The sequence below is a fragment of the Nomascus leucogenys genome, chromosome 5 (assembly GCF_006542625.1).
Source record: "Nomascus leucogenys isolate Asia chromosome 5, Asia_NLE_v1, whole genome shotgun sequence".
Taxonomy (NCBI): domain Eukaryota; kingdom Metazoa; phylum Chordata; class Mammalia; order Primates; family Hylobatidae; genus Nomascus; species Nomascus leucogenys.
This window is the reverse complement of record NC_044385.1, coordinates 102,608,731-103,185,446: the sequence shown is the minus strand read 5'-3', so window position 1 is coordinate 103,185,446 and position 576,716 is coordinate 102,608,731. Positions and strand designations below refer to the sequence as shown.

Sequence of the window (576,716 nt, the reverse complement as noted above, 5' to 3'; positions counted from 1 at the left end):
TACTCTGTGGGCACGAGCGAGCCATATGTACGATGTTAGCAGGGTAATTATACCTTTTACAGACAATAGTGGCTCCGAGCCAAGCACAAGCTCACGTGGGTGATCATCTAATGTGCCTCACATGGCCTGGTTACATAACATGTGGGGGTCCTGCATCTGCGCTCCAAACACGCGGAGTCATGCTGCACCAGAAGGCCACCTCAGCCTACTCATGACTAAAGCGCAGCCATTTCCCTTACACTATGTTGGCCAGGCTGGTCTCAAACTCCTGACCTCAAGTGATCTGCCTGCCTTGGCCTCCCAAAGTGCTGGGATTACAGGTGTGAGCCACCACACCCAGCTAGAATGGTTTTTATTAGAATGAATAACATGTTCTGTGTAAGATTAGTTGTGTTTAGTATGGGCGTTTTGCCTTCAATTCTACTTTGGTACTCCTTAAGACTTTGGATGAAAAACTTTCATTGTATTTTTATTAGAACTTGACTTTTTTATAAACCCCCTCAGCCCCCAAAAAAGAAAGAGAATATCTCTATTATTAGGAAATGCACATAAAATATTTTAGGGTAAAGTGATACTGGGGTAAAAAGCCATGATTTGTACAATTTATATTGGTAATATAATGGTAAATTGTGAAGAGTCAAGACAGCAAATTACAAACAAATGACGTAAAATGATGACAATAGAGGAACCTGAGTAAAGGGTATAAGAGATGTTCTTAGTGTTATTCTCATTCTTGCAACATCGAAATTTCTAAGCATGCAGTTATTTCCAAATAAAAACTTCAAATTAAAAATCAGGCTGGGTGCAGTAGCTCATGCCTGTAATCCCAGCACTTTTGGAGCCTGAGGCAGGTGGATCACTTGAGCCCAGGAGTTTCAGACCAGCCTGGGCAACAGGGTGAGACCCTGTCTCTACAAAAAATAATTTTTTAAAAACAGCTGGGCATTAGGATGCATGCTTGTGGTCCCTGCTACTCAGGAGGCTGAAGTAGGAGGATCACTTGAGCCTGGGAGATCGAGGCTGCAGTAAGCCAACATTATGCCACTGCACTCCAGCCAGGGCAACAGAGTGAGACCTTGTCTCAAAAGAAAAAAAAAGAAAAAAAATAATAATTCTAATGAAGTATGCAGTAACACCAAATATTCTTCCATGGATTCCTCATCTCTCCTGTAACCTGGACAACTCCTCCTGTTTGTCCTTTAAAATAATCTGCCAAGGCATTATTTCCTCTGTGAATACCTTTGTCAACACTTTTCTCTAAAAAGAAACCATTAATATACCTTTCGTGTCATCTGAAGTTGCATTATACTTTAGCAACAGAGTGAAAGTAGCAGTGACTTAAACAAGACAGAAATGCACTTCTACCCCCAACTTGAGGGAGAGTCAGTGCAGAGTTCTGCTCGGTAATCAGTGTCCAGGGTCCTTCTATCTTTGTTCCCTGCCATCCTTTGTACATGACTTCCATGCTCAAAATCACATCATGCTTCAGGGTGGCTGCTAGAGCTACAGCCAACACATCCACATTCCACATCCACATCACGTCCGCATTCCAGCTAGCAAGCCCCAGTCATTTCTCCCCAAGCTAAGGGAACTTTTCCCCAAATTCAACCCAAAAACTTTCATTTGCATATTATTAGCCAGAACTTAGTCCATGGTCACATGTAGCTGCGAGACAGGATAGAAAATTGGGCCTTCAGCTGGATATTTTGCCACTTGGTATAGAATCAGTTTTCTATTATAAGAAAGAGAAGAAGAATTAATACTGGGTGGGAAATTATCAGTCTCCGAACACCTCCCATTGTGATATTCATTATTATTTTATACATCTTCCATTATGTCACATTTTGTTTGTTTTCATGTCAATATGGCAAACTACAGGATAAATTTTTAGATATGAAATATCTATATTCATGTCTAGTCCCCTGATGCTAGCTCAGGCCAGTCACATGGTAATTGCTCATGTAAGGTTGAAGAAATTAAGTGAACTCATAGGCAGCCATGAGTACAATTTACATTCCACACAACTATCATTCAATTATGGAAGACTTTGAGAACTGACTTCTCAAAGTTTAATTTGGTTATAAAATCTGAGTTAATTTTGGTGGTGACAAAATTCCCTGATGATTATAGGTCATAGAATATAGAAGATACTATACAACAGAAGGTTTTAACAGCAAATATAATTATTTTTCCTTAGCCTCAATGACTCTTCCCTCTTTTGTCTCTGAATGCTGAGAGTTCCTTCATTTCAATATTAAAACATTTAATGTTAGGTGATTTCTAACCTCATGTAACCAATCTATAAGGAAGAGGGTTCAGAAACAATTTAAATGGCATTCTCAACAATGAGCAGCATAATAGGAAACAGGAAGCAAAGATGTCAGATTTCTAAGTGATGTTTCATCTTCTCAAGCATACGATTCTTGGCAGAACCCAACCGATCTTCAGAAAGGAGCAAAAGGTCAATCTTTCTACATGAAAACACTTAACTGGAAAAGAATTTTCATCCACAGGAAGAAAAAAACCTTCTGTAGTTATGCTTTTACTATGTGTCAGGCAATTTGCCAGATACTAGAGGCAGAATGGTATAAAAGAAAGAAAAGACCCTTAATTTTATGGAGTCTTTAGCCTCATAGAGTTCTTCCAGCTAGTAAGTAGTAGAGTATGTTTTCAAAGATTGTCTACCTTTAAAACCTATGCACTTCACTTGATCTTAGCCAAAAGGCCAAGAAGCAATAACTCACTCACTTGACCGCTGTATTTTTGAATTAAGAATTAGTCCTTCTTATACATTTCTATCTTAAATTTTGAGTCTACAACCACATGAGAGCTAACAATCCTAAACTGTTGCATTCAGTACTTGTGATTTCCATTGAAAAATGAAATTGGTGGTAATAGTGATTGAACTGGAGTAACTTTTTTAAGTAAAACAGAATGTTCATTGATATTTTATCTCGTTTTAAAGGCTCACTTCACTGAGTTCTATATAAATAAGTTACCAAAATTTTGGAGTTCTCAGATTGCTCTATGATCATCTCAACATAGCAAGCAACACTCTGAACTGCAAAGCAATCATTTGGATATTCTTTTTCTACTTGATGGCAAAAATTCATATTCAATTTTTTTCCCTAAGTTACCCAGATAATTTGGCACTGTGGGCAGCCTCAGCACAGTTGCCAGACATACTAGGAAAAAAAAATTACCCGAAAGAAAAGGTGGGGCCTCAGAATAAGTAAAACAAAAGCCATGCCAAGAAAGATAAACACACACCCTCCTTTGAAGCTTATTGCCAAGTGTCTTTAAAATCATGCCAAAGAAAGCATCCCATCCAGGTTTACTTCATCTCAATCTCTCCCATTCTAACTCTAAATAAGCAGGCTGTCACTTGCAGCTCAACAATTCTACCCCGAGCTTTAAAAAGGTATTAAAGAACTATTGCCTGAAATCAGAGCACTGTTTTACTGTGTTGCCTGATTCTTATCTGATGAAGAACAGTCAAGAATGGAATACAAGGCGTCTGGTCACATATTTGAGACCACAAAAGATCAGGGTGGGACAACCTCACAGCACATCACGTGTTCTCCAGATGGTCCATTGAGTACCTTCTTCTTTGAGAAAAAAACAAAAGCATCCCTTACTGGTTGTCACACCTACGTTCTCTGATTAATAGGTCTTTCACTATGGGAAGTTGTCCAGCCTGAATGTGAGATCATCAAACCCTAGAAAAGCCATAAAAATATCATTTCGTTATGTATACCCAGCATTTTGCCAAAAGAAATTTTAAGTGCCTCTGAATCACTGCTCCAGAGCACCAGCCCACAGTGACCACAAAGCATATGCAGTCTCACCTAGAATGATCAGCAAGATAATAATTCTCCCTGGTAGTAACTCTTGCTGTGGTAGCAAGCCCTGATCATTGTTCTTTTTTAAAACTAGGGGAGAGACAAATGCTCACGAGTAACTGTAAATGTGACAAAGGATGATGTCTCCAGGTCAAAAATGGACTACGTGACATCTGAAATCCATTTGGATTTCAGATGTCACGTAGTCCATTTTTTATGCATTTCCCCCTTCTTAAAAATTACTATGGGTTATTGTATAACAAAGTAAATTAAGTGATTATATTAAGTCATTTTAGTTAAAAATTGTTCCAACTTGAGCCTAATGCCTGCCTATGATTATAGTTTGTAGCCCTATTAAATTCAAGACCACCCCCCGCCAAGCCAAAAATAAAAATAAAAAAAAAAATAAGAACTAGGCAGAAGACACGGAAACAAACACAATCATCTGCTTGGTTCTGAAGTCTGAGTATGACCAAGAAGAGGCGTTTAGTGGTATTGGTGGGATAGGGAAGTACAGGGGATTCAGGACTTCATGTCCTAAAAAGGAGCAGTAGTACCCAAGTTCTAAAAGGGACAATAAGAATGAATCTAATCAATTTCTTTTTAATGAATAAATTAATTGAATTGGACATCTCCATATAAAATACCCATGCACTTTTCACTTTGGGGCACTAGAGGGAAACAAAGTAAAAAAATAATGAAGCCTCGTGTATTAAGCTGCTAAAAGAATACTTTTTTTTTCCATGTTAATGAATTCTTCTGTTACTTTTGGTGGGAAACGGTATTCACATGGTAACCTAGTTTCAAAAAATACCGGTTTAGATTTGATTTCACAATATTCAAGCCCACTTACCAGGAACAAACCTACAGCCAGAACCTCAGAAGGTCCATTATCTTTGGTTAAGTCAGAAAAAAAAAAAAAAAAGTGAAGCAGTAAGTCAGGTCTGAGAAGGATGCAGGTGACAGAAGCCTATTATTTAAGGCTTAATTAAATTCTTTTTAGGAAATTACTTTCACAATTACATGTAAGAACACATTTTTCAATGTTGTGAGGGGGGGAAGAGGGAGAGGTTCAGAAAACAAACAAAAAGCAGTTGGGTACTACGCTTAGTACCGTGTGACAAAATAATCTGTACACCAAACCCTCAAGTAATGAGTTTACACATATAACAGACCTGCACATGTACCCCGGAACCTAAAAGTTAAAATATAAAAAAAAGAGCAGGAGGCAGCAATCCACTTCTGACTTTAGCTTCCTTTTTAAAGTGCACCAATAGGAATGTCACTGCTTTCAGAAATGAAAGAAAAAGAAGCACTATAATTTAGTACACACATTTCATTGCCATCTTCTCATAAAGAAAAAGTGTTCTGAGATTTCTTTTTTTTTTTTTTTTTTTTTGAGATGGAGTCTTGCTCTGTTGCCCAGGCTGGAGTGCAGTGGCGCCATCTCTGCTCACTGCAAGCTCCGCTTCCGGGTTCACGCCATTCTCCTGCCTCAGCCTCCCGAGTAGCTGGGACTACAGGCGCCCGCCACCAAGCCCAGCTAATGTTTTGTATTTTTAGTAGATACGGGGTTTCACCGTGTTAGCCAGGATGGTCTCAATCTCCTGACCTTGTGATCCACCTGCCTCGGCCTCCCAAAGCGCTAGGATTACAGGCGTGAGCCACCGCTCCCGGCCGTGTCCTGGGATTTCTGTTGCTGATGATAATAAATATCAGGGAGCTCTTCGGGGAGTTTCTAGTCTTCAACCCTCCCTACTGTGGTCCACTTCCCTCTTCAAATGGACAAAATTTCAGATGAAGGAAGCCTTATTTTCTAACTACTATACCAGTGATTATTTTTAATCATATTTTATATATGGAATATTTTTATGGTTAGTTTATTATTGAGGTGATGATAATGTTTGAATTTGAGCTTGTCATACCCCTCAATCCAATCAATTTTCTCTTTTCTTTTTTTTTTTTTTTTGAGACGGAGTCTCACTCTGTCACCCAGGCTGGAGTGCAGTGGCGCGATCTCGGCTCACTGCAAGCTCCACCTCCCGGGTTCACGCCATTCTCCCGCCTCAGCCTCTCCGAGTAGCTGGGACTACAGGTGCCTGCCACCACGCCCGGCTAATTTTTTTGTATTTTTAGTAGAGACGGGGTTTCACCGTGGTCTCGATCTCCTGACCTCATGATCCACCCGCCTCGGCCTCCCAAAGTGCTGGGATTACAAGCTTGAGCCACCGCGCTCAGCCTCAATTTTCAAATCCAGGGATTAGTCTTACTGAAAGGAAAAAAACCCCACTGGGTTCCTATAAATTTATTCAAAGCATTGTTGAAGTAATACTTGATTTTAAAATGTATATATTCAATGTGTACCTGTATGTGTACATTATAGAATTGTTTAGAGCCAGACATTGTTAGGAGAGAAAAACAAAGGGGTAAATTTTTTTCTTATGTGCACTGTCATTATAAAATGAAAATATATTTATTTTGAGTAACTCTGTAAATTTGGTATTTATTTGCAAGGCTGAATGAGTATAAACTTAGTCCTTAGTCCTTTCTGGGTCTTCAAAATCTGGGGGTTTACAAATGCAGTGGTGTTTGGTGCCTCTAAATTTTCTTTTTTTTTTTTCTTTTTTTTTTTGAGACCGAATCTCACTCTGTCACCAGGCTGGAATACAGCGGCATGATCTTGGCTCACTGCAACCTCTGCCTTCCAGGTTCAAGCGATTCTCCTGCCTCAGCCTCCCAAGTAGTTGGGACTACAGGTGCGCACCACCACACCCAGCTAATTTTTGTGTTTTTTAGTAGAGATGGGGTTTCACCATGTTGGCCAGGATGGATCTCTTGACCTCATGATCCACCCCCCTCAGCCTCCCAAAGTGCTGGAATTACAGGCGTGAGCCACTGCGCCCGGCCGGTGCCTCAAAATTTTCTATATAGCAATAGACTCTGAAAAAGTAACACTGAGTAATAGTAATGACTCTGAAAAAGTAACATTGTGCTTGCCTTTTATCTATTCGCGTGTTTCAAACTTAATAGCTCTTATAAATTCTATGGGTTATTAGAATTAAAATAACAACAGCAACAATAATAATGGCAGCATTTTATCTTTTCATCTTTAGGTTTTGTGTTTGAAATACTCAACTAATAGTTACAGAAACACAGCAGGTCATGGCCTATAGAAATTTGTCTTAAACAGAGAAAAAGATGTTGTAACAACATATTGTAAACACACTTAACAGTGCATATAGGTATTACTAGAATGTAAGCTCCACGAGCGAGCATACCAGCTTTTATTGCATTACTACGTGCTGTCTCCCTATCACAAGGATAGTGCTGAGCACAAGGGGGGCACTCAATTTTGGTTGAATAAATGTCAGGAAGGTTTGACCAATGGAAAATGGAAGACTTTTCCTCACTTTGAAACAGAAATCATCCCTAACAACTAAATAAAATCAACAGAAAAGTTTAAATTGCATAAATTCTGGATGACTCCCTTATGGGCTAGTCTGAACTAGCCAGTCAGGGTACGCTGGAAAATGGACCGATGACTGAAAGCCTCATACCTGACCCTATGGGAGAGGACATGGGAGACATTGAAAAATTCAGTGGGAAAGATCATTAATATGATCTTTAATCATATTAAAGGTTTAATATGATTAAATCCCATTTTGGATATAAACTGAATTTACTCTAATTTTGTAGATAAGAAAATTGATTTGCTCTAATTTGCACACTGGCAGTGATGGGACTAGATCTCCATCTCTCTGAACCCAAAACTTGTGGGCTTAACTGCCCTTCTAGATCAAGAACATTTAAGCCAAGGTTAGGAGCAATATATGGGATGCAGTAACTTAAACAGTGATGGCCTGTTTTACTTTCTCACTAAAGCCTAGAACAAACACCAAAACTAATGAAATAGTAAAGACAGAATTAGGAAACAAGCGACTTTAGCAAGTTGGTTGGAACAGATAGTGAGATCATTACACTGACATAGCTACATCTAAAATGCAAATGAAATACATGATGTCAAATATGTGTTACCTCAATGCTTTTCTGAGGATCTTGTCATAAAGCAGATTCTAATTCAGCTAAAATTGGCAGGGGTAGCAGGGGCAAAGGACAAGATTCTGCATTTCTTACAGGCTCCTGGATGGTGCCAATCAACTGCTCCACAGACCAATCTGTGACAAAGCCTTACCTGATTCTTGTTTGAAATATCAGGTAAGAACTACATCCCTCTCCTTTGCCAGAGGAAGCTTTGGGACCTGAAGCTTTTCAGGTTTTACCAGCTTGAAGCAGGTAGGGCAATAGCCAGTTGTCCCTGAAATCAGATTAATCACAACAGGCCTAAAGTGAAATTTTGGAGATTAGAATTGGCATTTACGTGGAGTGATAATTATGCAAATATTCCAGCATACTTCTCTTTTGGTTCCCCTTTTTTAACCTGGCTTATTCCCTCAAATTCTCACCATTCACAAAACTAGAATATAAACACCACAGTAATGGAATTTATTACAACATAATGATAGAATGTGTTAAGAATCATGATTTTTCCATTTCATTTTGGGTTCCACTATGAAGGAACCCACTATGTTTTTTATTTGATCTGTGATTCCCCATCTGCCTCCTTTTAAAGACAGCAATTCAGTTGTAGTTACATTAGTATTTTTCTTATTCTTTAAGCAGCATTTATTAAGGGCAAACAGTGTATCAAGCTGTATACTGTTTAAATAAGTTGTTTTTTATTTTCCTCACAATAACCCTAGGCGATAACTAATACTATTTTTCCCATTTTAAAGATGAGAAAGCTGGCCAGGCACGGTGGCTCATGGCTATAATCGCAGCACTTTGGGAAGCTGAGGCAGGCGGATCACGAGGTCAGGAGTTTGAGACCAGCCTAGCCAACATGGTGAAACCCCATTTCTACTAAAAATATAAAAATCAGCTGGGCATGGTGGCACATGCCTATAATCCCAGCTACTTGGGAGGCTGAGGCAGGAGAATCACTTGAATCTGGGAGGCGGAAGTTGCAGTGAGCAAAGATAATGCCACTGCACTCCAGCCTGGGTGACAGAGTGAGACTCTGTCTCAAAAATAATAATAATAACAATAATTAATTAAAAAAAATAGAGATGAGAAAACAGAAGCTTAAGGAGACACAGCAGCTTTTCCAAGGTAACTTAACTGATAAGTCAGTGTTCCCTGAATGCAAAGCCTGAGTTCTTAGCCATTGTGCCCTGGTAGTTCCTTTTCTGAAAGAAAAGAGTACAAATATTCAAATTTTCAAATTTTCTTTTGAATGTTTGCAAAAAGCAAGTTTGTGGGTCTGTTTTACGAGATATTTCCAAGCCTAGAAGGCATTTCTGGCTTACTGTGGGAAGTGATGCTACCCATCATGGACTTTATCACCAATAATCCTAAGTGTTCCTGACTTTAATTTACATGATGATTAATTCTGACCATGTGCATTTGTGTTCCTGCAGGAAATCCCTTTTCTCTGTGCTTCTATCAGCTCCAAATTTAATCTGTAGCTGCAGCTGCCATGATGAGTGCCCCTGCCGCCAACTATTCCATCCTGGACTGTGTCTCTAGAATGACTAGTTTCTTTTGGTTGTTATTTATACCATGCAAATAGGACTTAGAATGAATCACAGAACCTATTACTTTTCTCCTGGACCATTAGGCATTGTGAAGACATAGCTGTATCATTTGAAGCTTTCTGAAATGGGCTGAAATAGAGAAGTGGAAACCCAGAAGATAAAGAAACCCCAGTGGGACAAGCAATTCAGAAAGCTCCAAGCAATGCCCAGTAGCCCAGAACAGTATAATGGTTCAGCAGGGGGTAGCAAATGGATGTCTTAGCATCAGAGACAGTATCGGGACAATCAGGTGGATGTAAAACTAGATGTGGTTGGCATCAGAGACAGATGATTACAGGACCTGAGAGAAAGTGTGAGGGCACATGTACGCCATAGAAATGATGAGAACTTTGGTACTGAATAACCTATTTAGTGAAGCTCATGGTTTTTTGCTTTTTTTAAAAAAGGTCAAAGTTTAACATCAAGTAAAGGATCTGAGATGGAAAACCATTAAGTGACCTGATTCTGAGCCTCCAAACACTAGATCTAAATTTACTTGCTTAAATGTCTTCCAGCTCAGAATGGAGTTAATCCTCCAGTCAGGCCTGCATCTGGGGAATGCACTATGAGAATTTAACAAATAGAAGCTTAGGAAGTCGAGCAGATCACTAAAATTACATCTTCTTTATTTGAACTTCTAATTCACTGATTGAAGTAAATAAGCCCCTTTTGTAATCATTAATACTGTGTTTGAAGAAACTGAGCAATTAGAGACGGCTGTGAAATTCTTAGATGAACATTCAAGTGCATGTTGCATTGTATCTGTCTTGCAGGTTGACTTATAGTCACCCTAGTCCCAAGCTAGCAAAGGCTTCTATTTGTCCCCAGATGTCTCGTCTGCCTCCTTTTTGGCCACATGGTTGTACAGATTGAAGAGAGTACGGTTCTCAGTTTCCTTTACCGATAGGCATTGCCCTGTGACTAAGTTCTGGCCAGTGCGATGTGAGTAGTGTTGGGTTGAAGAACCAAAAAGTGTCCTTCAATGCTGGGAGCATGCATCCCTTTCCTTGTCTCCCTTTCCTTATTCCCAGTGTCTGGAATGAGAATATGACGGCTTGACTTAAAGAATGGAGACCACAGGCCGGGTGCAGTGGCTCATGCCTGTAATCCCAGCACTTTGGGAGCCTGAGGCGGGCAGATCACGAGGTCAGGAGATCAAAACCATCCTGGCCAACATGGTGAAACCCCGTCTCTACTAAAAATACAAAAATTAGCTGGGCATGGTGGTGCATGCCTTTAAGCCCAGCTACTTGGGAGGCTGAGGCAGGAGAATCGCTTGAACCAGGGAGTTGGAGGTTGCAGTGAGCTGAGATCCCGCCACTGCACTCCAGCCTGGTGACAGAGCGAGACTCAGTCTCAAAAAAAAAAAAAAGAATGGAGACCACAGATAGATAAACGGCAAGAAAGACAGAAGCCTGGATGCTTGCCTGAGTGCTTGAGCACATCAAGAAACAGAACTGCCTGCCATTAAAGGCATGGAATGCCTATATCCAGGCATTAATGGGAGAGAGAAATTAACTTCTTTCTTGATTAAACTGCTGTCATTTGAGTTTTATTGATAGTTGCAACTAAACCCCATTCTAAGTAATTCACTGAACCATCATCTTCACAGACATCATAATCAATTAAAAAATAACATATTGGTTGCTTCATTGACTAATGCTAAGTGGTCACAGTGGGTGTTCATGTACAAAGTGATAGAAATGAGGCTGAATCTGTGGAAAATCAGGTTTTAGCTAATCAGTTTCAGCCATTTAACATTCTGTTTAATGCAACACACAAGTTAAGCAGCAACATTAACATTCTCAAAATAAAGCATATTCACTTTCACCATTGTTTCTTTATTTTTCAAAGTCACCAAATTGTCTTATCTAGACATAACACAGACATTGAACAATCTTGATACTCCTTGCTTAGTACAAAGAGTTGTGATAAATGAGTGGAACTGAAGGGGAAAAATAAGTAGGTAGGGAGCCAGGAAACTCCTGCCGAAAAAGAAAAGTGTTTGTGGACCGTATAATGAGAAAGGTTACATTAATCTTTTTCTGGCAGCCACAGTGAGAGAGTAATGATGCTTTAATCAGTGGTTAGATGATTCTCTGCAAAAATGTGAAAAAAGTAAATTAACAATTGATACCCACCACCCTTCTGGGTAGCCTGTTTGTATTATTTTCTAGCACACTCAACAGTTCTTAGCTCTAATGTCTTTATGATGTCCCCTTGGCTGCCCCCGCCCCACACACACATACACACGATATGATTCCATTCTCCAGATCTTTCACCTCATCTCATTAACATAATAGGAGCTGACACAGTCTTTATCTATTAGCTCCTTCGACCCTATGAAATACATGACTTGAGGTGCCTTTATTATCCCCACTTCAAAGATAAGAATGTGAGCCAAAGAACTAGTAAATTGTGGAGCTAGAGTTCAAATGCAGGCAGTTTGGCTCAAAGTGAGCCTGTTCTACAGATATATCTCATTCCCTTAGGAATATTTGCAACATAAAAATGGCAGATCTCAGTTATCAGATAATATCTGCCAAGAAACACAACTCCTAAGCCTAGCTAAAATTTGTCTTTTCAAGGAGAATCAATAATACAGCACTGAGCAGGCTAATGGAGGAATTTGAGGGGAAGAGGACGTTCTATATCCCTCAAAAAATCTCACTCTTTAGGTAGTCAACCAAGTAGTACAAACTGACCTTCAATTAGAATCCTATGTGTAACTATCCTTGAGCTATTAATATACAATATGGACGTCAGAAAATAAGTTAATTTTAACATCTTTAAAAATTGAGATTATTAAGAATAAGTTCTGCCCTGCCCGAGCCTAATATATTCAAACTTTAAAATGGATTTCATTTGCCCTTTTATGAAGCCCAAGTCCCTGATTTTAAGAAATTGCTGGAATTTTATTATTTCCAGCTTAGTACTGAACTGCTGTTCTTAACACCATTTATATTTCACTGTCATTTTCACTCTACCATTGATTATTTTTTCTCTGTATACAGAGAAAGCCTTTTGAATCTGGCAAATACAAACATTAAAAAGGCTTTTTAAGCTGGCCAAGTGCCACATGCCTGTAGTCTCCAAGAGCTCAATATCACTCTAGGCAACACAGACGGACCCCATCTCCAAAAAAGAAAAAACAAGGCTTTTTATCTATTATAATCATGACATACTCCGTTTCTGATTTCTCATGCTGACACAGTAAAGATACTGTCCAGGGAAGCTACTCCTTGTAAAGTAATGTATTTATAACAAGAACTAATATTTTATAATCTATGAGATGGATTTTCTTTCTCTGTTTGCAGATGGGGAAAGTGATGCGCAGTGAGTTTTCATATATCACCCAGGATTAACCAGTGGGTGACAGCAGGAATTAGAACTCACCCAAGTCACCGAACTGCAACTTTGTGCTCTTTCCATAATGCTGCAGAGCCATGTCTTTGCTAGATTTAATAGCACAATGATAGTCAGAGTAAGAAGAGATCCATGAATCATATCTTTGAGATTTTAAAGTCAATGAAAATTGCAATTCCATGTATGAAAACTCACTTTTAAAAAAATCAATGTTTCTTAAACACATTATATTCTCTGACATCTTTGGCCAATACATGTTTTTTTGGCACCAACTGCCCATCCCTGCATCTGTAGGAAACTAGGAAACTGCCTGACCACACCTGATGAGAGACAGCAGCCACATGGTGATTTCACCTCCCACCCCTGACAAGCAGGACTGTACCAAAGGAAGGCACTTCCCTAAAGGGCAACCAATCCATTGGCCTTCCAGAAACCAACACCCACGTGACCCAGCTTAAAAAGATGAACTGTGCCAAAGAAATTCCTCTCCTAAGAATGTGAAACTGAGTAGCAGCAGGATCGGCGCCATCTTGTAGAAAGTATCAGGAGAACCTGATTCTGTAGAAAGAATCAGGTCCACAGGGAAGCTGAAGTTATGAGGAAATAAAAATCAAACATGTAAGTAATAAGAGCTACCATTTATATGGTACTTACTATGTGCTTCACATTCTTAATTTATTGACCCTGTGAAGAAATTACTGTTATTAACAGGTCCCCACCTACCACCATTTTACTGATGAGAACACAGAGGCACAAAGGAATTAAGAAACTCATCCAAGGTCACACAGCTTGGGAGCACAAGATCAAAAGCCAGGCCCTGTGGCTTCACTGCCAAATTTAATTCCTATAAAGACAGCCTAGTATACAGACATAGAGAAGATAATAAATGGCACAAGCAAAGAGAAACAGAAAGTCTCAAGAGAGAAAGATGCAGAGAGAGTGACACAGAGAGAGAGAGCGCACAATACCCCAAGAGGCCTCCAGTTCTCAGCTACACTTTAGCTCCCCTCAGATTCCCATGAAATCCCTGATTACATCCTCACATAGGACAGCTTAAGTGCCTCTGTTCCTTGTAGATAACAGATTCCTAAATAAAATAATATGATTTATTTTGATATTTTATAAATATAATACCCAAAGGTACTAAAGTTCTAGCACTGTTTACTTCTTATCTGAGGTAATGATTGAATATCTTCTAGATTTATGATCCAATAGGACAGATAAGATAGACAAATATGGACACAAGAGAAATATTTATAATCTCAAGAGTGCAGTGAGATTACGATGTAGATAGGAGTTAAAGAAACTGAATAAACTCAAAACTGTTGAGCATAAATCATGAAAACCTCCTGAAGAAATAAAGCATGAGCTGGGAATATAACAGAAGATAGGACTATGTTTGCTTAATATACAACTTGAATCACGGTGAGAGGAATACTTTTTGCCTCAACAGAGAGGAGGAAAATGCATTGAGGGGATTGGATGAGAAAGTGCGTGTGTGTGTGTGTGAGAGAGAGAGAGAGAGAGAAAGTGCACACACCAGCTACTAGAATGTACAGGATAAAAAGAGAGAGCAGAAAATTAAAAAAAAAAAAAGCAGGTATTGTACCACTGCACCCAGCCCATTTTGTGACTTTTAATGAAATAATCAATCATATGAGAAGGACCCAGACCAGGATGATGAATTCCTATGGTCTTCTAAAAATCTGATATATTTTTGGCTGATGCTTTAGTAATAGTATTTAAAACAAAATATAACATTTTATGTTTATGAAACCACCACTAAATTCCCATTTTGTGACTTTTTTTTTTTTAAGATGGAGCTTTGCTCACGTCACCCACGCTGGAGGGCAGTGGCACAATCTTAGCTCACTGCAACCTCCACCTCCTAGGTTCAAATGATTCTCCTGCCTCAGCCTCCTGCATAGCTGGAATTACAGGTGCGCAACACCAGGCCTGGCTAATTTTTGTATTTTTAGTAGAGATGGGGCTTCACCATGTTGGCCAGGCTGGTCTCAAATTCCTGACCTCAAGTGATCCACCTGCCTTGGCCTCCCAAAGTGCTGGGATTACAGGTATGAGCCACTGCACCCAGCCCATTTTGTGACTTTTAATGAAATAATCAAGCAGACTGAAGTCAAATGCCTTTTTACTTGGTGTCTTCTAACCACAGTGTGCCTTCCTTGCTGTCACATATGCTAACACACACTAGGCATTCAATAATAAATGCATGTGGACTGAATAAATAAACATTAGCATTATCTCCTCATTCAAATATTAGATCATATCTATAAAATTTCAAATCCCATACACAATTTTTTAATCAATTGTCTAGTGTCATGTCTTAAGAAGTCATAAAATTCTTTGCTCATGTCAACCTGCTGTCTGCCTTCCCACCAGACTATCTATTCACATTGAATCATGAGCTTTTTATGATCACAAAAGAGATGTTACAATATACATTTTTAGTTACTTAGGCAGATTAGGTTTTCCCTAAATAAAGTGTCGGCAATGCTATTTTTGCACAGAGATTCTAAATAACAGCTCTGTCCTATCTAACCTATAAATTCCAAATGTGCTGGATTTGAAAAACTATGATACCAAATATACAAACTAAAAACACTAGTAATGTAAAAAAAAAAAGTAATCATTTATAACTACCCACTCTAAAAGCAATTGCCATAAAATAAAATTTAGAGTCCTGTTGAGTGTGTCAAGGACCTGTATAGCAAACCTACAGAAAAAAGCCTCTTTTTTTTGTCCAGTGGATTTATACTCTCTTCATGTCTGCTAATTTACTCCAACCGCAAAATAAAACATTCAGGATGAAAAACTATAGGAATAAATAAAGATTTACACATTTACAAATGAGCATTAGCACATGCAATTTTTACAAAGCTTAAGTGAACCAGTAAATACTTCTGGGAAGCTTTGTTATTATTTCAGGACAGATGAGCAGGCCAAAGAAAAAATAAAAACAAAGATCAATGTCATAAGATATTTCAATATATTATAAAGCTATAGTACGTAAGATAATCATATTTGCTGAAAAATATAAATATATATAAACAAAACCTTGACCATATCATAGATTTAAATCTTCAAAGTTAAAAGATTTAAATTTTAAGTCCAAGGGTTTTTTTTTGAAAAGGGAAGAAATCTGAAGTATTGGAAAACCTGATATGAAATCTTTTGAACACTATGTCAAACAATTAAATGAGAAACTTGAAAAAACATTTGCAGCAAATTCAAAAAAGAATTAATTATTTTAAAACAGATACAGATAGAGCTGCACAACAATGTGAAGATACTTAATGCCCAGAACTGTACACTTGAAAATGTTTAAAATGGCAAATTTTATGGTTTATATTTTATCACAATAAAAAATATATACATGTGTAAATTCACTAGGAAAAAAACTAAGGACCTAATATATTCATGGGAAAGAGATGGCTAGTTACTTTAAAAAATTAAACATCACTTGTCAAACATTTGGGAAAGTGGTCAACCTCATGGATAATCAATGTCAAAAGCAACATGGTCCTATGATGATCTATCAAAAATGTATCTCCTGCAAAGGTTTTTAAGGAACTAAATCCAACTATAGGTTGTAGTCTTGTGAAATGGGTACATTCCAATATCAGATCCCTTCCTGATGGGACCACAACCCGTCATAACATCTTTAGAAGCAATTGACATACTTTAGAGGGTATTGCCATGGGTGTGTTGGATTGTTACTCAACAGCCATTTCTCTTATTCTAAAATAATTAGACTAAAATATCTTCCTAACTTGCTAAACTGCAAAAGCCGGAAAGCTGAAACTCCATTTTCCAGACTCCCTCGTCGCTGCAATTCTGACATGGTTTGAGTTGGTACAAGTCAATGCCTCTTGGAGAGATTTGAGAAGGAGACATGAAACAGAGGCTTTTTGGCTGCTTGGCACTTATTTTGGCATGCACAGATGTAGAGGCATTTGGGTTTATGATGACAGAGTTAAGAGAACTACAGTGTCCCTTCACTGTCTTTACACAGGTCAAATCTGAGGCATCCATTTGCTGGCATGAGTTTCAGCCAGCATGGTGTGGTTCAGGATCCTGCAGTGTTGGTGGTCACTCTTCAATTCAGCAGGTGGCTTCCTGACCATTCATAAAAGAGGCATCAGTACCCTTGCTGGCCCAATTCAGAGGAAAGTATAGAGAATTATTCCTGGAAGTTCAATCTAGACTTTCTCCCTGGATTCTATAAGGCTTTTAATACCTTATAATAAATATATTTCTATTATTCTCCATGGCTTTGTTCTCTGACTGAACCCCAGTTGATATATGCATCAAAAACATTTTAAATGTTTATATTTGTGGCCTAATCGTCCCACTTCTGGAATTTTAGCCTATGAAAATAATACTTCAGATGGATAAGGTTTGTGAGCAAAAATATGTACTATAACATTATTATTTCAACAATGGGGACTAATTAAGTAAAGCACTGTTTTCCTGCTTTTATTCCAAAAGACAATGAAAATTACTGTCAGGTTTGAACAGGGGAGTGATATTTTCTGACATGCTTTTAAAAATCATCACCCTTGTGCCAAGAACAGAATGATTATTATTTTTGAAGCTAGGTGGTAGATTTAGAGGAGTTTACTCCAGTCTTCTGTCTACTTTTGTGTACGCTTGAAATTTTCCATAATAAAAATAAAAGAACAAATGTCATGCAACTATGTAATGTAATACCAACTACGTTAAGAACACTCTGTGTAGGAGAAAATATAGGAAAAAAAACCTTAAAATTTTGAGGTTGTTGTTATTATACCTCACTTGAGTATCTTTCCTGTGATTGACAGAATTCTAAGCACCCACAACTATATATCATTCCCTCCTCCCCGAGTGTCGGCTGGTCCTGTGAATATGATAGAATATCGTTCCTGTGATAATGTTTTGTTACATGGCAAAAGTGAAGGGATTTCACAGAGGTAATCAAAGTCCCTACAATTGACTTTGAGTTAACCAATAAGATTACCCAGAGTGGGTCTGACCTACACATGTGTGTCCTTTGACAGGGGCCTGGACCTTCCCTGAAAGGAGAGACTTCTGTGACCTTGCAGAAACAAGCCACCATGAGTTCTACAGCTGCAGAAAATGAATTCTGTCACCACAACCTTAGCTTGGAATGGGACCCCAAGCCTCCGATGAGACCATAGCCCTGGCCAACACCTTGAGGACAGCCTTGTGAAACTCTGAGCGGGGGACCCAACTAAGCCATGACAAGATTCCTGACCCACAGAAGCTGTGAGATAATAAATGTATATTGTTTTAAGCTACTAAGTATGTGGTAATTGGTCATGCATCAATAGAAAACTAACACATTTACTTTTCACTTTTCTGAATTTTCTAGATTATCTATAATAAATATGTTTATTTTATAATAGAGGAAAAAACTTTTTACAACAAAAATAAAAGAGAATTAATGTGGATAATTCAGGCTATATATTCCAGAAAAGAGAACTGACATCATTTTTCTTAATGTTATTAACAAAGAACTGCATTAAATAGGAGGAAATTTTCTCTTTGTACTTTAATGCTCTGGATCAAATCCAAAGATACCCAGCTCAAGGCCAAAAGTGAACACACTCCGTATAATTGAACTAGTGGTTTCTGAAACAAATGTACTGAAAGATAAGCCTTTGCACCAATCTTCTCTTGCTGTACTATGATTCACTGAAACCATCCTGAATAAACAGATTTTAATTTTGGTTTAGATTCCAACACCCAGCAGGCTACCCAATGATTAATGATGATAAAACTAAGCAGAAGGGAAGCCATTCATGAAACAAACAATATAACCATCAATCAAGCTCACAGCTGATAATATTTAGACACTGAATAGTACTTGACTCTCTAGCACCACTCCATGGAGACCTGCTGAGCAGCTAAGTGCTTTAAAATTAATATCAAGATCAGCAGTGCAAAGGTTGACAGTTGTCAGTGGGGATGAAGACTCAAGGATATAATGCAGTATTTACCGATCATCCATGATGAGCTAGTTTCTCTACAATGCATGCTTAGTTTAAATCCTGTATTAGGATTTAAGCTTCTATATAAGTACAAATACTTCTTTCTCTGACACGCGTCTGCCTCCTGCATCTGTCATATGGGCAAGTTAAATGGAGACCCTTGCATCTTTTGTTTTTCTTTTTGTTTTTTTGTTTCTTGAGATGGAGTCTCGCTCTGTCGCTCAGACAGGAGTGCAGTGGTGCGATCTCAGCTCACTGCAAGCTCTGCCTCCCGTGTTCACGCCATTCTCCTGCCTAACCTCCTGAGTAGCTGGGACTACATGCACCCGCCACCACGCCCGGCTAATTTTTTGTATTTTTAGTAGATACAGGGTTTCACCGTGTTAGCCAGGATGGTCTCAATCTCCTGACCTCGTGATCCACCTGCCTCCACCTCCCAAACTGCTGGGATTACAGGTGTGAGCCACCACGCCCGGCCAACCCTTGCATCTTTTTAGTCCCTACTGGTAAATTTTTGGTTCCTTCAGCCAAGTAAAATTGTTTTCCATTTACTACTTTATGTATTTGGTGTTGTGTATTACTACATTATTTATTCAATCTATGTTTACACTGGTCACCACAAGAATCTCAGCCCTATTTCCCTCTATTCTAATCCCAACTGGCTCCATGAGAAATGAAGAATTCCTCACTCCTCACCCCAGCCCTAATTTATTTTTGCCAGGACATTAAATCACTCCCTGACACACCATATACTTCACGTGTTAATTTTTCTTCCTCTAAAATTTTCACTCCACTAAGGCAGAAAATTTTGGTTGGTTGGTTCACTAAATATTATCAGTCCTCAGTGTCTGACACGTAGTAGGCAATCAATAAAAATTGTTCAAATGAATGAATAGATGAATGAATGGTACTCCCAGGAACTAGCTTAATTCTAGTTTAACTCTGAGCAACTGTTGTATTACCCTGAAAGGTCTAGACATTTCTCTTTCCCAATGCACAGTCATCCCGATAGCTGAAGGTCCCTTTGCAGAAGGCTGGGAAGAAATATGCTTATGTGATATGAACACAGAGTTCTTTTTCAAGAGTACCTAGCCTTCCTTTTAGTATCTGAAAATTTAAGTTTGGAAATTGGTAAAAGGCCAACACTTTCTTATGTGGTTTGAATTTAGGTCCCTGATGGCCATACCTAGTCTTTGAGTTTTGGTTGGTGTTAGTATTATTTTAGAAATCAAATATGCTCTTGATGGGTTGTACATATGATTTATTTCTAGGACACCTATGACTGATTAGCAAATGTCAACGATTTCTAGGGTTAGACCATTTTGATGACATACTGACCCCCTCCACCTTCCCCACATCTGCCCAAGACCCATTTGCGTCCAATGTTTAAGTGCTGCTATGGGTCTTCTGCCACTCTGGGATCCTAGTATCCCAGTAAAATCAGAGAATTCATTTCAGCTGTGTCTCCTCGCACTGCATTCTAGATCCACAAAGAACATCCTCCATAGGGATTTTTTAATGCTGGGATTCTCTTCACCAGTGAATTTCTCAATGCATGCATCAACAAGGCCTTGGAGCCAGAGTTAAGAATTAAGAAACTGATGGCACACAAAAAAATTCCCTCCCACTTTCCTACATCTGTTTCATTTCTTCCTTTATGGTATAACACAAATATCTAGGCCACCGCTGAGTCCAGGTTTCATCAGTCGACTACAATAAGTAACTACAATCAACCCCAGTTGAATATTGTATTCAACCTAGTTACAATCTAGGTACCTGCACCTAGACTGTATATAGGTGAGGTGCAGGTACGTATAGTGACACATCGTACTTGATCTCAATCACAGTCCTCCCACTTTAGTCAACATCCTCAGGATTTATTGCTGCCTGCATCAGCCAGATTTTTGCAAATATAACAACAAAATTTTGTAAATTTGGGGAGTCTGATTTTAAAATAGGCTCTGGGACATGCCTACCTTGGTTGCAGGGAAGGGCAGTGCACTGGCATGGGAAGATTTACACACTGAGCAACCCAACTTTTCTCACATGTCTCCACCCTGTGTTGGCACCTACTTAATATCCTATGTCAGAACCCCAACTTTGACCCAAGAGGCTAGGAAAGGTTATACATTGATGCAGAGAAGCAACTTGGAGGATAAATCTTTGAGTGTGGGTTCCAATTCAGCACTATCTTAGAAAGTGACTAGTTTTCAGTGGGTGGCTTGAGCTGAGAGTTGAAGACTTTCAGTTTGTCATTTTCTACCATTAAAGTGTCCATTGCTTAACTCTACAATCCTTGAATTCCTCCACACCCTTCAATCACTCTCTTGCAGCATACATTTTTCCTCCCAAACCTAGCATTCAAGCGGGCTATCACCCGAGTGGACACAAGTGATCATTTGATTAACTGTTTTGTTTTGTTTTTTCTTCACAAATTTTGATGGATGCTTAGGTTCAGTTTCTTAATATCAACCTGATTTCCAATTCCCCTTAAACCCTACCAAGACAGAGAATAAAGTACAGTTTCCATCCTGTTTTCCTGGATATCTATTGCCTATAACTTCTGGCACAATTTTCAGTCACAGTCAGGGCTTTTAGATGCAAATAACAGAAACTGACCCTGGTTAATTAAAGCAGAAACAGAAACTATTTAAAAGATGCTGGATAGCCCATATATTCTCTGGGAGGGCTGGAGAAGCAAACTTATGGATTTTACAGCTGGAAACAATCCCCACAGTCAAACCACAAGAGTTATCAGGTAAAGACATTGGAGCTCCTGCTGGACCCAGACAGCACAGTACCTTCCAGCAGCCAGTGACCAGACCCTGGGTGCTGCTGCAGGAACTCTGCTGCCACTGCTGCCTTTGGGAACCAAATATGGTTGCCGCCTCCACCCCCAAATGTTGTCCAAATATATTCTGGGTGGTGTGTGCTTCCTTGTGTCCCAGTTTCTCATAGTCTCGAGAAAAGATGGACCTGATTGGCAGAACCCAGCCCCATGCCTTAACAGCAAGAACCCTGGAGAGGTGAGTAGCTGGATGGCATCAGAGGGAGAGCATTTCCCAAACACATAGAGTGGGTTCTGATACCTGGATGGCAAAAAAGAAATTGGTAAATCTCCATCATACTGGCTTTATGAGAAATGATAAGGTCTGTGAATATAGACAGCCCCAGTTTCAATTTGTGCACTTTCTTCACTTTCTATTTGACATTGGGCAAGTTCTCTCTGAGCTTTGTTTTTTCTCATAAGTAAAAAGGATATGAACCCTCTCTTGCAGAAATTAAAAAGTAAGTTATGTGGACAAGATAATTCAAAAAGTGAAACCTATTACTTGAAAAGATAATTGAGATATATAATATTTTCTGAGGTCTCATCTTGGAAAATATTCAACTTTTCATATATTTATGCCTATTCTCCCTAACCAGGGGATCATGTTTTATGCTAGTTTGTATGTTTTATACTAGTTTGTATTTCCGCAGAACAGTACACACACAGATACATACACGTGCACTTAATAAATGAACTAATATCCCAGATTATAAAATAAAAAGAGAGACAGCAAACATTGATGCAAAAAACTGAAGAGGATACAGAAAAATGGAAAGCTATTCCATATTCATGGATTGGAAGAATTAATATTGTTAAAATGTTTATACCACCCAAAGCAATCTACAGATTGAATGTCATCTCCATCAGAATATTGATGACATTCTTCACAGAAACAGAAAAAAATAATCCTAACCATTTATACAGAACCACAAAAGACCCAGAATAACCAAAGCTATCCTGAGCAAAAAGAGCAAAATGAAAGGAATCACATTACCTGACTTCACAAATTACACTACAGAGCTATAGTAACCAATACATCATGATACTGGCATAAAAACAGACACATAGACTAATGAAACAGAATAGAGAATCCAGAAATAAATCCATACATCTACAGTGGACTAGTTTTTGACAGAGGTGCCAAGAATGTATACATTGGGGAAAGGACAGTCTCTTCAATAAGTGGTACTTGGAAAACTGGATATCCATATGCAGAAGAATGAAACTAGACCCATATGTCTCGCCATATACAAAAATAAAATCAAAACGGATTGAAGACTTAAATCTAAGACTTCAAACTATGAAACTACTAAAAGAAAACTATTGAGAAACTCTCCAGGACATTGGTCTGGGCAAAGATTTCTTGAGTAATATCCCACAGGCACAAGCAACCAAAGCAAAAATGGACAAATGAAATCACATCAAGTTTAAAAACCTCTGCACTGCAAAGAAAACAGTCAACAAAGTGAAGAGACAACCCACAGAATGGGAGAAAATATTTGCAAACTATCCATTAATCTCTTGGCAATACTTTACAAGAACCCCATTCTGTGGGGTTCTGTGGGGTATTGTTGACTACAGTCAACAATAATTTATTGTACATTTAAAAATAACAAAGTATAATGGATTGCTTGTAGCACAAAGAAATGATAAATTCTTGAGGTGATGGATACCCCATTTACTCTGATGTGATTATTATGCATTTTATGTCTCTGTATCAAAATATTTCATGCACCCCATAAATATATATACCTACTATGTACCCACAAAAATTTAAAAAAAAACATTTTAATGAGCGACAGCAATGCTTCATTCTATAGCAGTGAATCAAAGAATGTATAGATATAGGGTATGTTCCACTGCAAGACTGAAGTGGATTTCTAGGGGGCCTCCACTGACAACTCCTGTTATGAACTGATGCTTGTGTGTCCCCAAACTTTATATGTTGAAACCTAATCTTCAGTGTGATGGTATTTGGAGATGGGGCCTTTAGAGGGTGATTAGGTCATGAGAGATAGTCTTCATAAATGATATTAGTGCCATTAAAGGGTACTGAGGTATAGTGCTGAACACTAGGTATTCTGCAGAGGCACAGTAAAATTTTAAAGAGTTTATTTGAGCAAACTGATTTGTGAATCAGGAGCTCCAAACCACGAGTGGTTTTGGGGATCCTTTGGAGAAGCATTAAAGACAGGCTTTTAGAGAGTGAATACAGATGTAAAACAATTTGGTTATAGTTATACGTTGCCTTACTATTTTGTCTATTTTGTTGGAAAGTCCCTAGTTATACAGTTATATAACTATAATTTAGTCGGCAGCTTCTGATTGGTTAGCCTTAAGTTTCATTTCTCTTTAATATAGGCATTTATAAGAAATAGCTCAAGTTAACTTTTGCTTATATTTGCAAATCAAGCGAGGTTAAGTCAGTTACGAAGGCTAACTGGCTTTGTCTGCTCAGGGATTCTGCAGGCCTGGCTTTCCATTTTAATTTATTTTAACAGTGCCCTTATTAATGGGACCCAGAGAGACCCCTTACCCTTTTCACCATGTGAATACAGCACGAAGACAGCCATCTACGAACTAGGAAGCAGACCCTCACTAGACACTAAATCTGCCAGTGCCTTGACCTTGGACTTCCCAGCCTCCAGAACTGTGAGAAGTACATTTCTGTTGTTTATGAGCCACCCAGTCTAACGCAGTTTGTATAGCAACCTAAAAGAACTAAGACAACTACAAAATGACAGATGTCTTATTCTGCATCACACTGGGCTCTAAAAGACCACCAAGTGTGAATAACCCCAACTGTACATCACTATTATAAACAACTCAATAAAAAGTTTCAACTACATGAACTAAGTCAACCCAAGGAAAAACAGATGGAAGTATCTGGAAATAATAAAATAGTAACAAGAGTAATATGTTTCTTGTACACATAAAAAAATCATGCCACTTTATAGCAGCATGATTTATAGTCCTTTGGGTATATACCCAGTAATGGGATGGCTGGGTCAAATGGTATTTCTAGTTCGAGATCCCTGAGGAATCGCCACACTGACTTCCACAATGGTTGAACTAGTTTACAGTCCCACCAACAGTGTAAAAGTGTTCCTATTTCTCCACATCCTCTCCAGCACCTGTTGTTTCCTGATTTTTTAATGATGGCCATTCTAACTGGTGTGAGATGGTATCTCACTGTGGTTTTGATTTGCATTTCTCTGAAATCATGCTACTATAAAGACACATGCACACGTATGTTTATTGCAGCACTATTCACAATAGCAAAGACTTGGAACCAACCCAAATGTCCAACAATGATAGACTGGATTAAGAAAATGTGGCACATATACACCATGGAATACTATGCAGCCATAAAAAATGATGAGTTCATGTCCTTTGTAGGGACATGGATGAAACTGGAAAACATCATTCTCAGTAAACTATCGCAAGGACAAAAAACCAAACACCGCATGTTCTCTCTCATAGGTGGGAATTGAACAATGAGAACTCATGGACACAGGAAGGGGAACATCACACTCCAGGGACTGTTGTGGGGTGGGGGGAGGGGGGAGGGACAGCATTAGGAGATACACCTAATGCTAAATGACGAGTTAATGGGTGCAGGAAATCAACATGGCACATGGATACATATGTAACAAACCTGCACATTGTGCACATGTACCCTAAAACCCTAAAGTATAATAAAACAAAAATAAATAAATAAATAAATAAAAATCATGCCACTAAGACTAGCTCTGCGTTAACAGTAATGCAGTAAGAAATATTTTAAAGTATACATAATTTTCTCTTTACTCATTCACAATAATGAAGAATACATCCACTAGATGATTAACTTCCTAAAGTATAAATCTGATCATTTCCCCGTCTTCTTCAAATTCTCCACTGATTCTCAAAATAGACCTCTAAATCTATGAGAATGGAGATTATACATGAAACACAGGTAAATGAAACCTGATTTAAATATTTTTAAATTTACTTTACACTTAATCAGTGACTGAAAATAGTGTTTTTTTCTGACTGTCACTAACAAATATTAAAGATTCTATCCTCAATGGAAAAAAACGAAAAATGGCCTCCTAGTTCTCCTCCCACAGTATGACCTTGGCCAGTCACTTGACATCTCCAAGTTCAGTTCCTACATTGCAAAATGAAGAAATTGGACAACATCCTTTCCAGCTCTGAAAGGTTATCATCTCTACTTTGCCAATGTCCACTGGCTGCATGCTCCACCCCCACCTAAAGTGGGCTCCATTTCCATTTGCCTTGATCAATCAAGGTAATCAGCCACAGGAGATAAAACATAAATTGTAAAGTTGCCAATTCTGAGTCATATAAGCAAAAATAATCTAGTTACTCAGCATTTCCATCATTCTTTATTATATTTTTCAAACAATGTTTGGCCATCAATCAACACAAACCATAGTTATAAACCATAAAAGAAGACACAGAGACCAATGAAATTAATGTTGACAAAACTCACCCAACAGGTCAAAAGCAGAGAAAATTACATGTTAACGTTATGAGTGAATGATCATACTGTGCGAGCCACACGCATTTTTGGTACAGAATTGTATAACACTCAGGTAACAGAAGGACATCACAATCTGGATTGGACCTTACTTGTGGGGTCCTCTTCTCCTCTCTACCCCACTCACACTGGCTTACTTGGAGCTGGGAGGATGACTGTCACTTCTCTACCTGACAGACACGAACCACTACTCTGACCCTCCCATTTATCCCTCTTTTTTACAATTAAATAGTTCATTCAACCTCCCCTGAGCATTTGTTATGCATGCCAATGTTTCATATCACCTCAAATAAATCAATAATTGAATGCCCCCCTCCCCCGCCCCAGCCATCTCCTCTACTGCTATTGCCTATGTGGCCTCAGCTCTTCTTTGTTCTGCTCCAGGCACACAACCTCTCTTCCCCATCATACATGGTGGATGCCTCAGAGCATCCTCCCTACCTCCTCTGCTCCTCCTTAGACTCTGCCACCCATTGTGTATCTGCCAGCTCCATCTCTGTCACTACTCGCTCCTCCAGCCCTAGTGGCCCCCATCATGGCTCAGCCTTCCCCAAACCTGGTGCTTTATCTTACTATGTGGGACTCCCTCGGGACCTCATAGCAGCAACCCAGTGGCTTTGGCTTGGCATCCCCCAGACCCTCTTCCCTCTTTTTATTAAAATCTCAACCAGGAGGAGCAGAGCAAGATGGCAGAATAGAAGCCTTCACCAATTGTCCCACCTCCCCAAGGAAGGACACCAACTTATCATCTACACACACAAAAAAGTACCTTCATAAGAACCAAACCTCAGATGAGCACTTATAGTACCTAGTTTTAACACCATATCACTGAAAGAGGCACTGAAGAGAAAGGATAAACAGCCTTGAATTACCAACACCACCCCTCCACCATCCTCCAGCAGCTGCAAATCAAAACTACAGTAAGATACCATCTCGCCCCAGTTAAAATGGCTTTTATCCAAGAGACAGGCAATAACAAATACTGGTGAGGATGAAGAGAAAAGAGCATCCTCATACACTGTTGGTGGGAATTTAAATTAGCACAACCACTCTGGAAAACAATTTGGAGGTTTCTAAAAACCTAAAACTAGAACTACAATATGATCCAGCAATCCCACTGCTGGGGATATACCCAAAAGAAAGAAAATTAGCATATCAAAGAGATCTCTGCACTGCCATATTTGTTGCAGCACTGTTTACAATAGCTAAGATTTGGAAGCAACCTAAGTGTTCATCAACAGATGAATGGATAAAGAAAATGTGGTACTTATATACAATGGAGTACTACTCAGCTATTAAAAAATGAGATGCTGTCATTTGCAACAACATGGATGGAACTGGAGATCATCACATTAAGCAAAAGAAGCCAGACACAGAAAGACAAACATCGCATCTTCTCACTTCTTTGTGGGATCTAAAAATCAAAACAATTGAACTTATGGAGACAGAGAGTAGAGGGATGGTAACCAAAGCCTGGGAAGGGTAAGTGGCGAAGGGGGGGGATGGGAATGGTTAATGGGTATAAAAAAAATAGTTTAAAAAAAGGAATAAGACCCAGTATTTGATAGCACAACAGGGTGACTATAGTCAGTAATAATTTAATTGTACATTTTAAAATAACTAAAAGTATAATTGATCGTTGTAACACAAAGGATAAATGCTTGAGGAGATGGATATCCCCTTTTCCGTGATGTGATTATTACACATTGCATGCCTGTATCAAAACACCTCATGTACCCTGTAAATATATACAACTACTATGTACCCACAAAAATTAAAATTAAAAATTAAAAAAAATTGAACCAGATTAAAAGTGACACTATTGGGCAGTGACCAAACCTTAATTTGGGGTAAGGAAATAACCTGTAGAATTTTAAAATAAAACTTTTTCTCTTAAATAATAGTAACCTACTAGGGATGACACCTCTGAAAATTAATAATTAAGTTTTTCAATGAAAATATAATGAAATCATGCTTTATTCAACAGATATTGAGTGCCTCATACGTCCTGGACATGAAAAGATGAAAAAGACATATTCTTAAACTCAAAAAGTATATAGCCTGCTAAGAGAGGTAGATGTGCAAGCAACTAAACAATGATGACATAGTTGCTGAAGTAGAGGCATGATTTAGGTGGAAGAAAATACAAAACAAGGTGCTGCTCTGGCATAGCTCCACCATACATGGTATTTACTGCAAGATATTAAAATTATGGTGTCTCTGTTTCTCCCTTTAGATTATAGGCTTTTGAGGAATCAAACCACGTCTGTGACATTTTTTATATCTCCAGCATCTAGAAAATACTATGCCTTGCATATAGTATTCACTCAATAAGTGTTGACCTGAATAGAGAATGAACTACATTGTTACTTCTGCCTAAGATACAGGGAAGATTCATGGATGGATTTGCAGAGGAGATAACATCTGAGCTAGATTTTAAAAGATGAATTGGGTAGTACTGGAAATCCTAACCCGAGCAACCAGGCAAGAGAAAGAAATAAAAGGTATTCATGTAGGAAGAGAGGAAGTCAAACTCTCTCTCTTTGCAGACTATATGATTTTATACCTAGAAAACCCCATAGTCTCTGCCCAAAAGCTCCTAGATCATCTGATGAACATCTTCAGCAAGGTTTCAGCATACAGAATTGATGTACAAAAATCAGTAGCATTTCTATACACAAACAACATCCAAGCTGAAAGCCAAATCAAGAATGTAATCTCATTCACAATAGCCACAAAAAATAAATAAATAAAATAAAATACTTAGGAATACAGTTAATCAGGAAGGTGAAAGATCTCTACAACAAGAATTACAAAACACTGCTCAAAGAAAACAGAGATGACACAAACAAAAAAAAATTCCATGCTTATGGATAGGAAGAATTAACATTGTGAAAATGGCCATACTGTTCAAAGCAATTTACAGATTCAATGCGATTCCTACCAAACTACCAATCACATTGTTCACAGAATTGGAAAAAAACTATTGTAAAATATATGTAGCATCAAAAAAGAGCCCAAATAGCCTAAGCAATCCTAATAAAAAGAACAAAGCTGGAGGGATCCCATTACCTGACTTAAAACTATGCTACAAGGCTACAGTAACCAAACAGCATGGTACTGTTACAAAAGCAGACACAAGGACCAATGAAACAGAATAGAGAGCCCAGAAATAAAGCCACATACCTATGACTATCTGATCTTCAACAAATTCGACAAAAACAAGCAATGGGGAAAGGACACCCTGTTCAATAAATGGTTTGGGCATAACTGGCTAGCCATATGCAGAAGATTGAAACTGGACCCCTTCCTTACACCATATACAAAAATCAGCTCAAGATGGATTAAAAACTTAAATGGAAAACCTAAAACTATAAAATCCCTGGAAGAAAACCTAGGAAATACCATTCTGAACATAGGCCCTGCAAAGATTTCATGACAAAGATGCCAAAAGCAATTGCAACAAAAACAAAAATTGACACATAGGACCTAACTAAACTAAAATTGGCAAATGGAACCTAATGGCAGAGCAAAAGAAGCTATCAACAGAGTAAACAGACAACCTACAGAATGGGAGAAATTATTTGCAAACTATGTATCTGACAAAGGTCTAATATCCAGAATTTATAAGGAACTTAAACAAATTAACAAGCAAAAAACAAATGACCCCATTAAAAAGTGGGCAAAGGACATGAACAGACACTTTTCAAAAGAAGACATACATGTGGCCAACAAGCATATGAAAAAATGCTCAACATCACTCATCATTAGAGAAATGCAAATAAAAACCACAGTGAGATACCATCTCATACCAGTCAGAATGGCTATTATTAAAAATTTGAAAAATAGCAGATGCTGGTGAAGTTGTGGAGAAAAGGGCACAGATATACACTGCTGATGGAAATGTAAATTATTTCAGCCATTGTGGAAAGCAGTTAGGTGATTTCTCAAAGAACTTGAAACAGACCTATCATTTGACCCAGCAATCCAATTACTGGGTATATACCCAAAGGAATATAAATCATTCTACCATGAAGACACATGCAGAGGTGTTCATTGCAGTACTGTTCACAATAGCAAACATATGGAATCAACCTAAATGCCCACCAACAATAGAATAAGGAAAATATGGTACATATACACCATGGAATACTACATAACCATAAAAAAGAATGAAACCATGTCATTTGCAGCAACATGGATGGAGCTAGAGGCCATTATCCGTGGCTCATGCCTGTAATACCAGCACTTCAGGAGGCCGAGACAGGTGGATCACGCAGTCAGGAGATCAAGACCATCCTAGCCAACATGGTGAAACCCCATCTCTACTAAAAAAAAAATACAAAAAAATTAGCCAGGCGTGGTGGCCAGCACCTGTAGTCCCAGCTACTCGGGAGGCTGAGGCAGGAGAATGGCATGAACCCAGGAGGCAGAGTTTGCAGTGAGCCAAGATCACACCACTGCACTCCAGCCTGGGCAGCAGAGTGAGACTCCATCTCAAAAAAAAAAAAAAAAAAAAAAAAAAAGAAAAAGAAAAGAAAAAAAGAAAACTAACAGAAGAACAGAAAACCAAATACCGCATGTTCTTACTTATAAATGGGAGCTAAACATTCAACACACATGGGCACAAAAAAAAGAACTGTAGACACTGGGGCCTACTTGAGGGTGGAAAGTAGTAGAAGGGTAAGGATAAGAAAATCACCTATCAGGCACTATGCTTATTACCTGGATGAGGAAATAATCTGTACACTAAGCCCCCGTGACATGCAATTTGCCTATAGAACAAATATGCACACATAACCCTGAACCTAAAATGAAAGTTAAAAAATTAATGTAATTTAAAAATAAAAGACGAATTGAAATATTTAATGAAGATAAAGGACTAGAATATGATTTGCAAAACATTGAGAGACATAAATTAATAACTGCAATAATAACAGCTAACATCTAATATGTCAGGAATTATGTTCAGCACTTACATGCATTTTCCTTTAATTCTTACACCAACCATATGTTGTAATGACAGTTTTCACTGATGAAGAAACTGGAGCATGTAGTGGTTAAGAACTAAAGTCACAGGACTGGGGAGTGATGAAGCTGGTATTTGAATCACAGGGACACCCATGATTCTCTGACTCAAGAGCCTGTGAACTAGGTAATACTACATTCTCCTCCAAAATTGTGCCAACTTCAGTGTCACAAGCAACCCAGCACCTATGGTCACCCACTGTCTCACCATTCCTCAGAGTGGATATCCATCTGTCCTTTCTACTCACATGACTCTACCATTTTCATGACATGACTTCCCTATCTCCCAGCTGCTCTTTTAATCTATCTCATCTTTGCTTCTCTCCGCTATTGCGTCTCTGTTCCTCCTGCTTTCTACTCCTCTCTCTCTGTGTCTCACATTCATGCCCTCCAACAGAGCGCCTCGCGGTATTAGAGTAACCATCTGTAGCCACCATTCATTGGTTTGGGCTGTCTAGCACCCAACTCCTGTTGACATTCCAACTTCCTTTTGGAGGAATCTCCAACTACGTAGATGTAGAAATGGAATCCACATTCCACACAGTAGCCAATGAGCCAACGATCTCTCCTCCTGCCCAGCCCAGCTATGGAACACACATCTCACTTGGCCTCTTCCTATCAGACAAGTGTAGAGACAGTTCTGGGCCACCCCATTGAAGAAGCAGCAGCAGAGGCATCAAGCTGAGCCTGCTGCTCCTCAAATGTAACTTCTGCTGTGCTCCCATGCACAACCCCAGAGCACTTCGGTTTCTGTCTCTTTTCTAAGCAAGGTCCTCCAAGCTCCTGTAGATATGTGAGACAGAGATATCCTTCCAGGGCATCCCCTGTTGAGGTTAAATTCACCAGAATTATTTTCTATTGCTTGCAAACAGGAACCCAAACAGAACTCAGGCATTAATGTAGTTTTGGCTCTCATATCTGAGCTGCTTCGGCTGCCACCCTTATCCATAATCCAATCCAATGAGGCCAGGGTAGCAGGACCACATGACCAAAATCATCACAGCTTCTGTTCAAGGGGCCACTTGTGGCCTCTGTATTCTGGAGGGAACTGGGGGCTGTTATTTGGACTCTCAGAACTTAAATCAATACCCTGGGAGAGACTGAGTCATGTTTATATGTCGAGGGAATTAAGCTAGTGACCAATGGGAAGTGAAAGATACATGAGAGAGAAGAGACAAGGATGCAGCAAGGGCTCCGAGGAAAGGGGAGCGAGGTGGAGAGACTGGTCTCAGAAAATAAGAGAAAAAAATAAAAGAGGAGTCTTTTTGCCCTACCCCACTCACTCCTGAGAAAGGAGGTAAGGGCAAGATTGCAAAGGTAAGTATTCTTACCGAATAGAAGGAACTTGAAGGAGTTATTGTAAATAGATCCTGCTTCCTCCATGAGGTAAGAGACAAGGGCATCTGCTGACAGCGAATGTAGGGAGTCAGGAGCAGGGGAGGGGGAGGACTTGCAGAGATGGATGAAAACTTGGAAAAGCCACAATTAGAAACAGGGGAGGGAACCTACTGGGAACTGGCAATCAAGCTGCACTGAGGCAACTGTCTTTTATTTGCATTTGCTAATAGCAATTAACCACTTTTTGAACAAAGACCCAGACAAACAGGGACACAAACCTTCCCTGAAATTGTTCAATGAAAAAATCAGGGCCTTGCAAACTCTAGCAAATTTCACAGAAGAACCTTTAACCAAACTTTTCAATTTTGCAAGTTTACAGCTCTGGAACTTTTCAGAGGGATTTCCTTCGCTGGTCCAGAAGGAAAACATTATTGAACTAAAAAAAGTTTGAGACAATAGAAATTTGTTAAGAAATCTGGATTTTGTCTGATTCAGCTCTTTTTCACATTAAGAGGTTGATCCACTTTGTATAGAAAAGTATTAAAGAAAACTTATACAAAAGGCAATTAGGATCCTTACAGAAGTATTAAGTAGTGATACTCACATGAAAACATTTATTTACAGTGGGCTTTATTTTCATTGGTTAAAAAAAAAGGAACCACCAAAACTGTTCTTGCTAGAATTCAAAAAGACAATGAAAAGCTCATCTCCATAGTCTCTGAGGAATAACACAGCTTGGGTGTGGTTGTGTTTGGTGATTTAGCATGCTGAATTAATTATTTTTCGTTTCTTTTCTTGAGACAGGGTCTCTCTCTGTTGCCCAGGCTGGAGTGCAGTGGCACCATCACAGCTCACTGTAACCGTGAACTCCTGGGCTCAAATGATCCACCCATCTCAGCCTCCCGAGTAGCTGGGACTACAGGCACAGGCACTACCATGTCTGACTTTTTTTTTTTTTTTTTTTTTTTTTTTTGAGATGAGTGTCTTACTAGGTTTCCCAGGCTAGTCTGGAACTCCTGGGCTCAAGCGATTTCCTGCCTTGGCTTCCCAAAGCACTGGGATTACAGGTGTGAGCTACTGCGCCCGGCCACCAAATTAATTCTTAAAAAAATGTCCTCCCTCTGGTTTTGGCAAGCAACTGAACTGAACTGAGACATAAATCTGTAGTCTTCGTTTTAGATTGCAGTTGAATTCATGAAGTAAAAATGTGCTTCTGACATGGTATTTTAAAAAAACGAACAACTGCTCTGTCTCAGCTGGCATGTCCTAAAAGAAGACAGCATCTGGATAAAATTCAACATAGAATTTTAGCTTTTGTGGCATTTTGAATAAAAACAGTTGGCCAAACAACCACCTATTTAAATCATTGAAAACTGATGATTACAAATAATACTTCTGGCTGATAATTAGAGTGGAAGTAGAAATCATTCAGAATACTATGAGGTTGGACAGGATTCCAGAATTAGTTTTCCCTTAAATACAGTGTTGCAGACAAAAGCAGTTTGGTCTTCAAAGACCGAGTATTCTTAAACTATTGCATTCACCAATGGGGGCTATGAAGATGTGGGTTAATTTACTTAACACTTCAGAGGTTTGGAGTTTTCAGACAGCAGCAAAGATGAGGCCAAATCGAGATTAAAATTCCTCATTCTTCTCTTGTTCTTTTCAAACACAATAGCATCACGTTCTTAAAAGATGACTTGCGATACAGAGGTTTTTATTTGAGACCCAACACGGTAAAGAAACAAAAAGATAAAATTCTATTTGTAAAACAAAATGTAATTGAAAACAGCCACTAGAGGGCAGTGGAAATACTGGGAATGTTGCACTGCAAGTCCTTTGATCAGAACCTTAAAATGAAAGCTGTTTTGCGGGATTTTGAAAGCATTTAATTGTTTAGCGAATGAGAGACCTGAGGGGTGGGGGTGGGGGTAGAAGCAAGAGAAGAAAGTATCTTCTTGATCACATTAATGTAACATTAATGGGAGACAGCACTACCACGTCTGGCCTGAGCCTTCAGGACGACAGTTGTAGGACAGTGATTCAGCACAGATGATGTAATGAGGTCAGTCCCCCAATTCACTCTGTAATTTAACCCTGCCTACAATAGATCAAGGAGGCTGGGCAACCGTAACACAACAAAACACAAATCATTGGCATTCGACCTTACAGAACATTCAAAAGCAGCGGTATTGGTAGGTTGTTTGCTGAGTGTGTGTGTGTGTGTGTGTGTGTGTGTGTGTGTGTGTGTGTGTTTAATGCAAGCAATGTCTTTTTAAAAGATTGTGAAGTCAGAATTATTACTTTTTTTAAAAAAATTCCCACAGCTCCATTTAACCCACGCTATTTGTGGGAGGTGAGAAAGAAATGACTCACATGATCGCTAAAATGCTTGTGAAAATGCAGATAAAATGGTGACAGACACTGAAACAGTCAGCTCTGATTCTTTAAAAATCCTTCCAAAAAGAGAATTGGGCTGGAGGTAGGGAGGGTACAATCAAGAATTAATTCTAAGCACTCTACAGAATCTTAGACCTTAAAGCTAGAAAGTATTTTAAGGTCCTCTGCATCATACAATATTTTCCATATTTCCAGCCTAAAATTTTGCTCTTAGCCATTTCAAAGTAGAAAAATCTCTACACTGTGCTAGTACATCAAGAAGTGGTTCTCAAATCAGCTACCACTGAATTAACTATGGAAATGTGGCTGTAGATACAACTTCCAAGTGTCAAAAGCAACCAAAGAATCTTTAGGGACTCTAGGCATAGGTGTAATGAACAAGCACAGAAGTCATAGCCAACCCACTTTTATTTTCTAAAGCATCGTTCACTCAAGCTTGAACGATGATGAGAAATAACCATATCCTTATTCTTCAGAGTAAAATGATTCATCTTAACTTGTTGACAGTAAAGAGAAAAACTGTGATTCTTAGGTCCATGACAGTTTCTCCAATCATCTATCTAAAACATAGCTGCGATTGATTTACTGAACATATTTACTCATATATTTTTGTCAATAAGTACACATTTTTCATATAAGCACACAGAAAAACAAATCATGTGATCTACTACAAGAATCCGATGAGGATTTTTGTGACCACATTTTATTCTAACCTCTTTTCTAATAATCTGTGTGACCCTGGATTTGCCTTTTTCCCCACTTCCACACAAGATTTGCATGGAAGCAGTAGAATCAGACAAGCCTAAAATATTTGGCCACTTGGATTCACTGGGGTCATTCTACTTACTGTAAGAGACAAGAGAACCCGAATTAGCAATTCTAATATTCCTGAAGAAGTCTTCATAAGCTATAATGGTTCTGAGTACCAAAGAGGTTTTGTCTACCTGGTCCAGTTACTGCAGGGAAAGAACCCAGACTATACTATTTTACTTCCAGGACACATTGTAAAATAAATCAGTCATATGCTAGGGTAAAAGTTCTGATCCTAAAGTGCCTGCAAGTTTGGGATGCTTTGGGGCCCTGTCAAAATGTGCAGTGGAAAAGATTCTAAGAGTTTTTCTCTGAAGCTTCCTTACTCTTTCCAGAAGAGAGATGTGTACCCTCATGGTTTCTAACTACCTTACAGATGGCCCTGACAATTTCATATTATAACTATTGTACATTCCTAAAGAGTGTGGTCATGTTACATAGGTAGCTAGTCAGGCATGAGCAGAGCAGGAGAGGGCTCCCCACCTACCACCAGGAATGTCAGGTGATCATTAGGTGATGGTCAGGTGGTTGTTAACTGTCTCTCTAAAATAATAATTGGTTGCAGCCAGTGCCAGGCAAAGGCAGTCTTGCACTATAAAGAAAAAACCTGGAACTGGTGATCAGTAGCTTCTCAATAACATCTCAGGGGTTGGGCAAGTGGGTTCAAGCGTGTGCATTAAGAAGCAAAATGGTGGGGTTTAACTGGTATATGACCCTCTAGGGTTCTAGGGGCAATCAGCTGCTAAGGGAAGAATGCCTCTAGTAAGCATGCATATTAACTCCAGTAAACACACCGCGCATGCTCACCTCCCAAGCGCTAGCAGGCCACTGCGCATGCCAACAGCCTTCCCTAAGGGAAGAATCATGTGAGAAGGGACACAAGACGCTGGAAGTGTGCCAACATATAAAACCCTAAGTCAAAAGTCAACCACACGCTTGATCTCTCATGTTGCCCACTTGGCTCTCTTCCGAGTGTACTTTGCTTTCTTTTGTTTCTCCTCTAAAGCTTTTTAATAAACTTTCACTCCTGCTCTAAAACTTACCTCAGGCCGGGCGCGGTGGCTCATGCCTGTAATCCCACTGAGAGGTGACAGCATGCTGGCGGCCCTCACGCCCTGGCTCGCTCTTGGCACCTCCTGGGCCTTGGCGCCCACTCTGGCCGCGGTTGAGAAGCCCTTCAACCCGCTGCTGCACTGTGGGAGCCACTTTCTGGGCTGGCCAAGGCCGGACCGGCTCCCTCAGCCTGGGGGGAAGCGTGGAGGGAGAGGCGGGGGCGGGAACCGGGGCTGCACGCGGTGATTGCGGGCCAGCGCGAGTTCCGGGTGGGCGTGGACTCAGCGGGCCCCGCACTGGGAGCCGCCGGCCGGCCCTGCTAGCCGGGGCAGTGAGGGGCTTAGCACCTGCGCCAGCAGCTGCTGTGCTCAATTTCTCGCCGGGCCTTAGCTGCCTTCCTGCGGGGCAGGGCTCGGGACCTGCAGCCCGCCTTGCCTGAGCCTCCCCACCACTCCGTGGGCTCCTGCGCCGCCCGAGCCTCCCCGACGAGCGCCGCCCCCTGTTACACGGCGCCCAATCCCATCGACCACCCAAGGGCTGAGGAGTGCGGGCGCACGGCGCAGGACCGGCAGGCAGCTCCACCTGCGACCCCTGTGCGGGATCCACTGGGTGAAGCCAGCTGGGCTCCTGAGTCTGCTGGGGACTTGGAGAACCTTTATACCTAGCTAAGGGATTGTAAATAACACCAATCAGCACCCTGTGTCTAGCTCAGGGTCTGTGAATGCACCAATCGACACTCTGTATCTAGCTACTCTGGTGGGGACTTGGAGAACCTTTATGTCTAGCTAAGGGATTGTAAATACACCAATTGGCACTCTGTATCTAGCTCAAGGTTTGTAAACACACCAATCAGCACCCTGTGTCTAGCTCAGGGTTTGTGAATGCACAATCCACACTCTGTATGTAGCTACTCTGGTGGGGACTTGGAGAACCTTTGTGTGGGCACTCTGTATCTAGCTAATCTAGTGGGGAGGTGGAGAACTTTTGTGTCTAGCTCAGGGACTGCAAACGCACCAATCAGCCCCCTGTCAAAACGGACCAATCAGCTCTCTGTAAAATGGACCAATCAGCAGGATGTGGGTGGGGCCAGATAAGAGTATAAAAGCAGGCTGCCCTAGCCACCAGTGGCAACCTGCTGCGGTCCCCTTCCACAGTGTGGAAGCTTTGTTTTTTCACACTTTGCAATAAATCTTGCTGCTGCTCACTCTTTTGAGTCCACATTGCCTTTATGAGCTGTAACACTCACCGCAAAGGTCTGCAGCTTAACTCCTGAAGCCAGCGAGACCACAAACCCACCAGAAGGAAAAAACTCCAAACACATCTGAACATCAGAAGGAACAAACTCCAGACACGCTACCTTTAAGAAGTGTTAACACTCACTGCGAGGGTCTACGGCTTCATTCTTGAAGTTAGTGAGATCAAGAACCCACCAATTCCGGACACACCAGCACTTTGTGAGGCCGAGGCGGGTGGATCTCGAGAGCAGGAGTTCGAGACCATCCTGGCTAATAGGGTGAAACTCCAACTCTACTAAAAACACAAAAAATTAACCGGGTGTGGTGGCACACGCTTGTAGTCCCAGCTACTCGGGAGACTGAGGCAAGGGAATCGCTTGAACCCGGGAGGCGAAAGTTGCAGTGAGCTGAGATCACGCCGCTGCACTCCAGCCTGGGCGATAGAGTGAGACTCCGTCACACACACACAAAGAAAAAACTTACCTCAGTTGCTCCTTTTGCCTTGTGACCCTCATTGGAATTCTTTCTTCTAAGGAGGCAAGAATTGAAGTTGTTACCGACCCATATGGATTCACTGCGGGTCATAGTCATGCCTCACACATTTTTGAATTGGCCAGGACTATCTTGCTCAACAGTAACTGAATAAAAGTGGACTGAATGAATGAGATTGCAGTGCGGAAGGTAAGCAACAGATGGGGGGTCACCCTGCACTCTTACCTGAGCACCTTGCTTATAATGCACTCCAATCCATGATCCAGAGGCAAAACCCAGGGCTTCCACTCATTCACAGTGTCTGTGCTGACACAACCTACCCTTGCCTGATGTGCCAGCTGTTCAGCCTCTTTGACAGTGACAGTCAGCCTTGAGGTTCTTGAACACTACTGGACAATGTTAACTGATATTCCTCAGCGAGGCATCTCTCACATTGAAGATGCTATATACAAAAGGAAGGAAGTGGGGGAAGGAAGGACGGACGGACGAGCAGACGGACTAGATGGAAAAACATTAAGCTTAGCTTCTTGAATATAGGCAGACTGCTAATGCAGGCCATTTGTCGTTCCGTTCTGAGCCCTTTTTGTCTCTTCCATCTTCACCCTCAATAATGCCATTTGAATTGTCCGTGCAGCTCCCATGATGATAATTTTGTAAAGTTGGATGTTTTAAGAAGTTAATTTCTTTGATCTCTCGTCTGGTTTGTAGCTATGTTCCTACTTATTCTCTCCAGGCTCTGCCATTCTTCGGAAACTCCTCCATGTTACAGTGTTTGTGAAACTGCTTGCACTTTGATTGTTTTTAATGTGCATTTCGCCAGAAACCCATAGTACTCCTATACTGGGAGTGAATCCTGCCTGCAGTGAGTGCTGATGAATGGAGGGATGAGCTAATATAACTAAAAGAAAAGGAAAACAATTAAACTCAGTGCCAAAACAAACAATGAAATGCAATTCTGCTTGTTTATTTCTTCACAGTTGGGGCAAAAAAAAAAAAACCCTCAGAATTTAATGCAATCAGTTACTACAAAATAACACTAAAATGGTTACAAAAATAAGTATGGGGGTGCTGTCTTTAGTGTGTTTTTTCCTTTCTTCTTTTCTTCTTTCCTTCTTTTCCTCCTTCCTTTATTGTTCCCTCCTTTCTCCTTCATTTCTGCATTTGTTTTTTTCATGATTATATATGTAAGCATATAAAATAAGGAAGCTTTTCTTCTTTTGAAAGATGAAAAGAGAAATAGGGGTCAAACATTCTGCAAAAATGGCAAAAATGTAACTGAACTGTCTTCAATATATGCTGTAATACCATAAATTCCTTTGTCATGGAAAACATTTAACATATTGGCAGACATAATTCTGGTATATCAACCATGTATATTTTAAGCTTTAATATACTTTTATATATTCAACTTCATTTCTGTAACTCAATATCTCAAAATGTAATGGTTTCCCAACTGTAAGAATCGTTGAGGACTTTTTATATACTCTTTAAGGCTACCATGTTTTTTCTTAACATTTTAGCAATCATTTGATTACTAAAAACAGATATTCACCCATGACATCTGTGCCAGCAACCAGTTAGTGGTTCACCAAACCACTTTGCCCTTCTTCCAAGTATACAGGTGGACAATATATCATAGTTGTCTTTCCAGTTGGATGTGGCCTGTGACTGGGTATTGGTCAATGGAACCTAAATAGAAGTGATGGGTCCAACCTCCAGGCCTGGTCTATGACATCCTCCTGCCCACAATTCTTTCTCTCTTATTTCACTTTGCACCCAATGAATGGAGAAGTCTAAGGATCTAGAGGCTAAATTGCTGCCTGGAGGAAAGCTGTCCGCTGGTCAGCCAACAAGGCTAGGGCTGCAAAACACGTGACAAATTAACTTTTATTTTGGATTTTTAATTCCAATTTTAAACGTTGAAATTTTGAAATTCTGTGTGATAGTAGTTGGTCTGTCCCAGCTAATACAGCAGTGTGAGAAAACCAATGTTATTCTGAAGCTCTTCATGATTCAAGCTGGAAGGGAAAAACCAAGTGGCTGAGAATTTGTGTGAATGTAGAAACCTGCTGGTTTCTTCTCATCACTCGTCCACGAAATGCCAGACTAAAGAGAGATAGCTGTGGCAGAGATACTGTGAATATTCAATTTTAAACACATTCAGTGAGCACAAACTCTGTGCCAGAAACCAACATGGAGAGTGTTCCTCTAGTCAGTCGCTACTGAGGATGATCAACTGCTCTTAACAAACGAGTAGAGACCCAGAAAAAAACGCTTAATAAGACAAGTAACTAAAGGGCTGAGTAGGAGGAAACAACCCAGGTATAAAGAAATGGGGGAGAAAGAGGCAGGGACGTGAGAAGAAGGAGGTATAGAATGCAGGTAGGTAGCAAGGCTTGGAGAGATTCTTTAAGGCCATCTGGGGGTTTTGCAAGGGACCTTCAGGTCCTGCCCAGGAACGAAGAGGAAATAGTAGAAAGCACCAATCTTGGATCCAGCAGCATTTAATCATTAATTATCTAATCATTTAAGTATTTCATTCCCTCAGCCTCAGCTCTCTCTTAAAAGAGCTAGGTTATTTCCTGGTTTTGCATAGACAATTTGCATTATAGTCTCCTAAACTGGAAACAAGCTAAAAGACTGGTCAGGGAAGTAGTTTCCCATTCTTTCCCAGGCCATGCTCCATAGTTACACCCCAAGTTACAACCTGGGTGTCTGATCAAAGTCTTCAGGGGTTTGTCACCGTTATAACTAAGCAATAGCAACTTCTGAGTCCCCCTTTTTTTTCTTTTTTGTCATAGTTAAGCACAGACCATCATGCAGTACCTTGGATTTCTATACAGCACTCTTGGTATGATATGAAAAAAAAAAAAATTCTGCCCTAAATTTTGTTATTCTCTGGATTTGGCTGCCACTGAGCCAGGTTGAGCAATCTATTTCTCTGAAGGAAACACCCATTATTCTGGGAAAATTTAGGCACATTCCTTCCTAGAAGAGAAAGGAAAGACTAAGTGGCCTTTGGCAGAATTTTGAGACCTAATTGTCTAAGAAAATGACATTTCACAATGATGAAATGCTGTGGCAGTGAAAATTTTGATTTAACATCGCTCACGGTCTCCAAAAGGTTCACAGTCTCCTTCCACATAGGTTGGGTCCAATACTGTAGCCAATGAAGTGACTGGAGTCCATCAAGGGTCACCCAACCCTGAGACTTCAGTTTGCTTTTTTTTTTTTTTTTTTTTTGAGACGGAGTCTCGCTCTGTCACCCAGGCTAGAGTGCAGTGGCGCAATCTCGGCTCACTGCAAGCTCCGCCTTCCGGGTTCACGCCATTCTCCTGCCTCAGCCTCTCCGAGTAGCTGGGACTACAGGCGCCCGGCTAATTTTTTGTATTTTTAGTAGAGACGGGGTTTCACCGTGGTCTCGATCTCCTGACCTCGTGATCCGCCCGCCTCGGCCTCCCAAAGTGCTGGGATTACAAGCGTGAGCCACCGTGCCCGGCAGAGACCTCAGTTTGCTAATAGTCTCACTTACAGAGCCAGGGAAATTGCTTTGTCCGAAGCATCCTAGAGAATACTGCAGGCCTAGAACTGATGCTTTTTTCAAGGGATAAGTAGACTAGAATCCTACTTTTCTCTTTTTTGAGTCACAGGGCCTTGAGCAGGTAAGGGGACTGTGCCCTCTGGATCTCTATCTATAACATTGGAGTAGGGTAGCTAGACAAGTCTCCCTTCTCCTTCACCCTTTTGACTAATTTCATCCTATCCAGTAGGTGAAGACAGATTGTCTTTGTTTGTATCCTCATCCTCAACTGAGGGAGTCTTTTAGCATAATATTGAGATCTTTCCTGATCAAAGGTGTTTGGGAATTCAGGAGCATTCTGACTTTTAGAATGATATGGTGGAAAATCACATGGGATGGCATACAGGGCCTGGGTAGCACCTATAATCAAACACTAATATTAATATTTTCAGTTAAATCTACAAATAGTCCCACATCAGGTTGGGTCCAATACTGTCGCCAATGAAGTTAAAAAAACAAAGTCTTTGAGTTTTCAGAGGAGTTTGGATTTGGGAATTGCCCGCAAAGAATTGAGGAGCTCTTCACCCCTCCTCCCCCTGCTCCCTAGTGGCCAGCTTTCCTCAGAGGTGGCTATAGAAGAGCTCACTTTCACCATGTGAAAAAGCACCTGGCATTCACTCAGGCTGACCCAAAGGGAAGTCAAACCACTCTCAAGGAAACAACTGACCCTTGATGGACTCCAGTCACATGACCGTTCCGCCATGAAATTCATTCTCACCAAAATAACCACCTCCTGCGAACTCTCCATTTTGCAACAGATCTGGGAATAAAATAAAATTAAGGCATCTTGCCCAAAGCCAAGGTCACTACTGCCCAAGGTATATTTAACAATAAAAGTTCAGCCTTTCCAATCCCTGCCCCTGCCCCAACTCATGACTTACAGGACTTCTCTGCTTATAACTTTCCTGAAACTTCCATATGAGTGTGTGCTTATGTTGTATGTGCCTTCTCCTTTAACCTCAACACAATGTTAAAAATACTTATTAAAAATTACTTACTATTCTTTGTAAGAATTATTTTAATCATTTTATGTATGAAAAATTAAGCATTTATGAAAATTTATCTCAAAACTTAAGTAACAACAGATTAATCATAAAAAGGGGATCAAGGTCGGGCGCAGTAGCTCACACCTGTAATCCCAGCACTTTGGGAGGCTGAGGCAGGCGGATCACAAGGTTAGGAGGCAGGCGGATCACATGGTTAGGAGATCAAGACCATCCTGGCTAACACGGTGAAACCCTGTCTCTACTAAAAATATAAAAAATTAGCCAGGCGTGGTGGTGCATGCCTTTAGTCCCAGCTACTCAGAAAGCTGAGGCAGAAGAATCCCTTGAACCCGGGAGGCGGAGGGTGCAGTGAGCTGAGTTAGCGCTGCTGTACTCCAGCCTGGGTGACAGAGTGAGACTCTATCTCAAAAAAAAAAAAAAAAAAAAAAAAAAAAAAAAAAGGTGAGAGGATCAATAAGGGAAAAACATTAAGGTGCTCTATAGTCTATCAAAGTATGTCTAGGTGCATCAAGCTGTGTCTTTTACCATCTTCTCTTTCTTTTCTCTCCTACCTTTTACTATCATCCTGGGAAGAAAAAAAAACTGTTTTAAAATAAATCTCATGCAAATTTTTGAATGAGAATCTGAATTTTAAAAAACTTGACAGATGATTGTGACTTTTCTTTTAAAAAGTAGAAAAATTATTCTCACTTCAGTAGTATTGGCTTGAAATTTTGACACATAAAGGTATTCGTGATCATTTTATAACAGAAAATGGAAAAATAAAAAAAACTTTTGAGACACTATCAATCTATTTTATGCACCATAAAAAGCAAAAAAAGAGTAAGGTTTCATTAAATATTTATAAATGGACAAGCAGTATATTATAAATCAATGGGATTCGCTTTAGCAAATAAGAAAATATTTTATAAGTATCTTAAAGTTAATGCCCAAATGTATGTTTTAAAATATATTTAGTAATAAAAAGCCATGCTAATATTGCACCTTTAATGTAAACCACCATGTAGTCAATCTTCCAAATGGCAGTTTTCAAAGATTGGAACATAATTTTTCTTCATCTACCTTCTATATTTGTAATTGTAAAACAAATCCAAGATGTAATTAGCTATAACTCTATTTTATCTGAATTCAAAGACACAAGATGTTTCTCAAAGCCAGTGGCCTACCAAGAGCGAGATCTTAATAGAAGCAAAAAGGAGTTGGTGACATTTTCTTCCACATTAAAATACCAGAAACACAGAACTCTGGGGAACTGAAATGATTTCCCTCTTAAATTAGGAAAAGGAATAAATATGAAGATGTAGTTGAAGTCATTTTAAACTCTTTCTGTTCTTTTTAAATTTAGTATTATGCTTGTGGTAAAATATGTGTAACATATAATTTGCCATTTTAACCATTTGTAAGTGTGTGGTTTTGTGGCTTTTAGTACATTCATCACCACTATCTACCATCCCAGAACTTTGGGAAGAACTTTTTCATCTTTCCAAACTGCAACTCTGTAGCCTTTAAACAATAACTCCCCATTCCCCACTCCCCAAACCCATGGCCACCTCCATTCTACTTTCTGTCTCTACGAATTTCACTATTCTAGGTACCTCAAATCAATGAAATTATATAGTATTTGTACTTTTGTGACTGGTTTCACCTTGCATGTCTTCAAGTTTCGTTCATGTTGTAGCATTTCAACATGTGTCAGAATTTCCTTCCTTTTAAGGCTGAAAAATGTTTCATCTTATGGATATAACAAATTTTGTTTATTCATTGATTTGCCTGTGGACACTTGGGTTGCTTCCGCTTTTTGGCTATTGTGAATCATACTGCTTAAACTTTCTTTAATAAAACCATTTCTTATATACCATTGGCCAGAAAAATTTCTCAGCAAGATTATAACTGACACCCTTTGCCTTGAAATCTATACAGCCTGGGATGAAACTCCACATAGCTAGGTAATACAAGTACCTTCTCAGAAGTTAAATGTTGTTTCATTAGTTGAAAAGTATACTTCTCTCAATCACCTTCCCTCCCAATCACTAAACTTAATTTTAGAATTTGTGTAACATAGAAATTGTAATGCGCCATCCCCTGTTGTTACAAAGTCTGTGTCTCTGAAAGGTAACAACCATTAGTGGAACTCACCAAGTTAGGAATAAGAAGAGAGAACAAATCTTTGTCTCCTAATTTTCCAAGGAATTAAGTTGACATCAACTCTATGGATACATGTAAGCTTCAGAATCACGACAGTTCAAATACCCAGTGGATTCTAGGACGAATCTAGGTCTCTGTGAGCCCCACATAAGGAGGCTTATTATTAAGAGTTCATCTTAATATGACCCCTTGTAATGAAGTTCTGAAGGACAGACTTTCAAAAATTGTATCATAGAAGATGTTATATAGAAGACGTCTTAGAGCTCATCTTGGGCAATTTCTCATTTTATATCAGACCAGGAAGCAGTACTTTTCCATCGTAGCAAATGGCCACCCTCTTTAAATCATTTTTAAGAATAGTGAGGGAGATTAATCAATTAATAACATCCCATCTCTTACTAAAAGGAAGATTCTAGCATAATGTAATGGTTTTCATGGCAGTTCACTAGCATGTTATTTCATATTTTCAAGCTGCAGTGATTGGGTGCCATAAATCCAAATATTTAATCTCGGGAACTGCTATTAAAGTGGATGTGTTTATCAAAGGCCAGATCTTCTTGATAGCTTGCCTGATTGAATACCTCCTGGAAGTGAACAATTCATGTGAGAGAGTCATCACATTATTCAGTAATACGATTACCATTTTGCAAGTCTAGGGCTGTTTCATTTCATGAAAATTAGGCTACCCTTCTCACACTCGCCTTTCCTCCCAATCACCATCTTAAATATTGCCACTCAATGTCATTTCCTCATGAAGGCACGGAGAATAACTTTTGGATTTCATACTGTAAAGAAATTGTCATAAAACGCCCTACTGTTGCTACTAAATTTGTGCCACTCAAAGGTGACAACCCTGTCATCTGTTTCAAAATACTGTGCTCAGTCTCTCAAACAATGTCACATAAAAAGTAAGCCAAAGGAAAAGAAGAAAAGATAATTCATTCATCTTGTTTGTCTGGTAAAGGATTCAATCATTGCAAGGAATGCTGAACAAACAGGTTTTTCTTGGGGGAGGGGGGATTCTTCACAATTCCAAATTTACAAAATCAATAAATTAGAAAAAGTGTTATTTATCTGTCAAAGGAATAATTTAACATGTGGATTCTCTTAGCCTTTATTCTGCCTTTGGAATATTGCATGATTGCATTTCATTGACAGAACATAAATTATACCCAATACACCAAAATCAAAGTGCTTCCAGCCCTGTGATACTTGGGAGAGTATATAAAAGTGTGAAACTAGGCTAGGTACGGTGGCTCATGCCTATGATCCCAGCACTTTGAGAGGTCAAGGCAGAAGGATTGCTGGAGGCCAGGAGTTCCAGACCAGCCTGGGAAACATAGAGAGACCCCCCACCATCTCCACACTCAAAAAAAATTAAAATTAGTTGGACCTAGTATCATGCGCCTATAGTCCTAGCTACTCAAGAGGCTAAGGCAGGAGGATCGTTTGAGCCCAGGAGTTCAAATTCGAGGCTTCAGTGAGCCATGATTACATCACTGCATTCCATCCTGGGTGACGGAGAAAGACACTGTCTCTATTTTAAAAATAAAATAAAATAAAAATAAAAAAGCATGTGAAAATAAATACCAGTGGTGTGTGTGTGTATATATGTAAGTTATATATACATATGTTTAATATATTCATGTGAAATACACACACACACACACGCACACACCTCTAATAAGTTGGGCAGAAAGTTTTCCTTTGCTGCTTTTCAAGTGTTCTAGCCTGAGGCCACATCATTCATACAGAGTGCTCCTTGCATGGAATCATCTGTAGCCTCTCCCATAGAAATCATTATAGCACTGCTTTGTGAAAGATCAACTCTGGCTTTACTCATGAACCCTCTTTTTAATGTTGTCACAGTTATTCAGCAATACATAGTTCAAACAAACAAAAGAAGATAAAAATAAGCCAGCTAAGCCTGGAAATTCAATTTCCCATTTATGAATTAGATGAAGAAGGCTTTTTCCTCAGACTTTTTCTAGGGCAGCCAGCTGGCTTGTGTTTCATAAGCCAGTTCCAGCATGCACTCTTGTGTTTGCATCTGAGTAGTTTGTGATTTAACAGTATTTCTTGAATATTCACCCTAAAGAGAAAAAAAGAGAAACCACCATTATGTCTCTGGATGAACACACATCCTAATTAGTTTTCCTGAGCACTTATTAAGCAGCAGAAACTTTACATACATTTATGTACATCAGTAAAATAAATATACACGGTGAAATTATTATCCTTGTTTTACCAAAAGGATTTAAGGAAAAATTAAATATCTTGCAAAACTCAAGCTCCAATATAACAACTATTGATGTAGAAACACATTACAAGGGCCAGGCGTGGTGGCTCACACCTGTAATCCCTGCACTTTGGGAGGCCAAGGTGGGCAGATCACCTGAGGTCAAGAGTTTGAGACCCCATCTCTATTAAAAATACAAAAATTAGCTGGGCGTGGTGGCGAATGCCTGTAATCCCAGCCACTTTCGAGGCTGAAACAGGAGAATCACTTGAACCTGGGAGGCAGAAGTTGCAATGAGCCAAGATCGCACAACTGCACCCCAGCCTGGGCAACAAGAGTGAAACTCTGTCTCAGAAAAAAAAAAAAATGACAAACAGATCCACAAGTTCACTTGAGTACGTAAGTGCTGAAAGGATGGAAAGGGAGAGTTGGGTAAAGGAAGGTATTCATAAAACCGAAAGTTGCTGAAGCAGATAAGTTGCCCAGGTTCTTTTTAAAAAGCAAAAGCAAACATTTCTATAAAATTCTTACACTAATGCTTTGCTACACTTCAAACATAGGTCTAAATTATCATCCATTTGTGCTTTCTGACATGCCAATTTTTCTTTAATGATAGACCATATTATACACTAAGTTTTTGATACCATACGCATCAAAGCTCCAAGTGAATTAAGAACCTGTGACTATATAATCACTTTTGAGGAAACTTTGATGTCAAAAAGTGGCTCTATGTTAACAAGGAATTAATGTGTTATGACTAGAGTTTATAGGGCTCAGCCACTGCAAAACATGAAGCTCACTTTGCATAGTATAGGTACTAACACTCCCAGGTTCTTGCCATTCACGGAATTTATAGACTGGCCACAACAAATCGCTGACCAAATTTTCAGTCACTATAGTTCTGCCATACTGAGAGTGGATCCAGGCAATGCAAGTAGGAAATTGAACAATAACCTGGTAAATGGGACAACTAATTTGGAAAATTTAAGCCAAAACTACTTGTTCACAAGCAGGAATTTTGTGAGGCCTCAATTGCTTTCTTCATGTCAATTATACGCACCCAGCTTTAGTGTCTTTCGATGCGTTCAATTTTTTGAAGGCATGTTCAATGTTAAATGCAGGTCCTTGCCTTGAAAATAAGTTTCTGATATGAAAAAAATCAGCTTAATAAACAATTGAAGCTATTTTTAAAGGTAAAAATTGTTTCTTGCTTGAAAGGACAGCAACCCCCCAAAATGTGTTTAAGGGTAAAACTTTTGGAATCTTTGACTCAGCTTGTCCAAGCGCTAGTCTATTACCCAAATTTCAAAAGACTTAGTTAATCTTTCTTCATAGGGAATAGTATTTGATATTACTGGGTTCATGTCATTCAGACATTTATGTCCTAAGCAAATCAAAGACCTAGTTACGCAGATTCATCATTACCTGCTTCTGTGTGTCATCACCAGGTTTCAGCAGGACTCAGCCACAGGACAGTATTCCATTGTCTCTCTAGTTCATCTCTATAGTTTTCATTTCTAAAATAAAAAGGTTGATCTAAGTTTTGTTTTAGATTCTTTTCAGCACTTACTGTTGGCTAATTTGCAGCATGAGTTTGACTACAAAGACTTTAAAGCCACAATAATAAATCCTAAGCAAAACAGATCTAAGCAAGTTATTTTGGTGTTATATAGGTACGATTTTTGTAGAAACAGGGTCTCACTATGCTGTGGTAAGTGATAATTGCACTACTGCACTCCAGCCTGAGTGACAAAGCAAGACTGTGTATGATTTTAAAGGCTGGGTAGCCGTCACTTATTAGACTGGAATTTCTGTCATTGAATTTTATTGCCCACCGGAAACCACCAACCTTGCTTCCAAGTGGAATAAAATGTGGTTTAGGTGAAGGTGGTAATGAATGCAAATCTCATGACCCAAGGTAATAGTTCTTAAATATCTCCATTCCTGCTTTGGATCCAGTAATTGTAACCACATTGAATATGGCCCCAACTTAACTTTGGCCACATCCACATGGAGAGCTTTTTTTTCTTTTGAGACAAAGTCTTGCTTTGTCACTCAGGCTGGAGTGCAATAGTGCAATTATCATTCACCACAGCATAGTGAGATTCTGTTTCTACAAAAAAAAAAAAATTAATTAACCAAGCATGGTGGTGCACACCTGTGGTCCTGGCTACTCAGGAGGCTGAGACAAGAGGATCACTTGAGCCCAGGAGGTCAAGGCTGGCGGTGAGCTGTGGCTGTGCCGCTGCACTGCAGCCTGGGCGACAGAGCAAGACCCTATCTCTAAAAACAAAACGAAAGAGCAAGAACTATCCTGTTCTTTCTTTCCCCACAGACCTATGTCCTCACACTCACTGGGCATGTTCACTCAATGGTCTTATATGAACAAAGTTCCCAACACTGAAAACACATTTTAATTGCTTTTACTTCTTTTCTAATCTCTGAAGTAGCCATTTAAATGTTCTGTACATTATTTCCTATTCACTAATGCCACTACATCTCTAAATATGACCTCATGAAGAAATATGTAAGTAAATTTAAAGATTTTCCACATTATAAATTTCATTTCAACATGTATTATAATTGTGAACTTCCTTTGTTCCAAATATGAACTTAAGCAAGTGACGTTCACCTCCAGTTTTCAAAGAAATATCTTTGCTTGAATGTTTAAAGTCTGAATGTCATCTACCAATAAGATTTGAATCCCCATTATTTAATTTTCTCGCATGATTCTTGCTCTCACCGGCTGCTAATTATCTCTTCTGTGTATGCCTTTTTCTCTAAGTAAGCTGTGGATTCCTCAAGGGCAGGAGCACATTTTATTCCTATAGACTCACAGTGACTGGCATACTAAATGTTTATTGATGATTTTCTATATCTTATAAACTATCCTGGTCTAAAATTCACTTCAAAAGAATAGTGGTAATTACATCAGCTCAGTGATTGCAACCCACATCTTCTATTCCAGATAGAATGTTGTAAAGCTTTCCTCTAGTTTCTCTGGAAAAAGTTAAAAGTACAAAAAGATAAGGAAAAAAGTTAGAAAATATTAGTGTACTATATAACATTCATACACCATTACTAAAATCACCCAGTATGACACTACTAGTAAAAGTGCCAAAATATAAGGTGACATTTTGCAAAACCAAGTTCATGTTTAGCTCACTAACATGTATATGACCTGCCCAAATACACACATAAAGAATTCATTCTGATATACCATGTGATGTACTCTTCCCCAAAAGTATTGTGTCAGGTACCATTCTACTGGAATTAGGGCAGGAAAGATCAGCTCAGTATTTGGGCCAAGATTTGGAGAGTCAGAATCCATTTCAACAGGAAAGAAATAAAGAACTTATTTTTTAAGAGCCCAGGTAGGTCTATGATAAACAGAATAATAGCCCCCGCCCCTCGCCCAAAATGCTCGATAATAACATCATGATAATCACACTGGAAGAATTGCCACACAATTCATATTTAGAGGATAGTCAATGTAAAAGGAAAGAAGAAGTGGGGGAGGGAAGGAAGGCAGCTGTGGGTGAATCTAATTCAGCAAGTTCACACAAACATTGGTGTTTCTCAAAATTCAAGGTTTGTAAAGATTTTGTAGAAATAGACTATTGTGAGGAGAAATGCTATGAAGACTATTCAAATTTTTAAAAATAAAGAAAAAACTTGTTTTCAATTCTACCAGGAATGAGCTGAAAAAAGTCTACAGACAAATAGCCTCAATCTATAGATCAAAGCATTGCAAATAGCAGACTGAAATTTCTTTGGGGGCATGTATCAAATTTTATTCATTTTTTTCTATACTCATGACCCAGGAGAATACCTAGCATAAAGTAGGCATTTAATAAGTATTCAACGCATAAATAAATATAGGCTCTAGAGAAGTAGGCTCTAAAGTACTACAAAATAAAAGATGATTCGTTCATTCTTTCAGCAAATATATATTGAGTGCTGATTTTGTGCCAGGTGATGGAGTAATAAGAAAAATATTGTTCCTGCAGTAATGAAGCATCAAAAATTCCTCAGCTCTCAAGTACCCTCCAATCATTAAGCGTCTCTGAACATCACTATTCCAGAGAGGTACAGCTTTAATTTCATAAATTACCATTTCATTGTGTCAAGTTTGTACATTCTCAAAACTGAATTATTTGAAGCCAGGATTTTCTTATTTCTCACCCATGCCAATGAAACTATTTTCAATGACATTTTTCAGACTCAATTAAAAATAAATAAATAGGTCGGGCACGGTGGCTCATGTCTGTAATCCCAGCACTTTGGGAGGCCAAGGCATGCGGATTACCTGAGGTCAGGAGTTCGAGACCAGCCTGGCCAACATGGCAAAACCCCGTCTCTACTAAAAGTACAAAAATTAGCTGAGCGTGGTGGTGGGCACCTGTAATCCCAGCTACTCAGGAGGCTGAGGCAGTAGAATTGCTTGAACCCAGGAGGTGGAGGTTGCAGTGAGCCGAGATTGCGCCACTATACTCCAGCCTGGGTGACAAGTGTGAGACTCTGAAAAAATAAATAAATAAATAAATAAATAAATAAAAGCTCTAGTCCAAAAGCAGTTTATCTTCTAAGGGAATCCCCTGCCTCTAGATCCAGAGCTTCCATCACTCCCAATTAGCTGAGACAATTTGAGAAAATCCAAGTAATACAGTGAGAGTGGGTGTCCCAAGTACAAAGAGAAAATGGGAAGGACTTCAATTTCAAGAAAGAAGTGGGATTGAATTTTATTAAACATCATGGGTGGGAATAACTGAGCTAGAGGACATATCCTCTTAGGCCCCCCAATAGGCCAGGGATCTTGTGACATTCGCAGGGTACAGTGAGCAGTGCTGAATAAAGTACACGCTCAATAAATGAATGAATGCCTGATGATCAGAGCCTGAGCCAAATTTTTCTTCCCAGAAACAAACTGTTTCCTGATTTAATAAATAGCATACCCAGTGTGAGCCCTAGAGACACACAGGGCTCTCATCTTCTTCTGGTTCTAATGATGGAGGAGGCAAGCAGAGATTAGGACTTTGTTAATAGTTTGTTTAGTCATCATTTCTTTAGTTTATCAACTTTGCCCTGGCAGCACTCACGGGCCAGTACACATCACTGGGAGTTCTGATCTTCCCTGCCTGTGGCAAATGTAAGCAAGGAGCCAGGCAGAGTGTTGCAACCCTGTACTGATTTAGAAGGAAGGCAAAAGGGGAATTGTTCCTTTCAGTGCCTAGTGGCTTTGGCTAGACCAAATTTAAGATCCCCCTTTTTTTTTAATTAGAAAAATTCTTGAGCGTCAACCTCAGGAAAATGTATGAAGTGGACAAAATATTTTTGATCCTCCCAGGATCTCTTCTTTGCTTCCTCCCTTGCCCTGGTCCCTTTCCCAGCTCAGAGGTTGTCCCTGCATCACGCTTCCTGTGTCAAATCTTGCTGCTAAGGGCCTCCCCTCATTGGAAGTACAGGCTCCATTAATCCCCAGCTGACTAGAAAACATTCTGATCAGCAATTGTGCCATAATTGTTAGCAGCCTGAAGTGTTCCTCCTAAGGAATCCTGTCTTTTAACATTGAGTGAATGGAGACCTTTCCTTAGCCTCAAGAAATACAACTGAGCACCTATGATTCTCACCAAAAAGGCTTCTCAACCAGCAGGAGTCTTATTGTAAGTTTGGTAATGGCCACCCCTCTGGAAATCCTGTCCATGCCAACATAATATTCCCAGGAGTCAGACAAACAGCATCATAGCATGTAGAGATCAATCATGTACTAGGAGGTTCTCTCTATTGACTTGCAAATGAGCAAGGTGTCAGAGGAAGGATGAAACTATATCATGCAATGTGCTGATCTGGAGGGTTTTTTTTTCTGCAAATCCGGCTCAATTTTGGAAGACCAACAAACATCCCAAAGGTGTTTTATGCTCCTGTACAGTTAATATTTCCCTGCTTGCAGAGATGTTCTTCTTTTGCCCTTGGAAAGCACTCTAGTAGAGTTTCACTGTATTGTGAACAGCTCTGCCAAGAGTATATTTTTAGTCTCCTTTAGTGATTTCCGTATATCTCTATACCAGTATATCTCTAAACTGAATGTAATCTGTTAAATAACCACCAAATTATTTAACAGATAACATGCAGTTTTTTTAAACAAGTGATGCTAACTAGTTTTTTTTAATGCAAACTGTAAATGCTGTTGCTACACATACTATTATGCTGATCCAAGACATACCAGTTAATAGTAAATTTAATTTGGGAAATAATTGCTATGATATAAACAGTATCATCTTCCTTATAGTCTTTAGTGTAGCAATGGCTTATGTGACCTGAGGTTGACTGTCCAAGCCCTGTGAAGAAGTTCATTAATGGGATAGGGTTATTTAGGTGGATGGTTTGTCAATATGTCTAAAGTGTCATATATGGCAATCATTTTTATGACTACAAACACTAGAGAGGCTATTTTAAAATCACAACTAGGGAAAGATAAAAACATGGACTGCAATCATTGTAGCTCTTGCCTGTCCTTTTAGGTCTATTCTTTTGTTGGTTGCTACTAGCAACAAGAAAATTCAGCTAAAGAAATTTTAATCAAATAGATTCTGCTCTCTACCTCACTGATCATATATTCTGTTGCATTGAAAAGCAGAAGAATTCACTTGAAATCAATAATCTGAAATACAAATTCTTTTGGAAGGAACTATTAAACATCTTAAAGCAGCAATCATCAATCATGAAGATTAGGTTGCTGGAGCCATGAAAAATCACCTCCATGGAGCTGATGACCATCTTTCTGCTCTGCAGCATGTGGAACTGTGAGATTTGCTTTTCTGCTCCTTCATAAACAGGGGCAGGAATGAAATGAAATACCCAGTACTCATCTCAGAAATTAATCTGAGCCTTTGCATTGCTAATTGTAATCTGGGAGGCTTTGATCATTTGAACATAAGGGAAATAAAAAGAACTTTGAAAAAAATCTTAATAAATAAATCTTAATCCCACAATAATAAAATACTGTAACTGAGGCTGCTCTTAACTGAGCATTTACTATGCCAAGCATTGTGCTAGATGTTTATGTATCTTAACTCACTAAATCCTCATGTGTCTGCAGATAGAAGAGCTTTTCTTTATGTCTTCATGAGGAAACAGAAACTCGAAGAGGTTAAGTAACATGCCTAAAGTCAGACCACCAAAAAATGGCAAAGGAGAGTGAGACGTGATTTTACACAACTTCAAAGACCTTGCTATTAATTTTAATGGCAAAACCAGCAATTACTTTTGCACCAACCTATTATTTTTCACTCTGCCACACTGATTCCCTGAAAACACAGAAAGCTATCAATCATTCACAGTATCTTGTATGATAGGGTCAAGGAGGGCCTCCTATTTTCTAGGCACTTTACATATATTATCTCCTCAAAAGCATACTGTGAATTTTGAAGGAGGTATTTAGAATATTAACATCCAAACCCATTAAGGGACTTTACGAAGATTATAGAAATACGAGGTGGCAGAGTTGGTATTTGAAACCAGATATGTCTGACTCAAACACATGTCCTTTCTGCTCTCTTATCCCATCTCGCACAAAGTAGAGCCTTTAGATAATGCTGATATTGGTGGATTGAACAAAGATTGTCTTAGATAAGGCTTTTTTGTTGAATGTGGCTAGGTTTCAGAGGATAATATTTGACCTATGGCAGAGGTAAATCCCCATACATCACAAATTACTGTATAACAAAGTTGTCCTATCTCTTCTAGTTTTTATTGGGGACCACAAATCTCCATTAATTTTTTAAAATTGTATTTGGCATTTTTTTTAAAAAAGATAAAACATAATGGACCAAAAGAATACTATGGTCAAATGGCTTAAGAATAAAATGCTATTGTTCATTTGTACCCTATCTAAACTTTTACTGAGTCTCTTTGAATGTCACTTAAAAGGAAAAAACTAAACTAAAAATTCAAATTTAAATGGAAACTGACAACAAACAATTCATTGATCAAATTGCCATTTTCTATAGACCAAATTGTAACTTTCTTTCTAGCTTTATTAAGGTATAATTTACAAATAAAAATTGTAACTAAGGTAAACAATGTGAAGTTTTGATGTGTATATATATATATATATAAAATTGTGAAATGATTGCCACAATTAAGCTAACTAACATATCCCTCACCTCACATAGTTACCTTTGTGTGTGTGTGTGATGAGAACATTTAAGATTTACTCTCTTAGCAAATTTTAAGTATATAATACAGTATTACTAGTCACCATGATATTTGTTAGATATCCACAATTTATTCATTGTGCATAACTGAAACTTTTTACCCTTTGACCAACATCTCTTTCCTTCAACAAATTCATGGCATTTTCAAATTTCAAAATTATGTTAAACTGACACAAAAACAAGTAAACCTCTCATCTAGACAGTATTCACCCTGAGACCCTGTATTAAGACCAAATGCAGACCTAAAACCAATGCATCTTGAACAGAGTCTACATGGATTAGTATATTGCTGGGATCCAAAGAAGGCAATGGCAGTGAGAAATCAAGTAGAGGTTCTTGTCAACAATGAATGGCAAAGAGAGACTGGAAGCATAGAAAGGTGGCGAGAGGACACGCATGGTGGCTAACAGCTATAATCCCAACACTTTGGGAGGCTGAGGTGGGAGAATCGCTTGAGGCCAGGAGTTTGAGAACAGCCTGAGCAACATAACAAGACCCATCTCTACAAAAAAGAATTTTTAAATCAGCCAGGCAAGGGGGCATACATCTATAGTCCCAGCTACTTGGGAGGCTGAGACAGGAGGATTGCTTGAGCCTGAGAGTTTGAGGCTGCAGTGAGCTATGATTGTGCCGCCCCCTGGGCAATAGAGCAAGACCCTGTCTAAAAAAAATACAAAGAGGAAGGAGGGAAGGAAGCAAGGAAGGAAGCAAAGAAGGAAGGAAGGAAGGAAGGAAGGAAGGAAGGAAGGAAGGATAGAACTTCCGTATTTTGAGCAAATAAGATTATGCAAATATTTTCAATTTTGCAACACCATTTGTACATAGACAGAAAGCCAGTGTGAACAAGGCCCCTCACATGCCCCAGCGTTTTCTACAAAGACATGACGACATTGTCCAGTGTTCTTTTCCCTCGGACCAGTGGCCCTCACAGTTCACAACCCCAATCCACTCAGCTTCTTTCCCGACCTTTGGCTTTATTAAATTTCCCTATTGTTTTTCTTTAATTTTGTTGATTTCTGCTCTTGGCTTTATTTTCTTCTGTCCTTGTATTTTCACTTCACTTTTCATTTTCTATCTTTTGAAAATGGAATCTTAAATCATCGACTGTAGACCTTACTTTTTGCCTCATATAAGCATTTAAAGATTTCAGTTTCCCTGTTAAGTACTGCCCTTTACTGGCCGGGCGTGGTGGCTCACGCTTGTAATCCCAGCACTTTGGGAGGCCGAGGCGGGCAGATCACGAGGTCAGGAGATCGAGACCACGGTGAAACCCCGTCTCTACTAAAAATACAAAAAAATTAGCCGGGCGTGGTGGCAGGCGCCTGTAGTCCCAGCTACTCGGAGAGGCTGAGGCAGGAGAATGGCGTGAACCCGGGAGGCGGAGCTTGCAGTGAGCCGAGATTGCGCCACTGCACTCCAGCCTGGGCGACAGGGCGAGACTCCGTCTCAAAAAAAAAAAAAAAAAAAAAAGAAGTACTGCCCTTTACTGCATCCCACAAATTTTGATATGTTATTATTCTATTATCATTCAATTTGAAATATTTTCTAATTTGCCTGTTACTCTTTTGATCCACGGATGATTTAGAATTCTGTTGTTTAATTTCTAAAATTAGAAGTCTCCCTAGATATGTCATTGTTACTGATTCCTAATTTAATTCTGTTACGGTTGGAAAAGACACTCTGTATGGTCTTAATTATTTCAAATCTACTGAAGCTCATATTATAGCCTAGCATAATAAAACTACTGCGTACATTTTTAAAGCATATATATTTTGCAGTTTTTGGGTACAGGGTTCTATAAGTACCAGTTATGCTATGACGGTTGATAGTGTTGCTCACATGATGTAAGTCCTTACTGATTTCTTTATCTAGTTGTTCTATGGATTAGTGAGACAGTGGCATCAGAATCTCCAAATATGATTGTGGAATCGTTTGTGTTTCCCTTTAATTCTCTCATTTTTGCTTCATGTACTTGGAAGCTCTGATATTAGATGTATGAACGTTTATAATTATTGCGATTTCCTACTGAATTGATTCTTTTATCATTATGAAATATTCCTATTTATCTCCAATTATACTCTTTGTCTTGAAGTCTGTTTTATCTGACATTAATATAGTCATTCCAGCATTCTTATGCTGTTTGTATGGTACATCTTTCTAGCTCTTTATAGTTAAAGAGTATCTCTTGTAGACAATACATAATTGGGTCTTGCTTTTTAAAATCTGTTTTGACATTTTGTTTCTAACATTGTCTAGTACAACTTTCTGTGATAAAATGTTCTATATCTGCAATACCCAATACTATACCACTATCCACATGTGGCTGTTGAGTACTTAAAATGTGTTTAGTGTAACTTTAAAAATGCTTTTTTAGTTACTATATTTATATTTAATTAATTTAAATTCAAATCACCACATGTGGCAGTGGCAGACTACATTTTTTAACATTTAACGTAATTGTTGATATGGTTGGATATAGGTGTGGTATAATAAAATTATATATATATATATATTTGGTCTTTTGCTCTGGTTCCTGGCATAAAGGTCCTAAAACTCTTGGAACTTTCTGAGTGACAGTGTTTTTTGTATGCTAATGAGATGACTGAAGGAGAAAGGGGGCTTGTCGCTTAGAAAAAAAAAAAAAAACCTACTTGGTTGGAAGGCCAAAAATTTCAACCTCGAGGGAGTGGAGAGGGGCTGGAGAGGGAGTTTGACCACGAATACCAATGATATAATCAATCGTGCCTGCATGATGAAACTGATAAAAATCCCTAAACAACAGAACTCACAGAGCTTCCAGTTGGTGAACACATCAGTGTTCTGGGAGAGAAGTTTTGTGTCACCATCACCACGCACCTGCCATACCTTGTCCTAGGCACCTTTTCCATTTGGATCGTCCTGAGCTGTATCCTTTATAATAAACCAGTAATCATCAGGAGTTCTGTTTCCTGAGTTCTGTGAGTCATTCTAGCAAACTATCAAACCTGAAGAAGAGGTTGTGGAAATGCTTAAATTTGTAGATGGCCAAGAAGAAGTGTGGGTAGCCTAGGGACCCCATTTACAGCTGGTAACTGAAATGAGGGCATTCTTGTGGGACCGAGCCCTTTAAGTTATGGGATCTGATGTTAATTCCGGATAGTGTCAGAATTGAATTATGTCTGATTGGCATGGGAGACTTAGAGAATTGGTTGGTGTAGGAAAAGATCATACAATAGGTCTACTATTTTGATTATTTTCTGTTGTGTGTCCCTCTTGAATAATTGCTATTATCTATCTCCAGGTTGTCTGACACTTTCTTTTTATATAAGCTCTAACTCCACTGTATACTCCATTTCTCTACTCCATTATTTGGAGTCATATTACTCACTGTTCAGTACTCAGTTTAGTGATTTTTGCTCTTCAAAGAACTTCCTGAATTCCCACAAATGGATCTGACCAGTTCCTTCTTTGCTTCCCTACTAGATCCTCTACAGTGATTTTTCCTGGTATCTCTAACTTTATTGTTAGGGGTCTTCCTCCTAATTGTTTATGTCATGTTCGTCTTTGATCTGTCCTCCTAAGACTGTCATCGATTCTTCTAATATTATGATTGATTTCTTTTCTTAGAATCTTTTTTTTTAAATCTCATTAGATCCACTAGAAGAAGACCATTTCCTAGAATAGAACTTTTTCCCTGTATGGACTGGACTGATGTTAATAATTCTATTCTCCAAATTCACCTAACTGAAAAGTTATGAAAGTAGCCCCTCTCAGAAAAAACCCCAACAACAGCACATCCTTTGTTAAGACAGTGCCTTGTTGCTATTAGATTGAATTCAAAACCACATCAATGGAAATAACTTAATCAACAAAAGGGATCCTGAATTCCAGCAAAGAAGAGTTTGTAGAATTCCCTCAGAAGTTGTGAAATAGGCAGCAAAATATTTGCTATTCACGAGAAAGACAAAAGAACCTGTTGGTGTTTACTACACTTATTCCTAGGACAAATTTCCTGGCCCATCTGGGTATAGCAGGGTGTAGTAGAAAAAACAAAGGCTCCAGAGTAAAGCAAATCTGGTTTTGAATCCCAGGTCTGATTCCTAGTGGTGCGACCTCCAAGATTTTCCTTACTCTCTCGTCTCTGCTTTCTCTATAAAATGTGAATAATGATACTTAATATGTGCCATTGTTATAAGTATTTTAAAGTGTATATTTAAAGCACCCAGCAAGTTGTCTGCATTGAATGAATAGAAACAATGAATATTTTTATTTCTGTAATCATCATCATTATTATTTATAGTACACATCTAGCTAAGTGATAAGCTCCTTGGAAACAAGTTAGGGTATGTTAAGGCTGATTTTGGAGATGTCCCTGGCAATATATTCCATTTTGCCCAAATGCAAGTCCCCAAAGTTTTATTCATTACAGCTATTCCTGGGGAATAAATAAACCTGTGAGAAGGGAATTTCAGACCAAAAAAAAAAAAAATTCTGTAGGACCACATCTTAACAAAAGAAATTTGCTGGGCACTGGTGCTAATTGTTTTTTATGCATTATCTAACTTAATCTTTATAACTTTATAAGCTTTAAGACAGCGACTATTGCAAATGAAGAAAACAAAGCCTTTCAGAGGTTAAACAACTTGCCCACACTCATACAGTAAAATGCAAAGCTTGGATTCAAAGTCTCATCTCTGAAACCCTCACCCATTAATTTCCACTCAGTCCTGTTGTCCAGATGATCCAAACCCCCTGTGTTTCAGTCATCCTGGCAGCTCACTTGGCCAATTCAATGTTTGCACCTGCTTAACCACGAAGCCAACATGAACCAGAAAATAAAGTGCCATGACATTAGGAAATCATGTCTTTTAAAGGTGCTACAAATGAAAATGTCTAATAAGACAGGGAGCAACCAATATTGGTGGGCATTTGCAGTTCTGAATAGGACTCACTTTTCTTCCTAACACTTTGCTGTTTTTTCACTAACACTCACAAGGGTTGGCCTGTTGGCATTTCCCCTGCTCCCACCCGTGTTTAGCAATGGAGAAAGCAGAGCTGGCTTCTATCTGCAGACCTCACCCACACAACAGAGTCAGTCATCCTCAGAGCCAGCAAAGGGACAGGTTCTCTGCTTTGTCATCAGAATTCTTTCCATTTTGTTGCTCCAGGTTAATGAGTGAGAAACTTCAGGCCTAGAGGGAAGAACAACAGATATTGAGATTCATTGCAGAGATCATATTTTTAAATGCATTTGAGGACAAGAAGCCAATGTTCTAATCTGAGGATTTGTGAACTGAATTGAAACATTCTCTTTCACTAAAAATGACTAAAATTTTTTTGAAAACGGTTTTGTGGTCCTTATTAAAAATAAATGAAAATATCGCTCTATCACTCCTAAAAGGCATGCTGTAGCAGAGCTCTGATCTAGGCAAAAAGGTTTCTAATTGAGCTTTTGTTTTAAGAAAGGTACGCTGATTTAATTCCTAAATTTTTGGAGTGTGTGTGTGTCTAAGTGACATATAATGGAGATTTAAGATTTAAGTTTAATAAACTCTTCCTGGGAAATTATTATGATGATAATCATTTGCAATTAGTCAAAGCTATTCAGAGAGTCACTAAGTCCAACAGAATTCCTTCATCTCTTGATATGAATCAGGTTGCCCCTAAATTCCCACTTAGCACAGAAAAGCAACCTATGTATGTATGCATATGTGTGTGTTTGTATGTGTATGTGTGTATGTTTGTGTTTGTGTGTGTGTGTATGTGCTTGTGTGCGTTCACGTGTATACATTCCTGCAAGTATCTGAAAGAGAAAGGCAATTCACATTTTTTAGACTTTGAGTTTAGCTAATTTTTTTTCTTTTTTTTTTAAGAAGGAATCTTGCTCTTGTCACCCAGGATGGAGTGCAATGGTGCGATTTCGGCTCACTGCAACCTCCGCCGCCTGGTTTTTCTAGTGACACACCTTACACAAACTGAGAAGTATGACACAAGAAAGCCAGTAGACAAATTTATAGAATGTTCCAAAAACTAAAATGTACAGGTTCAGGGCTCAATTTTTTTTTTGGTTTCCAAAATTTAAAAAGATCCTATAAAATTTATTTATAGCTTACCATATAAAGAAGAAAGGAACTAATCTATCTAACATACTCTCCTTGAAAAATAAAGACTGACATGGATGTTGAATACGGTATAAATCAATAGAATGCAAACATTTTATATCTTTTTAAGCTGGGCAGAACTGGTACTGTCTTGATTAAGAAGACAAGAGGACATTTGCCGTCACCCTACAAAAAAAAAAAAAATCAAAGAGAAGATGAGGTAAACCAGATTACCATATACAGTTGTATATTTGTGCACTGCTTAAACTTGCCTGACCAAAAGGCCAAATGAGGTTGGAAATGTAAGTTCTAGTTGCCTACCTGGACTCTATGGGTCTCTAGTGTGGATAAGCCAAATCAGAGAGAGTATACCTGACCAGTGTGTGTCTTCTCCTAATTTATCTACATAGGGAGAGCACTTTTTCTAAGGCCTTGTAGAGGCTGGCTGTGGCCTGATGAAAAGATCACATTCTTCATGACATGCATTTTCTTTGTTTAAATGTAAAATTCCTTAGGCTTAATTTCCTTTTTTTTTTTTTTTTTTTTTTTTTGAGATGGAGTCTCGCTCTGTCGCCCAGGCTGGAGTGCAGTGGCGCGATCTCAGCTCACTGCAAGCTCCCCATCCCAGGTTCACGCCATTCTCCTGCCTCAGCCTCCCGAGTAGCTGGGACTACAGGCGCCCGCCACCGCACCTGGCTAATTTTTTTTGTATTTTTAGTAAAGACGGGGGTTTCACCGGGTTAGCCAGGATGGTCTTGATCTGCTGACCTCGTGATCCGCCCACCTCGGCCTCCCAGTCTTAGGCTTAATTTCTTACATGCTTCATTCATTCAGCAATTATTTATTGAGTCCTTTGGCTATGCCAAACACTGATGCAATCAGAAACAAAACATAGTGCCTGACCACAAAGAGATTTTAGTCTAAGGACCAGGGAGCCTATCACCAGATGCAATTATCTTTCACTCTTCATGGGGCTCTGTTCCTAAAATTATTGGGACTATCAAAATTACTGGGACTATCAAAACTAAAGCTGGAAAAATTAAGATCTGGTAGAAAATAAGGGGTTTGGAGAGATATCGTTTCCACAACAGAGTAGATTCTCCCATGTTAAAAACCTGCTCCAACAGTGAACATTTCTCTTGATGAATTTTATTTAATTATTTAGAAAACATTGTTGCATCCCTGGGATCTGGGAAATTATAGAATTTGCTACCAGTTCCACAATTTGTGGACTCTAGAATTAGTTTCCCTAAGTCTAATACAAACTCTACCTTTTATTAATATATGACCTAGGGCAGGTTCTGTGCCTCAGTTTCTCATCTGTTAGATATAGATTATAATAATGTAATGCATTTACCATATGAAATTCTTATGATTAAATGAAATAAATCACAAAAAGTGACATACATGAATACATATTCTCTATTTTCTGCATTTTTTTTTAAGTTGCAAATCTCATGTTGCTGGTAAGTTTGAATGTAATGGCTTTGGGTCGTCTGGGGTTTGTCACTGTTTTATTTTTGCACTTAGACTCTCCCTCGGTTTATTTTCACATTGTCAAAGTTCTCAAAAAATTTGTCTTTGTCTCCTGAGTCTCTCACAGCCTCTCAGGTATCCTTAAGTTGAGGGCTGATTTTCTGAATCTGAAAAGTACAGAATAATATTTTACAAACATTGGTTCTGAAGTCAGACAGTCCTGAGTTTAAACTCGCCTCTGCTGCTCCTCAATTCTAATGCCTCTGATGTCAGAGTCAGTCTTACAATGTGCATATATAAAGTCATGTTTCCTTCTCTCCCTGTAAAGCTACTGTTAAACCTATAATGTTTTGGTCGTCGTTTTGAATTTTTGGTAGGTTTTTGTCTTGTTTTGTTTTATTTTCATGATCTTCATATCTAGGAAATAAATTATTTCTGTTTAAATAAACAATTTATTTAAACTCCGTAAGTCACTGTTTCTTCATTTACAAACCTATGTTACACATAAACTTATTTCTTAAAGTTGATATAAAGAATAAGTGAAATAATGCATATACAATGCTTGGCATAGTACCAGGCGTGTAGTAAATGATTTATACATGTTAGCCATTAATAATTTGTATCTGCATTCTGCATTTAGATGTTGAAATACAGCTAGATCCCCTTTCTCTACAATAAACCACAAACTGGCCCCCATAAGGGTCTCTGGTTGGAGGAGTCATTATCACTACTCTTTTTAAAGGGAAATGCGTTAGAATATTACAGATCTTAAATGTTGGGTGTTGATATATAAGTGGGGGATGGCCATAGTATGGTGGCTATTTTGACAGGCTGAGTGTAGAGACCAAAGAAAATTCACAGATTAGCCCTCTGGAGATTATCTGTGAAAGCATCCTTGGGGAAGTCTCTTAGTCTATTTGTGTTGCTATAAAGGAATACAGAAGGCTGGGTAATTTGTAAAGAAAATAGGTTTAGTTGGCTCCCCATTCTGCAGGCTAGAAGAGTGGGCATCTGGTGAAAGCCTCAGGCTGTGTCCTCTCGTGACAGGAGGTGAAGGGGAGCTGGTGTGTGCAGAGATCACATGGTGAAAGAGGAAGCAAGAGGGCGAGTGGGGAGGGGCCAGGCTCTTCTCAACAATCAGCTCCCACTGGAACTAACAGAACAAGAACTCATTCATTATCACGAGAATGTCACCAAGTCAAAAGGAATCCATCCTCATGACCAAAACACATTAGGCCCCACCTCCAACATCAGGGATCAAACTTCAACCTGAGGTTTGGTGGTACAAACATCCAAATTCTAGCAAGAAGTGACTCTAGACTGAAACCTGGAGGATATGCAGGAGCTAGCCAGGTAAGCAAAGAGGAAGGAAATCTACAAGCAAGAGAACAAGATGCACCAAGTCCTCAAATTGAGAAAGAGCTTGGTGTGTTAGAGAGACCAGTCGGTGCGATTAAATTATGATTTGCCATATTTACAGAATATTGCATATTTGACCATAAGTAATGAATAAAAATATTTCAAGCTTACAGGAATTTTCCTAAAACACAGGGCTGTAGATTCTTAAGTAACTCAGAAATCAATTTAAACCCTTTCTTTTTTGAGATAAGGAAACCAAAGCCCAGAAGTGAATGAAAGGGAAGGGGGGAGATAGAGAGACGATAGCTAACATACTGGGCATCTATTATGGTCAGGCAAGAGACATCTTACACTGTTGAGGCTCAGAAAATGATATCCCAAAGTGAAGGCCTGAGAAGCAGCTCACTCTGATTTTCTCCTACCGTCCTGTTACTGGCCCCTCATTCTTCCCTGAGGCAAGCCATAGAAGCTAGAATCCCTCTTCCCCAAGACAGATCATAAAAATCAGAACCTGTTTCCCCCGAACAGTCATGAAATCTAAAAATCTTACTCTACATTTCCCTCTACCTTTCTGTGTAAAAATTGGTTATAAAAGAATTATCTGACCTACCTGGTTTGATTGTAGGTCATAAAACTTCCACTCCAGAGAGGGTCCTGCCTCATATCCAGAGGGAAGGAATGCTGCACAGGGACGCCAAAAAGAATCTGAACAGACAGGTCTTCCTGAGTTACCCCACTCAGTCCATTAGCAGGAGAACATATCCTTTTTGTCCAATCCTATTTCTATTTGTCTGTCCATAATATGTTGAACCTAAGCATAAAAATGGACAGTTTCCCCTGTATCTCTGGGTCTTCATTCTGAAGGCTCCTGTATCATATCCCAACTCTGATCAAATAAATTTGTATGCTTTTTCTCTCATTAATCTGTCTTTTGTCAGTGATTTGCAGTGAACCTCCAGAGGGTAAAAGGGAAGTTTTCCCTTTGCCCCTACAGCATACCTAATAGAAGAGGAGACTGTGAGATAGACATGTTCAATAACTCACTCAAAGCCATAGCTTTAGTAAGAGTAGACCGAGAATTCAAATCCAGATTTGCAGTTCTCAGAGTCTAAGATTGTTTTTGTTAGACCCCTGTGGAACTTGCCTGAGTTCATCCACATGTAAACTTATCTCCACAATGGTGTTGAAATGGTTCATGTGTTCATTTCTGTACTCGTCTGTGAGCTTCTTGGCAGTCTCTTTTTATTTGCAAGCACAGCTCCCGGAAGATGGATAAATTCAACAAGATAATGGATGGCTGGATGGATGGAAGGATGGATGGATGGATGGATAGATGAATGGATGGATGGGTATTTGAGACAATAGTTGAATGGATTTTTCTGAAGTTCTATTCAATTACCTTTCAAAGGTATTGCGATACTCTTAAGCGTATTTTTAAATCAATTAGTCACCTGCGTTTCAAAAATTAATAAGAAATCTTTCACAATTTTAAAAACAAAAAATATAAAACTGAATGGTTCTAAATCCAGGAGTAGAAGCCCTTTCTACATAGTGAGTTCCTTGCAGACACAGCATGTGACCAGTTTGTTCTTTTGTCCCTTATATCTGGCCTTTGAGCATATTTGTCTGCATATAACAAAAGTCTAATCAGTCGACAGTTCTGATTAGAGTCATTTATGACTGGCCCTTTAAATGATAGAAATTAAATCCACTTCTGAAAATAATATTTTTCTAGTGGACACATAATTCTAGCCTCATCCTAAGAGGGGGCTAGAGCTAATATTTCACCACAAAAAGAATCTTCATTTATTGGAGAAGTATCTAACCACTGATATACACAGGCATCAGCTAGTCAGAACAAATGCCATGGCTCACCAAAAAAATGCCTCAATACATAGGAACAGATATCCGTATAAATAACCAGCCCAATCCACTCCGTATGGCATAAATATCAGCCCTGCTCACAGGTCCTTGGAAATGAGGAGCAGAGACGTGGTTCATGTGGAGCAGAGAAAAATAGATCAAAGGAAAGAGGATCATATAACTAGGCTACAATGTGAGGACTTAGTTCTAGGAACAGAATAAAGTACAGTTTCTAGAATTTAACCACAAAATCCATATCAGTCTTCTAGCAAGGCACAAGGGTTACTAAGAATATGGAGCATGGATCAGTTTGCATATTTGGCACTGAATAATCTGAGTATTGACTTAGAGGTCCTGACAAATGATGGAACTGGTCCAGTGGCTTTCAGAACAAAATAGAACCTCTAGGTGGAGGTTCTAGCTGATTCAGCTGTGGAAAAACAAGAAAACCGCTTCTGACCTTGAAAAGAATATCATGTGTTAGCAGGGCCATCTCTCTTTCTTTTTTCCCTCTGTTTCTTTCTTTTCTGTCTGAATTAGCTAGAGTCGGTTTCTGTTGCTTGCAACCAGAGAATAACTAATATATCAAATACTTTGCCTTGTTCTTGACACATTTCTATTAATCCAATCTAATCTCATTAGCTCTTTGAACAACCCACTGCTTATTCATTAGTTACTTCTGCAGATGTTCATGTAATTTTGAGATCTTGTTCTAAAATAATTTAATGCAAGATTAATGGAGAAAACATAGCAAGATTTGACTATATAAGTAATGGACTTTTCCCCCATGGATTTATAGTGAAAAGGCTATTGTTGGTTATTGATCACTGCTAAGTTCCAAGGCTCTGTCTCCCACACAGCCTCGTCCTTTAGTTCATGCTGCTTTTTCTCCCTGAAATGCCCTTTCTAATACCTCCACCTGTAGAAAGCATACTTATCCTTAAAAGACTGATTTAAATATCAGCTCTGCAAAGTCTTCCCTATTTCTCAAGATAGAACTAATCACTCCACATTTGTGATTCCTGGCAACACCACTGCTGTTGGAACAGTGCCTTGGACTGCAGGTAACTGAACTTCTCAAAGGATTCATCTTGGGTTACCCAGAGCTACAGAAAATATTAAAAGTTGCATTTTATGACTCATTGGTATAAGGATGAATATGTTAATATTATGTATCAAAACATTTACTCCTACCTAAAAGTTCACTTTTTTCTTCCAATTTCAAAAGAAATTAAAACATTTTTATGGACATTTAAAGGTATAGTGGACCCTTGGCCCTGTGCCTGCTACATCTAGCGGGTAAGTTATCCCTGCCTGCATGTGCCCTGACTTAGACATTTTTCTCACTTATCAGTCCACAGCTTAAAGGGGCTACTCTGCAGGGGGACAAAATTGGTTCTCATTTGGTGATGAGACAAACTTAGCATAAGGATCAAGTGATTCAGCTTCCAGGCGATTCTCTTAAAGGAGGTTTGAGTTTATCCCCACTAAAGAGCATGTTGAAATTTGATCCCCATTGTGGCGATATTGGGTGGTGGGGCCTAGTGGGAGCTGTCTGGGTCAGTAGGGGAGATCCCTCATGAATGACTTGGTGTCATTTTCGAGGTAGTGAGTGAGTTCTTGCACAGGCAAGATTGGATTAGTTCTCAAGGAAATGGATTCGTTCTTATGAGAGTGCATTTTTATAAAGCGAGGATGCCCCTCAGGTTTTGTTTCTTCATACATGTCCACCTCCCCTTTGACCTTTTCTACCATGTTATGACACAGCACAAATGCCCTCACCAGAAGCCAGGACCATATCCTTAAGCTTCTCAGCCTGCAGAACTGTGAGCTAAATAAACCTCTTTCCCTTATAAATTATCCAGTCTCAAGTATTCTGTTAAAGCAACACAAAATGGATGAAGACAGAGGCTTATATTTTTTCCTAATTGAATTATTTCAAGTATATTATGATCCTTTTTTTAAATAAAAATTCTAAACCCATTGAAAGTTTGCTAATTCAAACTTTAAAAAAGAAATTTCTAGATAAAATCAGGGCTACTATGGGCATTAGCAGTCATTTGTTTTATTTAGGGAAACATCAATTTAGAACAAAATTTTAGTTAATCCAAAATAAAATAACTATCCTTCGCATGATGCTTTACAATTTAGTAAGCACTTTCACATATATTATTTATATGATCTGCACACCAAATCTGAAATATTGCTGTCATTTATTTCTCATTTGACAGACAAGGTAAACAAGCCTCAGACAGATTAAACTTGCCCAAGGTCATACAACAGGTAGTACAGTCTGGGAGTCATGCCCAGTTCTTCTAATTCCAGAACCTCATATTCTTTTCGCTATATCATGCTGCCTGTAGAAAAAAAGCATCTATGTAAACACATGCATAAAAATGATGAGCTCATAATCTAAGTAGGTTGATGCTCTGTTAGAAAACCTAGTGGCATTTTGTGGAGATATAATTGTGCTGTGTGTTTAGTTCTAAAACATTTTAATAAGAGGATGGCTGACAAAATTTACTTTTAATGAGAGTCAAAACTAACCAAATGATATTTTTTATTTATGCAAAATTCTATAGATCATGACCTTTCGTTGAAATTATGACAAACATATCAGAAATACATAGATAGGTGTATATCTTTTTCATTTCAAGTTCCAAGTCTTTGCTCTTTAGGTTGTTACTGTCCCTCTTCTTTCTTTCTCTTCCTGGCCTCTCAAGCCCACCCTTTTCAGGTATACAGGCTACAGCAAACTTGACTTTGAGAGTGTTTTCTTTCATCAACTCTTGTGCTCCTGAAAAGGGTTATTTCTCCACAAAAGAAAGAAATGAAAAGGAGGAAATGGCATTGAACAAATCTGATCATGAAAAAGGCAAAATTATTTACAGCATGAAGACTATATCATACTTTTTTTTAATGAAAGCTTATTAAAATTAGCCAGCATGGATCTTTACTCTTCACAGGAAAGTTGGGCAAACTAAAGAATGAGGCTTCAGAGATTTCAAAAAGATGTGTGACTCAACATCCTACAATAGACAAATTGACTATGTCAAGTATAAATGTGACTGTAGGTTTCACTGTTCTAGGAGCTAGTCTGAACAGAAATTATATTAAGCTAAGTCTGCAAGGTCAGAATGTCAATAATGGAATAATTTAATGTACACATTTCACCTCAGTTCAATTTCATTTCGATTACCCACAGGAAGGTTGGTGAGTAGTTATAAGATTTTTCTGGAATGTATTTCCAGTTTAAAAATATGTATTATTTGGGGGTCCGTCCCAAGATGGCCAAATAGTAACAGCTCCGGTCTGCAGCTTCCAGGATGATCAATGCAGAAGATGGGTGATTTCTGCATTTCCAGCTGAGCTCAGAAGAGAGCAGTGGTTCTCCTAGCATGGTGTTTGAGCTCTGAGAATGGACAGACTGCCTCCTCAAGTGGGTTCCTGAGCCCTGTGTAGCCTAACTCAGAGACACCTCCCAGTAGGGGCCAACTGACACCTCATACAGCCGGGTGCCCCTCTGAGGACGAAGCTTCCAGAGGAAGGATCAGGCAGCAATATTTGCTGTTCTGCAATATTTGCTGTTCTGCAGCCTCCACTGGTAATACCCAGGCAAACAGGGTCTGGAGTGGATCTCCAGCAAAATCCAACAGACCTGCAGCTGAGGGACCTGACTATTAGAAGGAAAAGTAACAAACAGAAAAGAATAGCATCAACATCAAAAAAAAGGACATCCACACCAAAACCCCATCTGTAGGTCACCATCATCAAAGACCCAAGGTAAATAAAACCACAAAGATGGGGAGAAACCAGAGAAGAAAAGCTTAAAATTCTAAAAACCAGAGTGCCCCTTCTCCTCCAAAGGATCACAGCTCCTCACCAGTAACAGAACAAAGCAGGACAGAGAATGACTTTGACGAGTTGACAGAAGTAGCCTTCAGAAAGTCGGTAATAACAAACTTCTTCAAGCTAAAGGATGATGTTCGAACTCATCGCGAGGAAGCTAAAAACCTTGAAAAAAGATCAGACGAATGGCTAACTAGAATGAACAGTGTAGAGAAGACCTTAAATGACCTGATGGAGCTGAAAACCATGGTATGAGAACTACATGGCGCATGCACAAGCTTCAATAGCTGATTCGATCAAGTGGAAGAAAGGGTATCAGTGATTGAAGATCAAATTAATGAAATGAAGCAAGAAGAGAAGTTTAGAGAAAAAAGAGTAAAAAGAAAAGAACAAAGCCTCCAAGAAATATGGGACTATGTGAAAAGACCAAATCTATGTTTGATTGGTGTACCTGAAAGCGATGGGGAGAATGGACCCAAGCTGGAAAACATTCTTCAGTATATTATCCAGGAGAACTTCCCCAACCTAGCAAGGCAGCCCAACATTCAAATTCATGAAACACAGAGAACACCACAAAGATACTCCTCTAGAAGAGCAACCTCAAGACACATAATTGTCAGATTCACCAAGGTTGAAATGAAGGAAAAAATGCTAAGTGCAGCCAGAGAGAAAGGTCGGGTTACCTATAAAGGGAAGCCCATCAGACTAACAGCAGATCTCTCAGCAGAAAGCCGACAAGCCAGAAGAGACTGGGGGCCAATATTCAACATTCTTAAAGGAAAGAATTTTCAACCCAGAATTTCATATCCAGCCAAACTAAGCTTCATAAGTGAAGGAGAAATAAAATCCTTTCAGACAAGCAAATGCTGACAGATTTTGTCACCACCAGGCCCGCCTTACAAGAGCTCCTGAAGGAAGCACTAAACATGAAAAGGAACAACCAGTACCAGCCACTGCAAAAACATGCCAAATTGCAGAGACCATCAATGCTAGGAAGAAACTGCATCTGGGAGGCCGAGGCGGGCGGATCACGAGGTCAGGAGATGGAGACCACAGTGAAACCCCGTCTCTACTAAAAATACACACAAAAAAATTAGCCGGGTGTGATGGCGGGCACCTGTAGTCCCAGCTACTCAGAGAGGCTGAGGCAGGAGAATGGCGTGAACCTGGGAGGCGGAGCTTGCAGTGAGCCGAGATTGCGCCACTGCACTCCAGCCTGGGCGACAGAGCGAGACTCCGTCTCAACAAAAAAAAAAAAAAAAAAAAAAAAAAACTGCATCAACTAACGGACAAAATAACCAGCTAACATCATAAGGACAGGATCAAATTCACACATAACAATATTAACCTTAATGTAAATGGGTTAAATGCCCCAGTTAAAAGACACAGACTGGCAAATTGGATAAAGAGTCAAGACGTATCACTGTGCTGTATTCAAGAGATCCATCTCATGTGCAGAGACACATATAGGCTCAAAATAAAGGGATGGAGGAAGATCTACCAAGTAAATGGAAAACAAATAAAAAGCAGGGGTTGCAATCCTAGTCTCTCATAAAATAGACTTTAAACCAACAAAGACCAAAAGAGACAAAGAAGGCCATTGCATAATGGTAAAAGGATCAATTCAACAAGAAGAGCTAACTCTCCTAAATATATATGCACCCAATACAGGAGCACCCAGATTCATAAAGCAAGTCTGGAGAGACGTAAAAAGAGACTTAGATTCTGACACAATAACAATGGGAGACTTTAACACCCCACTGTCAATATTAGACAGATGAACGAGACAGAAAGTTAACAAGGATATTCAGGACTTGAACTCAGCTCTGCACCAAGCAGACCTAATAGACATCTACAGAACTCTCCACTCCAAATCAACAGAATATACATTCTTCTTAGCACCACATCATATTTTTTCCAAAATTGACCACATAGTTGAAAGTAAAGCGCTCCTCAGCAAATGTAAAAGAATAGAAATCACAACAAACTGTCTCTCAGACCTCAGTGCAATCAAATTAGAACTCAGGATTAAGAAACTCACTCAAAACCACACAACTACATAGAAACTGAACAACCAGCTCCTGAATGACTACTGGGTAAATAACAAAATGAAGGCAGAAATAAAGATGTTCTTTGAAGCCAATGAGAACAAAGACACAACGTACCAGAATCTTTGGGACACATTTAAAGCAGTGTGTAGAGGGAAATTTATAGCACTAAATGCCCACAAGAGAAAGCAGGAAAGATCTAAAATCGACACCCTAACATCACAATTGAAAGAACTAGAGAAGCAAAAGCAAACACATTCGAAAGCTAGCAGAAACAAAAAATAACTAAGATCAGAGCAGAACTGAAAGAGATAGAGACACAAAAAAAAAACCTTCAAAAAATCAATGAATCCAGGAGCTGGTTTTTTGGAAAGACCAACAAAATTGATAGACTGCTAGCAAGACTAATAAAGAAGAAACGAGAGAAGAATCAAATAGACACAATAAAAAAATGATAAAGGGGATATCACCATTGATCCCGCAGAAATACAAACTACCATCAGAGAATACTATAAACACCTCTAGGCAAATAAACTAGAAAATCTAGAAGAAATGGATAAATTCCTGGACACATACACCCTCCCAAGACTAAACCAGGAAGAATCTGAATCCCTGAATAGACCAATAACAGGCTCTGAAATTGAGGCAATAATTAATAGCTTACCAACGAAAAAAGTCCAGGACTAGATGGATTCACAGCTGAATTCTGCCAGAGGTACAAAGAGGAGTTGGTATCATTCCTTCTGAAACTATTCCAATCAATAGAAAAAGAGGGAATCCTCCCTAACTCATTTTATGAGTCTAGCATATCCTGATACCAAAGCCTGGCAGAGACACAACAAAAAAAGAGAATGTTAGACCAATATCCCTGATGAACATCGATGCAAAAATCCTCAGTAAAATACTGGCAAACCAAATCCAGCAGCACATCAAAAAGGTTATCCACCAAGATCAAGTTGGCTTCATTCCCGGGATGCAAGGCTGGTTTGACATATGCAAATCAGTAAACATAATCCATCACATAAACAGAACCGAAGACAAAAACCATGTGATTATCTCAATAGATGCAGAAAAGGCCTTTGACAAAATTCAACAGCACTTCATGCTAAAAACTCTCAATAAATTAGGTACTGATGGGACGTATCTCAAAATAATAAGAGCTATTTATGACAAACCGACAGCAAATATCATACTGAATGGGCAAAAACTGGAAGCATTCCCTTTGAAAACTGGCACAAGACAGGGATGCCCTCTCTCACCACTCCTATTCAACATAGTGTTGGAAGTTCTGGCCAGGGCAATCAGGCAAGAGAAAGAAATAAAGGGTATTCAATTAGGAAAAGAGAAGTCAAATTGTCCCTGTTTGCAGACTACATGATCATATATTTGGAAAACCCCATCATCTCCCCCCAAAATCTTCTTAAGCTGATAAGCAACTTCAGCAAAGTCTAAGGATATAAAATCAATGTGCAAAAATCATAAGCATTCTTATACACCAATAACAGACAAACAGAGAGTCAAATCATGAGTGAGCTCACATTCACAACTGCTACAAAGAGAATAAAATACCTAGGAATCCAACTTACAAGGGATGTGAAGGACCTCTTCAAGGAGAACTACAAACCACTGCTCAATGAAATAAAAGAGGACACAAACAAATGGAGGAACATTCCATGCTCATGGACAGGAAGAATCAATATAGTGAAAATGGCCATACTGCCTAAGGTAATTCATAAATTCAATGCCATTCAGATCAAGCTACCAATGACTTTATTCACAGAATTGGAAACAAACACTTTAAAGTTCGTATGGAACCAAAAAAGAGCCCGCATTGCCAAGACAATTCTAAGCAAAAAGAACAAAGCTGGAGGCCTCACACTACCTGACTTCAAACTATACTACAAGGCTACAGTAACCAAAACAGCATGATACTGGTAACAAACAGATATATAAACCAATGGAACAGAACAGAGGCCTCAGAAATAACACCACACATCTACAACCATCTGATCTTTGACAAACCTGACAAAAACAAGCAATGGGGAAAGGAGTCCCTATTTAATAAATGGTTCTGGGAAAACTGGCTAGCCATATGTAGAAAGCTGAAACTGGACCACTTTCTTACACCTTACACAAAAATTAATTCAAGATGGATTAAAGACTTAAATGTTAGACCTAAAACCATAAAAACCCTAGAAGAAAACCTAGGCAATACCATTTAGGACATAGGCATGGGCAAGGACTTAATGACTAAAGCACCAAAAGCAATGGCAATAAAAGCCAAAATAGACAAATGGGATCTAATTAAACTAAAGAGCTTCTGCACAGCAAAAGAAACTACCATCAGAGTGAACAGGCAACCTACAGAATGGGAGAAAATTTTTGCAATCTACCCATCTGACAAAGGGCTAATATCCAGAATCTACAAAGAACTTAAACAAATTTACAAGAAAAAATCAAACGACCCCATCAAAAAGTGGGCAAAGGATATGAACAGATGTTTTTCAAAAGAAGACATTTATGCAGCCAACAGATACATGAAAAAATGCTCATCATCACTGGTCATCAGAGAAATGCAAATCAAAACCACAATGAGATACCATCTCACACCAGTTAGAATGGCAATCGTTAAAAAGTCAGGAAACAACAGGTGCTGGAAAGGATGTGGAGAAATAGGAACACTTTTGCACTATTGATGGGACTGTAAACTAGTTCAACCATTGTGGAAGACAGTGTGGCGATTCCTCAAGGATCTAGGACTAGAAATACAATTTGACCCAGCCATCCCATTACTGGGTATACACCCAAAGGATTATAAATCATGCTACTATAAAGACACATGCACACGTATGTTTATTGTGGCACTATTCACAGTAGCAAAGACTTGGAACCAACCCAAATGTCCATCCGTGATAGACTGGATTAAGAAAATGTGGCACATATACACTATGGAATACTATGCAGCCATAAAAAAGGACGAGTTCATGTCCTTTGTAGCAACATAGATGAAGCTGGAAACCATCATTCTGAGCAAACTATCCCAAGGACAGAAAACCAAACACTGCATGTTCTCACTCATGGGTAGGAATTGAACAATGAGAACACTTGGACACAGGGGGAAGATCACACACCAGGGCCTATCGTGGGGTGGGAGGATGGGGGAGGGATAGCACTAGGAGAAATACCTAATGTAAATGACGAGTTAATGGGTACAGCAAACCAACATGGCACATGTATACATATGTAACAAACCTGCACGTTGTGCACATGTACCCTAGAACTTAAAGTATAATATATATATATTATTTTACTTATAAAAATTAAATTACTTTTACAAGTGCCTTGATTTTACATATCTCATATTTTATTCACTTGTTATATTAATACAAATAATTACACTGTATATTTTTAAAATAGACAACCTAATTTTGTTATGCATTCTATATGCTTCAACTTTTTAGTCTCTGGGTCACAAAATAAAAGGCATATTTCAGGTGCTGTCCCATGAGGTTACCACTGCCACAGATGGCTTTTTGTCTATAGCAGACATCCTAACCAGAAAGTCCACAAGTCAACCAAATGCTGCATTACAACCTGGCTCAACACAGCAGTGAGGCACTTGAAGCCATGTTTGCACAGTATGTGTTCCTTGTAGTCAGGCAGTTTGTTGCCGTAGTAGTAAATTTCATCCGACAATCTAAGAACAATATTTGCTCCCCTGTATTTTGCTGATTGGCACATGGAATAGCCCCCAAAAATTGGATAAACATTGTAAGAGCTAAGAGGAAACAGTCAGTACCAATGGAATGTTTCACAGGGCAGATGGGCTTTTGAGGATTTATATATATATATATATATATATAAAAAATATATATATATATATATATACATTAAGTTCTGGGATACATGTGCAGAACGTGCAGGCTTGTTACATAGGTATACACATGCCATGGTGGTTTGCTGCACCCATCAACCTGTCATCTACATTAGGTATTTCTCCTAATGCTATCCCTTCCCCAGCCCCCACCCCCTGAAAAGCCCCAGTGTGTGATGTTCCCCTCCCTGTGTCCAAGTGTTCTCATTGTTCAACTCCCACTTATCTGTGAGAAAATGTGCTGTTTGGTTTTCTGTTTCTGTGTTAGTTTGCTGAGAATGATGGTTTCCAGCTTCATTCATGTCCCTGCAAAGGACATGAACTCATCCTTTTTTATGGCTGCATAGTATTCCATGGTGTATATGTGACACATTTTCTTTATCCAGTCCATCACTGATGAGCATTTGGGTTGGTTCCAAGTCTTTGCTATTGTGAATAGCACTGCAATAAACATATGTGTGCATGTGTCTTTATGGTAGAATGATTTATATTTCTTTGGGTATATGCCCAGTAATTGGATGGCTGGGTCAAATTGTATTTCTAGTTCTAGATCCTTGAGGAATCACCACACGGTCTTCCACAATGGTTGAATTAATTTACACTCCCACCAACAGTGTAAAAGCGTTCCTATTTCTACACATCCTCTCCAGCATCTGTTGTTTCCTGACTTTTTAATGATCACCATTCTAACTGGCATGAGATGGTATATCATCGTGGTTTTGATTTGCATTTCTCTAATGACCAGTGCTGATGAGCTTTTTTTCATATGTTTTTTGGCTGCATAAATGTCTTCTTTTGAGAAGTGTCTGTTCATATCCTTTGCCCACTTTTTGATGGTGTTGTTTGTTTGTTTCTTGTAAATTCCTTTAAATTCTTTGTAGATTCTGGATATTAGCCCTTTGTCAGATGGGTACATTGCAAAAATTTTCTCCCATGCTGTAGGTTGCCTGTTCACTTTGATGATAGTTTCTTTTGCTGTGCAGAAGCTCCTTAGTTTAATTAGATCTCATTTGTCAATTTTGCCATTGCTTTTGGTGTTTTACACATGAAGCCTTTGCCAATACCCATGTCCTGAATGGTACTGTCCAGGTTTTCTTCTAGGATTTTTATGGTACTAGGTCTTACGTTTAAGTCTTTGATCCATCTTGAGTTGATTTTTGTATAAGGTGTGAGGAAGGGGTTGTCCTGTTTCAGTTTTCTGCATATGGCTAGCCAGTTTTCCCAACACCATTTATTAAATAGGGACTCCTTTCCCCATTGCTTGTTTTTGTCAGGTTTGTCAAAGATCTGATGGTTGTAGATGTGTGGTGTTACTTCTGAGGCCTCTGTTCTGTTCCATTGGTCTATATATCTGTTTTGGTACCAGTACCATGCTGTTTTGGTTACTGTAGGCTTGTAGTATAGTTTGAAGTCAGGTAGCGTGATGCCTCCAGCTTTGTTCTTTTTGCTTAGGATTGTCTAGGCTATACTTTTAATAATGATTTATGGAAGCTGTATCATGGGTCAGGTGTGTGTTCAGCTCTAGGGAATACTAGGAGGAAGAAGACATACCCCTAACTTCAAAGAGCTCAGCAGGATTATCATTTTCTTACCTCCAAAATCTAGCACTCTGATTGGCAAATAATAGGTGCTCAATAAATCTTTGCTGAATCAATGAAAGGTCTGCTTACTATTACAAAAACATCACTACAAACATAGTCATAAATACACAGGAGCTCCAAGCTGGAGAGGCAGAGTAAATAAAAGGATCAGGCATGAATGAAATGAGGGGGGATAATAATAAGTGTTGTTGGGATTAGACAATATGGAAGAGAAATGTGGTGTAAAAAAAATCTTAAAATGGAAGATGTAGGCTGGGCTCCACACGCATGTAATCCAAGCACTTTGGGAGGCTAATGCAGATGGATAACCTGAGGTCAGGAGTTCAAGACCAGCCTGGTCAGCATGGCGAAACCCCATGTCTACTAAAAATACAAAAATTAGCTGGACATGATGGTGCATGCCTGTAATCCCAGCTACTCAGGAGGCTGAAGCAGGAAAACTGTTTTACCCCGGGAGGCAGAGGTTGCAGTAAGCTGAGATTGTGCCACTGCACTCTAGCCTGGGCAACAGAGTGAAACACTGTCCCATAAATAAATAAATAAATAAATGGAAGATGTAAATTAATTTTATAAGAAAGGAAAAAAGAAGTTAATGAAGACACAAAAACTAAAAATTTTCCAATATTTACTTGGAAATTGAAAACTTTGACATCATTGATAAATATGCAATATTGTATTAATTTAAACAGAAGATAAATTTTAAAACACATTTTGGAGACTTTAATTATGACTTGCCATGAATAAAATCAGGAATGTTTTAAAACTTCCATTTTTTTCAACCACTTAAGTTTCTATGCTAAATAATTATAGATTGTTAAGCATTGTTTTCCCATAGTAATCCTTAAATAGTTTTTGAAATTAGTCTTTTAACTTAAGGAAAGAATGTTGTGTCATAGATATGGTGATGGGAATTGTCAAAAATAAAATTAATAAAGAGTACACTTTAAGAAAAACTAGCATTCACATAATTTGTAACTATCCCAGAAAGTTCTTAATGTTTTTCAATTTTACTTTGAATAAAAGTACACAGAGCAATAACTATTAATAATTTGCATAAGTCTACTGAGAATACTTTTTGATTCTTCAAAAAGAATCCTTTTGAATTAATAGAACAGGAATCAGAAATACAAGCAAGTCATCAATTTGACTTTGCTGGTGAAGTCTGCCGAGGTCCAGAGAGCAACTGGAAATCTGACAAAGCAGAGAGTGCAAAAATCTAACATTTCAGATCTCAGTTGCATTTTGGCTATGGGAGTTTTTTTTTAATTGAAAAGCATGACAAATCTTAAAAGGATAATTTCTTAAAAGGACAATCTTATAATATCTATGTGAGATATAGGCATTGTTAACAAATATATTAATATATGATTCTCACCAAGATTTCTTCATTCTTATAGCTAAAATGTAGCCTACTATCTAAGAGCTTCCTGTTGCTAAGACAGCTCTTAACCTTTGTCACTGCCAATAGAGAATTTTCTATTCTAAAAACCTGACAATGTTTAAAGCCCTCTCAGAGAAGTCCTGACTTCCCAATAAGATATATTTATGGCCACCAAGGTAGCTTGCACCCATAGTCCCAGCTCCTGGGGAGGCTAAGGCAAGAGGATTTCTTGAGGCCAGGAGTTTGGGATTGTAATACACTATTATCACACCTGTGAATAGCCACAGCACTCCAGCCTGGGCAACATAGATAGACCCCATCTCTTAAAAGAAAAAGATGTATTTATGCCTTCTTTACACATCAGAGTAATAGAAGCATAATACATTTTTTGAAAGACATACAATAATAAATGCATTTATGTAATTTTCAACTTTTTTCATTAACAGAAACATTCTGAATTACAAAAGACAAATTTAACCTGCTTGTTGATATTGTTTAGAGGTGAATGTTTACATTTTATTTGATAACATATAATTTGGTGCTCTAATTGCTTAGGTGTTTAGACATGAGTTAGGTAAGTTTTACAGTGTCTCAAGCAACTCGCAGAATAATATATTAATTTTTAAGATTATTTCAATGAAATATAGACTTATTTAAATATTTGGAACTTACCTACTCTATTCATGCTAAAGCTTGGGACAAACCAAAATAAATATGCCAGTAGATATTGCTGCCAGATTGTTAAGAAAATCTGGCCAAATTTGATTGTATTCAAGACCAAATTTTTATTTTTAAAATATATAATGGGAATTCTCAAAATGACTAAAACTTTCTATACACACAGGCCCCTTATAGCCTATGGTTCCAAGAGTACCCAAGTTTTACTCTATTTAAAACTGATTTGGACCTATCAGTTTATTTTGGAAATAAAGGGATTAATTTCCTTAGAACCAATAAGAGTAGAACCTACAACAACTCTCCCATTGGAAGCAATGCAACTATTTTCCAAAATACTGGAAAGAGACTACTAGAAGATGACAATGTTCTGAAGATGTAAAGCAAAGATGTCTTGAAGAAGAAAGACAAGATGTTGTGATCCCAGAAAGTAGTTAGGTTCAAATAATTTAAAAAGCGATAATAAGAGTAGGGCATAGGCAGATTTGGCTCAGAGGAGTTGAGGGAGAAGACAGACTGATAATTATTAAAACTGTGGCAAGTAATTAGAAAAGGTCCAAGTAAAATTCTCTCTGTCTAACGTTGATACTGAACAGAGCACTTATGCTTTGCCTGAGCCTACTGTGGAAATCAACTGAACTTAGCAGTTGCTAGGGGGAAAATTCTGGGCAGAAGCCAAACAAGTCAGTATAGTCTCAGTAAATTGTACCCAAAAAAAAGGAATGTGCTCCTACACAGGTAGCCAACAATTATTCTTATCTCTAGATGTGCATGCCAATCTTCTCTTCCAGAAGGAGAATCTATTTCCCCTCTTCTCAGCTCTGATCTGGACTTATGATTTATTTTGGCCAAGAGGATGCAGCAGAAGTGATACACACTGTGCCTGTTCTGAGCTGAGACTTTAAGAACCCTGGTAGCATCAATTTTCTCTCTCTTTTGGAAACCAGTTGTCATGTTTGAAGTAAGCCGGCTTAGACTGCTCAAGGAAGAGATCTACCTGGAAGAGGACCGAGGTGCTCCAGCCATTCAAACCACCCCAGCTGAGCCACCAGATGTGTAAGGGGTGTCTTTTTCAATCTTCCAGACCCAGCCCAGCCACCAACTAATTATATTTGTGTGACCCCAGTTGATACAGCACGGAGCAGAAGAGCTGCCAGTCAACCCATAAGAGAAACAGCAAATCATAAGCCACTAATTTTCAAGGTACTTATACAGCAATAGATAATTAGAATTTACAGCAAATCCGAAGGAAATGTAACAAGAGCAGAGACTAGCAGCTGGAGAATAACAGATGAATTTTAAAGGAACTATTTTTTTTAAAGTAACATGAAGTGACAAATGCTAGGGTAGACAACAGAAGAATGGCAATAGAAAATGGCCAAGAAAGCCAATTAATGAGTCTGGGAGGCTGATGACTGAACGTCTAGAATCATTAAACCAAAAACTATCTTTTTGGTTTAATTTGGAACATAGGAGAAAAATTAATTGTTGTGATAAAAGAAAATTGGTCATTTTCCATAATAGTAAAAGAGCTTACTGCATTCCAATTTGAATATGACTAGGGCAGCTGAACAAAAGTTAAAAATCTCTTTGGAGAAATCAGGAAGCTACCAAAGCAGTCAATACTTCAGGAGCCGTGATCCCAGAGAGAAAAGAAGCTTGTTGGCATGACCTCAACAATCTGCGGAAGTCTGATGCATTTGATGATTTCTAAGCTACAGCTACATAGGATTGAGACATTAAGAAACCAAGAAGAAGGTAATGTCCAAAGGCTGGAATCCTAAACAGTGTTCAACAATCTTACTACTGAAAAATTAGAGTTCAGGGCCCTCCCAGAAGGAAGACTGCTAGTAAATTTCTTATACTTCCAGTCAGGACTTCAGAAAGACTATATTCTAAGAATAAATGTGAACTACAATTAGACTTAATTTTGCCAAGTACTGAAACCATCTATGAGTCAACTCAACCTCAGGTAGAACTGTGGTGAACTTCTCTTAATCTAATTGCTAATTAGAAAGGGGGGAAAATCCTCCCTGGAAGAAGGTAACATCTATGAAAGCCTCAAATTATTTATATAATTTTTCAAACACAATGTCCGGCATTCAATTTAAAAACTACAAGGTATGCCTGGAAAAGACAAAATATCTGACATATAATAGAGAAAACAGACAATGGAAGCAGTCCTATAGGTGATCCAGATATTACAGTAATTACTTGTGGTCTTGGAAATTATTGTAAATATATCTAAGAAAATAAATGACAAGATGGAAAATTTCACTAAAGAACTAGCATCTACAAAAAAAATTACATCTAAGTAAAAAGTCTGTAAATAGGCACTACAATAACAAAAAAATTAAAACCCAATAGATAGGGTTAACTCAAATTTAGACATAGCAAAACAAAAATTAGAAAACAGAAGGAAGTTTCGTAGAATATATCCACTAAAGCATGGGGAGAAAAAAAAATGAAAAAAGCCACAGTAAAAAGTGTAAACATATAGGCTAGAATGAAAAGATCTAACATACTCATACATAGCCTATAAAAAGTTTGAAAACCAAGAATAGAAGGCATCATAGATTATACCTTACCAAAGATGGTCATATAGTCTTTAGTATGGTACTTCTCCCACTGAGAGGTGAAATCTAATTCCTCTCTCTTTGGATTTGGGCTGGTCTTGGTGACTTTCCTGAGCAGTAGAAAATGGTAGAAGTGACATCCTAGGACTTCTAATCTTGGTCATAAGAAGTCTTGAAGCTTCCACTCAAGCTTCTTCAAACACTATGTTTGCTAGTCTTGGGCTATAATGTAAAAATTCAACTAACCTGAGATCACCATACTGGAGAGGCCATATGTAGCCACCATGGTGAATAGCCCTAGCTGAGCCAGGCTTCTAGTGATCCCTGCCAAGGGGACATGTAAGAGAAGCCATCCACCAGCTGAATACCTCAAAGTGACCTATCTTCATACCATATGAAACCCCAAAATTTCCCAGGGTTATGTTCATTATTAATGTAGCAGTTGATGAAGAGTCAAGTACATCTTGTACTTAAATGGCATGGGGTGACAAATGTTACCAATCATTTTCAGATTAGTGAAAGAGGATCTGACATATCAAAAACTGCTGAAATTACACAGAGCATCTCCTATCTAGTTAGTTCACTAGAACAGGGGTCAGCAAACATTTCCTGCAAAGTCTCAGATAGAATATACTTTAGGCTTTATAGGCCAAGCCTATATCTACTATATATATATATAGTAGGTACTTACATAACAGAGAAAATAAACTGCCATTAAAATTTTATTGAAAATATTTTGTAACACAGGTCTACTAATGAGAAGAATGAAATTCTTTTGGGGATGATAGCACTTAGTTTAATTGGGGTTCCAAATTAGTTTGCCCTATCATCAAATAAATTGGACATGTTCAGCTGTAAAAACCATTCTTAGCTCATAGGCCATACAAAAATATGCATCTGACCAGATTTGGCCCACAGGCTGCGGTTTGCTAACCCCTGTACTATAATCTAAAAAAAGTAAATTGAGTAGCTTTCCTTGAAGCTCCTCTGCAATTAGGTAAACACACAAGGTTAGTGTTGTTTTTGTTTTATAAGCTCTTCTGTTGGCTTTGCACAGAGCAGGGAAGATCCACAAACATTTGCTGGGTGCCTTTATGTGATTACTGAGACATATGAGTAATGATGTGGTTTGGCTATGCCACCACCCAAATCTCATTTTGAACTGTAGCTCCCACAATTCCATGTTGTGGGAGGGACCCAGTGGGAGGTAATTGAATCATGGGGGCAGGTCTTTCCCATGCTATTCTCGTGATAGTGACTAAGTCTCATGAGATATGATGGTTTTATAAAGGGCAGTTTCCCTGCCCAAGCTCTCTTTTCTTGTCTACTGCCATGTGAGACATGCCTTTCACCTTCTGCCATGATTGTGAGGCCTTCCCAGCCACATGGAACTGTGAGTCCATTAAACCTGTTTCTTTCGTACATTGCCCAGTCTCGGGTATGTCTTTATCAGCAACATGAAGAAGGACTAATACAACTAAAGTGATAAAAAACTGTCCTTCAGGTTTCTCTTCCCTTTTTTCTACATCTCTTGACTTCACTTAAGACCCCTTTTAGAAAGCCTCCCCATCTCTCTGGCACAGAATCACAGAATTGGCTCTATCTGCTAAATATATCTGGGCCTTGAGACTCTGGGTTACTCATCCTTTCTCTGTAAAATTTCCCCTATTTAAGTTTAAGCATCTTCATTGTCAAGAACATTTTTTCCAACCTCAATCATTCAAGTTGTGATATAAATTGCTTTCAATTTAACTAAAGTAGAAGTTAGTTACTGGTCTGCAAGTATCCCCTCTGTACCTCATGGATAGTCCTATACAGCATTTTTCATCTCTTCCTCTAAGTGTGTGACAATGTCTCCTTGAATACAGGCAGTGTTTGCTAAGAAACACATTGTTGTGCTAGATCTAAGACAAAAACCAACACCATCAATGAAAATAGTTACATGGTATCATTATTTTCACCTGTGATTAGCTATAGGGTTTTTGTTAAAAATCCAACAGACTGTATCTGAAAAACAATGTGATCTGAGGTGAATCGACGTTCCTAGAAAAATTCCAGTAACTCCTACTAAAAATTGCATACTACCATTAAATAAATTCACATGTTGCTAACAAAAACACACAGTTTAGATAATTGAATTCAATTACTCTACAATGGAAACAGTACTATTTTGGAAAAGACAGAATTTTAACTGTCATTACTAGGCATCCTCCCATTCTCCCATTTTATTTCTTTGTTTGAAAACATTTATTTTGAAATTGTCTAGAGGCACAATTTGTCAGAAATGATAATAATGAGAAATGCATAAGATGCATAATTAACAGATACTTGCACAAAAAAAATGAATAACCTAAAACTGGAATTTCTTCATTATTTTTTCTGTGCCTAGAAAATCAAAGAAGATCTATTCATCTTTTCTTCAAACTCTCTTGCATGGTGTTTTGTTACTTTTATATTTTCTTATAATGAGTGAGTTATCTCATCTTGCTCAGTCTTTTGTCCACATATTTCCATCTACAGCATTAGAGCACTAGAATTTGGCCCAATGTGGGGCCCAACTATGTTGATTAAATTACTAACTCCTATGAGTTCCCACCAACTTGAGCATTTTCATTTTTGTTCATAAGGACATGAAAGGATTGCTGTGAACGTTGTCTGCTTTCCTAACAGAATTACATTTTGACTTCTGATAATTGAATCTAAACTTTAGGGTGGGCCTTTCCTCTGGAATATGTTAATTAGGACCCCAAGGAGCTTAGCATATTTTGCTTATCTAACATATCCAATATCTCATTCTCTTTCCCCCTGGAACAGATTCTCTTATAGAAACAATAAATTTTTTCTTTTTGTCTCAACAAAGATGCATTAAGCCTAGACATGCCAGTTCCTAAAAGCATAGTAAATGTCATTGTGCAAACTTAGTTACTTCAAAAGGGCAGAATCATCAGAAGACTCATAGCTGTTGGCTTTGTTTGTCACCTGAGAATGGAATTGAACAACTGCACCAAAGAATTTCTGTACTTGGTTCTAAGTGCTTTTCATGAAGACATAAATGTGTTCCATCATTTTATTTACTGTTTCTATATGTCTTCATCAAGATTCCTCCATTTTGTCACCGTGCATTCTGGGAAGGATAGCTCATTCTTGGATTATCAGTAACCACACAAGGCAAGGATGTCATTGTTAATCAATTGATTTGTGAGTGAATTCTAATATTAGCAATATCTAGAGTATCTCACTCTTCTCTGAATTTTCCCAAAGCATACCCTTAGTATGTGTTATGGACTGAACTGTGTTCTCCCCCAATTTTTATATTGAAATTTCAACCCCCTTACCTTGGAATGTGATTGTATTTGGAGATGTGGTCCTCACGGAGGTAATTAAGTTTGAATGAGGTCATGAGGGTGGGTTGTAACCCAATATGGCTGGTATCCTTATAAGAAGAGGATAATAGGGCCAGGCACAGTGGCTCATGCCTGTAGTCCCAGCACTTTGGGAGGCCAAGGTGGGTGGATCACCTGAGGTCAGGAGTTCAAGACCAGCCTGGCCAACATGGTGAAACCCCATCTCTACTAAAAACACAAAAATTAGCTGGGCATGGTGGCGTATGCCTGTAATCCCAGCTACTTGGGAGGCTGAGGCAGAAGAATCACTTAAACCCAGGAGGTGAAGGTTGCAGTGAGCTGAGATTGTGCCATCACACTCCAGCCTGGGGGACAAGAGCGAGACTTCATCTCAAAAAATATATATATATATATATAGGACACAGGCACAAAGGGAAGACCACATAAAAACAAAGGAGGAAACACATTATAAGCAAAGGAGAGAGAGAGCTTAGAAGAAATCAATCCTATGAACCCAAAATATCTGAGACAGGTCTCAACCAATTTATAAAGTATATTTTGCCACGGTTAAGGACACGCACGTGACACAACCTCAGGAGGTCCTGATGATGTGCTAAGGTGGTCAGGGTACAGCCTGCTTTTACACATTTTAGAGAGATATGAGACATCAATCAATATGTGTAAGATATAAATTGGTTCGGTCCCATAAGGTGCGACAACTTCAAGGTCATGGGTAGATAAGAGAGAAAAAGTTGCGTTCTTTTGAGTCCGTGGTCAGCCTTCCACTGAATACACAATTTAGTCTGGCTCAGTGATTCTGCATTTTTACATAAACAATAGGGTAGAGGAAGCAATCAGATAGATGTGCATTTGTTTCAGGTAAGCAGAGGGATGACTTTATGTCCTGCACCAGTGGAGATAAGCTATCTGTTTACATTGCCAGGGTGAAATTCAGCAGAACTGCGTTAGGGCAAAGATCTTGAGCCCCACAAAGAATTTCCTTATGGGAAAATTGTGAGGGAAGTATGGAGCTTTTACCTTTTTAGCTATCTTATCTAGGAATAAAATGGGAGGCAGGTTTGCCTGACGTAGTTCCCAGCTTGACTTTTTCCTTGGCTTGGTGATTTTGAGGGTCCTAAGATTTATTTTCCTTTCACAACACCTTGATCTTGGACTTCTAGCTTCCAGAATTGTGAGAAAACAAATTTCTGTTGTCCGAGCCCCCCAGTCTGTGGTACTTTATTATGCAGCCGTAGCCAGCTAATACAGTATGCCAACCTGGGCAACAGTTATTTATGCCATATTTTAGCTTCTAGAGGTCAACCTTATGAGATCCTTGGAATTAAAGTCCATGTCCTAAACATTTATGTGTCCTCTGCAACATTCTCTTTTGCACATAATAGATGTTTAATGACTATAAACTGAGCAAATTAATTTTAAAATACAGAAATAGTACAAGATTTGTCTACAAGAATATTTTAAAGCAAGCTTTGAAATACATTTTTTAAAAATACATTTAGTTTTTAAACACAATATTAAGGAAAAGGACTTGTAAGTATTATGGTGTTTTACTATGAATAATACCTAACGTGGTATTATGATCTTGAGAGAGCTTTTATATATATATGGTAATTGGATTAGTTCCCTACTGCTGCTATAACAAGTTACCATAGAGTAACTTGAAACAACACAAATTACTCTCCTACAGTTGTGGAGGTCAGAAGTCCAAAATACAGGTCTTGTCGGGACTGCTGCCTCCCAGAGGCTCCGGGAAGAATCTGTTTCCTTCCCTTTTCCAGTTGGTAGAAGCTGCCTGCATTCTGTAGCTCCTGGCCCCTTTCCCCATCTTCAAAGGACATCCCTCCTCCAACCTCTTTTTTTGTCATCACGTCTTCTTTTTTTGACTTTGATCCTCCTGCCTTCCGCTTATAAAGAATCTTGTGATGACGTTAAGCCCATCTGGATAATCCCCTCATCTCTAAATCCTTAACTTAATCATATCTGCTAATCCCTTTTACCATAAAAAGTAATATACTCAGAGATCCCAGTATTAGGACCGTGGACATCTTTGGAGGACCATTCATCAGCCTATCACATACTTGGGCAAGCTCTGGGCTAGTCATGCTGTAATAGAAGCAAGTGAAGAGGCTAAAGCAGCCCTGGAGACTGCCCAGAAAAAGAAGTAGAGAAGAGAAACTGCTCCAAGGTGAGTATAAGTAAAGGCAGATAGGCAGGCAGAGGGTCAGTGTTTAAAAGGCATATCAAGCTCAGGAGTGGTCCCAGAAAATGAAAATAAAACTTGTTCCCTGTTCCTGTCAAGCCCACCATCCTGGTAAACTAACTTTTAATTTATTTAGTAGGATGGAGAAATGGAAAGTATATGCCTGCTAAATTTGAAAATTAATTCCATTCAGATGATGAATTCTGGCAATCATTCCAGGTCCTTGTCCTAAAAAGTACTTAACCTTTACAGAGATATCATATTAAAACATAATTTAATGGCCAACAGGTATATGAAAAATACTCAACACCACTAAGGAAATGTAAATCAAACAACAGTGAGATATCATTAAATATTAGTAAATTAGTATAGCCATTATAGAAAACAGTATGGAGATTTCTCAAAAAAACAAAAAACAGAACTATTATATAATCCAGCAACCCCACCATTGGATAGTTATCCAAAGGAAAAGAAATCAGTATACCAAAGGGATACCTCCACTCACATGTTTATCACAGCTCTATTTACAATAGCAAAGATATGGAATCAACCTAAGTATCCATCAATGGACAAATGGATATGGGAAATATGGTATATATACACAGTGGAATACTATTCAGCCATGAGAAGAATGAAATCATGTCACTTGCAGCAACATGGGTGGAGCTAGAGGTCATTATGTTAAGTGAAATGAGCCAGGCACAGAAAGACACATATCACATGTTCTCATACACATGTGGGAGCTAAAAAAGTTGATTACATAGAGATAGAGAGTAGAATGATGGTTACCAGGGGCTGGGAAGAATGTGTCTGTGGTGGGAAGGGGGTAACAAAGACAGGTTGGTTAATGAGTACAAACATACAGCTAGATAGAATAAGTTCTAATGTTCAACAGCAGAGTAGTGTGACTATAGTTAACAATGTATTGTATATTTCACAATAACTAGAAGAGAGCACTTAAAATGTTCCTAGCACTTGGAAATGATAAACATTGGAGGTGACAAGCACCCCAGAAACACTGACTTGATCATTACACAGTCTATGCACATAACAAAATATCACATCTACCCCCATAAATATGTACAATGCGTATTAATTTTAAAATGTCAAAAAAAAAAAAGGCTGAGCATGATGGCTCACATCTGCAATCTCAGCACTTTGGGAGGCCAAGGTGGGAGGTTTATGTGAGCCCAGGAGCTCAAGACCAGCTTGGGCAACATAGTGAGAGTCCATAATCTCTACAAAATCTTTATTTTTAATTTCAAAATAATTTGATATATAATAGCTTAATCACTTTAATAGCACTGCTGAGAAAGTGACACCATTAAATTTCAGATATATATATATAATGATTATATCTCAGTAGGAAGTACAGACTATAAAGTTTAATAACTTATTCTGAGATTATGATCAACTAGGTATTCTGGGTAGGAATTTTACAGAAGTAACAAACCTGCACATTGTGCACATGTACCCTAAAACCTAAAGTATAATAATAAAATAAAAATAAAAATAAAAAAAAGAATCATCCCAAACAGAAAAAAAAAAAAACAAATAAGCAAAAACCAAAGCAATTTTGGTTTGGAAAATAAATGATGAATTTGATTGTTTTGTTTTGTTTTGATTTTTTGCCAGAATTTTTCAGGTGTATTATCTACTTTGTCTAATTAGTCCAACCCTATAGCTGCATGAAGTGGACATACTTTATGACTCTCTTTAATCTCTCTACCAGTATCTATTGTTAAAGCAAACTAAATATAGCCTGAGAAGGACTCCATACTTCTATATTTGAGTCCTTGTAGATTAACTATAATGTAGCTTAATAGTCAGACAAGATTGAAAACCTAATTTAGGAGTATGCACCTGTAATAATAGCTGTGGCCAATCCCAGCAGCCATACTTCAAACACTCATAGGCTGCTAAGTGTTCAACCTGTGTTCAAATAAGGCAAATGCCAACCTGTAACCAACCCAGCCGTTGCTGTACCTCGTTGCTGATTTTTGTATGTCATTTCCCTCTTTTTGTTCTATAAATCTTCTTCCACCACATGGCTATACTGGAGTCTCTGTGAATCTGCTGCGATTCTGGGGGATGCCTGATTGGTGAATCGTTCATTGTTCAAGCAAACTTCTTTAAATTTAATTTGGCTGAAATTTTTTCTTTTATCACTATTTACCAACTAACTATAGAGTTTTAAGATTTTTCCTAAATATAAAACTAAATTATTTTTATGACAGCAAAAGTTAAAACTACTAAAATTATGAAAGTTTCACACACACACGAACGTGTGTCATACCATGAAAATATTCAAAACATACAAAAGCATTTGAATAATTTTGAAACCTCTAAAACATAACATGTTACAGGGACCTAGGGAAAACTTCCCTTTAGCTTTCCAAAGGTTCACTTAAAATCAACTGACAAAAGGCAGATTAATAGGAGGAAGGCATACAAATTTATTTGATCATAGTTTTATATGTGACACAGGATCCTTCAGGATGAAGACCCAAAGATATAGAGCAAACTGTCCATGTTCATGCTTTGGCTCAGCAAAGTATGGTCAGGCTGGTAGAAACATGAGTGGACAAAGAAGGCATGGTCTAACACAAACAGACTGAGTGGGGAAGCCCAGCAAGGCCTGTCTGTCTGGATTCTTGGCCTCTGTGCAGCATTCCTTCCTTCTGGGTATGGGACAGGACCCTCTCTAGAATGGGGTCTCTTCCAATCTACAGTCAAACAAGGTAGGTCAGATAATTTCTTTATGACCAGTTTTTACACAGAAATGTGGAGGTAAAGTTAAAGTAATATTTTTAGGTTTTTATGGCTGGCTTTGGGAAAAAGCGTTCTGGTTTTCTACGACCCACCTTGGAGGAGGGATTCTAGTTTCTACGGCTAGCCTCAAGGGAGTATGAGGGGGCCAGAGACAGGAGGACCAGAGAAAGTCAGAGAAAAACTTTTGCTTCCGTGCTGCTCTGAGACCTTCATTTTGGTGTATTATATTCTGACCCCCAACAATGTACATCACACATCACCACAACTGTTTTTAGTCACTATAGTTCATATGTCTGAGTAAATAGATGCATTCAGTATTCTATGTCACTGGGTAGAGTAGCAAATAGGAGTTCATCTAACAGTTTAAACTTTTTACTAGCTCTGTAACTATAGGCAAATCACATAACTTCGCTGAGCCTCAGTTTCCTTCTCTGAAAAATGAAGGAACTAAATTAGAGGATTGCATAAGTTGCTTCTTACTCTCAGATTCTACAATTTTTAAGTCTGTGGGTCCACTTTACCCACACGGTAAAACCCCACTATGGTGAATTTCAGATCAGTTTTGTAATTTTTAGTCAAATAAAATGTTAGGAAGTCACATATTATTAAAATTAAGAACCTAGAAATAAAACAGCTGAGAGAGAGAGAGAGAGAGAGATTAAGTGTAAAAAAGCCCTGGTGCATGTAAATTTCTTGCACATTTTTTTATTTCAATAGGTTTTTGGGGAACAGGTGGTGTTTGGTTACATGAATAAGTTCTTTAGTGGTGATTTCTGTGATTTGGGTGCACCCATCACCCCAGCAGTGTACACTATACCCAATGTACAGTATAGTCTTTTATCCCTCAGCACCTCCCATCCTTTCCCCCAAGTCCTCAAAGTCTATTGTACCATTCTTATGCCTTTGCATCCTCATAGCTTAGCTCCAACTTATAAGTGAAAACATATGATGCTTGGTTTTCCATTCCTGAGTTACTTCACTTAGAATAATAATCTCCAATCCCATCCAGGTTGCTGCAAATGCCATTATTTTATTCCTCCTTATAGCTGAGCAGTATTCCATAGTGTATATATACCACAATTTCTTTATCCACTTATTGATTGATGGGCATTTTGGCTGATTCCATACTTTTGCAAATGAGAATTGTGCTGCTATAAACATAGGTGTGCAAGTATCTTTTTCGTATAATGACTTATTGTCCTCTGGGTAGATACCCAGTAGTGGGATTGCTGAATCAAATAATTTTTTTTAAAAAAAGGAACATCCATACATCAATGTAATAAAAGCCATCTATGACAAACCCACAGCCAACATAATACTGAAAGCAGAAAAGTTGAAAGCATTCCCCCGATAACTGGAACAAGACAGGAATGCCCACTCTCATTACTTCTATTCTACATAGTACTAGAAGTCCTAACCAGAGCAATCAGACAAGAGAAAGAAAGAAAGGGCATCCAAATCAGTAAAGAGGAAGATAAACTGTCACTGTTTGCTGATGATACAATTGTACACCTAGAAAACCCTAAAGACTCCTCCAAAAAGCTCCTAGAACTGATAAATGAATTCAGCAAAGTTTCAGGATACAAAATTAATGTACACAAATCAGTAGCTCTGCTATACTCCAGTAGCAACCAAGCTGAGAATCAAATCAAGAACTTAACCCCTTTTACAATAGTTTCAAAAATAAAATAAAATAAAATACTTAGAAATATACCTAACCAAGAAGGTGAAAGACCTCTCTACAATGAAAACTACAAAACACTGCTGAAAGAAATCATAGATGACACAAAGGAATGGAAACACATCTCATGCTCATAAATGAGTAGAATCAATAGTGTGAAGATGACCATGCCACCAAAAGTAATCTACAAATTTAATGCAATTCCCATCAAAATACCACCATCATTTGTCACAGAACTAGAAAAAAAAATCTTAAAATTAATATGGAACCAAAAAAAGAGCCCGCATAGCCAAAGCAAGGCTAAGCAAAAAGAACAAATCTGGAGGCATCACATTACCTGATTTCAAACTATACTCTAAGTTCATAGTCACCAAAACAGCATGGTACTGGTATAAAAATAGGCACATAGACTTGTGGAACAGAATAGAGAGCCCAGAAAGAAACCTAAATGCTTACAGCCAACTTATTTTTGACAAAGCAAACAAAAACATAAGACACCCTATTCAACAAATGGTGCTAGGATAATTGGCAAGCCATATGTAGGAGAATGAAACTAGATCCTCACCTCTCATCTTATACAAAAATCAACTCAAGATGGATCAAGGACTTAAATCTAAGATCTGAAACTATAAAAATTCTAGAAGACACCATTGGAAAAAACCCTTCTAGGCATTGGCTTAGGCAAGGATTTCATGACCAAGAACCCAAAAGCAAATGCAATAAAAACAAAGATAAATGGGTGGGACTCAATTAAACTAAAGAGCTTCTGCAAAGCAAAAGGAACAGTCAGCAGAGTAAACAGACAACCCATAGGGTGAGAGAAAATCTTCACAGTCTATACATCTGACAAGGGACTAATATCCAGAATCTACAATGAACACAAACAAATGAGCAAGAAAAAAAAATCCCATCAAAAAGTGGGTTAAGAATATGAATAGACAATTCTCAAAAGAAGATATCCAATGGCCAACAAACATATGAAAAGATGCTCAACAGCACTAATGATCAGGGAAATGCAAATCAAAACCACAATATGATACCACCTTACCCCTGCAAGAATGGCCATAGTCAAAAAACAACAACAAACAAAAAATAGATGTCGGTGGAGATGTGGTGAAAAGGGAACACTTCTACACTTCTGGTGGGAATGTAAATAGTACAACCACTCTGGAAAACAGTATGTAGACTCCTTAAAGAACTAAAAGTAGAACTACCATTTGATCCAGCAATCCCACTACTGGCTACCTACCCAGAGGAAAAGAAGTCTTTATATGAAAAAGATACTTGCACACGCATGTTTATAGCAGCATAATTTGCAATTGAAAAAATGTGGAACCAACCCAAATGTCCACCAATCAACAAGTGGATAAAGAAACGGTGGTATATAGATATACATATATATATATACGTATATCTATATATATACATACAATGGAATATAGCTCAGCCATAGAAAGGAATGAATTAATGGCATTTACAGCAACCTGGCTGGGATTGAAGACTACTATTCTAAGTGAAGTAACTCAGGAATGGAAAACCAAACATTGAATGCTCTCACTCATAAATGGGAGCTAAGCTATAAGGATGCAAATGCATAAGAACGACAAAATGGACTTTGGGGACACAGGGGTAAAGGGTGGGAGGGGGTGAGGAATAAAGACTACAAATTGGGTTCAGTGTACACTGCTTGGGTGACCAGTGCACCAAAGTCTCACAAATCATGGCTAAAGAACTTACTCATGTAACCAAATATGACCTGTTCCCCCAAAACCTATGGAAATAAAATATTTAAAAACAGTAGTATTCATAATAATTTTACCCTTAAAAATAAAATAAATAAAAAAGAAACATCAATATCCTTCTCTCAACCCATTCTTCCACAAGCTCCTAGATGCTTCCCGGGTGATCCTGTTGTGGAGGTTGCAAATTCAAGTGTATTTTCCAGGAGTTGTTGAAATATAAATTAAGCAAGAAAACAAACAAACAAAAACACCAGAAGCTAATTGTTGTCCTTGGCAAAAGAATTATAGAACTGCCTACAGGCAGAGGGGAGGAGCCAAGATGGCCGAATAGGAACAGCTCCGGTCTCCAGCTCCCAGCCCCAGCGACACAGAAGACGGGTGATTTCTGCATTTCTGCTTGAGGTACTGGTTTCATCTCACTAGGGAGTGCCTAACAGTGGGTGCAGGACAGTCGGTGAAGCGCACTGTGCGCGAGCCGAAGCAGGGCGAGGCATTGACTCACTCGGGAAGCGCAAGGGGTCAGGGAGTTCCCTTTCCTAGTCAAAGAAAGGGGAAGCAGACGGCACCTGGAATATCGGGTCAGTCCCACCCTAACTGCGCTTTTCCAACGGGCCTGGAAAACGGCACACTAGGAGATTGTGTCCCGCACCTGGCTCGGAGGGTCCTATGCCCACGGAGTCTCGCTAATTGCTAGCACAGCAGTCTGAGATCAAGCTGCGAGGCGGCAGCGAGGCTGGGGGAGGGGCGCCCGCCATTGCCCAGGCTTGCTTAGGTAAACAAAGCAGCCAGGAAGCTCGAACTGGGTGGAGCCCACCACAGCTCAAGGAGGCCTCCCTGCCTCTGTAGGCTCCACCTCTGGGGGCAGGGCACAGACAAACAAAAACTCTGCAAGAACTTCCACAGACTTAAATGTCCCTGTCTGACTGACAGCTTTGAAGAGAGTAGTGGTTCTCCCAGCACGCAGCTGGAGATCTGAGAACAGTCAGACTGCCTCCTAAAGTGGGTCCCTCACCCCTGAGCAGCCTAACTGGGAGGCACCCCCCCAGTAGGGACAGACTGACACCTCATTCAACCCGGTACTTCTCTGAGACAAAACTTTCAGAGGAACTATCAGACAGCTGAATTTGTGGTCTCACGAAAATCTGCTGTTCTGCAGCCACCGCTGCTGACACCCAGCCAAACAGGGTCTGGAGTGCACCTCTAGTAAACTCCAACAGACCTGCAGCTGAGGGTCCTGTCTGGTAGAAGAAAAACTAACAAACAGAAAGGACATCCACACCAAAAACCCATCTGTACATCACCATCATCAAAGACAAAAAGTAGATAAAACCACAAAGATGGGGAAAAAACAGACCAAAAAAACTGGAAACTCTAAAAAACAGAGCACCTCTCCTCCTCCAAAGGAACGCAGTTCCTCACCAGCAACGGAACAAAGCTCGATGGAGGATGACTTTGATGAGTTGAGAGAAGAAGGCTTCAGACAATCAAACTACTCTGAGCTACGAGAGGAAATTCAAAACAACAGCAAAGAAGTTAAAAACTTTGAAAAAAAATTAGAAGAATGGATAACTAGAATAACCAATGGAGAGAAGGGCTTCAAGGAGCCGATGGAGCTGAAAGCCAAGTTTCGAGAACTACGCGAAGATTGCAGAAGCCTCAGTAGCAGATGCGATCAACTGGAAGAAAGGGTATCGCTGATGGAAGATGAAATGAATGAAATGAAAAAAGAAGGGAAGTTTAGAGAAAAAAGGATAAAAAGAAATGAACAAAGCCTCCAAGAAATTTGGGACTATGTGAAAAGACCAAACCTACGTCTGATTGGTGTACCTGAAAATGATGGGGAGAATGGAACCAAGTTGGAAAACACTCTGCAAGATATTATCCAGGAGAACTTCCCCAATCTAGCAAGGCAGGCCAGCATTCAGATTCAGGAAATACAGAGAACGCCACAAAGATACTCCTCGAGAAGGGCAACTCCAAGACACATTATTGTCAGATTCACCAAAGTTGAAATGAAAGAAAAAATGTTAAGGGCAGCCAGAGAGAAAGGTCGGGTTACCCACAAAGGGAAGCCCATCAGACTAACAGCTGATCTCTCAGCAGAAACTCTACAAGCCAGAAGAGAGTGGGGGCCGATATTCAACATTCTTAAAGAAAAGAATTTTCAACCCAGAATCTCCTATCCCGCCAAACTAAGCTTCATAAGTGAAGGAGAAATAAAACACTTTACAGACAAGCAAACGCTGAGTGATTTTGTCACCACCAGGCCTGCCCTAAAAGAGCTCCTGAAGGAAGCACTAAACATGGAAAGGAACAACCGGTACCAGCCACTGCAAAAACATGCCAAATTGTAAAGACCATCGAGACTAGGAAGAAACTATAGCAACTAACGAGCAAAATAACCAACTAACATCATAATGACAGGATCAGATTCACACATAACAATATTAACGTTAAATGTAAATGGGCTAAATGCTCCATTCAAAAGACACAGACTGGCAAACTGGATAAGGAGTCAGGACCCATCAGTGTGCTGTATTCAGGAAACCCATCTCACATGCAGAGACACACATAGACTCAAAATAAAGGGATGGAGGAAGATCTATCAAGCAACTGGAAAACAAAAAAAGGCAGGGGTTGCAATCCTAGTCTCTGATAAAATAGACTTTAAACCAACAAAGATCAAAAGAGACAAAGAAGGCCATTACATAATGGTAAAGGGATCAATTCAACAAGAAGAGCTAACTATCCTAAATATATATGCACCCAACACAGGAGCACCCAGATTCATAAAGCAAGTCCTGAGTGACCTACAAAGGGACTTAAACTCCCACACAATAATAATGGGAGATTTTAACACCCCACTGTCAGCGTTAGACAGATCAACGAGACAGAAAGTTAACAAGGATATCTGGGAATTGAACTCAGCTCTACATAAAGTGGACCTAATAGACATCTACAGAACTCTCCACCCCAAGTCAACAGAATATACATTTTTTTCAGCACCACACCACACCTATTCCAAAATTGACCACATAGTTGGAAGTAAAGCTCTCCTCAGCAAATGTAAAAGAACAGAAATTATAACAAACTGTCTCTCAGACCACAGTGCAATCAAACTAGAACTCAGGATTAAGAAACTCACTCAAAACCGCTCAACTACATGGAAACTGAACAACCTGCTCCTGAATGACTATTGGGTACATAATGAAATGAAGGCAGAAATAAAGATGTTCTTTGAAACCAACGAGAACAAAGACACAACATACCAGAATCTCTGGGACACATTCAAAGCAGTGTGTAGAGGGAAATTTATAGCACTAAATGCCCACAAGAGAAAGCAGGAAAGATCCAAAATTGACTCCCTAACATCACAATTAAAAGAACTAGAAAAGCAAGAGCAAACACATTCAAAAGCTAGCAGAAGGCTAGAAATAACTAAAATCAGAGCAGAACTGAAGGAAATAGAGACACAAAAAACCCTTCAAAAAATTAATGAATCCAGGAGCTGGTTTTTTGAAAAGATCAACAAAATTGATGGACCGCTAGCAAGACTAATAAAGAAGAAAAGAGAGAAGAATCAAATAGATGCAATAAAAAACGAAAAAGGGGATATCACCACCAATCCCACAGAAATACAATCTACCATCAGAGAATACTACAAACACCTCTATGCAAATAAACTAGAAAATCTAGAAGAAATGGATAAATTCCTCGACAAATACACCCTCCCAAGACTAAACCAGGAAGAAATTGAATCTCTGAATAGACCAATAACAGGTTCTGAAATTGTGGCAATAATCAATAGCTTACCAACCAAAAAGAGTCCAGGACCTGATGGATTCACAGCCGAATTCTACCAGAGGTACAAGGAGGAACTGGTACCATTCCTTCTGAAATTATTCCAATCGATAGAAAAAGAGGGAATCCTCCCTAACACATTTTATGAAGCCAGCATCGTCCTGATACCAAAACCTGGCAGAGACATAACCAAAAAAGAGAATTTCAGACCAATATCCTTGATGAACATTGATGCAAAAATCCTCAATAAAATACTGGCAAACCGAATCCAGCAGCACATCAAAAAGCTTATCCACCATGATCAAGTGGGCTTCATCCCTGGGATGCAAGGCTGGTTCAACATACGCAAATCAATAAATGTAATCCAACATATAAACAGAACCAAAGACAAAAACCACATGATTATCTCAATAGATGCAGAAAAGGCCTTTGACAAAATTCAACAACCCTTCATGCTAAAAACTCTCAATAAATTAGGTATTGATGGGACGTATCTCAAAATAATAAGAGCTATCTACGACAAACCCACAGCCAATATCATACTGAATGGGCAAAAACTGGAAGCATTCCCTCTGAAAACTGGCACAAGACAGGGATGCCCTCTCTCACCGCTCCTATTCAACATAGTGCTGGAAGTTCTGGCCAGAGCAATCAGGCAGGAGAAGGAAATAAAAGGTATTCAATTAGGAAAAGAGGAAGTCAAATTGTCCCTGTTTGCAGATGACATGATTGTATATCTAGAAAACCCCACTGTCTCAGCCCAAAATCTCCTTAAGCTGATTAGCAACTTCAGCGAAGTCTCAGGATACAAAATTAATGTACAAAAATCACAAGCATTCTTGTACACCAATCACAGACAAACAGAGAGCCAAATCATGAGTGAACTCCCATTCACAATTGCTTCAAAGAGAATAAAATACCTAGGAATCCAACTTACAAGGGATGTGAAGGACCTCTTCAAGGAGAACTACAAACCACTGCTCAATGAAATAAAAGAGGATACAAACAAATGGAAGAACATTCCATGCTCATGGGTTGGAAGAATCAATATCGTGAAAATGGCCATACTGCCCAAGGTAATTTATAGATTCAATGCCATCCCCATCAAGCTACCAATGACTTTCTTCACAGAATTGGAAAAAACTACTTTAAAGTTCATATGGAACCAAAAAAGAGCCCGCATCGCCAAGTCAATCCTAAGCCAAAAGAACAAAGCTGGAGGCATCACGCTACCTGACTTTAAACTATACTACAAGGCTACAGTAACCAAAACAGCATGGTACTGGTACCACAACAGAGACATAGATCAATGGAACAGAACAGAGCCCTCAGAAATGATGCCGCATAGCTACAACTATCTGATCTTTGACAAACCTGACAAAAACAAGAAATGGGGAAAGGATTCCCTATTTAATAAATGGTGCTGGGAAAACTGGCTAGCCATATGTAGAAAGCTGCAACTGGATCCCTTCCTTACACCTTATACAAAAATTAATTCAAGATGGATTAAAGACTTATATGTTAGACCTAAAACCATTAAAATCCTACAAGAAAACCTAGGCAATACCATTCAGGACATAGGCGTGGGCAAGGACTTCATGTCTAAAACACCAAAAGCAATGGCAACAAAAGCCAAAATCGACAAATGGGATCTCATTAAACTAAAGAGCTTCTGCACAGCAAAAGAAACTATCATCAGAATGAACAGGCAACCTACAGAATGGGAGAAAATTTTTGCAACCTACTCATCTGACAAAGGGCTAATATCCAGAATCTATAATGAACTCAAACAAATTTACAAGAAAAAAACAAACAACCCCATCAAAAAGTGGGCAGAGGACGTGAACAGACACTTCTCAAAAGAAGACATTTATGCAGCCAGAAAACACATGAAGAAATGCTCATCATCACTGGCCATCAGAGAAATGCAAATCAAAACCACAGTGAGATACCATCTCACACCAGTTAGAATGGCCATCATTAAAAAATCAGGAAACAACAGGTGCTGGAGAGGATGTGGAGAAATAGGAACACTTTTACACTGTTGGTGGGACTGTAAACTAGTTCAACCATTGTGGAAGTCAGTGTGGCGATTCCTCAGGGATCTCGAACTAGAAATACCATTTGACCCAGCCATCCCATTACTGGGTATATACCCAAAGGACTATAAATCATGCTGCTATAAAGACACATGCACACGTATGTTTATTGCGGCACTATTCACAATAGCAAAGAGTTGGAACCAACCCAAATGTCCAACAACGATAGACTGGATTAAGAAAATGTGGCACATATACACCATGGAATACTATGCAGCCATAAAAAATGATGAGTTCGTGTCCTTTGTAGGGACATGGATGAAACTGGAAAACATCATTCTCAGTAAACTATCGCAAGGACAAAAAACCAAACACCGCATGTTCTCACTCATAGGTGGGAATTGAACAATGAGAACTCATGGACACAGGAAGGGGAACATCACACTCCGGGGACTGTTGTGGGGTGGGGGAGGGGGAGGGACAGCATTAGGAGATACACCTAATGCTAAATGACGAGTTAATGGGTGCAGGAAATCAACATGGCACATGGATACATATGTAACAAACCTGCACATTGTGCACATGTACCCTAAAACCTAAAGTATAATAAAAAAAAAAAAAAAAAAAAAAAAAAAAAAAAAAGAACTGCCTACAGGTGTGATCTCAGAGCTGCAATGCAAACAGCACATAAACAAGCTATTTGACAATGTCTAGCAAAGACCAAAAAGAGCATTTCTATAAGAAGATTCAGAGTATAGAGCCAGCAGAGGGCTGTGGGCCAATAAGAAAACCATTACAAAGAAGAGTTTGCTGTAACAAAGTTATTTCTCTGCAGAGAAATAACTAATGGGCCACAGCAAGGGCAGAGAAGTACCTTTGTTACAGTAAACTCTTCTTTTTTAATGGTTTTCTTATACTTGCACATTTAACCATGAATGTCCCCTTACCTGACCGAGGCTTACCTGGCCTGTCCACCTGCAGTGGTCACCCCCACCACCCACTGGCTCTGTGTGGAAAAGGCCAACGCATTTTTGTAGAGAAGAACAGATGGGTGCATATGGCCGTAGGCAGTTCCGTCTTCCCAGAAGAACCAGCTTGTTCTGGCAGAATGGTTTGGAAAATGAACTGAAGGAACCACTCTGTTCAGACAAAGCAAAAACATCACCATTTCTCCTTTTGTATGCATAATTGGAAGCTACATGTGTTAATCCTGTTGATTAAAAAAAGCTGGTAAACAGAGTGTGCTTTTTCTGGGACCAGCTGAGAATAATTTCATTAGATCTCATAGTTAATAAACTGGGTTGTAGGGGATTGAGGTGTGAGGAGGTAATCTTGTTTCACTAAAGAATATTTTAAGTGAAGCAAATTTGGTCAGAGATGCTATTAAAACTGTTTCAAAAACAAAATATCCCCTGCCCACTAGCCCAGTTTGACCCATGAGAAAGACAACAGTTTTAGAGACAAAACAAAACCAAAATGTATGCAATTACCTTATTATTATTATTATTTTTTTTTGAGACGGAGTCTCGCTCTGTCGCCCAGGCTGGAGTGCAGTGGCGCAATCTCGGCTCACTGCAAGCTCTGCCTCCCGGGTTCACGCCATTCTCCTGCCTCAGCCTCTCCGAGTAGCTGGGACTACAGGCACCCGCCACCACGCCCGGCTAATTTTTTGTATTTTTAGTAGAGACGGGGTTTCACCGTGGTCTTGATCTCCTGACCTCGTGATCCGCCCACCTCGGCCTACCAAAGTGCTGGGATTACAAGCGTGAGCCACCGCACCCGGCCTACCTTATTATTTTTATCAAATCTAAGCTGCTTAGACCACCATGGTTTGCTTTTTTCCTCTCCATATCAGGTACATATTGTGGGAAATCTGGGTAGTTTCCCAAAAGGCATAGTAGGAAGTATGCAGTTGTTCAGGAAAAATCACATTCTCTAGTGAGCTCCAAATAAGCAAGTGTCCTTCCTAACTCCTTTACTTATTTGCTTTTCCAGTTCGTTACTCAGCACTTCATCGCTGACCTCAGGGATGAGGTTGGCTTGTTTGCAAATGGGCAGATGTCCCTCATTTGACCTGGTATGCCTGTTAAAAGAAAGGCTAGAGAATATGAGACCAAAAGAACATAGGGGATCAATCTTGAGTGCAGCTCCTCAGAATCTGCTTAAGGCAAGCTAGTGGACAGCCGTAAGTCCAAGTTGACAAACACTTTGAGTTCTGCTGTACCCTAGAATGATGGGTCTGGGAGGGCAGCCGATGTAATAACACCCAAATGTGAAGCAGAAAGCAAATGTATATAATGTGGGGTACAGTTCTTTCACCGTCTGGCTTGCCCCAATGGTAAAGCTATAGCATACATACCTATGAATATTAGATATTCATATATGTTAATATTATTCCTTTAGGCCAGGTTTTAAATATTGAATAGTCAAATGTATTCATTTTGTTCTTCTAAATGGAGTTTTTGAAAATGATTAAGTAGTAGGGTCTTCAGGGTTAAAATTTTGGGTAAGAAATCCGATGTGGCTAGTCTGTGGGTCTAACTAGTGGTAGATCAATAGGCTTTCAAATCCACTGAAACTAATGATTATTTTCTAAGAGTGTTGAAGAGCTAAACTAGGACTCCTGGTTACCAGGCATCTGCATGAAGGGAGCAATAAAGCATTGTCATTGTGAAGTCAGATCTCAAGCTACCAGCTAGGCATCACAATCTTGGCACAGCATATTACTTAAACAGAAAAGACAGAGTCCTAGTAATACTATATTTTTATGTTTCTCTAAAGTAGATTAAACAATACTACACTTTTTATTTTTCTCTAAAGTAGATTAAAATGTCTCTGCTATGTTATTTCATTCTGATTGTGTGTGTGTGTGTGTGTGTGCACGCATGCATGTGCGTGAGAGAGAAAGGGAGAGAGAAATGGAGCAAATTGAGCCCAGCAAAAGCAAGTGTTTTGATCAGCAAAGTAACAGATTGAATTAAATATACTGGAGTTTCTTCATTCTAAAATTTCTCTACAAGATGCCTAAGCAACTAGACAAATCAGTTAAAATCCGTGATTGATATCAAGGAGGGCAAACCACAAACAGATTGAATTTTCACTTTCCACCAGACACATGCTTCTGCTTAAAAAAGCTACCAGTAAATCATATCAATTATCGCATGTGAAAAATGGTACTCATGTTGCAATTTCGAAATTTCTTCTAAAGATAAGCCATTCAGCAACAAGATCTGCAAATTATCTGATACTAAAAGGTGGGAAAAATTATATTTTCTTCCATCCGACACAAGACAGGAATCACTTAAACTCAAAAAAGACAGGTCTGTGATGTAATCAGATTATCTTAATTGTATAAGCCAAATGTTTTTCTGTTGCATTATAGAAGCAAAACAGCAGAACTATTGCTTTTGCATGTTCATAGGTCAATATCAGCTCCTTAGGGATGCTGATGTGAGCATGTAATAGCTTTAAAATCAGAAAAGTTGTTCAATCTTCTACCGAAGAGAAATGACATTTTGAACATATCTTCTCTACCATACCAGGTCAGCCCTCAGATATATTTTGAATTTTATTTAAAATTGTTTTCCACAAAATCTTTATATGGAGCATTCTATATGATAGATTCATACAATTTTAAAAAGTCAAGGTAATAGCATACTAATGTGCTTTAAAGCTTCAAACAAAGGTATTTCCTATTCAATGCAGGAAAGCTTTGGTTGACATTGTACTTGCTCTCATGAAATGTTATAACACTGAATTCATTTTGTCAACATACAATTTACCTCTACTTTGATAAACATGAGCTTTCTCAGCTGCGCTGCTAGACCAAAAGGTCCAATTTTCAAAAAGATTTCACAGTATTTAAGCAGATGTTTTAACAATTGTTTCTGTGTAAACAAATAAAAAGTCAGCATGCCCCAGAGAGAGGTATCCCACATGAAATTAATACCCTTTGTGTGACACTGCCTACCCTATGTTGAGCTGTTGGTTATGCACATTAGCTGATGTGCCCAGGGACCTGGAAGGAGCTCAAGGGTGAGACATGGCTTGGCCATAAACAAAAACTTTCCCAATAACTGTTTATAGCAATGATGAAGCTGGCTTCAGAGCAGACTCTGTGTGGGTTGCCTCGTGCTTATGAGCAGATCTTAGTAAACAGGAACCAAAAGGTTTGAGCATGGGTTGTGCGGACTACGTACTACAGTCAGGCTTCAAGTGGAGTGCAGGAAGGAACTCTGGGTTCCCATGGAGTCAGTCAGAGAGATGCTTGCTTTTCCCTGAGAAGGCTGATGCAATGGTGCTATAAGCTTCAGGTCACCATGTAACACGGAACAGCCCAAAGGACCCTTGGAAAAGATGATGTTACTTTTACCTGGTCTCATGTGGCAACATTTAAGTGGGAAATGAGAACTGAAATTGTTGCCTACACAGGAACTAGGTAACATAGGTTTTGTTATCTGCTTCGAGTGTGCTCTGTGTGCATCCATGCCCAAGTCCCAGGCCCCAAGAGTCTGTGTGGAGCTGTGTGATGGGCTGATGGTACCTCTTACATGAGGCCTTTTGGGAGATACTGAGAAAGCACTGGACTAGGAGTTGAGGCTCCAACCGCAGATTAGTCATCATCTGTGTGTCGGAGCTTGTCTCTCCTCTTAAGTTTCACTTTCCAGAGTCTCACCTCAGTCCCCCAATTCACAATCCCTTCGTCTCTGCCCTGGGTCCGCCCCTCACGGCCCTCCCCAGGGTCTTTTAAAGTCTCCTAAATTGTTTTCCTGTCTCCAGTCACTCATCTTTTTAATCCATCCTTCAAGAATTATCTTTTCAAGGTTACATTTGTTTTTTGAATACAGAAGAAATGTGTGTCTATAATGAAAAAATGATGTTAAATATACAAAACCAAAAAAGCCAAAATCACTCATAATCTCACTTTTTTTTTATATGAAATGAAAAGGGAAACTCCTCCTTCCTTTCTCTCCTGACAGTTCAGCCCCCATCCCTGTAGCCACCATCAAGAGATTGTTTTATATTTTTCCAGACTTTATTCTGTGTTTATAGGAACACATATTTTTGTTGTTATTCTTTTCCAAAATGAAAATAGAATCAGGCTATGAATATGGTTTTGCAGTGTGCTTTTTCTTTTACTTACAATGAAGTTTTCCAAGTCAGTACATGTGAATCTGCTTCTTTCTTTTTAACTTCTACCTGAATTTCCTTTGATGAATATTCTGTAATTGATTCAAACATTTTCCCAAAGATTGAGAGTTTTTCTCCAATTTTTGACTAGTTAACAACACTGCAATTAGCATCTTGTGACTTTTTTTTATATAATTAAGCTAACATTTCTGTCGGATAGAACTCTAGAAGTAGGATTCCTTGTGAAACTGCTGGGTCAAAGGTCACATATATTTTTTATTTTGATAGATGATGTTGATTTACAGATATAGTTTTTAGTATGTAAAAGCTATACCTGTATTTACTGTCATCAGTACAACATGAGAATGTCCATTTTTCCTCACCAAGTGTGGATGTTATTAATCAATTGAAATGTTGCCAGTCGGGTGGGGAATACAGTATCTTGTTACTGTTTAATTCTCCCTTTATAAATGAATCTTTTTTTTTTTTTTTTTTTCAGAGTACTGCTCTGTCACCCAGGCTAGAGTGCAGTGGTGCAATCTCTGCCAACTGCAACCTCCACCTCCCAGGTTCAAGCAATTCTCCTGCCTCAACCTCCCGAGTAGCCAAGATTACAGACGTGTGCCACTACCCCCACTAATTTTTTTTTTTTTTTGTATTTTTAGTAGAGACAGAGTTTCACCATGTTGGCCAGGCTCGAATCAAACTTCTGACCTCAAGTGATCCACCCACCTCAGCCTCCCAAAGTGCCGGGATTACAGGTGTAAGCCACTGCACTCAGCCGATGAATCCTTTTTTAAGCTTATTGGAGATTTATATCTGCTCTTCCATACATTTCTTGTTTATATTCTTTGTCATTTCTTTAATGTGGCTAATTGTCTTTTTTATTCTTCTTAGTTGATTCTTAGTAAAATATTCTAAACATTAATCTTTGCCTTTAAATATGTTGCATGTATTTTTTCCCAACCTCTCACTTATCTTTTAACTTTATATTATCTTTTCAAATAAAAGATAATATAAAGTTATAATATATTGATATTTTCTTCTATGATCTCTAGGTTTTCTATCATGCTGAGAAAGTCCTTCGTCATCCCAAATTATTAAAATACATTTCATTCCTTTTCTTCTAGCACTTTTGTAGTTTGGGATTTTTTTTTTGTTTTTAATGTCCAGGTCTTAAATCAATTTGCAGTGTGTGTTTGTGAAAGATGCAGCATAGAGATCTAATTAGATAGCCAATAATCTTAACATCATTTAGAATAATCCTTTTGTCTATTACTTCTTAAATTCCACAATTGTCATATACTAAATACCCTAATTTGTTAATGGGTGTTTTTAATACAGACATGTGTGTATGTGTGCATATGTGTATGTGCATGTATGAGTGTGTGTGTGTGTGTATTTGTTACATACATACATATGTTTTAATACCTGGCAGGCAAGTTTTCTATACCACAGATTTCATCCTAAAGGCAGCAATTATGTCTATGATCTATAGGACATAAAAACATAAATGAGATTATGTTCAAAAAACCGATTTACTTATTTAAAATGGTGTTATTTATTTTTAAGCACATACAGAAAATACATTTTAATTAGTTCTTTTAAAATATTGCAAAAAATGTATTGTAAATTAATGTGTAAAATAGTGTCGCAGAAAAGTTTTACTTTTTTTAACATTATCTCACATTATAGTTGAAAAAGAAATGCTTTCTGTGAAAGCATATGATTTTCTGTCATTTCTTTAAGCTGAGAGTAAGTTATTGCTACCACATTTTACAGTTCATGTCATGACATAGCTCCAATTAGGAAACAATTTACTCTGTCCAGTGAGACAGAATAAATGGCTCACAGTAGCAGTCCATTTTGCAATTGCCAACACTCTAGTCCAACAGGAATATAATTTTTTAACAGATGGGCAGTTCTCGAGAGATCTAATGTCTGGAATCTTCTTCCCTCACAAAATCTGCATTTAAAAAATTCTTTGTTCCAACCCAGAAGAAACAGTTTTACACCAAACCTTATTCTGAATAACACCAAAAGTATAGAAAAGAAACTTTTTAAAAAAAGATTCCTGAATAACCCAGACAGAGTTAGCATGAAGGATATCACCAGTGAGGAGCACAGGTGCTAGTAAACCGCCACCCCACCTTCAGCCAGGTATTCGCTCCACTGTCGCTGCAGCCACCAACACTCTGGAAGGAAAGGACACTCTGGAAGGGGGCAGGGTGTCAAAGGGACATAAAAACATGACCCCACTCCAGGACCCTGCTCTTTCCAACCCTCCAGCCCTCCACCATTTTTATGCAGTGTAAACATCTTCACAAAGGGAATGGATGGAAATGCACACACCACTGATTACTAACGTTCTTCACGTTGTGAAGCTAAGTGATGAAATGCTCCCCAAATTAGCTTGACATGAAGATGTGGATTTTGTCATCCACTAGGCTGTCTTTGTAGCTGCTGAAGAATGTTCAGACACAGGTTATATGTAGCTGAATACAGTTTGAGAAAAGGCCTGCCACATTGTTCTTAATGAAAGTAATGTCAATTGAAATCAGTGGGCATCCCCCACCTCCGTAAGAAGGCACAGATTAAGTGCCCCCAAGGGAATCTCCGCATCTGTCTATACACCTGAGCATCTGCTCCTTCAAATTGATGGAGATAATTAAGCCAGGCATAATTTGCATCATGGCCAAGAGCTAAGATCATGCCAATATTAATCAAACTACTTTGTTGTCCTTTAAAGATTGTATTGCCTACCATGCCCTATATCTATGTATAATGTCTTAATCCCTCCATATTAGAGGGCAAGGACCATGCTTTACTCATTTTTATATGCTTTACAGCATAGAGCATACAGTTCCTTGCAGTTAGTAGGTACTCAGTAAAAACAGTAGGTGAATTATATGAAGCATCAAATATTTTCTAAAATAGCGTCATTTAGATGGATATCTAGTCCCATATTACTATATAAAAACTCAGCACTCATTTGAAAATGCAATTTTAACTTTAAAGTTAAAGGTTTAAAGATATAGTCATTAGAAATTTTAAAGCTACTGTACAGCTATAAATTGTAAAACAGTTAAGTCTCACATTCTTTTGGATAAATAATAATTGTTATGTTACATGCCAAAAGAAGGCAATGCACACCTAACTTCCTAAACATTTACCTTGCTTGTTCCTCTACATATTAAGAATTAAATAAGTAGTTGATAAACTAAATGTGTTCTTATGCATATTTCCTTATACAACCTTCAGGATTGAGCAGTAAGCAACACTTCAAACACTGCAAAGAGAGGTGACAAACCCTGGGTCAATTACTCTGATAAGGATACTCAGGCGGCCCTCCTAAGAACCAGAGCCATGTTAATTTTGTGGTTCTGAGCTGTCCTTTTGCTCTTAAGAGGGTTCTAGGGAGAATTCACATGAAAGGTGTTGACAAGATGTGGGAAGAGTACAAGGTCTAACCGAAAGGGCTGGGGTTAGAAGCATAACATTCATCCTGAAGGTAAAACTAGAGTACAGAAAAGGAAATCATGCACAAAACGCTGTCATAAGACTTGGGCAAACATGATATGGGAGAATTGGGAAGATGCTTAGAGATACTCAATGTGAACTTATTCCAGACCATCACTAGCTACATCTGAGCCCACTGACAGACTGTTGCCTTGGGCGGCATGAGTTTAGAGTTGGGCAGGAGAGAAGCCTGCTGCAGGGAAGAGCTTCTGTGTCTGCAGCTGAGTGGGGCCAAGTGAGGTGGAAACTGACCAATGACATTCATTAATGGGCCTCTCCCACTATCTCACTCATATCTAGTCACCATCTATCAGAATAATTGAGTATTTTATGAACACAGCTCAAGTATGCTACTTTATAAAGATATTTATTTTGTCTTTTGCAGATAGTAGGATTTGCGAAGGACAAACAAGGAGAGTAGGTGGAATAGGAAAAGCGTTTTAAAACATTTGTAAAACAGACTTGGGGGTTTAATTGCTACCACGATACAATATACATCAAATTTATAAACCAGTGTATGAAATGGCCATCAGTATAGCATTGTCCTTGGGGACTATGCACGAAATTGTCTTCCCAAGAGCTAATTTATTTAAACACATATAAACAACTTTTTGTACTTCATCCAATAAATTTTCAGAGATAAAACAAAGAAGACTCCATTCTATGCCGAATTTCTCTATATTTAAGGATCCCAAATGAGTACTATAGATTGAGATCTAAGGAAGACCTTGGAATTGAGAATCAAAAATTAGTATCATGGTATATAGTGCCCTAGGCCAAGGCCAATAACCTGAATTAAGGCATCCATCAAAGTGAAGAGAGTAATAAATAGCATGGAAAATAGCCGGAGTGGCAAAGCCAGATTCAAAGTTCTAGATCAAAATCCCAGGACAACATAAGAAAGCCAATGTGATGTGAAGAGGGTCTTTTGGCTCTCATTCATTACAGAGGATTCTAAGTACCTCTTAAAATGGGATTCATGGGTGAGTGAGAAGTGAGAGGCAGGTATAACACAACAGATTACTATCCCCTTATCACACACAGCCTAGCTTTTCAGCCCAAGAAAGCTTACATCGTGAGATGGTTCGGCTCTGTGTCCCCTCCAAATCTCATGTTGAAATGTGATTGCCAGTGTTGGAGGTAGGGACTAGTGGGAGGTGTTTGGGTCATGTGGACAGATTGATCATGAATGTCTTGGTGCCCTCCTCACAGTAATGGGTGAGCTCACACTCTAAGTTCATAAAAGGTCTGGTTGTTAAAAAGTATCTGGGACCTTCCTTCTCTCTCTCTTGCTCTGCTTACTGTTCACCTTTCACAATGAGGAAAAGCTTCCTGAGGTCCTGACTAGAAGCAGATGCTGGCACCATTCTTCTTGTACAGCCTGCAGAACCATGAGCCAAATAAACCTCTTTTTTTTGTAATTATCAAGTCTCAGGTATTCCGTTATAGCAACACGAAACAGACTAACACAGAGTTGAACCTGAAACTTAAAAAAAAAATAGTTTTATGAAGCATTTTATGAATGCATATTAGAAATGCTTTCTATCAGATCTCATCTCTACTTGTCATTTAATATAGTTTGGATATTTGCCTCTTCCAAATCTCATGTTAAAATTTCATCCGCAGTATTGGAGATGGGGCCTACTAGGAGGTGTTTGGGTCATGGGGGTGGATCCTTCATGAATGCCTTGGTGTCACTCTCCCAGGATTGAGCGCATTCTTACCCTATTAGTTCATGGGAACACTGGTTGGTTAAAAGCCTGGAACCCCCTCCCCCAGCTTTACTCCTCTCCAACCATGTGACACTGACTCCCCTTTGCCTTTTGCCGTAAGTGGAAGCTTCCTGAGGCCCTCACCAGTGAAGCAAATGCTGGTGCCATGTACAGTGGGCTGAACTATGGGCCACGTATTAATAAACCTCTTTTCTTTATCAATTACTCAGCCTCAGGTATTCCTTTGTAGCAATGCAAAGTGGACTAAGACACCATTCTGGTGTTATCTACCACCACTCTGCAACTTGAACCCACTAAACAGGTTCATGCATGTCTCCCAAATATGCCTTGTGCCTTCCTATCTATATACCTTTTGTTAGCTATTCCCCCTATCAAATAATGCCCTCTATCATACCATTTACTCAAGCATTCCCCATCCAATAAGACTTATTCAAATTCCACACCTCCCATGCTCTGAACTCTCAGGTCACTCATTAGACCTTCATATATATTATCCTGCATTATTAATTTTATTTTCCTGTCCTTGTAATTAACTGTATTCCTAGCTCTTTGAGGATGCACTGATTGTATATCATCACCTATGGATATCTGTTGTATATTAAAATACTCAGTAGAGATTTAGTGGACTGAATTTAAGGTCAGAGGCCCTGTCTTGGAGTATCTATCTCTGTATCTCCCCAGCTCCAGCACTTGCTAAATAAAGCTAAGCAACTAAAAATGGTACCCAGTACTGGCTCAGATTGGTTGAAATACGAATGCTTGTCTTCCTTTTTTTTTTTTTTTGCCAGTATATATCTTCTTTTCTAAAGCAACATTATATTGCTAGAATTTGAAATTTTTCTACCAAATAGAATTAGAACAAAACTACAAACTACAGAGGAAAAAGTACAAACCACATTGTAGTGATATTATTTCTCTGTTTCTCAAATCATGCACAATCATTATAGGCAAATTTGAAAGTAGAGAAACACGCAAAATACATATTTTCAAAAAAAATCATTTACAGCAGCTACCCAAATAATGTCGTTTAGTTATAATATTGATGAGAAAAGGAATCAGACGTTGGGACCTCTGTTTGCATGCTCTCCCCATGCCTGTGTGGGTTTCCTCCAGGTCCTCTGATTTCCTCCCACATCCCAAAGATGTGTACATTAGGTGTGTCTTAATTGTCCTCATATGAGTGTGTGTGTGTGTGTGTTTATGTGTCAGTGCGCCCTGTAATGGGATGGTATCCTGTCCAGCATAGGTTCGTGCCCTGCACCCTGAGCTGCCAACGTAGGCTCCAGTCACCAGCAATTCTGAACTGGAATAAGCAGGTTGGGAAATGAATGAATGGATACAAATTGTTGTAAGATAAAAATCAGTCAAGTTTATGATAACCGTACAAATGCAGGACAATAAATGAGGCAGTAGGAAAGCATTCATCAAACCACCATATTTGTGATTGTTTTGAACCTCATGGTGGGAAGAGGTGCTCCTTACAATTTTTGCTCCATACAATTTTCACTCCTTACAAATTTCACTTACAATTACAATTAAGCATTTATTCCTTAATTTAAGCCAACACCACGACAATTGTCATCACTCATTCACCAAAAATTGGGTAAATCATTATTGTGTTTTTATTAATTTTTCTTAAATACATATATAGCTCACATTTATTTCAGTACTTAATAGTAGAAGTGTTTCGGGTGTTTATTTAGAAGTTTGGTGATGTTTCATGACCAGTGATATGCCATAGGGACTGAATTTTTGTTTATATCAATTAGTCTATGGTAAAAGTGGTTTTGTTATATCTTGTTGTATTTAAGTCATGGTTTCCAAGAACCTACCCACATTGTTAAGTGAGGACTTGCTGTATGATTCTACCACCTGGAGATAGCCACTATTAATTTCCGGTGCATAATCCTTCTCATTAGGCTTACTTTATACTGCCTACCTGCTTAGATCTTTTCTAAATGAAATTACCCTACCCATAGCTTCTACGATGTGAAACTTACACCTTCTCCCATCACTCCAGCTGTAGGCAGGCATCTCCCTAGAAAACTAATCAACTGATTGTCCAGCAACTAACTCAGATCAATAAGATTCCAAGTAACAATTTCTATCTTGAGAATTTAAATTAAAAAACAGCAATAGGTTCTGAAACCAAAAGGTTATGAATTAAAGAAACCATACTGTGCTACAGGCAAGTTAAATTTACAAGGAGCAGGCATTATGCACATGCCAGTCGAAAGTGGAACAGAAAGAAGCTGGGAGTCACAGTCACTGTGTGACTGAGTCACATTAAATGGGAGTATTAGGGAGAAGGCTCCAAATTCTGATCCCCTGGAGCCTCCTTAAATCCAGAACTCCCTCTAGCTCCAGACTTCATGACGTCAGCTGTATAATGGCTTCAACTCCTGGATTCCCAGGAGATTTCTCTGACAATTTCTTACATTGCCCGTCAATGAGATATCTTTACTCAAGCAAGCTTGAATATTTTAAGAACAAAACTAAGGACTGTCCCAGACTTTTTCCACATACCTATGGAAAAAAATATATATATATTTTAAATACTTTATATATATATATATACACACACACACACATATATACACATATATACAGTTATATATATACATATATATGCACTTATGTATATACACTTATATATATATACACTTCAAAACATAGTACATATGCTGCCTAGAAGCCTGCTTTTTGACACAGTGATATGCTAAAACATTAAATATTAATGTGCATCTCCAATTCAAAAGGCTTCATGACATTTTGTTATAGCATAATCTGTTTATCCTACACTACTGACATTTAAATAGTTTCCAGTTCTACCTTACTATAAACTATTCTTCATTTGACACTCTTGGCATATACTGTATTTTCCAGTTGTTTCCTCAGGATAAGAATACACTCTTCATACAATATTATTAACATATTTATCAAAATTCTATCTTTTAAGTTCTAAGCTGCCAAATATTAATTAAAATAAGTAGGGTTTGGAAACAAAAATGTGATTGCAATTACATTCTATAAGCACTATTCTAAGACACACAGAATAAGGATTTGTAAGGCCGAAATTCAGGGATGGGCATCAGGGATTTCATGGATCCCCTAATATTATACGCAAACATTTATGTTCATGCACATATTTGCATCTTTCCTTAAGCAGGTCTATAGCTTTAAACAAATTCTCAAGGAGTCCATATCTATATGAGGTCAAAATATCTCTGATATGGAGACTCAATAAACTTCATATATATATATAATATATACAAAACAATGATTATATGATCCCAAATTATAATAACAAAATGCATTGAATCTACTTAGCATTATGCCTGAGACATATTTAAATAAATTTTAATTAATAAATTTTAATTAATATAATTAATAATAATCGTATATACCAAGTTTTCTATTGCATTTTACAGTCTTTTAGATGACAGATGATATCTCTCATTAAAAATACATCCACAGAAATGATGGATATAAATGGATGTGAAAGATATCCACTGAAATGATGATATCCATATGCCCACAAATTAAACATAACCTTGCTAATCTATGTCCAGACTCCTACCATGCAGCTGTAGCATTTTTATTAATTGTGGACAGAGAGCAATTTATTTTCTGCTTGATAAGGTAGGTGATAGTAGTATGACGAACCAAATTATGTGAATAATTCTCATTTTTGCACCTATTTTAGTATTATCAAATAAAGTTGTCAGTCTATTATTTTATCTTGAACAACTCACTGCAGCTATACTTCGTCCTTACTGGTTTTCTTATGGCCTTTTACTCCTTCTTGAGAGAGAAGATATTCTGTCAAGATGAAATAATCACCTACAAAAATCTTGATTTTTTTTTCATACAGTCTGAGTTTAAATCACCTGAAAAAATTTCACTGACGCACTTACATAGATCCAGGCACTATTTTTAATGATGATACTGATAGTGACTTTTCCTGAAATTGAGTTACAGCTTCTTATGTGATGAACACATTATTTGATTACTTTCACTTGAAATGTTCTTGTATACTTTTAGTGATGTGTGGCCCACAGTGTCATTCTAAATTATTGTTATAGTGTAAATGTAGAACCAGTTCACACAGAATTCCTTTCTTGGAGCCGTTAGAACAACCTCATTTACCTAAGTCAAGGGCTCCCTACTAAGAAATGCTGTGACTGTTTGATAATTAATGTCTATATACTGATCATGGTAGGGACACATAATAATCACATTTGCTTCCCAAAATATAAAGAACTCAAGACTAACCTCAGCTTCCCCGTCTGTAAAATGGAATTAGTACCCACTTTATAGCTTTGTTTAAGGATTAAACAAGATATATATGTGAAATCATTTGGTTAGCCTCATATGTGGCACATAATAGGTATTCATAAGTGTTTGTTGTATTTGAATCTGAATTAGCCACCATTAGGAAACCTAGCACTGTTTTTGGTTGGAAGCTTGAAGCCCATGAAATATCCTAAGGATTTGCGACAGATTATACAGAGGTAGTTCTATATAATCCTCAAAAAATCTGGAAAAATTATATCAAATTCTCAGAAAAAGTCAAATGTTTTCTACTCACACTCACTCATACTACTGAAGACAATCAATAGAGAATGCCCAAAATTATCTATCTTCTGTTATTTCTAACATAATCTAAGTTGGACACAGTAGATCATATTTATTTATGTTAACCAGATTGTGTTGAGGAATAAATAGGTTATAAAATATTGTATTAGCCTTAATGAAGAGAAAGGAGCTTTAAATGAGTTAGTAGAGCAAAAAGAACATCGCTACATAAGGGACTTGGTTTTGAAGAATGAGGCCAATGGAGCTCCATTAACCAAACAGGAGGAGTAATTGAAAGGCAATAAATAGCCTTAACTCATCAATTCCTACTTATTTTATTAAATTATAGTATTGTCTATTCTCCTTAGATTATTTATGTCTATTATATGTATATGGCAGAAATACTACATAATGGTGTACTACTGTGACTCTCTCCCTGACTCCAAGTTCAGTGATGTTTTATTGGTGGCTTGGAATCAGCTGTGATGAAGTATTTACACTATAGAAATCAGCCAATGTTGCAAATCAGAGCTTTTTTTCTTTTCTGTTTTACAGAGAACCAGTTGCTAACATTTGTCAGCACACCATTGAGTATTGGTCTTATATTTGCTTTCAGAAAGACATAAATTCTGACCAACTGACTTTGGAAAGGAGATAGGTCTTTTTAACCTTGTTCGGAGACAATTCCCTATGAGTCTCTCCTATTTCCACTTGTCTCGCAAAACAAGGCACTTAACAGCATTTATATTGAACCATGTTTTCAATGATTTTTGTAAAGTTATACAAAACTTGAAAGTTATAATGTCTCTATCCAGGGCAAAAGCAGGCACGCATGTTATCTGTTATAAAAGATTCCAGTTCCTGGTCACATGTGGTGGCTCACATCTATAATCCCAGCACTTTGGGAGACGGAGGCAGGCAGATCATTTGAGGTCAGGAGTTCAAGTTCAGCCTGGTCAACGTGGCGAAACCCATCTCTACTAAAAGAAATAAAAGTGCAAAAGTTAGCCAGGCATGGTGGCAGGTACCTGTAATCCCAGCTACTTGGGAGGCTGAGGCAAGAGAATCACTTGAACCCAGGAGGCAGAGGTCGTAGTGAGCCAAGACCGCACCACTGCACTCCAGCCTGGGTGACAGCATAAGACCCTGTCTCAAAAAAAAAAAAAAAAAGATTCGAGTTCCCTAAGCTCAGCATTCCTCTCCTATAACTCAAACCACTGCCTGTGAAGGAATCTACCTGGGCCCATCTGTCACCTCTGTGGAACTTGGGGGCAAAGGGAACAAACCCAAGTCTGCTGATGACTCACACAGCTTGCTGTGCTGTGAGTATTTGTGTCACCCTATGCCCCAGAATTCCAATGTCTTCTGCCAGCCTCCATCAAACTGTAGCAGGCTCACTTGTTAGCTTGCAATTAGGGTGAAATCTTAGACACATCATAATTCTTAATAATCCTTTCCTGAGAAGAACAGTAGTCTCATAGTTTGGTATAACCTACAATAAGGCAAGGAGGGGCTAAAAGGGTGTTGTTGCTGTTGTTGTTTATATTTCAACATGTTGATTTTCCTAAATGTAGTTTCTAGGAAAATCAACATGTTGAAATATAAACAACAAACAAACAAGTTGCTAAATCCTAAATACTTTCCTAGGTCCTTTTCTACCTGCCAGAATCTTCATATGCTCTCTATTCCAGACTGGGCCTCTTCTGCCTCTCTTCCACAGTATAAGCAAAAAAGTGTATTGTCAAGAGTAGGAGAGATAAGAAGACGGGGGAAAAATGTAATAGCTTAGAAGGAAAGATAATATCTTTCATTTTCAACAGTGAAAATTAAGTTTAAGATGCCAGTGAAAAAGTTTAAAAATCCAAAGACTGTTAGAAAAATAATGAAAATAAAAAATAAACCTGTTTTGAGGAAATGGCCGTTAATATCAGAGTAATCAATGAAGTCCCCTGGGGAAAACAGTGCCCAAAGTTTCTAAGAAGACATTACTTTAATGCTTTTATTATTATTATTCTCATATGATACTATATCCATTTGATAAATATTCATGTTTTCTAACAACACAAAATCTTATCTTTTAGGGGGGTCATGATACCTGGAGGTTGTGTCCTCCTTAGCCAACCCTGAGGCTCTATGCAGCCATCTTCCCCTTTAGTTACTCTGACAGGCTGTAGGCACTAAAGGCCACTATGAGAGTCACCAGAATGAAGATTTGTGAAGCCAACTTCTGTACTTATCATGAAAGCAATGCTTGATCCAGGTGGCACATGTTTGGAGCATCGCCATCAATGCTTATGATAATTAAATTGCACCCATTCACAAATAAGTGGGTAGTAGCATTTACAGCCTATCACCCCTTGATAGTATACTCTGACATAAAATCTCTTTAGTTTAACATTTTCATGTCAGTGACTCTGTTTTATTTCTCAAAAACAAATGAGGAAAGCATAGCAATAGAAAGATAATCCGTTATACACCAACGTGAACTTAAAGGTAGACAATTTTTTTTAAATCTGGTCCTCTGCATTCTTTACTATTTACAGACCTGTAAGAGCTTTGGAATTAATTTGCAGTTAGAAGTCAAAGCAAAGTTTTCATCATCTGAAAACAGTTAAGCAGCAAGGAAACAATTTTTGTGCAAAACAAGAGGCTTTTTAAAAATAAAGACATGTGGATGAGCAGTTGATTTTACCATCTTTTTTTCTTTCTCATACCTCATTAAATTGAATTTAAAAGATAATATTTCAAATTAACCTAATCAGAATATGTTGCCCATATTTAACCATATAATACCCACCTAGAGAATAGAATTAAGGCACATTTATAGTAACAATTCATATTTCTTCTGACTTTGTCCTCTCAGTCACAACTTTGGGATCCCCAGATTCTCTTGAAATCCCTCTGCTTCTACCTGGGAGTCCTCAGGAGCAAATCTATTCTGCTTCCACTACCTGCAAAGAAGCAGCCACAGAGACCTTACATCTGCAGTAGCTATGCCTCATGATGCTGAGTTGTCACGATGCTAAATGTGAGAAATCTCTGGAAGCTACATTGTGCCAAAGCCATGGTGTACTTCCTCCTGAAAGAGGAGGATGCATCTCTTCCTTTTTGGCTTTGTGCCTAGAAACCAAAGTCGAGATGCTTAACATCCTCATGTATTAAGTATACCTATTCTCAATGTCTATTCCCTGCAAGTCCTGTGTGGCACTGGACCAAGGACAGCACTAAGAAGCTCAAAGGTGCTAAACCACCAGAAACACAATTTAAAAATCTTTAAAAATCGATAAATTGGTGCTGTGATCTAAATGTGTGTGTCCTCCCAAAATTCATATATTGGGATTTTAACCTCCAAGGTAATGATATTAGGAAATACAGCCTTTGAGGGGTGATTAGATCATAATGGCAGAGCCCTCATGACTGGGATCAGTGCCCTTATGAAAGAGGCCCTAGACATCTAGCTTGCTCCTTCTACCGTGTGAGAATGCAGCAAGACAGCACCATCTATGAACCTGAAGATAGTCTCTCACCAGACATCCAATCTTCTGGTGCCTTGTTCTTGGACTTTCCAGCCTCCAAAACTGTGACAAATACAGTCATGTTGTTTATAAGCTACCCAACTTATGGTATTTTGTTATAGCAGCCCCAATAGACTAAGATAATTGGCTTTGTCAAATTTTAAAACTTGTGTTATTAAAAATCCACTGCCAAGAGGGAAAAAAAGGAATGCCACATACTTAGAGAAAATATAAAGAATATATTTTTTAAACCCTCAAAGCTTGACAGGAAATAAAACCCAAGCCATATAATTACTTTAAAACAGAATATTTGAACAGACATTTCAGCAAAGAAGGTGGATGAATGGCAGATAAGCATATGAAAAGATGTTCAACATCTTTAGTCATTAGGGAAATGCAAATTAAAACCACAGTAAGTTACCACTACACAACTCCTAGAATGGCTAAAACCAAAAATACTGACCACACCAAATGTTGGCAAAGATAATGGAGCAATTGCAACTCTCCTCCACTACTAGTAAGAATGTAAAATGGTACAATCCCTTTGGAAAACAAGTTGGCAGCTTTTGAAAAATTAAACATAAAACAGAGGACCTCACCATTCTATATCTAAATATTTACCCTAGAGAAATGAAAATACATGCCCACACAAGGATTTATCTAAGAACGTTAATAGCAGCTTTATTATAATAGCCCAAGCTGAAAACAACCCAAAAAAGACAACAAAACGTAGTGTGTCCATATCATGGAGTACAATTCCATATCATGGAGTATGACTCATTGAGACACAAAACATAGGTGAATCCAAAATAACTATGTTGCCTGAAAGAAGCCAGACAAAAATAGTGCATACTAGCTAAATCCCTGTATCTTAAATCTGAAGACATACCAACTAATACACAGTCACAGAAAACAGATCAGTGATTTCTCAGGGATATGGGAAAGAGGGAAGAGAGGAGGAATTACAAAGTGGCATAAGGAAATTTTGGAGTGTCACAGGTATATTCGCTATTATGATTGTGGTAATGGTTTCATAGGTATATAAATAAGCTAAAACATCACATTGCACACTTAGTATATGAAGTTTCTTGTATGTCAATTATATCTCAGTAATGCTATTAAAAGTAAATGAAACATACACAAAAAAAGTTTTTCCAAACTACAAACAGCAAATATCACTTGAAGTTTTAACTTTATTTAGCATTAATATTAAGAATTATTAACATTCATATCAACTTCCTAACTTCTAAACAATCTGCAAACCCTAAAGTAAATGGAGATTTGGAATGACACTCTCTTTGTAGAATCTAAGAAGTGACATTTCCGAGGCTATTGAGCCCTTACAGGAACATACAAATATCCAGCCCTAAAAACTAGAAAGAAGCTATCTCTGAAAACGCCTTGTTATGTGCTGTTTTATATCAAGTCACTAACAGTCTTCTTTTGCACTTTAGTGAAAGAGTAGAATGTTAAATTACCACAGTTTTTTGTTTTGCTTTGTTTTGTTTTGTTTGAGACAGAGTCTCGCTCTGTTGCCCAGGCTGGAGTGCAGTTCCCCAGTCCTGCTCACTGCAACCTCTATCTCTTGGATTCAAGCAATCCTCAGCCTCCTAAGTAGCTGGGACTACAGGCACGTGCCACCACGCTCCACTAATTTTTGTGTTTTTAGTAGAGACAGGGTTTCGCCATGTTGGCCAAGCTGGTCTTGAACTCCTGGCCTCAAGTGATCTACCCACCTCTGCCTCCCAAAGTGCTTGGATTACAGGCATGAGCCACCATGCCAGGCCATTACCACAGTTTTTGAAGCGGTTAAATGATAAATTGCTGTTCTTTAACAAGAGAGTCCGGAACCAATTTGAGAAGGACTTGATACAGGGATCCTGGATGAGGAGTCCACTCTTCTGAAGTTTTAGCTTAAAAGTGATGCAGGACAGGTAAGCCTCAAAATTGAGGCTCAGCCCAGGAAGGTCCTTAGCTCGGGAGAGTCCTTGGCTTTGCCCTTGGAAAGAATTCAAGGGCAAGCCCTTGGTGTTAAACAGCAACTTTTATTGAAGCAACAGTGTACAGCAGCCCCAGAGGTACTGCTCCTTGTGGATCAAGGCTACCCTATGGGCAGTGTGCCCAGAGTAGCAGCTCAGACACAGTCTGCACTCACATTCATACCCACTTTTAATTGTATGCAAATTAATGGGCAGTTTATGGTCCTGGTGGGCATGTCTTATGGGGTGGTGCTTCTGCCCTGGACTCTTTTTAGCTAGTCCTCAATTTGTTCCACTGTCCAAGCCCCACCTCCAGAGTTGAGTTTTGCCTCCTACTTCAATGCTGTTGTATCATGAATATAATTTAGTAGACACACTGCTAAAGAAAAAGATGTAACTCTATAATTGTAGAAATATTTGCTTTGAAATCTGTAGGGAACATGGCTTTATGCCCAGAGAGAAAAAGGTTTACTGGGTGGAACTATGGTTTTGATTTGTGAACATCCTGTGACTCAGACATTCTGACATAGAAGAGATTATGCACAGTGCTTAGACGGTACAGGGAAAGAGGGAAAACCTGACACTGTGTAGCAAATTATCTGTTCACTAAGTTGCCTTTCACTTGAATTTATTTTTGCCAAATATGAAGATTGCTGTTTCATATAAAAGACTTTCTTTTGACATCTGCAGAATGTTTCCAAGTTGATTCATTTACCTTGGTGATACACTTCAAATCCTATTTCCAGGCTTTCTTCACAAATTCCAGGACCAAGATCAACTGCTTGCTGTGTTCATTTCTCAAATAAGAAAGTGCCTTGCATAATTCGAATAGACATGTCCTAGATTATGGTCAGCAAGTTTAAATAAACAAATGCATCTTCTGATGGGTGTAATGCCCGTATAATGAGTGCGCTTAGGCAGGCAGTTCCCTATAATTAGTTTGTGACCTTTCAGAATAACCCTCACTCCTATTAAAAAATCATTATAGGTTTTGCATTTAACCCTGCCTTGGAAACTTGGTTTAAATTCTAAATGCTTTGGTCATGTCAATGCAGCACAAAGCAAAATAAAGGTCTTAAGAAGTTAACTTGGATACAGTAAATCTGAGTAATTCAAATGTATGTTGCTGACCTATGAAAACTAAATAATTATTCAGTCCTAAATTTGTCTCTCTTACTAAGTAAAAAATTTGATTCAGCTAACACAAACTAGAAGTAATTACGCATTGTACCCCTGGTTGCAGTGCCCAAGCTTAATTAAAAGGGCTTTGATGAATTTCTGAGGTGTTTCAGCTCTCTCTATAGCTTAAAATTTTCCACCAAATAATATAAGAAGAGAGTCAATAGAAAAATTGACTGTGTTTAGTAATAAAAGATAACCTGTTATTTTGTAGACCAGAATTGGCTGGACAAGTAACTCGATTACTATAATAATAGAAAGCTCCTAAGAGTTTGTCTAACTTCTCTCCTTCTTAGTCAACATCAATCACAGAAAGCATTGTGTTACTGTACAAACTTATTTCTACCAGCAAGAGCCAAAATTAAATTAATACAGATTGATTTAGCTTACTGGAGTACATTTTTAGTGTAAACAGCTATCAACTTGGCTACGGTTTTCTTAATCGTATACTATTTCCAACTTGCTAATGCATTCAATGCACCTTACTATACAAATGTCTGTAGTATCATCATAATATTATAATGAAGCAAATTTCATAATATTGAAGTGAATAAATGTGAATCACTGAAATATGAGCCTCCTTTGGGAATTTCTAGAATGCACATTCTAATACCAGCAGGAGAAATGAAAACAAAGCCTAGCTTTAATGATTCTGTTCTTTTTCTAGACATTCCTTCACTAAGAATATATCTATCAATGTTAGTTTTTATCTATGTTCAGAATAAAGATGAAATTTTCTAACAAGGAACCAACCTGTGCAGGATTGTGTAGAGAATTACAAACAGTACATTTATGCCTCCTGCAGTGTTTTCTGCCTTCTCAATTACATCCTTCAATTGCATTAACATTTCTTCTCTTGGGAATTTCCCATTAACTGATCAATACGTCCATTAGGATATTTTCTCTGATATCATATTGAGCTTCTGCTCTCATTTTCTGTTTTCCCCCCATTAGTGCTAATTAGGTCTCCTTGGATCGAGAAGAATAATGCTGTTCCATCTTGGCATTCCCTCTCAAATGCTGTAAACAATGATGCACAGCTTTATTTATTATGCATGGAATACATTTAAATTATCCTCAGTAATTCTGGGTAGATTGTAATTATGTCAATTCGCACTTCTTCAAAAGTTCTTAAACTATCTGATCTTTTCAAAGATAAAATATTTAAAATGTATTATAATACATTAGAAAAAATGCTGAATTCCACACCAATGACTTCTAACTGTAGTTAAAATTTAACAAAAAAAGAAGACAGAGAGTCAGGAAGGAAGGCAGGAAGGCAGGAAGGAAGGAAGGAGGGAAGGAAGGAAGGGGAGAAGAGAGAGACAAAAAGAAAGGGAGAAGGAAAGAAGAAAGAGAAAGAGAGGAAGGAAGGAACAGGGAGATAGGTAGGGAAGGGAGGGAGGAACGGAGGGAAAGAAAGAAAGAGAAGAAGGAAAGAAGGGAGGAAGGAAGGAAAGAAGGGAGGGAGGGAAAAAGGAAGGAAGGAAGGAAGGAAGGAAGGAAAGAAGGAAGAAAGGAAGGAAGGGAGGGAGGAAGCAAAGAAGAGAGGAAGGTGATTTACAGAAAAATTAGATGTGGAATTCCACACAAAAATACATTTATAACCGTTTTCACTACGAAATTGATAAGCCGAATTTTTAATTTAGAGTAAAATAGTATAATTTTAAAATTAGTCCAGTTCATACACTTAATGAGCCCAAAAGTTTGGTGACTCTATTTTCTTTTGTATTTTTTCCTCTCCTCTGCTAATATTCCCTTAAAATGTCTCTTGTTCAAACCATCTTCGGCACTCAAAAAATGCTGGTGAATTGACAAGCACCGTATTGATGAATGATGGGGGAAATAAATACTTACAAGTAGGATTAGAATGCCTTTGTTGCATAAGATTTAATGTGCAACATGAGTTGCCATATAATTTATCTATAGGAATCTATGTTTGAATTACCTATTTTCATAATCAATAACTTACAAATAAGTCAATGGTATAAAAAAATGTGAAGGGAACTGTTCTAGACTAAAAGAGACAAAAGAGATCTAACAACTAAGCATCATGTGAGAATTTTATTTGAATTTTGCTTTAAACAAAGTACCTATAAACAGATATTTTTTAGCCAACTGGGGCAATTTGATTATGGACAGAGTATTACATGATACCAAAAAATATTGTCAATTCATAAGGTATGATGATGGTCCTGTGGTTATGTAATAAAAGTTCTGTAACACTTATGGAGGCATACTGAGTTAGGAGTAAAATGATATGCCGTCTGGGATTTGCTTGAAAGCATTTTAGGAGCAGTAAAGCATTGAAAGAAAGGTAGGTAGGTTATATGTGAAGTAAGTGAGTTAAAACTGATGAGTTTTGCATGCACTAGATGGTGCATATATGGATATTCATTACACTATTTCCTTCTTTGTGTATGTTTAAAACTTGTACAATAAAATATTTTTAAATAATACAAAAGTAATATGTTCTCAGTATACCAAAGTACAAATAATACAAGGCAAGTATAAGTTAAAATACAAAATTCTCCCTCCTACCACCCACAAACCCTACTCTTAGGAGGAAATCACTATTAACAATTCCGTGTGTATATCAATAAGGACATTTCTATCTCTATATATACCGATTACACAGTTTTTTTACTAATATGTTTTTTAACCTTTCTTTTAATTTTTTGAGACAGGGTCAAACCCAGCCTGGGGTTTAGTGACATGAACATGGGCCACTGCAGCCCCGACCTCTTGGATTCAGGTAATCCTCCCAGCTCAGCTTCCCAAGTAGCTGGGATGCAGGCATGTGCTATCCCACCCAGCTAATTTTTGTATTATTCTGTAGAGACGACGTCTCATCATGTTGCCCAGGCTGGCCTCCGACACCTGGGCTCAAGCGATCTGTCCGCCTCCGCCTCCCAAAGTGCTAAGATTACAGGTGTGAGCCACCATCCCTCACCTTAATCTTTTTAAAATTAAAGCTATATCTTGAAGATTTTTCCATGTTAGTGAATTTAGATCTACCTTATTCTTAGTAACTGATACAGAGTATTCCACTGTTTGGATATTTTACGTGGAAGCTTTCATTTTTACATTTCCATATGAATGCATATTGAGTCTGTTCCCAGCTTTCAACTATTGCAGGCAGTATTACGGGGAACCTTTCCGTACATGCCTTTTTGTACATGTGTCTGACTATATCTGTAGGATGAAGCTGAAGAAATAGAATTGAGAGGCTAAGTTAGTGGACAAGGGTGTGGACACTCCATTCAGGCTCCCTGGGTCCTAATTTCAGTGCAGTTACTGACAATCTGAGTGATCTTGGGCACATTGTTTAACTGTCTCAACATCAGTTTTTTCTTCTGAAAATGAGATTAATAGCAATCTCATTTACTTTGTGATGTTATGAGAATAAATGATACATACAAAGAGTTCAGAACAGCTCATGACACACAGTGAGTGCTCAGTAAATGTCAGTGATCATTATTGTTAATATAGCTTGGGTAAATTTATATTCCCACCAATAGGAAAATCGATCCTTTTAACCTAATTTGATGGAGGAAAATCATCTCCTTGCTTCAAGTTCAATTTTCTTACCATTTATTAAGGTTGAACATTTGTCTATGGATTTCCTGGCCACCTGCATATTATTACTGTGGAATATTAATTAGTGTCCTTTGCCCATTTTCCCACTGAAATATAAACTTAGTGATGGCAGATTCCAGAGGGGTGAACAGCCACCCACAAGTCCTGATCAGACCTAAATTTCTAGATAGAGAATCTGCATACTTTAGTTTTAATCTGTCCTAAGGAAATTCCAGAGGACATCCATCTACAGGTTATGTATCAGGCAGACACTCTCACCAAGATGTTGGATAAAATTCTATTTTAAAACATTGGTTATTCGAACCCACTGGGAGGCAACTCAGGTAGTAAATACTTAAAGGGCCAAGATCACAGGGGGAAGAAAAGTACATAAATGCAAATTCAACATTCTCCTCCACATTGCCCCTTGATAAATTTGCCAATTCTTAAGCACCACAGGGCCTAGTGGCCAAGCAGAGCTTTCAAGTTTAAAGCTCAGAGCTTTCAGCAAGTTCACAAGGATGAGAAAATAAAAACTGATGTTTAAGAACCATCAAGGTAAATGCCTCGGCTTAAAATTAGACCCCAGAAAGGGTATGTCCTAGGATTAAGAACAAACCAAAATATGCCAGACCTTACATGGACCTAAATTCCATCACACATCATCTTAATCATTGATTAAATCAAGGTGATCTACACTTACACTAACTGCTTACCAACAGAAAAGAAAATCCTCTCTAGAAGGAATATAACATCATCCAAATGTCAACAATTTTATATACCTAATATCCAGCATTCAATCAAAAATTACTAACCATGCCATGGGACAGGACCAAATTACTGAAAACCAAAAACCAATACAATGACAATAAAAAGAAGACAATGGAAATGGATTCACAGCCAGGTACAGTGACCATGCTTGTTGTCCCAGCTACTCAGGAGGCTGATGTGGGAAGATTGCTTGAGTCCAGGAATTCTAGGCTACGGTGAGCTATGATGGTACCACTTCACTCCACCCTGAGTGACAGAAGAAGTCTCCAAATCTTAACAAAGAAAAAAAACAAAGGAAGGAAAGGAAAGGAAAGGAAGGAAAGGAAGAAAAAAAAAGAAAAAAGAAAAGGATTCACAGACAATCACATAATGGAGTTATCATTTATGGCCAAGAAACATGAAACATTTCCTCCAAATAACAATCGTACTGACAACTAACTTCTCACCATCAATTATGAAAGAAAATAACTTTCAAGCTATATTTCTATGCCCAGAAAAAATAATCACCAAAGTAAAGGAGAAGTTTTGCAAGATGAAAACATTCTGGAGATTGGTTGTACAATGACGTAACTATATTTAGCACTTCTGAATTACACACTTAAAAATGGTTACAACGGTAAATTTTATGTTGTGTATTTTACCACAATTTTTTTAAAGTGAAGGAAACAGGAAAAAATAAAGTGAAGGAGAAAGTGGCTTTTGTGGTATGAAAATTGTAAAGTTCTTTTTAAAAAAGTAAAGAAGAAACAAAAAGATTTTTAAACAAACAAAAACTAAGAGAATTCATCATTGGCAAACCAGCATTAAAAGAAATAGTTATTCAGAGGTAAAGAAAATAATCCCAGGTAGAAATAGAGAAACACAAGACAGAATGAAAAACAACGTAAAGGATAACTATAAACAATTATAACTGTAGAAAACAATAATATTCTTAAGGGAGAAGGACTAAAATACACACACACATACATGAAATATACAAATATATATAAAAATAAAGAAAAATGCAGAAGTATAGTATATAAAGTCAAAGTGTTCTGATGTCCTGACATTGTTCAGGAAGTGGTAAAAGTATTGTTTTGTAGATTCTATCAAGTCAAGAATTCCTGTTGTAATGCTGATGACAACCACTAGAAAATATTGTAAAATAATACATAAATAATTACTAATAGAGGAGAAAATAGACATAAAAATAATTCCAAAGAGGTAAGAAAGAGGGGAAAATTTAAAAAACAAAGAACAAACAGAAAATAGACAAGATGATAGATTTAAACTCAAATATATTAGCAATTTAGATGCAATTTTCCAATTGAAGAAAACCATCACACTGGATTAAAAAATAAAACCCAGTATTGTTTATAAGAAACACACCTTAAACATAAGGACACAGAAGAATTAAAAATAAAATATTGGAGAGGCATATTCAATGCAAAAACAAGAGAAAGTTGCTATTACTATACTAACATCAGAAAAAAAGAAATATTACTGAAGGTGGTAAATATTTTATAATGATAAAAGTGCCAATCTACTAAATTGATTTAATGATCATAAATTTGCATACATCTAATAAATAATAGTAATAGCCTCAAAGTACTTGAAGCAAAAAATGACAGAATCAAAGGATAAATGGGTCATCACAATTAGATTTGAATGTATCTCAGTAAAGAAGAGAAGCAGAAAAAAAAATACACATTTTCTTAAGCGCATATTAAACATTTGCCAAAGTTGACAAAGTGGTGGGCCATAAATCAAGTCTCAACAAATTTCAAAGAATTAAAATCATTAATCTTATGGTATTTGGCTAGAAATCAATAATAAAAATAACTCGAAAAGGGCTAGATGTTTGGGTAAAAAGCAGCACACTTTTAAATAACCCATTGGTCAAAGAATTACTCGCAAGAAAAATTTTGAGCTCAATTATAACAGAAAATATGGTGTATCAAAAAGTATGAGATGCAACCGAAACTGTGCTCTGAGTGAAATTTGGAACCTGAAATGCTGATATTAGGGAAACAAAAGGCTACGATTCAATGATCTAAGTGTCCATCTCAGTAAGTAAACATGTGCTTTTGATTTTTAGTATGTGGGTTCTACTTCAATTTTTTAAAGCTTAATTTTTAAAAAGTTTTTAAGAAAAAGAAACTCCACAAAGTCCAGTCTCGAATTCTATACTAATTGAAAGAATCTCAAAGTCTCTTAATGTGCTTAATAAACCACAGTCAGCTCTTGCTCCTCCTTAACATGTATTTAAAATCCTGTGCACGCCCTAATCTCCCAAGGGTTTTTATTTGCTTGCTTGTTTTTTCAATTTTGTGTATATTCTGAAGTTAGATTAGCTGTTTCAGAACCACTCTGCAGCAGGAAAGAATAGAAAAGCACTCAGTGCTTCAGACTCGCCCTTCCAGAACAGGCAGATACAAGCCCCTGAGCCAACAGAAAAAACCAGTTACTCTCCAGGCATTCATCTCACCACACCCAGATAGCAAGAAATATCTATTTAGCATATATATTATCACACTAGCCTCATAGCAAGCTTTGCTAAGTATGAAATTATATAGGCAATACCTGACCTCCTTTCCTAACACAGTAAAATGGAAAGTTAAAAGTCCTTAGTTGCATGTTTTAGATTATCTGAGCAGCAGGTGTTTCATTACTGCAATGTACTACAATTGACATACTACTGTACCTTATTCATAAAACTAAATACTGTTTTGAGAAAGCAATAAATTCAGTACTTTAGTTCTAGAATTTAACAACTAATGTATCTGAAAGAGAATTTTCATAATGTACATGTGACTTTTCACTTGAAAAAGTATTTTGGACATGGGTGTATTAGTAGAAGGTACTCAAACTTATTCCCCATATAAATGGAATTAGATTATCTGTGAGCACCAATTAGAAAGGCTTAATTGAAAACATCAGATTAACAGAATATCAATGTGATATATCCCAGCCACACTAAATATTCTAGAGCTTTACAATTTTCTTGCTTTCTTTTATAGCACTAGTATGACACTAGTACATTTATATAGTTTTGTTAAACAAAAATGTAGGAAACTGCTTCTTCAGTGAAACGGCTAATTTCATTTCTCATATTTTCCTATTTATAGAAATATTATTGGAAATAATACTCTTGAGAAATCAAAAGTCTACTGCTTCCCACTGTGTGCAAGCAATGCATCGCCTTAAGCATGGAGGGACAAAGAACCTTCACCCTACCCTACACCTAGATTTCTGTGGCAGCAGGTCACCTCTATGGCCCTTATAATCAGTTTTCTTTCTCTAGTCAGGACATGAAACTCAGATAAAAATAAATTTCTCTGCTGTAGCCATTTCTTCTTGAATTTTCCCAAGTCCCAAGTCAATGTCTCACTGCTCCCTGAGTTATTTTGAGAGGAGGACATTCCTTCTTCCTGCGAAACACACCCAGGGACTCCTTCTGGAAGTTTGCAACAGCCTTGCAAGTGGGGAGGGAGGGAGGATGACTGAAAAGAAGGAGCTTGGAGCAGGTATTTAATCCCAGACCTTGATCATTGTTGAAAGGAAGATTTATGCCCTTTCTGTAATACATGTGCAACAGGCACCACCCTTTGTTGAAAGATAATAAGCGTCTTGCAAATCCCTCCCCATTTCCTTCTATTTCTTCACTTCTCATCTCCCTTGCACATTTAAACTATTAGAACAGACGCTGTACTCCTGTTGCTCACTCCTTCTGCTTCCACTAATCCTGATCTTGGTGGCGCTCTGTTTGAATTCTGCAGCCACTTTTTAAAGTGCTCTTGGAAATTACCAATACCGTTCTCTCAGTCAAAGCTAAAACTCTCTTTCAGAGCAATTATCTTTCACAAAAGTGCTACCTATTTCAATGTTTAGAATATATGGAATTACAGAATCAAATATCTATCAATTTGCAACTAGAGCCCTTAAATACAGATAGGAAAAAGAGCCTTAAATGCTATTCAATGCATTGAGACACTATTAAAAAACAGCTCTAAATGACATTTTATAAATTCTTTTCCATTTATTTGTCAATTTTGTATTGAAGTGTCTCTAATACCATGGTAACTCATTCCTACTTAAAAGATACATTTCAGAAGAAAAATGTGCTCTTTTATCTCCCCAGAAGCAACTCAAATAATAACATCTTCTGTTTGGATAGCATTCTACTGACACTTCATTTTCACATAGCTTCTGTAATTTAATCTTTCAAATAACCACATGAGGTGGGCAAGGCAAGCCTCATTAATTGCATTTTAGCACCAGAACCATCAGTCAGGTATCGAACACAACATTCTGGCACTTTCACTATGACACACTTTGCCTCTTCAAGCATTCATAGCAACTCAAATATTCATAGCAACAATCCATCACCATAGATAATATCTAAGCAGAACTAAAAAACATGACATTTTCATTTTCTATAACATCTTTATGCAAGAAAATGAAATGCTGAATATAAATTCAACCCCCAAACTGTAGGACCTAAGGGATAGTCCTCCAGGGGTGAAAGTACCCAAAGATTGTTCTAATTGCATGCTCCAGAGTCTGCTATTTAGACAGGCATGAGTCCATCTCTTTCTGCTAAAGGGAGGGCTTAAGGAAAGAGTCTCCATGAGCTTACCAGGGTATGCCAGTTTGTGACCCAGTTCCAAAAACCCAAGTGGGAGGAGTGCTAGAATCTCAGCATGTAGGTCTATGTGCAAGAAAGAGGTAATTTCAACTCCCCCTCATCACTCCACCCCCGCCAGTCCAGAAAGAACTTAGACTCTGTTTCTTGGTAAGAAGACAGGAATTCCAATGAAGGGAAGCTTGCCTAGGAAAGGGCTCACAGAAAATTAAGAGAGCCACTATTGCTCATTATTGGAGCTGGTCTGAGTGACCTAAAAGTGAGTGGTTGAATTTCTCACCATAGCAGAGAAATTATGACATACAAAATGCTCCTTATGACTCTCCAGCCTCAGCAGCCCGGAAATACTGAGGGTTCCTGACTGCATCACACTCTTCCAGCTCTCAGGATTTGCACAAACCCTGGCTTAGAATAAGCTCCATCATTACCTACCTATCTCCTACTCATCCTTTTTGACACAGCTCAATCATCACCTCCTCCAGGAAATCATCTTTCATGATCTATGCTCCCCACCAGCAGCTTGCATGCTCTTGCAGAGCCCTGTATTTATCTTTATCATGGTTCTCACCACACTGGATTATCATCCTCTTATCTAGCTTACCTAAAAGACTAAATTATTGGAGGACAGGGGCTATGTCTTTGCATCTTGGTAGTCACAAAAACTTAGCATAGAACCTCTACATAATAAACACGGAATGAATGAGGGAAGGAAGAAAGTCTTCCCCTGATTCCACCCCAGAACTTCTGGTACTTCTGGCCCTTCCATTTGGTAGGACACCCAAACCTTATCTCTGAATCACTGGATTTACCTCTTAGCTCTACTGCTGCTCATACGCTCCTTGGGAATGGTTGAAAGGCTCTTGACCAACACAAGCCTAGTGAGACCCTACAAGTAAAGGGAATTTTGTCCTCCAGCCAAAGCAGGGGTATACAAACAGACCCATTCTTGCTCCAGTTACTTCTAACATCACTGCCATTACCAGGCACAGTCCCACCCAATTCCAGAACACGCTGGATTATAATTTAGCAGGTTATTAGGAGCTCTCTCTCCACCTGGTTTGCTTTGTTAAAATAGTCTGGTGAGACACCCCCTGTCTGCTGTTTTGTTTTTGTCACAGTTATCCTACCTTCCCTGAGCTGCCAATATGCCTGAATCCCTTTTACTCACATTAGCCTTTCTCAGTCTCTCTACCAACAAGCCAAACTCTTCTTTTGCATTCCAGCGCTAATGCAATGACCTCAGGTGATCTGCCTGCCTCGGCCTCCTAAAGTGCTGAAATTACAGGTGTGAGCTACCATGCCTAGCCCCTTGATAATGTCTCTTACTTGTCTTAGACCAGTACTGCTTTTCCCTGTTAACCAGCTGTCCTTGAAATCCATGTGGCCCAGCATTTCAGATTCCACATCGTGCTACCTGCTTCCCCCAGATTGCTTTCCAACTCTGCCCTTCAATTTCCACACTTCCTTCTGAACTTGGTTTAGGACAGCCTGTTCTGCCCTGGGGCCAGGACCTGTACTTTGCTTTGAGAGTTTTCCAGCCCACATTCGCTCATTTTTGCCCTGTTTATTCCAAATTCGACTTTCAGAAGCATATTTCCCACTGAACTTAAGAATAATCAAACTGAAAGGCAGCATATGACATTGTACATTTTGAAGATAATTAAACCACTCCTACATGTTCCCCTAAGAATCATTAAAAAATATTTCTGATAGATCCCACCAATAACATTGATGGAATAGTTGACCAATCATTTAGAAGAACACTATAAATCAAGCCAAAATTAAGAGTCTGAAATAGTTGGAGCGTTTTCTCTATAAACTTTCATGTGATTACACAATAGCCATTGCGTTTTGTGGCATATTCATTTTTATAAGTCTATTTATGAGTACAAAGAGGTAGCCACCACTGCCTTAGCTTGCCAGCTTGGACGAACTGCTGCTATTTGAACCACTTCCCCCTTTAGAAAGAGCATGGCCAACAGTTCCAAATTCCTAGGGGAACTGTAACTGTTTGTGCTGAGAAAACTGAATGACACATCATTTAGAAATTTGTTACTATTTACGCCACTATCAACTTGACTTTTTAAAAATTTGTCCAGAGTGATTTCTTAAGGTCCAGAGTCCAATACCTCCAACCCTACCCCAAGGGTGACTGGTCCCAGGAGCAGAAAACTATTCTGTGAAAGAGCCTAGACAATCAGACACCAAGAACCAACACACTCTAAAATGGGCTGAGCCACTGTTCCCCAGTGGACCAAGAAAGTCACCTTCCCTTAAACACCGGTAGTGATAATGACTAGGGCCTGGCATTGGGCTAGAACAGCCCAAGGACTTGGCAACTTAAGAACTAAAAGGCTTACCTATGGGTCACTTTTGGAGGAAGGAAAAAAGTCTAATCTGTGTGAATAGCCGTGCCCTAGAGCAGAAAGGAACCAAGAGTTACTCTCTGTGAACTTATTTCTGACCACATCTGTCCGGAATACAAGCCATCCTAACCTCAGATGCCTACTCATTTCTAACTTTGTCTATTCATTCAGTTCTGCTCTGAACCCAGGTTAGGTAGCTTTCCTTGGATAATATCAGGTCAATCCTGTTCCCTTGATAATGTCTCTTTTTTTTTTTTGAGACAGAGTCTCACTCTGTCGCCCAGGCTGGAGTGCAGTGGTACAATCTCGGCTCACTGCAACTTCTGCCTCCCAGGTTCAAGCGATCCTCCTGCCTCAGCCTCCCAAGTAGTTGGGATTACAGGCGAGTGCCACCACGCCCGGCTAATCTTTGTATTTTTAGTAGAGACGGGGTTTCGCCATGTTGGCCAGGCTGGTCTCGAACTTCTGACCTCAGGTGATCCGCCTGCCTCGGCCTCCCAAAGTGCTGGGATTACAAGTGTGAACCATCATGCCGGGCCCCTTGATAATGTATCTTATTTGCCTTAGGCCAGTACTGCTTTTCCCTCCATATTTGACCTCTGCCTCATGTTTGCCATCCAGCAATAATTTGCACCAGGGGCCCCAATCCAAGACAAGCCTGATGGCATACAAAAAAAAAAAAAAAAAAAAAAAAAAAAAAAACCTGGGCAAAGAACTGTTAAGGCTCTTTTACTAAGCTTTGCAGGCCAACAAGTTAGCCTGCCACGTTTCTTGGATACTGGCAGAAGACATAAGTCTCCTCGGTCAGAGACAAAGAACTTTATTACTCATGATGTAGTCAGCACCCTGAGCTCCATTTTCGTGTTGCTCCCCGTATCCCTCAAGTCCCATGGGAGTTACATGGAGCACCCTAGGTAGATGCTACTCACATCATGAGTTTGAACTGAGAAACCCTGAGCTAGGAAACCCCAATCTTTTATTATAAACAATTGGGCTGCAAGAAAACCTGTGCAATAAACAATTGGGCTGCAAGAAAACCTGTCCAACATTTGCTCTGAAGGAAGACATTATTTATGGTATGCTGGACTGAATCTGCTTCAGAAGTTTGTGTCCGCAAGTTTGTGTCCAGAAGTAGATACTATCTCTATCTTGTTTTCACTATCAAATATATTTCAAAAGATTATTCAGGAAAAAAGGTTGTTGGTGCCTCTGCTCACAAGATGTGTGGAAACATTAGAAACCTATGGGAAATGGCTCCCAACACTAAGTTGAAAAAGCTAGTGAATGAATGAATGACACAATTTATGGACATCTTAGAGAAAAAGACAAAGTAATGAGTAATCAATACAAATTTTTCATCCATTTGCCACTTTTCTAAATAAGCACACAAGCATATGTCAACAAAGGTCATTTCTGTTCACCAAGGAAGATTTTCATTTTGTTTTATTAATTTAAATGTACGTTGCTCTTTCAATCATTGGCACTCATTTGAATAAATGTTGCAAAGCTGCAAAACTTGGCAAGTGAGACTTTTGAACATACCAAGTACTATCTACTTCATGGAAACTATTTTTTTCATTTTTTTTGGATTGCAAAAATTTATTAAAATTGGAGACATTGTTTTAATCTTCTTGTGCCATAAGACTCAATCAGGTGGTCTACAAAGACCATTGGGAGGCTGAGGATCACTTGGGCCCAGAAGTTTGAGACTGTACTAAGCTTCAAAAGCCATTGCACTCCAGCTTGGGTGAGGCAGGACCCTTCAGCAGTAAGCTGAAACTATTTTTTTCAAATATCATTCCATCTCTCCACTCATAAATTGTTTGCACATATCTCTTGATTCTGAAAATTTCTATCTCAAAGACTAAAATGTAAATGACACAAAATCCTGAGATTTAATTTAGTCAAATATAAAGAAAAAATACAGAACACTAATATATTAAGATTACGCTTCCAACTACAAAGTAGAGTTGATTACACACCTCATAGGGCAGGTAGACATGTGTTTAAATTACAGAATTAGTTCCATAAATTCTCCCCATCTTGTGTGACTTTCTTTTTGGGCATAGCAGCTTTTTCTGAGTAAATAAAATTATTCCTGGCAGAAATGGCATGAGCAACATTCAAGGAATTCTAAGCATTATAATGGTTAGGCAGCACTTTGCAAACTATATTCTGGGAAGTACAAATGTCCTTCATAATGTTAACCCATAGTCTGCCACTTCAAACATTTCTTGGTCAAGTAAGTTTGGTAAACTATTAGAATGGCTTCTTGCTGTAGAATTTTTCAGAAACTCTAATTGGGTTAATATGTCTCATGAATATCCAATAAGGGGGCTGGGCATGGTGGCTTATGCCTGTAATCCCAGCACTTTGGGAGGCCAAAGCGGAAGGATCACTTGAGGTCAGGAGTTAGAGACCAGCCTGACCAACATGGCAAAACCTCATCTCTACTAAAAATATAAAAAGTAGCCAGCTGTGGTGGTGGGTGCCTATAATCCCAGCTACTCAGGAGGCTGAAGAACAAGAATAGCTTGAAAGTTGGAGGTGGAGGTTACAGTGAGCTGAGATCGTGCCACTGCACTCTAGCCTGGGCAACAAAGCAAGACTCTGTCAAAAAAAAAAAAAAAAAAATCCAGTAAAGGGTTAGGGACATGGTATTAAACATTTCTCAAACTTATTTCACCATGAAAAAATTTTAACATTAGATGCTTTATGCTAAGGGACACTAGAGTCCCACAGAACCCAATCAAAAAAACCCTGGACCACAACTCAGGCTACATGTGAGACAGGAATGGTAAAGCTATGGAGTTAGCTGGGAGTTAGTTTTGCAAAGGACCTTGAATTACATGCTAAGATACTTTATTATGTAGACAATGGTGAAACATCCTTTTGACGTTCTTTTTTACTATTTGGCACAATTAGATGTAGTCATTTTAGACAGAAATCTATTAAAAGATCCTAAAAACTTTCTAGTTTGCAATAGATTACTCCAGAGAAGTAGATCTACAGAACAGAATTACCTCTGTAAACAACCCAGTTTCAAAACTTAACAGCCATCACTCTTAAAAAAGTCTCCTTTATGTCCAAGAATTCCCATAAAGTTGTTTTTAAGTGAATTTTCCTTTTTTTCTGTTCTGCATTCATTGTTTTTTTTCTTCAGAGATGAGCTGAGATATCAAGTCCATTTATAGATTATCCCAGTCTGAATAAGCTCACTCTTCAAATCTCCAAATTTTTATTACTTTGGCTTATTTTCCAAAGCTTGGTCAGCTTTGGGATTGTCTTGGATATTCCTACCAAGCTTATTTGTTCTGACATTCACGGAATATTTAATGAGCAGCTACCTGAGGCAAGGCATTGTAATAAGTGCTGAGAGAAATAAAGGGATTTAGACATTCCCCTCAATATTTGAGTACACTTTTAAACATTCTACTTTAGATCAAATCTAGTTTCTTTCAAGCTTTGAGTGATTTCTGCATCTTGCAAGGGCCAAGTGTATAAAGAACAACTCAGTCCATCAGTCAGTGGAAATTTATTGAGCTCCTACTACAGCCGACCATTATGTTAAATGCTGGAGAAGCAGCAATGAACAAGACAGCCCTAGTTTCTCCTCTCGTAGAACTTATAAATTTAGCTATAGCTACAGACAATAAAACAAAAGGGAAATTTTTGTTAGCTATGTGCCCTAAATTCTAAAAAAAAATGTTATTATTTTAAATGGAGATAAAACATATATGGCAAAATGTTAATAACTAAATCTAGGAGGATGGTATATGAATATTCACTTTACTATTCTTTCAATCTTTTCGTTGATTTGAAAATTTTCAAAATAAGAAGTTGGAGGAAAGATTTAAGAATAAATCAAGTCGCAAAGTTAAAAAAATAAAGACTCAAATTTTTTTCTGTAATCTAATACCTCTTTATTTAGTTGTAACATTTTGAGGTTCCATGACTTCTGATTCTGTTGTTTTCATACCAGAATCTCAAAGACAGAAGGCAAAACATTACCATATGAATGAAAGTAAACTGGGATTGCATTTTTCCCTACCACAGAATGCCCTGCTGCAAGTGAACACTGTGCCTTTTGAATTTGGCCAGGGTTTTTGTAAAACGTTCTATAAAATATGTCAGCATATTCAGTCTGTGGCTAAGTAAATAAAGAGAATTACAATGTTCAAATATGACATTTGTTGCCATTCATTGGACATTTGTTAAGCCATTTTCTAAGGCAAGTATATATGCTTTAATGAGTATAATAACCTATAACGACTAAACTCAATGCATTTGCTGTATATATGCTAAAATATATAAGGAAGAATCTCTTCATTTTACTAGTGGCAAAGACGGAATTGTAGTGTATCCAAATAAAACAAAAGATGTTAAGAGAGAGTGTGAGTGAATATAAGTGGCTTTTAATACTGTCTTTCCCTTACCCTTAACCCCAGTCCCACCAAACAAAGAGTATCATTATTCACATTTTTTATTTTATCACCATTTCCTAGTTGCCAGATGCAACTTTGACTCTGATGCATGACATACCTGTATTTTCAGCAAGGAATGCATATAGAAAAAAAACAAGTGCATAAAAATGAGAGTGAGTGATTAAGAGGGAAAAGGAGCATAAAGGAATTTAATGGAGAAGAAATATAAAATCAAAGTCCTGCTACAGATATTCCCAAAGAGTTGAAATACAAGTTAAAGACTAAGTGGCATTTTGCCTCTATTCATTTACTCAAAAATGCATTGCATGTCTGCCATTAATCAGACACTATACTAGGCAGAGGAGGTAAAATACTACAATATAGTTCTTACCTTTAAAAAACTTACCAGATTCCAGCTAAGTACTCAGACAAGCAAAAGAGAATCCAATATGCGTGCTAGAGATAAGAAGATGGTAAGTGTAGTTGAAACAGCAATGTGGACCTTGGAATCAGACTCAATTAAGTCTCCGTCATTTACGAACTACCTCCTGGACAATATTACCTAATCTCTCTGAGCTTCGAGTTCCTCATCTGTAAAATGCAAAAAAATAACTTAGCTTGTCCTATAGTTGTAATAATTAGGAATAAGGAATGCAAAATGTCTGGCACACATAAATACTTAAAAAAGATTATTATTACAAATACTTCAATAGGAGTATGTGCATAATGATCAAGAAATACCAGCTTTTTCCCTTCTATAATTATATAGCCTGATGAATCCCAAAAGTTATGGTATCAATTCATGTCCTAAAAGAAATTGGGATTTTGAAAAGAACTTGATGATAAGGCTTTTTACAGAAATGAGGACAGCTTTAGGAGACTCAACAAGGGATGTTGAGTCCCCCAAAGGCCAATACTAGAATAAAGACATTACCACCCCTAAACCCAAGCCCAGTGAGAGGTAGAGCCTTGGAAGATCTTCCCCTCCATAGAAACATTTCTGGAGTGGAGAGGACAGCTCAGGCTATCACAGTCTGATATCATCAAAGATAACTACTGTATCATCCTCACTCAATAATCAGCTGGCTGACTGCTATTTCATTTTTTTCATTTAGGTTGCCTGCAAAAACAGAAGTTGCTGTCCAGTGAACACAACAGTTTACATGGTTCATTGAAAAACAATAAATTGGAAGTGAGTGTAAATAAAATATTAAGATGATCAAATAACCAATACAAACATTCCTGCTCAAGATGTGTGTTAAACTCAGCGGAATACGGTGGCACCGTTGTCTGGAAATTGTATCTCTATAAATCAGGTTACCTATTTTAGCCACCAAACAGTCTATAATTGAAATTCCTAGGTCCTTTTGCTCATGAATTGCCGCTAAGCTACGAGTTTTTATAGTGGATTTTTTTACTTACATTTTACATTTTACCTTTATCTCTGTTAAAATAGTTTTATTCAAGCACTTCACAACTTCACATCAACACACTGTATATTCAATTTAAATTAGCAGCGATTGTCTAACTTCATGTCATCTACAAATTTGATAGGCATGTCTGTTTTTCATTTCTTTTTTTTTTAAGAGACAAGTTCTCCTTGTAATGCCCAAGCTGAATTTGAACTCCTGGGCTCACGGGATCCTCCCATCTCAGCCCCTGGAGTAGCTGGGAATACGGGCATACCACTGCACCTGGCTTGATAAGCAAGTCTTTCTATTTTTTTCTAAGTTGCTGATAAAAAGTTGAATCCCATAAGGGCAAGAACAGAGCCATGTATATGCATTCATTTAAAAAAATTATTGAGTACCTAATATGTATGAGGCTTTATATGAATTGTTGGGGATACAGACAATGTAGAAAGAAGTTAAAAATGTTGGCTAGTGATAAATACTACAAATAAGCGAAATACAGTAATAAACTAGTGGCTAGGTAGGGTATAGACAACTTTAGACAGGGGACTAGGGAGCCCTCACTGAGCCCTAAATGATGACAATGAGACTGTCCTATGCATACCTGATGGAAAAGTGTTCCAAGGAGAGGGGACTAGGAAGTGCAAAGGTCCTAATGCTAGAAAAATTTATATTTATATTATTTATATTTATATATAAATTAACTTTATTATGGAAGTTTTAAAACACAGAAAAGTAGAGAAAAAAGTACAATGACCTCAATGTACCCATCATTCAGCTTTGGTAATTATCAATATTTTATTATCTTTATTTTATCCTCTCTGGACCCCAAAATTTGTTTCTTAGTGTATCTTAAAATAAATGCCAGAAATTGTATCATTTCACCTTACAAATACTTCAGTATATATTTAAACCCTAATTAGAATATCATTATCACACCAAATAAAGTAAAAATAATTCCTTGGTGTTAGAGGCTATTGGTATATATCCAGTTCCGTAAGAATTGTTTCGGGCCAGGCGTGGTGGCTCACGCCTGTAATCCCAGCGTCTTGGGAGGCTGAGGCGAGTGGATCATGAGGTCAGGAGGTCTAGACCATCCTGGCCAACATGGTGAAACCCCATCTCTACTAAAAAAAAAAAATACAAAAATTAGCCGGGTGTAATGGCGTGCACCTGTAGTCCCAGCTACTCCGGAGAGTGAAGCAGGAGAATCACTTGAACCCAGGAGGCAGAGGTTGCAGTGAGCCAAGATCGCACCACTGCACTCCAGCCTGGGTGACAGAGCGAGACTCCACCTCAAAAAAAGAAAAAAAAAGGAACTGTTTCTTGTTTTCAAAGAGCTTACAATCTAAAGTCATGATAAGATCTTTATTTAAAGAACCAAGAGAAGCAAGCATCATAAGAAAAGTAGATATAAAGTGCCGTGTGAGGTCTAAGAGGGAGATGGGAATGGAGACTTCAGCACTACGATAAAAATTGGAGCCCAGAATCAGATATGTGACCAGGAAATCAAGGTGATATCCTGACATTGAGGAAGCTGAGGACACAAAATTTAGTCCAGCACCTGGTGAAAGGGCTTGGGGCAGCTCAGAATGGCAGGAACAGAGAACATAGAGACAAGGAAAGGAGAACCAGTTATCCTGGTCTCAACTGAGGGGCAAATAAAAATCACCAGTGAATGGCCCAAGTGATGAAACCAAGAAGGGTTAGGAATTGGGGACCCTCAGCTGGGATGCACTGGTCCGGCTGAATCTGTTGTTCACGGCTGGCTTCTCTTTGGATTGTAGGGGACTATGTTGCATGAGTTGTTAAATATTTGAACATTACCACTGACTACAGACGATATTGCCATAACATTGGCTTTTACCCAGGGGTATTCCTAGTGCTTAGGTCAATGCCCGAAAGACAGAAAACATTCAAATATACTCTGATAGAACAGATTGGTGCATGAATTTCATATTATTGTTCAGACAGTTTGTTATTCTATTTCTAAAGCTATATAAAAAAATTATCTTATTCATTCACTTACCTTAGTTTTTAAAGCTCGTATTATAATAATTTCCAGCTGCGATGACAGATTTCCTCATTAACCCAGGCATAAATCGACTTTAAGAGAAAAATAAAGAAAATTTTAGAGAAATGTTTTTCTCAATATGCCTCAAAAAGTATACACTGCCTAATGATAATCAGAGAACAATCTTAAAAGAGAAACTCACGATTATTGTCAAATTAACATGGCTGTCAATTACCAGATTGGTGCAAAAATAATTGTGTAATTTTTGTCATTGAAAGTAATAGCAAAAACCACAATTACTTTTGCACCAACTTAATAGATATTACCCTTACTTCCAGAAGCATGAATGTAAAAGTACATCTTAACAGAAAATATCTGATTAATAAATGCTCTTAGCTGAAAGAGAAAATTCCTTCTTAAAAAATCATAAAGCAGTAATATCTTAAGATTACTTTATTCTTTCATAAAGCAAAAGTTACCTGGAGATCATATATTTCTGTCATTTCTAATAGTATTATAATCTTTCTTATTACTCGTCCACTATTGGAAAAAAATATGGAGTCAGTGTGACTATCATTTGTTGCTTACACAAACATTTAATTCATACTCTCATTTACATAAAGACTGTAATAGCCAAACCTGTTTCTGAACAAGTTTTCTCTTGCATGGGAGGGCTAAGTCAATTAAGCTCCTAACACAATGTGTTAGAATAAACAAGGCTGGTTAATAACAGGTCATCAAATTATTGGGCAGGTAACACCTTTGTTACATAAACAAGTGTATAAAAGTACAGTGCTGAGTAAGAACTTTGGTTTGGTTCAGAAATCACTGAAGGTCATAACTTAAAATTATATGTAGTCTTTACAGGCACCCACCTCAGAAGGTTGCATGTCTGTTTTTGTCTGAGAGGTAAACATTCACATTAAATTAGAGTAAATTTTTGCTTTACAATAACAAAAATAAAAATGCAAAGTGCTATTCCCAGAGTTACACAGAAAGTAAGGGCCATCACCTGCATCGGTCAGAATCCCAGCTAAATATAGATGAGTAAGAAGAGGGGTTAATGGAGGGACTGTTTAGAAAAGTATGAGCTGTGTTCAGGAAATCAGCAAGCGATAATGAAGCATCCCAAAGCTAAAATAATTGCAAGCCATTCCCTTCTCCATATGTTAAGGGGCAAGGGTAGCAAACAATTACTAGAACCTGAAGCGGGTTGTAGCCTAGGTGTAGAAAAAAGACACTGAGAAGAACTTGTGGACGCACGTAGAGCAAAGCAGCCACAAGGCTCTGTAGAGAGAGAGTTGGGTAAGTAAATGCCCTAACCTCACTCTCCTGCCCCTCCTGTATCTTTCCCATGCCTCCTATTGGCTGAACCCAAATGGAAGCCAGAAGGCAAGGGAACCATTTGATGCAGTTCACAAAGGTTAGTCAAAACGGGATAGAGAAGAGTGGAGAGTGGGTCTGGAAACCTATGAGAAATATTCAACACATACCCACTTCCACCATTATAACTCCAGTTTTACTAGCCATATACATATTTTTCAGCAATTTCTCTCAACCCCATGAGGCCAAATCAAAGAAAGAATCTAGTAGGTATTTAGGAGGCTCTATCCAGACTTTAACGTTATATTATAGGAAACTGTTATAGAAAAATATAAAGCAGAGGCCAGGCGTGGTGGCTCACGCCTGTAATCCCAGCACTTTGGGAGGCCGAGGCAGGAGGATCACGAGGTCAGGAGATCAAGACCATCCTGGCTAACATGGTGAAACCCTGTCTCTACTAAAAAACACAACAAAAATTAGATGGGCGTGGTGGCGGGCACCTGTAGTCCCAGCTACTCGGGAGGCGGAGGCAGGAGAGTGGCGTGAACCCGGGAGACAGAGCTTGTAGTGAGCCGAGATCGCGCCACTGCACTCCAGCCTGGGCAACAGATTCAGGAAAAGGAAGTTGCAGAGCAAAGATGTTCTTTAAGAGTGGCAGATCCTTAGAAACATTCTAGTAGCAACCTGGAACTCTGCCCAGCCTATTTTGCTGGATAACCTGTTCCAGGATAGGAATGAAGGTGAAGGAAGGAGAAATTGCCAATTCCTTTTACTCTCTTTACATGCACTTTTCTGCAAAGAGCAAAGACTGACCATTGCCATAGCATCTGTTTTCAACATTGTAAGGCTGTCACATCACTGCCAAACCCAACCTCAACTGGTGGAAGCTATCCCCCCACCTAAAACACTTTCACAACTCCCTTGTCATGCAGATGGCTACTGAATTCTTCAAGACTCCACTTAAACAAGAAGTCTATAGTTTCCACTGAATATTACAGGCAAAGCCAGACCCTCCTCTCAACTTTAATCTCCAAAATGACGTAAAAGGGTTACTTTTCAGTGATGCCCTCTTTCGTATGATCACTTCTGAAACAGTTACATTCTATCTTCTTTTACTTCTTTATCCCAGCATAAAAATGTCAAAGAATATACATATGACTATCTTTGTGCAGAATCAAAAGCATTGCCTAGAGAGATTTTTTTTTCCTGGTTAATAAAAGTCTCTAGATGAGAAAAATAAGAACTTGCGATAACTATTCTATCTTCTGAGATAATAACTCTAAATTTGAAAATATGGAAACTTTTAATCTAGCAATGAAAGAAAAACCCTCTTCCCACATCAAACAATCTCATTCTTTATTGAATAAAAAGCTATTACTCAATCATAATTTATTTATTGTTCATAGATTTTCCATAGCAATAATTAAGATTGTATTGTTTGTTTGTTTCCTAAGCGTACCCATGGTATCTAATGGCTTCATAACTTAACAAGTCACCATTGAGGCTGATTAATTTTGAGAGAAGAAGAACAGAAGTACCTATAGAGAGATGCTCAACAAATACCTTTTTATTTGAAAACTAACCGTGATGAAACCAAGGAGAATGTGTCCTGGAACTTCAAAGAGCAAAATAATCTAAATGGAATTAATATATAAATAAAATGGATACAAATATGAATAAATAATACTTTTTCACCTCATCTCCATTTAGAATTCTGGAAAGTATGATCATTTGGAATCTAAAACAAGTTGGGGGTGAGAGACGTTGAAATGGCTCCAACTTCATTCAGTTTTCCGTTTGAATCAGGTATGTGTCTGGCTGAATACAGTTTGGTTCACTTAAAGCAGGTAAAAAGCTACCACAACTTCCCAAGCAATTTGGAAAGAAATCAGAGCTACTCATTCATTCATCAAACATTTATTGAGTGCCTGGCCTAGGCCAGACACTGTGCTTTGTCTCCCTCCCTGCCTGTATATTCTAGTGGGAGATGTAAACACATTGTTAAAATTATACATGTTATATGCTGAAAGAGGAAGCAAGGAATTAGCATTCATTAACAGGCCAGACACATTATACACAGAATTCTATTTAATCTTAACAATGATCCTGCCCACTAGGTATTATTCATCCAATATTCCAAAGGGGAAACTAAGGTCAGAGAGACTCAATGAGTCACCAAGGTTACCCTACTAATGAGTGGTGAGGCTTAAATGCCGACTAAGATCTCTTTGACTCCAGAATTCATTCTCTTTTCTCTGTACAAGTGTTTTTTAGGATTTAAAAAAAATGGACTCTTTCTTCAAACATAATAGTTTTCTATGGAAACTCTGTGTAGAAAAAAACAAATAAAGTAGATTTACTCTGTTGTAGGAGCCAAAACATCTTTTTTCACTCATCACTAGGTTAAAGCTGATGCTCCTGTAACAAAAGACAAGTTAACAAGAGAAATGCACACACATTTATTTAATGTACATTTTACATGATACAGGAGATTTCAACAAAGAAGACCCAAAGAAACAGGGAAACCTGCATATATTTATTCTTTGGTTTGATCAAACGTGAACAGTTGTGAAGTATGATAAGGATATTCCTTTTCTCTGGGTCTAAGGAAGGCACCTTTTGAATGAGGATCTCTTCAGAAGAAGATCGGATAATTGTTTTAGGGCTTGCTTCATGAGAGAGGAGCAGAGAAGAGCCAGAGAGACCTTCCTGCTTCTGCTGTTTTCTCAGATGCCAAGATGCCACATTTTGGGGCAGCACTTTCTGAACCCTGTCATTATTTAACACTTGGGTTGGTTGGAAGGCCAGGAAGTCTGCCTACCCAAATGCCACTTACCACACACACGCACACACACATATATCATGTGAGGAGACTCCTGAGGCACTGGTGCAGAAGTCATAGTGAAAAGTCACCATCAGACACTCTGTGTGGGGGAGCAGAGCACAGTAGGAACACAGAGTGACTGATCCGTGTCGTGGAGCCAAGTCTATGTTCACAGAGAAAATTGACAGAAATGGAGCAGGCTAAGAAGGGGAAAGGAACACTCAGGAAAGAAGAAAAGTGGAGTGGTCACAAATATTGAAAAACAAGGCTAATTTGGGGAATATTGAGAAGCCCAGTCTCTGTGGCTGGCAAATACCAGGAAGTAGCAGATGGTGCCATTGCAAAGTAAGTTTGGGTTAAATTATAAAAATTAAGACGCCTTTTTAGCCATGCTGACAAGGAGTGTGATGCTATATTATGTATTCAAATTCAGATTTCAGAAAATAATGCAAAGATTATAAAATATTAAGATAAAAACATTGGTGTATCCTACAGAGGACAAACTTTTCCTTTAAAGAAGACCAAATGCCCTGCTTTTCTAATGCCAGAAAAGTTATTGTTATGTAAATCACTATTTATATTTCTGTTAACTAGGTCTTGTTCTCAGCCAAAAAAGAGAAAGTTTTTATCCTTAAAAATGGAAATTAAACCAATTTAAAAACATACAATAAAACTCAACAAAACTGCAAAATACGTTTTCCTACAGTTCATACTTTTCAGTGACCCCACTTTCTATGTTTTCAGTATACGATGTGTCCACAATTTGTATTGGTTGATTATTTTTTCTTTTTGCCGTTCAGTAATATTCAGTAATTAAGTAATTTTGTTTTTCAGTAATAGTAAATATCCTCATCATTTGTTAAAACTTGTACAAAAAGCAAATAGCAGTTCACAATGCAAGACGAATAAGCGTTTAACACTTTTAGAAATTCCTCCCAAGCCAACATATAAGTCTAGGATTTTTTTTTTTAATCCTGGCTGATTGGATCTAGACTTAGTTCTAATTCTGAGGTCTGTACATACGGCAAACACTGAGACTCTGTAACCCGTAAAACTGAAGCATTTTCTTTATACTCAACAATATCATCTGGTCTCTGTAGTTGATCTTGTTGACATTAATTTTGCTCAGGCAAAATTAATATAAGTGAAGAATTTATTTGGCTTGAGGATTCCAACCCAGAATCATCGATTCAAATTGCTCTGAATATTGCTCTAATTAGCAGGAGTTACGAGTAGATGTTTAAAGAGAAAGAAGAGGCCATTTCTGAGCTGTTTGCCAATAATTTACATTAAAATAACTTAAGCTATTGACTGGGTATCCATTATTAAGCTATTGTGTGTAGGTTATACTGTCCAGTGCAGCATTAAGTTAATTTATAGTTACTTGTGAAAATAGCAAGCAGTTTCAAGAGATGAATAGGTAGCTCGAAAGGGAGGCAGTATACATGATTACTGTCTCAATTCCTCTTCGGGCCTCATCATTTCAAAGGACTCTCACTCTTCGAATATAAGTTATTTTACTTTCTCAATTTTCCATTTTCAGCCTGATCATTTTAAAGAACTCTCACTCTTCAAATATAAGTTCTTTTACTTTCTCAATTTTCCATTCCAATTCCTGTCTCCTCCCATTGGGAGTGAGGACCCTGAACCTCCTCCTGCTAGAACTGGGGCTCTGCTGTTCTTGCTGGTCCCTCCAAAAAGGGGAAAAGACCTGTGAGCAGAGTTTGCTTCACATAGAGTAAATTATGAATCCCACTTCTAGCCAGATTGTTGGAGTATCATCACTGCCAAGATATTCCTCCTGCTGTACTCACAAAAAAGACTACCTCCCACTCCAACGCTACCCTCAACTTCCAACCACTCTCCATCTGGTTTCCTTCTTTTCCTAATGGCAGTTACCCTCAGATCACAGCAAGTGTCATGAAATCAGATGGTTTTATGCACTAAGTCATGGGTCACTCTTGCTAAAAAGTGGAAAAGGTAGGGATTTTGTGTTATGTTAATGACCATTAGCATCTAAATGAGTGGGAGGCGCTAGGGCTAGTAAGGCCAGAAGCAAAAATTTTAAAGTTGCCTTCTTCTAAATTCACTAGTATTTATATCTTTGCATGACCTACATCAAATGTTAAACCCTTCAAACCCTGCTATTCAATGGAAATAACTTCATTTATTAATGGCTAATGTTATCCAAAAGACCACCAAGGTGGCTAAGTAGTAGAAAGGAGAGCTTCATTGGTGATATCAGTTTGCAAGCCCAGAAGAGAAAGTCTCCAACATTGAACAAAGACGCTCCCTCTTCAAAAACGGGAAGAACAAGCTGAGTTTTATTCTTTATAGTCTCCAAATTACACAGTAAAATCGTACATGTTCAGCAGGTTTTGGAGAAAAGCTTTACATCTTTATGTAGGGAGCCAAATGCATGGGTAAACATATGTGTAACATACATCCCATGTTCACCTTGAGGCAGGATTTTAGCATTAAAATGAGGTGGAATTTGGTTCTTACATCAAACAGTGAATCACAGGACAAAAAGACAGCTTGTGTGCAGCCTCTATAAATTGACTGAAACTGGCTTAAGGTCTGCAGTCACTTACCAGAAAAAAATGTTTGTAAGGCCAGTCCTCTATCCAATCAGAGTTGAAGTTGTCTGGATTGTAAATCAGAGATAGGAGGGGTGTGATAGCTCCTGTGGCTAGAGAGTTTAGCAATAATTTGTTTTTCTTGTAGCCATGGGAATCTATAAATCTGCCATGCCAGCTGGGTCCTAAACCCTCAACTAATAGGCAACTTTTTAGAGTCCATCTTAGTTAATAAAGGAGCATCTATTTTGGTCTCCCAGATCACACTGAGCACTAATGATACACTTTTTTTTTTCCTGGCACATATTTTTTATTGAGATATCACTTACATACCATAAAATGCACCATTTTAAAGTGTATTTTTTTAGTATACTCACAAGGTTCTGCAACCATCACCACTATCTAATTCCAGAATGTTTTCTTCACTCCAAAAGAAACTTATATATCCATTAGCAGTCACTCTCCATTCCTATTTCCCCCAGCCTCTGAAAATCACTATTCTACTTTCTGTCTCTATGGATTTGCCTATTTCAGACATTTCATATAAATGGAGTCATAGAATATGGCCTATTGTGACTAACTTCTTTAGCTTTGCATAACGTTTTCAGGTTAATCCGTGTTGTAGCATGAATCAGCACTTCATTCATTTTCATGACCTAATTATATTCCATTGTGTGTGTTTACCGCATTTGTTTATCTGTTCATCAACTGATAGACATCTTCATTGTTCCCACTTTGGGCTATTATGAATAATGACGCTCTGAAGATCTGTGAACAAGATTTTTCATGAACATATATTTTCAGTTCTCTTAGGTATATATCTAGGGATGAAAATTCTGGGTCATATGATAGGTAATTCTGTTTAACTGTTTGAGGAACTATCAAACTGTTTTCCAAAGAGGCAGCATATTCTTTTATATTCCTGCCAGCAGTGTAGAAATATTCATTACTGTTTTTTTTTTCAGTAGTCACACTAGTGGATGTGAAGTGTATCTCACTGTGGCTTTGATTTGTATTTCCCTAATGGCCAATGACGTCATTTATAAAAACAACAATAATAATAATCAGGAAAGTGTTTTTTTGTGAAAAAAATAATAAACTATTTAAATGTTAACATACTTTTCAAAACTGAAAAATAATAAGACTGGTATTATTTTACATATCGGCAAATCTCTTTACTATTTTGCCAAATAGAAAAGAATTCAGATTTCCGTATCTGCTTCTACATTCAATCTGTTCTAGTACACTGTTGTGGTCGAAGTACATGAAGAAAATCCAGTCTTATGTAGACCCACGGTTGAAAAAGAGAAGAGTATTTTAGTAGCCTTTCCAGATAATTGTGGATATTATTCTTTGATAACTACATCAAAACTGCACAAGTGATAGTTTATTAGAGGTTAGTTGCAACATGGAATCTAAAATCATAGCAGTGAACTTTACATTCTCTGTTACAGTAAAATCTATTGATCTGTCTTGCATTTTGAGTGGATTTCTTACCCATGATTTTGCAACATCCTGCCTTCGTCATGGCAATTATTGGTTCACTGAGCTATATAGATCTTCTAAATACTGACATAGTTCATTATACCATACCAGAAAAATCACATTTATTAATTTCACTAGCAATCATTAGAAAAATTGTTAAGTGTTAGGATACTGTCTAGTTCATGGTGACTGATAGAAATTTTTCAAAATTCTAAATTTTATCATGGGAAACAAGTAGTATTGTTTTCTTGAAGTGACATGTTCATTTCATTCACTTTGAAGAAAATATCTGCCAAATAGCCAAGGATGAAAGATCATATTTGTCATCAATCTTTTTTTAAATCATGTCAACTTTTATTTTAGATTCAGTGGGTATATGTGCCAGTTGGTTACATGGGTATATTGCATGATGCCAAGATTTGGGTTACGATAGATCTTGTCACCCAGGTAGTGAGGATAGTACCTAGCAGTTTTTCAGCTCTTCCCCTCCTCCCCCACTTCCCTCTCCAGTAGTCCACAGCGTCTATTGTTGTCACCTTTTTGTCCTTGAATACCCAATGTTTAGCTTCCACTTATAAATGAGAACATGGAATATTTTGGTTTTCTGTTCCTGCATTAATTTGCTTAGGATAAAGTCCTCCAGCTACATCCATGTTACTGCAAAGGATATAATTTTGTTTCTTATATGTCTGTGTAGTGTGTACGACCTTTTATTATCCAATCCACCACTGATGGGCACCTAGGTTGATTCCATGTCTTTGCTATTGTGAGTAGTGCCATAATGAATATACAAGTGCATATGTCTTTTTGGTAGAATTATTTGTTTTCCTTTGGATATATAGCCAGTAATGGGATTGCTGGGTCAAACGGTAGTTCTGTTTCTTATGTTCTTTGAGAAATCTCCAAATTGCTTTCCACAGTGGCTGAACTAATTTCATTTCCAACAATAGTGTATAAGTGTACCCTTTTCTCCACAGCCTTACCAGCATCTGTTGTTTTTTGATTTTTTAATAATAGCTATTTTGACTAGTATGAGATGGTATCTCACTGTGGTTTTTATTTGCATTTCTCTAATGATGAGTGATGTTGAGCATTTTTTCATTTGCTTATTGGCCACGTATATGTCTTCTTTTGAAAAATGTGTGTTCATGTATTTTGCCTACTTTTTAATGGAGTTGTTTGTTTTTTGCTTGTTGAATAAAGTTACTTATAGATTCTGGATATTATAGCTTTGTCAGATACATAGTTTGTGAATATTTTCTCCCATTCTCTAGACTGTTTACTCTGTTCATAGTTTATTTTGCTATGCAGAAGCTCTTTAGTTTAATTAGGTCCCACTTGTCAATTTTTGCTTTTGTTGTAATTGCTTTTGATGACTTAATCGTAAATTCTTTCCCAAGGCCAGTGTCCAGAATGGTGTTTCCTAGGTTTTATTCTAGCATTCTTATAGTTTGAGGTCTTACATTTAAGTCTTTAATCCATCTCGAGTTGATTTTTGTATATGGTAAAAGGCAGAGGTCCAGCTTCATTCTTTGGAATATGACTAACAAGCTATCCCCAACACCATCTATTGAATAGGGAGTCCTTTCCCCATTGCTTGTTTTTGTCAACTTTGTCAAAGATTGGACAGCTGTAGGTATGAGGTTTATTTCCAGGTTCTCTATTCCGTTTCATTGGTCTATGTGTCTGTTTTTGTACCAGTACTCATGCTGTTTTGGTTACTGTAGTCTTTTATAATATAGTTTGAAGTTGGGTCATGTGATGCTTCCAGCTTAGTTCATTTTGCATAGGATTGCTTTGGCTATTCAGGCTCTTTTTTGGTTTCATATGTATTTAAGAATAGTTTTCTAATTCTGTGAAAAATGGCATTGGTAGTTTTATAGGAAGGGTGTTGAATCTGTAGATTGTTTTGGGCAGTCTGGCCTTTTAACAATATTGATTCTTCCAGTCCATGAGCATGGAATATTTTCCTTTGGTTTGTATTATCTACTATTTCTTTCAGCTACATTTTATAATTCTCCTTATAGAGATCTTTCACCTCATTGGTTAGATGTATTCCTAGGTATTTTACTCTTTTTGCAGCTATTGCAAATGAGATTGTGTTCTTGATTTGGCTTTCAGCTTCAACATTATTAGTGTATAGAAATGCTACTGACTTTTGTACATTGATTATTTATCCTGAAACTTTACTAAAGTTGATGATCAGTTCCAGGAGCCTTTTGGCAGAGACTTTTGAGTTTTCTAGGTATAGTATCATATTGTCAGCAAAGAGAGATGGTTTGACTTCTTCTTTTCCTATTTGGTTGCCTTTTATTTCTTACTCATGTCTAATTGCTCTGGCTAGGACTTGTAGTACTATACTGAATAAAAGTGGTAAGAATGGGCATCCTTGTCTTTTTCCAGTTCTCAAGGGGAATTGTTCCAGCTTTTGCCCATTGAGTATGTCATTGCCTGTGGCTTTGTCATAGATAACTCATTATTTGGAGGTATGTTCCTTCATGCCTAGTTTGTTGAGGGTTTTTGTCATGAGGGATATTGAATTTTATTGAAGGCTTTTCCTGCGTCTATTGATATGATCATATGCTTTTTGTTTTCAATTTTGTTTATGTGGTGAATCACATTTATTGGTTTGCATATGTTGAACCAACCTTGCATCCTAGGAAGGAAGCCTGCTTGATCATAGTGCATTAACTTTTGGATATGTTCTTTGACTCAGTTTGCTAGTGTTCTGCTGGGGAATTCTGTGTCTATGTTCATCAGGGATATTAGCCTGTACTTTTCTTTTTTTTGTTGTGTCTTTGCCAGGTGTTGGTGTCAGAGTGTTGCTGGCTTTGTAGAAGGAGTTAAGGAGGAGTCCCTTCTCCTCAATTTTTTGAAATAATTTCAGTGGGATTGGTACCAGCTCTTCTTTGTACATCTAGTAAAATTTGGCTGTGAATCTGTCTGGCCCAGGGCTTTTTTTTTTTTTTTTTTTTGGTTGGTAGGGTTTTTACTACTGATTCAATTTTGGAACATAACATTGGTCTGTTCAGGGTTTCAATTTCTTCCAGATTCAATGTTGGGAGGTTGTGTGTTTCCAGGAACTTATCCATTTCCTCCAGATCTTCTAGTTTGTGTGAATAGAGGTGTTCGTAATAGTCTCTGAGGATCTTTTGTATTTCTACAGAATTGGTTGTAATGTCACCTTTGTTGTTTCAGTTTGTGCTTGTTTGGATCTTCTCTCTTTTTTCCTTTAATCTAGCTGTCACCTGTTGATCTTGTCTATCCTTTGAAAGAACCAATTTTGGTTTTGTTCATCCTTTGTATGGATTTTTGGGTCTCAATTCTGTTCAGTTCTGCTCTGATTTTAGTTATTTCTTTTCTTCTACTAGATTTGAGGTTAGTTCGTTCTTCTTTTTCTAGTTCCTCTAGGTGTGATGTTATGCTATTAATTTGAAATCTAACCTTTTGAGCTATGCGTTCAGCTCTATGAACTTTCCTGTTAACATTGCTTTTGCTGCATCCCAGAGATTTTGTTTAGTTGTTTCTCTATTTTTTTATTTCTGTGAAATAATTTTTCTATTTCTATCTTAACTTCATTTACCCAAAAGTCATTCAGGAGCAAGTTATTTAATCTCCATGTCTGTCAGTCATACTTTCCTGAAAAAAAAATTCATGTTCCAATGTATGGAGGAGGCTAATTCAGTTTGCAGTTTAAACAACGACACAACTGTTTTCCTCAAAATATCTCTATATATTTTGATATGCAGTAGAAGTGTTTATATATACTTCCCAGCTGGGTGTGGTGGCTCAGGCCTGTAAACCCAGCACTTTGGGAGGCCAAGGTCGGTGACTTGCTTGAGCTCAGGAGCTTGAGACCAGCCAGGGAGACATGGTGAAACTCTGTCTCTACCAAAAATACAAAAATTAGCTAGGCATGATGGCGCACACCTGTGTTCCCAGCTACTCAGGAGGCTGAGGTGGGAGAATTACTGGAGGCTGGGAAGTCAAGGCTGCGGTGAGCCATGATTGCACCACTGCACTCCAGCCTGGGTGACAGAGCGAGACCCTATCTCAATATGTGTGTGTGTGGATGTGCACATGTGTGTTTGTGTGTGTGTGTGAATCCTTGAGAATCCAGGATTCTTGCCTGGCTATGGCTGAACGTAATGAAAATACGTCCAATATTAAGACATGGGACTCTTAGAAGTCCATGGCAGATGGCAAAATAGCTAATTAAAGGAGTCCATTAAAAGCTTTAGGGGACAGCCATAGAAGAGTATGAAGGGTATGAGTAAATCAAAGACTGTGGGTTAATCAGATGGTTAATTTTAACAATCTTGGATGCCTTAAACAAAGAATGACAAGATCAAAATTACACTTTGTTGTCTCTGTCAGGTCTCCTGTGTGAAAGGTAGGCCATTTAGTGGAAAGAGCAGAACTTCAAGAATTAGAAGGAAGACGTGGGAGAATTCAAAGGTCTCAAATAGCTCCAAACCTGGAAGCCTCCGCTACACCTCCTTGCTGTCAGTTGAAGCATCCCTACCTCTCCTGTCTGACGACATGGTTTTTGTACACACACACATACTTCCCATTTTATCAAATAGAGTAGTAAAAAGCTGTGTACTCAAGGATCAAGATTTAATAAAATTAATACCTATTACTGCATCATCAGTGTCATCAATGATATTCTTAAGTAAAACTGCCTTCATTTTTTTTTTTTTTTTTTGAGACGGTGTCTCGCTCTGTCGCCAGGCTGGAGTGCAGTGGTGTGATCATGGCTGACTGCAACCTCTACCTCCCGGGTTCAAACTATTCTCCTGCCTCAGCCTCCTAAGTAGCTGAGACTACAGGTGCATGCCTGCACGCCTAGATAATTTTTGTATTTTTAGTAGACACAGGGTTTCACCATGTTGGCCAGTATGGTCTCAACCTCTTGACCTCGTGATCTGCCCGCCTTGGCCTCCCAAAGTGCTAGGGTTACCAGTGAGCCACTGCGCCCGGCCCATTTTTCTTTCTTTTTCTTTCTGCTACAAGTGTATGGGTAAAGAATACAATGATCAGTGCCTAGCACAGTTTAGTACCACTGCCTTGAGTCATGCTAAGGAGCAGTTTTAGCCACTAGTGCTTTAGCATCATCAGTATAAATTTCAACACAGTGGAAAAAGGCAAATAACACTTTAGTATTAGCATAAAGATAGTTTTAACCTTGCAGAACCACTACAAGGGTCTCAGAAACCCCAAATGTCCATATTCTGAGAGCTGCTGCTCTTGGCAGCCACTGAGTTCACTTGGGAATAGAACATTTCTGAATGAGACTGTGGTACTTTTATTATCAAGAAAATTGAATATGGTAATACTTTGGTGAGACATGGGTTCTGTTAGGGAGCTCTAGAATTTAATCTCTACAATACTCTCCTATTTTTTCACCTTCATTGCTGCAGACAATATCTAAGTTCAGGCACACGTCACCTTCTATTTAGAGAGTTTTCTGAAATGTTCTTTGGTTTCTCTGCCTCTAAAATCTCCTTTCTCCAAATGTGCTTCTACACTAACTGTTGCAGATTAATATTCCTAAGCCCCCCTTTTATTCCTTTGCACAAATTTCCTTTGAAATTTCCAGTGACTTTTTATGTCTATCAAATAAAATCTAACTGCCTTTCTTTGATTGCCAGGGCTCCCCTTGTTCTGGACCCAGCTTCCAATCCAGAGTTTTTTCCACCTTTTCTTCATAATTTCCAACCTCAGAACATACATAGTATTTCCCAACTCATAGTAGATATTTATCTGAAACCCCCTTTTAATGTTTGGGGCACTTCCCTACCTTTTGAGTCTTTATAGATGGCAGAGCCTACCTCCCCCTAAAGAAGTAAAGGACAGACACTTGCTTTCCAGGAACTGTGATAGTTATGTCATCAGTGCATAATCAAGGCTTAGCCAGTCATTAGAATTAGCCTCTTAGGGCCGGGCATGGTGGCTTACGCCTATAATCCTAGCACTTTGGGAGGTCGAGGCAGATGGATCACCTGAGGTCAGGGGTTTGAGACCAGCCTGGGCAACATGGAGAAACCCCGTCTCTACTAACGATACAAAAATTAGCTGGGTGTGGTGGTGTGCACCTGTAATCCCAGCTACTTGGGAGGTTGAGGCTGTAGAATCACTTGAACCTGGGAGTCGGAAGTTGCAGTGAGCCGAGGTATCCCCATTGCACTCCAGCCTGAGTGACAGAGGAAGACTCAGTCAAAAAAAAAAAAAAAAAAGAAAAGCCTCTTAAAGATGTTGAATCTGGAGCTAGTGACATAAAGACCTAAGGAGGCTTGGATTCATCAGTGGGAGGGCAGAGCAAAGGACCACAGTAGTATCAGTATTCAGTACTGCAGTAGCATCCTATGTTCTAGGGCCACGGTGGTATCAGTACTCAGTACTGCAGTAGCATCCAGTATTCGAGGGCCACGGTGATATCAGTATTCAGTACTACAGTAGTATCCAGTATTCAAGAGCCACAGTGGTATCAGTATTCAGTACTACAGTAGCACGCAGTATTCAAGGGCCGTGGTGGTAGCAGTGCCGCAGCAACAGCAACTGCAAACATGCTGGTGCTGCCAGTGGTGTTACAGCTGCTAGTTGTTGTGCTCAGGGTGTGGTGAAAGTGGTAACAATGTCCTACCCAAATTAGTTTTGCGTAGGATTTTAGCCATTTTCCTTGCTGAGTTTCTTCCTTTTTATGCCCATTTTCTGAGCCTACCTCTCTAGCCCCCTATATGATTCTTTTCAAACTCCTTTTAGTATACTTCTTTTCTGCTTGTATCAGCTAAAAGTCATTTCTGTTACTTGCAACTAAGAACCCTGACTAATTCTGAAGTTAGTTTGTGGAGGTCACATCAACAATCCTTCAGGAAAAAGAAGGTCAGGGAGAATCCAGGATTCATTACTGGCTGTGGCTGAATATAATGGAAGCACGTTCAACATTAAGACATGGGACTCTTAGAAGTCCATGGCAGATGGCAAAGTAGCTAATTAAAAGAGTCCATTAAAAGCTTTAGGGTTATGGAAAAAAATAAAAGAAAATCTAAAAAGAAAAAAAAAAAAAGCTTTGGGACCTGCTATAGAACAGTATGAAGGGCATGAGGATAATTAAAGACTGTGGGTTAATCAGATGGTTAATTTTAACAATCATGGATATATCAAACAAAGAACGACAAGCTCAAAATTACACTCTGTTGTTTCTGTCAGGTCTCCTATGTGAAATGTAGGGTATTTAGTGGGAAAGAGCAGAACTTCAAGAATTAGAAGGAAGACATATGGGAGAATTCAGAGGCCTCAGACAGCACCAAACCTGAAAGCCTCCATTAAACCTCCTTGTTGTCAGTTGACTACCCCTACCTCTCCTGTCTGACAACATGGTTCCTGCCTTGCTGAAAGACCTTATAGAATTCCTGTATAAAGGAGTTATCCTGAAGGAGAAATGTAATTCTTCCTCATGCCCTCCCATTATTGTCACATTATCTCTAGACTTTTACCTGGAGTCAGATCCCAGGATTCCTCAAAGGAACAATTTAAAAGTCATACCTGAAAAGATACAGAGGACACATCAATATGGTTGGCAAAAATCTGGAGAATATAGATGTAAACAGGTTTTGAGTATGTGATGCCAAGGAAAAAGGGATTCAAACTTAGTCAAGCTGAATTTGTGGATATGGGTGTGCTTACCAGTTATTCTGGATTCCTTATGAAAACTTAGACAGCTTGGAGTCTTCCGGTTTTTAGTTTAATTGGTTGACTAATGCGTAGATTGAATGGTGGCCCATGCTAACTGAAGCCGGGATGTTAAGATGGCAAGAAAGACGGGAGCCTGGGTCACTGATGATAACACAGAGCTGCCGAACGAGCCCTTGAACAGTGCATCGTCAGATTGCATTTATATGAGCAATAAAAGCTTTGATCTTATGTGGGCGAATATTACAAGTATATCACTTCTATGAAGCAAAGTTAATTCTAATTAGTGCAACATAAAAAGTACACATCTCAAATCTATTTGCCTTTTTCTAAAGGACAGATGGAAATTTATCAAGACAAGTATATATTAGAATTCATGATGTATTTTTTCTTGGAAAAAAAATGTCCACATTCCTAATTCTACCCACTGAAAAGACCCAGGAACAATGGCAAACCCAGTAGCAATGAGCACCCTAGTACCCACTAAAATGAACAAGGGCACCTTGGAAAAATGACCAATAGTAGAGCCGAGTAAAGAAATGTACAAAATGAATGTCATTCCTTGTATCAGGAGGCAAGGAATCTGTCAAAGGCTAATGGGATGCCAGAAGTTCACAGGAGCCAATTTGAATGGTCTCTCATTGTCCAAAGATTAGATCATTTGGGATCAAAAAGAATGACTCAAATTACTAAAAACACAACATATATATACAAATGAAATCGTCAATGATAATGCTAGAAGAAAATCATCCCATGGCTTATCAGTAGAAGTGGCTAGGACATAACCTATTACCATAAAAAATAGATAAAGGGACACATAAAACATTTATTCTTTCTTTCTTGTATGTATTTTATTTTTCTGGTAAACAAATGATTGATAAAGAGCTCTCTTTATGGAAAAGTTTCTGTTAATAAATATAGAAAGAATGAAAGAATTAGAAAATCATCACATTTCAATTCCAAAATGACAAAAGAGACCTAAGACTTGATTATTAATAAGTGCCAAAATTGGCCAGACACAGTGGCTTATACCTGTAATTTCAGACTTTTGGGAGCCTGAGGCAGGAGGATCATTTGAGTCCAGGAGTTCGAGACCAGCCTGGACAACACAGACCCCCATCTCTATCAAAAAACAAACAAACAAACAAAAACAAAAAAACATGTTTTTAAATTAGCCAGGCATGGTGGCGTGGGCCTGTAGTCCCATCTACTCAGGAGGCTGAGACAGGAGAATTGCTTGAGCCCCTGAGTTCAAGGTTGCAGTGAGCTATTATCTTGCCACTGTACTCCAGCCTGGGTGACGGAGTGAGACCCTGTCTCAGAAGAAGAAGAAGGAGAAGGAGAAGAAGAAGAGAAAATAAAATAAAATAATAAGTGTCAAAACTATTAGATGAAATATGGGTGGGGAATTTACAGTGGATGAATCAGGCTGATCACACATGAACTCACTGATCAGTCCTGGCATTGGAAAAATGAGACCATCGGCCAGTATGAGTCTCCTGATGTAAGACAATAGGATCATCACCATCTCTGAAATACTTTTAACCCCAAAAATTAGACTGAATTTAGTCACATATTTAGCCAAGTCCCTACAGGAACGTGTAAAATAAAACATAAAGCCACTTCCAGGATGTGGGAAATTCTTTAAAAAAAAAATTTGAACAAGTAAATGACATAAAAATAAGAGGGATCTAAGGATGTGGGAAATTCTTTAAAAAAAAATTTGAACAAGTAAATGACATAAAAATAAGAGGGATGTATATCACAATAAATTACAAGAGACTTAGCAATCAACATTGTTTGGCTCCTGATTCAAACACTTGAGAAAATTAGGAGGATTTGATTATGTTCTAGGTACAAGGTGACATTAAGAAATTATTGTTGACTTTAGGCCTGGCATGGTGGCCCATGCCCGTAATCCTAGCACTTTGGGAGGCTGAGGCAGGCGGATCATGAGGTCAGGAGATCGAGACCATCCTGGCCAACATGGTGAAACCCCATCTCTACTAAAATCCAAAACAAAAAAAAAAATTAGCCAGGCGTGGTGGCAGGTGACTGTAGTCCCAGCTACTTGGGAGGCTGAGGCAGAGGAATCACCTGAACCCAAGAGGCGGAGGTTGCAGTGAGCCTAAGCCAAGATGGTGCCACTACACTCCAGCTTAGTGACAAAGCAAGTCTCAAAAAAAAAAAGAAAGAGAGAGAGAGAGATGAAAAAGAAAGAAAGAACGAAAGAAAGAAAGAAAGAGAAAGAAAGAAAGAAATTATTGTTGATTTTATGTGATATAGTGATATTATGGTTATCTTAAAATGTTAGAGATCCATTCTAAAATATTTGTGGATGAAATGATATGACATCTGGGATTTGCTTTATTATATACTTGTTAAAGCCAGAAGGGAACTGATGAAACTAGATTGGCAAAATGCTGATAGTAGTTGAATCTGGAGATTTACAATATCAATATTCCTACTTTTGTGTATGTGTGAAGAAGAAAAGGAAAAGGAGAAGAAAATGCAGATGACTTCTGGTGCTTCTTCTTCCTTCTTCCTGTTTCTTCATCATGAATGGTATGTGACTACAGGGCTTACAGTGTAGCCACCATCAGGTGACAATAAGGCAAACACGAGCATGGGAATAAAAATAATGTAAGAATAGTAGACAAATACAAAGGAAAATGCTGAGCTGCTACACCAACTCCTCACCTACTGTGGATACCTTTTTGCATGAGACACCTCAATCTCTACATATGTAAGCCACTGTGAGTGGAATTTTCTGTTCACTGCAGACTCACATTGCGGTTACTAATACAGTTTGACTCAATTACCACCAGTGATTTGGGGCTCTTCACATCCCCTGGGTAAACTTAGCTAGAATGACTGGCACTAACAAAAAATAGGGTTGCTGCTTCACAATAAAGTCAAGTCCCCAAATCAACAGGCTCAAAAGAAGTTTGTATTCTCTTTTGCCATGCCAGAGAGAAAATATTGGAAGGTCATATGGAAGATTTTACCTTTTGTCAGTTATTTCTGGGTAGTTTATTAGAGCTTGGAACTAATGAGGCCATGGATACCTTTTTGTCTAATTTAGTGGCCAAATCAATGGTTTTGCTGTAGTTTGGTATCACACCAAACTTTTAAACTATAGTTTAAATCAATGTTTTTGCTGTAGTTTGGTATCACACCAAACTTTTAAACTACAGTTTAAATCAATGGTTTTGCTGTAGTTTGGTATCACACCAAACTTTTAAACTATAGTTTAAATCAATGGTTTTTCTGTAGTTTGGTCACACACCACTGATTAGGGCACAGAGGTTTTGAGTGTTCATACTATAATCCCAGAGTAAACGTATATTTGGATCACTGACGGTATTAAAACCACATTCTAACTGCATGGTTCAGTGAATCAATTTCATTATCTTCATATATGTTAAACAGAGCTTGTTGACTGAATCTGTCCTTCAAAACCTAATCTGGTAGAAAATTTCATTTATTTCACGAAATTTGAATTGGCACTTTCTTGCTACTTATCTCAATACACTAGAAGAACAGAAACAGTTCCTCTATTAGGTTCACAAGATGACTAACAAAAAGGCATCATATTAAACAAACCCTCTGCTACCCAATTTTCTACCTAGAGGGGTGATGTGGGAAATTATTTGGCCTTTACTGATTTCTTTCACATCCAAAGTTTGCTCTTGTTTTCATGATTCTATTGATCTCTGGGTTCCACAAGTATGCAGACGACTTACCACTGTGCAAACAACTATGCATTAGTCAGAACTTTCATAAAGTTCTGCATAGGAACCTGGAGGAGGTTCATCATAAAAAGACAGAGATAATTTAAAATTTGGTAGTAAAGAGTGAGTAAAGGAAGTGAATTTATATGAGCTGAAATAAAGAAGGTTTAAGAAGGACTGAGTCTTGTTTTTGAGTATTAAAAAGATTTGTATATAAATGATACAAAACAATTATTCTCAGTCCCATGTGGCAGATAGAAATTACAGCAGAGAGAATTTAAACCAGACATTAGAATAAATCTAAGGATTGTAAAACATGAATCTATATTTCCACATAATTATAGTTAGTTTTTTAAAAAGCAATATGGAGTTATTAGTTATTTTCAAATAACTCAAACTAAAAACAGGATGACTTAACTCAATTTCCTAAAACAAATATTCACATCAACTCTCTGCAGGAATAGAGTGATAAGTGAGACACATCTCTGCCCTCTGAGAGTTACAATGTTGGAAGGATGGTGAGTAGAATTAGCCAAATACAAAAATAACTGCAAAATAAGGTGTAACTTCCAGGCGAGGTGGCTCCCACCTATAATCCCAGCACTTTGGGAGGCTGAGGCAGGAGGATCACTTGAGGCCAGGAATTCGAGACCAGCCTGGCCAATATGGTGAAACCCTATATCTACTAAAAATATACAAATTAGCCAGACGTGGTGGCTCGTGCCTGTAATCCCGGCCACCCAGGTGGCTGAGGCGGGAGAATCGCTTGAACCCAGGAGGTGGAGGTTGCAGTGAGCTGACATCGTGCCACTGCACTCCAGCCTGGGCAACAGAGTGAGATTCTGTCTCCAAAAAATAAAAATAAAAAATAAAATATAAAGTGTAACTGACAAATACCAAAGCAAAATCCTATATTTCTCCAAGTCATGTCACTATAATGATAATGTATCAGGCTACGTTATTGGTAGCAAAAACTGTGATTCAGATATGTCAGCCCTTAGAGCTATGTTTGCTCCTCAAAGTGAAGCTGCACCTTGGCTGAATGACCAGAAGATGGATTCACTACAGACAATAGAAAGAAGCTGCCATTTGGCTATGGTATGCAGCAATATCATCTAGCACAGTTGGCAACCAAGGCCGAGCATTACTGATTTTCTTATCTCACCTTTGAGGAAGTGTATAAGGAGAAGGGAAGTTTCAAGTTAGCAAAGCTTGCAAAAGGCAGAAAATGTATTTAGCTAATCTTTCAATTTCATAAATTCTAATTCAAAATAGGCATAGACAAGTTTTAATTTTAAAATTTCTACAGTATGACCATGTATTTGCATTTCTGGTAATTGATAGCATGACCATATTTTAAAAATACCACAAGTAAACCTTGATGAAGAAGCTGAATAGCAAAGGAAGAATAGTTTTTAAACTTGCTCTCTGAGTATTGCTATGCTTTGGGCACTTAATAAATACATTTAGATTCATTACTACAATATTTATTAAAATCAAATATCCTCTTAGAAATGGCATTGACTTAAAACACACTTAGCCTACCTGATTCTCATGCATATGTGTTAAATAAGCTTTCCAGAAACAAGATACAAAGAAACGCTTTCTTCCCAGGTTTCCTAGTGTCCCTTTAACACTGGTAGGACCACGGTATCTAATAAAACAGCTTTCTTCAAAAGTCAAAATGTAAAAACTGATTTGCAATCAAATATAACCTAGTTGGTAGTCATTCAACATTCATCATTATGAAAATGTTGAAACTGTCATAGAAAAATTGACAATGCTATGACAAAAACAAGTTACAGAAAAATACAAATGTCTAATTAAAATGAAAAAATATGTTATCAAAGAAATTACAAATTAAATGTTTTCCCATTATATTTATAAAATATTTTGAATTCTAACGATTAGCATAGAGGATTGTGGTATTTAAATGAACAGTTGCAAACAGCTAGTGTAAGTGGAACTTAGTACAATATTTATGGAAAGTGAACTCATGATTCAGATCATAAGTCTTTAAAAGGCTTATAACTGTGATCAAGTTTTTCGATCTTTAGAGTTTATCCTAAGGAATAAAAAGCTTGGAGAAAGACCTAGATTCAATGATGTGCATTATTAATAATAGTGAAAAGTTAGTCCTATTGGACTCCATGGGGAAGGCAACCATGAGAACCTTTGCTTAGTATCACATTTGTCTGCACTGCAGTGATACACAGAAATAGCAAAAAATATGCTGCTCGATGTTTTTCAGTATATGTAATTCATAGTGGAGGGTCATAGGTCCTAATAAAATGTCTGGCAATTTGTGAGAAATGTGTTAGGACTGGAGGTGGGACAATGGGTTTGGTAATACTTAGAAAACTCTATGGGTTAGACAGCTTGGGCTGCCATACAAAATAACATAGTCTGGGTGGCTTTCAACAACATAAACTTATTTTCTGACAGTTCTGGAAGCTAAAGGTGAGGTTGCCAGCATGGTCAGGTTCTAGTGGGGACCCTATTCCTGCCTTTCAAATGGCCACCTTTGAGCTATAGCCTCACATTCAGAGAAAGAGAGATGGGCACAGGGAGAGAGAGAGGGCTCTCTGGTATCTCTTAAGTGCACTAATCTCATCATGAGGGTCCCACCCTCACGACCTCACCTAAACCTGATTCTCTCCCAAAGGCCCCATCTCCAAATACCATGGCATTGGAGGTTAGGGCTTCAACATATGAATTTGAGAAGGAAACAATTCAGTCCATAGTGCTATATTTAAAAAATAATGTTTCTATGTCAACTTAACTATATAATAATACTAACAAATAAAAACCACACTAAGTTTAACTCATGTGTTAAAGCTCTAGCACTCTACTGTAATACTTTTAAAAACAAAAAAGTACTGAAAAATTTCTATTTGGTATGACACGATTAGAAAATCGTGGTTTTGCAACACCTAGTAAATGTTTGCTGAAACCATAGTGTGGAACATCCTGTTGGGAGAACAGGATATTCCTGCAGTGCCCTAGGATCACCTCTGAGATTATTTATTAATTCCAAAGAGTAAAATGTACCTTTACAACATGGTGATCTGGTAGTTGCCATCCAAACTTACTATCACCAGTAATAGGACGACCTGACATGTGTCACCTGATAACATATGAAGTCACAATATTACCTATCTTGAGAACAAAATTAAACATTCTTGACAAATAGGTTAAACCTGAATTTAATCAAGTCTAGACCTAAATACACGAAATAAAGGGGATAGACAAACAGGTTGAACAACACCATGGGAAACAGTCAGGATATGGCACATACTATATAGGAAAACTGGCTCAGCCTCTTCAAATAGTCAATGTCATGAAAAAATATTTGGGTAAAGAATTTTTCTTTTTTTCCTCCCTTTTTTGTTTTTCTAGAGACAGGGTCTCATTCTGCTTTCCAGGCTGGAGTGCAGTGGCGTGATCACAGCTCACTGCAGCCTCGAACTCCTGGGCTCAGTTGACTCTCCCACCTCAGCCTTCCAAAGCACTGGGATTACAGGCATAAGCCACCACGCCCAGCCAGTCAAGGATTGTTCTAGATTAAAAGAGAAAGAAGGGCGATCAAACTCAATAATCAAATTCCGTACATTCAAATATACATCTGTAAAAGGAATTTGGAGACAAGAGGGAGAATTTGACTATAGACTGGATATAAAATAATATAAAATTATTGTTAAGTTTCTTGAGCATAATAATAACATTGCGATTAAGTAAAGTATTCTTATTCTTAGAAACTTTATAGTGGTATATTTAGGAGTGAAGTTTCATATGTTTGCAAATGACTTTCAAATTTTTCGGAATAAAAATTATTTTATGCATGTATATAGACAGAAATATTTAAACATTTGCCAGCATATTAATTTTTGAACTTAGTGGAAAGTACACGAATATTCTTTGTACCATTTTTTCAACTTTTCTCTGTATTTAAAATTTTAAAGTAAAAAGTTGAAAAATACATTTAAACTTTTTAAATTTAAGAATAAGTAATACGACCAGGCACAGTGGCTCATTGTAATCCCAGCACTTTGGGAGGCTGAGGTGGGTAGACTCCTTGAGTCCAGGAGTTCAAGACTAGCCTGAGCAACATGGGAAATACCCGGTCTCTACAAAAAATGAAAAAAAATTAGCCAGGCATGGTGGTGCACGCCTGTAGTCCCATTCACTCAGGAGGCTGAGGCAGGAGGATCACTTGAGCCTGGGAGGTCAAGGCTGCAGGGAGCTATGATTGTACCACTGCACCCCAGCCTGGGCAACAGACTGAGACTCTGTCTCAAAAAAATAAAATAAAAATAAAAATACATAGTACTAGTATATAAGATATGTGATAAATATGTAAGTTATAAAAATTATTATCTGATCTAAGATCCAGAACATGAACAATATCATTAAATCTGGATATATGCTCTTCCTCATCCTAACTCTCTAACTTCTCCCCAACTATCTTGATATCTGTAAAATTTGTTATAGACATTTTCAAGCATATACGAAAAGCTCTAGCCCCAGCTCTGCAGTTTCTTTATTTTTTTTGTATTTATGTTGCTGTATGTTCTATGTTATCCTTAGAGAATTCCTTTATCATTTGCAAAACCAGCAATGCCTCCAATGTGTATCGATAAGTTAAATATTCTGTAAAGGAACATCCTCTCAAAGATATTTAGTTCAACATAATTTCAGAAGTGGAAATCCTTCATGCAATTTTTAACCTTTTTGTGAATAAATATGCACTGTTATTTCAGTTAGGGTCACTTTTTTAAAAATTGCATGTTTTGGATGCAATGTTTCTTTCTATAGAAAAACAAATTGATTTTAATATGAAATGCAGAATATATCTGATGACTATCATCACCTGGAGACCCTGTCCTCCTGCTTCATTCAGTTAATTCATTGTTACTGTAATTTCTTTGTAAAACAGAAATGAAACTTAGTTCTCCGTTCTGAGGACCAGTTGAGCGTAATACAAGTATGCCAGTCAGGAGACAGATATTCTTGGAGTTTAATGAGAAAAGTAGCACTTAGTTGAGGATAAAGCAAGAATTCTAGTTGGTAAATAAAATGAACTGAGTAGAACATTGAATAACTGAGAACAAGAAGCATTGAAAAAAAAAAAGGAAGGAAAGAAAGACTTGAGTCAAAACTTGGAGTCCTATTAAAGAGGAAATAAGAAGAGGAAGTGGTTTATAGAGTAAGAGTTTTTACACATTAACTTGAGATTTTTTTACCTCTATTGACAGGAAACATAATGATGGCCATTAAAAAAGAAAAGAAAAAAAGAAGAGAAGAGAAGCAGAAAGAAAAGAAAAAAGCTGGGTTTGGAGCAGTGGCTCTGGCCTTTAATCCCAGGGCTTTGGGAGGCCAAGGTGGGAGGATCATTTTAGGCTAGGAGTTCAAGACAGCCTGGGCAACATAGTGAGACTCCATCCCTACAAATACAAAAAAATTAGTCTGGCATGGTGGCACACCTATCATCCCAGGAATTCAAGGTTACAGTGAGCTAGGATCATGCCACTGCACTCCAGCAAGACCCTGTGTCAAAAGACAAAAAGACAAAACTAATACATTATGGGAAGAAACTGTTAAGGCATAAAGTAATTATACTTTTCACATTAATCAGTTTTCCCTTGTGTATCTAGTTGCTCTCTCATGGTTTGATTTTAAAGAAAGATAAAATGTTGTACACCTTTTACGTGCTGGATTCTCTTAAGCATGATCTCATTTAATTCTCACAAAAACTCTAAAAGACAAGGATCATCCTCTCCGTTTTATGACTGAAGTTAATTTGGGCTCAGAGAAGTCAAATACAAATACAAATGACAGGACTAATAAGGGTAAAGATAACTTTTGAAATCTGATTTCTCTGGCTCCAACTTAATGCTTTTTATTTACAAGGCTAAACTACCTCAATAGCCTAAATAAATTTGTAAGTTAAACCAACTTTCATAAGATTAGAGTATCTGAGCTCTTAATAAATGTAAGATTACATAATTTGATTATTACTAATCAATCTGAAAAATTAATTTTAATATAATGAGCTTTTAAAAGTTGCCAGTGGTAGTTAGAAAAGCAAAAAACAAAAAACAAACAGTTCCCAGAAGATAAAGTACAATAGGTATACACACACGCTGTGTGTGTGTGTGTGTGTGTGTGTGTCTGTGTGTGGTAAGAACACTTAACATCCACTCTGCATTTCTCAGGAATATATGGTCATTAACTATAGTCATCATGCTATACAATAGATCTCTTGAACTTACTCCTATCTAACTGTAATTAATATATTCTTTGACCAATATCTCACAGCCCCCTCTCCCCTCTAACTCCTACAGCCTCTAGTAACTACCATTCTACTCTCTACTTCTATGAGGTCAACTTTTTTAGATTCCATATATGAGTGAGATCATGTGGTATTTGTCTTTCTGTGCTTGGCTTATGTAACTTAATGTTCTCCAGGTTCATCCATGTTGTCACAAATGACAAGATTTTGTGTATTTTTAATTAAATGTATATTTTATATATATTTAAAACATCCATCTAGTAAACAAAAAATGACAAAAGAAATTATGCGTTAATTTTGCCTTTTACCTTGGCAACTTATATTTATGCTAACAGAATGCTATGACACAGATGCTTCTATGACTGTTCTTCGGAGTTACAGTGGACATAAAATTGATATGTGCTCACTTACAGACAATTTTGGCAATTCGGTTTGCCAAATGCATTTTTCTTTCCTTCCTTTTTTAAGGTTTTCTTTCTTTAAAAAGAAAACCCGTTCATGTAGAATTTCCATTTCTAGCCCAAAAGAAATAGAATTGGAAGTCATGTCAAAATTTTATGGAGAATGTTATACATCCTGACACTATTTATAAGGGTGAAAGAACAGAAAGAATTGAACAAGGGGGAAATTGTTGAATAAAATATGGTACTTTCATATGTTACTTATTATAAGGCCATTAAAATTAATTTCTCAAATAATTATTAATTATATAAAAATGATTATAACCTAATTTTGAGTTCAAAAAGCAAGATACAATATTGGATATACAGTATAATCTAAAATACCTTCAGAAATATACACACACATAGAGAAGAACTATTAAATGAAAATTCACCAAAATATTAACAGATGTTATTTCTGGGTTGTGGTATTACGGATGAGGTTTTTATGCTGAATTGCCGAAATTGTCTACAAGTGAGCACATATTAATTTTATAATAAAAAGGCTACAAGCCTGATTTTTTAATGACAAGGTTTAGTCATCTTTTATTGATGTATTGGTAATGATGTTTCCTATAAAAGATATAGTATCGATCCTTGAATTATTTTATTTTTAAAATTTACTTATCCATAGACAACATTCCTTTTGGTTTTAAATATTGGGGATAAATAAGCATCATATTCCTTAAATGCTGACTGGTCAACTAAAATTAAGCAAGCAGCATATTTTATCATGTACCTGGTTTATTAAAGAGTTCTAATTCAGGAGAGGTATAAATATAAGATGGTTTTGTTTTCTTTAATCAAACACACTTTGTTAATAACATCTTGGGCAGATTCCAGATTCCATAGGATGCAGTCACTTTTTTCTCATCTTCCTCTCCCTCTAGTACAGGTTTGACCAGTAACCAAAGACCCTAAATTGTGAAGAGAGGTATAGTCTGCTCACTCAATTCCCTTCTTCCTTCTTCTTCAAAGTGTAGGTTCAATGGGGACAGGAGCGAGGAAAGAGAGATTGAGGCAAATTGACCAGGTGGGAAGGTAGTTCTCTGTACATTAGTTCTTGTTATTGGACTGGTCATGAATACCCACTGTCCCAAGCGTTCAAAACACTGGCTCTTTCATGTGGTGCCTGTGTGAGTTCTTTGGCGATGGTGAAGGACTTCTCCACCACACAGTTCCCTAAACCGTGGGAGACCTGGCTCCAGTTCAACCCCTTTAAGTCCCTTTTACTCATATACTCCCACCATCTGTGGGATACCCACAGTATCCAGCTATTGGAGTCTCCTTTCCTGGGAAGAAGTGATCCTAAGTGGTATTCCAAGTAGATGGCTCAAATCCAGCTCTATTCCTTCCTTCTCACTGGACTCACAGAAACTCACATATCCTGTCCTGTTGGAAGATTGGTTGCATCAAGTATTCCAGTTCTTTTACCTTCCTTATGTCCACACCCTTTAACATGACTTTAATCAATGCTGTTTTGGGGTTGAGGGATTTCTTCGGCCAATGGGTCATTAGCAAATAAGACACAAGCAGGAACTTGGAAAGTATTGATGCAATTGGGCTTGCATGCTCTTGCTCACTGCCATCACCATGAGAAGGCCATGTTTGTGTTGACCCACTGATCCAAGATCAGAAATGCCAAAGCTATCCTAGTTGACAAATTCCTAAGTCACTCAACAGCCATCAGCCCTCAGAAAAATGAGTGGACCCAGCCCAGATCAGCTGAAACTCTCAGATTTTTGAGTGCAATAAATGTCTGTTGTAGCCACCACAATTTCATTTTGTTTGTTATGGGACATTATTGTGGCGATAGATGATTTGTATACTCCATCCAGTGGTGATTATACAAGCTGGTCCATTCAATTTCTTCTTTCCATCTAGCCTTCTTTCCCTGATTCCCTTTTCAGATAAACACAAGGGAAGAGCATCATGTTGACTGCCTCAGCAAATTGTCATGAACATTGAAGACTCTGAAACTTACTTGCAAGCTAAGCAGTTAGCATGCCATAGCTCCAAGGATGCTGGTAAGAAACACAAGACTCCTAGGTCAGAGAAAAACAGTTTATTCACAGCAAGAGCAGTAGCCAGAGTATCATCAATTTTGTGCTGGCCCCCACAAGGAGTCATAAAGAGGGGCAGATGACACCTACACATGAAGTGAGCTGCATTTCAAGAAAGTGCAAAGGAGTGCAATGGGGCGATCTTGGCTCACCGCAACCTCCACCTCCAGGTTTCAAGTGATTCTCCTGCCTCAGCCTCCCGAGTAGCTAGAATTACAGGCATGCACCACCACGCCTGGCTAATTTGTATTTTTAGTAGAGGTGGGGTTTCTCCCTGTTGGTCAGGCTGGTCTCAAACTCCCAACCTCAGGTGATCTGCCCACCTCAGCCTCCCAAAGTGCTGGGATTATAGGCATGAGCCACTGCGCCCGGCCGGGAACCCAAATCTTTTAAGATAGGCACTCGGGGAGCCTAACTTTTGCTTAGAGGTAGGTATCTTTATGATACTAGATAGCAGGCATGCATGCCCTTTGCTCTGGAGGGATACACCATCTCTAACTTTCGAGGCCATGTGCTAGGCAAACATCCTTGAAAAGACCAGAAAAGGTGGTCCTTGCTTTGCTTGTAGAACACGTGGGTATGTGAGAGAATGTGGGTATGAGGAATTTTCTCTTACAGATGTCTTCCAGGAAACAGAATGACAGTCCCTTCTTCTAGTCAATTATTCCCAATTTTTAGAAGAGATTCTCTGGTTTCCTCCCCTCTCCCTCCACTTCCACTAGGCTGACAACTCTTAACTCTTTCTCATTCTTTTGACTTTCAGGCTTCTTATATAGACTGAGAAAGGATGATGGGCAGCAATCATTGCAGAACCAGATCTGTGGTCTCTAAGCAATCCCAGCCTAATTCTCAGTTAACAGGAAAAGTCCCTGTTCTGTTACAAATGGACCATATTGCTCAATAAGTATGTGGACAACAGATTGACTTAAGAAATAATGCAATCGGGCAGCAGATACTTGACAAAAACTCAGAGATGCCCAAATTTCGATGTACAGTATAGATGTGTACTATCGGAACTTGGCAGCAAATGCCATACGCATAAGTCTTGCAGCAATCTTAGGTAGAGTTCTTTTTAGGCTATTCCACATCCCACATAATATACAGCCTATGAGGCAAAAAACACTTCGACTCACCCAATAATAAATACCCTTTTCGTGAATGACATCTCAAAGTTAACAGGCAAGCCACAGATATTTGCAATATTGCAACCAATAAAGGATTGATATTCAAAATACATAAGGATTCCTTAGTATCTGTGAGAAATCAATGGGCAACTGTGATGACCATGGAAATGCATTACTCCCTTCAAGAGATACTGCTAAGGAAGCGTAGTTGGCAGATAGCTGCAACACCTCTGGATCCACTGTAGTGTTCGTATCAAGGCCAGGTTCTCCAGGTCAGCTCCCAGAGAGCAACTGAACATGGCAAGCATCTAGGGCCTGACTATTCCCTCCCAATACCAGATTACTCTGACAGGTGTTCTTTATTCTGGGACTCCCTTCTGGCTCAGCTGAGACTTTCTCAGAGCTGCATTGCAGTGAGACACTTTTACCCGGACACTCTTCCTTCTCTCTTTTCACAAGTGTCAAATCTGCATTAAGGCCTGGAGGTTTTCCCTATCTACCCCAATCACATTTATCCTTCACAGGCTTTCCCCCTAACCAATGTCTCTGTAGATGTCTATCTTGGTGCTTCTGCTTCCTAGAGGACTCAGACTGACACAAGAACCCAATAAAAGATAGCAAAAGATTTGAACAGGACAGGGCAGGTGGCTCACGCCTGTGATCCAGCACTTTGGGAGGCTGAGGCTGGTGGATAACTTGAGGTCAGGAATTTGGGACCAGCCTGACCAACGTGGTGAAACCCCATCTCTACTAAAAAAAAAAATACAAAAATTAGCCAGGCGTGGTGGCATGTGCCTGTAGTCCCATTTATTCAGGAGGCTGAGGAAAAAGAAACTCTTGAACCTGGGATGCAGAGGTTGCAGTGAGCCAAGATCGCACTGCTGCACTCCAGCCTGGGCGACAGAGCAAGACTCCATCTCAAAAAAAAAAAAAAAAAAGAAAATTGAACAAGTAATTCATGAAAAACTAAGCCCAAGCCCAAATTAGGTATACATAGATACACATACAATACCCACACACAAATAAAGGATGAAAGGTAGGTTGAAAAAAATCTACCTTAATATATGAAACTGAGGATCCACTGAAGGAAAGAAAATGGAATTAGAATTCAGAAAAGTAAGCCCCGTTGAAAAAAGTGGGGTTATATATGGACCAAGGAAAGGATTATAAAGATCAGTGCTCCTGGTAATTGTAATGGTCTACATTTACTGAGCTCTTACTATATGTAGAGCACTGTTCTGAGTTCCCATGAACAAACACAGGTACTACTATAACCTCTATTTTAGAGATGAAGTCATTGAGGGACACAGAGATTAGCTAGTGTGTCCAAGTTATTTAAAAAAAATCCACTCAAGTTCTATTTAAAAGGTCATATACATACATGGTTTAGAGACTCTATTCTAAATGCTATTTAAAAATATGATGAGAAATGAAAATAGGAAGAAATACAGCATTCAACCACATTTTAATTTTGTGATCTTGGGCACATTTCTTTAGATGAGGAAATATTCAGTTTCCTCATCTAAAACATAGGGATAGTGCTTTTTAAATTTTGAGACAAGGTCTCACTCTGTCGCCTAGGCTGGAGTGCAGTGGTACAATCATAGCTCACTGCAACCTCTGCCTCCTGGGCTCAAGTGATCCTCCTGCCTCAGCCTCCTGAGTGAATGGGACTACAGGTGTGCACCACCATGCCTGGCTAGTTTCATATTTTGTGTAGAGTTGGGGTCTTGCTATGTTGCCCAGACTAGTCTTGAACTCCTGGGCAACAGGAGTTCAAGCGATCCTCCCACCTCAGCCTCCCATAGCACTAGGATTACAGGCATGAGCCACCACACCCAACCAATACTTTCCATTAACAGTTACATTTTGGAAATTATGTTTAAATCTACAGCATGCTATATAAATATGAGATATTAATATCAGTTTATGTGCTAAAGAAATTGAATTTTTAAAAAGAGGATAGCATACAACTTAGAAAATCCTAAATTTGAAGGCATGCAATAAGCCAAATATCAACTGAACATTTACTTTAGCCAATTATTTTTATTCTTGTTCAGCTATGCAGCTATGTATTCAGGCATACATGCACTACTGCATTACTAAAGATCTGTAAGCAGGTATTTATTTTTGCAGAGCTCATAGTGAGTAGCAAAGTTTAAATATCACTACCTTTCAAGTTCACTCTCTTGAAAATTAACAATGGATCAGTTTACTGAGGTTTTTTTGACAAATAATTTATCAAAATCATAAAGCACAAGATGCCACAGTGATGATTTCTGTGCAGAATGGAATGGTATGAGCCAGAATGAAATGTTCTAATTGATTCTATAAAATTCTGCTAATCCTCTAATTATTTTAATGCTCTGTCCTCTCACATTTTCTCTCTCCAATCCAATTATTTCCCTTTATGAACTTCTTTCTAAATGTTACCTGTATTTACATGGTCAAATAAACTAAAAAGTACGATGGCCCCAGAAGTATTTAACTTTATTTATTTATTAATAAGGCTACACCATAGGCCCACATGGTAACATATCCATGTCATATAGGACACACTGTTTCTGTGGTAGTCTACAGAGGTATTGTTCTATAACCAGTTACATAAAGTATCAAATCATTGCAGTGGGATTTACATAGTTTATAATAGTTTATTCAATAGTTATATATGTGCAATTATTAAAAAGCAGTAACTTTAATGAGTAAAAAAATATATACAAAATAACCCTGATATTCTGAATTTTGGAATTGTAATAATACTACTGACTAATATGTTTATTATTTTTAAATCTTGAATTGGAGGATGTACTTTTCCTGAACAGAAAAGGAAATTGATGATTTGCTTTGTACTATTTTATGTCAGGGTAAGGAAAGAAATTTATGGGTGCTCCTCAGTTCTGTAATGGTGGCTAGAAAATGGATTAATGGGCAAGATATTGTATACATACACACACACATACACACACACACACGCTTTGAGGCAATGCTTCCATTTGTCAAAAGAATTACTTTTCTCTTGCATTCTGTAAACACCCTTATGATAGGCCAATGCTCATTTTTAGAGGCCTTATATTGTTTTGAAATAAAGACAAATTAAAGAATGTTAAATTTGCAAATAATTCAAGTACATTATGCACCAATATTATAAACAATATTGGGTGGATTCACTTCTAGAATTTACCATCTGGTGGCACATGTCTGTAGTCCCAGCTACTCAGGAAGTTGAGGCAGGAGAATCACTTGAACCTGGGAGGCGGAAGTTGCAATGAGCCGAGATCGTGCCACTGCACTCCAGCCTGGGCGACAGATTGAGACCCTGTTTAAAAAAAAAAAAAAAAAGAATTTACCATCATCTGGTTTTCTCATTATATTTTCCTTGGTACAAATATTAAATAACGTTAACTTTTTAACCTATTAAAGAAGGATTTTATTATTTGCGTGGGAAGAAAAAGGGGATTTTCAAAGGACATGAGTATGTCAAAAAATTTAAAACTATGTTTCCTGTGTTTTAAATATTATGGGTTAAATTAGTCACTATTTCCACCCATAAGGAGTAAGATTAACTTTTCTCTTTCCACATTAGAATTGAGGCCAACCAAGTTCCTCAAACTAAAACTGAAGTAGACATAGTGGCTGGCTTAGGCGGGGAATTTCTCTCTGTGGTGGAATATTCAGGGGGCTTCCACACCAGTCTTCAGTTTTTATAAAGCATGTAGACAAAGCTTGATGTGAAGCCGGATTTCTCTTGCCCTTCTTGAAATAGGTTAAGAAGGAAAATAGATACTGTTTACCCCAGACTATTGTAGCAACAGTAGTTAAGTAATTATGTCTCTACATCCTTTCCATGATATACTTCTCAGGGGCCATTCATACCTTACACAAGTGTTGACTAACAGTCCTGAGTAGACACTGAATGATGATTTATGAGACTATTTTAGTTAGAGACCTTGCCTCTCTACTGCTCTACCAGCAGGAAAGTAAAACCTATATACTACACAAAGAGAGCAGCAAATGTCTACCCAGCCAGGAGGGCAGCATTTGCCAGTCAGACCAAGAGAATGGCGTGGTCTACTAGACCAGAGATGTGATATCTTCCTACCAGAACCAAAGGTCAACATCTGTCTACCAAGCAGGAGGGAAGCCTCTATCTACCAGTACAGGAGGGTAACATTTTTCAGAGCCAACATTAAGTGCATTTATTTGGCTTTTGTATTTGCCTACTTGCTTTAAAAGGTTATATTGTGAAAAATGCTAATGATTTAATGACCAAAGATCCATGTATGTATTTTGATATGAAAGTATAAATATTAGAAAACAAATCCTTGAATACAGAGTAACACATTATACTTACAAAAGCAGTAGGAAGTTAAAGAAACAGATTATTGGTAGATACATCTCTAAATTTAGTTTCAGATGGTATATATATTCTAAGTACAGTATTTATTCAACTTAATATTTTAAGGAAAACTATGTGATAAATATATTTGTATATATGTTGGCTTCACTAAAAGGTGGTCTAATGGTATTTTTCTGGAGAACATCTTAATATGAGGCAATGCACATTGCAACGTCAGAAATCTAAAATAGTTATATATAATTTGTTTCACTAAAAAATATGATTATGTAGCAGATAAATCAGGAAGTCATTTATATTTAAGGTACACCAATAAAACAAAACAGTGTTAATGCAACACATATCTAGATTTTATTAATCTGGTTCAAACAAGAAAATAACAAAGAACTATTTCAGTGGGAGAAAAATCAGGTTTAAAGATAAATATTACATATTCTACAAGAATTACACATTGTCATAAGGCTGGCTATTTACTCATTCATTCATTTACTTACATTCTCTGTGCTATTGCTCAGAGATTTGAGTTGATTTGGACCCAAAGCACACATTTTGAGATAGTAAAATATAAATCAAAGCAGAAAATTAAAATCAAGGAGAAGAAAAATATAGAAACCAAACAGGAATGCTAAACTAGCAATCAGTGTTTTTTTTCAACCCTATCAGTACACCTCCTCTTTATAACAAATATGCAATAACTTCTTTCCTACCCTGATAGGAAATTTAAAAATATAGTTTATATAAGTAATAAAAAATACAAAGGAAAACTAAAGTTAAAAATATATATACAATACTTTGGCAAGATTTCACTAGAAGACATGAAGAAATAATCGGATACTTGAATGTAAATGTTGAGTCACCATGAATGTGACAACTACAAAGATGGACTGATACAGGTATGTTATATCGATCACTCAGATACAACAAATGAAATTCCAAACCAAACAAAGGTCCCATTTCCCTTGGTTTATACATTTGTTATATTTCTGGAAAATTCTTGTAGCTGGATAAAATCACTAAGTGTCTGAGTGAGGTAACTAGTTAGTGTCTGAAGTTGGCCCTCAATCTTCCTCTCCTCCCTGTACTGGCAAGCTGCCTCTCACATCAAGAGTGGAGTTTACTTGTCCTTGCCTTAAGTCTGGACCAGCCTGAGTCTGGCCTTGACCAATAGAAAGCAGCTGAAGTTCTGTTTTGGGGCTCCTGAGCGCAAGCCTGAAGAGGACTGGCTGTTTTACTTGCCACCTCTTGGAACCCAGCTACCATACAATGAGAAGCCCAAGCCCTCCATTTGATGGAGGCCTGAGGTGCTCTAACTGACAGCTCCAAACTCAAGTGGCAGCCATGTGTGTGAGCTATGTTAAGCCCCCTGCTGACTGTAGTGCCAATCAATATCACATGGAGCAGGAGAACTGCCCAGATGAGCCAGTCGTGCCACAGGGTCTTAGCAGATAATAAACTTCTGTGGTTTTAAACCCTTATCTGTTGGGATGTTTTATTACGCACCAATAGACAACCAAAACAGCATTTATATGTAAAATGGAATTAGGTTCTAGTTTCAGAAAGATATAAATAGGCTTTTAATCTATTTGAAAATTCAGTGGGACACTTGAAAGTCTTGTAGGACAGGGGATAGTTCTTCATGATGAGTGATTGTCCCATTTAATGCAGGATGTTTATCATCTGTGGCACCTACCCTAAATGTAAGTAGTGTTTCCTGGTTATTATGACAACTAAAACCATCTCTACACATTTCTAAAGTGCTCTCTAGGCAATGGCACTGACTCTGACTAAAATAATTGTTTGGATAGTGACTATGGTGGTAGGTAGTGGTAAAGGTAGAAATGAATTATAGTCCATGTCTTCAAGAAACATTTAATTGGTGAGGCAAAGAAATGTCAAACTATAACACAACATAGTAAATGTTGGCCGGGCACCGTAGTTCATGCTTGTAATCCCAGCGCTATGGGAGGCTGAGGCAGGGGAATCATTTGAAGCCAGGAGTTTAAGACCAGTCTGGTCAACAAAGTAAGACACCCATCTCAAAAATAAAAAAGGACACAAAAATAGGCTGGCCATGATGGTGTGAGCCTGTAGTCCCAGCTACTCCCAAGGCTGAAGGTGGGAGCACTACTTGAGCCCAGGAGTTTGAGGGTGCAATGAGCTATGATTGTGCCATCGCACCCCAGACTGGGTGACAGACTGAGACTCTGTCTCAAAAGAAAAAAAATGGGAATGTTTTGATGGAGACGTCTTCCTGGGATTGTGGTAGCACAGAGAGCCAGCTGAGGAAGGGCTGGTCAGGAAAAGTTTCCTGGAGGAGTTAATTACTGAGATGAATTTTGAAGTAAATACTTGAATATCCAAGTGGAGGAGAAGGAACATGGAAAATCAGGCAGAAAAACAACTTACGCAAAAGCACAGCGTGGGGCAGTGGCAGGTATAAAGATGGCAAGGTAGGCCGAGGCCAGAGGCTGATGTGTCTTCTATGCCTTCTTAAGGAGTTTATTAAAGTCTGAAGGCAATTTCGTAGCCAAAGTCAATGTCGTATGTTTGCCACATCACTCTCCCAGTCTCCCTTGCAGTTAGCTTGGGGCCTTGTGACTTGTTCTGACCAAGAAACAAGGGTGGAAGTGATATAAGCCACTTCTAGGTCTGGCTCCCGATAGCATCCCAAGCAATCTTCCAACTCACTCTTCCTCTGCCTCATGTTGGAGGCCATGTATTCCAGATGGCAGAGCTCTAAGAATGAAGAGGGCTACCTGACCTGTATGAGACTGGCATGTTCAGGAATTAATCCGGTATTTAAGTCACTGAGATTTGGGGGGTATCAATCGGAATTCTTTCAAGAGACAAATTGCCCCAGATGGTTTGAGTAAATAGATTTTAATGAAAGAACTCCTTTCAGAATTGTGGCAGGGTAAGGGAAGAAACATGACAGGTGGGAAGCTGTTATGACCTCTAGATCTGAAGGGGCATAGAGAGGAAGTGGAGTTATGAGAGCGCTGATAGTGGAGCCAAAGAGGAGAAGCTACCCAGAGGAGCTCTAGTCAGAAGCACAGGCCGGGCACAGTGGCTCATGCCTGTGATCCCAGCACTTTGGGAGGCCGAGGTGGGCAGATCATCTGAGGTCAGGAGTTCGAGAGTTTGAGACCAGCCTGGCTTACATGGTGAATAACTGTCTCTACTAAAAATACAAAAATTAGCTGGGCGTGGTGGTAGGTGCCTGTAATCCCAGCTACTCGGGAAGCTGAGGCAGGAGAATCGCTTGAACCTGGGAGGCAGAGGTTGCAGTGAGTCATGATCAAGCCACTGCACTCCAGCCCGGGTAACAGAGCGAGACTCCACCTCAAAAAAAAAAAAAAAAAGGCAGCAGCACACAGGCCCTCTCAGAGGCTGTGAACCAGGAGGAAGTGAGGCGGAAACAAATACCCTGACCTGCCTCTTCTCCTGCCCTTCCATCTCCTGAGAGGGGCTCCCCATTGGCCAACCCCAATCAGAAGGCAGCCTGGAAGGAGCCCAGGTGGCACAGTGCACAGGAGCCAGCCTCCAGGGGCACAAAGCCGTTCAGTGAAGAGAACAGAATGCCTCTGGCAGGTGAAGAGAATCAGCAGCTCACAGGTTTGGCTGTTGTGGCAAATAGCTCTAATTATCCTGCTTAATACAAATCATGGAAGGATTTTAAGTGGATTTTTAAAAAATAAAATTTATTGAAATATAATGAACATACCAAAAGATTCATCCTTTTAAAGTACAATTGAGTGCTTTCTGTATAGTCACAGTTGTGCAGTGATACACAGCAATTGTAGATTATTTTCATCACCACCCTACCCCCACCACCAACCTACACACACAAATCTCATACCCATGAAGCAGTCACTCCCCAAACTCTTCTCCATCCCCTCCCCGCCCAGCCACTGGAACCACCAGTCTACACAGTCTGTTTCAGTGGATCTGTTGACTCTGGATGTTTCATATAAGTGGACCCACACAATATGTGGCCTCTTTTGTCTGGCTTCTTTCACTTAGCATTATATTCTTTTATTTTCCCCCACGGTAAGAAAGACTGTATTCAGCACAACTTCAATAGGTATAGAGACTACTACAACAGGGTCTGCAGTGACTGGGAGAGATTGGCCTCAACCTTAGCAACATATTTTCAAGGTTTATTCATGTTGCAACATGCATCAGTATTTCATTCTTTTTTATTGCCAAATTACATTTCATTGCATATGGTACAGCTTTAAAAGATCACAACACTGTGGAGAATAGGTTGGATTGAGCCCAAAATCAGTGGCAGAGGTATGTGTATAATGTGTATAAGTGGAGGAGTGATCATGTTCTCTAAATATATTTTCCCAAATTCTTATCAGACCAGGAAACAAGTTAGAGAAGATAAACAGCACTCTTCATCTCCCATCCCAAAATCTCCTCCTTTTCCTGGACTCCCCATCTTGATGAAACCATTATCCATCCAGAATCTGGGGTCCTACTAGGAACCTCCATTTTACCCACCCATGTTAGATCAGTCACTTTTTTCCTATGCATGAAACTTCCCAAAGGGCCCTCTTTTCTCTATACCAACTATTTTCATTGAGGCCCTCAATAGGATCATGTTGAACTACAGCAGTAACTGCCTAACTGGTATCCTTTGTTCATAGTGCCCAGCTACATTCTATCACTGGGAGAACAACAGTGATAGAAAATTGGTAGGGAAATGTAACAACTTATTTTATTGTTGAATTAGGAAGGAGAAATCAGGCATCGATAGCCTATACCCCCTTCCTCTTTTCAGCTAACGAGGAGGTAGGAGCCTTCGAGGAGCAGGCAATTTCCTCCCTGTTGCACAGGGAGAACTAACCTGCCTCTACTAAAGTGAGTGGATGATAAAATTGCTAGCATTTGAGGTTTAGAGGAGAGAGCTGTTTCAGCTTTACATTAAGCTCTATCCTCCCACTTAACCACTATTGTAATAAAAGTGATATCTGCTTCCATTTGCTACAGATGTTTTAACAATTTTTTCAGAATTTGGGGAAGGACTATAACAAAATATCAAGTTTATTCTCTCAGTAGCCAAATATAAAGGGAATAATGATCAATTGTCTAGTTTTTCAGTAATAAAGGGAGAGAACAGGTTTTCAGGAAAATAGTGTCTTCCTGAGTACTTCATTCTAAAACAAAATCCTCAGGTGAGAAATTTGGGTCGTGACACGATGTCATAAATAATGTCATCAATTGTTTAAGCAGGTGAAATGACAGATTACGTCCTTTACTCATCATAATTGTCTCGGTTTCAGTTCCCCAGGAAACTGGCTCTGAAACAAAAAATTGTATGCGGGAAGGTTACTAGCAAGTATACTCAGGAACACAACCTGTAAAGATGTCAGAGAAGCAGAATTAGATAGAGGGAGGAGTGAACTGAGGATCAATTAAAAACAGAGGTATCAGCCAAACTCACAGGGAGTTCTGGAATTGGCCTGGCCCTTGGAGTTGTCGCCACATTAGGCGGACAGGACTAGGTCTTTGTACCACTGCAATGTTAAGTCACTTGAAGCAAACTGCACCTCAGGGAGGTGACATGACCATGAGCCAGGCAGCAGTCGTCAGCTGAGGACAAGTCTCAGCAAAGGGCTCAGCTGTGAGCCGTAGGCAGCCAACACTTCTGACAGCTGGGAAATAAGGGACTCGCTCCCAAGAGAGCAATCCAGGCAATACACTGCAAAATCCATTACAGTCCATCCCCAGCATTGCTCAGACCCACTTGCTTCTCTAGAGAGTTCATTCTATGTCCAGGATTGTGGGTAGTTGTTTGCTTTTTCCTGTTAAAACCTAAAAGAGGAAGACACATGGTATGAACTGGAGCCCTTGTTGCTATAGCTGGTTTCAATTCTACAACTGAAACTCATAATGCCTTTCTTCCACATGCGTCCTAGATTGCTTTCTCCTTCAGCTAGAACCCCTGCTAGTCCAGAGAGCCTATGAACAGAATCACCCACACCCTCATCTCAGAAATCTGAGCCCCTGGTCACCATGCCCTTCTCAGACCATGGTGACTGTACTTGTTCATTTAATGTCAAAATTAAGTAAGGAGTATCAAGAGACACAGTCTTGGATCACCTAAGTGCTAGACATATTCTTCTCTGTGGCCATATGTAATGGCAGCCCTATCTACTCCTGCTAATAGGTCACTTATACCTGCCAGTGTAGGACTCCTTTGTCTGCTGGTCTCTTGGACTGAAGGGCCTGAAGCGACTGAAAGCAACCATAATTTAAAGTCCAATGGGGTTCTTACTAGGTCCTCTGGTGGAAGTGTTACACCTTTTGGAACCAGGAGCCTGAGCAGAACAGAAACCACAAATTCTCTAAGGGGTCACTGAAAGTAGAGCTACTACCACTTCCACTCTGGACTCCTGAACTCATATATTCTATCAGAAACACAGCATCACAGAATAGGTGTTCACTTAAAGTCTACTACGTGTAGCTGTGCCCCAATGAGACCTTCAAAAGACCACAGCACTATTCTATCAACAGCAGGTTCTGGGTGGCATTTTAGGTAATAGGATAAGTGGATCCAATGGACATTTTATCAGTTTCTTATTGCCGCTGCAACACATTTACTGGATTAAAACAAACTATCTTGTATTTCTGGTGGTCAGAAGTCCTAAAATCAAGATGTAAGCAAGGCCACATTTCCTTCACGGGTTCTAGGGGAGAATTTGTTTCCTGATCTCTTCCAGCTTCTACAGGCCACCTGCATTTCTTGGCTCCTGGCCCTTCCTCCATCTTTAAAACCAGCAGCGTAGCACCTTCAGATCTTTCTCTTTCTCTTGCACCTCCACTCCATCATGGCATCTTCTTCTCTGACTCCGCTTCTGTAGTCACATCGCTTTCTCTCACTCTCATCCGCCTGCCTCCCTCTTATCAGAACTCTTGTGATTACACGGACCCACCTGGATAAGCCAGGATAATCTCTCCATCCGAAGATGCTTAACTTAATCACATCTGCAATGACCCTTTTGCCACAGAAAGGTACATATTTACAGGTTCTGAGGATTATAACATGGACATCTTGGGATGGGGAGCATTATTCAGCCCACCACAGACATGTATCTACTGTCAAACATCAGATACCATAAGGTAAGTGGGCTCCTTGGTCTGAGACAATGCTTTTCAGGATCCCCTATCTATGTGAGTCTTCAGATAATGGTGCTGGCCAATGAAAGTCCTGTGGACGAAGAAGGCAAACCCATATCAGAATAGGTACCAATCTCGGCCAAGTTAAATCACTGACCCTTACAAGGTGGAACGTAATCAACTATCCAGCCAGTGCCTGGCTGGTCTCCTTGAGGGATCATGCTGTCTTAAGGGCTTAATGTTAGTCTCTTTTGCTGGCAGTTTGTGCATTTGGCAGTAGCAGTAGCTAGATCAGCATTGCTCAGTGACAGTCCTTGCTGCAAGTTCCATGCATAACCTCCGTCCTTGCCACCCTACAGAGCCTCCATCTCTGCACCAGAGCCACTCCATCTATGTGCCTTTTGTGCCACCATCAGGTGAACAAAAACAGAGAGTAACTTCAACTGGTGGAATCGTCCTGTCTATGTGATTGTTCACTGACTCTTCCAGGTGAGATGCTCTTTGATGGGCATCATCATGTGATTGATTCAAAGATATTCGTGCTTTGTGCTCACTCCAACAAGTCCACTCACCTACCTCTTTTACAGACCTTCTTCTTCCCAATCTTCTTTCAGTCCCTCAACCAAAGAGCCAAGCCATCTGCCACTACCATGAGTATTACATATTCTTACTTCAAACTACTTCTCTTATGTGCAAAATGAATGAGAATGTATACTGTATAAAGTCTGAACCATTGAGAGGATTTTGCCTGATCACTATCTAGTGATCCTGCACTGTCAGAATCACAGTGCAACAGCTGTCCATTTTCAGCTTGCTCCCACTTCCCAAGCCAACCAACGCATGAATCCAGCTCAACTGTTTCCCTCCCCTACCCGAACAGCCACATGTTTGAGCTTAGAGACAGGCACCAGTGCAACAGTGGGGGACAACATAGGTGTCTGGCCTCATCCTCATGCATCTTACTTGTGCTATGGCCTGTCCATGCCCAGTTCTGAGTATATCACCTCCACCTTATCATAGGTAGACATTGGGCCCACTGGACCTTATGAGTTGGTGGGTCTGACAAAACACAGCTCCTAGTGGGCAGTTCTAGCCACTTGACATATCTTGTGATCACCTGACATCTCAAGGGAAGATATTCTGTCTCTCTCAGAGCTCAAATAGTATGCCAAGAGCCATTTTTCAAATAGTGTACAATGTTTTTACTAAAGATCACATGGTTTTGCTCCAGAGTCCTTAAGCTCTTCCTTATGATTTTCCCACTGAAGCTTCCCATTAATTCCAAAGCATCTTTTCCTGTCACTGACATCTGTAATTTCATAGGTTCTGTCATGTCGTATGGCCCAAGGAGCAGAAGTGCTTTTCGCACAGCCTAGAAAGGATGCAGAATTTTTTTTCTGTTCTGGGCATCACTTAAAGCTGTCAGTCATCTGTGTCATTCAGGAAATGTCTCAAAGCAATATTTTCAAGTAAATATTGTGCCTTCAGAAAATAAAGAAAAAAGATAAGAAGAACAAGATGAGATAATTTACCCTTTACCTTGTAGGAGGTATCTGGCATGCCTCAGACACCTATGCACTCAACAAGGGGAATCTAATTCCAGTAACTTTATAACTAACACCTTCCTTGAACCTCTCAAAACTTGAGCTACTGCATCTGCAGGCGCGTTCACATCCACAGGTCTCTCATCCTAGCCATCTCCAGTGAAAGTTTCAGCAATTGCACAGCTACACTTACCACGTCAGGGCTATCAATGCTCCATATTCTATCCATCCATCATCAGTGATAGCCTATTAGTTTTCTATTGCTGCATAACAATATTACCACAAACTTAAAATGACATTGTCTTCTAGTTTCTGTGTATCAGGAGTCTGGGCATGACTTATCACTGTCCTCTGCAAGGCTCTAATCAAGATGTCAGCTGGGGATGCAGTTCATCTGAGGCTCAACTGGAAAGGAACCACATCCAAACTCATATGGTATTTGGCAGAATCCAATTCCTTGCAGGCTGCCAGGCTGAGGACTCAGTTCCTCTTTGGCTGTTGGCCAGAAGCTACCATTAACTTTATCATATGAACCTCTCTGTGTGATGGCTTACAAAATGCCAACTTGCTTCTTCAAAGCCACTAAGGGAGAGAGGGTCCCAGCAACATAGTTACAGTAGTATGCAACTCAATTACATAAATATAATCAAATACATCCTGTCACTTTTGCCATATTCTATTGTTTAGGAGGAATTTGCAGGTCCTACCCACACACAAGGGGAAAAGTTTATACAAAGACAGAGATATTCGGATATAGAGATCACGAGGTCACCTTAGAAACTGTCCATTACAGAGAGCCCTCATTGCCACCTAACCAGTGGATAATCCAGCTCCAAAATTCCATTTTAGAGTCTGGTTCTTTAGACCACTCCCCTTACAACTGAATTAAGTTGGGCTCCCTGGGAAAGAGACTGGGAAACAGATGCAGACTGGCATACAAGAAGTTTATTGTAGAGTTCTGACAATACTACTAGTGAATGAGTGAGAAAAGCAGAATCAGTTGAGAGAGAAAAATGGAACTGTAATGTAACTGCAACAGAGGCCTTAGCTAATTGCACAGAGTTCTAGGAGCTGGGATGGCTCTTCAAAATCACTCTGAATTAAGGTAAGAGTGCCTGGTCTTTGTATACCACTTTGACCAGTTATTTGATGCAGACACCCTCTGGAAAGGGGTTGTAACCTGGCATAAGGCAGTTCCCCAAGGCCAAGAGCAACTTATGAGCAGGGGTTTAGCTTTGAGCAGCCAGCATTCAACGCTCTCAACAGCTGGGGGATAAGAGCCTCATACCTGAAGGGGTATCTGGGAGGCATACTACTGTAGTAATCTTTAATAAAATCCAAAGCCATCATATGAAATACAGTTCAGTGAACTTTCTGATGTTTTGACTTGACTAAAGGAAGAAAATTTAGGACCCAGGGGAATGAATGGGTTTTTATGCTTTTAAGCATTTTCCATAAATATATATTTCATTCAGACAGATTACTGATAGATTCTAGATAGGGAATGTGTCCTGAGAAGATGCTAGAGTTGGTATATCAGGTAGAATGCTTTGGCTGCAAGCAACAGAATACTTCATCAACAGTAGCTGAGACAATTAGGAATTTGATTTTTACCTTGTATAAAAATAAGTTTGAAACTTTGTTCAATGGTTCTATGACGTCGGCGTCAATATTTGTGATGCTCTTGGCCTTATCTCATGCCTCTTGTCTCATGGCTATGAACATCAGCCATTCTGTCCATCTTTTAGGTAGAAAGAAAGGGAGAGAGAGAGAAGTAGTACCAGAAGATTTTCTCTCATTGTGCTGTCCTGAATTGTGTCACAATGCCAACTCTAGGTGTAGGAGAGACTCGCAGAGAAAATATTTCACTTTTTCCAGCATCCAGAGTGGAGGCAGGCAAGGAAGAAGGGGATTTAGAATGGGTGTGAGTGAGCCAACTAATATTTTCAAAGCAGATTTCTGTTTTGCTGCTTGAAGTCAGATCCGCAAGCTTTCAAGACCAGATGAAAGATGATAAAATGCCATCCTTTGGCTGAGAAACCAAATCAGGTTTATTATTTGGATGGAGGACCATCTGTACCATTCAGGGTCCAATCAGGAAAACAGATAAATGCATGCCAGGTCATTAAGACAGAGAATTGAATATGGGGAACTAATTGCAATGCTACTCTAGGAATAGAAAAGCCAAACAAGGGACAGAGATATCTACAGTCCCTAGGGCTGGAGACACCAAGGAGAAAACGCTGCTACCAGGGTTCACGAGCTGGGTCTGCTCAGTGAGAACTGGCTCTACAAGAGGTTACCTGATTGTAGCTGGACCGTGGAAGGAGAAGCTGTTCAGCAGGAGCTGGAGCCACGGAGGAGATGTTGCCTAAAGTGGGGAGAGAGAGAGAGAAAGAGAGAGAGAGAGAGAGATTGATTCTCCTGCTGCCTACTTGCCAGTCACCCATTTTGCCCCCAGGCTGAAGCTAATTTGAAACTAGCTGGCAAGGGAAGCCTGACAAATGGAATTTGCAGGGATCATTCCCCTGCTGTACACAGCAGAGCAGGAGAATGGACAGGAATGGACTCAAGAGCAAATAAGCAGATTCCTGGCACACCACCCCACCAACATCGAGGTGGACTTTAGAAGTACCTGCAGGGATGCCACAGTTTTTCTCTGCAAGCAGTGTTGTCTTTGCTGCACCACAAAAATTAGTAATTAATTCAGTTCACAACAATTTGGCATCAAATAGATAAGATTGTCTATCCAAGAAAATTCTGTCACCACAAATTAATTTAGGAAGGCTGTGAAATATTTTTTATGACTTTTATGTTCTAAAAACTTTTAAAATAGCTTCCGGTCTAGTTTGAAGGCAAATCTGATATGAGATCAAAAAAGGGGCAAAATATTCTTAAGAAAATTTTTTTTATGAAGAACTGGTAAATTGGCTCCTTTTTACTTTCTAAATATAAATGTAGAAATATTCATCAAAATAGAAAGCCAAACCAGGCAAGGTCAAGATTTTGATGTTAAATTCAGATTAGCCTACAGAAAATGTAAATTATGGATGATTTATAGTTTTTGAACCTGGAGAGATACCATAGCTACTAGCCTTTTGAGAAGAAACTATAGTCTGTTTTGGCTGTTACATGTCAAAATGTATCCATCAGTAAAAATTCAAAACACTTATTGAATTGATGAAGGTAGGCAATGTGTTTTGTGAGTTAACAAATTATACAAGAATGGGTATTTTAGGGAAGCAACTATTGTCTTTGGATTCTATTCTTCCTGTCATGTCAAGACACAGTAAATCTTTACTTGTGGACAGGACTCTGTTAAGAAAACAACAAGAAAACCAACTTTCAAATCCAAATCTATATAACTCAAATTGTATAACTGCTTTGTTACTTCTTCTAGCACAAGATTAGGACATCCCTCAAATAAGGGATCATTAATATATTAACATAATATTGACAATAATAACTATGGCCTGCTACGTAGTATGTTAAGCAAGTAAGTCATACAGATTATTTAATTTAATCCTCAAATAATCTAATGAAGTAGGTGCTGTTATTATTCACTTTACTGATGAGAAGATGTAGCATGAAAGAGGTAAAAGTCTTTGAAAAAAAAGACCATGATTAATACAGTCATTTCAGAGCCATTTAGTTATATCTGGTTATCTGGATTTGGCAATAACCCTATTAAATATATTTAAAAGAAACATTAATACGACACAGTTGCTATTCTATATGAGAATTTCAATTATCCTCTTACTATTTAATTTTAGTAATAAAGATCAATCTAATATCACCCCAGTTAAAAATGGCTTATGGCCGGGCGCGGTGGCGCACGCCTCTAATCCTAGCACTTTGGGAGGCCAAGGGGGGCGGATCACCTGAGGTCAGGAGTTTGAGACCAGCCTGGCCGACATGGCGAAACCCCGTCTCTACTAAAAATACAAAAATTAGTCAGGTGCGGCAGTGCGTGACTGTAATCCCAGCTATTTGGCAGGCTGAGGCACAAGAATCGCTTGAACCCGGGAGGCGGAGGTTGCAGTGAGCTGAGATCACGCCATTGCACTCCAGCCTGGGTGATAAAGTGAGACTGTCTCAAAAAACAAACAAACAACAACAAAGAAAACGGCTTCTATCCAAAAGACAGGCAATAACAAACGCTGGCGCGGATGTGGAGAAAAGGAAACACTTGAATACTGTTGGTGGGAATGTAAATAAGTACAACCACTATTAAGAACAGTTTGGAGGTTCCTCAAAAAACTGAAAATTGAGCTACCATATGACCCAGCAATCCCACTGCTGGGTATATACCCAAAGGAAAGAAAATCAGTATATAGAAGAGATGTCTGCGCTCCTGTTTGTTGCAGCACTGTTTACAATGGCCAAGATTTGGAAGCAAACTTATTGATGTAAGTGTCCATCAACCTATAAATGGATAAAGAAAATGTGGTACACACATACACAAACGAGTACTATTCAACCATAAAAAGAATGCGACCCAGTCATTTACAATAGCATGGATTGAACTCCAGATCATCATGTTAAGTGAAATAAGCCAGACACAGAAAGACGAACATCACATGTTCTCACTTGCTTGTGGGATCTAGAAATCAAAACAATTGAACTTATGGACATAGAGAGTAGGATGGTTACCAGAAGCTGGGAAGAGTCTTGAGGAGTTTGGGGAGGAGAGATGGGGATGGTTAATGGGTACAAAAAAAAAATCAGAAAGAACGAATAAGACCTACTATTTGATAGCATAATAGGGTGACTATAGTCAATAATAACTTAATTGTGTATTTTAAAATAACTGAAAGAATGTAACTGGATTGTTTGTAACTCAAAAGATAAATGCTTGAGGGGATGGATACCATATTCTCCATCATGTGCTTATTTCACACTGCATGCCTGTATCAAAATATCTCATCTATCCTATAAATATATACACCTTCTATGTACCCACAAAATTTTTTAAAGTAATAACAAAATTTAAAAAAGATTAATCTAATAACTTATAAACTATACTAAAGTTTTCAAGGTTGAAATGCTATAGTTTTAAAATTTATCTTTTTAGGACAATTATACTTTATATAACTTTTTACATCAGTTGTGAAAACATCCTCTAGGCTAAATGCACCACAACAATGAGATTTTGAAAGAATGTGATTTGCATTCAGATATATAGTATTGAATTCACATACTTAAAAAACATATACTAATATATTTTAGAATAATTTTTCAAGGATGAAAATGTCAATATATAACTTAGGATCCCTGGAACCTAAATTTTGGGATGTGGAAAAACTTGGACATATAATTTACATCTTTTAAAACTACTATGAATAAAAAAGAAAAACATTAACTCATCATGCTTACAAATTACTGAATATCCCAAGGCCCTAAAAATATAGTTGTTTAAAGCACGAAGTTAAGATAATCAGGGGATACAATATGTAATTTATGTTTAAAATAATTTCGATCGCCATGTTGAATTTTTCCCTGCAGCTTGGAGTACTAAATATATTATATGAAATATATTTTATTTTAAGGTGCAATATATTTGTTAAGAATGCACCATCTTACTACCCTTAAAAAGCAAGGTCACTGAAGAGTAAAGCATGTCTTCACTCTTCAAGCCTAAGCTTTTTCCTTTTTTTTTCCCAAATTGTTCTCAGCTACCAATTTTGTTTTTAAATTCTCCAATACATTGTTGTACAAATCCAGGAAACAAACGCAGACTTGACCACAGCATTTTCAGCAGTCTTGATGTACCTGATAATATACATACTTCCTGTGTTTGTAATCTTGTAGCTTTAGTACAATATTAACCCTTTAAATGAAACTAACAAACAACACTAATCTGTCCTCTTACATACATGCTATGGTTCCTGCCCTGCTATTTACTACATCAGCACGGGTAGCTTCCTTTAAAAACAAAATCGTTAAAGACGAGAGTAGGAAAAATGTAAATGTGATAACAGTTCAAAAAACTGTTTTCCAGGTTTGCAATGTTAAGTGGAAAAGAACGACTAAATCTGTGATCACAAGGTGAAAGATGAAGCCATAGTCTTATTACATGGGCACAGGCCAGAGAGATCTCTTTTGCGAAATGAGCATACCAACCACAAAGACTAAAACATACTACGCCCGTAATAAAATGGGCACAGGCAGGATTTGCCGTAGTTCAATGCTATTCTTTGCGGGCGGATGTGTCGTGGGTGAACTGCTGTCTAGCCCATTCCGACACCCAAGTCGCCCAGGCGGCCCCCACGCCCCGCCGGCTGCAGCCCTCCCTGTACACAAAAATGCACATACGCCCAGCCTGGCCGCTGGAGGAACTAAGATGGCAGCGCCGAAAGCACGGGGGCCGCGCTTGGTGGGGTGGGGAAAGAAAAGCAAAGCCCTCTGTGTTTTTTCATTCTGTATAGGTCCCCCTCTTTCCCCAAACACATGGGCTGCGTAAGGAATTCAGTAGTAGAGCTCGCAGGAGCGCCGGGAGGGGACGCTTGCTTTGCATATTGCCAGAAACCCACGTCTCCGATCTGCAGCGACGGTTCAGGCGACCCTCGCGACTTGTGACAACACTCCGCTTCACGTCCCCTTGACAGTAGAAGTAAGGGTGACTCCAAATGCCTTTTTCTTTCTGGCATGCGCCCCACTCCCCCGCTATCCCAGGGGAGCCTTCCAAGTTGCCCAGCTGCCAAGGCGGTAGCTGTGGCAGTTGCAGGGACCGGGGAGCGCGCCGTGCGGAGGCAGGAAGAGGAGGAGGAGGAGAAAAAACGCTGCACTGGCTATCAATTTTGAGGAGAGCGACCGCTGCCGTGGAAGGAAACGCTGCCAACCGCAACAGAAATGCCACCCTCGGGTACCTAAGTGAGCATGTGTGCGACTCTGCGCACGCCTAGTTGCGCAGCTCAATGACATCGGGCTTCTTAGGAAGTTATCCAGTTTCCGGGTTTTGAGTGTACCCATGAGGCTCCGAAGGGGCCTGTCTGGGACTGAACAGCAGTAAAGATTGAAGCGAAATTAATGAATGGTGGGAAGAGCCCGGAGACCAGGGCAGCCACGCGGGTCAATGTCCACTAGAAACTCTAAATGGGCAGTGACTGCACATTCCACCACCTGAGCCGGCGCTGTAAATGTTTTCTGTGCAAGCAACATTCATTCATTCAGCCAATATCTATTTCCCTCCTGTTTAGGGCTAGACTCTGGGCTAGGATCCTGTGATGGTTAAACAGATACCATTGCTACCCTACGGAAAACCTAGTGTTTTGTTTAGTATGTGCTGCCATTTGTGAAAATTCATGTGCCAAGCTGGACATCCTAGATCCTTTAAGTCCTCCCTCAATCTCATGTAGTGGGTATTCTTTTGAGCATTATTCAGAGGAGATAATTTGCCCAAAGCCAGACAAGTATTAAGTAGCAGAGTCAGGATCCAATTCCAGGGCTGTCTGATTTCAGAGCCTTTTAGCTACCCTGCTAGGTCTTGCAATAGTAATGGGCCCCTCTCATTGCTTACCTGTCAGGCCTTAGAATTCTTAGAATTTAGCTGCCTCTACACCATTGTCTTGGCTCTCACTCCAGGGTTAGGGGCTGCCTGGTCAACACTGAGGTCTTTAACTGGGCTGAAGCATTAGGATAGAAATTTAGCCTAATAAATACTTACTGGATACCTACTACATGCAAAGTCCTGAAGTGGCTGAAGAAGACACAAAAACAACAAGCTCTGAAGGAACTTAAGATAGGTAAGGGAACAAGACAAATACAAAGACTTAACAGGGCTAATTACAGTACTAAAATACTATGATTCCACATGTCTGTCCTTTGTTCCTATGTTTATCCCACTGCTAATTATCTTTAAAAAAACTAAATGAAATCCATCTATTATTTAAAGCTTCAGAAAAAATGCATTGCTTTCAGCAACCTTCGACCCTAAAACTAGAATTAATTTACTTTCCTCTTCCCTGTTGTTTGCACTTCTCAAACACTAAGGAGGATTTTTTAAAATTTATATTTTTTTTTAAGAGAAGGCCATCCGAAGAAGAGGCACAGATATAAGAACTAGTACATAGATGAAAGATACAGTACTGGGATGACAGAACTTATAAATTATTTTGTCAAGACTATAAATTAGGAAACTTCAAATTGAGAGTCAAAGGATAAAATGTAGTAGGAATCAAAGTGCATTGGCACGTATATTTCTAGAGCATATACTTAGATGGGGTTCGTAGGTTAGCTTGGAACAAAGGACTGAGCAAATGTTACTTTTTTATAGATTACAACAAGATCTGTGATGGATCTGACATTTTCAGATGCTATACAGTCTCAGTCACAATTATTGTTTCAGATCGTATTCAAGAATTATCTTTAAAAATGTAAGTTTGGGCAGAAAAAAATAAACCATTAAATGACCACTGCCAAGAGATAAAAGTGCACTCTTAGGTGAGTGAGGAGTCAACAAAAAAGAGTAATTTAAAAAATATTATTGCTCCGTTGAGAACAAGAATTTGGGAATGACTCTGGCTTGTGAATACTAGCCTATCTGTTAATTCTACTTTCACACACAAAAAAGAATGTGCTAGATTACTACCTGTCTTTGTAAGTAAAAGCTGTGTTAAACAAGCTTAAATCCTAATGACAAAAACCATATAAAATAAGATCGCTAAAGGCACCTCTAATTGGGATGGTTTTCTCTGCCTTAAACTCTGAATTAACAAGCACAATTCACACTAAATCTTCCTGTTGGCAGCAGAGCCTTGGAGAAGAGGTAGCAGGAGTGCGTGCCACTCCTCCTCTGGCGATGGGCACGTTCCCTCTTGCTTTCTGGTCCTCGTTCTTCCACCTGGAGGGAACCTGAAGTCGAACGCCAGTAGCTGACAGCCTCCCCAGCCCTTTCCTTACTCTTCTTCAAGCTGCCAGTAAAACCCGGAGAAGTGGATTACTTCAGATTCCGCACAACCCAACCGCCCCAAATCCAAAGCCCCGAGGCGGAGGGAGTGGTGTTGGAGAGGGGGTGGGGAGGAAAAGGGGCGGCAGTTACTGAGCATGTGCGAGGAGTGGCGCATGCTCTGTGAGGCCGGCAGCTTCCCATTGCGGGTAGCCCCGGCGGTGGTAGCGGTGGTGGCGGCGGCAGTGGCGGCACCGCCTCCTCCTCACACTCCCGGGGTGGCGGGGTTAGATGAGCGGCCCCAGTAGCGGCGAGGGCGGCGCGGGGGGGAGGAGGAGAAGAAGGAGGAGGAGAAGGAGGTCGCTGTCTTTGTAGTCTCCCTGCTGCGGGAGGCAGAGGCCGCCGCCGGAGCCGTCGTCGTTGGAAAAGGGCTGTGTGTGCGCGCGCGTGTCTGCCCGCCCGGCCCGCGGGGACGAGGAGGCGGCGGCGGCGGCGGCGAGGATGATGATGTGCGCAGCGACTGCCTCCCCCGCCGCCGCCTCCTCGGGGCTCGGCGGGGACGGATTCTACCCAGCCGCCACCTTCTCTTCCTCCCCGGCGCCGGGGGCGCTGTTCATGCCGGTTCCCGACGGCTCCGTGGCTGCTGCGGGGCTGGGGCTGGGGCTACCCGCCGCGGACTCCCGGGGTCACTACCAGCTGCTGCTGTCAGGCCGGGCCCTGGCCGACCGCTACCGGAGGATTTATACAGCTGCGCTCAATGACAGGGACCAGGGGGGCGGCAGCGCTGGACACCCAGCCTCCAGGTGCGTCCCCAGGGTGCCCTTCCTTGCGCCCCATGCCGCGCGTGCACCCGCGTGTGTGTGTGCGTGCGTGTGTGTACCTGCGCATTTATTAAGCTTTCAGCCCGTTCTGGATGTCGGTTGGTAGGAGCACTTATCGAGATAGGAGGGTGCGGTGGCTGCAGTTTCTGCTGTGTGTGTGTGTGTGTGTGTGTGTGTGTGTGTGTTGTCTGTCTGCCTATGTGGGGGGATAGTGAGGGGTGGTAGGGGAGCCTGTGATGCTGGAAAAGGCGATGGTGCTGGTCGGCTGTGACACGTGTGTGTATCGTTGAGGTAGGAGGTGACAGGGGTAGAGAGGGTGAGAGGATGATACACGGAGAGAATTGCAAGAGTGGCAAGGGAAGTGGCGTTTTCAGTGTCTCTGCCGCAATGTTATTTGCACGTGCCCCCTCTCCCATGACATTCCTTCCAGCCCTTTCCACCTCCCTTCAATCTGCCTTTCACCAAGAGGAGTCATGGTATAGATTGGTTGAGTTTTGGATAAGCAGGTCCGAGGTATAGGCGTGAGGTTTGGTTTGAAAAGATTTATGAATAAGGGACGCAGATGGAGATGCGAAAGGTGTCTGATAGAGATTTTTAGAGCTGTGCTTTGACAACCGGGCCTTTTGGTCTTCTAGAAATGAGGTTGCAGTTGCTCTTGTGATCTGATGTCCCATCGGCCATTTCTCTTCATCCTCTGTTCGATTTTCTCTGTTACTTACAGGCTTTAGAGTAGAGAGGGTTTTGTAGGGAAAGGGGGAAAACTGCAGAACTTCAGAATATGACAGCTGGTACAGCGTTCAAGTGCCACTAGCTAGAAAATCTGAATAGCGCGTAGATCTATCTCTTTTACTTAGGCTGACTGCACCTTCAGCTTCCTTGATGTAGATGTTCAGTTAGTTTCATTTTCTTTTTCTTAAAATGTGGGAGCTTTTTTTTTGCTGAGGGCTCTCCTATTGTTTTCTTTTCCATGCCTTTACATGCCGCATACCCTGAAGGATGGTGACTGACTTGTTTCACCAGCTTTGACAGTGGTAATTGGGAGTTGGCTTCATCTTTTTTTTTTTTCCCCACAGCTTCTTGCAGTACACGGGGAAAACATAGTAGGAAAATGTCAAAATGAGCTAAAGAGTTTACTGTTATTTATTGAATGTGCAATTTATTAGGCAATTGTTAGATGTCTTTTTCTCCCATTATGAAAGGGACGAGGCTGTAAGTCAGGTATTTGTAGTTTATCACTAGGTGTCATGGCTTATCTGTTGGAGACAGTTGTAAAGCTGGAGCTTTGTTCACACTTTTTCTAGGTTAACCAGTTTTCTCATGTCTGTGATTGTTTACAGGATTGGGCACAGCAGTAGTTTTACCAAATGGATGTAAACGTGTGTAACTACTTTTTGCTATCTGAACTGAAGGCCAGAATGGCACAAGTCTGTTTCTTGATAATGTTTTTGAAAATAGCACAAAACTACGTGAGACAGTTTGCCCTGATAATTAGGTATAATTTTGATCTGTAAATCTCTAAATTATGGCACCGAAGGAGCATCTTTACAAACTCCTCTCAAAGAATTTAAATTTATTTTGTGTATGGTTTCCAGACTTACGCAATAATTTTTGACTGGTATATTCCTGTTTTGACTTTCTACTACTAGTGTAATATGATTTCTGTGTATCTAGAACTATATTAACGGTTTTAGACAAAATTAACGTAGATTAATCACATAAAATTTGTGAATGATTTTTTAGCCTTTGGTCCATTTTTGTACAAGCTGTCAATGAAAAGTAATGAAGAATTAGTTCAAGTATTTCAAGAACTACTCATGGAAATCAGCCTTACGTTATGATATTGCCTGCTAATGCTTGTTCAGCACAACATTATTGTTTATTAAAGTTCACATTATTTTATTACAAAAAGTAGCCTGCAACTACTCTATTGATGATTTGATTAAGAATTAAATCACATTTCTTATTAAAGATGTTGGGGAAAGTAGACCTGGGGTTTCGGCTCTGAATGAATGATAGAATTATTTGTATAGGGACACTAGTTAAGTTAAAGGAGAAGATGAGATCTTTTAGAGAGACTAAATGGAGCAATAATAGAGAATGACGCTCTAGTGAGCATCAGGTTTAAAGGTGTGAGAGAAAGGAGACAGTGAAGGAAACGGAATCAAAATTAAGAAGAAAATCATGAGACAGTAGCCTCTGTGGCTCTAGGAGAGTGGATTGAAAATTCTCAGAAGTGGTAAATGTTGAAGAAAGTGAGAACCGTTTTCAGGTCATTGATAACTTTTGAGGAAGTGGTCAGAATAGAGGGATGTGGTGAGGAGTGAATGGAATGTGTTTTTGGTAACTCAAGGGGATTTCAAAGTTGAGGGAAGGATATTCAAGTATAGGAGGTTGGGTGGGATATGCAAATATGGGAGGCTAAATGGAGAGACAGAGTGAAGAAGTGAGAGAGGGGATAATTGATAGGAAAAGGTCAAAGGGATCTCAGGGACAGGAAGAGGTCAAAGGGATCTCAGGGACGGAGTTAAGGTGACAGGTGGAGAGGTTAGCCATTGAAAAAAGGAGCAGTTAATATAGAAGGGGTGGAGGTAAGTACTTGTAAATATGAAGACTGGGAGTTTATTGAGGATAGGAATCATATCCTATTCGTTTTGATAATCCCAATGTCTAGCACATTTTTTGGCATGAATTCTGTAAACATCAAGTGCCTACTCTGTGCCAGGCACTATTGCAGATGCTGAAGATGTAGTGGTGAGCAAGATAGACAAGGTCACTGCTGTCTTGGAAAATCCACTCCAATGGGAGAAATAGACAACTCATAATTTCACTTAGTAATAAGTAACTGTGACGGCAATAAAACCTATTTCATGTGATAGGGCAATTTTAGGTAACATGGTCAGGAAATGTCTCTTTGAGAGTTGGCATTTAAATTGAATTGCAATGATGAGGAGGCAGATGTAGAGGAAGAATGCTCTGGGAATTTATAAAGGCCTTGAAATGGGAACAAGCTTGTGTTCAAGAAACAAAAACATGATGAGTGTGTTATCAGTCAATGTCAAATGAATTAATTACTCTTTGCTTTAGGTGTACAGTTGAGAAGTTGAGAGTTTCAAACCTAATGGACTCAGTGACTTTGATGACAGTCTAACAAAGTGGTTAAGAGCTTGGGCACAGAAGCTAGACTGGTTTTGCATCCTGGTTTTGTCATTTGCTAGCTGTGTAACTTTGAGTATGTTACATAACTTCTATGCCTCAGTTTTTTAAATATGTAGAATGGGGATCATAATAGTAACATGAATTTTTTTGTAGATTAAATGAATCAATGTGTGTGCTTGGTATGTTGACTGCTATGAAATATTAGTTACTGTTTTTTGTTTTTTGTTTTTTTGCTGAGAGTGAGGGGTTTGGGGACTTGAAGAGAAGGCAAGGATCATGTCTTACTCTTTTATTTTTGGTCTCAATGACTGTGTAGAATGTGGGAATAACTCTTTCATTTATCCAGTGACTGAATAGATATATTTTTGGATGAATGAGGCCAATCAAAATCGGAACATTCTCTTGGGGAAAGGGGTTGGACAGGAAATGTATAAAGGAATGTTTGATCTGTTCTAAATGTGAATGGTGGTATAACCATGCACTTGGGAGGCACCATAGCACGGTGGCTAAATGTTAGAGCTCTGGAGGTAGACTCCCTTAGTTCACGTCTACCTTTTTCTACTTGTGTTAAATTGGGCAAGTTAATTAGACTTTCTTTGTCTGTTTCTTTACTTGTAACTTTATAGCGTTATCAAAAGGACATTATGTCCGCACCTGGTAAGTGCCCGTGAAATGTTACCTGTTGTTATTATTAAAATCACATTTAAAATTCCAACCAGTATGGCACTGTATGTTTTTCCACACAAAGTAGAAATGGAGAAAACCTAGTTGAGTTGATTTAGGATTAAAGAAAAAAGAAATGGAAGGTTCTGGGGACAGTGTTTGACTATATGGTCAAAAGGAAAGTGATGCCAAGAGGGAACTGATAGACTGGAAGATAAAGAGGAGTCAGGGTATCTGGGTCCTGAAGTTGTAGAACAATGTTAGTGAAAACGATAGAGGGGATTGTGACCAAAATGGGGAATCTAAACTTAACCCCCTTAGTTCTTTCAGCTGCTTTATCTCTTTCTTGTTAGAAATGGTATCTGAGTCCATCCTTCAGATGCATGGGATTTTGGTTGTAAGAGGTTAAGTAGTCATTTTAGCAAAAGTTCAGGGATTATTTTATTTTACTTATTTTGAGACAGGCTGGAGTGCAATGGTGCGAACGTGGCTCACTGCAGCCTCAACCTCTTGGGCTCAAGTGATCTTCCTGCCTCAGTCTCCTCCAGTAGCTGGGACTACAGGCATGCACCACCACGCCCAGCTTGTTTTTTATTTTTTGTAGACACAGGGTCTCACCATGTTGTCCAGGCTGGTCTTGAGCTCCTGAGCTTAAGTGATCCTCCCACCTCCACCTCCCAAAGTGCTGGGATTACAGGTGTGAGCCACCATGCTCAGCTTGCTCAGGGATTATTACTTGGCACTAACCATTGGCCCTATAAAAATTTATAAGACACAAATTCATAAGACACAGATTCTAGACTTGACTTTACTGTCTATCTGGAAGTGCAAGATACAAAGGCAGATACTTATAAAAGTGTTAAATGAAATGACCAAGAAAGTATAACCTACTATGACAAAGGTGCGGCATTCTAGGCTGGCTCAAAAGCATCAGCAGAGATGGGAAAGCACAGTTTGTATGTAGGTAACAGTAGGAATTCTGTTAGAGCTAGAATGCAGGTGTCATGAAGGACAGGAGTGGAATTCATTCTGGAAATGGAGGCTTTGGCTAGGATGGGGCATCTTGAAGACCAAGGTAAGAATTAGATTTTATTCAGTAGACTCTGATCACCCTGGATGGTTTTAAGCTATGAAGAGATGCTATTTATTGTAGGAATATGTCAGGAAGTAATGTGGGATTGAATCTGTATGTGTACATCTGTATTTGTGCATAGGTGGTAATTTTCTTCATGTAGCTGTTACATCAGTGGAATCCTGTATAGTGTATAAACACATGTTAAGGCAAAAACTGCTCTATTGGTATACTGGTAGGTAGAAATGTGAAATGAATTAGTTTCCCAACTCAAGAGAAGAGAAAAATCTTGCCTCTGGGCTTGAAAGGAAAATAAAATGTCAATCTAAAAATACTTTTGTCCTTTAAAATATTTGTTTAAAAAATCAACAGAATAGTCTCACTTTTTTCTCAAAAACCAGATTAAGCATTTAGGTTTTCTGAGGAGGGGTTAGGTTAATTGAGGTTTAATTTATATACAATAAAATTCATCCTCTTTAAATGTTCATTTAAAGAATCCTGAAACCATCACCACAGTCAAGTATAGACTGTTTCCATCACTTCAAATAAAAAGTTCCGTCAGGCCCTCCTACCCCTGGTTACTGACCGCTGCACATCAGTTTTCTGTCACTAATATTCTACCTTTTCTAGAATGTCATGTAAATCTAGCTCCTTAAGGGCAGGGCCCCCAGGTATTGTTCGTCTTTCTGTCTTCTATCTGTATTTCCTGTAAGTGGAAGTTAGACCTTAAGGGTTTATTAGGTGTTGGTTAGAAATTTTTTAGCAAGAATATTGTATATGGTACTGGGTACTGCATGTTGCATCCCATCCAGAGGTTGTGAGGTTGTCTCACTATTTAATATGTTAAATCTGATTACTTGGGTAAGACGGTACCTATTAGATTTCATCTCTATAAATGTATGCTTTTTCCATTTGTAAAGAACAAGTAATCACAGGGTAAAAACTTGAGCACATTGTGAATACCTTTTACCTAATGCTTTTAGCATTCTTTGATAATCCTTGTCTGAGTCAATAATTTCATTAGGGGTTGCAAAATGATGAATTAAAAAATAATTGTTATTTCTTCTATATTTATTAGCTGGTACTCTTCTGCAAAGAAGAGTTGGCCTTCACTGACTGTCAATGAAATGTAGTTTCTCCTAATCAAGCAGCATAAATGCATAATTCTCTTTCCTCATTAGCCAAATTGGTGTAATAGTCCAGTGATAGTGTGGCAGGTGCTGTGGTTAGGCTTTCAGATCCCGCTTTCAGGCACATGTTCCCCTAGCTCTTGGGAATATTGGCAGCTAAAACTGACTGCAGCTGAGTCCCACTCCACGATTGCCCTGAGCCAAGAGTTGCCTCCCCCAAAGTCATGCCTCCTCTTCAGGGGCAGTTTACATCTAATATCTATACAGTGTAGGGATATAAATGCCTGGCGCTTTTGCTGTAAGACAAGCCAACCTTGAAGTCTATCCCAACATCAGAGAGCTCCCCCATGGGTCTGGCTGAGGGCTTCCTGTGACTGCATTGCAGATCAACTCCTTCCTCTGTTCAGTCTTATATCTTTCACTGCCCCACAGTTGTTGGTTCGGAGGGCACTCCCCAATAAACTTCCAGTGTGCACATCTGCATTTGAGAGTCTGTTTCCTGGGAAGCCTCCTACCCAAAACAGTTGGTGCCAGGAGTGGTCTCAGAAAGTAGACTTTACAGTGAGGTTTTGAAGCTGGATTATTGGCTGGCTGGCTGGCTGGCAATGAGAATCGATTCTGGTGCTAGATGGAGCACTAATACTGATAACGCTTGGCATGCACTGTAGCTATGCAACTTAAAACTTTCACTGGTGGTGAATTGGAATGCTATTCCTGTCGAAGGGAGCGCACTGGTGGGTGCGCTAGGCTTTTGAGAAGTTCAGAGAAATTATTAATTATGAGGACAATCATCAGATGGCTTTTGGTAAATAACATTGATAGATTGGAGAAAGATGATGCAAGGTGGAAGATAATTGGGGGCAAAATGTAAAAGGAAATTTGTTTAGCAGCATGTAAAGAAACACATATACAGTAAGAGGAAAAATCTAAGGCTTCGACCCAAAACTTAATTTTAAGGGTAGCAGAGCGCCAGGGTGGGTAGAATTCTCTCTCAGCTATGCTAAGGTCAGTGTTCTGGTTGGGAAGGAATCCTGACCCTTAGGATGGGGCATCTGAGTGCACTTGAAAACCCTGAAACCCCAAATTCCTCTTAACCCTCTGGGCCTGCAAAAGTGGCCTTTTTCTACTAGCTAGAGGGTAGTTGCTTGCAGACTGTGCTGTCCCTCTTACCCCCAGCTCCTCCTCTCTCCCCTACTGACTATCACCAAACCAACAACTAGGGTTAAGTCACAAGAACACCTAGTTCGGGGTGCTGGATCTGCGAAGAGAGGAAGGGACTGTACACACACAATACACACACACACACACACACACACACACACACATGTTCCCAAACTGCACCAAGGCACCCCAAAGCACCAACACAGACACAAAAGTATACCATGGGATATTTCAGAATTTTAAAGGACACACAGCAGTATCTGTCACAAATTACTAGCTCGAGGTAGTTCACAGTTTTGACATTAGCTCATGCCACGTTTCTTTTGATGATGTCATATTTTTGCAGGGTTGGATTTTTAGTAGTTGTGATACAGATCAAGCACTGCACAAAAATCAGCGTGGATCAGGAAAGGAGGGTGGCGTGTTCAGTCTGATTCCAAGTTTGAGAAGTTGTTCTGTGTCTAACAGGCACACATGTCCTATTATCAAGTAATTGAAGTTTTTGTTTGTTTGTTTTGAGACAGAGTCTCGCTCTGTCACCCAGGCTGGAGTGCAGTGGCGCGATCTCGGCTCACTGCAACCTCCGCCTGCCAGGTTGAAGTGATTCTCCTTCCTCAGCCTCCTGAGTAGCTGGGATTACAGGCGTGTACCACTACACCCGGCCGATTTTTGTATTTTTACTAGAGGTGGGGTTTTACCATATTGGTCAGGCTGGTCTCGAACTCCTCACCTCGTGATCCGCCCACCTCGTTCTCCCAAAGTGCTGGGATTACAGGCGTGAGCCACTGCGCCTGGCCCAGTATTTGTAGTTTTTAAGAAGGAAGTAAAAATATTTTTTCTTCCAATTTATGTGTTATTTTTTCAAGTTACTCATTTGTTAGGACATGAATTCTTATTATTTGGATCTAACTACTTAATGAACACTACTGTTGGTATTTATTTTGGCCTGTGAGTGCATGGAAAAATTACCGATGATGGCTGTGCATGGGCCCAATAAAAGGGTTTTCATTTACCAGTGCTGATCTAGCAACTGCTGCTGCTGAATATCCAGCCTGACAGCAGCAGAGATCAATCATCCTTCAAGCAGGCCAACCAGTCCTTACACTGTGGAAAGGACCATGATTCATTTTAATTGGATTTGAGACATATTCTGGGTCTGAATTTGTCCTTCCAGCAGGGTCTCACCCAGGACTACTGTTTGAGGGCTTGCAGGATGTTTGATCCTCTAGTACAGGGATCATTTCAGACTAAGGGACCCACATGTTATGTTATGTTATGTTATGTTATATTATGTTATGTTATGTTTTGAGACGGAGTCTTGCTGTGTCGCGCAAGCTGGAGTGCAATGGCATGATCTCAGCTGACTGCAACCTCCGCCTCCCGGGTTCAAGCAATTCTCCTACCTCAGCCTCCTGAGTTGCTGGGACTACAGGCGCACATCACCACACCCGGCTAATTTTTGTGTTTTTAATAGAGACGGGGTTTCACCATGTGGGCCAGGATGGTCTCGAACTCCTGACCTCGTGATCCGGCCACCTCGGCCTCCCAAAGTGCTGGGATTACAGGTGTGAACCACCGTGCCCAGCCGGGACCCACTTTTATAGAATAGGAGAATCATTTGTCCTGTCTTGCACCACACCATCCAGAAGCTGATGACTTGATAGAGCAGTAAAAGAGTCCTTTGATAGCAAAACTGATGATGAGATCCTGGAGCTTGGGCATGATACTCTGCAAGGGTGAGGTGCCCATTCTCCAGTGTTCCCAGTAGGAAGAACACATGAAAGTAGGAGTGGCTCCACATAGCATCACTCTGCGATTCACCTGGGCAGTTTCTGCTTCCCATCTCCATAGCTCTGATGGCAAGGGGTTAAAAGATCCTGGTTCTCAGAAGAGAAACATTTCCAACAGAAGGCGCTATGAGAATCCTGTTATACTTTAAAGTACAGCTGCCACTAGGATTTGGGGCTCCTTTTCTAAATAAAGAAATCACCAGGCCGGGCAGGGTGGCTCACGCCTGTAATCCCAGCACTTTGGGAGGCCGAGGCGAGTGGATCACGTGAGGTCAGGAGTTCGAAACCAGCCCGGCCAACATGGTGAGACCCTGTCTCTACTACAAATACAAAACAATTAGCCGGGCGTGTTGGTGCGTTCTTGTAATCCCAGCTAATTGGGAGACAGAGTCAGGAGAACTGCTTGAACCTGAGATGTGGAGGTTGCAGTGAGCCAAGATTGCGCCACTGCACTCCAGCCTGGGCAACAGAGCAAGACTCCGTCTCAAACAAACAAACAAACAAACAGAACAAAAGAAAAGAAGTCATCATTTGGACAGGGTTAATGTGCTTGTTCATGTGGAGGGGGTAGGGCTGTGTTCCACAATGGAGCATGGAGGTTTGGCACACAGGTGATCTATAGGTGTCTCTTGGTACTTCCTTGTCCAGTGTTTGTGGTAAATGGACATGAGAAAGGCCCAGTGACCACCCCATGAAGTCAGCCACCTGGACCAACAGAAATACTAGCCATAGATTAAAGGAATCTAGAATGGCTAGTAGAGAAGAGTTGTTGATATCAATTTTACCATCTGTAGTGGCTGGGGCTGTGGTTTGACCCACTTTCCTTCCTCTGGAAAGTTTCTCCAGGAAATGACACTCACCAGAATTCTGGAGGAACTTTTTCCATGCCTTATTTGAAGCAAGTGAATCCTAATCGTATAATAGGCGAAATATAGTGAATTCTGTATTGTGGAACCCAGAGCCCCTGCCCAGCACTGATGTGCTCAAAATTCCCCCACAACTGCTGGGAACGTTGGTTGGCTACAGACTCTTGTCTGGTTCCAATATGGGCATTGCTTTTGGCAATAGGTGATGGCCCTAGGTGATGGATCATTCTTGGGGGCAGCCTGAATGCACTGGTTGATCGGGGCATTTTATGGTTTTTAGTGCTACTGTAACTAGTTTAGTTTTTCCTATTTTTCCGTTGTTTGGTATGAATATATAACAATACAGTTGCTTTTGTATGTTAACCTTGTATCTCTGATCTTGTTAAGCTCATTTATTAATTTTAATAGTTTTGTAAATTCCCTGGGATGTTCTGTGTAAATAATCATTGTCTTTGTTTCTGATCTCTAGATTCCCTACCCCTCAGCCCCTACTTTATTCCAATTACCTAATTCTTTAATCTGAGAGAAAAACAACTACAAATTAATCTTACAGTTTTTTAATCATTAAGTATGATATTAGCTTAGGTGTTTCAATGGCCTCTATCAATTTGAAGATATTCCCTAGTATTCCTACTTTGCCGATAGTTTTTATTTTTTATATTTTATTTATTTATTTTTTTTTTGAGGCAGAGCCTCGCTGTGTTGCCCAGGCTGGAGTGCAGTGGCATAATCTCGGCTCACTGCAGCCTCTGCCTCCCAGGGTCCAGCGAGTCTTTTGCCTCAGCTTCCTGAGTAGCTGGGATTACAGGGACACGCCACCATGCCTGACTAATTTTTGTGTTTTTAGTAGAGACAAGATTTCACCATGTTGGCCACTCTGGTCTTGAACTCCTGACCTCAATCCACCTGCCTCAGACTCTGAAAGTGCTGGGATTACAGGCGTAAGCCATCGCGCCCGGCTTGCTGATAGTTTTTAATTATAAATGTGTATTGAGTTTTGTCAAATGCTTTTCCTCTACCTGTTAAAATGATGATGTAGTAAGAGAACAAAAGGAAAATTGAATTACATTAATTAATTTTTGAATTTTAAATTAACTTTGCATTCCTGGGATAAAACCATCATATTTGGAATGTATTGCTGAATTTGATTTGCTGGTATTATGCTAAGAATTTTCAGGTTTATATTCATGAGGGATATTGGTCTGTAATCGTTTTTTTTTTCTTTTCTTTTCTTGCTAATCCTGTCAGGCTTTAGAATTAGTTATCCTCGTCTCATAAAGTGAGTTACAAAGTAATCCTACCCTACCCAATCCTACCCAATTTTTAAAACGTTTGCATAAGATTGTTGTTATTTCTTCTTGAATGTTTGATAGAATTCACCAGTGGCACCATCTGGTCCTGGAATTTTATTTTGGGGAAGCTTTTGACAAATTCACTTTCTTTAATAGTTAGAGGGTTGTTCAGATTTTCTGTTATTATTCATGTCAATTTTGGTAACTTGTATTTTTTTGGAGGAATTCATTCATTTCATCTAAGTTGTTGAAGTTTTAGCATGAAGTTATCCATAGCGTTCTTTTATTATCCTTTAAGGTCTATGGGATCTATGATAATAACTCCCTCCTTTTTTAAAAAATTATTTTTTTAAGAGCAGTTTTTTTTTTTTTTTTTTTTTTGTATTTTTTTTTTAGTAGAGATGGGGTTTCACCGTGGTCTCGATCTCCTGACCTCGTGATCCACCCACCTCGGCCTCCCAAAGTGCTGGGATTACAAGCGTGAGCCACCGCGCCCGGCCTTAAGAGCCGTTTTAAGTTCATAGCAAAATTGAGAAGAAGATACAGAGATTTTCCATCTATCCCTTTCCCCCACTCACGCATAGCCTCATCCATATCAACATCCCCCACCAGAGTGGCATTTTTGTGGCCATTGTTTAACCTCCACTGACACATCATAATCACTTTCAAGTCCAGAGTTTACATTAGGGTTCACTCTTGGGGTTATACATTTTTTGGTTCAGAAAAATGTATAATGACATGTATTTATCACTGTAGTATCATACAGAATATTTTCACTGCCCTCAATATCATCTGTGCTCCACCTATTCCTGTTTCTCTGCCACTCAACCCTGGGTAATCATTTACTGTCTCCATAGTTTTGCCTTTTCCAGAATGTCATATAGTTGAAATCATACAGTATGTGGCCTTTTCAGATCGGTTTCCTTCACTTAGTAATGTGCATTTAGGTTCATTCTTTTTTTGTGTATGCGACTTGATAGCTCATTTCTTACCACTGAATAATCCACCATCTAGATGTATCACAATTTGTCTGTTCACCTACAATTTGGTGAATTTGGAGGACAATTGGGTTGCTTCCAAGTTTGGCAATTATGGATAGAGCTGCTATAAACATCTGTGTGCAGGTTTTTGTGTGGACATAAATTTTCTTTTTTAGAAATTGACAAATGACATTGTATGTTTTTATAATGTACAGCATGATATTTTGAAGTACATATACATTGGGGAATGGTTAAATCTAATGGACATGTTTTCAGCTCCTTTGGGTTAATACCAAAAAGAATGATTGTGGGATCACGTGCTAAGAGTAGGTTTAGTTTTTGTAGGAAATCACCAAACTGTCTTACAAAGTGGCTGTTTCATTTTTCATTTCCACCAGCAATAAATGAGAGTTCCTGTTGCATTAAAGCCTCGTCAACATTTGATGTTGTCTATGTTCTGGATTTTGGCCATTCTGATAGGTGTGTCGTAGAATCTCGTTTTTTTTTTTTTCATTTCTCTGATGACATGAAAAGATGTGGAACATCTTTTCATATGCTTATTTGCCATCTAGATATCTTGTTCAATGAGGTGTCTGTTAAGGTCTTTGCCCCATCTTTAATTGAGTTGTTTGTTTTCTTATTGTTAAGAGTTTTGAGAGTTCTTGGTATTCTGTGAGGGTATAACTGAGGAGACAGGGAAAAAAGTTCTTGGTATTTTGGATAACAGTCCTTTATCAGATGTGTCTTTTGCAAACATTTTCTTCCAATCTGTGCCTTGCCTTCTCATTCTCTTGGCATTGTCTTTTGCAGAGCAGAGGTTTTTAATTTTAGTATTCAGCTTATTAATTATTTCTTTAATGGATTGTACCTTGGTGTTGTATCTAAAAAGTCATCTAGGTTTTCTCCTGTGTTATTTTCTAAGAGTTTTATAGTTTTGCATTTTACATATAAAGTCCGTTTTCCATTTTGAGTTAATTTTTGTGAAGGGTGTAAGGTTTGTTTCTAGATTCATTTCTTTGTATGTGGTCCAAAGAACCAACTTTTGGCTTTCTTAATTTTCTCTATTATTGATCTGTTTTCTATTTCATTGGCTTTTCCATCATCATTGTAATTTATTTCTTTCTACTTTCTTTAAGTTTACTTTGCTGTTTCTTCTGATTTCTTAAGGTGGAATCCTAGGCCATTGATTTTAAATTTTTCTTCCAATATAAGTATTTAAAGCTATGAATTTTTATCTGGGCTGTGCTTTAGTTACATCCCACAAATTTTGACTGCTATATATTTGTCATTTAGTTCAAATTATCTTCCAATTTATTGTTTAAAGTTATTACAACTTTCAGATACGGTGTTTTCTTACATATTAATATATTATTGTTATTACTTTCTAATATCAACCTTGTATGATTTTGATCTTTAACATTTATTCAGATTTGTTTTATTGCCCAGGATATGTTCTGTCTTGGTGATTGTATTATACACACTTGAAAAGAATGTGTTCGGTCATCTTTGGACATGAAGTTCTATAAATGTCAGTTAAAGTTGGATGATAAGTGTTGTTTGGATGTTTATGTTTTTATATTTAAAGTTTCTCCTCTTAGGCAACTAGTATAGAACCTTGCCCTTAAAAAAAGAAATCCAGTGTCAATCTTTGCCTTTCAATTGGAGTGTTTAGATCATTAATATTTAATATGATTAATTATTGACATATTTACCATAGCAACAGTGATAGGTCTGCCACTTTATTGTCTTCTGTTTCTCTTTTTTTGTTCCTTTCTTCCTCCTTTTCTGCCTTCTCTGGGATTATTTTTTAGTATTTCATTTTAGTTGCTCTATTGGTCTTTTCAGTGATATCTCTTTGTATTTACTTTTTTTATGCCCTAGGGATTACAGTATGCATACCTAACTTTTTACAGGCTACTTAGGGTTATTATTATACTAATTCACTTAAAACACAGCAACCTTGCAACCATACAGATCCTTTTATTCTCCCCTCCCCCAGAGACCTTTATGTTATAGTTGTCATGCATACTATACTTGGCAAACATCACCAAACAATATTATAGTTTTCGTTGTTGACAGTCATGTATACTTTATAGAACTTAAAGGAAAAATCTAGTATTTTGTGTTTTCCTATATATTTATTGTTTCTATTGCTCTTTCTTCATTCCTGAAGATGCAGCATTTCCTTTCAGCCTAATGTTGACCTTAGCTTTTCTAGCAGATCAGTCTGCTGGGGATACATTCTCTTTGTTTTTCTTTGAGAATGTATTTATTTTACTTTCATTCCTAAAGGATATTTTAGGCGGATATATAATTCTGAGTAGATGCTTGCTTCCTTGAGCACCTTAATGATGCCATTTAGCTGTCTTTTCACTTCTCTGATTTCTGGTGAAAAATCTTTGTAATGTAAACCTTATTCTCCTCTATGTGGTGTGTAATTTTTTTCTAGCTGCTTTCAAAAATTTTTTCTTTGTTTTTGGTTTCCAGCAGCTTAATTTGATGTGTGTCTAGTCATTTTCTTTAAGTTTATCCTCTTTGGAGGTACTGAGCTTTTCAAATCGGTAAATTTTTGGCTTTCACTAAGTTTAGAATGTTTTCTACCATTGTGTCTTTCTTCTGACCTTACAAAATTCTAGTGGCAATTGTGATAAAACTTTTGAGATTGTTTCACAGGCCTCTAACTGTTCAGTCTCCTGTCAATTTTTTTTCTCTGTTTTTCAGATTAGGTTATTTTTATTGATGCACGTTCAGGTTCACAGACTCTTTTCTCTCATCTCCATTTTCTTATTGAGCCCAACCAGTGAACTTTTTATGTATTGTTTATTTCACTTTTAACATTTACATTTGGTTCTTTTTAAAAAAAAAAAAATAATAACTTCTCTTTCCTTGCCGAGAACCTCTTTCCATTCCATTCAGTTTTCCTTGTCCTTCCTCGATGTAGCATATTTATAGTGGTTGCTTTCCAGTCATTGTTGGGTAATTACAACATGTGCATCGTCTTAGGGTTGGCATCTTTTGATTGTCTCTTCCCTTGAAGTTGTTCACATTTTTCTTGTGTTTTGCATTCTGAGAATTTGGGATTGTATCTTGGACATGGTTAATGTTATATTTTGTAAACTCTGGGGTTTATTATAATTCTCTGGAGGATGTTGTGTTTTTGTTGTTTAGGGGATCCCTTTCTGTATCTTTCTCTTTTTTAGGACTTCCTGCACATTTTCCATCATATCAGTTTCTTTTCTCAGTTCCTCTGGCCAGAAAGAGTTTTAACTTGGAATTTTCACTTCTGGGTTGTAGCCCTGTAATGCAGTGATCTCTTCCTGGCCTTCATGCAAAGCTGTTAGTGAAAGGAGAAAAACAACCAAACTGGGAAATTTACTCTTCTGTGAATCACTTTTCCAAGTTTTGACTCCCCTCCAGAATTTGCTTTTATTTGTTTTTCAGAGTCCTGAAGTACTTTTTTTGTCTTTTTAAAAATTTTGCCCAAAGTAGTTGTAAACAGTGGGGAAAATAGGCTGTTTTGGGGTTTATGCCAATGTACTGGAACCAGAGCTCTCTTATCTGGCTTTTAAAAAAGATTTTCCCTTTTATTGATTTTTAGCAGCTTGACTGTATTGTATCTAAATGTGTGTGTGTGTGTGTGTGTGTGTGTGTGTGTCTGTGTCTCTGTGTGTGTGTATCCTGCTTGGTATCCATTCGGTTTGTTAGATCTGTGTGATGTTAATTTTTATTTAACTTGCAAATTTTGACCTTTATTTCCTCAAATATTATTTCAGACTCAATTTCTTATTTCCTTCTGGGAATCCAATTATATATATATGATACTGTTTGATATATGAGTCTACAATCATATATATGACATATTTATATGACCAGATGGTAAATAACTTAGACTTTATGGGCCATAGAGTCTCTGTTGCAACTATGCAGCTCTGTTCTTTAGTTTGAAAGCAACCACAGACAATATATATAAATGGATAAGCATGGCTGTGTTCTGATATAACTTTATTTACAAAGATAGACAGGAAGCTGTTTTTGGCACGTAGAATATAGTTTGCTGACCCCTGAGTAGGTGGTAATTGTTGCTGGAGCTACATTGTGAATTCAGAGAATCAAAGAAGTGCAAAACAGAAATGTTGGAAATAACTACAATGTAGGGAGCGGGATGGATAAAAATAAGGAGGTAGGAGATATGACTAGAAAGATATGTTAGGACTGTGTTATTATGTTCCATGTATTGCTTTATTTGAAAATAGCATGGAACAATCGTAGGGTATTTTTTGTTTGTTTTCTTTTTTTTTTTTTTTTTTTTTTTTTTTTTTTTTTTTTTTTTTTTTTTTTTGCGACGGAGTCTACTCTGCTGCCAGGCTGGAGTGCAGTGGGGCGATCTTGGCTTACTGCAACCTCCGCCTCCTGAGTTCAAGAGATTCTTCTGCCTCAGCCTTCTGCATAGCTGGGACTACAGGCACCCGCCACCATGCCCAGCTAATTTTTGTATTTTTAGTAGAGATGGGATTTCACCATCTTGGCCAGGATGGTCTTCATCTCTTGACCTCGTGATTTGCCCGCCTCGACCTCCCAAAGTACTGAGATTACAGGTGTGAGCCACTGCGCCCGGCCAATCATAGGTTTTTAAGCAATGTAATGGTAGAGTTAAACTTTCAATTTATAAAGATAATCTCTAGTAGTGTCATAGAGGATGAATGAAAAGGAGCAGATCTGCAAAGCAGGGCTACCTTTAAAGAGGCAGTTGCAGTAATTCTGACAAGTGAAAATAAATGCTGAGAAAAGACAATGGGAATAGATGGAATAAAGTGGATTTAATGATATATTTAGCAGGTGACTAGATCTCAAGTGCAAATATAATAATGACTTTCATCTAGATAGAAAGGGAGGAAGAACTAGTTTCTCAAGAGTCCATTCTTGGGATTCTTCTCTCTGAATTTTCTTCTTTGGTTATCTCAGGCTTATGATTTCAGATATGCATTTGACTTCCTGGTCTGTGGTTTTTAGGTAAAACCTCTTTTCTTAAGCTCTAGCCTGTATTTTGAAAAGTCTACTGCTAGGATTTTCTCAGTCCTGTTCAGATACATTATGTTCAGTATATTCAAAATCTCCTCGTGAATGTACTGTCACTCACAAACTGCCTCTTTTCCTTTAGGCCAGTGAAACTGAAGTCTGAGGTAGGTTCTTGAGGTTGGCAATAAGAAATTATAATGAGCCAACACCCACTCACTTCACCTCCTTTTTTCAGGAGGCAGGGAGAAGTCACATTTCAGTGGGAAAGTGAGGCTTGACACGGGAGTATTTAGAAATAGTGTTTAATAATGTTTAAAAGGAAAGAAGGAAAGCAGTAGCTTAAGGAAGGAGACAAATAATTAATTTATCTTTTGGATTAGATACCTGTAGCAGATGTTCTTAGTGTCCTAGCCATATCCCTTTGGCATCTATTTGCATATTGTCTTCTGCAAACATCTGTGACTATCTGCCTGAAAAGAAACACACTTGGCCTGTGTGCAGGGCAACTCACACGCGCCAGAGAGTTAATGCCTTCAGAAAAACTTTCCGCCAGTGATGGATGGGGAGTTGGTAGATAAATACCTTTGTCTCACCTGCGTTTAGGATAACTGAGCCATGTTTTCTGCTGTCTACCAGAGTTCTCCACTGGTTCAGGCCCTAGTTCCCCATCAGGGTAACTGCCTTCATAATATGTCCTTTCTTGACTTCCTTCTTTTCCCTGTTTTACTTTTGTTTTCCCTACTGGTGTTTTTCCTGGGATCACCTCGCAAAATAACTACTGCACTTGAATTCTTGAATTGAGGTCTGCTTCTGGGGAAACCCAAACCAAGGTAGACATTTGAATTTGGCATGGGAATAATAAAAATGTGTTGAGCACTTACTAAATACCAGGCATAATTCTAAGTGTGTCATCATCCAATGGGAGAGGTACTGTTTTCACCCTATTGTATGGATGAGAGAACTGAGGCACAGAGAGGTTAAAATAATGCCAAGATCACAGTGCTGGTAAATGACAGACCCTGTATTTGAACCCAAGTCATTTGTTTCTAAATTCTGTACTCTTAACCTATCTTGACATAGCAGGCTGAAGGAAAAGGGCAGGGATAGTAAAAAAGAGAGAGAGAATGGGAATAATTTATAGAGTAAGGCCCTGGGTTAGAGATCATTTCAAGGTGGGTGGAAGAAAAGTAAAGGGAGTACATTTGTAATGGTGTCTCTATTTTATCGGTTAAATAGATGGTTAGATTCTCTGCTCTGAGTTGATGGGTAGGGGAGGGATTTTGAAGTCGCTGGAAAGGTTCTAGATTTTTATGGTAGATGTACCTTGATAGAGAGCTTAACTGGCTCTAGACCAGCAGTCTAATGATGTTCAGTAACTCCAATAGCTGTTACTGTTTAGGGTTGTTATAGCTTATTGAACAAGGTTTGTAACTAACCAGTATAGAAGTGAATATAGAACATGAGCAGATAGCTCATATTAGAAGTGATATATATAGTAAAGACTTAAGGGACAGGAAAAGGAAGAAAAAGGAGCCAGTAAAGAAGACTGAGAAGGAACCACCATCAGAGGTAGAAGGAACACTAAAGTAGAGGTTCTAGAAGCTGGTGGGGACGGGGCAGGGATGTAAAGAAGTAGGCACTGTTTGGTAGTTATCGCATGTAGGAGAATGTGAAGGATCAAGACTGAAGATGGGCAGTTGAATTGGCAACTAGAAAGTTTGTGGTATTGAGAAGTCTTATAGACTTGCATGAGTTTGATAGTAAGGTGTTAAAGTTCAATACAATGAAGATTTTTTTTTTTTTTTTTTGAGACAGGGTCTCACTTTGTCATCCAGGCTGGAGTGCAGTGGCATGACCATAGCTCAGTGCAGCCTCTAACTCCTGGACCAAAGCGATCTTCCCACATCAGCCATCTGAGTAGCTAGGACTACAGGCACATGCCACCGTGCCTGGCTGTTTTTTTTTTTTTTAATAGAGATGGGGTCTTGCTATGCTGCCCAGGCCAGGACCATTTTTTTCTTCAAGAAATTTAGTGATGAAGAGAGATAGAGGATTACTTAAACTTTTTTTTCCCTTTTGAATTGGAGAATGACAGTAGGCCTCTAAGGTTAGAAACCACAGAAAAAAAGCATAAAGGGTAAACAAAGAGAGGGATGTATGGTTGAGCAAAATCTCAAGGATGGTTAATGAAATGGGATCTGGTGTATGAGAAGTGCATACTTGGATAGAGTAAGGGCTGTCTCTTTTGGGATGGGGGAAGGAGGAAGTTTCAGATTTGAAAAGGTCTCAGGGATATATTTTTAGCCTTTTTATCTTTCTGTGAAGAATTCCAGATTTTTTTTCTGATCTGTTTTCTAGATCTTAAATTTTCTATTCAGCTGTGTCCTGTACACTTAAACCCACCTATGGAGTCTGTAGTGTCAGTTATTTTTCATGTCTAGTTTGATTTTTTTTTTCAAATGTGCTTGGTTGTTCCCCATTCCCTGCAGATATTTCAGTGATAGTCTTTTATTTCTTTAAATTCGATACACATATTCTTGTTACAATCTTTCCAAAAATCCCACCATCTGAAGTCTATTTGGGTTGTCTTTCTGTTGCCTAGTTCTGCTGTTCTCACTCAGGGTGCCTTGTATCTCTGTGTTCTTAGTTATTTGCTTGCTGTCATTCCTCTTGTAGTTCTCTGAGGCCTGGGATGAATAGATTGTATTTATGATATCATTAGAAAGTGTTACAGTTTTACAATTGCTTCAAGGCTTGAGTGTCCCTGGCCTACATAGGCTATGTTTACTTAGAGTACAAGTATGCATGAGGCAGGGTCTATAGCCACAGCTTTTCAGAGACTTCTCCTGTCACTCATGCTCCCTTCCATATTCCCCTACCCTCTTTTCTTTTTCCTTCTGCTGCTCTGCCCATTGCCAAGGTAGCTTTATTTATAGTCCTCCCCCCATGTGAAGACTTCCAAATAATATCAAGAGACTGAAGCTATATATAAGAAATCTGTTTTCATCTCTCCCCTAAATCAAGTTGAACTGTTAAAATCTCTTTCTTATTACTAATTAGCCGGCTAGGTTAAGTAAATAAAAGTTTTCTACTTAGTAATGAGATAACTGTTCCTCCCTAATTTATTCATTGATGCTTGAACATGATAGGAGTATCATTATGTTAATTACACAGAATGAGTCTGGCTTCTATGGAAAAGCTTCAGTTTACATAAGGTGCTTCATAGATTGATTTTTAAAAGTTGGTCTTGTATCCAGTGACCTTGATAATTCACTTGTTAATTCTTTATTTGTGGATTATTTTGTATTTTTTTATAAATATAATTCCAAATAAAAAATGCTTTACTTTTAATTTTTAACCATTATGACTTTTATTTCATTTGCATCACTTACCTTCAGTATTGTGTTAACAGAAGTGGTGATAGTACAAATCCTTGCATTTTCCTCCTATGCTTAAGTGGAAATACTTAATTTTTCAATATTCAGTATAGTTGAATACACTGTTAAAAGTAGGTTTTTTGTAGATAATCTGTATTAGATTAAGTAAAATCTGTTCCTGGTTCACCAAGGAGTTTCATGACTAGTGGTTGTTGAGTTTTAAAAATACTTTTTCTGTTTCTATTGAAATGATCATATGTTTTGTTTCTTTTGTTCTGTTATTATATTGAATTATGTTGATTATGTATTCTTTCCACATGTTGTTAGACAAAATTATTCGTAGGTAAATGGCCTTCTCTTTTTTTAAAAATAAAAGGGGTAATTCACATACCATAAATTCACCCTTTTAAAGTATACAGCTTATTGGTTTCCAGTATATTCACAAAGTCATACAACTAAACATTTTTGTCACTCCGTAAATCCCAAAGCTATTAGCAGTCAGTTTCTATTCTCCTTTCTATCAGTTTCTGGCAACTACTACTTCCTGTTTTTATGAATTTGCCTAACTAGACATTACATGTAAATGGAATTATACAATTTATGACCTTTTGTTGCCATTGTTTCTTTCACTTAGCATAATGTTTTCAAGGTTCATCCATGTTGTAGCATGAGTCAGTACTTCATTCTTTTTTTATGGGTAAACAACATTCTCTTATATGGAAGTGCTACACTTTATACATTCATTAGTTGGTGAGCATTTGCGTTATTTCTACTTTTTGGCTGTGCAGTATTTTTGCTTCTATGTTCATAGGAGATATTGGTCCGAAATTTTTGTATTTTGAAATGTTCTCTTCAAATTTTGATATCAGAGTTATGCTTGTCTTATGAGTTGGGAAATGTTTCTTCTCTTTATGTTGTCTAAAAGAGTCTAACATTGATAATGTTTGAAAGAACTACCAGTGAATTTTTAAAGCATTTGGAAGAATTCACCAACAAAGCCATCTGAGTCTAGAGTTTTCTTTGTGGGTAGGTTTTGATTAGGGATCCAGTTTTTTTTCAATATATAGAAGACTATTCAGATATTACATTTTTTTCCCTTGTTTAATGTTGAGAAGTTACATTTTTTCAAGGAATTTATCCATTTTATTTGTCAAATTTATGGGCAGCATCTGTAGTGATGTCTCCTTTCTTATTTCTCGTATTGGTAATTTGTGCTTTTACTTTTTTCCTGACCATTTTTGCTCTAGGTTTATTATATTTATTTCATTTTATTTTAAAATATCTGCTATATATTTAATTCACAAATAATCGTACATATACATGGGGTATAATATGATATTTTGATACATGTTTACAATGTGTAATGATCGAATCAGGATAATTAGCATATTATCACTTCAGACATTTATCATTTTATCATTTCTTTGTCATGAGACCATTCAAAATCCTCTCTTCTAGCTGTTTGAAGTTGTATAATACATTGTTGTTTATGATAGTCACCCTGTGGTGCTATATAACACTCAAACTTACTCCTACTTTCTAGCTCTGATTTTGCATCTATTAGCCAACCTCTGGCTACTCTTCAACAACTCTTCTACTCTCTACTTTTATGAGATCAACTTTTTTAGCTTCCACATGTGAGTAAAAACATGCCATATTCATCTTTCTTTGCCTGGCTTCTTTAACTTAAGATAATGTCCTTCAAGCTCATCCATGTTGCTGCAAATGACAGAATTTTACTCTTTTTTAATCACTAAATGATATTTCATTGTGTATATATATCACATTTTCTTTATCCATTCATCTGCTCATGGAAACGTAGGTTGATTCCACATCTTGGCTATTGTGAATAGTGTAGCAGTGAACATGGGAGTTCTGAATCTTTTCAACATACGGACTTTTTTCCTTTGGATATACACCCAGTAGTGGAATTGCTGGATCATATGGTAGTTCTGTTTTTAGTTTTTTCAGGAGCCTCCATTCTATTTTCCACAACGGTTGTACTAATTTACATTCCCATAAACAGTGTATGAGTTCTACTTTCTCCACATCTTCAATAGCATTTATTTTTTGTCTTTTTGTTATGTATGCTAATCTTTTCAGAGAACCAGTTTTTGGCTCCTTGATAATCTCTATTGAATGTCTGCCTTCCATTTCATTGGTATCTACTCTTATTTTTATTTCCTTTCTACTACATATTTTGCATTTAATTTGTGGTTTTCTTTCTAGCTTCTTGAGTTGTAAGTCTAGATAATTTACTTTCAGTGTTTTTTTTTTTCAATATATGCATTTATGTGTATGCAAAAGGCGATGCATTTTGTGGAAGTACTGCGTTAGCAGCATTCTACCGATTTTGTTATGTCATATTTCATTTTCGTTTTATGGAAAATATTTTCTGATTTCCATTGTGACTAGTTCTTTGACCCATGGTTTATTTAGAAGTCTTGTTTTTTTGATTGCCAAACATTTGGGAATTTCTTAGTTTTGTGGTTTTTTTTTTTAAATTTCTGGTTTAATTTTTCCATGACCAGAGAATTAACCTTATCATTCAGTCCTTGGAAATTTGTTTAGACTTCGTCTGTGGTCCAGCCTATTATCTATTTTGGTAGATGTTCTATATGCATTTGAAAAGAATATGCATTCTACTGTTGTTGGATATGTTTCTGTATGTATGCCAATTAGGTCAGGTTGATTAAATATGGTTTGTTTGTTTGTTTGTTTGTTTGTTTTGAGATGGAGTCTCGCTCTGTCGCCCAGGCTGGAGGACAGTGGTGTGATCTCGGCGCACTGCAACCACCACCTCCCCGGGTTCAAGCGATTCTCCTGCCTCAGCCTCCTGAGTAGCTGGGATTACAGGTGCGTGCCACCACGCCTGGCTAATTTTTGTATTTTTAGTAAAGATGGTATTTCACCATGTTGGTCAGGCTGGTCTCGAACACCTGACCTCATGATCCACCTGCCTTGGCCTCCCAAAGTGCTGGGATTACAGGTGTGAGCCACCGCACCTGGCTGATTAATCATGTTTTCAAGTTTTTCTTTGTCAGTGCTGTTTTGGTCTCTACTTGTTGTATCAATTACAGAGAGGTATGTTAGAATCTACTCTTTCAATTTTGGATTTGTATTTTCCCATTTTACTTCTGTCAATTTTGCTTTATATATTTTGAAGCTGTGTTACTGGATGCATTCAAATTTAGGAGTGTTATGATTTCCTAATGATTTGACCCTTTTGCCATTTAGAAATGCTCTTTTCATTTGTTTTAATACTGTTGCCTTAAAAATTACTTTGTCAAATATTAAAATAGCCACTCCAACTTTTTTTGGGACACTGGAGAGTGTGCTTGAGATACATCTTTTTCTGTCCTTTTAGCATGTATCCTTTCATTTAAAATTATGATATTACAGTTATTAAAGGAAGACTTTCCTTCAGTATTTCTTGTAATATTGGTCTCTTGACAGTGAATTATGTCAGCTTTCATGGATCTAAAAACATCTTTATTTTTGTCTTCCTTCTTAAAGGATACTTTTAGAATCCTGTATGTGAATTATGTCAGCTTTCATGGATCTAAAAACATCTTTATTTTTGTCTTCCTTCTTAAAGGATACTTTTAGAATCCTGTATGTGAATTATGTCAGCTTTCACGGATCTAAAAACATCTTTATTTTTGTCTTCATTCTTAAAAGATACATTCTTAAAGGTTATATGATTCCAGGTTACTTTCCCCCACCTCTAACCCCCATCCCTCCAGTCTACCACCTCCCTCTCCCCACCCCCCAGCACTTTTCAGCACAGAGAATGGAAACTACCAATTTTATTGTTCCTTTAAGTGTATCTCTTCTCTGGCTGCTTTAAAGGTTTTCTCTTTATGCTTTGCTTTTAGCAATATGACCATGCTGTGCCTAGGTATGCTTTTCTTTGCATTTTCCTGATTAAAGTTCCCTGAGTTTCTTGAATCTCTCAGTTGATTTCTTTCTTCACTTTTGGGAAATGGTCAGTAATTATCTTGTCATATATTGCTTTTGTTCCATTCTTTTTTCTCTCTTTCTGGGATTCCAATTATGTGAATATGAGACCATTTGACTTTGTCCCACATGTCTCATTCTCTGTTTTGTTCATCCCATTTTTGTTTCTGTGATTGAATTCTGTTATTTATTTATTTATTTATTTTTTGCCTGTTTGCAAGTCTGTGAAACCTGTTTTTCTGTAACTTACTCTGCTTTTAAAATCATATGAGAAGTTCTTAATTTCAGATGTTTATTTTTCAGTTTCAGAATGTCCACTTGGTTCTTTTTTTATAAATTATGTTGAAAATTGCCAATTGCATTATTTTACACATATTGTTAATCTCTGCATCTCAGGTACTTGCCTCCTAACGTTAATATCTGGGTTTTCTGTGAGTCTGACTAATTTTCTGGTTTTCTCTTGATTATGTGTCTGCCACATATTTTGCTTCTTTTGATGTCTCTTAATGTGTTTACTTAGTGTCTCCAAACTAGACTAACACTGTGTATGAATGAACATGATTTTCTTTCAGATGATGTGTTTTCTCCTAGAGAGGTTTGCTCTTTGCTGTGTCAGACAGATAGAATGAGGAGTTTGATTATCTCAATCCAGTGAGCTCCCTCCCTCTACTAGGACCACATAGACTGCTCCCTCCCTCTACTAGGATTCTGTCTTCTTACTGAAGTTTTCTCTTCCCTTTTCACTCAGCCTCTCTTTTTTTTTTTTTTTTTTTTCTGAGATGGAGTCTTGCTCTGTAGCCCAGGCTGGAGTGCATTGGCGCGATCTTGGCTCTTGGCTCACTGCAACCTCTGCCTTCCAGGTTCAAGTGGTTCTCCTGCCTCAGACTCCCGAGTTGCTGGGATTACAGACACACACCACCACACCCAGCCAATTTTTTGCATTTTTGGTAGACACGGGGTTTCACCATGTTGGCCAAGCTGGTCTTGAACTCCTGACCTCAAGTAATCTGCCCACCTCAGCTTCCCAAAGTGCTGGGATTACAGGCGTGAGCCACCGCGCTCAGCCTTGACCCAGCCTCTCTATCATCCTTCAGTGTTCCAGTTCCATTTCTGAGGAGATACACCACTGGGAAAGCTGTCTATGTATCTGGAGCTTTTCTAGATTCTAGTCTGTCATTTCAGCCCACGTGGACATCTAAAGCACTACTAGTCTCTTGTTTCCTTTATTAGAGTTCCTCTGCTTAAGCCAAGCTCAGTTCTTACTCATGCCCAAACTCTGCAATTATCCCCATGGAAGAACAAGCCAGTGGTCTCAGCTGCCTTGGAAGTACTATTCCACCTCTGGATTTTTCGTTCTTTTAGTCGTCATTGCTTCCACAGCTTTCTCATGTTGGTTAGTCTAGTCTTTGAAGCAGGCGCATTGGCCTGCCTCCTATCTAATCACTTACTTTAGGGAAGTAGAAGTCAGAAGTTTATCTTTATAAAAAGAAAAGGCAGATAATTTTAGGAGTGCTTATTTTTATAAGCATAGTGATGTTTTGAATAGTTTTATCTGTGTTGCATACTCATAGCTATAAAGCATTTTTTTCCTTTCTGATATGGACCTGTTTATCAAAATATGCCCCAGATCTGGGGTGAGCAAACAAAGACCCACAGACCAATGAGACCCAATTCTTGTTTTTATGTAGCCTGTGAGCTAAAAATGGTTTTTACATTTTTAAAAGGTTGAAAAGAAAATAAAAAAGGAAGAGAATGTTTTGTGAGTATTATGTGAAATTTGGAAGTTTTATTGTAATATATGCACACTCCTCTCTTTATGTGCTGCCAATGGCTGCTTTCGTGCTGTAACCATTGAGTAGTTGCAACAGAGATCTTGTGACTCACAAAGTGTAAAATATTTGCTGTGTGGCCCTTTGCAGAAAAAATTTCCCTATTCCTGCTTTAGATCACAGGCTCAGGAATTTTTTATTTCTTATTACTAAGAGAAATTAAGCGAAAGATTGAAACCATTTTATTCCAGAAGTTCTGTAAATTTGGATTTATTAAAATCTTAGCCTTTTAGAGGATTTAGAAGGAACCTCAGTCTCCTTCATCTCTTTATTTTGCAAATGAAGCAGATTTGAGTGAAAGAGGTTTTAAAATTATGACTACATTTTTGGTATAAAGTATACTCAGTAATAAGCTGATAGAGAAACTATTGATCTATATCACTGAACAATTTGCAAAATTGATTTGTCATTATATTGCAGAAGTATTTGGTTTTTCTTAAACAACGTAGCTCTTAAGAAAATATTTTTGGAATTTTTAAAGTAAATATTTTAAGATAAATATTTAAGGCATGTTAATAGCCTTTCCCTTTTATTGTCAACCACAATTCTTTCAAATCTCATGGATATGAAGTTATTTTTATGAGAAGACTAAAAGTCTTACAGGACCAATTCCAGACATTCTTCATTAAGCTTCGACTGATTTAGAATATAAAGCCCTAAATCATCAGAAATTCCAAGGTAAATTGTTAATGTGTAAGACTGGTTTTTAGAGTTTCTCTTTTATATTCTCATCCTCAGATATCGTGAAAGGTTTAAGCTTAGTTCTCAAATATAGAGATATAATGGTGTGTTATATTACTAGCAAATGGCATTTTTAAATTTTCCAATGTTGAATACAAATTTTGTTTATATAATTTTCAACTTATTACTGGCTCTTTTAGAAAACCTCTACCTCTACCTCTGCAAACCAAATCAACAACAACAAAAAAACACAGTAGAAGTAATTTATAATTAATTTGGGAATAGCTAGTTCTTGGATGGTCTATACTTAAGAATTGATGGGTTCAGATTCATTAGAATTGTTACAACCAACTAAATGCCATCATGCATAGAAAGTAGTATTTTAGAAATGTACGTAAAGTCATTTGAACTTTAAAGAAGTTCTATTAGATATAACAGACACAAACATTGGTCTCTAATTGGGAAAATTTAAGTCAGTTATAACTCGTCTTTAGGAAATCTATCTGAATTTGGATTTATATATTCTACTTCTCTGAAAATTGGTTTGGAATAAATTTTGATGCTTTTATAAGTTATATAGAAGGGGCTAACCTCTTAGTAGTTACATATTCCTGTTGCTCAAATACCTGATTTCACTCAGGTAATCTTTAATATAAAGGAAAGTTGGTTTCCTAAATAGTAAGAAGAATACTTATTGTGTTTTATTTATTTATTTGTTCATCTGATATTTATTGACCATCCATGATGTTTCACATTGATGCAGGTGCTGAAAGTACACAGTTGAAATAGACATTCGTCATGCCCTCACAATGCTAGTAGTTGAGTAGATTCTATAAGCAGGTATATGTATTTATGTTTAGCATTTGGCACTGTTAATCTTTCTCTTTCTCTTTACTTTTATGGCGTACTATCTTGTGGAAATCTCATCCACATACATAGTTTCCATGACCTCCTTTGTGCTAAAGTCTGTGCAAATAATCCCAAAGATAACTCCTTAGTGGGCCTTTCTGGCTAGATATGCTTTAAATGCACTCATGTATCGATACTATAGATGTAGATACCTTATTTTAATCTCTGAGTAAGGCATGTAGCTGTAGCTCTCAACTTCCTCATTTCTCCCCTTCCTCACTCTTTCTCTTATACTTTCTCTTTCTCTTAAAATACTTGAGTACTATATCCCAGGAACTTTTCTGGACAGAGGCTCGAGTAGTGAACAAGAAGGACAGGGCCCCTGCACTATTGGAGCTTATAGCTTGGCAAGGAAGCAATACATTAAACAGTTCCATACATAATTACAGTTATTGGCTGTACAATGAAACATAAATATACGATGAATGAGAGTGTATATTAGGGAAACTCATCCAGTGTGGGGAGTTAGACTTAAGTGACACTTAGCTGAGACCTCGAAGATAAGTAGTGGTTAACAGGAGAAGACGTGGTAGAGAATTTCAGGAAGAGGGAAGACCTTTGTGAAAGTTGTGATGAAGCTTAACAGGTTCAGACAACTGAAAAGAATATCCTTCTTGCTGGAGTATGATGAATCAGGTGGAAAAGAATGCAAAATGAGGCAGGAGAGGTCGATGGAGGTCAGTTATTGGAAGAGGATCTTTTAAACGATGTCAGTGCTTTTGGACTTTATCTTAAGAGAATTGAGAAGATACTGATTTTTAAGCTGGGGAATTATCCACTCAGGTTTGTGTCTTTAAAAGTTGAGTTAGGTTCCTATGTGAAGAATGGATTGAAGGGTATGGCTGTGCAGAAATGAGTTAAGCTTTTGCAGTGGTCCAGGTAAGAGGTGGTGGTAACCTAGTTGATTAGCATTGCAGCAGTAAAGACAGTGTGGACAGATTCAAGAACTGTTTATGAGATATAATTGACCAGATTTTGTGATTATTTTGATTTCAAGAGTGAAACTGAAGGAAATGTCAAGGATAACATTTTCACTGCTTGTTACTCTTGTCTGTTTGTTGACATTTTGGTATTTTGAAGTTAAACATCTTCAAAATCAAACCCATTACTTTTTTTCCAGCAGACTAACTCTTCCTTCTGACTTCTCTATTTTTATGAATGGCATTGTCTACCTCCAGGTGACCTAGGCTTAAAACTTTTCTCTTTTGTCACTGCTGTCACTAAATTAGTTACCAGATCTTAAGGACTTGACCCCTTCAGCATCTGGAACAACCTCCTCCCCTTCGCTCTCTCCCCAATTCCCTCTTTTTTTCCCTCCCCCTCCTCCTTCATCCTTTTTTCGTTATTACAGCAGTAGTATCCTCTTGTTAGATCACTAAACTGTGCTTTCCATTCAAGTCTCTGAGCTCCTTGAGGGCAAGAACTGTCTTTTTCATTTTGTGTCTTTACTATTTTGCGTCTCAGCATGATGAACATAAAACATATTCAGTGGAATGAAAATAAAGTATTTTCCCTGCTTCTTGTTTCTTGCACCATAATTTTTATTCTTTATCATGTATATTTTTTCTGTTTCTCAAAGTTATTCAGGGGCTTCCTTTTGCTTAAAGAATAATTTGGTCTTAGGACTGTGAGATAATGAATGTATCCAGACTGGCTGCTGGAGGCATAAAGTATATGAGTTGGGGATTTTCCTATAGTAGTTTAGTAAAAAGTGGCTCTTAAGTCCCTTTGCACTGTAGCCCTCACTACCAAAAAGAGCAGATTTTTTTTCTTGGAAACATCACTGATATTTGTAAACATCCCACTATGGATAAAGCATAAAATACTTCATTTGATGTCTTTTTAATGTTTTAAGTTTATATATGTTTTTGCAGAATTCAAATTTTTGTCATCATTTAATATATATTGTATATTCCTTAGCTGCCCCGTGTTATCTTCTCAATAGCTACTTTATATGTTAGTATCTTATATGTGTATGTAAAGTATATTGTTTCACATAAGGAAAGTTTGCAAGAAAAAGATCCAAATGCCTATTTTGGAAATACCCATTTTTGATAGCTTCGTATGTCCTAATATGAACATTCATATTTTTTTCCCATTTTTCTTTTAATATTTAGGAATAAGAAAATTTTAAATAAGAAGAAATTGAAAAGAAAACAGAAGAGCAAAGCAAAAGTGAAGACAAGAAGCAAGGTAAAGCTGCTGGTAATTTATAAGGAATAGGACTTTTTCATGTGGTGATTTGAATAAAAATGCCAAGATTAAAAAATATAAGTATAATTAAACCATTTTGTTAGTATGTGCTGAAGTAATTTTGTAAAAGCCCTTTATGATTTGGTTTCTCTTTTAGTTTCGTCTTTCTTTTGGGTATTTCTTTTCTTTCTTGCCTTTTTTTTTTTTTTTCTTTTTTGAAACAGGGTCTTGTATTGTCACCCAGGCTGGAGTGCAGTAGTTTCCTGGGCTCAAGTGATCCTTCTGTCTCAGCCTCCTGAGTAGCTGGAACTACAAGTAAATGCCACCACACCCAGCTAATTGTTAAATTTTTTGTAGAGACAGGGTCTCACGGTGTTGGCGAGGCTTGTCTCGAACTCGTGAGCTCAAGCAATCCTCTTACCTCAGCCTCCCAAAGTGCTGGCGTTGCAGGCATGAGCCACTGTGCCCAGCCTATTTTTGGGAGTTTCTTGACCAGTAGCCTGGAAGTTAATATCTGGATGTTGAAAATTATTTGTTATTTATTCTTATTATCTTTGATCAGTCCTTTGGGGGAACATATCCACTTCTGTTCTCTTTTTTCAATCTGACTACAGGTACTAGAAACTTGAGTAAAACTAGCTTGTAAACTGGGACTTGGATTTGGGTTCATTATATGCCTTTCTTGACAGGAATTAGGGAAACTTGGTGTGTCCATATTGTTCTGAGCCTCTTTTGACTGCTGGTAGCTGCGCAAAAGAAAAGGCAATATGGAATATTTGAATTAGGTGAGACCTTAGAAACCAAGAATCTATTTTCACCTAATGCGGAGATCTCTATAAAATCCATCTTTTTTATACTAAACATTTTCAGTGACCAGAGCACTTTATATAAAGTCCCTTTTCTACTGAACATCTAGACAGAAGGAAGAGGAGTCATAACTGTGATTCCTGAACGGCTTCACTTTGAGTTAAAGAAACAATAGATTTACTGGGCCTGTATAGCAACTGTAGAGGCAGTTGTTTCCTACACTTTTAAGTTAGTGTTTTTATTATTGTAACTGAGAGAAATCTACTTCCAAGTAGCAAACCTAAAATAAAATGAAAGGTTGGGGGATGGCATTTATTTGGTGGCTCTATCTTGAGACACAGCTGGATCCAGGGATGAAATAATATCATCGGCCTGTAATCTCAGCACTTTGGGAGGCCGAGGCTGGCAGATCACGAGGTCAAGAGGTCGAGACCATCCTGGCCAACATGGTGAAACCCTGTCTCTACGAAAAATACAAAAATTAGCTGGGCATGGTGGCGCGTGCCTATAGTCCCAGCTACTCAGGAGGCTGAGGCAGGAGATTGCTTGAACCCAGGAGAAGCAGGTTGCAGTGAGCTGAGATCGCACCACTGCACTCCAGCCTGGCGACAGAGTAAGACTCCGTCTCAAAAATAAATAAATAAATAAATAAAATAATCAAACCCATATTTTCAGCTCTTGCTTCTGCCTTCCTGTGTGTGTGGACTTATTACCTGTGACTGAGGGCTGAGGCTGCCAGCAGCTCCAACTCCATTTGCTCTGAGCAAGAGGCAATCTTTTCTACTAGTCATAGCAGAAAGTCTTGGGTAGGATTTTCGGTTTACCTGCATCATTTGCTTTGACCACGGAGATATGGGATACTTTGGTTAGACTGAGTTATATTTTTAACCCTGAGATGGGCAGTGGGTGAGCACCCTGGTGAATAGGCCACATGGAATGAGGGAGGAATAGTTACCCTAAGGAAAGTGTTGCCGGGAAGGCAGAAAAATAATGTCTGTTCACTGTATCCCTTCTCATTACTTCTGCTTCTGGGATAGAGGAGGGAAGTGGAGTGCATTGTCAATATACAGAAAACCTCTAACAAATACAATCATTCCAACCTCTATCCCTTTTCAACTTTTTGGTGCTATGTGCAAATCAGAGTATGGGAATCTTGAATATCTTTTAAGTTTTTTTAAGGTTTGATTTGGTGATTTTCCTGAAGTGGTGTCATATGATATCCAGGAAGAGGTGAGGAGAAGTCAAGGTCTTTTGTCCCCTTCAATTCAGCCTCCCAACTAGCTTTGTGCCCTCAGTAATTCAGTTTTTTTCCTCTTGCCCTCAGTATTTCTATATCTTCTTTTTAAGAGTAGTTTGAGATAACAGTTATACAAGTAAGTTCATTGATTTATTCCTCAAACATTAATTGCATGCTGAGTATGTGCAGGCATTATGCTGGGTGTTTGGGATACAAAGATGAGTAAGGGGCATTTTTTGCTCATGGAAAGCATATAAAGTAGTAAAATGGTGTTGTTAGTCTCCTTGACCTGTATTACTTTTTCCAGATTATTTTTCATCTACCCTCTTTTTGAAAGTTATTTTTAAAATGCCATTTAGCTGGCATTTTATCTACTTTATATATTTTATATATATATAGCCATTATATCTACTTTATGGCTATCATCAACCCCTCTATTTCTCCTCATCCATCAGTCATCTCCTTTATTTAATTTCCATCTTACCTAGGTTAGATACCACAGTCTTTCTTTTTAGAAAAACTCTTATTTAATCTGTAACAAATTACACAAACTTGGTGGTTTAAAATAACACTCGTTATCCCACAGTTCTGGAAATCTGAAGTCCAAAATGGATCTCACTGAGCTAACATCAAGGTGTCAGCAAGGCTGTATTCCTTCTGGAGGCTCTAGGAGGGAATCTGTTTTTTTGCCTTTCTAGTTTCTATAATAGAGGCTGCTCAGATGTCTTGGCTTGTGGCCCCCTTCCATCTTCAAAGCCAGTGGTGGTTGGTTGAGTTTTCTCATGCGGCATCACTGATAGTTTTCTGTTGTTTTATCTCCTCCTCTCACTGTCCAGCCTCCCTCCTTCACTTGTAAGGACCCTTGTGATTACATTGCCCATCCAGATAATCTGTACATTTCAGAATCCTTAGTTTAATCACATAGACAGAGTCCGTTTTGCCATGTAAGGTAACATTCACCTGGGTTCTGGGGAATTAGGGTGTAGATGTTTTTGGAGGCTATTATTTACCTACCATATCTCCCTTGTATATTTGTTGCATTAATCTGACAAAACTCAATCTTGTGTGGATCCAGTTCTTTTGTCCCTCCCTTAAGGTGAGTTCCATGTGCTGCCAAAAAGAGTTATACAAGAGTTAACTGATAACAATACACATTCATGATCATCAATCTCAAGTATACCATAGCCAGACTCTCCTATTATTTTTTCTGGTCAAATAGTTCTCTTTTCTTCTGTGATTATTTCAGACCTTTGCCATGCTCCTCAAACCTCTGATAAATTCTATCTTCCAGCATATAACTTCACTTTCTTACAGGAGAAATCAAATTCATTACTCAGAAAAGTTCCTCAACTTCCTGATCCCAAATATGTCTGTCTTCAGGCTTCTCAGTGGCTGAGCCTGACATAGAGATTTGAAGTTTGTAGTTCAGTAAGTTTTGAAAGTTAACATTCATGCATAGAAGCACTACTGCAGTCAAAGTTCAGAACATTTCTATCATCTCCAGGGGTTTTCTTTTTTTCTTTTTTTTTGAGACGGAGTCTCGCTCTGTATCCCACGCTGGAGTACAGTGTTGTGCGATCTCAGCCCACTGCAGCTTCTACCTCCTGGGTTCAAGCAATTTCCCCACCTCAGCCTCCTGAGTAGCTGGGATTACAGGCGCCAGCTACCATGTCCAGCTAATTTTTGTATTTTTAGTAGAGACAAGATTTCACCATGTTGGCCAGGCTGTCTCAAACTCCTGACCTCAGGTGAACCACCCGCCTTGGCCTCCCAAAGTGCTGGGATTACAGGCACGAGCCACCGCGCCCGGCCGGTTTTCTTATCCTCTGCTGATTCCATCCCTCCCTATAACCCTGGCTGTAGACAACCACAGATATATTTTCTGTCACTGTAGATTAGTTTTCATTTTCTAGAACTTCATATAAATGTGATCATATTGTGAGTACTCTTTTTTTTTTTTTAATCTGGTGTCTTTCCCTCAGCATAACGATTTGTGTTCATGTTGTTGTATGTCCATAGTTCATTCCATTTTTTTGCTGATTTTATATACATATATATGCACGTGTATGTGTATGTGTGTGTGTTCATTTTTCTTGGGTGCATACTGAGGAGTGGAATGGTTGGGTGGTTTTTCCTTTGATTTGCCAGAAGGACTCATAAGTCTCACAAGCAATTTATACTCATGGCTAAGATTTATTACAACAAAGGATACAGAGCAAGCAGCAGGAAAAAGGTATGTGTTTGTGATGTATAGGGAGTTATGGCATAGGCTTCCTAGTTCTTCGTTGACTGAGCTTTCATGTCAGAAAGAAAGACATGCTTTCTCTCTGGCAGTGAACTACAGAGAAATGTGTATATTGTTTTTGCTCAGGTGAGTTTTAGAATTCAAGACTTTTTGTGGTTTTGGTCACATAGACATATCTTGTTAGTCAATCAGACATGGTAAGTGAAACTCAGGTACACATCGTAAAGCTTGATGTTTGTAGATGCAGAGCAGTCTGACAGGCCAGGAGGCATGGTCCATTGCTCCATGTGTTCATAACACAGTCTTCAATCACTACCACAAAGAAAACTCTAAACATCCGCATTCCCAAAGATTAGCCAAGGGTCAATCATGGTTTCCTTGGGGAAATACAAGGAGTAAGCAATCATGCCTGTGGCATTAACTTTTTCCTCAGAGTTGGCACAGTAAATGTACGTTTAGCTTTTTTTTTTTGAGACGGAGTTTCGCTCTTCTTCCCCAGGTTGGAGTGCAGTGGCACGATCTCGGCTCACCACAACCTCCACCTCCCAGGTTCAAGCAATTCTCTTGCCTTAGGCTCCTGAGTAGCTGGGATTACAGGCATGCACCACCACGCCCAGCTAATTTTGTATTTTTAGTAGAGACGGGGTTTCTCCATGTGGAGGCTGGTCTCGAACTCCTTACCTCAGGTGATCTGCCCGCCTTGGCCTCCCAAAGTGCTGGGATTATAGGCGTGAGCCACTGCACCCGGCCTGTATGTTTAGCTTTTTAAGAAACTAGAAAACTCTTTTCCAAAGTGGTTGTTCCAATCTGTAGTCCCACCAGTAGTATATGACCAATCTAGTTGCTTCCTATCTTTGCAAACATATGGTATTCGCTTTTTAAATTTCAGTCAGCCTACTGAGTAGGGGTTTCCCATTGTGGTTTTAGCTTGCTTTTCTCTAATGACTAGTGATGTGAAATCTTTTCATGTACCTTTTGCCATTCTTATTTTTTGATGTGAAATGTCTGTTCAGATCTTGCCTCTTATTTTTGTAATTGTCTTCTTATTATTGAATTGCCTGAGTTTCTCATATATTCTAAATACAAGTCTTTTGTCAGATATCTGCATTCCAAATACATTTCTCCTATTCTGTGGCTTGCTTTTGGGGTAAGAATTGCCATTTTAATGATATTGAATTTTCCAATCCATGAACATGGTATATATCTCCATTTATTTAAGTCTTTAAATTTCACTCAGCAACACTTTTTTGTTTTCAGTGTGTAGGGTTTACACATATTTTATTACTTTTATTTACAATTATTTTATATTTTTGATGTTATTGTAAATGCAGTTAGTTTTGAAAATTTATTTTGCTTTGAGATGATTTTAGTATGAATGCAGTGTGTATGTGTTTGTGTGCACCTAAGTCTGTGTAATTTTATCACATGTGTAGGTCCATGTGACTCTTACCACAGTTTGGATATACAGCAGTTCCATCACAAGGATTCTCTGAGATATCCTTTATAGCCACAGGTATCTTCCTTCCTCACCCTCTCGTTAGCTTCTGGCAACCACTGATCTGTTCAGCATTTATAATTTTGCCATTTTAAGAATGTTATCCAGTGGAATTGTGCAGTATGTAATCATTTAAGATTGGCGCTTTTTTTCCCCACTTGGGAAAATGTCTTTGAGATTCACACACGTTGTTGCATATTGTTTGTTCCTTGATGAGTAAGCATTTCACGGTATGGATGTACCATAGTTTGTTTAACCATTTGCCCATTAAAAGATATCTCAGTCGTTTCTAGCTTTTGACTATTTTAAAAGAATGCTATTACGAACGTTCATGTACTGGTTTTTGTGTGAACATAAGTTTTTATTTCTCTGGTGTAAATGTCCAAGAGCATAATTGCTGGATTATATGGTAAGCACATAATTAGTTTTGTAGGAAATTGCTGTACTTTCTTCCAGAGTGGCTATACCATTTTACATGGCCATCAGCAATGTATAAGTTTCTCCTCATCCCCAACAGCATTTGGTGTTGTCACTGTTTATTTTAGCCATTCTGATAGGTGTGTACTATATCTCATTTTAATTTGCATTTTCCTAGTAGCTAATGATGTTGAATCTTTTCATGTGCTTATTTGCCCTTTGTGTATCTTCTATATTGGCGTGTTTATTCCTATCTTTTGCCCATTTGCTAATTGGATTCCTTGTTTGTTTTTACTGTTGACTTTTGAGAATTCTATATATTCTGAATACTCATCCTTTGTTGGATATGTGGTTTGCAAGTATTTTCTCCCAGTCTGTGACTTCAATGCTATCATTTTTGAAATTACATTTTTCAATTGTTCATTCCTAGTATGTGTATATACTACTCATTTTTATATAGTAATTTTATATCCTGTGATTTTGTTAAATCTGCATACTATTTCTGGTAGCTTTTTTGCAGATTCCTTAAGATTCTCTACATGTTTTTTTACAAGTAAAAACATTTCTTTTTTAGAAAATACTTCTTGCCTTTTTCCCTTGGCTGGATAGGATATTTTCCTTGTACTAGATAGGATATCCAGTACAATGTTGATGAGTTGCTGAGAGTAGACTTATTTGCTTGGATCACAATCTTAGAGGGAAAGCATTCAGTCTATTACCACGTTAGCTGTGGTTATTTTGTAGATACCCTTTCTCAAGTTGAGAAAATTCCCTTGTATTCCTAACTTAGACTTTTTTTTTTTCTATCATGAATCGATACTGGATTTTTGTCAAGTGATTTTTCTGTGTTTATTTGCAGTATAATATATTTTTTCCTCTGTTACGACAGTGATTGCTTTTCCAGTGTTGTGCCAACATTGTCCCTGGGTTAAACCTCTGTTGGTCATAATGTATTACTTTTTTATATATTGTTGGATTTGAATAGCTAATATTTGTAATATCTCTGGATATTTGGATAAGAGATATTTGTAATATCTCTTATGCATATACTCATAAGTTATATGCCATGCCAATTTAACTTTTTGATGTATTTCTTATTTAACAAGAGTATTTTGTTTTGTTTTTTTCCAATTCTTTATGGAAGAAGAGTTGAATATTTGGGACCAAGTGTTTTTGGTACTTGAAGTATCATTTTGTTTATATTAGATACTTCCTGGACATACTCTAATTATTGGAAGTTGAATTTCTAAAATATTTTAAAACAGCTTTTTATATTTATAATGTAAATGTTGATCTTGAAATTGTAGTTGCTGTCTGATGAATAAAATACTGGGCATAAAAGAGAAACTGTTTAGTCTTAACAAATTACCAAGCACATGATTTTTAGCCTTTATCAATACTGATAGGTGAGAGAGAGCTTAGGGAAGCATCTACAGTTTACTTGGCATTACTGTTATTTGAATGAGAATGAAATGAGTTGATGAAAATTAAGTGTTTTTTTGGGGGGCCCTCATTTCTGTGTAAACTTCTATATCTACTTTTAAAAGCATTCAAAATGCAATCTAATGTTTGTAATAGGTCATTGGGACTCTACAGTGTGTCTGGTGTCTCTTAGGAAGTCATCAAATGAATTTCCTTTGATACAGAACTCTAGGAGTTAAGCTTTGTTGAGTCTATTCCTGTCATGGTGATACAAGAATATTTCTAAGTTTTTTGCCCATCCCTTTCCAGCCCTTGTCAGATTGGTTGGTTATTGCTGCATTACTCAAAAAATAGTGAGGTATAGAAAAGGGGACTAGAAGTTGGGTCCATAGACTTAGACTGTCTCTGCTGTGTCACATAATGTGTCTTCTGCAAGTCAGCCTGTCTAATCTTTACTTTTATGTAAAATGAGACTTGATGATAGAAAGGAGTGTGAAATGGAAATATTCTGTTTTGTATTTCAGTCTGAAAACTTGGAGAATACAGTAATCGTACCAGATATCAAACTACATAGCAATCCTTCTGCTTTCAATATTTACTGTAATGTACGCCATTGCGTTCTGGAATGGCAGAAAAAGGAAATATCGTTGGCAGCTGCATCTAAGAACTCTGTGCAGAGTGGAGAATCAGATAGTGATGAAGAAGAGGAATCCAAAGAGCCCCCTATCAAGCTTCCAAAGGTAAGCCACTGAGTTCTATTAATATTTAGATGTATAACCTGCAGGTGTTCTGGCTATAATGCATATATATGCATTGCTAAAATACCTTGCTTTATGTAAAATTGCACACTAAAAATAACACGGCTTATGGGCAAAAATAGATTTGGAGCAGAAAAGGAAAACTCTACAACTTTATAACTAAGGTGCTAACAAAGTCAGTAACTGATAATTCACTGGAAAGCACAGGAAGGGAGATCAATGGGTTGGAGTCTGTTATAGGGGCAATTAAAAAATGTACAAAAGCAGTAGGGTGGAAATGCTGGTATAGAGGCATTGAGCCATGGCAGATGGAAGTAGAGCTCTGAGCCAGTGAGCTGAGAGTAAGGTGGGCACAAGAGAAAGCCAAGAGCCCTGGAAAGCTGGGAGGTGCTCCTCACCTGGGATGCAGGTATGCATTTTTATTTTTCTTGAAATAGAACTACAAAGCCTCTCAGCTGTGTAGTAGCTGGGCTGAGAGCCTTTTCCTTTCTGCCTAAGCTTATAATTGTACTCTTGATATTGTGGCTTCCCTTGATTAGGAAAAAAAAAATCACCTATGAACCAACTTAACTTCTGCGTTATTCTGATACTACTCCCTTATTTACCAGGAGCATATAAACTAGTTGGTATTTCTATAATAGAAACGTGTATTGTAGGCCGGGCGCAGTGGCTCACACCTGTAATCCCAGCACTTTGGGAGGCCGAGGCGGGTGGATCACCTGAGGTCAGGAGTTTGAGAACAGCATGGCCAACATGGTGAAATGCTGTCTCTACTAAAAATTTAAAAATTAGCCCGGCATTGTGGCAGGCGCCTGTAATCCCAGCTACTCAGAGGCTGAGGCAGGAAAATTGCTTGAACATAGGAGGTGGAGGTTGCAGTGAGCTGAGATGATGCCATTGCACCCCGGCCTGGGTGACAGAGTGAGACTGTCCCCCCCAAAAAAACTGGCTGGGCTTAGTGGCTCACGTCTGTAATCCCAGCTCTTTGGAAGGCCAAGGCGGGTGGATCACAAGGTCAGGAGATCAAGACTATCCTGGCTAACACTGTGAAACCCCGTCTGTACTAAAAATCCAAAAAAAATTAGCCAGTCACGGTGGCGGGCGCCTGTACTCCCAGCTTCTCGGGAGGCTGAGGCAGGAGAATGGCGTGAACCCGGGAGGCGGAGTTTGCAGTGAGCTGAGATGGCACCACTGCACTCCAGCCTGGGCGACAGAGCCAGACTCCATTTACAAAAAACAAACAAACAAACAAAAAACCTGTGTTGTAGAACTATTCTCAGTGTACTCTGTTCTGTTTAAGTATTGGTATATTTAAGACTGGAGGGTTATTTTATATATATATATATATATATATATATATATTATTTTTTTTTTTTTTTTTTTTTTTTTAAGACAGAGTCTTGCTCTGCCCAGGCTGGAGTGCAGTGGTGCCATCTCGGCTCACTGCAAGCTCCACCTCCTGGGTTCAGGCCATTCTCCTGCCTCAGCCTCCTGAGTAGCTGGGACTACAGGCGCCCACCACCGTGCCCAGCTAATTTTTTTTGTATTTTTAATAGAGACGGGGTTTCACCGTGTTAGCCAGGATGGTCTCGATCTTCTGACCTCGTGATCCGCCTGCCTCGGCCTCCCAAAGTGTTGGGATTACAGGTGTGAGCCACTGCGCCCGGCCTGTTATATATTTTTTTTCTATATAGTAGATATAGTTAATATTTATAACAAAAGAATAGGTGAAAATAATAGACATTTTAAAATGGTGCCTTTATATAACTTACGCATATTGCTTTTTTCTAAACAGAGATATTCAAAATGATTTTATAATTATAAATGATTTATGACTATTGCCTTTTTACTAAACTGATACCTTAAAATTATGCCTTGAAAACTTACACATATCCACAAGGGATTGTGCAAATATTTTTTACTACTTGGAAATAGCAGCATAAATGGAACCTGGTCTGAGTTCTGTTGCACATTTTATGGTGGCTGTTCCTAAGTACACCACCATCCTTTATCATATTGTCAGGTTCTTCTCACCTTATTCTTGGCAGATGGCTTGCTTCATATTTCATAGAGTAATACAGGTTTTGTGAACTTACTCAGCTTCTTGATCAGCCATCTTCACATGTCCTTTTTGCCTCCTGTTTTAGAGTGGGACCCTTTTCTTTTTCTTATTTCCTTTGTCTGCAATGTCCTAACTGTACCTACTCTAATAGCTCCTTTCCTTTCCTTTCCTTTCCCTTCTCCTTTTTTCTTTTCCCTTTCCTTTTCCCTTTTCCTTTCTCTTTCCCTTTCCTTTCCTTTCTTTCACGGAGTTTTGCTCTTGCTGTCCAGGCTGAGTGCAATGGCATGATCTTGGCTCACTAAAACCTGTGCCTCCTGGATTCAAGCAATTCTTCTGCCTCAGCCTCCTGAGTAGCTGGGATTACAGGCATGTGCTGTAATTAGCACCTGGCTAATTTTGTATTTTTAGTAGAGATGGGGTTTCTCCATGTTGGTAAAGCTGGTCTCAAACTCTGGACCTCAGGTGATCTACCCACTTTGGCCTCCCAAAGTGCTGGGATTTCAGGTGTGAGCCACCGTGCCTGGCCAATAGCTTCTTTCTTTAACCTAAAACAAACATGTTTATCTTTAATATGGGAGCTGCTCTACATAGAAATTATGGTCTCTAATTGTAATTTCTTATGCTTAACTAGGAGAGATTGAGATAAAAAACATAGCTGAGTTAGGACGTAAGGCTGGAGGACTTGTATAATTTACTTTTTAGTTAGAATACCAATTCTGTGTATGTGTGAGTCACACTGTATTGTAGTAATTGTGCTACTTAAGTTCAATATTGTGAGAGAAAACAAAAGCCTGGGTAAATTTTTTACACAGGTATGCAGATTTTGAATAGTAAACTGTAGTTCAAATTAAATTGCATAAACAAGAACAATGGATTCCTAGGGTGTTTAAAAACATCAGGATTAGTGAGTATTAAATGAAATATCAGGCATTCTTAAGATAACCTTTTGCAGCATAATTAATAGAGTCAAAGGGGGATCTTTCAAAGAAAATTAAAGAAGATCAGATAGCCCAAGTGATTAATACTGAATTTTCCACCAAGTACTGACCTGTCTGCAAACAGGGTTAGCATGGGTTATGGAGCCAAACTGCTGGGGTTCAAACACCATTAAAATTACTAGCTATGTGACAATGGAAGTTATTTGACACATCTGTGCCTCAGTTTTGTCATCTATAAATTGGGGGTTGCATCTACCTCATAGGGTTGTACTGACAATTTAAATGAATTAATGGATGTTGAATGCTTGAGAGAACAGTACCTGACAGAAAGAAGTGCTCGTAAATGATATATATAGTTACAAGTGTCAGGTTAGGTGCAAACAAGAAAATGTGTAGGTGCAAATGAATTTGAGTTACTTGTCAAGGAACTCTTCAGTTTATTAAAAAAATTATGCAAGCAAATGAAACTTCTAGAGAATCAGTGCAATCACCTGATGAATGAGAGGTGAAGAGAGAGGAAGAAGTGATGAGATGCCTCTTACTATGGGTGGGAAGTGAAACTTTCAGGTGATATTTTTTGGCAGCCATTTCCATGACATGAAGAATTGACACTGAGGATGAAATTAGTCTCTTAAGGTTCGAGGTGATGAGATTTGAAGGCAAGTGGGAAATGTTGGCATTTTTCTTTTCCCTTTGACCGTCTCTGTGCCTCAGCCTCAAATGCTACTGTCTGTTATCCTAGTTTGCTCCTTTTCTTTGTTCCCCTGTTGCTCCTCCTAAGCATGTGGCTGTCCCATTCCTTCTTGCCTGAGGTTTCTGTCTCTCCTACTCTTTTTTTTTTTCCTTAACATGATTAAGACAGTTTTTAGTATGTTTTTGAAATGTTGTTGTAATACAGTTTTATTTTTCCCATTCTTGAGTTTTAAAATTTAGTTACTAATAAATTGAGTTTGACTGTTATATAGACCTTGATTGTCACCCTTTTTTTGCTTTTTGCTTTTGTTTTTGTGTTTTGTGGATCAGTAATCATTGGTATATTTAAAGGAGCTTTCTATTCCCTGAATGCTTCTACATTAAGTTTTTTACCCAGCTCAAACTGTCACTAAAATCTACATCCTCTAAAACTTTACAGATTTTATAGCTACATAATTTTTATTATTTTTGTTTTTATTTTCATTTTGAGACAGGGTCTGGCTTTGTCACCGGGGCTGGAGTGCAGTGGCGTGATCTCAGCTCACCGTAACTTCCGCCTCCTGGGCTCAAGCGATCATTCCACCTTAGCCTCCCATGTAGCTGGGACTACAGGCGTTTGCCACCACCCCAGGATACTTTTTGTATTTTTAGTAGAGATGGGGTTTTGCCAGATTGACCAGGCTGGTCTTGAGCTCCTGAGCTCAAGCAATCTGACTGCCTCAGCCTCCCAAAGTACTGGGATTACAGGCGTGAGTCACTGTGCCTGGTGCATAATTTTTAAACAGTAACACTTAGAATTCATATTTCCCATCTGAACCCATTTGAAGCCAGTCATGCCACATTATTAAAAGATTTAGACTTATGTAGGATCATTTCTTTCTTAATTCAGTATATTCTTTTTGAATTTGTAGCCAGCGTTGTATTAGGTCCTGAGAACGAAAGGATGAGACATAATTCCTGCCCTCAAGAAAGCATTGTCTTGTAGGGATAAGAACCAGGTCAATAAATATTCTCTAGTGCCTTAAGGATTGATAGGGAGTGCTAGATATAGTGGAACGCGTTAGAGTAAGGACTCAACAATGACTGAGATAGAGCGAGAGAGAGAGCAGGAAGCTAAATCATGAAGGGCCTTATGTGCCATGTAATTGATTCAGATGTTGTCTCGTGATTAGTAAATATTGAAGATTTTAAGCAAAAGAATATCATCAGACTTGCATGATTGTATCAGACTCACCACCCTGTAGTTATGGATATGCCCTACTAACACTGCAGTAACTGTACTCCAGTTAGTAAGTAACTTTGTACTCCAGTTAGTAAGGCATATCCATAACTACAGGGTGGTGAGTGAGATTGGAGACAGAGGAACCATTTAGGCAATTATTGCAGTTGTCTAGAGAGTGTTAATGAGGGTTGGAATTATGGTAGTGACAGTGTTTTGGATATAAGAAATGTTAAGCAGAATTGACAGGAATTAGTAATAAATTGGCTATAAAGACTGAAAAAGAAGGCAGAATCTAAAGATATTCTTAAAGGTTTTGTGTGGTGAGGCCCTTTACTGAAAGAGGGAAAACTGGATGAGGAACAGTGCTTGGCTGAAATGATGATCAAGTTTAGTTCTGCACATGCTGATTCTGAGGTAAATGTGAAGTGTCCAGTGTGTGCTATGTAGGGCTGAAGTTCAAAAGATAAGTGCCAGCTGGAAAAATAGATTTGGGAGTTATCACCATGTAGGCACAAGTTGAAACAAATTTCTATGAGAGATGGCGGGGGGTGGGATCAAGAATATTGTTTGAAAAAATAGCTTTGAAAAGTTGAAAAGTTTTGAAAAGTTCTCTTCCTCTGGGTGTGAAGAGAAGGGAAGAAGATGGTAGTAGTCATAGATAAATTTGTTAGGCAAGGAACTCAGAAACTTCACACTCATACTTTCTTTTCTTTTTTTTCAAGATGGAGTTTCACTCTGCTTGCCCAAGCTGAAGTGCAGTGGTGCGATCTTGGCTCACTGCAGCCTCCACCTCCTGGGTTCAAGTGATTCTCCTGCCTCAGCCTCCCAAGTAGCTGGGATTACAGGCATGTGCCACCATGCCTGGCTAATTTTGTATTTTTAGTAGAGATAGGGTTTCACCATGTTGGTCAGGCTGGTTTGCAACTCCTGACCTCAGATGATCCACCCACCTCGGCCTCCCAAAATGCTGGAATTACAGGCGTGAGCCACCGCACCCGGCCTCACATTCAGAATTCTCCACCTTAGCCTTCTCCTCCTCTCCTTCTGCTGCTGCCTCTTCCCCCACCTTTTTTCTCTGTCTCTAGATTTTTAAATTTTTTATTATTTATAGATATTATCTCTGTACCAAATATTTGCTTTATACAAACAATTTTAAAAGACAGTATACTTCACTCTATGGTAATATGTAAATATAATTTTGATTTCCTTTTGAGCTTTTTCAAATATAAAAGTATCGGAAGTGATTTTAGGACTTTTTAACTGAACAAGGTACAATTTTTAAGGGTAAAGAGTTAATTATTAAATCCAAATGTGATGTAACTAAACTTTTATGATCACACTTATTCATGAAATAATAAAGTCACATTTGGAAATACATGATTTGAGAAGGGCAAAATAAAACCTTGAAAGACTCATTATATATCATTTTGCTTTGGCCAAATGTATTTTTATCTCACTTTCCCAGCATATTAGACTGGCCATATCAGGTAATTATTTGGGCTTCGTGTTTCTTTATCTTTCAAATATGATAGATAACCTTCAAAATTTAATTATTTGAGCGCAGCAGTAAAGGTAAAATTCAGTAAATTTACAAAAGACTGTTTTATGAAGAGAAGTGCAAAAGCATGTGTTGGGTAATTAGTTATAGTTTGTTATTGAAAGTATTGAAGCTTCTTGTGTTCTTTTATTGTTATAATTATTTTTCTTAAATATCACATTTATTTATTTTGCTAATTATACATATTTATTGTAGATAATTTGAAAAATCAGAACGTTTTTCTAAAGAGGTATTAAAAATCAGAAGTAATATTTGAAATACCATTAATCAAAATATACCCCAATATAAACATTTGTATTTCTTTTGTCATTTTTTCTATGTACACATTAAAATATGTTTTTTATACACAAATGAAATAATACTATATTGGCAGGACTATATTTTTTCTCCTTACACTCTTCCTTCCTGATACTGAAGGAGGGAGAAATATGTGTTTTCACTAACTATTGCCATTCACACCTTAAACTTACCGGAGAGATCAAGAACCTGTTCATTAGGCAGTCTTACTGCTTCTGGCAAGGTTCAATAATTCCTTTGTCACTGTAGGAAACTGTATCTATAATAAATGAACCTTAGCCAAAAATGTCATCTGTGAAGAATCCTCTTGGATTTATGAAAAATCATGGTTGGTGGCAGAGTAAGCAATCTGAAAGAATGACAGAATATAGTAGTCTTCCATTGGCTTGAGAATAGAGCCCCATATTTTGTACTCTGGAGATCTTTGACTTCACATTTCTCTTTCCTGTAAGTACATAAGCAGATAGAAATCTTGGACAGCATGTTTTTATTTTCTAGTCCATTCCAGGAAAAGAAACTATATCAAATGTGAAAGTTTACTCACTTAATGTGTTTAATCAATTGAAACTGTATGCAGGCTCTACTGTAATATTAGCTATAATCAAGTCTGTTAGCATTTTAGATAACTTCTCTAAAGACAGTCCTCCTAGTTATTTGACTTCTCAGCTATATCTGTTGTTTCCAGAAAACTTGTAAATGTTAATCAGAACTACAATTGACTTAGCTTCAGCCGATTTGCCTCTGGTTTAGAAAATGTATTTCTGAGATGCAGTGGTTTTTAGCAAACAATTTAGTGAATAAATTAAACAAATATTTAATGTGTGCCTAACATATGCTAGGTAATTGGCTAGGCATGGAAGGTATTAAGCCGTTTAAGACATGTTCCTTGTATATTGGAAGATATACAAGCTGTTTTAAACATGTTCCTTGTTTATTGGAAGATCCCAACATGGTTGGGAAAATGAAAACAAAAATAGTTACACTATAATGTAATAAATGCTGTAACAGAGATCTGTACTGAGTATGAATTATATAGCATGACTAATTTACCCTATTAGATTATAAACTCTTAGAGGACAGGGTCTAGTATACCTTCATATTTCCTAAAGTGAGTTTGCAAAATATGAGTGCTTAGGAGGTATTTATGTAATATATGAATTAATGCAAAAATACCAGCAGAGAGAATATTCTTCCACTGTTGTGTTCAGTAGAATTAATGGTTTTGGGAGTTTCTACTAATTAGTCTTATTTTAATTTTTCTGTTACTTCTCCAAACAATTTACTTAATACTTCCTGAACTGGTTCTCAGAATGTTGACATTGCCTGAGAAATGGAATTTGTCTTTTATCAGTCTTATGAAGGTATATCCTTAAACTCATTCATTGCAATTTGCTCTCTCAATCTTTAGTAACAGATTTATTTCTTTTGCTGGATATGGAGTCTGATTTTTCTTGCACCTGATGAGGAATAGTAAGATAATTAAAGGAAAAATACCAGTGGTATTTTTAGCTAAGCAGTGTTAAATTGTTTTGTGATCATCCTACAAGAAGGGATACCAACTATAAATAATAATATAGTGATTGTACCATTATAGAAAAGGCTAAGATGAAAAGCTCCTTATAAAATCTTTTTACTATATGTGCTGTGTTGACTTTATTTCTGGTTATAGGTAACAATTAACATGACTTTTGACAAAAAGAGTACTGAGTTTTCCTGAAGTACAATCAAATGAACTTTTCAAATTAATACAGTTTATTTCTTCCTAGTGAATGCAATCTAGTCTCTAGTTCATTGTTATAAGGCATTTTCATGATGTTTTATTACGGCTCCATTATACATTTACATTATCATTTGCTGTGGAAGTAACTTGTACCAACTAAACTGCTTAGAAAGTGTTACTAGCTTACATGTCATAAAGTATATATATTTTTTCCCTTCAAATAGATTATTGAGGTTGGCCTTTGTGAAGTTTTTGAATTGATCAAGGAGACACGATTTTCTCATCCATCCCTGTGTCTCAGGAGTCTCCAAGCCCTGCTCAACGTGCTGCAGGGCCAGCAGCCAGAAGGCCTCCAGTCTGAGCCACCTGAGGTCCTAGGTAAGAGCCAAGGCTCATTCAGTGAAGCATTTAAAAGTGAATATAATTAATAATACAGTATTTTACACTTCAAAATTAAGAGAATATTTCTAAAGTTCTCACTACAGAAAATGTTAAGTACTTGAGGTGATAGATGTTAATTAGTCCACATTTTATTCATGAATCATAACATCACTTTATACCCCGTAAATTTATACAATTATAAATTGTCAATTTGCAGTTTTTAAAAAGTGAAGAGCTTTTCTTATGAAGCACACACAATAGCCTATAATGCAGTCTTTATTTAACTGTGGTATGGAAACAGCAGGGGTATAAGTTTTAGAGTATTTTTTTCTGTGTTCCACTGAAATTATGGTTTAAGAGTTGAAGTTCGTGCACACACATTTTGCAATTAGTATGATGAAGGGGGGGCAAACAAAACATAAATCCCTGGAATCCAGAAATAATCCTCACACCTTAAGGTCACTATTAACTGAAATCGTTCTTATTAAACTTTTGGCCAAAACAGCTAGCATTCACTTTCTCTAACTTGTTGCTCTCAATAGTTTTAAAAAACAGGGGAAAAGGAAATAAATGCCACAAACCCAAACAGTACAATTAGTTTATAAATTGAGGGGACTTTTTTTTTGTATTCATCATAAGTAAAAATCTATTTGTGTTATGGATTAAACTTCTGACTTAGCAACTTTCATTAAGTAAATAAAGTGTTTGCTTTTCTTAAAGTATGTTCCGATTCTTGCCTTTCATATCAGTGACCTAGGCTCAACATGTAATCCTTTAAATAAGATAGGAGCTTTTACTTAAAAGGTATTAAGGAATAGAAATATAGATGGAAACATAATTTTTAACTGGTTAATTGCTTTTTTTCTCCGATGCTAACTATGGGTCTCTAAACTATCTAAAGTTTTCTAGATCCTTCTAGTATTATAGGAAAATTCTCAGAAGTACTAGAGCTGTGGTTCTCATTATGTGGTTCTCAATTCGCATTAGCATGTATCAGAGTTATTGGGGACTTCCCTATGGTGTTTCTGATTCCATAGACTTGGGGTGGGGCCCAAGAGTTTGTATTTGGAAAAAGTTTCTTGGTGATACAGATGCTGGTTTGGGGACTACACTGCTGGTTTAGACTAAAGCTTGGTCCTTTTTTTTCTACTTGGCTATTTAGATTTTGTAGGACCCACCTGTGAAAACCAAATTGCATGAACCTAACTACATGTCAGATTTTTCTTTTTTTGGTTGCATGCGGTGATTCAGTTTTTGTGTTTGACTTTTGTGTGTTTGTTTGTTTGTTTTAATGGGAGGGAGGATGCTGGTCATTAAAACAGGCTGAGGATTTTTTAAAACTACCCCCCTCACATACACAGTTATTAAAAGCTATTACCAAATAGAAGCTGTCATGTTGACAAGCAAGCACTGTGTTGGTTATTGTTATGATAGCACCAGTGATCATATTAATATTGTGAAGTGCTGCTTGGCTTGACAGCATTTTACTGAAGATTTGATTTATTTTATTTAACAATATTTTGCTGGGTTTTCTTGGCTTTGGTTTGTTAGTTAGCAAATAATTGGAATGTTGAAATACCCACTAAGACTTGTATGTCATATTTCCTACTTTGAACATGTTATTTCTTTCCTCCTAAGTCTTCTACCATTCTCATGTCTCATGTCAGTTGTTATATACTTTCCTTTGTATCCATTCTGTACATACTTTCTTTCCTTTATTCTTTTAAAACTAGAACTTGTTCTTAATACTAGCTTTGAAATATAATGTGTGCTTTAGTCTTATTGTCTTCCATCAAAACTTACACATTATTGGCTGGGTGTGGTGGCTTATGCCTGTAATCCCAGCATTTTGGGAGGCTGAGGAAGGAGGACAGCTTAAGGCTGGGAGTTTGGGACCAGTCTGGGCAACTTAAGACCCCTATCTCTACAAAAAAAAAAAAAAAAAACTGGGCATGGCAATGAGTGCTACTCAAGAGGCTAATGTGGGAGGACCGCTCAAGCTCAGGAGTCTGAGGCTACAGTGGGCTGTGATCATGCCACTGCACTGCACTCTAGCTGGGTGACAGAATGAGACCTCATCTCTACCAAAAACAACCCCAAAAAAATCCCACAAAACCCAGAAACCTTTCACCTTAATCTGTTCATTTTTATTTTCTTGTTAAAAGTTTCAAATTCTGCTGTACTGCCTTTCGTCTGTCTTCCATCCTTTCAGTGTTTACTGCTGATCTCGTCACCGCTTTGGCTTATTTTTCTATGTAAGGGATTTATTATCATTTCATATTTTCTATTTTGTTAAATTAGCTCAAAGATAAAAGCACTGATTTGGTTCTTTTATACTAAATTTCTGTTGAAACTTGCCTCTTCTTGTTTTTTCAATCTAATATCACAATCTTATTGGTTATCTTTTTTTCCCATTCGGTTGTTTTCGTGTTATTCATGAAAATATGTGTATATTTATATAACTCTTACTGTGGAATATCTTGATGATTCGTATACACCAAGCTTCTTCTCTTTGCAAATAGATTTTGATTTTTAAATTATCTATTTAAAAATATATTTCCTTATATCCATATATTCTGTTCAATTAGATTATATTCTCAAGTATTCACTGAAATGTAATAGCACCCCCTTTGTTATGTGCTAAGAATGTGTGATACCATTGCTGTTATTATGGAACTTAGCATCAGAGAGTTGGATATGTGTATAATTACAAATGTGGATAAATCGTATGGAGGAAAGTAGAAGGAGTTCTGAGAGTCCTTTTTGTGTTTTTTGAGACGGAGTCTCTCTCTGTTGCCCAGGCTAGAATGCAGTGGTGCGATCTTGGCTCACTGCAACTTCCACCTACCGGGTTCAAGCTATTCTCCTGTCTCAGCTTCCTGAGTAGCTTGGACTACAGGCGTGTGCCACGATGCCTGGCTAATTTTTGTATTTTTAGTAGAGACAGGGTTTCACTATGTTGGCCAGGCTGGTCTCAAACTCCTGACCTCAAGTGATTTGCCCACCTTGGCCTCCCAAGGTGCTAGGATTACAGGCATGAGCCACTGTGCCTGGCCAAGATTCCTTTTTTAACTTAAAAAATTTTTATTTATTTATCTTTAGGGACAGGATCTCACTATATTGGCCAGGGTAGACTCAAACCCTGGACTCAAGTGATCCTCCTGCCTCCACCTCCCAAGTAGCTGTGATTATAGATACACACTGCTGCACCCAGCTCCTTCTGAGAGTCTTTAACAGGCTCCCTGAAGATGTGACATATGAGATTTACAGGGTGAATAGGAGGGAGTGAATTAGATTATAAGTGCTCCAGGCAGAAATAACAGCATGTAGTAAGGCTCTGAGACAGAAAGGAGAATGAATGAAAAGAAGAGCAATATGGCTAGAATGTGGAGAGTGAAGGGAACAGTCTTGTGACAGCTGAGGAAGGAGGCAGGGACATGCGGAGCTTTACATGCCATGTTAAAGAATTTCATTAGTGGGCTAGGAGGAATGGAAAGTCATTCTCTATTTCATTACATTAAGAATATTGTTTTTTAAATAGCCTTGTTTTCTTAAATTATTTGTTTAAATTAGTGACTGTTTTCTTTCCCTGGATTCTTAACCTTTTTGAAAGGGTAGAGACATTCTTTGTCATGTTTGCCAATACCCTAATGTAGAATAGTTGCTAATGTGTGAGAGTTCAGTATATATTTGCTGAATAATCAACAGATGTACTCGCTGAAGGATAATCATTGTAGGAAGGATGGGTAGATGGAAATATGGACAAACACGGATAGATGAAAGGATGGAGGGAAGGAAGGATAGCTGGAGGAAAAGGTAGAGGAAAGGATAAATGGAAAAAAATGAAAGTATAGGATGTGTACAGACAAGTGAAGAGAGGAAGGGAGAAAGAAAAGAAGACAGAAGGGAGGAAGAAATTAACAAAGGAGTGAAAGGATTTTAAGTAGACAATTAGATTTTTGGTTTGAAATTCTCCCTGGCTATTGGGGCAAAAGCGAATGGTAAGAGATAATTTCTTAACGCTTTTTAGTCAAAGAGGTGATGATAGCATGGATTGGAAAGATGATGATGAGATAGGGAAAAGTGGAGTTATCCATTAGGAAGTAAAATAAACAGGACTTAATTTGGGATTAGCTATGGAAGATGAGGGATTGGTAGGGGCTGCCTGGGTTTCTGTGAGTTACCAGATAACCCACAGATGGCATTTTAGTTTTTAGAGAACTGCAGTACATTACTCCTCTTTCTCTTGTTCTCCTCCCTCTCTCCTTTCCCTTTCTCTCTGTTCATCTTTCTCAGTTTTTCTTTTTCTAACTCTCTTTTTCCCTGTCCATCTGATTATTCACTCTATAAGGATTTTCAAATCTCCCTTCTATGGAAGAAATCCCCAGATGTCTGTTGATTGAATCTTGGATGGAGGTGTTCAGGGAATTTTGTGTGGAGACCTCTGCTGCTTGTAAAACATTTGTGTGTGTGTGTGTTTTATCTTCACCACTAAATGACTTTATGATTTAGGAAAAATCTTTTGACTACCCCATATCTCAATTTCATTATTAAAGGAGGAGAATATCTGTCCTATTGACTTGGAGGTTTTTCTAGGGTGTAAATGAATTACATCCTAAGTGTGAATTGTTATTACGTTAATGATATAGCCAATTTTATATTAAAGCACATTATTGCATATGTTTTGTGTTTCTATTACTTTGAAAATATATACATAATTTCCTGGACACTTAACATTTTAAGAAGCCTCCTAATCTGAAAGGTAAAATAAGTATGACGAGTAGTCTATTACTTGATAGGATGAGTTTCTTGGATATGTGAATGCCTCTAGGCAAGCTTGTTTTAAAAGACCTTTGATTTTCTTTTTTTACTAAGAAAAATAAGGAGTTCAACTGAGTGTTCTTTAAGACCCTTGTTACATAAATATTTTAACTTTTGGGGAAGAGAGTAACTAGAAAGAAACTAATGCAAAGTAATTGTTAGTCTAGATTCTTTAAATTTTGTTTATAATGAGACAAAGTAAAAATAAATAAATATACGCATATAATGTTCTGTATGTTGGATGAATATAATTGAATTCTATTTTATCCACAGAGTCTCTCTTCCAGCTTCTTTTGGAAATCACTGTTCGAAGTACTGGGATGAATGACAGCACAGGACAGTCCTTAACAGCACTTTCCTGTGCTTGCCTCTTTAGTCTGGTGGCTTCTTGGGGAGAAACAGGAAGGACACTTCAGGCCATCTCTGCTATCCTCACCAACAATGGAAGCCATGCTTGCCAAACTATTCAGGTATTTCATATTTATATCTGCTTAGAAATTTATGACAAGTTACAGTTTCATCTCAATTTCTGTCAATAGGAATTCTGCTTTTTCTCACTCATTACAGTAGCTTGATCTGTCCAAGATTGATACATAAATAATCTACAGTATTTCAATTAAGTGATATGTATGTTTAACTCTGAAGCTTTAAATATAATAAAATGAATTTTGGCCAGACCTCTTAAATCTTTAAGCTGGTCTTTGCCTTAACACCATAGCCTTCTCTTTCCTTGCTGTTGTCTTGCTCTCTGCGTTCTCCCCTCTTCCCATCTTTCCCTGAGTTTTTTTAGTATGGAATTCATTCATAGTTTTAAATATCTTTTTTCTATTGAAAGAAAAAGATATGGTATCAATCTGATATATTTTTGATCGGTTGATTATGTTTTTTTATGAATTGATTCGTTTCTGAGTTACTTCAGCTATGTATAAAACATTTTAGGCTTTTTATATTCAGTTGTGGAATAAACAAGCTCGTCACCATTTTAGTGGTAGGAAAAATAATCCTTATAGGCAAAATTGACTTAATTATTTGGGAAGGCTCTGGAAATTGAGAAAGAAGTTACGATTTTAAGACCTGACTGTCTACTCTTCTCTGGCCCCTTGGGCAACCCCAGAGCAGGTGGAAGGGATGCCTCAATCCTGTTATTAGCAGACCAAAGATAGCAAAAGGAGTATATTGGTTATTTTCTGTCTTATTCAGTGATCTTGAACTTTCCTGATCAAACAAGACCCGTTCCCTTACTCTAGATTTCTGCTCTTTTCTTCCTTTCTGCCTTGCTTGGAATCCTTTTGTCCCTTTTTATGGTCTTTAATTATTTTGAAGTTGCTCTAATACAGTGGTTTTCAAGCTGGGTTCTGTAGACGTGCTTTCAGGGTTTGGCAAATGTTTAATTTAAATATATGTTTAAAATATGCAAATATTTTAAAAATTGTAATAAAATAACACATTCAGATACCATATACCAGATTTTAATAGGATAGTGACCACCAACATATGAGCTTATGAATTTTGGTATGATTTGCTTTTATATAGAGACTTAGGAATGCCATTAGAGCTCATAGCAGGAATATATGAACTACGTTCATGGAAAGCCTCCTAGAGGATATGAGTTGAGATCTAAACAATGAGTTGAAATTAGCCAGGAGAAATTTTTGGTGTTGGTGGTATAGAAAGAGAATGTTCTAGGTATCCACATGCTAAGGCATGGAGGTGAGAGTAAGAGTGAAATATTTGAAAGCCCAAAGAAGTTTAGTATAGCTATAGCATAGAGAGCTGTCAAATAGTGTAGCCACAGCATAGAGAGCTGGCAAATAACAGAGACAGGACTCGAGGGCTTATCTGTCTCCAATATTATGCCCAATCACTAGACAACACGAACTACTTGATCCTCTGAATCAATAGCTGCAGTTCTCTACAGACCTGCCACATCACTACATCCCCAACTCTAGCTGAAATACCGTATTAAAGCCCATTACCTTAACATGGCTTACAGTGCTCTTCATGATTTGGCCTTTTATCTACCAACTTCATTTCCCAAAACTCTCTTGGCCTGACTGTTGGTAGAGGGAGAATAGCTTTCCCTGAGAATGTGTGCATTAAGTCCATTTTCACGCTGCTGATAGAGATGTACCCGAGACTAGGCAATTTACAAAAGAAAGAGCTTTAATGAATTTATGGCTCCACATGGCTGGAGAAACCTCACAGTCATGGTGGAAGGCAAAGAGGAGCAAGTCATGTCTTACATGGATGGCAGCAGGCAAAGAGAGCTTGTTCAGGGAAATTCCTCTTTATAAAACCATCAGATCTCATGAGGCTTATTCAATATCATGAGAACAGCACAGGAAAGACTTGCCCCCATGATCCAATTACCTCCCACTGGGTCCCTTCCATAACACATGGGAATTCAAGATGAGATTTGAGTGGGAACACAACCAAACCATATGAGTATGTGTAACTCTTCACATCTCAGATTTGTTTTGGCACCCAAATGCATATTACTTGTCCATTTCATAAAGCTTAACAGAGAGTTTAAGGCAGGGTAGACATGGTAGTACTGCAAGGTGCTGTATTGAAAGAGACTGAAATCCTTTCTAGAGGGTCGAACTCTTGACTTCAAAGGCTTTCTGCAAATAAAACACTATTTATTGCATTTGAGCTCAGAAACAAATTAATAAAAAAGCACATGAAAAAGGCACCATTATTGAGAATTAGCAGAAACAAATATGGTAGAATCAATCCTGCCAAATCCTTAGATATTGAAATTATTTGATATAGAATGTGTATGTGTATGAATATATAAAGTATGGTTAAAGTAGTAAAAGAAAATATCAAAAGTATGATTAAGGAGTGAGAATATAAAAAGTAGTCAGACATTAGGAAAAAAAACAAATTGAACTCCTAGAAATGAAAAACCAAATAATTACAATTACAAACTTAAAATGGGTTAACTATTGTATAATATGATTGAAGATGGAAATGGTGAACTGAAAGATAAAGAGGAAGAAATTATCTAGAATGCAACAGAGAGACAAGGAGAGAAATATGGAAGATAAAATAAGAAACATGGATCGAGAATGACAAAATGTAATGTAATACAATCTGAGTTCCACAAGGCAATAATAGATTTGTGGAGATAGAGTACTTGATATAATGTCTAAGATTTTACAGAACTGGTGAATGACATGGAATCCTAAGAGTAAGGAAGTCTACCTTGCTTGAGATTTGCTTCTTATAGATGAACTTTTAGTTGGTACTTTTTGCTGGCATGTGAAATACCATTCTGAACAATTTATTGTCTTATAAATGATGATATATTACCAAAGTATCTTTGTTCCGTGTTTGTAACATTTAAAAATGTTTTTTCATTATTTTTCTTTTCTTTTGACTAGGTGCCAACAATTCTAAATTCGCTACAGAGAAGTGTACAAGCAGTTTTGGTGGGAAAAATTCAGATTCAGGACTGGTTTAGTAATGGCATTAAGAAAGCAGCTTTAATGCACAAGTGGCCATTAAAAGAAATATCTGTTGATGAAGATGACCAATGTCTACTTCAGAATGATGGATTTTTTCTTTATCTATTATGCAAGGATGGATTATATAAAATAGGCTCTGGATACAGTGGAACAGTTAGGGTAATGTGATTCCTTACAGTTCTTTAATTATACAGAGTTATAACCATAATGAATTGTGTTCTGTGTGTTTCTGGTTTCATTTCTAGAATATGATCTAATTTGAGTGTAATACTATTTATTTGAAAACCATAATTGAAATACATGCATGAAATGTCATTCACCCATTTGTATTATTTTTCATTGATTATTAATTATGAAACCACTGATAGACTAACGTTTGTCATTTTTACAGGGCCATATATACAATTCTACATCCCGTATTAGAAACAGAAAAGAAAAAAAGTCTTGGTTAGGGTATGCTCAGGTAAGAGACTATCCACAATAAACCAAAATTTTCTTATCTTTTAAAACATGTGATTTGTCCTTGTTTAATCAATAATATCACTTCTATTTAAACAGAAGTGATGTATTTTTACTAATATGGCCATAACAACTGAATAGTGTAGTGTAAAGAACACTGGCTCAGAACTCATAAGAGGTTCAATTTTAGTTCTGGCCCTGCTTCTTACTAGCTATATGACTGGATAACTCAGTTAACTTATTGGGTCCTCTGTTATTTAGCTTTAATATGGGATTAAACATACCTTCTTTAGAGTTCTTGTTTAAGTGAGCCTCTAGATAAGAACTGAAGACCACCTTTATCATTAGCACATTTTTTTTCTTTTTGAGACAGAATCTCGCTGTGTCACCCAGGTTAGAGTGGAGTGGCACAGTCTCGGCTCACTGCAACCTCTGCCTTCTGAGTTCAAGTGATTCTTGTGCCTCAGCTTCCTGAGAAGGCCCATGCCACCATGCCTAGCTAATTTTTTTGTATTTTTAGTAGAGACAGGGTTTCGCCATTTTGGCCAGGCTGGTCTCGAATCCCTGACCTCAAGTGAACCACCCGCCTGGGCCTCCCAAAGTGCTGGGATTACGGGCCTGAGCCACCCCACCCAGCCTCATTAGCACGTTTAAATTGGAAATGTATACGTGTCCTGAGGCCAAATTAGGGTTTCTTACCACAGACTCTTTCATTTTAGTCTAGATTCAGTACTTTCTAGGAAACAGTGTTTGGCCTGCTCACTAGACAGCTACCTGCATGGAGAATATGCAAAGAATCACAAGAGAGAAAAGCCCTGGGCTGGTGTGTCTTTCTTAATGCTGTGATCTTATCCCCTGACCAACATAGCCAGATAGGTGTTAGCCTTTTACAAGGTCAGCAGCCAGATAGATACATTACTCCTCCTCTTATGGAGAAAAGCAAATGAAGGATGCACAAGAGGGACTAGAAATATTTTTTTCCATACAGTACCTACCTGAACAGTGAAGCCCAAGTTCCTTTGTATAAGGATAGAGAATAAAGATTTCCCTGCATTGCCTGCCTTGCGGAGCTCATGAGATTTGTCGTCAGGATCAAATGATAAAAGATATTTGAAAGTCTTTTGAAAACTATGGAAATTATTATTGTTACATGAAGAATAATTCTACTCTATCAACTATTGGGGAGAATTTGAAATTAATTTTTTTTTTTTTTGGAGATGTAGTTTAGCTCTTGTCACTGAGGCTGGAATGCAGTGGCGTGATCTCAGCTCACTGCAACCTCCGCCTCCCAGGTTCAGGCGATTCTCCTGCCTCAGCCTCCTGAGTAGCTGGGATTACAGGTGCCCACCACCACGCCCAGCTAATTTTTGTATTTTTAGTAGAGACAGGTTTAACCATGCCAGCCAAGCTTGTCTCGAACTCTTAACCCCAGGTGATCAGCCTCCCAAAGTGCTGGGATTACAGGCGTGAGCCACCGCCCCCAGCCTGAAATTAAATTTTAGATAACAAATTAGTTTCTCAGTAATTGTCTCTTAAAAGTTGAACTTAGTTTAAAATATCTCATCAAATTTTTATTTGCCACTCTACTGTGTTTTATCTAAGAAATAATGCCGTGGAAAATATATTATTATAGCAGTGTGTTCAGTGGCATACCACACCTTCTGAAACCACTATGCTATTCATTTTCAAATAGCAAACTCAATACTTGTTATTTTTCTTAAAGTATTTGTTAAAGTAACAGTGATCATTCATATTATTTACTTGGCAAGTGATATGGTCATTTTGAACAAAATGTTTGTACCTGTACTGTCCTGTTTAGTATACCTAATTATGTTTCTGGGAATATGTTAAATCAATTTTCAATAATGTATGACTTTTCCTCTAATTGAGAGGAATGTTCTTATATTTTTAATCATTAATATCTTTTAGACATCAATATTGATGTATTATTGTACCTCAAAAACCTGTAATATGGAGCTGTATGGCTGCTGTTTCTGCTGAATTAGTAATAAATATTTTAACAGGAAAATTTTTTGCTGTTATCAGGGTTATTTATTATATAGAGATGTGAATAACCACAGCATGACAGCCATAAGGATAAGCCCTGAAACACTGGAGCAAGATGGTACTGTGATGTTACCAGGTATGTTTCAAGTAGTCATTTTTTCTCCACAAGCAATTTTAAGAAATGTGCGTGTTAGGCTATTTAGACACATAAAGAATGATTAGCAAGGGATAGTGCTTGCTTATAAAAGGTTTTTAAAAATCTTGACATACAAAGCATTTTATAGTCTACATAAAGTTAATACATATCAAAACAATAGACATAGAAATATAGTATAACAAGTTTTAATAGTTGTTTTCAAACTTGGCCATCTATGGCCTAATCTCTGACCTCATCCACCACTGCTGAGTTAGTGGGGTGATGTAACTATGTTGCTCTTAATAAAAATCAGAACTCTGGCTCTCATGTGGCTCAGTATAAAGAACCTTCTGTTTATTTTTACTTTAACAACAGTGCAGTTGGGTTTTCCTCCTTATTTTTTTCTATTTTATTTATTTATTTTTTATGTTAAAGGGGTTTCAGAGACAGAGAGTTTAGGGTGGGTCAGGAATTTTTTTTTTAATTTCATTATTTATGCTTCTTATGCTTCTTAATAATACTTTGATAAAGGTCTTTGGACATAATTTATTTTGCTTTAATTTTGAGGCTTTTATATATTCACTTAAATCACTGCTAAATTATCAGGCAATAGGTCTCAAATTTTGTCGAATGCTGGAAAAATGCATATTCTTTATTGTAAGATCTTTGAATTTGTTTATAATGTTGATACTTTCTGAAGCTGTTTATATTAAAATCTTGAATGTCTAATGTGTCTGTCAATGATTTCATAGTAGCAATATTACTTGTGAGCACTTGACCATCTGAAAGTGAGAGCTACTTCTGAAGAGGGCATTGAGAAGAATAATTGCTCCTGGGCTGCATGTTAATTTTTAAATATAATCTTAATAACTTCATCAAACATTTATTTGAACCTTACTACGTATACATAGATACGTATTAGTGTACATGACACTATGTTGAAGTAAATACGGCATTTCATGTCCATTTCAGAAATAGAGCAGCTTTGGAAAGCGGATGACTTAATAAAATCATTTTGAAAATAACCATCTATTTTCAGATATGTCTAAGGGTTTTTTTTTTTTTCATTACAAGTCCTGGACCATGTCTTTGGTCATAATAATAATAATGACAATAATGTTAAAAAATACTTTTAATAACATGCACAGTCCCCCCACATATTTATACATATATTAAAAGTAATGATGTTTGTTGTATAAAAATCGTACGAACAAAAAAGAATGAATTGAAATAATTATAATCCCACTTCCCATATATAAACACTATGAACATATTGGTAAATATCCTTCTTGTATTTTTCCTTTGTGTATATGTCCATACTTGTAAAAAAGTGTGATCATATGCTACATATTGCTTTTTTAATCTATCTCTTTCACTTAATATTCTGAAAATATTTCTAGGTCATGAAGTAGTCTTCTACAATGTCACTTAAATGTTACAAAATATATTCCATTGATTAATGTTTGAGAATGAAAGCCTTCCAGGGTTTTGCTATATAAATTACACTGTAATGAGCATTCCTATTGTGCTGTCTTTGTGCCAGTCATTTTAGGATAATGACTTAGAAGAAAAATTCTAAATTGACACATCCCCTCCGCTATAATACATGGGTACTAATATCAAGGAGTTACTTCTGAGAAACCCTGCACATTTAATAGAGACTGATTGATAAGACAATTTGAAAATATCTGCCTACAGCTGTTTTATTCTGCCTTGATAAAAAAAAAATTACTCGTTAATGTCTTTATTCAGTTTAAATCTCGTTGCTTTGTTTAACTTGTGAAATGCAACTTTGAACAATACAAGCGTGGCTTTCTGTGTTTCATAAGTGTGTGCTGTATTAGTGGTGAAGAATGAACCAAACTTCAGGAAGATAGTCCCGTATTTGTCTTCAGAACTGGCAGCTGTTGCTTGATATATTCCTGAAGATACAAGCTTAAAATATTACATGATGGATAAAGAAAGGATAAAGAGAAAATCTTGAAATCATGTGGCAGAAAACTCCCTCAAGCCTGAAAAAGCCTTTTGTAATTTTCTCGTTTCTTTGACCTGGACTGAATTTTCATCAAATAGCACTTTTTGTTTTTCCTGGGTAGGAATAGCTCTGCTCTGTAGCCTTCCAATCAAGGAGCAGAAGTAAATTGTCAGGTTTATAGATGGTAATGAATACCATGTTTCAAGTTGACATAAATCAGGTAATTCCTTGAGCTTCATGTTCCAGCTTGTCTTACGGTATAGTTTATTTAAAAAGTATTTCAACCTAGTTTTGATGAACTTAAAACATACTTTTTTCTCTGATAATTGTCATTTTATTCTTTAAGCCTCGGCTTATCTTACAGATTGTATCTTTATGTCATTTTCTCTCCATGTCTGGTGACAGGTGGCCTCAGTTCATGAGGCTTTTTGCTACTCTTCTTGCGCCGCTTCACTCCTCACCCCTGCGTTTATCTGAAATTATAATGAGTTTTTCTTCTTTGCTTTTTAGTTTAAAATCTTACTGCTTAGAGCTTGAGAAGCATCTTTCTTGCGCCTCTTTGTGTTCTATACAGTGGACTAGGAACTCTTTCTTTTGATTTCTCCTCTCTTTGATTACCAAGTCTCTTGGGCTACCAGTGGGCCTTGTCTCCCAGTTTCTATTTCCAGTTTGTGATCCCTGAATTCTCTATTTGGTAAGGGTCTGCCTGTGTTTTGCATATTTATGATAAGGAAGTATGCTAGTATGAAGCTCCTGGGCAAAGATAAAGAATAATCCCGCTTATTCGGGTGGGCTCCATTACTGCATTCCAAAATCAGAATTTTATGTTTTGTTGATTCAGGTGCAACTAGAAATGAAATGTTATTTTTTGTTTTGGTATTGTGATTAATGGAGAGATTCATCCTAGTTCTCTGCCATTATTTTGGGAAGTATGTGTGTGTGTGTGCTTTTAACTTGCTTGCTGAAAATTTGTTTTTCCAAAAGGATAGAATTTATACTTGATGTTGATTTTGCTTGTAGTTTTGTGTTATTCAGTAGCAATCACTAACACGTGTTCATGTGGTCCTTCTGTAATGCTGATATCCCTTGTTACAATTAAGCTTGTGCATTATTTTGATCAAAGTATATGGTGTACTATTCTATGGAGATACATGCAGTATTGATGAAATACAGTATTCTAGCCAAGATACATGACTGCTTTGAGATAAAAATAAAAACATAAGCATATATTTGTCTGCTCTGTGTTGGACAAACATTGAAAAAGTTTAGAGCACACTGAATGCTAAAAATGCTGTGAATAAACATTGAATTTCTAAGTGGGAAATGTACAACTGGTTTTGAATATCCATTTTACAAAGCAAGGGATATCTGTAGTTGGACACAATAGATGTCAAATACAGAAGCTTTAGGTCTGTATTTTTCTGTGACACTAATGACTGTGACGTATGTCTGAGAGTAGAGTGTTGCCTCCATTGCATGTGATTGTATTGGAATGATTGTAACCAACATTATAGTTTGTTCATCGTGGTGCATGTTTACTATCAGACTATATCTAATACTAATTCATTTTGAAATTAGGTGGGATCTCAAGTCCTTGGTTATGGAAGATTTATAAATATAAGCAAAAATGTAATAAGTATGATTAGTTGAATTAGTCTCTGCTAATTTATAATTCTTTATTAAAAAGCACAGTCTGCTTTTGAGTTTATCTTTATTTCGTGGAGAACTCTCATTTTGACTTCAACAGAGGAGTAAATTCATTTTGCGAAGTGTTTGCTTGTATTGTAATATAAATACTTTTTCTTCCTTTTGCACAGATTGCCACACTGAAGGTCAAAATATTTTATTCACTGATGGAGAATATATTAATCAGATAGCTGCTTCAAGAGATGTAAGTATCCTGAATCTTAAGTAACTAGTGTAAATGGAATTCCTTTTCCTTAAATTATTTAGCTTTTATTAGATAGACTGTAGAGCCTTGAATGACCTCTTTATGTAATGTAATGCTGTGGATGTTTTATTTTTCTTAGGATGGCTTTGTTGTCAGAATATTTGCCACAAGCACTGAACCTGTTCTACAGCAAGAATTGCAACTTAAACTGGCTAGAAAATGCTTACATGCCTGTGGTATCTCACTATTCGATCTGGAAAAGGACTTGCATATTATAAGTAAGATAGCGAATTAAGTGTTTTCCCCATATTTTAATTTTCAATTTTTCATACTCTTAAAAATGAACATTGTGTTTTCACCAGTTCAGCTTATATTGTAGCAGCTATTTTGTGTCTGTTACTATGAATATAAAGGATAATTTTGAATTAATATGAATAAATAACTAGGAAACACAGTCTTTAAACAAAGTATGATATTTGAAGACCATTCTAAGGAATTGACTAATAATTTCTCATTTTCGTTTTGAATAGAGCAAAACAAAATAAAATTTAATGAGAATTATGGATGGATATTGGTGAATGTCATTAGTTTATATGCTGCATCATTATTCAACTATGTAAAAATTTGAAAACTTATGTTGTAAATGTTATTACAACAATATACATAGTTCTCTTGTTGAAATTTTTAAAGTTTTTACTTGAACAGATTTTCAAGGTAACTATAGAATGATCTCATAGATTGTGAAAATGGTAATTGGCCTTACACACGGATCAGTAATCTTTCATTTGGATAGAGAAATACAGATAACCACAGAGTATTTCTTGGGCTTAGATTATTTACTTTTGTAATGTTGTAAAAGTAATTAGGATCATGAGTTCTCCTGAGAGTTTTAGTTTTGGCTTGCCATGCCACTCCAGGTTTAATACTGACCTTCCATAACTTGTAGGGTTCTTTGCAAGATCCACCTTTTTTGACTTATCTCATTACATTTAATAAACTTGGCATTAGTGCTTTACTTTCTGTATTCTAATTATGTATTTTTATAATTCTTCCCTAGAAAAATCTCGAATTGAAATTACAGATTTAAAATTTTTAAAGCCCATAAAGTAATTAGTAGTTTGTATAGCTGGACAAAATCATAAAATGTACCATATGTAAAGCTACAATTACTCATAGTTTTACAATTTGAAAATATGCGTAAGGATCTGTGTATGTATATGCATGTTTACATATATATATATTTGAATTTATGGAGTAGCTATATAAGATGTTCTTCTGTAGAAAAAGACATAGGCAGAGAATCTGAAATACTTTAATTCAAATATCTGCATGGCATTGTTCCAAGCTCGAATGACTCTGTGTCTGGACTAACCTCTCCAACCTTTATATATGCTTATTTGTAAACCAAGTGGTATAGTTGTGAGAATCAAATGAGATAAATTTTGTGAATTGTATAATGCCTGGTACCTAATAAATGCTCAATAAAACTTTGGGCATTTATACATTAATTCAAGGAATATTGCTGACATTGAATTTTTAAAATTTTTTGTTGTATATTTAAAAAATTAATTTGGTACTAGTTTGGAACAAGAGAAACAGATTATGATAACTTTATCTTTCCTTGGAATACTATACCTATGGTTAATATTTTTAAAAATTTGAGCACATGACATTTTGTCATCCTTCTTTTTTAGTTATTTTGAATTGACATTGCAATCACTTAAAATAGTACATGTTGTATTTAGAATTCTTCATATTAGAAATGCAATAGTATTTATTAGTTTCGTTGTATTTCAGGTACAGGATTTGATGAGGAGTCAGCAATTCTTGGTGCAGGACGAGAGTTTGCGCTAATGAAAACAGCAAATGGCAAGGTAAATTATTCTCTTTGGATTAAAAATGAGCGTTCTCTGATTTAAGAGATTAAAGTACGATCTGTTGATTAGTTTATATAGTTTGCATGTTTAAGAAGGATCATCTTTTAAATTTTGATTTAAAATTATCTTTTATAAGATAAAATTTTATTCATGTCGGGAGCAGTACAGGCATGCCTCATTTTATTGTGCTTAGTTTTGTTGCAGTTCACAAATAATTGCTCTTTTTACAAATTGAAGGTTTGTGACAACCCTGAGTTGAGCAAGTCTGTTGGCATCATTTTTCTAACAGCATATGCTCACTTTGTGTCTCTGTGTCACGTTTTGGTAATTCTCAAAATATTTCAAACTTCTTTATTATTATTATGTCCGTTATGGTGATCTGTTATCTTTGATGTTACTATTGTAATTATTTTAGGGTGCTGTGAATTGTGCCTATAGAAGACAGGAAACTTAATGGATAAAAGATATGAAAAAGCTATTATGAACTGTGTCTTCTTGGCAAAATATGTGTATTTCTTGCTCAACTCCCAGAAGTTGAATAGTGTAAAAAAGAGTTTGTTTTTATGTGAATTTTGTTTTTCAATAAAATATTGATGTCCTTTTTTTTCCTCATGTGAAACCTGATGCACTATTCCAAAAAGTACCATAATTCCTTTTTTTTTTTTTTAATACATAAGATATATTACACTGGCAAATACCAGAGTCTTGGAATCAAACAAGGTGGTCCTCCAGCAGGAAAATGGGTTGAGCTACCAATTACAAAATCTCCAAAGATAGTACACTTCTCAGTTGGACACGATGGCTCTCACGCCCTTTTAGTTGCAGAAGATGGGAGCATATTCTTTACAGGATCTGCTAGTAAAGGAGAAGATGGAGAATCAAGTAAGTTGAGTGATCAACTATGCACTTAGTAAAAATAAATGCTTTATTTTAGTAAAAATAAAACTTTATTAACATAAAGTTTATCAATTTCAATAATACTAACCTCACCAAGTTAATATATATGTGATTGACTTGATGTAACTGCTTAATAAATATATGTTGAATGAATGAGGAACTTATTTTACTTTCCAGGATCTAACAAGAATACATGTGAATTACAACTTGGGAAAAAAAGGAGATTTTAGATATGTGTTAGTGGAATGGTATTAATAATGCAACAGCTAATTTGGAGATTGGGCCCTCCAGGAGTTTGGTAGAAAACTAATATTACTCACTGAGAATTTGAATGTACTTCAGGGAATGAGGATCTAGCAATGATAGCGTAAATATTAATTGACCAGATGAGGCTAGCAGGTTCACTAATTTTAAGTGACATGTTGGGTAGCCCAGGCCTTTGTGAAAATAAACAGTGTCATAAATGAAAATAATACATTTTTTTTGAGCTTTATATACAGACCATTATTATTATTATTTGTACATAAAGGTCTTGATTTAATCTAATTTCTTTTTTAAAGCTAAGAGCAGACGGCAATCCAAACCTTATAAACCTAAAAAGATAATTAAGATGGAAGGAAAGATTGTGGTGTATACAGCCTGCAATAATGGAAGTAGTTCTGTTATTTCTAAAGATGGAGAACTCTACATGTTTGGAAAAGATGCCATTTACTCTGATAGTTCAAGTAAGTTAATAAAAAGTTTTACTTTTATGCAAAGAAGTTTCAGTACTAGTTATGTGTGGCAAAGACATATCTAGAAAATTTATGTTTGTAGCATGCTTTCTCTACATTTTTTATATTTCCTTCCAAATGTGAAATATTTCGAAAGAGAAATTTTCTGTCATGTCTTGTCACTAGGAGCACTTTCCCTAGTTTCATGCAGAGCTAATCATAGAGCTTGGCAAGGGAAGCTTCGCTGTAGCTGTGACTTCTGTGGATGTTTTCCCTAGACTCAGGTGCTTATGGGACATGTCCCTGGGACAGTGGTAGTATCCTGAAGAAGTGATTTTCGTGACATAGCTAGTTTGTAATTGTTGAAGTATTTTATCTCCCCCATTAGGGTCTTTGGCTGGGATGATCTGTCTTATTTACTATTCTATCCCCAGTGCCTAGCACAGTGTCTGGCACGTTGTAGGGTCTCAAGAATTATTTTCTAGTGCCTGGATGATTGATAAACCAAAAGTTTAAGAAGTGAATATGAGGGGTAGAACTAGCTAAATCGTTTTATATTTATAAATGCTAATCTCAAAAACTTGTCATATTTGGTTACTAGATTTTCTTTCTAGCAGCTAGAAATGAATACAATGAGTGAAGAATCCCACTTGGAAGGATTTTATGTGCGATAAATATGTAAAGCCTTGGAGCTTTACATATTCTTTACATATTCTTTGTAAAAAGGAAACTAGAATTAATGAAGTTTATGATTAGAAATTCATGTGATTGTCCCATGCTGGGGAAATTACACCTGTAGAACACTTATAGCAATTAATTATTAAGTTGAGGTGTACCCAGATGATAAGTGAACTGGCTTAATGTCGTAATATTTAGATTCTCAATTGGCTGCAGCTATCAGAGTAAATTAAAATTTGGGAGTGGGCACTTGTACAGTTTAAAAATAATATTCAATATAATTGTTGCTTGCTAACATCCACTGGGTAGAGCTGATGGAAACTTGTATATTTCTTCAATGTATATTTATTGAGCATGGATGATACATTAGTGATTGATGGACCTAACAGACCTGGATACTGCCTTTTTGAGGATCTGAGAGACAGTTGCGTATTACAGAACTTAAATATTGGGGAATTGGTATTGAATGGTTATGGACATAGACTGAGATCCTAGCACCAACACTTTTTTTTTTTGAGATGGAGTCTCACTGTGTCTCCCAGGCTGGAGTGCAGTGGCGCAATCTCAGCTTACTGCAACCTCTGCCTCCTGGGTTCCAGCGATTGTCCCACCTCAGCCTCCCAAGTAACTGAGATTATAGGCACGTGCCACAATGCCCAGCTAATTTTTTGTATTTTTTGTATTTTTAGTAGAGACAAGGTTTCACTGTGTTGGCTAGGCTGGTCTCAAACTCCTGACCTCAAGTGATCCACTCACCTCAGCCTCCCAAAGTGCTGGGAATACAGGTGTGAGCCACTGCGCATGGCCCTTGGCACCACCGCTTTTAATTGGGTAACAGTTTACTAAACGTTTAAGAGTTTTCTTTTTGTTTTTTTCTACCTGCAAAAAATAGATAATGATAGCACCTGCTTCATATGGTTGTTATGAAGATTATAGGAGGTGGAGCTTAAGAAATGTTTAGCACATCGTGTAAGGTCTCAAAACATGTCAGCTAGTACTGTTGATAATAATAAATAACTACTGTTTTATATATACACACACACTTACCTTTTTCAACTGTGCTAAATATTAAAAGTGGAAATTTTTGAGGCATAATTAACAAAAAGACCTAAACTAGTGAAAGGTGAAAGTGAAGGCCACCTTAAGGTAGTGATATTTGAGCTAATAATGTAGAACAGTTTTCCCAAAGCATAATATGAGATTGATGCTATTTGTAATTTAAATAAAACAAATACTTGAAAACATGTTTTTATTTTAATGTATATTGGAAAAATAATAATCTTTGATTGTTAATGTTATTACTACTGATAAGGTTAAAGATGCTTCAATCAATTTAGAGTTGATACAAAACACATTAAATAGATAATATGAGTGGCACTTGGATATGACAAGTATAATGAAAGTAATATATGAATAAGTGAAGTTTAGAAAGTAACTATTGGATTGTGGAAGAAAGCATTGTAGGTTGAAAAGAATTGAAAGATACTGTTTTGGAAAGTCTCACTGGTTTCTATGTAAACAATTTCATGTCAATATACTGTGGCAAGTATTTTACTTTGTTTTGCTGAGGCAGGTCAAAGCAGGTAAAATAAATTATTTATGGACTCCTTTGTGCTTAGACTAGAAAAGTTTGAGAGTACTGTGGAGAGGTGTTACCATTTGGAGGAAACATTCAGGAGAAGTAAGCTCGAGAGAAAGCTACAGTAAAGATATGTCCCAAGTCTGGATGATAATATTTTAGGATTCATTGAAGCTACATTACAAAGTTACAAAGTTAATTCAGTGATACTCTGCCAGTCTTTTGGCTACTTATTTCTCATTTTGTTGAGTTATTTTGCCCCAGAAATAAACGGTTTTGCATTGAGGTAGTTCTTTTACTAGGCTCAGAAGGGCCTTTTTGTTGTTTTTACTAAATTTGTTTCTTTCCTGTAGGTTTGGTAACTGATTTGAAGGGCCATTTTGTAACTCAGGTAGCTATGGGCAAAGCTCACACTTGTGTTTTAATGAAGAATGGAGAGGTGTGGACATTTGGTGTAAATAATAAAGGACAGTGTGGACGAGACACTGGTGCCATGAACCAAGGTGGGAAAGGTAGGTCTTTAATTCTTAGATATTAAAATTTGTGTTGTCTTTTCATTAGTTTTTCAGAACAACATAGTAAAGAGTCTTGTTATTTTCAAAATGAGTGGCTCTTCTTTTTCTTTTTGTTCCTATTTAAATTTTTTAAAAACTTTTTATGGGTAGATAGTAGGTATATGTATGGGGTACATGAGTTATTTTGATACAGGCATACAATGTGTAATAATAATCACAGGGCAAATGGGGTCTCCATCATCTCAAGCGTGTATCCTTTCTTTGTGTTATGAGCACTCCAGTTATACTCTGTCCGTTGTTAAAGTATAGAACAAATTATCACCAACTGTAGCCACCCTGTTGTGCTATCAAATAGTAGATCTCTTGTATCTAATTATATTTTTGTGCCAACTAACCATCCCATTTCCCACCCACTCTCCCCGACTACCCTTCACAGTCTCTAGTAACCAGCATTGTACTCTCTATCTTCATGAGTTCAATTGTTTTAATTTTTAGCTCCCACAAATGAGTGAGAACATGTGAAGTTTGTCTTTCGGTGCCTGGCTTCTTTCACTTAACATAATATCCTCCAGTTACATCTTTGTTGTTGCAAATGATAGGATCTCAGTCTTTTTTATGGTTAAATAGTACTACATTGTGTTTATGTACCACATTTTCTTTATGCATTCATCTGTTGATGGACACTTAGGTTGCTTCCAAATCTTGGCTATTGTGAATAGTGCTGCAATAAACGTTGAGAGTGCAGATATCTCGTTGATGTACTGATTTCCTTTCTTTTGGGTATATCCTTAGCAGTGGGATTGTTGGATCATATTGAGTTCTAGTTTCAGTTTTTTGGGAAGCTCCATACTGTTCTCTCCAGAGTGGCTGTACTAAATTTACATTCTCACTCACAGTGTACGAGTGTTCCCTTTTCTCCACATCCTCTCCAACATTTGTTATTGCCTGTCTTTTGGATAAAAGCCATGTTAACTGGGGAGAGATTTTATCTCAGTGTAGTTTTGATTTGCGTTTCTCTGATGATCCATGATGTTGGGCACCTTTTCATATACTTGTTTGCCATTCGTATGTCTGCTTTTGAAAAACGTCTATTCAGAACTTTTTCACGTTTTTTAATTGGATTTGAGTGGCTCTTTGACTTTATATTTGTGAATTAGGAAAACCACTGAATTTCTTATTTATTTGATAATATTTACTGATAAAATACCACTGGAAAAACAAATACACTTTAGATTTTTTATTTTTGAGCAAATGTGCTGGCTTACTCAAATCATCTTCTAAATTCTACATAAAATAGCACTTCTTTGACTAAGCATCTTTGATGACTACATTACTCCAGAAAAGTCTTTTCCAAACACTTTTTTATTAGCTGCTTTTATACCACGTGTTTTAAATTTTAACCATTTTTGGCAGCAATCTATCTGGCAAATACTATCTTCCCATTTAACAGAACATGCTACCTGTAATTTAACCTGTTCTTGACAACTAAGAGTGATCCTTATGAATATCTGACACTTTACCAAGAAAAGACTAAATTGTAGATGCACCTTCTTCACAATATCCCTTGCTCCAACCCTCAGGCCATTGAAGAGAACAAAGGGCTTTCTCCTTTAATTGCCCTGTTTGCTGTGGTCTTGTTTTGTTGTTGTGGTTTTAAATAGCGTGTCTACTTCTTGCCCTTGATTTTTATATCTAGCTTCTATCGTTATGTTTATACCTTTCACTCCAATTTCTGATTTTGGGCAAGAGATTAAACCATACATATATATTATTAGAACTAAGCATTGAACTTTGGTTAAAGTACCAATAATTTTGAGGATTAATGCTGTATAAATTAACAAAACCTGGTTTTTCTGTTTTGAGGCTTTGATGTCAGACTCATCTAGATCTCAGAAACCCACCATTCTTTGTCTTTGCCTTATTCGTGTGTCTGTGTGTGTATTTAAGATGCATCACTTTAAAAATGAGCAAGTTATTAGAATATATTGGCAAATGAAGAAGGAACGAAAGAAAAGAAATGGATTACTTCACAATGGAAATACTTTGATTTATTACTAAATTAGTGAACTTGTTTTGGATAATAACTGCTAGGACAAAGGGGAGAATCAGTTTTTTTAATATATAATATGAATATATATTCAGATTATGTTTTGTAAGAAGTCTGAACTAAACAACATTGTTTCCTTATTATTCTGAAACTCTGGCGAAAATTGAGCGTACATTTACACCTGTGTTCTAGATTCTTCAGTGACATATTGTAATAATCAAAGTAAAATTGTTAAAATATTTTTTTAATAAAAATCATACCTACCCTGTTGGTAAGTAATGAATTAGAAAGCAGATGAGTAAAGACACATACAATGCATACTGATTGCAGAGTCATAACAGATGTTGGGGAGGATGTGGAGAAAGGGGAATGCTCATACATTGCTAGTGGAAATGTAAATTAGTACAGCAACTATGGAAAACGTAGATTTTTCATTTGTATGAAGGTGACTCAAAAAACTGCAAATAGAACCGCCACATGATCCAGCAATTCCACTTCTGGGTATATGTATCCAAAAGAAAGGAAATCTGTATGTCAGAGAGATGCCTGCATTCTTAGGTTTATCATAGCCATATCCACAACACCAAGATATGGAATCAACTTAAGTATCCATCAACAGATGAATGAGTAAAGAAAATGTGGTACATGCACAATAGAATATTATTCATCCCTAAAAAGGAATGAAATCTCGTTATTTGCAGAAACATGGATAGAACTGAAGGACATGATGTTAACTGAAATAAAATAAACCAGGGACAGAGACAAATATCACTCATATATGAGAACTAAAAAATTGATTTCATGGAGGTAGTAAATAGAATAGTAATTACCAGAGACTTGTAAGGATAGTGGGAGGGGGAGAGGAAGAGTGGTTGGTTAATAGGTACAAAAATGCAGTTAGAGAGAAGGAATAAGTTCTAATGTTCAGGAGCAGAGTAGGGTGAATGTCATTAACAACAACATATTATGTATTTCAAAATAGCTAGAAGAGAGGATTTAGAATGTCCCAGTTACCCTGACCTGATCCCAGTTACCCAGATTTGATCATTAGACATTGTATGCATGTATGAAAACTCACATGTATGCCATAAATAGGTACAACAGTTATGTATCAATTTAAAATGAACATAAAGGAATATTTTAAAAGTTTATTTAAACCAGGAAAGTAGAGGACGTATTGAAATATTAAAAAATTGTGTCTCTACCATGTCTTATCATTTTTTTTCAGTTAAAAAAAAATCACAGATAAGATTCAAGTGCCTCGTATCCCCCTTCCAAGGCTTATTATCATATTCCATTTCTCCCCAGAGCTAACCACGACCATGACTTTGATAAGCATACATTCAGTCATGTTCTTATATATTTTTACATGTTCTTTTATATTTTATGTGTAAAATAATATTGCATAATGATGTCTATTTTACACATAAAAATATACTACTGTTTTATGTGTTTTTATAAGTGTTAATCTGTTATTTATATTTTTCTACAAATTGTTTTTTCTCATCATTCTTGTTAGAAATATGTCCATGTTAGTACATATAAATCTAAATGATTCATGTTAACTAATGTGTAATACACCACACAGTGAACATGCTATAGTGTATCCATTCTCCTGTTGATGGATGGGCTTATTTCCAATTTTTTCATTGTTATAAATGAGTTTAAAACCTCCTTTCTAAATGTTTCCTGGCAAACCTGTGAGACTTTCTCTGGTGTAATTGCCCTATTGTGGATTTCAGTTTTACTGGATTTTTCTTGAAAGAGATTGTAACAGTTTGTACTCTCACCAGTAGAGTTGGATTTTCCACATCACATCTGATATTGACAGATTTTTGTCAATTTGGTGGCTATGAAATGATACTGTAATTTTTTATTTGTTACATTGAAGTATAATATGCATGCAGGAAAGTATACTTGATGAATTTTCTCAAATTGATTGTATTCATGTAATCAGCACCCAGATTAAGAAACCACATATTACCAGCACCCTAGAAAGCCCCATTTTATGTTCCTCTCTGCTCCTCAGTTAATTACCATAAATTAGTTTTCTTTTCATACTTGATATAAATGAAATCATGCAGTATGAACTCTTCTGTGTCCAGTTTCTTTTCATTGTTTTATGTTTATGAAGTTCCTGCATATTGTTACAAGTAGTTATAGATTGTTCATTTTTGTTCTATTAAATTATATGTAGATACTACAGTTTTAAAATTGTTTCTAGTATTTGGGCATTTGGATGGTTTCCAGTTTTGGTTATTATGAATAACGTTGCTGTGAACATTCTAGTAAATGTCTTTTTTGGTGAAAGTGTTTATTCATGCCTTTGGGTATATACCTAGGAGTAGAATTGCTGGTTCTCTCACTTTTCTTTTAATTTTTATTCCCTTGATTATTAATACTGAGTTTGAACATCTTTTCAAACTTTATTTTACTTACTTTTAAAAATTGATTTGTAGGAGCTCTTTTGCATATTATGTTTTATGTATCTTTGACTAACCTGTGGTTTACAGTTTCATTTGTTATATATGATTTTAAAATTTTGATGTCAAAATTTCCAACCTTTTTCTTTATAAATTTTTGATGAATGTATCCTGGTGGGAGATTTTATTTTCCATTTATAAATTAGAACCAGCTTTATCTGCTTGGCATTGTAATGGAGATTCCATTGACTGTAAAGATTAATTTGAGGATAGTAGTTCCAGTATTGGAATGATTAAATGAGTAATGCTTAGAGAGCTAGTTACAAATAGTGCTCAGTACATTTTAGCTATGATTATTAAAAATAGTCACTGAGGCTTCTTTCAGGATCACTTTATTCTAATCCTAGATATAGCTAGCTGGTGCTTGGTTATCTAATTTTTCTGCTTGCCCATAGATTAGAAGTGGCAAAACCCCAAAAGGCTATATATGCTGTGAGTTTATTTCTTGATTAGATGGAGCTGTATTGAGTGATAGCTGTATGTTAAATGAATGTCATAGGTGTAGGAGAATAAGATTGACTAAGAATAAGAGATAGTATGGGCAAGGCTTAACCTCATAACTTAGATCCTTTAGGAAAGTCAAATATAAAAAATAATTACTGGACTCCCACAGATTTGTTCTTCTGTCATAGGGTCTTATAGTACTGTGTTCCTTCAAAACCCTATCAGTTGTAGTTTACATTTTTATTTGGTTGTTTGATTAATGTCTGTCTTTCTCACTGCATTATAAGCTTTATAACAGCTCAGTATTACACTCTTCAGTTTCTAGAGCAGAGGTCTGCAGAGTATAACCTGATGTCATTTTTTTATATAGCCCTCCAAGCTAAAAATTGATTTTACATTGTAAGGATTGTAAAAAATGTGACAAAGATTTGTATGGGCCACAGAGCCTAAATTATTTACTGGCCCTTCATAAAAGGTTTGCTGATTTCTTGCCATGAAGGAATCCCTGGAGTATAGTAGGTGTTCAATTTGGAAAAAAAGATGAATGAATTGTAACACCATTTTAAAAAGTTGTAAGTGAGGTATAAACAGGCACTGAGGAGGTAGTGACTGACTGCCTGGAAAAGGTAGCAAGTGCTTTCATAGGGAATGACTTCTGAGCTGAATTTTTGAAGGCTGAAGTTTCTCTGCTTGATGAGATAGGCAGAGACATCTTGTAAATGAGGAAGGAAGAGGCAGAGGGAGCAAGAATGAACAAAGGCCCTGAGCATATGGAAGGACACAGGGTGTTTGGAGAGCAGAGGGAAAAGAAATGAGATTGGAGAAAATTAGCCATCTTGTGCCTACTGCCTCTTGCTGAGTTTTGTTCCTCTGAAGACCTTGGAAGGTCATTGGAGGTTTGTTAAATTATGAAGTTGTGGAATCAAATATGTGCTTTGGGAGGATGATTGGTGGCAGTAGGAAGATGATCTAGAATGGGGAACTCTTGGCTTGGAGCATGGTTGGGAGGCTTTCTTTGGTCTGTTGAATGAAAATGTTGGTAGTGAGGATGGAAAACAGGAAAAGATTTAAAAGTATGATTGACAGAAGGTAACAGCCAAGAGACATTTGACAATAGCCTTCCTTGCCTTCTTTTGCAGAAATGAGATGGGGAGAGTGTTTATTAGTGGTCCCTAAATTAAAATTTATTTTTGTTACTCATATTTATGCATTTCTTTGTATAATTGCTTGGATTAGCATGCTGTCATTTCTTAAACTGGGAAATATAAATATAGTCATCCATCTTTTATACATGAAAGTAATCTGTATAAAAATTACAAATTGATCTGTCAAATAGGGTTTGGAGTTGAAAATATGGCAACAGCAATGGATGAAGACCTGGAAGAAGAACTAGATGAAAAAGATGAGAAGTCTATGATGTGCCCTCCAGGCATGCACAAATGGAAGCTGGAGCAGTGCATGGTTTGCACTGTCTGTGGAGACTGTACAGGTTATGGAGCCAGCTGTGTCAGTAGTGGACGGCCAGACAGAGTCCCCGGAGGGTAAGAGAGAATGATTCCTACTAAAGAACATGTGCAGAACACATTTCTTTGCAAAATCATTCCAGAGTATACTCTACTATTAATATTTTTTTCTTAAAGACCAGGGCATCTTCACTTGATCTTAGCCAAAAGGCCAAGAAAGTATTATAATTCTTATAATTGTTTTCTGTTATAATAATTTATAATTTAATGTCATCTCTAAGGTTGCCTTTCTTTCATTTGATTCATTTAAACCATTATTTAAAAACAGGTCATAAGTTTTTCAAGATTTGGGGCTGTACTTTTATTTGTATTATTTTTCTAAGCCTATTTAATGCTAGATATCTATTATATTTCTTTCTGTTGAACATGAATCTTTTCTAAATAAAATTATCAATATCATGTAGAGTACTTGATTAGATATATACTTTTGTTTTAAATTAAATTTACCATTTATAAATTTAGAAACGTTGTACGCTTGCTTCTAAAGTTACATCATACCTGTTATATTTATCCTTGTTCTCAATGGACCACATTTTTCAGGGTTCTATATTATTGTCAGTTTAAAGTTAATATGTAAGTTTGGCAGAATAAGAATGCAGGTTTTCTGCTAGGATGTTAGAAAGAATTTTGAATCTGTTTTCTACATTGCTAGTTATAGCCACTAGAACATAATGGGATATTCTTTGTATGATCAGCTTTCTGATAATTGGCTGATTTGGGAGAGTAGAGAAAATTTTGTGAAGGGAAGCCCAGAAGGAAGACAGCCATCCCTGCATCTTGACCTTCCTCTTTGTCAACTCTGTAATAGTTGCTTCTTCCCAAATATTGTCTGGATCTAGTAGGAGTTTATTTCTAAGTTTGTATTTGGCCTTTCATAGTTAAATAGGTCATATATAACAGACCTTTTCTTTAAGGCTGCTGAGATATGATTTTTTTAAAACATTTTATTTACATTATTAGTATAAGCAATAAACAGTCATCTTTATCAAAGGATAATATTTATTCTGTAGTGCTTTATGTTTGGCTCTGTTTTCTGTTTTTTAAGCACCTAACTTCTTTATTTTTAAATTTAATTTGGATGCAGAAAGATTCCATGATTATTTTTTAACAATGTTGGAATTGAAATTTATTCTCCTGGATCTCTCCAACACTATTTCCATTAAAATTCAGTGTTAGCTGGGTGTAGTGGCCCACGTCTGTAATCCCAGCACTTTGGGAGGCTGAGGCCAGAGGATCACTTGAGGCCAGGAGTTTGAAACCAGCCTCGGCAGCATAGCAACACCCCTAACTCAAAAAATATATAATAAAAATAAAATTTAATATCCCCACTCTCTGCGCTTAAGCAGCCAGTATATATCATGAACAAAATCTATAAATTATCTGATCCCTTTTGAAATTAATTATTCTTCATATGTTTTTTCCCCCAGAGACTTATATAGTTTATAATAATTATTCATAGACTTACCTGGACAATACTAACCAAGTATAATAATTGCTTTATTAATGAAGCAAACTGAATATATCAGAATATTAAGGACTATTAAGCTGACTTCAATTATTATAAAATTGTGACTACATATCTTATTGTGATAAAATACATATAAAATTGACCAGCTTAACCATTTTTAAGTAGACAGTTCTGTGGTATTAAATCCATTCATAATGTTGTGCAGCTATTACCACCATCCATCTCCATAACTCTTCATCTTATAAAACTGAGACTCTGTACCTGTTAAACAATGACTCCTCATTCTTCCCTCTCGCCTGCCTCTGGCATCCACCATTCTGTTTTCTTTCTGTCTCTGATTGACTACTCTAGGTGCCTCTCATATAAAGAGAATCAGAGTTATTTGTCTTTTTTGTGACTGGCTTATTTCACTTAGCATAATATCCTCGGTTCATCTGGGTTGTCACATATGTTTGCTTTTTGAGGCTGAATAATATTCTGTTGTATGTATATTACCACATTTTGCTTATCCATTCACTCACTGATGAACACTTTGGTTGCTTCCACGTTGTAACTAGTGTGAGTAATGCTGCTGTGAAGATGAGTGTACAAGGAGCTCTTTGAGACCCTGTTTTCAGTTCTTTTGGGCATATACCCAGAAGTGGAATTGTTGGACCATATGGTAATTTTATTTTTAATCTTTTGAGGAACTGCCATACTATTTTTCATAGCAGCCAACCATTTTACATTCCCACCAATAGTGTACAGATGTTCCAGTTTCTCCACATCCTTCTTAACACTTATGATCTGTTATTTTGGTAGTGGCATCCTAATGGGTGTGAGATAGTATCTCATTATAGTTTTGATTTGAATTTCTCCAGTGATTAGTGATGTTCAGCGTCTTTCCATATGCTTTTTGGCCATTTGTAGATCTTCTTTGGAGAAATGCTATTCAAGTCCTTTGCTCATTTTTGAATCAGGTTGTCAGTTTCTTTTGTTGTTGATGAGTTTTATGAATTCTCTATATAGTTTGAATATTAATTCCTTATCAGATATATGATTTGAAAATAAAAAGTTCTGTCTGTGGGTTGTGTTTTTACTCTGTTGACATTGTCTTTTCAAGCAGAAATTTTTTTAAATTTTCATGAAGTCCAGTTGTCTGTTGTTTTTTTGTTGTTGTTGCCTGTGCCTTTGGTGTCATATCTAAGAAATTATTTCCCAATCTAGTGTTGTGAAGGGTTACTGTATCTTTTGTTCTTCTTTTTTTTAATTATACTGTAAGTTTTAGGGTACGTGTGCACAACGTGCAGGTTAGTTACATATGTATACATGTGCCATGTTGGTGTGCTGCATCCATTAACTCGTCATTTAACATTAGGTATATCTCCTAATGCTATCCCTCCCCCTTCCCCCCACCCCACAACAAGCCCCGGTGTGTGATGTTCCTTTTCTTCTAAGAGTCTTTTTTTTTTTTTTTTTTTAAACAGTTTTAGGTCTTACATTTAGGTCATTGATTCATTTGAGTTAATTTTTGTATATGCTGTTAGAGAAGTGTCCAGGTTCTTTCTTTTACATGTGGATATCCAGTTTTCCCAGCGATGTTTATTGAAAAGATTATCCTTTCTCTATTGAATCATCTTGGCTCCTTTGTCAAAAATCATCTGACCATATATGTGAAGGAAGATTTCTCAGCTTTCTATTCTATCCCATTGGTCTGTATGACTGTCTTTATGCCACACCACATTGTTTTGATTACTGTAGATTTGTAGTAAGTTTTGAAGTCAAAACTGAGTACTTTGTTCATCTTTTTCAAGATTGTTTGGCTATTTGAGGTCCCTAGAGATTTTCTGTGAATTTTAGGATAGGTTTTTCTATTCTGTAAAAAACATCATTGGGATTTTGATAGGGATTACAATGAATCTGTAGATTGCTTTGGGTAGTATGAACATCTTAAAAACATTAAGTCTTCTAATCCATGAACATAGATGTGTTTCTACTTATGTCATCTTTAATTTCTTTCAGCAATGTTTTGTAGTTCTCATTTCATCTCAATTAGTTAATTACTAAGCGTATTCTTTTTGATGCTATGGAATTGTTTCTGTAATTTCCTTTTCATATTGTTCATTGTTAGTGTCTAGAAATACAACTGATTTTTGTGTGTTGACTTTGTATCTTCCTACTTTGCTGAATTCATTTTCTCTATTGGTTTTTTTGAGTGGAATCTTTAGGGTTTTCTGCTTATGAGATTGTATTATCTGTGAACACAGATAATTTTACTTCGTCCTCTCTATTTTGGATGACCTTTATTTCTTTTCCTGTCCAATTGCTCTGGCTAGAACTTCTAGTGCTGTTTAGGAGTGGTCAAAGTGAGCATCCTTGTCTTCTCCCTGATATTACAGAGGAAAAGCTTTCAGTCTCTCACCATTATGATGTTCACTGTGTGTTTTTCATATGTGGTTTTTATGTTGAGATTGTTTCCTTCTATTCCTAGTTTGTCTAGTGTTTTTATTATGAAAGGGCATTGAATTTTGTCAAATGCTTTTTCTACATCAATTGAGATGATCATGTGTTTCTTTTCTTTCATTCTGTTAATGTGTTACATTACACGGATTGGTTTTCGTTTGTTGCATTCCAGGAGTAAATCCCACTTCGTTATGGTGTATAATTCTTTTAATATCCTGCTGAATTTGTTTTGTTAGTATTTTGTTGAGGATTTTTACATCATTATTCATAAGGGATATTGGTCTGTAGGGTTGTTTTTTTTTTGCCTCCTCCTCCCCCTCCCCCCCCTTTCTTCTCTTTCTCCTTCTTCTCCTTCTTTCTTCTCCTCCTTCTCCCCTTCCTCCTTCTCCTTCTTTTCCTCCTTCTCCTTCTTTTCCTTCTCCTTCTTTTCCTCCTTCTCCTTCTTCTCCTCCTTCTCCTTCTTCTCCTCCTGCTCCTCCTCCTCCTTCTCCTTCTTTTCCTCCTTCTCCTTCTCCTCCTCCTCCTTCTTTTCCTTCTTCGTTTTTCTTCTTTCTTCTCTTCTTCTTTTTCTTCATCTTTTGTCTGACATTGGTATCGGGGTAGTCCTGGCCTCAAAGAATGAATTCGTGTTCTCTCCTCTTCAATTTTTGGAAAATTTTGAGAATTGGTGTCATAAACACTGTCTTAAAAATAGTGTCAGTCGGGCATATTACTGTGTCATAGTTTTTACTGTGTAGTAAGTGATCTTCCAAATTGTTTATAATGCTTGCTTTTAAAAGTGACACATTTCACAGGGTGTCTAGCTATGTCTTTTAAACTGCTGCCAGGTATGTTCTTCCTTTTGTACCTTCCGAAATCTGTGTAACCTGGAGTTCAGCAAGGCTGTCAAAAGTTTTAAGGACTGATCTGATGAACTACATTAAAGCTATGCCTTCTGCAAAATATGTGACTAAGAAGTTACTTTCCCTGACCCCAAGTCAGTTTCTGGGAGTGTCTTTGTCAACAAATACCCCATATGGTTCACAATTGATATGAAAGGGCTGAAGGAGAAAAAGAACAGGTAATTGGACTCTGTGAAAGGAGAGAATGGGAGGTGATGGCATGTAAAGAAGAGAGGGGGAAGGAGACATATATGTGTTTGTGTGTGTGTATATGTGTGTGTGTGTGTGTGTGTGTGTATGTATTTTCCTTTCCAATGTGTGGATGTTTTTATCTCCTGTGTGTGTGTGTGTGTGTGTGTGTGTGTGTGTGTTACTTTACGTTCTGGTATACATGTGCAGAACGTGCAGGTTTGTTACATAGGTATACATGTGCCATGGTGGTTTGCTGCACCCATCAACCTGTCATCTACATTAGGTATTTCTCCTAATGCTATCCCTCCCCTAGCCCCCACCCCCCAACAGGCCCCGGTGTGTGATGTTCCCTTTCCTGTGTCCACGTGTTCTCATTGTTCAACTCCCACTTATGAGTGAGAACATGCAGTGTTTGGTTTTCTGTTCCTGGATTAGTTTGCTGAGAATGATGGTTTCCAGCTTCATTCATGTCCCTGCAAAGAACATGAACTCATCCTTTTTTATGGCTGCATAGTATTCCACAGTGAATATGTGCCACATTTTCTTTATCCAGCCTATCATTGATGAGCATTTGGGTTGGTTCCAAGTCTTTGCTATTGTGAATAGTGCTGAAATAAACATACATGTGCATGTGTCTTTGTAGTAGAATGGTTTATAATCCTCTGGGTATATACCTAGTAATGGGATTGCTGGGTCAAATGGTATTTCTGATTCTAGATCCTTGAGGAATCACCACACTGTCCTCCACAATGGTTGAACTAATTTACACTCCCACCAACAGTGTAAAAACGTTCCTGTTTCTCCACATCCTCTCCAGAATCTGTTGTGTCCTGACTTTTTAATGATCACCATTCTAACTGGCGTGAGATGTTTTCTCATTGTGGTTTTGATTTGCATTTCTCTAATGACCAGTGATGGTGAGCTTTTTTTCGTTTGTTGGCCACATAAATGTCTTCTTTTGAGAAGTGTCTGTTCTTATCCTTTGCCCACTTTTTGATGGGGTGGTTTGTTTTCTTGTAAATTTGTTTAAGTTCTGCCGCATAAATAAATGTCTTCTTGTAAGAAGTGTCTGTTCATATCCTTTGCCCACTTTTTGATGGGGTTGTTTGTTTTCTTATAAATGTGTTTAAGTTCTTTGTAGATTCTGGATGTTAGCCCTTTGTCAGATGAGTAAATTGCAAAAATTTTCTCCCATTCTGTAGGTTGCCTGTTCACTCTGATGATACTTTCTTTTGCTGTGCAGAAGCTCTTTAGTTTAATTAGATCCCATTTGTCAATTTGGGCTTTTGTTGCCATTGCTTTTGGTGTTTTAGTCATGAAGTCTTTGCCCATGCCTGTGTCCTAAATGGTATTACCTAGGTTTTCTCCCAGGGTTTTTATAGTCTTAGGTCTTATGTTTAAATCTTTAATCCATCTTGAGTTGGTTTTTGTATAAGGTGTAAGGAAGGGGTCCAGTTTCAGTTTTCTGCATATGGCTAGCCAGTTTTCCCAACACCGTTTATTAAATAGGGAATGGGAAGGAGACATATTACACGAAGCTGTCAAGCTTAGGCTGTGTTGCTGGAGGCTACCAACACCTGCCTTCACTTATCTGCTGGACAGCAACATTGATTGTTTTTAGCCAGCCAACCCATCTGGGTCACTTAATCCTAAAGCTTCTAGTGCTTCACTAACTGCAAAAAAACTTTTAAAAGATTATTTTTAAAGTAGTGACTTTGACGATAGTCGAATCTGTGTGTATTTTCTGTAGAAATATACCAATTATGCCTATTGGGAGCTTAATCAGTCTTGTTTTTAATTATTCTGCTATTTATATCCTTTCTTTAAATGAACAGTCGTGATCTAAAGAGGTGATTTCATTGCTTACTCATTTAACAATTTCAAAAATGTGGAAAATAAGTTATAGAAAAGAGTTTTAAGGAAAAAATTAGGAAGATCTCAGTTGTCTTTTTTTTTTTTTTTTTTTTTTTTTTTTTTTTTTTTGCATTTCCCCCTAGGATCTGTGGTTGTGGTTCCGGAGAATCTGGTTGTGCTGTGTGTGGATGTTGCAAGGCCTGTGCAAGAGAGTTAGATGGTCAAGAGGCAAGACAAAGAGGAATTCTTGATGCAGTGAAAGAAATGATACCTTTAGATCTTCTTTTAGGTAATTTTGATTCATTATACTATGCTACACTGAGTTGTCCTCAACTCAGTAAGTCTGGCAGTTTAAACAATTTCTTTTAGATATATATGGTAATAAATTGGGATAATAATTAATGTATGCAATACTGCTTTTACGGTAACTGACAATATGACATTGTTTAAGGGAGGAGATTCTTTTTTTTTTTTTTTTGAGACAGAGTCTTGCTCTGTTACCAAGGCTGGAGTACAGCAGCTCAATCTCAGCTCACTGCAACCTCCACCTTCTAGGTTCAAGTGATTGTCCTGTCTCGGCCTCCCGAGTAGCTGGGGTAACAGGTGCCCACCACCACACCTGGCTAATTTTTGTATTTTTAGTAGAGACAGGGTTTCACCGTGTTGGCCAGGCTGGTCTTGAACTCCTGACCTCAGGTGATCTGCCCACCTCGGCCTCCCAAAGTGCTGGGATTACAGGTGTGGGCCACCATGCCTAGCCAGAATGACATTCTTTTTCCCTTTTTGGCTAAGAATTATTAAAGTAAAAATATTGTGTGTTTTAGACAGTGTTTTTGCTAGCTTTTACTTTCTTGAATTTTATGTAGTTCTGTGATAGCTATTATATAACATATATGTTGTTGTTGTTGTTGTTTTGGCCAATCATCTAGCTGTCCCAGTGCCTGGGGTTAATATTGAAGAACACCTTCAGTTACGACAAGAAGAAAAACGGCAACGTGTAATCAGAAGGCACAGATTAGAGGAAGGAAGAGGTAAGATGTAGCTACAGAGAAAAAGTACATGAAAATCCACTTTCCTACCCTATCCTGAAACCACTGAAAAGTTCACACAATAAACTAATTTGGTAAGAAATCATCAAAATTAAAATTAGTAATATTCTGATAACTCATATAATGTGAAAATATTCAGGGTATTCATGATTCTTCTAATAACATGCGTTTAAGGTATTTATAATTGTGCTAATAACGTACTTTTAATTCAGCAGGGTGTTTATGGCAGAAGTCAACCGTATTAAGAACTGTGCCATCTGCCTAGTATCAATAACTATTAGAAATGACAACTTTTTAAAAATAGATATTCTTACAACTTGTCCTTTACCCAGACTTTGGACTCATCTATTTGACCGTGGAACAAAATTCAGTTTAGTCTTTTTCATTTCTATTTTCTTACTCATTTATGCTCATTATCATTTGGACATAGTCCTGCTATGCTGCCCTCCAGTTCAGTATATAACTATGCTTTCATGTGTCCTTTTTTGGAAAAAGCTCATTCTAGTTATGTACAGGAAGAGTAAGATGGCAGGTCTGCAGGTTTTATTTGCAAAGATAGGTCTATTGTTTATCTTTTCCTCATTGTTTATGATAATTTCTTAGCTTAAAAATACATCTAACTGGCCAGGCACGGTGGCTTACGCCTGTAATCCCAGCACTTTTGGAGGCTGAGGCAGGCAGATCATAAGATCAAGAGATCAAGACCATCCTGGCCAACATGGTGAAACCCCATCACTATTAAAAGTACAAAAAAATTAGCTGGGCGTGGTGGTGTGCGCCTATAGTCCCAGCTGCTTGGGAGGCTGAGGCAGGAGAATCACTTGAACCTGGGAGGTGGAGGTTGCAGTGAGCCATGATCGCGTGCTACTGCACTCCAGCCTGGCGACAGTGAGACTCCATCTCAAAAGAAAACAAATAAACAAAATTTAACTGTGGTTATAATTGGTATTTGAATACGCAGAGATAAATATATGTATTACTAAAGATTTCCTTGCTCAGTAAATTTTTTTTTGTAGGATTAAGACAAATTGTTATGGAAGTCTATTTTATTCCTCCAATAGGCAAAATTTTGATTAGAAATGTTTACTGATATTGCATATTTTAAATGCTTATTAGAAATGGCATGATATTTGATGCGTGAAGTAAACCTTTTACCCATTTAACCATCATTATATATTTTTTCCAGCTATTCTTTTTGTTAATATATGTAATAAGTAGTAAAATGTATAATACACATGGTGAATTCTAGTTTTACTAAACTTAAATTGTAAAACATATACTTGGGACATGAAGAGTGTTCTTCGTAGCATCTGATAAGTGATGTTGATTGATAAGGTGAATATTTACTATTGTTTGGCTTTGCTTGGATAATGTCCTTTAAAGGATATTTTAATGAGTTTAATATAGATACTGTCAGTATTTACATTATATAAGTATATGGGAAAATTGCATGTTAAATATTTCTTACAAAACAGGATAGAATTAAGTTTCTGACATGTGGTAATTAATAATTTTTTATGTTGATATAATTTTTTAAGATTAGTTACCATTATATCTGTTTGCTACCTGTTTTTTCATTCTTTAGAAATATTAGGTTGAGCGACATGAATGAACCTACAAAATGCAGCTATTTCTTACGTTTAAACTACAGTTTAAACTGTACATCCTTACACTTAATTATTCACATTTAATTACTTGCCTAATGCTGTGTATCTTGTTACTCTTTTTCTCTTCCCTCTAAAAAAGCTATTCTTCTCTAGGTATAGTATATTTGTGCATATAGGAAATAAAGGAACATTGAATTGTGCATTGATAACTTGACATAACTTGGTGATTGCAGAATATTCTTTTGCCATTTATTTTTAAATTTGACGTAAACCTGTGAAACATAATTGTAAACACTAACCCTTTAAAGTTAAAAAAATCCTCCACTAGTTAAATATTTAAAGAAATTATGTTGTTGTATCTGACCTCCCAAAGATAGATTGAGGTTCTAGGCACTTAGTGTATATTTTGTGACAAATCGGTTTCATCTGCAGTCCTAAATATATAGAACATCAGTAGAAACACTTTGTTCAGATTATTGGTGTACATAAATTTTATCTTGTCCTTATTTTTTGGTAGAACTCTTTCTTAGATCACCCTCCTTCATGTTTGTTAAAACAATATATAGTGAATATCTTTTCTTGATGAGTGGAATCTTCAGTATGAACCTCAGTTATCGCAGTCCTTGCTTTCCATGGCACTGAAATTAACAGAAATGTGTGAACATTGGAACCATGTCCTCCCCTTTCACAGTCACCACAGTTACCTAGAATCATGCAAAAGGAGGACAGAGTTCCTGTATGCCTGTGTTTCAGTTAACACAGCACTATGCAAAGTGATGCCTGCTTGTATGTTTTGTTTGTTTATTTATTTATTTATTTTTTATTTATTTTGAGATAGAGTCTCACTCTGTTGCCCAGGCTGGAGTGCAGTGGCGCAATCTTGGCTCACTGCAACCTCTCTCTCCCAGGTTCAAGCGATTCTCCTACATCAGCCTCTTGAGTAGCTGGGACTACAGATGCCCACCACCACGCCTGGCTAATTTTTGTATTTTTAGTAGAGGCGAGGTTTCACCATGTTGGCCAGGCTGGTTTTGAACTCCTGACCTCAAATGATCTACCTACCTCAGCCTCCCAAAGTGTTGGGATTATAGATGTGAGCCACTGCACCCAACCTATTTTATTTTAAACGAATATTTTTGCATTTGGACAAGAATTCTAACCATGTATTCATTTTTTAAAAAATCAAACTTCAAGTCATTCAGTGACTTTGGAAATCCTTATACTGTATTAAGTAATTAAAAATATTCGGATATGACACTTATGATTTTATCTTTATATTATTCTTAGCACTCCATTAAGCAATTTTTATTTAAAAACAAATTTTTATAAGAAAACAAAATTAGATGAATATGATATACTTACATTCCCATAGTGATAAAACAAGAAAGATAAATACCAAAATATTAACAATGCTTTTTCCTGACAGGTGAGTTTATAGATGATTTTTTATTTTCTTCTTTACAATTTGTTTCCTAAATATTCTCCAATAAGCATATTAGTATATAAATAGAGTAAAAGTTATGTTTTACAACTGAAGCCATTTAAAAAAAATACTGATTAGGTTTAAGGCATCTATACTTTGCTTACCCTTGCTTTTTAAAAAATATTTTTATTTTAATTGGATGGAGGAATCTCTTTCAGGTGCTGTGCTTTTCATTACTTTCTGGCCATGGTTCTCAAGGTGGTCTCAAAGGGACCAGCATCACTTGGGCACTCGTTAGAAGTACCAGTTCTCAGGCCCCACTTCAGATCTCTACTGAACCAAAAACTGGGAGAGTACAGCCAGTAAACTGTGCTTTAATAGCGTTCCAGGTGATTCTTATGGTCCCAAAGCGTGAGACTTGGTGTGCTAGGTCAGTTGTTTGCACTTTGCGGTTTGATCCAATGACCTTCTGCATCAAAATCACCTGGGCCTAATGAATCAGAATTTATGGGTCAAGGGCCTTGGAAATAAATCTGAGTCAGTTGCACAGTGTTCTAAGGCTCTTCTTGGGCACTGTGCTAGAAAAGATTGTATTGGCTTTGCTCCCATGAGGAAGAGAAACGTCAAATAAAATGTTAGTGTTCCGGCTGCCATACGTACAGGTCTTTTATTTCTTTGGCCTGTTGGTACTTTTTAGAAACTAAAAATTTAGTAGTAGGTTAGCAATTATACTTACTAGTAATTGGCTTTTACCTGTGTTAACATTTCAGAATTTAAGAATTAGATTATGTTAGATTATTTTACTTGACTTTTCTGTCTCATCTTGTTTACCAAGTCTGAACTAAGTTTTTCATAGTTGATCAGAACTCTGGGCTCTAGTTCTTTTTTTTTTGAGTCACAGTCTCACTCTGTTGCCCAGGCTGGAGTGCAGTGGTGCGATCTCGGCTCATTGCAACCTCCGCCTCTCGGTTTCAAGCGATTCTCCTGCCTCAGCCTCCCGAGTAGCTGGGATTATAGGCATGCACCACCACACCTGGCTAATTTTGCATTTTTAGTAGAGATGGGGTTTCACCATGTTGGCCAGGCTGGTCTCAAACTTCTGACCTCAGGTGATCAGCCTCCCAAAGTGCTGGGAGTACAGGTGTGAGCCACTACGCTCGGCCTAGTCCCTAGTTCTTGTACTAAAGTCTTGCTCAGACAGCTTCAGGCCTATTGACGTAATTTAGTTACTGTTTTATGACACCAGGTCTCCTATAATGGAATATGTTATTGAAACCCGAGAAAGCAATGATATTACTGCTTTTTCATAAATTTTGAACTTTTTAATTTTAAATCTTTGTGTTATTAATATTCTAGTTAATTTTTTAAATTTATCTTTTAGGTATTAATAGTATTCATTTATAGATTTTAGTTCAATAGTTTGTGATAATTTGTCTTTTTTAGATTATATTGGGTTGATTGATATATTCATTTAACTGTGTAAGTGAAGTGCTTATTCAGTGAAATTCTTAAGTAGGTCTCTTGAAGTCATCAGAAGAACTAGTGGATGATCATATCAATGATTTTATCTTTATATTCCTTTTCAGCACTCTGTTTCATAAGGAAAATTAAACTCCAATAATGTTAGCTTTTTCTTCTTTCTTCTAAGTATCCAAGTTTCATAATTGTGAGCTGTGGATGGGCTAAACCCATGTCCTGGCTTACGTGGGAGAGTCCCATTTTATAGGTGTCCAGGCATATTTCTTAATAGTGCCCTTTTTTATTCTCAGTAGAGTCTCATTTGGGTAGTAAGTTATATGGTTAGCCTCACTATGGAGTATGGTGGTTGAGAGCATCTGTTCTGAAGTTGTTAGACTTGGGATCAAATCCTGGCTTCTTAAGTTTTGCCACCTGTATATGACCTTGGAAATTTAATCACCCTGAACATCAGTTTTCTTACCTTCAAAATGGGGTTAACTTTACCTACCTACCTAAGGATGTTTATGAGGATTAAAGGATATGGGTGAAAGTGCCTAGCATGTACTAATCCCTAAATAAATGCTTGCTAATGATTGTGGTGGTGGTGGGAGGCTATTTAGTAGTCTGTACTTTTCTTTGAGCTTGATTCTCTTTCAGCTCTGGCCTTGACTTAATTGCTTTTCTTACAACATTGGGATGCTAATCACAAAACTTTATTATTGGGAAAAATCCACAATAGCTTTTCTAGAATAAAACATTCAATTTTCATAGGAAAAAATTAGTTACAAATTAGAAACAAATTTATTAAACCCTCTAATTTCAAAGTGATTGAGTTGATGTTGGTTTTTTTTTTTTTTTTTTTGAGATGGAGTCTCACTCTGTCGCCTAGGCTGGAGTGCAGTGGCGCTATCTCGGCTCACTGCAAGCTCTGCCTCCCGGGTTCACGCTGTTCTCCTGCCTCAGCCTCCCGAGTAGCTGGGACTACAGGCATCCACCACCATACCCGGCTAATTTTTTGTATTTTTACTAGCGATGGGGTTTCAATGTGTTAGCCAGGATAGCCTCAGTCTCCTGACCTCGTGATCCGCCTGCCTCGGCCTCCCAAAGTGCTGGGATTACAGGCGTTAGCCGCCATGCCCGGCATGTTGCTATTACTTTTTAAGCCCTTAAAACCATTATGGTTTTCTTGATTTGACACATCAAATCCAATATTAGCTGATATTCCAGTGACACATAAAAGCCTCTTTTTAAATTAAAGTATTATATGAAGAATTTAGAGAGTGTAAGTAAGAAAAAATAGATCATCATAACCCTTTACACAAAGAAACCATTAGTAGAATTTTGGTGTAACTTCTCACACTTTTTTACTTATTTCATATAATTTCATACTGTGATAGATATTGGTGTCGTTTGTATTCCCTTTAATATTATATCATAAAAGTTTTTTTGTGCTTTATCGCAAATACCATATTAAAGTAATATAGGAATTTAGGTCAAGGTTTTGCATAAACCTATTCCTTAATTCAATTATTGTTTTTATTTCGTTGTCATCTTCTAATCAAGTTTTACTTATTTCTAGTTATATCATTGACTGAATTTTGTTTTATATTTTTGCTTAGTGTTATAATACATATATTTTTATGTTTTGCTAGTATTGTACCACCACCTTCCCATTTCCATCCCTCCACAAAGTAAATGTTAATAGTCTAATATCTTACTGTATTAAAATATAATCATGCACAGAGACTTAACACATATGTGAAAGTGTAGACATATGTTTATTTACAAAAGTAGTATTATGTATATACATTTGCAACATGTTTTTCTCATTTTACAATACAAGAAGAACACACTCTAGCTCAGTAAATGTGGATCTACCACATTCTATACAGTAACTACCTAATATCATAATATGGCTATGCCATAGTTTATGTGACCATTATTTATTGATGGGCATTCAGGTTATTGTAGGTTTTTGTGGGTTTTACTGTAATAAATATTCTTAAACTTAGAGCTACATATTACTGTTTATATAGTAGAGCTTTCCTAAAATAGAATGTGTGGGGCAGAGAGTATATATCTGTCTTAAATTTTAACAGATAATTCACATTGTTTTAAAAATGTTATAGGAATTTATTTATACTCCCTACACTAATGTATAAGAGTAGTGTTTTCCTCTAGCATCACCTGTCTTCATTATTCTTTTATTTATTTATTTATGTTTTGTAGAGGCAGGGTCTTGCTATGTTGCCCAGGCTGGCCTTGAACAACTGGGCCCAAGTGATCCTCCTGCCTCAGCCTCCCGAGTAGCTAGGACTGTACAGGCATGTGCCACCGCACCTGGGTTTAGTTATTCTTTTTAATTCTTGGAAAACAGTGGTGAACAATATTATCTCATTGTTAATTTAAATAACACAGAATCCTATTCTGTGTAAAATTATTTCATAAATCTCATTATAATGGCTGCATATTATTCCATTGAGTAGATGTATTATAGTTTTTAATTAATTACTTTCATTTGGGTATTTTGAAGATGTTTGCTATAATGAATAAAGTTGTAGTAAACACCTTTAAGGTGAAATCCTTTAAAAATGTTTTAGAGTTTTCTTTATGATAGATTCCTAGAGTGCAGTTACTAGGTCAAAGGATAATAATTTTTATGATCTTGAAATGTATCACCAAGAGCTTTCTGAAAGGCTTGTACTATTTAACACTGCCACTTATTCCATGCTTTTTCTGCCTACAGATGAACTCTGAATTACCCATTGTCTATAAATGAGTGTAGCTTCTAACTATCTAAACCTGGTTATCTCATACCCCTGAAAGCAATAAATCACCAAGTTCTATTTATTCAGCCTTCTTAATTCTTTAATAGCTTGTTAATATCTACTTTTCAGAATCTTACTGTTTCCTTAGCTGAGGCCGCTTCTTTTCTTTGCCTATCTGACAGCAAAAAGCCTTTTAACTGGCCTTACCTCCAGTCTTATCTTCTAAACCATTAGCCGCCTTCTTTCCAGAATATTCATTCTGCAATACGGATCAGATCAGTAGCACTTCTCTGTTTAAAACCAAAAGGCTATTCGTAGTCCTTTGGATGAAGGACATACTTTTATCTCTACAGCCTCATCTCTCTCTATTCTCATTTCTTTTCCCTTGCCCCTCTTTTTTTCCCCTATCTCTGAACCTTTATGCTACTTGCTGCCTCCTTTATTTGACCTCATCTTATGTGGTGGTTTGTTTTATCTCTACACTGTCTACCTTCCGACCTTCAAGTTTTGTTAGCTCCTCCTCCAGTTTGTGTGCTTCCTTTTGTTATAGCATACTGTCATAATTTCTTGTTTAGTTGTGTGTAAACCCTCCCTCCCCTCATTAGAATGTGAGCTTCTTGAAGCAGAGATTGTATCTTGTTTATCAAGGGTTCCCAGAACTTCACATGGTACCTGTTAGTACCAGGATTTGTAGTATGTCTTTGTTGACTAATTGAAAGCAGGTTAGGGACTTATCATCTCTAGAATGAAGTTTTATGATATAAAAAGGTTTTAATTATCTGGTTTTTTTTGCATACCTCTCCAAGCAAATTTCCCAAGACTTTTGCTCCATCACATATACTCCGTAAAAGTCAGCTACATGTGTTTTTAATGACTATACAATATTGTTTAACATCTTTATGCTTTTATACAATCCTAATTTATATCCTATTCCTTTTAACTGCAATGCCGTCTCTTCCTTTCCTTTTCTCTTGTTAAACTTTTTGTCATTCTTTGAAACCTTGCTGATTGTCCTGAGTTTATTTAGTATCTTTTCATCCTTCAGGATATGTCCTGAAATCTATGTGTATAGATTTCTTTTATAGCATTTGTTGTAATATTTCATAGTTTGTGTTTTTATTTCTGTTTTTTTCCGTAGTGGACTGAATTCCAGTGAGACCTGTATCTTTGTCATTATATTCATTTCACCTAGTGTCTGCTAAATAAAAGATAATGAGAAAATTTGGTGAATAAATTAGTGACTCAACTATATTTAAAGAAACATTATTTTAGCCCATGGGATACAATAGTATTTTAGAGCCCAATTGCTTTAATTTTTAGACATGATTGCCCCCGGGCCTTCTTAATTTATAAATCAAAAGATTCTAAAAAGATTGAATTTAGCAAGACATTAAATGGGTGTGGGTGTAATGTATTTTCATGGGGAGAAACAATATTGTAGGCAGACCATAGAAATCAGAAAATGGTAATATAACTTAATATTATTACCTTAATATCTATAACTTTTTTATATAGTTGGAAAATGCTTTTTATAGTAATTTATATATCTGCTTTGTAACAATTGAGAAATAATGCATGTTAAGAAAATAAGGCATTTTGTTCATATTTGTTCAGATTTGAAATATCAATTTTATTACATTTTAGAAATGGAACTCAGTTTACATAACCTTAGCGTGAGAAAATAATTGGTACTGCATTACTGAGAAATAACTTATTCTTCTGTTAACATTAAATTAGCATGTTTCTATCTGTAGTAGTCATGGAATATGTTATTCATGGTTTTTCATACAATTCGAGGTATTTGCATTTTTGTTTATATCTAGAAACATAATTGAAATATGGTTCATTTACCCACTTGTACATTTAATGAAGGGTACTTTGGTATTTAATTTGACATTTATGAAATTTTATTAGAGGACAATAAGCTCAATTTGTCCCATCATTAGAAAAATTAAACTGAAGATCAGTAGAGAATCATGAAAAGAACTTGTTTTAAATAAAAATGTTCAGTGCTTATGTAGTGTCATAATTCCTGTTTCAGTTAATGGTAACCTGTCAAATTTAGAATGTTTTCAAATTTGAAGACATTTTTGTTGTTGTTAAAATTCAAGGAAGCTATAGTTCTGCTGTATAAGAAAAAGCCTAAAATTTTAAGTTATAACTTAAATTTATTTTTCTTTTCAAGGTAAATAAATGTTAATGGGAAAAGTCATTTATTTTATTTTATTAAAATAAATTTGGCTGCATATTTTTTCCTTAAATACTATATAAGTGGAAAGAACTATAATCTGTGTGGGTATGTATTTGTATACGTATATATATGTACACAGTGGCACTTTAGAAGAAATGCTTTAATGAAAGATGTTTCAAAAAAGGTTATTTGGGTTAGGTGCCCCCTTTACCATCAATATAAAGCCCAGGTTCCTTTCTCTCTCTCTCTCTCTCTCTCTCTCTCTCTCTCTCGTTCTCTCTGTCTTTGTGTGTATACATATATCTATATGCAGAATATAGACATTTTTGTTTTGTTTTTGATCATCTGGTTTCTTAACCTCTATTTATGATGTGTAGTAAACTCGGTAACATTTTTATTTTGGTTTTGTAGCAAGATTAATACAAATATTAAACCTGGAAGACCTTGTTAAAACTTAATGGTTAATTTAAAAATTAGTTTTTATGTTTCAATGGGAAAGATATTTGTCTTCAACGAATACATGGTTTACTGACTTTGAATATATATGATATTAAAAAGTATTTGTAAAATAATTTGATTGATTTAAATTGAACTTCTTGATTATCTATTTGAGACTATTAGTAACTATGCAATAATTTTATAAGTATACAAGATGGGATTTGTACTTTATAAATTATATTTAAGATATTAACTTTTATGTGAAATGGTGAGTAGGTTATGGGTGGGGGTGGGGGGCTGGAGTGGGGAAATTGGAAGAAAAGTGTAATGTCCAAAACCGTTAAGAATAAATTTTTATGCTTTTTAGTTTGAATTATTTTTTGTTCATTATAGTGTTTTCATTTTGTGAGTTTTTCTGTGCACATACAAAATGTTTCTCCTCAGGCCCCCTTGTATTTGCTGGTCCTATTTTTATGAACCATCGAGAACAGGCTCTAGCCAGACTCAGATCCCATCCAGCACAGCTAAAGCATAAACGGGACAAGCACAAAGGTATTTGGTCTTCCTTATCACCTAGGTGGGATACTTTCCCAATTTCTTCCACTCATTTGAATTTTGTCTCTGGGAAAATGCACAAACCTGATTCTTCTACTTTGCTTCTATCATGATGTAGCCTGAGGAGAAAGAACATGCTGAAAGTGATACTGTTTGTCAGTGACTGTCATGCTTCTTGTTTCTTTTTTTGTTGTCATTAGCTTTCATAAAAGAGATATTTTACAGCATATCTTTTCCTTGACCATTTCTTTTCAAATTTCAAAAAGTTAAGGGAAGGTGGAAAAAATAATTATTGCTTTCTGTCTTACATCCTTTGTTATTTGCTCTTTAATGACTGTGATCTGGCCTTTTATAATTCTTTTTTGAATGCTGTTTATATGCTTTAGGATGAACAATATTACTAAATTCAGTATATTAAATGATGATAATAAGACTGCCATTACACTTTTCCACTGTTTATTAATTAAGTTTATATATACAACAAATGAATATACAAATATTTGATGGTTGTGGGTTAAGTAGAGATAAGTGCAAGCAAAGCACGAATCATGAAGACTTTCTCTAGTCCCTGGTGATGGTCAGAGGGCTATCCTAGTCTGTGAGGAAGTAGGAATCTAGCTCGGTGTTGTCCTTTGAGATCTCAGAGTTCTGGGTTAATTAAATATATTCTTAAAGCATGCTTATTTTCTTGTAAACCACAAATTATGGGTCAGCTAAGATCAGGAAAGAATTTAATATAAGGAATTTATAAATTTATATGAAATTTTTGCCTTGTATCCTGGCCTTTGAACCAGTGCTCTTCCTTGGCTAGCACAACTTAAAATTGCCATTTTCTTAAATGCCTAAGATAGGTCCTGCAAACTAGAATAGGAAGTTTTAAAAACATGCTTTCCGTGTAGACAGATTAATTAATGTTTGGATCCTTTTCTTTTTTTTGCTGCAAAATTGTCATAGTCTTAATTTAAAAAAATTTCATAGGCAATATAGTATAATCAACTTTATTTTTATTTGCCTCTTTCAGTCTGTCAGTTTGCCACTCAAAACAAAAACATAAAATAGACAAAACTCATCTTTAGTAAAGGTGTAAATAGAGCACAACTTAAGATATACTCTGCAGAAATAAAAATAGTGTTTTAAATCTAATGCAATTAACCGCAGTAAAATTTGTGATTGCTTTATTTACTGAGTGCTCTAACAATGCCACAGATATTTAAGGAATTTTCAACCTAAGACAGCTGGTTCCAAAAAGAAAAGATACATATATAAGGAATAATATTTGGGGTATGCAATGAAATTGTTATTGCCAGAATGTCTGATCTCTTATGATTTCTACTATGTCACAATTAGAACAGATTTTTTCAGTTTCTTTCTTCCCCCAAATATATGAAAGTGAAGTTTTCCCAATAGTTTAACTGAGGTTAAATATTCACATTTCATGAAACAGTTTAAAACCTTTTCAGCTCCATGTTAGTATCTCATGGACAGTATCTTTACCCTTTCCAGATTTTTAAATGAAACATTAAATGAAGACCAAGGTTACATATTTAAAGCAGACTTTTCCCAATGTCACATAATGATTGGCTATAGAAATTATTCAGTGAGCCTGGGCGCAGTGGCACACACCTGTAATTGCAGCACTTTGGAAGGCTGAGGGGGTGGATCACTTGAGGTCAGGAGTTCGAGGCCAGCCTGGCTAACATGGCAAAACCCCATCTCTACTAAAAATACAAATAATAATAATAACAATAATAAGCCCAGTGTGGTGGCACATGCCTGTAATCCCAGCTACTCAGGAAGCTGAGGCATGAGAACAATAATCACTTGAGCCTGGGAGGCAGAGGTTGCTGTGAAAAAACAAATTATTCAATGATAGCTAGCATTCAAGTTTGTTTGTCATGGGGTTACTTTATAACAAGTTTCTTTGTATACTTGTGGTAACCACTCTGTAAGGGCCTACTTTGTAATATCACAGTGTAGGACCAGTTTTATTGGATTTTAGGGTTTTATAGAGTGAGATAGTTTTATCTTTTTACTCCCCAAATACATTTACAATGCAAATAATAATTTATCAATTGGTACCCTATTTTTTTGTAAAGAGTATTAATTTATTGCTCACTAATTTCCCTCCAGCCACTAACCATTTACACTCACTGTCTTGTCATTTAATTGTCTCTCCATTCACTGCTTTCACTTTTACAACATGTTGAACATCCCTAATTTGAAAATTCGAAATGCTCCAAGATCTGAAACTTTTTGAGCACCAACATGAAGCCCCCAAGTGGGAAATTCCACACCTGACCTCCTGTGACAGGTTGCAGTCCCAGCACACAGCTTATTCAGTGTCCTTAAGTGAAAGCAATCCTCTCAGCCCTCTTCAGTGGTGATAAAGCTTTTCCATGCACAGCATGATGGTGATACCAATCACAGTTTGTCTACATGGGTGGCTGGGTGGCTGAGGTACCTTTGCTTTCTAATATTGTGCAGGGATACAAATTTTCATGCACCAAATTATTTAAAATATTGCATAAAATTATCTTTTGGCTATGTGAGTAATGTGTATATGAAATATCAATGAATTTCATGTTTAGACTTGGGTTCCATCCCCAAGATATCTCATTATGTATATGCAAATATTCCAAAATTTGAACAAAATCCAAAACACTTCTGGTCCCAAGCATTTCAAATAAGGGATGCTCAACCTGTACATATTTTCATAGTCTTTTAGTAAGTATTTTTTCTACATATGTTTTTCTCTTCACCTTACCCAGTTTATCTTCTGATTTATCTACTGAGAAGTTTATGGTATTGATTGCTGTGTTCTATCCTACATTTAATTATGTTGGTACAAATTATAGGATGGTAATAGTTAAAATTTTTTAGATTGTGACTTTTTTGTGAGGGTGTATGGAGAGTAAGAACTGTGGATTTATTGTTAACAGGGCTAAGTTCTAAGATGGAAAGTTGGAAAACTTCTGGGTGATTGGAGAAAATTCAGAGAAGGTCAGAATTCATCCTATATAGGCAGATATTGACTAAAGGCAAAATAGAGTATATAGACTGAATCAATAAGTAAAATTCCATATAAAATACAGTAAATTATTCTAAAATGTGCCCATAAACTATATTTGAAACAGAATTAACATTTGTTTCAGCTATGAAGTACCTTACACAGAAAAATGTGTTAATAGTGTACATAGTTAGGAACATCTGAATTGTTTTAGAGATGTCCTAAAATCTATTTTAAAATGACTGATTTGAAAATCCGAAGGCACACTGATAAACATCCGAGTCTATTTTACACTTACTTTCTGTTTGGAAATGGTACAGTGTGATGAAAATATAGCCTTTGGAATTAGGCTTCAATTTTATTTCTGAATTTGTCATTTACTAGAACTACATGGCTATGCAAAATGTCTTAATCTCTTTGGCTTCAGTTTTCTTATTTTAAAAACAAGAATAGTAATTCTTAACTGATTGTGTTGCTATGAAGATTAAAATATATGTGTGTAGTCTTTGCACACACACACACGTAGTCTTTGCACATATGAATCCTCCATGTATACTAGCTTTAATATTTTGAATTGAATTATTTGTTCTCTCAGAATTATCTTAAAGATACAATATTTGAGATTTATTAAATGCATAGTTTATTTTTACAAAGGATTTAAGGTTTCAACCATTTGGTGGTGGTAAAATGCATGAGCCTTATTTATGATTAAACTCTAAATTTGTTCTACCATTTATGATTTTGGGCTGGTTACTTAACCCCTTAACCCTTCAAGCCTTAGTTTTTTCATCTGTAAGATGGACAAAGAATACCTGTATTATCAGATTGCTTTATTCATTAAAGAAAGCAACAATAGTAAATACTGATTGAGCACTTTTCATATTTTATTTAATTCTCATAGGAACCTAATGAGTTATATATCATTGTTGCTATATTATAGATAGGAAAGCTAGGACCAGAAGGTCCAGTGTCCAATTGTCATACAACTAGCAAATGGTAGATCCAAGATTCCAGTCCAAGTTCTTAAGTTCCAGTACTCCCAAGCACTCATCCACTGTGGTATTTAATTGTTTACAGCGTTCAGTTAGCACACAGCAAGTGCTTAGTAAATTGCAACTATTTTTGTCCTTGCTGATTTGTTTTAATAATTTTGCTCAAAGTACTCACTGTGTTCTGTGGTAGTTTCTGTTATATGCATGACTGTAGGATTACCCTCCAAAAGTATAGATTTTAGTAAAAATTAAAATTAGAAGTTAAGAGTCCCTTAGATACTGAACCCTCTTTTTTCTCTGTGTATACAAATATGTGTATATAATTATATATAATGTGTATATACATATAATATTTTAGTTACATAGTTGCCAAGGCTTTGTAGCTACTATAGTTTCAGTGTTACATGGTATACACACACATATACACACACACACACACACACACAACATATTCATCTTAGGGAAAATACAGATGTGCTCATAGTTAAATGGCCAATTATAAGATTATTCACATCTGTCAATTTTTTATTGACAATGTTTAATTTTTTATATAGATCTAAGCTTTGGTCTTATTTCTGCTCATTAACACTTTACTGAATAATGAGCTTGAACAGATTTTTTTTTTTTTTTTTGAGACAGGGTCTCACTCTGTCACCTAGGCTGGAGTGCAATGGCGTGATCACTGCTCACTGCACCCTTGACCTCCTGGGCTCAGGTGATTCTCCCACCTCAGCCGCCCAAGTTGCTGGAACTACAAGTATTCACCACCACACCCAGCTAGTTTTTTGTATTTTTAGTAGAGACAGGGTTTTACCATGTTGCCCAGGCTGGTCTTGAACTCCTAGGCTCAAGTAATCTGCTTTTCTCAGCCTCCCAAAGCTCTGAGATTACAGGTGTGAACCACCATGCCCAGCTTGAGCAGAATTAATCTTGCTGAATTCACTTGCTGGTTCTTGAATTTGCACTAAATTTTTGGCCACTTATTAACTGCCTTTTTTCTTTGATAAACTTTGTTTAATGTCTAAGTTATAGGAATTATACTCAATTTTTTGACATCAAATACCATATATAGATATATAATATATATATACATTTTAATTCTGCCACTGCTGCTGATAATGATTAAGACCCTCATCTCAGTTTTTTTACTTGTGAGATTTTCACTGTCTATAATAATTGAGAAGTTGTTTTGTACAGTTAGTTTGTTTCAGTGAACAAAATGTTTCTAGTATTATTTTTACCTCTAAATAATAGCTGCTACTTTTTTAGTCATTGTGGTTGTATTCAGTAAATTACCAGCCTTTAAAAATAATCTCCTTCCTTGATGCTATGTCTCTATTGTGGGATTTGTGTCTATATTTAATCTCCTACTCAAGGGAGGAGACAAAATGCTAAATTCAAAGGTAAAACCTTGTAACTAGGCATCAATACATTTATATAAAGTGGAATAATACTTGAAATGTTTAATTAAGTCTGGCAGAATCATATGAACACAATGTATTTTGTATGTTAAATCTCATTTGGTTTTAATAATTAGACATTTTTACCAATTGAGATAAAGCCATAAAATTTCTTTACATCTGGCGTCTTATTAAATAGCCTTTGGAAGATATGTATTTGTGTGTGTGTGTGTATGTGTGTGTGTGTATGTGTGTGTGTGTGTGTGTGTGTAGGCCTTTGCATATATTTTACCATTCCACTATCTTTCCAACATGAGGAGGCTTTGAACTGAGTATATTTTATTTTGGATGGAGTGAAACTAAATGTGGTTTTTTTTGTTGTTGTTTTTTTGTTTTTTTTTTAGTCCATCCTTTCTTTGATTTAATTTGGCAAACTCACATTAGATAATTTAGCAGAAGAGGAATTATATTTTTCATCGTATTATAGTAAAACCTCTCACTAATTCTGAATTTATGATATTTGAGATGCAGTATTTGTGATCTTTTTTGAGTAAAAAATTCAAAATAATTTCTTCCTCTGAATTTTCAGGGTCATACTTATAAGGGGAAACCTGTCTAAAATCACTAGCTTTTCAAACCAAGGGCTCAAGAAATGAAGGATTCCTTCCACGTGCCTTCAGCCTCTGGGTCCAGCAGTTAATTCTTGTATGTTAAAGGACTTTTATGTTTATGGTACATTTTAAATGTAATATTGGCCTATTTTGAAATATAATGTAGGTAACCACACTCTACTTATTGTAGCATTTAGTTTAATCTGTAATCTTACTGCTTGAAGGTAATAAAACTGAATTTTTACTTCAGTGTTCTGTATGATTAAGACTTTTCCAGTAAGCCACACAGGCCTACCTGTTCTATGTTATTCCGAATTAGTGAGGTTTTACTGTCCTAGTGTCGTAAAGAGTTTCAGGCTTCTTGAAATCATAGTCATTTAGTTACAGAAAGGAAAGTTATAATGTAGGTGGATTTTGTCTCACCTGGATGTTACTAAAGTTTAGGTAAAAAAAAGAATAAACACAAAACGATTTAATATTATTCTGTTTAACATTCTAAAATGCACAATGAAAATACAGGATAGAAAGTGTGTGTCTGTAGATTCACATATGTATCTTCATATAATACACACTCGTTTAGAGTTGCTATACCACTCGAGAGTGGTTTAGACTAGTTGAACTTGTGAAATTCCTTCCAGTTTTACATTTATTCTGTGTACAAGGAATTTGAATCTTGATGATATAAAGGTCATATGTTAGTGATCTATAGGAGAAGTACATTGTGATTAGAAAAAGTAAGTTGTTGTTATTTACACATTCCAAACAAAAATTTTTATATTCTGGAATGTGGTTTTTGATGCTATGGTTAGATTGTTGGAAAATTCGAAGTTGGATTGCAAAAACCAGGGGTAAAGAAAAGGCTTAAAGCAAGCTCAATGAAGGAAATTACAAGAAGGGAAGAGGAAAGAAGGAGTGAAAGCAGAAAAAAGATTTGGTTGAGGGTAGTGATTGGGGACAGGGAGAAAACCACAAAGCAATATGGCTGAAGGTGATGGTGGCACAGGAAACATGAATAAGAATAGGCCATTGAACTGCATATATTGAATAAAGCTCTTTGGTCTTTATACATTTTGAAAAGTTCAGTTGAGTTTCACAATAATTGTGGGCAGTGTAGCCTTTCTAAGATCTGTTTAGGAAATCTAAGTCACTTGTGAATCCATTAGCAATTTTTTAAAAATGGCTAGTACTAACAATATCACCAAGTTTAAAATAATTGTTAAATGACTTTGCATGCAGTAATTTTTTATGCAAACTAAATTTTCCCATATAAACTGTTACATTTTAAATTTTGTTATTTCTATAACTTAATGACCTGTTTATTATGTAAGGTTTTTTCCATAACCAGATCTTATCTCTGTTTTTATTAATTTAGTGATATTTGCAAATGGAAGTATATAGTCTATCTTTTCAAAATTGCTTCTTTGCAGGTAGATTCTTGATCTATCACTTCTAACAGCTACAGATTCTTCTTGCTTGTTCCTTTTAACATTTTTCTCTTGTTCTTCCATAATAAACTGATTTAAATTTTTATTTTGAAGATGAATAATGGCTTAATTATTCATAATTCACAAATTATAACACTTGCAGATGGAAGTGGAGAAAGAGGCGAAAAGGATGCAAGCAAAATCACAACATACCCTCCAGGCTCTGTGCGATTTGACTGTGAGCTCCGGGCAGTCCAAGTCAGCTGTGGATTTCACCATTCAGGTAGTGGCTGGAATTTTAGGGTATAACTGCATTTTTACAATTGTGCTCAGTAACTTACTTCTTCAGATTTCATGAACATAGCCTGTTAACTGTGTGTTAAAAGCTGTAGTGTGGCAATCTCTCAAATCTGTAAGACCTTTGTATTTATTACAGAATCTCTTTAAACAACTATGGCATGATGGAACAGGTACTTGTCTAGATATCTAACTTCTAGTCTGTCTTCCTATGGACTTCTTTTATAATTCAAGACGTTCTGGAAGATGAAATAATCCCTTAAATCTCTTTCAATTCTAGAATGCTGTGGTTTTTGTAACATGTTCCCATATTTTGTTAATGTTCGGTGATAAATGTATGTCAACAAATTTACTTTCTTAAAATGTAGAAAATAATTCTTAGTAAATTATTGGCATTTGGGTTAGCTTATGCTGTACTGTTCAACCTTTATAAAAATGAAAAATGTTAAATTCCTTCCTTGAAGATTATTTGATAAGGTATTAACAGACATTAAAGTTCTGCTGTTTCATTGATGTTGTACGTAATTGTGCAGACCTCCTATCCTAGATAGGAGAAAACAATATGTTATATGTAGTTACTCATTATTAAGAAGATTTTACAGTTGACCTGAACCCATGTGTTAATAAGAATTAATGTTATTAAATGGCATTTATAAGAATTTTAAGTATGTATTATGAAAAAATTATACATTTATATGACCTACAAAAATATTTTGCTGAACTAAAATTAATTTCTCATTAAATATAACTTTGTCCTTCAGTTACCTATTTTTAATGGTGCTATAAATCTTAGTGAAAATTACACTGCTTTTAGTATAGTTGTGATAGAAATGTAAAATGCATATAATGAAAAAATAAAGCTGTGTGTTTTGGTTTCAGTGGTTTTAATGGAAAATGGAGATGTCTATACATTTGGTTATGGGCAGCATGGGCAGCTAGGACATGGAGATGTCAACTCCAGGTACTTGCTAACTTTTCATTTGAAGATCCAGAGTTATTTTTTCTTCTGTTTTCTTTTCCTTCTTTTTTCTTTCTTTTCTCTTTTTAAGTATATATTTCTAGAATTAAAATAATATTATACCACTGCTTTGCAAAGTGTGGCCCATGAATTATTGGTGGTTTCTGATCTTATGGTTGAGTGCTTTTGTGGGGATAAAGGATTTTGTAGTTTCAGGAGAAAAGTTGATATATATTTTAAATAGGAGAATGATTATGATTATCACAAAATATCACTATATTCTTAGCAATTATCTTTTTAAAGGCTGTGCATGGCAATAGAAAAGATAGTGAATTGTATTTTTTTAAAATGTCAGCAATGGATTCAAACATATTCCTGATGTCTGTTTTGAAATTTTGGTCTAATAACATACAGTCATTGAAGCTTTTGAATAATTTTTGGACAGAACCTATTGGTCTCTCTGATTAACTATTTTGACTTATTGCAAATAGTAGTAGAGAGACTGGTAGTAATTTCCTAATATCCCTACTTCATTTGGTAGTGGAGTTTTAGTTTGTGACATGATCATGCAGCTAAAGATTCCCTTTCTCAGCTTCCATTGCAGCAGGATGTGGCCATATGAACTTAAGTGATAGGTGCCACTTTGGAATCTTGCTGTTAAAGGGAAAGAGTGTACCTTTCCGTTTGTCCTTCTCCCTTCCCAGCTTGCTGGCTGGAATGAATACGTGGTAGCAGAAACTAAAGAAATCATCACAGAGATAAATTGGAGACTATGTATTGAGAATGGCAGAACCATAAGATGGGCATAGACTGGGTCTCTGACACCATGAACTGCGTCATCAGCTTCTTAAATTGCATGCTTCTTGCGTGAGAAATAAACTTCTATCTTGAAGTCCCTCTTGTCTTTCATTACAGCAGCCGAGTTTGTATTCTACGTAATGCAGTCAGAATACTTTTGGTCAAAAGTAATAGAAAATCCATCTTTATTAGTTCAGGTCTTCCAGAAAGCAGATGCCAAGACAGGATTAGATGTGCAAAGAATTTATTAGGGGAAAACTCCTGTGAAAAAGATAAAGGGGAAAAGCACAAGCACAGACAGGGAAGGCCTTTGGATACGATGTATTTTTGACCGTATGAAAGGAGAAAGAGAAGGAAGAATTGGGTAGGAGTCTAGCTTCCAGCATAGCATTAAGAGAGTTTTAGCCAGGCCAGTGATGTGTCCCCAAGCTGAGGATACCTTTGGAAGGGTCCTGCATTGGGCAGGAATAGACCAACATTCATACCTTCACCATGTTCAGTCACAGCTGGTAGCACCCCAGGGGACGAATGTCCTCATGCATCCAAAGGGACAGCACCTGAGGCTGTTATAATAGTTAACTCTGCTCTCTGTAGCAGATTGTCTTGAAGGAGATCTGAGTGGTCTGTGTCTGTGGTTGTCTCACCATGGAAAGAGGAGTATTTATGAAGTCTGGAAAGATACAGAGCAGCTTCAAGTCAGACTTCTCTCAGCAATTCACTTTGCTGCAAAAACTTACCTTTTTGACCCTCTACTCTGCCTTATTCTTCCTTGTAGTCACAGTGTATATGCCAGAATCAAGGGGACTTTTATGGTTTCTCCTTTACATACAGTGAAAGAAAGAGAACTTATCTTCATGTAGTCATTAAATAAAATTCAAGGTTGTCACTGTGTCTTGAACTCACTCTACTATTGTGGCAGGGATGGAATTCTGCCATTTACATGGTAAAGACTAGTGATTCTTAACCCTGGCTGTATATTAGAATTACTTAGGGAATTTGAAAAAATATCATATGTGGATTCTACATCCAGCATTTCTGAGAGATGTGTGTGTTGGAAGGCTTGTGGGTGGGACAGGGGTGGGGAGTGGTCCTTGATAGGATGCCAGCATCAGAGTTTTTTCTAAAAGGTCGCCAGATTCTATATGTATCCAGGATGAGAACCACTCTCTACCCCTCGAGCTGAGGCAGGGTCAGATCCGTGGGCACTGCATAAAAAATGGCAATGAAAGGGAATGTCTTGAGTTACATTTATAAATTTTGTTGCTAATGATGAGACAATTAAGGTATCATTGAGTTGAACTTCTTATTAAAAACACAAGTGAAACATAAAATTGATACTACTATCAAGAGGTTTGTAAAACCATCACAATCATAAATATTTAATGACAAATATCATACTTGCAAAGAGCAAAAGATGTGTTTGGCAGAATTTATCAGATGTGTCTGCTGGATATGACATAATATCAACAGTGTTGAGCAATTACTGTCACAGGTGTTAGATGCCAACTGATATTTTGCTTTGAAATGCAGAGGCTGAATCTGGGTAGTAATCACAGTTGGCCCTCTGTACCTGTGGGTTCTGCATCTGTGGATTCAGTCAATCTTGACAGAAAATATAGGCCTACAATAATTGCATCTGTACTGAACATGTACAGATGTTTTTGTCTTATTTCCTAAACAACAGAGTATAACAACTATTAACATGGTGTTTACATTGTATTAGGTATTATAAGCAATCTAGAGATGTTTTAAAGTATACAGGAGGATGTGCATAGTTTATGTACAAATACTATGCCAATTTATATAAGGGATTTGAGCATCCCTAGAGTTTGGTAGCTGCAGGGGATCCTGGAACCAATTCCCCATGGATGCTGAGGGATGACTATAACCTGTGTGGGGAAGAACGTGGCAACTTTTTATTCTGTTTCTCATTTGAGAGTTGGGACACAGAAGAGGGTTTATTTGTATCATCCTGGCTATTGTTGTTGTTGTTATTTCGCTGGCAGTTATTGTGTGAGCCATAGAAATTGGGAAAGGTGCATTGCAGTTAGATAAGATGGGGTCTCAGTCATGTATGCAGCAAAGAGGGCACTTCACAGAAGATAATTGGCAAATAGCAGTATTTCATGGTCTTGCCAGAGTGGAAAGGGAAGTAGTGAAAAGCATGGCCATGTTATAGTCAGGTTATGTTATCTTACTGTGCACTTGGCACTCAGAAGAATGAGCAGCATGAGCACAGCATCCTTCCACACCACACTGAAATGTGTTGGCCGCTGAGAGGGAAGGTGTTCATGTCAGCTTTTAAAATGAAGAGATTACCTAAAAACATTACTTTGTGGTCCTGATTATACCAGTGAACACCATTCTTTGATTCCCAAGTCTGAAGAGATACAGGGCAGTTTCAGGCCAGACTTCCTCAGGTGATAATATTGTAGCAATATGCTCAGTATTTTAAATAGCTCGAATTTATCATCTTCATGAAATACGATAGCATTTAATATTGAAACAAAATATCAGGGTTTCTTATGAAGATTAAACATTGATAGGATCTACACAGTGGTGTAGTAACTGGTAGATGCTACAGAGTCATCGAACCTGGGACTGTAGAGGCAAGGTTCAGCTCTTCACTTCTTACCAACCATATGACTACAATTTCTTAAGATTAAACACTGGTGGGATTTGTTTTAACTGCCCAAAGTTGTTCTTTTCCAGCATGGAATGTTTTGGTCCTTGTTCCATTGAGTGGTAACTGAAAGACTGATTACATGAAGCGTGGGCAGAGCTAAAATGGATAATGCAGTAGTCCTACCTATATACTGTGTCTAGTGGATTAGATATTCATCAAGACTGCTTCAGTCTTAAGCACTCAGTTACCCTGCCTGTCTGGACTTTTGTGGGACTTGGAAAGTAGCAACCAAGAACTCTGTTATTAATTCAGAAAGGAATTGATTATGTCTGTGGAGGAACAATCTTGGGAGGAACAAAGCTTCTATAGCATATGTATTAACTACAACAAAGCAAAACATTTACAGATAGTTGAAATAAAGGGTTACAGATGGAGAATATGTTTGAAAAGTCTCTAGTAATCAAGAGCTGTTAACTGGAATTTACTGTATAGCACACATTAATAATGTGTTGTTTAAGATCAATATTGTGGTGTGCATGATAATGAAGATGGAAAAATGTTATTGATATTCTCTTTATTTAATGTGTTATATTGCCAGATGACCGAGTTCAGTCTCTAGGTTGGGTCCTGATTCTGTCACTTGGTAGCTATATGATCTTGGCCAGGTTACTTAATCTTCTTGTGTCTGTTTCTCAAGTTTAAGTACCCATAATCTGATGATACTTAATCTTCTTGTGTCTCAGTTTCTCAAGTTTAAATATCCATAATCTGATGATACTTTCTTCTTCTGCGATGCAGCCCTACTTTACTTCCCTTTGACTTTATGCCCCACAACCCTCTACTTTTTTACTCTTTTTTCACCCTTTTTTAACTTTATTTCCTACTCTAGTTAAAGACTGTTGCTTAATTTCTTCACCTATACTCTTAACAATTTCTTCAGTTTTCCCACTCTCTTGGTCGTGGTACTAGGACATGATAAAACCGCAAGCATGAATCAATCTGTTAATATTTCCTATGCCTGTACTTAGGCTTCTGGAAGGTAAGAAATCACCATACCTATGCAGATTGATACTTAATTTCCAGATTCAATCAGTTCCTCTACAATGGTCATTAATCCTCCTGTTGTGTAGTATTGAACTATTCGACTTAATACCTTTTGAGAGTTTGATAAAAGACATGGGGTCTCTATCCAGAAAAATACAAGAATATACACTTAAAAATTTGCTTGCAAATTTAGGAGATCTTTTGAAGCTCACTCATGGACTTCCTAGAAGTCCTTTATATCCAAGTCGAAAACTCCTGCTCTCGGTATGTATCTATTCCATCTACCACCACACCTTTTCTCAAATCTTCAAACTCTCCACTCACCTGTTTCCTCCTTTTAGCATAGGACCTCCATGTGCATTGCAACAGATATAAGAAATTATTCAGCCCACCAACCCTGCAAACCTACTTCCATCCATACCACTTCTCTGCTTCTTTCCTCATGTTACAGTTAAAGAGGAACCTGTCGTGTCCACGCTATGAAACCTAGCTGCCTTTTCCTTAGAGGTCTATTTCTGTTTCCTGTCTTCTCTCTAACCTTTGTCTTTAGTGTCTTTATTTTGAGTCACCTTTTAAACTTCCTCAAATCTCTATCACTAAAAAAAAAAAAAAATCCTCTCCTTCAGCTTCATTTTTCCTCTAGCTGCTGGCTCTCCTTTCTTTTTCCCTTTAGTGCTGGGATACTTAAAGCTACTTTGTGTATTCTCTGATACCTTATCTGCTGCATTGTGGTGCCTGCTTCCACCAAAGAGACCTCCTTCTGCTAAATCGAGTGGTTAGTTGTATGTCTCCTTAGAGCATTTGGCATGTACTTTATTTTCCGTGCTTGAAACCTACTCCTCCAATGAGTCTCCTTAAGTTCTTTCTTTCTGTGTGGTTTATTCTAGATGTCTGTGAGCTGTTCTTCCTCAGTCTATATCTAAAATGTTAGAAGAGACTCATAAGGGTAATTAGGATCTCTTCTTTTCTCTCTCAAGGAGTCTTCCTAGATCTCATTCATTCTCATAGCTTAAGTGAATATTACCACTATCTACTCTGTTGCTTAAGCAAAAAAAATCTTCCTTGCCCCATATCGATCATCTGCCAAGTTTCATCAATTCTGTTCCTTCCACAGCTATCAAAGTCACCATCTCTTTCACTCTGCACTGCTCCTAGTTAAGGCCTTCATCATAAATTACCCAAACTACTATAAAATTTTCTTAACTAGGTTTCCAGCTGCCAGTCTTGCTGTTTTCCAATTCATTTTTCTTTGCAGACTCAATAATCACTAAAAATATGTATTTTGTATAATTTTTAAAATTTAAAGTGTCATAATTACATTGTCTCAAAAGCAGAGCTCTCCTACTATGTGTGGACTATTTCTATAATGGTTGTGTTTCTAATTACAGATAATGGTTACTAAAAATGGCTGTTAAAAGTAGAAAAGGATACTAGGATGTCATTTATCATAATAGTTACTGTTCATTAAGTGTTAACTGTGTGCCAGACACTGATCCAAGCACTTGACATGTATGGGCCTCTTTATTGTTCACAGGAACTCTGTGGGGGTAGACACCGTTTGTTAGTATTCTCCATGTGATAAAGAGAAAACTGAAATACAAAAAGAATGAAAAACTTGTTCGAAGTCTGGTCGCATTATTATTAAGTTGGGGAGCCAGGATTCACACCCAGCCAGTCTAGCTTTAAAGTCTGAGCTTGTAGTCACTGCTCTAATGCCTCTCATGATACTGTGTTTTGACTGATTAACTATGATTCTAAGATCTAAACTTACAGCTTAGTGATAAAAGTTAGAAAAGAGGATCATAAAATTATTTCATCTAGTTCCTGGATTGAATTTCTGTTAAGGCATTACATGATTTTTATTTCATCCAATAAATATTTATAAAGATCTCTAACAGGCCAGTCAGTATACAGAGTACCAGATTAAAAATAAATGTAGCAGCAGTTTTTCAGAAATTATTATGTGTCTGTAATTAGGGTGATTACATTTAGAAGATCTTTTTGATGATCTCCTTAAAGTCAGCAACTGTCTTTTTCATCTTTGTTTACCTAGTTCCTGGAATGGAGATAGGTGTTTAGCACTTAAATGTTTACTGAATATTCTTATTAGTGCCTTTTGTCTTTTCTACTCCTTATTGCATTGTTTACTTATTGTTTTTATTTTAGTTGAGTTTTGTAAGAAATTGACTTACTTTTTTTTTTTTTTTTTTTTTAACCTAGGGGATGTCCCACTCTTGTTCAAGCATTGCCAGGCCCTAGCACACAAGTCACTGCAGGCAGCAACCATACGGCAGTACTTTTAATGGATGGACAGGTCTTCACATTTGGAAGTTTTTCTGTAAGGAATTTTTAAAACATTAATAATATTGCATTATACCATTGCCTTATAATTTGTCTATATTAGCTATTTTTTCTGTTTCCAGAATATAACAATTATAATTGTTACATATGCATATTTCATGCCTTCATCCCCAACACACACTAAACCTGAATGATATTCTTTGAAGTAATTTTCCTCTCTAGCTCAGCATTGGAATTTATTGAATTTAACAGCTTTGTTAGAATTGGATATGTTTATTTCAGATTAAAGTCCTTTAAGCATTCAATAGAGCTAATTCTGTCATATGAAAGGTTATTTCTCATCTAACTTGTAGAGATGAATTTTTCTTAACATATAGAACTATGCTATTTTGTAACCTTTTAAAAGCCTAGTTTTTTTATTCGATTTGTTTAAAATTATACTTTCTTTTTTCCTTTTCCACCCTCTGAGTCTATCTGCCTGTCTGTTACATAGGTGCTTGTGCGCATTCTCTCCCTCTCTCTGCACCAAAGCTTAAAGAGTGAAAATGCTCTAAGGATTTTGTGTAGTTTGGGCATAGTAGATATCAAGAAAAATCTTTGCGAGACTGTGCTAATACTCTTGTACCATTTCTGACGTGGGTAATTACTAAGAACTCTCGAACCTAAGTGTCTGAGATGACATTTACAGCTTTTGATTTTTTAAAAACTGTAAATGTGTACTTAAAATATTTTATTTGAAAATGGTTTCAAACTTACAGAAAGATTGCACAACTAAGAACAGTGTGTAGAATATCTGGTTAGTGTCTTTAACCAGATTCACCCATTGTTAACATTTTGATCCAGCATTTGCTTTATTATTGCACATGTGGCTGTTCTCTCTCTGACATACACGGTATGTATGTATGCACAAATGTGTGTGTATACGTATGTATATAAAACATTTTTTTTCTCAAATCCTTTGAGAATGTCTTGTGTACATTATGGCCCGTTACCTCCTACATACTTTAGTTTGTATTTTGTGAATTGACCTAATAATTATTTTTTGGTATTTCTTTCCCCTCCAATCTAGGATCAGGCATTACATTTGCCTGTTGTGTGTCTTTAGTCTCCTTTAATCTGTAACATTTCTACAGCTATGTATTGTCTATTATGACATTGACATTTTTGAAGAGTATATAGTACTGTTTTGAAAAATAGAATCCTCCTCATTTTTGTTTCTCTGATATGTCCTCATGTTTAGATGCAGGTTGTGCACCCAGGCCAAGATACTCTGTAAGTGATGTTGTGTTTGCCCTCACTGCATCACATCTGAAGGCTCAGAATGTCCATTTGCTCCTCATTGATTATGGAAATTTTGATCACCTGATCAAATGTCTGATTTCTATACTGTTTCTCCTTTGAAACTACAAGCAACCTGTAGGTTGACACTTTTAAGATGCCTGCTTCTCATCAAAATTTCCCTCTAGATTTAGCATCCATTGATCATTCTTTCCTGAGCTAATCTTTACTATAATGTTTAAAAAATGGTGATTTTTTTTCAACTCCAGTAGGCACTTTGCCTTTTACTCTAAGTAAGAGCCCTCCTTTCCTGTTTACTTGTTTTTCTACCTATTATTGGTATAGACAGGTATTTGTATTTTCTTCATTATCATCTTTAATTATTTGGGTGCTTAGATTATCTCCGATTTGGCCAGCGGGAGCCCCTTCAAGCTGGCTCCTGTATTCTTGTGACATGCCCCTTTGTTTTTTGGAGCACTTCCTTTCTTTCCAGCATAACAAGTTGTTCAGGGTTTATCTTGTACGGGCCCTGTATGAGTCCTAGAATCAGCCATTTCTTCAAGAACCCTGATTCTTTTTAGTGGGAAATAGTATTAGACACTAACTGGGCACTAGAAGTGTTCATTGCTACAGGACGTCTTTGGATCTCTAGTACACATATATTTATATGTCCACATATATGTATGTATTTTAGAAATCATAGGCCAGGTGTGGTGGCTCATACCTATAATCCCAGCACTTTGGCAGGCCAGTGCAGGAGGATCACTCAAGCCCAGGAGTTTGAGACCAGCCTGGACAACATAGTGAGACCCCATCTCTATTAAAAAAATTAGCTCGGTGTTGTGGCACATGCCAGTGGTCCTAGCTGCTCAGGAGGTTGAGATAGGAGGATCACTTGAGCCCTGGAGGTTGAGGCTGTAGTGAGAGCCATGATTCCATCATTGTCCTCCAGCCTAGACAGCAGAGCAAGATCCTGTCTCAAAAAGAAAGAAAGAAAAAGAAACAAGCCCACACTGTGACTTCTACTTCCAATCCATTCCCACAAGATTCTTTCTTACCTGTCCTGTTCTATATTTATGTTCTTTCTTCCTCAGTAAGAATCTTTCCTCTCAACAATGTCAATATATTTATTTCTCACTTAGTCCCCAGATATGTCTAAAATAGTTTTATATTTGCCTTGCCTATACAAATTCAAAAAAACAAACTCACTGAAAGGTCATTCTTGTTCTTTCCCCTCCTACCTGCTCCCCACCCCAAGTCTGAAGGTGTACAGTCAAGCAGTGTCCATGAGTGGCCTGGATTCTCTCTGTTACTCCTTTTCAGTGGAAATTATGATTCCTTTGGAATAGAGTGGGGCTCATTTGTTTCAGTTTAAGATTCCCCTCACCCTATCCTTTGATTAAGTTTTATTTCATTTTTAAAATATATAGAACATTTACATCTTGCTAAAAGTTGTTATACAAAAATTGTATACTCAAGGGGTGTCACTTCCTCCCATATCCTTGACATTCCTGCCTCCCCACACCTTTCACTCCACACTTGGAGGTAATGAATGTCATTGTTTTACAGTTTATTCTTCTTGTGTTTTTTCTTGTGAAGATATATAAGCGTGCAGACACACTATTTTTTATATATATATATCTATATATGTATGTATGTGTATACACAGTTTGGTCAGTGATGGACTGCATATGCTAAGGTGTTCCCATAAGATTATAATAAGTACTTTGACTATACTTTTCTATGTTTACATGCAGAAATACTTACTAATGTGTTACAGTTGCCTACCGTATTTAGTACACCAGCATGCTGTACAGGTTGGTAGCCTAGGAGCGATAGGCTACACCGTATCACCTAAGTATGTAGTAGACTCTACTGTCTGGGTTTGTATAAGTCCACTCTGATGTTCGCAGCATCACAGAATCACCTAATGACACATATTTCAGAACATATCCCTGTCATTAAGTGACATGTGACTGTACATAAATATATGTATTTCCCCTTTCCCGTTTTTTAAAGGTAATAGCCTATATATGCTCTTTTGCACTTTGCTCTTTTCGCTTCAGCATCTCTCCTAGAACTCACTCCATATCAGTTCATAAAGCTCTTCATTTTTTTACCTCCATGTAATACCCCATTGTGTGTATATATGATAGTTTATTCATTCAGTTTCTTATGTTTATATATTTATGTGGTTTCCAATACTTTGTAATGATAGTAGTGAATATTGTTAGAGGCGTATCTTTGAGATAAATTCCTAGAAGTGAGATTACTGTGTTGAAGGTTAATGCCTATGTAGTTTTGTGAGATGTTAACAATTCTCCTGTATTTTGCTTTCACACTAACAGTGTATGAGACTGCCTGTTTTCTGCAGAATTGCCAACAGAATGTGTTGTGGTACCTTTAATTTGTGCCGGTCTGATGGGTGAGGAATGGTCCCGCTTACTTCCAAGTTCCTTTGCCTTTAGTTGGTGCTCTGATCCTCAAAGTTCGGATCCATATTTAGTATTTTGGCATTGAAGGTTAACTTTCTTTTTGGGGGCATGTGTTTCCCTGTGCTTTTTCTAACTTCTCCACATGCCTCTGTTCTTCTTAAGAACTTCCCCTTTTGTGCTCTGCACATGCTCAGGTTTGCAGTAGCAGGTGGGTGGAGAGAATTCTTGGAATTTGGCTCTTCTGCTTACAGGAAACATAGAGATCATGACACCCGCTGTCTCCTTTCACTGCTGAAGGTTTGAGTCACATGTAGATTTGTTTGCACAGCATACTTTTTTGTCTTTTGAGGCGGTTATGTGAGTGGTAAGATTTGAAGTCAGACAGTCATTGTCCTCCAGTCCCAGCAGTCCTAGTTGTGAACTTTTATGAATTTAAGTGTAGCTTATTTATAACCACATTCTGGTCCTTACGGGGTTGTCCAGGTATCTAACACATTTTTGGACTGCTTTTCTTCATATTAGTTGGTAGTAAGGGAATACGTATTTATTTCAATAGTCAATGAAAAAGATAACTAATCTATTTTTCCTCCAAGAGCAGAATATATCCCTGAATATGATATATTTTCCTCACTATTTACTTTTTTTTTTCTTTTTGAGACAGAATCTCGCTCTGTCATCCAGGCTAGAGTGTAGTGGCATGATGATCTCAGCTCACTGAAACCTCTGGCCCCCAGATTCAAGCAATTCTTATGCCTCAGCCTCCCGAGTAGCTGGGATTACAGGCCTATGCCACCATGCCCAGCTAATTTTCGTATTTTTGGTAGAGACGAGGTTTCACCATGTTGGCCAGGCTGGTCTCAAACACCTGGCCTCAGGTGATCCTCCCACCTCAGCCTCCCAAAGTGCTGGGATTACAGGCATGAGCCACTGCACCTGGCCCCTGTTTACATTTTTGTGCTCTCTTATTTTTGTCAAAAAATAAGGACAGATCTTAAAAGAGTGTGAGAAATAAATGTTGAATGTTTTGGCTGCTTCTGTAATCATGTGCTTGCCATGTTTCCTTTCCTGGTTCTGTCCAGGGATTGAAGCTCAGTTGCTTCCACAGTTAGTTTGTGGCTGTGTTTTCTTGCTGTGCTACCTGGTGGTTGGATAAGAATGTGACCAGAGTGTTCGCAGTGCTCCACGCTCCCTTGTTCCAGAATGCTGTAGGGGGAGAGAGGTCCCGAGCCAGGAGTGGAGGAATATCTACTGAGTCAATGTCAGCATTCTTTTATTCTTTTTCAGCTACAGGCTTACTAGTGAGAAACTTCCTATTACTTTTTAAATTAAACTCTTACCTGACCAGGTCCCTATAGACAGCCATACTTTTAAACTGGTTAATAGTTATTTACTTAAAACATCATACCTTACCATTGATTGTGCTGTTTATTTTAAAACATAAATGCAATAACTTAGGGACATATCATGTGAAAATAACATAACATATTTTTCTAATTGTATTCACAGTTTCAGTATTTATTTTGGTCTTTTTACTTGGATATTCTCAGATTATGTGAGTTCAATAGTGACTTTGTTTTATACTGTCAACTTACTATGTCAAAGTGACTTTTTAAATGAATAATTTGGAATCCTAATATTTTAACATATTGTATGTATTTATCATACTTTTCATTTAAATGTAGGTGAAGACAAAGTATTTTGGAGATACTTCTTGCATGGAAAATATTTCAAACTTTTTTTAAAAATAATATACTTTATAAGACTTTCCAGGAATAATAGAAATTATTTTGTTACTTTATAAATATTTGGCCCAAATTTCTTACATATTGTATTTATTTTAAAAACCCAAACTAACAATTGGTGAAAAATAAGGTTTCATAGATTGATTTTTATCTATTGCCTCCTTAACTTTATGAAAATTAGATTGTTTACAAAGCAATATTGCTAATGTGGTTTATTTAATCTTTTAGAAAGGACAACTGGGCAGACCAATTTTGGATGTGCCATATTGGAATGCAAAGCCAGCTCCCATGCCTAACATTGGATCAAAATATGGAAGAAAAGCTACTTGGATAGGTGCAAGTGGGGACCAGACTTTTTTACGAATTGATGAAGCACTTATTAATTCTCATGTACTTGCTACATCAGAAATTTTTGCCAGTAAACACATAATAGGTAATACCAGAAATAAACGAATGCCCCTCCAAACTCTTGTCTTGATTGATAGTACATGGTTTATCTTTCCCTGTAATGAAATGTACTTTTGTAGCTTTTTGTTTTCTTTCTGCTCAAAGAAATTTAAACAAAGCCTGTAAATGTCTCTGTTTATATGTGTCTGTGTGCTGAAAGAATGGAATAATTGGGAGATCTGGAAACCACAGTATTTGTGAGCTAGACAGTGGTAGAACTATAAACTAAATTCTAGTAGGAAAAAATCCATATTAGAGTAAGATTTTTATGTATTGTTTCTTGCTAAATAAATGTTAGAAATTAATTTTTATGGGAGGTGATATAAGTCAAACTTTAATATTTCATGAAGACCAAGGTATCAATCTACACTGTGTCCATGATCCTGTGAATAATTATATAATAGAGTGGTATAGCAAGAGATTAGGAGCATGTGTTGTGGATTTAGACATCTTGAGGTTTTAGTCCTAATTCTCCCACTTAAAGATTTTTTAATTACTTAGCCTCTTTTGTTCTCTGCTTATTCATCTGAGAAATGGAGATAATATTACTTTATGGGTTTTGGAGAATATAAAAGGGTAATATATATGAAAATTATATATAAATATTTTTTTCTTAAGGCTTAGTACCTGCTTCTATATCAGAACCTCCTCCATTTAAATGCCTTCTGATAAATAAAGTGGATGGGAGTTGTAAAACTTTTAATGACTCAGAACAAGAGGATCTGCAAGGATTTGGTGTGTGTCTTGATCCTGTATATGATGTAATTTGGAGGTAAGCATCTCAGTTTATAAAACAGAGTAGTAAATAAGTTTTGATGCAGTTATACTCTTATGGCAATATAAACTTTATTTACAGGCGGACTTTTCACACATGAGTACTCTCCTGTTTATCTAATAACCACAATTCTGTCTCACTGATTCACAGGGACCTTTATAGTATAGCATAGTGGTTAAGAGCATGCATTTTGAGCAACACTACCTAGGTTTATCCCAGCTCCACAACTTGCTTTCTGTGTCACCCTGGAAAAGTTACTTTGACTGTGTGCCTCAGTTTTCTCATTTATGACATGGGGATGCTAATACTACAAAGGTGCATAGTAGGTGTCATAGAAGTGTTTGCCATTATCATTATAATTATTAATTTTACTGTTGAGAGTTCTGTTATTTTTAGTCTGTCATCAATCCTGTTTATATTGTATAGAATTCATTCTATTTTTTGTTCTCATAATTATTACTAACTATGAGGAGGAAATTATGCCAAAGACAATAAAGAATAAAGAAGATAATTGAGCTTGCCCTTTAAGAATGTGCATTAAAAAATACTCTTACTGGTAGAGAAATATACAGGATTATATGCATTCTGGAAATTATTAAAACGTAGAGATGACTAAGGCACAAAAGAGACTCAAGAAATTATGTTGCATTTGTTTAAAATTTATTGTGATGCTAGGCCAGGTGCGGTGGCTCATGCCTGTAATCCCAGCACTTTGGGAGGCCAAGGCGGGCAGATCATGAGCTCAGGAGATCGAGACCATCCTGGCTAACATGGTGAAACCCTGTCTCTACTGAAAATACAAAAAATTAGCCGGGCGTGGTGGTGGGCACCTGTAGTCCCAGCTACTCGGGAGGCTGAGGCAGGAGAATGGTGTGAACCCGGGAGGCGGAATTTGCAGTGAGCCGAGATTGTACCACTGCACTCCAGCCTGGGCGAGACTCCGTCTCAAAAAAAAAAAAAAAAAAAAGAAAAATTTTTATTGTGGTGCTCTATATACAAAATGAATAAATAAGTTACCCTTCTTAGCGTTTCTAGCTTTGGATACTAATAGGAGGGGTACCCTGCCATCACCACAGTGGCTCTTCACAGGGCTGAGCACTTCTTTCCTTTTGCGGCTGGCCTTTGTAGACAAGATTCCAGTAAGTTGAAAGGTTGAAGTGGTGTGAGTGAGGAGACTTTTTTCTGTCTTTCTTCTTCTACCCATGCCTGCTTGCATTCTCATCAGACAGCCAAGTTCTAAGAGGCCATGTGGTAGCAATGGGATAGATGATCTCAAGTGCCTTGCCAACTCCTTGGTAATTTTCTTCCATGTTCCAAAATAGAGATTAATCATGAGGCTTGCATTCAGAGTGAAGAGACTGCCACACTTCCCAGGTTGCTGGCCAGCTTACTCTCTTATTTGGTCATTTTATGAGAAGGCATAGTGGCCAGTATTGAGTTGAGTACATCTCAAATCGATTACATCTCCCTGGCAGCATTGTGCAGGGTAGATGAAATAACAAGAGACTATGGGTGAGTGGTCTTTTGTGATCATTCTTATGAAGACATGAGGTATTAAGAATCAAAGTTAGAATGGTCACAGTGGAATAGAATGGAGGGGATAGAGAGGAGAATGGATGTAAACATAGAATTGGCTGCAGTCACTTACTGATTAGAAGTCAATGTTCAAGAGACTTAGTTACCAAAGAGCAGGCTCTGGTTTGGACTTAGGTGTAAATTGATGTTTTATTGTTTTGTAGTTCTTACATGTTTTATTTTTAAATGAAGTAAATTTGCATTAGCAAAACAAAAATAAAAATTGGCAGTGTGGAATCTGTTTCTGGATGCGTTCACTAAGTTAGCAATAACAGTATAACTAAGTCTAACAGTAAAAACTTACTTGAACTAGAACCATTTCCCTGGGGTCTTAACAGAACTCTCAAGTATGATATTCAGCTGGTTGAACCTTGTCTTTTTCACTTATGTTAGTAGCAATGGGTCAGATGATCTCAAATGCCTTGCCAGCTCCTTGATCAATTTCTCCATTGTTGGAAAACAGAGATTAAGAGATGTTTTGGTAAAACAGCTTAGAGGTATTTTTCTTTAAATCAGGATCAGAATTTCTGTTATCCTGACTTCTGGCTGCTTTGTGTCTTTTGTGTTTTTCAGTGGGGCACTTAAATTTTATAATTATCATATGCATTGCACATCCAATATTAGCTTACTTTCACTTTCCTTCTGGCCTGCATCTGCTTCCTTTTATATTCTTTAGGAGCCAGCTTTGCCTGAGTAATTTGAAACAACATCTATAAAGAGCAGATAAATGTTAGGAACACCTGTTTTATTTCCCACATACAAATTTACACAAATAATATGTGAATTTGTGTTATTTTTTAAAAAACAAACCAAAAATACATACAGGAAAAAGGATGGTCATACTCTGTTAATTTTCCCATACCGGATCCCACTAGCCTTCTCTGTGGATCACAAGTATGAAGTTTGATTTATATCGTCTGACATCTTTTAAAATGCATGTATTTTTCTTTTTATGTAAATAAAAACATACCTACTCTAAAAGTTAGATTTTTGCTCAAAAGTAATTTAGAGATCTTTCCAAGTCAGTATTTCAAGAACAGCTTCATTATTAAAATTTTGGAATTCTGTAGTCTGGATATACCAAATATACTTAACTGCCCATCAGTGAACATTTTAGATTTTTTTAATATTACGATATTACCTACAATGCTACAGTGAACAAATACACAGGTATCTACACACAGAGTTTTACACACATGTGGAAATATTTCTGCAAGCTAGCTTTTAAAATGTAGAATTGCTGAGTTAAAAGATAGGCTCGCAGAATTGTAAAATGACTGAGGTAAGTCTCAATCACTTTAGAATTTTATTTTGCCAAGGTTGAGGAGATGCCTGGGAAGAAAAGACAAGCCACAGTAGGATCTGTGCCCTGTACATTTTCTGAAGAGGTTTGAGGGCTTCAGCATTTAAAGAGGAAAAGCGAGCAGGAGGAGAAAGGGAAAAGAAAAAATGAGAGGATGTGGTCACATTCTTGTAGGGTTTTGATTAGGCTTACTGAATCCACATGTTGCACATGAAAAGGAAGGGGTAGAGGGAACAGTGAATTTTGTATTTGGAGTTAAAGTAAACATAGAGTAGAGGAAGCAGTCGAATACTCATTCATCTGGAGGGGTGGGGCTTGGTGGGGGGATGGGCAGATAATTTCTAGTCTCTTCTTGTCTCTTACCATGAATTTTCCAGAACCAAAAAGAGATTTGAATCCACAGATATTAGAAACTATGTGTTTCCATTATTTACCATCAAGAGAGTTAGTGAAACTGTTGAACACTAAAGACCAAGGGAAAATCTTAAAAGCAACCAGAGAGAAAAGAATGATCACCTAAACAATGAGATGAACAGAACTTCCCAAAAGCAATAATGCAATAATATTAATGTTACTAATTATAGAAGCTACCATCATATAATTTATTTTCTCCCAAATGCTATTTTAAGTGCTTTTTAAAAATAATTTAAAATGGGTCGGGCGCGGTGGCTCACGCCTGTAATCCTAGCACTTTGGGAGGCCGAGGCGGGCGGATCACGAGGTCAGGAGATCGAGACCATCCTGGTTAACACGGTGAAACCCCGTCTCTACTAAAAATACAAAAAATTAGCCGGGCACAGTGGCGGGCGCCTGTAGTCCCAGCTACTCGGGTGGCTGAGGCAGGAGAATGGCGTGAACCCAGGAGACGGAGCTTGCAGTGAGCCGAGATTGCGCCACTGCACTCCGGGCTGGGCAAAAGAGCGAGACCCCGTCTCAAAAAAAATAAAATAAAATAATTTAAAATGTTTTAATTGTGGTAAAAATACAGTGTAAAGTTTACCATCTTAATCATTTTGAAAGTCTGCAGTCAGTAGTGTTTAGTATATTTATGTTATTGTGAAATAGATCATCAGAACTTTTTTTCTTGGAAAACTGAGACTCTATATTTATTAAACAACAGCTTGCATCTCTCACTTCCTGAGCCCTAAAAGAGGTCAGGAAGTGGAGATAGTTTTTTGAAGCTTTTGTTACAAAAGAGATAAGATAAATGGGATGATGAAGATGTTGTGGGTTCCTAATAGTTTTTAATTGGTTTTTACTGTTTATTCATATGGTCGAACATCCACATCCATTCTATCTGTGCTTCCTTTCTATGGATAGCATTCCATGTCCTTGCCAATTTTTGCTATGGATTGATTGTTTCTAGCTCTTATACATTGGGGATATTGTAGCTTTGTCTCACATGTACACTTCACATTTTTCTTCAACTTGTCCTTTGTCTTTAAACTTTTTTAATAGGGTATTTGTTGAGTTTCATATTTATATGTATGTATCAAAACTTTATACAGTTATTATAATCTACATTACTATTTTCTGTATTATTTAAGTATTATAATCTACATTACTATTTTCAAATTATTTCACTTTTAGTGATGTAGTTTTTTTTATATGTTTAGCTTAGATCCAGAAGATAATGAGCTACATTTTTCCTCTTTAAGCTGACTGTATTATCTATTCTCTTTGTATCATCAGTTATGTTTTAGGAATTTTTTTTTTAAAACAAAACCACATTGAGGTGCTGTAATTATTCTTTTTCTTTAAAGGTTTCGACCAAATACTAGAGAGCTGTGGTGTTACAATGCAGTGGTTGCTGATGCCAGGCTTCCCTCTGCAGCAGACATGCAGTCCAGATGTAGTATCCTAAGTCCTGAACTTGCCTTACCAACAGGATCAAGGGCCCTCACTACCCGATCTCATGCAGCTTTGCACATTTTAGGTAGGGTTGCGATTTGATGTACCATTAATTGACATTAATGTGTGCTGTCCAGGGTTTTTTTTTAGAGTATTTAAATTTATATGTAATTCTGTCTTGTTTGTTAAATAATAATAATATACAAAATAAGTTAAAACCTCTGAGAGGCTAATTCCACAGAAAACAATACATGAGACCTGTACTAACACTATCAAAGATTTATGTATGCCCAATTATTTAATTTTCCAAGAGGTAGACCCTTAAAAATAATGTTTTTGCTCAACTTGAATGTATAAACTTTTAAAGATGTGATAAAATGTTCAAGTATATAATATTTAATTTATGTATATTATTTTAAATAACAAATTCTATAAAATGTAATTAATTTTATATACGTCTTCTGTTTCTTCTTACATAACACAGTTTTCCACAGCATATCAACTTCATTCTTATTTAATTACTTTGAGATGTAGTACTTTTGCAATATATTTATTTCGTAGCTGGAAATTTTATATCACTACGTAACTATATATTTTGTTGCTTTTAAAAATGATCCTTAAAAAGACTCATTTTAAGACTCTAGCACTTGCAGTTGTGAATCATATTCCTAAATATAATTACTATATCATAAATATAACTTTGTTTCTTTTTTCTCAAATTTCATTTTGGTTTCTATTGTAGACATCCAAAACTAGTGTTGATTAAGTTTGTGTGACACTAATGTGTCTTCCTCAAATAGTACTTTAAGAATCAAACTAATTTGGAGAGTTTCATAAAAGGAAGAACCTTGTAAGAATTCAAAGGTTAAGTGATTTCAACTTTTCAGAGATCCAGTTTTGTGTAAAAGGTTGTCGTATGGCATGTTCAAATATGATCATTAATCAGACAAGGGATAATTTGTATTGGTTTTAGGCATTCTTCCATGAAATGATGTTTAAAGCTTGGAGTAACATTCCGAGTTTATTTATTTTGATTTATCCCCTATAGCATTTAATGTCATCAATACCATAGGACATTTTAATTTCAAGGAGTTAAATTTTGTTTATTTGTTGTTTTAGGTTGTCTTGATACCTTGGCAGCTATGCAGGACTTAAAAATGGGTGTGGCAAGTACAGAGGAAGAGACTCAAGCAGTAATGAAGGTTTATTCTAAAGAAGATTATAGTGTGGTAAACAGGTTTGAAAGTATGTATACTTAGGTTTAGGAAATATTGTCTTACAACTGAAATATATATGGATCTTTTAAAACATAGATTATGATTTATGTATTCTAGGTCATGGAGGAGGCTGGGGTTATTCTGCCCATTCAGTAGAAGCTATACGTTTCAGTGCTGACACTGATATTTTACTTGGTGGTCTTGGTCTGTTTGGAGGTAGAGGAGAATATACTGCTAAAATTAAGGTAAAGTTCATCAACAATGTTGTCCTTTTTTGTTTGAACATACTGATTTTGACTTAATTTATTATTTTATTATCTAATGTCTTAATTTTTTTCCTTTTTAACTTGATTTATTTTGTTTTTAATGCTTCTTTTTAAAAAGCGATAGAGAAAACATTGCTAAAATCGAATACAATAATACTAAATTAATAACTCATTAAAAATCAAAATTCTGTAAGAAGGGAAGAAATGAAAGGAAAATTATTTTCAGCAATTTATGACTGAAGAAAGGCTATATCTCAGTCCTTTGTATGGAACTTCTGGTGGCCTAGCAATACCAGCACCTTTTTATGTGGCTACTTTCTTATACCATTTTAATGACAGAGGAGGCACAACTGTTTAGGGACATTTTGATGTAGCTAAAAAGTTTTGAGCATTTTTAGTGCCGAATAGTATGTAAACAGACATCTTCACCCCAGGAGTGGAGACCAGGGATGAGTGAGAGATAGTGTTAGGGAAGGATTCCATCTGGTAGGCAAACTAAAAATCATTGAGAGTCATATGTTCACCACACCTATTCGTGTCCAAAAGGGCCAACAAATTATACTAAACAAAGTATATGTTCATTCTTTGAATATTCACTAAGTAGCTTGAATGTTCTGCTTCTCAAATTACCTGATTTTGCTCTAAAAGTGAAAGAGAAAACTATAGTTTCTGCCTGAATTTCAATAGCAGGCTTCACAAAAAAATCTCGATTAAATGTCATCTGTTTAGGAGGTATTTTCTTAGTTCTCTCAATAATATCTAAAAGTGATATCAATATGTTAACACTCTTCTTCATAATGATCGTTTCCAAGGACATTCTCCATGGAGGCCCAACCAGAACTGACAAACTTAAAGAAATATTTGCTTATTTCTGGTTATAGTTGGAATACATATGCTAAAAAAGCAGATAATGTAAGAATGAATAAAGTAAAAATTTAAAGCTCCTATAGTTATATGGAGTATAGTGATAGAATAATGATTAAGGACTCTTGTAGCACATGTATTTTGATAATAAGAAAAATAGTAGTTTGGCTCATTTGAGTGCAACTGCTTTAAAATGGTTATTTTAGGATGTCTTGACTCATCCTCACGTTAGAGACGCAACCTCAATGTGTTATGTAGTTCTACTTGACAACGTCTAATAAGCTCAGGAGGGTATATTTTTTTCTAGCTCTAAGAGATTTTTTATTTTTGGAATAGTGAATAACATAGTGGACCGTATCTTCAAACACTATATAGAATTATGGAGGCCTTCCATATATGTTGTTTTTATATTGGCCCTATTTTTCTTTTTCAAACTCAAATTTTACCTCACTCCTCCTATCCTCTGGAAATGATCTTGCCTTTTGTATTCAATTGTCCAGTGAGTGGACTAAGGCCTTTCAACAGTAGTCAGTCTTTTTTTTCCCCTCCCTTCACCTCTCTGTAATGTATACATTTGCTAAGCCCTTCTTTACTTTTGTTTTGTTTTGTTTTCATACCTCTAGTTGTTTCTTCTCTTTGTAGGTTCATCCCCTTCCACCTGGCCACTGAATGTAGGTGTTCCTCAAAGACCCAGCCCTAGGCCCTCTTTCTTCACATATTCTCATATGTATTCTCTTTTGAGCCCAAAGTTTTAATAGCCATCAGCATACCATAATCCGCAAATTTGTATCTCCAAATCAGACTTCTTTGATGCGTTTTCATGTAAATATGTTAAAGGCACATCAGTTATCAGTCATCATATCTCAACTGAATTCATGCTCTTCCACTGATCTCTCTCTCTCATGATTAGTACCATCCACCATATGCTTGATACATAGGCCAGAAATCTAGACATTTTTCTTGATAGGCCTCCTATATCTCTTCCCCACAAAAAAGACTCTTCTACCACTACCCTAGGCAAAGGTATTTGTCTTGGACTAGCCACCTAGCTAGTCTCTGTACACACTCTTTCTATACTTTCTGTCTCCATTCTCTCTCTTAACATTCCTACTTGAACCTACTCCATTCAGATTTTTGCCCCCACCACTGACATTGCTCTTGTCAAGGACACTGATGACTTTCATATTGCTAAATTCAGTAGTCAAGCCTCAGCTCTCATCTTCCTTAACCAGTCAGTTGAATTTAACCCAATTGAGCTCTTCTTTGAAATACTTTCTTCCCTTGTCCCCCAGGACACCACACTTCATTTTCCTTTGTCCCACTGACTGCTCTTCTTAGTCTCCTGCTGGTTGCTCATCATCTTCCTGACCTCTAAATGTTGGAGTGCCAAGAACTCAGTTTTTAACATCTTTTAAAAGTATTCTCTTCCTCATAGTGGTCCAGCCTCATGGACATTTATCTCTGATGACTTTTAAACTTATAAACCTCTTCTCTGACCTTTAAACCAATATGTACAACAGCCTACGCTGTGTCTCCACGTGACTGTCTGATAGGCATTTTGGAGGTAACATATTCAATACTATGCTTCTGATGATCTGCCTAAACCTGCTATCCTCATGTTCTTCCCCATCCCAGTTAACTGACTCAGCATGGAGTTAACTTCATTCTTCTGTTTCCTCAGACCAAAAATCTTGGAGTCATCCTTGATTCCGCTCTTTCTTTTATACACATCCACTTCGGCAGCAAATATTGTCGGTTCCACTTTCAAAATGAATCCAGAATCTAAACACTTCTGAAAACTGCCACTGGTATCAGATTGGGTCATGCCACAGCCATTCTCATCTGGATTATTATAGTAGCCTCCCAACTTGTGTTCTGTGTCTGTCCTCACCCCATTTATTCTGTTCTGAGTGTGGCAGAGTGATTCTCTTAAAATGTACAGCAGATTGCATCATTGTCTCTTCAGAATCCTGTAGTGTCTTCCTGTTAGAATGAGAACCAAAAGCCTTAGAAGGACCTACAAAGTCCCCATCAGAACTGGCTGTCATCACCTCTCTGACCTTTTGTTCTACTAGTTGTTTCACTCTAATCCGGTGACACTGGCCTGCTTATTGTTCCTCAGACATTCCAGGCACAGTCAAATCTCAGTACCTCTTCACTTGCTGTTTCCTCTTAACTACAGCTCTTTTCACTTCAGCACCTACCTAGCCCACTTCCCCATCACCTCCAGAGCTTCATTCCCTGGTAAGCCTATTTAAAACTGTAAATTCGATTCCCAACCATAGACTTACTCCCAATAGCCCCTAATTCTTTGTTTGTATTGTTTGCCCCTTTATGCCCAGTTTCTAGAACTGTGCTTGGCATACAGTGTGTGTTCAAAAATATTTGTTGAATGTAAATACAGGAGTCAGGTTGGGGACAAATTATTAAGAACCTTCATATCATGCTGTGGAGGAGATGAAAAACCAAGGAATAATTTTAGATTAAGAAAGTATTGTGATAAGATATTTTTATAAGGGTACTAAGGGTCATGAAACAAATACAAAAATCCTCAACTTTGTGGAAAATGGGTTAGAAGAAGGAGAGAATGGAGGTAAGACTAATTAGTCGTTGAAATATTCCAGCCAGCAATAGGGAATATGGTTGAATTGACAAGCTTTGGTACCAGTAAGAGAATAGATGCAGTAATGGCAGAGAAATATGGAAAAAGGACTATTTCAGACTATTTTTTTTTTTAAGAGTCTCTTTGGTAGCCCACACTGGAGTGCAGTGATGCCATCTTGGCTCACTGCAGCCTCTGCCTCCTGGGTTCAAGCAATTCTCCTGCCTCAGCTTCCTGAGTAGCTGGGACTACAGGCATGTGCCACCACGCCCAGCTAATTTTTGTATTTTTAGTAGAGATGGGGTTTCACCATGTTGGCCAGGCTGGTGTCAAACTCGTGACCTCATATGATCTGCCTGCCTCAGCCTCCCAAAGTGCTAGGATTACAGGCGTGAGCCACCAGGCCCGGCCTATTTCAGACATTTTATCTGAGAGATTAGATGAATGAAAGTACCATTAACCAGAACAGAGAAGGCAGGAGGAAGGTATAGAACTAGAGGACGAAGGGAATCCAATGACTGTTGAGAATAAGAGCTGAGCTGGAGAAAGATTTCTAAGTCATTAGCATATAATTTAAAAATTTAGACATCTAGCACCGTATTTGTCCAGTAAATTTTAATGCATTTTAATCTTTATCTGCCTCTCTTGCAATTCACCTTCCATAATTATCCAGAAGAAAAAGGTTTTTTTTTTTCTTAAAAAAAAAAAAGACGTTTTTTAAAAAGACCTCTTCCTCATAATTCTTATTTTCACTTAATTTCATAACCTTTTTATATGGGATATTTTTTCTGTTTTTTTCTTATCCAGAGGATTTTCCCCTCTTTTTTAAGAGCCATTTTTTTCATGCTTTTCATCTGTCTTTTTCTCATGCCATATTACTTCAAACTATTGTTTTTAAGGATTCTTCCGTTGCTCGTCTCTCTCTTTAGCTAATATTTCTCTACCCTTTTTTATTGTTTGTTTTTTTAAGAATTCTACAGTATTCACTTAATTTTTTAAAGTACTGTGAGATTTAGAATTCTACCTCATTTAGAATGAGGTAGAATCTCACTTAGAGACTCACTTAGTTAAAATTTTTTGGTTGAGTTCTCTCACCTTTTTCAGATGCGTATATCAGATACAAAGCTTGTATAGAACTATTTAGAGCATTTGATGTAAATAGATGAATATATAAATTAGGAAAACAGAGATTAATGTAGGCCATAAAACCTTGTTTCCTAATTTAAATACATATGTTTGTGTATTTCACATAGTAATGTTAAAAAAGCAGGTACTCTGATTTTTACATTTGGTATGGTCCAGCATACATTGATCATGTACAAAATTATGAAAACATTGTTCATCAGATTTGTATAGCTGATTTATATAAATGATTGTCTTTCTCCTTTCCTTAGCTGTTTGAATTGGGTCCTGATGGAGGAGATCATGAAACTGATGGTGACCTTCTTGCAGAGACTGATGTATTGGCTTATGACTGTGCTGCTAGGTAAATAATTTGTGCATTATTCATTGTAACTCTTGCATACTTAATATTAGAAATTTATTATAAATGAATAAACATACTTTAAAAGGAAGTTTTAAATCTGCTATAAATATCAAATGCTTGAGAAATTAAATTATATATTAAACAATATAAGTATTGCTTTCAAAAATGCTGAATTAAAACTAATAATATACTTCATAAATTTATTTCATAAGTTAATTCAACTGTTTCAATATTAAAGAGAAAAATGGAAATATGCATATATTTTACATACCTTTACTTTCTTTTTTTTTTTTTTTTTTTTCGAGACGGAGTCTCGCTCTGTCACCCAGGCTGGAGTGCAGTGGCGCCATCTCGGCTCACTGCAAGCTCCGCCTCCCGGGTTCACGCCATCTCCTGCCTCAGCTTCCAGAGTAGCTGGGACTACAGGCGCCCGCCACCACGCCTGGCTAATTTTTTGTATTTTTAGTAGAGACAGGGTTTCACCGTGTTAGCCAGGATGGTCTCTATCTCCTGACTTCGTGATCTGCCCGCCTCAGCCTCCCAAAGTGCTGGGATTACAGGCGTGAGCCACCGCGCCTGGCCACACCTTTACTTTCATGCATCTCTTACGGAATACCTAGTATGCTGGTGTTCTGGTAATAATGCAGTTATTTATTACTCCTAGCATTACAGGTAATAAATAATTAGTGTCAGGTGGTCATATTTGACCATAATTCAGATTACCCATGTACTCTGACCTCATGCTGGTAGAATACATTTGATAATAACACACTTGGGGAGGTGACCAGCTTTACTGAAACCTTTTGGGAGTTTATAAAAATTAGTATGTTTATTTATGAAGGTTCATTAAGTAAGAGGATGCTTTATCAGTCCTCTCTATGTAATCCTAAGAATTATCTCAACATTGTGTTATGATCAGTATTCCCTGGTTTGAAGCAGGGAATATTATGATAAGAAAAATTATAAACTGAGCTTCATAGTAGTAATAGTGTGCTATGTTTCCCAACAATAACTATGTTAAGAAAACCTTGTAGGTTTTTTTGCTAGTGAAACTGTGTATTTTCAGAAACAAGGATGATCGTAAGATACTGACTTTGCTTGTACAAGATATAAATACTTTTGAAAACAAAAGAGTAAATCTAAAGAAAATTTTGACTATTTCTTAGGCATTAACTAATATCGCAAGAATTTTTTAGTAAACTTTAATGTTTTATACAAATGAATATTAGGGAAAATTTTAAGAAAGCTAATTGATTAATTTTCAGCAAAGCCTTAAGGTGCCGTTGTCATTTGCTGTATTTATTTATTTATATTTTTGAGACAGAGTCTCACTCCGTCACCTAGGCTGGAGTGCAGTGGTGTGATCTCAGCTCACTGCAACCTCTGCCTCCCGCGTTTAAGCGATTCTCATGCCTCAGCCTCCTGAGTAGCTGGGACTACAGGTGCATGCCACCAGGCCCGGCTAATGTTTGTATTTTTAGTAGAGATGGGGTTTTACCATGCTGGCCAGGCTGGCCTCGAACTCCTGACCTCAAGTGATCCTCCTGCCTCGGCCTCCCAAAGTGCTGGGATTACAGGAATGAGCCACTGCGCCTGGCTGCCATTTGTTTTTGACCATATGAGTTTGAGTCAAAAATATAAAGCACAGTTACATTTATAGAGAATCATCTAGGATTTCTTCATTAGCTTATGTACAAAGCCCAGACTCCTAGGGCATTGGGAGCAATAAAGGATTTCCATAACATCCAGCATCTTTTTTGACTTTCTACCACTACTCTTCTATAACTGTCTTAATGCATTAATGAAATTAATAATGAACACCTTGCCATTTCCTGACCTCTTTTGTACTTCCATACCTCTACAGATTTTTTAATGACATTCTCCTGCTTCTTTAAATGCCCTTTATTCTTCTTTCGATTCCAGCTACAATCAATAAACATTCCTTCCACTCTGTTACCTAGTACTTTGTAACTTGTTTCTATCCTTTAGAAGATGCCCTTATTTATTGTCTGTTTTCTTCTTCTAAATTAATAATGTTTGTATAGATATTATGTGACAGACTCCAAACACCTATCTGACTTAATTCAATCTAAAGGACAACCCTATGAGCGAGATACTATTTTCACCCCAGTTTTCAGGTGAAGAAGCTAAGGTACTGAGAGGAGAGAGTAACTTGTCCTGCGTTGCCCTGCTAGCAGGTCACATAGCTGGGCCTTGAACCCAGGCCGCCTGACTCCAGGGCCATTTTCTTAATATGCCGCCTCTCAAAACTATTTAGCTGAATGAATGAGCTTTAAAACTGAAGTTCAGATTTTTATTTTCCAGCAAAATTTGCATGTTTAACATCAGTTTAAAACATTCTATCTTATTTTAATATGAAAGTTTTATAACATTTAAGGATATTGTAGAATTCAAGAAGGGGAGGAAGAAATGTAATTCTGTCACCATAACACAAATAACTATATTTGTCTGCATTCTTGTCCAGACTTCTTTAGAGTGTTTTTAATGTTGTTTGATAAGAATTTTATAATACAGTTAGTTTTATATTTTTGTTCATAAGAGATTTTGAAAAAATAAATATATGTGACAGAAAAGTAAAAAAATGTCTTTGACTCACTAATTTTTTCTCAGAGAAAAATATGCAATGATGTTTGATGAGCCTGTTCTCCTGCAAGCTGGGTGGTGGTATGTAGCATGGGCCCGAGTGTCAGGACCCAGCAGTGACTGTGGATCTCATGGACAGGCATCTATTACCACAGATGATGGGTAAGTAAATGCCCAAGTGTTACTTAAGCAATTATTAATTTTGTTAGAGGAATATTGTTTCGAAAACTCAGAGGACTTTCAGCAGGATTCAAAAGCTTAGGAAGACTAGAGCATAATATAGCTGCTAAAAATTAAATTCATGTAACCTCGTGCCAAATTGAGGTCTAGACAGAACAAGGAGATAATAAGACCACTGTACTTTGCTTCTGTCAGATGGTATTTGTATATTTTTCTGGGTATTACATTGTTTATGAGCTTGATTACCAAATTAGAAATTATATAGAGGAAGGTGACAAGGATATCGAGGAGTTTGGAACCATAAAGAAGAAGTAGATATGTGATATTAAATTTGATAGTGCATGAGAACACAGTTTAAAATTTCAAAGCTTCAGCAATGTGTGTTATTTTAATAAAACGTAGGGAAAAGTTTGCTGTTTTAAAATAACTTTCACGTATAGAGTACTTTTCAGTTCATACTTTCTTATGTTTTATCTGATTTGATGCCCTCAATAGCTTTGTGAAGCAGTTATTAGCCCCATTTTATACTCAGGGACTAGAGAAATAAAAAGGTGAAATTATTTGCTATTTCCTGAGAGTCATGTGGTTAAAACCAAGGTCAGACCTGTAACCTGTTGACTGTAAATCCAACATTTCAAATATTCTATTACTATGATTTATGTATTCTAAAGGACTATCATTTGTAAGATAAATTCAGTTTATTCTTGATTACTCCTGAGCATAAACTTTTTGAAATCGGTTGAAGTTATATAACAGTATATATTTAAGTGCAGGTCAATTCATAACAAAGCTGACCAAAAAAAGAAATAGACTTTTTTGTGAGGTGAATTTCCCGTTGCTGAATATTCGAGGAGACTACTGTAGAAAAATCACATCTGTTCTTGTGTGCATCAACTTAAGAATGTGTTTAGAACTAAGAGACTGCTTGGACCCTGGACTGTATGATTTTCTTAGACAGTTCATTCAGAGTTGGAATGTTATGGCACACTGAGGCTAAAGCTTATCATGCAACTAGTCAAGCAGATATTATACTACTACTTGTAAGTAGAAATTTTAGAAGTTTACTGCTTTGGTTAAAGCTGAGTTGGAGAGCTAGGAGGGACAGGACAGCTACTTATTTAGGAGTCCTTATCAGGTTCAGTTCTTTCATTTTACTGACTAACCCATTCAGAGCTAGAATGAAAATCTAGAAAATATCTTTTTGCTTTTCTTTATATAAAAGAGTGAATCATTTTCATTGACATAAGATTTGGAAACATGTTTCTTAAATTTCTTATTTCCTGTAATGATCATGTTGTTTTTGGTATCATTGTTTTCTCTTCTTAGGGTTGTTTTCCAGTTCAAGAGTTCAAAGAAATCAAATAATGGTACAGATGTTAATGCGGGTCAGATACCTCAGTTACTATACAGGTATTTAGCATATTTATACTGAATTAGTATGGTTTACTATTTTGCTATAATGAAGTAGAATCATTACAAAACATGTGGCATAATAGGGATAAATTATTTGAAGCATTCAGCAAATTATAATATGCTGGTAGAACTATAAATATATTTAACAAAAACAGTTAATATTTTGTATATTTTTAAACATTTTCCACACAGGCTTAATTTTAAACTTTGCCTGATTACTCAGATTATCTGTATTATACCAATAACAATATTTTACTGACTTTAAAAAAAAAATCTATCCATTGATTTTCTTACTAATTTCAAACGTTGTAAAAGAATAAAATTTGTCTTGGAGAAGTCAGATTGCAGGGAAGATGGGGAGGACTATAGATGCAGGCCTGGTTGATATATTGTAGTCTTATAAGACTGATAAAATGAGTTGGAAAATTCCCTACTGTTGGTAAATTTTCACCTTTAGCTGAAATACCAAATAATAACTTGCTCATATAATATTTACTATATTTTTAACATTATTTAAAAATTTTAACTTACAATAATTTAAGCATGTATAAAGGCATATGCCTATGTGTGTGCCTTATTTATTTCTAGACTACTGCAATACTTTTAAAATAAGGAATTCAAATGGATATAAACGGTCACTAAAAAATGTTGTCATTCGTTAAGCAGTAAAAAATCAAAGGAAATGGTCTAGAACAGTGATTCTATCTCCCGGTCTTTCTTTCTGGTAATCACTTAGTGGTTACAAACCTTATTTTTCCCCAAAAGGGATTTTCGTTTGTTTGGTTTTTATGCAATGTGCAATCTGTTATAGTTACTGTTTGTAATATGTAGCTCTACCAACATAACATGTTGCATTGAACTACTCCCAGATACTCACTGGTTGAATAACTTTTAAATAACAGCATTAATAGTAGCATTACTAGAGAATATAAGTTATATGTTATATACGTTATATATGTTCTCTAATAAGAGGAAAAAGCCTCTACTACTCAGTCTTGCAAAGGTAGGATTTAAAGGAAGTGCCCATATGCTAAAAAGTTTGTTTAGCTTGGAAAAATGTTTCAAAAAAGCCCTGTATTGGCATTTACCTGGCAAAAAAAAATTTAAATATATAATTTATTTTCGCATTCAAAAATGTACAATATACTTTAAAAGGAAAAAATGACGTTGGACTTTCTAACATAATTTTATTTGTGTCTACTACCTTTAGACTTCCAACCAGTGATGGCAGTGCTTCAAAAGGCAAACAGCAAACCAGTGAACCTGTACACATTTTAAAGAGGTCTTTTGCAAGAACTGTCTCAGTGGTAAGCCATTTTTTAAAAAATTTCAGCTTTTCTCTTCAGTCCTCAGGTACATGTTGATGTTTAGAGTTTAGCTGCTCTTCTAAGTTTATCTCAGCCTAGATTTATAAACTCAGATTTGGTTTTGTATTAGCATTTATATTCTAGACCACAGATAATGTATACTTTAAATCACAGAAAAATGGAGGTGTTGCCTATGATTTTTACATGACCAGATGAATTGGCCTTGCTGTTTTTTTAAATAAACTATTTGCTTTTCTAATAAATCATATATGAATGCATATGCTGAATGAATTAGAAAATGAAGGAAAAGTTAAGGATGGTGCTGGCCCGAAAAAGCGTTATTACTACTTGAGGAACTAGGTGGAAGAGTTGCATATCTAACTAGGAAGTTTGTTGAACCACTTGCCATCCCCATTGTCCACATGAAGAAGCACAGTGCCATTGAGGTTGACAGTGCAGAATGGAAAGTCAACATGATGTAAATAAATGGAAGTATAAATTAAGGTCTTGATCTCTCATATATTAATTGAGGATTCTTATGTATGTTACCTAAGTAAATTACATCATAGCATTTTGAATTTCTAGTGAGATAAGGGGTATAAGATGTTTTTGGAACTGTAAGGCACCATCTGAATGTGATTTATTAATATAGCTAGTAGTCTTTCATATTAGTAAAATGCATAGGAAGAATGTTTCTTTCCCTTTTAAATTTATTTTTTAACCCACCAAGTGAATATATATATTCCTGGTAGGAATGAGATAAAAGTATGCTAAAAGTATATGAAAGATTTTTTCCCCCATTCTCATGATCGCCATATATACCTACTATTTACATTTTGGTGTGTATCTTCCCAAACTTTTTTTTTTTTTTTTTTTTTGAGACAGATTCTCGCTCTGTCACCCAGGCTGGAGTGCAGTGGCGCGATCTTGGCTCACTGCAACCTCCGCCTCCCGGGTTCAAGCAATTCTCCTGCCTCAGCCTCCTGAGTAGCTGGGATTACAGGTGCCTGCCACCGTGCCCAGCTAATTTTTGTATTTTTAGTAGAGACGGGGTTTCACCATGTTGGTCAGGCTGGTCTCGAACCCCTGACCTCATGACTCACCCGCCTCAGCCTCCCAAAGTGCTGGGATTACACGCATGAGCCACCGCACCTGGCCTTCCCAGACCATTTTTATATGCAAAAAAAACTTATTAGTATGTATCAAATACAGGATGCTCTACAACATGCTTGTTTGTTTCTTATGATACTTATAGTTTTCATCTTTTTTAGAAAATTTCATATTATGTATCATGGACATCCTTCCCTGGCAGTACATTTGGGTCTCTCAATCTTTTCTGTTTGCATACCATTATTCTAATTTATTCAACCTGATATCTATCAAAGAACCACTTTGATTCTCATTTTTTACTATTTCATCTTGCTTCATGAGCATCTATACACATGTATCTTTAAATACTTGTGTACTTATGTGCATACTTCTACTGGAAATATGCCCATTTAAATTTTGGTATATCCTCTCAAAGTTGACCTTCCAAAAGAGCCATGGCAGTTTGTAGAGCTTGTGCTTTGAATAAAAGACTATGAGAACTTTGGCTTCTTGGTAACTTTTCATCCTATTAGTATAAAGTTCAGTTTGGTATCTTTTGATTCAAATAAGGATCTTTGACTCTGTTTTGTTTTCTTTAGTGATCTCATTTTTCTGTGCTTGGTAACCCCTTTGTATTTATGTCTAAGTGGTTTTGTGGCCATTAGGTAATTGTAGACTTTATATACAAAACTTATTCAGTCATTTCTTTAAAAGGTAAACTATAGGGCTGAGCACATTGGCTCACGCCTATAATCCCAGCACTTTTGGAGGCCGAGGCAGGAGGATTGCTTGAGCGCAAGAGTTCAAGACCAGCCAGGGCAATATAGTGAAACTCCCATCTAAAAAAACTTAAAAATTAGCTAGGCATGGTGGTGCGTACCTGTAGTCCCAGCTGCTCGGGAGGCTGAGGTTTTGAGAGGATAGCTTGGGTCCAGGAGGTTGAGGTTGCAGTGACCCATGATCACACCATTGCATTCCAGTCTGGGTGATAGAGGAAGACTCTATCTCAAAAAAAAAAAAAAAAATTGAATCTATAAACTCGTTTTCAGGAGCTCAGGGATTTGGTGGGAATGGGGCAGTAAGTGCCCTGCTTTGAGATTCAGGTGGTACCTGTCGTCATGTAACCATGATAAAACCAGAAGACTAGAACTGCAAAGAAAATCTACCATCTTAAACTCATGTGCTAGAATTTTAAGTAATCAAAATAGGAATTTTTTAGTATTTTCTAGTCAATTTTTATCTTCTATTAATGTATTTAGCAAAAATTGGCTATAGTTTGTATTGCAAATTTTAATATATAGACATAAAATAAGTTATTTGATACTGTCATTGATATCTAACACTAAAACTCTTTTATTTTTTACTACAGTGACTGTAAAAAGCTTTATTTTTTCTTTCAAGTAAACATGCATTGTTTTATAAGTGTTTTTCATTTTTCCCTTGTTTATATGATAAGCTAGATAGCTTGGTAGCAGGAACACTGAAAAATTTATTTTTAAATAGGTAAATATTGAAGAATGTTGTTTTTACAAATGCTTAACTACTTTACCTTTTTTGTAACAAACTTCAAAGTTACCGTTAAGGGTAATTTAATAAATGAACTTTTAAAGTGTCTTGGGCTCAGTAAAAAAATTCAATTAAAAAACTCAGTAAAAAAATTTGAGAGGAAGTTTTGAAGTTGTCTACCATTGCCTTTCCATTTGATTCAGTTTATGGTATCATTTGAATTAATTGTTATCTGTTTTTTCATATTCTGGATTAGGAATGTTTTGAGTCATTGTTGAGTATTCTTCACTGGAGCTGGACCACCTTAGTCTTAGGAGTTGAAGAACTTAGAGGATTAAAAGGATTCCAGTTCACAGCTACACTTCTAGATTTAGAGAGACTGCGCTTTGTGGGTACCTGTTGTCTGAGGTTATTGCGTGTCTATACCTGTGAAATTTACCCAGTGTCAGGTATGATGCATTTTTTTTAAATGATTGTAGGGAGAAAATATTAGAGACATTGAGAAGATTTACTTTGAGATAACTGAGAGTTTTTGACCCCCAACTGTGTTTAAGCTGCTTCTAAAATGAGGGGAGAAAGTCAGCTTGCTATGATGCTTATGTATTTGCTTATAAAGAATAAAATAGATTACATGTCATTTTGATACAAAAAGTAATAGTGGGCCAAAGTTAAATAATCTAATAAAGTTTAATTTTAAACAAATGCTGTCAAATAGAAATATTTTGAATAAGCAATTGGGACTTAAATGCTGAAACTAGGTTTTTATTCCCCCTCCCATTTAGATTAAAAAAATAATTTGGTACTACACTTAATCTCTAAGTTGTTTCATTTCTAAGATATTAGTACTTGTGATACTTAGCTGTATAGGGAATTACTGAATTATATTGATTGTTTTCATGCATATTTAATATTTTGCTTAATTACCAATCTGCTCTTTTCCCCCTCAAAGCTACAGGAAAAGCAGTTGTAGAAGAAACTAGCAAATTAGCAGAGTGTATTGGAAAAACCAGAACTTTGTTAAGAAAAATTTTATCAGAAGGAGTTGATCACTGCATGGTGAAATTGGATAATGATCCTCAAGGATATCTCAGTCAGCCCTTGAGTCTCCTAGAAGCTGTCCTTCAGGAATGTCATAATACTTTCACTGCCTGCTTTCATTCTTTCTACCCAACTCCTGCCTTACAGTGGGCTTGCCTTTGTGATCTGCTGAATTGTTTGGATCAGGTAATTTAAGTTTGTAAAATGTCAGTTGAAAATCTGATATATTGCTTAATACTCTTCAAGAAAATAAATTGCAGTTGCCCTATCTTCTTAACTTGTATAAAAGATAAATTAGGAAATATTTGGTGTACATGACTTATATAAGCAAAGTTTAAAATTTTTTAAATCTGCTTCATCATCTTTTAGTTACAAAATTGGTAGGCACATTGTGCAGTTGCTGATTGGTTTTTGAATTGGAATGAGTGATTCTGAGAGAGGGGGAGAGGAAAAGAACCATAGTGACCAGGGGAGAGCAGGGATAGCACCAGGAGGCCCCCGCCACCCTCATCTGTAAGGACAGGAAGGAGAGAGACCTGAGAGAACAGGCATACTAGCATTGTTCATTCATTCATGAGGAAGCCACAACCTTTGTAAACCTTTATGCACCAAGTCACAGAGTTTCACAACACCTGAGGCAAAACACTGACAGAACTACAGGGAGAAATATTCACATTGACAGCTGGGGACTTTAACACTCCTCTTTCAGTAATTAATAGAGGAACTAGGCCAAAAAAAATCAGCGATGCAGATTTGAACAGTACTGTCAACCACCTTGATCTGACATTTATAAAACAAGATACGAAACTGCAAAATACATATTCTTTTCAAGTACACATGATTTTTAAAAGAAATGTTTGGGACCGTTCACTAAGGTGGATCATATGCTAGACCATAAAATAAGTCTTAATAAATTTCAAAAGATTAAAATGTGAAAGAATATATTTTCAGACCACAATAGAATTAAAGTAAAAATCAATAGCAAAGGATATCAAGAAAAAGCACCAAACATTTGGAAAATGACAGCACTTCTAAGTAAGCAGTTGATCAAAGAAGTAGTTATAAAGGAAATTTTAAAATGTTTCACATAGAAATATAAAAATATAATATCAAAATTTGTTGGATTTAGCTAAAGCATTGCTTAAAAGAGATCTTTATACCCTTAAATGCTTATATGAAGAAGAAAGGTTTAGAATCAGTGACCTAAGCTGCTATGTTAAGAATCTAGAAGGAAAAGCAAATCTAACCCAAAGTTAGAAGGAAGGAAGGAAATAATAAAGATAAGAGCAGAAATCAATGAAACAGAAAGTAGAGAAAATTAACACAGCCAAAAGTTGGTTTTTTGAAGAAAAAAAGTTGGTAAACTCCCAGCAAACCTGGTTGAGAGAGAAGAGACAAAGAAAAAACGTGAAATACAATAATCAGAAATGAAATAGGGGTTCGCCGGGCACGGTGGCTCATGCCTGTAATCCCAGCACTTTGGGAGGCTGAGGTGGGTGGATCAGTTGAGGTCAGGAGTTCGAGACCAGCCTGAACAACGTGGCAAAACCCAGTCTCTACCAAAAATACAAAAGTCAGCCAGGCATGGTGGTGCACAGCTGTAATCTCAGCTACTCAGGACACTGAGGCACGAGAATTGCTTGAAGGCAGGAGGTGAAGGTTGCATTGAGGCAAGATTGTGCCACTGCACTCCAGCCTGGGTGACAGAGTGATACTCCATCTCAAAAAAAAAAAAAAAAAAAAGGAAGAAAGAAATAGGGAATATCACTATAAACAACTTTATACTGGTGAATTTTTCAGCCTTAGAGGAAGTTGACAAATTCCTTGAAAAATATAATTTTATCAAAACTAACACATTAAGAAATAGAAAAATCTGAATTGCTTCATATCCATTTAAAAATTATCAAAAAATTTCCCACAAAGAAAATTTCAAATCCAAATATTGTCATTTATGAATTCTGTTAAACATTTAAGAAAGAAATAATGTCAACCTTTTACATACTCTTTTGGAAAATATAGGAGGCAACACTTCCCAACTAATTTTATGAGGTTAGCTTTATCCTATACCAAAACCTAACTAAGATACTACAAGGAAAAATTACAGATGAATATCACTGAGAAACATAGATGCTCTTAAAAATATTATCAAACCCAATTGAACATGTAAACAATATATCATGACCAAGTGGGATTTATCTTAGAAATGCTTAGTTAAATAATTGAAAATTGATGTAATTTACCATGTTAACTGAAAAAACAAGGCAAATTGATGATTTCCTCAATAGCTACAGGAGCAGTGGTTGATGAAACTAGCAGTTACTCAATGATGAAAACCTCTCAGGAAAGTAGGATATAAGGAAACTCCTAAATCTGATAAAAAGATATTTACAAAAAAATCTTCACTAACAACATCCCATTTACTGGTGAAATCTGAATATGCCCCTAAGTTTGGAAACAAGACACATGGTATCTACACTCACCACTTATATTCAGCAGTGCACTGGAAGTCCTAGGCCTCCCCACCCTCCTTCGTGAAAAATTCATTGTCATCACTAATGCATCCCAGGCAACTTTGCATCCATGTAGCAGAGTAGTATATTTTACCACTCAATTTCCAGGGGCAAGATTATTGCCTGGACTAGTGCACAGCTTAATTACTCTCTCACTCTGAACCTTCCCAGTCTGATATGGTTCTTTTCTTCTTTGCTACAGAACAGGCTAGATTTAGCAAATGTTGGTTTAACATATGGAATGTTACTCTGCTTTTATGCTTATCTTTGTAATACAGATGTTTTAAGAACTAGGTAATGTGTACACAATTTTGTGAATTAGGATATCCTGTGTTGGTTTTAATGCTTTGTTGTAAAATTTTATAAGTATGCTACTAATTTTTCTTGATAAATTATGGAATGTGATAATGTAATTTTGTGACCTTAGTGAAATGTGCTTGTAATAGCACAGATTTATAATTTGCATCATTTATTATTTAAGAAAAATAGTCTCAGTCCTTATTGAAAATACCTTAGATGCATTCTAATTGGGGCCTTTTTGGCATCTCCCTTTGAAACAGTGCTAGAGAGTACTGTGATTGTGAGGATATGAAAATACAAAAATGCTCATTTACTAGAGGACAGGGGCCTGATTTTTCTTGACCAGACTTAATTTTTCATCTTCATTGAATAGTAACTTAAACAATTGTTTTTTAATGTATAGATGTAGTATTATTCTATAACAAGACAATTTAAATGACCGAGTGACAGAAAATTTGGGTATAATTTAAAAGATGGTTTACCTTTTATATATTCAGAAACTTAGATTATACTGATGCTATATTTTTTGGTGGGGGGTGGGCATATTTTTGTCTTTAAAAGGATATCCAAGAAGCAAACTTCAAGACATCAAGTAGCCGACTCCTTGCAGCTGTTATGTCAGCTCTGTGTCACACGTCTGTTAAGCTGACTTCCATCTTCCCGATTGCGTATGATGGAGAAGTATTACTACGATCAATTGTTAAACAAGTTAGTACAGAGAACGACTCAACACTAGTTCATCGTTTTCCCCTTTTGGTGGCACATATGGAAAAACTCAGCCAGGTAGGTCTGTCTCTGAAATCTCTTTTATACAGAGGCAATAAAACTGTAAATGGTTTTTTTATTGCCTCTTTTATACAGAGGCAATAAAACTGTAAACACACCAAGCTAAGTGTGTTTAGCTTGGTGCTTATTCTTCTCTATTTTTAGGTATATTTACAAAATGATTATTTAATGAATGACATTTGTTCTTTGAAATAATATTTTTGAAAAATGTTCATATTTACCTATAAAATGAAGTTTTTTTGCTCTAACGGTTTAATCACTCACCTTTAAAAAAATTTGAGAGTTATACAATGAATACCTACATATTTGTTTTTCCTAAACCATTTGAAGGTAAGTTGCATATACTTTACATTCTAATATAATATTTTAGATTTCTAAGATAGAATGATAAGAAAATAAAGGATTTTTAAAATATCTACTTAATAACACTTTGGTATATTAAAATAAGCACTGTAAATAACAGGTGTAGGAAACGTTCACATAAATCGTTTTCATGCTGGAAATCAGCTAAATTAATCATCTTTTCCCTTTTTTCTGAAAAATAAAGTATTTTTCCTTTATTGAGACTCTGACTTCTTGAAATTTTTCTACCGGTAGGGGTTGGAATTTTCTTATCTCCACTTAGGAAAACAAATACAGTAGAAATGATAAAACTACATAGGAATCATATGTGTGTACAAAAAGAATTTTGTTAAAAAATTGATTTACACCGACTAGAGTTGCATTACAGCTAAATATACTAGAATTTATTATTTCAGATTAAGATCTTGTCCTATAGAAGAAGCTTTTTATTTTTGTTTTTTAAGATGAGCTCATTCTGTCACCCAGTCTACAGTGCAGTTGAGCCATCGCAGTTTACTGCAACTTCAACCTCCTGGACTCAGAACGATCTTCCCACCTCAGCCTCCCAAGTAGCTGGGGCTGTAGGCACATACCACCACACCCGGCTAACTTTTTAAAAAAACATTTTGTAGAGACAAGGTCTTACTGTGTTGCCCAAGCTGGTCTCAAACTCCTGGCCTCAAGTGATCCTCCCATCTCAGCCTCCCAAAGTGCTGGTATTGCTGATGCCACGCCCAGCCAAAAAAGCTTTTTAAATGAAAAGAATAGTTTTCTGTCTGTCATGTAGGATTGTAAATTGAAAGTTAAATAAGAGAATAAAATAGGACTCAAAGCTAATAAAAACATTTTGTAAATGTGTGGTACTTTGATACACAGAGACAGATAATTCAAAAAAGAACTTCTAAGTGAAAAGTGGCTCCACATATAACCAGAAAGATTTGTAGAAATTGACTCTGATTCAAGTCTGAATTTTAAGAGTATCAGAAAGACAAGGTTTTCAAATTGAGTACTCCTATGAAGGAAAATAAAACAATACCTTAGAACTTTTTCTTATGTATCATAGAGTGAAGAGAATATCTCAGGGATGACAAGCTTCCGTGAAGTTCTGGAGAAAATGTTGGTCATTGTTGTGCTACCAGTGAGGAACAGCCTGAGGAGAGAAAACGAACTCTTCTCCTCCCACCTCGTCTCTAACACCTGTGGATTACTGGCCAGCATTGTCAGTGAACTGACAGCTTCAGCCCTGGGATCTGAGGTAATACATTATATTTTGACACTGGATAAAAAGCACATGTGTAAGGAAGGGATCCAGTTTATGCAGCCATAAAAAATGATGAGTTCATGTCCTTTGTAGGGACATGGATGAAACTGGAAAACATCATTCTCAGTAAACTATTGCAAGGACAAAAAAACAAACACCGCATGTTCTCACTCATAGGTGGGAATTGAACAATGAGAACTCATGGACACAGGATGGGGAACATCACACTCCAGGGACTGTTGTGGGGTAGGGGGAGCGGGGAGGGACAGCATTAGGAGATATACCTAATGCTAAATGATGAGTTAATGGGTGCAGCAAACCAACATGGCACCCATGTGTAACAAACCTGCACATATGTACATATGTAACAAACCTGCACATTCTGCACATGTACCCTAAAACCTAAAGTATAATAATAAATTAAAAAAAAAAAAAAGCACATGTGTAAGTTTTTTACACAGTTTCTTTTTTCAACTATTTTGGCTTTGTGGAAGCTAATTTCAGATTGGATTAGCAACCCCAATGCATTGTTTTTCTTTTTTGCCTTTCTCTCTACCTCCTACTTGCTCTGATTTGTTACTTCTCTCTCACCAGTTTACCCAGCATCCACAGGAATATAAAGTATACATTTTCCTCATAGAGCAGGCTGTCATCTGCCCCATTGCACAAGCCCACCACCATGCCCCGTGAAAACCAAAGATAGTTCTCACTGCTGGGAGATGAGTAACGTTGCTGAAGTCAGGCCCTACTCATAGTGCACACATAGTGTGGGAAAGGTAATGAGGTTTAGACTGCAGCTCTGCCCACTCAACTGACCCTAGAGAAATACATATTTAAAATTGGAATAATAATTTTTATTTCACCTCTATCACAGGTTTTTTGAAATTGTAGTAAAATATACATAATATAAAATTTGCCATTCTAATCATTTTTATGTGTACAGTTCAGTGGCATTAAATGCATTCACTTTGTTGTACTTAGTTGTACATTATCACAAAATTTTCAAAGTATCAAATACTATGTTTGAGAAAATCCTTTGAAAGTGCCTTTACATTTTGTAAAGTAACATTATTTTATTCCATTTCACTGCCTTACTCTTTCTTATAACTTAACTGAATGTTTTGACTGAATTTGGGGAGTGTTTCTGTTTTTTCCTCCTAAAAAACGGACAGTAGATTGGTTTGGAAAATCATGTCCTAATGTGAAATAACTTACATCATTCAAATGAATGTTTAATAATCAGCATATATTCAGTGGCCCTAGCTCCCAAGTTCTTGTCAAGGAACTTCTTTTCTCTATTTTACTTTTATAATTCCTAATCTTTGCTTTTTCTTTTAAATTTATTTTAACACCTATTCTGAATTAACCCATCCAATATGTACACATTATTGATTCGTTGTGACAGTTTAGCCTTTAGAATTTCATTGTATGAAATTCATACATAAGAAATTCGCATACATACGGTTCATCGCATATACCTGAGCTAATTTTAGTCTCTCATCCTGGGAAGCACTTTCTAAGTTTCTTGGTTAACTTTGAGTTTGGCCTCGGAGACGATTAAAGCCCTTGTCAGAAATTTTTTAATTTTTTACATTTACTCATTTAGTCTATAATACCTTCCTTTGGTAGTATACTCTGCAGGATGCAGGAAAGTCTATAATGCGTAGATCCCCTTCCAAAGTTTACTGAAGAGTTCTCCCCTTTAAACTTACCTTTCCAATGAAAAGGAATACCAAAAGTTACAGGTGCCTGGTATACAACTTTGGGAGTTCCCACAGGTCCTGGTTTAGAGATGAATATTTCTTTCTCAGAGCAGTTTGCAATTTTTGTTAGAATCATAAACTTCCATTTTTTTATCTATTTAGTCTCCGAAAATTCTGTGGCCAACTTAGATTAGAAGTAGGCTTTGTAAATAAAAAGAGCGGTTTCAACCCAAAATAAGTTCTCTAATCCTCTCCAGTGAAAGTCTGTAATTAGTATGGTTGCACATGTGTGTGTACGCATTCAAATACTGAATGCTATTACAAAAATATCACTGTATGTATTCGTAGTATTCAATCTTAGGGTATAGACCATTTTCTTCAAATGAAGTCTTACTTGCAAATTCACAGGTGAGAGGAGGGAGGACATAGTCTGGTTGAAGAGGGGAACCATAAATTTACCTCTTCCTTGCACACCTATCTCTGCAGAATTTCTAGAGTTCTGTGTTGCATAGTTTGAAAACTGTTGATCTATAGAATTTCGATGAAATTTTTCGTATCTCTTTTCAAAGTCTGATGATTTATTCATACATTATGACTGATAAGACAAGCTTGTACTTCTGACATTATAAATTAAGTGGAAAGTATAGTTTCATATGGCTAAAGGAAGAAAATATTGTCAAGTGACATTGATTTGTGAATTTAGAATGATAAAATCTGGTTTTATTGTGAGTTAATCTCTCAGTAGAACATACCTTTAGGAATGTTTAATATCCACTTATTAAATAAAGGTTATTTTATTAGACTTCTTAGAAACCTTTGGATGGTTTTGATAAAGGCGTACAAACTACTGATACAATTGCTTTTATTGTTCACAGGTTGATGGACTTAATTCTCTTCACTCTGTAAAAGCTAGTGCTAACCGATTTACAAAAACAAGTCAGGGCAGAAGTTGGAACACTGGGAACGGGTCCCCTGATGCAATCTGTTTTTCAGTAGACAAACCTGGAATAGTTGTGGTTGGTTTCTCTGTCTATGGAGGAGGTGGAATTCATGAATATGAATTAGAGGTGTTGGTTGATGATGTAAGTATCACCCTTTTAGCATTTATCCTGATTAGTGGGTTGTGTATCAGGATTTACCATTGTCATAGTATGATGGATCCATACCTTCAGGGGTTTATTAGATCAATCACTGATGAATGACACTAAAGAAATTGAAAAAGACTGGCCACAATGGCTCACACCTGTAATCTCAGCTCTTTGAGAGGCTGAGGCAGTTGGACGACTTCAGCACAGGAGTTCAAGACCAGCCTGGGCAATATGGCAAAACCCCATCTCTACGAAAAATACAAGTATTAGCTGAGTGTGTTGGCGCATGCCTGTAATCCCAGCTATTCTGGAGGCTGGGGTGGGAGGATCACTTGAGCCCAGGAGGTTGAGGCTGCAGTGAGCCATAATCATGCCACTGCACTCAAACCTGGGCAGCAGAGTGAGACCCTGTCTCAAAAAAAAAAAAAAAAAAAAAAGAAAAGAAAAGAAATTGAAAAATAATGATTTTATCTGATTGCTTGTGTTCCATCTTTCCACCTTGGGTCACTACTACTTCATATTTTTTGTACTTTCAGAAAGAGAAAGATTTAAAGTGGAATTAAAGACTAAAAAGTATTTAGCTAAGTTCCTTATGACAAGTCTTGAGTAGTTTTTTTTTATATTGTCATTTTTCAAGAAACACAATGTTCAGATGGACTATGTCATAGAGTACTAATGGGTGATTCTTAGTGAAGACAGTATTTGTTGACTGATTCAGCTATATCTTTCTATATTCTCTAAAATTACTTAAAGTACCTGAGTTTTATTAAAATGGGACAGAAAGGGGTAGCATGTAAATCATTGCCTATTAAATAGCAAGTCTATCTCTATCTCTAACTTGATTCCTTTCACTAGTTAATTTGAATGTATTCCCTACTTCATTAGGCTTTATAAATGTGAAGAAGTAGAAATAGTTTAAGTCATCAGATGAGAAAAGCGTATTTATGTTGTAGTCTTCTCAAGAAATCACATAAAAATGTCTACAGTACCCCCAACTTCTTCTTTCGTATGTATGGGAAAATACTAATGGCTAATTTTATATTCAAGAAAATAAATTTTAAAAATAATAATTATAAATCAAAATTGTTCATACAATAAAATTAAGAGTCTGGTGGAATTTTTGTGTTTCATTTTTTTTTTAGAGTGAACATGCAGGAGATTCAACTCATTCCCACAGATGGACATCTCTGGAATTAGTGAAAGGAACTTACACAACAGATGACTCACCCAGTGATATAGCTGAAATCAGACTTGACAAAGTGGTTCCTTTAAAGGTAGTTTCAACTGAATGTTTCTGTTGTGAATAAGAGATATTATTATGTAGTTAAAATAGTGAAGAGTATTCCATGAATTTTGTTTGTTAGATATAGCTATTTGTAAGTTATCCTTTATATGGTACTTCAGATATTTATGGAGTACCTACTGTGTACCTGATGTTGTACCACATTATATTATATTTTTGAATAACGTTTCTTAAAGTCTGGAGTGGTAGGAAGTTTTGTAGTCAAACAGACTTAGCTTTGGATACCTGCTGTTCCACATACTAACTTTAAGACACTGGCAGGTCATTATTTAACCACTTTGAGACTTATCTGTAGATTGGGAAGAATAATACCTGCATTGTAGTATTATTGAGATTAAATAATGGAAATAAAACACCTGCCTCAGTGTCTAGCACAGTATGAAAAATAAATATTAGCTCGTCTTTTCTTCTCTTATTGTGCCCTAACTCATTTAAAAAAACAAGTGTTTTTTATGTTTTGTTTTGCTTTTGTTCCTTTATTTATTATTATTATTATTTTTTTTTTTTTTAAGATGGTGTCTCACTCTGTCGCCCAGGCTGGAGTGCAGTGGCGTAATCTTGGCTCACTGCAATCTCCGCCTCCCGGGTTTAAATGATTCTCCTGCATCAGCCTCCCGAGTAGCTGGGATTACAGCCATGTGCCACTATGCCCAGCTAATTTTGTATTTTTAGTAGAGAAGGGTTTCACTGTGTTGACCAGGCTGGTCTCGAGCTCCTGCCCTCAAGTGATCCACCCTGCTTGGCCTCCCAAAGTTCTGGGATTGTAGGCATGAGCCACCACGCCCAGCCTATTTTCTAACAATATTTGGCAAAATAGAGAAATTTTACCACATCAAAGTAATTATAAATGTTAAAATAAAATTAAAGTATTTCTGAATTCAACTGAAATTTCATTATAGAGCAAAATTTTGGATAAGATTGGTACACGAGAGATTTCATCAGGAAGAATATAGATACTGAAAAACCAAAAAGCTTTTATTGTGAAATTTATATCATGGGTCATAAAGCATTAGTTTCTATAGCTCACATTTTCAAAGTACAGTGCATTATATTTTGGACAACTTTTTTCCTATGGATTTTTTTTTCTCATGTCTGTTTGCCTATATATTTCTGAGTTTTTCTTAAAAATATAATAGACTCACCATTATTTTTTTCTCACATCTAAAATTATTTTAAAAGTTAAACTAGTCAAGGAAAAGTATCAGTTTATGCAATTAAAATCTCTTATTGCCGGGCACAATAGCTCACACCTGTAATTCTAGTACTTTTGAGACACCAGGGAGGGAGGATAACTTGAGCTTGGGAGTTTGAGGCCAGGCTGGGCAATATAGTCAGACCTTATCTCTACAGAAACACCTTAAAAAATTAGCTGAGTGTGATGGAACGCACCAGTGGGAGGATTGCCTGAGCCCAGGAAGAGGAGGCCACATTGAACCAAGATTGCACCACTGCACTCCAGGCTGGGTGACAGAGCAAGATACTGTCTCAGAAAAAAAAAAAATAATAATAATATATATATAAAATATATATATATTATAATGGCTAATATTCTAGCAGTAAAATTAAGAGCAGGCACTAGTTACATTGGTTGTGTTCAGACCTAGTTCCATCACTTACTAGCTGCGTGACTTTGAACAAGTTACTTAACTTCTCTGAACCTCAGATTCCTCATCTGTAAAATAGGGATAGTAATCATACTTACCTCATGAGGTCATTTTAAGGATTAATTAAATTCCATAAAGTACTTAGGACAGTTGCTTTTATGCAACAGGTGTTCAGTAAATGTTAGCCGTCATCATGTTTGATTCATTAAAAACTTATTTAATTATATCATCTGTAAATATGACAAAGAATTTCAGTATATTTGCCTGTTTTATTGCTAGAGTTCTTTTTGTATATCCACTGTACATTGTGAATAAAAGTAAACATCTTTTACATCTTTATAATGAAGGAAAATGTTAAATATGCTGTGCGCTTGAGGAACTATGGAAGTCGTACAGCCAATGGAGATGGAGGAATGACCACAGTTCAGTGCCCTGATGGTGTGACGTTCACATTCAGTACGTGCAGCTTGAGCAGTAACGGCACAAACCAAACCAGAGGACAGATCCCACAGATACTCTACTATAGGTGGGTGAATATATAGAGATAAGGGAAATACTTTACAGTGGTAAAACATACACAGTCTACTACCAGGTAAAATTGCTAACTGGATAATTATAATTAAATTGTACAGTGTGTCTTCTTAGCACATACTTGTACAAATTCATATAAAGAAATCTCATTTTAATATATAAATTCAATGTTTGCTACAAAAGTTAATGCTTTAAAATATTTTTGCTGTTATTTCTTCAGTAGAAATGTTTGTGCACTGGGCATATGTGCTGTTGCTGTCACTCTATAATTTCTGGTCTGCAATTTCAAATTTAAAGGGTATTCATTTCTTTTTATAAAATACCTCAAACTAATGGTCAGATAGACTGTACTCAGATAGTGGTGTTGCCTTGATCCTGTTATCTAGTCACAGAATATTTTGATGTCTGTGAATCTTGGACCTGCCCCCTGGGGCCCTAGAATATATTATAGTGTGTTTCTTACAATGTTTTTAACAAAAACCATTCCTTATGTAAATCTTGGAAAATAAAGAATGATAACAACCCTTGGGTTAAAAAAATCTTTTAAATACACATTTCTCACTGAGTCTGAATTTTTCTTGTAGCAGCAAAGCTGGCGTCTTAGGTAGTTATGAGTACCATTTACCACATTTGTCCTCAGCCTGACTTGGCATTAAATCACTGAATTTCCATGTGACTTTCAGAGGCTTGCTGCTTCCTCTCTTTCCTTCATAAAGAGTCTAGGGATGGTACCTAGGTAGATGGTATAAAATAATTTCTCTAGATACAGATTTTCTGCTTCCTCTTTCCATGAGAAATAGAATGGAAATAGCAGGCAGTAAATAGCTATGTAGTTCAGTGTTGCTGCTGAAATACAAAAGCTGTCTAGTCTTTTGCCCCAGTCAAGAAAAACTTTGTTACATAAGCACTGCAATAAATAGTACGTTATTCTCTTTCTTAAACTATGGATTAAAAACTCTGTTATGTGTAAAAGTTACATGTTTCAGAAAGCTGGAGAGCCACTAACAGCATCTGCCATCCAAACTTTATATTGTATACAAAATACAGTGTTTTGAGTATTTTCATGTTTTCTATTAAGCTTTAAATACTCTTAGCTTTACATTTTTTAAAAATGAAAAATATTAAAGTCCTTTAGTTTTAAATACCATCCTGCTCTGATAGCTCCCAAGTTTACATCGCTAGCCTTCATGACCTCTGAGCCCTGGATTCCAGGTCTCTCTTCTGACATCTTCATTTGGATGACACTAGTGGAGATGGTGTTAGTTACTGTGTGCCAGGCCATGCTTTGAGTGTGTTACCTGTTATCTCAGCTTGTCCTCGCAGTAACCCCAGGAGGTAGGTACTTTTCTTATCCCTATTTCACAGATGATGGAACTGAGACACTGAATTGTCCAGAGTCACATGACTCTGGTAAGTTATGCTACTGCGACTTGTAGGCAGGAAGTCAGATTTCAGGTGATACACCCTTAACCAGTATGCTGCACTTTCTCTCTAAGGATGTTCACTATAGTTGGCTAGTAGACATCTGAGGGTTCATGTGGCGAGAATATTCATCTCCCTTCCTCAGTTACAGCCAGACACCTTGGAGTCATTTTTGACTTCTCTTTCCCTCATACTTTACGCCTAGTTCTTCAAGAAGTCCTGTCAGCTGTACTTCTAAAATGTCCTAAATGTGACCTTTTCTTCTACTTCCATATTTAATAGTCTAGACCAAGCCACTGCAACCTCTACCTGCTAACTGTAATAAGCCTCTAAACTAGTCTCCCTCCTTTCACTATTGGTCTCCTACAATCAGTTCTCCACAGCACAGCCAGAGTGATCTGATAAAAATATAAATCATACCAAGTTCTACCCTTGCTCCAAACCCAGCTTCCCATTCTCATACCAGTATAAAATGTAAAGTCATTATGTGGCCTACAAACCTTACACAATTTGACTCTTGTTTCCCTTCCCACCATCATCCTTCACTCTTTCTCCTGTTCTTCCAGCCATACATGGCTTCATTCTGTTCCTTTAATTCACCAGTGTGTTCCTTTGGCCCTGACAGTTTTCCCTCAGCTCTTCTCATGGGTCTTTAAAAAAAAAAAATTCAGGTCAGCTGGGCGCAGCAGCTCACTCCTATAATCCCAGCACTTTGGGAGGCCAAGATGGGTGGATCACAAGGTCAGGAGTTCGAGACCAGCCTGGCCAACATGGTGAAACCCCATCTCTACTAAAAACAGAAAAATTAGCTGGGCGTGGTGGTGCATGCCTATAATCCCAGCTATTTGGCAGGCTGAAGGAGGAGAATCGCTTGAACCTGGGAGGTGGAGGTTGCAGTTAGCCGAGATCATGCCACTGCACTCCAGCCTGGGTGACAGAGCAAGACTCTGTCTCAAGTAAGTAAATAATTTAATTAATTCAGGTTTTTGTTAAATATGAGTTCCTTGGAGAACTGATCTTATTTAAAATAACACCCTTCACTTTATGCCCTATGCTGCTTTATTTTTCTTCAAAGCCCTTATAATTCTCTATAATTATGTAGTTACATGTTTACTTTTTTAACTTTTAAAAAGCTATAAATTAAATGAGGATCTCAGATCTAGATATGATTTCTGGCATTGGATCATGTTTTACTTACCATTGTAAAATAATCTCATGTTTGCTCATGCTACAGGAGTGAATTTGATGGAGATTTACAATCCCAACTTCTGAGTAAAGCCAATGAAGAAGACAAAAACTGTAGCAGAGCATTGTCTGTTGTAAGCACTGTCGTTCGAGCCTCTAAGGACCTCCTGCACAGAGCTCTTGCTGTGGATGGTAAGATTTTTTCTTTCTCAATAGTCATATTTTAGATTCTTTATTCACTAAATTTTTGCATAGAATTATTGAAGAGGAACCTTCTATTATATAATTTTATAGAATCTAAGTGTTATAGATCCACGCATGCATTAATTTTGGATAAGTCACACTCTGCATACTGTAATGCAGAATTATTTAGAATGCTCAAAAGGAGTTATATATTCTTATTTTCTTAGTTAATTTAGTAAAAGAAAAATTGTATTTGGATTAAACTGGGTCTTTATTCTTCTTTTAGTAGTCAAAAAAGCTTTTTCTTCCTCTCTGTTCTGTTTCCAGTAATATATCGCTCTCCACCCCAAACTCTGGGGAACCCTAGCCGTCTCCTCAGAGGCACTTGTCTAAATTCAGCTCTATGAGTTTTTCCACTGGAATCTCTCTAGTTTGTATTCTCCTCTCTTTCACTTCTTCTCCTGCTGTCATTTAGACTGCCATGGTGCAAGTACATGTCATTTTTTAATATAGGGTTAATATCCCAATAATCTCACTGCTACCTTTCCCCCGTTCTCCATCTAGTTGTTTAGTTATTCTTCACACTGGCAGCAGAGTTATCATTATGAAAACATGGTTATGGCTGGGCATGGTGGCTCATGCCTGTAATCCCAGCACTTTGGGAGGCCGAGGCAGAAAGATCACAAGGTCAGGAGTTTGAGACTAGCCTGAGCAACTTGGTGAAACCCCATCTCCACTAAAATACAAAAATTAGCCGGGCGTGGTGGTGGGCGCTTGTAATCCTAGCTACTCAGAAGGCAGGAGAATCGCTTGAACCCAGGAGGTGGAGGCTGCAGTGAGCCGAGATCGTGCCACTGCACTCCAGCCTGGGTGACAGAGTGAGACTCCATCTAAAAAAAAAAAAAAATTGTTACCTCCACCTCCTTATTGTATAACATTAATTCCTAAACCTAGTTTAACATCAGAACCACCTGGAAAGCTTGCTGAAAGTAAAGACTATTAGGTTTATCCCTAGGGCCTGAAGCTAGGCTAAAAAACTATTTTTTAAATGAGTGTGCACCCTGTTTTGATGTAACAGCAGACCTAGGAATCAGTATTTGGGAGAATAATTGTCCTATAAAATAAAGGTCTTCACAGTATAGGCTCAGCTTATCTTTCCAGCACCATGTTCACGGATAACTGACTAAAATGTTAATCAGCAAAGTGCTTTTCTTGGAAAAACAGAAAGCGACGTAGCTTGATAACACTAAACGTTTTTGGAGTGCTGAATATGTGTAGGTGTTGTTCTAAGTGTTTTATATATATTACCTCGTTTAATCTTCCCAACATCCAAATGAGAGGAATACTGTTGTGATCCTAAGTTACAGAGTAAGTAATTTGCCTAATGTCCCTGATACAGCCATGTTTGGTGCCAGAATGGTAATTTAAAATAAAGGCTCCATTACCCTAGGTTCTGATTCCAGCTCTATTATTTTACAGATACATGTACTTATGTGTTAAGTATTTTGGGTAAGATACTTAAACACTATGTGCTGTGGTTTTCCTTTCTAAAAATTGGGGATAATAAAAGTATCTCATTATAAGTATTAGTTGAGATAAGGCATGTATTCTCAAAAGCCTTTAGAATAGTACCAGGCCCTTGACAAGCACTCAATTAGTGTCAACTATAGTCTCGCTCAAAAGGACAGAATATAGATTTAGTATAGCATGTATGCAGTACAATGAAATTACCTTCTAACTATAGTTTTAATGCCTTTTATGCCTTTTTTAGCTGATGACATTCCAGAACTGCTGAGTTCTTCCAGTCTGTTTTCCATGCTGCTCCCCCTTATTATAGCCTACATAGGACCAGTAGCTGCTGCTATTCCCAAGGTGTGTAATTTAATTCTATAACTTTGAATGTTTTTTTTTTTAAATACCTTTTTTTTTTTTTACAAAAAGACTTAGTGTCTTGTCTTTACAAAAACTTGCATCTTTGAGGCATCTGGGATATAGGTAACAAGCAGAGATAGATCTGCTAATTATTAAACTTCTCTGTTCTTCTTAGTATTGTTTACTGGATTGCTGTGCTTATTTGTTGGCTTTACATTTGAAGAATTTGTGAATGGGAAATAGATTTTAGAAATTTTAGAAATATGATATATAAGGAAAGATTATGTTAACTGAGGTTTTTCAAATTTATGAGGTTGATGCCAAATGGTCTTCATTAATAACAATAGCAATGTTAAAGGATAAGAGTGTTTTAAAATAGTGACATACTCAAGAAATGGAAGAAATGATAAACTATTGATTCTTTGGCATAATTAAGTAAAACCTGATTTACTTCAGATCATGAAAAAACAAAAGTGTTTAAAAATATAGATTTAGATATTGTCATGTAACATCTAAGATAAATCTTTTTTTAATCAATTGAAAGATTTCTCTTTGAACAACAACTTAACTATTAGAAAATTTAGATGGAAATTGTTATTAGAGTAACCAACAATTATTGTAATTCAAAATTTTAGAACCACTTTCATGTGTATCTCATTTAACCATATTTCTATATGTGTACTAGGTGGCTGTAGAAGTCTTTGGCCTTGTCCAACAATTGCTTCCGTCAGTTGCCATTTTGAATCAGAAGTATGCACCCCCTGCCTTCAACCCTAATCAGTCGACAGATAGCACCACAGGAAACCAGCCTGAACAGGGTCTCTCTGCTTGTACAACCTCCAATCACTATGCTGTCATAGAGAGTGAGCACCCATATAAACCTGCCTGTGTGATGCATTACAAGGTAGGCACTGGTTCTTAGTGTGATTCGAATGTAAAACTTGGCATGAGGTTCTCTGATGATATCTTAAAGAATGCCTGGCCTGTATTTACGAGTGTAGCTTCTTTTATAGTATTTACATATAGAGAATCAGCAGGTGGTTAGGCACTGTTGGATATATAAAATAATTTAAGATGGAATTTTTATCTCAAAGATGATAAAATTTTATTGGTTTATGAGAGTTGTTTTTAAATCTTCCTACAAGTATAGTGTGTTATATAATGCTAAACTTCATGCTGTGATTTGCAATAGTAGTAGATATAACAATTTTAAATTGTATTTTTGGAACTAACATTATTTGTACCACAGCCTGAGCTCTGAAAATTTACAACCCCAATGTAAGATTTAAAGTAGTCTATACATAATGTTAAAAAACTATGTGTAAAATGTTTATAAATTTAATGTTATTAGAGAGTATTCAAAATCCATATTCTTTGTTTTTTCATTGTACCATGCAAATTAAGGAAGAGAAGGATAAATTTATATTTTGTGTGCTTGTAAAATATTCCACTTTTCATGGTAGAAACTATTAAGCATATAGAAGTAAACAAGCTAGTACAATGCACTTGTTTATCCATCATCCCAGATTCAGCAGTTTCAACTCTTAGTCAGACCTGTCTTATTTATTCCCAACCTACTTCCTAATCTCCTATATTGTTTTAAAGCACATTTATAATATTGATTGATACAATGTCTCCAAAATATAAAGACCCTTAAAAATAACCATAGTATTATCACACTGAAGAAAACAATTCAGTGTCTTCAAACGTCATGTAAATTTTTAATAATTTGAGTTAGAATCCATATAAAATCTATACGTTGTGATTAGTATGTCTCTTAAGTCCCCTTTAATCTTAAGTCCCTTTAAATCTATAAGTCTCCCTCTGTCTCTCTGTCTTTTTGTTCCCTTGAGTTCTATTTGTTGAAGAAACTGGATCCTATGTATTTGTTAGATGGGAGCCTCTTCAGCTTACCTGCTGGGTCTTTCAGACACCCCTCTTGCAGTCATTCCTAGCTTCTTTGCTTTCTGGTAGGATAAGATGTTCCAGGCTCCCTTTATATGTTTGATGCCTCAGACTTGGAACTAACCATTTTTTCAAAGTGTCCTTATTTCTGTTATACATACACACACATGTTATATTTATGTATGTACATAAATGTATATGTGTTTATATATAGATTTATGTGTATATGTAGTTTTTTAAAGATAAAATACCTCATGAGTTTATACTGTTGATACTAATTCAAATAAGGACCACAGACACACCTCAGTCTCCTTTTTCTTATATCTAAAATTCCTATTAGTGACACTGGCAATATCAGAATTAGAAAATCATTAAATTATTTCATTTGGGGTGTGTGTGTGTGTGTGTGTGTTTTGTCTTTGAAGTATATCCCATCTAAATGTATGTCAAATTACTGTGTTTAAAGTAAGTTGGAATGCTCCCTCTCTGCGTGATTATGCGTTCATTGGATATACACTTAGAGAGTCGTTTATTTTATTTTAGATTTTAGGAATTGCTTTTTAAATTTGGATTTTGTTTTATAATTCTTTACGTAATTACATAGTTTGAAGTCAAATTTATGAAACAAATCTAGCTTTTTTTTTTTTTTTTTTGAGACAGAGTCTCGCTCTGTCACCCAGGCTGGAGTGCAGTGGCGCCATCTCGGCTCACTGCAAGCTCCGCCTCCCAGGTTCATGCCATTCTCCTGCCTCAGCCTCCCGAGTAGCTGGGACTACAGGTGCCCACCACCACGCCCAGCTAATTTTTTTGTATTTTTAGTAGAGACAGGGTTTCACTGTGTTAGCCAGGATGGTCTCGATCTCCTGACCACATGATCCGCCCGCCTCGGCTTCCCAAAGTGCTGGGATTACAGGCCTGAGCCACTGCGCCCGGCCCACAAATCTAGCTTTTATCTCTGTCCTCTTCACTCTGTTCCTCCTTCTCTGTCATAGGTAACATTTTGTTCTATTTTAATTTTGTAGTTTATCCTGTTGTGTCATTTAATAAAAGCATAGACACACACACACATACAGATGGAGACGTGTAGTTTGTGTGTATATATCTGTATTCATGTTGCCTTGCCTGTTGACCTCAGGTGACATTCCCAGAATGTGTGAGGTGGATGACAATCGAATTTGACCCTCAATGTGGTACTGCACAGTCAGAAGATGTCCTTCGTTTGTTGATTCCTGTCAGAACTGTTCAGAATTCAGGATATGGACCAAAATTGACATCTGTTCATGAAAATCTTAATTCATGGATAGAATTAAAGAAATTTTCAGGATCCTCTGGGTGGCCTACTATGGTTTTGGTGTTACCAGGTAAGTTTTTTTTTCTTCTGTTTTATGTGGTAAAATAAGTGCATTTATGTATATTTAGTAAGGGTGTATCATTGAAAATGTTTATCTAATTTTTAGAGAAATTTATTAAAGACCTACTATGTATCTGGATCGCATTCAAGGAATAAATAAGGTACCCTGGGCAAGGGGCACAGCCTGATGCAAGTTTTGGAGAAGACAATATTTTGTCTCCATTGAGGAGTAGCTAGCTGTCTGTGTAGTTGGGTCCAAATTATAGAAAACAATGGATTAGATCTTGTATTTTCCCAGGAAGTGCTAAATTTTCGGAACTTAACTAAGGACTGAAGTTCTTCCTTGTAAGAGAATTTGTAAACCACTTTCTTGTGTGAAGAGAAACTATGTTTTAAAACTTATGGTTTGTTGCGTTCTTAACCAGTTAACCAGGACTACTCTTGTGATCCTTCAAACTAATAGGCAATTTCAATTCAGAAACTTCTTCTTTCCACTCTGACCTGCCTATTTGTTTGTTTGTTTGGGAAAAGATAAGAAAAAGCCACACGCCAGGGTAGAGGATTGCCCACTTTGAAAAATAAAAAGGCTAACCTCAGTATTTGACAAATAATTGAAAAATGATTGCCCATGTAACTTAAGTACTTTATTAAGCAGGGGAGTTTGATTATGAAAAAAAGTAACAATTCATTTGCGATAGACCCGTTGTTTCTAGTGTTATTTTTGGTACAATTTCCTCAAGTAGATATAGGAACGCTCCCCGCCACAAGTCTATTTAAGTTATGTAGTATATGATTTCTGTTTTTACCTATCTTGTGATAAAAGAGAAAGTCCATTGGATAAAAGTCAGGGAAATTTTTATAAAATTGTTTTAGAGTTTGAACTCAATTCTGGCATTTTTATTAGGAAATGAGGCCCTTTTTTCATTGGAGACTGCATCAGATTATGTGAAAGATGACAAAGCTTCTTTCTATGGTTTTAAGTGTTTTGCAATTGGATATGAATTTAGCCCTGGACCTGATGAGGTAAGAAGGAATTATCTTTTCATTCTTTTAAGGAAGATTGTGTTTCTAAGGGCTAGTGAGTTGTGCTTCTGACTGACTTAAATTGTACTGTTGCCTCTATTCGAAAAGTCGGGGCCAGGTGCAGTGGCTCACACCTGTAATTGCAGCACTTTGAGAGGTGAGAGAATCCCTTGAGGTAGTTTGAGACCAGCCTAGGCAATATATCGAAATCCTTTTTCTACAAAAAAAATAAAAAGAAATTAATTTTAACCTAGGGGTGTGCAATTCTAAATATTTTGTAGTTTATGTGCAGTGGTCTGTTTTGCTACTTTTAATACATGAAGAGGATGGAGTTTGTGCAACATGACCCAGCCTTTGAAGTATCGTTATACCTGCCCTGAACCTGCTCAGTTGGCTATACCTTTCTGAGTAAGCGATAGAACCTGTTTTCAAAAAGGGACTATCATCTTGTCTAAGTGTTATAAATCATACAATAAAATAAAACCAAGGACAAAGTGGACCAAAGTCATGAATGAACAGTTATTTGAACAATGAACCTTTAAACCTGAACCTTATAACCAGCCTGAGCCACAACATTGAGTACTGAATCTCATCTACTCTCAATTTAACCATTAGCTTCATGTGCTTCCTTCTGATTTCAAAAGTAATGCTTGAATTCAAATCACATTTTGTTGATAATTCGTATTATCATTCAGACATTTTTAAAGCAGCAAATTTTGTGCAATTCCATAGGGAGTTATCCAGTTGGAAAAAGAATTAGCCAATCTTGGTGGGGTTTGTGCAGCAGCTCTGATGAAGAAGGACCTAGCACTTCCTATTGGTAAGTGTGGCCAATACTGGATGTTTTTTGATAGGCTTTTGTTTTGTTTGTATTTTAAGAGTAGAATGTATATATTATAAAAGGTCTGAAAATAGATTTGCAAAATGAATTTTGTAATCTCATATATTCATGAGCAATAACTGCTTCATGTACTGGTAATTTGAGTTTGTTTAGAGACTAAAGGGTATCCTCTGGCCTTTTTTAATTTACACATGCACATGGACACCCTTTTTATGCATATACATGCTTTGAGCTAGGCAGTGGGTATAGTGTGTATATTCAGCCAAGCACTGAATATATAGTATTAAACCAAAAGTTCTAGATATTTCTTAAATGTTCTAGTGGAAATATCAAGTAGACAACTGAATATTCATTGTCTAGATCAGAGGACAGGTTGATAGAAATGTATTTGAATATGATTGTTATTTAAAGACATGGGACTGTATGAAAGATATTCTAGAGAATGTAGATAAGAAAGAGAAGATAGCTTAGGATTAAAGCTGTGACTTACCAAAATTTCAAAGATGCACGGAACAGGAAGAGGAGGCTGCAAATGAGACTGTGAAGGAACAGTCAGTGAAGTAGGAGAAAAACCAGGAGAGGGGATGTTCCTGGGATTTTTGCATGCTCTGAGAAGTGAATTAAAATCTATCATCGGACTTGAAGACTTGTTGGTTGCTTGTATATGCAATAAGAAATATGTTAGTAAAATGAGAGAACTGTAAGCACTTTCAGAGTAGAGAGGGAAAATGGAAAGTAAGGAAGGGGGGTCCATTTGAATATAGATAGCTCTTTAGAAGAGTTTTTCATTGAAGCAGAACAGAGATGAGGCAGTGGCAGAAATGGTACTTTTTTATATGGAGCAAATTTGTATGATATACAGATTAATCTATAATCAAGGGAGTAAAGTTGAAAATAAAAATGCTTACTGATTCTATAATGTTTATACATGGTTTAAAGTTTTATTTTCTTACCCCCCCCCCAAAATCCGTCTTTACTCCTTCATTTAAGACTACTCTTCCCACTATTATTTTTTCCTCCCTTTTCTTCCTCTGCCTTTCCTTTATTCCCTTTTCTCTTCCTGGTCCCTTTTATTCTTCTCCATTCCCTTTCTCCCATTTAATATTGGTATATATGTACGGAAATGAGACCTTGTATTCTAGCCACATGAGGAAAATTGCTAGCAACCTATTTTTGTCAATAGCTGTTAAATTTTACATTATATATACTTTTTGACATAAAAAATTTTTATCCATACTTGCACAAATACTCAAAAAGTGTACGTTGAAGGATGGATTAATATAGTAGTGCTTGTGATTGTAAAACCTAGAAACAACCAAAATGTCTTTCAGTTGGGAACCGGTTAAATAAGTAATGGCATAGCCATTCAATGGTAGTCTATACAGCTCTTTGAAAAAGTAGACCTATATAGCCTAACAAGGAAAGCTGTCCAAATTATATTAAGTAAGAAAAGCAAGTTGCCGAAGAAGGTCCCATTTTTGCAAACATTACTGTTTATATTACAAAAAAGTATGTTGTGGCTCACACCTGTAATCCCAGCACTTTGTGAGGCCAAGGTGGGTGGATCACAAGGTCAGGAGGTTGAGACCATCCTGGCCAACACAGTGAAACCCCGTCTCTACTAAAAATACAAAAATTAGCCGGGCATAGTGGCACATGCCTGTAGTCCCAGCTACTTGGGAGGCTGAGGCAGGAGAATCACTTGAATCCAGGAGGTGGAGGTTGCAGTGAGCCGAGATTGCGCCACTGCACTCCAGCCTGGGCGACAGAGCGAGACTTCATCTCAAAAGAAAAAAAAAAGAATATGTTTGTATGTGGTTGAAACACATATACATTTTTGGTTTGTTTGCACACCAAGTTTCTAGAACAACACATAGGCTGTTGACACTGGATAGTTTTAAGGGGGCATGGCACTGGTTAGAGGTTTAGAATTTTTTGTTCTACACTCCTATACAAGTTGAGTATTTCCCATTGAACAAGTATTACTTTATTAGTAACATTTAATAATTAAACTATCAAAGAAAGATCAATAAATAAAATATGTTCTATATTAACTAATAAAGGAAAATGGCTAGGGGATACAATCATTGCCTTATATTTTTCTGTGAGTCCCTGTCGTTTACTAAAGTTATAGCTCTTCTATAAGGCAACCAAAATATAACGGCCCAGATCTGAAATAATTTGTTCCCTCTTTTTTTAGACAAAACGAATACACTAAGTTCAGAAAGTATACATTTATATTCATAAATGTAGGATATATCTTTGGCAAATCACCCATGGATGCTTCTTGAGTATTGGAATTGTAGTATATTCCCACTGGAAGTATCTTGTATATTAAAATGTATGCCACTGGGATTTTTTCCAGAATCACAAATCTTTTCAATCTGGAATAGCAGAATTATTTTAAAAAAAAAGTGTAATGAATGCAAAAGACTAGAAAATTAAACCAAACTAAATATTGACATATTTTAGTAAAACTCTTTATTTACACAACAGGTAATGAATTAGAGGAAGACCTTGAAATTCTTGAGGAGGCTGCATTGCAGGTATTGTCCCAAATGTTTTAAGGATAAACTTTGTACATTAATTTAAAAAGTATTATCACTCAGATCAGCCTATTTGTCTTGACCATTGGGTTCATTCATTAAGTACTTCACTTTATTCATTGGCATTATAGAGATAAATAACATAATTGCTCCCTTTGGTGGGAGAAACCCATGTGAGCCCTATGTATTTGGTGGGTAATTGACTCTGGAGTTAGACAAAAACAAATCAAGTTTTTGTCTAACAAAAACAAAACAAATCTTCAGGAGAAAAAACAAATCAAGTGCCAAGGGGGCGGAGGACGGCTTGCAGAACTGTGGCCATTTAAATTGCATCTTGAAAGAATTTGTTTTTCTTTTTCTTTTTTCTTTTTTTTTTTTTTTGCCAGCTAGAGAAAGGGGAAAGACATTTCACAAAGGTTGTATAGTTGTGTTATAAGAAGCAGCAAAAGGTGAGGTCGGTACAGTTGGTGAGCTCAGTCTGTGACAAACCAGTGTGTCATATTAAGTGGTTAGGGCTAGTTGCCTGTAGACAACTGGGAGCCGTCATTTGTTGTTTTTATTATTGTTTGCTTTACCGTTTTTGCTTGTTTAGGCATTAACTAGCACATTTGGCACTGAATGGAAATACATGAGTACTATATTTCAGTGCAATACCCCTTTGGATCTGTTATGTCAACCTAATATTTCTCAAAATTGCCTAGAGATAACTATATTGTTTTCTTCATTATTCTGACTTCAGCTAGCTAGTAATCTGTACTAGGATGGAAATATCAGAATCTGTAGGCAGCATTTGTCAAATTGTAATACCTACTTAGGCCAAACCAGAGATTCTGATGTACTGCTAAGTGAGCCCCATTGCATACCACACACTGAGAACATCAGTGATGGGGAAAATTTTGCATCTAGCAATGGTGTGAAGATAGAAGAAGAGTTGAGAGTCTCTCAACTGGATCAATGGTACTCAGACCCTAGGATTTGATAGATTTGTAAAATTTTCCAAAAATATTTTTCCCGAGAACTTATTAAGTAAAAACACTCTTTAAAAATGTACTACTTTTTATCAGCAATGTCTTATAAAATAAAAGACATTTTAATAGCCCGAAATGGAAAGATCTTAGAATGGAAGACTCTGTTATATCCTTAGTTTTTCTAATTCTGCCATGGATCAGAGAACTTTGAGCCCACATTTGGAAAACACCAATTTAGGTCATACTTATTTTCTATACTAGGTATATGTAGTTAGTAATAGTGATTTAAATAATATCTATAGAGCACTTCATAGGTTTCAGCATCTTTAATATTATCTCTCTGTTTTTATAATTACACTTCGAAATCAATATTAGGTCTTGCGTCTTACGATTATAATAACTGAAGTTCAAAGAAGTTTTGTGACTTCTTGAAGATTCAAATGGGAAACAAAGGCTGGTGCCCAGACCTTGTAATTGCTAAGGCTAGTGCTTTACATTTTATTTATTTCTGAGTGTTTTTTTTTTTTTTTTTACATTTTATTTTTTATTTCCATGGAGGGTGGATAATAATCAAAGTGGTATAAAATAAAAAATTATTTCATCTTTATCAAGCACGATGTAAACATTTAATGATTTGTAAAGCAGTCTCAAAAAAAAAAAAAAAAAAAAAAAAAAATTTGTTAACTCCCCACAGCAACCCAATGAATTAAAAAGTTTTATCTCCATTTACAAATGAGGCATAGAGCATTTAGGCATGTCGCCCACGATCACACAGCTAGTGAGCAACTGCACTGGGATTTGTTCGCTGGCAGTTTGGTGACAAAAGAAACCCCATCTCATTAGCTGGGCGTGGTGGTGCATGCCTATAATCCCAGCTACTCAGGAGGCTGAGGCAGGAGAATCGCTTGAACCCGGGAGTCAGAGGTTGAGGTGAGCCGAGATCATGCCATTGTACTCCAGCCCAGGCAACAAGAGTGAAACGCCGTCTCAAAAAAAAAAAAAAAAAGTTCGTGATTTTGAACACTGTCTTCTGATCATAAGGAGCTGTAATGTTGTCAGTAATGTTAAGAAACTTCTGAGTTTTAAAAAGCCACTGGCATCTTGTGTGTATTCCTTTTTTAAAGTGAAGTCTTTGTACCTTAATATTCAAAAATAAAAATAAATCCAACAGATATATAATAATACGTGTCAGGCAACATTATAGGTGAAGGAGAACTATCAAAAAGTTTCTATTAGTCCATTTTCACACTGCTATAAAGAACTACCTGAGGCTGGGTAATTTATAAAGAAAAGAGGTTTAATTGACTCACAGTTCCCTACATGGCTGAGGAGGCCTCAGGAAACTTACAATCATGGCAGAAGGCAAAAGGGAAGCAAGGCACATCTTACACGGCAGCAGGAGAGAGAGAAGGGGAAAGGCCTACACACTTATCAAACAACCAGATATTGTAAGGACAACAGCAAGGGGGATGTCTGCCCCCATGATTCAGTCACCTCCCACCAGGTCACTCCCCCAACACATGGAGATTATAATTCGAGTTGAGATTTGGGTGGGGACACAGAGCCAAACCATATCAGAGTTCATATGTTGTTTATAATTTCAGGGATTATTATGATATATAAAGTGTCATCTAGACCAGATATGGAGAGATCTTTATTATGTTACTGTTCAAGAAAAAAAAAAATGATGTCCCAAATTGCCTCTTTTTGGCATGTAAGGTAGTTATTGTGATAATCTAACATGTATTAAACACTTAGTATTTGTTAGGCAATGTATTGTATATTTTATATGCATTATTTAGTTTAAATTTTATAACTGTGTAAGAGAGAGATTATTTGACTACCAGTTTATACATTTTACAGATTCGGGGATGGTAACTTTTTATCTTAAGAGGACACAGCAAATAATTTGTCCAAAGCCAGGATTTGAACTTAAGTCTATTTGATTCCAAAGATGATTATTTTTGAAACTGTATAATTTCAAATTTGATAGTACTAGAAATGTAATTATTTTCTATGAAAAAAATTTTTTGGAATTTATTTTATAGTCAGTAAAAAGTTTTCAGAGTTTCAGCATTTAAAACAAGTCTTTCCAAAAACATAAGACTTGCTTGTCAGATAGGTGAAATCTAAAATGTGTTTTATCCGTCTCTTCTTCTTAACTTTAGTAAGGCTTAGACAGGCTAATGAGGTGTGTGTGCTGCCACAATCAGGCTTCCACCCACTTTTTACCCAAGTCAAGACCTTGGTGCCCACCCACCCAAGAGAACAGACACACCTTACTCATGATAGCTGCCTGTAAGGGGGACTTAAAAAGAGGGAAGCTGGGTGCAGTGGCTCAGGCTTATAATCCCAGCATTTTGATAGGCCAAGGTGGGAGGATTGCTTGAGGCCAGGAGTTCAAGACCAGCCTGGGCAACATAGCAAGACCCCATCTCTACAAAAAGTTTTTTAAAAAAATTAGCCAGCCATGGTGGCATACGCCTGTAGTGCCAGCTACTTGGGAGGCTGAGGCAGAAGGATCGCTTGAGCCCAGGAGGTTGAGGCTACAATGAGCTATGATGGCACCACTGTACTCCAGCCTGGGTGGCAGAGTAAGGCCCTGTCTCAAAAAGAAAAAAGGGGGAGACATCCACAGTCGCTGACAGAAGGGAGCTCTGGCCCTGAAAAATGAGGACATAACATACAGAGGACTGGCGTGGAAGGAGATACACCATTTTATCCAGCATGCAGATCTCTGACAAGGCATTTATTTTTGAGGGAGGAAAGAGACTGGAAATATTGTCTCACATTTTTCTCTCCTAGGAATTTCCTATTCTGTGGGTTAAAATAAGGAACAGTGGGGTATGTGGAGAAAACGATTTCTCCACAAAGGCCTATCTGAAAGTATCTGCATGTTGAAAAATTTTAGGTAATTTAAGTTTTATTTTTAAGAATATATATTCTTTTTTACTTAACAGGTGTGCAAAACCCATTCTGGAATTCTTGGAAAGGGTCTAGCTCTTTCTCATTCACCAACTATATTAGAAGCACTTGAGGGAAATTTACCACTCCAAATCCAAAGCAATGAACAGTCTTTTCTGGATGATTTTATTGCCTGTGTCCCAGGATCAAGTGGTGGAAGGCTTGCAAGGTAAATGTACTTTAAGTTAGTTACTTTATTTTAGGGCTTTCGTCTTTCTTCATTTCTGAAAGAGGGGAGTCATTAGAATATTAAAATGCTACTTTAAAAACGTCTGGTTTATGTATGTTTAACTTGCTGAAATATAAAATGATAGTTAATATTTTTGTTTGGTGGTTGTTTGTTTGTTTGTTTGTTTTTGAGAGAGAGGGTCTCACGCTGTTATCCAGGCTGGAGTGCAGTGGCATGATCTCAGCTCACTGCAACCTCCACTTCCTGGACTCAAGCGATTCTTGTGCCTCAGCCTCCCAAGTAGCTGGGCTTACAGATATGCCACCACACCCGGCTATTTTTCTTTTTCGTATTTTTTGTAGAAACAGAGTTTCACCATGTTGCCCAGGCTGGAATAGTTATGATAGTATATGATAAGACCGGGTGCAATGGCTCATGCCTGTAATCCCAGCACTTTAGGAGGCTGAGGTAAGTGGATTGCTAGAACATAGGAGTTGGAGACAAGTCTGGCCAACATGGTGAAACCCTGTGTCTGCAAAAAATACAAAAATTAGCCAGGCATGGTGGCACACTCCTGTAGTCCCAGCTACTTGGAGGCCGAGGTGGAAGGATTGCTCAAACCCTGGAGGCAGAGGTTGCTGTGATTGTGCCAATGCAATCCATGGTGAAACCCTGTCTCTGCAAAAAATACAAAAATTAGCCAAGCATGGTGGCACACACCTGTAGTCCCAGCTTCTTGGAGGCTGAGGTGGGATGATTGCTCAGACCCTGGAGGTGGAGGTTGCTGTGCTTGTGCCACTGCAACCCAGCTTGGGCAACAGAGCAAGACCCTATCTCAAAAAAAATTAACTAATTAAATTAAATGTATTATAGTTGTTAATTGATTATTTTTGTTGCTTTTTGTTTTTAGGATGAAAAGGGAAAAAAATATGCTGGCCTGCATGATTTTACTAATAAAAAAAAATCCCAACTTTTTTCTGGTTTTAATTTTAAAATTGCAGAGATTACTCTTTAGTTTTTAAAAATCACAAAATAGTGATTGGAGAGGAATATCAAATCACTTAAGTCAGCCTCACTACTATACTATGCAGACATTTTTATGTAATGCATGGTAGAATTACTTATTACTCAGCTCACAGGACAACTTGAATGTGTAGATCACAGAATGAATTCAGGAATGGACATCACAAATTACACAACATTGATGCATTTTAGTTGGAAAGCAAGGTAATGAGGAAGATAGTTGAGAAACTGTGCGAAAAAAAGGTGGGCAGTACACCTTGAACCTGGCTGCTGCCAGGCAAGCAGAGGGCCATTTCTACCCCTGCTTTTACAGAGACACTGCGTTTTCCAGGCTTCCAGGATGGCAGAGTAAGGTGGAGCTCCTTCAGAGAGAATGAGCCTGCTCAGGACTTCAAATTATACACAACCTACATTTCGTGTTCTTGGTGATTTTAAATTAGCCATAGTTAAAATTTCAAGTTTCCTGGTTTTAAAAAGTATTTTTATACTGTATTTAAATATCAGAAATCTCCTGTGCTTAGGCATGTTTTTTAAATGGATTTGTCCTTAACAGTTTCCGAGGGAGACACTCATGATTATCACTGAGTTGGAAATGAAGATAATGTTTTAGCATTTTGTTTGATACAAGTTTTGTTCATTTGGCTTAATTTTATATTAATCGTTGAAGATGCTGATCAGTGTTTGGAGTTTTGTTTATTTGTTTTTCATTACTGTTAGGTGGCTTCAGCCAGATTCATATGCTGATCCTCAGAAAACATCTTTGATCCTGAATAAGGATGATATTCGTTGTGGTTGGCCTACCACCATAACTGTTCAAACAAAAGACCAGTATGGGGATGTGGTACATGTTCCCAATATGAAGGTAATTATCACTGGATTAAATTAGCAGACATCTATATACTGGCTGCGGTGACTGATAAAATTTTAGAAATGCCAAGTGCTGAGAGTCCATTTGTTCTACCCTCTTTATATAATGGGTGATGCTGAAAGTTTGTTTAAATGACTTGTTTATATTAATTAGTCCCCAAGTGTCCAAGTTACACCTGTTTTTTTTTTTGTGAGTTTGTTCTTTACATTTTGCTACCTGTTACGGTGACTCAAAGGAAGGATAAGAAAGTATCCATCTAAAGAGTGCCAGACACGTAGAGTGAAGGCCCTCAATACGTATTGATTGAATAAATGCATGAAAGAATACATTTTTAAATTTTGTATATAGTTTTGAAAGACTCAAGTACATTCTGTGTTTGGTATTATTGAAACCACATTTTAAAAATAACACTCATTAAATAAGTTAGAAATATATGAGTTTAGATTGTAAAAGAATGAGGAATTGAAATAGTTGTATACCATATTGATGAATATAGAGTTTTTAGGATACCTCTTACCTGAAATATTAATTAATAATGATATTTCAGAGCATATTATACATAATTATTTGTGATTTAATCTGTTAATATGAATATTTCATTTAAAACTTTTATTTCTGAAAAAATCATATTGAATAAAATTTTATATAGGCAGTCCCCAGCCGTCTCCTCCTTCAAAGTTGTCTTATAGAGTGATTGGTTGTTTGAAGCTTAGAGCTGATTAAGCCACAAAATCGTTTTTGCTCATTGGGTGGCTAATTTTGCCTCAATATTATTTTCAGTAGAACTATTTCAACTACTTCATGCATTCTTTCATTTATAGCGTGAAGAAGTACCATTCCAATGTAGCATCTTACCTAAGTAAAAAATAAGAGCACATTGCTTACATGACTTAAGACCAGTAAATAAAACTGTATGGAAAAGCTTTCAACCCTTACACTAAATCAAAATCAGTCTTTTAGCAGTATCTTTCAAATATTTGGCCATGATCCATAGTTAGAATTTTTATTATAACCCAAAGATATAAATATAATATATGATGGAATAGTGTCTATGTAATAGCATATATTAAGTGCATATAATATACTTTATATATACATACACACATACATACATAATATGCTATACTCTGATATATTCTCTATCTTATTTTTTAAGGCAAGTCATACCCTTCACAAAGTGAGTTCATGCCTACTTGGAATTATTCTATAAAATGCAAAAAGCATCACAAATTATAAGAAAAAAATGAATTAAAAATAAAGTTATCCTGATAGTGATATGAAAAAAATTACTACTCAAGGACGGATTTTTGATCACAGTAAAGTACACATTAAGATGTTGAAGGGCTTGTATATTGTGTATTCACTGATGAATTTCTCAATGTAGTGAGTTGTTAAATCCAATCTTTAAACCCTCAAGATTAAGTTTTTTATTCATGTGACAACATTCTAATACCATGTTCATACTGTTATGCTTCTGGTATTTCTTTAGTTGTATTTTCTTTCTTGTGTTTTCTCCTTTGCACCTTTTATTATCTCTTGATATCTGGTATGTTTATATCTTGCATTTGAAAGTCAGACTTTATCTTTCTTTTCATCTTAGAGTTCTTTTTTTAACCATATGATGGATCTGCTTTTTTTCCTCTTCTCCTTCCCTCTCCTCTTTCACTTTCACCTCTTTCTCCTTTTTCCTTCTTTTCTTCCTCTTCTTTCTCCTCCATATATTTGCTTCTCCTACTTTGTATCTTTCCTTGCCTTAAACCTCTTACTCAGTGTACTCTAAATTCATGTCAGATTTATCCAATTTAGAAACTTTCTAGAAAACCACTCTAAATACTATCTAGAAGAAGTGATTTGTGCTCCTACTGATGTTTAATGTATTAATATCATATTAGCTGGAAACAAAATTAATTTAACCTATTTTACTTTCAGCCTATTAGTATATGAAGTCTTAGGAGTACTTTAGACTGTTCTTAAATTGTTAAAATCTTTATGCAGTGATAGCTAATTATTTGAAACATAAAAGTTGATTTGCAGCTAATATTTCAGTGAGTTCCAAAATGCTTTCGAAAGCAACAAGTGTTATGGTTATAATTTTTTACTTATAAAATGACTGTCCCCTACCGGTGATAAAATGAGTTAGAACTAAACACACGTATTGTACCAATGTCAATTTCCTGGTTTTCGTTCAGTACCAGCAGTGTTTGGCAGTGTTGGATAAAAGGTAGCCATTGGAGGAACCCGAGTGAAGAGTACATAGGACATATCATCTACTTTTGAAACTTCCTGTAAATTTAAAAAAAAAAAGTTTATTTTAAGGAAATCTTATTGACAAGAGAAAGTCACATAGGAAATAAAAGAATAACTTTTTTTTAAAGTAGCACAGTTTGCAAAAGAAAGCAGAATGGTTATTCTATAATGTCTCAGTTTTCTTAGCGTATAAAATTATTCAGTGATTTACTTCAAGGTTCATGGTGCATACACACATAGACTCTAATGATAATTTATTAAATACTTAGGGTAAATATAGTTGCTTACAGAAAGGTTAATTTGAAATAGTATGTATAAAAATAGTGTCTAATTTAATATCAAATATGTTTGATCCAGGAGAGTTCCCTTGACCCCTTTTGGGACTTGGGACGTGGGTGTGGTGTGGCTCATTTACTTGGCTGCTGCACTCAAACCCCTTGCAGGATGGCGAGCACCCAGGCAAGCAAGTGCCAGGGCCCAGGCAAGTGCCTTTGGGCTCCAGCCCCACAGCAGCGTCTAGGGGTGTGTCACAATTAATGCTTTTTTAGCTCTGTTGTCTGTGGATGGCTAAGTGTTAAACAGCTCAGTGAAGAGTCAGCATGACAGCCTTTTTGGGTTCCCGCACCCAGTGTGTCCTGAATTCTTGTCCGGCATTCAGGAAGAATCAGGTCATATTAACAGTTTGAAACGTGATGAATGCGTGAATACGGCAGAATTTTTTTTTTTTTTTTTTTTTTTTTTTTTTGAGACAGAATCTCACTCTGTCGCCCAGGCTGGAGTGCAGTGGCGCCATCTCGCCTCACTGCAAGCTCCACTTCCTGGGTTCACTCCATTCCCCTGCCTCAGCCTCCCGAGTAGCTGGAACTACAGGCGCCCGCCACTACGCCTGGCTAATTTTTTGTATTTTTATAGAGATGGGGTTTCACCGTATTAGCCAGGATGGTCTCGATCTCCTGACCTCGTGATTCTCCCGCCTCAGACCGCCAAAGTGCTGGGATTACAGATGTGAGCCACCGCGCCCAGCCACGGCGGATTTTATCAAACGGTGGAAGTGGCTGTCAGTGGAAGGGGAGCTGGAAAGGGCATGGTGTGAGAAGAAGGTGATATTTCCCTGAAGTCCAGCCGTCTCCAGCTACCCTCCTCTCTGAAGTGGTGCCATCTGAGGTTGAGCCGCACGTCTATCTGTTGCTGCTTCTCCTCTTGATATTCGCCACTTGTCTTTCTGCTAGCTGAAGTCTAGGATTTATACGGGCATAGGGTAGGGGGGCAGGGCTGGCCAAAAAAGCAACATTTAGGCGGAATACAAGGATAAACTGTTCTCATTTAGGGCCATGGTTTCCAGGCTTGAGGGTGGGGTCTTTGCCAGGGAACCACTTTCTCCTATCCAGTATATCCCTGACTCCTGTCTGTATCATCTTCAAATTTTTTAATTATGTTTAAAGTGTAAAGCTTTTTATGCTGGCACATGTGTTTGCGTTGAAATTTTAACCATATACCTGTAAACTGCTGTTTTTTAAATATAAGAATGGGTTTTTAATATTTCCAGGGGTTTGTGTCGGTCCAAATACTGATCTCTTGTAACCTCACCTGAAGATAGTGGTCACTTAATGGAACATATTTGTCATCTGTGCCTAACATTATGTAAATAGTGAAAGTCTCAAACTACTGATTCCATAGAATCACATTATTAAGAACAATAAACATTAAAGACAGTCTGTAGTTCTGAGGTAGCTCTCAATTACTTAAAAATACTATCACTTTTATCTCTGCTACTTTTTCTATTTCTGTGACAATCCTGTTGAATTACCTCTTCTTGCCAATCACGAAACTGTTGTCTGTAAGGAGCAGCAGAAACTTTGAGTAAAGCTCAGAATGGTGATACCTGTTGAAGAACTAAAGTGGTATTCAAATTGTGTGTACATTTGTGGTTGCCTAGGGGTCAAGTGTTTTTCTGCCAATGCATAAACAAATAAAAACAATGTTTTCTTATAATTCCTGGAAAATATTTCTGAAAAGTATTTTTCAGAAATAGTAGAGTTAGTAGATGAAATAGTAGAGTTAGTAGATGAAAGATAGTCCCGTTTTATTGTTGAAGAAATTGAGTTGCAAAGTTATAATTTCTGGAAAATATATCTAAAAGGTATTTTTATAAGACAATTTGTATTTTCAATATATTAACATCCTTAACGAATCTGTTTTTTGAATCTATACTGTAGAGTTAGTGGACGAAAGATAGTCCCATTTTATTGTTGAAGAAAGTGAGTTGCAAAGTTTAATTATTAATAGATTGCTTAAATCAAATGTTTATGTTGGTGATAGAGCTGTCTAATAATATTGTTTCTTCACCAGAGTAAAGAAACATATTTGGGCTTTAGGTGTAAGATTTGTTTTATTAAGTGTTAATTTTTGAAACTTCTATCAATAGAGTACATTTTCTTCCGTAGAACAGTGCAACTCAAACTGACATCAGTGCTTTAAAATGTGCTGAGATTGTGGGAAAGCATTTACACTTGCATTACCTGATAAAATAATTTGTTAGTCCCTGCAATAACTTAATGTAGATTCGTTCTACTGTCTTTTCCTGTACTTTATTAGTGATGCATTTGTTCTTATGTTTTGATATCTCTGATTATGTATTCCAAAACTACGAGGGCTTGTTTTACACTGTGTTCATGGTTCGTATTGTCAACCCATCTTGAGGTCATTCGAACTCTTTTCAATAAGCCTTTGAAGGGAATGCCAGAGATAGACCAATGCTAACATAAAGTATACATAATTATGAGTTTATAATTGTTAAGTTGCTTATTTTGATGTCAGTGACAATTAAATAATAATAGTATTTGGTTTCTATAATACCGTGTTTAGGTGGAAGTGAAAGCTGTCCCTGTTTCTCAGAAAAAAACGTCTTTACAACAAGATCAAGCAAAGAAACCTCAAAGGATTCCTGGCAGTCCTGCAGTAACAGCTGCATCTTCTAATACTGACATGACTTATGGAGGGCTGGCATCACCAAAGCTAGATGTTTCATATGAACCAATGATAGTGAAGGAAGCTCGATATATTGCCATAACAATGATGAAGGTGATTTATTTTACTTATCAGAAAAATTTTAGTTTTCAATATTTGTTTATTTAACCAACATTTCAGTGATTCAGATGCAGACATGAAATTATAAGTCCAAAGAGCATTTGATGGATATCAAATTTGCAGCAACACTTTTAAGATGATGTTTTCTTATCTTCAGAGAGGATTTTCATTGGTTTTTGGCAGATGTCCAGAGGGGATCACCAATTACAGATCAAGTTAATCGAATCAGAGATACAGATGGATTAGGCTGAGTTTCAGTTCCTGTGAAAGTACTTGTCTACTTTTGACCAGGAACAGTGGCCCACACCTATAATCCCAGTGCTTTGGGAGGCTAAGGAGGGAGCATCACTTGAGGCCAAGAGTTCAAGACTAGCCTCAGTAACGTAGTGAGATCCCATCTCTACAAAATAAAATAAAATTTCTAAGTACTTGTCTATTTGCAGTTTACTATTCATGCTAGAATGTATCTCTTCAGGGTTTTGGGGTTTACCTATGCCCCCTTCAATTTTGGGTTCTCTCAAATGCCAAATGTATCTCCTAGAACTCTTTGGGATTTTTAGCTCTCTAATACCTTTAGACATTTAAAAAATATATATTTTGGATGTTTTAGTTATCTTCAGAGACAATGTTAGTCTAAATTATCAAGATAGTCATTATTTGAATCTGAAGTTTGTAATTTTGGCATTTTCAGAGAGCAATGGTGAGCCATTGAAGGCTTTTAGGTAGAGGAATGGCTTGATTAGATTTGTGTTTTATAATGATTATGGTGGAATATGGACAGTGTAATTGGGCAGATGATCAAGAAACATGGCTTGGATTTAGTGTCTTTAGGGGACTATTGACTTAATTTGATGAGATATGCTGATCAATTGGACTAGTGAGTTGTCAATCAGGATAGATTCAATAGAATCAGTAGAACCTGGTAGCTAGTGGAGGTGGAGTAAAGAAGAAAGGTAGGAAATAAAAGTTGAAATTCACATTTTGAGCTTGTGTCCAACTGATAATGGAAGAGGGGCAGGTTTTGGTTGAGAAAGATAACAGATTCAGTTTTGGATGAGGTGAGTTTTAGATACTTCTGAAATACCTACGTGAAGATGTATAAAACAAAGTTAGATGTACAGACCTGAGTGATCACAGTCTGACCTCAAGAAAAGGATTTGGGAATCATTAGCACTTACATTACTTATGAAGTCATGGGAATAGATGATACCTTCTATGGTGAATGAAGACAGAAGTTCCAGGATAGGATCCTAAGAAACACCAATATCACTGAGTCACAGACTCTTCTCTACATCAGAAGCATCTGGAGCACTTACTTTAAAAAAAAGATTTCCAAGCACCCAGAGATTTAGATTCAGTGGGTTTGGAGAGAAGTTCAGGAATTTGCCTGAAACAAATATGCAGAGTGATTCAAATTCAAAACCTAAACTTTGAGAAATACTGATTTATACGATAGATAAGAGAAAAAGAAAGGAAAAGGAAAAACTATTCACATTGGTAAGAATACTAGCCAAAGAAGCAACACATAATTAAGGGAATAGCTGAAGTGAGTGTAGATAAGCCTCTCAAGATGTTTGACTATAGAAAGAACCAGAGGAAATGGAATTGAGTGAAGGCTTTGGAGTATGGGGTCTTATTAATAGAGACAGACTTACATATTTGAGTGCTGATTAGGAGGTAATTGAGAGAAAGAAAACAATAAAGATACTCTGAATATAAAAATAGAATCTAGAGCTCAAGTGGTAGCATTGGCCTTAAATAGGAGGAGTAGTGCTTGTTTCATTCTACCAGGAGAAGGAAAAGAAAGCTTAATACAGATGCTAGTAAATTGTAGGTTTTGCAGCCAAAGGAATTATTTAAAACAGTAATTATATGTTTTGGGATGGAAATGGAAGTGATGAATCTTAGGGTCAAGGTTTTGAAACAAAGGGGATAAAATGAAATTGTTATTCTAGAGATTAAAAGAAAGCACCGATCAGAAAAGATTTATTAGATGCCTTTGAATAATCAGTTGAAATTGAAGATTATTTGTGAATAACAGTGTGAGTCATATGAGCATGGATAAAAATCATTTGGATTGATCTAGCATTAAAATTTTGCTAGATAGTTCAGCAAAAGAACAGTGGAACAAGGAAATTGAGTATATGGTAGCTAAAGAGAGGACAGTGGAACCTAATTTAGTTTGGAAGGGAAGAAATTTCAGAGAGTCAAGGAAGTAAGAGGGACTAGACGTCAAAGTAGATATAGGAATAGTTATTGAGGTAAAAAACTGAACAGGCCATTTTATTTTGATTTCAGAGACAGAACAGTTCTGAGTAATGTCACAGGTTTGTGACTTGGTGTGAGTGGCTGGAAGAAAAGTTGAAGTTATTGAGGTTAAAGAAATCAGGGAATGAGAAACTAGAGTTCTAGGTGAATTGTCCACTGGCTGTTAAAGAATTCTCTTCTCTCACTTTTTACTCACCAAATTAATAGTCTCATTATGAATTCTACATCTGAAATAAATATTTGTCTCATTTTTTAAAAAATCCGTCTGACACATTTGGCTATTTTAGCATCAAAGTTTAAAATCATTTCTACTATTAAAAAAAAAAAAAAGCAAGGGTAAAAATTCTTCTCTATTCCAACACTCGCTTAAGGAATTTAGTTTCTATTCTCCTTACCTCCCTAATCTTTTAGTTTCCTATGAACATGCTTCAATTTGTATAATTTCTTTTACAAATTTTGTTACCACAACGGAATGCAGTATTTCAAACATGTTCTGAGTAGCCTAGGTTTAGAGCAGTTATGGAATACCATTCCCAAACAGTATCTGTGAAATGTTAATTCAGGTCCCAGGAAAGGAAATTTTCCTTATCAACCATTCACAGATACTATGTATTCACTCAGTAGTGAGCCAAGTATTGTAGAGGATGGAAAGATGAGATATGGTCTCTTCTTTCATTACTAAGTGTGTTAATAATATGTATTTGAGGGAAAGTGTTGAAGTAGAAAATACATTGTACGTAAAGTCTAGAAACATGGATTTCCTTTTCTCACCTTTGTATGGCTAAAGACTCAGCCTTGGCTTGCATTTTTCTCATGTGTAACTTTTGAGTAGGTAAAGGCAGCTAGATCATTTCTCATTTATTTTTATGAAAACAAAAAGGGTAGAGAGAAGGAAGGGGGCTTTGAGTTTGCTTCCTTTTACTGTAACTACAGGAGGAGTTAGAAGTAGATGAGCAGTTGGACATCTTGACCTGAACCTTGAAAGATAATGATTTCTTTGCTAATGTTGCAGGCATACAGAAGTATTCAGAATAACATGCCAAGTTTCATGTACCTACAGCCCATTTTTGTCTTTACATTTTACCATAATTGTTTCAGGTCATTTTGTTATTTTTTTTATTAAGAAACAGATTGCTACAGGTACAATTGAAGCCTGCATAAACCCTTCCTCAGACCCATTACCACCCCTTCCTTAGAGGTAACCACTGCCCTGAGTGTAGTGATTCTCATTCCTGTATATATTTTTAGGCTCTTACTGAATACAAATTTATTCATAAGCAGTATATTTTGGGTTGTTCAATATGTTTTCCAGAAGTCTATAAAATAATATCATATTGTATGTATCATTTTGCCAGATTTTTGCTTAATGTTGTTTTTGAGGTTCAGCCATCTAGCTATAGGTCATTCATTTTAACTGCTTTAAAGTATTCCATTGAGTTACTTACTATTCCGTAATCTGTCCATTCTCCCATTGATGGACACTTATTATAAACTGTACTGAAATAAACATTCTGTATTTGTCTCCTTTTGTACATGAGCAAGAGTTTCTGTAAGATACATACTTATAAGTGGAATTGTTAAGTTGTAGGGCATGCACAACTACAACTACATTAAGTATTGCCAAAACTCACACTCCTACAAGCAATGTATGAAAGTAGCAGGTGCTACATGTTCTCCTCTGCACTTGGTTCTTACCAACACAATTTGATGACCATGATATGATTTATTTTAGTTTTGTTTTAATTCGTATTTTCTTCCAAGTTTAGTTAAATAACTTTTCTAGTCTTTATTGACCTTTCAGATTTCTTCTTCAGAGAATTGGCTTGACTCTCTTTTTTTGTTGTTGTTTATATCTTTTGTATAGATTTATTCTTTATAAGTTATGCATGCGTATCACCTTTGAGTTGTACGAGTTACAAATCTCCTTCTCCAAGGTGGAAGCTTTTCCTATCTTTATAGTATCTTTGTTTTGGAAAACTTTAAAATTTTAATTTACTCAAAAGATGTTATCTGTTTTTTTCTTTTGCTTTTTTTTTTTTAAGTTTTGGTGTTCACTTTTGGATCTTCAAACCATGTAAAATTTATCTTTAATAAATGGTCTAATGTAGGTAATTTTTTTTCTTTTTCTCCTATATGGATAACCAATTGTCTCACAACCATTTATTGAATAATGTATTACTCTGTTAATTGAGAATGTTTCTAAATGATTTTACAATTGTTACTGGTCTCTTTCTTAAAGGTTTATGAAAATTATTCATTTGAAGAACTACGTTTTGCATCACCAACTCCTAAGAGGTAAGGATCGTTTTCTCAAAGTATAACCAAAACATGTGTTGTCAGCTGCTGGCAATTAAAATCATCCTGCATTTCCACTTTATTTTCTATAAATAAATACTTTATAGCATTTTTCTAGGTTGCCGATAGAGATTTGTCACATAATAATGTATAGATTTGCAGAAAGAATGTGTTTACATTCAACTGTAATACTGCCAATATATTACATAATACTACCTACTAGTGAAAGTAGGTATGTAAAGTAGATATCTAGTATTTAAAAATGTTTAAATTGACTTTTTTAGGGTTGATTAGTTTGTTTTTTGTTTGTTTGCTATTTAAAAATTGTTCCTTTTCTCCTTCCAATGAATTGTGGAGAGATTTCAGCATGTGGTATACTTGTATTTGATTGTACTGTCTTAATTTTTCAGCCCATAAGTAATTCTGTTAACTTCAGATTTAAGCACATTTTTTTGAGTTAATATTTTATTTGTTTGGAACAGTACTTCTTAAAGTAGAAACTTGGAAAAAATAATTAGATGCATTATAGTTTGGAGAGATCACCTCCATAGAATTTAGAAAAATCTCTGAAGTGAATCTGAAATAGCAGAATTATGTATAGGCTGGAAATACCAGTTTGAAACTCATGGGGAAAATAAATTTGGGAATCATCTATATTGAGATGGCATTTAAAACTGAGGAATGGGTGTCACCTAGATAGATGGCATAGGTAGAAAAAAGATGACCCAGACCCAAATCCTGGTGCATTCCTTAAATTAAACGGTAGTCAGAAAAGGGAAAGCAACAAAACACTGATAAAGAGTGGCCAGTGAGATAAGAAAAAAGCCAGGAAAACGTCACAGAAGCAAAAAGAAGGAAGTATTTCAAGATAGGAAGAGTTGTCAGCTATCAAATGCTACTGAGAGATTGCTGAGGATGAAGTGACCATTGAACTTGGGGACATGGTGGTCATTGGTGACTTTGACATCAGCAGTTGTAAGGAAATGTTGGAAACAAAAGCCTAGTAAGGTTAAATTGTGGAAAGGAAGTAGAAGTGAGAGAATGGAGTTTGATATAAATAGGAGAAGAGATGTAAGACCTTATTAGAGGGGGCTGTAATACCAAAGGGAGGTGTTAGTGAAGATTCTAAAGTTTGTTTGCTAATCGAAATGATTCAGTAAATTGAGAGTAATTGATGATGCATGAGAGAGAACAAGGTGATTGCAGCATAAAAATGTTGAGGGAATAAGATTCACAGCACAAGGGGAGGGACTAGCTTTGGATCAGATCCAGGACACTTCCTCCATTCTATCATGAGAGAAGGCAGGGGAAAGTAGGTTTATTAATAACATTGCAACTTTGAGGTTGTATCTGATTGCTTATTGTCTCACAGAAGAAAGAGGTGAGGTCATGATCACCTGAGAGTGAGGAAGAGAGGTGATGCAGGTTTGAGGTAAGAAAGAAGTGAAATTCAAGCATTTTGGAGAGTAGGCAAGCGTACTATGGCAGGGCAGTAGGATTGCCAGGAGGTATGTAAACAAATTAAATGTTTGCCGAACTATCGTAATGATGTTGGCTGCTTAACCAAAAGTAAAATTTCCAATATCCATCTTATTTCTTTTCAGACCCAGTGAGAATATGCTGATCCGTGTCAATAATGATGGGACTTTTTGTGCAAATTGGACTCCAGGGGCTATTGGACTCTACACTATTCATGTTACCATTGATGGCATTGAAATCGGTATTTTCTTTAAAGCCATGAGCTACTACTTACTTCAAATAACTAGAGTCAAAATTATTTTTCTCTTCTAGTTTTGCCCTTTAACTTGCGTTATACATATGGATAGGTTTCATAACTTGAGGCCTTGTTTTCTCATTCATAATGAGTATTTAATTAGTGCATTAGCATTTTGTAATAATTTCTGGTGTCCACCCAGGCATTGTAGCCCTCATGACTCCCTCCCTCCATTCCCTGATGTGACTAGTCAGGTGTGCTCTCTTCCACGCTGCTGTGTTACCCTGTCTCTCCTTTGTGGGTGTGTCTGTGCCTCTCCTGACTATGAGCAGAAAGCATTCATGTTTGGATCTTCCAGTGTAGCTCAGTGCCTGGCACATAATGACAGTAAATATGGATGAATGAATGCATTTTTTAATCTACCATTGTGTTAATCTGGGTTCTCCAGAGAGACAGAACCAATAGGATCTCTATACAGTCATGTGCCTCATAGCATTTTGGTCAGTGACGAAGAGCATATATAGTGGTGGTCCTATAAGATTTTTACTGTACCTTTTCTATGCTTAGATATATTTAGATATGCAAATCCTTACCATTGTGTTACAGTTACCTGCAGTATTCAGTAGGGTAACATGCTGTACAGGATTGTAGCCTAAGACCAATAGGCTGTACCATATAACCCAGGTAATCTGTACCATCTAGGTTTGCATAAGTCCACTCTGATGTTTGCACAATGATGAAATTGCCTGGTGATTCATTTCTCAGAACATTTCCCCATCCTTAAGCAATGCATGACTATATTAGATATATGAGAGGGATTTATTAGGGAAATTGGCTCGCACAATTATGGAGTCTGAAAAGTCCCATGACGGGCCACACCTGCAAGCTGGAGACCCTGAGATGCAGGTAGCCTCAGAGCCAGGGAAGCAGATGATGTAACTCTCAGTCTGAGGCCAAAGGCCTGAGAATCCAGGGGGACCACTGATAATAAGTCCTGGAGTCTAAATGGTGGGAACCCTGGAGTTCAAATGTCGAGGGACAGTAGAGGAAGTGTTTATCCAAGCTCCAGAAAATAGAAATACATTCACCTCTCCTCTGTTTTTGTTTGCTCTGTGTCCCCAGCTGATTGGATAGTGCCTGCCCACATTGAAAGCAGATCTCTTCCACCTACTCCACTCACATTCACACACCAGTCTTCTCTGGAAACACCCTCACAGACCCAAAAGTAATGCCTTACCAGGTTTCTAGATATTCTTTAATCCAGTCAAGTGGACACCTACAACTAATCATCACAACCATTAACTTTGAAAAACATGTTTCTTTTGTTTCAGGCATTAATCTTTTCTTTACTTTTCAACTGTCTGTGTAATAAGGTAACAAGGAAAAAACTCTAGTACTTATCAGTGTGAATTTCTTCTAACATTAATTTTCCTGATACCTGGTTTGGGATGAGTATCTTTCATCTGAAATGCTTGGCACCAGAAGTATTCTAGATTTTGGACTTTTGCTGGTTTTGGAATAGTTGTATTATAGCTACCAGTTGAGCATCCCTAATTCAAAATTTCAAAATTCAGAATGCTCCAGTGAGCACTTTTTTTGAGCATCATGTCAGCACCCAAAGGTTTTAGATTTTAGATCTTTTTGGATTTGGGGTTTTCAGATTAGAGATGCTCAACTTGTATATGGTAGTCTCACTTGAGACATTCACATAATCTACATTAACATATTAGGGATTCTGACAAGTTCTGAAATCAAGAAACTTGTCTGACTATGTTTAATCCTTATCATGGGACCGCTTGCGAGTGGAGAAGAGAGAAATGGTGGAGATAGTAATAATACCAATTAATATTTCACCAAAGTATTTGGGAAACCCCGCTTTAAGTAGTTTGCGTTGGCAGTGGAGGTAAAGAGATACTTTACATTGATGTAATTCTATGTTCTCATACATTAATGTAACTATATAGACTCAGATATATCCAGTTCATCTGTAACATTCTAGAGACCTTCGCTAGCAGCATTTGCTACACTCTTCTTTATTTCAACATATCCATAAAGCCTTTAGTTCAGCAAATGTTTTTTGGTTCTGAGCATACATTGTCCTGGGTAAGACAATTCCTGTCAAGTGTTAACACTTTAATGGGGATTGTGGGCCGGGCGCGGTGGCTCATGCTTGTAATCCCAGCACTTTGGGAGGCCGAGGCGGGTGGATCACGAGGTCAGGAGATCGAGACCACGGTGAAACCCCGTCTCTACTAAAAAAAAAATACAAAACATTAGCCGGGCATGGTGGCGGGCGCCTGTAGTCCCAGCTACTCGGAGAGGCTGAGGCAGGAGAATGGCGTGAACCCGGGAGGCGGAGCTTGCAGTGAGCCGAGATTGCGCCACTGCACTCCAGCCTGGGCGACAGAGCGAGACTCCGTCTCAAAAAAAAAATAAAAAATAAAAAAATAATAATAATGAGGATTGTGAAAATAAAACAGGCAAACAAAAATCATATGAAGTAGAATATAAGTAGTGACACACAAGAGATACAAATTACAGTAGGAATTCAAAAGTAGAAATAGCCAAGAATGACATCGTGAAGATTTTCTTCTCTCTAAAAATTCTGGTAAAATTTCAGTAGAGTTTTTTTCATCATCTTATCTAATAGTGGGATGAAGAAAACTGATACAAATTAGATAAGAAAAATCCACTTTTATTTGTTTTTTGGAATGAAGCTGAAGAAAAAGACTTGCTTACTTAGAATCATTCATTTTCTTCCATACTCTACTTCCTTGCTCTTCTTCCTAAGTTTTCTCTGACGCTATCAATGGGCTGCGACCTCGCTTGACCGTAGACAAGCAGAGATAATAATTCATTAGAATAATTACAATAATAATAGCTAACATTTATTGTGCATTTAATATATATCTAAATTCGTTCTACGTGTACTTTTTTTTTTTTTTTTTGAGACAGAGTCTCACTCTGTTGCACAGGCTGGAATGCAGTGGCACGATCCCTGCTCACTGCAACCTCCACCTCACAGGTTCAAGCAATTCTCATGCTTCAGCTTCCTGAGTACCTAAAATTACAGGTGTGCACCACCATGCCCGGCTAATTTTTGTATTTTTAATAGAGACGGGGTTTCGCTATGGTGGCCAGGCTGGTCTTGAACTCCCGACCTCAGGTGATCCGCCCGCCCTGGCCTCCCAAAGTGCTGGAATTACAAGTGTGAACCACTGCCCCTGACCCCTTGTATATTTTAAGTCCTACAGCAGCTCGGTGAATTAGATACTATTATTTTTCCCATTTTATAGATGAAGAAATTGAGGCTCAGAGAGTCAAACAGTTAGTGTGAGATATCGGAGTAACCAAAGCAGTCTAACATGAGGACCTCAGCTTCTCATGACCATGCTACATTGTCATAGAGATGACTGGTAGAGATGATGAGTGGTATTCTGATTGGATATTGTCAGATAAGTTTTAATTCTCAAGGGTTCTTTTTTTAATTATTTTCCATTTTTTCTGTATCATTTCATATGTTCTAGTTAAAGATAGGGAGCCCCTTCTTTTCCTTGACATCCTGAGACATTCCTTTAGAATCTCAGGGCCATTTTTAAAATATTTCTCTTGTTTAGCCTATTAAATATCCATCACCTTAAAAGGACAGAAATCAGATATTTGTGTTAATTTTTAAAAACAGCCTGTGGATGTTTACAAGATTAGGTTTAAGGATCTTCCTTCTCTTTTTTTCTCAAATGTTACAGTTCTCTGATTTTTCTGACAGATGCTGGTCTGGAAGTAAAAGTAAAAGACCCACCAAAAGGGATGATACCACCAGGAACTCAGTTGGTCAAACCAAAGTCTGAACCTCAGCCTAATAAGGTTAGGGCAGAATGAATTGAGAGCCGGAATCATTCAGTTTTTACATGTTTGTCACTGATGCTTCAAAATGGCCAGTAAACATCTAACATTTTACTTGATTTCAGGACTTGAATTCTAAATATCTCTAAATAAATTTAGAGAGTAGTTCATGGTAATATTTCTTAGTTGTAGCATGTGTACTTCTTTATTTCTTTGTGTAATGCTATAGTAGTTGGTACATACTGTATTCTTCCTGCTATGGAACATTTACAATGATCAAAAAGTCTACTGAAATTAAGTGTAAAGTTTGCAACATGAAAATGTCCTCTACTTTCAAAAGAAAAGTTAATTTCTGAAATCTAAAGAATAAGTACAGGCATTTTGGTAAACTGCATGTTAAAAAAATGAAATACTGGTAATTGAATTTATTTTTCTAACAAGTGGTTTTTATCCTTCTTAACACATATCTTCAATATTTAGAAATGAGTTAAAAATATATGTAATTGTCTAAGCTTTATTTTCAGTAATATACATTTCAGTGCTTAAAAGTTCTGTTATTAGTGTTATGAAGCACTGTTATTTGCAATGGGAGCCTCACTACAAATAATTCTGGAACCTTGTTAAGAATTATGATACTTTCAAACCTGCTTAATTTTACTTCTTGCTACTTATAAGATCTCTATTCCATGTTCTTCCTACCTCACTGTTTATCTTTGCCTTTCTCAGGTTCGAAAATTTGTGGCCAAGGACAGCGCAGGGCTTCGCATCCGTAGCCACCCTTCCCTTCAGAGTGAGCAGATAGGCATAGTGAAAGTCAATGGAACTATCACTTTTATTGATGAGGTAATTGATAAAGGAGCTCTTGGTAGTAAATTCTGGACGGAAAGTTTTTGCATTGTTTGCATAATAATAAGGTTACTGAGTTTTTTGTCAGAATGTGTTTTAAGCAGTTTGGGAAATATTTTAAAACTATTTTATAGAATGTGTTCATTGAGTTTCAAACATTTCATTTATTTTATCAGTAAAAAATAACTAAATTATATTTTGAACATGAAAAGAACAATGTTCAACTGAGTATTCAGAACCTATTCAGAACCTGTACATGTATTCACTGAAAATAGGGATAGTTTTTCATGACATTTTAAAATGTTGTTTGTTTTGAAATGTGTTTCTTACTGCTTTAACTTTGGACAGTATATTTTTCTGGTAATACAACCAAGTGACTTCTGATTCTTAAAATATAGATATAAGGGAAGGAAGACTCATATTCCTTTGGGAAACATCTGATTTTACTGTTTAAACTATGTATCTTAAAGTGTGGTTTCCTTGTGTTTTTATTCCTAAGTGAAATTGTTTTTATAATCTTGCCACATGAATTATCATAGTGTGTTGGCACTCTTTGCTGCTTTTTTTTCCCTGGAGGGTCTCTCAGACTTACTTTCTACAAAAACTAGATGCTTAATCTCCACATCCACCATCATTTTCCTGCTTTGCAGACTTTCAGACCTTGCTAGCCTCATAGGACTTACAGGAAGGCCTGGCTTGTTTCTGTTGCTTTTTTTCTATAGATCCATAATGATGATGGTGTGTGGCTGAGGCTGAATGATGAGACAATAAAGAAGTATGTCCCTAACATGAATGGTTACACTGAAGCCTGGTGCCTCTCTTTTAATCAACATCTTGGCAAGAGTCTTCTGGTCCCTGTTGACGTAAGTAAAAGGTGGTTTTAAAAAGCGTTATAGATACACGCTGTTTGTTTTACAGGGCTTTCTTTAATTAAGGCTTTTCAGTTCTGAGGTAACCCACAACTAAGTAACTTTTACTTCACAATTTCTTGAATTCTTTAAGGGCTTCTGTGTAATGAAAGTGAAGTTTGGCAAGGTTAAGGCCCTTAGTGCAGATTATGATCCATCACAGATAGGCAGGAAGTAGTAAATTTAATTAATTACTTCTTAATTAAAACTACTGAATTCCTTTCAAAGAGGTAGAAAATGAGAGTGGTTACATTTTTTTCTTTCTTATTTATACAGTTGTTTGGAATGAATTCCAAACTAAAGTTTATGAACTCAGAATTATACATTCAAAAATATGTATAAATGTATGTTATGTTCACATTTTGCAAATAGTTCTGTGTGTTTTGTCTAATTTTGAATTTCTTCTTTCTCGGCTTATAATACTATTATTTAGACTTGTGGTGCTATGTTGTATTCTAGTTGAAGTTAAATCCTAGTCTTTGAGAGAATTCATTGTACCTCCTTGTTGAGTATGGTAGAATAGAGCCAGTGTTCACAAGATTGCTACTTCATGAAGTATAATAATAACCCACACTTCGTTTTATATATTAACCAGGAAAGAATGATTTTTCCCTTTTTTCATTACCATCAAATGTGTGTGCTCTTTAGGACAGAGCTAATAAATAGCACGGGTAAAATTTTATTTAAAAACAGTAGCAGTTGAATTTCATAAAAATCAGTTTGTAAAGTTAGCTTATTGTATCAAACCATTCAGTATATTCCATTTGACTTTCTCCTTGATTGTCCATAATAATGTTCTCCAAAGCAGTAGTTTATATAATACAAGACAATTCTTTGGTGAAGAAAACATTGGAATTTCATTTCTATTTATTGATCTCATTCTTTTTTATATGCTTTTGTGTATGTTTTATAATAGCACAGTGGAGACTTTGTATATAGAGAGAGAGCAAGAAAGAAGGAAGATACGTGATCAAGAAACTTTAGAATGTTGGCTTACTGCTTTACGGAGGTTAAGTTGAACAATGATACATCTATAAGTAAAATACTAAATTTTAAATTAAAAAATTACATCGATTACATCTTATTAAATTTTCCTCAGATTTATACCTGCAGTTAAAAAGGATTTTGACCCTCTACGAAAGTGTATTTTAAAGAGATAATTATAACAACCACTTTTGTACAGTTTTTTTTTCCAATATAGACTTTTTTGTTGGGCAAGGGGGAGTTGGTTTTTGTTTTTTATACAGATGGGAGAGCCGGGCGAGGTGGCTCACGCCTGTAATCCTAGCACTTTGGGAAGCCGAGGCCGGTGGATCACCTGAGGTCAGGAGACCAGCCTGGCCAACATGGTGAAACCCCGTCTCTACTAAAAATACAAAAAATTAGCCAGATGTGGTGGCGGGCACCTATAATCCTAGCTACTCTGGAGGCTGAAGCAGAAGAATCGCTGGAACCCAGGAGGTGGAGGTTGCAGTGATTCGAGATCTCGCCACTGCACTCCAGCCTGGGACACAGAGCGAATCTCTGTCTCAAAAAGATATATATAGAGAGAGAGATGGGGTCTCACTATGTTGACAAGGCTGGTCTCAAACACCTGAGCTCAAGCGATCATCTTGCCTTGGCCTGACAAAGTGCTGATATTACAGGCATGAGCTACCACACCTGGCCATCGTGTGTTTTATTTAAGAAAATTTTCTTAAGTCCCTAATAAAACGTTATTCCAGATTATATTATCTTTTCTACCTCCCCAGTCCAAATTTTATCTGATTTCTTTGCTCATTTGAGGAGCTGCTTTTGGGAGAGAAAGATACTTACACAGATAAAGCAAGTCAATAAACAAAAGTAGAAAGGAAGAGCAAGAAGTACCATCTGTCACAATTCTGAATCCCATGATTTTATTTTAAAGCATTGTGTTCTGTTACATGATGCTTTTGAACCCCATCCAAGAGACAATCTGTAGTAGACAGTCTCCTTAAGGTCAGGGAAAGAAGGGAGTAACAAAGGTTAGAGGAGCGGTAAGGAGTGGAGTGAGGCATACAGATACTTGTGGGTGATTTTCACTGGAATGTGAGTGCGGAGATTGTTAATGTAAACAGCTCAAGAGTGTCTGGTATTGTTAGGAAGCCAGGGTTTTTTTTTTGGTTTCTTCATTTTAAGAGTAGTAGTGACTTGCGAGTTTTATAAGTTAAAAGAAAGATATCAGCAGGAAAAGGGAGAAATTAAAGATATAGATGACAAGGCTGAAGACTGAAAAACAGGAGCAGGAAATGGAAGATCTGGGATAAAGTTACTTCAGTACAGGTATTAACTGAGGACTCACACAGAGTCAGAGGCCTGGCATAGGCAGGGACAGGCATGATTTTCCAAGGTTTTATCTGTAGGGACTAGGGCAGACCTCTTACCCAGTCAGTACATTTTTCTTAATGAGTATCTGACTGTGTGGGGCTAAACATGATAGGACATAGAATAATGATTCCCTCTCATCTTCTCAAGGAAATAACACACCTAAATAGTTGCATCTTGCTACCTCTTCTTTTGTATGTCTTATACATTTACTGCTAGAAAAACTATCTTTCTCCCTTCTTCAGTTCATTTAAAGTAAACGAACTTTAATCATGGCCGTTAATTGTAAAACATGACTCAATAAAAAAATGAAAGCTGGGAGATATGAAATCAAATTAGAAGTATTCAAACACCAATACTGCTAACTTAAAAAGAAGTGAAAGTACTGAAAAGTTGCCTTCAGCACTGTTTACGTCTATCTCTTCAACCTTTTCTAGTTAAAACAATTTTGTATTGACATCAATGTGTGCAACTTATTTGGATCCCAACTCAAACAAACTATAGAGAGAGGAGTGGGGGCAGAGATTGGAAGTTTGAACACTGACTGTTGGATGAATTATTTTTAAAAATAAGATTACTATAGTTACCCATTTTAGATAATCCTTAAAGTGATCCTGTCACGCTGTCTTGTTTATTTACTCATGTTTTAGAATTCGTGTATTCATCGTAAGTATGAACTTTAGCTCAATTTTGATCTATCAGTCATTCTATTTAAACACCATATTTGACTGAAAAATATTCATATCCTAATTTAGTTCAAAGGTGACTTTAACCGTTTTAGCACTTTAGTAATGCCCTAGTTTAGAGACGAAATAGCATTAGACATTCATATTATGACTGTATTGTTTTCAAAATAATTTTTAAGTCAATGAGAAAGATAGAGCTAAATAGATGAAGGGTTCCGATGCCTCTATGAGGCATTCATTATCAATTATGTAGAACTTTTTACCCTTTTTAGAACACTCTTTTCCTTTTTGTTTGTTTTATTTTTGTTGTTTGTTTTTTGTTTTGTTTTGTTTTGTTGTTTGTTTGTTTTTACAGCACCTTGCCCTGCCACCCAAGCTGGAGTTCAGTGGCACAATCTTGGCTCACTGCAACCTTCACCTCCCAGGTTCAAGCGATTCTCATGTCTTCCCCTCCCAAGTAGCTGGTATTACAGGCATACACCACCACACCCAGCTAATTTTTGTATTTTTAGTAGAGATGGGCAGGGTTTTACCATGTTGGCCAGGCTGCTCTCGAACTCCTGGCCTCAAGTGATCCACCTACCTCGGCCTCCCACAGTGCTGGGATTACAGACTGGGATTAAAGACGTGAGCCACTGCACCCAGCTGAGAACATGCTTTCCGATTTTATGTCTGAAGAGTCTTTGTTTTGTTGTCTAATTTATCTAGAATGGTTTCACTTCCATTTTTTTCTAACCTTAAGTTGTCCAGACTCAAAAATTGGTTGGTGATCTTCTTCTCTTTATTTCCCAATTTTGCTATAGTCATTAATTCATTAATTGCTCATTTAGTAAATATTTGAGTTCTTATTCGTAGAATTCTTATTTGCATTCTTGTTAGTAATAAATACTAAGCTGGAAAGTAGGCATTGGGTGGAGATGCAGAGGGGAGGGATACAGAGTAAATAAGATGGGGTGAAGTTCTGATCCTTGGAGTACTCACCATGTAATGTGGTAGACATACCATATTCACATAATTAAATTGCATTATGATAAGTTGTGGAATGGCTTCACTTAAGTGACACTTGAGGAGGTCTTGAAGAAAAGTTGCCAGGAAACAGTAAAGGAATTTCTAGACAGAATCAAATGTTCAGAGTTATGGGGACATGCTATGTATGTGAACTGATGAATAGTTGATAGAGGTAAAGCAGAGAATTGAGGGTGGAAAACAGATATGTACTGGGGAGAATAGCTTTCTCTCTTCCTTCTCAGGCAGCACTTAATCTGTAGAAGTAGAAAAGGCTTACTTCTTTCTCTAGCTACCCATAATATTTGTTTTTCTTGCCTTCAGCCCATTTGTGTTTATGTACCCTTATTTCTGTTTTTAAGCTACTTGAGGATAAGGACTCATTCAGGATCCCTTCTTACTCACATTTGTTTCTTTCTAAGCATTAAAAATTACACTTTGCTCATAGTAGGTTTTCACAATTTGTTAATGCTTTACACATTTGTGGACGCTTGATTTTAGTTATTTGCATTTGATATGATCATTCTGTTTAAAATAATTTCTAACATATATATGCTTCTTGCCTTAATTATCTCATTTAATCCTCATTGTGACCCTGTGATGTTAAGCATATTATAATTCTCATTTTTGCAATGAATAAAGATAGCCACTCACCCAAGATCACAAGTAGAAAGTAGTAGAGCTGGTATTGGACCACCAGTTGATATGATTCTAAAGCCCATGCATTTATGTTCAGTATGCATTAATCTAGTGGAGAGATAAGGATAGATATAGTTATAAAAGGATGAAGCAACTATAGCTGTAATAATCCTATTACTTTGACTAGAACTGCCAAACTACAGAAAGATAAATACTTACAACATTAATGGTTGAATGAGGATGAATACCATAATATGTATTGAAGATGACATGAGTTATTCTTTGATGGCATACCTGGGGAACATTGATTGATTTTAAATTAAAATTCTAAAGATGTGCAATCTACAAAATGTGAGCTGGTAGAATGTTTCAAATATCAGGGAAAATGCAAGTAAAAAAATGAAAAGAGAATTTATTATGCACCTACCATGGAAGACATTAGACTCTCTGGAATCACGAGCTTAATTTTTTGGAAAATAAGTGTACTTCTATGATAGGAGATGTTAATAGTTTGAAACTTACACACCCAATTCTTTGGGTACTCTGTCAAAAATGAGATCTTTTAACATTGTGAGGGGAATTGAGTGGAAGAGAAAGTTTATATCAAGGAAAGTAGATGATAGATAAATGGAAGTATTCTAAGGTATCTTTATAGTTCCCCTATAATCTGAATTCTTACAGAATTGAGTCTTTGTGTATCTCCATGCATTTATACAGATTACTTCTTATTTTAGGCTGATGGGTGTTCAACATATAGAAAGTATACTGATTTTCCAAATTTTGGGACCTGAAAGATTTGAAGTAGAGTTGAAGAGAAAGTATCATTTGTTAATCTTGTTTGTGTAGCATCACCTGGGTTAATTGATAAAATTGGCAAATGTTTCTTGCATTTTAAATCCAATTTCATTCTTTTGGGTTACCTAATAACACTTAGCAGTCACAGCTTTAACATACCCCAGATTTCCTGATTTTGTTAATAGCTTTGTGTGTATGTGTATACATAATCTGTATTTTAATCTTAATAATATTAACTTAATACAACATTAGTAAATGTGCTATTCTTATGTGGTTAAGAACAGCTTTATTTCATTCTTTAGCTTAGTGTTAAAGTTTCATAAACAGAATGAGATTGAAACAGTTAAATTAAGACTAATAATTAATATATATGCTATGCTTAATTTTTCTGAGTTATTTTATCATTTTGCTTGAACAATGGCAATTCTTAGCTTTGTGCTTATCTAACACAAGGAAAGATTTTTTTCTTTTCTTTGCATGAGCATTTGGCATGGTTGGTCACATATTTTCACTGTGATAATTATTCACTTATTGGTCTCTTTTCTATGCCTTGAAAGATTATCAGCTTAGAGTTGCAATTTGGTGTTCATCAATTTGTTAGGTTCCCAGTATGCTTTAATTTTCTAATTTTCTTGACAGAACTTTTCTGCCTTTAAAATAGTATTTGAGAATAAAATGTTATTTTATATATATATGTGTTTGTATATACACATGCACACACAAGCTGTGCTCATAATAATCTGTGAAATTATACTATATGAAAGCTAACATATTTTAATAGTGAGAAATGGGGGCTTTGGAGAAATTAACATTTTCATGAATGTTCATGTCTTTAGACTAAAACATTTCTAAATTTCCAAAGAACACTATTCAAGTGTGTGTGTGTGCGCGCGCGTGCACTCGCATGCGTGTGTGTGTGTTTGAGATGAAGTCTTGTTGTTGCTCAAGCTAGACTTGAACTTCTGGGCTCAAGGAGTCCTGCCTTCTCAGCTTCCCAAGTAGCTGGGACTACAGGCATGTACTACCATGCCCAGCTATATTTTTAAATTATTTTGTAGAGACGAGGTCTCTCTGTCTTACCTAGACTGGTCTCGAACTCCTGGATTCAAGCAATCCTCCTGTCTCAGCCTTCTGAATAGCTACGAGTATAGGCATGCACTGCTGCGCCCAGCTATTCAAGTATATTTTATTTTTAAACTCCAGCTTTCTGTTCATCAAATTTCTGCTTCTTGATAAATGCAGTTTTATTATGACATTGCATTTTGAAAATAATCTTATGGTAAACCAGTGTGAATTAAGAATTTTCTACAACTGCAGAACAAAAGCAAAAAAGTATAAAGTTTCAGTTTACATAGAAACATATACGGAATTGATTTTATTGGCAATTTGTTACCATAGTTAGCAGTTAACATCATTTTAAAATATCATTGTATGTGCTGTTGACTGAGAAAGTGCTTATGTTTGCACATTGACTTAAAAGAGAGACATAAGCTTTAAATATTGTCAACCAGTCACCACATTGCTTCATCACTAGCTTTACCTGCATTACTTTTAACAATTGCCTTTCACGTTACTTTGATACTAGAGTAATTTATGCTAAAAAATACAATATGCTGAAAAAAAAAGTGATAATGTTTTATGTCAGAAAGTCTGTCCCACTATGCTTTGTAAGGGAGAAAAACCATTGACCGAGTACTCTACAAATTCTTATATACATGGATAAACCAGTAAAGACATTTTTCCCCTAAAACATAGCACTTCAAAATGTTCTGCAATATGTTTTTCACTTTACCTAAAGAGAAAGGACCTTACTCACTATCCACTTTTAATTAGGGGGCAGTTGGCTTTGGTTTTGGTTTACATTTATTTGTAGGCATATTATTAGACACTTTTTTAAGGGTTTTATATGTCATATTTATGAATTAGTATATATTTATGTACATGGGTGTGTACCCACATTCATCCATACATATCCATATATATGTGTATATATATATACATATATATGGATATGGAAAATATAGAACTAGAGAACAGTAAATAAAGTCTCATTATCTAAAATGACTTATAATTGATACGGAATTTTGATGTTTCTTTTTTGTTGAAGTCTTAGTTGATCTTTTCTATTAACATTTTGAATGTCCTCGTTTTTGATTCAAAATAACCTTTTATCATAATATTTACATAAGCAATAAAATTGTGCAATTGCTACTCACTGGAAAGATTTTAATTTCAGATCAGATAAATATAGATTGATAGCATGAGATAACTACGAAAATGTATATCATTTAAATTATCAGTAAAACATTTTGTGAAAATGTTGATTTTTCTAGGATAGCATTTCTGTGAATTGATTGTTCCTTAACAAAACATTTTTAGACTTTAACTTAGAGATCCTAAATGCTCTGCATTTCCTAAACTTTGAGATGGAGAAAAGTAGGCCTGTCTTTTGATAAAATTGATTAAATTTTTATCTTTTGATAAAAAATTGATTGTATGTATTATTTATGTTTTTCTTATCAAATTTGTTAGTAGCATTCGAAACATTTCCAAGTGATTTTTTCCCTACTTATAGTGGGAAGGAAAATTGAAAAAAAAAAGGCTCAGACTTTTTGTTTTATTTTTTACTGTTTTATTTTTGTACTTCAAAAAGTGATAAGTTCACGTAAACTACATGCCATTATTATTCATAATGATAATTGCATTTTCTATACAATCTATATCATTTCCATTTTTATTATAAAACAGCAGACTGGTTTCTGTCATAAAACAAATCTGGCTTGTATTAGAACAAATACGTCCTCATTTAAAGAATTTTAAGGTTTCTTTCTTGCATTGAGTATCTTAAGCTTTATAACAACTTCTGGCTCTTAATTTTAGTAAATGGCATGACACACTATATCCACGGAGAGCTTCTGACAAAAACTTACTTATCAGACAGAATTTCTTCGGTGTGTTGTTTACTCAGATGGCTTCAGTTTCTCTTTAGTAAAATAATATTTCCGTGTTGGTGCTAGAGTACAGAAAAATGTTGTTACTGTTCACGCATCTTCTGCAGATGATATCCTGTTCCTTTTCTTTGTTGATATTTTTCTTTCTCAAACTTTGTTGCTCAGAATATCTTTAATGCTAGCCAAGGAGTCAGGGATTTGGACGTATTTTCATGGACTTCCAAAGCTTTTTTCCCCCAGGTGAGTTAACTATAAGGAACAATAATATTTTATTCAGGTATTTCAGCATGTATAACAAATTTTGTGTCTTTAAAACCTTTGCTTAAGATTAATAAAACCTTTTAACCAAAAAAAGATCTATATGAAGTGCTGCAATTGAGTTTTCTCCTCGCTCCTGCCAAAAAGAGTGTATTATTAGTTTAAGTGATACTTCCACATGACTTCAAATTTGCTATATTTAGTTTTATGACTAGCTTTTCCAATGATTATATCTAAGATTAGTGTTTTCACAACTAACTTATTTAGGTGGCAGTTTCCTAGACTTATGGCTCTTATTTTTTCTACTGTCAACTCTTTCACATTCCCTCTTTGAATGTTCATCCGAGAATGGTATGGGAATGGAGGGAGAAGATAATAATATTGAAATTCATGAATTTAATACGCTGGTACCTGGATCTCACATTTCTATATTGAATAAAACATGTATTTTACTATTGCTTGAGCATGATAGGCACAGTTCTGTGACTTTATGTCTGTCAGTTTTTTATACTGTTTAGCACAAGAATTGGATAAACTTTGTTTTATACTTATTAATATAGTTTTATTACCTTTTCAATAAAATATTATTTTAAATTTTTAACAAGTTTTCATAATTGCCTTTCCGTGACTAGTTTGCAATTATAATTAATTTTGCCAAGGCTTAACTCCCAGTGTTACCCTGAATTATCAAAAGTTAGAATTATTGTTATAATTAAATGCACTAGGAATATTATTAAATACCAGTGAAATTGGTTTTTTTTTTGCTAAATCTATGGATATTTGCTTTTTTATGTTGCCATGTAATTTTTAAGAATCAGTTGTGAGTAGGATTAAAACTTGCCTCTTCCAACTATGAAATGGCATGATGTATTTATTTATTGACCATTTACAAACAGACATTTTAAAATGTTTACAGAAAATCTTGTGAGTGTAATAGCAAGTACTATGTAAAGTTTAGACCTGTGTTACTCTCAATTTTTATCTTGAGTGCTCTCTCTGTATTCATGTAGGTTTGCATATATATAAATTCTTACAAATATATATGATAAGTATACAAAATGTGTATTTTACACTTATTTTCAGTTGTAAATCTAAGCTTTTTGAGTGTTTAAAATTATCTTTTCCATTAAATTTCCAATATGTAACCAAAGAATATTGGTAAATAAAATATAATTACAGTAAATGTAAATTAATTTTTCTTAGTACATATTTGTATAAGTAAAAATTGGTTATTTATCACTACAGTGAGATTCACAAAATACTATGTGAAAGTTAATGATGACTTTAACATTTTCCCTGACCAGTCATGTATGGAATTAACAAAGTAGCAGGTGTACAGAATTCTTGAATCCACATATTTTTAAACCTGAGGATTTTATTTTTAATATTCTACTGTGTTACTATTTATATGAACATGTATACATATCTCTTCATACGAGGGTACTGGTAGGGATAGAACTATTTAATACAATTTTATCTTGCATAATGTTAGTTTTTAAATTTTTGTTCTATTTATAACATTATTAAATATCAATTTTAACCTAACGTTTGCATGTGTGTCTCTTTATGGTTATCTATTACTCTATCAGAATATAAAATAAATTATAGAGTTCGTATTACTGTATTTAAAAATGCAGTTTTAAATCTCTTTTAAAGGAGTAGTGATGGCAAAGAGAACACCCAGTGTGGACCTTTTATTTACATTTAGTTGGGAAAAAGAGAACATATGGAAAGGTTATTATTTCTCTTTATTACATTCACATAGGAAACAATTTTATCACAGCATTACAATTTAACAGAAAATTTAGGGTAGGTTCTTTTCATTTTAGAAGTGACTCTTTTCAATAATATAAATTTACGTCATATTCACTTGAATCCATATTTAATTTCTCCTTTCTACTAAAAATATAGTCTGTTTTTCTGTTACTAGCATTAATACGTCACTGCATAGTAGTGGCTTAACAAATCTAGCAAGACATTTTTATTTGTACAATATTAGAAAGTAAAAGTTGTTAAAATATTGTAAGCATCATTATTTCATTCATAACTAACAAATAGCAAGATATAGCTATATTTTTAATGCATTTTTTTCATCATCTCTGCTTATGGATCAGTTTTCAGATTCTTCATACCTGTTTTCTCTATTTATAAATAATTATTTCAACATAGGAAGAAATGAATATTTAGGCTTTTTTTACCCGTAACAATATGCAGTAATGCAGTAATAATGATTCAAAATTATTCCCTTGTGGTTCACATAGTATAGTATTTTTATTTTTCCTACTGTTAAGTTTAAATATTGCATTAAAGATAAAAGTAAAATCAAGGATGATTATATTTCTCAAATTGTGGTGGGCAGAAGCCAGAGGTCGATTGGTTTCCTGCTATATTTTCTTGCCTTCAACTTTATTTTAAATAGCATTGTTGAAAAACTGAGATTCTTTAATTAGTGCTAATGACTAATCCTTCAGTTATCTTTAGTTATGTGTTTTTTTTATATTGACAGTACTGTAGACTTGCTATAAAATCTATTAATAGGAAGGCTTTGAAAGTGATAATAGATTGTATTTTGTTTATTTTTCTTTCCTATTCAAATTTTCAGGAATCTAAAACTAATACTGATGACTTTTTCAAAGACATAAACTCCTGCTGCCCACAGGAAGCAACAATGCAAGAACAAGATATGCCATTCTTGCGAGGAGGGCCAGGCATGTACAAGGTAGTGAAGACGGGACCTTCAGGTCACAACATCAGAAGCTGCCCTAACCTTAGAGGTATCCCAATTGGAATGTTAGTTCTGGGAAACAAAGTCAAAGCAGTGGGAGAGGTATGGATTCTTGTAGCTTCATGACTTCTAAGATACTCATTTTTAATGTAATACAACCAAAGCATCTCTTCTAAAGGTTGCCATTTCTACCACAGGTTTTTCAATGTTAATGTATTTTGTCTTTACTTGTATTGCAAATACATAATTTTTCTGTGCTTCTGTCTAATGATTTTCATAATTATCCTTGTGAAAACAATATATTAACAAATGATTTGTGTTGTATATATAAATGTTTGGTATTTGCATATATTTTTTCATTATTACAAATGTACTATACCATCATGGATTATCAGCACTTAAAATATTCTATGTGATCGGTATGGAGATGTGGTCATATGCAAAAGGTTTCACTTCTTTGTTCCCATTCATAGGTCTCACTGAAGTCCTGAGCAAATAAAATTACTCTTTAGGCTACTGTGGCATTTGCCTCAGCTGATAAGCTTGAAGATGTAGTGTGTCATGCTGTTTCTCAGTAAGGGTCATTTTCAAGTTACACTATGGATACTCTCAACCTAAATAATAGCAACTCGGCTGTGTTAGGACATTTTAGATGCAGAAAAAAGAAAATGAGCCATGTGTTTTTGGGTAATTCTTAAAATTATTTAAGGGTTATCTTTGTGCTTTGAAAGTTATTATTTTAACCAAATTCATAAATAAGCAGTATTTTACAGAACTTTTTATTGACTTCTGTCTTACCTCAGGCTGTGGCCTTAATTTCAGAAACTAATTTCTTGGTAGAAATGTATTGGAATGATTACACTATTCAGACACGTAAGCTTTTTACTGGTTTTCAGACTGAGTTCCCTGAAAGAATCAAGCCAATCAATCATGCTTTTTGTTATGTACCAGGTAACCAATTCTGAAGGGACATGGGTGCAACTGGATCAGAACAGCATGGTAGAGTTCTGTGAGAGTGATGAAGGAGAGGCATGGTCCTTAGCTAGAGACAGAGGCGGAAACCAGTACCTCCGACATGAAGATGGCAAGTTGGCTTAAATTTGTGATTTATTCCAATTAAGCTTTCAAATACAGAAGTTTAATGCCGATTGTATTGCTTTTGTTTTAAAGAGTTTTTTGTGTGTTTGTTTTTTAAGTAAAAGCAAAACTAAAAGTTAAAAAATCTTGCAACTGTTAAAATTGGTTTGTAAAATACGTGAGTACTTAGTGCACATTAAAGAAGAAAATTAAAAGAAAATTTGAAACATATAGACTCATCTTTATAAAACAGGCTTTTTATTTCATTAATATAAATTTCTATACCTCTTTCTTCCATATCAGTCCAGGACTGAACATTTTATCCCTTCTATAATAAAATGAAAGTTCAGTATTCAAACTACCAATCTCAGTACTTCTCCCAGGCAACTTCATTTGATTGCATTTTGTCTTAGGGAAAGAGCATTGAATTAATGCAGAGTGTCTTTAGGGTTTCCTGTTGTTCGATTTTCAACTTTAAATTTTATTTTACGTTTTTCAACACTGATCTCACTTAATAAAATGTATTCCTTTTTGTCCCCCTCTCTTTGATATCTTGGTGGCAAAAATTTGTTCTTCGAAGTTGAGACCACATTATCACTTGGGTGACGCTTTAACTGATCACAACAGAGCCAAGAATTTCTTGTGTTCCTAAAGAATTGTTCTCACCACTAGAACAATAGTGTCATAGTGAAGTTCATGTTTATTTCTTCATACCCAGTTATGAGTCCCTTGTGGACAGGCACATGGTTTTTATCTTTGCATTCCTAATTCTGAAACAGTTTTGACACATACCAGTTGCTCATGAAGTTTTGCAATACAACTTGAATTATAAAAATAATAGCACATCAAAATAAGTATGTAAGCAAACATGGACTTGTCTGCCAAATCCCAAAATTTATAGGATGAAGTTAGATAATAAGAGAACATGCATCTTTATTCAAAAGATAATACGTTTATAATACTTATTATTCCAAGAGGAAATATGGCCATAAATATGGATTCAAAAAAGGTTTGAAATTTGCAATAATGATGGAGCATCTTTGGAGATATCTCCCTTTTTCTCCCCACAACACACCTTTGAGGTAGGTGATATAATCTTAAATTTATAGGTAGGAAACTCAAGCTCGTAGAATTTAAAATAATGTGTCTATGGTTGTACAGCTGGTGACATAGCAGATGTAAGACTTCAGCCAGAATCTTCATTCGTGTTTTAAATGCTGTACTCATTACACCATGCTGTACACATTGAGCACAACTTGAGAACCTACCTCCTCTCCTTGTTTTTCCCAGATAGACGTTTTTTAGTCTGAGATGGTATGGTCATATAAAATAATGTCCTGAAACAGTAGAACTATTCATTTGAAAAAGAAAAGGATTCCACTTGATATAAACCAGACATTTACTAAATGACTTTTTCACTTACTATGTGCTTATTATATATCACTGTATATTTATTACATATTCATAAATTTTTAAACATTTTTCTTTATATAGGAATATTCAGATATAAATGAAAATACCTAAGAGGAGATCAGCTTTATTTAAGATAAGTTAAATATGAGAACAGCTTAGGTGACTTCTAAAGGACTTTTCTAGCTTAATGCTTAATAATTTTTTAACTGGCAGTACAGCAAAATATGTAAGAGTGGATTCTGAAGCAGGGCTGCCAGGGTACTGATCCCAGCTGTACAAGTTTTTACTCATGTGACCTTGACCAAGTTAACCTAATATCTCTGTGCCTCAGTTTTCCCATTTATAAAACGACCTTGTAGGTCATAACCACATAAATTTGATATGAAGACTAAATGAGCAAATAATAGATAAAGCTAATGGATGGTAAGTTAGGTCTTACTGTTAAAATGCAAAATGCCTTCCATGCTAAGGATCAAGTTTTAACCTAGGAAATTTTATTCTTATAAACTTAGAAGATAGAAGCTTCTTCCAAGATAAAATGCCTCTTAGAGTATCATTTAAGAGAAGTTTAAATTTTTCTCTGTAATCAGTTAATCAACTTTTACTTTTGATATATAGATTCAGACATAGATATTTGGTGATCATGTGAATCTTAATATTTTAATATAAAACCTGGAGTGATAAGGAAAGAAATGATATAAAGTTAGTGCCTTTAAATCACTAAGATTAGTTGATGTGCTGCCCAAATAGTCTGTTCATTGCTGATAATATCTAATATGGAAATACAAAGATTTGGCACTATGGTAATTTATATGAAGTCGTGTGAGTAAAACAAAAGTTTTCCTCTTTGTAAAAACTCTCTATTGGTCTTTGAAATCTGTAGTAGGCAGAGTTACTGCTGTGGTAAAAACAGACTTCACTCTGGGTGCTAGACCATTCTTAGTCTAGAGGGGAAGCAGTGCTATCTTTTCCATTCAGTTTACTGTTCATGGGTGTTTTTCTGAAGAAACATTCTACTGCTGAAATATTGCATGCTGAAGAGTATTGCCTAAGGGAAGTGCTAAGATTGGTTTTTTAAATCAAGTCTACAAATGCTGGTAAAGGGATAGATTATACAGTACCACTGATATAGCAGAATTGCAATTTGCAAGTAGGAAGGAAACACTCTACCACACCCTGTCTGTAGTTCCCTGTTCTGTTTAAAGGACTATTGACTTTTAAAAAATATATGTAAGATACTTAAAGATATTTTAAAAATAAGATATTTAAAAATATACTTGAGATATTTTATTTTTCATAAGGTTATTTTAATGGAATAAATACCTTTTCCCCCTGATTTTACTTGACAGACTTTATTTTGCCTTTTTTGGCTGGCATTAATATGGATATTTAACTAAGGTGTTATTTTATATCAGACAGAATCTTGGAGCCAGTTGATTGTTCATAGGGGATTAATTTAGTTTGCATATTTTATAGGTCACATCTTGCCATTTGTAAATGGATAAAACATTTGCCATTTTCTGCTTGAAATAAGAATTCTGATACATTTATAGACTCTGATTATGTATCATGGTTTATTATTATCCTTCTATTTGGGAAAAATATCTTTATGTGATAAAATAAGTTAAAAGTTAAGTTTTCCATAATTTTCACATTTATAACTTAGAACAGTTAACAAATGAAAATTCCTTTTGATACTAGATACTTACTTTTTTTGTCTATTCTAATACTAATATGCAAAATACTTTTATTTCTGGTTTATAGGTTATCCATTTTGTTTTGCAAAATATTCTTGTATAAATTTGTTACAAATACAAAGAGTTCCTGGGCCAGAAGTATTAGTATGCATTCAATAATGTATCCTGCCACAATAAAAGTAAATTGGCTTCATAAGAGCATATCTCATTTCTAAATTTCACTGTGTATTTGATAAATAAAAACAAAGATCTGTCAGGTGCTTTGTTAATGTTAAGATGACCTGACTGGTATTTAAATTGATCAAATCTAGATGTGAGCTTATTTTAAAATCTAACCATCATAAAATCTTTTGCAATTTTCTCTCTTTGTTGTATGAATAGGGAATAGCATGTAAGAAACTAATGTTACAGCTGTGGCTTTTATTGTAGAACAAGTTCTTCTGGATCAGAATTCTCAAACTCCTCCTCCAAGCCCTTTCTCAGTGCAAGCTTTTAATAAAGGGGCAAGTTGCAGTGCCCAAGGATTTGATTATGGACTCGGAAATAGCAAAGGTAGGTATTTAAAAGTAAGTCTTTTACTTACCTAACTTCAATGTTTTTTATTACCTTCTCTTTTATACACTTTTTATTTGTGTTCACCCAGAAATCTTTATTAAAATTTGTTCATGGAAAGCTAATACAAAATGTTTACAAAGGTGTTCTTTTCATAGTATTGTTTTTTTGTTTTGTTTTGTTTTGTTTTTTGTTTTTAACCAGTTTTGGCTTAAGTTTATGAGAGTGCTTGCTTATTTTTTTTCTATTTAAAAAACACTCATTTTGATTTCATATCCTAAAGATTCTATTTCACTAAATCTCGTAAAATGTGATTTTTATCATCCACTTATTAGGATGGTAATGTTAATGAGAAACAGAGAACTTTCTCAAATGATCCATTTAAAATCAAACTATTACTTTTAAATAGTATTTTTAAGTAATGTTACACATGAGCTTTATAAAATTTATGTGGTTTTGAATTTCTAACCCAGTAATCTTAGTTAATTTAGAATTATGTGAAATGATATGTTTGGTTTTAGTATCTATAATAAAACCAGAAAGTTGTAAAAAGAAAAAAACCCTAAGCTGTATAAATATAAAATATATACAGCTGTTTTGGCTGCATTAATGGAAGAGACCAGCATCATGGACTGTCCAAACAATAGTTAATTTTGAAACAATTTATGCTGGAGGTTCGTCAGAAATTGCATTTTTATGTGAATTCACACACTCTTGTTCTTTCCTATGTACCTGATCTAGACTCCTTCAAAATCAGCCCTATTGTCCACAGGTAACATACAGCTGGGTCATGAGTAAAAGGGAGCAGATAGCCTACGTTGAAATAATTTTACTTTAATTTTATTTAAATTAATTCACAGGACTTGATTCCAAGGGACAAATACAGTGTCATTATACCTGACTTGCAGAACAAGTGAAAAAATAAAACAGTGAACAAAATGTATAAGGAATATTCCGTTTAAAATAAAACTACTTCTATTGAATAGCTTCATTGCTTTCCACAAAGTATTTTTATGAAGGAAACCTAGCCACAAGATTTTTTTTTACTCCCTTGGATTAGCCAATGCCATAGGATTGGGTATTATCTGCTCGCTTACTTCGGGTACCTGATTTCCATTAATTTAAGCTAGATCTTTGTACTTACATCGTGTAAATGCTTGGTAGTGTTTTCTTTATGTCCCTTTCTCTTTACCTTTGTCAACTCTTAAAATCTCAACGTTTGCTTACCGCTACCATATCTCTATATAGTAATGTTTTAAAGCCTTGTTTAACACAAATTGTATGCTTTCAGTCTTTAAAATGTCTGTCATTGTACTGATAGCTATCATAGTAAATCAGTCTTTATAATTTATTAAAATATCATTAAAATAAATATAAATGTTTAAGAGACACAAACATTGCTGAGAAAATTTATGTACAAATAATAAAGTATTACTTTTTAAACATGTGATTTTGTGAATATCGTTCAAAAATAGCATGCACCATGCCAGGCATAGTGGCTCATGCCTATAGTCCCAGCTACCTGGGAGGCTGAGGCAGCAGGATCACTTGAGGCCAGGAGTTTAAGGATGTAGTCTGCTATAGTCGTGCCTGTGAATAACCACATGCGCCATCCTGGGCAACAGAACAGGATCCTGTTTCCTTAAAAAAAATATTAATAATAAGCCTGCTCTTGTTAACAAGCTTTTAAAATATTTAGATGGAGCAAAGAAATAATAAGAAACTTAAACTTGATGAAATATATCTAACTTTATTATCTGTAACAGTAGTTCCCATTTTAACTCTTAATACTGTCCAAGATCAAAGAGCTGTTTTTTGTAAGTTTTTTTCCTTAAAACAGTATTTTAGAAAATTCTTCATGATCTCTAAATTTTTTCCTATAATCTACAGCATTTATTTATTATTTCAAAAAAGATATATGGCTCGTGTACACAGTTCTTTCCACATAAATCTATCCCTTGTAGGTACTTCAGTTGAAATTTTCACATATGAAACTTTATTATATTTCAGAAATATGACTAGAAAGATACTATTTTCCAGTTTCTGCATCACCTAGTCTGGATGTAGTTCCCTCTCCCCACCTCCAGCATCATTTAAACTATTTAATGTATACTTACAAAAAGGAGTTATTATCCATCAGATTATTTCATTATCTTAAAAAAAAATTTTGTAAAACCTTTCGGTACAAGGAAAAATGTTAGAATTGATATTTTAGATACTATTCAAATTAGGTAGCTCATAATCCTTTTTGTCATATAGGACTTACAGATTTTTAAATTATTCATCTAAGCAAAATATTTCATGCTTTTAAAGTAGAATTTCTTTGGCAGTAACAACTTTAAAAAGAAAGTATTAATTTATAACTATAATATAAACACATTGCTATGTTAATAACATACTTTGCCCCATTCTGCTTTTTAAAGAAAAACTGTTAATTGCTTATTTTCTGCATGAAATATACTGCCGATGAGGCACGGTGGTATTAGTCATTGTTGGGAACTATGGAGAAGGCATCGTTTACTTAAATCTTCATTTATATATGTTCAATATTGAAGCAATTTATCACTGATTCTTCATAGAGTCTTCATTCTCCCATACATAATGAGAGATTTTATATATGAATTTAAATGAATTTGTTTTTATAGGTGGGCTTCTATATAAGATTTGGTGGGGCGCTTCCATTAAAAAAAAAAAAAGCTTGCAAAATTCGGTCCCTAATCTGAGGATGATTAATAGTCACCAATTTTCACTCATTTCTGAATTGGCACGGTTTTATTTAGTGTTCAACTCTATCTGAATGTCATAAAGCACCATTTACTTTGCCATTTTGGATGTTAATGAATAACGAGTTGTAGTTTTGACTGTTTTACCCACTGCAGGTGACCAACTGAGTGCCATATTGAATTCCATTCAGTCACGACCCAATCTCCCAGCTCCTTCCATCTTTGATCAAGCTGCAAAACCTCCCTCTTCCCTAGTACACAGCCCATTTGTGTTCGGACAGCCCCTTTCCTTCCAGCAGCCTCAGCTTCAGAGTAAGTCTGTCAGCCTTAACTGCCTCATCAAGCATTTCTGAAGCTTTGTTCTGAGTTATTTATCAGTTACTAATTAGTTATCAACTCACCTGACTGGTTTTTTTTTAATTAGGATGTTATCCCCTCCCACATTTTTGAAATATCTAAGCTATTCTGAGCTAAGACATTCTGCAGCTAAGACGTTTAAAGTTGATTTAAAGTTCATATGCATGACTATGGTAAGCATCACATATAGGGACAACTTTCAGTGGATTTTTCTTACTTCAAGATGTCCCAAAAGGATAAAGCCATTTCACTCTATTAGTGGGTAGAAGAGAGACTGTACTTGTTTGGACAGGTTTGTTTGTTTTTTCTAAGTGAATTTGGTATCTATGAAATGTATGACAATTTAGGTTTCCCGGTTTTCTCAAATTGTTGTTTCTTGCCTTTATTTTTATTTTTTTGTTGTTGTTCCTAATATGTTAAATTGATCATTTGATTCTAGTTCTGTCTTTTAGGATTGCTCTAGTCCTTCATTCATGATAGTAATTCACATTGGTTTGGAAAAGATACCCAAAAAAATTATACTTAACTGAGTGTTCTTTTTTCTTAATAACCTCCTGAACCTTCCACATAAACTTTTCAAAGCTCTGTCCGGTATGACAACAGTGTGCTCTTCTTGGCATTCAGTTCTCATGTTGACTATACAATATATAAACACATTAATTGAATGAGCTAGTTTATGAAAGTTTTAGCTTGTATACCGTTGTTCAGATTCAAATGCACAATCTCTTTGCTTTGGTAAAGTGCATTCACACTTAGGTCTAAGTTATTTGTTTACAAAAATACTTTAATAACTGTTATTAGGGTCATGTAAAAGAGTGCTAGCTGGTTTAGTTTTTATTAAGAACTAGGTTAGTATGTAGCTAGCAAATAATATTATTCATTACTTTATCCACCTTAGGTAAAGGGTACACAAGAGTATAAACTTTTCTGGGTTTCCACTGTCCATGAGGAAAGTTTAATTAGTGAAATTAATTAGTTTGGAAATATAAGTACTATCAATTTCTAGCTTATCATCTTCTTCATGTCTAATATTAATTTGAATGTCTGTTAAGAGAAGAATTTCAAAGAAACAAAATAGTGTCACATGTGCGAAATAGTTTTTTCCTTCTATGATAAATATTATTTTAGAAGAATGAAAAAGAAGTGAGGAGTTAGTTTATTAATTTTGTGTTGCATCAGACTTTTTACATTTAGAAGTATTACCCAGGTTTCAAGAAGTTTTAAAGGTAAGGACAAAGGGGAAAACAAAGGAAAAATATCAGGATCAGTCAGGTAGAAAATTTATACTAGAAAATTTAAATTCATTCATATTCAAATTCAATTTTAGATGAAAAATTACCTATGTCATAGCAGTAGTAGACAAAAGAACTAAGGAGAAAGGAGAACCTTTTTGTTCTATCTAAAGAATCATTGCAAGTCTTTACAAAAACAAGCATAATTATGATTTTAATTTTACCAAATTTAATAAAATATTTCAAAACAATAAACAGTAATAAAAGTTGATTTGTCTCTTCCAGGGAATAACAGTTTCTAGGTGACATTGTGTCAATGTAATTTTATGCATATGTGTTATCAGTACCACCACTTTATTTACCACTATCTTGAAGCAAATTTGAAATCATGGCTTAGCTATGTTTCAATTAGCAATTTTCTGAATCATTACTTGCCTATAGTCCAACAATGGAAATTACTTAGGTCTTGTTTTAAACTTCTTATTCACAAAAGGACGTCTCTAAATTTTGACTTCCAGATTCCAGAAAATGGAAGTCTTAATCTTTAGCATCACCAAAAAAAGTATGGAATCTGAAAATAGTTTTAATTTTTTTAAATAATTCAGAATTGTATGTTTTACATCGTGTTAGGAAAGATAAATGTGGCAGAGTGCCAACATTTGTTAAGATGACTCAAGCAAGATATTCTTCCCTGAACCTCACTGCCAGGCATCCCACTAGCATATCACCTACGCTTTAGACGATGGCTTGTTCTTAGTGAACTTCCCTATGCTATTTAGTAAAATGAGAATCATTTTTGTTTTATACCTTTATGATACTAAATAAGTCATTATGTAGAAGACCATATTTACTCAATTTTGTTTATACTGATAGTCGCCACTATGTAGTAAACACTGTACTTAAGCACTTTGATACAGCCTCATTTGAGATACTGTCTCTTACGTCTGTTTCACAGAGAAGGAAACAGAGGCTTAGAGAGGATAAATGATTTGCCCCAGAAACATGCATAGTAAAATGGTAGAGCCAGAACTTGAGGTCAGTTCTGTTGACTACAAAGGCTGTTTTAAATATTCAGCCTTACCTCGGTAAATAATGCAAAATCTACTTTAATATATATATATATTTTAATTTATATTTAAACTAGGTCTGGCATCTAGAGTATTAGCTTTGTTCAGATTGATTATTTTTCTTTTTATAGTTTGATTTTTTTTAATGTAACAGTAGTTTGAATGAAAAAAAGGTTTCCTAAATATCATAACTCAAGATCCTGGTTAACTAGAAAAATTCTACAAAGACACACATCAACTGGTGCATGGTTTAACTTCATCTAGCATTTCTATGAGCATTATTATCTGTAGTTCTTTGGGGTTTTTTTCTGAATCATAGTTTTTTCACCTATCTTTGGAAATTTGAAAATAATCTGGCACATTAAGTTAATTTGATACCTTTTCTTTAGAATCAGGTAACATTTTATTCCATAAAATAGAATATTTGGTAATTTTTAAATTAGCAAAATTATTTGATTTTATATACATAGAAATTATTTCAAGTGTTATTCTAGTGAAGTAGAATGTTACAGAAATAAAAGTTAACAAATTTCCCTTGTCTTAGTGTGTGCACACAGAGACATGAAAAAGAAAAGTATGTATATAGAATTTTTCTTTACTGTTCTATAATTTACTTTTTAATTTAAAAACTAGCTATGTAGTTTTTAGAATTGGTAAGCAATTTGGCAATAAAATTTTAGTGGACCAAAGTGGAGAATGGTATCTGTGTCTGCTTTCTTTAAGAATATTATATTCCTTATTTTCATTATCCCCATTTCTCTTGAAAGCTTCATTTTATGTCCTGTACCTTCTGACAGTGTCTTACACATCACAGGCATTCAAGGAGTGTTTATTGACTATAGGTATTTAAGATTACCATTTCATCAATTTAAGATCTTGTGTTTTCTATTATGATATTCAATTGTTTACTCAGAGAACATCTTCAAAGAAGAGAATTTATTTCTTTCTCTTAGTAATTAAAGCCAACTATACTGTGACAGTATGATGTATGATAATTGTGGGTTTATACCGATTGAATTCTAAGCAAGATTGTCCAACTGAAAAACTATATTGCAAATGGCTTCGTTTAACATAGCATTTTATCACTTTCTACCTACTGCTCCAGAGGCTGAATAGTTCATTTTTCAACTTTTATTTATTTATTTGTGGTAGAAAAATGGTAAATAAAACTGAAGACAATTTGCTTTTCTCCCAGAAACTTTTTAATAATTTTTTTTATTTTGTAATGTTTTATTTTTAATTTTGATGGATACATAGTACACATCTCCCAGCGATTTTAAACATGAAGTATACAATATATGTCAAAAGACAGTACTTTCAAGCACAGATATCATAGCTCTAGGTTACCTTGCAACAAGAGTTTTCCTATTATAAGTCACGTTCTTATGTGGGAGAAAAAAAAAAGTTAAATGTGACCCCAGAATTCATTTGGATATCTGCATGACTGTTTATTTACATTTGAGAATACAAACACACTAAAGTACTATGTTTACTTCGCTTGTAGGAACATAGTCGTGGAAAGACTTTCAGTTCAGATTTCCCTTCCGGCTACTTACTAGCTCTCTAAGTTATCTGACAGGTCTGAATTTTTGTTCAGACCTGAATTACCTCATTATAAAATGGGATTCCCAATAAATGTTATCTTTTGATATTATTATTGCCTTTTGATGCAAATACTTCATACCTCTCATGCTTTGAGGAAAATAGAGAAAAAGTCCCTCTCTAAAAGAGAGCTGTCTATTCTCGGTGTGGAATGAGGTGCAGGAAGGAATTTAGAAAGGGACAAATGAGCTTTCCTAGTTCCTTTTGGGTCTATTTTTGCAATGTAATTTGGTTACTTGTTTTAAGATTCTTAATGTATTTAGACTACATTCAGATGTTAGTGTGAATGTTAGCATAAAAGCCAGGTTTGTTTGTAAGGCTTAGACTGAGTCATTTCTACCCCGGATTATAATCTCAGCGCTGTATTTGTCAGTTTGTTGTTTGCCTGCTTTGAAGGTATGTGGATGAAGCACTTGATTTAGGAATGAGGACCTGTGGGATTTAATCCCTGTTTTAGAAAATTAGAGTCAGCATTGGTTCAAATATTGAAGTTTAGTAAAACTTTTCCACTTGACTCTATAACATCTGTCACAACAACCAACATATTTATTTTAGTTTTGAGGCTAACATCTCCAGCATCCCTACAAATATTAATCCTTTTCGGCATGGGCTTGAATTTATCTTCACTGAGCTGAGCCATCTTATCAGTGACATAAAAGCTTTGACCCAGGTATTTTGTTTTGCTGGTTCATCAGTGATTTATTCATCCACCCTTTACTTCATCCTAGGAATTCAGACCACAAAGAATGCTGATGTTGCTTACAAGACATTTTCTCCCAGTGCATTTGCTTGCTTTCTCCTGGCTTGATTTGACCTTTTATCTCTCCCTCTTCCCCCATCTCTTTATTTGCTACTGTGTTTATTTCACCCTTCATTACCATCTTTCTTTAGATGACTTACTCATTCTTCCATTTATTCACCTGCTTTTGTTAAGTATCTACTCTGTGCTAGGTTATGGTGATGAGCAAAGTTAAAAAAAAAAAAACCATGATCACTGATCTTGAAGGCTTCTAGAATATTTTAAGAGATATAACATAGTTAAAGAAAAAATGATGGCGTATTTTAAGTGCAACAGGAGCAGTAGTCACAGGGTGCAATGGAAACATAGGAGAGAAAGCTTCTGGCTCAGCTAGGAGAGGTTAGAGAAACATTCAAAAAAGAGGCAGGTCCTACTCAGAGTGTTGAAGGACTTGTGAGAATTTATCAGGCAAGGAGGAGTGGAGATGAGGAAGGAGGTTAATGGAGCATTCCAGCGGTAAGGATAACATGAGCTACATTACAGAGATCCAATGAATCACAAAGTATTTATTGAGTGAGCTGCAGTGAGCTAGAGTCCAGCCTGGGCAAACAGAGCAAGACCCTGCCTCTTAAAAAAAAAAAGGAAGTGACATGCTGATTAAAGTTAGGAGCCAGTCTCAAATGACATCCACTTTTATGCTCTGTTTTGAAAGATAATATCTTACCTAGTACCAAGAATAAAACACAAAACCACCTTTGAAGAAAAAATGAGTTCAGTTGGATGACTTAGCTCCAATTGGCTATAATATAACTTGAAATTGAGAAACATATTTAGCATTCTCATAATTAAAGATGGCATTGTTGACTGACAAGTTGAAAATATAAAATTATTCATATATTACATTTTATTAAAAATATTATTAAAGCATTCTCATGATTTTGCATTCAATTTAGAAAGGATTAGGTCTGCTATATCTCCCACTTTGTTATTCTCTCAAACTTCTGTACCTGTAGTATATCTCATTACTTAAGCTGAACAAAACAAAATGTTCATTTTTTATAATCAGACTTCTCATCCTTATCATCAGATCATCTTTCCTCCTTTGGTTTATTTAAGAAATGTGCATCAGCAGCAGCCGTTATGTCTTATGATGGCATAATTTCAAGTGTTCTAGGGGCCTAAGAAGTTATCCAGCTCTCATTTTGAGATGAGAGAATTCTTGCTGACTTGCCCAAAGTCATAGCTGGCAAATCTAGGACTTGAGAGTCTGTACTGGGGGAACTTGCCCCCAATATTTCAATGTAGGTTCTTTCTGTTTTCCCTAAGTGTTGGCCAGTCTGAGAAATAAAGAGAAAGAGTACAAAGAGGAATTTTACAGCTGGGCCTCTGGCGGTGACATCACATATCGGTAGGACCATGATTCCTCTGAGCCACAAAACCAGCAGGTTTTTATTAAGCAGGTTTTTATCAAAAGGGGAGGGGATGCAAGAACAGGGAGTAGGTCACAAAGATCACATGCCTCAAAGAGCAAAAAGATCACAAGGCAAAGGGCAAAGCAAAGATCACAAAGCAGAGGGCAAAATTAAAATTACTGATGAGGGTCTGTGTTTGGCTGTGCACGTATTGTCTTGATAAACATCTTAACAGAGAACAGAGTTCAAGAGCAGAGAACCAATCTGACCTCAATTTCACCAGGGTGGGGTTTTTTCCCTGCCTTGTGAGCCTGAGGGTACTGCAAGAGACCAGGGCATATTTCAGTCCTTATCTCAACCGCATAAAACAGACACTTCCATAGCAGCCGTTTATAGACCTCCCCCCAGGAATGCAATTCTTTTCTTAGGTTCTTAATATTTAATATTCCTTGCTAGGAGAAGAATTTAGCGATATCTCTCCTACTTGCACATCTGTTTATAGGCTCTCTGCAAGAAGAAAAATATGGCTGTATTCTGCCCAACCCCGCAGGCAGTCAGACCTTATGGTTGTCTTCCCTTGTTCCTTGAAAATCGCTGTTGTTCTGTTCATTTTCAAGGTGCACTGATTTCATATTGTTCAAACACACATGTTTTACAATCAATTTGTACAATAGTGGTCCTGAGGTGACGTACATTCTCAGCTTACGAAGATAACAGGATTAAGAGATTAAAGTAAAGACAGGCATAAGAAACTGTAAGAGTATTATTTGGGAACTGATAAATGTCCATGAAATCTTCACAATTTATGTTCAGAGACTGCAGTAAAGACAGGCATAAGAAATTATAAAAGTATTAATTTTGGGAATTGATAAATGTCCATGAAATCTTCACAATTTATGTTCCTCTGCCACGGTTCCAGCCAGTCCCTCCGTTCGGGGTCCCTGACTTCCCGCAACAAGTCTGCTAACTCATTCCAGTGGTTTTTTCCAACTGCATCTCAGTTATCTTACATAGACTGCAAGAAGTGAAAAAGACAGGTCATTTAGTCCAGGCTTGCTATTTTATACTTTAAACCCCTCAACAACATCCCTGATGAACTTTTGCCAGGCCAGTAATTAACAATATCACAAGGCTGTTCTGATTGTCTGTATTTGTCAGTGTTTGTTAGAGCGGGGATCTCCAACCCCCCAGGCCGCAGACCAATACTGGTCCATGGCCTGTTAGGAACCAAATGTATAGCAGGAGGAGAGCATTACTGCCTGAGCTCTACTTCCTGTCAGATCAGTGCGGCATTAGATTCTCATAGGAGTGCAAACCCTAGTATGAACTGTGCATGCAAGGGATCTAGGGTGCAAGCTCCTCATGAGAATCTAATGCCTGATGATCTGAGGTGGAACAGTTTCATCTTGAGACTATTTCCCCAACCCCCCATCGTTCATGGAAAAATTGTCTCCCAAGAAACCAGTCCCCGTTCCCAAAAAGTTAGGAGACCATTGTGTTAGCGAACTAAGGAAACCATCCTCTACCTGCCACATAAGAATAAAGGAAACAATGGAACAGTTTCCCTACTTTCCCTAATTAACACGTATTCCCATTTTGAGGCAGTGAGTTGCTGGCACCTGCTTTCTCCTTCTTTCTCCAAATAGTACCTTAAAAGTATCTTATCCTGGCTGGGCGCGGTGGCTCATGCCTGTAATCCCAGCACTTTGGGAGGATGAGGCCGGTGGATCATGAGGTCAGGAGATCGAGACCATCCTGGCTAACACGGTGAAACCGCATCTCTACTAAGAATACAAAAAATTAGCCGGCTGTGGTGGCAGGCACCTGTAGTCCCAGCTACTCGGGAAGCTGAGGCAGGAGAATGGTGTGAACCTGGGAGGCAGAGCTTGCAGTGAGCCAAGATCATGCCACTGCACTTTAGCCTGGGCAACAGCGCAAGACTCCATCTCAAAAAAAAAAAAAAAAAAAGTATCTTATCCTAAAAGCACTTCTGTTTTTGGTTTAGGTTTTAGCTGTCTTTGTGCTACGTAAGCATTGTCTCTTTCTCAGGATGTCACTTCTGGAGGCAGAAAAGGGTTATGGTTAATGCTAATCACTTTATCAAAATGTCTGATTTCTCTTATGTGTAATTAATATTTTTCCCTTGCAACTAATAAGCAATTTGTGGGAAGTAAGATTTTTACTTTTAAAAGCATATCCAACCTTCTTGTGTCTCAAGTTAATGCTCGGGAAGCAATACCTGTCTCTTCTTATATTTTGAAGTTATTCTTTCTAAGGCCTAAGATGTATACCCATCAAATTATGCTCAGAATTTTTGTCTCAGCCATCACAAACCCTGAAATGATACGCTTTTCCTAAGTGTTATTTTCCTTAACCATATTTACTAGAGATTTAGAATATATTCAATAATATGCTATGAGTATGTTTTCTTCAAGTTCAATTATGTGTAGATGTCATTTAGAGAAACAGTGTATTTTGGGGGGAATCCACTTTATGTATCCCATCTTCTTTCCACATTGAGATCATGTGGATTAATGTCATAGTCTAGGAAAAAGCTTGTTTCTGTTTTATCCTTAAGTTTAAAATGTTGTTCTTTCATTCTGTTAGCATAATTCTTTTAGTATACTAACATTTATGTAAATAAATCTTACATAAATACTAACATTTATATAAATAAATCTTTAGTCTAATTCTTTTAGTATACCAACATTTATGTAAATAAATCTTAGTTTCTGTTCCACATCCTAAGTTCCTTTACCATTCACATAATTCCATATTCCTCCTGATACGTTTACTACAAAGAAGAATATTAGATGTATTATGCAGTGATACTGCATCTAAAGCTGTCAGTCAAGAATGGCTGCCATAGCTAAGAGTATATGCAAATCATCACTGTTACTTTATTTTATTTTTTTACTTTTATTTATTTATTTATTTTGAGACAATTTCACTCTGTCGCCCACACTGGAGTGCAGTGGTGCAATCTAGGCTCACCGCAACCTCCGCCTCCCAAGCTCTAGTGATCCTCCCACCTCAGCCTCCCGAGTAGCAAGGACTGGAGACAAGTGTCCCCACACCTGCCTAATTTTTGTATTTTTTTGTGGAGATGGGGTTTCACCATGTTGCCTAAGCTGGTCTCAAACTCCTGGGCTCAAGTAATTTGATTGCCTTGGCCTACCAAAGTGCTGGGATAACAGACTTGAGCCACTGTGCCTAGTCCTGTCACTTTCTGAAAAATCCTATGAAGCATTAATAGAAGTGGGAATAATAATCACACTTAATTATGCCTGTTTTTAAATCTGCATATTGTTTGATTAATCACATCTTTTGGCCAAGTTGAAGGCATAATTTATATATTGTCTATAAGAACCAATAAACTAGTTTCTAATATGTTTTAAATAATTTAAAAATTAATTTCTCAAATATCCTCAACTATAAAGTTAGACCTATTTACTGTTTCTTGTAGGAGCCTATTGCTGTCAAAAATATCTGAAGTTCTGTTCAGAGAAAAATAGAAATGCACAATGACTAGGACTTAAGTTGAGGAAAGTCAGCAGCACTGTTCCCATCATTCTACCATAAATGTGGCAAAATCTTTTTTTTTTTTTTTTCTTGAGACAGAGTCTCACTCTGTCACCCAGGCACCCAGGCTGGAGTGCAGTGGTGCGATCTCGGCTCACTGCAAGCTCTGCCTCCCGGGGTCACGCCATTCTCCTGCCTCAGCCTCTCCGAGTAGCTGGGACTACAGTCGCCCACCACCACGCCCGGCTAATTTTTTGTATTTTTAATAGAGACGGGGTTTCACCGTGGTCTCGATCTCCTGACCTCGTGATCCACCCGCCTCGGCCTCCCAAAGTGCTGGGATTACAAGTGTGAACCACCGTGCCCGGCCTAAAATCTTATTGTTTGTGACAGATCTATAGAATTAGATTTTCTTATATCTAAAGAAATATATATAAATACATAAACGTAGGTATGTATAGCATGAACAGAATACAGTGCTATTTGACCATCGTCATAAGACTTTATTTATAAAACCTCCTCAAGCTCTTTCCAATATCTTAGTTAAGATTGCATCTAAGGTTGGAGGATGATGAGGATTGAAAAACTACCTGTCAGGTAATGCTTGATTACCTGGGCAACAAAATTATGTTTACACCAAACCCCCATGACACACAGTTTACCCATGTAACAAACCTACACATGTCCCCCTTGAACCTAAAATAAAAGTTGGAAAGAAAATAATTGGAAAGAAAAAAAAAGGAACTTAAAGAGAAAAAAAGATTGTATCTAGTAGTTTTACTAAGACTATAAAATTTCTGACTGCTCCACTACCTCCTCAAGATTGAGAACTAAACAACATGAGAAGCACAATTACATGCCAAAGATTCTTTTTGCCTGTTGTTGTTTGTAACATCCCAGTGGAATGTCTTTGAAAAAAATTTTTTTATCTGTATTATCTCACCTGCTCTGAGTATTGGTGACAGTGATATATGCATTGTGATTAGACACCTAGCCTCCTGAATATAATGTATTTCCAGTATATTGTCCTTCTGAATAGCCTGTTTATAATTCTTTGAACATTGCCTGCCAATAATTTAGCAAATTGTTATTGAATGTCACAGCTTGATTATAGAACATAGTAAGAAATCAACAAATTGAACACCAAACTGAATTTAATGCTAAAAATTATTCTTTTAAAAAATCATGTATTATTGATTTTTACTCATGAAATTTAACATTTCCAATCATTGCTTAGTGGTTGACTCAACACTCAAAAATAATATATGCTACTTTTAAAATCCCAAAACTTCCAGATTTGTGTACTGCCACCAGGTGTTGACAGGTGCCTTGATTCTTCTAGTTTATGGTTCCACCGATAAGGTCAGGGTCCTGATACAGCAAAACCACCATTTATCTTTTTGTTAAACTGAAATGAGAATGCGTTCCTTATTAGAAAGAAAAGTTACACGGTTTTATTATTATCATCAGTACTTAGAGAAGACTTAAAAAGTACAATTTAAAATGAACTCAAAGTTTCTATGACTAGGAAATGATATGACTCAGGGAATTTAATACTTGGGATCCAAAACAAAGAAAACAAAATGGCCCATAAAGAACCATGTTGTTTATGAGGGCAAGCTATAGTAAACATACAGCATTAACTTCAGGATGAGCACTGGAGAAAAATCCTGATTCTTTAAAATTGTTTTTAATATTATTATCTTTAACTTAGTGATACCCAAAAAAGAATCAAAATTTTGTGGAGATGAATATAATAACTGGTTGTCTTATCTGTATTAACAGGATTTTGTAAAAGCATTATTATTTCTGTCAATTGATTTTTAAAACATCTATCAACTTTTTTCTTTTGTGTATAGATATCAATGTATCTCATAGATTGCTTCCCTTTTTTAAATTAAAAAGTATAAATCATTATAAAAATTAACTATAACTTTATGAAAGTATGTTTAAACTTGACCAGATTTTGTAAAAATTTAATGTGTAGAACGTGTTGTTTTCAGCAACAGCTTAATTTCTTTAGTCACTTAACCTTTTTTAGACTTTCGTTTTTAAAAATATTTCTTTTTTTCACTCTGAATCATACCTAGGAATCCAGTCTCTCTAGCCTTTGTAATACATTGAACAGACTTGAAGGCCATTTTGCCTTCAAACTTTTTTATAGGAGTTTGTCCTTAAACCTCTAACATCTTATAAGTTTCCTCATAGTTTTTCACATTTCTGTTTTATGTGTGCTTCCAATTAAGATGGTATTCTTCTGATTTCCTATTCCTGTGTCTTCCTGCTATGTGGAGTCTTCACAGATTTTTAGCAGCCAGGACAGGAGATTGTATTCCTTCCTATATTGGCAGGTTGAATTCCCCCTGAATTAACTCTTCCATTCAGAGGCTGCCACCATTCTAGTTCGTGTCTTGAAGAATTGTATCACCCTCCTAACTGATATTTTAACAATAGCTGCAAACTCCTTATTATATGACATTTAAATAGCATAAGAGCTCCTTTTGCAGCACCTGACACATCTTTTGAGGTTTATAGATTTGTTCAAAATGAAGGATGTACAAAAATATTAAAAATTTAACTTTTTAAAACTTAGATTAACATGGTTTTATGCCATGTATGTTGCTGTCTACTCCTCCTGTTGTCTCTTGAGCTCACTGCATTCCAGCTTTAGTCCCTATCCTCGGAAACTGCTGTAGTCAATCTGTGCCTTTGTGTTGCCAAATTCAGTTGTTGATTCTAAGATGTCAATTTTACTTAATCTGTCAGCAGAGTTGGTCTTTCTTCCTAGAAACATTCATTTGCCTGCCGGATATTTCCTGCCTTATTGACTGCTCAATTCTAGTCTCCTTTCTACATCCTCATCTAGAAGTGTCCTAGGGCTTTGGCCTCTTCTAGGCGTCACTCCCAAAGTGGTGTTCTGCAGTCATGGAGAATGACGCATCTGTAGGCGTATGACTCCCAAGTTTCTCAGCACCTGATGTGATGTATACTTATTTGTTCATTCCCTCTCTCCTTTCTCCTAAATATAAACTCTGTGAGAGCAGGGACTTTGTTCCTGTTCGCCACTGTGTCTGCAATGCATAGAACAGTATCTAACACGTAATATATACTCATACTTTACATTGAATGAATTCTTAATTTATGGGTCATTCATCATTAATCTTGACCATAATAATGAATCAGCCTAAAACAGCACTTTTTTTATTTTAAGAAAAGTGTGTGTTGTGTCTAGTTTATTTCAATAATACTAAGACAACTATCTCCTTACTACCTGAATTTATTTCAGCACAACCAATTAATTTTGTTTTAATTGCTATAAGTTAAAAACTTTAAATACAATGAGTTTTTTTAAATTCAGATAGAGATGTTTTTTAGCTTACTGCTTTTAAAAGACGACACTTTAAAGGTTCTGTTAATTCTTCAAAAAAAGACAAATTAAGTACTTCATTTCCTGCATAGTAAATCATTGATGTTCCTAACATTTTTTCAGTGACTTATAAATTTTCTTTGCTTTGTGTTGTGACACGTTGTGTAAATGAGATTTGATATCAGAAGTAGGATCTACAAAACAAACACTAAATACTGGGGTTAGTACTAACGTTTTCACTGAAGATGGACCCAGAAAAGTAGCCAAACACAGTGTCACCCTGGGTCCATTCTGAGATACATGCTGGAAAATTATAGTAATCGGTTCATTCAGGAAACCAGGTGGCAATAGGTTAAGCCATAAGTAATATAAGTAACATTTCTTTATCTTCCACTATTAAAAAAAAACTTGTAAATCTTTATTTAAATGAGCACCAAATTAAAGAAAACCGAGCCAAAGAAATGTAAGTCTAAAATGAAATGCTCAATTTTGATTTATCAGAGATATGAGCCTTACTAAGTTTTAAGTTAACAAATTTGGACATTAACACATATTAATCTAAATTAATTAATTCGACCTTTGTTTTCAGTTTTAGAGAAATGTAAACTTGTTGAAAAATATAGCAGAATATAAACTATTTAAAATAACAGTTTATACTTGCATACCATTTGAAATGCTTTGTTTTTGCTTGTGTTCTCTGCTAAATTTTTTTTCCATTGAATCTGTGCTGCTTCTTTGCCAATGTTTTCCACTGTAGAATCTCCATCTCGCAACTTTGCTTCTCGTGAGCGCATTTACAAAAATTATGGTGTAGCTGGGCCTGCCTCTGCTCTCTCATCTCTGTCTCACAAACTGAAGGGTGGGTATACATGCATTCATGGATGGGCCATTCTTAATGAACATAGGGAGTGTCATTAAAGATGTTTCTGTTCATCTCAGTCATGTTCATGCCATTCCATTTTTTTAATTAAAGTTTATCATTTTATTTACATTTGTATATGTTTGAGTAATTTATGATGCTCCTATTCAGTATTATAATATAGATTATCCTAGTAGCTATGCATATTTATTACATCTATGGGTTAAACATTACTCTTACTTAATTTTAAAACTTTATGAGATCATTAAAATTAAAATAGGTATAAAGAAAGAATTACCTAATCCAGGGAATTTTTTAAATCATTTTTATCAGAAAAAGATGATATATGTGCATGGCATAAAGCACATTTTTTAATCTTAAACTTACTGTTATATAATATAAAAATCATTTTACTATTTTAGTCTTTTATGAGAAACACTGATAATGAACTTAAAGTTTTTAAGTTTAAATTAGTTATTAGGACTCGTGTGTCTATTTATATCTGTATGTAAACCTACCTGTCCTGTGTGGCATAAATTTTTCTAATATTGTTTTCCTAGTGACTAAGTTTTAATATTTTAAACTTAGAAATGTTTAAACTATTGACAGTTGACAAAATTTCAGACAATTTAAAAATATGTTTTTGGTTTTTTGAAACACTACAGATGCCTACTTAAATATTTTGTCTTAAAGTATTATTTAATTAAATTTAAATCTTGTAAATCTTTTAAAATCTTGTATTTAAAAAAAATTTTATCAAAAAGAAGTTTTACAGCAATGCCTAACATATTGTATAAGTTTTTCAACTAATTACTGATTATCTTTTTTTCTTAGAAATAGATAAAACAGCTATATGTTTCTCATTATACAATTGACAGTATAAATATATAAATAGGAAATATAAAAATATAGTAAATAGTATTGTACAACCTGTGCTATATAGTATATAGTATTGTGTGTAATAGCATATAGTATCATGTAACCTGATATATGCTATATATCATGCCATGTGGTATATGCATATAGTATTATGATAATAGTATCCTGATAATTTATGATTTTGGCATGAAAAAATATATGGGTCATTTAGTGAATGAATACTTACCATTTAACATGTTTAGTAACATTTAATTTGCTTGCCCTAAGTTTCTATCCTGTCATTATTATTTCTTCAGGATTCCTTTAAAGTTAGAAAAATGTTTGCATATTATCACTTAAATGTAAAAGTACAGTCATTAAATAAATTAGGAGATGAATGTGAAAGTATTATGTATAGTCTGAAGATTTTTGTCAAACTATTTGTTTATGTTTGTTGATATTTTGAGCAGCCACAACATAACAATTTTTAATAATATTTAATAACATGCTGCAAAACATTTGAAACACAAATGAAGAAGATAAACATAAATTAGCACAGGGGCTTACCACACTTAACAAGCATAGGTTTTTTTAATATATAAAATACATTTTGGAAAAATAAATTTTTCAAAAAGATTTAGTTATCATTTGAGAAATACATCTGAAAAAGAAATATTTCTGCCATTATTTATGTGCCTAAACTTCAACAGTATTTAGCTGTCACCACTTAACAGATCTTAAGAAAATATTCACCACTATTAGAGATATAATAAGAAATACAAATGCCTATTCTTTCTAACACTATGTAAAAAACTTTTTTGCTCACATATGACAGTGGTGTCCCTGATATTTATCAGATTCCATTTTTCAGGCAACCACAGAGGTTGTTTTCATGATGAGTAAATACCTACCATCGTAAATGCATATGCATTCCTAGAATAGAGGTAGCATCAGCAGGTATTCACCATTCCTCTGCATGCAGCTGTTGTGCAGGTCAGCCACTAAGACACATCTGACACAGGGAGTAGGTAATCTTTGTCATGAACCCTTCCCATTTGTTAGAAATCCTTTACAAGTTGTCCTTTTTTATAAATTAGAGAGAAAACCTCTTTCAGTTTACAGATGGATTTTTTGGAGACAGGGATACCAAATATAAAAGACTTACTAATTGTTTGTCTAGATTCCCATTATGTGTGGTTCAGTTTCTGAAATAAATGTGATGATAAAGGTGATAAACATGTCTCCAGCTGTCAGATTAATAACAAGAAACAAGTATTCCAAACATCACATACTCAAAATTAATGGCCATGACTACTGATGTTTAATCTACCAAATATAATTTGTTTACCAAATTTGCCATATGCTGTTACTAGGTCAGTAAGATTAGATTGGTAGCAATTTTTTAAACTACTTTTGGAACAGTTTAAGGGTACTTATTCATAGATCACATCTGTTTATCTGTGCTCTCCCAAGACAGCATTGATAGTTAGAATTCTAAATTGGGATTTTTTTAAACCCTTTTTTCAAAATTTAGCCCCATCTGTTAATACCATATTTATAAAACAGAGCACATAATATGATAAAGGAGGTTAATGATTGAATAATGAAGGTTTGCAAGAAACTAAAAAGCATTATGTTTTAGTTACTTTTATTCATCCAAAGAACAGGAAAAATTATCCTAAATATTGGCATGTTGCAATTAAACATTTAGTTCATCAGTGTGCCCTATATAAAGTACTTGCCATACTCTATTATTTCACCACGTAATTACTCAATTTGCAAGCATCTAACCCTTACACATCAATAACTAATGTCACCTCTGTCCTGTGGCCTTGGGAGCCTTAATTGTAAAAAGTAGACTTCTGGAGAAGCTGAATACTTGGGAGTAGCATTAAAAAAATCAAGAAAATTGGAATATATTACTCATTCAACAAATATTTATTGACTACCTACTGTATTCCTGGATTCATTCTTGGTATTACATCAGCGAAGAGTAACAGACAAAAATACCTGCCCTTGACAAAGACCGGGGCAGATTCTCCAGCACTACTGTCCTGCGCCATAGAGAACTAGAGCGTGACTATACACACTTAACACATGCACGGAAGCATAAAAAACATTTTCCTACATCATCTGAATTTGTTCACATCCTTTTTTCTTTTAAAAAATAATAACCTGCAGTTATAACCAGTTAACAAATCTACCTTAATTTCCTAGGAACTCTGTTTGAAAAAATATAAATACTTCCAGATAGGTTTATGGATTTTCAGTGTTTTATACCACTTGAAACCCTTCAGTCAGATTGCTTTTCTCCTAACAACTAACTGGTATCACTTGTACTAAGAGTAGAAGTTTTTATTTTAAGGAGGAAAGGTGATGTTGAAGTTTGTACCATTTACTTGGGTCACAGGCAGCCTGGCTCTAATGCCTCAAAGAAAAGCATAAAATAGAATGAAGGAGAGACACTGAATGAAGGCAGAGTGCTAAAAACAATTAATGTCCATGCAGAAATATCTAATGCTTTGCCTTAGAAAAGGGAGGTGATTCTTCTTTTCATCCTGTTTTTCTGTCATTCTCCTGACTCCTTGTTTTGAGGGTCCGCAGTTCAGACTTTTACCACTCATTCTGAGGATCCACCGTTTCTGTGGTTTCCAAGGGGACACAGGCTCTGAGTTATAAGCAGCTAAGCTTCCTGAACTTTTGGAGTGTAACCTGTTTATAAATAATTAAATAACAGCTTCAGGGCATTCATGTGCTCATTATAAACTACTCTAATCTGATCATCATAAAACAGTGCCTCTTAAGCAACTCTTTATTAGCCTAATTGTATGTATGCATACACTTAAAAATTATAATCGTATCTATGCATAAATTCAGTTCTCTAATTCAACAAAACCCATACCGTTGCCCTAAGGATGCAAGGTATCACTCTGCTGGAAATTTAGCTCTACTCTACATTTAAAATACAAGTTTTAACATTAAATAATTTCTTATTCCCCAAAAGATTAATTTCTGCCTCTTTCTAGTCCCTCACTGAATTTAAATTCTAACTAGTTATGCACTAGGGCAGAGATTGAGATATCACTGATAGCTCACACTGGATTTGTTCAACCTGTTGTTTTGCATCCATGAATATAGTTTTTGGTGGTAGTGGTTGTGTAATGATGTGTAGAAATTTTATTAGAAATATTTCCCCCTTCTTTCCTTTATTCTTCAAGTATTTTAGTATGTATGACAAACAATTTTGTAGCTATGTTTTTTTATTTCAATGTTTAGTGGCTAAATTATCAGTAAGTTATAAATTTATTAATAAGTTTCACTATAAAATGGACCATACAGGTGATCGAGGAAACATCTCAACATCTTCTAAACCAGCCTCTACATCAGGAAAATCAGAGCTGTCCTCTAAACACAGCAGATCGCTTAAACCTGATGGACGTATGAGCCGGACTACTGCTGATCAGAAGAAGCCAAGGGGCACAGAAGGTTTATCTGCTAGTGAATCCCTCATCTTAAAATCTGATGCTGCAAAGTTGAGGTCAGATTCCCATAGTAGGTCATTGTCCCCCAACCATAACACCTTGCAGACATTGAAATCTGATGGGAGGATGCCTTCTAGCTCCAGAGCTGAATCCCCAGGACCAGGTTCTCGGTTGTCATCTCCTAAGCCAAAGACTCTCCCAGCCAATAGGTCTAGCCCATCGGGTGCTAGTTCTCCACGCTCCTCCTCACCACATGATAAAAATCTACCTCAAAAAAGTACTGCTCCTGTTAAGACAAAGCTTGATCCTCCTCGGGAACGTTCCAAATCAGACTCTTACACACTTGATCCAGATACCCTCCGCAAGAAGAAAATGCCCCTCACAGAACCTTTGAGGGGACGGTCAACGTCACCAAAACCAAAATCAGTACCAAAGGATTCTACAGATTCCCCTGGATCTGAAAATAGAGCTCCCTCTCCCCATGTGGTACAGGAAAACCTCCACAGTGAGGTGGTCGAAGTCTGCACCTCAAGTACTTTAAAAACAAATAGTCTAACAGACAGCACCTGCGATGACAGCAGTGAATTTAAGAGTGTGGATGAAGGTTCAAATAAAGTTCATTTTAGCATTGGAAAAGCACCACTGAAAGATGAACAGGAAATGAGGGCATCCCCCAAAATAAGTCGAAAATGTGCTAATAGACACACCAGGCCCAAAAAAGAAAAATCGAGTTTTCTTTTCAAAGGAGATGGATCCAAACCTTTAGAGCCAGCCAAGCAAGCCATGTCTCCTTCTGTGGCCGAATGTGCCAGAGCTGTGTTTGCTTCCTTCCTCTGGCATGAAGGCATAGTACATGATGCAATGGCTTGTTCTTCTTTCCTAAAGTTTCATCCTGAACTTTCCAAAGAACATGCTCCTATAAGGAGTAGTTTAAATAGCCAACAACCTACAGAGGAAAAAGAAACCAAGTTAAAAAATAGACATTCATTAGAAATATCATCTGCACTGAATATGTTTAATATTGCACCCCATGGACCAGATATATCTAAGATGGGTAGCATCAACAAAAACAAGGTATTGTCTATGCTTAAGGAACCACCTCTGCATGAAAAATGTGAGGATGGGAAAACCGAGACCACTTTTGAAATGTCCATGCATCACACAATGAAGTCTAAGTCTCCTCTTCCCTTAACTTTACAACATTTAGTGGCTTTTTGGGAAGACATCTCTTTGGCTACTATCAAAGCTGCTTCCCAGAATATGATTTTTCCAAGTCCTGGTTCCTGTGCAGTTCTTAAAAAGAAAGAGTGTGAGAAAGAGAATAAGAAGTCCAAAAAGGAAAAAAAGAAAAAAGAAAAGGCAGAAGTTAGGCCCAGGGGTAATTTGTTTGGAGAGATGGCCCAGCTAGCAGTAGGAGGACCAGAGAAAGATACCATCTGTGAACTGTGTGGGGAGTCACATCCGTACCCGGTGACCTATCACATGAGACAAGCTCACCCAGGTAAATGATACTGTTGAATGTAGGTATAAGTACTTTTTTCTTTAATGAACCAGATCACTTCATTTGAGCTTTTCTATGAATTTTGTCAAAGGATAGGGAATTTAGAGTATGTTAGAAGGTCATTTTTGAAGTACATTATCAGTACAGGGTTTTGTGAAAAACAGATAAAGAAATTCTAATATTATGATGGCCCGGTCATTTAGTGCTATTTCACTTTCTTGTAGCATGTTTTAAAAATTTTATGTGTTAACCAAAGGGTGTGCCATTAATGTGTCTGTCTCACACAGCAGAAACAATGGCATGCCCATACACACAGGGCATCTCCTTCGATTTTACTATTTTCCTGTTCAGAATTGCAAATTAAATTAGATTAGATTGATTTCTATAGGCTTTTTCCTATGGAGGTAATATTCTTTTATCAGAAGACTGCATTTTCAGTAAATGTAATGATTTCTGTAACATTGACTAATAATCCAAATTCACCTAATACAAATTTGGTTAATTTTTTTCTTTGTCTACATATTATACCTCGAATGTTTTATGAATATGTGATTTCTGAAAATATATCATTGTTATAGAACTTTTATACTTGTTTTGTCTAATTTTATTGACATAAGTATATCTAAATGTACCTATATTCTATCTCTCTTTTAATCTGCCTGATTAGAAACTATCTCTCATATTTGGAGCATCATTTAATTGATTGCTTTTTGATCAAGTAAGCTATTTTTCTGATATAGTTAATAGCCTGAAAAATAAGATATCTACTTCAGTATTTTGCTTTCTTTGAGAAGGGAAATCTGTCATTAATGTATGAGTAATAAGGATCAAACTGTTAAGGACACTTGGAATGTTAAATATTTATTTTTGGTATTGTTTCAAGGTTGTGGCCGATATGCTGGTGGACAAGGTTACAATAGCATTGGGCATTTTTGTGGAGGATGGGCTGGTAACTGTGGTGATGGTGGCATAGGAGGAAGCACTTGGTATCTGGTATGTGATCGCTGTAGAGAAAAATACCTCCGCGAAAAACAGGCTGCTGCAAGGGAGAAGGTATTTTATTCCATTCGGAGCTATGCTTTTAACGATATGGATACACTTTATAAAAATACCTTGTTATGATCTTACTGCATCAGATAATTCCACATAGTTGATATTAAAAGATCAGCTTTTATAATGGAAATCATATACAAATTTAATATTTGTACTAAGCTGCTTTTAATTTTAACAATTAACTATATATTGGACTAACACTAGATAACCTCTGCCATATATGCCTTATTGACAAATATTTGTTATGTAACTCTTTACTATTAATTGTCTGTTATTCTCTCTATGCAGATCTTTCCTTTTCACCTTCTTTCTCTTTTCCTCTTTTTTTGGCTCCTTTGTTTTCCTATTCCATAGCTACTCTCTCTTTTCTTTATTCACTCTAGTGGCACAGCTAACTAAAAAATTTCACTGAATACATGCACTGAAATGATTTACTTTTTAAAAAAATGAATTACGTTTAGATTTAACTAGTTAGGTGTTAAATTTTTCTGAAGAAGGTAAGGAAGTATAGTTTGTGTTAGATAAAAAATTGTCTCGGTCAGCCCAGGATGAATATGAAGTGAATGTTGTTTTTTATAATCTTATTATCTTAAAATAGCTTTACAAGTGTTTAGTAATTTTTATTGAAAACTCAAAATACTTAGCCTAAGAAACTAAGGATTTTAATATAAGTCAGAAAAGATTACTTCGATTTTTTTCTTTGCCAGGTCAAACAATCTAGGAGAAAACCAATGCAAGTCAAGACCCCTCGTGCCTTGCCCACCATGGAAGCTCACCAGGTGATTAAAGCCAATGCACTCTTCCTGCTGTCCCTGAGCAGTGCAGCAGAACCGAGCATTCTGTGTTACCATCCTGCAAAGCCATTCCAATCTCAGTTGCCCAGTGTGAAAGAAGGCATTTCTGAGGATCTTCCTGTGAAAATGCCTTGTCTCTACCTGCAGACATTGGCTAGGTAATAAAATTTTGCTGTCGTTTTTTAATCACCTTTGGATTAACAGTGATGGTTTATTGATATCTAGGGTAGTTCGGTATTTGACCTACACTTTATTAGATATTGTGTACCATAAAGAAACTTCCAGGCATTTATTTTTTGAGTTGCCTTGACTGGCATAATGACTTTATGGTAGTAAGTATTTAAAAAACTATAAAAATGCTTCATCAATTTGCATTGTTATTAATACAAAACATGTCTTAGAAAATAAGACTATAGCTATCTTTTACTCTTTGGTAGGCTGACTTCACTCTGTTAGTGCGAAATGCTGAAGTAGAAAGAAAGTGGTGTTTCTTTAGCAGTCTTTTGTTTCGTAAATTATTCATTCTGTTAGCATTTAAATGAATACCAACTGGGCACCTACCAGCCTTGTGCTAGGCCCTGACAGAATGAATATAACAAAATCCTGGCTTCTATGTACTCATACTTGGAGGTCAAGTCAGACATGTTAGTGAAACATTTGAAATGCCATGTGAGGAGTGCTACAATAGAAGTATGTAAGTAGGATGCTGTTAGAGCATAAAAGATGGAGAGTATCTGAATCTTCCCCAGGAGATCAGAAAAGGCTTCCCACAGGGTCTGACCCTTTAGTAGAGTCTCAAAGGATAAATAGAAATCCGTCAGGCAAGTGACAGGAAGAAAGCGACTCTTGGAAGAATAACCCAGGTGAGTAAAGACACAAATGAAATCTCATTACACATTTCAGGAATCACGGGTTGTTAAAGGACTGGCTACTGGAGGAAATATGTGAAAGCCCGTTCAAAGTGATTGGTTCACCCAAGGAATGTCGAGCCCTGTAGCCCAGGTTAAGATTGCATTTTATCCCATGAGCAGAGGAAACAGTGAAAGAATTTTAAACAGAGAAATACGTGAACTGGTTTGCAATTAAAAGATCACTGTGGAATGTGGAAGCTAATGTGGAGACTAGATAAAAGTGCATTACTGGAGAAAGAGAGAAACCTGTTAGTATTCTAGTTTCATATATTGGACCTTAATGGACCACATTATGCACTGACACTCCAAAAGAGCCTTTCATATACCAAAATCAAATTTTTTTCATTAGCTGACAAATGAAGATAATCTAGATATTGCCCACTGACATGGCTTGCCAACCAACAGTTCCATTTTGGAAATTGTCCTCTTTGTGTAACAGAGTTGTATGATTTTTAAAATTTTGTGCTTACTATTACAATAAAATGAACAAGCAACAAAAATGAAAATGTGAGACTAAGTACATTGGAGACTGAGGTGGAAATCGTCAGTATGCCAAATACAGTAGGTCTTTAGTGTGAATCACACCATTCAGTGGACTTAGGTTAGCAACTGTTTGTTCATTTTGAAAAGGAAAGAATCAAATTGTAAAACGTGAAAAATGCTAACACAGCATAATTATAGATTTTTTTCTTTTTAGCTTTCTGGGGAATGAGCACCCCCTCCACCCTGAACCACAGAAAATTTCATATATCTAATATTTTTCAAATATGATCTTACGTATGTTCCTACCCAAAAAAGTAGCTCCCTGTATTTCAGTGGTCTGTGCAAGAAATAATAAGCATGAACCAAGGCAGTGATGATAGGTAATGAGAAGAGAGAATGGCTCTGAGAGGAAACCTGATATCATGGGCTTGAAAGATGATGATGGTAGAGGGCTAAGCCTACCACAGCACTGGAAATATTTTAGCTTAAGCAACTGGATGGTTGGTGGGATCATTCACCAAAACACTGGAAAATGGAAAAGTTCTCAAAAGGAAAGAAACTTAGTTCAATTTTGGATTTGAAATGTTTGTGGTACCTGGAATGTTGATGAATAAAATTATCAGACTTTTATTTTCACCTACCTACATCTACGATTATTTTAATACTTTGCCTTTAACTATGATTTACATGTGCCGCTTTTCCTGTTATGAAGGAGATTAAAAATGGAGAGGATCTGTATTGCCATCATGCTGTAAGTTATTGGGTTTGATTTAATGCAGGCATCATCATGAAAATTTTGTGGGCTATCAAGATGACAACCTATTCCAGGATGAAATGAGATATCTACGTTCAACATCTGTACCTGCCCCGTATATATCAGTAACTCCTGATGCAAGTCCTAATGTATTTGAAGAGCCAGAGAGCAATATGAAGTCTATGCCACCAAGGTATTTTAGTTCTCTCCTGTCTGTTGAATAGCTAGTGTTTGGTGGAAGAAAGACTTTGCACTAGAAAAGAGTCTTGTAGAAGTTCTTTAGTACATCTGAGTCAGCTTTGCTAACTGTTGGAGCAGTAAGAAAAAGCATACATATATGACTAAGGTAAGGTCCTTGATGGGAGAGGCAGACTAGTTGGAGAGAAGAGATCAACTAATGAAGGAATTAAAGATTACATTATATGACATTACTTAATGCTGTAGTAAATCAGAGTAGGGAAGGGTTACTTTGAGTTTTCATGGGAGCAGTGGCACTGAAAATAAATCTTAAACTTCTTGGATTATTGTTTACAGTGCCTCCTAACTTAGGTATGGTAGTATCAGAGTAAAGAGCTTCTCGAAAAGCTGAATAGAAACTTGTTACAATAATATAATAAACAAGAAAATAGAGGCTAGGCGCTGTGGCTCACACCTGTAATCCCAGCACTTTGGGAGGCCAAGGCGGGTGGATCACCTGAGGTCAGGAGTTCGAGACCAACCTGACCAACATGGTGAAACCCTGTCTCTACTAAAAATTCAAAAAATTAGCCGAGCATGGTGGCACACACCTGTAATCCCAGCTACTCGGGAGGCTGAAGCAGGAGAATTACTTGAACCTGGGAGGCAGAGGTCGCAGTGAGCTGAGATTGCACCACTGAACTCCAGCTTGAGGAAAAAAAAAAAAATAGAGTACCACTGAAACTTTTTTAGAGGAGGAATGATGTGATAAAAATGCAAAGGTAGTCTCACAGTGACAATTGAGAAGCTGACATATGGATTAAAGAGATATATTTTGTAGGAAAAATAAGTGTGACTTGTTGACTAACTGGATAATGAAAAAGGTAAGTTTAAGATGACGTGAAGATTTCAGTCACGAATAACTGTGAACATGGTATCACTGGAAAGGAAGACGTTTGCTGAATGAAAAGAGAATGTGCTTATTAAAAGAGCATGCCACTGTGTTACTACTATACAGCTTTAATTATAAACTAATATGATAAATGCTTTAAAGAGCACAATAGAACATATATATCCAAATGAGGTTTTTTTTTTTTTTTTTTTCATTAAAAATACATGCAACTTCTCCCCTCCCCAACTGTGTGGATTACTCGTCAGAATTTCTTTGAAGCTGCTCTTGACATTTTCTCCAGGGTGCAGTGCAACCTTTTATATCTTTAAAAGTGATAAAGTATTTCTAAAGGAGATACACTTTTTAAGAGTTAGAAACTATTTTGAGGCTAGTCTGACAAGTGTGATTCTCATTGGGTTATTATTACCCCTTAGGATCAAAATCCAGGAGGCTGAAGCAAGAGGATGGCTTGAGCCTAGGATTTTGAGGTTACAGTGAGCTATGATTGTGTCACCGCACTTCAGCCTAGGTGGCAGAGCAAGACCCCGTCTGTTTAAAAAAAAAAAAGTTGATGAATAAATGAATCCATTAAATCAGTGGTTCTCAACTGAGGGTGATATTTGCCTCTCTGTTGACATCTGGCAATGTTTGGAAATAACTTTGTCACAACTGGGCTAGTTGAGTGGGCATCCTAGTGAGTTGAGGCCAGGGATGTTGCTAACCATCCTACAGGAGGCAAGACTGCCTAACAAGGAATTACCTGGCACAGGGTAGCCATTCAATTAAAGATGTCATCTTTGCTTTCTTCTTTGGTTTTTCTTGTGTTGCTTGAATTCTTTCACAAGCATTTTTTTTTTTTTTTTTGGTAAAAAGTCACTTTTTACATTTGTGTAATGATTTTTTTTTAAGTTAGTAGAAAACTTCCTCTGAAAACAGAACAAATATCTGTGCTTTATAGTAACACCATATATAAAGTGAATTAAGTTAATGTTTCTCTGTATTCTAGTCATTCTGGAACCAAACAACCTATACTAACACCCAGGGACATTTACTGCCAATCAGTTATGTACAGTATTTATAGTCTATTCAAACAAGAATATACATAAGCTTAGAGAAGTGGTGAGTAAAGAAAACACCCAGGCAGTTAGCCTCTGTTAGAAAATAGATAATTTTACCAAGGGACATAGGATTTCAAACCTGGCTTGAATGATGGAAAAAACTCCAGAACCAAAGGTGAGCAAAAATATTCCAATTTGAATTCAGGTGACAGAAAAAGGAGCTCATGAAAAGAATAGTTTCTAAATTTGTTTTAGAGAAATAAGAAAGAGAAGGGATTTCTCTTTTTTTATAAAATGTGTCAATAAAGTAAATTATATAGCTCTCAATAACTTTTTAAGTGTTTTTAAATGTTGCTTTAATAAATAGAAAAGCTGTTAGTTTACTTAAGCCTGAATAAAACTATTAAGTTCTTTTATAGAGTGTAAATACAACACTGGTGCCAAAAATCAGTTTGTTACCTCTCCTGACACCTTGATGCAGCCATCCTCCAAGGGCTTTGGGCAACATTTCCCAAGAGTGAGAAACCTCACAGAACACTGAAGACACCAAAAGAAAACTTTGGAACCAAATTTTGCTTTCTTTTTTATTAGGTTTTCATGTGTACATATCCATTTTCTTTCTATTTGGTGCACTTATGATTATATCTGACTGTTTTTCCTGAATATTATGACACATGAATTCCACCCCAGTGCTTTTGATTCTAAAAGGAGCTTGGAAACCTTTCTTCTTTTTCATTTAAAATGCAAAGTAGATTTAAGAAAACCGTAAGTTTTAAGGTACAGTGCTGAAATCAGTCAAAATGTTACTGCATTTGAAAAGAACAAATTATGATTTAAAGAGAGATTATCAATTTGGCTTTGATTTTGTTTCTCCACGTGAAATATTGAGTCACATATTTTGCATCATTATAAGTATAGTTACATTTCATTCGCTCTTCTGAGTTTGTATCTGTTGTATTGTTCCATCTGTAGTTTAGAAACCAGTCCTATAACTGATACTGATCTTGCAAAGAGAACTGTCTTCCAAAGATCATACTCAGTTGTTGCTTCCGAATATGATAAACAACACTCTATTTTACCTGCACGAGTTAAAGCCATTCCTAGAAGAAGAGTTAACAGTGGAGACACTGGTAAGTATGAGGTTAAAAAAGAATATTGAGTGATCTGACTACTACAAATAAAAAAGAAAATGGTTTTATTTGCATATAATTTTTAAAATTTAAGTTTTGAAGGAAAAGGCATGGGATAATTTCTAATGTGTGATTGACATTCCTTCTATGTGACGCAGCTATAAATGTGCAGCTCTAAATTTTGCATCTTAGTTGAAGGGAAATCTGGAGATCATTCAGTGATTGTTCGAGAATAAATTATCCTTTACAATCTTTCTTGTTAGGTATCTAAGCCAAGTGTTACAACCATTATCCCTTCCACTAAACTCTTGTGGACCAGGAGTTCCAATGACATACACATTCACAGTTATCTCTCCACCCCAACTGAAGCTTGATAACTCTTGGAGCTGCCATCATTCTAAGTAGATAATAAAACTTTGGGGCTATAAATAGCCCTTAATCAGTTTAAAAAAAAAAAAGAGTTACATGATCTGGACCAGTTGGTATCAACAACCCCAAATTGGAGCTGGGGATTCTACCTCAAGAATAATTAAAGAAACCCAGAACAGGGCAATATAGTGATAAATTGTCAGAGAGATAACTTGCTAAAATGAAGATTTGGCCTAAAAATTATTGTCAGATGATTAAGTTATCTTATTGAAGACTTTTAAGAAAAACATTATTGAAAATTGTCCAGCAATTTAAGGTTCATTCAACAAATATTTTTGACCTCCTATTAAGAAATGTTTCTTATAAAGCCATCTTTTAGAAAATGATGCAGATGAGATGTAGATTTCATTTAGAGAGAATATAAATCACTTAGCTTTTAGAGTGTTTTAGAAAATGTGAACTTTAGATTCAGCTCTGGATTCAAAACCCACCTCTACAACTTAACGGCTATGACTTTCAGAGGGTAACATATTTAATCTTTCTGAATCTTGGTTTTTTCCTCAGTAAAAGTTGAAATTGTTATGGTTTGTGTCATGTGCAAAAAACCAGTGACAAAGGCTCTAAAGTGAATATATTAGATATTATTATCTTAAATATATATGCACTGCCTATGAAAATTAATAATTTTCTTTTTCTTTAATAGAAGTTGGTTCTTCCCTTTTGAGACATCCGTCTCCTGAGCTTTCTCGGCTAATCTCAGCCCACAGCTCTCTTTCTAAAGGAGAACGAAATTTCCAGTGGCCAGTTTTAGCTTTTGTTATACAACATCATGATCTAGAAGGTCTTGAAATAGCAATGAAACAGGCCCTAAGGAAATCTGCTTGTCGAGTTTTTGCTATGGAGGTATGAAGACATTAATGAAATTACTGATTCATTGATCATACAAATCATGTGATGATTCTATTTAATGATGCCACTTTTTTACCAACAGAAATTGTGTGAAATTAAAAGGCATTAGCCAATTAAAAGTATTAAGTGTTCCTATAAAAATCAGACTCTAAAGTTTATGAATATAAATGAATTTAGAATTTCATATTTAAGCACTCTAAAGAAATTTATTTCTGTATTGCTTTACTATTTGAACCTTGAGATTGTCTTTTTTTAAAAGCTTTTTACACTCAGAATGTCATTTTATTAGAAAGAAATGACAGAGTAATCGTGGAAAGAAGATAAGGAGTAGGGCTTTTGAGTTGTAAGTGGACCAGTAATAACTTCTCTGGGCCTTTGGTCTCTGGAAATAATAGGATTACTGTATATTGCAGGCTTATATATAGTAAATCTGTATTTTTATCGAATGTGGTAAATAACCTACCACTTCATGGATGGGAATTATATGAATATATTTAAGTAAATGGTTGCTTGCCTGGAGCTTGAGATACACTTTGTGTTCATCCAGATGCGAGTTGGAAAAAATGTGCTTGAATAAATTAATATTAAAAAGAATTTTCAAAGTAAAAAGTGGTTTGGAAAAGTATTTTGGTATTGTATCTTATAAATTATTTTTCCTGTTTTTTTTAATTAAAACCCCAAATTATTAACTGTTTCAAGTTCCGTGTGCTTTCAGTGAAATAAAGGTCAGATTTTCAAGGAGCCAAGCATAGTAGCCCATGCTTGTAATCCTAGCACTTTGGGAGGCCGAGGAGGGAGGATCACTTGAGCGCAAGAGTTTGAGGCCAGCCTGGGCAACATCGTGAGACCTCATTTCTACAAAAAAATGTTTTAAAATCAGCTGGGTGTGGTGGTACGCACCTGTAGTCCCAGCTACCTGGGAGGCCGAGGTGGGAGGATCATTTGTGCCTGGGTGCTTGAGGCTGCAGTGAGCCATGATCACACCACTGTACTCCAACCTGGGTGACAGAGCGAGACACTGTCTCTTAAAAAGAAAAACAAATAGCAAAACTATGAGGTATTATTTTCTTTTAATTAAAAAAGATTTTCCAGTATCTTTCTTTGAAGCCTTAATCCATGGAGGTACTTTATTTCTGAGTACTTTTTAAACTCATATATTTTATTCTTGAACTCATTTAACTGTCATTTCTTCAGGCTTTCAACTGGCTTCTGTGTAATGTCATCCAAACCACTTCTCTCCATGATATTCTGTGGCATTTTGTGGCATCACTGACTCCTGCACCAGTGGAACCAGAGGAAGAAGAGGATGAAGAAAATAAAACAAACAAAGAAAATTCAGAACAAGTAAATGAGATTTTTATTTGTTTTGATTGTGCAAATTTTATAGAAACTGGTAGTATACCTTCAAATAGTCCAATAATTTGCATGAAATCATTCGCAGATCTAACTTGAAAGCAAAAAGAATATTTTAGTGCTATGGGCAAAGTATTAATAATGAGACCTGGATTTTATAGAAGGCAGCCTGTATAATGGACAGAGCATTGAACTAGGGCACTAGGAGCCTGAGTTCAGCCTCATTTCTACCCTATTGTAGTTGTATGACTTGTAGGCCTCGGTTTCCATGTCTCTAAAATGAAAGAGTAATCTAGGTAGCATTTATCTTATTCCCAGTCACTCTGAAATTATGTGAATGGCATTTTAAGATAATTTCTAAGGGTATCAAGCAACATTATCATAGTCTAATTCTTAAAACTCCCAAGGAAACAAGACACCATGAGCAAGAACTGGCAAAAACAGTAGGCAGCAGAAATAGACCCTCAACAATGGTTGTAATTATCTGTGTAAATGTAGAATAATGTGTTAATATGCTTAAAGAAATAAAAGAGAAACTTTAAAATATGAGAAGAAATTGTAAGAAGAAATATAAAGTGATGAATTTGATAAAGAACTAAAGAAAACGTAAATACTAATCTAAGTATAATTGATATTTTAGTTTTGAGATTTTATAGCATGTCAGTGAAAAAATTGGTTAAATATAAGAGAATGACGGATTTGATAAAGAACTAAAGAAAATACGTAAAAATTAATCTAAGTATAATTGATTTTTTTTAATCAGTTTGACATTTTATAGCATGTCAGTGAACAAACTGGTTAAATATAAGAGACCTGTAGAAATTATCTGGACTTCAACACAGAAAAAGTAAATAAAAAATGCAAGTTGCTAAGAGTAATGAAGGGCAAATGATGTATAACTTACCTACTTGGAGTTTCAGAAGGAGAAGACGGAATGGAAGAGAGACAGTATTTAAGAGTTAATACTTGAGGATTTCCCAGAATTGATTACAGATGATAACCCATTGAGTCAAGAAGCCCAGTAAACCCCAAGCAGAATAAATACAAATCATGGTGGACAAATTACAGTGAATCGCCTGAACACCAAAAACAAAGAAAGAGATCTTTTAAGCAGCCACAGAAAAAAATACTAGCTTTCAAAACAGGGACAGTGAGAATAATTGCTTAATTTTCGGTGGCACCATTACAAGTTAAAATACTGAGTTTGTTTAAAAGGCTGTCAGTTGGCTTTTTTCAATGTGCTGAAAGAAAATACTTGTTAACCCAGTTGAAGGGTCTTTGAAGAATAAGGCCAAAGACATTTCCAGAATAAAAACTGAGAGAAATGGCCATGGAGTGTCAATGAAGAGAAAAGAGAGTGTAAATATGAGGGCATATCTTAAAAAACATTGACTATGTAAAAAATAATGATATGTCATGGTGATGTACAAAATGATAAAAGATCAATCCTGGATATGTATCTACCTAATACTGTAACCTTAAAAAAAGTAACAATTGACAGACTGCAAGGAAAAATAGGACAGTCTGCAGTTACAATGTGAGATTGTCAGGTACCTGTAACAGCTATCTGTTCCTGCATAACTACCCCAGAACTCACTGGACTAAAACAGTTGTTTATTTGCTCACAGTCTGTGGGTTGGCAATTGCATCAAGGCTCCACTGAGAGGAATGGCTCTTTCCTATTTTGGTTACATAGTGTGCTTCAAGTGGTACCCCCTGAGGTCTTTTATCCTCCAGGATGCTGGCCTAGGTTTGTTCAGATGCCAGAAGCATTCAAGAAAGAGAGCACAGAAGCTGCAAAGCCAAAATGGCCAAGACTAAACTCATACGCCATGCTTCTGCCACCTTCCATTAGCTAGTATAATTCACAAGGCCGGTCAAATTCAAAGACTGAGAAATAAACTCCACCTGTTGATGGGAAGAGCGACAGAGAATTTGTGGCTGTTTTGTGTATCATACCATAACACTCTTTTTAGTACTGGATAGGTCAGGCAGAGAAAAAGAATCAGAAAATACACAGATTTGAATGATTGACAGTCTTGATAGAATATACAAAACATTGCATGTAGTTGTTTACATTCTTTTCAGATACACACAAATATCTATGGAAATTGACTGTTTACTGGACACATAAAGCAAGTTTCAACAAACTTGAAATAATTGGTTTTCTTCCTACCATGTCCTCAGTCTTTATTGCTAGTATATAAGAATTAGTAACAAAACAATAACAAGAAAAATATTTATAGGGAAATTAAGTAATGCTTCCAAATGAGTTGCATCAAAGAAGAATTATAACAGAAAATATTTTAAATGGAATGGCAATAATAGTACATCTCAAAACTTGTTGTTTGGCAGAGTTCTAGTTATAGTTATGATGAAACAGCCAGTGTCAGGATTAGTTTTTATAGTAAATAACAAAAAGCTGGGCAAAATATTTAAAACAATTGTTCATAGGCTCTGAGCAGTGACAAGTACAGGGCTGTAATCCTTGAGAGAAGAAAAGGGCATGAAGTAAGCCCCACGATTGGTAAAAGAGCCCAAGCAGAGTACATCAGTTGTGTTGGCAGTGATCAAAGTTTAGGACTGTAACTTTGGGATGTGGGAAGCAGGGCACCAGTAGTACAGAGCTGCAGAAAGGGAGTCTAAAATTTTTGCATAAAAATATCCCTGGGGTCCTGGCCACTCTTAGACTGGGCATGCAGTTTCTCTGGAAGACCTAGCAGTGGAAATGAATTGTAAGCTGAGAACTGAACATATTCTTAGCTTCAGAGCTGGGTTCTGAAGTTTTAGTCCAACCAGAGGTGGGGTGAGTGTGATGAATACTCCTGGCATGCACTTGAAACCCCGGAAAGACCATACTCAAGGAATACAGACCATGCCTTAGGAGTAAGGGCAGTGCCTAAAATCAAGGGCAAAACTGAAATAACCCCAGTCTAACAAAGTCGAATGCCAAGACTTGATGGAATCTAAATGGCCTGCTATCTCCCTGTAAGAACAAAACTACATTCTTTAGAAGATAATATAAACCAGAACTTCTATATCAGTAGAAGAAGATAATATAAACCAGAACTTCTATATCAGTAATCAATAGATGCACAAAGAAGGGGGCAAAAAGCAACCATCTTTTACTTAGCTCAGTGACATAGTTTAAAAAGTTTGATGGGCTTACATTGGTAGCAAGATGGAAAAACAAACATTCTTTGCTGTGGAGTAGCAGCTTCTTAGAGAATGGTTTGGTAAGATCTATCAAAATTCACATTAAAAATCGTTCAGTAATTCCACTTTTTTTTTTTTTTTTTTTTTTTTTGAGACGGAGTCTTGCTCTGTCACCCAGGCTGGAGTGCAGTGGCGCTATCTTGGCTCACTGCAAGCTCCACCTCCCGGGTTCATGCCATTCTCCTGCCTCAGCCTCTCTGAGTAGCCGGGAGTACAGGCGCCCGCCACCACGCCCGGCTAATTTTTTTTTGTATTTTTAATTGAGACGGGGTTTCACCATGGTCTCGATCCCCTGACCTCGTGATCCGCCCACCTCAGCCTCCCAAAGTGCCGGGATTACAAGCGTGCGCCACCGCGCCCAGCCCAGTAATTCCACTTTTATGAAGTTCTCCTTATCATATATGCATGTGTGAAAAGACAAATATACAAGTTGATTCATTGCAGAATATTATATAAAAACAAAAGATTGAAGACAACCTAAATGGCTGTTCTGAAGTGGACTGATGAAATAAACTGTGGTATTTTTATTCATCAGAATACTACGCAGTGGGATAATATATGTTACATACATATCTAATAAGTAATAATCTCAAAGATAAATTATTGTTAAAAGAGTACAGATCAGTTTGTTTACAGTGCTGCCATTTGTGTAAATGAACAATATTTATAGACAGTCCAAGAAACTGGTAATAGAAATTGCCAGTGGGAGGGCACCTAGGTGGCTGGGCTATAGAGACAGGGAGGCTTTTTATGGTATTTTTTTATACCTCTTGAATATTTTATTATGATGTATGTTACCTACTCAAAATAATAAAAAGTTATCCCATAGTTAATATTATTAATGGAGCCATCTGACGGTTGGAATGAGAAATGAAATTCAACCCCTACTTCTGTTTCCTAGCTGTGGTCCATTTGCCTAGAAAGGAACTTTTTTTTCTAATTCACATAAAAATGCTATATGAGTTAGTGACCACCCCAACTTCTAAACATATGTTATTTTTTATACATAAACATACACACAAAGCATACCTACATATATGTATGTGTATATATCCATACACATACATGTATATACACACACACTACACATACACATGCATACACATGTGGATTCACCCTACAGGTAGATTTGTGAGTACCCTAGAATTGATACATTTATTCATTTGCATGCTGATTTTACTTGTGACTAAACTTACAGCTTTTTTCCCTAAAATAATACAAACATAATTAGTTAAAATTACGGTATCGTTCTGGGTACAATTTGGTTTTGTTGTTTATATTTCTGTTACATGACCATTTTTTAAGTATACGTAATAGTCTTTTGTGAAGAAGATTCCTTCCAACTCACAAACATAAACTTGTTTCAATTTCTGCCGTAGGAGAAAGATACAAGAGTATGTGAACATCCACTCTCGGACATAGTGATTGCCGGGGAAGCTGCTCATCCTTTACCACACACCTTCCACCGCTTGCTGCAGACCATCTCAGACCTTATGATGTCTCTCCCCAGTGGCAGTTCATTACAGCAAATGGCCCTGAGGTAATTTTGTATCCACATATCCTAGGTACATTGGACAAGAGAGTTTATGGAATATTCAAAGTATGAAATGCTCCAAAAAAACCTCTTTAAATAGTAAGATAGAATCCCTGCATTATATAGATGGTGCCTCCCTCCTTACAGTCATAATTTTTAGAATGGTCCTTCCTCTTAGTTAACATTTGTTTGCCCTCCTGTAAAATGTGGCTAATGTACTTCTTAGTGCCCTAAATTATCACTGTAGCAGTCTCCCTCGCTTTCCCCACTCTCCTACCTCAGATCACTTAAATGTCCCAAAAAGAGAGAGGGAAAATGAAATCTCAAAAACAAAAACCAAAATAGAGTTTGACTTGAAAAGAATCTTAGGAAAAACAGAGCCTGGTTATATGCACCCAGTCCTAAAAGCACCTTAAGGAGCATCGCAGATGCTCAACAGATTCCAATTTCAGTTTGAAGTGTGTTGAGAATTTAGCATTGCTTTTACACTGTGAACCTTGTTACTAGATTCACATACTGGACTCACACTTATAAATAAATTCTCCTAATTAATGTATACAAGAAATAGATTGATGGAATGCTTGAGCTTCCCATGTTCCTAATGATAAGACCAGTGGAAGAGAGATTTCTCTTTGTCCTCCTCACAAGATTTTTGAAATACAAGATAAATTATACCCTGATGAATTAGTATGGCATTGTAAGAGTAATAAATTTGAGGGGTTGTTACAGTTGGTGTAACACTTGTTTACACAACAGATTCATTACCCTTTTTGCTTCTGTAGCTTCGAACTTCATCTGTCTAATTCTTTTATATTTAAAATGGGTCAACTTTCCTTAGAATTTACCTTCTTCCAAAGAAGTTACCTTTATTTCTCAAAAACAAAAACAATGGGAATGATTTTCTTCCCTGAATTTTTAAAATGTCTGTTACTAGAACATTAAGATTTCTTGAGATATTAGCTACAGAGTACTCATCTAAGAGTTCCTTAGATGTTCCCGGAAAATAATTATTTCTTATATTGCTTATATATTGCCTTTTTAGGTGCTGGAGTCTCAAATTCAAGCAATCTGATCACCAGTTCCTTCATCAGAGCAATGTCTTTCATCACATTAACAATATTTTGTCAAAATCAGATGATGGCGATAGTGAAGAGAGTTTTAGCATCAGTATACAGTCTGGCTTTGAAGCTATGAGTCAGGTCAGTCATTTCACAGTTATTATCCTGGTTGTCCTGTTAGTTAATAATACATCAAGGGAGAAACTATATGTTATTCATAATCAATTTGATCCTGTCTTCCATTATGTTTTATCTTATACCTGTTTATCATCATGGAAGATTTGCTTTTAAGTATCATTAAGTACTTATATTTGTTTCTGATAGGAATTATGCATAGTAATGTGCTTAAAGGACTTAACCAGCATTGTTGACATAAAAACTTCAAGCCGACCTGCCATGATTGGCAGTTTGACAGACGGCTCCACAGAAACCTTTTGGGAATCAGGAGATGAAGATAAAAACAAAACTAAGAACATCACCATCAACTGTGTAAAAGGAATCAATGCCCGCTATGTATCTGTTCACGTGGACAATTCCCGAGATCTTGGGGTAAGAAAGCAAACTTGATTTACGGCTCTTTAGCTCTTTTCAGACCTTAGTATTCATGCACTCTCATTTCTGAATTTAGCAACAAGCTTTATCACCTGGAATTTCACCAACCAAACATCATTGCTATAATCCCCAAATAAATCTCAAGTCTAAAAACAAATTAATATGATTGGGAGCACTATGGAATTCCATTTCTGAAAAGAGGTCTGATTGCAAATATACCATGGCTACAGCTAAGCAAAATGAAAGTCTGCTCTACGATTTTCTGCTGCCATGCCCTTTGTTAAGATTTTCCCGTGACCTGAAGTCCTCCCCTTAAACTCTGCTGATCAGTTCTCCCAGGGTCTCTCAAACTCAGCAGAGAAATTCTAAGTAACTCCTCTAAAAAATTACTCTTTCCCTCTGCTGGTTCTTTTTTGTATTACTCTGGTGGCACTTGATAATAATCTTTGACCTATAGTGTAATTAGCTTTTTTGTTTGTTTGTTTTTGAGATGGGGTCTCCCTCTGTCACCCAGGCTGGAGTGCAGTGGCACAATCTTGGCTCACTGCAACCTTCGCCTCCAAGTTCAAGTGATTCTCCTGCTTCAGCCTCCTGAGTAGCTGGGATTACAGGCACACGCCACCATGCTTGGCTAATTGGCTAATTTTTGTATTTTTAGTAGAGACAGGGTTTCACCATGTTGTCCAGGCTGTCTCAAACCCCTGGCTTCAAGTGATCTGCCCACCTCGGCCTCCCAAAGTGCTAGGATTACAGACATGAGCCACTGCACCCAGCTTATCTTTCAAGTGTCTACGTCTTTGCCACAGTCCTCATGAAATAAAAAATAAGTTTCAAACTGTCCCAAATAATCGTAATTTATATTCTCTTTAGCCTAGTTCATCCATGTGTTTCACCTGAATTAAATATTCTTTTATAAAAGGCACTAAACAAGAAAAAAGAGTCCTATTTGCTTGAGTATTAACAACCAAGAAAGAAATAGCACTAACTGCCAGACTGCCTTTCTTCTACCTCATTTAGCATTTTTTCCCTCAGAATGGATGTGGCTTGCTGGCAGATACAGTATTAATGGCTCTCCTTGAACCATTGCCTGGCTCCTCCTGTGCCATTTGCATATTTCCTTTCTCAGGAAGAGCCACAGTGGTAGGATTGGGTCTCAGATAACCTGGATGCAGGCCAGTCTGCAATCAGAGCAACCTCCAACTCCTGTACATCAGTGCAGGTTCTATTCCTCCCTGATATTGAGTAAGTAAAAGAGGCTTAGCTAATATAATATGAGCTATTTCTTCCTCAGACCCAAGAATTTCCACTGGTGTAACTACTTTATCTTACTGGAAAGTCAAGTGTAACAAAGCAAAACATTTTTGTGGCTAGAACTCACTGTTCAGTGCGAAGCTATCTTTGGCTCATGGTACATTTTAAGCAAGGACATACTCTCCCTCAGAACAATGATTGCAATCAATTTAACATTTCTGTCTTTTCTAAGAGGAAATAATCATAACATTATTCATTTTCAAAATTCCCAACATGTAAGCTGACATCTACTTTCCTTTTAATAAGCTTCCTCTATGTTATAGGTTGAGCATTCCAAATCTGAAAATCCAAAACACTACAGAATCTGAAACTTTTTGAACACAGATGTGACACTTAAAGGAAATGCATATTGGAGCATTTCTGGTTTTAGATATTCAGATTTGGGATGCCCAGCCAGTAAGTATAATGCAAATAGAGTATTTCAAAATCCTAAAAAATCCCTAATCCAAAACACTTCTAGTCCCAAATATTCCTAATAAAGGATACTCAACCTGTATGTATGTTTTCCTTGAATTATGTACCTCCGTGTTCCTCAACCTGCCTACCACAGAGCCTTGTACACAGCATTTGTTGATTTGAGTTGTATCAGCCTACAGCACTCATATTATGCAGCTCTCCAAGGAATTAATGTTAATCTATTTCTTGATGTGCTTTGCGTAAAACTTATTCAGCCTTGAGAACATGTATTGAACTTGTACTGTTTGACATTTATTTTGTGTATTAATGTTGCCTTCCCTAGTTTGGCAAGTATCTTGGGAGATAGAACCTCCTCTTGTATATCCTACTTCAAATCTGTAAGGAAGTCTGGGTACATTGTGACACTCATAAGTATTTGTTAGTTCAGTTACCTTCCCTCTTTATACTTCCAAAAGTAATGAAAATATAGCAACAATAGTCTGACATAAGTGACAAGCAGATTTGTTGAAAGGCTTCATGAGGATGGAATCTGAATATTTAGACTTTGAATAGGGAGAGGGAATGTCAAGCTGTGAGAGGGCACATGGAGAGAGGCTGAAATGTGCAATTTAAGATGGAGCTTGTGAGAATAAGACTAAAGTTGTAGGAACCGTGGTTAGTTGGAGGGATGGGGTGGGGTCAATCAGGAAGGACCATAAGAGACAGGCAGAAGAATTGATGTGGTATTGGTAGGTCATGAGAAACCATTGTAAGTTCTGAAGCAGGAATATAGCATATTAACTATTGTGAATTGTCTATTTCAGAATAAAGTTACCTCAATGACCTTCTTAACTGGCAAAGCAGTAGAAGATTTGTGCAGAATAAAGCAGGTAATTGAAATTTTGTCATTAAATGTTTTGCTACCTAGAGAGAAATTTCTTCTTCTCAGCCTTCACTATTGAATTCTACCTTTGGCATACAACCAAAGTATTATAGGGAATTATCTATTTACAGAACACTAAATTGACAAGTGGTCCATACATAGGAATAGTAACCACCATCCCTGTGCTAAACATCTCACCTATTGTCCTAACTGTTCCCCAGTCATGAGTAATTATATTGTACCTACAGTCTCCCATACCCTACTCCCCAACAAAGACTCAGGTATCTTAAAATTTATCACAGATCCCATTCACATTTAAAACCGTAATTCACCTATACTTTGAGTTAAAACAGGTTATTGTCCTCTGGCCTGAAAAATCTGTCTGTTACAACACTTACAACACTGCAGCTATATCCAGGTTGCAAGTCAGTTTAAACCAACTCTAGAAACAAGTTAAGTTTTATCTAGGCATGTGTCTGAGACTGTGCTCAAGCTCCCTTACTTATATTCGTGAAACTTTGTCAAAACTGTTCCTCACTGGCTATTTTATCTCACAAAAAGTTGGCCAATTGCTTGCTTGCTTGCTTGTTTTCAAATCACATTGAAGGAATCAATTAAGGTTTTGGACTAAACATATAATAAATTTTGTTTAAATTGTTAAAGTATTTGGGAAAATAATCCCATTCAATGAGATTGTGTTTGTTTATACTTAATACCCCTTTTCGAAAATTGACATTATTAATTAAAATAATATCAACTTAATGTCTGTGTAAATCACATAGAAATCCCCAGGTCATTTCTTAGTTATTAAATGCCATAAGAACAGTTTTTATTTTATGAAGGGAATAGTGTCAAGAACTATTTCACAGTATATTAACATTTAATCCTTGAAAAAAAAAAGTCATATTCTCAATGAAAATTAGTGAAATAAGGAATCACAAGTCTGAAGTTACATATTATATAATTTTTGTTCAAAAGTAAAACATATTAAGTAACTGCACTTTAAAGTCCCTTATCTTTAAATGGTACTTTAATGTGAGGATGCACAAAAAAAGAACGCTTTTCTGATTTTGTGAGGTTTCTGCTTACAGATGATATAGATAAAGTATAGTCATATAAATTATTTGTAATTATTTCATTCATATAATTTTGCTTGGAAGCCATATCGTAGTCAGGCCTGGATTTTAATTCTCAATTCCACCATTTACTGAAAATCCCTTAACCTGTGTTAACCGTAGTTTCTTCATCTGTATAATAGCTACTATAAATAATAATACTTATCTTCCCCTGGTTGAAATAAGAAAACCAGTGTGAAATAACCTCATAACCTTTACTCTGTACAATTCTTTGTTATTTGAGCTTGCTGATATCAATGCTAAGTCCAGCACAGTGATAAAAGTGATGCAGCTGAATCAGGTTCCTGCCTCTTTTCTACTCAACCAGGTTGATCTGGATTCCAGGCACATTGGCTGGGTAACAAGTGAACTTCCAGGAGGGGATAATCACATCATAAAAATCGAATTAAAAGGCCCAGAAAATACACTGAGAGTTCGACAAGTCAAAGTCCTGGGCTGGAAAGATGGTGAAAGCACAAAGATAGCTGGCCAGATTTCAGCCAGTGTGGCCCAGCAGAGGAACTGTGAAGCTGAGACTCTGCGAGTATTCAGACTGATTACGTCTCAAGTGAGTGTCCTTACGACATATTCTAGCACAGGATAATTGACATAATATATTTTAAGAGTGTAACAAAATATTTTGTGAAACTTACAGAAATTTCTGGCTACAAATGTTGCCCATTTTTTCTTTTCATAGCCCTGAACACCTGAGTTTCATGTTGCATTTTTAATTAAGAAAAATAGTGGTGTATATTAGCAAGAGCAGCGTATTATAAAACCTGTGGAATCAGCTAATGAGTCCTCTGGCTAATATAGTGTTAATGCCTGTCATTAATTCCTTCTCACATGCATATCTTCATCAGGTATTTGGAAAGCTCATCTCTGGAGATGCTGAACCTACACCAGAACAAGAGGAAAAAGCACTATTGTCATCACCTGAAGGAGAAGAAAAAGTATACAATGTATTTATTTGTATTCTAAAGATATTTATTTCCCTTTTTTATTCTTTTTTTCAGTGAAATAATTCATTTATTGCTGTATATTTTGATGGATATGTAATAACAGTTTTATGCAGTTCATATTTTTTCTTAGAAAGATGAGGGAACTATCTAAAAGAAATTCATTATTCATGTATAATCTAGCTAGTATTTTAAGTAACAGCAAATTTGTTCTATACCTTGGGTTTTTGCGTTCATTTGTAATCATTTCTGTGCTATACCCCATCAATTATCTTCTCCCTCCTCCATTGTCCCTGTCCTTCACAGTTCAGCTCAAAAGTACTGTCTTCTTCATGAAACTTTTTTGTGATTTATCCTCTTCATGAAACTTGTTTATGATTTCCCTAAACAAAAGCAGTTTTCTCTCTGCTGGAGTTCATGATAATCTATATGTGTCTCTTCTTCATTTTTCTCATGTTTATCTACATGGATGTTTTATCTCTTCTACTGAACCATAGCTTCTTAAAGACCAAGTCAATGTCTAATTTGTCTTTGTATCCATCATGGTATCATCACACAAATGTTTGGTAAATTTTTATTAGAATAACTACTCTTTATTACTGTTCTTGAAATTTCTTCTAAAAATACAGTTGCTTTACTTTTTTGGTCCTGACTAAGACACTATACCTAAGCCTTTTGTACCTCATCCACTTCCAAAAAGAGAAGTCAACTCTGACTAGTCTCAATATTCTAGTGTCTTTAAATGCTACAAATAATCACCTTGGCAGCCCTTTGAAAGATAAATTTCAAGGATTTCCCTTGTCTCACCCTGTCTTTCCCAATACAGTAGTATCTAAATCATTGTCCTATTTTTGTTTGAGATCTGAAAAAAATAAGATTTCTTAAATGCTGATAACTTCTTTCAACATCTTTTGGGGATCTCATTTGAATAACTACAAGACTGTGTAACTACCCATTAAATCAATTGAATTTTAGCAAATGTCAACTCTGTACTAAACAATTGTGAGAATGGCAAGCCCTCAAAAAGCTTGCATTCTGTTCTTGGTTATGAACCCTCTGCATTCCCCTCACTCCCCAAAAAGAAATCAACAAAGATACTATATAGTATATAAGCAAGTTATTAAATGTGTTTAAAAAAATTGCAAATGACATAGGCTTTCAGAGTACCTTGAGATCATTGTGCCCTGGAGTGGTCAGAGAAGGCTTCTTAGGGGATATTGGACTGGAGTTAGATCTGAAAGAGAATGAAGGGATTCGAATGAGATTAGTAGAGAGAATGGGAGCAAGGACTGATCAGAGATACTGGCCTAACAGTGGGAGAGTGTATGTTGAGGAGTTAAGGTTGAATAGGAAAGGTTATACTGTCACGTGGGTGCCCATGAAATAACATGATTTTTAAGAGAATCTTTTTTTTTAAGTTAGATTATTGAAGCACAATTTACCTACACAAATTCCTCATTTTAAACTGTATCATTCAATGAATTTTTACTTGTGTACACTAGTGAAATCATTATCACAATCAAGTTTGTTTTGTTTTGTTTTGTTTTGCTTGAGACGGGGTCTGTCTCTGTCACCCAGGATAGAGTGCAGTGGTATGATCACGGGTCACTGCAACCTCAACCTCCCGGGTTCAGTGGATCCTCCTGCCTCAGCCTCCCAAGTAGCTGGAACTACAGGTGCACATCACCGTGCCCAGCTGATTTTAATATATCTGCAGAGATGTGGTTTTGCCATGCTGCCCAGGCTGGTCTCAGACTCCTGGGCTCAAGCAGTCTGCCAGCATTGGCCTCCCAAAGTGCTGAGATTACAGATATGAGCCACCATGCCCAGCCCACAACCAAGTTTTAAAACACATCACTCCCCAAATTTCTCTCATGTTCCTTTGCAAGCAATCCCCCAACCTCACACTTAGAACCTAGCAACTACTGAACTATATTCTGCCAGTAGTGTGTTGCCTTTTCCTGGATATCATATAAATAGAACCACACAGAATGTAGCCTTTTTGTCTTGTTTCTTTCACTTTAGTTTAATGCTTTTGAGATTTATCCATGTTGTAGCATGTAGGCATGGTTCGTTCTTTTGGTTGCTGAGAAGTGTTCCATTATATGGATTTACCATAATTTGTTTATCCTTTCATTTTTTGATGGATATTTGGGTTGTTTCTGCTGTTTGGCTACTATTAGTAAAGCTGCTGTGGACACTTACATACAGATCTTTGCAGATCTTTTACCAATTATGTGTTTTCAAATATTTTCTCCAGGTCTGTGGCTTATCTTTCAGAGAACAGAAGTTTTTAAGTTTGATAAAGTCCAGTTTTTCTGGTTTTTTTGATTCATGATTTTTGTGTGTGGTCTAGAACCCAAGGTCACACAGATATTCTCTTCTTTTCCTTTAGAAATGTTATAGTTTTAGTTCTTTTGTTTAGAACTGTATACATTTTAATTTTTACCTACAGTGTAAGAATTGAGGCTTTTGCATATAGATGTTCAATTGTTCTACTACGATTCGTTGAGAAGACTATAATTTATCAATAGTCAATTTACCGTAAATGTGTAGGTCTGTTTCTGGACTCTATTCTGCTCCATTGATCCATCAGTGTCTTAATTACTGTACCTTTATAAAAAGTCTTGATATCAGGTTCTAACTTTGTTCTTTATCTAAGTTATTTTGGCTATTCTAGATCTCTTGCATTTCCATATAAAGCTTAGAATCAGCTTGACCGTTTCTTTAAAAAAAAAGGGGGAGGTGGGATGGAATTTTGACTGGAATTAACACCAAATTGATAATTTAGGGAGAATCGCCATGTCAATAATATTGAGTCTTCGTATCTGTGAACATGATATGTATCAGCGGTTTTTTTACATCTTTTTAAAATTTCTCTCAGCAGTGTTTTGTAATTCATTGTACACATCTTGTACATATTTTATTAAATTTATTTCTAAACATTTAACGTTTGTAAAGCTATTGTAAATGGTATTTTTTATTTCACTTTCCAATTGTTCATTTCTAGTATATAAAAATAGAATTGACTTTCGTATATTAGATTTCTACCCTGTGATCTTAAATTCACTTACTAATTTCAGAAATTTTTTATAGACTCTTTGGGGTTTTCTTATATAGTCATGTAGTCTTCAATAAATTTGGGTTTTTTCCTTTCTAAACTATATGGCTTAAATTTCTTTTCTTATATTCTTGTGTTATTGCATTGATTAAGCCCTTAAGTGCCATGTTGAATAGAAGTAATGAGAACAGATAGCTCTGACTTGCTCTGGATCTTGAAAAGAAAGTATAAACCATTCATTATTAAGTGTGATGTGAACTGTAGATTTTTGGGGGGTGAATGTTTTTAATAAGATTGGAGAATGTTTTCTTCTATTCCTAGTTTGCTGAGAATTTCTATCAGAATGGATTTTTTTTTAAGAGACCTGGTCTTAACTCTGTCACCCAGACAAGAGCACAGTGGTACCTTTATATGTTTCTCTTTCTTCATTTCTTTTATTCAGTAAGATAATCCATATATTGCTATGTGTTTTAGTCAACATGTGATACTAGCTTGTATACAGTTCATTTTCCTTCAGTGAAAAAAAAACTAGGGGATGGTAGCTACATGATATAGTGCTTCTTTTAGAGGTAATAAAAATGCTGTAATATTGACTGATGATAGTTGCACATATCTGAATGTACTAAATTGAATTCTATGCTTTAAATAGATGAATAGCATGGTATGTGAACTATATCTCAATAAAGATGTTTTTAAAAAGCAAAAATAAATGATGGAAGAAGTAAACAAGAGTAAGATGAAAGAACTATCTAAAAGAGACTCATATATAATCTAGCTAGTACTTAAGTAGCAAAATAAATGCTCTATTCTAAAAATTCACTTTCTTTAATAGATAACAGGGCTGTTTCAGTTATCTATTACTTTTTGGGTAAGCTTTAGTAGTTCTGACACTCAAGCAATTTGTCCATTTCATCTAAGTTTCTGGATTTATTGGCATAAGTTGTTCATAATATACCCGTATGTCTTTTTAATATCTGTAGAACCTGTAGTGATGTCTCTTGGTGATTTGTGTCTTCATTCTTTTCTTCTGAAACAGTTTCGCTAAAGATTCATCAGTTTGATCTCTTCAGAGAACTAGCTTTTTGTTTCATTGATTTTCCTCTATTTTTGCTTCTTTTAATGATCACATCTTTATTTCTTTCCCTATGTTTGCCTTGTATTCATTTGTTCATCTTTTTCGGACTCCTTAACGTCGAAGATCAGATCATAGACTCCAAGACCTTTCTTTTCTCATCTAAGTATTTAATGCTATTATTTTCTTCTAAGCACTACATTAGCTGCATTTCACAAATTTGGGGTATTCTGTTTTTATTTTCATTCAATTCACAATGTTTTCTTAGTTTTCTTATTCCCATTTTGATTTCTTTTTTTTTTTTTTGAAATGGAGTTTCCCTCTGTCGCTCAGCTGGAGTGCAGTGGTGCAATCTCGGCTCGCTGCAAGCTCCGCCTCCCGGGTTCATGCCATTCTCCTGCCTCAGCCTCCCAAGTAGCTGGGAGTACAGGCGCCTGCCACCATGCCCAGCTAATTTTTTGTATTTTTTTTAGTAGAGACGGGGTTTCACCACGTTAGCCAGGATGGTGTCTATCTCCTGACTTCGTGATCCACCCACCTCGGCCTCCCAAAGTGCTGGGATTACAGGCGTGAGCCACTGTGTCCGGCCCCATTTTGATTTCTTCTTTGACCCTTGGGTAATTTAGAAGCACCTTGTTTAATTCCCAAATATTTGGGAATTTTCCTATTAGCTTTCTATTATTAATTTCTGGTTCAGTTTCATTGTGGTCAAACTGTATACTTCGTATAATTTCAGTCCTTTTAAAATTGTTAAGATTTGGATTCTGGCCTGTAATATAGTCTGTTTTAGTGAATGTCCATGTGCACTTCAAAAAAATGTGAACTCTGCTGTTGTTCTTTGAGGGGTTCTATAAATATCAGTTCAAGTTGATCAATAATATTCAAGTCTTTAAGAGCCTTAATATTCAAGTCTTTAAGAGCCTTACTGGTTTTTGGTTTTTTGCTTGTTTACTTGTTCTGTTAAGTACTGAAAGAAGAGTTCTGAAGTATTCAACTAACTGGATTTGTTTATTTGGAATTCATTCTACCTGGTAGCTGATCTTAACATTCTGATGGACTGCAAAAAAAAAGTTTTGGTTTTGTAGATGATCAGGTTTTTCCTCATTGTTAGGGCGAAAGGGACATTCTCTTCTGGCTCTCTATCCTAAGAAATGTAAAACCAAGCATCATTTTTGATTCTTAAACAAAAGAGTTTCTTACCTCAGTTTTCTTACCCGTAAAGTAGGCAAAATATTACAGTTTACCTTCTGGGGTTGTTGCGAACATTAAATAAGGTGTGTGTGTGTGTGTGTGTGTGTGTGTGTGTGTGTGTGTGTGTGTGTGCACGCACGCATGCGCCTGTGTGTGTGTGTGTGTGTATATGTATATATATATATATACATATACACACACACACATATCTGGCACTTAGAAGAACAGCGTGCACATAATAAGCCCTATAAAATTTTAGCCTTTATTTTTTTCCTTATGATACATTTCTTTGATGACTGTTGGTGTTCCAATAGCTTAATTCAAGACCACCATCATCACAGAGGTTTGTTAGGACACTTTCCTTTTAAACAAATGTTATTTTCCTGGATTGTTATTCAAACAATTAAATGTGGGATGTGAACTAATAATGTTTACAATTTAGAAATAGATTTAATCAAAGCGACTCAAATTGACTTCATTAAAGAAATTTGTGAAAGGAGAATATACTTCTCTGAATTTCTTAAGTTCTGAGATTTTGTTCTTTTTATTTCAAACTTTATCCTTTGTCTTAGTATTATAAGCCTCAATTTAAAATAAATTTACTTTAAAAATATATACACAAAATTATTTCTCAAGATACTCTGAAATATCAAATATACAAATATTATTTAAAGAGACCACTTCATTCTTTTTTTTTTCTTTTTCTATGTAAAGGCAACATCAGATGCTGACCTGAAAGAACATATGGTTGGAATCATATTCAGCAGGAGTAAGCTGACTAACTTACAAAAACAGGTTGGTTAATAGCTATTTCATTGTCTTCGTTAGTTTTGTGTGTGTGTGTGTTTGTTTGTTTGTTTGTTTTTAGGGTATAAAGCAGGGATGTCCAATCTTTTGGCTTCCCTGGGCCATATTTGAAGAAAAAGAATTGTCTGAGGCTACACATAAAATACACTAACACTAACAGTAGCTGATGAACATAAAAAAAAATTTTACAAGAAAAAAAAAATCTCCTAATACTTAAAGAAAGTTTATGAATTTATGTTGGGCCACATTCGAAGTCATTCTGGGCCACATGCAGTCCCCCAGCCTGCAGGTTGGATGAGCTTGGTATAAAGTATTTTGAAAAATTTATGAAGACTTTTTTATGCTTGCCCTTTCATAGGTCCTGCAGAATGTGCCTGCTATTTTTTAGAGAGGAATGAGTATTTTGGCATACCTTCATCATTTTAAAGATTTTACTTATGAAAACTTGCTTACCTTGCTGCTGTTTGTTATGGGTAGATTTTTTATTTGGTGTCAAATACCCAGCTATATCAGATTTGATTTGCATTTCTCATATTTCTTTTCCCCCATTCTTTTGTGTGTTGGCTGAGCAATTAACAGTGTTAACTATACCAGTGTTAATATTTTTAAATATAACCAGGTGAGGAAATAGCACTATATTGTTCATATAATGGGGTGCTACATAACATAAAAATATCACTTCCAAAGTCAAATAAAATATTGATTTTAAATTAACCTATTATTCTAACTTTTTTTTTTTTTTTGAAAGGGAGTCTCGCTCTGTTGCCCAGACTGTCGTGCAGTGGTGCGATCTTGGCTCACTGCAAGCTCCGCCTCCTGGGTTCACACCATTCTCCTGCCTCAGCCTCCTGAGTAGCTGGGACTACAGATGCCTGCCACCACGGCTGGCTAATTTTTTTTTTTTTTTTTTTTCTAGTAGAGACAGGGTTTCACCGTGTTAGCCAGGATAGTCTTGATCTCCGGACCTCGTGATCCACCTGCCTCGGCCTCCCAAAGTGCTGGGATTACAGGCATAATTTTTTTGTATTTTTAGTAGAGACGGGGTTTCACCGTGTTAGCCAGGATGGTCTCGATCTCCTGACCTCATAATCCGCCCGCCTCAGCCTCCCAAATTGCTGGGATTACAGGCGTGAGCCACGGCACCCGGCCCTATTCTAACTTTCTGCACTATTATTCTTTTCAATGAACTACAACATGAATTTATTTTTGCTTTATCTTTCTAGCAGTGTTTCATTGAATCTTAGATGCTTTCAATTGTAAAATGTCATGTATAATTTCAGTATTGTGAATCTTATCAGCTATAAAGCACCTTATGAACATAATGGTAAACCATGAGAAAAAGTGCCTTCAGTGATGAAATATGGTGATTGGTTTTTGATTTGCTAAACTGTAAGCATAGGCATTAATAACTTGCATATAATCAGTTTGCACATAGTAGTTGATTTAAATATTTCCATTTTTATTGTGGCTCCCCTAGCTTTACTTGTTTCTCAGATGAGTTAAGAGAATGACATATGATGGAGAATTAACTGGGAGAATAGTATTAAATTGAGTATCAATTTACATTCTTGTCTTATTCTTTTGTTTGCTTGTTTTGCTAGGAGTAGTAAATCAAACTTACCCTTATTTTTACATGTTCTGTGTTAACTTTAAATAGGTGTGTGCTCATATTGTCCAAGCTATTCGCATGGAAGCTACCAGAGTTCGTGAAGAATGGGAACATGCTATATCAAGCAAAGAAAATGCCAATTCTCAGCCAAATGATGAAGATGCCTCCTCTGATGCCTACTGCTTTGAGCTGCTGTCTATGGTTTTAGCACTGAGTGGCTCTAACGTTGGCCGGCAGTATCTGGCTCAACAGCTAACTCTGCTTCAGGATCTCTTCTCGCTGCTTCACACAGCCTCTCCTAGAGTCCAGAGACAGGTGACTGATCACACTACAGCCTTTCCATTGCTTTTGTTACTTGAAACATTGTTAAAAGTTGCAATGCAAAGAGAATTATCTAAGGACCCTAAGTATAGATTTTTATTTTGTATTTTGTTACATTTTGTTTGGGGCCTGTATTTTACTCCTTTTTTTTTTACTGTTTATAATGGGAGTATAGAATAGTAAAATATGTTCCATTTTATTAATGTGTTGTGATAAAAGAGTATTCTGGCTACTGATTACCATATTACCATGAAATATATAATGTCATTTAGCCCTGACCAGAAAGAAAAGGTATTTTTTTTTCTTGCTGCCTTGGGTTAGTAATTACCACTACTATTACCATCTGAATACTATGTATATCATATTTTCTTCCTTCACAAAATGTAAAATAGTGTTTAAACCATATTTCTTTTCTTAAAGATTTTGAAGTTAAGAATGATAGGTACATTAAAAAGGAAGCCTGGGACGGGGTACAGTGACTTATGCCTGTAATCCCAGCACTTTGGGAGGCAAAGCTGGGAGGATCCCTTGAGCATAGGAGTTCAAGGCTGCAGTGAGCTGTGGTTGCTCCACTGCACTCCAACCTGGGCAACAAAGCAAGACCCTGTCTTAAAAAAAAGAAAAGAAAACCTTAAAACATTAGTCTTTACATGGAATTCTCTCATTTTATTTTTCTTACCAGGTAACCTCTTTACTAAGAAGAGTTTTGCCTGAAGTAACCCCTAGTCGTCTGGCCAGCATCATAGGAGTGAAATCTCTCCCCCCAGCAGATATCAGTGATATCATTCACTCAACAGAGAAAGGAGACTGGAATAAGCTGGGTATCTTGGACATGTTTCTAGGATGCATTGCCAAAGCACTCACTGTGCAGCTAAAAGCCAAAGGAACCACCATCACTGGAACAGCTGGTACCACTGTGGGCAAAGGAGTTACAACAGTTACTCTTCCAATGATTTTCAATTCCAGGTTAGTTATTGCCTCTATTTTAGTACCAAAACAGAATAGAGTGAGCTACTGTTCAGAAATTTAAGACATAATTTCAAATTTTACCTTGTTAGGTTACTCACCAAATAAAATCCATAAACAACTGGCTAATATCTAAAAAGAATGTCATGTATATAATAAAAGTGTCATTTACAATTAGTGGGGAATAGAAAGTAGGCTGAATATGTGATGTCAGAATATTTGGATATCCATGTTAAAAAAAAATTTTAGATACCTACCTCTCATCATACACAAAATTAGACTTCAGTTTTAGGTAATATGTTTTTTTGCCACAATAAAAATAAATAAGCATGGGGGAATAAAGTACAATTCAGGTCAATTAAAGCTTTATGTACATTTCTTTTTAAAACTGTACTTGGACAAATTATAGAAGAATATTTTTGTAATCTTCAACTTGATAAGACCTTCTTAAACAAAACACAGAACCCAAAGTCATATAGGAAGATATTTATAGATTTGACTATATAAAAATGAAAATTACTTGATAGGTGATAATATTTAAATGTTTTAAAATATAGGCAAATAACTTAGAAAAATACTTAAACCTATATAATAGACAATGACTTTATTAGCATAATATAGAAGAATGACTACAAATCAATTTTAAAAAGGCAAACAACTGATAAGAATAATAAATGACAAGAACAGTCAGTTCACAGAAAAAAACTTATAAATGCCAGTAGTCAGTTCACAGAAAAAAACTTATAAATGCCAGTAAACAAATGAAAACACCTCACTACTAATCAGAGAAATGTAGATTAAAATAATTGCAAAATATCTTTGATGCTTTGGCAACATTATGAGGAAATAGGCATTTTCATCTCATATAAATTGCTGCAGCCTTTTTGGATATCTGTTTAATAATATCTAACTATATTTTCTTTTGACCTACCAATTCTACTTCTAAAACTTTCATACATTTGCACCAAGGTATATATGCAAGGATGTTCTATAATTGTGTGTAACAGTAGAGAATTAGAGACATCTGAACAGTGCTACTTGTAGAGCCAATCCATAACAATATGCAGATAACATCAGAATGTTAATCATTGTATCACTTCTTTCCTGTAGTCTTGCTAGGAAAAAAGTCAGCTGAACTAAATAGTAGTGTGCTTAGTGATACAGTGAATTTATATTCTGGCACAAGCTCCACATTATCCGCATGTGCCCTAGAAGTAAGTTGTGTGTGGTCCCTGGACTGTACTTCTAAAAGATGCACACAGAAATAATGTGCAAACAGAGAAATACTTGAAAGGGAACTCAAATCACCTTAACTGCTGTCTTGGGATTTGGGGTAATGGTTTGATGAATTTTCTTTTTAAATGTTTTAATTGATTCAGTCACTTAAAAATCTAAGATGCTGCATTCTGAGATAACATTTTCATCTTTTTCATTTGTTACTACTACTGATAATTTATTGGCTTTATAAGTGCTAATTTTTCTTGTAGTTATCTCCGACGAGGTGAAAGTCATTGGTGGATGAAGGGCTCAACCCCTACCCAGATCTCAGAGATCATCATTAAACTTATCAAGGATATGGCAGCAGTAAGTTCTCATTCTTCTGTTTTGGCAGTGAAGTGTGGCAGGAAGCTGACACAAAACAGCTTACTCTGCTGAATTGATAGGAGATGTAGATTAGTGTAACTTAAAGACTATTTTTAGTATGTTAACTATCATGCTGTTTGTCTTTTCAGTGAGTGATAAATTTGTCATTTATGTAAACCATGTTCATTTCAAATTTTCCAGTTAATTTATGTGGGAATTGTTATGTGACTTCAAAATCTAATAAAATAAAATATGCTCTTTCAGACCCTAAGAAAGAACTTGATTCAAAAAACCTAAAGGAAAAAAAGAGGATGAGAGCTCTCGAAAGTGGAAGTTTCTCATTCTCCTCAGTCCTCATGGTTTTTAAACCCTTTATTCTTCTTTATTAATGTCCTATACCCTCTGTCTTAAGATGGTGGCTTCCAAAGGAGATCTGGGAGTGTGGAGGACAGGGAGTTACTTTACAGAATGCCTGGATCTGATTAGTTGCTCCTTGTTGTTTTCCACACATTGTATTGTATTTCTAGGAGGGCAGCCTGAGAAGGACAAGATAGTGTGGAATGTAGAGTCAGAAGGAATAGAAGGCAGCTTGGAGAAGGAGGAGGAATTGAACTGCCCCTTAAATCACGGGGATATGAGAAGTGGGAGGATTTTCTGGGGGAAAGATGAAGTTCTATCACTTTTCCCAACAGCACGGATATTTTCTCAACCTCTGTGGCAAACAGACTTTCTCAGGGTGTTCACTGAATTAAAATATTTAGGAGTAATATTTAGGAACACCTAAATTATATGATAGTTAAATGTTTGTTCATTACAAATCAAGGTAGCAAATAAAGGTAGTTGCAGTTTGAACCTGTTTATATTTTAGGTTCCTGTAATACTCATCTAAAGCAGTTAGCTTCACTGTGTAAATTTTATGCTAAGTGACAAACTTCTCAAACATAGATAACCTTAGTATTTCTGTTATGTTTTTATCAGATGTGAGAGTAATTGCCCTTGATTTCCAGGAAAAGAGTATTGAGAACTTAATTATTTATTTATTTATTTTTAAATATCAAAATGATAATTAGAAGTTGAATTTTCCATAGGATCACGAAGACATTTTAGTTCAAAAGTCTGTGCCCATGATCTAAAATTCTGTGGTCTCATTAAAAACAAGTATTTCCTTTGATAGGAGATGTTATTTAAGAAAAAAGAATTTACTATGGTAATACATTTCTGGTCACTTATTAAAATATTCTGTTCTGCTCAATAGGGTCATCTGTCAGAAGCTTGGTCCCGAGTGACAAAAAATGCTATTGCAGAAACCATCATTGCCTTGACCAAGATGGAAGAAGAATTTAGGTCTCCAGTGAGATGTATTGCAACAACTAGAGTAGGTTTTGCTTTGTTTTGTTTTGTTTTAAATTTGGTCTGTATCATTGCATGTTCTTTTTTAGTAATAGATTTAAACAAATTTTAATCACTAAGTCAACATAATTATTTTTTAACCAAATACTGTACTTATTGAGAAAGTATAAAGGGCTTTTATATTATGAACTAGTCATTACTTCTCACTGTTATGTGTTCTGTGTCACTTGTTTTTGTTATTGTTTAGGAAGCCTAGGATACACTGGTTAGAAAAGGCTAATTACATTGTACATTGTTTGTGTGTTGTCTTTCTAATGATCTATTTACTGTAGTTTACCACAGTAAGTTTAGTGCCAGCATTATGCTGTGATAGACTGAAGATCCTTTGGAGACAAGACCCCTGCCTATGCCTGGTTGTTCCTAATGTAGAGCCCTGCAACTTACTTACAGGGTTTATAGGTCTTACTTCTAAAAAGCAAGAAGTGCTTGTCCAGGGCAGGGTCAGGGTGGAAATCTTTGAGGAAATGAGATTGCATTCTTCAGATGACACATTTATAGTAAGTTTTAACCTACTAGATTTCATGTCCCATATACTTCCAGAAGAGATTTGAGATTTCCTTGAAGTAGGGCAGTCTGACAACATTAGGAAGAAGCGAATGCTGGTAAAAATTGCTTAGGTTAATCCTCAGAAATCTGAAAAAGAAGATAAACTGTATATCCCTAAGGCAGAAAAAGTCAATTTATGCTATCTTGCTATTATTGACTGTGACACCTGAAATAGGTATTTTTGACAGTAATCCTTTCCCACCACTCATGTATTGCTTTCATTCAGTCTGCATTCCCCTTCCTCCTTGCATGCATTATTTCTTTTTCTATTTTTCTGTCCCTATTTTAACATCTCTTGCTTTCTGTATCCGATAACACTCACATGCACTTCTTAGAGTTGAGCTAGTTAAGTCATTTTCTATTTTTCATTAATAAGGGGATATATCATTCTATAGAAAACTGAAGCTTACCCTTTAAGCCTCAGAAATTTTTAACTATTTCTGAGAACAGTTGTCTTTTTTTTTTTTTTTTTTTTGAGACAGAGTTTTGCTCTTGATGCCCAGGCTGGAGTGCAGTGGTACGATCTTGGCTCACTGCAACCTCCTCCTCCCAGGTACAAGCGATTCTCCTGTCTCAGCCTCCTAAGTAGCTCGGATTACAGGCATGCACCACCACACCTGGCTAATTTTTTTTGTATTTAGTAGAGACTGGGTTTCACCATGTTAGTCAGGCTGGTCGTGATCCCCTGACCTCAGGTGATCCACCCACCTTGGCCTCCCAAAGTGCTGGGATTACAGGCATGTGCCACTGTGCCTGGCCCTATTTTGGAGAACAGTTTTCTAAAGCTTTTAGACATGTATGTATTTCTGACAAAGTGCACCGAGTATAGTATTAGGCTTTCTGGGGCAACAAGGGGCAACAAAGACTTCTGAGGAACTTTTATTATCTAGAAGGATTTAATGTGTAGCTGACTACTCATGGGACTGTACACAATTTAGCAGTTGCTGTACCACCTTCTTTGGCATTTAATGATACTAAATGGAAGAATATGCAGAAGGCATTAGTACAGTAAATATTAAATATGCCAATTCATTTATTCATACGTTGTTTACATAGTGGACCAATAAACGATAATTTTATTTGTCAGATAGAAGACAGGGTGGTTCATCAGAGAAACAGTCACTTGTTCAGTAGATATCTGAGTGCCTCCTGTGTGCATGGCACATAGGGCAGTGATCATGTATGCCTGCTACCACGTCAGGAAGACTTGAGTGCCACTGAGTACGTATTTTCAAAATCAGCCAGCATTTATTGAGCTGTTGTGATGTGTCACAGTCAGCATTTCATAAGTCTTTCCTAAAAATTCAGTGGTGTAACAGCCTTCCCTTTCAACAGCTCTGGCTTGCTCTTGCATCCCTATGTGTTCTCGATCAGGACCACGTAGATCGTCTCTCCTCGGGGAGATGGATGGGAAAGGATGGACAACAAAAACAAATGGTAAGATCAGAATTTTGTAAGAATTTATCTTGCTTTCCTTTACAGTAAGCTTTAGCTTAGCTTAAAGACAAACAAACAAACAAAAAACACAGCAACATAAACAGTTAGTGGATCTCTTGAAAGATTGTGTCCCTTCGGCCAAGTTCATCTCACAAGTTTATTTCAGAGAGTCCCTTCTTCATAGTATATGGAAACTTTGGGGGCTTTTATTTAAGTGTATAAAAGAGCTTTCTTCTTCTCTGAGTCATGATTGCATCATATCAAAATTTATTTTTAGCCAGAGTCTGATTCAGTGACTAGATATTTTACTAAAATGTAATCAGTCTTATGGTAGGAAGGAAATAAAGCAATAACACAGGCAACATGACACACCACCTGTTCACATATATACTTAAGTAGGTTTGATGGGTATCTTTAAGTTCACTAGAAAGGAAAATGTTATATAGGCCCTTTCACCATTTTCTTATTAATGTTCAAGTTTCAAAAATAAACAGTTTCTTCCTTTGGCATACAGAATGTTTAGATATATAATGGGGCAGACATGTCTTAAGTCTCTAAGTAACAAAGTATACCTGTTCATTATATTAATCATTGAACCTGCAAAGCACATTAATGATTGGATTTGGAGTTTTGAGAAATTTTTATAGTTAAGTACATTTGCAATAATTCTGTTTAATATTCAGATTCTAAATTCTTAATAGACTTCAGAATAACCATTTATTGTTGTAAATAAATTACATTCAATTTGTATGAGCGTCTGAGACTTTCTTGTTAATCTAATGTAACATGTGGAAATGTCTTATTTTAGCCTATGTGTGATAACCATGATGATGGTGAAACTGCAGCAATCATTTTATGCAATGTCTGTGGAAATTTATGTACAGACTGTGACAGATTCCTTCACCTTCATCGAAGAACCAAAACTCATCAAAGACAGGTGAAGATTTTTGTCTCTGGAGCATAAAATATGTTCAGTGAATTTTGAAATAAATGTGTGAAAGAGGCTTGGTGTAGTAGGGGAAAAAAGTGGACTTTGGAATCAAAGACCTTGGTTGACTTCACAGCTGTCTCACTTACCATCTATAAATAGCAAGTTGTTTTATCCTTCGAAACACTTAATTTCTCCATTTATAAAAAAGAGACTGCTGTGAAGATTAAAGAGAAGATTGGAAATATTCAAAACTTCTTAGAGTGCTTAAATGAAGGCCATTATTATTATTGAATAATTAAATTTTATACTCTCCCTTTCAGAGTGATAAATAAGCATATTTTTCCCTGTTCTTTAATGAAATATTAGGTCTTCAAAGAAGAAGAAGAAGCTATAAAGGTTGACCTTCATGAAGGTTGTGGTAGAACCAAATTGTTCTGGTTGATGGCACTGGCAGATTCTAAAACAATGAAGGCAATGGTGGAATTCCGAGAACACACAGGTAAAAGGTTTAAAGATTGAGCCATGCCTTTAAAACCCACAAAAAAGATTAAACCATGCCAACTGATTAAACTGCGAATAATTTTGAGTGATATTCTGATGTCTAATTTTGACATCATTGATCACTGTCTACATTATTATATTTACTAAATATATAGAGTGTTCTATAGTGAAGAGAGCATTAGACCAAAGTCAAGAAACCTGATTTGCCACTAAATAGCTGTGTGGTGTCAAGCAAGTCACTTAACCTCTCTGGAACTCATTGACTTCATTTATAAAGTGAGAGGGTCACAACTAATGGGGCTCCATAGATAAAATACGTTTCTATTGATAATTCCCTTCTAGTTCTGCTGGTTGTTGCCCCACAATAAAACTTGCTGCACTAGATGATCACGAAGATCTCTACTTATTATAAGGTTATATGATTTTATGATATTTAGAGGTTTTTGTAGACCTAATGCTTCTGAAGGTTTTGTGAATGGTACTGTTTCCATTGATAGCAATAAAATGATTAACAAAAATGAATAGACATTAAACAAAAAGTAACTTATGTATGTTAAATGTATTTTTATCTCTAAAACGTAGTTTTCATTTTGCTGTTTTTCTAAAGTAAATCTTGTATATATTCCTAGTTCAGAGTCACGTTGAATCTTACAAATTCTCAGTTTTCAGCACATCTGCAGTCTGCCATTTGACTGACACAAACTTCCAGTGTTGGAGTTAGGTATAAATCGGAATCAATTTAATTCTAGGGTGACTTTTCATGCTGCAAGAGCATGACCTTCTTTTCTCATAGTTGATTTCTTCCTCCTATAATCTGTCAGTGCTGTATATTACATTAATAAATGTTCAATGTCAAACCATCCTTGTAAACCATCCTTTTTAAATAGATTTTTCTGTAAATATTGCTGAATTCAATATATTGGTATTAAAGTTAGATTTTTATATCTGTTTAAAAATCAGCTTGGTCTGTAATTTTCAAATCTTCACATTCTTTTTCTTATTGCTCTGTTCTTGTTTTATTGATTCTGTTTCTTCTTTAAGTATTTCAAACATATTTAAATTCCTTTCCAAATTGCTGAGTTCCTGAGGTAGGAATTCTGTTTTTCAAGTTTCATACTCTGATGATAGGCTTTATACTATGCCTTATAATTTTGTTATATAAAGACAGTTAAAGATTTCCCTAACTTCTATGTATTTTATTTAATTTTTGGTTATCATATTTTTTATGGTATTGTACATTTAGAGTCAGGGGCTTGTCACATCTGCTCAGTCTGGTAACTTGACTAGAAGTCTAGTCTGTTTCTTTTGCTGAAAAAAAATATTAGTCGAGAATGTATTTGGCTTCAGATAGGTCTTCAATTTCTTTTTTTGTGTGTCATTATTTACTTTATAATTAGGACAACTTAGAAACCTTCTGTTCTAAAACTGTCAGGCTGATTTCCCAAGGATAGCAACTGATACAAACCTAGTTTGCTTTTTAAAATTTAGTTCTGTTAAAATATCTAGAAAACATATCCATAAGAAGGATTTTTATTTTTCTGCTTGAACCTAGGCAAACCCACCACGAGTAGCTCAGAAGCGTGTCGCTTCTGTGGTTCCAGGAGTGGAACAGAGTTATCTGCTGTTGGCAGTGTTTGTTCTGATGCAGATTGCCAGGTGTGTATATAGCGACACAGGCCATCCCATTGTCCTTGTTACCCTGTGACACCTTTACTTCATACAGATAAGAGTTTTAGCTCAGCGTCACTCCAGCTTCCTAAATGAGTGTATTACCTATGTGAAGCATCAAATGCCTTACCAAAGTTGGAGAATGGGTCAAATAAGGCTCTCAAGCCCAAACCACACTCTTTTTGTGTGTTTCTCAGTTACCATGATCATATGTATTTAATATCTGCTTTTGTGTTAGAAGCAGTTAAAAATTTATGAACTGTATTTCCTTTATCTCTTACACACATTATTCACTTATTTCCTTAAAATACATTTTCAACATCTAAGAGTTCTTTAGTCCTGAACATATATAAACATATTCTATGTTGTCCAAATGTTTTTGGTTTCTCAATTCATTTAATAAGAATGTGGATATGCTCAGAGAGTGAGAGGTACCGTTTAAAAAAAAAAAAAAATCCGCATTTTGGTGATGCGGGGAGTGGTGACTGGGAAATTATACATTGGGGAACTTTTTTTATTTTTTATTTTTTTGAGACAGAGTCTGGCTCTGTTGCCCAAGCTGGGGTACAGTGGCGCAATCTCGGCTCACTGCAACCTCCGCCTCCCGGGTTCAAGCAATTCTCCTGCCTCAGCTTCCTGAGTAGCTGGGATTACAGGCGTGCGCCACCATGCCTGGTTAACTTTTGTATTTTTAGTAGAGATGGGGTTTCACCATATTGGTCAGGCTGGTCTCGAACTTCTGACCTCGTGATCTGCCCACCTCGGCCTCCCAAAGTGCTGGGATTACAGGTGTAAGCCACGACTCCCAGCCAGGAACTTTTTGCTTCATAGCTGTGCATGATGACAAATATGAAATTATAATTCACTTATCAGCATTCCCTTTATAGATAGTGGCATTTTTAAAAAATCGCATCAAAAAAAACTTTGTTAAGAAGCCTAATTTATATTCAAACAAAGATTAGAAATAACTTTACTTTGTTGTTACTTGACCTGCATAGATACTTCCTGTGGGAAAATAATCTTTGGAAATTTATATAATAAGGAAAATTACCAGAATGTGTGCTTTTTTAAATACTTGTGTAACATTGTAATTCATCTTTAACAGGAATATGCTAAGATAGCCTGTAGTAAGACGCATCCTTGTGGCCATCCATGCGGGGGTGTTAAAAACGAAGAGCACTGTCTGCCCTGTCTACACGGCTGTGACAAAAGTGCCACAAGCCTGAAGCAAGACGCCGATGACATGTGCATGATATGTTTCACCGAAGCGCTCTCGGCAGCACCAGCCATTCAGGTTGCCTCAGCTTTTAAAGTATTGAATGTATTCAGACATTAAGATGGGGAATCTATTTGTCAAATAAACAGTTGATTGAGGCCGGGCGCAGTGGCTCACGCCTGTAATCCCAGCACTTTGGGAGGCCGAGGCAGGTGGATCACGAGGTCAGGAGATCAAGATCATCCTGGCTAACACAGTGAAACCCCGTCTCTACTACAAAAATACAAAAAAATTAGCCGGGCATGGTGGCGGGTGCCTGTAGTCCCAGCTACTCGGGAGGCTGAGGCAGGAGAATGGCGTGAACTCAGGAAATGGAGCTTGCAGTGAGCCAAGATCGTGCCACTGCACTCCAGCCTGGGCGACAGAGTGAGACTCTTGTCTCAAAAAAAAAAAAGCAGTTGATTGAAATCTTTTTTTTAATCACTAGGCAGAAGTGTTCTTTTAATCTATACATGTACCAGGCTAATGAGGAGCAAATTCTGCCTCTTTATGCTGTGCTTTCTATGTTGCATGCTCAGCTTTAATTTGTGATTTGCGTGAGCCTCTGTAATCAATAGAATGTATAAAATGTTCAGAAGCCAGGGGAAATAATTAGATTATCCCCAGTAGCTAAGGCTCTTCTTAATTTCCAAAATCCAGAATGGTATTTTTACAACATTATATAATTGATCTATACATAATGATACATACTTCTATACATACATAAGTTACTGTGCACTAAATAGGTTTTTTTAACTTCTGCCCATTGCTTATATTTTCAGTTCTCATGATTCCAAGATAATAATAGTGTCTAAAAGAAAATCATAAATCAGTAATTTCTTCTTCTTTCTGTGAGATACAAAATTGAATAATTTTACTTTTTTTCCTAACCTGGCTTACTTTATGTAGGTGGCATTAATACATGAATGGTAAAAAGCAGGAGAAGCCGAAGGCCTAGTTAATAGTATCCCAATTTACTATAATGAAATTTAGTAAATAATAATGTCCCAATTTCAGTGTCCCAATGAATTTTCATTATAGTAAATTTCTTGATTTTTCTCTTACCTGCTATAAGTAATGCCTTGCATTAAATAATCTCCCAGTCACTCAACTGTTTATCATTATTATATTTGCTTATGTCCTTTTCTTTTGTTTATTTAAGCTGGATTGTAGTCACATATTCCACTTACAGTGCTGTCGGCGAGTATTAGAAAATCGATGGCTTGGCCCAAGGATAACATTTGGATTTATATCTTGTCCCATTTGCAAGGTATGGAAAGAATCTGAAATCATGTACTTTCTTTTTCTTTTGTTCTTTCTTTTCACCTTTCAAAATAAACATATGTCAGTATCTCTTGGTTTCCTCTCCAGTTTATGTTTTACCCACCAGCCCCTAGCAGTTTCTTCCCTTCTCATTCATGTGGAACCTGAGAATATAATCTCTCTGTTATAATGCATCTCAAAACAGTAATTGTCCATTTAAAACTGATTACATTCTGTTAAACATATTACATGAGAAAGTTCATTTAAACATCATGATGCGTTAAACGGCACGCATCTCTAATCTCTACTCTCAGACCACCAGAGAGCTCAGTTGACATAACATGACAATGACTACCAAAAAGAAGAATGATCCTCTGGTGTTTGTAGAAACTGATACCTGCCATTAAAGAGTGAAATTGGAACCCTCAGTACCACTGGAACAGATTCTTTTAGAGCTTAGTTAAAACAAGGAGAAGTTCTTGGCATTTTGACACATTTCTACAAAGGTAGTCAGCAAGTAGGAAGTTGTTTTGGCAAGCTAATAATGATTAACAAAAAGCTGTTTTTGAAAAATGTAGCAGTACTTTCCCTATTAATTCATTGCTCCTTTTTGTTCTATTAAGCTCTCCCTATTTTCTTATCTTCGTATTTGCAAACTAATATAAAGGGCAGAATATGAAAAGACTTAGCACAATCATTGTCTTGATAGACTGAGGAATAATCAAAAAGATTGTAGTATTTTGCTCTCTCCTATCATATGGTGCTACAAATATTAATAGATACATGAAGGTTTTACAGCAAATACTACCTGTTCACTTCTGTCACCTGGCATTCTGCCTTCCCCTCAAGGAAGCATCACACACATACACACACACACACACACAAACATAGAGCATGTCTTATTTGTGGCAACAAGGTAACTTTATTTCCACAATAGCTAGGGCAACAGGAGATATATTTCAGACTCAGTAAATATAAAGCTAATAAAATGGAATTTTCGTGCTCTGTGTCCCATTTGCCACATTTTCCCTGCCCTTGGAAAAATATGGGCTTCTAAAGACTTTACAGAATGTTTTTCAAATGACATTTTATTTAGAATATGTGTGCTGTCTGGTTATCTTCTAGCACAATGCTTGGCACTTAGGTGCATACTAAGTGTTTGTTGAGTTGATTAATAAATGATTCTGGTAAAGAGTGTTCATTTTTTATTGCAGAACAAAATTAATCACATAGTACTGAAAGACCTACTTGATCCAATAAAAGAACTCTATGAGGATGTCAGAAGAAAAGCCTTAATGAGATTGGAATATGAAGGTCTGCATAAGAGTGAAGCTATCACAACTCCTGGTGTGAGGTTTTATAATGACCCAGCTGGCTATGCAATGAATAGATACGCATATTATGTCTGCTACAAATGCAGAAAGGTATGCTATAAATTATACTGAGAAGTTTTAAAAACTAGAGCTTACCTATATGATTAAGAATTCAAATTGTACAGTGATATCTAATTATTCCATCTTAAGCCTGAAGTTAAAAATAAGATAGCTTGGTACAATGTTTGCCAGTGTTTCCAGTAAAATTTGTTTACTTAACTTGTTTGGGGATTCTTTATTTAACCTGAACAAACTTTTCGAAACATGCAGTATTTCTGTATACAAGCTACTTCCCATCAGTAATAACCTGTTGGCCCAGGGCAATTCCTTCTCGAATAAACTTCTCTCACTTGACTCTGCTAACCATTCCTTCCTTAAAACTCTTAATTCCTTGGCTTCCAGGACAACACACTATTTTTCTGTCCTCCTTCCTTTCTGATCATTTATCTTTAACTACTTTTTTTATTTTTTTAACCTACCCCTGACATATTTGTTTTCCTAGAGCTCCATTCTTGCCTACTTAATAAATACTTCCTTACCTTGGGTGACCTCTTTTACATCTATACCTTCACCTACCATATATACGTTTAGGACCTCCCAAAATTTGAGATTTAGTTACAAATAACCAACTGCGTACCAGACATTTGAATCTCTCACAAATACTTCAGAGTTCACATGTCAGGTATTATATTCATCAATCTTGGCCGTGCACAGTGGCTCACACCTGTCATCCCAGCACTTTGGGAGGCCAAGGTGGGCAGATTTCTTGAGCTCTGGAGTTTGAGACCACCCAGGGCAAGATGGCAAAACCCCATCTCTACAAGAAATACAAAAATTCGACAGGTAGGTTGGCATGTGCCTGTAGTCCCAGCTACTTGGGGGACTGAGGCAGGGGAATCGCTTGAGTCCAGGGGGTTGAGGCTGCAATGAGCTGTATTCGTGCCACTGCACTCCAGCCTGGGTGACATAGTGAGACCATGTCTCAAAAAAAAAAAAAAGACTTTACCAATCTCTGATCTTTACTGACAAAATCCTATCAATTCTGTCTCCAGATCTCTCTTGAGTCCTTTTTTCTTTCCATTACATCTCCAGCAAATCTAATCATTTTCCTTGGTAATTACAGTAGCCTTTTTCCTGAGTTCAGGTGTAGAACCCCTGATTCCTCTGTTGCATCCCTTACACTGCTGCTAATTAATACTTCTAGATCTAAAATCTAATTGGATCACTCTTCTACTTACAATACGGTAGCCCAGTCTCCCTCTCCAGTCTCATCTCCCAAGATGCTACCATTTGCTCTCCGTTTGCTACAACATACCAAATAACTTGCACTTCTCAAACTCAGCCCTGTCTGCCCACCCACTGACACCCCCATGCCATTGCACAGGCCATTGCTGTTCAAACGATGCTCTTCTCTACCTCCCCCTGCATATTTTACTCTGACCTGCCACCCCCAACCCCATACACACATGCTGTCATGCAGAGCCTAATCTGTCTTGTCATACCTCAGGCTTCAGCTCAGGTTTCACCTCCTCTGTAACATGCCCCCATCTCACTTCCATCAACACCACCACCACATGATTTTGGTATCTTGCAGGCATCTAGCATAGTACTCCCTATTCTGCATTATGACTACTGGACCACTTATCTGTCTGCCCTACTTGATAAGTTCCATGAGGACAAAGACTATGTTTTTTCATTTTTCCATCTCTAGTACTTGGCACTTACTAGATACAGAGTTAAGTGAAGAATGAATAAATGAGTGAAAGAATGACTACATGAGAAAGGTGCATAGTCCCCCAATGTAGCAAAAGGAAAATACAGAGGATGAATGGATGTCTAAGTGGAGCGATGATAGCCAGAAAGGCAGATAAATACATGCACACCCAATAGTGCACATTTATGAAGCCTGTATTGTTACAAATAATAAAATAGTATTTCTGTGTGTTTCATATACTAAACATTATAAATGAATATTGTGCTATTACAGGGTAGCAGTCAAATGTTCAGGAAGCCAAGCAGAGTATATAGAAAAGTGAAACAGCTGGAGTAAGCAGTCCCCAAGACAAACCGAAATACTTCCAGGGTTAGGTTTAGCTGGTGAATGACCGTTTATAACCTCTGCATCAATGGATCCTGTCTTTGGACCTGTTTTTCTAGTATAGATAATAGATTTATATTGACTCAGTTTGTTTATTCCCAATCCGGACATAGCTTTTTGACTATGAGACAATCAGTGCATGCAAATTGTCCCAGTTCCTTGGCCTCACTTAATCTCTGCCCAGGGCAAATACAGATAAATCACCCATCATGATATTTTTATTTATTCATGATAACTTTATTTATTCAAATTCTATTTATTCAAGTGTCTGTATTGGCAACTGTTGAGTTCCTGCCTATTGCATAACTTTATAACTATGAGCAGAATTCTGAATAGAATTATCAAATTTGCCTTTTTTTTTTTTTTTTTGAGACGGGGTCTCACCGTATCACCCAGGCTGGAGTGCAGTGGCATGATCTCAGCTCACTGCAGCCTCCATCTCCTGGGCTCAAACAGGCCTCTCACCTCAGCCTCCTGAGTAGCTGGGACCACAGGTCCACACCATCACGCCTGGTTAATTTTTGTGTTTGTTTGTATTTTTGATAGAGATGGGTTTTGCCATGTTGCCCAGGCTGGTCTTGAACTCCTGAGCTCAAGGAATCTGTCTGCCTCACGCTCCCAAAGTGCTGGGATTACAGGTGTGAGCCACCATGCCCAGCCGGCCTTTTCTTCTTAAAAAATGTGTGATCAGAAGATGCTTAAAATTACTTTTTTCTTTCCCATTAGCCTTGGAATTATAATTCTATACTAATTACTTTATGCATATTTTGTTCTACAGTATTATAAATTGGGAATTGCTAAGCATATTTATTAAAACAGTAGAAGGGAATATGTATTTTAATATTTCAAAATGAGAAAAATTTCTCAAACTTTACCCTGAAAAAAGCATAGCTTTTACTACTTAATATTCTGTTGATTATTTATTTGGAATATTATACTTTTTTGTTTTGACAGGACAATGTAACTCCCTGCTTTAAGCTTGAATCCATCTGAGAGTCGAAATAGCTTTAGGCCAGGCATGGTGGCTCATGCCAATAATCCCAGCACTTTGGGAGGCCAAGGCAAGAGGATCACCTGAGCCCAGGAGTTTGAGACCAGCCTGGGCAGCATAGGGAGACCCTATCTCTACAGATAATTAAACAATTAGCCGGGCGTGGTGGCGTGCACCTATGATCCTAGCCTCTTAGGAGGCTGAGTTGGGCGGATTGCCTGAGCCCAAGAGGTTGAGGCTGTCGAGAGCCATGATTGCGCCACTGTGCTCCAGCCTGGGCAAGAGTGAGAGCCCGTCTCAAAGAAACAGAGAGAGAGAGAGAGAGAGGAGGAAGAGGAGAAGAGAAGGGAAGGAAGGGAAGGAGGGAAGAAAGGTAGGAGGGGAAGAAAGAAAAAGAAAGAAGAAATAGCTTTATTTCTTACCCTGATCCACCCTACATACAGTCAGCAAGCAATATGGGCATGCACTTGGCATTTCAAGGGATGGTCTAGTAGATAATAGTATTTTCTAAAACCCCTTGATCTTACTTTCACTATGCCCATACTGTATCTCCCATGCCAGAGTTTTCTTTTTTCCTGCTGTAATCTAGATGTGTTTTCTCCACAGGCATATTTTGGTGGTGAAGCTCGCTGCGATGCTGAGGCTGGACAGGGAGATGATTATGATCCCAGAGAGCTTATTTGTGGTGCCTGTTCTGATGTTTCCAGGGCTCAGGTAGGCAGAACATTTTATTAGAAACAACAGTTTAGAAATGTTAAATAGTATTATTTTTTAAACAATAATATGGTGGGAACGTAAATCAGGCTTTTCTCCTCAGTATTTTCTGATATTTGTTCAGTGTTGTATAATTTTTCACATTATTTCATATATATTATTTCCTTTGGGTGATATTTTTATTTTATAATTTTGTCTTCCATGAAATGATCACCATAGTTAAACAGTGTAATAAATTTACTTATTTTCTTAGTTTCTTAAACCTGCAGTGAAACTTTTAGGTTTTCCCCTCTTCAGTGAAATGTTCACAGTACATCTGTGAGATTATGAGAGAGGTTAATTTCATTAATTTTCAGTTTGACAGGCCATAAAACATTCATAAAGAAATTAAGTAGCTTGCTTATTAATCAGATAGATTATGATGGAAATGGGATTAGAACTTGGATCTTTGTCCAGACCTTTTGGGCAGAGCCACATATTTATTTGTTGGTTTTCAAACATATGTATCATCAGTTTTTCAATCAATTTTTAGAGTTATGTAGGCCCTCAAAATATGAATTAATGAGCTGTCTATGTATATGCCTATCTTAAGTGTGATTGAAATAGTCTCACTATGATCTTGTGTCTGTCTCTTCTCTTTTGCTATAGATGTGTCCTAAACATGGCACAGACTTTTTGGAATATAAATGTCGCTACTGCTGTTCAGTGGCTGTTTTTTTCTGTTTTGGAACAACACATTTTTGTAATGCTTGTCATGATGATTTTCAAAGAATGACTAGCATTCCTAAGGAAGAACTACCACACTGTCCTGCAGGTATGCTTTTAATATTTTAAAATCACGATTATGATCTATATACCATAGTTTTATGTAAACATTATATGAAAGCTCTGTTTCAAGTGACAGAAACTCAATTCAAACTAGCCTAAAGAAGCAGGAGGAATTCCTTGATCCTTGTAAGCTTATGACTTTCTGGGTGAATTAGGAAGCAAGCTCATCATCGTGAGTGAGAAGTTAGCTGTGACAGAGCAGATCTCTTGGGGAGTGAGAATAAGTCTACTAAGGATTGGTGAAAAGATGGCTGTTCAGCACTAAAAAGTTATATGAAGTTCAATATTACAGAACCACTTAAAAGGATTCTGATTTTTTTTTTAATGAAGCCTGGAACCATTACCATAAAATGAACAAGTGATTTAATCTAGAATGGCTGGGAATCAGCAGTGTAGTGAGCATCAGAAAGTCAAGGGAATTAAAGAAACCACTCAGAATACAGGAGAAATTATTGTCTATGGAAAGCAGGCTGAGCGGAAAGAAGTATGAAACCAAAAAGAAGCTGAAAATACTGGAAGAGGACAGGAGGCTGGTGGTAATAGTGAGGTGGAATGCCAGGCTTCACGGAAGTGAGAGAAGTGGAAGGAGAGGTCCGTGCAACCATAGGAGAGAATTTTACATAAGATGTATCTGAGGCCGGGCGCGGTGGCTCACGCTTGTAATCCCAGCACTTTGGGAGGCCAAGGCGGGCAGATCACGAGGTCAGGAGATTGAGACCACAGTGAAACCCCGTCTCTACTAAAAATACAAAAAATTAGCCGGGCGTGGTGGTGGGCGCCTGTAGTCCCAGCTACTCGGAGAGGCTGAGGCAGGAGAATGGCGTGAACCCAGGAGGCGGAGCTTGCAGTGAGCCAAGATTGCGCCATTGCACTCCAGCCTGGGCGATAGAGCGAGACTCCGTCTCAAAAAAAAAAAAAAAAGATGTATCTGAAATTAGTGAAAATACATGCACAAGTACATACAACACAATATACCATGTTGTCAAAGCTGGAAGACACACACTGCCATCTGCTGCTTATCAGAGTGCAAGTGATAGACCTCTCTGGAAAACAGCTTGATAGTGAGAGGTGACAGCGTGCTGGCAGTCCTCACAGCCCTCGCTCGCTCTCAGCACCTCCTCTGCCTGGGCTCCCACTTTGGTGGCACTCGAGGAGCCCTTCAGCCCACCACTGCACTGTGGGAGCCCCTTTCTGGGTTGGCCAAGGCTGGAGCCGGCTCCCTCAGCTTGCAGGGAGGTGTGGAGGGAGAGGCGCGAGCGGGAACCCGGGCTGCGCACGGCGCTTGCGGGCCAGCTGGAGTTCCGGGTGGGCGTGGGCTTGGTGGGCCCCACACCCACCAGAAGGAAGAAACTCCGAACACATCCGAACATCAGAAGGAACAAACTCCAGACGCACCACCTTAAGAACTGTAACACTCACCGCCAGGGTCTGTGGCGTCATTCTTGAAGTCAGACCAAGAACCCACCAATTCCGCACACAATAGTGCCTCTCAAAATTACCAGTGTATCAACCCTTCAGCACTCCCTCTTCAGGGATATAGCTACAAATGTGAGGACAATAAAAAAGGGCAAGTAAACAAGGTTATTAACTACAGCTTTGCTATGATAATAAAAATGTATAAACAATGCTAGTATCCAATAGGGTAGTGGCTAATATTATGCATCAGTTAAAAAAAAAAAAGTAAGGATGGTGTTTCTGTGTGCTGGTTTGGAAAGATCTTTAGGAGATGGCATCAGATGAAAAAAGTAAATTAGGCCGAGTGGTGTGGCTGACACCTGTAATCCCAGCACTATGGGAGACCGAGGCAGGTGGATCACTTGAGGTCAGGAGTACGAGACCAGCCTGGCCAACATGGTGAAACCCCATCTCTACTAAAAATACAAAAATTACCCAGGCATGGTGGTGGGTGCCTGTAATCCGAGCTACTCACGAGGCTGAGGCCAGAGAATTGCTTGAGCCTGAGAGGCAGAGGTTGCAGTGAGCCAAGATTGCGCCACTGCACTCCAGCCTGGGCAACAGAGCTGTTTCAAAAAAAAAAAAAAAAAGCAAATTGCAGAACAGGGTATGTAGTATGCTGCCTTTTGTAAGAGGGAAAATGAGACTATCTAGTCGTATTTGTTTATATTTACATAAAGAAACCCCTGGAAAGATACTCAAGAAACTAATACTATTGATTAACTATTAGGAAAAGCAAGAAAAAGATGAGGGTAGAGACTAAGGAAAGTGGCTTCCAATTGTGTTACCATTTTTAACATTTTGATTTTAAACCATGTGAAACATATACTATCCATTTCAAAATAAAGATAAGTAGGGTTTTTTCAAGTATGACTACTTTCTACCATTTGCTCATGCCAAATAAAAATTGTTTTACTGTTTCTCCTCAAATACTATTTTTTTAATAGAAGTACCAGGCTTTGAAAGAAGCAAGGTTAGAATGATGTGAAGCCAGGTTATGGAGGATAATGGATAGAACAGAGATGTGAGCCATGCTTGGAGGGAGGGGGTGATATGCTGGAGGTCAGCAAGTGAAGGGAGTGTGGAAAGGGCAGTATTCTAAATGACTCTAGATGACTTGAGCTTGGAGGAAGGGCAGTTATTGAATGAAAGTTGTAGATTGTGGTCTGGAAAGAAATAGGAACCAAGAGAAAAATCAGTCACACGTTGTAGCCATATGACCTGGAGGAGCTTGGGAGATAACCAGCCTCCAGTTGAGAAAGATTTAAGGCAAGCAGTGTCTTCAGGGGAAATCTAGATTTTACTTAAAGTTTCCTCTGTGTTAAAAAACAGAAACAAGAATGCTAAAAATAAGGAAGTTAACAATGAAACACTTTCAGAGAACTCAGTGGTGGGTAGTAGCTGAGAGAGGAGGGTCAGGTTGCCTCACACAATCAGGGCAGCCAACACCAAGGAATTACAGGAGGGGGCAGGGGAGGAGCCAGAGTTGGCAGAAGGAAGGAATGACCTCGGTCCTGGGCATTTTCACACATATTTGCTCAATGTTTACAATCTACAAGTAGATGGTATTATCCCTATGTTATCAAATGGAAAATTGAGGGCTAGGGAGGTTAATGAACTGGCCTAAGAACATACACTGAGATTGAGGTATACTCTCCCAGCCTCACACATCCCTCTAACTCATCCATTCATTTAGAGAACTGGAATAGAATAAAAGAGATCCCACAGGGATGTGAGTAGGGAAGATGGCCATATACAGTTTACTTAGAAGGACAGAAGAAGCAATTCTCTAACCACTCTCAACCCTGTTAATTCTAATATTTTTAGATAATCAGTCTTCATCCATTCAAGCTGCTATAACAAAATACTGTAAACTGGGTAGCTTATAAACAGTGGAAATTTATTCTCACAGTTCTGGAGACCAGGAAGTCTAAGATCTAGGAATTAGCAGTTGAGGTATCTGGTGAGGGCCCGCTCTCAGCCTCATAGGTGGCTCTTTCTTGCTGTTGTGGAAGGGCAGGGGGCCTCTCCTGGGTCTCATTGATAGGAAGAGCACTAATCCCATTCATGGGTTCCACCCCATGACCTCATCACCTCCCACAGCTCCGCCTCCTAACACCGTAACATTGGTGTTAATGTTGTAGTCTCAGCAGTGCACCAAGATACAACAGTCTCTCATTGTCTGAGGTAATGCCCGGAGTTCTTTGTCTTACCTCCAAGAAGATTAAGGAGCACAGATACAAAGGTGAGGTTAGAGCGAAAGTTTAATAAGCAAAAGAAGAAAGCTCTCTGCCAGCAGAGGGGGGGGCCCAAACAGGATGCTCCCTATGAGGCTGGGGCCCAGGGTTTTTATGGACTGGAAAGGGGAAGGAATGTGCTTAGTCTGCGGGCTGTCTTGGCCCTCAGCGTGACTCAGCTTGGCCCAGGACCCTGGCCCAGGAACCCACTGGAGCCCACTGTGCCTATGCCCACAAAAGGAGAGAGCCCCCTGACTATACAAAGGACAAAGACATTTCTATCCCAGGTCCGGTCCTTTATCTGATTGGAGGTTTTTCTATCTGTGCAGCTGTGGGCATGTCTTCAGGCACAATGCCCTGTGCTAGTTCCCTCATCGATGCCTGCAGCTTGACTTTTTTTCCCCAGCTGGTTTTGATGTTATATGGGGATGAGGCACTGACTTGTGGACCTGGGGCTCTCCGGGGACCCTTCCCTTGCTATATACCTAAGGCAAACTAACTCCTTTCATTAACACGTCAGTATATAAATTTGGAGGGGCACAAAAACATCCAGACCATAGCATAATCCCTCTATCCATTTCTTTCTAAAATATTTATTGACTACCTTCTCGTGCCAGGATACTTAATCTTCACAGCACCCCATGAGTTAGGTATTGCTGTGTCTATTTTAAAGATGAGGTATTTAAGAATCAGAAAAATTAATTTTACTTCAGTTTCATATCTACAAAATGAGGATAATCATTTCTACCTCTTATGACTGTTAAACGGTTAAGTAGTTGATATACTAGAACAGTGCCTCAGTAGGTTTGCAGATATGTTTTCACTATTTTTATGTCTCACCATCATGTTGGATTATGAACACCTTGAAGATGGGAGCCATGCACTTTTCCTCTTTAATCCCAAGTACCTAACAATGCCCTTCATATATTAGGCATGCGGTAAATATTTGTTGAGTAAATGACTCATTTTTTCCTTGAAAAACTTAGGGCTGCAGTTTGTGTCACCACCATTGATATGTTGTGTATCTGAACTAGATCTGCCATTGAGTGTCCCCATCCTGCCCACTCTCCCCCACCCACTGGTGGGGTGGGCACCAATCTGCAGTGTGATTTGGAGCAGGAGCTACTGAACTACTTTCTAACAGGAATAATTAACTTTCTAGCAAACCTCTGGCATCCTCCCATGCTGACCCATCCTGGGGTCTGTGCCTGCATTTGTCTGAGGTGGCACTCATTGCCACTCTCATGCCTATTAGCTCTAACCTGAAGTTGACTTCTCTATCTGAGATTAGCTGTCCTCAGTTTGACACTTACTCTCATGTCTTGGTCTTACTCTTATATGGAACTTACTTTTTATTCCTCTAGATAAGGCCTCAGTTTGTGGTTGTTCAGTAATAGTAGTAATAGCCAACATTTATTGGGTATTATACTGTGCAGGCTAAGAGCTTTATAAATGCTAGCCTTTTATCCATCATGGTTTCCTTCTCTTATATCAGAAATGTTTATAAACCTAGAAAAGGTAAAGTAAATGAGACGTCATTCCTCATTGATCAGTGTAAGCTCATTCCATCCAATCTCGTGATATTTTTCTCTCAAGCACAATCAGAATTTACATTTATTATTTTGAAAACTAGCTGTAGAAAACTAATGCAGAGTTCCTGTTACTTCATCTACTATTAAATAGGGACTCTGCTTTCAAGTATAAGCCTATCGTGTTTTCCTGACAAAGTAAGCCTCCTCGTTTCTAAAGAAACTAAAAATCTTTTCTAAATGATATGAAACCCATGACGTGAAGCACATTAATGTAATAATTTTCTTTTTTAAAATACTGTTTTTGGCACATTTTATAGGCCTACTTTGATTATTATCAACAAATTCATATCTTCCCCAAAGTGTTTTTTCCACTTGTATTTTATAATATTGTTCATGTTTTTAACCTGATCAACTTTCATTTTCCTGCTAATATCCTTCAGGTACTTTAAAAAAAAAATCATTGGCCTTCCCATTTTACCAGTGTGTGCTTTTTCATCAGTAAAAATAAAAGGGAAAACATGGCTTCTTTAAACTTAAATTTGTTTTTACTTATAGAAAAACATTCTACACAAAAATCTCCCTGTTTTCTATTCAGAAAAATAATGTTCTGCCAGACTAAATTGAGGGGTTTTGTGACCTTTTTTGTTCATTACTCTGTTTTAAAATGATATATCCGATGCATTTATTAATAGAAAAAGATCTGTAGCTCAAAGTGATCCTCTCTAGGCAGGATATAGTGAGTAAGGGACCCTATCACTTCTTCCATTATACATATCTCTGTTGAATTTTTTATAGTGAACATTTTTTACTTTTTTGATTAGAATAAAAAATTCTAAATGTTATATTTGTATAACCATAGTCTGTTATTTCTTTGAATAACCTATCAGTGATTTATATTTCTGTGAGGTTTATATGTGTGTATTCTTAAAACATTATTTTCCTTTGCCTCCTTCAAATTTATACAGGTCCCAAAGGCAAGCAGTTAGAAGGAACTGAATGTCCACTCCATGTTGTTCATCCACCCACTGGGGAAGAGTTTGCTCTGGGATGTGGAGTGTGCAGAAATGCCCACACTTTTTAGAACACTCAGATCCTTTGTCTACAGAGAGAAAAGTTGCCTTCATCCCCCAAGAGGATGTGGTGAAGTTTAAACTCTGCTCAGGATAAGGACGGGACCATTTTTACATCCATGAAAATGAACCATTCACAGTGCAAGAAGGATGCCAAATACCATGTACATAATTCTTGCTATGAAAAGTTGCCCCGTTATTTTGGTTTATCTTCTTTTGAACAAATGACATCAAACTTGTGAGGTGTTTGCATGTGGCCATTACCGTCATTGGCCTATGAAGCATTGGACATTTATAGATAATTGATATAAAAGAATCACCATGCCCATGGACTAAGAACGATGCCGGCTTTCAAGCAAAAAAGAAAAATAATCATTGTTTATTGTATACTGCCTTTTTGTAATCCTGTACAATTGCATCATGGGTGGGGATAAAAAGAGGAATATTCTGGTTTATTTCCTAGACTGTTATTTAAAAAAAAAAATTGTGTTAGGACAGCATATAAATGTAATAAGTATCACACTGTATATAAAGATATCAATGTTTGTCCTGTATAAGAATTACTAAATTACAAATGCAATTTCATTTAAACTTCTAGGTTAAGTTTGAGCCTGAAATTTTAATGAAGTGCAATACTGAGTGTGCCTCATTATCTTGCAGCTGTAAACATATTGGAATGTACATGTCAATAAAACCACTGTACATTTTTATACAGTGATAAAGTCTACCACCGTGGGAGGTGTTGTTTAAGAAACAAAATTTAAACACCTGTAAGGTCTAAAAGTCCAGTTTTCCTCAGAAAGAAATTTACTAACACAACACAATCATAATTTTCATAACTGTTAGGGAAAATAAGAATAGTAATGAAGTGCAATGTTGGAATCTTAAACCCTAAGCAGAAGATCATAAAAATATATATATATATATTCATAGGTAAATGTATTCATACCAAACACAGAAGAAAACATTTAGGAAATTAATCAACTTCTGTTTTAACTAGCAGCATTTTTAACTTTTATTTATTTATTTATTTATGAGACAGGGTCTTACACTGTCACCCAGGCTGGAGTACAGTGGCGTGATCTCAGCTCACTGCAGCCTCCACCTGAGCCCAAGCAATCCTCCAGCCTCAGCCCCCTGAGTAGCTGGGACTACAGGCATGCACCAGCACCATGCCCAGCTAATTTTGTAATTTTTGTAGAGATGGGGTTTTGCCATGTTGCCGAGGCTGGTCTCAAACTCCTAGACTCAAGCAATTCCCCTGCTTCGGCCTCCCAAAGTGCTAGGATTATAGGCGTGAGCCATTACACCCAGCCCCTTTTTGAACTTTATATAAAGTAATAAAATCACTAATTTTTTATTCATTTTCTATAGACAATGGTGTGTTTAGGTACATCTTTTTCGACACAAGTCATGAAATTGCCAAATTATTGATTGTTGACTCATCATACATCAGATTAGCAAAAGTTTTTTTGTTGTTGTTGTTTTTGAGACAGTCTTACTCTGCTGTCCACGCTGGAGTGCAGTGGCACCATCTCAGCTCACTGCAACCCCCGCCTCCCAGGTTCAAGCGATTCTCCTGCCTCAGCCTCCCAAGGAGCTGGGACTACAGGCATACGCCACCTCACCCAGCTAATTTTTGTATTTTTAGTAGGGATGGGGTTTCACCAGGCTGGTCTTGAACTCCTGACCTCAGGTGATCTGCTTGCCTCCGGCCTCCCAAAGTTCTGGTATTACAGGCATGAGCCACTGCGCCTGGCCAAGACTAGCAAAAGTTATAATCACATTTTGTTCTAAATTCCAACTGTGGGAAATATAGGACTTAATTTGTCAATATGGAAATTACTGACAAATTTAATGACATTTGTGTTAAGCATTTATGAGAAATTTAAAACAATCTTTGCCTTGAAGGAACTTAAAAAATGAAACAAAGATCAGATCTGAGCACAGGTACCTGTTTTACAGAATGTTCTAATAAGTTTCATAAAAATATCCAAGCCAAATTCTTCAGGATTTAGGAAAAATCATTATTGTTTTGTTGTTGGGAGTGTAGCTAAGAGGCCATTTCAGCTGCCTTTTGAAGAATAAGTAGCATTTCAAGGAGCAGAGATGTGAAGAAAGGCATGAGAAATACCTAAGTAGGAAAATCTAGAATATGATCGAAGAACAGTAAGTATGAGTGTTCAGGCTTAGGATTGACTGAAAATGTTTCCAGAAAACACAGAGTAGGTAGAGAGACTAAAGCTGTTCCTAGGTGTACCCCCAAGAAGACTGGAGGGGAGAATGCAGTGAGGACACTGTCGGTATATTTGACTTAAACTCACGGGACACAGGAATGAAACTAACCTTGAGAACGCCACACAGATAAGAGACTTTATGGACACTTCACAGCTGTGAAGAATACCATCTTGTGTCAGTTAACTTTGCTGGCAAACTGGTCAGCTCAGTTTGTAAATCGTAGAGGAAAAGAAACTATTGAGATGGCTTGGCTAAAAAAGCCATCTCAAGTTATGAAAGGGATAAAAGCAACAAAGCCCTGTAGTGTATACTCACAATGACTTTAACTTATCTTCATTTATGAGGAAGCCACTTTTAGTCAGGATCTCTAGCACCTCAAAACCAGAGAACATAAACATCTTAGCAATAAATTATGACGAAGCACAGGAAGGGGTGGCTTTGGCAGGCATTTTTAGCTCAAGCATCCTACACACAAGGACCATCCTTCAAACACTGCATGTAACATCCAAGGCAGGAGACAGAAAGCAGAATCACAGTGGTAGATGTCAGTGAATCTGGAAAGAAATTGTTTTTCTGTTATATGTTCAAGCCTAGGAAAAGCCATTTTTCTTAGTATTATGGCTGGACTGTTTAGGCCTAAAATCTCCCTATATTATCAATAAGCTTATTTGTTTTTGTGTTTTGTTTTTTTTTTTAGTTTTTTGGATTTATTTATTTATTTATTTATTTTTGAGACAGGGTCTCACTCTGTCGCCCCAGCTGGAGTGCAGTGGTGCTATCTCAGCTCGCTGCAACCTCCGCCTTTTGGGCTCAAGTGATCCTCCCACCTCAGTCCCAAGTAGCTGGGAGTACAGGCATGAGCCACCATGCCTGGCTAATTTTTGTAATTGAAACAAGGTTTCACCATGTTGGCCAGGCTGGTCTCAGACTCCTGAGCTGAAGCGATCTATCTGCCTCGGCGTCCCAAAGTGCTAGGATTACAGGTGTGAGCCACCACACCCGACCTCAATAAGCTTATTTGATAAAATATATGCAATACTCCCTTTATTCACTTTTCATTCAGAATGTTTAGTAATTTGTATTGTTTTTCAGATTTTCAGCCCAATATATCTCCCTGCCCACTGTGTCACTGTATTCTACCTATACATCATCACGTATTTCTGCTATTGGCTGTAATGATGGAACACTGCGGCTCATTTTCCTGAAAACTGCCGATAGTGCATAGAGTGCTGGGATGCAAACCAGAAGCTTTGAATTCAAGCCTTGGCTCTGCCTCACTTTTGCTTGGGTGGCCTTGAGTCAGCCACACACCTTTTAAAATCTCAATTTATTAGAAATTATGCCAAATCTAAGTCAAATGAGAAGGTATATACAAAAGTGCTTTATCCCACAATAAACTATTCAAGAGTGAGCAAAGGAGAGTCAACACCTCCTAAAAGGCAGGCACTGAAATTAGGCATTTTATTTAATCCTCCCAGCAACTCTGAGAGTGAAGCATTATTAATCCCATTTTGGCTGTTTAAAGAAATTAATTATTTGCACTAGATTCCAGCTGTAGTTTAGCTTCAGAAAAAAAATCCTGAGATGTGAATTCACAGCCTTCTGGGTTTAAAGCCCAAGCTCTATGACATCATGCTATTATTGTTACATTACTGCTAGTTCTATGAAAAGAAATACTAATTTATGAAATACAGGTTGAGTATCTCTTATCCAAAATGCCTGGGACCAGAAGTGTTTCTGATTTTGGGTTTTTTCAGGTTTGAGAATATTTGCATTATCAGTTGAGCATCCCAAATCTGAAATCCAAAATGCTCCAGTGAGCATTTTATTTGGGTGTCATGCATGTCAGTACTCAAAGTTTTAAATTTCAGGTTTACGAATTTGGGATGCTCAACCTGTAGTAACAGGACACTTGTCGTATGGCCAAGGTTGCACAGGGGACAAGACAGCATATGCCTCCAGGAGTGTTCAGTGTCGTCGGGAGGTACCTCCACCCAGATTTCCCTTCAGGAGAGGCCCCACCTCAAGGAGTCCAGTTAGCTGACAGCCTCCAGCTTTAATCACCCCCACATATGACCCAATGTCACACTCCTCCAGGGCAGCCCCAGCTTGTGATAGAGTTCAGCTGGGGTTCTCGGGCCTGGCCATTTCTGCCCAAGCAGCACTCCTGCATGGGCAGTCTTGCATCAGAACTCAGGCTGACTGAGACCGCCTTAGAGCTGCCCTGCAGTCAGAGGCTTTTCCTAAAGAGGTTTCCTTCTCTCTCTTCTTTCCTAGATGCCAGACCTGCATCACAGTCTAATGGCTCTCCCTGCCCACTCCTGCTCCCTCATCACTTTACCTTTCATAGGGATTACCCCCAACAGATTTTCTGCACTTCTAACTTAATCTTAGCATCTGCTTCCTAGAGGACCTGCCTGACACAGGAGGGTAATACATTTTAAATGACTTACTTATGGCCTCATTTCTCGAATGTCTTCGGGTGGCTTAGAAAAAAATAACAAGACTACAAAAAGATATACACTGGAGGGAGTTACAGTGAAGAAAAATTATGAAAGAAAAAGCCAAGGTTAAAGATTAGCGTCTCATAACCATACACTGTTATCAAATTGCTTAAAAAAAAAAACAAAAAACAAAAAAAGGCCATCAATTTTGCAGTTTCTCCAGTAACAAGCAAGGTCAAAGATATCTTCATTTCAAACATACAATGTTCATCTGTTCATTTCAAAAAAAAAAAGCCAACGCAGGTAGTCTTTCAGGATAGATTAGTTTTGACAAGCAAAAGTGGGAAAGGGCATTCCAGGGAGAGATGATGGTGAGAACTGAGGCATTAACGTGTTCCTCAGAAGCATCAGGTAAGCTGTTTTGCTTCATTAATTTAATAAATATTTGAACACCTGGTCTAGGTCCACACTTGACGGTACACTCTCATGAGGGTGTTTAGTAACCATGACTTCTACAGTGAAGGTGCTTGATGAATGAACTGCATGAGTCTGTCAAGATGTGCGGCGCGCTCTGCCAGGTGGTAGGATGAGACAGCCACAGAACACAAATACAGAATCCTGTAAATAATGCAATGTTATTAAGGACCTTAATCCAGGTTTTATAATGGTAAGACAAAGCATTTATTGAGGGCTTACGGAAGCCCAGCACAGGCATGGCAGGTAGAATTACCATCCCCCCAAATCTGTCCACGTCTGAGCCCTTGGGATCTGTGAAGATGTTGCCTTACGTGGCAAATGGACTCTGCAGATGCGATTAAGGATACAGACCTTGTGATGGGAAGAGTACACTGGATTGACCCCATGGACCCATGTAATCACAAGAGTTATAATATGGGAAGGAGAGGCAAGAGGGTCACAGTCAGAGAAGGAGATGTGAGGATAGACGCAGAGGCCAGAGATAGAGACTTGAAGATGCTACACTGTCAGCTTTGAAGATGGAGGAAGGGGCCAGGCACCAAGGAATGCAGGTGGCCTCTGGGAGCTGGCAAAGGCAAACACAGATTCTCCCCTGGAGGCTCCACAGGGAATGCAGCTCTGCTGACACTCTGCTGTTAGTACATTTCAAAATTCTGATCTCTGGAACGATACAATCGTAAACGTGTTGTTTTAAGCCACCAGGTCTGTGGCAATTTGTTACAGCAGCAATAGAAAGGAATACAATGGGCTTCACAAGCATCATGATGTGTTCATCTTCCACAAACCTACAAAATATTATCCAAAATATTATCAGATGAGGCCACTGAGTCTCACTGAGAAAAAGAATGGAAAGTATTTCAATACTTTTTTATGTTGATTACACAGAGAATATTTTGGCTATACTGGGTTAAATAAAATAAATTATTAAAATTCATTCCACCTGTTCCGTTTTTTTTAGTGGCTTCTAGAAAAATGTAAAATGCATATGTGGCTTGCACGCATTTGTAATGAACAGTGCTGGTCTAGAATCTCATTCTCAACAGTTTGATTTTATCATCCATCACTGGAATTTTTTTAGCAAGAGGCATGCACGAATGTGTGCTCTAGGAAGATGAGGCAGGAAGCAGGTCAGAAGGTGGCTTGGAAAACACCACCCCTGGATAAGACAGTTGGGAAGTTATGGCTGTAATCTCAAAAAGAGTTGATAAAAGGCTATAATCAGAGTCACAAAACACACTTCCTTCCTTTGAAGAGTTTACAATCGAATCCTAGATAGAGTTAACACACAAAGAGGTGGCTTACAATGAAAAGGGTTTAGTTAAGCTGACTTGCAGAGCACATACTGTATGATTCCATTTACATAAAGTTCTAAAAACAGGCAAAAAAACGAATGTATGATGATAGAATTCAGAACAGTGGTTACCTTTGAGAGGACATTGACTAGGACAGCGCATGAGGGAGCACTGGGTTACTGGAGTATTTTCTGTCTTAATCAGGATGGTGGTTACCCAGGCACAGACAGTGTAGCAGTCCATCACACCATACACTTAAGATTTGTGTACTTCACCGTTTATATATTATACCTCGGCAGGGCATGGCAGCTCACACATGTAATCCCAGCACTTTGGGAGGCTGAGGCAGGCGGATCACCTGAGGTCAGGAGTTTAAGACCAGCCTGGCCAACATGGTGAAACCCTGTCTCTACTAAAAATACAAAAAATTAGCTGGGCGTGGTGGCAGGCACCTGTAATCTCAGCTACTTGGGAGGCTGAGGCAGGAGAATTGCTGGAACCCGGGAGGCAGAGATTGCGGTAAGCCGAGACCACACCATTGCACTCCAGCCTGGGCACCAAGAGCAATACTTCATCTCAAAAAAATAAATAAATAGGCCGGTCACGGTGGCTCACACCTGTAATCCCAGCACTTTGGGAGGCCGAGGCGGGAGGATCACGAGGTCAGGAGATCGAGACCATCCTGGCTAACATGGTGAAACCCCGTCTCTACTGAAAATACAAAAAATTAGCCAGGCGTGGTGGCAGGTGCCTGTAGTCCCAGCTACTCGGGAGGCTGAGGAAGGAGAATGGCGTGAACCTGGGAGGTGGAGCTTGCAGTGAGCCGAGATCGCGCCACTGCACTCCAGCCTGGGCTACAGAGCGAGACTCCGTCTCAAAATAAATAAATAAATAAATAAACAAAAAATAAATAAATAAATTATACCTCAGCGAAAAGAAAAAATAATGTCATAGAAGATGACTTGGATACAGACCAGATTATACATTAGTTTATAATGGCAGGCCTAAGAATTTCCCTTCAACCTTGCAAAGAGGGAAGCACTGAATGCTTTTGAACAAGAGGAATAATTGCAGTCAGTGCTTTATGAAGATGAACAACACTGACCAACCTTCCAAGGCCCAGCAAATACATCAGTCACTTCCCTCAATTATTGAAGTGGGAACAAATGACTTGGTGTCTAGTGATGAATAAAGGTAGTGTCAATACAAAACCTTTGATTTAATGGAGCACAGCATATAATACCAGAATGGTGAGTTCCTAGAAAGAGAAGAAATATGTTCCCAGTGCCTAGAAAGGGGATTTAGTAGGAGATTCACTGGCTTCACACACAGAGTGAGGGACCTCATGCAAAGGCCCAGAAGAGAAGGGGTCCAGTAATTCCCAAGTGCACTAATGGAAAAATGGGTCCAATATTGATGTACCACTGCATGGGGCATGCATAAGAATGTGACCTGGACATTTTAACACAAAGAAGTACAATCTCACGGTTATATCCAAGATATTACATGAAAGAATCAAGCACCAAAATACTCCAATTAGAAAGTGCACTTTGTCTCAAAGAGTCCTATCTATCAGACAAGTAGAAGTGGCAGCATGAAACAATGCTGCAAGTGTGTATGGTGTTTAATTCCTAAATGTCCACATGGAAGATGTGAAGAGGAAATAAGAAAATCTGATGGAATTGTAGAGGTCAATTTGGGTCAATTAATGAGCTGTGTGAAAGTGCCCACCTGGAAAGAATAACTCCAGCTGAAGCTGAAGACGTCTGTATTAGTCTGTTCTCCCACTGCTATAAAGAACTACCTGAGACTGGGTAATTCATAAAGAAAAGAGGTTTAATCGGCTCATGTTTCTGTGGGCTGTACAGGCTTCTGCTTCTGAGGAGGCCTCAGGAAACTTACAATCATAATGGAAGACAAAGGGAAAGCAAGGGCATCTTCAATGGCCAGCAGGAGAGACAGATTGAGTGGGGTGGGAGAGGTAGGTGCTACACACTTTTAAACAACCTGGGGGAGATGGTGCTAAACCATTAGAACCACTAGGGGAATGGTGCTAAACCATTAGAAACCATCCCTGTGATACAGTATTCTTTCACCAGACCTCTCTTCCAACACTGGGGATTGCAGTTTGACATGAGATTTGGGCAGGAACACAAAACCAAACTGTATCAATGTCCATGCCTTTTAGTAAGTAAACTGTGTGCAAGTGGACATTCAAAACCTAGGCACAACTTGGGGCCTGATCAAAAGTAATCATATCTGTGTCATTGTGAAGTAATATGGGGTACATTTGAAAAACAGGCAGCTAAAGAGATTTTTGCTCTTCTGGATTTAGTTTTAACCAACAAGAATGGAACTGATTGGCAAAGTGGACATGACAGGAGCTGAGGTCCTTAAACCTGAATGTCATATAGGAAAAATGCCACGTGCCTAAAAAGGGAGCATGGCTTAATATCATTTACTTTAAAGGCAAAAGTAAAGGCCAGGGGTAAAAATAACAAAGAAATCCCTTTTGGTTACACCTACAAAAAAATTTTCTAATAAATCCCTGTGGAACAAATATCCTTGGCAGTGAAACAAATATTATTGGTAACTAGTGAGCCCATCACGGGGGCTATTCAAACAGAGGCTAGGCTGATAGACATCTGTCAGGGATGCTGTGTTACAATGGCAGAATGAATGGGAAACCATCCTGTATTGGAAGGGAGTAGAGGGGGCAATTTGAAATTTAACAGAATCTTTTTTCTATCTGCAAGGCTAAAAGAGAACTATTTGCAGCTAGTGTGCTGTTTCTTGAAATGCATGCCAAGTCCAGAAAATAGTCAAGTGCATTTTAGTGCTTGCCTGGGTTACTGCTTTTCAAGGACAAAGCCAGTCCTGGCAAGAAAAACACTTTTCACATGGGTTGTTAGCACCCCTTTGGTGGTGTTCCTGCTGCTTAAGCCAGTGAGAGAGAAAACATTACAGCTCTTGCAGCTATGAAGGCCTAGAATTGAAACAGCCACTGCTGTCCTCACTTATAAAGTTAGGGCCAAAAGTAATAGTGAGACAGGAGAATAGGGTCCGGAGGCAGGGAACCCAAGGCTAATTCATGCTGACTTCCTAGAACTAAATCAAAAGGAAACCCCCAACTTTCCACACCTAACTAACAAAAGGAACAAAGGCTACTCCTTTTGCAACCCCCCTTTCTGCATGGCAGATGAAAAATTGAAAGTACCTCTGATTGGTCCCCTCCCACAATCAATCAGGCTGGTCATGGGCCAGGTCCTCATTTGTATGGGAGTATAACTTAGTAACTTCAGCCTCTGATTGGTCAATTTCCACAACCAATCAGACATTTGCATAAAGTGTAACTTTGTAACTTCACTTCAGCCTCTGATTGGTCCCCTCCCACAACCAATCAGACTGATCACAGACCACTACTTCATTGACATGGGGTGTACACCAAGTAACCAATGAGAAACCTGTAGAGGGTATTTAAACCCCAGAAAATTATGTAACCGGGCTCTTCAGCCATTTGTTCAGGCCCACTCCCACTCCGTGGAGTGTACTTTTGTTTTCAATAAATCTCCACTTTTGTTGCTTCATTCTTTCCTGGCTTTGTGTGTTTTGTCCAATTGTTTGTTCAAGAAACCAAGAACCTGGACACTCTCCACTGGTAACAATAGCAACAATGATGTAGCTAGCATTTACTGGGGATTTACTGTGCACCTGCTACTGACCTTTTTGTTCTATGGATGTTGACACATTTAATTTTCACAATAACCCTATGTGGTATATATTATTATTATTCCGTTTAATTTAATTTTATTATTTTAGAGATGGGGTCTCACTCTGTCACCCAGGCTGGAGTGCAGTGGCACTTTCTTAGCTCACTGCCACTTTGCACTCCTGTGCTCAAGCAATCCTCTCACCTCAGCCTCCCAAAGTGCTGGGATTAGAGGTATTAGCCACTGTGAACAGCCTTATTCCCATTTTATAGATGAGGAAGCTGAAGCATGAAGTAGTTAAGTAACCTGTGCAAGCTCGCGTATCCTGTAAATGGCAGAATGAGACTCAAAACCTGAGCTCCAACCCAATCCACATCTCCATCCCACTCTAGAGCAGCTTTGACTGAGCAGTGGAGGCTTGAGGCTTTCAAATTTGCAAAGCCTGAGAAGCTGAAGCGACATCAGACTAAACGACCTGAAAGAAGAGAGCTTCAGGAAAAAGAGGTCAGAGAGTGGGAAAGTACACGTGGAGCATGCTCCTTGTAAAACCCTAAGTCCATAAGGCCCTTGCCTTGTATGACTCAAAGGAATGACTAAATTCGGGTGAAAAGTTCTGTTCCTCCCCAACTTAACTGCTCTTTAGAGATGTATCAGCCCCTCAGGAAAGAACTGCATGCATCTTTCTTCTAGTGATGTCTTTAAGTTTGATTTCGTTCTAGGAAGTCGGCATAAATCCGACTTAGGTTCCCTGCCTCCAGCCCCTGTGGTTGATCTGTCAACTTGGAAAACAGGAAATCTTTCAAAAGGGACAGTAGTCATGCCCAGTGACTTTTCTGGGGCTCCATCCAAGACAGGGCCATCCACAGCCACCAGCACCCCTTTAGGACTAGGCAGAATCATCTTTGGTTAAAGGGCAGCTGTGGAGAGGATGCAAGGCCCCACTCCCGGACACAAGATACAGCAAGACCAAATTCCATGATCAACTTTCAGTGAAAAGCAACATAATTTGAGATCCAAGGAGCAGCCTTTCCAGATCAAGTTTGCAATGGTAAGGAGTTTTGATTGCAAGCAAAAGAAAACAAAGTCAAAATAACTTTGAAAAGCAAGAAAAAAATATGTGAGAGCTGAGCTACCTCTTCCAGGCTGTGGGAATAGAGCAGAACCAGGGCTGGAGGCTCTGGCTCCATCTCTCCTCATGTTCCTCTCTATGCGTCTATTTTCTCTTCTTCTTTCTCAGTGCAGAGCACCGTTCTCTGCTTTGCAGGCCATGTGGTAAAAAGATCACCTATAGCTCCTGGGTTGATGTGTTACAAGTCTAAGGACCCAAGGAACAGACTACTCTCTTTCTGCCGTTATTAATTCCAAATTCCCAGGGGAAAGACTGTCCCAGCTTGGATGGCCCCTGTTTCTATAAGGAGGTTTACCATTCACTGTGGAACATAAGAAATTGGTGAATCACAAAAGAACAGGGTTCTTTGTATGATATGGGTCCTCTGACTCATAAACTAACTTATGACTGTGTTCTCTCATCATCTTCCCATTTGCCTCTTAAGATTCTTCCCTCTTCTGTAACATCTAAGTCCCTGTCTATTCCTCAGGACAGATTTATTTTGGGTTAAGTCCGGGTGACTACGCCATGTAATAAAACATAAGTCCTGTTTTGCCACATTCTTTCATCCTTGGAAGAAACATTTACAGACTGTTTTAGGAGCCTAGGATTGGTGAACCAAGCAGACTAAGATTCATGTTTTTGTTTTTTGTTTTTTGTTTTTTTGTTTTTGTTTTTTGAGACAGAGTCTTGCTCTGTCACCCAGGCTGGAGTGCAGTGGCTCAATCTCAGCTCAGTGCAACTTTTGCCTCGCGGGTGCAAGCAATTCTCCTGTCTCAGCCTCCTGAGTAGCTGGGATTACAGGTGCCTGCCACCACACTCAGCTAGTTTTTCTATTTTTAGTAGAGATGAGATTTCTCCATGTTGGCCAGGCTCATCTTAAACTCCTGATCTCCGGTGATCTGCCCACCTCAGCCTCCCAAAGTCCTGGGATGACAGGCGTGAGCCACTGCACCCAGCCAGATTCATGTTTTTGTCATGCTTATATTCCAGGTGGGAGACAACTGACATACAATACCTAATAAGCTAGGAAGTGATATATGCTGTGGGAAAAGAAAAATAGGAAAAAGAGGATCAGGCACGTTATTATCACTGTTTTGTTTTGGTTTTGTTTATTTCTTGGTTTTATTACACTGTTGGATTTGATTAATAAAGGTCGAATATCTCTTATCTGAAATGCTTGGAACTAGAAGTCTTTTGGATTTCAGATTTTTTTCAGATTTTGGAATATCTGCGTATACATAATGAGATATTTTAGGAATGGGCCCCAAACCTAAACATGAAACTCATTTATGTTGCACAGACACTTTATACACTTAGCCAGAAGGTAATTTTATGCACTATTTTAAATGATTTTGTGCATGAAATAAAGTCTTGATTGCATTTTTACTGTGTTCAGGTGTGGAATTTTCCACTTGTGAAGTCATGTCAGCACTCAAAAAATTTTGGATTTTGGAGCATTACAGATTTCAGATTTTTGGATTAAAGATGTTCAACCTGTATTTATTTTAGCATTTTTGCATTTATTTTCGTTGTGGGCCATGGGGCTATAGTTTTCCTTTCTTATTTGGTTTGGGAATCATGATTATAGTAGCTTCATTAAGATGACTTGGACCACTTTATTTCTTTATCTTTTTTCTCAATTGTATAAGAAGGGATCAGGTCATGCTGTTCATGGTGGCACACTCCTATAATCCCAGCTACGAGGCTGAGGCAGGTGGGTTGCTTGAGGCCAGGAGTTGAGGTCAGCCTGAGCAACATAGCAACATAGCCTTGTCTCAAGAAAAAAATTAAAGAAATAAAAGAAAAAGAAAAGAAGGAAAGGATTAAACTCTTAGAAATCTGATAAGGCTGATCTCTAATTCCATATGGGCTTAGGGTTATTTGGGAGGAAAAGGCTTTGATAATTACTTCAATGTTTATAATGAATTCAAATTTTCTACTCCTTGTTACTAATTTTGACATGTTATTTTTAAAAGAATTTATTCATTTTATTTAGGCTTTCTATTTTATTAGTTAATAATTATTCATAACATACTTTTAGTATTTTAAATCTCTGTAGCGGCTATATTAGTTCCCCTTTTAAAATTTTCTGTACTTTGTTAATTTCCAACTTCTTTTACTAATCAATTTGACCAGATAAGTGTCTACCTCATTTGCCTTTTGTATAAACCAGCTTTTGTTTTTGCTAATTCCTCTATTTATTTTTCCTATCCTATTGATTCTTCCTCTTGTCTTTATTATTTGTCTTCCAGTTATCTACTACGGTATGACAAAGCGCTCCACACATAATGGATTAAAACAATATTTCATTATTGTTTTAATGGGTTCTGTAGGTTCACCGAGCTTTGCTGGTGGATTCTCAGTTTGGATTTGTGTTTGCAAATAAATAGCAGCTGAGCTGGAGTCATCTGGATATTTAAGTTGGACAGATGCTCAAGAAGGCTCACCCACATGGCTGGCAGTTGATGCTGACTGCTGGCTGGGAGCTCGGTGGGGGCTGTAAACCAGCACACTTCTTTATGTGACTTGGACTTCTTCTTAGCATGGCAACTGGGTTCCAGGAGGGAATCAATAAGGAAGAAACATGCCAAGAGATGCAGACATCCGGACAAAAACTGCAAGGCTTTACATAAGTTAGCCTTGGAAGTCCTAGACTGTTACTTCCTCTACATTCTCATGATGGAGCAAATCACAAAGTCCAGCCCATATTCAAGTGCATTTCCTCTTAAAGACTTGTGAACTAAAGAGACACGTGATCTACTCATGTAGAACCAATATACAATGGTGAAATAGGCATAGGATAGTACATTCTCCCATTTATAAAGGGGAGAAGAGGAAACAATAGCAGTCACTTGTCCATAGTGATTCTGAAATCTAGCTGGAAACATGTAACCAGTTTCTTAATTAAGGCCCAGTCCTGCTTCCTGGAAGTGATTTTCAGTAGCTCTTGGCTCTGCCCTCTGGGGTCCTTTCTCCGCACTCTGAGTCCTCATTCCTTCTTTATAAGAAATGGTCTATGATTGCTGATAAGTCGTTTTATGGACCTATATTTAAATGACAGAAGATGGGAGCCCCAAGGACTCTTAATTTTCAACTGTCTCTGTATCTTTTATTCAAATTCAGTGTTTCTGTTAATACGATTTTCTTAAACATATTGTATATTTCCTATGACTCTTACTTTGGTTCACTCCATCAGAAAAAAAGCCACACCCATATATCTCTTTGAGATATATTCCTCTCTGGTAGGACTGAGATTCAAGATGCTATGGCTCAATGCTTTTAAAATTCTTAGAAGTCTAGGGAGCATACACATAAAATCCTTAAAAGACCTCTTAACTAGCTCAGATGGTCTAAGAGGTACCACCTGAAATTGTTATAAAGTCCAATAGGTGGACTCTTGATCTGAGCCTTACTCTGAGGCCATGTCTTACTGGTAGTACCCAGGCATTTATCATTTCCCTAACAGTCTTTTTAAATTTTGTGAACCTTTTGATAGAAGGAAAGACTGTTCCAGGCCCTCTATCTTTCCTCTAGATTCTACTCAAAAACTAAACAGTTACTTCTGTACTTAAGTTCTATCTGAACTTTTTCTTTTCTTTTTTTTTGAGATTGGGTCTCCCTCTATCACCTAGGCTAGAGTGCAGTGGCACAATGATCACGGCTCACTGCGCTGCAGGCTTGACTTTCCAAGCTCAAGCGATCCTCCCGCCTCAGCCTCCTGAGTAGCTGGGACCACAGGCGTCCACCACCACACCTGGCTAATTTTTGTATTTTTGGTAAAGACAGGGTTTTCCCACATTGCCCTCAAACTCCTGAGTTTAAGTAATCCAACCGCCTCAGCCTCCCAACCGCCTCAGCCTCCCAAAGTGCTGGGAATCTGAACTTTTTTATATGCAACCAAAAGAAACCAGCAGATACTCTCAACCTTCTGCTTGGCAATTTCTTTCCTTTTCTTTTTTTTTTTTTGACAGGGTCTCACTCAGTCACCCAGGCTAGAGATACAGTGCAGTGGCGCAGTCTCGGCTCATTGCAGCCTCCATCCCCAAGCTCAAGTGATCCTCCTAACTCAGCCTCCTGAGTAGCTGGGACTACAGATGCATGCCACCACGCCCAGCTATTTGTTTGTATTTTTAATAGAGACAAGGTTTTGCCATGTTGCCTGGGCTGGTCTTGAACTCCCGAGTTCAAGAAATCCGCCTACTTTGGCCTCCCAAAGTGCTGGGATTAGAGGCGTGAACCACCGCACCCAGCCTGCTTGGAAATTTCTTTAGCCAAGTCCAACAATTAAATAAATGCATTTCTGTACTTTCCATGTTGCCATAGACAAATGTTTCACTGGGCTTGCCATCATTATATGAAAGATATCTAAAGATATCCTGATTTCTCTGGACTCCATTAACAATTCCTTATTGTCTTTCCAGCACTCACTAACAATCTCCTTCCCTTCCAGCTTCTGCCTGTTGCGCAAAATTCCTACAGCTAAAGTACAGAAGATGAACTCACAATCCAAAATCATAAAGTACATGAGGAACAACCCACCACGAGCAAACATTGACACAGATCATGATTAGACCCCCAATTATTTCATATGATTAAAACGATTTAAGAAAAAAAGAAATTACAAAGTGAAAAGAATATCAGGAAAGATTAGGCAGATATGAAAAAGAACCAAATAAAACTTTTAGAAATGAAAAACGCAGGCAAAGGTGGTCTTAGCAAAGACTAAATAGACTAAATTAGTGACTTGGAAGACAGAGCTACAGAAATTACAGACAGAAAAGTAAACATATACAATTAAGAGATATGTAGATACACCTCCCAAGGCAGAAAAATTTTAATAATTTATGTAGACATTCCCCTCTCAAGGAAATGGTGCAGTTCAGGTAAATCCACATTCTTCAGTGTTGGCTGCACATAGTGACTTTCTTCCAGTACAAAAAGAGAGGGAAAAGGGTAACTTTAAGTAGAATAACTTGATCTCAACCTCTGATTAATGTTGACATCAACAAGGATAAGTCGTATTAATAGATGTACCCTTGATATGATGTGATGAGAATGGTACTTTATACCTCTGTGGTTTTCCTTCTAAAAGATCCATAGTCCCTATGTAATTATGAGAAAAAAACCTAAGACAAACCCCAATTGAGGGACATTCTACAAAAATACTAAAGCAGCACTCCTAAAAACTGTAAAGGTCATCAAAAAGAAGGAATTACAAGATGGTATTTAAGGAACTACTGCAACATAATCGAATCTATCCTCATCATTGGTGTGCCAAGGCTGGGGTGGTGTGGGAACAGTCTACACCATTCTACATGGTGGAGGGGGTACATTGTCTGTGGATAATTTAAAACAATAATAAAGAGACTAATTGTTCATCTGCTTTTTATTACCACATGCATTGGCAATTCCAAACAGGGTCAGTAATAAATTATTTTTCCCTGTTGGATCAATGTGCTCCACACTCATCCTTTCTCCCACCTACCATGCCACTGATTTTGATGATACAATTGATAAATGTAAATAAGTACTGACTGATTAAAAAATAAACACGTTTCTTTTTTCAAAAAAAAATGAGGTGAAATAAAATCTTTGCCAATAACAGGGAAGAAAAGGGGTATTCAACAGGTCAAGTGTGCCAAGGTCCTTGTCTTGTTTAGAAGGAGAATAGATCATAATGGCGAAAAAAAAAAAAAGAACTATGATTGGAATGTGATATAACCATAATGTGATACAATATTAATGTAATGCAACCTATGTTCATCATGTTTACTGAATTGGTTTAATGTATTTTGCTGATCATTTATACTGTTCACCCAACTTTAAATAAATGGGCCTGTATTTGACTTATTTGTTTTTCTTTAATAATTATCACTGTCCTTCTTAGAACTTCCTATTGTTCCTCATCATCCAGTCACTGAGGGACCTATACAAATGTTGCAGTTCAGGTAAATCCACATTCTTATGCTACTAGAGGCTTTGTACAGTTTGATTCAGTGATCTGACAGCTGCCAGGCCCTTAAAAAACACCGAACAAACAACACTGGCATTTCCCCACACTGAATTCATTTTATTACAGCAACAGAGTCTCACTCTCTCACCCAGACTGGAGTGCAGTGGTGACATCATAGGTCACTGTAACCTCCTACGCCTGGGCTCCAGCCATCCTCCCGATTCAGCCTCCTGAGTAGTAGCTGGGATTACAATAAGCCCGTCTGATTTTTTAAATTATTACTCTTTTATTTTTTTGTAGAGACAAGAGTCTGGACATATTGCGCAGGCTGGTCTCCAATTCTTGACCACAAGCAACCCTTCTGCCTTGGCCTCCCAAAATGTTGGGATTACAGGCATAAGCCTGTACCACTCCTGGCCTCACACTGAACTTCGGTGTAACTTTATACATGGCTTCCTAGCTCAATTTCTTGGGAAAACGGGAAGAACGGAGAGCTCCCTGGGCACCACTGCTTTTCAGTCTCTTATACATGGGTCTGAGTGTTCTAAGACATCTTTGAATGGAAAATTACTTTCTCTCTTTTTTTTTTGGAGGTGTAGAGAGGAATGGCGCATGATTCAACTTAATGATATTGCACCTAAGAATGTTTCTAACTTTAAGAAAACGCAGTATCAAAAAATCCAAACTGTAAAACAAGTCAACTAGGTAGCAGTTACACACAAAGATGCCTTGATTTACAAAAGGATTCACCAGAGGTTTTCTTTTCAGCAGATTTGTAATCCTTTACTTTCCCCATTGCGTTTCAAAAGCTATTTACAACTTTCAGGACTGTATTTCATAAAGCAAATGTCGTTTTTAAAATGTAATAACTAATCATAAAAGTCACTTTAGAAATATTGGGAAATACAAATATTTGAAAAACAAAAGTCATCTGCAATCCTAGCGTTAATACTGTCACTATTCTGGTACATTTCCCTGGCATCTTTTAGGCACCACTTATGCACATCGATGCGCGGGTCTTCATAGACTGTATTTAACCCCTCGGTTTCAGGCATCCGCGGCGGCCACCCGCGGGCCGCGGTCCCCAATACGCTCCGGCGAGACTCCTTCCTTTCTTTTTTCTGCTCCACCTCCCTAAACCTTCCGGTTTCAGCCACAGATAGTCTCTTCCACATATAGCTAGCTTCAGCCCTCCCACATTCCATCTCAAAACAACAAAAAAAATCCCCTTCAAGCGGGAGTCACATCTCTGGCAGGAAAGCAGACGCTCGTCCCACAGCGACGAGGCTGGGGCTGCCGCAGCGCGCGCTCCCGCTTGGGCGCGGCCCCACTCCCGCCGGGCTCCGCCCCGCCCCCCCCCCCCCCCCCGCCCCCCCTCCCCGCCCCCTCCCCGCCCTCTTGGGCGGGGCTGCGCCGGGGACGCGCGCGGCCGCGAGCCCTGGGCGCCATTTTAGACTCCCTGTCGGTGGCCCAGGCCCAGGAAGCTTACGCGGTGCTAGCTGCTCGCTGAGGTAGTCTCTCGCTGCGTCGGGGGTCCCTGAATAAGGACGCAGACAGCGCGGGACTGAGAAGGAGAGTTTCTCTCTGGGCAGCCAGAGCCGCAAAGGTGGAGCCGCGTTGGCGCCCTCCGCGGGACCAGCGCCTCGGATGCGGGCGGAGCGCGGGGGGCCGCGGCTGCGGGAGCGCGAAGCGGGGGGCCAGGGGCGCCTCATGTGAGAGCCGCGGGACCTGCAGCCGCCGCCGTCCCCGGAGCACGGGGTGGTGTGTGGGGGAAGCCGCCCCCAGCAGCAGGTAACGGCGGAGGGGCAGGGCCGAGCCCCACTGCGACGGCGGAGCCGGGGAGGGACCGCGGACCGTCTGTGGGCGGGCCGGGAGGATCGCGGGGGCCGGGGCGCGCGCGGTCCGCTGCTCAGGAGTGCCGGGCGGGGCGCGGCACCCAGACCTTGGAGCTTGCTTGGGGGCGTTTCCCCGCCGTGCCTGCTTCTAAACATGTCAACAAGGCGTGGTGCGTGTGCGGCGGCCGCCTGCAGCCTGCCTGCGACGCCGCCGCTCCCGGGCTCGCAGCGGCTCCTGCCCGGCTTTATGACCCTTGGCGGGGGCTGGTGACAGGCACAGTGGAGCTCGCACTCTGTGGGGCTCTCCCGGCGTCGGCTACGCCCGTGCTGGTAGCTTGAGCAGTGAGGCACTGAAATGTCAAAGCAAACTGCCCAGGGTGGGGCGCGTGAGAAATGTCAGGGGAAGCCAATCGGTGGAGAGGTGGCGCAGGGAGGAGGGGACGCCCCCGCTGCTTGGCCAGGCGAAAAACTTGGTCAACTTGTGTTGAGCGGCTTCGCGTCTGCCTTTGGCGTGTGCAGTCCTTTAGGTGGGGTTGCAGACAGGGGTCAGGAAGCAGCCCAGTAAATGGCCTGTATCTCCAAGCTGAGAGGTGAGAGAGATCATTTTTATTTTGTCGTTGCTATTGATGTCCAGTTGAGTGACCCAGATTTTTTAATTAGAATCCTCCTTTTCTAACTTGAAAAAAATAACTTAGTTTCTGTTATCTCTGAAATATTCATAAAAATATCTTCAACTATCAGTTATCTATGTATCTGTCTGTCTGTCTGTCTGTCTATCTATCTATCTATCTATCTATCTATCCTGTAGACAGATTTTCGCCGCTGTGCGCTCTCTAACCATTTAGTTGTGAGTTAACCTCTTTATAGTGTTTTATTCTTGTAGTTCAGCCAAAGAATGCATATTAGTTTGATATTAGTAAAAGCAGAACAGAAAGGAACTGTGATGCCAAAATAGGCTTTTTAGAGTTAACTACAAATGGGCATTTAAAATTAATGCATGCCCATTGTAAAAGTGCCTAATACAACGATGCATACGGCTAGCTGTTCACTTCCGGTCTTCACCTAATGATGAAGTTGACTGCTTCTTTCAAAGTTCTTTTTTTTTTTTTTTGAGACGGGGACTCACTTTGTCACCCAGGCTGGAGTGCAGTGGCGCGATCTCGGCTCTAGCGATCCCCCCGCCCCAGGCTCCCTAGTAGCTGAGACTACAGGCGTGGGCCACCATGCCCTGCTAATTTTTGTATTTTTTGTAGAGACGGGTTTCATCGTGTTGCCCACGCTGGTCTCGAACTACTGAGCTCAAGCGATCCGCCCGCCTTGTCCTCCCAAAGTGCTGGGATTGCAGGTGTGGCCCACCGCGCCCACCTCGAAAGCTTATGGAACATAGAGTTAGCGCATTAACTCCTTGTGCTGCTCAGCTAGTTTGTGGTCTTTCCTCAGTAGTTTGCTGTTTAGCAATTTGTGGTCATATCAGTCCCTGACCAAAAGCTCTGGTGTCCTAAGTTGCATTATTTGGGGCCTAGAAACCTTGCAGGAAATTAAACTGCCAGAGTCCTGAAGAGGCCTAGTTTTGGTGCTCTAGATTTCTAGAGTCTAGAAAGTCTCATTGACGTTTTATAGTACAGCTTGGTCCTCCACACTTCTGTTCAAATATAAGAGGTGTTTTCACTTTGACAAAAGTAGGAATTATAGGGTCCATTGATGTAAATTATTTGCAGGCTGGAAGATGCTCTGAGATGTTTAATTTTCTGAATAGCAGAGTTTCATGCGTAAATAGATTTAATAAGATACTATTAAAGTAGTGTAAATTTTTTCATAAATGAAACCGACTTGGAAAATTGATATTTAAAATTTTTATTAAGTGTCAACTCACTTCTGTTCATGCACAAATGAGGATAGTGCAGAGCCTATTTTTATTGGAATTTGGCCTTACATTTTTTTCCATTGCTTAATGCACTATAATTGTGACATAGACATATTATGTATGACAATTAACAGACTTAATTCAGCTATTTGTAAACTGGTAAGTTCTTAAAATATGCTTTGGTGATCATATAGTGTTTTTATATCTAGATCAAGAGATACTGTCCCTTAGTGTTGCATACTGTTAAAAAAAATTTTGTCAGCTTCTTTAACCTGAACTCGGAAAGGTATTTAATTAAGTACATTTTATTTAAAACAGTACTATAATAGACAAAAGAAAGTTTCTGTTTGTAGGACCAGCAAAGTATTTATTAGCAAAGATTATTATGTGACTAAGGCTACCATTTTATTTTTGTTTATATATCCATATACTCTAAAGTAAAATGAATCATTTCGTCTTTAAGTTGTCTAGCTCTGGTTTTAGAAGATTGTTCCCCAGAAACAGGCAATCAATATTCTATAATAAGGTGTAGAAATTGCTAAGACTGTCATTGTTTTTTGAATCTCTGTATCTCAAAATTGTGAGTAGTTTTAGGTGGTCAGAAGACAAATTATAAGCTCTGGATAGCAAACACTTTGTTCTTTGACCCAAATTTTATATACTAAAATTAAAGTAAGCCTTCAGGGTGAGTTAAAGCAGAAAAATGAGTCATAATGACAGTGTTATCTCAGCCTCTAGTGAGGGATTATTATAAGAGACAATATTAAAGATTACAGTGTAGATTATACACTTTTCTCTAAACTTATAAAAAAAAATCTATTCTCAGAGTCACACATACTTTCCAGTCTTCCATCAGACTACCTTTTTGCTGTCACCTCTGTCGTTCTATTTTCTCTCTTGTTCTCTCCCTGATCAGTACGGTATACGTAATGTATTTTATTCACATAGTTGGGAATAGGAGCAGTGAAGAATAGGCAGTTTATTGCACATATGCTAAGACGTCTTAGACTGACTTTCATGGCATTAAGGTCAGAGGCCTCTGCCATTCTCTTTTTACCCTCCAGCCCTCAATCGTCTTTCACAAGTTTTGTGAGGTACTGGATGGAGAAAGTCTGCAGAAACATTGTTTTACAGTAATGCTTATGCATATCCTTCATCTCACACAGGAATGAGAAATTCTTTTATGCTGATAGACCAGAGGAGAGTTGGAGCAACAAGCCATCTTTCTGAAAGGTTGTGACCCCAAGTTTAGGTCGAAATCACTACCCTGCCAGAACTGTTCTCTAGAAACAAAGTATTACAGGCTCTATACTAAATAACTACCAGTGAGTGGTCTGCAGCCATTTAGTTTAGAGCCTGCTATACTTTTCCATCAAATCAAAACAAGACCTTTTAAAAAGTCCGATTACACAGTAATGCATTGATAGTAAAAGAAATGTGTAAAACATAGAAAGGGAAAAGATGTTTGCAAGGAAAAAAATTACCTGTAATCTGCTGTCTACTGTTGGTTACTATAATAATTCAATGAGTCTACTTCCAGGGTGTGTTTACACAAGCTCACTTGCACTCTCTATCTGACACACACACACACACACACACACACACACACACACACTCTCTGTCTTCATTTTAAAGCAAAAATAGAATCGGGTGTGGTGGTGCATGCAGATACTCTGGAGACTGAGGTGGAAGGATTGCTTGATCTCAGGAGGTCGAGGCTGCAGTGAGCCATGATCGTGCCAATGCACTCCAGCCTGGGTGACAGAGTGAGACCCTATCTTGAATGAATGAGTGAACGGAATGAATGAATGAATCATTCTCTGCCTTCTGGGTAGTAACCCCGGTTTTTAGCATGTTGTGTCCTTTAATGTCGTTAATGCTGGACTGCTTTCGTATTCAACAGTCATATCTCAACAGTTCAACAGTCATATCTCCCCTTTGAAAAGCCTTAACAGTATTGCATTTCTCACAGAAACCCTATGTTTTATTAAACTCATTTTGCAAATTGAAGCACAGCAATATCAAGTAATTTGCTCAAAGCCACATAGCCAGTGAGAGGTAGAGCCAGAATTCAAACCCAAGGAGCTTGGTTCCAGAGCCCATTCTCTTTAGCCATAATAACTGGTTTGCCATGAAAAAACTATCTTTCAGAGAAACTAATGGAATGAAAGTGCTATGAATACATAGAATAAATAGGTATAATTCAGGAACACAACTTGGGGAAAACAGTGCAATAGTAAGTGCTGTGTTTGAAGAAGCAGCTATATTCCAGACCAAACAATTCATAGTAGGGGTAGTTTTGCTTATTTTAGGCAGAGTTAGAAATGTCTGGCAGTAACACACATCATAGCCCAGTGCCTGTCCGTGGCAGGGGGTGATTTCAGGAAGAAACTGTTCCACCTCAGATCATCAGGCATTAAGAGTCTCATAAGGAGTGCACAACCTAGATCCCTCACATGGAGAGTTCACAATAAGGTTCTCACTCCTATGAGAATCTAATGTAACTGCTGATCTGACAGGAGGAGGAGTTCAGGCTGTAAAGCTTGCTCACTTCCTGCTGTGGGTCCCAGTTCTGGTCCTCAGGCCAGAACCACAGGACCCCTGTATAGACTTAAATGTGGAACATCTTTTGGCTGCTTAATTAACATCCTCTCTGGAGGTTCTTGGGACCCTGGTTGGCCTCGAATTCAAGAACAAATATCCTTAGATGACTTTTAAGAAACCTTTACAAAGTATCGCTGTAGGTTCTCTTTTATATTCATTTTAGTTAAGTTGACCACAACTTTTGAAATATAAATTCTTAGCATAGTTTCAAAATCATAATAATCTTTCTCCCATGTAGTATATACTGTATATTATACTGATAAATGTAGATGTTTAAAAACATATGCCAAAAAAGTATAAAATTTATAAAACCATTGTTGGCCTTCATTGGCATTTTTCATAATAGTTTGTTTTGGTATTCTTGAATTACTGATCCAGTTTTTCCTGCGTGTTTGTGTATGTAAACACACATCTCAGTGACAGAAGAATGAATTTTGAGTTTATTTCTATTCAAAAGTTGAGTAGGAAAAAAACTGATGCATTTTTCGGAATAGGATGAAACGACGAGGAAGAGATAGTGACCGTAATTCATCAGAAGAAGGAGCTACAGAGAAAACCAAGAAACTGAGGACTACAAATGAGCATTCTCAGACTTGTGATTGGGGTAATCTCCTTCAGGACATTATTCTCCAAGTATTTAAGTATTTGCCTCTTCTTGACCGGGCTCATGCTTCACAAGTTTGCCGCAACTGGAACCAGGTATTTCACATGCCTGACTTGTGGAGATGTTTTGAATTTGAACTGAATCAGCCAGCTACATCTTATTTGAAAGCTACCCATCCAGAGCTGATCAAACAGATTATTAAAAGACATTCAAACCATCTACAATATGTCAGCTTCAAGGTAATATTTTAAATCCTTCTTTTAAAAAATATTTTTAGTGGCTTTGTTTCCTAAACCAGTACATCTTCTCATGCCTTTAAAATATTTGCTTTTTCAGGGAAAATGCTTAAAAATTTAGAATTATTGTATACCTTAGAAGCTGTCACAAAATAATTATTATATTTGATGGAGCTGAATTACTCTATGTTAATTATTAATAATTTCTTAAAACAGCAAAAGCAGCCACTAAATAAGCATAAGTCATTGATAAAGCTGTGAATCACACTGAATTATTGTGAATGATTTTGAGGAAAAAGAAGTATCTAATAAAATAAAAACTGGGAGATTATAATTGAGTAGAACTTGATTGCTCTATCTAACAGGAACTTAGTGTTACTGATGGCTTTTTGAAATGGGATCTTCAAATGAAAAGGAAGCATAGAAACTTTATGTAGAAGATTTAGATGAAAATATTGTAGAGAGAAATAGAAAAAGGTACATGGAAGAATGCCAAAGGGAACTGTTTATTTTTGTTGCTGGAAGGAAGGTATTGGAAATCATGCAGTGATGAGATAAATGAAGTGGGTGGCTTTTTGAGATATCCAGAATAATTTAAGAAATCATAGCTGGATGTGGGTACCTGTAGTCCCATAGTCCCAGCTTCTCAGGAGGCTAAGGCTGGAAGATTGCATGAGCCCAGGAGTTTGAGGTTGCGGTGAGCTATGATTGTGTGGCTGTACTCCAGCCTTGGTGACAGAGCGAGACCCTGTCTCTATTTAAAAAAATAAAAAATCACAGTGGTTTGTGTGAGGCTTGTCATGTTTTGTTTGGGTGATGAATAATGAAATAATGGGCATGTTTACTGAACCTTTAAACACCAGATTTTGTGGTAGCAAATAACTTATTGGAAAAAAAAAAAACAGTGCATGAATACTTGATTTATCTGGATGTAGCAATTGCTGAACAATCCAGGCTAAACCTAGGCAAAACAGTAGTTCTTAACCCAGAGCTTCTGGCCATAACTAAAATCTTGTCTTCCCTCGAAGAATGTAATTTCCTCTTAGATGAAGATTACCTGCTTATTCTCCCATGTGTGTCCAAGGAGGAGGAGAGAATTGGTGATGGGAATGGTTGGATATGTTTTCGCCTTTTTTCCCAGAAAAATGCACAAAGGCACTTAGGCCACTGATTGCCAGGTTTTACAAATAAAAATGTAAGATGAGTATTTAAATTTGAATTTCAGATAATCAGTGAATAATTTTTAGTATAGTTACATCCCTTTTAATGTTTGGGACATCTTTAATACTAAAAAAAAATCTGTTGTTTACCTGAAATTTAATTGGATATCTAGTATATTACCTTGCGATCCTAACTGGGGGCAAGGGTAGGGGGATCAAACAATTCAGGACTCATCCCCATACCCCCAGGGAAGAAGGCTGAAGAGGTTTCTGTTTGGTTTTAGTTATCTTTGAGTTGTGTAAGAGTGTTCTAATGGTAAATCGTATACAAAGATGAGTATCATACAAATTCATTCTTCTGATAGGTCTTAAAGTCCAGTTCCACCTAGTAGATTTGCTGGGTCACTTTTATTCTTTTACAGCCCTGTGATACAATTCAGGTGTATCTAGTATAACCCTCATAAAATCATTTGTACGAAAGTTTAACATTTTTATTAGGGTTTTTAAAAAATTTTCCTGAGGAAATAATTTCTGATTTACAAAAAAGAAGTCACATCACAGGATTCTTCTGGGCTCTCCTGATAGTCTTCACTGATTATAGACCAAGGAGGCTTATAGTTAGAGTTTTTAGTCCAGAAGAGTGGTTCTCTAACTTTATGTACATCAAAATCACGTAGAGGGCTTGTAAAGCCAAAAATTGCTGGTCCCACCCCCACAGTTTCTGATTCAGATAGTCTGGGTTGGGTATGAACATTTGTTCCCATTTAAGTTCCCAGGTGATGTTGATGCTGCTACTCCAGGGACCATATATTATCTATAAGTAGCTCTGAAACTAATATAATTAGCACATTAGTTTTATAATCCACTCTTAACATTTTTGGGATAAAGTAGTGTATATGAATCTGGAAATTAATAATACCCTTTTAACTATTGTTTTAAAGTGCTTCCCAGGAAACAACTAACTTTTTCATGGATGAACTCGTTTTTACATCCTTGAGGGATTTTTTGGCCCTTTATCCTTCCCTTAGGAAATGTCTTTGCAGAAGTATGTGTGAGAATAGCTACATCTTACTTAGTTTAGATTTTCATGCCTGACTGGTCCAGTACACTCATTTTACTTCACATTCATCTTTCCATTAATAACATTAATGATGAATCCCAGGTTGTGATACACCTGAACATTTTGAGTAAATACTCAGTTTCTAGTGTATACCATAGACACTGTATTTACATCTGTTATGTGATCCACTACGAAATACGTAATTATTTTTTAAAGACTATAAATTTATTTACTCCATTAGTTTATACAGTCACTTTGGAATAAATCAGTGTAAAAGCCAACATTAAATATGTCTCTTATCATAATGAAAACTAGGTCTTGTCTTGACAATTGCCCTTATACTTTTTCAGAGACACTCAAGGCTAAAGTTGGAGGTGAGGGTGGAGGGTGGATGATTGAAAGAATATTCTTTAAGTTATAATGCAATAAACTAGTAATGATACTTCTATAAAATGAATATGTGTACAGAGAAATATAAATATATACATGAGTAATCTTGAAGTCTGGGTATTTGGGGAAAAAAGTAAAAAAAGCAATAAAATATTCATGAGTAAATGGTGTTTCTTTTCTAAGGTGGACAGCAGCAAGGAATCAGCTGAAGCAGCTTGTGATATACTATCGCAACTTGTGAATTGCTCTTTAAAAACACTTGGACTTATTTCAACTGCTCGACCAAGCTTTATGGATTTACCAAAGGTATCTGCTCTTTTTGTTTTATTATGTATTAGTAAGAAATCCAGTAAAAGTCTAACCTTTTTTTTTTTGTTGTATTGATAGAGTATAAGGAAAGTAATATATATACATAATGGAAAACCAGTCACCATTTAGAATGAAAAGAAATAGTATTTTTTTAAGCTTTTTTTTTTTTTTTAAATCACCATACTTCTAAATTGGTATGGTTAAAGAAATTTACAGAGGCATCTATAGGAAGTATTAAAAGAAATTCAGTAAGTAAAATAGAGTCAAGCATATTAGAAAAAAAAGGGACACATAGATACTCATTTTGGGGCTTCCAGAGCAGATTGATGAAGTTAGAATCAAAGAAAAGTAGAGAGTGCCAGTATTGAGAGCAGATATAGCTTATAAAATCTTTGGCAAATGTTCTGTAAAGATTTAATCTTGACCAAAGGTAATATCAGCACAGTTTAATTTAGAGACTTAAAGACATCCTTTCTTTGGGTGAAAAGTTAACATATATTCATATATATATTCTAAGATGATCCTGCACATAATCAGAGATCGTGTCTCTCTCTCACAACTATTCTCTTAAAATACAAAAATAAGAAGGGTGCATTTTTAGAAAGGCAACTGGTAAAGGTGTCTGAGTATGTTAGCTAATGGTTAATAGGTTAGTATCCAACAATAATTTGATAGTTTTTTCCCAGAAGACACTGAAAACTAAAATATAGACACCCTTGTAAGTACCTAGTAGTTTAATGTACTAGGATGATTGAGGAGGGAATATAACTAAATTGAATATATAACCCAAGTGGTTGTTTCAGTGGAATGTCTGTACCAAATAAGTCACCAGTTGATGTCAAAGTCTTAATTGATTTTGAAACATTTTCATTACATATGTATATTTTGAGATTAAATGTTTTTCTTCATGTATAAAATAAGGGAAATGGGCAGGAGAATCTGATTATCTTATTTTAAGATCCTAAGTACAGAAGTTAGATCATCATGGTACTCCAACTTAATGTGTAAAAATCTTCTGAATAGCCACCTAAATTTTGGATTTCTATCCCTTTTTCAAATTCGGGGTGATTCTAAGTCTCCTCTTCCTGTGAGCAGTCCAGGTGATTCTGATTAAGATGGTTAAAGGAACTCACTCTAAGAAATACTAGTTACATGGCATAGTGCCACCTTCAATGGGAAATGAAACAATATGAATTGATTTTTAGTGTACCTACCATAGCTAAAATACAGATTTACATACTCGTATGTATTTATACCATATTAAAAGATATGTTGAACATAATTTTCTTTTTTTTCTTATCACTATGCATATATCTAGTACTAATTTGGGAACCATGAATGGAGCTAATGGAAAGAATGCTTATTCCCTTATTAAGTGAGTCTAGGATACTTAATACGGTTTTTCTTTTCTTTTCCTTTTATGGCTTTGGTAGAAGATTGAAATAGGGCGTAGCAATATTTTGGAAATCCTGAGAGAACTGAAGAGAACATAGAAGAAATGTTTTTGTCCAGAGCTAAATTGGGGAAATGGGGAAAGATGTCAGTAATGCAATCATTAGACTGCAAATGAAATATGTTTGTACAAGATATAATTGAGTTTGATATGAAAATATTAGGAGAAAGATGTTAACATTTAAGTAGTTAAATAGTTACTTAATCAAAATCTAGTTAACCAGTTGTTTAATCACAGTAGGGAAAAAGTAAATTAGGGAATTGTGATCAAGAAGGTAGTGTTTTGGTTGGGTGTGGTGGCTCACAGCTATAATCAGCGCACTTTGGGAAGCCGAGGTTCCCTTGTGGCCAAGAGTTTGAGATCAGCCTGGGCAGCATAGCAAGACCCATCTCTACAAAAAAAAAGAAAGTTAGCTGGGTATGGTGGCTCACACCTGTAGTCTTAGCTACTAAGGAGGATGAAACAGGATTGCTTAAGTTCAGGAGTTCAAGGTTGTAGTGAGCTAAGGAGGTGCCAGTGCACTCCAGCCTGGGTGACAAGAACAATACTCTGTCTCAAAAAAAAAAAAAAAAAAAGTAATGTTTCATTATACTTTCTTGGCTCTTAGCCTGCCCTCATCCTTTTTCACTCCTGTAGAGAATTTATAAAGCTAACTGGAGCATGAAGTTGGTTTTGTAGAGAGGAATGTGTTAGACCATGTATTAGCCTTTCTTTACTCTCCTGGATTCTTTGCCCAGTGGCTTCAACCCATATCTTAGCTCTGATTGAGAGCTGCATACTTTGAGAATGGTTTAATTCCTGTTTGCCTACATTGATTCCTTTAGGTCAAAATCTGTCCAACAGATATATACATATGTGTGTGTGTGTGTGTGTGTGTGTATGCACACACGTACATACCTACATATATACATATACACATACCTACATATATACATATACACATATATGATGAATGATACTCATTGGTGCTTTTGTGGATCAAAATACATTAAAATAGAAGATTTGAAAATATTGTAGATAACATTTGAAGGAGTTTTAAACTTGGAATTTTAAGTACGATTTTGATTGTTTTAGAATCAAATTTTCTATGAGTTTTCATATCTCAAATGAGTCTGTCATAGATTTTGAATAAATTATTAATTTTTAATGATGGTGTTAATAGTTACTATTTAGTGGTCATAACTATCAAACAGAAAAGAAATGAAGTTTAGTGTTTTAAAACACTAGGGTTTCCAGATGCAGCAAAATGAAGTGTCTGAGAGAGATTCTCATTTTGGTTTCCAGAATTCCTCTTTTTACTTACCAGTGGTTTCTCTGATTTAGAGACACTTATCTTGAGGCTTGAAATGCTTTTTTCCCCCACACATAAATAGACTCTTCTCAAAGATGACAGATAGTTACCTATTTTTACCATATTCCCAACAACAGAGTGAAGGGGTGCCACCCCTAAAACGTTTACAAAATATTAATATGTCATTATGGCTCAGATAAACTGTAGTACTAGGAAACCCCTCGAGTCTCATTTCTAAAAATTGAAATAATTTTTTTTTCTTTTTGCTTTTCAGTCTCACTTTATCTCTGCACTGACAGTTGTGTTTGTAAACTCCAAATCCCTGTCTTCGCTTAAGATAGATGATACTCCAGTAGATGATCCATCTCTCAAAGTACTAGTGGCCAACAATAGTGATACACTCAAGCTGTTGAAAATGAGCAGCTGTCCTCATGTCTCTCCAGCAGGTATGTTGTGTTTTTTGCTAGACACATTTTAGTAAAATGCATTGCTGTGTTCATCAAATTAGAAAAAACTATGATCATTAACCTTAAAGGTGGATTAATACGACTGCTTCATCTCTTTAAAATATTTTTAATGTAGTAGTAGAATAGCCTAAGTTCTGTAGGGTTACTAGCCTGGACACTGACTTTCAGCTTATTTTCTAATGCTATTTGGTAAATTTATGAATAGCACATGATAGAAAATGAACAGGAAAAAAAAGAGGAAAGGACAGTATGAGGTCAGCCTGAGGTGCCCCATTAAGTACAATAGAATTTTTTCTTATCGTAGTTGAGCTAATAGGGTAGGTTTTGAGTCAGAGCAGTCACATAATTGATTTTCTTCTCACTGTATAAAGGGAGAAGAGTTGTACTAAGTTGTACAACTCTTGTACAACTAAGTTGTACTAAGTGGTAGCCTTAGATTTTGCAAGATGATGTTTTTCCTAAGTTGAATTTTGGAGCCAAGAACCCATGAAATGTGAGAAGAGCATTATAAAAGCTCTTTGCAGTTTCTCTTATATAGGATTTTCTGAGCATTACTACATTATTCAGTTTGAGATTACTTAAATTCCAGGTGGTTTGTATTGAAAAGAGAATATAAACCCTACTACTATATTATACTGCTGTGTGCTGCTTCCTTCCTGACTCCTCCCACTATTGACATGTTTGCTGATCCTTTAGCTGTGTTATTTGGGAAACCTGTTCTTTAAGGTATAGTGACAAATCTTTGATCTTTACAAAACACTTCCAACCTTCTTGCCATCGCCAAAGGTCAGCCCTCTCCCAAGAAATGATTTCATTTTAGATGGAGATTGCTTGCTCACTCTCCCAAGTCTCCTTGCTCATTCTCTTTTCTCCCACAGGAGGCTCCTGGTGATGAGAATGGCTAAGTCTGTTGTATTTTCTTAGCCCTCTCTGCCACTTACAGATTACCACTGAAGCTATTATAAAACCAAAGTTAAGAATAGGCTTTGGCAGTTAGTTCTTATATGACCCTGATTACATTTTTTTATTTACTATATAGCTCTGCTCTCAGAATAAAGTCTATGCTTCCTGGCTTCATAGTGTACAAGGTCCTTTTGTATCTTGACCTCCACCTGTCTTTTGCAGGTCACTCATGTGGAGCTTTTACTTGGGTATGGAACTACAGATTTTTGTTTGTACATTTGTTTGTGGTTGCTCAGTACACTTTACCCTGTGGAATACTTGCTCAAATGTTTTAACTTCACCTTGCAAACTCCAGCCAGCCCAGGCTTCAGAATTCAGCTCAGATGTGATCTGTGTTGACCCGCCTGTCAACATAGGAGAAGAAAGGAACTTCTCCTTTCTGGTTGAGATTTCCACCTGTGTATTTCCAGAACACTCTGAACATTATTGCTAGCATTTACCACATTGTATGAGTCTTTATGTCTGTGATTTATCTATAAAACTGTGAGTTCATAGTTCTCTTTATTCTGGTATTCTGTGTTCATTCATTTTTATTAAATATACACCACAGTTCTGATAGTATAGTATAAGCTTACCTGATCCCACTTAATTGTGGGATCTGCCCAGTGGGTTCACCTTGTCTGTTGTCCAGACAGAACTGATTTATCAAGATGGGAATTGCAATGGAGAAAGAGTAATTCACGCAGAGCCGGCTGTGCGGGAGACTAGAGTTTTGTTATTACTCAAATCAGTCTCCCCAAGCATTTGGAGATCGGAATTTTTTAAGATAATTTGGCAGGGGCTTGGGAAGTGCCGATTGGTCAGTTTGGAGATGGAATCATACGGGGTCAAAGTTAGGTTTTCTTAATGTCTTTTGTTCCTAGGTGCCATGGCAGAACTGGTTGGCCCAGATTACCAGTCTGGATGGTGTCAGCTGATCCATCTAGCGCAGGGTTTGCAAAATATCTCAAGCATTGTTCTTAGGTTTTACAGTAATGATGTTATTGCCAGGAGCAATTTGGGGAGGTTCAGACTCTTGGAGCCAGAGGCTTCACGACCCCCACATTGTAATTTCTAATCTTGTAGCTACTTTGGAAGTCCTGCAAAGGCAGACTGGACCCCAGGCAAGAAGGAGGGGTCTTTTCGTGAAGGGGCGGTTACCAGTTTTGTTTCAGAGTCAAACCATGAACCGAATTCCTTCCCAAAGTTAGCTCGGCCTATGCCCAGGAATGAACAAGGGCAACTTAAGGGTTAGAAGCAAGATAGGGTCGGTTAGGTCTGTTTGCTTTCACGGTCATAATTTTGCAAAGTTGGTTTCATAATGACTTTTGGACTAGTTCATCAGGAAAGGAAGGGAAGAGAAAGAATACTTTTTAATACAGCTGGGCGCGTTGGCTCACATCTGTTAATCCCAGCACTTTGGGAGGCCGAGGTGGGCGGATCACGAGGTCAAGAGATCCAGACCATCCTGGCCAACGTGGTGAAACCCCGTCTGTACGAAAAATACAAAAACTAGCTGGGCATGGTGGTGTGGGCCTGTAGTCCCAGCTACTCGGGAGGCTGAGGCAGGAGAATCGTTTGAATCCGGGAGGCGGAGGTTGCAGTGAGCCGAGGTCGAACCACTGCGCTGCAGCCTGGCAACCGAGCGAGACTCTGTCTCAAAAAAAAGAAAGAACACTTGTAATACTTTCTATTTGAAGAGTATAACCACATAGAATTTCAGTTGAAATTTCATATTTACATATTTTCTATCTATATTTTGCATATTTGGACAGTTTCTCTAAGTTGAAATTAGGGGCTGTATTCTACTTTCCTCACTGAACATTTAATCAGTTTTCTTTCCATTTCATATAGTTGTTAGAATTGTCTGTAACTGGACCTCTAGGTTAGTTTGCCTCTTGCTTCCTTAATATTAATTTTCAGGTTAAACTAATGAACATTTAGTCACTTAGTTCCCTTGTTGATAAGCCAACATTGCATATAGTTCTAAGGTTGGACACTTGCTTTTACCTTTTTTGCTGTGATTAAAAAAAAAAATGGCTTATAGCAGTTTGCTTGTATTAATTTCTTCCCTAGCGTACATCCTTAAGAAGTAGAAGTCCTAGGACAAAGGATCTTTGTGTTTTTGTGCTTTTTGCCATGTTGTTTTTTTCCAAATGAGTTGTATGAATTTATAGTACCACCATTAATCACCAGTTTTTTAACAGCTTTATTGGCATATAATTCACAATTCTCATTTAAAATGTACAATTTATTGATTTTTAGTATATTGATAGAGTAGTACATGCATCACCACAATTTTAGAGCGCTTTTATTATTCTAAAAAACCATGTACCTCTTAGCTGTTGCCCCCAAAACCTCTATCCCTGCCATCCCTAGACAACCACTAATCTATTTTCTGTCTCTATAGATTTGCCTGTTCTGGACATTTCATATAAATGGAAATCTACCTTTTGACTTATGAATAATGCTGCTGTGCACATTTATGTACAAATTTTGTGTGGACATATGGTTTAATTTCTCTTAGGTGTATACCTAGTGATCATATAGTAACTCCCCATTTGAGGAAATGCCAGGCTGTTTTCCAAAGCTGCTGTGTACCACTTTACATATCCGCTAGCAGTGTCTTCTAACACTTATTTGTCTTTTTGATTATAGCCATCCTAGGGGGTGTAAACTCATTGTGGTTTTGATTTGATTTACATTTTCTTGTTGACTAATGATGTTGACTATCTTTTTTCTTCTTTTTTTTTTTTTTTTGAGACAGGGTCTCACTCTGTCGCCCAGGCTGGAGTGGAGTGGCATGATCTTGGCTTACTGCAGTCTGGACCTCCTGGGCTTAATTGATCTTCTCACCTCAGCCTCCCAAGTAGCTGGGACCACAGGCACACGCCATCATGCCCGGCTAATATTTTGTATTTTTTGTAGAGATGGGGTTTTGCCTGGTTGCTTAGGCTAGTGTCGAACTCACGGGCTCAAGTGTTCTTCCAACCTCAGCTTCCCAAAGTGCTGGGAGTATAGTCGAGAGCCACCGTGCCTGGCCTTGACTATCTTTTCATGTGCTTCTTGGCCATTTGTATATCTTCTTTAGAGAAATGTCTATTCAGATCCTTTGCCTATTTTTTTTTTTTTTTTTTTTTGAGACAAAGTCTCCTTCTTGTTGCCCAGGCTGGAGAGTGCAGTGGCATTGATCTCGGCTCACTGCAACATCTGCCTCCCAGGTTCAGGTGATTCTCCTGCCTCAGCCTCCCGAGTAGCTGGGATTACAGGCGCCCACCACCACATCCGGCTAAATTTTGTATTTTTAGTAGAGACAGGGTTTCACCATGTTGGCCAGGCTGGTCTCAAACTCCTGACCTCAGGCGATCTGTCCTCCTCGGCCTCCCAAAGTGCTGGGATTACAGGTGTAAGCCACCGCACCCGGCCCCTTTGCCTATTTTCTAATTTGGGTTATTTGTCTTAATTTATTGAGTTGTAATAGTGCCCTAGTTTTATTTTACTTTTGTCACTGTGTTATGTTTTTAAATACTTGGAACTATGTATTCGTTTTCTTACTGGTGCATAACTGACAGCTATACACAAAGCAGCTTAAACCAACACCCATTTATTTGCTCCACTGTTCTGTACATTAGAGCTGTAGTTAGGGCTCAAGTGGCTTCTCTGCTTAGAGTCTTAAAAGGCTGAGAGGAAAATGTCAGGAAGGCTGGGCTCTTACCTGGAGGCTCTGCAGAAGAATCCACTTCCATGCTCATTCAAGTTATTGGCTGAATTTAGTTCCTTGTGATTGTCGGACTGACATCCAATTTCCTTACTGGCTGTCAGCAAGAGGCTGTTAGGGGGTCCTTCTGCTCTTAGAGGCTGGTTGTGATTTTTCTTTTTTGGCCCCCTCTAGCTTAGAGCCAGCAATAACACATTGAGTCCCCTTTGCATTTTGAATCGCTCTTCCTCTTCTGCAATCAGCCAGAGAAAACTGCTTTAAAAGGGGCTCATGTGATTAGACTAGGACCATCCAGATAATCTCTTATATGGTCAGCTGTACCATATATCATAATCATGGGCATGGTATCTTATGGAATTCACAGATGCTAGGCATTAGGGTGTGGGATCTTGGAGGCCATTTTCAGAATTATGCCTGCCACAACTGCTTTTGTAGTTACTAAATGATACTCCAAAGTTTCTTTTATTTGAATTGTTGGTTACCATTTCCCATGTGTGTGTGTTTTTTTTTTAAATTATTATTATACTTTAAGTTCTGGGGTACATGTGCAGAACATGCAGGTTTGTTACATAGATATACATGTGCCACGGTGGTTTGCCGCACCCATCAACCTGTCGTCTACATAAGGTATTTCTCCTAATGCTATCCCTCCCCTAGCCCCCCAACTCCTGACAGGCCCCAGTGTGTGATGTTCCCCTCCCTCTGTCCATGTGTTCTCATTGTTCAACTCCTGCTTATGAGTGAGAAATGTGGTGTTTGGTTTTCTGTTCTTGTGTTAGTTTGCTGAGAATGATGGTTTCCAGCTTCATCCGTGTCCCTGCAAAGGACATGAACTCATCCTTTTTTATGGCTGCATAGTATTCCATGGTGCATATGTGCCATGTTTTCTTTATTTAGTCTGTCATTGATGGGCATTTGGGTTGGTTCCAAGTCTTTGCTATTGTGAACAGTGCCACAGTAAACATACATGTGCATGTGTCTTTATAGTAGAATGATTTATAATCCTTTGGGTATATACCCAGTAATGGTATTGCTGGGTCAAATGGTATTTCTAGTTCTAGATCCTAGGAATTGCCACACTGTCTTCCACAATGGTTGAACTAATTTACACTCCCACCAACAGTGTAATAGCGTTCCTATTTCTCCACATGCTCTCCAGCATCTGTTGTTTGCTGACTTTTTAATGATCACCATACTGGCGTGAGATGGTATCAGAACAGGGATGTGCTTAGGTTACCTTGAGTAATTAGAGTGTATTTCAAAGTATCTAAAATAGCTGGGCGTGGTGGCGTGTGCCTGTAATCCCAGCTACTTGGGAGGCTGAGACAGGAGAATCACTTAAACCCGGAAGGCAGAGGTTGCAGTGAGCCAAGATCGCACCCCTGTACTCCATCCTGGGTGGCAGAGCGAGACTCCATCTCAAAACAAAAATAAAGTATATACCTACCTTGTGGAAAACAGAAACTTTGTGGTTTTGAATACTGAGACATTACTCTCTCTTCTGGTGACTCATTCTGGCAACTCAGTTTATCTCTTCTGATAATTCTAATGCCTATCTTTTCCCACTGTTATAAAGCTATGGCTTATTGGTGGCCTCTGTCTTGTCATTTCTTAAGCAGTAGCTAAGTGCATGGACATAAGAGTCACTTAGCCTGTGTTTGTATTGCAGCTTTGCTATTTTTAGCTAGCTGTCTCCACTTCAAAGTAGAAATAATACTTTTCCAGATTTTTAAAATTATTTGTGGGATAACATCTAGTACCTGGCATATCATACTTGTAACAATAGTAGATGAAAATATGGTGTATGTTTTGTTGTTCCTATCCCTGTTTCTAAACATGTGACTTCCCTTCTAATTCAACTCTAAACATTGAGTGGGTTACTTACCAGGTAAATATAAGGTGCCTCTTTGGGGTAGAATTCTTATAGTAGGCCGGGCACAGTGGCTCACGTCTGTAATCCCAGCACTTTGGGAGGCCAAGACGGGTGGATCACTTGAGGTCAGGAGTTTGATACTATCCTGGCCAACATGGTGAAACCCTGTCTCCACCAAAAATACAAAAATTAGCCAGGCGTGGTGGTACACACTTGTGGTCCCAGCTACTCAGGAGGCCGAGGCAGGAGAATCACTTAAACCTGGGAGGCAGAGGCTGCAGTGAGCTGAGATCACACCACTGCGCTCCGGCCTGGGCTACAGAGTGAGACTCTGACTCAAAACAAAACAAAAACAGAACTCAGAGAGAGATCAAATATTGACCTTTGCAATGTCATCTGTTGATAGGATGATGGTTTTGGTAAGTTATAAAGCATGGCACCCTAAGTATAGGGAATCATCTAAGGGAACTGCTTTCTGGGTATGTTAGAGCTTCAAAAGTCATAATGAATATTTCCATTACTGTGAATTGAGTAGTTATTTTTGACATACTTATTTAGTGATACCTTGGTATTTTTTCTTATAAGTTTGATAAGCTGCTTATATACTATTAGCAATTAGACTGTTGATCATTTGATAGAAATCTTTAGTTTGTAAATGTTCTATTTCATTACCTAATTCATAGTTTTATATGGTTCTATCTTACTCTGTTTTTATTAGGATTAGGTTTTGAACTTCAAAAAATGTCCTTTGGCCTCCGTTGCAGTGGTCATGTAATTACTTAACCTATAAGTTTGTGTTACTTTTTAAAACTATGGCACTGTCTGTGCATTACTGGAATGTCCTAACCTTAGTGATGGTGTATTTTTTAAATGACAGAGTTAACTGAGTTTTACTTCTTTTTAATAGATGGGATTTAGAATTGGTTTCATTTTCTTGTAGACAAAATTAGTAATAGATTTTAAATGTTTGTGACTTCCCTTCTAATTCAACTATACAAATTTTAAAGTATATAGTTTTGTGGTAAGGGAACTGTGACAGACTTTTGTGGAACATGTACTTGATAGAATTTTTGAACAGATAAACTTTTACAAAAACTTGCAAATAATTTTTTTTTTCTTTCAAGGTATCCTTTGTGTGGCTGATCAGTGTCATGGCTTAAGAGAACTAGCCCTGAACTACCACTTACTGAGTGATGAGTTGTTACTTGCTTTGTCTTCTGAAAAACATGTTCGATTAGAACATTTGCGCATTGATGTAGTCAGTGAGAATCCTGGACAGACACACTTCCATACTATTCAGAAGAGCAGCTGGGATGCTTTCATCAGACATTCACCCAAAGTGAACTTAGTGATGTATTTTTTTTTGTATGAAGAAGAATTTGACCCATTCTTTCGCTATGAAATACCTGCCACCCATCTGTACTTTGGGAGATCAGTAAGCAAAGATGTGCTTGGCCGTGTGGGAATGACATGCCCTAGACTAGTTGAACTAGTAGTGTGTGCAAATGGATTACGGCCACTTGATGAAGAGTTAATTCGCATTGCAGAACGTTGCAAAAATTTGTCAGCTATTGGACTAGGGGAATGTGAAGTCTCATGTAGTGCCTTTGTTGAGTTTGTGAAGATGTGTGGTGGCCGCCTATCTCAATTATCCATTATGGAAGAAGTACTAATTCCTGACCAAAAGTATAGTTTGGAGCAGATTCACTGGGAAGTGTCCAAGCATCTTGGTAGGGTGTGGTTTCCCGACATGATGCCCACTTGGTAAAAACCGCATGATGTAGGGCATGATGAATAGCACCTTAACTTCAAGCAAATGTATTATAATAAAAGTTTTATTTGCTGTAGTTCTGATATAATTCTACTATTTTGTGGCACAGAAATTTGATATCTTCAGTCAGTATATGTAAAGATTGTTTATTGGATGACCCATGAATGAGTTTTGTTCAGAAAACTCCATTTGTTTCCTTAGTGTAATAGCAATCATATCTCTGAATTTCTTTTTTAATGTGGTTCAGATGTGAAAGTAATAACCAGTTATACATATTAAACAGTTTACAGTCTAAAGGAAACAAAACCTATGTTATAATATCCAAGAAGTACTAGTAGGTTTTCTGAAATGTTATATTCTCTATGCATTTTTTAAAAAATGTAAACTTGACATTTTAGGGTCTTCAGTTACACATACACCTGTTATAAGGTGTTTAATATATAGCTCAGGAAAGTGAGCATTTTGTGAGAAAAATGAATATATCGTATCTAATGAAAAAGATTGGATGAATGTTCTCAAATGTTACAAAGCCGTTTAAAGAAAAAGGTATATATAAGTAATTGGAACACTTAGAAAACTGATAAATGTCACACAGTGGTCTTATAGAAGGATAATACAGAGCCAAGATCAAATTAAAAGACAATAAATGGAACAGAAGGGAGGCAATGTTTAGCTTTGTATAAACTTTTAGGTTTGCTCTGTAATCTGCTAAACCATATACATTCTTTTGTGATATGTTACTATGTATGTGGCACTTGAGGCACTGTATGTAAAGTAAGGAATGCTTTACCAGTTCTCCTTGCTTTTATCTTTGTTTAAACTAGCTTTGAAGTATTAAACAATAATTGAAATGAAAAGCTTACCTATTTTAAAAGCCAAATTTAAATAAATATAGGACTTTAAAATGTTTATCAGTTGTTTCCATGAAAGAGTATTAGTTTCCAGTAAATTTTAGTGATGGCTCACTCATTTTTCTATTTTGGAATTACATAGTTAAGTAGAATTTTTAAAAATCATAAAGGGAGCACCATTGTACAGTCTAGCATAAACAGCAAATTTTAAAGAGGATATATTTAAGTTCATAATCATATTTTTCAGTAAATATTGCTCAGTGAACTGGAAAACTTTAATAGAAAAATGTCTGCAGTTTCGTGATTGTTAATTTGGTTAAACTGATATATTATTTAAGTTAGGTAACATTTTATATTACTTTCATATGAATAAAGGTAATCCATGCATTGTAGAGTCTATAAATGTTGAGTTTTTTTAGATGATATAAACTTTGATTTTGGGCACTAGTGCTAGTAGATATTACTACCCTCCTGAGGGAAATCAGAAGTGATTTAACCCCCATGGAATACATTAATTCTTAAAGCGGCTCTTCTCAGTAGTGTGACTTTTAGAAAGTATCTCAGTAGTTAAGGAAACTAACAGTCTTAGATCTACTTTTAAAACGGATGGCCTTAAGAATAAAGCAAAAGGTGATTTTCTACATAATTTATGCTTTCCAAAAGTGATGATATGCTCTCCTGCAGCAACATATAAGTGAGAAGAAAAAAGGCTTCTCTAGATTCGAAAATTAACAGCAATTACAGTAATATTTCCCCTCCTTCTAAATAATAAAAAGCTCTGATTGTACAAGAATTACCTGTGCTAGTCAAGTTTTTTTTTTCATTGAACAACTTTGGAAAAATGGATTTGACAGTACATAATCAGTTCTACTAACCAAAGCTTGTATTTGGAAATTTACTTTTTGTACAAATTGAATTATATAATGCTTAAAATACTTAAGTCACTTTATAAGCAAAATGCATAGTACTTAATTTGTTTATACTGTAAAGTATATGTTAAATGCTTTTATCACTTTGAGAATAAAAAGTTACTAATGCTGTTGTATTTTACTTTTTAAAAACTACACAAACATTTGACTTTAAACTTAAAAATGTTTCAAATCCATATTTGATGGGTGTAATATTTAATATTAAACAATGTTTATGATAGACTTGCTTTTTTGAAGATACAAGGTTAGGCTCATGGAACCTATTCTTGAAATAAGCTCTGATGCCTAAAGAAATAGGAAATTTAAAACCTACAATGAAATATAAATTTTTAAATTTTTATACAGAATAGGTTCTTTCTGCATTCAGAATGAGGACTTATAAAACACATTATTTAGACATAGAATCAGTCTTTAAGGGTCCTTGAACCCAACCAGTCTTTCTTTTTAGAGATAAATGTCTTTATATAAGAGTATTTTCAACTATTGAAATTATTTTCATTGTCTTACTGGCTTTCAACTTATCTTGGTAATTTGGGCTGTTTTAACCATATCAGAAAAAATAGGTATGATTGAAGATTAAGTCAATTTAGTGCACTTGAAGAACTTTTTTGTGTTTATGGAAAAGTTTAGGCTGAAAAGAAGAAGTTTATGTGAAGAAGGTTCAAGCCTCCACTAGGTCCTTTAAAAAATTTTTTTTTTACACTAGGTCCTTTAACACACTATAGTTAATTTCTACCCCACACATAGATGATAATGATCTTTGCACAGACTCCAACCCCAGTTGGTGGGGCTGGTTTTCATTTTACCAGGCAGTCAGGGAAATTCCAGCTGCTTGCTGGCACCCAACTTTAAAAAGGGCACAAAGCCTTTTACTCCAAAAGTGAAGTAAGAGCCTATCCTTAGAATAATCAGTCCAATAAAAGGATAAATAATCCTAACTTGTTTTAAGTGGGAGAGAAAATTTTGAAAGGAAGGTTTGAAGAGCAGGAAACTACTTGGATAATAAAGGGTAAATATGACGAAGATGCTGGAAACACTTTGGCCAGCCTGTTTGCCTTTGTGAACAGGGAAAAAGCACGTGTGTAGTTGTGGAACATCACTCTTTGTATAGCCTGCCAACAATTTATTTAAAAAATAAAACATCTTACAGGAACTATAATCCCAGGTAATTCATTAAGTGCCACCACAGCAGACCATAAAGCTGGATAAGACTTCCTAAGACTTGATTTTTTTCTGGGATTTTTTAAGGAGCCACCAATATTGAGGGTTCCAAATAAAGTTTAGTAGATTTTTTCACTGTCTGTTTTCCTCTACCTGCAATAATATATTCGATGACACTTTGTGGGTATACTTACCTAATTTTGTGCCAGATTAATGAGAGGATATATTCACTCTAAAGCCCTAGTCAGACTAAAAATGTATAAATTTTATACATCTACAACATTTTTTTGAGACGGATTCTCACTCTTGCCAGGCTGGAGTGCAGTGGTGCGATCTTGGCTCGTTGCAACCTCCACCTCCTGGATTCAAGTGATTCTCCTGCCTCAGCCACCCAAGTAGCTGGGACTACAGGCATGCGCCACCACGACCAGCTAATTTTTGTATTTTCAGTAGAGATGGGGTTTCACCATGTTGGCCAGGCTGGTCTCGAACTCCTGACCTCAAGTGATCCGTCCACCTTGGCCTCCCAAAGTGTTAGGATTACAGGCATGAGCCACTGCACCCAGCCTACATCTATAATAGCAAAATAGAAACTGCATTTAAGTTATACTTGTTATAATTAAAGTAAATCACATTAAGTCATTGCTCAAAGGGCAGCAAAACTTAATTGGCAGATTTCTGTGTGGCTATGTTTTGGTTTCTCAACTACTATTTTGAAAGCATGTTCTTGAATCATCTTCACCTGAAAGCTCTACATCTTGTAAGTAGAGTTGACAGGTTTAATTCTTAAGAAATACTTCTGTAAATGTTAATGCTGTCTGTGCTGTAGTTACCTGAATCTATGGTGCTTTCTGTCTTCATTTAATTAAGATTCTTAGGAACAATGAAAAATCTTGCTTTTTTTTTTGAGATGGAGTCTCACTCTGTCACCCAGGCTGGAATGCAGTGGCGCCATCTCAGCTCACTGCAACCTCCGCCTCCTGGGTTCAGGTGATTCTCCTGCCTTAGCCTCACGTGTAGCTGGGATTACAGGCACGGGCCACCACACCCAGCTTTTTTTTTTTTTTTTTGTAATTTTAGGAGAAACGGGGTTTCACCACATTGGCCAGGCTGGTCTTGAACTCCCGACCTTCAGTGATCCTCCCACCTCAGTTTCCCAAAGTGATGGGATTACAGGCGTAAGCCACTGCACCTACCCAAAAATCTTGAATGCTTCTTTCACATAACTATTAGAATCTTGGCCGGGCGCGGTGGCTCAAGCCTGTAATCCCAGCACTTTGGGAGGCCGAGGCGGGCGGATCACGAGGTCAGGAGATCGAGACCATCCTGGCTAACACAGTGAAACCCCGTCTCTACTAAAAATACAAAAAATTAGCCGGGTGTGTTGGCGGGCGCCTGTAGTCCCAGCTACTCGGGAGGCTGAGGCAGGAGAATGGCGTGAACCCGGGAGGCGGAGCTTGCAGTGAGCCGAGATCGCGCCACTGCACTCCAGCCTGGGGCACAGAGCAAGACTCCGTCTCAAAAAAAAAAAAAAAAAAAACTATTAGAATCTTGTTTAAAAGTTCCAGGTACAGATGTCCTCATTTGTTTTTCCTGCATAACCAAGTTCTTTGATTTGCAGTTGACCAAAACTTGGTACAAGAATCTTTGTCTCTTCAACGCAGTTCTGGAAATCCAAAATCCTGTAGTTTTTCCAGAGGAGCTTCCTAAGAGTTAGGTAGAAGTTGGTGTTGCCTGAGTTTAGCCACTAGATGGTGATAATGCACAGATCCAAGTTTTCTTGTAACATTGTGAAGACAAGCAGGTTAAAGAGGCAGTATTAATTTGGAATGTTTAGGCATAATTATCAGGGGTAGACAGGCTAACTGGGAGGCTTGAAAGAAAGTTCTCCCTCTGTATTTGAGGAAGATATCTGGTGAATGGGTTATTTTCAGATTTGTGGGACTACAGTTAAAAAAAAAAAAACAGATGAATTCCTAGACAAAATAAGACCAAAGACATAAAATACAAGCTCCAATTTTTTTAATTAGACCCAACAGAAACAAAAACACTCCAACAAATTGCTTTAAAAGTTTATAAAAGCTTCCTGTCAGTATCTGTACTTATTTCCTCACAGACAGTAACATCTGTGGCAGGCACTGGTCTGAGGACCACACTTTGGTGCTAAACAGCCTGTACTATAGTGCATCCAATTCAGTCAGCAGAACCTGGGTTCAAGAGCTGACTTCATTACTACTAGCTAGATAGCCAGAGAAAGATCACTTAGCCTTTCTAAGGTCCAATTTACTCATGTGGATCAGGTTAATTATATCTATGATTAAGCTTTCTATGAGAGCTCAATAATAATGTACTAACCTCTCAGGAAGTACTTGAATGTTAGTTGAAACTGAATCACATAATTGGTACATTTACATATTAAATGTGAATTGTTTTATCTGATATCTACTCCATCTTCTTACTGACTGGTGTTTTCTCCTTGAATAGAAACGTATTCAGTTGGTCATCAAATCCTTAAAGGACCTTAAACCTTGTCTGGCTCTAATTAAAGCACAGCTACTTGGTGATCTTAACAGAAACCTGTCCTCTCTCGGAGAAATGCAACCTCTTCCACTGCGCTGAAAGCTTTGTGGCAAGAGGGAGAACTACAGGAAACAGCGAAGAAGTCAGAAGGTGCTTATTTACCCAAACGTGTCTGCAGCCATGTACCTGCATACCCCGGTTGGAAGAACCGCTGAAGCACTACGCTATCAGCTTAAAGTCTAGGTGACTACAAAACCCGGGAAAGTTTGGCACGTAAACTACATTAGGCAAGATCAAGGATGACATTTGTTCTTTTATTAATCATTATCACTGCCATTCAGTGTGACCTGCCAAACATACACAACTTATATCTTTACAGCAATCCTAAATCCTAAGATTTAGTGATGTTAGGTTGCTTAAAGAACACAAGCCAGTTACTAGCTAGTTCCAAAATTTCAGCCAGAAATATGTAACACTGGATTTGCCACATCTAGAAGCACAATCACTCCAGTTTTGGTGTCTAAACGAATGTCTAAAGTTAGGTGAATCGAATGTAATCAGACTATACTAAACTTGGTTCCAAAAGTTATAAAAGTTGTAAAGTCAGTCTAAACTAAAGCACTTAAGTGAAAGTGTTAACTGCCATACCAGAAAGAGCTCCTACCATGAAAATGTCACTGAAGGTATTTTTTATTTTTGAAAGTATTTTTAAAATCTCGGCACACCATATCTATCTGTAGGACCTTGGGTCCAAAGGTCCTACATAACTGATATGAACCATAATTCTCCATATTAACAAAGGCTCGGAAATTGAAACCAAGATCACCTAACTCGCTCACTTTGGCCAATATAGTACGAATTTCAGCTTCTTTACAAGAGAAAAGTCCTGAGATGTTAATATGCAGCAATTCTGCTGATGTGCATTTTAACGTTCTGCACCAAGGAAGAAAGGCTAAGGAATTCACAAAAGTAAAATCACCCCCTGAAAAACAGATGCTGGTGATTGAAGAAAAAAGAGCAGTAGAATTAAGGTGTTTTATAAACCAGAGGGTGTTTTGTTTCTGTTAGGTAAAGGGATTTCTTCATATGTTATTTTAATAAAAGGGAATTTCATAGGTAAAAACCAATATTCAAAATTATAAAACAAATAGAACTGTCTGTGCACAATCACTGCATCAAAAATTTGCAAGAGACTCAACAGAAATTCTTTAGTTGACAAATGTGGTTTGAAGGGGTAATAAAATCTTTTTATGGCTAAACCAAGAGTCTTGTTTCCTGTTGGCCCAAAAACAGATGTTTCATTTCCCAGATAAGTAGGTTCTCCACTGTAAAGAAATATTCTTGTATAGTTGGTTTCTATGTTCTTGAACTCTGCTCCAAATTCAGCCAACTTGTTAAAGGTCCTTAACACAAATTTGGAACAATCATAGGAATCAAACCATGTCTCTGCCCCCTTTTCTGGGCTGGCTTTTACATTCCATGTCTCGTAATAAATTCCTGTTTCATTGTCCTGTTTCACCCACTTTGCCATTTGGTTGAACATGTTTCCTAGTTTAAAAAAACAAAACAAAGTCACCTAGTGAACAAAGCTAATCATGTTAATTTTTTTTTTTTTTTTTTTTAAGACAGGTCTCCCTCTGTTGCCGAGGCTAGAATGCGGTGGTACCATCACAGCTCACTGCAGCCTTGATCTCCTGGGCTTAAGTGATCCTCCCACCTCAGCCTCCTGAGTAGCTGGGACTACAGGCGCTGGCCACCAAACCCAACTAATTTTTTAATTTTTTTTTTTATTTGCGACCAGCCTGGGCAACATAGGGTCTTGCTGTATTGGCCAGGCTGGTCTCAAACTCCCAGCCTCAAGCGATCCTCCTGCTTCAGCCTTCTAAAGCACTGGGATTATAGGTGACTCCCAGCCTCAAGCGATCCTCCTGCTTCAGCCTTCTAAAGCACTGGGATTATAGGTGTCAGTTACCACGCCTGGCCTAATCATATTAATTTTAAGTAAAATGTTCTAACTTGATTAACGACTGTGGATGCATGTTAGTAAACAATGGTTTTGAATTTCCACACCTGCATTTCACAACAGGAATCCAAGCTCAGCCAATTTTATTCCATTCTTCAAGGCATAAGATATTTCTGAATTATAAACATTAGATATAATAGGTGTATAAGAAGAAGTCGTCTTACATACTAATTCTGTAATCATTTAAACTATAGTCAAAGTGAAATTATACAAATGCAGAAGCTCTCTTTCTCTACCCAACTCACCAAATCTTGGATTCAGAGGCAAAAGAGAAAAGGAAAGCACAAAAAGAATTGTGAAAGAGGAAAAGCAGAACGGGCAAAGACTGTAAGAAAAATGGAGGTGTGGGAAATGTGAGCTTCTCTGTTGCAAAGCATGCTACGCATAAAGTATGAATGGCTGCCTGAGGAGCCGCTGCTCTAGAAGGCTGGCTATTGCTATTATGAGGACAAGCACCATACCCCATCCACCTTGCATGTTTGGTACTTGGAGTTGTTGGGATGCTGTACTTGGAGTTGTTGGGATGCTCCCTGTACTTGGAGTTGTTGGGATGCTGCTGATGACCTCTCCACCTGCCATGTAAGTTCTTCCAACAAATCAACTAAACTGGAAATGTTTTAGGCCAAGTTCATACTCCAGGATGGCTAACCCTCTCTCCTACCAGCTTGTACCAGACCAGAAGAATCTCTCCAAATATTCAGAAAACACTACTCTGCATGGTTACAACTCTCATCTTGGGCATTTATAATGCCGAATAGAGCTGGGCCCCAAACACTGCATTCTGTCACTGTGTGCAAACCTTTCTTTGGTTACTCCAACTTGAGTCCATAAAATAAATACTTCATGTACTGTCAAATGAATAGAGTAACTGCCTTTATCAATTTTATGGAATTAAAATTGTAGAACAGAATAAAGCCTGTTATATTAGAACTGGGGATACTGTTCTTAGCATTCTTCAACTTTCAAATGCCACCACTATCCTTATGAGACAAGAATGCTTCAATTTTGTCAATCACAGGATTATTCACAAGGCAAATAGATGACTTAAAAGATTTAAGTACTGGCATATTTTGAACTATTTTACAAAAAATAGTGATCAGTTGTTCATATGATCATTGACTTTATGTCAGAAGAAAGGATTTTCAGATAACGATGTAAGTGGAAATGGGGAATGGTGTGAACTGGCCTGGAATGAAAGAAAGAACCACTAATGATGGACTTTCATATTATTGGGATGGTTTAAGGCACATTGATTAGAAAGTAGCAGGAGGGATTAGAAAACAACACGGTGCATTCAGCTAAAAGATCCTTGTTACATTTAAAAGACCTCAGTTTTATTCCTGATTCTGCTACATCCAGCTCTTTGACCTTGAGGCAGGTAAGTCATGCTACCTGGCTGAGCCTCAATTCCTTATTGTAGAGGATGAGTATCTTATCCTCTCCATTGAACCGTGAGTTAACACACCTCCAAATCATTTGTAAACAGCTATACAAATAGGAAGCATGATTACTTCCTCAAGTCCTGGGGTTCACTGAATAATTATTACCACAACAGTGCTTTCATTTCAGATGTTTCTACTGTTCTGGGGAACAGCAACTTATAATGTAATGCTCTATAAATCATATGGACAAGCTCCTTCTCAAATGCTATGGTAGTATTGTCTCTATTTTACACATAAGGCAATGGGCCGTTAAGGTATAAAATGTGACCCAAGTCACATAAGGAGTTACCGATGAAAGGGTTGCTGAACTGTTTTCATTACTAACCAATAATGCAGCATTTGCAACACAATTCCAACTTTCAGCAACTTTCCAATACATCCAAAAGAAGAAAAAAATCTCAAAGATAAAATATTTAAACTGCTCAAGAGGGTCTCAAATATAAGATCATATACATTTTGGGAGGCAATGTATCAAAGTAGTTAGGAAAATGGGCAATGGGGGCGTAACTGCCAGGGCTGGAGTCCCACTTACTAAGCTGTGTAACTTTAACTGCTCTGTGCCTCAGTTTCTCCATCTGTAAAATGGGCAAAATAATAGTAACTACCTCCAGAAGTTGTGATGATGATGTGATATATGTACAGTACTCAGAACAGTGCCAGAACCAGTCTATACTAGTAGCTATTATTTTTCAACATAAAAATATCATCACTAAAATTTTTTTCAGATATAGTTAACATATCCTTTAATCAGGCACTTTATGGATTTCTCTTACTATTTCGTTTAGAAAGTCCAATTTAATTGTACAAAATGTTTTATCATTTTATTCATTTTTATGATAGGAAAAGAGCATTTTTAGGGAAACATTCAAAGATCAGAGATAAGCTACTCATCACCTACAGGTGAAGTTCTGCATGAGTAATAGTTTGGGTCAGAGTTTAGTGGTTCCACCAAAAGCAAATGCAACAAAAACAAAGATAAATAGATGAGACTTAATTAAACTAAAAAGCTTCTGCACAGCAAAAGGAACAATCAGCAGAGTAAACACACAACCCACAGAGTGGGAGAAAATCTTTGCAATCTATACATCTGACAAAGGACTAATATCCAGAATCTACAAGGAACTCAAGTCAGCAAGAAAAAAACAATCCCATCAAAAACTGGGTTAACGGCCGAGAGTGGTGGCTCACACCTTTAATCCCAACACTTTGGGAGGCCGAGGTGGGCAGATGACCTGAGGTCAGGAGTTTGAGACCAGCCTGGCCAACATGGCAAAACCCCATCTCTACTAAAAATACAAAAATTAGCTTGGCATGGTGGCGGGCGCCTGTAATCCCAGCTACTTGGGAGGCTGAGGCTGGAGAATTGCTTGAACCCAGGAGGTGGAGGTTGCAGCAAGCCGAGATCGTGTCATTGCACTCCAGCCTGAGCGACAAGAATAAAACTCCACCTCAAAAAAAAAAGCAGGGTGGGGGTGGCTAAGGACACAAATAGACAATTCTCAAAAGAAGATACACAAATGGCCAAGAAACATGAAAATGCTCAGGGAAATGCAATGATCAGGGAAATGCAAATCAAAACCACAATGTAATACCACCTCACTCCTGCAAGAATGGCCATAATCAAAAAATAATAATAGATATTGGCGGGATGTGGGGGAAAGGGAACACTTCTACACTGCTGGTGGGAATGTAAATTAGTACAACCACTATGGAAAACAGTGTGGAGATTCCTTAAAGAACTGAAAGTAGAACTACCATTTGATCCAGCAATCCCACTACTGGGTATCTACCCAAAGGAAAAGAACTCATTATACGAAAAAGATACTTGCCCATGCATGTTTATAGCAGCACAATTTTCAATTGCAAAAATATGGAACCAGCCCAAACGCCCATCAATCAATGAGTGGATAAAGAAAATGTGGTGTATATATACCAAGGAATACTACTCAGCCATAAAAAGGAATGAAATAATGGCATTTGCAGCAACTTGGAATAATGGTCTCCAATTCCATCCAAGTGAAGTAACTCTTCAGGAATGGAAAACCAAACATTGTATATTCTCACTTATAAGTGGGAGCTAAGCTATGAGGATGCAAAGGCATAAGAATGATGAACTTTGAGAAGTCGGGGAAAAGGGTGGGAGAGGGGTGAGGGATAAAAGACTACACATTGGGTACAGTGTACACTGCTTGGGTGATGGGTGCGCAAAAATCTCAGAAATCACCACTAAAGAACTTATTCATGTAGCCTAACATAACCAGTTCCCCACAAACCTATTCAAATAAAATAAATAAAAAATACAAATAAGAGATGAAAAAAATTCCCAAAGTTTAATGGTTCCAAAAGTACATTTTACAAATGACCTCTAAGTAAAACATTACTGAAATGTTTCAATGGAAGTATAACAATTTCTTTCATTTGGTTTTTGATGCAATGATCAAATATTGCTATATTTTCAAAACTTACCTGATATAGTTGCTACTTGAACTAATGTCCCATTTTCCTTCCAGTGAACATCATCAATTCCCTCAAAAAAGCAGGCAGCACCTTGATTACACCAGAAAGGGGCTTCCATTTCAGGTCGGAGATGGGGAAATGTACAGTTGCCAAGTTGGAAAAGTTCATACCATTCCATTGTGTAGTTCTTGCCAGTTAATGTACTCCTGAATCCAATGGCATCATGCATAATTTTCTGTGTAAAGACAGTACATGTATAAAAGCAACTGTGACATAACCATGGGTCCAGGTAACCTGATAGGAGAACATGTGGCACATCACAAATGCATATCAAGTAGAACAACTGTTCAGCTGTTCTTCCATGCTGCTATTGTCATATCCACTCTGTGGCGCCAAACTCCAGGCCCTCATCCACCCTGGCTTTGGCCACTACAGCTCATCTCAAATAGGAGGCATGCATGTTATGTGGACAAGCTCGTAATTTCCTTAGAGCTTAGAATAAGTGTGAGGAGCCCCCATGGCAGTCTCTGGAAGGAGCTCTACAGACCTCACATGGTGATGGGTTAACCTGGAAAAGTGACTACAATAGGGTATGGAAATCAAGAGGTGTTTCCTGCCTGCCCTGCCCCTTCTGGGCCTCTTCTCACCTTCCAGGAGCTAGGTACAGGAGCTGGTTTCACATTCATAATATTACAATGGATAATGGTGATTACATTTGTTGTCAAGATTACAAAATCTGATAGTAACTATTTTTGACTACTCATTTTAAATGTACTAAGAGAAACAGCAACATGATCTAAAGTCAGCCATCTAACTAGTGATTACTCCCTAAAAATCAATTTAATAACCAAATCATTGAATTAACCAGTTATAAGACCAAGATGCATCCTTACCAAGTGTCCCAGGAGGTCTCCATATTTAAATTCCCATACTGGGGCTTGTAATCGAAAAACTTCAATGTCATCATCACCCTCCATAACTGGGATAGGTGAGCCAGTTGGACAGAAAGTATACTTAGCTTGACAATAAGGATCAGGTTTTGGACGGAAGTCAAAGCGTCTAATAAAGAAAAAGAAACCATCCACTTAGATTGTAAAAGGAATCTGATTCTTCTCACATCTTTTAGAATCCAGTAACATTTTTAGGGAACCATTCAAAGGTCGGAGCATAGTTAATAAATATAAACACACATTTTGTTATCTTGTGAACAAACTTCCAATACTGTTTTTAATAGCAAATGATAAACTAAAAGCATTCTGATAAATACAGGCTTCCCTGTTCCCTGATCCCACTGTGAAAATTTTGAAGACAGGAATCTTGTCTTAAAATTTTTATAGCTCCAGATCATAGTAGACATTTGCAAACGTTTACAGAATAAATGAACATTTTTCCAATGTGTTCAATTTTACAAACAATCCATACATTAAGATTATTCAGATAATTATGAGTAATAGAATATATATTATATTTACTTACGAATTAACATTCATTCAACCAATATTTATTGAGGCTCTACCAGGTATATAGGGAACTATGGTAAGGAGGGAAACAAAAATTAAAACACTGTTCCCTTTCTCACGGAACTGTGGGTGGGAGCTGGAAAGACATTGAACAAGTAATGAGTGTGGTATGTGCTAGACTAAAGGAATGAGTCCTATGGGCACACAGGAAGGACAAATCATTGTTGACCAGGTATGGGATGAATGGGGTGGGGAGGGCAAAGAAAGAGATGAAGGCTGGGCCTAGGTTTTTAATGTACTTGGCTAGAAGGTTAAGACAGAAAGGCAGAGGAAATGTTAAGTATTATAAGACAAGCCTGGCACATTTGGTCTCCAGTAGGTACTGAAGACTGGATTTCAGGCTTCGACGCAGGAGTGGAGACAGAAGAGATTGGCAGGGGCTGTCATTTTGTCACTAGGAGAATGTGCATGGAATTCCCTGCCTTACAATTGGGGAGCGCTAAGCTTAAAGGATGTTAAGTAGCAGATCTGATAAGACTGAATTTGCTATAAAGTAAAACTTATTTCATGAATTAAAAGAGGGTAGGGAGAGAGGCCAAATAAAACATGAGACATCAGTTAGAAGGTGACCTCAACAATGCAGGCAAGAAAAGACCAGAGAAGGCCACAGCAATAGGACTCGAGGGGCACTGCAGTTGAATTCAGCTCAACAGACACACTGGTCACCTATAATCTGGCACTGGGAAAGAACGAAGTGGTGGCGACAACAGCTTCTATCTAAGAATCCTAGATCCCCAAGGTTGTACCCGGATCTAACAAATCTTAACAAATCAACAAAAATTTCTATTTTAACTTAAGAAGTTAAAATCTTTATGCTAACCAAAACTATTAACAACGCTCCCAAAAGTTTCTGCCACTTGGGTACAGTGTTTTATAAGCACTTACTTGGTTTAAACAAATGCATAATCACATAGAGATTTCACTGTCCCACAGCAAAATCTATTTTAGTTCAAGGGTAATTTAAGTGTGAACTTAATAAACTTAAATATTATATTCAATTGAGGGGATTAGATGGGGGCATGTACTTAATATCTGAGACTTAAAAAAAAATCCACTAAAAAGCCATAGTCAACAGCTTGCCCTAATGTTAAATCAAATCGTTTGGATTTACAATTCTTGTTCTATTGAGTAATTTTGAGTACTTACAAACATTTTATTATTAACATTTTCCAGAAAACTAGCTTCAACTACAAACTTCTCTTTCCACGTAGTATATCACACAAAACAAAAAAGTGTTGTAAACCTTTCAGTGAGCAGAATACACTATCTAGGTTTGACAACAGCTGGCATTTTACTAGATTCAATCTTTCCAGCAAACCTATGAGGTAAGTGCTACCACTATTCCTATTTTTTGACTCAGGGCATGTGGGCACAGAGATTCTGAGTAACTTTCCCAAGATCCCTGGTGATGACGGAGCCAGATTTGACCCGCAGCCGGCAGAACCTAAAACTCTCTCCTCACAAAGAGGAAATCCTGCCTTCCCACCCATACTGCCATGCAAAATAGCTGTTTTTTTTAGGTTTGTTGTGTGCAGTTTTAGCTGTTGATTACTTATGCTAGTAAGTTAAAATTATGTCCATTATAAATTGAATTAAAATAATGACGCTTTTGGTTTAAAGAAAAATAGCTGTTTTCAAAAACTGCTGGTCTTTCTCCTGCCTGATGTTGACACCATGTTTTCTTTCTCTGTGTTTAGCTATCTCTGACCGCCGGAGGCTGTGTCTTCTTTGTCAAAGGCTGGAATCGACCTCCCATGCGTGCGGGCTCTGTCCCCGACTTAGGATCGGCGTCCTACCTCCAGGCTGAAGACTGGACAAACACGGTGACAATGTTCCCGGTCTAACCAGGACTGCAGGAGACGGGGATTCCCGGGATGCGGGACTTTTGAGGGCAAAACTGGGAAGTCCCAATAAGGACTTCGGATCAGGTTCCGATCAGGTTCAAAACAGAGCGAGTTGGTCGCCCAGTAAATTGTACCAAATGTTCCGCAGTAATAACTAACGACAGTGCATGATATAAATAAATGCGATAGACAGTGTTTTTAAACTACTCAAGAAATCAGCTACTTGTACCCAGAAGTTCCTCCATTAAATAACATTATTCTCCTTTTCTTCTTCCACGATTCAGGACTGTCCTGAGTCTGCCGCAAGTGGCCAGAGGGGAGGAAAGGTCCGAGGGCTGCGCGTAATGAGCGGCTGCGACTCCTCATTCCTCAACTTTGCTCTCAAGTGCTCTCCGAGCGTCACCTGGCGCTGCCCCCGCACCATCTCGTGACCCGACACAAACCACCGTGCGCAGAAGTCCCCGCCCCAGCACCCAGTACCCCATCGGCAACGCCGACCCCGACCCCGACAGTGCGCGCGCCGCCGCACTCACTTGTAGGGCACCGGCCAGTGGCGCCGGGAGGGGATGCCCGAGGCCCGGGGCCAGCCCGTAACCGCCGCGAGCCAGAGCAGCGCCAGGGCCCAGCACCAGGAAGCGCGTCCCCGAGCCGCGCCCGCGCCCCGCCGCATCTCGGCGCCCTGTGCGGTGTCTACCTCCTGCGCCATCAGGCTGCACCCAGTGCTTCCGGAGCCTCTGGAGGCTTGCGACGCCGGAAGGAGGAGCATGCGCAGAGCCGCCAGCCCAGGACGCGAGGCGCCCTGCCCCTGCGCGTCAGCCCTAGAGCTTGGCAGCAAGCGCAGGTTCCGGCGCGTGACGCCTCCCCGCGCCCGGCCTGCGGCGGCTTCCACACTTTGCAGTCCAGGAAGGCGCTTTGGTCTGGCTCCCAGGAGAATTCGATCCAGACCTGGGGGCCTCATTTTTTATGAACTGACCTGTCCCTGCCCAACCGCCACCACCAAAACCAAACCAAAACCAAAAATCTGTCACCGGGGCTCCTCCCAATACCGAACTTTTATCCCATCCCACAGGGCCCACGCTAGGTGTCAACAAATGTTGAGTGAGTGAGAATGTGTATTTGGGGCTGAGGGTGCAGGGCTGGGGGTGCAGTGAGGAAGAAGGGACAGCAGTGGGGAAATGGCTCGTCCTCACTCGACCTGGGCCAGTGATAACAGTGGTTAACACTGACAATATGTGGTTCCTGCCACTCCCCAAGTGCTTAGTGGGGAAATGGCTCGTCCTCACTCGACCTGGGCCAGTGATAACAGTGGTTAACACCGACAATATGTGGTCCCTGCCACTACCCGAGTGCCGCCGAATCCACCCCCTCCCCTACCGCTCCCCCCACGGGCAGATGTTCCTTGCTTGGATCTGTCACTTCACTGGGAAGAAGTTTCTGCATCACCTTCTCTTCTTTGACTCTTCAACTACGTCAAGAAAACAATGGCATCAATTACCCGGCTTTTGAGGAGCCTCTCGTGGCATGCTTTGCTGTTAGGCACAAATACTGACTTAAGTCTATACGTAGTACATTCAAGGCCTTGCCATAGTCACTTTTTTACCAGAGAGCAGTTTTGCAGAGCCTTAGACCGGGATTTTCCAACTCCTTCACTTCACCCGCAACTCGTGTGAAGCATCATAATGTTTGTAAGGCTATGGGAATAAGCAAGGTGGCTTCGGTAGCCAGAGATAACCACCACAATCCATTGGAGGGTATGTGGCTTGTGGGGGTGTCACTGACTTCCTTGGGCCTTCCAGGTCTCTTGATTACACATGGAACTCAGTACCCTGCCCCAAACACACACTCCTTTGCCCACTTGCTGCTCCAGGTTTGGGGGTTTTGCGGAGGTTCAGGCTGGGCTGCATTTTACCATACGTTTGTCTAAGCGTTTTGATCGCTACCTAGCTCTCCTCCGTATGCTATGGCCAAATTCAAAATTACCAAGGCTAAACTGGCTTCTTCAAAGACCTGCCCAAGATAAGAGGGGGAAGCATTCTAGCCCTGAGAGCTGAAATGTAATGTCTGATTTGAAGGGCACCTGAAGGATTCCCAGTGGCCCCCACACTTGAGCCTGTCTTGAAAAAAAACATTACTTAGAGCGTTTACAAATCCTGGAACCATACACTAGAGGGCCACAGTAGAACCTCCCATTCAGTTCAGGACTTCCCAGAACTACAAAAACAAATTCAGGTTGACCTTGTTCAGTGGTGGAGGCCTCTGGTCTTGCTTCTGCCATCTGTCTCTTCACTCTGTGTGCAGGGAGCTTTCATGGTGAGAAAGCACTTCCTAGTATTGGTTTTTATTTTTTATTTTTTTGGAGACAGAGTCTCCTTCTGTCACCCAGGCTGGAGCACAGTGATGTGATCTTGGCTCACTGCAACCTCCGCCTCCCAGGTTCAAGCAATTCTCCTGCCTCAGCCTCCCTAGTGGCTGGGTACAAGTGTGTGCCACTTGTAATTTTTTTTTTTTTTTTTTTTTTTTTTTTTTTTTTTTTTTTTTTTTTTAGTAGAGACGAGGTTTCACCATGTTGGCCAGGCTGGTCTCGAACTCCTGACCTCAAGTGATCCACCCGCCTCGGCCTCCCAAAGTGCTGGGATTACAGGCGGTAGTCACCGTGCCTGGCCCTAGTATTGGTCTTAATGCGGCCTCCTGGTAGCTCCCATTCTTCTGGTCTGGTTTTGCCTTGGATGAGAACACTGATTAAACCCCATTCTTTTTGTCTATGACCCTACGCCCCAAGCTAAAGGTGCTCATAGATTATCGTTGGCCGATACTGGTTGCTTCCCCCTTGTCCATGGCTTTTAAATCTTGAGGGCCCACAGACAGAACTGAATTTCAATCTAATTGGTTTCCCTTGGGTCCTTGCCCATTCAGCCTAAGACTGCTTGGACCACATGGCATCTCCCCAGATAGAGTGATAGGATTCTGGGGAAATGCGGAGTTGAGATGAAATTTAAATAAGCAATATTTTGGTAGGCTCAAAGCAAAACAAGGCTGTATGACAATGATGGCAGTGGCTGCTCCAGACGGCCTGCTGCTGCCATCAACACACAGGCTCTAGGTCTAGACTGCAAAGTGGACGAAGGGCCTATTGCTTTGGAGACTATGAAGTTAAAATAGCGGTGGAGTTTTGTGTCTGGAAACCCCTTATCAGAAGCTTGACATCTGGGTTATAAATTGAGGCCAGTTCTCTGCGTGGAATGACTGAGGTCCTTCAAGCAAAGGTGGGATATTTTATTGTTCCTGATGTAATTTCAAACACGAAGTTGTCTCTAATCTATGATTTTAGAGAACAAAGTTTCTCACTGAATAAGAAAGCAGGAAGCTAGGCAAGGTGGCATGCACCTGAAGTTCTAGCTACTCAGGAGGCTTGAACCCAGGACTTTCAGGCTATAGTGAGCTATAATCATGCCTGTGAATAGCTACTGCATTTCAGCCTGGGTAACATAATGAGATACTGTCTCTAAAAAAAAATTTTTTTCTCGTGTAATACTTTATTTTCCATTGTATTAAATGAAAGCCAGGAAAATATCAAGTTATTTTTAAAGGCAAATCTTTACTCCTTAAATAAAAATACAAACTGTGGTATTTCTAAGATAGATCGTTACATTTTTACATAATATAAACAAAATCACTAATGCATCTATATGCTTGGTTTCCTTAAGCTACAGTGAACCACAGAATGGGTTAAAATGCATTTACTTTTTTTTTTTTACTGTCTACACACACGAACTGACATAACCAAGCCTTAATATCCGCCACCTTCTCTTCTTTGTCCAAAGTAGCCGGTTCCATAGGCCCCCCCTACCACCTCCTCACTGGAATCCCCCAGATCATCTGTAGCCTCTACTAGGCCCTCTGTAGTCTCCTCCAGAGTTGCCTCTATAGCCACCTCGGGAAACTTCTCTATAGCCTCCATCAACACCTGCGCCATATCCTGCCTGATAGGAGCTGGAGCTGCCACCATAGCCTCCTCTACCATAGCCTCCACTGCTATAGCCACTGCTATAGCCACTGCCATAGCCTTCACCACCATAACTAGAACCTCTCCTTCTATATCCACTTCCATTGTCATATCGGGCCATCTTAGGAGGACCTGGACCATCTCCATACCATGTACTGCCAATCATAAGGTTGATATCAGCAGCTGAGGGTCTAGAGTTTTGATGGATCATGTTCAGTATACTTTCATTTACAGGGTCCAACTGGCTGATGATAGCAGGCTGTTTGGTTACTTCAACAACCAGAGCCTCCATGGCTGCCTGGAGAGCAGTGATGCAGGCAGCAGCTTCATGAGATATTTGCAGTTTAATCCAGTCATCTATAAGCACAATCTGCCCATCAGATTGGACTTTCTTGGAGGCAAAGAGAAGCAACTGCAGTGGGGTGACTAGTCATGCCTTTAGCAGAGATGGCTCGAGTTCGAATCTTTTCACCAAATACAAAGAAGGGAGATAGGTACTTCATGTCTTGGCTACTAAAAGGACAATTAACAGATGATTTGTGGATAAGTGCATTACACCCTTCAGTGGTGAGAATCTTTCTCTTTTCCTTATGATAGCATACATTGGGGTACACACCAAAGGCCAGGAGGGAGACAACATCCAAATTATTATCTGGTCCAGTGTTAGTAAACACTTGTGTCACCAAACAATCTTCTGGAAACCCAGAATTAATCAGAATCTCTTTGAGCTGAACTTTGGCTTCCCAAGTCATTCTTAGCATAGCCATATTAAGTCTTTTGTGCTCACACAAACGTATCTCTGCTTCTTCTCCACCCATTCTAGTATCATCCCAGGCTTGGAATACTGATAAAAGGGCTACATGATGAGAAAATCCGTTTCCAGCAAAATTTTGATGGTTGTAGCCCAGCCGCTTTCCTTCATTGATAAAAGGCTCTGGAAAGCAGGTAGCAGCAGCAATGGTAAAGATAGCATCTCCCATGTAGAAAATACATCGCATTATCATCATTTTGCCAAAACAAGGCTCAATGTGGAGGTTAGCCAGGATTCGTCCCAATGGAGTCAACTCATCATTGGCATCTAATGCATCAAGCTCTCTAAGAGGGTGTTCTGCTTCAATCACAGCATCCAAAGGGAGAGGTTCAATTGCTTTGGCCAGAAACTGGCCAATTCCAATTAGACACAGAAGTTTTATGCTAAGAGCAACTTCATGCAATGGTGTTTGGAACATCTCTGGTGTCATGTGGGTTTCAAGTCTCTCAAAACGAGCTCGGCTGCAGAGGTGAAAGCAGAATCCAGGCTGTACTCGGCCAGCTCGCCCTTTCCGCTGCTCAAGGTTTGTTTTTGATCCCCATACTGTAGCATAGTTGGTCATATTGTTGTGAGTAGTGAAGAGTTTCACTTTCTGCTTGCAGGAGTCAATGACGTAAACAACATCATTTATGGTAATGCTTGTTTCAGCAATATTTGTGGACAAAATAACCTTGGTTACTCCAACTGGTACTGGATCAAACACTTTGCGCTGTTCCTGTTGAGGAATCTGAGAATGCAGAGGTAGAATCTGATACTGATGGCTTCCAAAATGTGGATTCATTTCCAAATGCTTCTGCATAGTATAAATCAAATTCCAGCCAGGCAAAAATACCAACACAGCTCTGGGAACATTAAGGGTTTCAATGTACTTGAGAGCTTCAACGAGTTCAGAAGAAGTTTCCTTTTCTTTCAGTTGAGATATGCTCCTCCTCGTTTCTGGACCATATTCATCACCACAGATCAAGTTGCAATTTGCATCATCATCCTCACCACCATCATCATCCTTATCCTTCTTCCTGTCTTTCGGTAGAGGAACAAAGTGGGTCGCCTGAATGCAGTCTTCCAGAAAATATTCTTGAACTAGGTAAGTCCTCCCATAATGATGAGGCAATTGAAGAAATATTCACACAACATGCTGGTATCAATAGTGGTGGACATAAGAACGATGAGAACTTCAGGGTAAGCTGAAACAACTTCACTCAGTACTACCAAAAGGAAGTCAGTATTAATGTCTCTTCCATATATTTCATCTACAATTACATGACTGATTCCTCGAGTGCCTGCTTCTAATTTTCTTAGGAGCACACCTACAGTACAAAACATTATACTGGCATGAGGACGAGGAAGTATAGACTCAAATTGAACACTGTAGCCACAGCTTTTTACAGGCTCTTCTCCTCTCTCAAATGCAACTCGCTCTGCCACAGAAACTACACTGATTCTTCTGGGCTGAGTTACTACAATGTTACACTCTGCTGTCGGTCATTCTGGATAAAGTCATCTAGAATGAACTGGGGAATCTGTGTGGTTTTACCACATCCAGCAGCCCCTCTAATAATGACAACTGAATTTTGACTGATTGCTTCCAGAATCTCACTTTCAAATTTCTTCACAGGCAGTAACTCTCTCCTGCAAGATTGCTTGCAAATCATGATCCTGTTGCAACTGGTACACCAATTAATTCTTGAGGTCCAAGCTTATTTGCTCTGGAGTAGCAAAAGCCAGAGGTCCCTCATCAATGTTGCTACCAGTCCAAGGATTCCATTTGGATTGTGGAGGTGACCAAGGAACTTGGTTTTGTCGCCGAGATGGTTCAAAATGAGCCAATTTGCCAATGCTGAGTGCAACTGGCATAGAAGGATGTTCAGGCAGGGGCATAATCTCAAGATTTAGCTCTCAAATGATGTTTTGCGGCTGATGCTCTAAATCTTGAGAGAGGTTTACTTTGTAAGGTTCCACTCTCTCTCCTTCCTTCTTTGTAAGTCCGGAGTAATCTTCAACCACTCCAAGATGGCAGAGTTGTCTGACAAGTGACAGGGCACAGGACTGTGCTGCCAATCTTTTATTTGATCCATGTTCTCGTGCAAAAATCCTTCTGCCCAGCTGCTTGATATAAATGGTTATTTCTGCAGTAAAGCTCCTGTTGTGATCAGGACCCACTTGGGTGTACTTATATTCTCCTTGGATTTTTTCTTTCTGAAAATATTGGTTTAGATGAGCTTTAGCATTTTCCAAGGTCCAGTTTCCATGAAGCCCAGCATTTAAATCCACTTCTTCTGACTTTAGAGTCGCTTGCACTTCTTGTTCTTCCTTTCTTGAGTAGTAATCCTTCAAGTTGGCTCCTCGGTCCCAGGAACACCATAGCCAGAGGCCCCTACCTCAGAATGATTTTCAGCTTTGAGAGCCAGATGTGGCGGAAGAGGGCCTCCCATAGTTGTTGGTAAACCTCCTTCAGCATTTGCTGTAGTGTCAGGAGTATCAGTAAGTGGGGGTAGAGATGCAACCCCAAAAAGCTGGAACTTCTTCACTCTTTATTTCATTTATTCGAACCAAATAGTTAACAAAGTCTCTGGCAGCATTGCTCTGTGCATCTTTTTTATTGGTGGAATTTCCTATGCCAGTGTAATTATACCCTTCCACCTGAACCTCATACATGAATTTCTGCCTACTTTTGTTCCCCAATGCTCTAATTTCATAGGATGGAGTCATCTTCCTTTTGCCTCACCAGGCATACAGAAAATTTTTAACATCACCCATGATTGAAGTGTCTTCTTCAGATCAGCCTATGCTTCCTGGTTCCCAGCTCTTAGGACCGTGTGGCTCTGGCCTTCCACGAAGACAACAGAGACACGCACAACAACTTGCATAAAGGAATTGGCAAAAAAAAAAAAAAAAAATTTTAAGTAGAAAAGAAAGGAGGTTGTTATGACACTTCATGATTTACTGTGGTTTGAGAGAAATACTGTTTTCTGGTAATTTTGAGGCTGGTTTTATCAGTCCAGGCTAATGAATACAAGGGCAGATTAAAGTCCAAGCTAATTTTTAGTTTCTCACTTACAATCTCATTTTTTATTTTAGGCATTAAAAACATTATTCTGGGAAGGGGCTTCACCAGTTTGACTAAGAGCCCCAGCCCTAGACACACTAATTTCCTACTCCTTTTTTTCTTTTTGAGACAGGGTCTCACTTTGCCACTCAGGCTGGAGTGCAGTAGTGCAATCACAGTCACTGCAGCCACAGCCTCCTAGCTCAAGTGATCCTCCCATCTCAGCCCCTATAGTAACTGGACTATAGGAATGTACCACCATGCCCAGATAATTTTAAATTTTTTTGTAGTGATAAGGAGTCTCACTATGTTCCCAGGCTGGTCTCGAATTCCTGGGCTCAAGTGATCCTCCTGCTTTGGCCTTCCAAAGTGCTGAAATTAAAGGCATGAGCCACTGAGCCTGGCCCTGACACAAATTTTCATTTAAGAGGTTAAGAAAATCTTGAAGGTAACCAAAAATTAATGAACCCCCAAAGTGTTTCTGAAACTTGGGTATACTTACCTGTTGTTTACATGATAAACTGGGCTAAACAAGTACATCAACTATATGTACGTCCTACTTTCAGAGTTTCGACAATTTCACTTGCCTAAAGCCTAATTTATTTTAGTTCAAAGATAATTTTATTTTCGTTTTTATTTTGAGACAGGGTCTCGCTCTGTTGTCCAGGTTAGAGTGCAGTGGCATGATCATGGCTCACTGCAGCCTTGACCTCTCAGGCTCAAGCGATCCTCCCACCTCACTTCCTGAGTAGCTGGGACTACAGTCCTGTGCTACCATGCCTGGCTAAATAAAATGTTTTTGGTAGAGTCAGAGTCTCACTTTGTTGCCCATGCTGGTCTCAAGCTCCTGGGCTCAAGTAATCCTCTTGCCTCAGCCTCCCAAAGTGTTGGAATTATAGTCGTGAGCCACTGTGCCCGACGCAAAGATAATTTTAAAAGCATAATTTAAGTGTGAATTTAATAAATTTAAAATTTATAATATTCACTGAAGGCAGAGATTAGAGTGAGATATCTACTTAATAGGTGATACTTAAAAACAAACTGTGGAGCCGTAATGAACAGCTCACCCTAATCCTAAATCAAGTGATTTGGATTTATAATCTTTTGCTTATTACATTACATTTTTTAGACAACTCTTTAATCTTGTACTTGTTTATTGAATATATTTTTTAGTTCTGTTATGATCGGTTTATCAATAGCCTCAAGAAAATTGGCTTCAGAACAAAAACTCTTTTCTTTGTGTTGTTAAATAAAATGTATGAGAGGCCATGGTTTTGGACTGAGCCCCTGCATTAGGTTGTAACAGATTGAACAATAATGGGGTTGCTTGTGCCAAGTAATCAAACTGTAATCAAACTGAAACATAAACGGGAAAATTCCCAAAATAGACTGGCTTTTCGTAAAAACAAGAGATTCCCAGCAAGCAATCAGAAAGGGCCCAGTCAGCCTAAGTCAGCATGATAAGGAAGTCCTCTCTGCTTCAACCCTTTATAAGTAAAGTAACCTGAAGTAAACTGATGTTAACCAATTCACTTTTTGTATTCCTGTTTCCCTATTTCTGTTCAAGCTACCTTAGGAAAACCAGCTGGTCTGCCAGGCTCATTGAAGCTCCCTCTATTTTGATTAGCAACTGCCTGTTTTACGAGTCACTAATAAAAGCCAATTAGACATTTTAATAAATTTTGTTGATTTTTTTTTCTTTTTTTGAGACAGAGTCTTGCTCTGTAGGCCAGGCTGGAGTGCAGTGATGCAATTTTGGCTCACTGCAACCTCTGCCTCCCTGCCTCAGCTTCCCGAGTAGCTGGGATTACAGGCATGTGCCACCAGGCCCACATAATTTTTATAGTTTTAGTAGAGATGGGATTTTGCCACATTAGCCAGGCTGGTCTGAAACGCCTGGCCTCAGGTGATCTGCCTGCCTCTACCTCCCAAAGTGCTGGGATTACAGGCGTGAGCCACTGGGCCCAGTCAATTTTTTTTTTTTTAATCAACGTATATCAAGGAAACTAAAGGGGTGCAAATCATTCACTGAACAGAAATACACTAGTATCAAGGTTTTGACACAGATGACATTTACTATTTTTAATCTTTCCAACAACCCTATGAAAAAGGTGCTACTTCCTACTTTCGGCCTGAGGAAATGTTGGTACAGATATTTTGAGTAACTTCTTGGGATCACGTAAGGCAATGAGGGTGGAGTCAGATTTGATTTTGAGCACTCAGACCTACACTAAGTTATTCTGCTTTTCAAATTCACTCCTTGTCCTCCTTTTCCTCCTCATCTGCAGTGATGACGGATGCATGTGTGTTTTCCACAAGCAGTTGCTTTTTGCCCTGTCTGGTGTCGACACCACGTTTACGTCCTCTTTCTAAATCTGGGCATCATTGACAGTAAATATCCTACTGGGTCAAGGGCTAGAATTACCCTCAGGGATTTACAGTACTCCATCTGTCACTTATGAGCAGCAATCTACCTCCAGGTTAAGAAAGGTAGGTTTCTTCTTGAAAGTAAATGCAGGGTGTATTCAGCACCCAGGACATAAAGGCTTAGTGAATTTTTATCGGAGGAATATGGGACTAATAATTTAAAGATCCAGCAGGGAAAGTAATGTTTGCGGGATATTGCAGATTTCATCTTTTAATAATAAAGGAATAGTTCCTCTTTTCCCGCTGGAACCATGGAGAGTGTCAAAGAAGAAAAAGGTTCCTGCTGTACCAGAAACCCTTAAGAAAAAGCGAAGAAATTTCACAGAGCTGAAGATCAAATACCTGAGAAAGAAGTTTGCCCAAAAGATGCTTCGAAAGGCAGGGAGGAATCTTATATGTGAAAAAGTGAAGCACTATCACAAAGAATATAGGCAGATATACGGAACTGAAATTTGAATGGCAAGGATGGCAAGAAAAGCTGGCAATTTCTATGTACCTGCAGAACCCAAACTGGCATTTGTCATCAGGATCAGAGGTATAAGTGGTGTGAGCCCAAAGGTCCGAAAGGTGTTGCAGCTTCTTCGCCTTCGTCAAATCTTCAGTGGAACCTTTGTGAAGCTTAACAAGGTTTCAATTAACATGCTGAGGATTGTAGAACATATATTGCAGGGAGTACACGAATCTGAAGTCAGTAAATAAACTAATCTACAAGCAGGGTTATGGCAAAATCAATAAGAAGCGAATTGCTTTGACAGATAACGCTTTGATTGCTCGAACTCTTGGTAGATATGGCATCATCTTCATGGAAGATCTGATTCATGAGATCTATACTGTTGGAAAATGCTTCAAAGAAGCAAATAACTTCCTGTGGTCCTTCAAATTATCTTATCCATGAGGTGGAAAGAAGAAAAAGACCACCCATTTTGTAGAAGGTGGAGATGCTGGCAACAGGGAGGACCAGATCGACAGACTTACTAGAAGAATGAACTAAGGTGTCTACCACGATTATTCTTCTAAGCTGGTCAGTTAATAAACAGTACCTGCTCTCAAAAAAACAAATAACTTTTCTTCAAATATATGGTCAATGAATGATATTGTACAGAAGAAACTCAGGGAGCATCCTACCTGAAATTTTATTAACAGTAACTTTTATTTAAAAATTATCAAATAAAATGCAAATTATATGCATTTTTCCTATTTATTTCATGTGATCATATAAGAAAACTAGGCAACACATATGGCGTTTTGGACTTTCTAAGAACTTGCTAAGTTTGTGAGACAAAATGTCATGAGAAGCAGCGGCATCCTAGCCAAGGCTGCCTGCTTCCACTGCCCTTAATTACAGCCCACGCTGTATCCGGATCTCAAACTCTCCATGTTAAGGGTCCTAAGAATTTTTTTTTGTCCTCCAGCTCCGATGAAGACGCAATGGGGTCTCTTCTTTAGTCTTCCCTGTCAAAAACATCACTTCAACTTCCAGCTTTGGAACTGAGCAGTTAAAAAAATTATTGCACACAATTAAATATTTTAAAGCAATTAAAAATATTGCATCTCAATATCGACGTTCTCTTTTGAAATAAGTTGAATGGAAGTTACTTTTTAGTAGTCCAGCAAAGGATAGAATCCATTTTTTCCCCTTGCTCTTTCGTTTAAAGATAATTTTCAAATAAAGTTATCTATTAATAAAAATCTAGCTTATGGCTCCTTGGCGCCCTCTCTCTTCCCTCCCAACAGAAAGGACAGAATCTCTGCAGCCTCCGCGGGGGCCGGGATGCGCAGGTTCAGCGGACAGATCTCTCTCCCACCTGGGACCCTATCGCCAACACGCGAGCGCTCCCGTGGGGCTATGCGCCAGAGCGGGATCCGCCGCAAGGGGGCGCGCGGGTGCAGCCGGAGGTGGGAGCGGGCGGCTCTGCACGCAGCTTCGGAGGTGCTGGGGTATGTGGGGCTGCGGGGCTAGGTCTGGGCTGCAGGGGCCTGGGGGCTCCACGGGGGCGCTTTCTCTTCCCTCTGCAGCCTGCGGAGGGGCGGGGGCAACCCCTTGCTAAGCTGTTTTCCCTCTCTCGGGCTTCTATTTTTATTTTATTTTATTTTATTTTATTTATTTTATGTTACTTTAAGTTCCAAGATACATGTGCAGAACGTGCAGGTTTGTTACATATGTATGCTTGTGCCCTGGTGGTTTGCTGCACCTATCAACCCATCATCTAGGTTTTAAGCCCCATATGCATTAGGTATTTGTCCTAATGCTCTCCCTCCCCAGGGGCTTCTGATATTTTTGTTGTTGAGACGGAGTCTCGCTCTTGTCGCCCAGGCTGGAGTGCATTGGCACGATCTGGGCTCACTGCAACAGCCGCCTCCGGGGTTCAAACGATTCTTCTGCCTCAGCCTCCCGAGTAGCTGGGATTACAGGCGCCTGCCACCACGCCCTGCTAATTTTTTTTTTTTTTTTTTTTTTTTTTAAACAGGAGTTCACCATTTTGGCCAGGCTTGTCTTGAACTCCTGACCTCAAGTGGTCCACCCGCCTCGGCCTCCCAAAGGGTTGGGCCGCGACTTACAGTCGTGAGTCACCGCGCCCAGCCTGGGGCTTCTCATTTTTAAACCGTATCCAACACGCCTCCCTCGGGACACTCCTCTGGATCTCCAGCGACCCCGCCGGCCTTCAGACAAAAAACGGGCAGCAGGGATGTTCGCAGTCACAAGGACCAGACCAGCCCGCCGCTCACCTGCTGCCCCTTTGCCAATAGTGTTTTGTTTTTTGGAGGGGAGGGGGAGGGAGTAAAACATCTATAACATGAACTTTACCATTTTAACCATTTTTAAGTAGTGTGCGATCGACTGGCATTAAGTGCATTCACAATGCTGTGTGGCACCATCTCCACTGTCCGTCCCCAGAATATATTCATCGTCCCAAACTGCAACTACAACCATGAAACACTAACTCCTCATTCTCCTTTCTCCCAGCTCCAGGTAGCCTCTATTACATTCTACTTTCTATCTCTAAGACTTTGTCTACTCTAGGTACTTACTACAAGTGGAATCATATAATATTTGTCTTTTTGTTACTGCCTTATTTCACTTGGCCTGTGTCCTTAGGGTTCATCCGTGTGGTAGCACGTGTCAAAATTTCCTTCCTTCTTAAGGCGGAATAATACTCCCTTGTATGTAGAACACCACATTTTGTGTACCATTCATCTGTTGATGGACATTTGGGTTGTTGGCTGTAGTGAATAATGCTGCTATGAACATGGGTGTACAAATACCTGTTTGAGTCCCTGCTTTTAATTCTTTTGTGTATATATACCTAGAAGTGGAATCATGGTAGTTCTGTTTAACTTCGTGAGGAACTGCCACAGCTGCTGCACCTTTCTTTTTAATCAGTTAAAATATACAATTCATTAATTTCTTTGTCTACCGGATTTGAAGTTTGAAGCTGGAGGACATCTTTGTTCAATCTCCTGGCTGAATTTCCCTGGGAGGAAAAATGACTTCTTTAAGGTCATCACTAGGTAGTGACAAAGTCAGTCCTAGAAGTCAATTCTCTTTTCTCTAAAACTTAGGAAAGGAGATCTCTAGCACCTCTTTCACTTGAGGGGTATTAAGATTAATGTGGGTGTTATTCATTCATCCTTTCAACAAGTAGTTACTGATTTCCTAATGGGTGAAGGGCGATGTCCTACACGCTGGGGTTTGTGAGTATTTAATGAACTCAGGTCTCTGTGCTTGAGGGGAAGTCCGGGAGAGGTACATGGACTTATTGAGTCTAGATTACAACCCAGTAAATGCCTCAGTGCTTTCTTATCAATTCCAAAGGAGGTGCACCTGTTGAAAACGTGTTTCACTCCTTGAGGATGTTCATCTGATTATTCCGTGAAACAACTGAAGGCCAACTTGTTTGGAGAATTCTTTAAAATCAAATCCATGTTTTTAGCACTTTTTTTTTAAACAAACAGGGTCTTGCTCTGTCACCCAAACTGGAGTGCAGTGGCACGATCAAAGCTCATTGTAACTTCAAACTCTTCGGCTCGGGCAATTCCCTCACCTCCGCCTCCTGAGTAACTAGGACTGCAGCACACACCTCCGTTCCTGGCTGATTTTTTAGTTTTAATTTTTGTAGAGACATGGATCTCACTATGTTGCCCAGGCTCGTCTCAAATTCCTGGCCTCAAGCAATTCTCCCACCTTGGCCTTCCAAACTGCTGCTATTACAGGTATGAGCCACCATGCCCAGCCTGTATCTGCATCTTTCTTGCCCTTTAGAATGTTCAAAGTCTTTTCATATATATATATATATATATATATATATATATATATATGAGATTCTAAGCTCATATATGTATGTATATATGGTATATCAGATAGGAGCTATTATTCAATTTTATAAAACAATATATGAAGAGAGAATGTTTAGAATCTTAGCATATACTTTAGTGAAATACAAAGTTGAGCAACAAGAGGCTGAGACTCTTGATTTTTATGCCTCCCAGCCCTAATGCCACCCTTTCAGAGAGTCAAGGGACATTTGATTCAGACCAGCCTCGTGTACTTCCTGGTGAAGCTGACCTGTGAGTTTTAGGTTGGAATAGAAGCCAGTGAAGAAGGTGTGGCTCAAAGGCAACCCCCAATATACAGGTGTCTCCCCTGAGCTTCCTCCCTTGCCTCCATGTCCTCATGTTTCCCCAGATCAGGGCCCCTGCAGGATCCCAGGGTTGGGGACAGGGAAACTGGAGTGATGTCCTCCCCTCTCAAGTGTTTCTGAGGATGAACTGGGGTGACCCTGAGCTTGGTGGGGCTGGATGCATGGAGGTGGATCAAGCGAGAGCTACCAAATGCCCTGCTTCGAGGTCTTGGCATCGAAGCCTCTGGGGTTTTAACTCCGAGCCCTGAGTTTTATCTCCCATTTGCTTTAGATTAGTGGTTGCCAGCCCTGACAAACAGAATCGCCTGGGGAGATTTTAAGCTGGAGCGAGTTCAGGCTGGCTCTTCACTGCCAGAGATTTCCACTGAATTGGCCTCGTTGGTGCTCAAGCTCTCCAGGTGATTCTAATGTGTAGCTAGCTTGAGAAGCACTGCTTTGAAGGATCTCAAAGGCTGATTTAATCCTCCAATTTTTTGAGTCCTATATGTTCCTATCTATAAAATTACATCTTTTCTTTCTTTTTCATCTATTTAAAGAAATATATATATATATCTGAAAAGCCACCTCTTTGTGATCTATCTGATCTCCCTTCCTTTTGGAAGCTAATTTACAGCTCTTTTTTTCCCCCTTCTAGAAGGCCCCTGCACTTTCTTCTTTGTGGTTGAGCTATAATAGTTGTAGCTGATGTTGGCCCTGAAGGCATACAGAATCACTTCGTGGCTTTTGGTCTTGGCTTTCTGGTTTAGATTCTGAGATAGTGTTGCTTGATTGTTTTCATAGAGGCAATGACATCACGTGTTTTTATTTCTATTTTTGAAGGTGAAGGTATTTGCGCCTAATGTCGAGCAGATGCTCATCGTTAATCACTTGAAAGGGAGCCCAACAGAAAGAAGAGAAATGTGCTGGAGGAAAGTGCCAGGAGAGCCCGGAGGGACGTCCAAGACTTGGCAGACCTGAACTCGAGTGAGCTTGATGCTCTCATTCTACCTGGTGAGTTAGCTGAAAACTGTGAAGCCAACTGTTCATTTTCATTAAGGCTCACTGACTTTAAAACCTTCTTACCCAAGGAGTGGTGCAGGCTCAGCTGCCATTTTGAAATCTTCTGTGCGCGGCTCCAGGTCTGTGGCTGTACAAACTGTGCTGTACATGAGAATTACTTGGAGCTTTTAAAAACTGCAGATGCATAGGTCATACCTGAGACCAGCGACATGAGACTCTCCGGGGGTGGAAACCAATCTTAGTGTTTATGCTCCCCAAGTGATTTCCTAGTGCCCTATCTAGGGTGACCACTGGGTCTCAAAGTTGGCTGCACATTGGAATCATCTGGTAGGCTTCAAAACCATCAATGCCTGTGTCCCATGATTTCGTTGGTCTAGGGTATGGCCTGGATTTCGGAATTTTAAAAAGATTCCCAGATGATTCTCATGTGCAGACAAGTTTGGGAACTACTGCTCTCTGCCGGTACTTCTTCAACTTCAATGGACGCATGACTCACCTGGAGATCTTGTTACAATGCAGATTCTGATTCGGCTTCTAGGCAACAGGTGGGGTGTTGCAGGCAGACCACCCTTTGAGGCCTTCAGACTTTGAAAATTACAGTAGAGGTTTTGCCTGTTTCTGGACCTTTTCAGGGCAGAAATCAGTTTTAGATTGGTAACGCTCCCTTTTCAAATAAAAGATTTAAAATTAGACTTTTATTTGATTTGTGATTAATAAAACCATAAATCAATCTTTTATGGAAATAAATAAATTGAAATAAAAGATTGATTTACTAGGCTGGGCATGGTGGCTCACACCTGTAACCCAGCAATTTGGGAGGCCAAGGTGGGCAGATCACTTGAGGTCAGGAGTTTGAGATCAGCCTGGCCAACATGGTGTAACCCCATCTCTACTAAAAATACAAACAATTACCTGGGTGTGGTGGCATGTGCCTGGAATCCCAGCTACTCAGGAGACTGAGGCAGGAGAATTGCTTGAACCCGGGAGGCAGAGGTTGCAATGAGACAAGATTGCACAACTGCACTCCAGCCTGGGCGACAGATTGAGACTGCCTCAAAAAAAAAAAGAAGATTTATTTACTTAAAGATTCATTTATGAGTACAGTTTTCTCAGATATTTTTCTCTGACTTCTTTTTAATTCCCTTCATAAGGAATAGTATGTCCTATGTTTATATTTTTCAAACTAAACGAAGTTAGTTTTATTGTCAGATTACATCAGTTCATTCACAATGTTTCTAAAGCTTTTGGAGACACTTTGGAGATGTCCCACAGTGAGAATTGGGAATCATTGTGTTGGATCAGGAGTGTGTGTTGCTTGTTGCTATCTATACATCTACCAAATAGGTTGCTTACTGCTATTTTGCATATATAGTGTTCCAGACATTTATTGCTTACATTTCATGGCTTAATCAATAATTTATTATCTTTCTTGGTTCTGTGGGTTGAGTAACGTAGAGGTCAAAGGAGAGCTTCCTCTTTGCCCTCTGAAGATTCTCAGAAAAATCAGCCCACATAAGGCAGATTAATTGGAGAAAAGGCATACAAATTTAATTAAGGTGTACACCAGGCGAATCACAGAGTGATTACCCATCCCCTAAGGGGGTTCAAAAGCTTATACATCATCCTGGCAAAACAGGTTATAGGAAGGGGTGGAAGAATTCCACTGAGGGGATTTCTAGGGACAATGAATGAATGGATCAGGGAACAGAGATTAACTTGCACGTTATCTTGTGAAAGAGTCTGATCAGGTATGGTGACATTCTTGGACTTAGAGAGAGGGGGAGGAAACCTTTTGGTGGGTCTGGATCTTAGGCAGAAAAAGGAGCCCCAGTACTAGCTGGGGTAGCTGGGCTTTGCTTGGGATGTCTAATAATGTTGCATTGAGGTAGAGGCTGGGGCTGCTGCTGTCTAAAGGCTTGGCTTGGCTGGATGTCCACGACGGTGTCTTCACTCTCATGTCTGGTGCCTGGGCTAGGATGGCTGAAGAGCTGAAGGCTGGCCATGCAGCCACGTGACCATTCCCTGTGGCAATCCTGGGCTTCTGCATAACTCGTAGGCCTCAGGGTGGTTAGGCTTTTTCCATGCAAATTTGGCATTCCCCAGAACAAGGATTCTAAGTGTGAAAAGATAAGCTTAGGCACTTTCAAATTTTAACCAGTTTATTTGAATAGACAGCTCATGAATTGGGCAGCTCTAGATGTTCTTGGAAGCAAGGCAAAAAAAAGAAAAACCCCACAAAAAACCATTTGAGTGGTTAAAGTGAAAAGTCACTAGTTCGAGGTTCATTGGCAATTTCTGATGGGTAAAGTCTCTAGTTAGAGGTTGGTTGGTGGTTTCTGATTGGTTAAGCTTAAGTGTTGTTTTCCTGGGATGACCGTGACCGTTCACTCTGAGTTGGGTTTCAGGTTGCTTTTGTAGGAACCCAAAGTGCTGAGCCCTCTCAACCTAATGTCCTCCCAATTAAGAATTTTAGCACAAGAGACTTGGGCTTTCCTCTTACAATCTAGCCAAGAAGTCTCTCTGCATCACTTCTGCAGCTTTCAATGAATCAAAAGTGAGATTCGATTCAAGGAGAGGGGACTCCAAAAGGGCATCAATACCAGGAGGCATGGATATTGGATAACTGTCTTTGGAGACATGCTACACATTATGAATAAAATGTAAGTTTAAATCTATCTACAAATCCCCAAAGAGAGAAAGGGCGAGGGAGATTCATTTTATTTGAGTTGTGGGTGTTTTGAGAATTCACTCGTTTCTTCCACTGCTAATACGGTTATCCCGAGAGACGTTTGTAAAGGTTATTGCTCCTGAAGTCTGGTGCTAATATTAGTGTTTTCACATCTAAGGCAGTATTACTAGCAAATTAATGTCAAAATTACTGCTACTTAAAAAATCTTATTTTAGCACATAAGGATAGGTTTTTGCTTTTAAAATGTAAGGAGTTATCTCAAAAGCTTTTTAAAAGATATAGTTCTACTTTGTACCAAACTTGAAATATTTAGCAAAAATTAGCATCATGATAGGTGTCCCAGCTTGTATCTTCAGAATTTCATACTGTTGATGCAAAACGGTTATTTATTATTATTAGGTTAATATAAGCCCTTTGTGTCTATCGAGTCCACTTGCCATAAGGCTACATTGAAGCTATGTAATGTCTTTAATGATTTGAGTGTGTTTCAGAATCTGTCATCAATTTTTTACAAAAAGATCTCCGAGGTATCTTGACGATTATAGGTTGTGATACTGAGACAGAGTCTTTTTTTTTTTTTTTTTTTTTTGAGACAGACTCTTGCTGTGTCACCCAGGCTGGAGTGCAGTGGTGCAATCTCGGCTCACTGCAACCTCTGCCTCCTGGTTTCAAGCAATTCTCCTGCCTCAGCCTCCCGAGTAGGGCGCACGCCACCACACCCAGCTAATTTTTGTATTTTTAGTAGAGACAGGGTTTCACCATATTGGCCAGGCTGGTCTCGAACTTCTGTCCTCGTGATCTGCCCACCTCGGCCTCCCAAAGTGCTGGGATTACAGGCATAAGCTACCATGCCCAGCCGCGGTACTGAGTTTTTAAAAAAAGTTAATGCAAAAGAAAAAAACAAAGTTAATGAATTAATTCAAAGTCACTATCAACTCTAGAAGACATTAAAGAAATACTGTTTTTACATCCTAACCATGTGTGTTATGTGTTGCTCGTCTATACCCTCATTCTTTGCCCAAGATTTGTTCATCCATTCTTCTTGTCAGCTGCCTTAAATAATCCTGGGTCGTCGTCTTTGCTGGTGGCTTTGGAGTAGCTCAGAGCTGCCCTGGATGGGAAAGACTGCTATGTGGGCAGTTCTGTGAAGGACACTTCAAGCCTTCCCCTGTGGGAGGAAGCCCATCACTACTGCCGCTGCATTTCCCCTGGGTTGGCAGCCGAAACCTTCCTGCTGGTGAAGTCACAGCAGGTCAGGATAATAATGTGGACAGAGGGAAAGAAAAGGATAGAAAGCTGCCTGCTGAGTAAGCAGGTCCTACAGCGCTTTCCTATTTTCCTTCCTGCAGATGAATATAGACGTGACCACTTTTGTAATAGCTTGACAAATTATCTTTTTTTTTGAAACAGAGTCTTGCTCTGTCACCTAGGCTGGCAGTGCAGTGCACTGCAGTGGCGTGATCGTGACTCACTGCAACCTCGACCTCCTGGGATCAAGCAACTCTCCCACCTTGGCCTCTCGAGTAGCTAGGACCACAGGTGTGCACCACCACACCTGGCTAATTTTGTATTTTTTGTAGAGATGGGGTTTTGCCATGTTGCCCAGGCTGGTCTTGAACTCCTGGGCTCAAGTGATCCCCCAGCCTCGGCCTCCCAGGGTGCTAGACAAATTATCATTCATTATGGGGCTGCAGCATTTGGTGATTGGCATTCGAGTGGAGGTGGAGGTGATAAGGGGTTGTGGCTTAAGGTGATAAGACTAGATGGCTTGAATCATATGGAAGATATATTCTTTCAAACTATTAATACATTGGCTTACTCTGAAAGAAAAAAAATTCAATGTAGCAATTCTGTTATCATGTCATTCAGCTTAAGAATCAAGTGGCACTTGCTTTAATTATTTCCTCTTGATCCTAGTACATTTAGCCTTCGTTTATCTTACTAACTGGGTATTTAAGTGAAGCCTCATGTTGGGACAGATTTCTTATGTGCATAGTATCTGTGAACTTTTTTTCTGAACTTTGCAGTGTTTGAGAGGCCAGTGTGAGCCAGTAATTTTAACCTTTTTCACAGTCATTCCGCCAGGTGCCTAAGGAACATTTTTTTCCCCACTCAGTTATAACTTCTCTTCACGATATGTTTTCTGGTGATGACAGAGCCACTGTGGTACAGGGCCCTAGCTGTAAACATGGATGTGAGTAAATCCTATGGGGATGTTACTGACAAAATGGCACTGACGTGTGCATTCATGGCATGGCCCTTCTGCGTGGTTTTTTGTTAGGCATAGAGTTTCACTATGTTGCCCAGGCTGGAGTACAGTGGCTATTCACTCATGTGATCATTGTGCACTACAGTCTTGAACTTTTGGGCTTAAGCCAGCCTCCTGCCTCAGCCTCGCGAATAGCTGGGACTATAGCCACACGCCACTGCCCCTGGCTCTTTGCATGATATTTCTGGTGAAATAGTAAAAATGGTAGGACATGTTTTACAGCAGGCTTGAGATATAGTGCTTGACCTATAATCTTTAGAAGAAATTGTTCAGGAAAAAATAGTTTAGCTCCTACCAGATGAATTACATACTCTTTCACTTGATGGTAGGTACTTTAATTGTGATCTTGACTCACAGCTAAGTAACAATTATACTGACATACATGGTTTCTTAAAAAGTGCATTTTTTATTTTTTAGAGTCAGAAGCAACACTATCATGCCATGCTTCTGAAAGATGGGCATTGGGCTGTTTGAAAGTTTTTATTGAACCTCCAGGTTGGCTCCTTCATAGCTGCTAGCTGTAACTGGGGTTGGTTGGCTTGTTTGTAATAACCACACAAAAAGGATAACTTTTTAAGTGAGATGGTAATATCTGAATGTTAAATTCTGCATTTACAACTGTGCTGGAAGACTAAACTAATTTTAGTTATTTCTTGGAAGGTGTTTATTTTGTTCTTTTTCTTTTTTATTTTTTTGAGATGGCGTTTCACTCTTGTTGCCCAGGCTGGAGTGCAATGGTGTGATCTCGGCTCACCGCAACCTCCACCTTCCGGTTTCAAGTGATTCTCCTGCCTCAGTCTCCCGAGTAGCTGGGATTATGGGCATGCGCCACCAAGCCCAGCTAATTTTGGATTTTTAGTAGAGACAGGGTTTCTCCATGTTGGTCAGGCTGGTCTCAAACTCCCGACCTCAGGTGAGCCACCCGCCTCTGCCTCCGAAAGTGCTGGGATTACAGGTGTGAGCCACCGTGCCTGGCCTATTCTGTTCTTTATGATTCCAATAAAACTATGACCCCACCCACCTCCTTTTTTTGAGACAGGGTCTTGCTATGTTGCCCAGGCTGGAGTGCAGTGGTGAGATCTCAGCTCACTGCAACCTCTGCCTCCCAGTCTCTAATGATCCTCCCACCTCAGCCTCCCAAGTAAGCTGGGGTTACAGGTGCACACCACCATGCTTGGCTAATTTTTTACTTTTGTGTAGAAACAGCTTCTCCCTATATTGCCTAAGCTGTTTTTGAACACCTGGGCTCAAGCAGTCCTCCTGCCACGGCCTCCCAAAATGCTGGGATTACAGGCATGAGCCATCATTCCCAGCTGAGCCATGAAACTTTAAAAAAGCTACCATGTATCATAAATTCTTTTGATGTGCCATACAGCTGCAAACTACTGGGCACCCAGGGTTTAAGCAAGAGCCTGAGTAGTTGCCTATGACATACTCACCTGCTTTGAATGTCTTGAATTATTACTTTCTGTGAACTATTACGGTGCTATTTTTTTTTTTATGGCCAGAGAACAGAGGATGAGTAATTTTACTAATGAATAATTTTTTTAAATAAGCGAAGTATTGCAGGTAGATCTTGTGTTGGAAGAAGAGATTGCACACACATGTACATACTTGCACAACTCTGCTGGAATGAAAAGCAGCACATTTTGTCATGACTTTGCCCCTTTGCCCCCTACCTTGGTTCCCTATAGCTTTGCTCTGTGCAGGGAAGTCTTGCTAGAATCAACAAGGAAGCTACCTTTGTACGGTACCACTGGTCTTTTGCAGTCATAGGTTATATCATGGCCCAGAAAGAACTGGAAGCTTTTAATTCCATTAAAGGAAGGCTCACATTCTTTGGACTCTTCTGGTCGCTGAACCTAATTCAGCACCAGAAGCTTACATTCCTACCAGTGGAGGAACAAAGCAAGCAGAGGCTGCCCAGAACAGGCACAGAGCACTTTCCTCATCTTATTTAATTATCTTGCTTATTGTCTCTCTACCCATAATAGATTGTAAGCTCATGAGAACAGGAGGTTTTGCCTATTTTCTTCATTGCTCTATTACCTGCACTAAGAATATCCCCTGGCAGATAGTAAGCCCTCAATACACATGCGTTAAATTGAATGAAAGCTCACTATTTACCCAGTATCCCCCAAAGAGTTTCCTTTACACAAGCTATCACAGTACTTACGGTGGTCCCTGGGGCCTGTCACACGGGAGTTATGTGACTGTGATGATTTTTAGATAAAACCTTCCAAGTGAAGTTGTTATAAAATATAATTTATAAACATTCCTTTAAAACTCACATGTTCTCATTATAAGCAGCTGGCTTAAAATAATCACAGATCTTCATTAGAGAAATGCAAATCAAAACCACAACGAGATACCATCTCACACCAGTCAGAATGGCTGTTACTAAAAAGTCAATAAATAACAGATGCCAGCGAGGTTGTGGAGAAAAAGGAACGCTTATACACTGTTGCTGTGAATTAGTTCAAGCATTGTGGAAGACAGTGTGGCGATTCCTGAAAGACCTAAAGATACAAATACCATACTCAGCAATCTCATTACTGGGTATATACCCAAAGGAATATAAATCATTCTATTATAAAGACATATGCACATATATGTTCATTGCAATACTACTCACAGTGCAAAGACATGGAATCAACCTAAATACCCATCAATGATAGACTAGATAAAGAAAATGTGGTACATATACAGTATGGAATACTGTGCGGCCATAAAAAGAATGAGAGCTCTTTCGCCTGCTGCCATGTAAAACATCCCTTTGGTCTTCATCTTCTGCCATGATTGTGAGGCCTCCCCAGCCACGTGAAACTATGCAACAGAGATCGCAGGCTCCCAACGAAAACCATAACAGTGTGTGAATCCTGCGCCACCAGCTGAGGTGTCCAGGTTCTATTATCAGAACTGACTAGGAGGCTGGCATGACCCATGGAGAGCAAGGAAGAGTAGTGTGGGGCGGTGGCCCACCTGAGAGCCACATGGGTCAGGGGAGCCCCTACACCCCAGCCAAGGGAGGTGATGAGTGAGTGTGCTACCTAGCCTGGGAAATCATGCTTTTTCCATGGAACTGTGCAACCCACGGATCGGAAGATCCCACTCGTGAGCCCACTCCACTGGGACCTAGGGTCTCAGCCACGGAGCCATGGAGATTCTCAACAGCCACTCAGCTAGAATCTGCTTGAGCCTGCCAAGTTCCCAGCTGAGGAGTGGCAAGCACCACAGCTGTGGCTGCCTGCTGTCTAAGCCATTTGAGCTCCTTGGGAGAGGGGCAGCAGCCAACACTGGGACTGCTAGCTGCCTAACACACTAAGCTCCCAGGGTGGGGGAAGGGTGGCAGCCATCACTATAGCTCCAGGCCACGCTTTTCTCCTGGCTGAAGTCAGGGAGGCTGGACGGGTTGGTCCCAAGAGGTATTCCCCACAGCCCAATATACTGGCTGTAGCAGACTGCAGCCATAGTGCCTCTTCAGGCCTGACCCTGACCCATCCCTCCTCACTGGGTGGGGCCTCCCTGCAGGAACTCCAACAACTCCAGCCAGGGGCTCAGGGACTGAACCCTGATCTCCCTGGGTCTGAGCCCCTAGGGGAAGGGGTGGCCATAGTCTACACGGACTAGCTGACTTAGTCTTTCCTCCTGCTAGTTCTGAGGAATCCAGACAGCCCAGACGAGTGCATTTCCCCCCAGCGAAGCACACCCCCTCCACCAAGGGACAGTCAAAGTGCTATATTAAATGGGTCCTGCTCTCTGTGCCACCCAACTGGGTGAGACCTGAGACCCTCCAACAGAGGTTGCCAGATACCCTATACAGGAGCATTCCTACTGGCATCAGGTCAGTGCTCTTTGAGGTTAGAGATCCCAGAGGAAGGAGCAGGCACCCATGTTTGCTGTTCTCCAGCCTCCTCGAGTGACATCTTCAGGAGTGGGAGTGAACTAGATGAATAGGGCCTGAAGTGAACCCCCAGCAAACTGCAGCAGCCCTACAGAAGAGGGACGTGACCATTGAAAGAAAAACAAACAGAAAGCAATAACAACAGCATGAATAAAAAAGTCTCCACAAGAACCTCATTCAAGGGTCAGCAGCCTCAAAGATTGAAACTCATGAAGATGAGAAAGAATCAATGAAAAAACACTGAAAACCTGAAAGGTCAGAATGCCTCTTCTCCTCCAAATGATCGCAACACCTCTCCAGCAGGGGCACAGAACTGAACAGAAGATGAGATGGGTGAAGTGACAGAAGTAGGCTTCAGAAGATGGGTAATAAACTCTGCTGAGCTAAAGGGGCATGTTCTAACCCAATGCAAAGAAGCTAAGAACCTTGATAAAAGGTTACAGGAGCTGTTAACTAGAATAATCAGTTTAGAGAGGAACATAAATGACCTGATGGAGCTGAAAAACACAGCATGAGAACTTTGTAACACATACACAAGTATCAATAGCTGAATTGACCAAGCAGAAGAAAGGATATCAGAGTTGGAAGACCATCTTGCTGAAATAAGGCACACAGACAAGATTAGAGAAAAAAGAATGAAAAGGAACAAACAAAACCTCCGAGAACTATGGGACTATGTAAAAAGACTGAACCTGTGATTGATTGGAGTACCTGAAGGAGATGGGGAGAATGGAACCAACTTGGAAAACACACTTCAGGATATTAACCAGCAGAACTTCCCCAACCTAGCAAGACAGGCCAACATGCAAATTCAGGAAATACAGAAAACACCGCTAAGATACTCCACGAGTAGATCAACCCGAAGACATATAATCATCAGATTTTCCAAGGTCAGAATGAAGGAAAAAATGTTAAGGGCAGCCAGAGAGAAAGGACAGGTCACCTACCAAGGGAAGCCCATCAGACCAACAGCGGATCTCTGTGCAGAAATCCCACAGTTTTAAGCCTACTGGGGATATCAGCTTTAGTTAATACTGTGATAAAACACACAGCTTACAGGGCTCAAGTGCAACAGAGCAGTGGCAATGCCTAATGTGGAAGTGAAGTCCAACTTTTATGTAACATTTTCCTACCCTACAAAGCTGCACAAACAGGAAAGGAAGGGGTTTCAGGTTTAAAAGCCACGCAGAAAAGAGATAACATAGCAGACCTGAGGCTGCTGCTTTAGGAAACACTTGTTTGCCAGGCTGGCCCTTGGCTGGTGTCTAGGAACATAGCACTTTAACCCACTCTCTAGCTGATAAGAATGATTCATTGTATCTAGACTGCACAAGCAACTTGGTTTATGCTGAATACCTGCTTTTCTTCTTTGAGTTTGGAATTCTGATTATTTCTATGCAGAGGGTGCCTACATAACCAACCACATAAAATCTTTGAATGCTGAGTCTCTTTCTAGGGCAGAAACATTGCACACACATTACTGAATTTTTCACTGCTGAGAAAAGGAGCCTGCTTCATGAGTCTCCTCAGGGGAGGGAGAGAGCATTAAAAGCCTGTGCTTGGATTTTTCCAGACTCTGCCTGTGTCTTTTTCTGTTGCTCATCTTGTCATGTATCCTTGCACTGTGGTAGACCGTAGCCATGGGGCTACTAAATGCTGGGTCCTTCTCATGAATCACCAAATGTGTGCATGGCCTCAGGCATCCCTGAAACATATGCAATAGCCAGCACTAGGGCTCTTTAAAGATGGCAAAAATGTTTCTGGTGACTGAGGCAGTTTGACTTGGGGCCATGGATGTGCGCTAAGGATACAGAAGTACAGGGAGGGAGCTGAAATGGAAACTTCTCTGTGAGCCTGAAGCCTTTGTCCCAGGCTCAAGGTGGGTTTCTCCCTGGTGGTCTGGCCTGATCCATGTGGAGGGCTAATTTGCTCGTACCTAAGGCCTATAACAATAAAAATGGACTGAGCAGCATCTTTGGTTGTTCTCCCTAAGGGAATGAGAGGGAAAATGCAAGCATTTGCCACAATTCCTAGACTTCAGATCAATTCCTAGACTTTAAATCAAAATTCTAGCCCCATCTCAGGCTTTCTCAGGGCAGGGCAGCTCAGAAACAGTACTTGTTCTCCAGCCTCGTGGAAGGAAGAGACAAGAGGGCTCAGATCTAACTCCAGCATTCCAATGCAAGGTCTACACTCGCCCTTTGTAAGTTGAAGACCAGCCCGGGAAATACAGTGAGGCCCTGTTTCTGCAAAAAATAAATTTAAAAAATTGGCTGGGCGTGATGGTGCATACCTGTAGTCCCAGTTACTCAGGAGGCTGAGGTGGGAGGATTGTTTGAGCCTAGGAAGCTGAGGCTGTAGTGAGCCATGATCGTGCCACTGCACTCTAGCCTGGGCAACAGGGCAAAACCCTGTCTGGAAAAAAAAAAAAAAAAAAAGAAGCCGGGCACGGTGGCTCACGCTTGTAATCCCAGCACTTTGGGAGGCCAAGGTGGGTGGATTACCTGAGGTCAGGAGTTCGAGACCAGCCTGGCCAACATGGCGAAACCCCGTCTCTACTAAAAAAATACAAAAAATTAGCCAGGCATGATGGTGCATGCCTGTAATCACAGCTACTCGGGAGGCTGAGGCAGGAGAATCACTTGAACCCAGGAGGCGGACGTTGCAGTGAGATGAGATTGTGCCTTTGCACTCCAGCCTGGATGACAGAGCGAGACTCCAGCTCAAAAAAAAGAAAAGAACAGAAAAGGAAAAAAGAAAGAAATCGTCACCCAGAAAGGAATGTGGAGAGTAGATCTCTCTCCCCTCTCTTCCTCGCTCTGTCTCTCCCATTCGTACGTGTGGCCTGCCAGTGAAGAGGAGCCTTCAGCTCTCTCTATAGGCCAACATTTCCCCGATATATTCTCCTGCCTTCAGTTTACTCAGTGGGCATATGACCAACATCAAGGTCACCCTGAGAACTCTTTTACCCCTCAGGAGAGAGTGGCTTCCCCAACCCCTGCTGGTGGTCTGAGGCATCTGTCAGGGCTTATCTGAGGATATTATTAATAGTCCTTAGATGTTGCCCCTAGAAACGTCTGCAATGCATCAAGAAAATACAACAATTAAATTTACCTCAGGGCTACAATAAAAACTCCCTTTTACCTTTTCTTTGATCAGCTGTGTTCAGACGAATTCATCAGGGATTTGTGACGTGTCCCGTGGAACAGCATAATCCAAGTAATAATAGAGAGGCAGCGATTCTACATGTACTTTCAAAGTACTGCTTCAGTTACATCTTACCAATTCTGATTTGTAGTATTTTTATCGTTGGTTAGTCCTAAATATTTTGTAATTTTCATTATTTATTTTGTGATGCAAAATATAAAATAAAAAAAATTTGTGTGTCTTCATTTACAAATACTTCCAGCTTTTCTTTTTTATTTTTTAGATTACATTTTATTTTATTTTTTTAAAGACAGGGTCTTACTTTGTTGCCCAGGATGGAGTGCAATGGTGCCATCGTATCTCATTGTAGCCGCAATCTCCTGGGCTCAAGTGATCCTCCTGCCTCAGCCTCCTGAGTAGCCAGGACTGCACGAACATGCGTGCCACTGTGGCTGGCAGCTTTTCTAATTACCTTGTTTAAAATATTGATCTTCAACTTAATTGCATTGTGATTAGAGAAAATAACTGTATGATCCAGTACTTTGAAAAGTTGAGACTTGCATTATGGCCCAGTATTAGTCCACTTTTGTAAATGTTCTATGAGATTTCTAAAAGATTGTGAAATCTCTAGTTATTGGGTACAGAATTCCTATTGTATAAACACGTTGATTGTATTTAAATATTATGTAGTCCATTTATTTTTGGTTTCCTTGAATATCAGTTAATAGGAGAGAAATGTTAAAAATCTCTCAGTATGGTGGTAGATGGATTTATTTCTTCTTGCAGTTCAATATGACTTAGGTGCATGTAGGGTTAGGATTATTTCAGTTAGCTAGTGATTTGAATTTTTTATCGTTACATAGTGACACTATTTATAGTAATGCTTGGTCCAATACTAACATTTATTTGTCCAGTTGTCTTTTGTTAATATTCCATCCATATTTCCCCCATCTTTTTACCATCAACCTTTCTGTGTTTTTTATTTTTTTTTATTTTTTATTTTTATTATACTTTAGGTTTTAGGGTACATGTGCACAATGTGCAGGTTTGTTACATATGTATACATGTGCCATGTTGATTTCCTGCACCCATTAACTCGTCATTTAGCATTAGGTATATCTCCTAATGCTGTCCCTCCCCCCTCTCCCAACCCCACAACAGTCCCCAGAGTGTGATGTTCCCCTTCCTGTGTCCATGAGTTCTCATTGTTCAATTCCCACCTATGAGTGAGAACATGCGGTGTTTGTTTTTTTGTCTTTGCGATAGTTTACTGAGAATGATGTTTTCCAGTTTCATCCATGTCCCTACAAAGGACACGAACTCATCATTTTTTATGGCTGCATAGTATTCCATGGTGTATATGTGCCACATTTTCTTAATCCAGTCTATCGTTGTTGGACATTTGGGTTGGTTCCAACTCTTTGCTATTGTGAATAGTGCCGCAATAAACATACGTGTGCATGTGTCTTTATAGCAGCATGATTTATAGTCCTTTGGGTATATACCCAGTAATGGGATGGCTGGGTCAAATGGTATTTCTAGTTCTAGATCCCTGAGGAATCGCCACACTGACTTCCACAATGGTTGAACTAGTTTATAGTCCCACCAACAGTATAAAAGTGTACCTATTTCTCCACATCCTCTCCAGCACCTGTTGTTTCCTGATTTTTTAATGATGGCCATTCTAACTGGTGTGAGATGGTATCTCACTGTGGTTTTGATTTGCATTTCTCTGATAGCCAATGATGATGAGCATTTCTTCATGTGTTTTTTGGCTGCATAAATGTCTTCTTTTGAGAAGTGTCTGTTCATGTCCTTTGCCCACTTTTTGATGGGGTTGTTTGTTTTTTTCTTGTAAATTTGAGTTCATTGTAGATTCTGGATATTAGCCCTTTGTCAGATGAGTAGGTTGCAAAAATTTTCTCCCATTCTGTAGGTTGCCTGTTCACTCTGATGGTAGTTTCTTTTGCTGTGCAGAAGCTCTTTAGTTTAATGAGATCCCATTTGTCAATTTTGGCTTTTGTTGCCATTGCTTTTGGTGTTTTAGACATGAAGTCCTTGCCCACGCCTATGTCCTGAATGGTATTGCCTAGGTTTTCTTGTAGGATTTTAATGGTTTTAGGTCTAACATTTAAGTCTTTAATCCATCTTGAATTAATTTTTGTATAAGGTGTAAGGAAGGGATCCAGTTTCAGCTTTCTACATATGGCTAGCCAGTTTTCCCAGCACCATTTATTAAATAGAGAATCCTTTCCCTATTTCTTGTTTTTGTCAGGTTTGTCAAAGATCAGATAGTTGTAGATATGTGGCATCATTTCTGAGGGCTCTGTTCTGTTCCATTGATCTATGTCTCTGTTGTGGTACCAGTACCATGCTGTTTTGGTTACTGTAGCCTTGTAGTATAGTTTGAAGTCAGGTAGCGTGATGCCTCCAGCTTTGTTCTTTTGGCTTAGGATTGACTTGGTGATGCGGGCTCTTTTTTGGTTCCATATGAACTTTAAAGTAGTTTTTTCCAATTCTGTGAAGAAAGTCATTGGTAGCTGGATGGGGATGGCATTGAATCTATAAATTACCTTGGGCAGTATGGCCATTTTCACGATATTGATTCTTCCAACCCATGAGCATGGAATGTTCTTCCATTTGTTTGTATCCTCTTTGATTTCATTGAGCAGTGGTTTGTAGTTCTCCTTGAAGAGGTCCTTCACATCCCTTGTAAGTTGGATTCCTAGGTATTTTATCCTCTTTGAAGCAATTGTGAATGGGAGTTCACTCATGATTTGGCTCTCTGTTTGTCTGTGATTGGTGTACAAGAATGCTTGTTATTTTTGTACATTGATTTTGTATCCTGAGACTTTGCTGAAGTTGCTAATCAGCTTAAGGAGATTTTGGGCTGAGACAATGGGGTTTTCTAGATATACAATCATGTCATCTGCAAACAGGGACAATTTGACTTCCTCTTTTCCTAATTGAATACCCTTTATTTCCTTCTCCTCCCTGATTGCTCTGGCCAGAACTTCCAGCACTATGTTGAATAGGAGTGGTGAGAGAGGGCATCCCTGTCTTGTGCCAGTTTTCAGAGGGAATGCTTCCAGTTTTTGCCCATTCAGTATGATATTGGCTGTGGGTTTGTCATAGATAGCTCTTATTATTTTGCGATACGTCCCATCAATACCTAATTTATTGAGAGTTTTTAGCATGAAGCGTTGTTGAATTTTGTCAAAGGCCTTTTCTGCATCTATTGAGATAATCATGTGGTTTTTGTCTTTGGTTCTGTTTATATGCTGGATTACATTTATTGATTTGTGTATGTTGAACCAGCCTTGCATCCCAGGGATGAAGCCCACTTGATCATGGTGGATAAGCTTTTTGATGTGCTGCTGGATTTGGTTTGCCAGTATTTTATTGAGGATTTTTGCATCAATGTTCATCAAGGATATTGGTCTGAAATTTTCTTTTTTGGTTATGTCTCTGCCAGGCTTTGGTATCAGGACGATGCTGGCTTCATAAAATGTGTTAGGGAGGATTCCCTCTTTTTCTATCGATTGGAATAATTTCAGAAGGAATGGTACCAGTTCCTCCTTGTACCTCTGGTAGAATTCAGCTGTGAATCCATCAGGTCCTGGATTCTTTTTGGTTGGTAAGCTATTGATTATTGCCACAATTTCAGAACCTGTTATTGGTCTATTCAGAGATTCAACTTCTTCCTGATTTAGTCTTGGGAGGGTGTATTTGTCGAGGAATTTATCCATTTCTTCTAGATTTTCTAGTTTATTTGCATAGAGGTGTTTGTAGTATTCTCTGATGGTAGACTGTATTTCTGTGGGATCAGTGGTGATATCCCCTTTTTCATTTTTTATTGCATCTATTTGATTCTTCTCTCTTTTCTTCTTTATTAGTCTTGCTAGCAGTCTATCAATTTTGTTGATCTTTTCAAAAAACCAGCTCCTGGATTCATTAATTTTTTGAAGGGTTTTTTGTGTCTCTATTTCCTTCAGTTCTGCTCTGATTTTAGTTATTTCTAGCCTTCTGCTAGCTTTTGAATGTGTTTGCTCTTGCTTTTCTAGTTCTTTTAATTGTGATGTTAGGGTGTCAATTTTGGATCTTTCCTGCTTTCTCTTGTGGGCATTTAGTGCTATAAATTTCCCTCTACACACTGCTTTGAATGTGTCCCAGAGATTCTGGTATGTTGTGTCTTTGTTCTCATTGGTTTCAAAGAACATCTTTATTTCTGCCTTCATTTCATTATGTACCCAATAGTCATTCAGGAGCAGGTTGTTCAGTTTCCATGTAGTTGAGCGGTTTTGAGTGAGTTTCTTAATCCTGAGTTCTAGTTTGATTGCACTGTGGTCTGAAAGACAGTTTGTTATAATTTCTGTTCTTTCACATTTGCTGAGGAGAGCTTTACTTCCAACTATGTGGTCAATTTTGGAATAGGTGTGGTGTGGTGCTGAAAAGAATGTATATTCTGTTGATTTGGGGTGGAGAGTTCTGTAGATGTCTATTAGGTCCACTTTGTGTAGAGCTGAGTTCAATTCCTGGATATCCTTGTTAACTTTCTGTCTCGTTGATCTGTCTAATGTTGACAGTGGGGTGTTAAAATCTCCCATTATTATTGTGTGGGAGTTTAAGTCCCTTTGTAGGTCACTGAGGACTTGCTTTATGAATCTGGGTGCTCCTGTGTTGGGTGCATATATATTTAGGATAGTTAGCTCTTCTTGTTGAATTGATCCCTTTACCATTATGTAATGGCCTTCTTTGTCTCTTTTGATCTTTGTTGGTTTAAAGTCTATTTTATCAGAGACTAGGATTGCAACCCCTGCCTTTTTTTGTTTTCCATTTGCTTGATAGATCTTCCTCCATCCCTTCATTTTGAGTCTATGTGTGTCTCTGCACGTGAGATGGGTTTCCTGAATACAGCACACTGATGGGTCCTGACTCCTTATCCAGTTTGCCAGTCTGTGTCTTTTAATTGGAGCATTTAGCCCATTTACATTTAACGTTAATATTGTTATGTGTGAATCTGATCCTGTCATTATGATGTTAGTTGGTTATTTTGCTCGTTAGTTGATGCAGTTTCTTCCTAGCCTCGATGGTCTTTACAATTTGGCATGTTTTTGCAGTGGCTGGTACCGGTTGTTCCTTTCCATGTTTAGTGCTTCCTTCAGGAGCTCTTTTAGGGCAGGCCTGGTGGTGACAAAATCACTCAGCGTTTGCTTGTCTGTAAAGTGTTTTATTTCTCCTTCACTTATGAAGCGTAGTTTGGCTGGATAGGAAATTCTGGGTTGAAAATTCTTTTCTTTAAGAATGTTGAATATCGGCCCCCACTCTCTTCTGGCTTGTAGAGTTTCTGCCAAGAGATCAGCTATGAATCTGATGGGCTTCCCTTTGTGGGTAACCCGACCTTTCTCTCTGGCTGCCCTTAACATTTTTTCCTTCATTTCAACTTTGGTGAATCTGACAATTATGTGTCTTGGAGTTGCTCTTCTCGAGGAGTATCTTTGTGGCGTTCTCTGTATTTCCTGAATCTGAATGTTGGCCTGCCTTGCTAGATTGGGGAAGTTCTCCTGGATAATATCTTGCAGAGTGTTTACCAACTTGGTTCCATTCTCCCCATCATTTTCAGGTACACCAATCAGACGTAGGTTTGGTCTTTTCACATAGTCCCAAATTTCTTGGAGGCTTTGTTCATTTCTTTTTATTCTTTTTTCTCTAAACTTCCCTTCTCGCTTCATTTCATTCATTTCATCTTCCATCAGCGATACCCTTTCTTCCAGTTGATCGCATCTGCTACTGAGGCTTCTGCCATCTTCACGTAGTTCTCGAAACTTGGCTTCTAGCTCCATCAGCTCCTTTAAGCCCTTCTCTCCATTGGTTATTCTAGTTATCCATTCTTCTAATTTTTTTTCAAAGTTTTTAACTTCTTTGCTATTGTTTTGAATTTCCTCCCGTAGCTCAGAGTAGTTTGATCGTCTGAAGCCTTCTTCTCTCAACTCGTCAAAGTCATCCTCCATCCAGCTTTGTTCCGTTGCTGGTGAGGAACTGCGTTCCTTTGGAGGAGGAGAGGTGCTCTGCTTTTTAGAGTTTCCAGTTTTTCTGCTCTGTTTTTTCCCCATCTTTGTGGTTTTATCTACTTTTGGTCTTTGATGATGGTAATGTAGAGATGGGTTTTTGGTGTGGATGTCCTTTCTGTTTGTTAGTTTTCCTTCTACCAGACAGGACCCTCAGCTGCAGGTCTGTTGGAGTTTACTAGAGGTCCACTCCAGACCCTGTTTGGCTGGGTGTCAGCAGCGGTGGCTGCAGAACAGCGGATTTTCATGAGACCACAAATTCAGCTGTCTGATAGTTCCTCTGGAAGTTTTGTCTCAGAGGAGTACCCGGCCGAGTGAGGTGTCAGTCTGTCCCTACTGGGGGGGTGCCTCCCAGTTAGGCTGCTCAGGGGTGAGGGATCCACTTTAGGAGGCAGTCTGTCCGTTCTCAGAGTTCTCAGATCTCCAGCTGCGTGCTGGGAGAACCATTACTGTCTTCGAAGCTGTCAATCAGACAGGGACATTTAAGTCTGTGGAGGTTCCTGCTGAGTTTTTGTTTGTCTGTGCCCTGCCCCCAGAGGTGGAGCCTACAGAGGCAGGCAGGCCTCCTTGAGCTGTGGTGGGCTCCACCCAGTTCGAGCTTCCTGGCTGCTTTGTTTACCTAAGCAAGCCTGGGCAATGGCGGGCGCCCCTCCCCCAGCCTCGCTGCCGCCTTGCAGCTTGATCTCAGACTGCTGTGCTAGCAATCAGCGAGACTCTGTGGGCATAGGACCTTCTGAGCCAGGTGCGGGACACAATCTCCTAGTGTGCCGTTTTCCAGGCCCGTTGGAAAAGCGCAGTATTAGGGTGGGACTGACCCGATATTCCAGGTGCTGTCTGTTACCTCTTTCTTTGACTAGGAAAGGGAACTCCCTGACCCCTTGTGCTTCCCGAGTGAGTCAATGCCTCGCCCTGCTTCGGCTCGTGCACAGTGCGCTTCACTGACTGTCCTGCACCCACTGTTTGGCACTCCCTAGTGAGATGAAACTGGTACCTCAAGCAGAAATGCAGAAATCACCCGTCTTCTGTGTCACTCAGGCTGGGAGCTGGAGATCGGAGCTGTTCCTATTCGGCCATCTTGGCTCCACCCCCCTCTGTGTTTTTTATTTGTCTTGTATAAAGTATATAATTGCATTTTAGAAAGTCTTCTGATGACATCCAAAGCCAGAATGATAAATTTTTTAAAAATAATGAAAAGACAAGCCAGAGTGGGAGAAAATTTTTACAAAACATGTATCTGATAAAGGATTTATACCCCGAATATATAAAGAGCTCTTATATATTCCAGGTATACGTCCATACCATAAGAAGACAACACAATAAAAAGAACTGAAAAAATGGAGGAGAATGAGTCATTAGGGAAATGCAAATTAAAACCACAATGAAATAACATTACACACTCACTAGAATGGCTGAAATAAAAATGACTGATAATTCTAAGGTTTGGTAAGTATGAGGAGAAACCGGAACCCTCATATATTGCTGGAGAAAATGTAACATGATAAATCTACTTTGGAAAATCGTTTTTTATAAAGTTAAAAATATATTTACCCAGTGACCCAGAATTACTCCTAGTTATCTATGCAAAAGAAATGGAAACATATGTTCACATAAAGACCTGTATGTAAATGCTCATAGAAACACTATTCGTAATAGCCCAAACTGGAGGCAACCCAACTGTCTATTAATTAGTGAATGGGTAAACAAACATTGGTATATCCCTATAATGGAATGCTGTCTAGCAATGAAAAGCAAAAAAGTGCTGACACATATGTGGAAGAATCTCAAAACCATTATGCCAGTGAAAGAAGGCAAACACATATGACTGCTTATTATTTGATTTGTATGAAATGTCTAGAAACAACAGAATAATAGAGATACATCACTAGTTACTATGGGCTGGAGGTGGGAATGGGGGTTGATAATATGAGAACATTTCTTGGAGTAATGGAAGTATTCCAAAACTGAATTGTGGTGATGCATGCACAACTCTATAAATTTACTAAAACTTACTGAATTGTATGCTTAAAATGGATGAATTAATATGTAAATTAAACATCAATAAAGTTGTTAAACATTTAAAAAATATGTTCAGGAAAGCTTGGTCTTTTTAAACTGGAACATTTAGTCCATTTACTCTTTTTGTAATTATAGATATATTTGAATTTTTCCTACCATTTTATATTGTGCTTTTTATATATCCTTTTTTATATTTCTTTCCCCCTCATTTTTTGCCTTCCTTTGAATTTTTTTTTTTGAGGGTCTTGCTCTGTTGTCCATGCTGGAGTACAGTAGCATGACCATGGCTCACTGTAGCCTATGCCTCTGGGGCTCAAGCAATCCTCCAACTTCAACCTCCTGAGTAGCAGAGACTACAAGTGTGTGTCACCATGTTCGGCTAGTTTTTTGATTTTTTTGTAGAGATGAAGTATCACTATGTTGTCCAGGCTTTCTCATCAAACTCCTGGGCTCAAGCAGTACTCCTGCCTTGGCCTCCCAGAGTGTTGGGATTACAGGCATGAACCACCATGCCTGGCCAGATTATATTTTTCTAATTCAATTTTTCTCCTTCTATGAACCTGGAAGTGGTACATTCTACTGCTGTTCTCAAATGGTTATCCTAGAAATTTCAGTGGGCATATAATATGGTTTGGCTGTGTTCCCTACCCACATCTCATCTTGAACTGTAGTTCCCATAATCTCCATGTGTTGTGGGAGGGACCCTGTGGGAAATAATTGAATTATGATGCAATTTACTTTCATGCTGCTGTTCTTATGATAGTGAGTGTGTTCTCCTGAGATCTGCTGATTTTATAAGGGGCTTTTCTCCCTTCTGCTTGGTTTTTCTCCTTCCTGCTATCATGTGAAGAAGGACATGTTTGCTTCCCCTTCCGCCATGATTGTAAGTTTCTTGAGACCTCCCCATTCAAGCAGAACTGTGAGTCAGTTAAACCCCTTTCCTTTATAAATTACCCAGTCTCGGGCAGTTCTTTATAGCAGTGTGCGAATGGACTAATACAGTAAATTGGTACTAGGAGTGGGGTACTGCTATAAAGATACCCCAACATGTGGAAGCGACTTTGGAACTGGGTAACAGGCAGAGGTTGGAAAAGTCTGAAGGGCTTAGAAGACAGAAAGATATGGGAAAGCTTGGAACTTCCCAGAGACATGTTGAATGGCTTTGACCAAAATGCTGATAGTGATATGGACAATGGAATCCAGGTTTCAGATGGAGATGAGGAACTTGTTGGGAACTAGAATAAAGGTGACTCTTGCTACGTTTTAGCAAAGGGACTGGTGGCATTTTGCCCCTGCCATAGAGATCTGTGGAACTTTGAACTTGAGAGAAGATTTAGGGTATCTGGTGGAAGAAATTTCTAAGCAGCAAAGCTTCAAGTGGTGACTTAGGTGCTGTTAAAAGCATCCTATTTTATATATTCACAAAGATATGGTTTGGAATTGAAACTTATGTTTAAAAGAGAAGCAGAGCATAAAAGTTCAGAAAATTTGCATCTTGATGATGTGACGGGAGAGAAAAACCCATTTTCTGAGGAGAAATTCAAGCCAGCAGTAGAAATTCACATAAGTAACAAGGAGTCAAATGTTGATCACCAAGACAATGGGGAAAATGTCTGCAGGACATGTGAGAACTCTTCACAGCAGCCCCTCCCAACACAGGCCCAGAGGCCTAGGAGAGAAAAATAGTTTCATGGGCTGGGCCCAGGGCCTTGCTGCTTTCTGCAATGTCAGGACTTACTTGGTTCCCTGCATCCCAGATGAGGCTAAAATGGGCCAAGGTACAGCTCACGCCATGGCTTCAAGGGGTGTAAGCCCCAAGTCTTGGCAGCTTCCATGTGGTTTTGAGCCTGTGGGTGCACAGAAGTCAAGAATTGAGGTTTGAGAACCTCCTTCTAGATTTCAGAGGATGTATGGAAATGCCTGGATGTCGAGGCAGAAGTTTGCTGCAGGGGTGGAGCCCTTATGTAGAACCTCTGCTTGGGCAGTGCAGAAGGGAAATGTGGGATTGCAGCCCCCACAGAAAGTCCCCACTGGGGCACTGCCTAGTGGAGCTGTGAGATGAGGGCCACCGTCCTCCAGACCCCAGAATGGTAGATCCACCGATGGCTTGCAATGTGTGCCTGGAAAAGCTGTGGACACTCAATGCCAGCCTGTGAAGGAAGCTGGGAGGAGGGGGCTGTACCCTGAAAAACCACAGGGACAGAGCTTCCCAAGGCTGTGGGAGTCCCACCTCTTGTATCAGAATGACCTGGATGTGAGACATGGAGTCAAAGGATATCAATTTGGAGCTTTAAGATTTGACTGCCCCGCTGGGTTTTGGATTTGCATGGGAGCTGTAGCCCCTTTGTTTTGGCCAATTTCTCCCATTTGGAATGGATGTAGTTACCCAATGCTTTTATCCCCATTGTATTTAGGAAGTAACTAACTTGCTTTTGATTTTACAGGTCCATAGGCAGAAGGGACTTGCCTTGCCTCAGATGAGACTTTGGAGTTGGACTTTTGCCTTGATGCTGGAATGAGTTAAGACTTTCAGGGACTATAGGGAAGGCATGATTGTGCTTTGAAATGTGAGGACATGATATTTTGGGGGCCAGAGGCAGAATGATATGGTTTGACCGTGTCCCCACCCAAATGTCATCTTGAATTATAGTTTCCATAATCCCCATGTGTTGTGGGAGGGACCTGGTGGGAGGTAATTGAACCATGATGGCAGTTACATTCATGCTGCTATTCTTATGATAGTAAGTTCTCCTGAAATCTGATAGTTTCTAAGGAGCTTTCCCGCCTTCTGCTCAGCACTTCTCCTTCCTGCCATCATGTGAAGAAGGATGCGTTTGCTTCTCCTTCTGGCATGATTCTAAGTTTCTTGAGGCCTCCTCTGTCATGTGGAACTGTGAGTCAATTAAACCTCTTTCCTTTATAAATTACCCAGTCTTGGGCAGTTCATTATAGCAGCATGAGAATGGACTAATACAGCATACTTATTAATCAACATCTAGAGTTAATAGGTTGCCCTTTTATTGAACAATACCAGGGATTTGTAACACATTAACTATGATTGTTAGTGTTGCATTTTTAACCCCCCCCATGACACTTCTATTATTTTAATACAGTTTAGTATTTATATAATTACTCACGTATTTACTTCTCTTTTTTCCTTTTCATTCTTTATTGCAACTCTGATTCAAATATTTTTATACTGAAAGGTGATATATTGTAGTGCTTAAGACCATGGGTTCTAGAGCCAAAATGCGATTTTTCCAGACTGCTTTTTACTTCTGCTTGACAAATAGGGAAACTGAGGCAGAGGGCTAATGGTAACATGCTCAAGTCTACATCTAGTAAATGGCAGAGGCAGGATTTAAACCCACCCGTTCCCCAGTAGCACCCCTTGCACTGTGGAGGGCTTGGTAATAAGCCATGGTCTAGGAGATCTGTTGGTGACATAACGCACCAGAGCCCTCTCCACTGACAGAAAATATACATGCAGGTTCACATCCCTGTAAAACCTCGGGGCTCATGAAGTCCACACATAATTCCTATGAAGAGATTAATTTTATAAGTAAATCACAGGTGAGTTGAATTTCACCCTTGTGAATGCTTACAAACTCATTTTTGTGTGTGTGTTTCATCTTGATTTAGGTAATTGGAACGGTCCTGCAAAATTTACAGGAGAAGGCTCCTTCCAGATATAAGTAGTTCTGTTTCTGGACTCTCTCCATCTTGGTTCATCTTTCCTGGGAAAGCCAAGCAGCAGACCCTTGCTTTACAAACCAAATCATTGAATCTCCCCAAATGCAAAGTCATTTAGATGTTGGTAAGCCTCAGGAGAGATTTGTGATAGAATTATTACATGCTGGAGAGTTTGAAGCTACCTCTGGTGGACAGGGTCCTTTGAGAAGTGTAGTTAACACAGAACAGTCTTCTAGGTCTTCTAGATTTTCGACTATCTTTATAAGGCTTTCCACTGTGTCACAGGACAGCATCTTGGAGGCATTGGCTCTAAACTTTTCCTCTAGGTCCTCCTGGCTCAGTGGTTTTCTCCAGTGCCCATAGAAGGTATCAGAGCGATCTGTGAAGGTGGCTCCATCCTTGAGGGTGACACTTATTTCACAGTACAGTGTGTTGAAGCTTGGCAAGTTGTCCGGAGGGTACTCCAGCTCCACCTTACTGAGCAGCTCTCTCACCTGTGGCCTGTTGATCTGGCATTCATGGAATGAGGGGACAGTGATGCCACCATCAAGCAGCATTGCACAGGCCACGTACTGGAATGAATGACGGGCTTCATGCTCCGATTCCGGAAAGGGCCTGTTTACATACTGGACATTCGGTATCCTGAGCACAATTCTCTTAATGTGGTCAATCGGAAGCAGGGCTCTCTCTGCTGCAAGGTGCTTTCTCACAGATGCAGCTGCGCCTGCCACCCAGTGGGTAGATAAATGTGCAGGAAAACACTTAAAGGCCACGTCCTGCTGGTCCAGCAGCCAACTGTAGGAATCTAGGTTTGGAAGGACTTTTGGGGAATAGTTGGCATAAAAGGCCCCAAATCCTGCCTCCAAGTCCAAGACCTGCTTGTTTCCTTGGAGACCCAGCATTGCCAGAAATACAGCTTCTATCCCATGCTTGGCAGCATTGCCAATGTGGAGGGGCTTGGTCTGGGTGGCAGCATTGGCCATGGGTGCCCCAGCATGGGAAACAGCAATGGCCAGAGCTTCTTGGCACTTTGTTGAGCTAAGTCCTAAAAACTTGGATGCAGCAGCAGCACTACCCAACGTTCCTACCACGGAAGGGGGATGGAATCTGAAAAGCAAAGAAGCAGAGTTGGAGATGTACAAACCGTAACCACCAGGAGGCAGGATAGTGTAGTCATCAAGAACATTGATAATGGAGTCACACTGTCTGGGTTCAGATCTCAGCTCCATTACTTTATTAGCTATGTGATCTGGGGAAAATTATTCAACTTCTCTGTAGATTTTTTCTTACACAAAATGGTGATAGGCCAGGTGTGATGGCTCATGCCTGTAATCCCAGGACTTTGGGAGGCCAAGGTGGGAGGCTCATCTGAGGTCAGGAGTTTGAGACTAGGTTGGCCAACATGGCAAAACACTGACTCTACTAAAAATACAAAAATTTGCCGGACGTGGTGGTGGGTGCCTGCAGTCCCAGCTACTTGGGAGACTGAGGCAGGAGAATCACTTGAACCTGGGAGTCAGAGGCTGCAGTGAGCTGAGATCATGCTGCTGCACTCCAGCCTGGGTGACAGAGTGAGACTGTCTCAAAAAAAAAAAAAAAAAAAAAAAAAATTAAGGCCGGGCACAATGGCTCACACCTGTAATCCCAGCACTTTGGGAGGCCGAGGCAGGCAGATCACGAGGTCAAGAGCTCGAGACCATCCTGGCCAACATGATGAAACCCCGTCTCTACTAAAAATACAAAAATTAGCTGGGGGTGGTGGTGCATGCCTGTCGTCCCAGATACTTGGGAGGCTGAGGCAGGAGAATCACTTGAACCCGGGAGGCGGAGGTTGCAGTGAGCCAAGATTGCACCACTGCACTCCAGCCTGGCAACAGAGTGAGACTCCATCTCAAAAAATAAAATAAAATAAAATGGTGATAATAATAACGTCTACCTCCTAGAGTTTTAGGAGCTTTGAATAAATTAACATGTTTACAATAGTGCGTAGCACATAGTGAGTTCTTTATAAATGGTACCATTACAATTATTGCCAGAAAGGCAACAGCTATTGATTGCTGAAATCTCATCTAAGTCACTGTGAGAATTGTGGGCCTTGAAGAAACTGTGAAACTTCACTACCTAGTATTTCAATTTACTTCTCTCCTGGCAGGCTGGAGCAAGTGGCAACATAAATCTGAGACTGAGCCATATGATGTGGCTGACATTTGACCGTTTTTTATCTGCAGGATGAACAGTCAGAGTAAGGATATTCTGAATGTCCTCATTAGTCTGAGGGACACTAGCTAGTCTCAGAATAGATTCTGCTTTGAGGATGAAATAAGGAATACTCAGTACACCCATGAATGCCAGAATGACATGAATCACCTTGCGACGAGAGGCCCAATTTATCTCATGGTCCAGGTTGTGCTCTCGAAGTCACTTCTTTAAATGTGGATAGAGGGTTTTGTATGTGACTGGTGTATTGACTTATCTGCCTGCACTAATGTTAACATCTTCTGCTGAGCCGGCCTCTAAGTCAGAAAGCTCTACGGAGATAATGATTGATAGATGAAGGAGATGTGACTACCTTTTGATGGGGCAAATTCTCTCCATACCTCTTTGGTATGTCATTGGCCTCCTTGGCGAAATGTAGTAGTCGGCCTTGCACTTCAATACCAACATTGAAAGCCAGCAGCAGGTCAAGGCCAGAAAACTTTGGACTCCTTGGCAGGGCTTCTGCTAAAGCTGTGAGGACAGGAAGGACAGCCCCAGAAGGGTGGGTGGCAGGGTGCCACGTGTCATCAAAATCCATGGAGTGAATCTATATAAACAGACACAAGCAGCAACAAAAAGCCTTAAATTTTCCCTTAATGCAATGGCTTTTGGACCACTAAGGACTTAGTTTAGTAATAACCTTGTTTTATGTGAGATTCTTTTGATCTGATTCTCAGAAAATCTGAGAACTGTCTGTGATTTTTTTCTTTCTTTTTTTTTTTTTGTTTTTTTGAGACGGAGTCTTGCTCTGTCACCTAGGCTAGAGTGCAGTGGCATGATCTTGGCTCACTGCAACCTCCGCCTCCTGGGTTCAAGCAATTCTCCTGCCTCAGTCTCTGGAGCAGCTGGGATAACAGGTGCCCACCACTGCGCCTGGCTAATTTTTGTATTTTCAGTAGAGACGGAGTTTCACCATGTTGGCCAGGGTGGTCTCGAACTCCTGACCTCATTATCCACCCGCCTCAGCCTCCCAAAGTGCCAGGATTACAGGCGTGAGCCACCGCACCCAGCCTGGCTGTGATTATTAATCACATGGCCGGGCATTGGGAAATGCTGTTCCTCTGCCAGAGGAAGGGAGTACCTTGGAGAGCAGCTTGTGAGCCCCAAGGAGCTTGGGTCTTGCCCTGGTGGCCTGAGCTCCCTCTGCCAAGGCCCCTGGAAAGATCTATATTCCCCTTTAAAAACAAAGCTGCAGAATCAGGTGGCTGGCAATTCCTTCCTCCTCCACCTTTTAAATAAGTTGCACTGCAAGTTTAATATTTATTCCATATGAGGCTGTATGTTTTTGTACCTTTTTATTATGAACTAATTTCAAACTTTTAGAGAAGTTGTAAGAATAGCACAAGAACTCTGAAATCCAGATTAACTTTTCAGCTATATATTTAAAAAATCATTATTTTCTGCTTTAAGATTTTATTCCTCTTTCTCCTAGCCATTTTCTTTTTCTTTATATTAAAACAGTAATAACCAGAAGTTCATTTAAAAATAGATTTTTATATCTATTTGCTGTCACTGGTGCATTTCCCACTGCTTTCAGGACATTACTTTGGAATGCACCATTGGCTTTAACTTTCAATCTCCTGAGCTATTGTCCCCATAAATCATAAAAATATCTCAAAAATCTCAACATGTCCGTTTCCAAGTTACATCTTGTAGAATACTTCCCCTGACACACAGAAAAAGCATAAAAATCATCTGTCAGATGAGAAGTACAGATTTTTGGTTCAGAAAATACAGACGCTATATAGCCATTGTTCCTTTCTCAATAACTATCTGTTGAATGGATGAATGAGTGAATGAATAAAGAGCACGTTACTGGAGAGAAACTGGCCCTACAACAGGAAAAACAGAAGACATTGGGTCTGGATATGGGTTTTATATTTTTTTGCTGTTTATATTCAAGGTTTTGAATTGGGATACCTTAGGGTATTTTTATCTAAATCCTTCCATTTTCTTTCCTCTACTACACAATCTGTTTGAAAAGCATCAATTTACTGTAAAAACATAAAAACTGAATTACTACATAGGAGAGAGGGTAAGCCACTTTAGCTCTCTGACTTTCAGTTCTTTCATCTGTAAAATATACAATTTGGGCAATTTCTGAGATATTTCCTGACTCTAAAATTATTATGATTATCTAATAGTTGAAAAGATGTGAAAACCTCCTTACGGCCACACCGTTCACAAAAGCAGCATATGTTGGCGGGAGCCTGATGTCTGGCCGACCCCAAACAGTGCTGGATATGTTGGAACTGTAGATCTGGAACAAAAGCAAATCAACCAGTGATAGTGTGAATACAGTATACCAAGTCACTATTTCAAGAGTTATTCTTCACCTTTGGAGGCATTATTGATAGTTCTTACTTGAACCTTTGCCACAGATAGAAGCCCTAGTCATTGAATTCCTCTCATCCTTGTAGAATACACAACTCTCCCCTATGAAAAGGGGAGGAGATGTCGTTGCTTGATCCCAGTTCATGATCCGGAAATGCTCCAGGGAAGCACATCTGAAGTTACTCTTATTTACTCCTTGGGGTAAATACCAGGGGAGATGGACTAACCGTCTATCTCAAATACACCCTAGGGAGAGCAGGAGCTCTCACGTACATCCCCACTCTCTGCTCAGAGTACTTGACCAGGCTTTTCTCCAGAGAATAATAATAATAAACTGTGAGATATTATTAGTGTATGTTTTTTTTTTCTGTTTGTTTGTTTTTAAGACAAGGTCTTGCTCTGTTGCCTCGGCTGGAGTGCAGTGGCATGATCTTGACTTATTACAACCCCAACCTCTTGGGCTCAAGTGATCCTCCCATCTCTCAGCCTCCCGAGTAGCTGGGACTATAGGCATATGCTATCACACCTGGCTAATTTTTATGTTTTATGTTTTTGTTTTTGTAGAAATGGGGCTTTGCCATTTTGCCAAGGCTGGTCTCAAATTCCTAGGCTCAAGCCGTCTGCCCGCCTTGGCCTCTGGTAGTGCTGGGATTACAGATGTGAGCCATTGTGCCTCACTGTGTGTGGTTTTAAGACAGTGACTTAGTAAAGAATATGGATGACTATTAAAACTCAGATAATAGAACATAGGAAATTATAAAAATGATATAGAACAGTGCTATGTACATCAAGTGCTGTCTATAAAACAAAGTATAGAGTGAATGTAACACATATGTACGCACGGGGTTTTATCTCTAATGTAGACCTTGAGCTTCTTACCTTGCTATATTGGCTGGCTTTGTGAAACACTTCAGTAGTGGTTCCCAGGAACCCAGCACCCAGAGTGTCTAGAATCATCCTCTTGCTCCTTTGAATAACACGATCTGTCAGGTGTCCCACTTTCAAGCCATGGATTGTTGTGGCAAAGCTTTCTGTGATAGACTTTAAAGGGAATAGTGTTAGGACAGGGCTACACCCCACTTTACTTACACACTTCTGTTCTATAAGACACCTTGAGGCACTTTTGTGTAAAGAGTTTTGCTCCACTACAAGAAACCCAGTTGCTCAGATTTAGTTTAATTTCTAAAAAAAAAAAAGATGTGTACTAAGCACCTACTATGTGTGAGGCAGAGTAATGTGGGAGCACACAGCGGCCAGTTTATCTCCTCAGTCAAGTTGAGGGGCAGCATAGCAAGCACAGGACACAGCATTGCGTGATGGGTGGTGGTGGAGGGAAGCACAGAGAGTTGTGGGAGGAGGACGCAAGGGACACCTCATCTGTGTAATAGAGATTTCTGCGGGTGCAGTGCACAGCTGCTATTATGAGATACCTGCCAGGCACTGTGCTGAATGTCTCAAATATATTACCCTTTTAATACCCACAAGTCTCTAGGTAGTTATTTTTGCAGGTGAGGAGACTGAGACCTAGAGAACTGAAGTTACTAACTTTCACAGCTTTTAAATGGTGGAGTCTGAACATAAACCCCTATAGGTGTAACTCCACAATCAGTGCATCTAGCTATCAAGTCCCAAATGGTTGGACGAACATGTACCTCAGAACTGCCTGGGGTTCTTGCTGAAAAGGAACATTTCTGGCCCCCACTCTAGACCACTAAAATTAGACTCTCCCCAGAAATGGAATCTCTGGAAGCAGAGCGCAGGATTCTGTTTTCATTAGGATCTCTAGGAGGCTCTCAAGTGCTCTGGTGCTCTTACGTCCAATATGGCAGCTACTCTCCAATGTGCCTACTGCGCACTTGAAATGCAGCAAATTGAGATGTGTCATAAGAGTAAAATTAAGACTGAATTTTGAAGGCTTAGTAGGAAAAAAAGGATATAAAGCATCTCAATAATTTAAAAATATTGATTGCATGCTGAATCAATATTCAATTCATTGACCAGGCGCGGTGGCTCATGCCTGTAATCCCAGCACTTTGGGAGACTGAGGCGGATGGATCACTTGAGGTCAGCAGTTCAAGAACAGCCTGGCCAAGGTGGCAAAACCCCATTTCTACTAAAAATACAAAAATTAGCTGGGTGTGGTGGTGGGGACCTGTAATCCCAGCTACTCAGGAAGCTGAGGTGGGAGAATTGCTTGAACCCGGGAGGTGGAGGTTGTGGTGAGCTGAGATCATGCCACTGCACTCCCGCCTGGGCGACAGAGTGAGACTCCTCTCATCTTAATAAAAAAATATTCAATATATTGATATCAACATAATAATATATGGGATATGGTGTAAATAAAACACATTATTAATTGATCAGTTTCTTCTAAACATTTTCTAAAATTTAAAATACTAGGAAATTTTAAATTACATATGTGACTTGAGAACCACTGCCTGCTCTTCCCTGTTGGTGGAGACATTGATACTTGATCTGGTTATGAAAACTTAAGAGTAGTCATCAGATAATAGTGCAGGGTGATGAGAATGGAGAGTAAAGGTAGAAGTGGAAGCAAGGGCCAAGGCTGGGAGGTGTAAGAGAGTGGAGGGAGTCTGGCTGCCTTCAGCTGCAGAGTTGCATGCAGGAGACAGAGGTGAGAGGGAGAATGGATTTGCAGCTTATGACTGAATGATGAACATTATGTTACGCTAAAGACTGTGATGTCAATGGGGAGCCAAAGTGCTGTCTTAAGAAAAGTAGAGTTATGGTCAGAACTAATGTTTTGGAAAGATTCCTGTAGGCAATTGTGTAGAGAATGGATTGGAGAGGGGTAGACGGGGCAGTGAAAAGACTGCTGCAGTAGCCCCGGTTCTGGATGGGGAAATGGCAGTGCCATTGGCCAAGAGAGAGAACACAGGAAGAGGAGCAGCCTTCCAAGCAATGATGATGGGCTCAGTGTGAACTTGTTGAATATGAAGTGTCTGTGTTCATCCCACTGGAGAGGCTCATTCTGTTTCTACCCATAAGCTAGATAAGAAAAACATGTAAGATTACTTGAATTTCATAAGCAGTGGAGTACTCTGCAATTCCTTTAAAATTCAAATTCTTCAATACATAGACAGTTATTTTGTTTTCTACACATTTTTACAAGAGAGCATCTATTATGTAGAGTTAAAAACATCTACTCTTAAGTCAGATTTCACTATCTGCTCACCACCTAGTGAATGTTGGATTGCTTCCCTTTCTTGCTCTGGTTACTACATCATTGCGCAACTTAATTTGTCTCTCTCAACATCAGATACTTCATTTATAAATCTTAGCTGTAGGGTAAGGGGCTATTGGATTAGGGGACCTGGGGTATCTGGGGTTCTCTGATACTGAGCTCAGTGCCAGGACAGAGCTACAGAGATGGAACCCATGCCTAGCTGAACGTCCTTCAACCTGGCCACTGACTAGTCCCATTTACAGAGTCTCAAGTCAGATTTATCAAGTCAAGGAACACTTGCCATTTTCAAAAGGATGGGCTATTTTTTATTTCTCTGAGAGCTTTGATAGAAAGGTGGAGGGGTGTATAGGGTGGGCAAAAGCAGGAGAGAAGATGGCTGGGAGAGAGAAAGGATGCTGGCACAAAGGTTTCAGATTAGGATGGAAGAATAATAATGTTGATTTTCACGCTGTTAGAAATTTGAGTTAAAATATTTTTAGGGGCAGAAGAAGAGAGGAAGAAAGGGTTTAAACAAGTCAATCCTAAGCCAAAAGAACAAAGCTGGAGGCATCACGCTACCTGACTTCAAACTATACTACAAGGCTACAGCAACCAAAACAGCATGGTACTGGTACCACAACAGAGACATAGATCAATGGAACAGAACAGAGTCCTCAGAAATAATGCTGCGTATCTACAACTCTCTGATCTTTGACAAACCTGACAAAAACAAGCAATGGGGAAAGGATTCCCTATTTAATAAATGGTGCTGGGAAAACTGGCTAGCCATATGTAGAAAGCTGAAACTGGATCCCTTCCTTACACCTTATACAAAAATTAATTCAAGATGGATTAAAGACTTACATGTTAGACCTAAAACCATAAAAACCCTAGAAGAAAGCCTAGGCAATACCATTCAGGACATAGGCGTGGACAAGGACTTCATGTCTAAAACACCAAAAGCAATGGCAACAAAAGCCAAAATTGACAAATGGGATCTCATTAAACTAAAGAGCTTCTGCACAGCAAAAGAAACTACCATCAGAGTGAACAGTCAACCTACAGAATGGGAGAAAATGTTTGCAACCTACTCATCTGACAAAGGGCTAATATCCAGAATCTACAATGAACTTAAACAAATTTACAAGAAAAAAACAACCGCATCAAAAAGTGGGCAAAGGACATGAACAGACACTTCTCAAAAGAAGACATTTATGCAGCCAAAAAACACATGAAAAAATGCTCATCATCATTGGCCATCAGAGAAATGCAAATCAAAACCACAATGAGATACCATCTCACACCAGTTAGAATGGCCATCATTAAAAAGTCAGGAAACAACAGGTGCTGGAGAGGATGTGGAGAAATAGGAACACTTTTACACTATTGGTGGGACTGTAAACTAGTTCAACCATTGTGGAAGTCAGTGTGGTGATTCCTCAGGGATCTAGAACTAGAAATACCATTTGACCCAGCCATCCCATTACTGGGTATATACCCAAAGGACTATAAATCATGCTGCTATAAAGACACATGCACACGTATGTTTTTTGCGGCACTATTCACAATAGCAAAGACTTGGAACCAACCCAAATGCCCAACAACGATAGACTGGATTAAGAAAATGTGGCACATATACACCATGGAATACTATGCAGCCATAAAATATGATGAGTTCATGTCCTTTGTAGGGACATGGATGAAATTGGAAAACATCATTCTCATTAAACTATCGCAAGGACAAAAAACCAAACACCGCATGTTCTCACTCATAGGTGGAAATTGAATAATGAGAACTCATGGACACAGGAAGGGGAACATCACATTCCAGGGACTGTTGTGTGGTGGGGGGAGTGGGGAGGGACAGCATTAGGAGATATACCTAATGCTAAATGACGAGTTAATGTGTGCAGGAAACCAACACGGCACATGGATACATATGTAACAAACCTGCACATTGTGCACATGTACCCTAAAACCTAAAGTATAATAATAATAATAATAAAAAAGTTTCAAATATTGATTGGATCCCTGACTCAAAGCACAACTACCTCTTTTAAACCTCTCTTCTCACTCCCACAAATCCCACAGTTGGGGGCATGTAGTGATTGATCATTCATCTCTTCAGGGCTAGATCTGACCCAGCGGTGTCTTATGGAGGAATGTGAGACTGGGGAGCAGGTGGGGGAGGTCGGGTGGTGACATGGAGCCCTGGAGGTAATTGCACCATCCATCTATATGAGACTGTGCTGCTGGTGATACAGGAAGGTGGAGCCCCGGAATCCCCTGGAAGTCCTGAACAGCATCCTGTGTGCCAAAGAACACATGGCTGTCCCTGGCCCCTGAAGGAATGAAACGTGAGGGAAATAAACACACAGCTGCTCAGCTGTTTGTGGGCCTCGCGTTCATCTATTTCTAAAATATCTTTCTGATCTGCTTGACCTTCTCATGGCATTTGCATCTTTTTAGTTAAATACAGTGATTATTAATATATAAGTTAAGGCATAACATAAAGCCATTGAACAAATCAATTTCACAAGTCCTTTTTTTTTTTTTAAGAGGGAGTCTCGCTCTGTCGCCCAGGCTGGAGTACAGTGACACGATCTCGGCTCACTGCAAGCTCCACCTCCCGGGTTCACACTATTCTCCTGCTTCAGCCTCCCGAGTAGCTGGGACTACAGGCAGCTGCCACCACGCCCGGCTAATTTTTTGTATTTTTAGTACAGACCGGGTTTTACCGAGTTAGTGAGCATGGTCTCAATTCCCTGACCTCGTGATCCATCCGCCTTGGCCTCCCAAAGTGCTGGGATTACAGGACTGAGCCACCGCGCCCGGCCCACAAGTTCTTTCTATGAGTCCAGCACTGTTCTAAGCTCTCAAGAATGCCAAGTCAATACTGGATGGTTCCTGCCTCAAAAGGCTTATCTTCTACAGAAGGTAGTAACAGTAAATAGATTAACAGAAACGCAATCTGGCAGTGTCATAATGGACACATAAAACTGGGGGGTTAAAATTCAATGAACTTGTCATGATTCATCCCCTTCCTAACTTTGTACAATAGAATCATGTATCTCATTTGAAAAACAGTAATGAAAGCCACTATGCAGTTAATTAGGTAGCCCACATGTTATAAGAAAAGTTAAAGCAGAAGCAGGTAGTTCTTAAAAGGAGAGGGCAACTGAAGAAATTGAGGAAGGAAGAAGTCCGCTAGAAAAGCAATTTAAGTAAGTCACATAAAATGCCACAATACCTTGAGCATCATTTTGTTGTAAAGAGGAGGTTCAGTTCAGGAGGAGTGAACCAGAGGAGTAATTTGTTTGCTGGATGTCTGACTGCCTTTATACCCTTCGCTCCTCTCAAACCCATTTCCTTTCATTTTGTTCTAACCCTAGAATTTCTGTCATTTCAACACCTCCTGACTAGACTCACTTTAACTTCCTCTTTAAGGAATTGTTTAACTCTTCCATGGATGAAGAATTCAATGAGGCTAGGATGTACAGTAATCGTGATCGTATGATTCCTCACAGGCATCAGAAAAAGTAAATTTATAGTGCCTTTTATGCCTACATAGATTATGTCAATACCAGAAGAATATTCACACTCTTTTAACTAGGTATTCTACTTCTCAAAATTTATCCTAAGGAAGTAAGCATGGATGTTTGGAAAATATTAGGGAAAAAACTCCACCTGCACACAAACAAAATTTATACCCTTGCTTATAAGATCAAAAATTGGAAACATGGCTGGGTGCATTGGCTCACACCTATAATCCTAGTGCTTTGGGAGGCCAAGGTGGGAGGATTACTTGAGGCCAGGAGTTTGAGACCGGCCTGGGCAACAAAAAAAGACCTTGCCTCTACAAAAAATAAAAAATAAAAAAATAGCCAGGTGTGGTGGCGTGTGCCTGCAGTCATAACTACTTGGGAGGCTGAGGCAGGGGGATCACTTGGGCCCAGGAGATTGAGGCTGCAATGAGCTATGATCACATGACTGCACTCCAGCTCGGGTGACAGAGCATGACCCTGTCTCAAAAAAAAAAAAAAAAAAAAAAAAAAAAGAAAGAAAACAATCAAATGCCCTCAAATTGGTTAGGTAAAATGTGGCATGTGCAATATTTAATGTATGTGCCCATTTTCCCCTTCCACCTCACCCTGTTGGTCACTGTTGTCTAGGGACAAATGTGCCATCCAGAAGTTTCTGGCAACTTGAGATTAAGAACCTGGAAGGGCATTGGTGGTTAATGAACTTTTCCCCAACTTGTACCCTTGCTCATTCCTGAACTGCTCTTTCCATATTTGCACATCTTTGATTCTTGGTCCTCTGCCTGGCTTCTGGAATATAGTGCCTTCCTCTCTGCCATCCTGCTATTGCTGGAGTCTGCTTCAACACAGCTTGTCCAGGCCTCTTTGCCTATAATCAATCACTATGATATGGCTTGCCTGGAATTAACTCTGCTCCTCTGGGCAATTGCCACTTCCCCTGGATTGCCTAGTCCTGGCCAATTGGTTTGCACTTACAGTGGGTACCAAAAACAAGTGATTTCAAATCTGGACCTGTTGTTCTAGATATGGTGGCAGAATTTGTCTTTGGAGAAGACTGCATTTAAATTGTGGAGGAAATCTCCATGAGCCTTGAGGTTCCATTTCAATCCTATTAGGGAAGAGTTTGGGACAAAGGAGTTAAAATGCTCTGTGTGAAAATGCAAAAGCCCATCTTTCTTGTGGGTGGGAGGAATTCCCTCTTATCCTGGGGTGGGTCAGCCTTTTTGTTTTATTCAGGTCTTCAACTGATTTAATCAAGCCCATTCACATTAGGGAGGAAAATCTGTTTTACTCAATCTATTGATTTAAATGTTAGACTCATCCAAAACATTCTCACAGAAACACCCAGAGTAATGTTGGACCAGCTATCTGGGCACCATGTGGCCCAGTTAAGTTGACATAACCATCACACATAGCAATAGATAGTTAATAAAGCTCCTAGCTGATAATATGACTTATAAGGGCCCTTATAAAACTGTAGTTATCTCTTCATGCTCATATCAAGCTTAGCGTCTGCCACCCACCACCCATTATGGGGCCATGATTTTTATCGTCTAAGGTACCTTTGTAGCAATGATTCCCTCTTACTTCTTGTATCTTCTCTCCCTACCCTTCTACCTTTTTCTTCCCCTTCACTCTACAACTTCCCTTTCCTTATTGTTCATCTAAGCTAGTGGTCTTAAGTGGGGATGAGTTTGTTCCCAGAGGACATTGGGCAATGTCTGGAGATATTTTGGTTGTCACCAAATTGGGTAGAGTCCAGGTATGTTGCTAAACATTCTACAATGTACAGTACAACCCCAACAACAAAAGAATTACCAGGCCCAAAATGTTAATAGCACCAAAGTTGAGAAAACCCTGTCTGAAGTTTTACACACTTTTTACTTTAGGAAGTTACATCTAGGGCTGGGCTCATGCTTGTAGTCCCAGCACTTTGGGAGGCTAAGGCAGGAGAATCACATGAGCAGCCTGGGCAGCATAATGAGACTCCATTGTGGCAGGCCAGGTCTCACTAACCTAGGCCTCCATAATAACAGTTTCAGCACTGACTGAGTAGTTAGGTTAAATGTTAAAAACTGATAGAGTCAGTGCCCTCATACAAAGGCTAGAATGCAACAAAAGCCCACCAAGAGTTTTGCCTAGGCCTTTCCTGGATCTTAAAGCATGACAAAATAATGAAGGAATTCTTAACAGGACCCATTTAGGATTAAACAAGTTTTATTGTGGGTCTGAAGGAACTCCCCAGACCTCCACAAACAAGCTTTATTGGGGACTATAGGAACTCTCCAGACCTCCATGATCTTGTCTTCATCAGACAAAATATGGGTAATCACTCCAGCACCTGAATGCATTTAGATTAAGTAAATTTACTGAGGCTCCAGAGGAAGGTCTTCAGGACTCAGATCTTAGTCATAGATTAGAAGAAGTTAATCACGTATGTCTTTAGATGAGTGCACACTTACACACAGACATATCACTTAGAAGGTATATAAGCTCTGGGAAACTTTGTAATTTTGAGTTGGTCTGGTGATAATTTCCAGGCCTTCTCCCCGTAACTGGTTACAGAAATAAAAACCTCTCTTCTTTCCCAGTTCATCTGCATCTCATTATTGCACCATGAGAATAAGCAGCCCAACCCTTGGTTTGGTCCAGGAACACTGTCTGTACAAGAAAAAAAAAAGAACTACATCGAAGAGCCCACCACAACATCCTAAGTTTAGGTTATGTGCCCTACCTCTATGTTCCCATGGGATGTAAGATTCCCTTCTTTGTACCCTTTGTAAGATAGGAACATTCTTTTTAGGCAGGGAACTGATCTACCCTGTTGATCACAATATCCCAGGGTCTCACACAGGACTCCACACATAGGTGGTGCTCAGTAAATGTTGAATGAATTAATGCAAACCTGATGCTTTCAATTAGTCTTACTAACTCATGCTCTCATCCCCAACAGAAATGTGTCAGGAGAATCTATTTTTTATTTTATTTTTTTTGAGACGAAGTCTTGCTCTGTCGCCCAGGCAGGAGTGGAGTGGCACAATGTCAGCTCACTGCAACCTCTGCCTCCCAGTTCAAGCAATTCTTGTGCCCCAGCCTCCTGAGTAGCTGGGATTACAGGAACCTACCACCATACCTGGCTAATTTTTATATTTTTAGTAGAGATGGGGTTTTGCCATGTTGGCCAAGCTGGTTTCGAACTCCTGACCTCAGGTGATCTGCCCACCTCGGCCTCCCAAAGTGCTGGGATTACAGGTGTGAACCACCACACTGAGCCGAGAATCTATTTTCTAATGGCTGTGGCTTTTATCCTGTTCTGGAGTGCTGGTCTGCCAGCAAATAGAATACAATGAATAGATCTTTCTCTTCATCCTGATAACAGCAGCTCCCCTATAAGGGATGCTTGTGGGAGAATGTGAACTGTCAGAGTAAACTGGAAATATTTGAAACAACAAATCAGGAATGTGAGAATAGAGACTATTTTTAAAAAAGAAAAGCCATTAAATCTGTTTAATTTTGTCCAAAATAGCTGATTACAGTCTTTGAATTTCAGGTTCCTTTTTTCTGACTTGCCCTTCTTTGCCACTATTGGGCAACATCGGATGAGTCAATCTCTGGATTGTTATGATTAAGTTTCATCTGATTGTAAGCCAATGTTTTAGGAGAAGATACAGCGGTAGCAATCAGGGTTCATTTCCCGGATTAATTTTTTGTTAATTCATTTGGGTCATTGAAACATACTTACCATGAGAATGGTTTTATAAAAGATGAAACTTGGGGCAAATTGTGTTTAATTTCTTTAAAATAACAACAGCAACACTTATCAACAATTACCAAAATTGTTTCCACCTTAGGCCATTATCTATCTGCCATTGTTCTGGTTCCATTTTTCCCAGCCCTTAGGACAGCATCACATTTTTCTTTCTTTCTTTCTTTTTCTTTTTTTCTTTTTTTTTTTTTTTTTGAGTCAGAGTTTCGCTCTTGTCGCCCAGGCTGGAGTGCAATGGCATGATCTTGGCTCACTGTAACCTCCACCCTCCTGGGTTCAAGTGATTCTCCTGCCTCAGCCTCTGGAGTAGCTGGGAATACAGGCCTGCGCCACCACGCCTGGCTAATTTTTGTATTTTTAGTAGAGACAGGGTTTCACCATGTTGGCCAGGCTGGTCGACAGCATCACATTTTAACAAGGAAGGTATAAAATATTAAGAAACTATATTTAAAAACAAATATTTAGGAGAATGCCTCACAGAGTCAATGTTTATTTTGTATGTATATGTACATCGTGCCTTTGTTTCCTATTAATCTTTGTATGGAATTTTTTAAGCGTACAGGAAGGGATTAAGTTGCAGGGACCATAAAGTGAGGAATCAGTACTATTGAATGGATGTGTGGCTGTAAAAGCATTGCTTAAATATGACTGTCTCAACATATTTTATTGTGAAGAAACCTCTCCATTTGTGAAAGCTCAGCATGGTTATAATGCATTCTCCAAATCATTCTACCTTGAAGAAAAGTATTGTTTGTAGCTTTCTCATAAGCATCAAATAGACTGTTAGTGTTTCTTAGTTAACTAGCAAACATTGAGTGATTATCCATGGGCTGTATTGCCCTGTACCAA

At 37.7% G+C, this 576,716-nt stretch overlaps 4 protein-coding genes, 1 long non-coding RNA gene and 3 pseudogenes across 16 annotated transcripts; 3 read left to right on the top strand and 5 right to left on the bottom strand.

The window, feature by feature from the left end:
• Positions 1 to 90,596: 90,596 nt before the first annotated feature.
• On the bottom strand, positions 90,597 to 102,094 carry LOC115835111. Its single transcript, XR_004030032.1, has 3 exons — positions 101,942 to 102,094; positions 101,116 to 101,292; positions 90,597 to 90,844 (listed from the first exon to the last, which is right to left on the bottom strand). It is a non-coding gene; the product is annotated as an uncharacterized LOC115835111 (long non-coding RNA).
• Positions 102,095 to 192,642: 90,548 nt separating this feature from the next.
• On the top strand, positions 192,643 to 468,248 carry MYCBP2 (MYC binding protein 2). 12 transcript variants are annotated; one of them, XM_030813510.1, is made up of 85 exons: positions 192,669 to 193,251; positions 223,269 to 223,344; positions 231,492 to 231,707; positions 240,440 to 240,593; positions 245,691 to 245,887; positions 248,807 to 249,049; positions 249,282 to 249,353; positions 251,396 to 251,492; positions 255,285 to 255,358; positions 255,498 to 255,636; positions 257,156 to 257,232; positions 257,913 to 258,117; positions 258,693 to 258,857; positions 261,456 to 261,614; positions 267,928 to 268,132; positions 275,095 to 275,240; positions 275,881 to 275,982; positions 286,330 to 286,437; positions 294,038 to 294,157; positions 295,051 to 295,132; positions 301,818 to 301,935; positions 307,582 to 307,786; positions 308,419 to 308,572; positions 313,217 to 313,389; positions 314,424 to 314,549; positions 314,639 to 314,766; positions 319,648 to 319,739; positions 322,371 to 322,505; positions 323,850 to 323,933; positions 325,147 to 325,243; positions 328,095 to 328,287; positions 328,794 to 329,062; positions 332,248 to 332,469; positions 333,878 to 334,069; positions 336,654 to 336,860; positions 338,009 to 338,140; positions 340,121 to 340,299; positions 342,961 to 343,103; positions 344,866 to 344,966; positions 345,652 to 345,870; positions 348,007 to 348,232; positions 349,127 to 349,245; positions 349,978 to 350,065; positions 352,583 to 352,632; positions 356,561 to 356,733; positions 358,474 to 358,618; positions 363,737 to 363,952; positions 368,466 to 368,521; positions 370,126 to 370,241; positions 374,002 to 374,099; positions 374,805 to 374,921; positions 375,647 to 375,787; positions 384,417 to 384,491; positions 387,112 to 387,336; positions 388,186 to 388,318; positions 391,851 to 391,973; positions 394,829 to 395,008; positions 413,051 to 414,694; positions 415,578 to 415,747; positions 416,455 to 416,699; positions 418,715 to 418,882; positions 421,789 to 421,946; positions 423,019 to 423,218; positions 424,419 to 424,568; positions 429,173 to 429,333; positions 430,370 to 430,526; positions 430,710 to 430,934; positions 433,469 to 433,534; positions 434,971 to 435,210; positions 435,506 to 435,604; positions 441,640 to 441,720; positions 443,390 to 443,656; positions 444,345 to 444,628; positions 446,116 to 446,212; positions 447,468 to 447,587; positions 449,504 to 449,605; positions 450,414 to 450,542; positions 450,903 to 451,035; positions 452,590 to 452,693; positions 453,811 to 453,999; positions 455,123 to 455,230; positions 456,438 to 456,647; positions 460,292 to 460,399; positions 461,048 to 461,213; positions 467,417 to 468,248. In XM_030813510.1, exons 1-85 carry the CDS (start codon positions 192,950 to 192,952, stop codon positions 467,530 to 467,532), a joined length of 14,286 nt encoding a protein of 4,761 aa, XP_030669370.1. In that variant the 5' UTR covers positions 192,669 to 192,949; the 3' UTR covers positions 467,533 to 468,248. The 12 variants fall into 12 exon arrangements, with proteins under 12 accessions (XP_030669376.1, XP_030669370.1, XP_030669381.1 ...); XM_030813521.1 differs by having other exon boundaries at positions 328,788 to 329,062; positions 394,853 to 395,008; positions 435,506 to 435,595; XM_030813512.1 differs by having other exon boundaries at positions 328,788 to 329,062; positions 394,853 to 395,008.
• Positions 268,148 to 268,277, bottom strand: LOC115835221 (annotated as a pseudogene).
• A 17,945-nt stretch (positions 468,249 to 486,193) lies between the features above and the next one.
• On the top strand, positions 486,194 to 508,213 carry FBXL3 (F-box and leucine rich repeat protein 3). Its single transcript, XM_003257348.4, has 5 exons — positions 486,194 to 486,537; positions 491,544 to 491,892; positions 494,683 to 494,805; positions 497,827 to 497,998; positions 505,677 to 508,213. Exons 2-5 carry the CDS (start codon positions 491,545 to 491,547, stop codon positions 506,318 to 506,320), a joined length of 1,287 nt encoding a protein of 428 aa, XP_003257396.1. The 5' UTR covers positions 486,194 to 486,537; position 491,544; the 3' UTR covers positions 506,321 to 508,213.
• A 3,056-nt stretch (positions 508,214 to 511,269) lies between these two features.
• On the bottom strand, positions 511,270 to 523,428 carry CLN5 (CLN5 intracellular trafficking protein). The gene is made up of 4 exons (XM_003257349.3): positions 521,604 to 523,428; positions 518,600 to 518,765; positions 517,716 to 517,941; positions 511,270 to 513,332 (listed from the first exon to the last, which is right to left on the bottom strand). Exons 1-4 carry the CDS (start codon positions 522,026 to 522,028, stop codon positions 512,821 to 512,823), a joined length of 1,329 nt encoding a protein of 442 aa, XP_003257397.1. The 5' UTR covers positions 522,029 to 523,428; the 3' UTR covers positions 511,270 to 512,820.
• A 1,429-nt stretch (positions 523,429 to 524,857) lies between these two features.
• On the bottom strand, positions 524,858 to 528,641 carry LOC100580668 (annotated as a pseudogene).
• LOC100581208 lies at positions 526,730 to 532,348 on the top strand (annotated as a pseudogene).
• Positions 532,349 to 560,625: 28,277 nt separating this feature from the next.
• Positions 560,626 to 571,869, bottom strand: ACOD1 (aconitate decarboxylase 1). Its single transcript, XM_012506913.2, has 5 exons — positions 571,810 to 571,869; positions 566,252 to 566,413; positions 565,209 to 565,298; positions 563,380 to 563,585; positions 560,626 to 561,889 (listed from the first exon to the last, which is right to left on the bottom strand). The coding sequence occupies exons 1-5, from the start codon at positions 571,819 to 571,821 to the stop codon at positions 560,914 to 560,916; spliced, it is 1,446 nt and encodes a 481-aa protein (XP_012362367.2). The 5' UTR covers positions 571,822 to 571,869; the 3' UTR covers positions 560,626 to 560,913.
• Positions 571,870 to 576,716: the final 4,847 nt, after the last annotated feature.

Bases quoted from the DNA above. Each gene is read 5' to 3' on its own strand.
- CLN5 (XM_003257349.3), bottom strand. From the start codon at position 522,028: ATGAGGCCCCCAGGTCTGGATCGAATTCTCCTGGGAGCCAGACCAAAG. The intron at 518,766-521,603 runs GTGAGTGCGGCG...TTTCTTTATTAG, and splicing joins CACTGGCCGGTGCCCTACAA to ACGCTTTGACTTCCGTCCAA. The intron at 517,942-518,599 runs GTAAGGATGCAT...GTCTTTACACAG, and splicing joins GAGACCTCCTGGGACACTTG to AAAATTATGCATGATGCCAT.
- ACOD1 (XM_012506913.2), bottom strand. The intron at 565,299-566,251 runs GTAAGAAGCTCA...CTTTTGTTCCAG, and splicing joins AAGCCAGCCAATATAGCAAG to ATCTACAGTTCCAACATATC. The intron at 563,586-565,208 runs GTAAGGAGGTTT...CTGTTTATATAG, and splicing joins CTTTTGTGAACGGTGTGGCC to ATTCACTCCATGGATTTTGA.
- FBXL3 (XM_003257348.4), top strand. From the start codon at position 491,545: ATGAAACGACGAGGAAGAGATAGTGACCGTAATTCATCAGAAGAAGGA. The intron at 491,893-494,682 runs GTAATATTTTAA...TTCTTTTCTAAG, and splicing joins TACAATATGTCAGCTTCAAG to GTGGACAGCAGCAAGGAATC. The intron at 494,806-497,826 runs GTATCTGCTCTT...TTTGCTTTTCAG, and splicing joins GCTTTATGGATTTACCAAAG to TCTCACTTTATCTCTGCACT.
- MYCBP2 (XM_030813507.1), top strand. From the start codon at position 192,950: ATGATGATGTGCGCAGCGACTGCCTCCCCCGCCGCCGCCTCCTCGGGG. The intron at 356,734-358,473 runs GTAAATGTACTT...CATTACTGTTAG, and splicing joins AGTGGTGGAAGGCTTGCAAG to GTGGCTTCAGCCAGATTCAT. The intron at 449,606-450,413 runs GTAAGATCAGAA...GTCTTATTTTAG, and splicing joins ATGGACAACAAAAACAAATG to CCTATGTGTGATAACCATGA.